This window comes from Mesoplodon bidens, assembly GCF_964165515.1.
Source record: "Mesoplodon bidens genome assembly, chromosome: 17".
Taxonomy (NCBI): Eukaryota; Metazoa; Chordata; class Mammalia; order Artiodactyla; family Ziphiidae; genus Mesoplodon; species Mesoplodon bidens.
Genome location: NC_138174.1, coordinates 22,961,100 through 23,463,051, shown reverse-complemented (window position 1 = coordinate 23,463,051; position 501,952 = coordinate 22,961,100). Strand labels below are relative to the sequence as shown.

Below are 501,952 nucleotides of genomic sequence, written 5' to 3'. Positions count from 1 at the left end.
AAACGTACAGTGTGTTAAATTATTTTCTCAAAACAGTCCCTGGTCATCATCACTTTACTATTCAAAAAGTGAAAAAAGAGACTCAGAGGCAGAATACCAGCATTATTTTCTAGTACTCCTTCATAACCCTGGGTTCATCCCAGATAAGCTGAACTATTGTATTTCATCTATCTTAAAATGCTTTCTTAATATTCTAGACACATTTTTCAATTTGTGACATCCTGTAGTGGGGGAGTTTTCTTTTTCTTTTTTTTTTTTCTTAACATCATTACTGGAGTATAATTGCTTTACAATGGTGCATTAGTTTTTGCTTTATAACAAAGTGAATCAGGTATACATATATCCCCATATCTCCTCCCTCTTGCATCTCCCTCCCTCCCACCCACCCTATCCCTCCCCTTTAGGTGGTCACAAAGCACCTAGCTGATCTCCCTGTGCTATATGGCTGCTTCCCAGTAGCTATCTATTTTACAGTTAATAGTGTATATATGTCCATGCCACTCTCTCACTTCGTCCCAGCTTCCCCTTCCCCTTCCCCATGTCCTCAAGTCCATTCTCTACGTCTGCGTCTTTATTCCTGTCCTACCCCTAGGTTCTTTAGAACCTTTTTTTTTTCTGTTTAGATTCCATATATATGTGTTAGCATATGGTATTTGTTTTTCTCTTTCTGACTTACTTCACTCTATGACAGACTCTAGGTCCATCCACCTCACTACAAATATCTCATTTTCGTTTCCTTTTATACCTGAGCAATATTCCATTGTATATATGTGCCACATCCTCTTTATCCTTTCATCTGTCGATGGACACTAAGGTTGCTTCCATGTCCTGGCTATTGTAAATAGAGCTGCAATGAACATTTTGGTACGTGACTCTTTTTGAACTATGGTTTTCTCATGGTATATGCCCAGTAGTGGGATTGCTGGGTCATATGGTAGTTCTATTTTTAGTTTTTTAAGGAACCTCCATACTCTTCTCCATAGTGGCTGTATCAATTTACATTCCCACCAACAGTGCAAGAGAGTCCTCTTTTCTCCACACCCTCTCCAGCATTTATTGTTTATAGATCTTTTGATGGCCATTCTGACTGGTGTGAGGTGATACTCATTGTAGTTTAGATGTGCATTTCTCTATTAGTGATGTTGAGCATCCTTTCATGTGTTTCTTGGCAATCTGTATATCTTCTTTGGAGAAATGTCTATTTAGGTCTTCTAACCATTTTTGGCTTGGGTTGTTTGGTTTTTTTGATACTGAGCTGCATGACCTGCTTCAATATTTTGGAGATTAATCCTTTGTCAGTTGTTTCATTTGCAAATATTTTCTCCCATTCTGAGGGTTGTCCGTCTTCTTTATGGTTTCCTTTGCTGTGCAAAAGCTTTGAAGTTTCATTAGGTCCGATTTGTTTATTTTTGTTTTTATTTCCATTTCTCTAGGAGGTGGGTCAAAAAGGATCTTGCTGTGATTTATGTCATAGAGTGTTCTGCCTATGTTTTCCTCTAAGAGTTTGCTAGTGTATGGCCTTACATTTAGGTCTTTAATCCATTTTGAGTTTATTTTTGTGTACAGTGTTAGGGAGTGTTCTAATTTCATTCTTCTACATGTAGCTGTCCAGTCTTCCCAGCACCACTTATTGAAGAGGCTGTCTTTTCTCCATTGTATACTCTTGCTACCTTTATCAAAGATAAGGTGACCATATGTGTGTGGGTTTATCTCTGGGCTTTCTATCCTGTTCCATCGATCTATATTTCTGTTTTTGTGGCAGTACTATACTGTCTTGATTACTGTAGCTTTGTAGTATAGTCTGAAGTCTGGGAGCCTGATTCCTCCAGCTTCGTTTTTCTTTCTCAAGATTGCTTTGGCTCTTCGGGGTCTTTTCTGTTTCCATACAAATTGTGCAACTTTTTGTTCTAGTTCTGTGAAAAATGCCAGTGGTAGTTTGATAGGGATTGCGTTGAATCTGTAGATTGCTTTGGGTAGTATACTCATTTTCACAATGTTGATTCTTCCAATACAAGAACATGGTATATGTCTCCATCTGTTTGTATCATCTTTAATTTCTTTCATCAGTGTCTTATAGTTTTCTGCATACAGGTCTTTTGTCTCCTTAGGTAGGTTTATTCCTAGGTATTTTATTCTTTTTGTTGCAATGGTAAATGGGAGTGTTTCCTTAATTTCTCCTTCAGATTTTTCATCATTCGTGTATAGGAATGAAAGAGGCTTCTGTGCATTAATTTTGTATCCTGCTACTTTACCAGATTCATTAATCACCTCTAGTAGTTTTCTGGTAGCATCTTTAGGATTCTCTATGTATAGTATCATGTCATGTGCAAACAGTGACAGCTTTATTTCTTTTCCAATTTGGATTCCTTTTATTTCTTTTTCTTCTCTGATTGCTGTGGCTAAAACTTCCAAAACTATGTTGAATAAGAGTGGTGAGAGTGGGCAACCTTGTCTTGTTCCTGATCTTAGTGGAAATGCTTTCAGTTTTTCACCTTTGAGGACGATGTTGGCTGTGGGTTTGTTATATATGGCCTTTATTATGTTGAGGTAAGTTCCCTCTATGCCTACTTTCTGGAGGGTTTTTATCATAAATGGGTGTTGAATTTTGTCAAAAGCTTTCTCTGCATCTGTTGAGATGATCATATGGTTTTTCTCCTCAGTTTGTTAATATGGTGTGTCACATTGATTGATTTGTATATGTTGAAGAATCCTTGCATTCCTGGGATAAACCCCACTTGCTCATGGTGTATGATCCTTTTAATGTGCTGTTGGATTCTGTTTGCTAGTATTTTGTTGAGGATTTTTGCATCTATGTTCATCAGTGATATTGATCTGTAGTTTTCTTTCCTTGTGACATCTTTGTCTGGCTTTGGTATCAGTTTGATGGTGGCCTCCTAGAATGAGTTTGGGAGTGTTCCTACCTCTGCTATGTTTTGGAAGTTTGAGAAGGATAGGTGTTAGCTCTTCTCTAAACGTTTGAAAGAATTCGCCTGTGAAACCATCTGGTCCTGGACTTTTGTTTGTTGGAAGATTTTTAATCACAGTCTCAATTTCAGTGCTTGTGATTGGTCTGCTTATATTTTCTATTTCTTCTTGGTTCAGTCTCAGAAGGTTGTGCTTTTCTAAGAATTTGTTCATTTCTTCCAGGTTGTCCATTTTACTGGCATATAGTTGCTTGTAGTAATCTCTCATGGTCCTTTGTATTTAAGCAGTGTCATTTGTTACTTCTCCTTTTTCATTTCTAATTCTATTGATTTGAGTCTTCTCCCTTTTTTTCTTGATGAGTGTGGCTAATGGTTTATCAATTTTGTTTATCTTCTCAAAGAACCAGCTTTTAATTTTGTTGATCTTTGGTATCATTTCCTTAATTTCCTTTTCATTTATTTCTGATCTGATCTTTATGATTTTTTTCCTTCTGCTAACTTTGGCGGTTTTTTGTTCTTCTTTCTGTAATTGCTTTAGGTGTAAGGTCAGGTTGTTTATTTGAGATGTTTCTTGTTTCTTGAGGTAGGATTGTATTGCTATAAACTTCCCTCTTAGAACTGCTTTTGCTGCATCCCATAGGTTTTGGGTCATCGTGTTTTCATTCTCATTTGTTTCTAAGTATTTCTTGATTTCCTCTTTGATTTCTTCAGTGATCTCTTGGTTATTTAGTAGTGTATTGTTTAGCCTCTATGTATTTGTATTTTTTACAGTTTTTTCCTGTAATTGATATCTAGTCTCATAGCGTTGTGGTCGGATAAGCTACTTGATAAGATTTCAGTTTTCTTAAATTTACCAAGGCTTGATTTGTGACCCAAGATATGATCTATCCTGAAGAATGTTCCATGAGCACTTGAGAAGAAAGTATACTCTGTTTTTTTTGGATGGAATGTCTTATAAACATCAATTAAATCCATCTTGTTTAATGTATCATTTATAGCTTGTGTTTCTTTATTTATTTTCATTTTGGATGATCTGTCCATTGGTGAAAGTGGGGTGTTAAAGTCCCCTAGTATGATTGTGTGTTACTTTCGATTTCCCCTTCTATGGCTGTTAGCATTTGTCTTATGTATTGAGGTGCTCCTATGTTGGCTGCATAAATGTTTACAATTGTTCTATCTCTTCTTGGATTGATCTCTTGATCATTATGTAGTGTCCTTCTTTGTCTCTTGTAATAGTCTGTATTTTAAAGTCTATTTCATCTGATATGAGAATTGCTACTCCAGCTTTCTTTTGATTTCCATTTGCATGGAACATCTTTTTCCATCCCCTCACTTTCAGTCTGTATGTGTCCCTAGGTCTGAAGTGGGTGTCTTATAGAAGCATATATGTGGGTCTTGTTTTTGCATCCATTCAGCGAGCCTGTGTCTTTTGGTTGGAGCGTTTAATCCATTTAAGGTAGTTATCGATATGTATGTTCCTATTACTATTTTCTTAATTGTTTTGGGTTTGTTATTGTAGGTCTTTTCCTTCCCTTGTGTTTCCTGCCTAGAGAAGTTCCTTTAGCCTTTGTTCTAAACCTGGTTTGGTGGTGCTGAATTCTCTTAGCTTTTGCTTCTCTGTAAAGGTTTTAATTTCTCTGTCAAATCTGAATGAGATTCTTGCTGGGTAGAGTAATCTTGGTTTTTCCCCTTCATCACTTTAAATATGTCCTGCCAGTCCCTTCTGGCTTGCAGAGTTTCTGCTGAAAGATCAGCTGTTAACCTTATGGGGATTCCCTTCTTCCCTTATGGGGATTCCCTTATGGGGGTTCACCAGGGAGGGCTTCCCTGGTGGCCCAGTGGTTGAGAGTCTGCGTGCCGATGCAGGGGACATGGGTTTGTACCCCGGTCCGGGAGGATCCCACATGTCGCGGAGCAGCTGGGCCCGTGAGCCATGGCCGCTGAGCCTGTGTGTCTGGAGCCTGTGCTCCGCGACAGGAGAGGCCACAATAGTGAGAGGCCTGCGTGCCACACACACACACAAAAAAACTGAATGAGATCCTTGCTGTGTAGAGTCATCTTGGTTGTAGGTTTTTCCCTTTTCATCACTTTAAATATGTCCTGCCCGTCCCTTCTGGCTTGCAGAGTTTCTGCTGAAAGATCAGCTGTTAACCTTATTGGGATTCCCTTTTATGTTATTTGTTGTTTTTGCCTTGCTGCTTTTAATATTTTTTCTTTCTATTTAATTTTTGATAGTTTGATTAATATGTGTCTTGGCGTGTTTCTCCTTGTATTTATCCTGTATGGGACTCTCTGTGCTTCCTGGAGTTGATTGACTATTTCCTTTCCCATATTAGGGAAGTTTTCAACTATAATCTCCTCAAATATTTTCTCAGTCCCTTTCTTTTACTCTTATTCTTCTGGGACCCCTTTAATTCGAATGTTGGTGTGTTTAATGTTGTCCCAGAGGTCTCTGAGACTGTCCTCAATTCTTTCCATTCTTTTTTTGTTATTCTGCTCTGCAGTAGTTATTTCCAGTATTTTATCTTCCGGGTCCCTTATGTGTTCTTCTGCCTCAGTTATTCTGCTATTGATTCCTTCTAGAGAATTTTAATTTCATTTATTGTGTTGTTCATCATTGTTTGTTTGCTCTTTAGGTCTTCTAGGTCCTTGTTAAACGTTTCTTGTATTTTCTCCATTGTATTTGGAAGATTTTGGATCATGTTTACTATCATTATTCTGAATTCTTTTTCAGGTAGACTGCCTGTTTCCTCTTCATTTGTTTGTTCTGGTGGGTTTTTACCTTGCTCCTTCATCTGCTGTGTGTTTCTCTGTCTTCTCATTTTGCTTAATTTACTGTGTTTGGGGTCTCCTTTTCGCAGTCTGCAGGTTTGTAGTTCCCGTTGTTTTTGGTGTCTGTCCCCAGTGGCTAAGGTTGTTTCAGTGGGTTGTGTAGGCTTCGTGGTGGAGCGCACTAGTGCCTGTGTTCTGGTGGATGAGTCGATCTTGTTTTTCTGGTGGGCAGGACCGCATCTGGTGGGGTGTTTGGGGGTTTCTGTGACCTTATTATGATTTTAGGCAGCGTCTCTGCTAATGGGTGGGGTTGTGTTCCTGTCTTGCTAGCTGTTTGGCATAGGGTGTCCAGCACTGGTCGTTGAGTGGAGCTGGGTCGTAGAATTGAGATGGAGATCTCTAGGAGAGCTTTCGCTGTTTGATATTTGGAGCCTGGAGGTCTCTGGTGGACCAGTGTCCCTGAACTTGGCTCTCCCACCTCAGAGGCTCAGGCCTGACACCCGGCTGGAGCAGCAAGACACTGTCAGCCACTCGGCTGAGAAGAAAAGGGAGAGAGAAAGAGAGAGAAGAAAGAGAGAGAGAGAGTGAGGGAGAGAAAAAGAAAAAGGAAGGAAGGAGGGAAGGAAGAAGAGAGCAACCAAACCACGAAAAACAAATCCAAAAGGGAAAAAGAAAAAAAAAATATATATATATATATCTATATATTAAAACAAAAAGGAAGAGAGCAACCAAATCAATAAACAAATCTACCAATTGTAATAAACGCTAAATACTGAACTAAGATAAACATAAAAATAGAAACAAATTAGGTGCAGAAAGCAAACCCTAAGCCTGCAGTTGATCCCAAAGTCCACCACCTCAATTTTGGGATGATTCATTGTCTATTCATGTATTCCACAGATGCAGGGTACATCAAGTTGATTGTGGACGTTTAGTCCACTGCTTCTGGGGCTGCTGGGAGAAATTTCCCTTTTTCTTCTGTGTTTGCACCGCTCCTGGGTTTCAGCTTTGGATTGAGCCCCGCCTGTGTATGTAGGTCGCCTGAGGGCATTTGTTCCTGCTCAGGCAGGACGGGGTTAAAGGAGCAGCTGATTCGGGGACTCTGGCTCCCTCAGGCGGCGGGGAAGGGAGGGGTACGGATGCGGGTCAAGCCTGCGGCGGTAGAGGCCGGTGTGACGTTGCACCAGCCTGAGGCACGCCGTGCTTTATCCCGGGGAAGCTGTCCCTGGATCCCGGTACCCTGGCAGTGCCAGGCTGCACAGGCTCCCGGGAGCGGAGGTGTGGACAGTGACCTGTGCTTGCACACAGGCTTCTTGGTGGCTGCAGCAGCAACCTTAGCTTCTCATGCCCGTCTCTGGAGCTCATTTAGGCGGTGCTCCGAATCCCCTCTCCTCGCTCACCCCCAAACAATGGTCTCTTGCCTCTTCAGCAGCTCCAGACTTTTCCTGTACTCCCTCCTGGCTAGCTGTGGCGCACTAGCCCCCTTCAGGCTGTGTTCACTCCGCCAACCCCAGTCCTCTCCCTGCGCTCCAGCCGAAGCCGGAGCCTCAGCTCCCAGCCCCGCCCACCCTGGCGCGTGAGCAGACAAGCCTCTCGGGCTGGTGAGTGCCGCTCGGCACCTATCCTCTGTGCGGGAATCTCTCCGCTCTGCCCTCCACACCCCTGTGGCTGCGCTCTCCTCCGTGGCTCCGAAGCTTCCCGCTTCCGCCATCCCCTGTCTCCGCCTGCGAAGGGGCTTCTAGTGTGCTGAAACCTTTCCTCCTTCACTGCTCCCTCCCACTGGTGCAGGTCCCGTCCCTATTCTTTTGTCTCTGTTTATTCTTTTTTCTTTTGCCCTACCCAGGTACACGGGGAGTTTCTTGCCTTTTGGGAAGTCTGAGGCCTTCCTCCAGCGTTCAGTAGCTGTTCTGTAGGAGTTGTTCCACATGTAGATGTATTTCTGATGTATTTGTTGGGAGGAAGGTGATTTCTACGTCTTAACTCCTCCATCTTGAAGCTCTCTAGTGGGGGAGTTTTCAACATGGGCAATACGGACTTATTGAGCTGAATAATTTCTCTTTATGGGGAGCTCTCCTGCACATGGTAGGATGATTAGCAACAAGGTGCCTGTACCTATGAAAGGCCAGTAGCACCCCCTCAGTTGTGACAATCAAAAATGTTTGTGAATGTTGCCAAATGTTCCTTGGAGGGCAAAATTGCCCTGGGTGGAGAGCTACTGCTGTAAATGTTAACTGCGTCTTCTTTTCTTTTTATAAATTTATTTATTTATTTTTGGCCACATTGGGTCTTCGTTCTTGCACGTGGGCTTTTCTCTAGTTGTGGCAAGCAGAGGCTACTCTTTGTTGCAGTGTGCAGGCTTCTCATTGGGGTGGCTTCTCTTGTTGCAGAGCATGGGCTCTAGATGCACGGGCTCAGTAGTTGTGGCTCAAGGGCTCTAGAGCTCAGGCTCAGTAGTTGTGGCACTCGGGCTTAGTTGCTCCGTGGCATGTGGGATCTTCCCGGACCAGGGATCGAACCCGTGTCCCCTGCACTGGCAGGTGGATTCTTAACCACTGTGCCACCAGGGTAATCCCACTGTGTTTTCTTGTGGTACGTAAAGTTATGGATGGCTGACTTAATTGGTTTATTCTTAGAGTCACTAAAATATGGTTTTTAAAATCCCCCTCTGTGTCCTAATTTTCTTGTGCTTTAGTTTTGTTTTGTTTTGTTTTTTTTCTGCTCACTTTACCCCTGTACCTCAAATACCCTCCTAATTCTCCACATGCCCAAAGCCTCGGTATAGTTTAAGGCCAAGCTAAAATCTCTATCCCTCCTTTTCTGGTGCTTCCAGCAAAAGTAATATCATGAATCATCAGTTCTTTGAGAGCAGGGACCATATCTGTCTTGGTCACTACACTGGCACCCAATAAATATTTCTTTAATGAATGAATAAATTCCCACAGCACTTTATTCCTCACTTATGGTACCTTGTGAAACAACTCTTTGTGTAACATGACTTATTTCTTCTACAAAAGTGCAAGAGCCTTTAGAGCAAGAATCTTGTCGTTCGTCTTTGTAACCTCTTTAGCGTGGAGCACTTGCCACTTAGTAGACATCATAAAGTTGTAAGTACTAAAACAATGTTGTTTTCTGAATACTACGCTTCAAAAAATGTTACCACTGGGCTTCCCTGGTGGCGCAGTGGTTAAGAGTGCGCCTGCCAATGCAGGGGACACGGGTTCGTGCCCCAGTCCGGGAGGCTCCCACATGCCGCAGAGCGGCTGGGCCCGTGAGCCATGGCCGCTGAGCCTGCGTGTCCAGACCCTGTGCTCCACAACGGGAGAGGCCACAACACTGAGAGGCCCGCGTACCGCAAAAAAAAAAGTTACCACTGATTTTGAAAGTTATGCTAAGCAATATTGGGGTACCCTCAGGACATACCTGTTAACTGACATAATTTTCTTCTCCATACTGTATTCATGAAAATTTGAGTCCCCAGCATTAGTTTGGAATTTCCTACATTCTGTTCTCATTTATCTGCTGAGCATGTGCCCAAGAGACAGATGTGATTTTGAATACTATCTTCCTATCACATGATCTTGGGCAATTAATCTGCAAGTCTATAATTGCATCATCTATAAAATAGAGAAAATAAGAATCCTATTTAGGGCTTCCCTGGTGGTGCAGTGGTTGAGAGTCCGCCTGCCGATGCAGGGGACACGGGTTTGTGCCCCGGTCCGGGAAGACCCCGCATGCCGCAGAGCGGCTGGGCCAGTGGGCCATGGCCGCTGAGCCTGCGCTTCCGGAGCCTGTGCTCCACAATGGGAGAGGACACAACAGTGAGAGGCCCGCGTACCGCAAAAAAAAAAAAAAGAATCCTATCTAAAAAGGTTTTTATAGGGAATAAGGTTGTATAAAGCATTTAGTCTTATAGCAAGTGCTCAAAAAATATAATTATTCCCTCTTTCAGTGTCCCATCTGGTAGAATACCTTGAATTAAGGTTTGGTGTGCCAGTAACCATTTATTTTACTCTTGAATCTGCAGTTTGGCTAGTGCATGCTGGAGACAGCTCACCGCCGTTCCATGCAGCATCAGCTGGGGCTGTTGGCTTGGAGGTTAACCAGGTGTGTTGGCCTGGAGCCTCAGTTCCTTTGTACAGAGGTTTCTACTCAGAGCTACTAGGGCATCATCACACCACAGCAGCTGCAGTCTAAGAGACAGGAAGTGGAAGCTGCAAACTCAACCTGGGTCTGAAAACTGGCAGTTTTAATGGAAAACTCTTTCATGGAGCTCCCCTAGGTTCAAAGGGAGAGGATATAGAGGATTGTGAAAGAATTAGGGGCCATCTTTAATATGTAGCAGGGCAGGGTCTGGATTTTTTACCCCCTTAATCGAATCAGTTAAGGCCTTGTCTTTATTTATTTATTTTTAATTTTTGGCCTTGCAGTGTGGCATGTGGGATCTTAGTTCCCTGACCAGGGATCAAACCCACGCTCCTTGCATTGGAAGCACGGAGTCTTAACTACTGGACTGCCACGGAAGTCCCGACATTGCCTTTAAAAAATTCTTCAGGAATGTAGAACTTAAGTTCAACTAGCTGGTGTAGTTTCAGATGATACAACTATTTTTTTAGGTAGATATTAATTCGGTACTCAGTCTCTAAAAAGCGGAATACTTATAAAATTGGATAAACAGCTACCCAGTCAACTCCTTATTATCTATAAAAAGCTTATTTGAATGGTTACCTACTTCAGTAAAGATTGCTTTTATGTATTTGCTCTCATTGTATATTTTTCTTAATTAAGTTCTTTGTTGATGTTGCAGTTTCTGTTTATTCTTACATCTTAGATGCAATCTGAGGGATTAGGAAAGACCTTTTAAAAACAAAGCAGTTACTTCCCAGATTCCAGAGAAAGTGTAAGTCAAGTAGACAGTTAATTAAAGGGGGAGCACAGAATGCCATTTACAGTATAGTTGATGGTGCCAATCTCCAGCATGAAGTCAAAAGTGGAGAGAAGTTGGGCTTCCCTGGTGGTGCAGTGGCTAAGAATCTGCCAGCCAATGCAGGGGACACAGGTTTGATCCCTGGTCCAGGAGGGTCCCACATGCCACAGAGCAACTAAGCCTGAGAGCCACAACTACTGAAGCCTGCGCACCTGCAGCCCATACTCCGCAACAAGAGAAGCCACTGCAATGAGAAGCCCGCACGCCACAATTAGAGAAAGCGCATGCACAGCAACGAAGACCCAACACAGCCAAAAATAAAAATAAATAATGAATGAATTTTTTTAAAAAGTGGAGAGAAGTTTAGTAAGGAAAAAAGTATGTTCACTGAGGGAGACATTGTTTTATTTAATCTTCAAATCATTTCCTTTATTTAGTTTGAAGTGCATTTTGGTTATTCAGCAAATATTGAATACTTACTATATCAGTCAGTAAAGATACAAAATAAGTTCATCCTTAAAATGTGTTGTATGCTCAAACTAAATGGAAGAAAAAAACAGATTCTTAAATATAGAGAACTTTTTTTTCCTGATACTTTTGAATTAAGAAATATTAAGAGTTGTATTGTTGGGTATGCTTGTGATTACCCAGCAGGGTGATAAGAAATAACATACTTATCCAAGTATAGACATCCTCTGCTTGTCATGGGGGACCTTGAAAGAGCTTCTAATGATGAACCTGCAACACATTTGGCAATTAGCTGAAGGTAGTTTAATGACATTTGTGGGGAAAGATGAATTAGCCAGGCCCTTAATGTCAAAACATAGGAAGTTTCTATGACTCAACCCACTTAGGATGAGCTACAGAGGCTGCAGCAAGAAGTGAAGTATCCTAGGAGGCCAGCTCAGTTTGCACAGTGGGAACCACGCCATTCACAGAGACTCTGCACCTTGCCCAGCGCCTCCTGGACAAAGGCCTCTGGCTACAAGGAGGATTTAATGGCAGTGAGTCAATGTGTCAGCACTGAGCCTCCCTCCTAGTGGAAAAAGAGCATATCCTGTTAACACTAGGTCAGTATCATCTACTTGTCAAAAATATGCCATGAATTATGAGCCAAAATTTTATTTATGGTGGAGTTAGACACATTAGGAGATTAGATGATTTATTAGCTGGAAAAGTTGAGAAGGTTCTCTGGACTCGTTTTTTTTGTTTGTTTGTTTTTGTGATACTTGGGCCTCTCATTGTTGTGGCCTCTCCCGTTGCGGAGCACAGGCTCCGGACGCACAGGCTCAGCGGCCATGGCTCACGGGCCCAGCCGCTCTGCAGCATGTGGGATCTTCCCGGACGGGGGCACGAACCCGTGTCCCCTGCATTGGCAGGCGCTCTCTCAACCACTGAGCCACCAGGGAAGCCCAAGGACTCGTTTTTTAGGTGGAATCTAAGTGATCTGGATCACTGCCCACTAGTGAAATTGCTGGGTGTGGTAGACAAAGAAAATGTTCCTTCTCATGACTTTTACGAGCTCTGTAGCTCCTATTCCCAGCCCAGTGCTCTCTTCCCTTTTTTTATTGTTGCTGAGCAAAGAATTTATAAAAAACTTTTTCTTCCTTTTTTTTTTTTTTTTTTTATTAAAAGCCCTGCTCAATTGAAATGGAAGTTCATTAAGTACTGTTCATTTCTCTTCCTGTCGTAATAACCCTGTCCCCCTCTGCTCTATTCAGCAGTGCCTGGAAGCACTGGCCAACATTTTAAGTCTGAACAGACTATTACATAGATATAGATACGCAGTCTCCAACATCAAGAGGGAGTTCAGTGCCACATGGGCAGAATGTGATCACTCAGGCTAGATGTCGACCGTAAATTTCAAATTAGCCCCTCACCTTAGAGGGGCACATGCCCTGGACAATTAAATCACCAGTCGGGAACTGCTGTGCCAAGCTGCCTGTTTGCGTTCTCCCTCTTAATTTTCATGGCACCCCTGAGAGGAAGCTGCTATTGCTGTGCCCATTTTAGAGATGAAGAGACAAAGGCCCAGAGGAGCTTAGGAACTTTGCCAAGAATACACAGCTAGTAAGAGGTGGGACTGGAATCCGAGTCCAGTTTGGCTTGACTCCAAAGCCCATGTGCTTTACCTTTACTGCACTAATTGTAGACAGTGCAGGAATCATGGTAGAATTAAGGGGGCTTGCGTGGCTCTCGGCTCCTTTTTTTTTTTTTTTTGCTGTACACGGGCCTCTCACTGTTGTGGCCTCTCCCGTTGCGGAGCACAGGCTCCGGACGCACAGGCTCAGCAGCCATGGCTCACGGGCCCAGCCGCTCCGCGGCATGTGGGATCTCCCCGGACTGGGGCACGAACCCGTGTCCCCTGCATCGGCAGGCAGACTCTCAACCACTGCGCCACCAGGGAAGCCCTCGGCTCCTTTTTTGACAGCTGTGCCCTTGGGTTATAATTTGGGAACTAGGTTTATGGCAGGATGCAGTGTCACTTGGCATGAGCAAGGAGTCCCTAATGGCCTTCCTTCTGCTCCGGAAGCCTGTGATGTCCATCCGACCGCTCATAGCGAAAGTTCAGTCGTAGAGTTTAGCAGTGTGAGCTTCTCTGACTTAGAGTGTGGCTGGAGGAAACTTTGTTGAGATTTTATTTGAAACACTGCTGGGTAAGAGCTTTCAAGGAGAACATCTAGAGCAAGGTTCAGAAAACAGCTCATGAAAGTGAAGCAGCAGATCTTGGGGAGAGAAATGGAGAAATTACTCGGTATAATACAGATGAGAATAGGAAGCCTGCACTTATTGAAAGAAGTAGAGAGGCAATGAAAAAAATTAAGGTTAAAAAGAGAGAGAACTGAAATAAAAAGAGGTAACTTGCATTTGAAAGGGAATCGAGTGCTCAGAAGAATTTTTGAAAATTGCTTTCCAGTATTCCCAAGTGTGGACTGGGTTATTGGTTCAAGCCACGCTTTTATGCCAGATTCCAAAATTAAATTTTACACAGAGCGTTGTCTAATAGAGCCCATAGAACTGTAGTCACCAACCTAAGACTGGGTCTTTAACGTTGTCACGTAACTCTCTGTTCTTTCACCTGCTCTAATCAAATGGTGAAAAGGTTTAACTCTTGGAGATTTCTACCTCCTCATGACTATAATATTAATAGCAGACTTGTGAGTTCCATGAACATAGATATACCTATATTCAAAACATAAGTGCATTCCAAAGCCAACTCATCCATCTTCCCATTTATCTACTCTTGCTTTTGCTGTTTCCTTCTATGAATGTGGATAACCAAGAGCTGACTTTAGAAACTGTTATATTTTGGCTTCCATGCCTCTGGAGTAGGATGAAAATATCTAATAATATTTTTCCTCTGGTGGTGAGATGTCAGACTATATTTGCACAGTCTGCATCTCCCAGGCTGGCCTGGAATGTTGGATAGCAGTGTTGCAGAAAGAGCAGCGTGTACACACAGAAATGCAGCCTTCCCTAATTGACCCCCCTCGGACCTGATGTATGCTTTGTTCCTCAGCTTCTTGGTACTTAGGTATTCAATTTGCATTCTGTTCCACTGCATTTTATACTCACTTATATACTGTATTTTTGTTGGGCTTTTTTTTCCCCTCATAAACAGATTTTTTTTAAATCCTATCTGTGAAAATAAATAATAATAAATACTGCCATGTTTGTTTTGCTTTAAAATTGTAAAGGATAAACTATAAGATATTTCTATGTATTTAGTTTTCCAAATACAATTAAATTAAAGCTGACTTGCTAAAATTGAATTTACACTAAATTTTTTCCGTTGTGCAACTCTTGCAGAAAAGACACTAACCTTATGTGTTATGTAACTTCATCTGCCCTGTGAGCCCTCGTACAGGCCCTGCTCTAATTTCTTTTTAGACCTCCGGGCTGGAGGAGATGCCCTGCCCCTGTGTCCCTCAGGACACAGTATTGATGGCTTCACTTCTAAACGCACCTATCAGAAACCAAAATCATAGACATGTGGATTTTCTCAGAAGCCTTTAATGAAACTTGGGTTTTCACCTCTCATACCAAAATAAGCAAGGGAAAAAATAGAAATCAGCCCAACAGTACTTTAAAATTGATTTTTGTATTTATCTTCTAATGCAAATGCCAGAGAAAGTGCCTGCTTCCTGGGTTTGTTTAGTTGTTTTTTTGCCTGAGGTACCTTCATGTCAATTTTTGACCCACAGCACTTTCGACTGCATAAAGAACTCTAAACATAAGCATTGGTAATAGAAATGCTGACACAACCCAACTGTCACCCCTGGAATATGTCATTGAAGGTCTGCACACGTGCCAGGATCCCGTACTTGGGGTAAGTGAAGAATGAGGCCACTGTTCAGTTTCCAGCATCTAACGGGGAGAGTATGGAGGGTCGTGCCCTCTGTTTCTCGTCTCCCACCCTTTCATCATCTCCCCCCACGCACCGTGCCCTGGGGAATGGTCACATCTTAATTATCTTTTCCTCCGAGGCCAGTTAGACCTTCAGAGGGCACAGTGTGTGTTACCATCACTCACGCTGTCGTGAGACTCTGTCCTGTGATCAAGTGTTTTCAAGTCGGTAGAGAAAGGAGGACTGACAGTGTTGGGCCAACATAACATGAAGAGTCTGTTTACCATCAGATGCGAGCTTGGATCTTGTTTCATCAGGGGCAGAATATGTTTTTCACAGCAGTCTGGTGAATTAAGAACAATATACAGAATCACGCAGTGAGTCTGTTGTATTTGACTCTGTTAATGGGATTTACGTATGGAACATCAGTTTCCTCTACAGACATAATTGAGTACATAGTTACCGTGATAGGAAAACGGCAAGCATATGTAGGGTGTGTGTGATGTTAAATTTTAAGAAACGTAATGAAGAGGAAAATCAGAGAAAACCTGAAAGTATGCAAATAATGAAATTATTCATTTGAATTTTTTGCTCAAGATATATGTGAAGCAGCTATGCCCTCCATATTACTCTGTGGAAATACAACAACAAATAGATGATTTTAACGTGTTACCATCTTCCTTTTGGATTAATTTTTTAATAGAGCCACAATGCCTGAAGGGCGGTTCCTAGGGTCTGGCGTGTGGTTCAAGAATGCTCTGTCGAATATAGCTTCTTCCCTCAGGGCTCTGAGTGGTGTCTGGTGTCAGTAGGTCGTCAGTAGTTCTGAGGGCCTCTTGTATTTATTAATACCAAGGGAGTAGGGTGTTTTCCCCCAAAGCCTGGCTGACAGTTACTCCTGGGGAAAGAAGAACAGTCGGGCTAAACCGACCAGAAATATCTGGAGGCACGAACACCTCGTTAGTGGAGGTCAGCAGGTCAGGCGGTAACTGCTCAGAGCGTCATTCTTGGGCAGCGGTGGGATTACCATGGTATAAGTTGGCTTCGGGGGTCAAATCGATCAACCAAAAGAGGTTTAACGATTTTTAGTGTTCAGTTACAATAAGGGTTCCGACTTTCTGGATTCAGTGAGGGGATGTGTGGCAGTCGACTCTGCTTAATTCTAGGCTGTGCGTCCCCCATCCAACCCCCAACACCACCATTTTTTGTTCCCAAGGCTGCCTTAGCCTAAAACAGCTTTTGATCTTTGCTGTCTGGGAGTTAGAAATCCACAATGGCAGTGAACGTTTCTCTTTCTCTTAGTGAGCCCGTCGGCTTTGCCCTCTCCTATTCTTGGCCTCTTTTTCACTCTTGCACCAGTGACACCTCGGGACCCTCGCAGCCTCGGGGCGCCTGGGTGAGATTCCTCCCAGACCATCCGTGAGCTGCGGGTCCAAGCCTAGCGCCCCAGCCTGCCTCGCCTTGCTTTCTCCTTCTGGAATACCACCCACCTGCCTGCCCACAGAGGGAGACAATGAGACTAATGAGAAAGGAATGGGAACCAATGGGGAGAAATGCACTGAATGCTCTGGACTCCTTGGAGAGAGGTGTTTGTTCAAGGCATTATTCATATTTTTTGCAAGGAAGAGCAACATTGATTTTTTTTCATCCAAGAGCCATTCTGCCTTTGCACGGAGTCACCGGAGCACTGAACCTTCCCCTTTCATAAATGGGCAAAGTGCCTTACCGTGGCCTAATAGCACGGGCTTTGAAGCTAAATTTTTTATTTCCATCTCCAGGCATGAATTTTTGCTTCATTTTGCAGGAGACTGGGAGATCTTCTATTCACTGGAATCTGTCTTGGGTAATACTGCATTATTTTAAACTTTCTCTCTGGGGCTTGGTGTATGAGTTCGCCAGTGTCAAGCACATACTCCATTACGCATAGAATGCTCTGCACGGACTCCAGGCTGCATACCTACCACGCTGCTGTGTTTAAAATTTTCCTTTGCAGCCCAGCCCAGCCAATCAGGTGTCCAACTAAACCTTGAAGCCAATTAGTGTGTTTCACAGAGCCAGGTGCAGAGCTGCCAGGTAGCACCTGCAAGTGAGTTGCATTGCTCTAATGGGATCTGCACATGTTTGGCTCTATATGAAGATGTTTTCACTTGACATGGAGTCATCTTTGGTCTTGTTCTCCAACCACTCCACTAAGCAGACACACCCACACATGTTACCAATTTGATCCGCTTTCAGAGGAGGATGGTACCTAGTCTTTCTCTTCCTGCTGCTAATATTTATGCTGATGCCCCTTGGGAAACTGTATTCTCCCATCCAAAGTGCTTTCAGAGGGGAGAGGACCACAAATCTTCGTTATTATCTTCGTTATTATCAGGGCATTTTCTGATAACACTGCATGTCTAACTTAAATTAGCCCATAAAGATTTATTTGAGATTTTTGTGCTTTCTTTTTCAAAAATATGTTTGAAGATGGCAATTTTTCTCAAAGAAAGAACACACCTGAGTTCCTGTAATTTGGGGACTGAAGACATGGGCTCTGGTCCTATATCTCTGCAGCTAATGAGCTGTGTGCCTGAGCAAGACACAGCCTTTTCTGAGCCACTTGGATTCACTATTCTCTAAGGAGCATGGAATCTGTAGAAGCAGCACATAGACCTAAGTGTAAATCCCTGATCCACTTTCTATTAGCAGAGTGACCTGGTCAAAGTTTTGTAGCCTCTCTTTTGGTCTCCTGACCCATAAAATGCACATAATAATATGTACCTCAGAGGGTAATTTGGGGAGTTTAATGATTTCATAGTTACAGATATACCAGATTAGTGCCTGTACACGGTAGCTTTTCCAAAAGTGTTCATTTTTACTTGCCTATCTCTTTGGCTTTGCTGGTTTTTTATTTCAAGTACTATACAGATATTACAACAATAAGTGGATTTTTAAAAATAATGAATAGCAATACAGTTGACCACTGAACAACGGGGGTCAGGGGCACCAACCCCCATCCACCACCCCACCCCCCAGTGGAAAATCCTCATATAACTTTATAGTCAGCTTTATACAACTTTATAAAGTTGTATAAAGATTTAAATTCTGGCTCATATACTTACTTGCTGTGTGGCTTTGGACAAGTTATATAGCCTCTATGAGTCCTCAGTTTCCTCATCTGTAAAATAGGGATCGTTTCACTTGCTTCACACAATTGCAGTGAGGATGAAATAAAGCGATGCGTGTAAAACATCAAGCATGGGGCCTGGTGCATAACTCCACAACTGTGCACAAAACTGATTTCTTTTCACTAAGCCAGTGATTCTCCACTTTGGCTGTTTCTTGGAAATCACCTCTGTAGCTTTTACAACTCCTAATGTCCAGGCAGCACCCCAGACCATCAGACTTTCTGGAGTGGGAGGCAAGCAACACTTTTTTAAAGCCCCTCTGATATTTCCATGTCCAGCCAAGGTTGAGCATCCCTGCGCTAGATGCACCCTGTGTGTCTCAGCCTGTCTACACGGGCTCAGCAGGAGCACAGCTCAGGAAGGCGGCAGGACTGAGGTCCAAAGGGTGGTGTGGGAAGGACTCTGGGAGCAGCTGGCAGGGCCGTCCCCATGGCCTGACTGAGGTTAATCACCCTGGGGCCTCTGTTTTTCCCACAGCATTTTCATCTAAGTGAAGCTAGCTTAAAATGGAATTCTGGGGGAGCCTAGAGAGGAATCATGTGCAGAGCAGGCAGCTTAAGGAGAGATGGTTAGCAGAAGGGGGAAGAGAGAGCAAAAGGAGATGGTGAGAGCAAGCTTACACCCGCAGGTCCTGACCGGGAAGGCGCTCTGACCTTCAGGACAAGATAGCCAGAGTTATCTCTTTCTCCTCCAGGAGTCAGATCATCAGTGGGAAGTGCAGTGTGGTCAGTCCCAGAACCAGCAGCAACAGTGTCACTAGAGAGCTAGTTCAGAAGCGCAGACTCTCACACGCCCCCCACAAATCTTCTGAATTAGAATCACTAGGGGTGGGGCATAGGACTATGCATTTTAACAAGGTTCCCAAGTGATTACATGCTCATTAAAGATCGAGAAGCGCTGCTAAGGTGAAAACAGAACAAGCTTTCGAGGCAAACGGTGCTTCTGAGAGAGTTCTATCTAGCTCTTTCACTTACTCTGTGATCTTTGAAAATTTACTTAACTTCTCTGAACTCCTGTTTCCTCATCTGTAAATTGGGAATGAAAGAATTTACCTTAATCATAGACTGCCAAGGGAATTGTGGATGGAATACAGGAGGTCCATGGACTTGGATGGGAAAAAAAAGTCATTTTTATTTTCACTAATCTCTAACTGAAATCTAGCATGCCCTTCAATTATGAACGTAGGCAAGAAATCACAGTAGTGTTAATAGCCCATAACTGTCAGCAGTAGAAATCACAGATATTTTCATATCACATTACAGTTCTCTGCAATTACAGATATTTACAATATATCTACATATCATTTGTGTTCATCTACTTAAAAATTATAGTTTTTTTGGTTGTTGTTTTGTTTTTTTGCGGTACGCGGGCCTCTCACTGTTGTGGCCTCTCCCGTTGCGGAGCACAGGCTGCGGACGCGCAGGCTCAGTGGCCATGGCTCACAGGCCCAGCCTCTCCGCGGCATGTGGGATCCTCCCGGACTGGGGCACAAACCCGTGTCCCCTGCATCGGCAGGCGGACTCTCAACCACTGCGCCACCAAGGAAGCCCCCAAATTATAGTTTTTAGACTTGCCAGATCTCAATACTTAATGTACTAATAATGAGGCACATACATTACTCTATCATAAATGTGTTTTAGTTTTATAAGAACTGTATTTTAAACTAATTGGTTTCCTTTGTAATTTTATTTTTTATTGCCTGCATTTGAAAACTATTCTGAAAAAGGGTCCAGAGGTTCAAGGCACAAAAAAAGGTTTAAGAGAAGCCTCTCTTGCCTTGCAAGTTGTTGTGATGATCAAACAATGGAATCAGATATGTCTAATACTTGGCAGATACACAAATAACAGCACTCTGATTGCCCTCCTCCGCATCATCCATCATCGTGTTTGTCCTCAACCTGGACCAAACCATCCTTCAGCCTTTTCTGGGGGTCCATCAGAATGCACAGTGTCTAGTCAACGTCCCCCACAGGTATTTTTCTAGCTAATTCTGGTTTTATTGAATGAGAGTTAGTGTTTACTGAATGGCTGCTCTGTGACAGAAATGTGAAGTAAGCTGTTTGGAATCACACAGCTGGTAGTGGGAAAGGTGGCATTCAGTCTCCACACTGCCATGCATATGCCTACATCCAGGCGTAGGGGCACAGATGAAGGGCTCCTGCATCCTCCTGGTTCAAGAAGACAACACAGGGTTATCGTCTGGCTCACTAAGCACCTATAATCTCTTAGTTCTTGTACATTCAATAAACATTTATTGAGCACTTACTATGTGCCTGGCTCTGTGCCAGTTGCTAGGATACCCAGCTGAGTAAGTCATGAGCCCTGCCTCTAAGAAGACACTATGTGCTCTGGAAGCACAGAAAGAAAATCCCTAACCCAGCGAGGACAAAATGTAGAAACAGAAATGAGGGGAGTTTCCCCCAGTCACTTGGGGACAGTGTGAAGTTTAAAATGGTTAATTTTTCGTGTCAACTTGGCTGGGCTATTGTGCACAAATATTTGGTGAAAGGTTATTCTGAATGTGTCTGTGAGGGTGTTTTTTTTACCTGAGTCTAGCATTTAAATTGGTAGACTTTGAATAAAGCAGTTTGCCCTCCATAATGTGGGTGAGCCTCATCTAATCAGTTAAAGAAATTAGTATAAAGACTGACCTCTCCTAAGCAAGAAGGAATTCTTCCAGCAGATGACCTTCACATTTGACCTGCAACATTGGTTCTTCCCTGGGTCTCCAGCTTCCTGGCCCACCCATCAGATTTTGGACTTCCCAGCCTCCATAATCACATGAGCCAATTACTTAAAATAAATCTCTCCATATATACATACATATCCTATTGGTTCTTTTTCTCTGGAGAACCCTGACTAATACAAAATCCAACTGGAGCAGGATGGAGGCATAAGACATCTCTCAATTATATCTCCCCTTCAACAACAATTTAGCATCCATCTACAGACAAAAGTGCTTTATGGGAGTGGTGGGATTCAGCATCACACAGCAAGGGACCCAGGAAGAGTCTAGCCCACCCATGCATCAGGGTCCTTTGTCCTGCCTTGTGAACCCTGAAGTGGTTCATGAACTGGCTAGAGCTCTTCTTGGCCACAGTACAGGAGCCCCTGATTTAGACAATCACCCATGGGCAAGACAGCCTTAGTGGAAGTCCAGTGGAGAAGGTCCAGGACATCATTGGAGCAAAGAAATCAGATTGGATGCATTAGAAGGGGTAAGAGGACCAAGTTGACTTTATCCCCATCCACCGCCACCCCTGCCCTGGGTGGGCACAGCTTGAGGCCAAGAGAGCCCTTCTTGGCCTGTGATTTCCCCCCACAGGGGAAAGTGAGAGCATGTGAATGAGCGTCTGTCTTCTCCAGCTCTGCAGGATGCTGCCACAGAGGCCCAGTTCTCTCTCACTCCATCCAGAGTGCTGAGTTGTGAGCTGCACACTAGGGTGCTGTGAGCAGCTGGGGGAACAACATGAAGCTCATAGGTCTCCAAACAAATTCAACTAAAAAAATCTCTTCTTGAAAACATATTATAATGAAACTATCAAAAATCAAAGACAGAAACTTAAAAGCAGCGAGAGAAAAGAAGCTCATTGCTTTCAAGGGAACCCCCAAAAAGCATCAGTGAATTTCATAGCAGAAACCTTGCAGTCTAGAAGATAGTAGAATGATATATGTAAAGTGCTGAAAGGGAAAAAAAAAAAAAACCAAAAGAACTTGCCAACCGAGAATACTTTATCTGGTAAACTTGTCCTTCAGAAATGAAAGAGAGAGAAAACATTCCCAGACAAGCAAAGGCTGAGAGGAGTTCATCACCACTAGATCTACCTTACAAGAAATGCTAAAAGGAGTTTTTCAAGCTGAAATGAAAGGATTAGTAACTTGAAAACATGACAAAATACAACACACTGGTAAAAGTAAGTATATAATCAAATTTAGAATATTCTAATACTGTAATATGGTAGTGTGTTAACCACTTAACTCTAGTAAAAAGGTTAAAGAACAAAAGTGTTAAAAAATAACTATAGCTACAATTACTTGCTAATGAATACACAATAAAAAAGAGGTAATTTGTGACATCAAAAACACCAAAGGGGGAATAAAAAGAGTTTTTGTGTGAGATCAAAGTTAAGTTATTAGTGGCTTAAAATAGACTGTTAGGGGCTTCCCTCGTGGTGCAGCAGTTAAGAATCCACCTGCCAATGCAGGGGACACGGGTTTGAAGCCTGGTCCGGGAGGATCCCACATGCTGCGGAGCAACTAAGCTGGTGCTCCACAACTGCTGAGCCTGTGCTCTAGAGCCTGTGAGCCACAACTACTGAGCCCGCACACCACAACTACTGAAGCCCACGTGCCTAGAGCCTGTGCTCCACAACAAGAGAAACCACCACAATGGGAGGCCCGTGCACTGCCGTGAGGAGTGGCCCCCACTCGCCGCAGCTGGAGGGGGCCTGTGAGCAGCAGTGAAGACCCAATGCAGCCAAAAATAAATAAATTAAACAATTTTTTAAAAAGTAGACTTTAACTCAAGAGCTGTAACAAGAGAAAAGGAAGGTCATTACGTAATGATAAAGGTGTCACTTCATCAAGAGAATATAAATAATATATGCAGTCAACATTGGAATTCCTAAATATGTTATTAAGCAAATACTAAAAGGGAATTCCCTGGTGATCTAGTGGTTGAGAATCCGCCTTCCAATGCAGGGGACGCATGCTTGATCCCTGGTTGGGGAACTAAGATCCCACATGCCACAGGGCAACTAAGCCCACACACCGCAACCACTGAGCCTGCATGCCGCAACTACTGAGCCCACGCACCTGAGCCCGTGTACCACAACTACAGAGCCCATGTGCTCTGGAGCCTGCGCACCGCAATGAAAGATCCCACAGGCCACAACTAAGACCTGACGCAGCCAAAAATAAATAAATAAATAAATATTTAAAAAAAAAAAGAGCCACGTGCTTCTATTCAGGTTTCAATTAAGATGCTATGAGATTCAAGTAGGAGATATGAGATAAAAATTGGAGCTAAATGTTATTTATAAAAAAAAGCAAATACAAATCTGAAAGGAGAAATAGACAACAATACAATTATAGTAGGGGATTTCAATACCCCAATATATCAATAAATAGATCATCTAGATAATAACCTTTGCATATATGATCAACTAATATTTAACATGGGAGCCAAGAATGCTTAATGGGGAAAGAATAGTCCCTTCAGTAAATGGTGCTAGGAAAACTGGATAATCATATACAGAAGAATGAAATTGGACTCTTATCTTACACCACTCACAAAAATTAACTTGAAATGGGTTAAAGACTTAAACATAAGACCTAAAAAAACATAAAACTCCTAGATGAAAACAGAGAGAGAAAACTTTTTGGCGTTGGTCTTGGCAATGATTTTTTAGATTTGACACTAAAAACAAAAGCAGAAATAAACAAGTAGGATTACATAAAACTAAAAAGCCTCTGCACAGCAAAGGAAACCATCAACATAATGAAAAGTCAACCTACCAACAGGGAGAAAATATTTGCAAACCATATATCTGATGAGGGGTTAATGTCCAAAATATATAAAGAACTCAAACAATAATAGCAATAGCAATTGATAGCAATAAATAAATAAATAAATAAATAAATGTTTAAAATAATTTAAAATAAATAAAATTTAATTTAAAAATAAATTTAAAAAATTTTTTTTGAAGTTTGTAAACATTAAAAACAGTTCAGAGTGAAAACCTGACACGTGAAAACAATTTTTCCATAAAAGATACAATTAGTCTCCAACAGAAAAAAAATTAAAAACTACAGCATCGTAGGGGCTCATTTAACTCAGTCACCACAATAATCGTCACTTTATCGAGAATCAGTTCAAAGCCTTACATAACTGGAACTTTCCCCTACAGATTCCAAGATCGACATTCATGGTTACGACCCTGAGGCACAGGGACGACTGAGCCTCTGAAACATCAGTGAAAGGGTGTGTCATGGTGTAGATTCAAGTATTTTCAAATCCTAGACAGATCTACTCAGAATCACTCTAGAACTCTTCTCAGGCATTTGAAAATCAGTGCACACCCCTAAAACAGAGGTGTGTCCCCACCTGTGGTCCATGATGCCAGCAAATGGGCAAGGGTTTGGGCTGGGGGAACGGACTGTATTTCTTTCGTGGCTTTTACCTGGGAAGGTAAAATGACAGAAAATCTGCAGTCCAGCCTCAAAGTATCCAGGAAAGGGAGGAAACTGGAAAAAAGATGGTCCCCACATTCCTGGAGGAGAATCTGAGATTCAGGGAGGTGATTCATTTGAGGAAGCATCAAGGGATTTCTCAGCAGGGTAGGAAACAAATGGTGACCCTGCCACAGGTCAGCAGTACCACGGCGCTGTGCCAAGAGGATGCCAGCTTTTCCCACCCCCCCCAAACCCCAGACCCAGCGAAAAGCTCCGCCAGCACACCCACCACCAAGACCCTCGGTGTCTCACGTGGCTTTCCAGGCTTGTGCTGGTGTCTCGATGCCCCGGGCATGGAAAACAATGGGGAGAGGGGGATCCTGGCAGCGAGACTAAAGCTGACCTGGGGCAGCTATGGGAGCTGCCCAGGAATCACTGCTCACCGACTGTTCCAACCATGTACCTTCATTCCTTGATTTTTCCCCCCACTCCTAGCAGCCCCCATTTAATCCAAAGTCCTGACTTGTCACAAATACATATGACAGGTGGCTCAGAGTCAGACGTGAAGCCTGTGCTCAGGGACAGTGAAGTGGACACGGCAGCCTGTGAGGCCAGCGGCTCCCAGGGCCACCAAAGCAGAGGATCTGGGGACCTGTCCCGCCCACCTGTTTCTGAACAGCTGGGCACGGGACTCCCTGCCTCAGGCACCCGCCACCAGGGCCACTGTGAAAACCCTTTCCCAAAATGAACTTTTACCGAGGAGGACAAAATTCAACTTAGTCACATGAAAATCTGACGTGATGAGGGACAGAAAAACTTGATTGAAAGGACGGGCACGAGGAGCAGAGGGAAGAGGACTCTGGCGCGTCCTCACGTGTCCAGGCGCTGGATCTCGGGCCGGCTGTCCACGTCTCTGGACTCCGTGCGGGTGCGGATGTAGTCACTGGCGCTCTGCTGGCGGAGGCTGACTCTCCACTTCTGCGCGGCCAGGAATGCGCTCACCGCGTGCGCTGCGGTTGCCAAGAAGCCGAATATCAAGGCAGCAATTTCTGCTCCGGTTTTGTGGTTTAAAGCAGCCAGTACAATGGAAGCAATAAAGAAAAAGAAAGTGCTGAGTCCAGTGTTGACCAAATCCTGGGTAGGGCAAAGTGGAGAGATTCCCGCACAGAGGATCGGTGCCGAGCGGCACTCACCAGCCTGAGAGACTTGTCTGCTCGCCCGCCGGGGCGGGCGGCGCTCTAAATAAAATTTTTTTTAAATTTTTTTTAGAAAAAGGGACTTCACTGGCAGTCCAGTGGTTAGGACTCCACGTTTCCACTGCAGGGGGTGCGGGTTCGATCCCCGGTTGGGGAATTAAGATCCCGCATGCCGTGGAGCGTGGCCAAAAATTTTTAAAAAAACAAATCTCATTAAAAAGTGGGCAGAGAGGGCTTCCCTGGTGGCGCAGTGGTTGGGAGTCCGCCTGCCGATGCAGGGGGCACGAACGGTCCGGGAGGATCCCACATGCCGCGGAGCGGCTGGGCCCGTGAGCCATGGCCTCTGGGCCTGCACGTCCGGAGCCTGTGCTCTGCTATGGGAGAGGCCACAGCATGGGGAGGCCCGCGTACTGCAAAAAAAAAAAAAAAAAGTGGGCAGAGGTAGACATTTTCCAAAGACGGCATACAGCTGGCCAACAGTTTCATCAGGGAAATGCAAATCAAAACAACAATGAGGTATCACCTCACATCTCTTAGATATCTTCAAAAAGATAAGTGTTGCCAAGGATGTGGAGAAAAGGAAGTCATTGTGCACTATTGGTAGAAATATAAATTAATGCAACAAATAAGGAAAACAACATGGAGGTTCCTCAAAAAATTAAACATAGGACTACCATATGATCCAGCAATCCCATTTCTGGGTACATATCCAAAGGAAATGAAATCAGGACATCAAAGAGATATCTGCACTCCTATGTTCAGTGCAGGATTATTCACAATAGCCAAGATACAGAAACAGCCTAAGAGGCCATCAATGGGTGAATGGATAAAGAAGATGTGTTGTGTATGTGTGTGTGTATATTTATAAACACATATAAATGTACATATTTATATATATACAAAATGGAATATTTTTCAGCCATGAGAAGGAAGAAAATCCTGCTGTTTGCAACAACATGGATGGACCTTGAGGGCATTATGCTGCATGAAATAAGCTAGACAGAGAAAGACAAATACTATATGATCTTACTTATATGTGCAATCTAAGAAAAGCCAAACTCATAGAAACAGAGAGTGGAATGGTGGTTGCCAGGGTCTGGGGCATGGAAGAAATGGGGAGATGTTGATTAAAGGGTACAGACTTTCAGTTATAAAATGAACAAGTTCTGGGGATATAATATATAGCATGGTGACCATAGTTAACAAAACTGTATTATATATTTGAACGTTGATAAGAGAGCAAATCTTAAATGTTCTCACCACAAAAATTAAAAATGCTAATTATATGAGGTGATGTAAATGTTAACTAACCTTATTGTGGAAATTAGTTTGCAACGTAAGTGTATATATATATTATATATAAGTATCAAATTATCACATTGTACACCTTAAACTTATACAAAGTTATCTGACAATTATATGTCAATAAAGGTGGAAAAAAATAAAATTAAAAATTAAACAAACAAAAACCCAAAGTCCAACTGGCTCTATCCACTTGTGATTATGCTTTGGTGTGCTTTACTTTTTGTCTGAATACGTCTTATATTACAAGGCTCCTGGTCTGGGATTCTGAGTCCCCAAGAGATTTTTGTTTCATTACACACCCTTTGTGGCAGTGTTGTATCTAAGCTAATATAAGCAGTGCTGGGAAGCCTGGGGTTAGGAAGGAAAGGAAATAACATTTATTGAGTGCCTACTGAGTGCTGGGCACTGTGCATTTTATATTCATTCTACCTCTAATTATTAGTATACAAAAAAGTAAATGGAATTGTGCCCATTTTACAGACAAGGAAACTGAAGCCTGGAGAGAGTAAGTGACTCTTCTGTGATCACCCAGCTAGCAAGGAGAATCAGAGCTGGCATCCAAACCTGAGTCTCTGCCTGGCACCCAAGACAACCAAGGCCAGGCTCTTTAAGACACAGGGTGTCACCTCCCACAGAAAGTGCTAGGCCCAGGGAATAAGACCTCCAGCTCCTCAGAGACCTCACTCCCTCACTGGCAGAGCTTCCTACCCCCAAGGGGCCCCTGCAACCACACTAGCCCCTCCCGTGAGAGATTACTCTATGCCCTGCTTGAAGCCCATGCAGAAGATCACCAAATCACCAAATAAAGGAGCCCTTTGATTTCAGTAGAGTCTTTGAAACATCCCACTTTGACGTTGGCCCCAGAGCTTGGGTTTCAGCCAGACTCTCCGGGTCTCAGTCATGTTGATCATCAAGGGCCTCTTGACTTACTTCCATATGTCACTCCACCAGGACCCTGCCATTTTGCTCTACTGATGAGAACATCACGTGGGCAGAGTCAAAATCTCTCCTGCAGCCGCAGAAGATGGCATCTATTGCTGGTTTCCTTATCTGTGTTCCCTTTCATCCATCAGACAAGGAAATTAAATTGGTCTGGCACCATTAGCTCTCCAGAAAGCTCCTTTGGCTGCTCAATCTACCAAAGAGGGTGGATTTTATTTTTTTAACATCTTTATTGGAGTATAATTGCTTTACAATGGTGTGTTAGTTTCCATTTCCTTCCATTCCCCCATTCCATCCAAGCCACTGTCCTTGCTGCAGGACACTGAACCTGGTTCTTCTGCCTTCTCAGTGATTCTGTGCACCTGTCAATATCCCTGTAATGAGGTCATTTCCTGCTTAAATCAGCCTGAGTTGGTTCCAGTTGTCGCCAGGAAGAAACTGTCTGGTGTACAGAGCTCGTCTACTCTGCCTCTCGCCACCGACACCCAGAGGGAAGGAAAGCCAAACCGCCGTGAAGATCGGGGGCGCATAAGGACATAAGGACACAATCTAGGTCGTCCCACAGACAGTCACTAAGAGGCATAGATAGGGAAATTGAACCAAGGGAGACTGTTCCAGTGCTGGCCCCCTGGAATCTCAAAGCCTGGAATTACATTGTCCGATATGGTAGCCAGCAGCTACATGTGGCTGTTTAAGTAGAAACTTAAATTATCTACAATTAAAATGAAATACAATTAAAATCTTATTTTCTCAAGTGCGCTAGCCACATATCAAGTGTTCAATAGCCACAGTCCCCTAGTGGCTACCATTTTGTACAGCAAAGATATAGAACATTTCCATCGTTGGAGAAAGTTCCATTGGGATACACTGCCCTGGAACCTTGAAATTCCAGACTGAGTGGCAGGATTACTGCCTTATTTGGTCACATCTGTCCTTTCTGGTGTTTGATGAGGCTCCGAGTACAAAGGCAGTGGGCAGCGGTTCTGTGCTGCTCTATCCTGGTGGACATTAAGTCCACACCAGCTGGCAGGACCAGGAAACCCTGGGTGTGCCCTGTGAGAAACAGTGGGGTCATGGGGAGCCCCCTTTACCCTCCTGTATGTTCGTCTTACGTTCCCTTTATACTGCTTGTTGTTGGCTGCACCGGAGGAAACAAAAGTAAAGGCAACTTTGAACCTAGTCCGCGACGTCATTCTCACCTTTCCAGGACCTGGACCGGGCTCTGCAGCCTAGGCCAGTGTAGAGGCTGCCTGAGGGACGCAGGATGTGTGTTAGCGACGGGGGCTACATGCTCACCCAGGACCTAGCATGGTGCTCGGCATATTGGAAGTACCCAGCAAACATTCACTGGATTGACATGGATCTAATGCAGACTCTAAGGGACCTGACTTAGGACAGTCAGATAATTTTCATGCCAGATACCTTTCATCCAACGGTTGAAGGAGACACTAATAATGATGATATGATGGTGAAGGTACGAAAAAAAAATGGGACTTAAGAGTATAAACTCATTATAATTGGAATTAGGCAAAAGTAGGGTACACATATGAAGATGTTTGGAGCTATGGGAATGTTTCTCTTTTAAAATTCCTTAAACATTGTAGATATCAGAGTGATTAAGAATGTTCAGACAGGTGTGATCCCTCTGGTGAAACGGCAGTAATAGTACCTACTCATGGGAACTGGGGCTCAGAGAGATGTCACGATTTGCACACTCTCGCAGACTTAGTTTCACTGCCCCAGGACCCAGAATACTCATCTGCTAGGGACCTTCAGCCCTGTCGTTCCCCTCCACACCCCTGTCAGCTCTAGGGCTCTATGATTCCCAGCAGAAATTGCAAACCACTCAGATCAAACTTGCCCAAGAGAATATGTGTGGCTTTGATGCACACGGTGTCCTCTGTAAATCACAGTCACAGCCACAGATGCTCCTGGGGACTCCAGGCTGAATGGCCACTCAGAGCTCTAATCACATTCTGGGTCTTAGTCCACTGTGTTGAATCTTACAGCAGAGCAGCGAGTGCTAAAGCAGAAACCCCGGTGACAGAAGGAGCTCTCTGAGGGTTTGGTGGAATAAATTACTCAAACAGTTGGATTTGCCTAAAAGCAGTGAAACTGAATTCCTGCTATGATACTGGGATAAACAAAATGTAATCTACAGCATTGTCCTAGCTCATCCAAATCGTGTCTTCCTTTTTCATGTAAGTAATTGAAAAAAAAAACTGCGGAGACCTTTAGGAGCGTTATCTTATTTGGATCCGATTTTTTTTTAACATCTTTATTGGAGTATAATTGCTTTACAATGGTGTGTTAGTTTCTGCTTTATAACAAAGTGAATCAGTTATACATATACATACGTTCCCATATCTCTTCCCTCTTGCATCTCCCTCCCTCCCACCCTCCCTATCCCACCCCTCTAGGTGGTCACAAAGCACCAAGCTGATCTCCCTGTGCTATGCGGCTGCTTCCCACTAGCTATCTATTTTTACGTTTGGTAGTGTATATATGTCCATGCCACTCTCGCCGGAGATTTCATACTGAAGGCGAGTGCAGCATTGCTGTAAACGCAGGTGAACTTCGGGGGGAAGGAGCGCCCCTGTACAATCACAAATGCAAATGTTTAAAGCGACTCAAAATTTTCCGCTTGCAGCTGCCCGTTTCATCTCTCGCAAAACTAGTAATGATACAAGCAGTTGATTATGGTTTACAACAGCAATAAACCTCTCACAATTGGTTGTTTCCAAAATAAATAGCCATTCTGTTAAATGTTAAATAACAAGTCATAAACGGCGGAGAACAACCAATTTCTTGTGGATTATTGCCTGAATAAATTTCAACAGGAATGGCAGATCATTAAGCTATAAACGCCACAGATCAAAGCCATTGAAATTTTTTTTTAAAAATCAATCAAGGAATTCATCAAGGACTCCCATTTTACAAACCAAATCACACCACACATTGTAACGTATTCTTTGGAACTTTTCCTTTGCTGGTCATGGTTAGCTCTATTCTTGCCCAAATCCTTCCAAACTTTTTCAGAATACCTTTTTTTTTTTTTTTTTGGCCGTGCTGCACGGCTTGCAGGATCTCAGTACCCCAAGCAGGGGTCGAACCCATCCCTCACCCCACAAAAAAGAGAATACCTAGCCTGGTAGTTAAATTGGCCCATTCTGAGAGCATGCAGTTTCACTCAGCTGCATTCTATAAGCCCTACATTTAACATCGACAATATTCCAATTGATAAAACACAGACCTGTCCACTAAGTTAAACATCTGAGTCAAAGCTCAGTGGCAAATATATTCAAACTGCAGCTCTAATAGAGGCTGTTCTTGCAAGAGGAGCCAACTTCATCCGGGTGATTGATAGAAGATTCCTCGCCATAGCAACCGGGGTTATCTCTCTGGAATAACAACACTAACCTCTTTCATAACCAGCTTTTCATCCTTAAGTTTCAAAGGCAGTTGCATGCATATTGTGTGATCCTTTATTTTTCTTTTTGAGTGAATAGTTAGCACTTAGATAAAAATAGAACAAGATGCAGGGAAACCAAATTAATTTCGCATTCTTCCTGAAAAAATGCATTACAATGGGTCTTGTAGGCAGAACAGTTCAAGGGCAGAAGTGTCCCTGTGTCTTCTGAGCACAGAGGGATGGCAGAGAGATTTCGATTCATCTGCCGCCTCTGCAATAGCCCTACTGCACTGATTTGCTTTGTGCTGTCATGGGATCAGGGAAAAGAATTTTTTTCAGATTTTATTCCTGCCTCATTATTTGACCTCATAATCCCTAATACACACACACACACACACACACACACACACACACACACCCCTTAGGTATGATCCAGTGCAAAGCAATAAATGGTCTGTAGAAAGTGGTAGAAAAATGTATATTCTCTCTGGAAAAACATGCATATTCCATCACCTTTTTGAAAGAAATTGCTAAATGAATCTCAAACCACCTCCCCTGCCTCATATCTAATGTTCTAGGGAAGCCATAGACATCAGTGTCTTTCAGTGTCACTGAAGTATCTCACCAGCCCCTCACAGGGATGCTGTGATAATGTTCTGGACCAGACTTCTAGTCAGAGACTTCAGTCTCTGCAAGTGAAAAGCATGGCCCTCAAGCCTCGAGGAACACAGAGGCCGTGACGAGGAGAGACAGACCATAACCCTAGATGGACCACTGCCACATTCTCCCCCTCTCTTGTCCCAGCTCGGATCCATTTCCCATTGGAGCCAACTTGATTGCAGTTGCTCCCTTGAAAGTTTGAGTGATCCTTCTCCAGTCTTGTATATCATTCAGAGCCACAGTCTTGAAACCTAGGGCCTCACTGTAACCCTGGAGACTCAGTCCTCTGCTGAGGAGAGAGTAGGCAGGAAGTAAAAAAGGTGCCACTAGGGCCAAAGCAAGAGGAATCTGGGGATATGGTTTCTAAAAAGAGCCAAATAATGTGGGCCCGAAGAGGGGGAGGGTAGCCATCCAACAGAACCGCTCCAGGTGAATCTCTGACCTGATTTGGATTTAAGCAAAGAAACTAGCCAGAAGGCATCACAAATGGATTCCAAAAGATGTTCTGTATAGCAGTTTTATCCTAAGTTTGGAAGTAGGAAGAACTCTTTGAGACCTCCATTGTGTTGGACACAAACACTGCAGGCCTCCTAAGAAACCCTTCGTGGCCACCTGGTTTCCAAAGATGAAGCCCAAGTTGTTGGCTGCTCACTGAGAAATGGTGTCCAGGGCAGCACCACTGTATCACGTTGCTTCTTGTCTTCCCTCCTTGTTTTCCCCCTTTTTTCCTCTTACTCTCACCTCTCCAGGGTTTCACTTCCCAAATAAATTAGCTGCACTACAATCCTTGCCTCAAACTCTGGATGGAGGGTGGGTGTGGAGGAAACCACCCGGATGAATCAGACTCAGGGCTGGGGCAAGGTTCTCCAGACACTTACATGCAAAGGAGTGGGTGATGAAAAGCATGGCCCTTCTCTTTGAGGGAATACAAAGATTCCTTCATTTGCTAAATGATCCATGACTTTACAGCCACCTTGCGAAGCTGCTTCCCAGAGGCTGAGGTTTGAGGAAAGGTGGCTTAATTGCTTTTCAGAAATAGGGTAATGGGCCTTTTTTTACTCATCAGCAAAGGGTCGAACTGGGAGCAAATTAAGCCTCCTGGCACCCAAGGTGTTTGCAATTAGTTTCTCCTAAAACAGAAGAGAACTTTCTTTTAATAGTCAAAAGAACAATAGCAACAGCAGCAAACCCCCACAAACTGCCGGTCATCAGACGGAGGAGACCTCATGCCCACCTTGAACCCACATGGAGGTGGCGGTGCCCTCCCGGCCCAGAGGGAGGAAAGCCGGTGTCCTACTCTGCGCTCAAGGCCTCCTCACGAAGTCTTGCTAAACCCTGCGGCACCTGTAAATATTTCATTATTTACAGGTGTGCTGGTTTATTCATGCGCTGGCCCAGCATCCCGTGATCTCTCTCTGCGTTGCGGAGTCTGTGTGGGGCTGGTTGGTTGCAGCTGGCGCTAACGAGGCCAACGTGTGATTCAGTCCCCACGGGGCCCAGTTAACTTCAGTCCGCTCCATGGCCGGAGGCAGCACCCAACCACGGAGCTTGCGTGCACTTCCGGCCAAGGGCATCCAGGGAAGGGGGGCGTGGCTTAACACTCCGTCCCCACCTCTGCTGGAGAAAGTTACTGCCCATGGTGCCTTCAGCCCTGCAGAGGTCAGCATGGTTTTCTCCAAGATTACTTCTTTGATCCTCTCTCAAGAGGTATGTGTTTTTTAGAATCTTCCTTTTCATTTCAATGAGTGGGTACTTACCAAGCACCTGTTATGCGTTAAGAGCACACTCCTTTGAGTCCCTTGCTCATTTATTCTTCATCCACTAGAATGCAGTCTCCTAGGGAGAGAGGCGCTCTGTGGACCTCAGGAAGTAAACTAGGTGGCGTTACAGATTTTTGTATGTTTCTATATAATGTTAATATACTAGAAAATATTTATTCACTCAATAAATAGTTATTGACTATTATGTCTTTCTTGGACACCTAGGGATACAACAGTGAAACAAAACAGCTTAAACAATTCCTATTCTCATGGAGTTTATGTTTCAGTGTGGCGAGTGATAGAGAGTAAATAAGAAAAGCTAGTTAAAAAATATGTATGTTCCCTGATGGTAAGGGCCAAGGAGGAAAATAAAGCAGGAGCAGGGATGGAGGCTGCTGGGAAGGCTACTGCGATTATAAATGCTGCGGTCGGGGTAGACCTCGCTGAAGCGACATTACGCGAGGACCCTTTGCCACATGCCCTTGGCCAGAAGTGCACACAAGCTCCGGGTGTCGGGTGTCGGGTGCAGCCTCTGGCTGTGGAGCACATGGAAGTTAACTGGCTCCCGTGGGGACTGAACCCAGACGTTGGCCTCATTAGCACCCGCTGCAATCTAGGGAGAGAGAGTGAGCTGTGTGGGTAACAGAGGGGAGAACGGTCCAGGCAGAGGGAACAGGAAAAGGTGGAGACCACGAGGAGGGGGCATGCGTGACCAGTTGGAGGAACAGCAAGGAGGCCCTAGTGGCTGGGACAGAGTGGGTGAAGGTGGCAGTGGAAGATGCACCGAGGAAGAGGAGAGGGAGGGGGGCCAGGGAGGGTCCACGGGCGCTCGGAAGGGCTTTGGCTGCTTTTGGAAGAAATCAGAAAAGGCTCGTCAGAGGCGTTACTTTGGACCTGGGTGGTACAGGCTGAGCCGTGTTAATGTGTGCGTCTGCACTCCCCTGGAGGGGGCGCTGCGGGACCTCGCGTGCGATTCGGGAGATGACCGTGCAGGTGCCGGGGTTGCCTTTTCAGACTTGAGGGCTGAGCGGAGTTAGCGCTGGCTCCCTGCCCCACCCTCGCCCCGCCCTGTCCCCCACGTGCTACAAGCCTGGGAGTCACGTGTGGTCGCATGTTGGGAGCCCACACAGAGCCTGGGATTACTTTACCCACCAGCCAGGCAGGTGGGAGCTCAGAACAGACGCGGGAGATCAAAGGGTTGAGTCATTTTTACCTTGTAGATTACAGTGATCTTTCCCACCTGCCAAGACACAGGACAATTGCCTAGCACGTGACCCAAGGAGAAAGCAGAGGCGTCCCAAGTTCCAGGAAGGAAGGTGTTGCCTTGGGGTTATCCAGGGTTGGGGGGAAGGGGTAACTGTAGAACGCTTAGAGGAGGGGTGAGATTTAAGCGGGTCGTGAAGCATGGGAGCCATGTGGGTCTGTGGACAGGAGGAGGGAGGGATTTCAAGTCTTTGTCCCTGAGCGAGGAACGATAGGACGTTTTGGACACGTTCAGGGGTCAGGAATAGGGTGATGTAGGCTAGAACGGAGAGGCCGTGCTGGGAAAGAGCGAGAAAAGGCTGGCAAAGAGTGGGCCACACTGTGGAACTCATGGCATGCCAGCGGGAGAAGTTTGGACTTTTCCTGGGGGCCATTTGCTGCATTAGATGGCAGGGTTGTAGCAGACAGAGCCGTGTCTGTCTCCTTTACGCCTATATATGTGTACGTGGTAGTCTTGCCAGATATAAAATATGGGAGACCCAGTTAAATTTGGATTTCAGATAAACAATGAATAATTCTCAGTATAAGTATGTCCCATGAAATATTTGGGACATAAATACAGGACACCCAGGTAAATTTAAATTTCAGATGAACAACGGACAATTATTTTTAGTGTAATACAATATATGTCCCATGCAGTACTGGGGAGGTACTTATACTTTAAAAAATTCATTGTTTATAAGAAGTCCAAATTTATTTTTTTTTTGCGGTACGCGGGCCTCTTACTGTTGTGGCCTCTCCCGTTGCGGAGCACAGGCTCCGGACGCGCAGGCTCAGCGGCCATGGCTCAGGGGCCCAGCCGCTCCACGGCATGTGGGATCTTCCCGGACTGGGGCACGAACCCGTGTCCCCTGCATCGGCAGGCGAACTCTCAACCTCTGCGCCACCAGGGAAGCCCCGAAGTTCAAATTTAACTGGACATTGGGTATTTTTATTTGCTAAGTCTGTCAACCCTAGTATGTGGAGCTGAATCAATGCTGCTTTACGATGCTGTGGACCCCAGGCCAGAACCCCCCTCCTGCTACACTAACTGGCCTGGACAGCTCTGCCACCAGGGAGCTGATTTCTTGGCCACCCTTGGTGCTGGCTCGGCTCTCTGATGTCTCCAGCCTATGAGTTACCCCTGAGAACTGTGGGGCTCCCAGCTGCCTCCCCAGGGACCAGCTGCAGCTCTCCACACCTGCCTCTCTAGACATGGAACCCTGACTTTGCCAGCAGAGCAGTGGCAGCGCTGAGAATCAATATCAGTCCCGTTGTGTAGGGTGAGGGGACACAGCCTGCTACCCTAAGTCAGTATTGATTATGCAAGCGGGCTGCCGTCAACCAAGCAGGCGTGCTGAGACAGGATGCTGGTGGCAGCCTGCCCTTTCATGGGGAACTCTCCAGATATCCCTCAAAGTCTAACAGGCTCAAAAGGGAGGAGCAGCAGAGTTCTTTCCTTTCACTAATGCAGTGCCTTAGGGAGCTACATTGTATTCTTTGTTTTTTCTTTTTTTCAAAGGCAAACTTGAGAAGGGGGAGGAAAAACCCCATAGCGGTCTTCTCTCCTTTGGGACTCTCTCTTCTTAAATGTGGTCCATCATTCAGTTCAAGAAACAGAGCACAAAATATAAAAACTTGGACTTCCCTGGCGGTCCAGTGGTTAAGTCTCTGTGCTTCCAATGCAGGGGGCACGGGTTCCATCCCTGGTTGGGGAACTAGGATTCCACATACCATGTTGTGTGGCCAAAAAAAAAAAAAAAAAAAAAACCTAATAGAAGTTGCATTGAAAGCCTAGAATGTGTTGGGCTCTGTAGTGAGCATTTTGTATGTGTTGTGGGGTTTTCTCCTTATGAGAATTCTATGAGAAGGCTATTACTCTCCCATTTCACAGATTCAGAACTAGAGACTCGCCAAGGCTCAGTGATTTGATCAGGGCCACACAGCCTGCCAGTGGGTCAGAACCTCGGTTCAAACCCAGGTCAGTTTGACTTGTAACACAACTGCTGGCCCAAGGAGCCAGACAAGCCACATACACCGCTGGTTTGTCATGAAAATGACAGCTTGTCCTTGAAGATTCCTAAATGGGCATTCCCTGGTGGTCCAGTGGTTAGGACTTGGCACTCACCCATGAGCCCAGGTTAGATACCTGGTCGGGGAACTAAGATCCCCTCTCTGTGTGGCCAAAAATAAAATAAAATAAAAAATTCCTAAGTGATCAACATCCTCTGAGAAACTGTCCCTGGCTGCTCTGAAAACCTCAGCTACTTCTCTCTGCTCTTAGATGATTTCCGTTCCACCTGTGCTGCAGAACCTCTGTCGTTGTGCTGTAAAAACACTCACCTTGGTACATCCCCACTTATCCCCGAGGTCCTTAAGGTCAAAGTCTTTTTTCTATCCAGTGTGTCCCTCTCTGTCTTCAGGGGCCAGAATATTGTTTGGCACACAGTAGACTCTCAATATATATCTGCTCTACTATTATTTCTGATTCTCTTTTCCCAGTTGTTTAGGGAGCCCAAGGATGCTGTCGTGTTGTGTGTAGCATTGTGACTGCAGGTCTTCTGCATGCCTATCTATTTTCTTACACTGAGTTTTCTATTCTCCTGTCTTCATTGGGGACTCAGCTAACTGGTTAACACCAATTCTGATAGAAGGTTCTTCTGCGGTCCAAAGTTTGGACCAGCGTGGATGACAAGACGGTAGATTTGCAAAAGTCCAAGCTGGTCTCTTCAGTTGTTCTTCCCTGTGATTTGGTGGAAGGGTCGAGGGCAAAGTGAGCCCAGTGGAAGGCCTAACTTCCCAGACTCAGGGTCTTAAGGCTGATAAGTCACAGCGATACAGGGATGGAGTATCAAGAGAAGGATAAAAAATATGCTATTGAATGAGGATGACAGATTGGCTCTGATCCTACCTTCTCACAAAAGCTTCTTAGAAAAATCACCCTGTCTTTGAAAAGCGTACATGTTCCCACAAAACCTCTTTCAGGAAGTAGATAGGTACATTTTCCCATGATTCTGCTTCCAGAAGGAAATGTGGGTATAAAGGGAAATGTGGGACCCCACATGTAGTCTGGCCCTTCAGGGATGAATGGGCCGTGGAGCGGGTAGTTGGTGCTCCTGGACAGGCATTGGCTGAGAGGGCTGGATGAACACCCAGCCTAGCCACCGGGAGCTCAAGCACGAAGGAAGTCTGTAAATGGAGATTGCAGCACTTAAACACTCCTGATCTTTGTGTTCTTCTGCACGTCCTTCAAGGGGTCTTATGACTAACAGTGATGGTCCTGTCACATTAATTCATCTCCCATAGGCTATTCTTCTTTCAGATCCTATCTGGGGCAAAGATGACTGCGTTAAAAATCTGGGCTTGTTCTTGCTGACAGGGTTAAATTTGGTCTGTGTTTCTTCTGCACAAGAAGAAAAGTCTGCACTGCACAGAACAACTGTCTTGAGGGCACATCCAGAGCTGAGTTTGTCTCTCTCATCTTCATCTTTTTATTGTTTTTGTTATGGTACATATGGTACAAATATGGTACATATTTCAGTGGTGTCAGGATTTTTTAAGGCTCTACCTTGGGAGAAGTTCAAGAAATGGTCTGTGTTAGCATTGGTGAGGCTATTTATTGATCCCATGGAATGAGTAACCACTTGGAATATCCTGGCTGTGAGAAATCTAACCCTTGACCAGCCAAAGCCATTTGTCTGCCTCCCCTGTTGAGAGAAGCACATTTAAAATTCCTCACCTGGGAGGAACTTCTTGGAAAGAATATCTCATGCAAACGAATACACTCCTTGGACTTACATTGCAGTTTGGATTAGAAAATATGAGCTCGTTATGCCTGGGCATACATTTTGTTAGAGGCCATCTTGAGAATGAGAGCGTGGATCATTCCGGGAGTCTTGTGTAGGATCTATCGTGGAGTAGATTGGGGATGTATTGGGCTCCACGTCTTGCGTGAGGGGTTTGAATCTTGGACTGCTGCTGCTTTGGGTTTAATGCTATATGTTGCTAGGGAGGAGGCCCAACAAAGTTCAGAATTTTAAAACAAAGCGTTGCCATCTGCTGGGAGGAAATGGAGAACAGTTCTCAATTCCCATCTTGAGAGCTTTATGGATAGTTACCGGGGGAAAGAGAACCTCCAAAAATTGAAGTCAGAGATTTATATTTTGTACACATTTTGCATTTGGGAGAATGTTAGGTTTTCCTCCAGAGGTTTGGTTTTTGTTTTTTAAACTAGCCAGAGTTCTGTGAAATATGTTCTCTAAAGAATATTGAAGAAACTTCCAATCAAGAATTTTACTTTCTACTGCTTTGGGGGCACTAATCGTGCCCCAAACGTTCTGCCTCACAAGCTGCCATCTTTGAAGGCCTGAGCTTGGAAGGCAGCCGACTGAGTGGCATTTGAGTACCTTATTAGAAAAAGGATTTGGACAGCCCTGCCTGCTGTGAGGTAATGTGGGCTGTGAGCCCTGATTGGGACTTGGTTACGCATCTGTTGCAGCCGTGTGCTTGGCCAAAGATGGATTAGGTACACAACTACAGAAACTTTAGAAATTGAATATATATATACGTATAAAAATTATAAATGTGTATATTATTTATAAATTTATAAATATACTATCGATATATAATATTAAATAGACAGTTTATATCATAATAAATTATATTATATTAAATATATAAATATAGTATATTTACTATAAATTTATAAATACATATATTATCTATGGATATTTATACATATACTCATCACATGGATTTTGAGAAGCTGCTGTACAGAGAATGACTGAGAGGGGTAAGACTATCTTGAACGCATGGGCTCACACTCAGCGTAAGGGATGTAGGAAGTGCTGTCTGCCCTGGTGCTCACCTCCGAAAGTCACGGACATCATCATCCAGGGCATGTGCTAAAACCAGATTTCAGCCCCTTTCTGGTTTTTGCCTCTCAGTTGCTGTGTGTTCATGGATCTCCACAATATCTAGGACAGAGTGCATAACTCTTCTGGTTACTTCCAGGTAATAATGTACATTCTTTTTTTTTTTTTTTTTTTTTTTGCGGTACGCGGGCCTCTCACTGCTGTGGCCTCTCCCGTTGCGGAGCACAGGCTCCGGACGCGCAGGCTCAGCGGCCATGGCTCACGGGCCCAGCTGCTCCACAGCATGTGGGATCCTCCCGGACCGGGGCACGAACCCGTGTCCCCTGCATCGGCAGGTGGACTCTCAACCACTGCGCCACCAGGGAAGCCCAACGTACATTCTTATTAACAGATATTAAAACCCCCCAAATAATCTGATATTAAAACTGTAATCATTCATCCTGTTTAAAGCTCCCCTACCCACCCACTGCCATTTAGCTCAGGCCAGACTCAGGCTCAGAAACCTGAAGGAAAGGAAGATGGAAACAGTTCCTTCCTCTCTGGGTTAGGCTGGGCTGAGAGTGGGAACAGGAGCAGAGAAGGGGGCTAGAGATCTTTTCCACCAGGGCTGTTGCTCTCTGCCGTTAGGGGCCTCCCCGTGGCCTGAGTCCTAAGCTCGCTGTCTGCTGGTTCCTTGTGGGGAATTTCAACAGGAGCATTAGGCAGTAATGACAACACTGTTCTAAGTGCTACAGAAAATGAAAGTCATCAAAATAACCCACTGATACTTATCAGAGTTTGCAAAGTGCTCTTCTCTTTCTTGATCTCATAAACTCTTTTCCCTCAAGGAAAGCTCTTGTTCTGAGCCTAAAAGAGTGCCTCCCCTGGAAGACTAGTATGCAGGCCTGAGGTGACCATGGGCAACCAGGTCCAGATAGCCCTCTTTGCTAAAAACTTCCTGTAACTTCTCACTCTGTGCATCCATCCTTTTCCTGAGTTCTTGGATCATCTTTACGATCATTACTCTGAACTCTTTCTCAGGTAGATTGCCTATCTCCATTTCACTTAGTTGTTCTGGGATTTTATCTTGTTCCTTAGTCTGGAACATATTCCTGTGTTTAAATTTCTATTTGTATTTTTATGTATGCAGTAGGTTAGTTACATTTCTTGACCTTGGAAAGGTGGCCCTCTGTGGGGGATGTCCTGTGTGTCCCAGCAGTACACTCCCCTCTCGTCACCCAAGGGCCAGGGACCAGCTGGTCCCAGGGTAGGCTCTGATCTGCTTTTTTTTTTTTTTTAACATCTTTATTGGAGTATAACTGCTTTACAGTGGTGTGTTAGTTTCTGGTTTATAACAAAGTGAATCAGTTATACATATACATATGTTCCCATATCTCTTCCCTCTTGCATCTCCCTCCCTCCCACCCTCCCTATCCCACCCCTCTAGGTGGTCACAGAGGACCGAGCTGATCTCCCTGTGTTATGTGGCTGCTTCCCACTAGCTATCTATTTTACGTTTGGTAGTGTATATATGTCCATGCCTCTCTCTCACTTTGTCCCAGCTTACCCTTCCCCCTCCCCATATCCTCAAGTCCATTCTTTAGTAGGTCTGTGTCTTTATTCCTGTCCTGCCCCTAGGTTCTTCGTGACCCTTTTTTTTTCTTTATTTCTTAGATTCCATATATATGTGTTAGCATATGGTATTTGTTTTTCTCTTTCTGATTTACTTCACTCTGTATGACAGACTCTAGGTCCATCCACCTCACTACAAATAACTCAATTTTTTTCTTTTTATGGCTAGTAATATTCCATTGTATATATGTGCCACATCTTCTTTATCCATTCATCTGTCAATGGACACTTAGGTTGCTTCCATATCCTGGCTATTGTAAATAGAGCTGCAATGAACATTTTGGTACATGACTCTTTTTCAGTTATGGTTTTCTCAGGGTATATCCCCAGTAGTGGGATTGCTGGGTCATATGGTAGTTTTATTTTTAGATTTTTAAGGAACCTCCATACTGTTCTCCATAGTGGCTGTATAAATTTACATTCCCACCAACAGTGCAAGAGGGTTCCCTTTTCGTACTGCACGCTGCTGGATCGTAGTTCTCTTGCTTCTCTGTCTACCCCCTGGTGGGTGAGGCTGGTCTAGAGGCTTGTGCCGGCTGCCTGGTGGGAGGGGCTGGTGCCTGCCCACTGGTGGGTGGGGCTGGGTCTTGGCCCTCTGGGGGGCAGGGCCGTGTCTAGGGGTGTGTCTAGAGGTGGCTGTGGGCTCAGGAAGTCTTTAGGCAGCCTGTCTGCTGATGGCTGAGCTGTGTTCCCATCGTGTTGGTCACTTGGACTGAGGCATCCCAGCACTGGGGCCTACAGGCTGTTGAGTGGGCCAGGTCTCCATGTCAAGGACCCAAGCAAGACGTCTGCCTCTGGCCAGAGTTCACATAGATGAACACTCCCCGATATTGCCACCCTCTGTGTCTATGTCCCCAGAGAGAGGCACAGCTGCCCCTCCCCCATCTCCAAGAGACCTTCCAAGGCCAGCAGGTAGGTCTGGCCCAGACTCCTATGAAGTCACTACTTTTGCCCTGGGTCCCAGTGCATGTGAGACCCTGTGTGCACCCTCCAAGAGTGGAGTCTCCGTTTCCCCCAGTCCTGTGGAGTTCCTGCACTCAAGCCCCACTGAAGTTCAAAGCTGAATGCTCTGGGCAGTCCTCCTCCCAATGCCAGACCCCCAGGCTGGAGAGCCTGGCTAGGGGCTCAGAGGTCTCACTCCTGTGGGAGAACTTCTGTGATACAATTGTTCTCCAGTTTGTGGGTTGCCCACCCAGGGGGTATGGGATTTGATTATGTCTTGCACGCACCCCTCCTACCATCTTGGCGTGGTTTCTTCTTTATGTCTTTGGATGTAGAATATCTTTTTTTGGTAGGCTCCAATCTTTTGTATCGATGGTTGTTCGGTAAGTAGTTGTGATTTTGGTGTGCTCGTGAGAGGAGGTGAGCTTAAGGCCCTTCCAGATAGCCCTTTAGTTCCCATAGGAAGTCTCTTTGTCCTGCAGTCACCTGCCCAAGAAGTCTGCTCACAACAGGCTTCCCCACACACTTTTGCTCAAATCGGCAGTCTACTGGAACTGAAAAATTTCAAGGCTCCCTGGTAAGAATTGCTTGGTTAATGTTGAAAAAGTACATTCTAGGGTTCAGAATAAGACGCCACTGGGGAAAGAAAGAAGGAAGAGAGAAACCAGAGGTCCATGGGCCGCAGCGGTTAGAACTCAGTGGTTTATGGCAGGGCTGCCCTGACACTCAGAGGACAAAAGCCTGACCAGAGCCAGTGTGAAATGCTGACCCATTGTCAAGAAGAGTCAGGTTGCATTCATGCCTTAAGTCCTGCACACAGAGTAAGGTTAAGCCTTAACGCCTTTCTCTCATTCACAAGAGCGCATCAAGTTTTAAAGATTCATCTGTTATGCATTGAATTGTGTCCCTCACAGAAGGGATGTTGAAGTCCTAACCTCCATACCTTGGATATGACCTTATTTGGAAATAGCATCACTGCAGATGAATTTGGTTAAGATGAAGTCATATTGGAGTAGGGTGGGCTCCTAATCTAATATGACTGGTGTTCTTTTTTTTTCTTAATTTAATTTTAATTTTTGGCTGCGTTGGGTCTTTGTTGCTATGCGTGGGCTTTCTCTAGTTGTGGTAGTGGGGACTACTCTTCGTTGTGGTGCACAGGCTTCTCACTGCGGTGGCTTCTCTTGTTGCGGAGCACGGGCTCTAGGCACGCAGGCTTCGGTAGTTGTGGCACACAGGCTCAGTAGTTGTGGCTTGCGGGCTCTAGAGCTCAGGCTCAGTAGTTGTGGCGCACGGGCTTAGTTGCTCTGCGGCATGTGGGATCTTCCTGGACCAGGGCTTGAACCTGTGTCCCCTGCATTGGAGGCAGATTCTTAACCACTGCACCACGGGGAAAGTCCTGACTGGTGTTCTTATAAGAAGGCCATGAGTAGACAGAAACACACAGGGGGAACACCATGTGATGACCAAGGCAGAGACTGGAGTGATGCACCTACAAGCTAAGGAGCGCTGAGGATTGCCTACAACAAATAGAAATTAGGAAGAGAAAGAAATGGACCCTCCCCTTGGGTCTTCAGAGAGAGCATGCCCTGCTGGTACCTTGATTTTAGACTTCCAGCCTCCAGAATTCTAAGAGAATAAATCTCTGTTGTTTTAAGCCTCCCAGTTTATGGTACTTATTACAGCAGCCCTAGCAAACTAACGCACCATTTTATGATGCTTACAGCAGAATCGTAACAGCATTTACTTGTGAGCTCAGGAGTCTGGGAGCTCCTAAGCATCCCTAGAGCCTACTGCCTAACACAGACCACAGTGCATGCTAGTAGATATGGGTGGAATGAACACATTTTAGGAGTTTAGATCTCAATGGCATATTAAATACAAACAAAATATAAGAATTAACAAGGGAGAAATGACTGCCTAGATTGATGTGTGTATCTTATTTATAACATTATATAATTTCATTTACTATTTGCATAAATGAACTATTATGCCATAATCTGAAAACCCCAAACAGTGGCTTTCCTCTGCAACATGAATGAAACAAAAGTCTACGTCTTGTCTCTGTAGGTTAGAATTGATTGTTGTGTTAGTCAAACAATAGACCCTGGTCTTTACCACCTCTTAACTCCTTAGCATCTTTTCTGGTTTCTCACTGGGGCTGGAATGGCTGCTGAGGGACCCTTCCTGCCTGTGAGATTTACATTATTGGAGATTTAAAGCAAACACTATTTCAAAACTAGCAGTAGCTTCAATAACTGACTGAAGTTGATGCCTTGAGGCAGAATCTCAGATCATCAATTTAACTTACCTGGTTCCTAATGGCTGGGAAATAGCTGGCATCTGGATAACTTCTGTGTACCTGAGAGGCCACAATAGAAGGGACCCAGTGCCTTGGAAGAGATTTGTGGTATTAATCTCATTGGGTCTTTATTTCTGAATAGCAATTTAGCAGATACACAATTGAGAGGGACAGTTGCACATATGTGTTTGCATGTGTATCCCTGCATGAACAAGAACCAGCAGAGGTAAATGATTAATAAGGATCCAGATTGCAATCACTTATGGAGGATGTACAAGAAAATATATGGGGCATAAGAGAAAGAAAAAACAAACTAATTAGAGAGGGTCCCAATTCCTTTATTGTCTCTCTTTTCACAGTTTATCTATTCTTTGTACTTAAAGATTCTGGTTCCACTGGGTAGTGTCATTTACTTCTTATTCAAAGGAGATCAGCAGTGACATTTTGGGGAATTTCTTTTTTAGACCCTGACAGAGCCCATGCCATCAACCTCATTCTTAAATTCATCATCCGCAGGCACATCTTATTCAATCCAGGCTTTAATTCAGTGCAGTAAATATAGTGATTTCCTACCTTATGCCAGGCTCAATGTTTGACAGTTAAATACAAAGATAAGTAAAGCATAGCTCCAGATTATGAGGAATTTATAATCTAGAGAAGGGACTAGATACATTATGTAGATATGGAAGGGTCCCTTCATTTTCTATTCTTAAGGGTGACCTTGGCCAACACTTGGAGGGCAATCAAGAAGTTAAGTTACATTGTCTCCCAAACCTGGAGTCTGCCCTAGCATCTTCTGGTCATGAGTCTCTTCTCTGCAGCTGAATCAACAGGTAATCTCAGAAGTAGCCCACTCAGAGGGCTGGACCAGGTCCACCTCTCCCTAGACCACCCTATGCTTCAGCCCCCACGAAGTCCAATAACTCAGAGGACAATGTAGATGCATGGAGTTCTTTACTGAATGGTTAGAGGTTTGGAGGTCTCATTTGGGTTCTGATCAACCCAGAGATGGTATAGGTTGCCACCCTGGGGAAATGAAAGGTGGGATCTACTTGACTGTGGGCCCAGAGAAGGCTCAATGACAAGTACAGGGCTTCTGGGCCACTCAGGACTGCAGCACTGTGGGCACCCAGGGCCAAAATATGCCCTCTTGCCCCCTCCCTCAGAACTGAAGTTATGAGGCTCCCATTGAGGGCCAGCCCCGCCTCCCCAGTGAGCCACAGATGGAGGAGAAGGAACTAAGAGGGCAGATACCTACCTGGCTGGACCTCCCAAAGCAGATCTGTCTGGTCTGTGACCCCCATCTCTACCCCCAGGGAGCTCCTTTGGTCTGAGAGCAAGGGACTGAGCTTGTTCTCCACTTTTAAGGCCAAGCACCCCAACCCACTGGCATGGGGGTTATGGTCCCAGGATTTTCTTCCTCTCACCATTCCTCCAACAGGCCAATTCCTCCTCCTTTGGCCAGAGGGCAGGGAGGGTGAGAAAGGGAACCAAAATATGCGTTCCGATACTTCCTTCTGATCTTGGAGTGGAAATTTCCTTTCCTCCAAGAAAATGTGCATGTGCTTTGGGTGCAGAAGGCAGCTAAGAATGTTCCTGGCAATGGGGCAAGAGAAACAACTGCCAGACAAACTCTCCAGAGTATTCTAAGTACGTAGAGAAGATTAGAGTTGAAATTCCAGGTAGACATTTCTTTCTCCCACACCTTCCAGACTTGGGCCTGTGCAAGGGAATTGTCCCTTCACACCTCCTCCCCTTCTATGACGAAAGCTCAACTTCTCTGTCCACCAGCGTCAAGTCGAGTCTCGGAGACAGAGTTTTGGGTGAAGCAGACAAGGATAGCTTTATTACTTTGCCAGGCAAAGGGGGACAGAGTGCACTCCTGCCTTGAAAAACTACGTGTCCCAACTTGGAGAGGGTAGGGAGACGTTTTACAGTAATGGTTCAAAGAGGGCGTGATCAGCTTGTGGACATTCTTCTGATGGGTTGGTGGTGAGCTAAGTGAGAGTCAGCATCACCAACCTTCCGGTTCCAACTGGTCTGGGGTCTACATGCTTGTGGGCAGCACACCATGTTACTCGTTAACTTCTCCCACCTGGAGTGCGTTTCAGTATCTGCAGAACAGCTCAAGGATATTGTGTGTGTCTGTTGATGGGGAACCAGGACCTTGCCCCAAGGCTGCACTGTTGTTTCTCCTGACTTTGTTTCTCCCTTGTCTCGCATCCCCTCCCTTCCCTAATGAACAACTGCTTGAATCTGCCCCGTTGGAACTCAGGGAAGGTCATGGAGGTGGAATGAAGGCTGTTTCCTGTAATCAAAGCAATGGGGGGACACAGAAAGGCTTTGTGCCCAACAGCCCCACAGGGCCCTGCTTGGTGTCATCCTCCCCCCATCAGCTCTGGTCTTGAATTTCCTCCCCCTGGTCATCCCTGCAGTGACCTCCCCAGGTCTCTCAATACAGGGACCCCATACTGGCGTTAGGAAAATGCTATGCCTTTCTTTCTTTTTTTTTTCTTTTAAATATATTTATTTATTTTATTTTTGGCTGCATTGGGTCTTTGTTGCTGTGCACGGGCTTTCTCTAGTTGCGGCGAGCGGGGGCTACTCTTCGTTGTGGTGCGTGGCCTTCTCATTGTGGTGGCTTCTCTTGTTGCGGAGCACGGGCTCTAGGCACGCGGGCTTCAGTAGTTGTGGCATGTAGGCTCAGTAGTTGTGGCTCGTGGGCTCCAGAGCGCAGGGTCGGTAGTTATGGCGCACGGGCTTAGCTGCTCTGTGGCATGTGGGATCTTCCTGGACCAGAGCTCGAACCCGTGTCCCCTGAATTGGCAGGTGGACTCTTAACCACTGCGCCACCAGGGAAGCCCCTGCCATGCCTTTCTGAAGGTCTCTTTGGGAATCTTTTAACCTACATCTTAGCCTAGGTGTGCCATGATGTTTCCTTCTCCACCATCACGACTGCTGGTCGGGGTGGGCTGAGGACTCCTGGCTGTGGACCCGGGGGAGATGTGGGTGGGCTAACCACCTTACTAGTTCATTCATGAAGTTTACCAAGCGAGACAAGCACAGATTTTCCTCAGAAAGCACACAGCCTCACCTTAGAATCCTGCATGGAGAGAGGGGTGTGTTTCCCATTTGTCTGCTTTGGGCCTTGACTCTTAGGAAGAGTGGATGCTCGCTGCCCCATCCCTCCCAGGCCTTGTGGCCTTCAGGAGGCCATCAGTGTTACCGAGTCCAAGCTCGCTCTGCTCGCTGCAGGACAGGCCAATGAATCGGAGACAGGTGTTCAGGCAAGGAAGACGACTTTATTTGGAAAGCTGGCAGACGGAGAAGATGGCAGACTCGTGTCTCTGAACAGCCATCTTATCAGGGTTTGGATGCCAGTTTCTTTTATAGAATAGAGATAGGGAGGAGATAAGGAAGTAAAGTAAAAAGGCCATAAGATTTTCAGATGTCCCCTGGAATGGCCAGCCTTGGGGAGGGGATGTGTTCATTTCTTCTTCTTCTTTTGTTTTTTCCCCCACTTTTATTTATTCGTTTATTTATTTATTTGGTGTTTAAATAATGAATGATTACCAACAGCGTGTTGATTACAAATAAGAGAGAGGTGCTAGAGGTGATGAATTTTCCAAATAGGGCACCAGGATCCACAGCCGCAGGGCCCAGCCAGCCACTGGGGCAGGCAGTTCTATAATAAATAATGGAGTGGGGGCAAAGGGGCGGGGCTGTTCCTACTTCTTCTTAACAGAAATCCACTTCTTCCTTGCCGCCAGCAACTCTAGAAGGGGCCCGTGCTCACAGCTGCCTGGATGGACTTGATCCACTGGTCCTCCTCCTCCTGCACGGGGGCCGAGATCCGGTACACCACATGGTTTCCCTCACCCATCCAACCATCTGCCTCCATTTTGCAGGCTTTGATGAGCTGCTCCTTGTTTTTAGGGATATAAAGCTCAAAGCAGTTAGGTTTCTGGGTGTCACCCACCTCTCTGATGCTCAGATGCTTCATTTCTTCTTTCTTGCAGCCACGCGCAGGTGGACAGGGTCAGGATGTACAAAGGCACTTGGGTTTAACAGTCCGGCAGAGGGGCAGGGTTCCCTGAGGCAAGCCCTTCTGTATGGTTATAATAACAAAAGCAACGAAAAGCAAAGGTTAAAGTCAAAGAAACAGATCGATTGTGGAATCCGATTAGCTCTTCCCTGTAAACATCAGGAGATGCTCGCTGTCACAGAGGGAGACGTGGCACCAGGCCTGTTGCCCTGGCTCACACTAAATTGTTTTGATCCAGGTTTATCCAGAGGAGAGCCAGCAGGAACGAGGGTCTCCAGGTTCACTCTGGAGGCTTTGTGCCCAACAATGTAAATAAATGAGTGTATTCGGGGGAGAGAAGGGTAGGGACTGCATGGGGAGTATTGAGAGTTTTCAAGGTTTCCGAGAGACTGAAAAGCTTAAATGTAGGCAAGGACCAGAGGATACGGCCGGGAGGCAGCCCTGGGAAGGGAAACACAGGGGGGAAAGGAAGTCACAGGATCAGACGCCTGGGTAAAAAAGCAAATCTAGCCCATGTTTGGGGAAAATGAGGTTCACCCTTTGGCTGTGGTGTAGGGGGTAAGGAGGGAGCTGGGAAGACTGGTGAAGTATTGATACCAGGGCTGAAGGCCAGGCTGTGGAGCTCCTACCTCACCTGGAAGGCATCCTGCCGTGATGGAAGGTAATGGAAGAGAGTGCGCTGATCAAAGCAGAACTTGAGAAGATTGATCCCACAGTGGCATGGAGGAGGGACTGGAGGACAGGTTAGGATGCTGATGGTGGTGATGAAGAAGATAATGTTGGTAAGATTCATCAAGACAGTCACGGTTTTAAGCGCCTCACATCCGTTATCTCCTCTAAGCCCCAGACACTCTTATGAAAGGAGATGGCCATTTTCATCATTTTACTTGTAATGAAGAAAGTAAGGAACAGAGAAGTTTAGTAACTTATCCAGGGTCACCCAGCTAAGAAGGAAGGGACCGGGGTACAGCCAGGGGCTCTCATCTGTTCATCCAGGCAAACCACAAGGAGGGCCTGAGCAAAAGGGGGGTGGTGGCACCAGAAAGGCAGAGACGGTTGCGCTGTCACGGAATTGGAGGCCACCTGATCGTAGTGACAGCAGGAGACTGGCAGAAGGAAAAGTGGAAAAGATCCCCCAACTTATTGCCATGGGTTTCCGGAAACAGTGGTAATATCACAAATAGGGGCGCCCAGAGGAGGAGCTGGTTTCCAGAACCAGATGGGGCCCTGATGTAGCCACCAGCAGCTCTGCTTCCAGCCCTGTCAGCCCTGCAATCGCCTTCCCACCGCTTCCCCTCCTTTCTCCTTGTCCCTCACCATCCATTCTTTACAGGGGGATCTCTCCCTGATGGAAAGCAGATCACGTTTCTCTGCTGAAATCCTCCAGTCTTCACAGTTCACCAATCTAAACCCCAAGTTCCTTACTCTGTACGACAAACCCTACCCGAAGTGGCTGCAGCCAGTCTCTCTGACAGCATCTCACAGCCCTCTGCCCTGGGCCGCCTTGCGTCTATCTCCCTGGCTTCCATTTGCTCCCCACGCCCCCCGGAGCCCCGCCCACCTGTGAGCCACCACGTGGCTGCCGTCCTGTCTCTGCATTGCTCCGGGCTCACAGGCTTTTGCTGAAATGCTCGCTGCAGAGCGGCCTGCCTGCACTGTGTCCTCTGAAGTGATTTCTCCGGTCACCGTTGATCACATCTCCTGGTCGCATTGATCGCCACTGATGTAATCATGCTTATGTGCGCGTGCCTGTGTTACTTTCCTAGTGCAGCTGAAACAAATTACCGCACTCTTGGTGACACAGAAATGTATTGTTTCACAGTTATGCAGATCAGAAGTCCAGAATCAGCACCACTCAGCCAAAATCAAGGTGTCGGTCGGCAGGGCCACACTCCCTCTGGAGGCTCTAGAGGAGAATCTGTTCATTTTTTTTTTTTTTTTTTTTAATGAGCGAATTGTTTTTGTTATTTGGAAAACTTTTTTAAAGAAAGGTTTATTTATTATATATTTATGTAATTTATTTTTGGCTGCGTCGGGTCTTAGTTGCAGCATGCAGGATCTTTCATTGCGGCACGCGGGTTTCTTTCTAGTTGTGACGCGTGGGCTCCAGGGCTCATGCGCTCTCTAGTTGTGGCACACGCGTTCCAGAACTCATGGGCTCTGTAGTTTGCGGCATGCAGACTCTCTAGTTGAGTCACGTGAGCTCAGTAGTTGTGGCGTGGGGACCTAGTTGCCCCGTGGCATGTGGGATCCCACTTCCCTGACCAGGGATTGATCGAACCCCTGTCCCCTGCACTGTAAAGCAGATTCTTTTTTTTTTTTTTACATCTTTATTGGAGTATATTTGCTTTACAATGTTGTGTTAGTTCCTGCTGTATAACAAAGTGAATCAGCTATACGTATACATATATCCCCAGGATTCAGTTTTGTTTTTTTTCCCATTAACTTTGTTCTTTTTGTTGTTGTTGTTGTTTTTAACATCTTTATTGGAGTATAATTGCTTTACAATGGTGTGTTAGTTTCTGCTTTATAACAAAGTGAATCAGTTATACATATACATATGTCCCCATATCTCTTTCCTCTTGCGTCTCCCTCCCTCCCACCCTCCCTATCCCACCCCTCTAGGTGGTAACAAAGCACTAAGCTGACCTCCCTGTGCTATGCGACTGCTTCCCACTAGCCATCTATTTTACGTTTGGTAGTGTATATATGTCCATGCCACTCTCTCACTTTGTCCCAGCTTACCCTTGCTCCTCCCCATATCCTCAAGTCCATTCTCTATGTAAAGCAGGTTCTTTACCACTGGACCACCAGGGAAGACCCTGGAAAACTTTTTAAGGAGGTATTATTTTATCACTTTTACATTTGTGTTTTTTTGCTTTATTTATAATTATTATTTTTTTAATTTATTTTATTGAAGTATAGTTGATTTACAATGTATTAATTTCTGCTGTACAACAAAGTGATTCAGTTATATATATATACATATATATGTATACATTCTTTTTCCATTAGGTTTATCACAGGATATTGACTATAGTTCTGTGTGCTATACAATAGGACCTTGTTGTTTATCTGTTCTGTATATAATGGTTTGCATCCGCTAATCCCAAACTCCCGGTCCATCCCTACCCTTCCCCCACCTTTCCCCTTGGCAACCACAAGTCTGTTCTCTATGTCTGTGAGTCTGTTTCTCTTTCATAGATAAATTCATTTGTGCCATATTTTAGATTCTACATATAAATGATATCATATGATACTTGTCTTTCTCTGTCTGACTTACTTCACTTAGTATGATAATCTCTAAGTCCATCCATGTTGCTGAAAATGGCATTATTTTATTCAAAGAGAATCTGTTCTTCCCTCTTCCATGTTTTGGTGGCCTCTGGTATTCCTTGGCTTGTGGCTGCATCACTCCAGTCTTCAAGGCCAATGTCTTCTCTCTGTGCCATCCTCACATCACCTCCTCCTTTGTGTGACACTGTCAAAATCTCCCTCTGTTTCCCTCTTAGAAGAATACATGTGATTGCATTTGGGATCCACTCTGATAATCCAAGATAATCTCCCCATGTCAACACCCTTAATTTAATCACATCTACAACGACCCTCTTTCCATGTAAGGTGACATTTGCAATGAGATTTCTGCATGGGGAAGGAGGTTGAGGCAAATTATCTCCAAGTACTCCTCCGAAACTCAAGTTCTATGAAATAGTGAGTCCATGAAAAAGGAAGTACAGGGCAAAAAATGAGGCAAAACACGCCACTCTGCTTTGACATGTATTCTGGTCCAGGGATTAGGAACTGATATCTTTTGGGGGCCATTATCCAGCCTCCTATAATTTCTGTTTCCCTCCACTTGCTCAGTGGAAGAAATCTGCTATATCTCAGGCACCTAAAACTGTGCCTAGAACATAGCAAGTGCTCAGCTGTTATGTATTAAATGATTAAATCAATTAATATAGCCCAGTGTATTTTATTCTAAAAAGTATTTTTCATTATATGTTCATCATTTAATAATAATCCACCATACTATTCTAACGTCTATAACAATAAAATTGCTTTGATATAACAGTCATCTTACATAAATGAAAACATGGTTTAATGAAATGGCACTTTATGAGCTTTAGGCAAGCAAACATTTGCATTATCTTGTTTAAATTAAATGGCTCTTTTGTGTTCAGTAGTAAGCATCACTAAGTGTGTCTATCTTGCTAATACAGTGGCATCATTATATTCTGAATTATACAATTTAATTACATGTAACTTGAAATTTAAACTGAAACATTGTTGAGGTACAAGCCTGACCTGCACATCCACTCATTACCGTTTTTTTCAAATGATGTGACACTCAGAAACATTTAACAAAATCGGAGCTTTTCAGTTGCTTAAATAAACCTTAAGAAAGGGACAACCCCAGTTCTAACGCTTGCTTTGCCACTTATAGGCTGCATAACCCTGGGCAAGATATTTGAGCAGCTAAGATGCTCAGGTCCCACTCTATAAAATGCAGTTCTTGAGAAGCGTGAGATGAGTTAAGATAACCACCTCCAATGTTCCTCTTGGCTGTCAGCCAGTACTAGCTCCCCCTTCCTCCTTCCTTTCCCACAAACATGCCAGGAAAAAAAAATCTATTTTAGATCTGGTAACTCCTCCAACCCACACTACTATATGTAAACACATTGGCTTAAAATATATAGGCGCATAGCATGAAGCGCTGACTCTCCCAGCATGAGCTGTGCTGCTTTGCTTTCCCATTGCATTGTGAATTGAGACACAGCCGCCAGCTGCTCTGTGGGATGTGATGCCTCCCCCAGAGAGATCAGGGTCCAGGAATGAGAAGGAGTGAAGTTGAGCCCTTTTCAAAGAGGACACTCTCCTTTGAGCATCTGGTGGTTAACAAAAACTTCATACCACAAATCAGGCTGAGTGGGCTGGCAGAGGGAAGGGGGGATTTGCCATCAGAATTGTCCAAGGGACAGAGAGAGAGAGAGAAGGAGACTGAAGCATGGCGACGGCCAGGTTTTCTTCAAGGAGAAACAGACTATATAACTGGGTATGTTTTTTGGAACTTTAAAAAAAAAAGGGCCCGTTTACCCACCTGAGGCTGAGCAAGCAGTGGTATCAGAAGTCACAGAATATATGTCAAAGCAGAGTGGCGTGTTTTGCCTCATTTTGTCCCCTGTACTTCCTTTTATAGGGACTCACTATTTCATAGAACTTGAGTTTCAGAGGAGTCCTTGGAGATAATTTGCCTCAACCAAGTTCCACATGCAGAAATCTCCTTTATGACACTCACAACAGATGGCCAGCCTTTGCCTTGTGGCTTTTGTTATCATTTATTTTCTTCAGTAATTGGTTTTTATAGAACACCGTTAAGTTAAGGAGTTTATTTTTCAAGTCCCCATTGAAATTCCTCTCTCTTGTGTGTGTGTGTGTGTGTGTGTGTGTGTGTGTGTGTGTGTGTCTGTCCCATATTAGAGTCCGCCCTGGGACTTTCTGCCCTCTGGTGGCCCCAACTATTAAGGGAAAAGGACTTGACTTTTCAGGTAAGACTCCTGGGCAGGATTCAGTGCCAGGGAATGGGGAGGCAAGGGCAGGAATAGTTAAAAAGAAATCTCCTATCTTGAGAAAGATCTTTCTGACATTTAGTGATGGTGGTGTTTTTTCAAATAGTGCCAATCAAGATTTCCTCCTTTTACAAGTAACCCAGGTTCAAAGAAAAAATTTAGAAATACAAAAAAGGCACACAAAAGATAATAAACATTTGAGAATCCCAAGATTATGCTTTTTTTTTCCATTTTCATATTCTGTTCTTTTCATGGTATATTGTGGACATTTTTCATGTCATTATTTGTTCTTCTGCAGTGTAACTCCGAATTATGCATCGTGTTCTATTGTATGGCTGTGGAATTATTTACTTGACCAGCCCCTTCTAGTTCCCCTCGCATCCTGCCTCCTCATGCCTCTCAGGGAAGCTGCCTCTGGCATAAGCCCTTCTTAATCTTCCTTGACTTTCATCCAGACACATAAATGCTCATCCCAGTGCATTTGGATGGGATGATACAATTCCAGTGTGTTTCCTGGGAGTCATCGTGGCGTGCTGTGGACTCCATCTTTGGACTTTGTGTGGATGATATGTTAATTACACTCTGTCAAGCCACAAACTTCTATTCCCCAAGCCTCTCTCGGTGAGCACAATCGCTTGTGTTTCATGCCGCAAGTGAGAATAATTCTAATTGGTCTTTTTAAATCAGCCGTGGCTGCAAAATTTGGCTCCACTGACTTGCTACAGTCAAGGCTCAGGCAATGGGAGGGTCATTGGACCAGGCCTGTATTAGACCAGGATGGGCTACGGTAGAGCCACTAGCCTCGTATTCTATGACAATCGACCCAGGCCAAGGGGCGGTACCAGGGCTCCCACTCCAGGACCGGGCAGTACTTGCATGCTCTAGTCCCACCCCACCTGGCTCCCCACTGTCCCTCATCCAAATGAGGCAGCGTGCTGCACTGTGGCTGCTGACGAGAAGTGACACAGGCCTGATGACCTGATGCCTTGAGAAGGACATCCAGAGTCAGAGATTCTAAAGTTACAGAATCTTGAATCCATCTAGAGCTGACTGGCTTATTCACTTGGATTATTCAGTCCCGTAAGGACACACACACACACACACACACACACACACACACACACACACCAGCCCTTTAAAAGAAATCCTGAGCCAATAAGACTCCACCTGCTGGTTTGACCTTGACTTTCCAACTCTCTGTCTCATTTGGTGCTGCCTGAACAGCTGTCCTTAAGGGTAGCTTTGGTACGTGGTCCTTGACCTTGTTCTAATAACTTTCACCTCCTCCTCACACAGATCCATACCCTAGACATTGGCACCAACTTACTGCAGCCTCCTCCCTCCCTCATCCTGTGCTACACATAACTGCTGACTTCACTGGGGTCCTTGGGTATCAGACTATGAGTTTTCGCATGAAAGAACGCCCTCCTCTCCTGGGTGATGTGGTTTGTCACCTGGGCCTTCAGCTCGTGCTGTGGGTCTTATGGTGGCACTGGCACTGACGAGGCTTTACCGTGCGGCTTTGGAGGCAGTGGACACAGACACACAGAGAGGATGACAGAGGAAGACACACGTGTAGTGGCCTGTGGTGGCTACTGATCTGGGCTGTCACTCCCTTTCTCCCGGTACCGACTTTGCCTCCTAGCTGCAGAAATGGCCATGTGCTCCCTTTCCCTGGACACAATGATCAGCCCAGGCTTGGGCGTGAGACACACACAGAGTTCATCAGAGTCTGTCCCTGGGGTTGATTCATGTAGCCATGTTCTGTGCCATGTGGACGAGGAGAGAAACGGAAGCCAGTACATAAAGGAGAGCCAAGACAGCAGAAATGAGAGACAGGAGCAAAGGGAAGTGTCGTGGGGGCACTGAACACTGCTTCTGGTCCTTGAGGTCCTGGACCCTCCACTGCTACTTCAGTTACGTGAAAACCCTCAGTGTCCTTCTTAATAACGGGAGCCACTTATTCTCTTGTCTTCCATAAGCTAGTTTGTGATGGTCTCTGACACATATGGCCAAAATGGCCCGGACTAATACTTTGTGATGCCAGCAGGTGCCAGTTTGATTTGTGAATTTAGATGAGACATCCCTCTAGGGACTTCTGGAAATAGCAGGAGGGCACTTTGAGAAAGAACTGTTTCCTACAGACAAGCAGGATGAGGTCTCCTGCCATAATAATTTGGATTATAAAAGGCAAGTGTGACCTTGTTTTATAATCACAGGCTAATGAAGCCAGGAATATGTAGGTTATACCCTCACAAAGTCACACAAACCTTTTAGCCAGACTGGCTCTGGCTGGATCTCCCCCACTTGCCTGGTGCCCCAGTGTCCCGGACAAGATCAGACACATGTCTGAAATGTAGCTGTGAAGATCGCTTGATGATAATTTCACCCAACACTCTACAGAGAGAAGCTTCTAAGGGAGAGCACGAGGAATAATCAAGGGTAACATCAAGGTTTAAGGCTGGGGAGGCAGATGTTTGGTGATGCCACTGACCTAGATTAAAAAATTTTTGAGGGGAGACTAGGTATGTGGCAGAGATCAGTTCAGTGCTGGACACATTACCCAGACAGTGCATGCAGGGCACTGAGATCCATTGGGTCTGCTGGAACTTGGAACCAGTGCTTGGAAACCAGATCTAGAACTCAGGAGAGAGCTCCCAGCCAGCACTTAAGAACTAGATGTCACAGGCATGTAGATGGACTTGCAACCTTGAAGATTAAATTAAATTATTTAAGAAGGTGGTTGTGTTCGTTTCCTAGGTTTACTGTAGCAAATTATCACAAACTGGGTGGCATAAAACAGTAGAAGTTTAGTCTGTCACAGTTCAGGAGGCTAGAAGTCTGAGATCAAGTTGTCACGAGGGCCATGCGCCCTCTGAAGGCTCCTGAGAATTCTTCCTTGCCTCTTCCTGCCTTCTGATAGCTGCTGGTGTTGAAAAACAAAATTCAACTGACTAAATTTTCAAGACCTTTATTGGCTTTATTCAGTGATTCATGAATGGAGCAGCATCCCATGCAGCAGACAGAAAGGAGCTTTGAGGAGATGTACAAAATGAAAGACTTTTATAGGCAGAAGGGAGCGGGAACAAGGAAGTTATACCAGACAAAAAAGCGATTGGTTATTGCAAGGTTACTTTCTTTTAGGGGAAGGCAGGGGTCCGCGTAGCAGATGACCTCACTAGAGCTGAACAGGTGATCCCTGATTGGCTGGTTTAAGATTCCATTTCTGGAAGAGGCTGAAACTGCAATTAAGTATTTTTTTTCTTTTTTTTTTTTAATAGTTTCTGCTTTATAACAAAGTGAATCAGTCATACATATACATCTGTTCCCACATTGCAATTAAGTATTAAATCTCTTTTAAGTGACATAGGGTTTAGCATAAGTGACTCCATTTGGGGCCTGTTGTCTTGTTTTTAACACTGGCAATTGTTGGTGCTCCTTGGCTTGCAGTGGCTGCACTCCAGTCTCTGCCTCTGTTGTCATGTGGCCTTCTTCCCTCTGTGTCTGTCTATCTGTGTGTGTCCTCTCCTTTCCTTATAAGGACATTGGAGGGAATTCCCTGGCGGTCCAGTGGTTAGGACTCAGTGCTTTCACTGAGTGCCCGGGTTCAATCCCTGGTTTGGGAACTAAGATCCTGCAAGTTGCATGGCATGGCAAAAAAAAAAAAAAAAAAAAAAAAAAATTAGTCATCCTGAATTTAAGACCCTTCCTAATCCAGTATGACCTTGACAACTGAAAAATAAATAAATAAAGAAGCACAACCTAAAAGTTGTGAGTTATATTCTACTCGGGGACCTTACTGAGGACTTCAGCCTGGGAGACAGCCTCTCAGACAGCTCTGAGGAATTGCCCCCAAGAGGAGCAGGGGAAGCAGCCAGGATATAGAGGAGTGGTTGCCGGAATGAAAAATATAGTCTGACATTAAAAGATGACTGCTAATGACAAAAACCAGATATCTCAACTGAATGATTTTAGTGCTTTTCTGTGTGTGAGAAGATGCAAGAATCTGGGCTCATTGAAATTATTCCTTTGATCTGCACCTTAACTATCTAGGACCAGTGTCCTGTTTTACTCTATCCTGAGTTCCCCTCAGGGTGCAGCACCCGGGGTGGCACCATTCTTTGTCCACAACCTCATCTTAACTAATTACATCTGCCAAGACTCTAGTTCCAAACAAGGTCACATTCTGAGGTTCTAAGTGGACAGAAATTTGAGAGGACACCATTCAACCCAACATGAAGTGAAGAGAGAAAGAAAGCAAGCTAAGGACAGAATCATGAGAAGCACTGGCATTGTAGAGGTTGGAAGGGAAGTGTCAGCAGAGACAGGAGGTAAAGGAAGGAGAGATGAGAGAGGGAGGGGGCAAGGAAGCCCAGGGGCAGAGAGGCTTCTCGAAGCACAGGGGCTAACACACATCCAGAGCTGCTGAGAGGGCACGTGTCCATCAGAGAGTACTGGGAACCTCAGTGGGGTGACCGACCATCCCAGTTTGCCCATGACTGGTGGGGTGCCTTGGATGCAGGACCTTCAGTGCTAAAGCCAGGACGGTACCAGGCCCACCCGGACAGTGGGTCTCCCTCCTTCAACATCCACTGTTATTTAGAGCTGAGGGTGGAAAGAAGACAGGGGTGCAGAGTAAAGGCTGGGGAATGAGTGGGACTTCACACATGTGCTTCCCTGAGGCATGGTTGTGGCTCTGATGGTGCCTGGGTTGTGTTTTTCTGAAAATTTCACCACGCTGGGAGTTTTCTCGCTTAAGATGTGGACTGGAGTTTTTAGTCCAAAGTAAAGGTCTTCAGGTAAGGTCAGCTCAGTCTCTAACCGCCTGACATCATGGAACAACCAGATTATTGGAGATCAAAGTGTCCGTCAGATGCACTGAAAGCCACTCTCACCCTCCTTGGCTGGCGAGACATTCTAGGGCACGCTATTTAAATGAACCCACTGGATGTGATAGGTACCTTGCTCTGCCTTCAGAGCACTTATTTTCAAAGCATTCGGCACCAGGCAAAAGCCTTAAGTTTTCCTTAAAAGGAGCTCATCAGGATGTCTGATTCCATCCAGACCTTTGGATGTGTGATTTCATTATTCATGGTTGACACCCCTCTTCTGGCTTTTGATCTGTAGTTTACAGAATATGTGTATAAGGAGGCTCTCTTTTCCATAAACTGATCTCTTTACCCTCTCAGCCCAGAATACCTTCCCATGTATTCCTCTGATAAAGTGTTGATGCCGTGAGCCAGCATATATTAAAACTATTCTTATACAAACACAGCACTAGACGTATATCCAGCCCAGACCGGCATCCAGTTCACTGTCAGGGCTCCTCAAGTGTTTGCTGGTGATGAACAGCAGAGGGACCTGGGGGATTTTCCACAACCATCAGATCTGGAGAAGGAATCTCTTCTGAGAACAGTTCTCACAGTCTATCACCCATCTCCCAATTCTGTTGCTAGCTTGCCAAGGTAGCTAAATAATCTCAACCTTAACTCAATAACAAGCATTTTTTAAAATATATTTATTGGGCTTCCCTGGTGGCGCAGTGGTTGAGAGTCCGCCTGCTGATGCAGGGAACACGGGTTCGTGCCCCGGTCTGGGAGGATCCCACGTGCCGCGGAGCGGCTGGGCCCGTGAGCCATGGCCGCTGGGCCTGCGCGTCCGGAGCCTGTGCTCCGCAACGGGAGAGGCCACAGCAGTGAGAGGCCCGCGTACCGCAAAAATAAATAAATAAATAAATAAAAATAATAAAATAAAATATATTTATTTATTTATTTTGGCCACACCCCACAGCAGGTGGGATCTTAATTCCCCCACCAGGGATCGAACCTGGGCATTGGAAGCGTGGAGTCTTAGCCACTGGACCACCAGGGAAATCCCAATAATGAGTATTTTAAAATACACATTAAAGCACCAATTAATTTAAATTCTTCAGTGGCTTTCTTCTGATGAAGACTGATATTGTTAACGAGGCTTCCAAGGACCCTGCCTGCCTCACCAGCTTCACCTGCTCCAGACTATTCCTCCCTTCAGCGCTCGGCCCTGCTGCCTGTCTTTCAATTCTTCAGAGGTGATGCTGACCCCTCTTCTGCCTCCTCTGAGTTTACTGTTCTTCATTCTCCCTTCACCTGGACCTCGCCTACTCATCCTTCTCCTGTCACCTCAATTATCACTATCTCAGGGAAGCACTTCCTGACCCACCCCATGTCCCACCCACCTCCTCACCTCCATCCCTAGGCTCAATCAGAGTCCTTTATTTGCTTTCACAGAATCTCTACCAAGTCAAGATAGGCTGGATATGTGAGCATAGCAAGCACCACTGAAATCTCAGGGGTAGATAAATGAGGATCCACTGAACTTGACACACATCCACACATGAACTTGACACTCACCCTCCAAAGCTTGATGCCAGATCCGCTCTTGGGAGCTCACCTCTCTCTCTTGGGAATTCATCTCTATCTATCTGTCTATCTATCATATCTCTATATAGTTTTTGTAACACAATTATTTGTTAAGTATAGACATCCATCTTTCTAATACTTTATATTATTTGCGCTGCTCTATTGACTGCGACTAAAGTTACAAAGAATTTGTTTTGCTACAAGTAGCAGAAAACCTAAATAGCAGGGGCTTAAGCAATAAATATGTTTTTATTTACTTACCAAGAAATCTGGAGGTAGGTAGGTGGGTCCTGGGTAAGCATTTAGCATTTCTATGACATCAAGACACTAGATTGTCATCTCAACTGTTTTTGGCTTTCTCCTCATGGTCACAAGATAGCTGCCACAGCTCCAGGCACTATATCCTCCCCTGACCATGTTCAAAAAGCAGCAAGGAGGGTCACATAAGAGTGTTCTCCTTGTGTGCCTCCCTGCTTTGATGAGGGAGGGAAAATACTTCCCGGAGACCTCCCAGCGTAGTTCTGTTAGCACCACCTTTAGTTGGAAAGGGGGCTTGGAACATGAGTCTCTAGCCTTTTCACTCTTTATAGTGGGAGGCGGGTAAAGGGAAGAGGGATTTGGAGTGTAGCCAGATAGCAGTGTTTGCCATGGGATCATGTTTGTTGATCTTAGTCCTTCAACCTCCGACTTGGAAACAGATAAACCATCTGTTTTCCCTTCCTGGGGAGTAGCAAGTTATTAATAAATTATGCTGCCAGAGCACAGAGAGTCCTTAAGACAAAGCACTGTCAATCCAGGGCCCCCGTTTCATTAAACCCATATTAGTTTCTATTGCTCATTTGATGGCCTCTGATCGTTCCCTAGGATGGGAAGTATTAGCAGTAGAGGAGAAGGGGAGAACGGTCCCTCACATCTACTCTCCCACCCCCTTTCCCCAGTTGCCGAATATTCATAAGACCTCAGGCATTCCAGCCATTGTTGGGTAACCAGGGAACTAAGGCTACAGGTTCAGGGCAGGGGGATTGATATGTTCCAGAAACCTCTGTGCTAGAGCCCTGAAGAAGGCCACTGGAAAGAGGATACATTTCTGATAGAACAACAGTAGCCATCGGTGAGGAAGCTGGCAGTGCCGGGCAGCACTGGGCTTTCACAAGCCCCTGAGATGACTCCTGTGTCCAGCCCACTGATCTACCTCCCCGCCTCCAACGCTATTCTCATCTCACTATAATTTCATCTTCCCAATTCTCTTAATCTCACGATTCTCAAGAGGGTTTTAAGAAACGCTCCTTTCATTTCCAGAGAACACTTCCTTTGGAAGCAGGGTTGGCTGATGGCCGATTGTGGACCCACAGGTCTAAACCGGAAAGCTTGAACATGCAAGAGGCCAAGCAAGGCAGGGTTCCTGAAGAATCAAGTGCAGCCACGTAATCACCGTTGTCACTCCTGACCTGAGCCTTCCCACGCCAAAGGGCCAGAAACACAAACACCTTGACCTAGGCATGCACCGTACGTCTGTCTCCCATATCTCACCCACACTCTTGTCTTCCTCTTCTCTCCTCAGATCCTCACTGCTTTGCTGGCCTGACTCCGCTATATCTCTCTGATACAATGTGTCTCCTGTTCCCTGGTGTTTGGGGGCACATGCTGTGCCCCCCACCGACCACTCCAGGCTCCTAGGGACCCATCCTGCTTTGGTTGGCCTACTCAGGTTTCCCAGGTCCATCATTCCAAGCCAGGAAAAAAGGTCCTAGCTGTGAACACTGCCTGGATCTTGGAGGTTAATCCAAACTTGAACAGGCTTCTTTGGGAGTTTTCTGGATCTGGTCTGCACCTGTCGTAGACCACGATCAGTTCCTCTCTTTCCCCTCATACTCTGGCCAGTGCTGGTCTGGCCCCCAGAAATGGGAATGATGCATGACCTTCATGGAAAAGCCATCCCAATGGGCTCTCACCTCCATGGGCTGCTGGGGCTTGTTTGTGAGACCTGACTTGACATCTGGTTTCCAAGAGTACCAACAGACTCACAACAAAATCAAAATGTGGCCTGGCCCCTGACTCCATTCGTGTGAAAACTGTTAGTCACAAGAAATTTGCAGCCCACATGTCAGCTGGGATCTTTGTGACTTTTGAGATTCGAATGGCATTGGCTTCAGAGCACTGTGAACAAAAACATGGGCCCAAGAGTCCATCTGCCCAGATCCCACATCCGGGTACTCTGACTCACTGTGTGATCTTGCGCAGGTGACTTAACCTCTCTGTTTCTTTGTCTGTAAAATAGGCCTAATAATACTTTTATAAATTGGGGGTGATGATTCAATGAACCATTGCACATGAAGCACTAAGAACGGGGCCAGACATACAGTGTTACCATTAGCTCTGCCCCAGTTCTTCCAGCAACCGTGGCTCTGAATTCCTGCCATAGATAAGGGGCCAGTTCCGGGGACTGTCTTGCCATCTCGTGCTCTCTGGTTGTTCTCTACACTGCCACCATGCTCAGTGCCACCCCGTGCTCCGTACCACCCTACTTTCTTTACTTCCCCAAATACCTCTGATCTCTAAGGTTGGGTATGCAGATGGCTTTCTGTTGTAGGGCAAGGAGGGGGATTTATAGTACAGGGCTACACAACTGAGATTGAAAGATGACACCCAGTTCCTAAAAGTTCTTTGAACTCCACAGTCCCTAGCCTCACCACCTCTCTTTTCTGATTGCCTCTCTCCTTACCTTTATTCCTCTGTCTGCTTATGACAAAGTCCTTGAGGCTTTACCTCTGCACCGAATATTCCCAGTAAGGTATTTTCTTGAACACAGACAGCTTTTTTGTTCTCAGAGGAACTCAAGGTGCAGCTTTTTAAATAAAAAAAATTCTCCTCTTTATATGTTTTTCATGATAACTAATTGTGACAAGCAGAGATTTTAAATGGGCACTGGTAATAAAATGGTAATGAACACCTATCATTAGCTTGTGTGTTACAGTTTACAGAGTATGTTCAAATTCCTTATTGTCTCATTTGGATGAATTTCCTTTTCTATGCCTGAAGGGTTTACAAATAAGGGCTTCATAGCGGAGGAGGGACACACACAAGTACCCATGAATACACACATGCACACATGTGCCTAGCTCCCCGTTTTGTGTTCGCTCAGTGATGCTCACATAAAGCTCCGTGAGGAACAAGGCCCCAGACCAATCTGTAGACAAAGTCATTGATGCAGTGTCTATTGATCCCAAGTCCTGGGCTGGAAACTTCTGACACCATGGGCCACCGTGAGGAGCTATTACAACCTTGTTCTCCTAACGGATACACGTATTGAGTTTCTGAAAATTCAGAGAACAGTTGGGCTTATCTTCCTCTGGGATTATTGGGTCATTTCTCAGCATGCCTGAAGTCGGAACAGGAGTGAGGCCCTGATGAATCACACTCAGCGTCTACAGTTCAAGCAGGAGAAATCTGAAATTTGAACAAAGATTTAAGTACTTCCGAGCACACAGCCTTTCATCTTCAAGGACTAATTCACAGTGCCCATTTTATACATCTTTATATGGTCATGTTACCATTTCTGGACCCTTATTTCTTAACAGTTGGTGGGTGGAGTGACACTTATAAGTGAATTCATTCAGTGGAAGAGCTTGCTTTGACACGTATTTCATTGGCAGAGGCCATACTTTCAGCACATATGTCTGTATATCCGTGTGATGCTTCATTTTGGAAAGCAACAATAACAACTACGTCATTAAGTGACAGAGAGGCTAATGTTTCAGCTGGCCTCATAGAGAAGACAAACAAGAATTATCTTGTCAGGTCATAAAATGGATTGTGCTTTGCCATAAGGTGCCTGCTTATTGCTGGGTTCTACAATTCCAGGACTTGAATTTAACCTGTGGTTTTAACTTAAGCTATCACCATGACCCCAGGCAACTTACCAGTTTCTCTCTGGCCTCTGGGGTCCTTGCCATGACTGGGATGGGAAGTTGCTGGAAGTCTACAACTTGGATCAGTCATTGCCCAGGCCTTTTCAAAGTGTCCGTGAATAGTTGCAGAAATGGAGCACAGTGACTTGTCAGGAGTGTCCTTAAGGCTCTTTGCCACCATCATAGCTTTGAACACACATTTAATGTTGTAATTGGCTGATCACTTTTCACTCTCCATCGTTGAATCAAAAACTCCAGGCAGGGACTCTATCCTATTTATCTCCATATATCTAGCATCTAACATAATGTCTGGAATATAGTAATGAATTAACAGCTTTGTTGATTGAATAAATGAATGGCCCCGTCCCAAGGGGGTAAAGGAATTAGTTTTCTCTGAACTGAATGATTCCCCTATGACAATGCTCAGCTCTCCTACTACTCCTAATTTCCTTTGGATCTCTTTATGTCTCTTGTGTGGTGCCAACTAAAAATTGTCACCTGCCCTCTGGTTCTACAAGGATTAAGTCACTAGCCACTGCAGTCGCTGACCCTGAAAGGAGTTCGGGGGGAAGATCAGGAAGGAGGCGCTCTGTGCTCTGGGAAAAACAGGCAGAACAGACCTTCAGATAGATATTTTTAAGAAAAGATTTTATAAGCTCAATTTCTGGCATGTTCTCACATCTAGAAAAACACTAAGGGACTTTCCTGGTGGTCCAGTAGTTAAGACTCCACGCTTCCAATTCAGGGGGCAAAGGTTCAATCCCTGGTCAGGGAACTAAGATCCCACATGCCACACAGCGCGTCCAAAAAAAAAAAAAAAATTAGAAAAGCACTAAAATCATTAAGGAGACATCTGCTCCTCGTGACTAGCAGCAAGCTTCTGCCAAAACGTGTGCTTGATTGCATGGATCCCCTCTTCACTAAAATCATACGTATATACTAACCTCCCCCCATGTCTTCAAAGCAGTTCCTCAGAGCTCTCTGAGAGGCTGACTCCTGGGCTACAGTCCTCATTAGGCCCCAAATAAAACTTCACTCACAACTCTCACGTTGTACTTTTTTTGTTTTTTTTCAGTCGACAGTTGCATGCAGGTAATGAACACTGATTGAGAACATTTACACTTTACTTATTCACTGTCTCCCTCAACAGACGTGACAGTGAATAATTTTATCATAAAATCAAATATAAGGTCAAAGGGAGGACTTCCCTGGTGGTGCAGTGGTTAAGAATCCACCTGTCAATGCAGGGGACACGGGTTCGAGCCCTGGTCCGGGAAGATCCCACATGCCGCAGAGCAACTAAGCCCGTGTGCCACAACTACTGAGCCTGCGCTCTAGAGCCTGCGAGCCACAACTGCTGAGCCCGTGTGCTGCAACTACTGAAGCCCGCATGCCTAGAGCCCGTGCTCCACCACAACAGAAGCCACCGCAGTGAGAAGCCCGAGCACTGCAGCAAAGAGTAGCCCCCGCTCGCCGCAACTAGAGAAAGCCCACGCACAGCAATGAAGACCCAATGCAGCCAAAAATAAATAAGTAAATAATTTTTTTACAAAAAGGTCAAAGAGAGGCATGATGGGTTGGTACCATGGGAGAAGAGATGCCTAAGCTCGTCCCAAGGCCAGGGGATGTATGAGCGCCTTCAGCTGAGAGTGGGGCTCAGCCACGTCCTGGGGCAGTTTGAAATGTGTTTGTCATGATGAGAGAACAAGCAGCCCTTAATGCGTGAGGCTCAAGGATGCTAAACATCCTATAACATTTGGGTTGGTCCCTATAATGAATAATTTTCTGCCCTAATGCCATTAGTGACTCCCATAATGGTGAGTCATCTTTTCTATTGTAAGTTCGTTTCATTTCAGGATATGATGTTTCTTTCCTTCCTCCACCCTTTCCTTCCTTCTTTTTCTTCCTTCCTGCCTCCCTTCTTCCAATACTTACTAAACATCTACAGGAAATGAATGGTGAGGGTTATGAAGATGAATCAGGCATGGACTGGATCTCAGGGAGCACAGCCATGCAAGGAAAGATATGACATGTGCTTAAAAAGCAAGAGAACTGGGACAGGAAGTCCAGTGGTTAACACTCTGCACTTCCAACGCAGGGGGTGCGGGTTTGATCCCTGGTCAGGGACCTAAGATCCCACATTCCACACAGCGTGGAAAAACAAAAACAAAACAAAACAAAAATACCAACCAATCAAACAAACAAACAAATAAAAAAACGAGAACTGGGCAGAAAATAATAAGTGGAGGGCAAGTAAAGGTAAAATGTTAGAGGAGATCAGAGGGAGAGATGTGCTTGGTGTTTTCAATGAAATGCATCTTATAAATCAATACCCAGTCATGTTCATAGAACTTTACAGTTTACATAGGCCTCTCCTATAGAATTTCTCGTCCATATTCATCCTCACAATAACCCTATAAAGGTACTTTGTTTGTCCTTAGATTTATCCCTCACCAGTTCTCTACTCTGTGTCTCCAGGGCCCTGACCATGCAGGCCATGCCCCTCTCCCTTAAGAGCCCGTTTCCAACAGGGTTTGATTAATGGGAAGCACGGGTGGGAGCTGGGAGCTTCTCCATTAAGCAGTGAGTGGCTCTTTCTTTTCTGCGACCCCACCTCCCACCAGACAGGCCTTGGTGCCTGGACTCCAGAGTTCTGCCTCCTTCCCCTTTCCTCCTCCTGCTGTTGCAGGTCTCTGGTTTCCCTTGCCCTCCCTTCCTGGATCTCAGAGCCTCCATCACCTGACTAAGCAACTCCTTGCATGAAATTCCCTTGGCTGTAAATATTTGAAGGGGATTATGTTTTCCTAATTAGATCCGAATTAGAAGGAAATCATTTTTCTTTTTCTTTTCTTTTTCTTTTTTTTTTTTTTTTTTGCGGTACGTGGGCCTCTCACTGTTGCGACCTCTCCCGTTGCGGAGCACAGGCTCCGGACGCGCAGGCTCAGCAGTCATGGCTCACGGGCCCAGCTGCTCCGTGGCATGTGGGATCCTCCCGGACTGGGGCACGAACCCGTGTCCCCTGCATCGGCAGGCAGACTCTCAACCACTGCGCCACCAGGGAAGCTCAGGAAATCATTTTTCTTAACATTTAGAGACAGGGAGAGGAAAGAATGAAAGGACTTTCCCAAGGTCAACCAGGTACACGAGGCAGAGCCCAGGTCTGTCTCCTGACTCCAAATACAGGCCTTTACCCACTGCGTCATGCTCCTTCCCATAGAGAAAATAACAATGAAAAAGTCATACAAAGATTTTTCCAAGGTCACATGAAAGACATATCAGGGTTTTCTTTCTTCCTCTTTTAAGCTTTTGTGATATGGCTTTTGTTTTGGTTTGTTCTTGGAAAAAGTTAATATAATAGCTAGTTTAGGGGAATGCCACACAAGTGCTTATGGATATTAGCCTGACATTTGGCAAAGTCGCTTATGATAGCCTCATGGAATAATGCATGTTGGTACAGTCACATGGATTAGCAAATGACTGGTGCAAGATAAAGTCCTCATAGTACTTTATGCCCTAATATCTCAGCATATTGCTATGATTTTCATGGTTAGCTCACCTTGGAAGAAGAAGAAAAGTAAAAATATTGAAAAGGGGGCTTCCCTGGTCGCGCAGTGGTTGACAGTCCGCCTGCCGATGCCGGGGGACACGGGTTCGTGCCCCGGTCCGGGAAGATCCCACATGCTGCGGAACGGCTGGGCCCGTGAGCCATGGCCGCTGAGCCTGCGCGTCCGGAGCCTGTGCTCCGCAACGGGAGGGGCCACAGCAGTGAGAGGCCTGCGTACCGGAAAAAAAAAAAAAAAAAAAAAAAAAAAAAAAATATATATATATATATATTGAAAGGCTTTGGGTTTAGAAACATTTTGATAAATATATGAATGAGAGATACATTTGTACAGATTACCATACCCTGACAAGAATATTTTCATTCCTCAATATTACTAAATTAATTACTAAATGTTACTAATCAATTGATTCAATAATAACAAATCCCTGTTCTCTGAAAAGGCCTCATGAGGAAGCGTCTGTGTCTGAAGTAAGGGTCTTGGGGGATATGGGCCAGTGGGGTGCTGACCTGGGAGGGATGGACAGGAAGTGGGGCTCTACAAGAAGGCTCAGTTTGTGGAGGCTGCTTAGCCAGAAGACTCATTCGGGGTGGGGTCTCCTTGTTCAGATAATGCCATGACTTGAATCCTACTATTTCTCTGATAGAACCAGCAACTGAAAATAAGAGTCTAGAAGCGTCAATCATGGTTTATCATGGACCATGGGCCATATCCATCTCCAGGCAAATCTACCCTGCCTTGAATGCAGAGAAGGAGTAATAGGAGCAAAAGCATTTGGTGGTGCTATTTCCTTCTTTGCACATGAGACCCCCAAAATAGCCTCTCTCTCTCTCTCTCTTGCTTGTTTTAAGTGCAAGGCATTGAACGCTAAATTATCAACATCTTTGAAGGATTGGGTTTGGATGAGTTTACATATAAATCCTAGTGATTCTCGATTGTGGGTTCCAGTGGACAATTGGAAAATTGTGGGTCATTTTTGTTAGACACATTTGCTAGGGGTCATTTGGTGCATGTTGGGATAGTAAGGACATTTCCACACAACAAAGAACTACACTAAAGTTATCGCATCTGGGGAGACCTTCAAGATGGTGGAGGAGTAAGACATGGAGATTGCCTTCCTCCCCACAAACATGTCAGAAATTCATCTACACGTGGAACAACTCCTACAGAACACCTACTGAACGCTGGCAGAAGACTTCAGACTTCCCAAAAGGCAAGAAACTCCCCATGTACCTGGGTAGGGCAAAAGAAAAAAGAAAAAACAGACAAAAGAATAGGGACAGGACGTGCACACCTGGGAGGGAGCTGTGAAGGAGGAAAGGTTTCCACACACTAGGAAGCCCCTTCACTGGCGGAGCTGGGGGGTGGCGGGGGTGGGGGGAAGCTTCAGAGCCACAGAGGACAGTGCAGCAACAGCGGTGCTGGGGGCAAAGTGGAGAGACTCCCGCACAGAGGATCAGTGCCAACTAATACTCACTGGCCCGAGAGGCTTGTCTGCTCACCCACCGGGGCAGGCGGGGGCTGGGAGCTGGGGCTAGGGCTTTGGTCTGATCTCAGGGAGAGGACTGGGGTTGGCTGCGTGAACACAGCCTGAAGGGGGCTAGTGCGCCACGGCTAGCCGGGAGGGAGTCCGAGAAAAAGTCTGGAGCTGCCTAAGAGGCAAGAGACCATTGTTTGGGGGTGAGCGAGGAGAGGGGATTCAGAGCACTGCCTAAACGAGTTCCAGAGGCGGGCATGAGAAGCTAAGGTTGCTGCTGCCGCCACCAAGAAGCCTGTGTGTAAGCACAGGTCACTGTCCACACCTCCCCTCCCGGGAGCCTGTGCAGCCCGCCACAGCCAGGGTCCCAGGATCCAGGGACAACTTCCACAGGAGAATGCACGGTGCGCCTCAGGCTGGTGCAACGTCACTCTGGCCTCTGCCGCCGCAGGCTCGCCCAGCATCTGTACCCCTTCCTCCCCCCGGCCTGAGTGAGCCGGAGCCCCCGAATCAGCGGCTCCTTTAACCCCATACTGTCTGGGCAGGAACAGATGCCCCCAGGCGACCTACACGCAGAGGTGAGGCCAAATCCAAAGCTGAAACCTGGGAGCTGTGCAAACAAAGAAGAAAAAGGGAGATTTCTCCCAGCAGCCTGAGGAGCAGCGGATTAAATCTCCACAATCCACTTGATGTACCTGCATCTGTGGAATACCTGAATACACAACGAATCATCCCAAAATTGAGACAGTGGACTCTGGGAGCAACTGTAGACTTGGGGTTTGCAGTATGTGACTGACTGGTTTATGGTTTTATGTTTACCTTACTTTAGTATTTAGAGTTTATTATCATTGGTAGATTTGTTTATTGATTTGGTTGCTCTCTTCCTTTTTAAAAAATGTATAGTTATATATATTTTTTTCCTTTTTCTCTTTTTGTGAGCGTGTATGTATATGCTTCTTTGTGTGATTTTGTCTGTAGAGCTTTACTTTTACCATTTCTCCTAGGGTTCTGTCTGTCTTTTTTTTTTTAATATAGTTTTTAGCGCTTGTTATCATTGGTGGATTTGTTTTATTGGTTTGGTTGTGCTCTTCTTTCTTCTTTTTTATTACTTTTTAATTTTTTTAACTTATTTTTAAAAATATCTTTTATTTAAAAAAATTTTTTATTTTTAATAATATTTAAAAAATTTAAATTTAATAACTTTATTTCTTTTTAATTATGTTTTTCTTTCTATCTATCTTTCTTTTTTCCTCCCTTTTCTTCTGAGTCATGTGGCTGACACGGTCTTCATACTCTGGCCAGGTGTCAGGCCTGTGCCTCTGAGGTGGGAGAGCCAAGTTCAGAACACTGGTCCAACAAAGACCTCCCAGCTCCATGTAATGTCAAACAGGGAAAGCTCTCCCAGAGATCTCCATCTCAACACTAGGACCAGCTCCACTCAAAAAGCAGCAAGCTCCAGTGCTGGACACCCTATGCCAAACAACTAGCAAGACAGGAACACAGCCCCACCCATTAGCAGAGAGGCTGCCTAAAATCATAATAGGGTCACAGACACCCCAAAACACACCACCAGACGCAGTCCTGCCCACCAGAAAGACAAGATCCAGCCTCATTCACCAGAAGACAGGCATCACTCCCCTCCACCAGGAAGCCTACACAACCCACTGAACCAACCTTAGCCACTGGGAGCAGACACCAAAAACAACAGGAACTACGAACCTGCAGCCTGCAAAAGGAAGACCCCAAACACAGTAAGCTAAGCAAAATGAGAAGACAGAGAAACACACAGCAGATGAAGGAGCAAGGTAAAAACCCACCAGACCAAACAAATGAAGAGGAAACAGGCAGTCTACCTGAAAAATAATTCAAAGTAATGATAGTAAAGATATCCAAAATCTTGGAAATAGAATGGAGAAAATACAAGAAATGTTTAACAAGGACCTAGAAGAACTAAAGAACAAACAAACAATGATGAACAACACAGTAAATGAAATTAAAAATTCTCTAGAAGGAATCAATAGCAGAATAACTGAGGCAGAAGAACAGATAAGAGACTGGGAAGATAAAATACTGGAAATAACTACTGCAGACCAGAATAAAGAAAAAAGAATGAAAAGAATTTAGGGCAGTCATCTTCAATTTAAGAAAATTGAAATCATATCAAGAATCTTTTCCGACCACAAAGCTATGAGATTAGAAATTAATTACAGGGGAAAAAATGTAAAATACACAAACACAAGGAGGCTAAACAATATGTTACTAAATAACCAAGAGATCACTGAAGAAATCAAAGAGGAAATCAACAAATACCTAGAGACAAATGACAATGAAAACACGACGATCTACTACGTATGGGATGCAGCAAAAGCAGTTCTAAGAGTGAAGTTTGTAGTAATACAATCCTACTTCAAGAATCAAGAAACATCTCAAATAAACAATCTGACCTTACACCGAAAGCAATTACAGAAAGAACAAAAACCCCCCAAAGTTAGCAGAAGGAAAAACATCATAAAGATCAGATCAGAAATAAATGAAAAGGAAATTAAGGAAGCGATAGCAAAGATCAATAAAACTAAAAGCTGGTTCTTTGAGAAGATAAACAAAATTGATAAATCATTGGCCACACTCATCAAGAAAAAAAGGGAGAAGACTCAAATCAATAGATTTAGAAATGAAAAAGTAGAAGTAACCACTGACACTGCAGAAATACAAAGGATCATGAGAGGTTACTACAAGCAACTCTATGCCAATAAAATGGATAACCTGGAAGAAGTGGACAAATTCTTAGAAAAGCACAACCTTCTGAGACTGGACCAGGAAGAAATAGAAAATATAAGCAGACCAATCACAAGCACTGAAATTGAGACTGTGATTAAAAATCTTCCAACAAACAAAAGCCCAGGGCCAGATGGTTTCACAGGCGAATTCTATCAAACACTTAGAGAAGAGCTAACCCCTATCCTTCTCAAACTTCCAAAATATAGCAGAGGTAGGAACACTCCCAAACTCATTCTACGAGGTCACCATCACCTGGCTACCAAAATCAGACAAAGATGTCACAAGGAAGTAAAACTACAGGCCAATATCACTGATGAACATAGATGCAAAAGTCCTCAACAAAATACTAGCAAACAGCACATTAAAAGGATCATACACCATGATCAAGTGGGGTTTATCCCAGGAATGCATGGATTCTTCAATATATGCAAGTCAATCAATGTGATACACCATATTAACAAAATGAAGGAGAAAAACCATATGATCATCTCAATAGATGCAGAGAAAGCTTTCGAAAATATTCAACACCCATTTATGATAAAAACCCTCCAGAAAGTAGGCACAGAGGGAACTTACCTCAACATAATAAAGGCCATATATGACAAACCCACAGCCAACATCGTTCTCAGTGGTGAGAAACTGAAACCGTTTCCTCTAAGATCAGGAACAAGACAAGGTTTCCCACTCTCACAACTATTATTCAACATAGTTTTGGAAGTTTTAGCCACAGCTATGAGAGAAGAAAAAGAAATAAAAGGAATCCAAGTTGGAAAAGAAGAAGTAAAGCTATCACTGCTGGCAGATTACATGAGACTACACATAGAGAGTCCTAAAAATGCTATCAGAAAACTACTAGAGCTAATCAATGACTTTGGTAAAGTAGCAGGATACAAAATTAATGCACAGAAATCTCTTGTATTGCTATACATTAATGATGAAAAATCTGAAAGAGACATTAAGGAAACACTCCCATTTACCACTGCAACCAAAAGAATAAAATACCTAGGAATAAACCTACCTAAGGAGACAAAGACCTGTATGCAGAAAACTAAAAGACACTGATAAAAGAAATTAAAGATGATACAAACAGATGGAGAGATATACCATGTTCTTGGAATGGAAGAATCAACATTGTGAAAATGACTATACTACCCAAAGCAATCTACAGATTCAGTGCAATCCCTATCAAACTACCAATGGCATTCTTCACAGAACTAGAACAAAAAATTTCACAATTTGTATGGAAACAGAAAAGATCCTGAATAGCCAAATCAATCTTGAGAATGAAACACGGACTGGAGGAATCAGGCTCCCTGACTTCAGACTATACTACAAAGCCACAGTAATCAAGACAGTATGGTACTGGCACAAAAACAGAAATATAGATCAGTGGATCAGGATAGAAAGCCCAGAGATAAACCCACACACATATCGTCACCTTATCTTTGATAAAGGAGTCAAGAATATACAATGGAGAAAAGACAGCCTCTTCAGTAAGTGGTGCTAGGAAAACTGCACAGCTACATGTAAAAGAAGGAAATTAGAACACTCCTTAACACCATACACCAAAATAAACTCAAAATGGATTAAAGACCTAAGTGTAAGGCCAAACACTATCAAACTCTTAGAGGAAAACATAGGCAGAACACTCTATGACCTAAATCGCAGCAATATCCTTTTTGACCCACCTCCTAGAGAAATGGAAATAAAAACAAAAATAAACAAATGGGACCTAATGAAACTTAAAAGCTTTTGTGCAGCAAATGAAACCATAAACAAGATGAAAAGACAGCCCTCAGAATGGGAGAAAATATTTGCAAATGAAGCAACTAACAAAGGATCAATTTCCAAAATTTACAAGCAACTCATGCAGCTCAATATTAAAAAAACAAACAACAATCCCAATCCAAAAATGGGCAGAAGACCTAAATAGACATTTCTCCAAAGAAGATATACAGACTGCCAACAAACACATGAAAGGATGCTCAATATCACTAATCATTAGAGAAATGCAAATCTGAACTACATGAGTTATCACCTCACAGCAGTCAGAATGGCCATCATCAAAAATCTACAAACAATAAATGCTGGAGAGGGTGTGGAGAAAAGGGAACCCTCTTGCACTGTTGGTGGGAATGTAAATTCATACAGCCACTATGGAGAAAAGTATGGAGGTTCCTTATAAAACTAAAAATAGAACTACCATACAACCCAGCAATCCCACTACTAGGCATATACCCTTCGAAAACCATAATTCCAAAAAGAGTCAAGTACCACAATGTTCATTGCATCTCTATTTACAGTAGCCAGGACATGGAAGCAACCTAAGTGTCCATCGACAGATGAATGGATAAAGAAGATGTGGCATATATATACAATGGAATATTGCTCAGCCATAAAAAGAAACGAAATTGAGTTATTTGTAGTGAGGTAGAGTCTGTCATACAGAGTGTAGTAAGTCAGAAAGAGAAAAACAAATACCATATGCTAACACATATATATGGAATCTAAAAAAAAAAAGTTCTGAAGAACGTAGGGACAGGACAGGAATAAAGACGCAGACGTAGAGAATGGACTTGAGGACATGGGGAGGGGGAAGGGTAAGCTGGGACGAAGTGAGAGAGTGGCATGGACACATATACACTACCAAATGTAAAATAGATAGCTAGTGGGAAGCAGCTGCGTAGCACAGGGAGATCATCTTAGTGCTTTGTGACCACCTAGAGGGGTGGGATAGGGAGTGTGTGACAGATACCCAAGGGAGAGGGGATATGGGGATATATGTATACTTATAGCTGATTCACTTTGTTATAAAGCACAAAGTAAGATACCATTTTAAAGCAATTATACTCCAATAAAGATGTTAAAAACATAAAAAAGAGCACAGGAGCCTATTATGGAGTAATGCATTAAAGCAAAGGCACGATTTTTGAAAGTCTGAGACACTTTCATAGCAAGACAATGGTGAGGAGAGAATGTACGTTTTCAGAGTCAGTTCCTTGTTTCAAAAGATGTTAAATAAATAAATAAGATTTTAAAAAAATTATATAATCTATCCCTAGGTGTAATACGTGGTAGGTACTCTGTTGTGTTTGTCGTGCTTAAACTATGGAGTTGAGACCACATTGCTTCTGGGGTTGGGACTGGGGTCTCCCCTGAAAACAAAGGGCTTACCAGTATCAGTTTTTTTGTAAAGGAGGTGATTTATCAGGAAAAATTCTCACAGTTCTTTGGGGTAAGACATCTAAGAGTGTTTCTGCTTGGAACAGATGTGGGACCACCTGCAAGAGAGAGTTAACATAGGAGCATATCAGGTTTTGTTGCTTAGAGGGGGCAACAATTCTCAGCAGAGAGAACTTGTGAATTGGTGGAGTTATCGCCAAGTTTCTTTGGGCTCTTCAAGGAACAAGCTGGCCTGTTTCATCTAGCTCCACTGGTGAATAGCATCTTTTCCACATTGTTAGGTTGGTGGAAACTGTGAGTCCCCCTTTGGTGAGTGCATTTAAATGGCTGCAGCAGCCCCTGATGTCTGCATGGTGATGGTAGTGATGTAAATGGAAGAGCTCCAAAGGAATGCAAATCCTGAGGGGAAAAAGAATAAGGCTGCAAGGTCCTCTCATCCCTTCCCACTTGGAAAGTCTCCTGCCAGTGCTAGCTTTGGAAGATTGAGGTTTTATTAAATTGAGGAAGTTGTGGGTAGATGCTCATCAATACCACTTCTTCTCCTTGGGCACTTCGGAAGATTACATTTCCCAGCAGTTAGTTTGAGGCTGGTGTGACCCATGAGATGTGGGCAGAAGTGATACATGCCACTGTTAGACCTGGATCCTGAAATCTCCTGTGAGGTTCTTAGCTTACACTCTCTGTTCCTTATCCAAGTGCATGTTAGAGCCATTCTATGGAGGCAGCCCAGTTCCCTGAGTATTGCATAGTGGCAAAGTGCCCAGGAAAGTCATTTACCCTATGCTGGACTGAGACATGAATAAGAATTAAATTTCTGCTGTATTGAGTCCCTGAGATTTGAAGGTTAATTTGCTACAACATCATTGCCCAGTTTTTGTACAAAAAGGTTGAAAGAGCACTAATCAGTGAACTGTTGCTGATTATCTGCAGAAAGGGGTACAGTGGTATATGACACGGCTCTGCTTTCTGCCTGTTAATGATCTAGATGAGGACACTGGTAGTTTGCTGATCAAATTGGAAACTGATGGGAGACTGGAAGGGATAACTGTGTACCTGATGGTATCATAGAAATTTAAAAATAAGGTAAAAAAATTAGAATAATGGGCCAAAATAAACTTCTGTAGGGCTAAATGGAAACACCTAGACATTTGCTCATGGCCATTTATATATCTTCTTTGGAGAAATGTCTATTCAGATCCTTTCTCATTTTTAAATTGGGTTGTTTGTCTTTTTATTGTTCACCAGTATTGGTTCTTTGTAGAGTCTGGATACTAGACTCTGAACAGACACATGATTTGCAAATATTCTATCCCATTTTTTGATTTCTCTTTGTAATTTGGTTTTTTTTAGATTATTAGAAACAAATTACAAGCATATTCCTTTTCCCATATTAAAAAGAAAGTATATGACTGGAAATATTCAGAGATGAAAACTGGGTTAAACCAATTCCCAAGTCCTTATCAAATAAGATATCAATAAAGGAAAAGATATTTTGGAACTTAAAATTAGGGAAACCTATACACAATTTAGAAGGGGGGAAAGAGAAAAAAAACTAACCACAATAAAGTCAGAGTGTTTACATTTTACAGTCTTTAATTAAGCACAAAAACTGTACTATTTAATATATTTCTCCATGAACTTTTTGTGAAATTCAGATTGCAGCATATCATTCACAAATCTTTTTCTTCTTCTGATCATCCACACCTTTTGCACAGTCTTTGAAAACAAAGTCATCATCCCACCTTCTTTTAACTTTGAAGTTGGCCTGAGGCTGGGATGGACCTCCTTAATCTCAGTGAGATTAAGGAGAGGATTCCCATTCAGAATGTTTTTCGTAGGAATCCTTTTTTCTTCACCTTTTTGTTCTTGTTCTTTCCTGGCCTGCTCTTCAGCTCTTTCTTTGTTAATCTTTTCCAGTTCTGCAAGAGCTACAGTATCATCATCATCACTCTCTTTATCAAAGTCTTCATCTTCATCTTATCCATTAGAGGATCAGCTGCATCAAGGTTGGCAGTGGGAATCTGGTCTAATCAAGGCTTCTTTGACACTGAAGAGGAGGTTGGAGGTTCTCGGTTGGAATATCTCTTATTTTTTTCTCTCTCTTCCAACTCTCTCCTGAAATCATGGTTCCTAACCTCTTCAGGGACATCCTGAGTGGTTTGTCTATATTTTATCTGTATGAGAGGGTAGGTCTCTACTTGAATATTGCTTTGAGAGTTGGCTCAAATCACCTTCTCCTTTTCCTCTCCTACCTATTGCAGGTTCAAAAGTTGGCCTAGCTACTGCTTTCATCTTTTATGGGTGGCTGAGGTCCAATGCACCAGTCTCTGGAGGTTATACAGACACCATTATGACTCTGTAATTTCTTGATAGTATCTTTTGATGCACAAAATTTTTAATTTTGATAAAATCCAATGTATTTTCTTGTTGGTTGCTTGGGCTATAGGTGTCATATCTAGGAGGTTATTGCCTAGTCCAAGACCATGAAGATTTAACCTAAGTTTATTTCTTACATTTAGGTCTTTGATCTATTGGGGGTAAATTTATTTTGAGCAAAAATATGGTGCAAGGTAGAGGTCCAACTCCATTCTTTGCATGTGTATATTCAGTTGTCCCAGCACCATTTCTTGAAGACTGTTTTTCTCCTCCCTTGAATGGTCATGGCACCCTTGTCAAAAATCAATTGAACATAAATGTGTGGATATATTTCTAGACTTTCAATTCTATTCCATTGATTTATACATCTATCTTTATACCACTACTATACTGTTTTGACTTTGTAGTAAGTGTTGAAATTTGGAAGTGTGAGTCCTCCAACTTTTTCAAGATTTTGGCTATTCTGATTTCCTTGAATTTCTATATGAAAGTTAGGATCAGCTTGTCAATTTCTGCAAAAAAAGAAAGCCATCTGGATTTGTGATAAGGATGGCATGAATCTGTACATCACTTTGGGGAGTATTGCCACCAGAACAATATTAAATCTTCCAATCTGTTCACACGGGGTGTCTTTCTGTTTAATTAGGTCTCCTTTAGTTTCTTTCAGTGATGTTTTATAGTTTTCAGTGTATAAGCCTTGTACTTGTTTTGCTAAATTTAAACCTTAGTATTTCATTCTTTTTGATACTATTGTAAGTGGAATTATTTTCTCAATTTCGTTTTTAGATTGTTCATTGCTAGTGTATAGAAATACAACTAACTTTTGTTTATTTTTTATCCTACTACTGTGCTGAAATGGTTTATTAGCTCTAAAATATTTTTTGTGTGTTTGTGTGAATTCTTTAGAATTTTCTATATACAAGATTATGAGTTTGGAAGTGTTCTCTCTTCTTCAAGTTTTTGGAAGAGTTTGAGAAGGTTTGGTGTTAATTCTTCTTTAAATCTTTGGTGGAATTCATCAGTCAAGCCATCTGGTTGTAGGCTCTTCTTTGTTGGGAGGTTTCTTATCCCTTGAGCCACTCTATGTCTTTAGGTTGGTGATTTAATATATTACATTTAAAGTAATTATTGATAGGTAAGGATTTATGATCACCATTTTTGCTAATTGTTTTCAGTATGTGTTCACACACACAAAATATATAGATATTTTGTAGTGGTGTGAATTGATTCCTTTCTCTTCATCTTTGGGTGTCTATTAAAGGTTTTTTCTATGTCATAACAAGGAAGTTTATATAAAATAGCTTGTATTTAAGATGTTATAAGAGCCTATTTAAAGCTTATAACTTCAGTTACATACAAAAAACATAATTTTATGCCCCATATTTTGCATTGTTAATTTACATATTTTAAAATTGTGTATCTATTATTCTAGTTATAGTTATTTTAAATAGTTTCACCTTTTAACTTTTATAGTAGGGTAAACAGTGACTTACAAGGCATATCATTTTCAAATTATAGAAAATCAGAGATAAAGAAAAAATCATGAAGGAAACCAGAGGGAAAAAATATCTTACCTATAAAGGAACTAAGATAAGAATTACATCTGACTTCTCAGAAACCATGTGAGCAAGAAGTGAGTGGAGTAAAATAAAGTATTGAGAGAAAAAACCCTACAACCTAGTATTTTGTACACTGGAAATTATTCTTCAAAAGTGAAGAAGCAATAAAGGACTTTCATAGGCTATTAAAAACTGAGAGAATTTATTGCCAGTACACTAGTTTAGTCTGTTCTTGTTGCTATTTGTTATTGTTTGTGCATTTGTTTCATGACTTGTCTGAACTAATGTTGTGAAGTCTATATTTTTTGCTATGTGTGGCCACTTAAGTCTCTGCTCAGTTAGCTAAATGGTGCTGGGGAAGTAGGCTATACATGTAGAATACAGAACTTGACTTCTAGTCACCCCCCATACAAAAAATAATTCCCTATGGATTATAAATCTATATCTTAAAGATGACATGATAAAGTTACATTTGGATGAGTTCTACATGATTTCAGAGTATAAAAACATTCTTAGCACAGTAAAGAAAGGTACTAACCTACAAAACTTGATGTTGAAAAAAAATTGATGTTGATTTATTTTCCCACATTCAAGAGTAAAAGAAAATATGATTATCTCAACAGATGCAGAAATTCAACATCCTCTCATGAAAAAAGCAAAGCAACAAAACAAAACAAAACCCCAGAAAATAAGAAATCCTTTGCTAACTAACAATAGAAATGAGTAGTTATCATAGATGAGTATCTTTCTATGTGTAGGCCTCTTTTTTTTTTCTGCAGCTACTGATATGATCATACAATTTTGCTTTTTATTCTGATTCAGAACATTTTAAATTTATTTTTTATACAGCAGGTTCTTATAAGTTATCTATGTTATACATATTAGTGCATATATGTCAATCCCAATCTCCCAATTCATTCCACACACCACCACCCTCCCCTTCCCCCCTTGGTGTCCATATGTTTGTTCTCTACATCTGTGTCTCTGTTTCTGCCTTGCAAACTGGTTCAGCTGTACCATTTTTCTAGATTCCACATATATGCATTAATATATTTGTTTTTCTCTTTCTGACTGATTTCGCTCTGTGTAGCAGTCTCTATGTCCATCCACATCTCTACAAATGACCCAATTCCATTCCTTTTTATGACTGAGTAATATTTCATTATATATATGGAATATTACTGTTGATGGGCATTTAGGTTGCTTCCATGACCTGGCTATTGTAAATAGTGCTGCAGTGAACATTGGGGTGTATGTGTTTTTTGAATTATGGTTTTCTCAGGGTATATGCCCAGTAGTGGGATTGCTGGGTCATATGGTAATTCTATTTTTAGTTTTTCAAGGAACCTCCATACTGTTCTCCATAGTTGCTATATCAATTTACATTCCCACCAACAGTGCAAGAGTGTTCCCTTTTCTCCACATCCTCTACAGCATTTGTTGTTCGTAGATTTTCTGATGATTCCCATTCTAACCAGTGTGAGGTGATAACCTCATTGTAGTTTTGATTTGCATTTCTCTAATAATCAGTGATGTTGAGCATCTTTTCATGGCCATCTGCATGTCTTCTTTGGAGAAATGTCTATTTAGGTCTTCTGCCCATTTTTTGATTGGGTTCTTTGTTTTTTTAATATTGAGCTGCATGAGCTGTTTATATATTTTGGAGATTAATCCTTTGTCCATTCATTAATTTGCAAATATTTTCTCCCATTCTGAGGGTTGTCTTTTTTTTTAATTTTTATATTTTATTTATTTATATTTTTGGCTGCATTGGGTCATCATTGCTGTATGTGGGCTTTCTCTGTTTGTCACAGGTGGGGGCTACTCTTCGTTGTGGTGTGTGGGCTTCTCATTGCGGTGGCTTCTCTTGTTGTGGAGCATGAGCTCTAGGCATGTGGGCTCAGTAGTTGCAGTGCACAGGCTTAGTTGCTCCATGGCATGTGGGATCTTCCTAGACCAGGGCTTGAACCCGTGTCCCCTGCATTGGCAGGTGGATTCTTAACCATTGTGCCACGAGGGAAGTCCTGAGGGTTGTCTTTTCATCTTGTTTATAGTTTCCTTTGCGGTGCAAAAGGTTTAAGTTTCATTAGGTCCCATTTGTTTATTTTTGTTTTTATTTCCGTTACTCTAGGAGGTGGGTCAAAGAAGATCTTGCTGTGATTTATGTCAAAGAGTGTTCTTCCTATGTTTTCCTCTAAGAGTTTTATAGTGTCCAGTCTTACATTTAGGTCTTTAATACATTCTGAGTTTATTTTTGTATATGGTGTTAGGGAATGTTCTAATTTCATTCTTTTACATGTAGCTGTCCAGTTTTCCCAGCATCACTTATTGTAGAGACTGTCTTTTCTCCATTGTATATCCTTGCCTCCTTTGTCATAGATTAGTTGACCATAGGTGTGTGGGTTAATCTCTGGGTTTTCTATCCTGTTCCATTGATCTATATTTCTGTTTTTGTGCCAGTACCATATTGTCTTGACTACTGTAGCTTTGTAGTATAGTCTGAAGTCAGAGAGTCTGATTCCTCCAGCTCTGTTCTTTTCCCTCAAGATTGCTTTGGCTATTCGGGATCTTTTGTGTCTCCATGCAAATTTTCAGATTTTTTGTTCTAGTTCTGTAAAAAAATGCCATTGGTAATTTGATAGGGATTGTGTTGAATCTTTAGATTGCTTTGGGTAGTATAGTCATTTTCACAATATTGATTCTTCAAATCCAAGAACATGGTATATCTCTCCACCTGTTTGTGTTATCTTTTATTTCTTTCATCAGTGTCTTATAGTTTTCTGAGTACAGGTCTTTTACCTCCTTAGGTAGGTTTATTCCAAGGTATCTTATTCTTTTTGTTGCAGTGGTGAATGGGATTGTTCCCTTAATTTCTCTTTCTGATCTTTCATTGGTAGTGTATAGGAATGCACAAGATTTCTGTGCATTAATTTTGTATCCTGCAACTTTACCAAATTCATTGATTAGCTCTAGTAGTTTTCTGGTGGCATCTTTAGGATTCTCTATGTAGAGTATGTCATCTGCAAACAGTGAGAGTTTTACTTCTTCTTTCCAATTTGTATTCCTTTTATTTCTTTTTCTTCTCTGATTGCTGTGGCTAGGACTTCCAAAACTATGTTGAATAATTGTGATGAGAGTGGACGTCCTTGTCTTGCTCTTCTGAGAATTTGTCCATTTCTTCCAGGATGTCCATTTTATTGGCATAGAGTTGCTTATAGTAGTCTCTTAAAATGCTTTGTATTTTTCCAGTGTCTGTTGTAACTTCTCCTTTTTCATTTCTAATTTTATTAATTTGAGTCCTCTCCCTCTTTTTCTTGATGAGTCTGGTTAACAGTTTATCCATTTTGTTTATCTTCTCAAAGAACCAGCTTTTAGTTTTATTGATCTTTCCTATTGTTTTCTTTGTTTCTATTTCATTTATTTCTGCTCTGATCTTTATGATTTCTTTCCTTCTGCTAACTTTGCGTTTTGTTTGTCCTTCTTTCTCTCGTATCTTTAGGTGGAAGGTTAGATTGTTTATTTGAGATTTTTCTTGTTTCTTGATGTAGGATTGTATTGCTATAAACTTCCCTCTTAGAACTGCTTTTGCTGCTTACCATAGGTTTTGGATCATCATGTTTTCATTGTCATTTGTCTCTAGGTATTTGTTGATTTTCTCTTTGATTTCTTCAGAAATCTCTTGGTTATTTAGTAATGTATTGTTTAGCCTCCATGTGTTTGTGTATTTTACGTTTTTTTCCCTGTACTTAATTTCTAATCTCATAGCTTTGTGGTCGGAAAAGATTTTTGATATGATTTCAATTTTCTTAAATTTACTGAGACTTGATTTGTGACCCAAGATGTGATCTATCCTGGAGAATGTTCTGTGTGCACTTGAGAAGTAAGTGTAATCTGCTGTTTTTGGATAGAATGTCCTATAAATATCAATTAAATCTATCTGGTCTATTGTGTCATTTAAAGCTTGTGTTTCCTTATTAATTTTCTTTCTTTTTTTTGGATGATCTGCCCATTGGTGTAAGTGAGGTGTTAAAATCCCCTACTATTATTTTGTACGTGTCGATTTCCTCTTTTATAGCTGTTAGCATTTGTCTTACATATTAAGGTCCTCCTATGCTGGGTGCATATATATTTATAATTGCTATATCTTCTTCTTGGATCGATCCTTTGATCATTATGTAGTGTCCTTCCTTGTTCTTGTAACATTCTTTATTTTAAGTCTATTTTTTCTGATGTGAGTATTACTACTCCAGCTTTCTTCTGATTTCCATTTGCATGGAATATCTTTTTCCACCCCCTCACTTTCAGTCTGTATGTGTCCCTAGGTCTGAAGGGGGCCTCTTGTAGACAGCATATATGTGGGTGTTGCTTTTGTATCCATTCAGCGAGCCTGTGTCTTTTGGTTGGAGCATTTAATCCATTCTCACTTAAGGTAATTATTGATATGTATGTACCTGTTACCATTTTCTTAATTGTTTTGGGTTTGTTTTTGTAGGTCCTTTTGTTTTCTTGTGTTTCCCACTTAGAGAAGTTCCTTCAGTGTTTGTTGTAGACATGGTTTGGTGGTGCTGCATTCTCTTAGCTTTTGCTTGTCTGTAAAGCTTTTGATTTCTCTGTCGAATGTGAATGACATCCTTGCCAGGTAGAGTAATCTTGGTTGTAGTTTCTTCCCTTTCATCACTTTAGATATAATGTGCCTCTCCTTTCTGGCTTGTAGAGTTTCTGCTGAGAAATCAGCTGTTAACCTTATGGGAGTTCCCGTGTATGTTATTTGTTGTTTTCCCTTGTTGCTTTTAACAATTTTTCTTTGTCTTTAATTGTTGTCAATTTGATTACCATGTGTCTTGGCACGTTTCTCCTTGGGTTTATCCTACCTGGGACTCTCTGCACTTTCTGGACTTCGGTGGCTATTTCCTTTCCCATGTTAGGGAAGTTTTCAACTATAATGTCTTCAAATATATTCTTGGGTCCTTTCTCTTTCTCTTCTCCTTCTGGGACCCCTATAATGTGAATGTTGGTGTGTTTAATGTTGTCCCAGAGGTCATTTATGTTATCTTCATTTCTTTTCATTCTTTTTTCTTTATTCTGTTCTGCAGCAGTGAATTCCATTTTTCTGTTTTCCAGGTCATTTATATCTTCTTCTCCCTCAGTTATTCTGCCATTGATTCATTCTAGTGTATTTTTCATTTCAGTTATTGTATTGTTCATCTCTGTTTGTTTGTTCTTTAATTCTTCTAGGTCTTTGTTAAACATTTCTTGCATCTTCTCGATCTTTGCCTCCATTCTTTTTTTGAGGACCTGGATCATCTTCACTATCATTATTATTAATTCTTTTCTGGAAGGTTGCCTATCTCCACTTCATTTAGTTGTTTTTCTGGGGTTTTATCTTTTTCATTCATCTGGTACATAGTCCTCTGCCTTTTCATTTTGTCTGTCTTTCTGTGAAAGTGGTTTTCGTTCCACAAGCTGCAGGATTGTAGTTCTTCTTGCTTCTTCTGTCTGCCCTCTGGTGTGTTGTGTAGGTGTATCTTTAGACTCTCCATTCTACTCCACTGTTGCATTTGTCTGTCGTAGCTCCAATATCATACTCTCTTAATTTTCAAAATGTGATGTCCAGTAGAGTTGGCACTCGAATATTTTTGTGCTTCAAAATTATACTGATTTTTGGGCTTCACTGGTGGTGCAGTGGTTAAGAATCCACCTGCCAGTGCAGGGGACACAGGTTCAATCCCTGGTCCAGGAAGATCCTACATTCCACGGAGCAGCTAAGCCCATGTGCCACAACTAATGAAGGTCACGTGCTTAGAGCCAATGCTCTGCAGGAAGAGAAGCCACCACAGTGAGAAGCCTGTGCACTGCAACAAAGAGTAGCCTCCACTAGCCGCATCCAGAGAAAAGCCCAAGTGCAGCAATGAAGACCCAACACAGCCATAAATAAATAAATTAAATTAAGTTATTTAAAAAATTATACTGATTTTTATCTTTTGTATTTCCATATGACATTTAGAATCACCTTGTCAATTTCCAGAATGAAAACACTAAAACATGTTGGTATTTTCTTTTGGAGTGCATTGAATTAATAAATCAGTTTAGGGAAATTGATATCGTGACAATGTTGAGTTTCTCAATGTATGTACATATACCTACTTAGATATTTTTTAATTTCCTCAGTAATATTTTATAGCTTTCTATGTAGAAGTCTTGCATATGATTTTCTGTTTGATTTTTTTCACAGATATTTTATGCATTTGGATGTTATTGCAAATGAAATCTCTTAAAACTTTATTTTCATTTTTTTCTGGTATAAAGAAGTATGATTAATTGGCATAATAGGGTTGTTCAGATAAACAGAACCAACAGGATATATATAAGTATGTATGAGGAGATATATTTTAGGAATTTGCTCATGCTGTATGGAGGCCAAGAAGTCCTTTGACTTGCTGTTTCCAAGCTGGAGAACCAGGAATGCTAGTGGCATAATTCACTCTGAGTCTGAAGGCCTGAGAATTGGGCTCTGATGGCATAACTTCCAGTGTGAGTCTGAAAGCCTGAAAGCCAGGAGCACTGCAGGGCAGAAGATGGAAGTCTCAGCTCAAACAGAGCAAATTTGCTCCTTTTCTGCCTTTTTGTTCTTTTCAGTCTCTCAAAGGAATGGATGATGGTCACCCATGTGAGTAATGGAGATCTTTAAGCAGTCTACTGATTCAAATGCTAATCTCTTTCAGAAATACCTTCACAGACATACCCTGAAATAACGCTTTACCAGCTATCTTGGCATCCCTTAGCCCAGTCAAGTTGGCACAGAATATTAACCATCACAATTGGTATATTTACCCCATGAAAGCTGTAACCTTATAAATATGATTTTAAATTTTAATAGCTTGTAATTGTACTTTGAACTTTCTACATATACAATCTTGCTTTCTGCAAAAAAGAAAAAAGAAAAAAAGAGGAAAGTGTTGTTTTATTACTTCTTCCTCTCCAACACATATATACTTATTTCTTTTTCTGCCTTCATTGTGCTGACTAGAACTTTTATTAAAATGTGAATATAGTGGGTTGTGTAAGCTTCCTGGTGGAGGGAACTAGTGCCTGTGTTCTGGTGGATGAGGCTGGATCATGTCTTTCTGGTGGGCAGGTCCACGTCTGGTGGTGTGTTTTGGGGTGTCTGTGGACTTGTTATGATTTTAGGCAGTCTCTCTGCTAATGGATGGGGTTGTGTTCCTGTCTTGCTAGTTGTTTGGCATAGGGTGTCCAGCACTATAGCTTGCTGGTCGTTGAGTGAAGCTGGGTGCTAGTGTTGAGATGGAGATCTCTGGGAGATTTTCCCCATTTGATATTACGTGGAGCTGGGAGGTCTCTTGTGGACCAGTGTCCTGAACTTGGCTCTCCCACCTCAGAGGCACAGCCCTGACACCTGGTTTGAGCACCAGAAGCCTGTCATCCACACAGCTCAGAATAAAAGGAAGGAAGGAAGGAAGGAAGGAAGGAAGAAAAAGATAAAATAAAATTAAAAAGTTATTAAAATAAAAAACAAAAAAAATTATTTAAAAAGTTTTTTTAAGTAATTAAAAAAAGAAAGAAAGAAGAGAACCAAACCAAGAAACAAATCCACCTATGATAACAAGAGCTGAAACCTATACTAAAAAAACCAAAAGCAAACAAAGAAAAAAAACTGGACAGACAGAACCCTAGGACAAATGGTAAAAGCAAAGCTATACAGACAAAATCACACACAGAAGCATACGCATACACACTCACAAAAAGAGAAAAAGGGGAAAAAAAGTATATAAAATATGTAATATATAAATATATAAAATATAAATATATGTAAATATAAATATATATATATCATTGCTCCCAAAGTCCACCTCCTCAGTTTGGGATGATTCGTTGTCTATTCAGGTATTCCACAGATGCAGGGTACATCAAGTTGATTCTGGAGATTTAATCTGCTGCTCCTGAGGCTTCTGGGAGAGGTTTCCCTTTCTCTTCTTTGTTCTCACAGCTCCCGGGGCTCAGCTTTGGATTTGATCCCGCCTCTGCGTGTAGGTCACCTGAGGGCGTCTGTTCTTCGCTCAGACAGGACGGGGTAAAAGGAGCAGCCGCTTCGGGGACTCTGGCTCACTCAGGCCGGGGGGAGGGAGGGGTACGGGTGCGGGGCGAGCCTGCGGCGGCAGAGGCCGGTGTGACGTTGCACCAGCCTGAGGCGCGCCGTGTGTTCTCCCAGGGAAGTTGTCCCTGGATCCCAGGACCCTGGCAGTGGCGGGCTGCACAGGCTCCCGGGAGGGGAGGTGTGGACAGTGACCTGTGCTTGCACACAGGCTTCTTGGTGGCGGCAGCAGCAGCCTTAGTGTCTCATGCCCGTCTCTGGGGTCTGCGCTGATAGCCGCAGCTCACGCCCGTCTCTGGAGCTCCTTTAAGCGGCGCTCTTAATCCCGTCTCCTCACGCAACAGGAAACAAAGAGGCAAGAAAAAGTCTCTTGCCTCTTCGGCAGCTCCAGAGCTTTTCCCGGACTCCCTCCCGGCTAGCTGTGGTGCACTAGCCACCAGTTCTCTCCCTGCGATCCGACCAAAGCCCGAGCCTCAGCTCCCAGCCCCCGCCCACCTGGCGGGTGAGCAGACAAGCCTCTCGGGCTGGTGAGTGCCGGTCGGCACCGATCCTCTGTGCGGGAATCTCTCCGCTTTGCCCTCCGCACCCCTGTTGCTGCACTCTCCTCCGTGGCTCTGAAGCTTCCCCCTCTGCCACCCACAGTCTCCGCCCGCGAAAGGGCTTCCTAGTGTGTGGAAACCTTTCCTCCTTCACAGCTCCCTCCCACTGGTGCAGGTCCCGTCCCTATCCTTTTGTCTCTGTTTTTTCTTTTTTCTTTTGCCCTATCCAGGTATGTGGGGAGTTTCTTGCCTTTTGGGAGGTCTGAGGTCTTCTGCCAGCGTTCAGTAGGTGTTCTGTAGGGGTTGTTCCACATGTAGATGTATTTCTGATGTAATTGTGGAGAGGAAGGTGATCTCCACGTCTTACTCTTCTGCCATCTTGAAGCTCCTCCTCCTGGATAGATAGTCTTTAATACATAAAAAAAATTCCCTTCTATTCTTTGTTAACAGATTTATTTTTTATGAAAGGATGTTACATTTCTGCATCTGTTTAGATGATCATATTTTGTCTTTTATTATGTTAATGTGGTAAAATACATTTTTAAAAATTCTCCCCTCCAGCTCTGTCACGTATTCAGGTAACTTTCTGGGAGAAGTAGTAGTAAGAGTTCTGTTATATCTTCAAAACAGGAAGGGAATGAAACCAAATCTGGCCTCTGTACCCTGACACTGAATGAATTCTCAGAGTTTTGGGTGAAGTAGAAAAGAATAGCTTTATTCTTTGCCAAGCAAGGTGGGCCACAGCAGGCTTTTGCCTTCAAAACTGTGTCTCAGCCTGGAGGGGGTAGTGAGAAGTTTTATAGTAATGTTCAAAGACGGCGTGATTAGCTTGTGGACATTCTTCTGACAGATTGGTAGTCAGGTAATTGGGAGTCAGCATCATCAACCTTCTGCAAGATATTTCATGGATTACTGCGAGTCATTGCCCAGTTTTCAAGTCACATAAATGGAGAGAGAGGGGCCATTCCCATGCGAATCCCTTCCTGGATTACTTCTAGGATTTTCCAGCTCTTCTGCATCCCTCGATGACAAACGTTTCAAAGGGATGTGTAGAGCAAGAGGCAAACAACACATACTTCGAAGTTCAGCAACAGGTGGGGGGCCCCAGAATCCAGAAGTCATTTAGAGTCAGTGACAGAAGCCTGCTCCTCTGGGCTCAGCACCTGCAGCAAGCAGTACTTTCTGGTGGTTCTGTAGCCACAGAAGGCTTGATTCATAGTTCTGCAGATTAGCCACAGTGGGTTGCTACTCGCCAGCTGCACAGTTGGCCCTGCTGCTCAGCTGCTGAATTCTGTGGAAATGCTTCTGAAGGCATCCCAGAGCAGCAGGCTGCCACTATGAGAGGGTCCAGACAGCAGTGATCCTCAGCACCTGTAGCATCTGCAGGCAGCCCAGCGTCCGGATTATGGTTACAACACCAGACACGGAGCATCCCGCCATCCACACATTTGGTTACTGTTTCTGTCAGAGGCAGTTGAGGGAAGATGCAGGGATAGCAAGGCCTGCTGTCGTCGTAGTAGAAGGCTGGGATTTGGGCCTGTAAGCAAAGGCACTGGCCAACACAAGAGGCCGGCTGGCCAGCATGATGTGTCATTAACCAGGTGGCGAGTGAGCACGTTATCCGAGCAGGGGGGCATAAGGGCCTGGAGTAGGGCACGCACTTGAGGCCGAGGAGAGGTGGCTGAAGAAGAGGCCTCGTGGTGCAGCCCTCAGCGGGCCAAGTTGCTCATCTCCAAACAAGAGGCAGTCGCTTAAGCCGACGAACGCCACGCCATTAGTTGCCAGGTGCTATGGGTAGCTCAGCGCATCATTGCTCACGACGCTCGTTGCACTCCCAAACCCAGCCGTCCGCGCATGCTCAGCACAGGCAGCACTAGCTGCTGGCCGAGTGCAGAGTCTCAATTCAGAGATGTTCCGGGGCAGCCGCGACGCCAGAAGCAGAAATTCTCGCTCTGGCTCCAGGCTCCAGCGCAGGGTCTGGCGCAGGCTCCGGCTGCCGCTCCTGCTGCAGCTCCAGCTCCAGCTTCTGCTCAGCCCAAAGAGCCTCCACCAGCCTGTGCTTTAGGAAATTCAGCCCCTCTTTATGCTTCAGCCTGCAACGTGAGTACTTCCTCCCTGGCAGCCATGACTGCCTGTTTTGGAAATGGTCAGTACGTTGATTTTTGAATGTTTAATCAAACGTGTTTTTTTTTCTTTCTTAAACCCAAATCGGTCATGATGTGTTATCCTTTCTGTATGTTATTAGATTTGGTTTGCTAAAATTTTGCGTAAAACGTTTCAATATATGTAAATGTGAGAGACGGACCTCTAATTTTCCTTTATTTAATATCCTTGGCAAGTTTTGTGCTTTCCTCATTGAGTGAGCTGGGAAATAGTCCCTCTTTTAATACTCTACAGAATTTGTCAGTCTGATGTAATTTATTCCTTAAATATGTTCACTAAAAAAAAGTGCACAATGTGAGAATTGTGAGTTAAGTTTTATTTGGGGCAAAATGAGTATTGTAGCTTGGGAGACAGCCTATCAGATAGTTCTGAGGACCTGCTCCAAAGAGGTAAGGGGAGAAGTCAGTATATATGTGATTTTAGTGGATACAGTGCAATCAAGCACACGTTTTGGCAGAAGGCTGCTGCTAGTGGCGAGATGCAGATGTCTGCATATGTCCGTAATGATTTTAGTGCTTTTCTAGGTATGAGAAGATGCAAGAAATTGGGCTCATAGAATAAGTTCACCGTAAAAACAACTTTTCCATAAGGGAAAAATTTCTTCAAGTTTACAATCTTCTTATCACAAACTTACACAAGGTATTCCTCTCAGAAGTCCCATTCAGTAGACTTCTTATATCTCAAGGGCCAGAACTACGTTGACTCTTAGATACAAGAGTGTTCAGGGAATTGATCATTTTCACCTGGGCCCACTGCTGCCACAAGCAAGACTGGGGTTCTGTTAGATCACAGCAAAAAGCAATTAAGAGGATCTTAGTTCTTTAGCTTTTGTATTTTTTAAGATTCCTCATAAAAGCAATATCATATGATATTTGTCTTTTCTTGTCTGACTTACTTCACTCAGTATGATAATCTCCAGGTCCATCCATTGTTGCTGCAAATGGCATTATTTCATTCTTTTTAATGTTTGAATAATATTCCATTGTATATATGTACCACATCTTCTTTACCCATTCATCTGCTGATGGATATTTACATTGCTTCCATTTCTTGGCTGTCGTAAACAGTGCTGCAATGAGTATTGGGGTGCATGTATCCTTTTGAACCATGGTTTTCTCCGGGTATATGCCCAGTAGTGGGATTGCTGGGTCGTATGGTAATTCTATTTTTAGTTTTTTAAGGAACCTCCATACTGTTCTCCATAGTGGCTGTATCAATTTACATTCCCACCAACAGTGTAGGAGGGTTCCCTTTTCTCCACACCCTCTCCAGCATTTATTGTTTGTAGATTTTTTTTTTTTTTTTTTGCGGTACGCAGGCGTCTCACTGTTGTGGCCTCTCCCGTTGCGGAGCACAGGCTCCGGACGCACAGGCTTAGCGGCCATGGCTCACGGGCCCAGCCGCTCCGTGGCATGTGGGATCTTTCCGGACCGGGGCACGAATCCATGTCCCCTGCATCGGCAGGCGGACTCTCAACCACTGCGCCACCAGGGAAGCCCCTGTTTGTAGATTTTTTGATGATGGACACTGTAACTGGTGTGAGGTGATATCTCATTGAATGTTTTTTTCAACTTTTTATTTTATATTGGAGTATAGGTGATTAACAATGTTGTGTTAGTTTCAGATGTACAGCAAAGTGATTCAGTTATACATATACATGTATCTATTGTTTTTCAAATTCTTTTCCCATTCAGGTTGTTACATAATATTGAGCAGAGTTCCCTATGCTATACAGTAGGTCCTTGTTGGTTATCCATTTTAAATATAGCAGTGTGTACATGTCAATCCCAAACTCCTTAACTATTCCTCCCCCGCACCCTTCCCCCTGGTAACCTAAGTTCATTCTCTAAATCTGTGAGTCTGTTTCTGTCTTGTAAATAAGTTCATTTATATCATTTTTTAGATTCTGCATATAGGCAATAGCATATGATACTTGTCTTTGTCTGACTTACTTCACTCAGTATGACAATCTCTAGGTCCATCCATGTTGCTGCAAGTGGCATTATTTCATTCTTTTTAATGGCTGAGTAATATTCCATTGCATATATGTACTATATCTTCTTTATTCATTCCTCTGTCGACAGACATTTAGGTTGCTTCCATGTCTTGGCTATTGTAAACAGTGCTGTAGTGAACACTGGGGTGCATGCATCCTCTTGGACCATGTTTTTCTCCGGATATATGCCCAGTAGTGGGATTGCAGGATAATATGGTAGCTTTATTTTTAGTTTTTTAAGGAACCTCCATACTGTTCTCCATAGTGGCTGTATCAATTTACATTCCCACCAGCAGTGCAAGAGGGTTCCTTTTATCTCACACCCTCTCTGGCATTTATTGTTTGTGGATTTTTTGATGATAGCCATTCTGGCTGGTGTGAAGTGGTATCTCATTGTAGTTTTGATTTGCATTTCTCTAATAATTAGCAATGTTGAGCATCTTTTCATGTGCTGCTTGACCATCTGTATGCCTTCTTTGGAGAAATGTCTATTTAAGTCTTCTGCCCATTTTTTTTTTATAGTGTTTACTTTTACTTGTTGACAGTTTGCTTTATTTATTTTTGGCTGTGTTGGGTCTTTGTTTCTGTGCGAGGGCTTTCTCTAGTTGTGGCAAGCGGGGGCCACTCTTCATTGCGGTGCGCAGGCCTCTCACTATTGCGGCCTCTCTTGTTGTGGAGCACAGGCTCCAGACGCGCAGGCTCAGTAATTGTGGCTCACGAGCCCAGTTGCTCCGCGGCATGTGGGATCTTCCCAGACCAGGGCTCGAACCTGTGTCCCCTGCATTGGCAGGCAGATTCTCAACCACTGTGCCACCAGGGAAGCCCCATTTTTTTTATTGAGTTTTTTTTTTTTTTTTTTTTGATATTGGCCTGCATGAGCTGTTTGTAGATTTTGGAGATTAATCCCTTGTCGGTCCCATTGTTTGCAAATATTTTCGCCCATTCTGTGAGTTGTTTTTTTGTTTTGTATATGGTTTCCTTTGCTGTACAAAAGCTTTTGAGTTTAATTAGGTCCCACTTGTTTATTTTTGTTTTTATTTCCATTACTCTAGGAGATGGATCCAAAAAGATCTTGCTGCAATTTATGTCAAAGAGTGTTCTACCTATGGTTTCCTCTAAGAGTTTGATATTATCAGATCTTACATTTAGGTCTTTAATCCATTTTGAGTTTATTTTTGTGTATGGTGTTAAAGAATGTTCTAATTTCATTCTTTTACATGTAGCTGTCCAGTTTTCCCATCTCCATTTATTGAAGAGAGTGTCTTTTCTTCATTGTGTAGTCTTGCTTCCTTTGTTGTAGATTAATTGAGCATTGGTGCATGGGTTTATTTCTGGGCTTTCTATCCTGTTCCATTGATCTATATTTCTGTTTTTGTGCCAGTGTGGTTACTGTCTTGATGACTGTAGTTTTGTAGTATAGTCAGAAATCAGGGAGCCTGATTCCTCCAGCTCCGTTTTTCTTTCTCAAGATTGTTTTGGCTATTTGGGGTCTTTTGTATCTCCATATAAATTTTAAGACTTTTTGTTCTAGTTCTGTGAAAAATGCCATTGGTAATTTGATAGGGATTACACTGAATCTGTAGATTGCCTTGGGTAGTATAGTCATTTTGACTGTACTGATTCTTCCAATCCAAGAACACAGTATATTGTTCCATCTGTTTGTGTCATCTTTGATTTCTTTCATTAGTGTCTTATAGTTTTCAGAGTACAGGTCTTTTGCCTCCTTAGGTAGGTTTATTCCAAGGTATTTTATTCTTTTTGATGTGATGGTAAGTGGGATTGTTTCTTTAATTTCTCTTTCTTATCTTTCATTGTTAGTGTATAGATATGCAACAGATTTCTGTGTATTAATTTTGTATTCTGAAACTTTACTGAATTCATTGATGAGCTGTAGTAGTTTTCTGGTAGCATCTTTAGGATTTTTTATGTATAGTATGATGTCATCTGCAAGCAGTGACAATTTTACTACTTCTTTTCCAATTTGGATTACTTTTATTTCTTTTTCTTCTCTGATTGCTGTGGCTAGGACTTCCAAAACTATTTTGAATAGAAGTGGTGAAAGTGGACATCCTTGTCTTGTTCCTGATCTTAGAGGAAATGCTTTCAGCTTTTCACCATTGAGTATGATGTTAGCTGTGGGTTTGTCATATATGACCATTATTATGTGGAGGTATGTTCCCCCTGTGCCCACTTTCTGGAGACTTTTTGTCATAAAACAGTGTTGAATTTTGTCAAAAGCTTTTTCTGCATGTATTGAGATGATCATATGGTTTTTATTCTTCACTTGTTGATGTGTGTATCACACTAATTGATTTGTGGAGATTGAAGAATCTCCACCCTTCAATACCAGCAGGTAGGTCTGGCCTAGGTTTTAACGAGGTCACTTCTTTTTTTCCTGGGTCCTGGTGCACACGAGACCTTCTGTGCGCCCTCTAAGAGTGGAGTTTTGTTTCCCCCAGTCCTGTGGAATTCCTGCGATCAAACCCCACTGGCCTCAAAGCCAGATTCTTTGGGGGCTCCTCCTCCTGTTGTCAGACCCCCAGGCTAGGGAGCCTGACATGGGACTCAGAACTTGAACTTCTGTGATATAGTTATTTTCCAGTTTGTGGGTCACCCACCCAGTGGGTATGGGGTTTGATTTTATCACAGTCACGCTCCTCCTACTGTCGTTGTGGCGGCTTCTTTGACTTTGGGTGTAGGATATCTTTTTTGGTAGGTTCCAGCGTTTTTTGGTTGATGATTGTTCAGTAGTTAGTTGTGATTTTGGTGTTTTCGTAAGAAGAGGTGAGCTCATGTCTTTCTACACTGCTGTCTTGTCCCCTCCTCTCCTGTATGGGATGTTTTATTTTGCATTCTTGGATTAATCTTTAACTGACTTCTTATATCTGATGTCTTATTCCATTTAGGCTGCTATAACAAAAATACCATAGACTAGGTATTTTATTTTATTTTATTTTTTTAAGTGTAAATTCCTGCAGAGTTTTTTTTTTTTAATGAGTTTCTGGTGACTTTTTTTTTTTAACTTTTATTTATTTATTTTTAGCTGCGTTGGGTCTTCATTGCTGTGTGCAGGCCCTCTTAGTTTCGGTGAGTGGGGGCTACTCTTTGTTGTGATGTGCGGGCCTCTCATTGTGGAGGCTTCTCATTGCGGTGGCTGCTCTTGTTTCCAAGCACGGGCTCTAGGCGTGAGGGCTTCAGTAGTTGTGGTGCACAGGCTTAGTTGCTCTGCAGCATGTGAGATCTTCCCAGACCAGAGCTCGAACCTGTGTCCCCTGCATTGGCAGGCGGATTCTTAACCACTGCCCACCAGGGAAGTGGTGCACAGAAGGTCTCATGTGCACCAGCCTTCCATGTGATTCTAATAGAGTATGCAGGAAGCTTTTTCCCTTTTAAGACCACCTTTAATCCAACAAACTTCTCAGTAGCCCAGCTTTCTTATCAGCTTATTTCAATTTTACAGCCATAGAAGGCTTAAGGGGGTTCCACTACACGTTCATCACCAATTGAGGACTAAGGTCCAGAACACTCTAAACCAGTATCTTTTAACAAAATGAGCACTTAAGGAAAGTATTGATCAGATTAGGAGTAAGTTAATCCAATAGTTTCTCTGCCATGCATTTCTCGACATGCACTTCTAAGTAGTATTCTTACATGCACAACAGTAGCAGGATGGGCAAGAATGAAACTCAAGAGTATTGAATAGGCTGGTCTGTTATATCCCACAGAAACTTCAAGGAATCACCCCCACCAACCTACCCAAGATCAAATAATAGGCCATCTTCAACCCTAGATTATTATTATTATAGATTATTTGGACAAATCATAATGCACACTTCTCCAACAGATTTATTTATTTAAAGGAATGGATTTTGAAGAGAAAAAACATGGGGCAGAGAGGTATGGAATAGAAAATAAATACCAATGTAAGCTGTTTTGCTAATTGCTTTATAACCACAACAAACTAGTACAGAGAATGCCCTGTACAAAACAACACTATAAAGATCGAGGTGTTCCCTTAGGCAAGGCTGAAGATTTCAGTCTCTGGTATTTGGAATTTAGGTGGCAGTTCTTGTGATGGATCACAGGGTATGTGGCACAGTCCATGCTTTTAACCAGATTTGAACAGGAGAATGGCCCTTTTCCCAGGTAGAAGTAGATGAAGTCTTTGGTTTCATGTGTCACATAACTACGACGTTCCTCCCCATGATGCAGTGCCAGGTGGGGTTGTACTTTTTGTCAAACTCCTTCTTGATATGGGCCGCAATGTCCTTCTCTATATTATATTTCTCCAGTGCCTGAGTAGCACACTCCACCAAGTCCTGTTGCATCTCCTCTGATGTATTGGCATTTTTGATCATGGCCTTTTGGTCACACATGGTTACCAATAAGCAGGGGCTGGCCGACTGCAGTGGCCTCCTGGGAGAGGGGCTGGTGAGGCTCAGACACGTTGGGAGTAGCCAGATGGGTCATTTTAAACAACAAATATTTATTTCTCACCGTTCTGGAGGCTGGAAAGTCCAAGATCAAGATGCCAGCAGGCGTGATGTCTGGTGAGAACTCACTTCTGGTTCATAAAGTCTTCTTCTGAAAAATATTCATCTGAAGACCTGTTCTGCCAGTTTTTCTCAGAGCACAGAGTGCCTCATTCCTGATCTCTACCCTAAACTCCTTCCAGAGTATGTTGAAGGTCAGTGGCCAGAGACTTCATCCTTGTAGAGGCAGATGGCAAGTGACAATTTTTAATTGGCAAATATTTGATGGAAGGGACTGGTGAATTCTTCTGGATTTAAGATTCTCATTGAGGGAAGGCTTTAGATTATGGGCTTATTCCTGTAATAGAAATAGAACTATTTGGAGTTTATTTTTGGATTTGGTAAGTTGAGCTTTCCTTAGGGTACATTTCATCTAAATTTTTAAATTAATTGGCTTAAAGTTGTTCATAATAAGCTCTTATGATTTTTCCAATATAGGACCTGTAATGATGTCACCTTTTCCTTTTTTTTTACATTTTTTAAACTTTATTTTGTTTATTTTTTATACAGCAGGTTCTTATTAGTTACCTATTTTGTACATATTAGTGTATATATGTCAATCCCAATCTCCCAATTCATCCCACCACCAACTCCCCCACCCCCCAACCCTGCTTTCCCCCCTTGGTGTCCATATGTTTGTTCTCTACATCTGTGTCTCTATTTCTACCTTGCAGTCCAGTTCATCTGTTCCATTTTTCAAGATTCCACATATATGTGTTAATACACAATATTTATTTTTCTCTTTCTGACTTACTTTACTCTGTATGACAGTCTCTAAGTCCATCCACATCTCTACAAATGACCCAGTTTCGTTCCTTTTTATGGCTGAGTAATATTCCATTGTATATATGTACCACATCTTCTTTATCCATTTGTCTGTCGATGGGCATTTAGGTTGCTTCCATGACCTGGCTGTTGTAAATAGTGCTGCAATGAACATTGGGGTGCATGTATGTTTTTGAATTATGGTTTTCTCTGGGTATATGCCCAGTAGTGGGATTGCTGGGTCATATGGTAATTCTATTTTTAGTTTTTTAAGGAACCTCCATACTGTTCTCAATAGTGGCTGTATCAATTTACATTGAGAAAAGTGTTCCCTTTTCTCCACATCCTTTCCAGCACTTTTGTTTGTAGATTTTCTGCTGATGCCCATTCTAACCAGTGTGAGCTGATAACCTCATTGTAGTTTTGATTTGCATTTCTCTAATAATCAGTGATGTCATGGTGTCAGTCTGGCTGAGCTCTTCCTTGGAGACTCTGGGAAAGAATCTGCTTCCAGGGACATTCATGATGTTGACAGGATTCCGTTCCTTGTGGCCAAAGGGCTGAGGTCCTTGTTTTCTTTCAGGGGCCAATTTCAGCTTCGGAGGGCACCTGCATTTCTTTCTACTTTTCCCCTCCATCTTCAAGGCAGCAACGGTACATCAAATCCTTGTGCTTTGTATCTCTGACTTCTCTCTCTTCCATGAGCTGGAGAAAGCGCTGCGTTTAAAGGGCTTATTCAGTTTAAGTTAGGCCCAGCTGGATAATCTTTCCTTTGCCATATAAAGTAACATAATCACAGGAGTGACATCTCATTGTGTTCACGGATTCCACCCACACTCAAAAGGGAAGGGGTACAAAGTGAAGGTCACGGTGAGTCATTCTTAGAATTCCATCTAACACACTCATTTTACTGCACATCACAGCAAAGTTTGGTCCTGAAAGTTTGGTTTCGGGCATCAGAAATAATACTGATAGAGAGGCGGTGGAACCCACTGTACTTGTGAGACAAACAGTGGACTCCTGAGGACTGTTCAGCCCTGGGGAATTCTAGAGGGATATGGGATACTTATGGGACTGGGAGTGGCAGTACACTTTCAGCTTGGTAGACCAGTGGCACTGGCAGGAATAGACTTGATTATGGACCCATGAGAGCTACCTTGTAGAGAACTATAGAAAGACTGAAGGAAAAGAATTTCCAAAGGGTAGGTGAGCCTGTAGCAGCAGATGGGGGCCACACATGAATCAAATATGAGTAATTACTACTGTTCAGGTGACATGTTTGTGTATATAAGGTAGTGAGGACTGGGGAAATTTCCCCCTGTTGGAGCAGATGTTAGTAACTTAATCTGATGAGGTCTTGAAGATCTGATGCATGGCCTTCTATGGTCTTTCAATTTCCCATGGATGGGAAACAAGTGGCACACTTGCTGTGATTCATCACTCCCATGCCCCAGCATTGGCTGACCGCATAGACCTACCTGCCGGGCCTCAGAATCATCAAGACTCTGCTTGTGACCACCACTGCCAGTGAAAGAGAGTTGAAATCCAGGGTAGAACTCATCTCCCATCTCTGGACTACATTATACCTCAAATTCCAGCCATCCCAGAAACAGAAAATTTCTACGTATTTCTTATTCTAGCTGCAAAATTGCATACTGTAAATGTTAGAGGAATACCTTGACTCCCTCTATTATGTACCATTAGTTGAATCTGACTAGAGAAAGGGAAGTAAGGAGAATTGAAATCTTTTATACATTTTTTTAGGGCTGTTACTCAAACTTATATGAATTCTGGGATTCTCTTCTCCTAGCAGTCCCCTTTTCTAATGAATGGAAAAGGAATTAAAATGATTAGATGGCAGGAATACTGACCCATAGAGGATGTAGTAAAGTCATTTGTGCTATTTAACCTTCTTAGAGAGAACTCAGTATGTTACCGTTAAGAGGTTGTGCCCTGTTGCCATGGAGAAGCAGAACCGGCTTGGGAGAGTTGTCAGGAAGCTCACGCGAAGGCAAGTTACTGAAAGCTATGTGATCTGTTGCCCGGAGAGGCAGAGGGGTCTCTTGGGTGGTGCGGGAGGTACGAAGATAGGGAAGGGGCTACTGGAGCCTTGTGTGGTACTGAGGTTTGAACCTTGAAGGTTAACTTTTTTTTAAATTTATTTTTTATTGAAGTATAGTTGATTTACAGTGTTGTGTTCGTTTCTGGTATACAGTGAAGTGATTCAGTTATACATACATATGTGTGTGTGTGTATATGTATATAATATATACTTTTTCATATTCATTTCCATTATGCTCTATTAGAGGATACTGAATATAATTCCCTGTGCTATACATAGGACCTTGTTGTTTATCCATTCTGTATATATTTAATAGTTTGCATCGGCTAATCCCAAGCTCCCAATCCATCCCTCTCCCACCCTCACCCCTCTCTTGGCAACCACAAGTCTGTTCTCTATATCTGTGAGTCTGTTTCTTTAACTTCTTTATACTGATGTCTCACGGATGGAACTATGCATCGCAGCCAGCTCACACACGAGAGATCAGGTATTTCTAGATTAGACAGTTGAGTCAAAGAGAAAAACCATGACTCAGTCTAAAAGACAATAAACAGAGGTTACCCATAACTTGGCCTTCCAGAGCCCAATGATATAACTCTGACCTATTCCCCATCACTTTTCATGATCTAGGTGGGAGCCACCCCGGTCTCAAGGCTTTCTGGATGGCTGTTCTTTCTTCCTGGTCTGCTCTTTTCTCCCTCTTGTCTGGTTAGCTATGGTTCAGTCCTCAGATCTCAGTTTAAGTGTCATGCCCTGCAGACCTGATCAGATGCCCCAGTTACATACCTGTCTAGAGCCCTGTACTTGGTCTCAGTTACACTTGTAGTTACTTTTTAGTAATTCTTACTAAATAATTAATTACTTGTGGAGTTCTTTGTTTAATAAGGGTGTAGGTTCCTTGAGGGCAGGGTTTAGCTCTTTCTTCTTCACTTCTGTATCTGCACAGCTTACCTCCATATTTAACACTCAGGCAGGGGGCCAGTAAACATGTACTGAATGAATGAAAGAACCAGAACACTAGGACATGGCCTTTGGAGCACTGGCTATGATGAAAGCATGCTGCAGGTGGGTTTTTTTTTTTTAAACATCTTTATTGGGGTATAATTGCTTTACAATGATGTGTTAGTTTCTGCTGTATAACAAAGTGAATCAGCTATAAGTATACATATATCCCCATATCTCCTTCCTCTTGCCTCTCCCTTCCACCCTCCCTATCCCACCCCGGGTCTGGTTTTTGGTATGCCTTCCCCCTCCTGTAGTATCTGTCTTCCTGCAAACATCCACCAGTTCTGAGTTCATGTGCATAGGGCTTACTAGGCTCTCAGTTGGCTGTCTGGTATTTCCCCAGTTAAGGAGCTGAGCTGACATGACCAGGCCTATTTTATTGTTGGAGAATCTTAACAATGTATTTCTAGGTTCCAGGTGCTGGGAAGATTCTAAATTGGTAACCAAGGTACTGATCTAGGAAATGTCATGTGCTTTAGAGGTTCTCCTCAGACTGCTAAAGGAATGTCTAAAATCAGGCCACATGGCAGATGCTGATAGGTGGGAGGGAATTGTTTTGTGGTGGTGATGTGGAGGGAGGTGGACCAAACAACTGTTTCTGTTTTTTTATTTTTATTTTATTTATTTATTTATTTTGTGGTACGTGGGCCTCTCGCTGCTGTGGCCTCTCCCGTTGCGGAGCACAGGCTCCGGACGCGCAGGCTCAGCGGCCATGGCTCACGGGCCCAGCCACTCCGCGGCATGTGGGATCTTCCTGGACCGGGGCACGAACCCGTGTCCCCTGCATCGGCAGGCGGACTCTCAACCACTGCGCCACCAGGGAAGCCCCTGTTTCTGTTTTTTAACAGCAGCTGTGATAGTCAAAAATGTCTGCAAGACATCTGGCATTTTTATTACACCTCTAGAAACTGTACACCTCAATAATATGTGCCTTACAGGCAAAGGCTCTGCTTGTTGGTTGATTGTGGGTGGGTTGTTGGTTGGTTGGCTGGTTGGTTAATTGTTTGTTTTCTTCTGGTCAAGTCTCGACTTTCTAATTGACTAACGAAGTCATGAGACTCCATTACCTTGCCTGAAATGGGACTTTCTTGTCAGAATTAATCACGTGTGCCTTGGTGCTCTCAGAGAGGTTGGTAGACCTTTCATTTCAATCTCAGTGCCCCCCAGCAGGCAGCAGGCCATTTAGGGTAGGAAGCGCATCGCTCAGATCTGTGTCCAGAGCCTCAACCACAGAGCATCACAAGTTTGTCCTCCAGACAGGTGTGTTGGTCTAAAGTGAACTGAATGTGTTAGAGCATTCGCCTGGCCTCTCCGTCACCACCAAGCATGGACTGGCTGTGGAGAAACAGATCTAAAGCATCTGGCCCCCTTCCTTTTTCTTTGTTTCGTGAGTCTTCCTTCTGTCTTCTCCCCTTTCCCTCCCTTCTGTCTTTCCTTCTCTTCCCTTCTCTCTTCGACCTTCCCTCTCAGTTTCATTCTCTGCCTCTCCATTTGTCTCTTTCTGCATGATTCTTTTTATTCTTCTTTCTTTGTCTAATTCTCTCTTCTCTTCCCCCTTCCCTGTGCCACGTAATGGTTTGTAGGTAGTTAACTGCACAAGGATACCTTGCCAAGAAGAGACATGAGGGTGGAAATCCAGCCTACACTGTTGGCTGAGGCCTAAGCACTGGCATGGGGTTTTGTCTGCCCAGAGGAAGCATCTTTTTCTAATTTACAAAACATTTTGGGGGCTAACAGCAGCTCTTTCTTTCCTTAGAATACTCTGAGGGGAAGCCGTCATTCTGTATTTTTCTCTTGACCCAGGCTTCTTCTGAATCTCAACAGGAACCTCCTTTTTCCTTCTTCTCTCACCTGCTGACCAAACCTGAGCAGGTTAGAATTGCATTTGTATCGGAAACATACCATTTAAAAAGTCTTTCTGCAATAGTCTAGTGGTTTCATCTTTTTTCTGCTTATCCTTTATTTTTTATTTATTTATTTATTTTTTTACAACTTTTTTGGAGTATAATTGCTTCACAATGGTGTATTAGTTTCTGCTTTATAACAAAGTGAATCAGTTATACATATACATCTGTTCCCGTATCTCTTCCCTCTTGTGTCTCCCTCCCTCCCACCCTCCCTATCCCAACCCTCCAGGCGGTCACAAAGCACCGAGCTGATCTCCCTGTGCTATGTGGCTGCTTCCCACTATCTATATGTTTGGTAGTGTATATATGTCCATGCCTCTCTCTCGTTTTGTCACAGCTTACCCTTCCCCCTCCCCGTGTCCTCAAGTCCATTCTCTAGTAGGTCTGTGTCTTTATTCCTGTTTTACCCCTAGGTTCTTCATGACATTTTTTTTCTTAAATTCCATATACATGTGTTAGCATGTGGTATTAGTCTTTCTCTTTCTGACTTACTTCACTCTGTATGACAGACTCTAGGTCCATCCACCTCACTACAAATAACTCAATTTCATTTCATTTTATGGCTGAGTAATATTCTATTGTATATAAGTAATATTCTATTGTATATATATGCCACATCTTCTTTATCCATGTATATTGAATTTTATCGGATGCTTTTTCTGCATCTTTTGAGATGATCTTGTGGATTCTGTCTTTTCTTTTGTTGATGTGGTGTATCACATTGTTTGATTTGTGTATGTTGAACCATTCTTGTGACCCTGTGATGAATTCAGCTTGATCATGGGGTATGATCTTTTCTATGCATTCCTGGATTTCGTTTGATAACTTTTTTGTTATTTTTTTTATTGCAGTATAGTTGATTTACAGTGTTGTGTTAGTTTCAGGTATACAGGAAAGTGATTCAGTTACACATAGATATATATCTATTCTTTTTCAGATTCTTTTTCCTTATAGGTTGTTACAAAACATTGAGTATACTTCCCTGTGCTTTACAGTAGGTCTTTGTTGGTTATTTATTTATATATAGTAGTGTGTATTTGTTAATCCCAAACTCCTAATTAATCCTTTCCTCTCCACTTCCCCTTTGGTAGCCATAAGTTTGTTTTCTATGTCTGTGAGTCTATTTCTGTTGTTTATATAAGTTCATTTGTATCATTTTTTTAGATTCCTCATATAAGCAATATGATATGATATTTGTCTTTGTCTGGCTTACTTCACGTAGTCTGATAATCTCTAAGTCCATCCACTCTGATAATCTCTAAGTCCATCCACGTTGCTGCAAATGGCATTATTTCATTCTTTTTTATGGCTGAGTAATATTCTATTGTATAAAATACCACATCTTCTTTATCCATCATCTGTCAATGGACATTTAGGTTGCTTCCATGTTTTAGCTCTTGTAAATAGTCCCGCTATGAAAAATGCAGTGCATGTATCTTTTCAAATTATAGTTTCCTTCGGATATATGCCCAGGAGTGAGATTGCAGGATCATGTGGTAGCTCTATTTTTAGTTTTTTAAGGAACCTCCATACTGTTTTCCATAGTGGCTGTATCAACTTACATTCCCACCAACAATGTAGGAGGGTTCCTTTTTCTCCACATCCTCTCCACCATTTGTTATTTGTAGAGTTTGTTTTTAATTTATTTATTTATTTTATTTTTGGCTGTGTTGGGTCTTCGTTGCTGTGCGTGGGCTTTCTCTAGTTGAGGCAAGTAGAGGCTACTCTTCGTTGAGGTGCACGGTCTTCTCATTGCGGTGGCTTCTCTTGTTGCAGAGCATGGGCTCTAGGCATGTGGTCTTCAGTGGTTGTGGCACGTGGGTTCAGTAGTTGTGGCGCGTGGGCTCTAGAGCACAGTCTCAGTAGTTGTGGTGCATGGGCTTAGTTGCTCCACGGCACATGGGATCCTCCCAGACCACGGCTTGAACCTGTGTCCCCTGCATTGAAAGGTGGACTCTCAACCACTGCACCACCAGGGAAGCCCGTTTGTAGAGTTTTTAATGATGGCCATTCTGACTGGTGTGAAGTGGTACCTCATTGTAGCTTTGTTGCATTTGTCTAATAATTAGCAGTGTTGAGTATGGTTCCATATGTCTTTTGGCCACCTGTATATCTTCTTTGGAAAAATGTCTATTTAGATTTTTTACACATTTCTTGATTGGGTTGATTTTTTGTTGTTGAGTTGTATGAGCTGTTTGTGTATTTTGGAGATTAATCCCTTGTCAGTTGCATTGTTTGTAAATATTTTCTCCCATTCTGTAGGTTGTCTTTTCATTCTGTATATGGCTTCCTGTGCTATGCAAAAGCTTTTAAGTTTGATGAGGTCCTATTTATTTTTGTTTTTATTTCCATTACTCTAGGAGAGAGAGAAAAAAAAATTGCTGCAATTTATGTCAGAGAGTATTCTGCCTATGTTTTCCTCTAGGAGTTTTATAGTATCCAGTTGAACATTCAGGTCTTTAATCCATTTGAGCTTATTTTTGTGTATGGTGTTAGAGAATGTTCTAATTTCATTTTTTTACATGTAGCTGTCCAGTTTTCCCAGCACCACTTATTAAAAAGACTCTTTTCTTCAATGTATATTCTTGCTTCCTTTGTTGTAGATTAATTGACCATAGGTGTGTGGGCTTATTTCCAGGCGTTCTATCCTGTTCCATTGATCTATATTTCTGTTTTTGTGCCAGTACCATACTGTTTTGATGACTGTAGCTTTGTAGTATAGTCTGAAGTCAGGGAGCCTGATTCCTCCAACTCCATTTTTCTTTCTCAAGATTGTTTTGGCTATTTGGGGTCTTTTGTGTTTCCATAAAATTTTTAAATATTTGTTCTAATTCTGTGAATAATGCCATTAGTATTTTGATAGGGATTGCATAGAATCTATAGATTGCCTTACATGGTATAGTCATTTTGAGAATATTGATCCTTCCAATCCAAGAACACAGTACATCTTTCAGTCTTTTTGTGTCATCTTCAATTTCTTTCATCAGCATCTTAACAGTTTTCAGTGTACAGGTCTTTTGGCTCCTTAGGTAGGTTTATTCCAGGGTATTTTATTCTTTTTGGTGTGATGGTAAATGGGATTATTTCTTTAATTTCTCTTTCTGATATTTTGTTGTTACTGTATAGAAATGCAACAGATTTCTGTGTATTAATTTCGTATCCTGAGACTTTACCAAATTCATTGATGAGGTTTAGTAAATACTTTTCTGGTAGCGTCTGAAAGATTTTCTATGTACAGTGTCATGCCATCTGCAAATATAACAGTTTTACTTCTTTTCCAATTTGGAAAAGAAGTCTTTTATTTCTTTTTCTTCTCTGATTGCTGTGGCTAGGACTTCCAAAACTCTGTTGAATAAAAATGGCGAGAGTGGACATCCTTGTCTTGTTCCTGATCTTACAGGAAATGCTTTCAGCTTTTCACTAGTGAGTATGATGTTAGCTGTGAGTTTATCATATATGACCTTTATTATTTTGAGATATGTTTCCTCTGTGCCCACGTTCTGGAGAGTTTTTATCATAAATGGGTGTTGAATTTTTATCAAAAGCTTTTTCTGCATCTATTGAGATGATCATATGGTTTGTATTCAATAATACGGTGTATCACACTTATTGATTTGTGGATATTGAAAAGCCCCTTGCATCCCTGGGATAAATCCCACTTGATTATGGTGTATGATCCTTTTAATGTATTGTTGGAGTCACTTTGCTAGTATTTTTTTTTTTACATCTTTCTTGGGGTATAATTGCTTTACAATGGTGTGTTAGTTTCTGCTTTATAACAAAGTGAATGTTATACATATACATATGTTCCCATATCTCCTCCCTCTTGCATCTCCCTCCCTCCCAGCCTCCCTATCCCACCCCTCTAGGTGGTCACAAAGCACCGAGCTGATCTCCCTGTGCTATGCAGCTGCTTCCCACTAGCTATCTATTTTACGTTTGGTAGTGTATATATGTCCATGCCACTCTCTCACTTTGTCACAGCTTACCCTTCCCCCTCCCCATATCCTCAAGTCCATTCTCTAGTAGGTCTGTGTCTATATTCCTGTCTTACTCCTACATTCTTCATGACATTTTTTTTCCTTCTTAAATTCCATATATATGTGTTAGCATACGGTATTTGTCTTTCTCTTTCTGACTTACTTCACTCTGTATGACAGACTCTAGGTCTATCCACCTCATTACAAATAGCTCAATTTCGTTTCTTTTTATGGCTGAGTAATATTCCATCCTTTATTTTTGTTGGGACTCTTTTGAGTAGAAGAGCTAACCTTTCCATCATGTGCCTTAGATGTTTAACTCTAATCTTCTCTTTTCAGTTGTCTACATAACTAAACCCTCCTAAGCTCTTGTTGATCCATTGGCATGGTAGTGTTTATTTAACAGTGGTGTTGGTTCCATAATCCCTGACAGGAAATCTTAGGATGGGATATCGTTGCAAGCTGCTGGACAGTCAGAGGACTGTAGACTTGGAAGTTCAAGTTCTTGGAATGCTCTTGAGATTAAGGTCATTTCTCATTCTCATTTGTATCTGTAGTGCCTGGCATGTTGCTTGGCTGGCGCGAGATAGGCATTCATCAAGGCTGCTGAATGCCCCCAGAGAAGGGCATACATAAAGCCTCCTTGCACTGAAGGCTGCCTAAGAGACCCATCCTGGTAGCCATTATAAATCCACGTCAAGGCGGTGCACTGATGCTCACATTCAGCTGGCCCGGGGTAGAGTGAGGTGATACCAGTGTTAGGCTCTTGAGAAATGCAAGAAACAGGAGCATGTTAGGTTAAGCCAGTTAAAAAACATAAAGTACATGGGGAAAGCCAGTTTCCATAGAGCAAGGCCTCATGCCAGGTCTGTCAGGTGAGGAGAGCAGGAGAGATTGTGCCTTCATCTCCTGTTCCGCCATTGTGGTGACAGCGGTTTTGGTCTGCCTGTTTGGTTCCTACTGACCGACTTCCTGCTGTCCTCCAGCCTCCCGGCTCCTGCTCGGTGGTTGGTGTTAGAGTGTCTCTCAGCTTCTGGAGTCCCTCCTTTCTGGTGGCCTCTCTCTGTAGGTTCCATCCTCCAGCTTTTCAGGAGGGCCCTAGTGGGGTGCTGGGCCATGTCCAGCAGAGGACCCAGTGCACTGGGCAGAGCCCTGTACCAGGCTGCGGCAGGGACAGTGCCTTGTATATGGTGAGCCCCTCCGACAGGGACTGTGGGGGGCAGGTATTCAAGGCTTCCTAGAAGTGGTCAGAGTGCATGGCCTTCATACCTTGTGAGGATTGCTGCTGTCCCTTGAGTGTCAAACCAGGATGTTTTTAAGTGTACAGTCATATCCCATTCAGCACTGACCCATTTAGTGCAGATTGTCCCAGGAATACTTTTTTTTTTTTTTTTTTTTTTTTGCGGTATGCGGGCCTCTCACTGTAGTGGGCCTCTCCCGTTGCAGAGTACAGGCTCCGGACGCGCAGGCTCAGCAGCCATGGCTCACGAGCCCAGCCGCTCCGCGGCATGTGGGATCCTCCCGGACCAGGGCACGAACCCATGTCCCCTGCATCGGCAGGCAGACTCTCAACCACTGCGCCACCAGGGAAGCCCCCCAGGAATACTTTCAGGGTACATAAACAAATCCAGTATGGTACTGAAACAGTCAGTAAAAGGACAGTGGAGCAAGTCAATCAGTAGAGGGAGCATCATCGAAGCTCTTGGCCACTGGGTACTTGCAAGTCATAGAGACCTAGCTTTGCTTGATTCACAGTCATTTTTACTTGGCTGTGATTTCCTTTTATGTCATTGACTCAAATGACTGACAAAAGGTGTTAGAGGTGCCTCAAAAGTGCCAAGGGAGAGTACCCCACTGGAGTGTTTTACCGAAGTTTGGGTCTCCTTCAAGAAAATGGTTCAGAAAACAGAATTAGGCCATTAGGGACTGGCAGAAATCCTTTGACATTATGAAAGAAGGACATCATACAACTCCCTGCAGCCTGGGAGGACTGACTAAAGATTATATGGAATTGGAAAAAATGATGGTTGGAGCTTGCCAGACTAAAGGGGATTTGATGGGGACAGTCACCGCCTCTTTATGGATTACGCTATCATGATTCAGTTGGTGCTTTCATTTTGGGGAATGTGTTACCTTCAACCTCCCACCACCATGCTGTTTCCCAAGAAATGAACTCAAGACAGTAACCAGGAGAGCCCCAATCTTTCCCTCATCCTCACACAAGTGGCACTCACTGGGATTTTCTCTGCCAGTGTGAGGAATAAAGGGGGCTGAATCTGTCCTCTTGTCCCACAGTGAGTGTCGCCATAAGCCCAGAATACAGTTTTCCTTTTGGAGACTTGGCAGCTAGCCCAAGCCTCCTGCCTGGGATTGGGGTTGGGGGGAACTGAGGAGACGCCGCCCAGGTCATTGTCCTTGTCCCCCTTGATCTCTCCCTTTAAGCGGCAGACTCAGTCACTGACGCCATCCATCCAGCACATTTCATAAACAGTAAATTCATTTAAAAAACCTGCCACTGAGCAGCCATCTGTCAGTCTCCATTTTGGTCAGTCTGCTATTATAACAATGCTACTGTACTGTGAGGCTATCTTTCCCGGAAGATTCCTTGATCTGAAGGAGAACATGTTAAACATGGAGACAAAAGCGATGGGCCGGCTGACAGCATTTCCACCCAGTAGCCTTTCATCACTGGAGCTTGGAATTTAAATCTTGTTTTGGACCTAAGGTGATGATATTGATGGTTTCTACATTTCGCTGTGCTTGATTTATAGACTTTAAGATTACAGAGCGTTCCAACATCCTGATTTATAACATATTAGGAAGAAGGCAGACAGATGCTGTTACCACTTGAGCATTGCTGGTGGATAAACTGAGGCATAGAGTAGTTAAGTTTCCAAGGTCAGATAGAAAAGGAGGAAAAATTGGAATGTATCTTGGAGTTATGATCTCACTCTTGAACAACCAGGTCATCTCCCTTTATCTGTGTGTGTGTGTGTGTGTGTGTGTGTGTACTATTTAAGCATTTCACAAAACTGCTACACATGGACATTTTTCTCTTCAGAGACCAGTCCGAATATAGCAAAGAGAACTGGAACCAGCCCTGGGCTGAGTTGTAAGAAGCTGACCGCTGGATCCCAAGCCAGTTTTTAATACATAACATCCTACAATGTTTCTTCCTGCGGCACTCAAGACCTCTCTTCACTTTTATTAGGGGGGAAAACATTAAACAAAACCCCAAAACCTCAACAACATAAAAATCTCTGAAACCAAGCCAAGGATGCAGACGGCACCAGAAGGGGTTGTAGGCAGTGGGAACTCCTCTTACAAAGGAAGCTTGTTAATTTATGCTGTGTCCCCATGTGCTTGTCTGAAGTGTGGTCTGAAGTGTTCTTCACCAGACTCTTCACCAGAACATGGAAATACGGTTGACCAAAAAGTGACTTAAGAGAGTATTTGCTGTGGATTATTATGAGGATTCAGTGAGGGTGGACCTGCCACACAGTGAATGCTGTGTGTTTATTGAATTAATCTAGTATCGCAGTCTGTTGATGTGATGTTGTAGGCATAAAAAGATGTCCGTGTATGTACTATTGCATGAGCAGGGGTGGACTAAACTGTGGAATGCCCTTCATAGTGTTCCCAAATTGTTGTTTCTAGTTGTTCTGAAGGCGTGTGGTTGGCGTGGTGGTGGAGGAAAGAGTGTGAATGTTTGGAGGTAAATAAAGCCACCTTCAAATCCTTGTCCTCCCACCTGTGAGCTTTATGGTTTACAGCAAATGATATTATCTTCTGGAGACTCCAGACTTTTTATTTTTTTTTTAGTTGAAGTATAGTTAATCTACAATGTTGTGTTAATTTTTGCTGTACAGCAAAGTGATTCAGTTATACATATATGTATACATTCTTTTTTAATATTCTTTTCCATTTATCATAGGATACTGAATACAGTTCCCTGTGCTCTACAGTAGGACCTTGTTGTTTATCCATTCCATATATAACAGCTTCCATCTGCTGACCCCCAGCCTCCCACTCCATCTCTTCCCCAACCCCCTCCCCCTTGGCAACCACAAGTCCGTGGGTCTGTTTCTGTTCCATAGATAGGTTCATTTGTGTCATATTTTAGATTTCACATATAAGTGATACCATATTGTATTTGTCTTTCTCTTTCTGACTTCACTCAGTATGACAATCTCTAGGCCCATCCATGTTGCTGCAAATGGCATTATTTCATTCTTTTTTATGGCTGAGTAGTATTCCATTGTGTATATGTACCACATCTTCTTTATCCATTCATCTGTTGATGGACATTTAGGTTGTTTCCCTGTCTTGGCTATTGTGAATAGTGCTGCTGTGAATATAGGGGTGCATGTATCTTTTTGAATTATAGTTTTCTCTGGGTATATGCCCAGGAGTGGGATTCCTAGATCATATAGTGATTCTATTTTTAGTTTTCTGAGGAACCTCCATACTGATTTCCATAGTGGCTTCACCAACTTACATTCCCACCAAAAGCAGGAGGGTTCCCTTTTCTCCACATCCTTTCCAGCATTTGTTATTTGTAGACTTTTTAATGGTGACCATTCTGACCAGTGTGAGGTGATACCTCATTGTAGTTTTGATTTGCATTTCTCTAATAATTAGCGATGTTGAGCATCTTTTCATGTGCCTATTGGCCATTTGTATTTCTTCTTTGGAGAAATGTCTATTTAGGTCTTCTGCCCATGTTTCAATTGGGTTGTTTGTTTTGTTATTGAGTTATATGAGCTGTTTGTATATTTTGGAAATTAAGCCCTTGTCGGTCACAACATTTGCAAATATTTTCTTCCATTCTGTAGGTTGTCTTTTCACCAGTTTTTATGGTTTCCTTTGCTGTGTAAAAGCTTGTAAGTTTGATTAGGTCCCATTTGTTGATTTTTGTTTTTATTTCTATTGCCTTGGGAGACTGACTTAAGACAACATTGGTATGATTTATGTCAGAGAATGTTTTGCCTATGGTCTCTTCTAGGAGTTTTATGGTGTCATGTCTTATGTTTAAGTCTTGAAAGCCATTTTGACTTTATTTTTGTGTATGGTGAGAGGGTATGTTCTAACTTCATCGATTTCCATGCGGTGGTCCAACTTTCCCAACATCACTTGCTGAAGAGACTGGACTCCAGACTTTTTAAGACTCTCAATTTGACCCTGGCTTGATAGGGGTGGAGGTCTTGGGAAATATGCTTAGGTGGGTCCACAGAGAAAGCACCTTGAGAGGATGCATGCTTTGGTGAATCACCCTAGCTGACAGTCGCTGAGAAGCAAGCCTTCTGAATGTGACACCATGTCATGCCACTGGAATCTTCCCCAATTTTGCCACAAAATTTGTCCCAAGCTGCTCAAGAATGACGGTTATAGACATACTGGAAGCCTTATAAAGAGCTCTAAATCCTCGTGAGTAGAGCAGCAAAAGTAATTGCGGGTAGAGGACAAGCAGAAAACAGAACAGCTGCCTTTGGAAGGTGAAGAAAGGTCTTTCCTGTGAACAGCTGTGAGAAGTCCCAGCTACGCACAAGGCTGGGGGATGGAAGGAAGCTCGACACCCCAGGGACATTGCTTGGTGACGGTGGAGGTGGTATCCATTTTTAACAGCAACAGTAAAATTGGGATTTTTTTTTTCTCATTCTCTTGAGCAGTGGTTCTTAGCCAGTAGAGAGGTTACTGCCCCGCAGGGGACATTTGACAATGTCTGGAGTCATATTTGATTGTCACGCCTGGGGTAAGGGGTGCTGTTGTCATCCAGTGGCATGTAGAGCTGCTAAGCAGCCCGCAGTGTACAGGACAGCCTCACAGCAAAGTAGCTGACTCCAGTTGTGACTAGTGCGGAGATGGAGAAACCCTGCTGTAGAGGCCCTCCCTGCCCTACGCGAAGGGGAGGCTCTCCGAGCGCGTGCTGCCAGGCTGCTGGCAGTGAAAGCACAGGAGGCACATTGCAGCCTGTCGGAGAACAGGAGACCCAAATGCATTTTGGATGTTTCCTCCAAGACAAAGGATTCCATTCAAGGCCGAGTTTGGTGCTACGGGAGCTGCCACATCAAAACCAGATACCCGATCGAAGGATTTGAAACCAGTTCACCTCATTGCCTCAGCGTGATGGTGAGGTGAAGCCAAGATGGATTTCATGACAGTGTAAGAGCTTCCCTGACAAAGTGATCTTGTCTCTGCCATTCATTTGGTGCTTCCTGTGTGGCCTCCTATAGCTCCAGGTTTCATCTCCCCAGTTAGAGGGCAAACTCAGAGCAGCCAAGGGCTACGGATTCTCCCCGTTTCTGGGCCTCCTGCCATTCCTAACAAAGGGCAAGCCCTCAGGAAAGAAATGTGTAATAAAGGCAAGTCGCCATCTAGCTCAATGTAGTCCAAAGGGCTGACAACCTGAAAAAAAAAAAATTAGGACAGGAAGAGGAAAACCATCCTCAGTGATGAATGTTCTAAAATTAGAGTCTGCAGTACAGGTGTTGTATTTCCTCAGAATATTAATGTGCCCTCCCTGTAGTACATCATCGAGATTTCACTGGAAAATTAGGAAGGGCAAGGGAAGAGTTTCAGGCTGGAAGGATTTTTTGAATATCTTAAGTGATTGAAATAAGCACATTTAAAAATGAACTTGTTTTATTCAGGACCAGATTAATGACAAGGCAGTAAGTTTTAGGTCATTTTTGTGGTGGCAGATTGGAAGCATCAGAGGATTCTTGTGTCCTAAAGAGCCGTTCATCAAAATATTTTCCAGATTCTTCAATTTGCAAGGGAACATAAAGAATGGTGTTTCCGGGCTTCCCTGGTGGCGCAGTGGTTGAGAGTTCGCCTGCCTATGCAGGCGACATGGGTTCATGCCCTGGTCCGGGAAGATGCCACATGCCGCGGAGCGGCTGGGCCCGTGAGCCATGGCCGCTGAGCCTGTGCGTCCGGAGCCTGTGCTCCGCAACGGGAGAGGCCACAGCAGTGAGAGGCCTGCGTACCGCAAAAAAAAAAAAAAAAAAGAAAAAGAAAAAAGAATGGTGTTTCCAATCTACCCTGCTTAAGAGGTTGTGACCTGTTCAAGAAAACTTAGTGGCAAAGTCAGGACTAAAACCAATTTCTCAACTGCTAGACTATCATCCTGTGCTGCTTCACTGGCCATTTGTCACGGTGCCTGACACCACTGACGGGCAGGGAGATGAAAAGATGGTAGGTGTTTGGTCAGGCAGATGTAGGCATGCATCCCAGCTTTGCTGCTCCCTTTCTGTGGGGCTTGGTTAGCTTTCCTGACTCTTGGTTTCTCATCTGGGAGTAGAGAAAGTGAAACCCACGAGCAGTTTATTAATCTGTGCCACAAAAGTTCCTATGTCTTCAGAAGTTTTCTCTGATTAACGTGTCTCATGGCTAAATAAGTGTCTGAGACACTAGTTAAACCAAGGTAAACAGACATGGGAATTCTCAGAGCCTTTAATAGGTTAATGGGTACTGTGATTCACCAAAAGGATATAATAAACAGCACTTCACACATTTGTGTGACTGTAGCACTCTTTTTTTTAGTGGAATATCTCATAACATCTTCTGGAACATTCGTTTCTGTGGAAGACGGTTTTGGAATTATGGTAGGTTGATTGCACTGAAGGCCCCACCCCTTGTCTGGGCTCAGCCATGTGACTTATTTTGGCCAATTGGTGGTCAGCAAGTGTGATGAAAACAGAGACTTGGAAAGTCGTTGTGCATTGAGGCTTGCTCCCTTGCTGCTCTTCATAATCATAACCTTAATCATACTCTTCTCTTGCTCCTTCATCATTATCATGAGTATATGCTAGGGCTGGGCTGCTGGAAGGATGCAAGACACTTAACGGAGGAGAGTGGATTTGTCACAGCTGAGGTCATTGAGACATGCCTGCTTCAAGCCAACCACCAGCCAACTACCACCAGAAACATGATCCCCGTCAGCAGCTAGTTGACTTAAAGTTCATGCAAGTGAACCTAAGATCAGGAGAAATTCCCAACTTAAGTCACAAGCCTGTAGACCTTGTGAGCTAAATACATGATTGTTTTAAGCCATTCATTGTGGGGTGGTCTGTTACGCACCATTATGTGTGGCGGTAGAAAACTGGAATGGAACCTGGTACAGAAGTGACGCATGTCTACACGCTGATCCCAGCTATTCATTTTATTCACATGTGCAGAATACGCTTACCCCCTCTCTCCAAGATCCCTGATGATCTCATTTAATCATAGCCTCAGGCTCAAGGTCCAGGGTCTCAAGACACGTAACATGTTCGAATGTGGCTCCTGGATGTAAATTCTTTTTGACGAAGGCCTATGAATGAAGAAGATGAGCTCTTTTACCCCCAAACCTAATACACTAGGGTAAGAAAGGACAGGATAATCCTAGCAGACAATCCCATTCAGAAGGATGAAGGATGGAAGTTACATGCGGTAGTAGTTCACAGCAGTTCTGAAGTCTCTAGTCCTGTGAGTGCTGCCAGGACCTCCTGTTCCAGAGGAGGGGACTGTTCCTTGATTGGGCCTCAGTTCTGCTCCCTGAGAGCGATTCTGCAGTCCACTGTCTTCTATGGCTCTCTGCTCTACCATCCAGGATGGCTTTAGTTATCCACTCTCTGTGTGCTTTGAGCAATCTTCTCACCCTCCTTTTTGTTTGTGGAAATGAGGGACCCAGAGGTTTTCCTACTTCTTCAACAGTCTCAGTTTCTTTTAGTATAAATTGGTAGAACTCTTGCCAATGCAGTACCCGCAAAGTTTTTTTCTTACAAATCTGATGAGCCAAAAGCAAAACCTACACTTCTTTTAGAGCTAGATCTCTCTCTAGACTTAATTACTGTTATTTGGGCAAGTCGGGTTGCTATGGGGCAAGGCTCTTAAGATTCCTAGCAGCCCTTTTGTCTAGCTTAGAGGTTCTGCTACGTTCTGCTTGCTTGCTTTCAGAAGTCATAATAAAAGGTCTTAAATGTTTGTTTGGATCCTTGCTCCAGGCATTATTTTACTTCGAGAATCTTTTGCTGACTGAAGAGACTAGAAGTAAGAAACAATTTTGTTTTCCAACCAAGAAGTTATGGTCCTTCTATAGTCCCTCTAAACTTGCTTACACACTGGTTGGTTATTTCTTGAACCCTTCTCTTTTCTTACAGGAACCTTATCAATATGTACGTAGTGAGAGCCACTGACACTTTCAACATTCTGCCTGGAAATGTTATTACTTAAATCCCAAAGTTCAATAGGTACATTTCCTGTCTTTTGAATTACGAAATGAGTTTTACCAGTTTTTTTTTTTTTTTTTTTTGCTGCTACATAATAAATGTTGCTATTTTCCCATCCTTCTATAGCAGTTTTCTCATTACTTTCCCATACTCTGCCCACTTCTTGGTCTCAAAGCCAATGCCACATGTTTTACTTTTTTGTTATAACAGCACCCTAATTCTAAATCACAATTTCTGTGTTAGTTATCTATTGCCACAAATAATGCTGCATAACAAGTCACCCCAAAATTCAGTGGCTTAAAACAACCATTTATTTAAGCTCACAAGTCTGCCAGCCAACAATTAAGGCTGGGGACTTCCCTGGTAGTGCAGTGGTTAAGAATCCACCTGCCAATGCAGAGGACACGGCTTCGATCCCTGGTCCAGGAAGATCCCACATGCCACGGAGCAACTAGGCTCGTGCACCACAACTACTGAACCTGTGAGCCACAACTGCTGAGCCCACACGCCTAGAGCCCGTGCTCTGCAACAAGAGAAGCCACCGCAATGGGAAGCCCACACACTGCAACAAGGAGTAGTCCCCGCTCACTGCAACTAGAGAAAGCCCACGCACAGCAACAAAGACCCAATGCAGCCAAAAAAATAAAATAAAATAAAAACCCAATTAAGGCTGAATTATACTTATTGTCTTTGACATGAGATCAGCTGGCTATAAGCTGATCTAGGGTGGCCTTGACTCAGGCCACTTGCCTCAATTACTTATATTATTCATCCTCCCATAGGCTAGCCTGATATGTTCTTATAGCCATGTCAGAGTGCAAGAGTGCACAAACCCAGTCATGCAAGAGGGCAAGCAGAAATTGGCAGGTGCTTGTCAAGCTTCTGCTAACATCTCTTTGGCCAAAAGCAGGTCAAAATGACCAAGTCCAGAGTTGGAGTGGGAGGAGGTTACAGAATTACAGGGAAAGAGGAGTAGATACAGATTAGCCATTAAATAGGGCTGTTAATAATCTCCACCTGCTATAGGAATTGTTGCTGTAAATATAAGATTTCCTGGGTTAGAACCTTGCTCCAGGGCCTCCCTGGAACAGGGCTCATTGATGTCCTCATGGGTTAGCTAGCTCAGTTTCCTTCCCTTTTCTGACTCTTCCGTGAATTTTTTTGAAAGTTTTCAAACCCACCTACATTTTTTGCCAGTGTCATGTTTTCAGAATATGTTTCATATATTTATTCTCTACGTGGTTAGTGGCACCTTCTCTTATTTGTCCTAAGTTAATCATCTTCCTGGGAAGAGTGAATACCTGATAGAAATAGAAGGAGAAGAGGGAAGAACCTGAGGGGCAAAAATGATTACTGAAAGCAGAGATGTTTGAGTGTCAGTATAGTTGTTTCTGTGTAATTGTGGCTACATCTGTGTACATTTGCATTGTGTGTGATATACACACGTGTGTACATGAAGTTTTATTAGCGTGTGAACATATACATGTTTGTGCACATGTGCATTCATGCCTGTATATATGCATAGTGGTGGGTGTTTCTTCCCAGTTTATTAAAATATTCCACTATACTTGACCTGATAAATCATGAGACAGTGAGATGAACACTTACAGGGCAAAGCCTTATGGGAAAAGAAGGAAATAGGAGTCCAAAGCAGGGTTATAAGAACAAAGCAGGAGTTGGGTGCTTCGAGGGTTGAGAAATTTCCAGCAGCAGTAATGAGGATTTCCTCACCCCTTCTCCTCCCATGTTTTTCCTTAAACCTGGATGCTGGAGAAACATGAGGTAAAACATCCATGTTGCCTTTCCATAAAGTAATATGAAGCAGAGAAGCACAAGATAGATTTATCCCTTCTATTCTCCCACCAAAATGTCCCCTCCTTACTGGAGATCGAGGACCAGGGATAACCTACCTATTTCTTTCTCAGTCCCAAGATTGGGATGTTGTTCTGTTTCCTTTGAAATATTTTATATTTGAAAAAACACACCAGGTTTGTCTTTGCCAAGACTGTCTTCCAGGAGGTCTGGTGTGAGTTCGGAGCTTTACTGGTTCTTCATTGATTTCATGAGTCCCTAAAACCTCCCAGTGAGGCCACAGGAATCTGGAGTTCTTCGGAGGCCTCGTTCTAGATCCACACAGTCCACCAGGCTCTTGGGACTGTGGGAGATTTCCGGTTACGTTGTGTTAAAGCATTTGTTATTCCAGGGAGGAATCAGGAAGCTGAATCCACTTGATATGTTAGTGGTGACCTCTGAGGGGATATACTTTCCAACTGGCAGTGGACTGTGAGGCCGTGAGATTGAAAACGTTTGATAGAAAACGTTTGCTAAGGTCTATGAACTTAGATGACCTAGTAAGACCCAGATAATGGATAAAATTACAGAAAGACCCTATGAGACAGGTTGTTACTGTTATCCCCATTTCAGAGATTTAGTCACGTTCCTATGATCACTCACTTGGAATGATTCCAGAAAAATGCTCTTGAATGCCTCACTATACTGCCTCTACGACCAGGCAATCTCCTTCCATGGCCAAAAGGCTGGAAGCTTCATTTCTCAGCCTGTAGAACCAAGCAGCGATATATAAAATACTTGACTATTTGTGTGGGTGATGCTTATACTTGTCTTATTTTATTCGTATGTTTAGAAACGTATTGACTGTTAATCCCTAAAGACAGGAATTGGCTAAGAGCAGGGAAAGGACTTGCCTGCTTTGCTTGGGATGATATATCTCAAGTACTGTTTCTGAAGAAACCAATGCCTTCAGTCTCCCTGGCTCTGATTTGTGTGCTTTATGCACTCTCTCTTATTTAATCATCACAGCGATCCTCCGACATAGGTGCTAACAGTACCGTATCATGAATCTGAGATTAGCACCTCACTGGGTTTAAGTAACGAGCTTTAGTCACAAGGCCAGTGAAGGTTAGGGCTGGGACTCAACTCTGACACAGACTGCACGCTCTCCTACATAGTATGAGAAATTGCTAAATGTTTGAAGCCCAAAAATTGAAAAAAAAAATCCACTAGAAAGCAGAAGAGGGAAATTAGAGTTGGTGTAGCTAGAAACACAGTATTTTTAATGATCTAATATATAAACACATTCATTATAAATTAACTCTGAAATGTTCATGTTTGGTGTGCTACACATAAAAGTATAGTTTATTCAGATACTAATGACAGACTGAATATACATGTGAACCTTTTACCATTTTGATATAAAGTGAGCCAGGCTGTAAGATTTTAGGAGTCTAACATCTCTTTATTTTCTCAGTTTATGAGGAGAAACTATGAGCATTATGGTAAAGTAGTTCTTACGTTTTCAGGATAAAACATCTTTTATTGAGTGTAACAAATATACACAGCACCCATTTTTAGAAAAGGAATTAAAAAAAAAAACCGTCAAAGTAAAACATCCCCAACCCTTACCAAGAAAAAACAACGTGTCACATACCATATTTGTTGCATGGATGTTTGTTTAAACAGTCTCGTTTTCTACACAGTTACCGCCAACATTTTCTACTTTTGTCGTTTCTTTTTTATTACCCTCATTGAAAATGAGAGGTTTATCAAGATGGAAACAAACTTCTCTACACTTTCAAATGTTGTTTTTGTTGTGGTATTTACTAAAAGTATTTGAGTACTTTCAAGCATAGACAACTGACTTTTCCTTGCTCCAACAGAAAAAGGATACTTAAGCCAGCCGGAGGAGTTCTCATACAATGGAATATTATTCAGCCTCCAAACGGAATGGAATTCTGACACATGCTGCCACATGGATGAACCTTGACGACACTTAGCTAAGTGAAGTAAGTGAGACAGAAGGACAAATACTGTATGGTTCCACACGTATGAGAGACCTAGAATAGGCAAATTCAAAGAGACGGAAAGCAGAAGAGAGGTTGCCAGGGGTTGAAGGAGGGGGCATAGGGAGGTATTGTTTAATGGGTACCATAACATTCGTTGGGGATGATGATGAAAAAGTTATAAATATGGTGGTGACTGGTTATGTACTATTGTGAATGTACTTCATGCCCCTGAATTATACAATTACGAATGGTTAAAAGATAAATATTATGTTATACATATTTTTCCACACAAAAATTTTTTTTCAAAAAGGCAAGAACGCTGCCGAGGTCTTACAACTGAGGGAAAGAAAGTTCTGGCCTCTGTTACTGGACCTAATATCTCAATATGTTCTGATTCAACAAATTCAGAAAATTCCTGTGTGGGCTTTTCTTTCATGCATTGGGTTCATTCAGTCCATAAGTACTTAAAAGTCATGGTATGTCGTGTCAGTCTGAGGGACTAGAGGGATGAGTAAGGGAGGTCTCCAGCCTGCAGGACGTGGGAGAGACAGCTGCATTCATCAATGGTTAACATACAGCATTAGGGCTGCAGTAGAAATATACTGAAGTAGTAGTGGGAACACAGGAGAGGAGATTCCTGAGGGGATCAGGGCTTCATAGAAGAGTTAATAATTGACCTGGGTTTGAACTTTAAGAAGGAATTGGGTTGCTTTTTGTATTTCAGTAGCATGTAGTACATTATCACTCACATTGTGTGTCTTGGAATCTTGGATCTAAAATATTTGCAGCGTTTTCAAATACTTTGTAATTTTTCCTTTTGTGTCTAAGCAAACTGGTGGTCTCTGGAGGCAGGAAAACATCTTGGTTCCTTCTCTGTCCTGCTTTCTAAATATTTATAAGTAAAACCACTCTGAGAAATAATTCAAAGTAAACGAGACATGCTTGGATCCCTCAAAGAACTTGTGGTCTAACGGGGAGATGAAGCAAAGACAGCTGGGCAGTAAATGCCTTAAGAAATAGTCAATGTGGGATGGCCGTGCAGAGGCTGGAGAAATAACTTCTGGGGAATGGAGAAAAGCTTCACGGCTGAGGAGGGTCTTTGTGTTTTCCTCTTAAGGCTGTGTCAAATTTTGACAACTAGATGTGCATAAGGTCTTTTCCTTCACATAGAAAGATATGAGCAAAAGCAGAGAGGCAAAAAATGTTAGCCCTACTCAGGGGAGCAGTGAAAAAGCAAGCCAGAGAGCCCTGTTGGGGCCAGGTTACAAGGATTTCCAAACTTTCAATGCTCTGCTGCTTCTTAGAATCCAAGAACACTGAATTGTTATTGGGTAGATTTAGGAGAGAAAGGCCGGAGTTTCCCCACTTGTATGCACGTGCAGGGGATGGTGGAGAATAAAGGAGAGTAAAATCGGTGATCCAAAGGTACTGCATGGGCATCGGGCTCACAGGAGGAGTGGGGTAGACTGAACTAGAAGCATGATGTAGTGAAGAGAAGAACATGTGTTGGAGTCATTGGGTCCTGGTTTCAAATCCCATATTCAGAATTTTCTAACTGTGCAAATTGGGCTGAATTGTTAGAACTCCTGAGCCTCATTCTCCTTGTGTGACCAATGAGGACAATAATACTATCCTTGTATAGGGTTATCCCGATGATTAGGGAGGATGGGGTGACAGACATATGTAGACAGCCCTCAAAGGTACCACTGTTAGTTCCTTCCCCAGGTGATCTCTAAAGTCCCATCTGAAACCAGAATGTGGGTGAAATAATTTAGAAGGTTTTTTTTCCTGCAAAAATAAGTTATTTGCACAATTGAAGAAGTTAGAAAGTGGTGTCTTTTTGTCAGATCTAAAATAAGGTTGCACCAACTCTTCCTAATCAGAGCTCTAAGCTAGGTTTACCCTGTGCGGTGTATCCTTCGGCTAAAGTGACTACAGGCAATACTTGGAAGTATGAATGCACATTTGAAAACATCTACCAGACTTTCAATTTGCAGATAGTCTAGATTGTGGTACCTTCCCTTGTGTCCCTACTTTATAACTGCCACTTCACAGGATTCGTTTTTTCTAATTATTTTTCAGGTGAACCTCTTAGGTCTTCTATTTTACAGTAACGTTATCTGTAAATGAGGTCGTCTCCTTTCCGACTGTTGTATCCTTATTTGTGTCTGCTGACTTTTTTTGAAGTCTTAAAATGTTCTCATGTTTTATTTGATATTTTTTTTCTGGTTTTTTTTTTTAAACAAATCGGCACTGTGTACAAAGAGTTCAAGTGGCCAGTAAAACTATTGCTTTAAAATTGCTGGCTTTACGTAACAGAGGTACAGTTTGAATTCACATCAGAGCTTTCCAAAATGGCAATGGTACAAGCATCTGACTTTCTCTAGTATCCAAAACCTGTTCTGGCTTTCCTTTGGCTAAGGAATAGAAAACTAGACAGCCTTCTAAAGCTGCCACAATTTCCTAAAATGCTTTGATAAAAGTTGGCATGCTTCACTTCTCTTGCTTACCCTGATAACGCTGGACTGAACAGAAAATGAAGAAACTTCAGTCAGTAGTAACGTAAGCAGTAGCTAGCTCGCTCTGGATAAATGTGTCGGGATGAGGGTGGTAGTGGGCATTAACAGGTGGTAACGGGAAGGCCTCAAGTATTTCAACATTTACTATGACATTGATATTTAGTTTGAATCCCCTAGCTCTGTTGTCACATCTTACCTGTTACGTGGCTCACATCACATAGACACTTCCGGGAAAATGTCTTTTCCCCATTGAACTGTGAGCTCACTGCGGGTGGGAGGGGGTGGGTCCTTTCTTACTCAGCTCCGTATTCATGGGTTTAGCACTGAGCCTGAACATAACATATGTGTAGATATTTAAGGGAGGCATGAATAAGAACCTCAATTTATCAGGGCTCAATAAAAAGAGCCTGAGGACAATAATGTCCAATAGGGAATTATGAATCTCTTTTCAGAATTTCAAAGAACATTCACTGTTCAGCTGTTTTTCTAAAAAAAAATGTGTCATTTAAAATTAATATCTTGAACACTTGTCTTTTTAAAATAATTTTTACGTAAGGAAGCAGGAAGGAGATACAATTTAAAGCCCTAGTCTACTTGTAATTAAAGAAGGGAAGCCCAAATTCTCTCTAAACTGTTGGTCCAAGTGTGAATTCTTTAATTCCTTTTCTAGCTTGTGTGTATTCCAGAAAACATACAAATAAGTAAATCCAGGAATTAATAATATTAATTGGCTACTTTGTTCCTCTGCATGAGGACACAAAACAATGGTAAAATTTATGTTGGATGTCATATCATCTTGGTATTTTCAAATACTATCTATCCTAATGCTGTATAATCTCCTTTTCTTAGTACTTTCCAGTTTATGATTTTTATATATTCCTGTTTGAAATAACGTTTTGTCTCAATGTCACTCATGCATTTATTTAATCATTTAAAAGTGATGGTCTGTGAGATGGGACTGAATAATGTGAAACATATTTCTTAAGGAAGAATGAAAATATTTCAAAGAACAATTTGCAAAACCAATATGGTAGAAGTCATATTTATTGAAAAAAATTAATATCTTTGCTATAAAATTTGTAACAGGAATATGTACTGAATGTTTATTTTGATGCAGAAACCTGAATTTTATACCAAGTACAAGACAGTAGCACTAGTTTTTCTTTTATTTACATTTTATGAAAAGTGTTATGCAGTCCATGTTAAAAGAACTTATGATGGAGAATTGTTACATTAGAAAAATAATATTCTTGGTAAAGCATTCTCAAGGAGTCCAATCACATCTTCTGCCTCTTCAATAAGGCAGAAGTCCCTAGAACAGCATATAACTTAATTTACAAAATACAGTAACTGTTCAGACACATATTCAAGTTTTCTTTTGGTATGATATTTTTTCCTCACTGTAAAATTACTTTTTTTCTCTCTCTCTCGCTCTCTCTTTTTTTTTTTTTTTACTAAAACAGAAAGACTTTCAGGAAAATGTCATTGAATGATTTCAGCTATAGATTACATATACAACAACTCTGTAGCCTAGCAAGAACCATTGCCACACCATCATTAACTTTAAATATTTTACTTGGTGAGCTATTCTCAAATGTAGCATATTTTAAGGTTTTGCCATCATGACTGTGCAATCGTTGGTTTTCATAGCAAACAGATCTGTCACAGTATGAATCTTTGTTTGTTTTAGGGAACTGGTACACAATTATATTTCCACTCACAAGAGAACGCCACAGATGTAACTAAAGTCAGGCTCTGATGGCTCCATAAAGGTCCTGCGCTGGACCAGCCCCAAACCTCCTGGGCTCACACTGTACAGCCCTGGCTGGGTTCAGGCAGTTTCATATCCAGAGACTTTGCTGCTCTTCACAGTTAGGTAGTTTTAATTCCTTCAAAGGCACACAACTTCCACCTTTTTTCCAGCGTTGCTCCCACGCCTGTGAATTCCTGTTTAAACATGCGTGGCAACCTCATCAAAAGCATTTCGATTTCGTTTGCAGATATCTGTTTGTTAGAAAGGAAGAAAAATCACTTTTGGGGAACAAGGAGGCAGGGGGTTGAGTGAGGACATGCTTTCCCAATGAGACAAACAAGTAGTTTCCTACTAGGCTGTAAAGTAACGTTCTTATAAAAGGAGCACAAGTTAAAGGGCTGAATGTGATTAGCTTCATCATCTCCTGGGCAGCTGGTGGGAGGGGGGCATGAGACAAGTGGGTGCAAAGTTTCAGGTTCACCCTTCGTATGGATGGCTACCTTACTGACAGCACTGTGCCTGAACAGCCCTCCCTAGATAAAAAAAGAGATGGGGTGGGATTTAAGATGGCTCAGAGCAAACTGATCACCACTTGGGGAAAGCTACCACTCCCCTGATACAAAGGGCAGCACTTTTATCTAACTTGGTGAGGGCCAGAGGGCATGTCGGTGGATTTCTTGCCACCCTAACTTTCTCTTAACTTTCACAGGGACCAGAAGACCATAAAGGTTTAGGAATAAAAATGAACCACAGCACCCACAGCAATAAAAGTCTCAAGGTCCATCCAGTCATAAAACCCAGGTAGGTTTTTAAAATGCAGTTTTTTTTTTCTTCTCCCAACTTTTATTACATATATTTTTATATCAGTAATTCATCTTTTCTTAAATAAAGAACAAAACAACCACAACCCTTTTACTCTAATGCATCCATTGCTCTTTTTTTTTTCTTCTGTGTTTGAATCCTAATCCATGCATATATATATAGGGATCTCAAATAGCAAGTTGACTGAGATCCTGGAAATGGAGGTCTGAGATTTCTGTTTAAATTCCATATCATACTATTGTTATGATCCAAATGACCCTACCAAGATAGTTTTTCTAAGTAAGTCTCAACAAGTGGGGATGACAACATTTAGTAAGGATGTGTGAAGACTACTGGCTTAGCACAGATTTGGGCACAGAGAAATGTTCAGTGAATAAGACCTCATTATTTTTCTTGGTACAATCACTGTATGGATATCATTTTACAGTCTATACTTTACTTTCCATTTAACAATTAAGAGAGACCAGGGACTTCCCTGGTGGTCCAGTGGTTAAGACTCTGCACTTCCGATGCAGGGGGTGTGGGTTCGACCCCTGGTCAGGGAACAAGGATCCCACACACACGCCATGTGGCAAAAAAACCCAAAACAACCAATTAAGAGAGACCAAACAAACAACTGATACCACAGAAATACAAAAAACTGTAATAAAAGAATACTATGAACAATTATATACCAACAAATTGGATAACCTAGAAGAAATGGACAAGTTTCTAGAAACATACAACCCACCAAAACTGAATCAAGAAGAAATAGATATTTCGAACAGACTGATCACTAGAAATGAAATAGAGTCCGTAATTAAAAAAGAAAAAAAAAAGCCTCCCTGCAAACAAAAGTCCAGGACCAGATGGCTTCACTGGGCAATTCTACCAAACATACAAAGAAGAACTTATACTCATCTTTCTCAAACTCTTCCATAAGATTGAAGAAGGAATACTCCTGAAGTCATTCTATGAAGCCACCATCACCCTGATACCAAAACCAGACAAAGACAATATAAAAAAAGAAAATTACAGGCCAATATCTTTGATGAATATAGATGCAAAAAGTCTCAACAAAATACCAGCAAACTGGGTCAGAAGACCAGATGGATGGCAAGGTGAGAAGGACTTATCTTGCCATGGCTGGCTTTGAAGACAGAGGTAGGCAGCCATGATTCAAGGACACATACAGCTTCTAGGAGCTGGACAAGGACTCCTGCCAGTGTTGCTGAGGCATCCTGCATCGCTCAGAATCCCAGTGGTTACCCAGTTGGTGCTGAAGGAAGTTCTGTTATGGATGCACAATTAGACTTCCTTATTACTACTGTGAAGGGGTGCTGTTGAGCCTGTTGATATGGCACTGGTTTGTAAAAAAAAAATCTATCAATCAGTAATTAAGAATATGTACATCATGAAGATGGCAGAATAGAAGGACCTTGAGCTCACCTCCTAACATGAGCACACCAAAATCACAACTAACTGCTGAACAACCATTGATAAAAAAGACTGGAACCTACCAAAAAAGATATTCTAATCCAAAGACATAAAGAAGAAACTCAGCGAGATGGTAGAAGGGGCACACTTGCGAAATAATCAAATCCCATATCCCCTGGGTGGGCGACCCACAAACCGGAGAACAATTATATTGCAGAAGTTCTCCCACAGGAGTGAGAGTTCTGAGCTCCATGTCAGACTCCCCAGCCTGGGGGTCTGGCATTGGGAGGAGGACTGCCCAGAGCATTTGGCTTTGAAGGCCAGTGGGGCTTGAGTGCAGGAGCTCCACAGGACCAGAGGAAACAGAGACTCCATTCTTGGAGGGCCCGCACGATTTCTTGTGTGCACCAAGACCCAGGGCAAAAGCCGTGACTCCATAGGAGCCTGGGTCAGACCTACCTGCTGGTCTTGGAGGGTCTCCTGGGGAGGCAGGGGGCAGCTGTGGCTCACTGTGGGGACAAGGACACTGGTGGAAGAGGTACTGGGGAATATTCATTGGCGTGAGCTCTCCTGGAGGCTGCCATTTTGGCACTAAGACCTGGCCCCAAGCGCCTGTAGGCTTCAGTGCTGGGACGCCTCAGGTGAAATGACCAACATGGCGGGAACAGAGCCCCACCTGTCAGTGGACAGGCTGCCTAAAGGCTTCCTGATCCCACAGCCACCTCTAGACATGCCCCTTGACATGGCCCTGCCCAGCAGAGGGCCAAGACCCAGTCCCACCCACCACCAGTGGGCAAGCATCAGCCCTTCCCACCAGGAAGGCTGCACAAGCCTCTAGGCCAGCCCCACCCACCAGGGGGCAGACATTAGAAGCAAGAGAACTAGGATCCAGCAGCATGCGGAACCAAGACAGCAAACGCAGATCAGAACCTACCCTGGGACCAGCTGGTCCCCTGGCCCTTCGGTGACAAGAAGGGAGTGTATTGCTGGGACACATAGGACATCCCCTACAGAGGGCCACTTCTCCAAGGTTAAGAAACATAACTAACCTTCCACATACATAAACATACAAATAGAAATTTAGACAAAATGAGATGGCAGAGGGATATGTTTCAGATGAAGGAACAACATAAAACCCCAGAAGAACAACTAAGTGACATGGAGATAGGCAATCTACCCGAGAAAGAATTCAGAGTAATGATTGCAAGGATGAGCCAAGAACTCAGGAAAAGCATGGATGCACAGAGCGAGAAGTTACGAGTTTTTAATAAAGAGTTAGAAAATGTAAAGAGCAACCAAACAGAGTTGAAGAATACAATAACTGAAATGAAAAACACTAGAAGGAATCAATAGCAGAATAAATGAAACAGAAGAATGGATAAGTGAGCTGGAAGACACAGTGGTGGAAATAACTGCCACAGAGAAGAATAAAGAAAAAATAATGAAAAGAAGTGAGGACAGTTTAAGAGACCTCTGGGACAACATTCGCATTATAGGGGTCCCAGAAGGAGAAGAGAGAGAGAAGGGGCCTGAGAAGATATTTGAAGCGATAAAAGCTGAAAACTTCCCTAACATGGGGAAGGAAACAGTCACCTAAGTCCAGGAAGAGAGTCTCAGGCATGCCAAGAAACAGTAATCAAATTGACAAAAATTAAAGACAAAGAAAAAATATTAAATTGACAAGAGAAAAGCAACAAATAACATACAAAGGAATCCCCATAAGGTTATCAGCTGATTTTTCAGCAGAAATGTTACAGGCCAGAAGGGAGTGGCACAATAGAATTAATGTGATGAAAGGGAAAAACCTACAACCAAGAATACTCTACCCAGCAAGGCTCTCATTCAGATTTGACAAAGGAATCCAAAGCTTTACAGTCAAGCAAACTCTAGAAGAACTTAGCACCACCAAAGCAGCTTTACAAGAAATGCTAAAGGAACTTCTCCAGGTGGAAAGAAAAATGCCACAACTAGAAACAAGAAAATTCAAAATGGGAAAGCTCACTGGTAATGGCAAACATACAGTAAAGGTAGGAAATCATCTACACACAAATATATCTAAGCCAGTAATCATGAGGAGAGTACAAATGCAGGATATCTGAAACACATTTGGAATTAAGAGATCAGTGACTTAGAACAATTATGTACATATATATAGACTACTATATCAAAACCTCATGGTAACTGCAAACAAAAAAAAATCTATAGTAGATACACACACACAAAAGAAAAAGGAGTCCAAACACAACACTAAAGACAGTCATCAAATCACAAGAGAACAAAAGAAGAAAGGAAGAAAAAAGACCTACAAAACCAAATCCAAAACAATTAACAAAATGGCAATAAGAACATACATGTTGATAACTACCGTATGTAAATGAATTAAATGTCCCAACCAAAAGACACAGACTGGCTGAATGAATACAAAAACAAGATCTGTTTATGAGCTGTCTACAAGAGATCCACTTCTCAGACCTAGAGACACATGCAGACTGAAAGTGAGGGGAGGGAAAAAAGGTATTCCCAAATGGAAATCAAAAGAAAGCTGGAGCAGCAATACTCACAGAAGACAAAATAGAGTTTAAAATAAATACTGTTACAAGAAACAAAGAAGGACACTACACAGGGATCAAGGGATCAATCCAAGAAGAAGATATAACAATTGTAAATATATATGCACCCAACATAGGAGCACCTCAATATATAAGGCAAATACTAACAGCCATAAAAGGAGAAATCAACAGTAACAGTGAGGGACTTTTCATCAATCGACAGATCATCCAGACAGAAAGTCAATAAGGAAATACAGGCCTTAAATGACACATTAGACCTGATGGACTTAATTGATATTTATAGAGGATTCCATCCAAAAGCATCAGAATACACTTTCTTTTCAAGTGCACATGGAACATTCTCCAGGATTGATTACATGTTGGGCCACAAAGCAAGCCTCAGTAAATTTAAGAAAAACTGAAATCATATCAAGCATCTTTTCCAAGCACAGCACTATGAGATTAGAAATCAACTACATGAAAAAAACATAAACACGTGGAGGCTAAACAAGATACTACTAAATAACTAATGGATCACTGAAGAAATCAAAGAGGAAATTAAAAAAATACATAGAGATAAGTGAAAGCAAAAACATTACATTCTAAACCCTATGGGACACAGGAAAAAGAATTTTAAGAGGGAAGTTTATAGTGATACAAGCTTATCTCAGGGAACAACAACAAAAAAATCTCAAATAAACAACCTAACCTTACACCTAAAGCAACTAGAGAAGGAGGAACAAACAAAACCCAAAGTTAGTAGAAGGAAAGAAATCATAAAGAACAGAGCAGAAATAGAGACTACGAAAACAGTAGAAAAGATCAATGAAACTAAAAGCTGGTTCTTTGAAAAGATAAACAAAATTGATAAACTTTTAGCCAGACTCACCAAGAAAAAAAGAAGGCCCAAATCAATAAAATTAAAAATGAAAAAGGAGAAGTTACAACCAACACCACAGAGATACAGAGGATGAGACTAGTACGAGCAACTATACACCAATAAAATGGACAACCTAGAAGAAATAAACAAATTCTGAGGAAGGTACAATCTCCCAAGACTGAACCAGGAAGAAATGGAAAATTTGAACAGACCAATTACCAGTACTGAAATTGAATCAGTGATTAAAAGACTCCCAACAAACAGAAGTCCAGTGCCAGATGGCTTTGCAGGCAAATTCTACCAAACGTTTAGAGAAGACTTAACACCTATCCTTCTGAAACTATTCCAAAGAATTGTAGAGGAAGGAACACTCCCAAACTCCATCTATGAGGCCACCATCACCGTGATACCAAAATCAGACAAAAATACCACAAAAAAAGGAAACTACAGGCTAGTATCACTGATGAACATAGACGCAAAAATCCTCAACAAAATACTAGGAAACTAGGGGCAACTTAACCGGGAGAACGCACGGCGTGCCTAGGCTGGTGCAACGTCCTGCCGGACTCTGCCGCCGCAGGCTCACCCCGCATCCTCACCCATCCGTCCCCCCAGCCTGAGTGAGCCAGAGCCCCCGAAGCAGCTGCTCCTTTAACCCCATCCTGTCTGAGTGAAGAACAGATGCCCTCAGGCGACCTACGTGCAGAGGCGGGGCTAAATCCAAAGCTGAGCAGCGGGAGCTGTGCGAACAAAGAAGAGAAAGGGAAATCTCTCCTAGCAGCCTCAGGAGCAGCGGATTAAGTCTCCACAATCAACTTGATGTACCCTGCATCTGTGGAATACCTGAATAGACAACAAATCATCCCAAATTGAGGAGGTGGACTTTGAGAGCAAGATTTATTATTTTTTCCTCTTTTTGTGAGTGTGTATGTGTATGCTTCTGTGTGAGCTTTTGTCTGTGTAGCTTGGCTTTCACCATTTGTCCTAGGGTTCTATCCATCCATTTTTTTGTTTTTTTTTCTTAAAAAATTTTTTTTCTTAATTATTTTTCATTTTAATAACTTTATTTTATCTTACTTTATTTTATTTTATCCCCTTCCTTCCTCCCTTCCTCCCTCCCTCCCTCTCTCTCTTTCTCTCTTTCACTCTTTCTCTCTTTCTCTCTTTCTTTCTTCCTTTCTTTCCACATTTTCTCCCTTTTATTCTGAGCTGCGTGGATGAAAGGCACTTGGTGGTGCAGCCAGGAGTCAGTGCTGTGTGCCTCTGATGTGGGAGAGCCAACTTCAGGACACTGGTCCACAAGACACCTCCCAGCTCCACATAATGTCAAATGGCGAAAATCTCCCAGAGATCTCCATCTCAACACCAGCACCCAGCTTCACTCAACGACCAACAAGCTACAGTGCTGGACACCCTATGCCAAACAACTAGCAAGACAGGAACATAACCCCACCCATTAGCAGAGACGCTGCCTAAAATCATAATAAGGCCACAGACACCCCAAAACACACCACCAGACATGGACCTGCCCACCAGAAAGACAAGATCCAGCATCATCCACCAGAACACAGGCACTAGTCCCCTCCACCAGTAAGCCTACACAACCCACTGAACCAACTTTAGCCACTGGAGACAGACACCAAAAACAACGGGAACTACGAACCTGCAGCCTGCAAAAAGGAGACCCCAAACACAGTAAGATAAGCAAAATGAGAAGACAGAAAAACACACAGCAGATGAAGGAGCAAGATAAAAGCCCACCAGACCTAACAAATGAAGAGGAAATAGGTAGTCTACCTGAAAAAGAATTCAGAATAATGATAGTAAAGATGATCCAAAATCATAGAAATAAAATAGAGAAAATGCAAGAAACAGTTAACAAGGACCTAGAAGAACTAAAGATGAAACAAGCAATGATGAACAACACAGTAAGTGAAATTAAAAATACTCTAGATGGGATCAATAGCAGAATAACTGAGGCAGAACAGATAAGTGACCTGGAAGATAAAATAGTGGAAATAACTACTGCAGAGCAGAATAAAGATAAAAGAATGAAGAGAACTGAGGACAGTCTCAGAGACCTCTGGGACAACATTTAAACGCACCAACATTCGAATTACAGGGGTTCCAGAAGAAGAAGAGAAAAAGAAAGGGACTGAGAAAATATTTGAAGGGATTATAGTTGAAAACTTCCCTAATGTGGGAAAGGAAATAGTTAATCAAATCTAGGAAACACAGACAGTCCCATACAGGATAAATACAAGGAGAAACACGCCAAGACACATATTAATCAAACTGTCAAAAATTAAATACAAAGAAAACATATTAAAAGCAGCAAATGAAAAACAACAAATAACACACAAGTGAATCCCCATAAGGTTAACAGGTGATCTTTCAGCAGAAACTCTGCAAGCCAGAAGGGACTGGCAGGACATATTTAAAGTGATGAAGGAGAAAAACCTACAACCAAGATTACTCTCCCAGCAAGGATCTCATTCAGATTTGATGGAGAAATTAAAACGTTTACAGACAAGTAAAAGCTGAGAGAGTTCAGCACCACCAAACCAGCTTTACAGCAAATGCTAAAGGAACTTCTCTAGGCAAGAAACACAAGAGAAGGAAAAGACCTACAATAACAAACCCAAAACAATTAAGAAAATGGGAATATGAACATACATATCGATAATTAATTACCTTAAATGTAAATGGACTAAATGCTCCCACCAAAAGACACAGACTGGCTGAATAGATACAAAAACAAGACCCATATATAGGCTGTCTACAAGAGACCCACTTCAGACCTAGAGACACATACAGACTGAAAGTAAGGGGATGGAAAAAGATACCCCATGCAAATGGAAACCAAAAGAAAGCTGGAGTAGCAATTCTCATATCAGACAAAATAGACTATAAAATAAAAACTATTAGAAGAGACAAAGAAGGACACCACATGATGATCAAGGGATCGATCCAAGAAGAAAATATAACAATTGTAAATATTTATGCACCCAACATAGGAGCACCTCAATACATAAGGCAAATACCAACAGCCATAAAAGGGAAAATTGACAGTAACACATTCATAGTAGGGGACTTTAACACCCAACTTTCACCAATGCACAGATCATCCAAAATGAAAATAAATAAGGAAACACAAGCTTTAAATGATACATTAAACAAGATGGACTTAATTGATGTTTATAGGACATTCCATCCAAAAACAACAGAATACACATTTTTCTCAAGTGCTCATGGAACATTCTCCAGGATTGATCATATCTTGGGTCACAAATCAAGCCTTGGTAAATTTAAGAAAACTGAAATTGTATCAAGTATCTTTTCCGACCACAATGTTATGAGACTAGATATCAATTACAGGAAAAGATCTGTAAAAAATACAAACATATGGAAGCTAAACAATACACTACTTAATAACAAACTGATCACTGAAGAAATCAAAGAGGAAATCAAAAAATACCTAGAAACAAATGACAATGGAGACACGACAACCCAAAACCTATGGGAGGCAGCAAAAGCAGTTCTAAGAGGGAAGTTTATAGCAATAGAATCCTACCTTAAGAAACAGGAAACATCTCGAATAAACAACCTAACCTTGCACCTAAAGCAATTAGAGAAAGAAGAACAAAAAAACCCCAAAGTTAGCAGAAGGAAAGAAATCATAAAGATCAGATCAGAAATAAATGAAAAAGAAATGAAGGAAACAATAGCAAAGATCAATAAAACTAAAAACTGGTTCCTTGAGAAGATAAACAAAATTGATAAACCATTGGCCAGACTCTTCAAGAAAAAAAGGGAGAAGACTCAAATCAATAGAATTAGAAATGAAAAAGGAGAAGAACTGACACTGCAGAAATACAAAAGATCATGAGAGATTACTACAAGCAACTCTATGCCAATAAAATGGACAACCTGGAAGAAATGGACAAACTCTTAGAAATGCACAACCTGCCAAGACTGAATCAGGAAGAAATAGAAAATATGAATAGACCAATCACAAGCACTGAAATTGAAACTGTGATTAAAAATCTTCCAACAAACAAAAGCCCAGGACCAGATGGCTTCACAGGAGATTTCTATCAAACATTTAGAGAAGAGCTAATACCTTTCCTTCTCAAACTCTTCCAAAATATAGCAGAGCAAGGAACACTCCCAAACTCATTATCTGAGGCCACCATCACCCTGATACCAAAACCAGACAAGGATGTCACAAAGAAAGAAAACTACAGGCCAATATCACTGATGAACATAGATGCAAAAATCCTTAACAAAATACTAGCAAACAGAATCCAACAGCACATTAAAAGGATCATACACGATGATCAAGTGGGGTTTATTCCAGGAATGCAAGGATTCTTCAATATATGCAAATCAATCAATGTGATACACCATATTAACAAATTGAAGGAGAAAAACCATATGATCATCTCAATAGATGCAGAGAAAGCTTTCGACAAAATTCAACATCCATTTATGATAAAAACCCTGCAGAAAGGAGGCATAGAGGGAACTTTCCTCAACATAATAAAGGCCATATGTGACAAACCCACAGCCAACATCATCCTCAATGGTGAAAAACTGAAACCATTTCCACTAAGATGAACAAGACAAGGTTGCCCACTCTCACCACTCTTATTCAACATACTTCTGGAAGTTTTAGCCACAGCAATCAGAGAAGAAAAAGAAATAAAAGGAATCCAAATTGGAAAAGAAGGAGTAAAGGTGTCACTGTTTGCAGATGACATGATACTATACATAGAGAATCCTAAAGATGCTACCAGAAAACTACTAGAGGTAATCAATGAATTTGGTAAAGTAGCAGGATACAAAATTAATGCACAGAAATCTCTGGCATTCCTGTACACTAATGATGAAAAATCTGAAAATGAAATCAAAAAAACACTCCCATTTACCACTGCAACAAAAAGAATAAAATATCTAGGAATAAACCTACCTAAGGAGACAAAAGACCTGTATGCAGAAAATTATAAGACACTGATGAAAGAAATTAAAGATGATACAAAAGATGGAGAGATATACCATGTTCTTGGATTGGAAGAATCAACATTCTGAAAATGCCTCTACTACCCAAAGCAATCTGCAGATTGAATTCAATCCGTATCAAACTACCAGTAGCATTTTTCACAGAACTAGAACAAAAAATTGCACAAGTTGTATGGAAACACCAAAGACCCCGAATAGCCAAAGCAATCTTGAGAAAGAAAAACGGAGCTGGAGGAATCAGGCTCTCTGACTTCAGACTGTACCACAAAGCCACAGTAATCAAGACAGTATGGTACTGGCACAAAAAGAGAAATATAGATCAATGGAACAGGATAGAAAGCCCAGAGATAAACCCACGCACATATGGTCACCTTATCTTTGATAAAGGAGGCAGGAATGTACAGTGGAGAAAGGACAGCCTCTTCAATAAGTGGTGCTGGAAAGACTGGACAGGTACCTGTAAAAGTATGAGATTAGATCACTCCCTAACACCATACACAAAAATAAGCTCAAAATGGATTAAAGACCTAAACGTAAGGCCAGAAACTATCAAACTCTTAGAGGAAAACACAGGCAGAACACTCTATGACATAAATCACAGCAAGTTCCTTTTTGACCCACCTCCTAGAGAAATGGAAATAAAAACAAAAATAAACAAATGGGACCTAATGAAATTTCAAAGCTTTTGCACAGCAAAGAAAACCATAAACAAGACCAAAAGACAACCCTCAGAATGGGAGAAAATATTTGCAACTGACAAAGGATTAATCTCCAAAATTTACAAGCAGCTCATGCAGCTCAATGACAATAAACCAAACAACCCAATCCAAAAATGGGCAGAAGACCTAAACAGACATTTCTCCAAAGAAGATATACAGACTGCCAACAAACACATGAAAGAATGCTCAACATCATTAATCATTAGAGAAATGCAAATCAAAACTACAATGAGATATCATCTCACACCAGTCAGAATAGCCATCATCAAAAAAATCTACAAACAATAAATGCTGGAGAGGGTGTGGAGAAAAGGGAACACTCTTGCACTGCTGATGGCAATGTGAATTGGTACAGCCACTATGGAGAACAGTATGGAGGTTCCTTAAAAAACTACAAATAGAACTACCATATGACCCAGCAATCCTACTACTGGGCATATACCCTGAGAAAACCATACAAAAAGAGTTATGTACAAAATATTCATTGCAGCTCTATTTACAATAGCCAGGGAGCTGGAAACAACCTAAGTGTCCATCATCGGATGAATGGATAAAGAAGATGTGTCACATATATACAATGGAATATTACTCAGCCATAAAAAGAAATGAAATTGAGCTATTTGTAATGAGGTGGATGGACCTAGACTCTGTCATACAGAGTGAAGGAAGTCAGAAAGAGAAAGACAAATACCGTATGCTAACACATATATATGGAATTTAAGAAGGATAAAAAAATGTCATGAAGAACCTAGGGGTAAGACGGGAATAAAGACACAGACCTAGTAGAGAATGAACTTGAGGATGTGGTGGGGGAAGGGGAAGCTGTGACAAAGTGAGAGAGTGGCATGGACATATATACACTACCAAACGTAAAATAGATAGCTAGTGGGAAGCAGCTGCATAGCACAGGGAGATCAGCTCGGTGCTTTGTGACCACCTAGAGGGGTGGGATAGGGAGGCTGGGAGGGAGGGAGACGCAAGAGGGAAGAGATCTGGGAACATATGTATATGTATAACTGATTCACTTTGTTATAGAGCAGAAACTAACACACAATTGTAAAGCAATTATACTCCAATAAATATGTTAAAAAATACTAGAAAACTGACTCCAACAATACATTAAAAGGATCATACACCATAATCAAGTGGGATTTATCCCAGGGATCAAGGGGCTTTTCAATATCCACAAATCAATAAGTGTGATACACCATATTAAAAAATTGAACAGAAACCATATGATCATCTCAATAGATGCAGAAAAAGCTTTTGATAAAAGTTCAACACCCATTTATGATAAAAACTCTCCAGAAAGTGGGCACAGAGGAAACATATCTCAAAACAATAAAGGCCATATATGACAAACTCACAGCTAACATCATAATCACTGGTGAAAAGCTGAAAGCATTTCCTGTAAGATCAGGAACAAGACAAGGATGTCCACTCTCGCCATTTTTATTCAAAGTTTTGGAAGTCCTAGCCATAGCAATCAGAGAAGAAAAAGAAATAAAAGACTTCTTTTCCAAATTGGAAAAGAAGTAAAACTGTTATATTTGCAGATGGCATGATACTGTACATAGGAAATCTTACAGACGCTACCAGGAAGGTATTTACTAAACCTCATCAATGAATTTGGTAAAGTCTCAGGATATGAAATTAATACACAGAAATCTGTTGCATTTCTATACAGTAACAACAAAATACCAGAAAGAGAAATTAAAGAAATAATCCCATTTACCATCACACCAAAAAGAATAAAATACCCTGGAATAAACCTACCTAAGGAGCCAAAAGACCTGTACACCGAAAACTGTTAAGATGCTGATGAAAGAAATTGAAGATGACACAGATTGAAAGATATACTGTGTTCTTGGATTGGAAGGATCAATATTGTCAAAATGACTATACCATGTAAGACAATCTATAGATTCTATGCAATCCCTATCAAATTACTAATGGCATTTTTCACAGAACTAGAACAAATATTTTAAAATTTTATGGAAACACAAAAGACCCCGAATAGCCAAAACAATCTTGAGAAAGAAAAATGGAGTTGGAGGAATCAGGCTCCCTGACTTCAGACTATACTACAAAGCTACAGTCATCAAAACAGTATGGTACTGGCACAAAAAGAGAAATATAGATCAATGGAACAGGATAGAACGCCTGGAAATAAGCCCACACACCTATGGTCAATTAATCTACAACAAAGGAGGCAAGAATATACAATGAAGAAAAGAGTCTTTTTAATAAGTAGTGCTGGGAAAACTGGGCAGCTACATGTAAAAAAATGAAATTAGAACATTCTCTAACACCATACACAAAAATAAACTCAAATGGATTAAAGACCTGAATGTACAACTGGATACTATAAAACTCCTAGAGGAAAACATAGGCAGAACACTCTCTGACATAAATTGCAGCAATGTTTTTTTTTTCTCTCTCTCCTAGAGTAATGGAAATAAAAACAAAAATAAATAGGACCTCATCAAACTTAAAAGCTTTTGCATAGCACAGGAAGCCATATACAAAATGAAAAGACAACCTACAGAATGGGAGAAAATATTTACAAACAATGCAACTGACAAGGGATTAATCTCCAAAATACACAAACAGCTCATACAACTCAACAACAAAAAATCAACCCAATCAAGAAATGGGTAAAAGATCTATATGGACATTTTTCCAAAGAAGATATACAGGTGGCCAAAAGACTCATGGAACCATACTCAACACTGCTAATTATTAGACAAATGCAACAAAGCTACAATGAGGTACCACTTCACACCAGTCAGAATGGCCATCATTAAAAACTCTACAAACGGGCTTCCCTGGTGGTGCAGTGGTTGAGAGTCCACCTGTCAATGCAGGGGACACAGGTTCAAGCTGTGGTCTGGGAGGATCCCATGTGCCGTGGAGCAACTAAGCCCATGCACCACAACTACTGAGCCTGTGCTCTAGAGCCCACGCGCCACAACTACTGAACCCACGTGCCACAACCACTGAAACCCACACGTCTAGAGCCATGCTTTGCAACAAGAGAAGCCATCGCAATGAGAAGCCTGCGCACCTCAATGAAGACTAGCCTCTGCTCGCCTCAACTAGAGAAAGCCCACGCACAGCAACGAAGACCCAACACAGCCAAAAATAAAATAAATAAATTAAAAACAAACTCTATAAATAACAAATGGTGGAGAGGATGTGGAGAAAAGGGAACCCTCCTACATTGTTGGTGGGAATGTAAGTTGGTACAGCCACTATGGAAAACAGTATGGAGGTTCCTTTAAAAACTAAAAATAGAGCTACCACATGATCCTGCAATCTCACTCCTGGGCATATATCTGAAGAAAACTATAATTTGAAAAGATACATGCACTGCATTTTTCATAGCGGGACTATTTACAAGAGCTAAAACATGGAAGCAACCTAAATGTCCATTGAAGATGTCCATTGTCCATTACGAAGATGTGGTATATTTATACAATGGAATATTACTCAGCCATAAAAAAGAATGAAATAATGCCATTTGCAGCAACATGGATGGACTTAGAGTTTATCAGACTATGTGAAGTAAGCCAGACAAAGACAAATATCATAAGATATTGCTTATATGAGGAATCTAAAAAAAATGATACAAATGAACTTATATAAACAACAGAAATAGACTCACAGACATAGAAAAACTTATGGTTACCAAAGGGGAAGTGAGGGGAAAGGATAAATTAGGAGTTTGGGATTAACATATACACACTACTATATATAAATAAATAACCAACAAAGACGTACTGTAAAGCTAGGGAACTATACTCAATGTTTTGTAATAACCTATAAGGAAAAAGAATCTGAAAAAGAATAGATATATATCTATGTGTAACTGAATCACGTTCCTGTACACCTGAAACTAATACAACACTGTAAATCAACTATACTGCAATAAAAAAATAACAAAAAGTTATCAAATGAAATCCAGGAATGCATAGAAAAGATCATACCCCATGATCAAGCTGAATTCATCACAGGGTCACAAGAATGGTTCAATATACACAAATCAAACAATGTGATACACCACATCAACAAAAGAAAAGACAGAAACCACATGATCATCTCAAAAGATGCAGAAAAAGCACTTGATAAAATTCAATATACGTGGATAAAGAAGATGTGGCACATATATACAATAGAATATTACTCGGCCATAAAAAGAAATGAAATTGAGTTATTTGTAGTGAGGTGGATGGACGTAGAGTATGTCATAAGAGTGAAGTAGGTCAGAATGAGAGAAACAAATACCGTATGCTAACACATATATATGGAATCTGAAAAAAAAAAAAGGTTCTGAAGAACCTAGGGGCAGGACAGGAATAAAGATGCAGATGTAGAGAATGGACTTGAGGACATAGGGATGGGGAAGGGTAAGCTGGGACAAAGTGAGAGAGTGGCATGGACATATATACACTACCAAATGTAAAATAGATACCTAGTGGTAAGCAGCCACATAGCACAGGGAGATCAGCACGGTGCTTTGTGACCACCTTGAGGGGTGAGATAGCGAGGGTGGGAGGGAGATGCAAGAGAGAGGAGATATGGGGATATATGTATATGTATAGCTGATTCACTTTGTTATAAAGCAGAAACTAACACACTATTGTAAAGCAATTATACTCCAATAAAGATGTTAAAAATATATATATATGAAGAAAAAAACCCAAATACCTAAAAACTTAATGGCACAAAAAAATTTCAATATCCATTTATGATAAAAACTGTTACCAAAGTGGGTATAGAAGGAACATATCTTAACATAATAAAAGTTATTCATGACAAACCCACAGCCAACATAATTCTCAATGGTGAAATGGTGAAAGCCTTCCTGCTCAAATCTGGAACAGGGCAAAGATGCCCACTCTCACCACTTCTATTCAACATAGTATTGCAAGTCCTATCCACAGCAGTCAGACAAGTAAAAGAAATAAAACGTATCCAAATTGGAAGAGAAGAAGTAAAATTGTCATTGTATGCAGATGACATGATACTGTATATAGAAAACCCTAAAATATCCACACAAAACTATCAGAACTGATAAAATAATTCAGTAAAGTAGCAGAATACAAGATTAACATACAGAAATATGTTGCATTTCTTTACTTTACACTAACAATGAAATATCAGAAAGGGAGGGTAAAAAAAATCCCTTTAAAAATCACATCAAAAAAACCCCCAAAAAACTTAGGAATAAACCTGACTAAGGAGGTGAAAGACTTATGTGCTGAGAATTATAAGACACTGACAAAGGAAGTTGAAGAGGATTCAAAGAAACAGAAAGATATCCCATGCTCTTGGATTGGAAGAATTAGTACTGTTAAAATGGCCACGGTGGGGCTTCCTTGATGGCGCAGTGTTTGAGAGTCCGCCTGCCGATGCAGGGGACACGGGTTCGTGCCCTGGTCTGGGAAGATCCCACTTGCCGCGGAGTGGCTAGGCCCGTGAGCCATAGCCGCTGAGCCTGTGCATCCGGAGCCTGTGCTCCATAACGGGAGAGGCCACAACAGTGAGAGCCCGCATACAGCAAAAAAATTAAAAAAATGGCCATGGTAACCAAAGCCATCTACAGATTTAATGTGAACACTATCAAGTTACTCATGACATTTTTCACAGAACTAGAACAAAGAATCCTAAAGTTTATATTGGAACCATAAAAGACTCAGAATTGCCAAAGCAATCCTGAGGGAAAAAGAACAAAGCAGGAGGCATAACCCTCCCAGACTTCAGACAATACTACAAAGCTACAGTAATCAAAATGCATGGTATCGACACAAAAATAGACATATGGATCAATGGAACAGAATAGAGAGCCCAGAAATAAACCCACACACCTATGGTCAATTAATCTTTGACAAAGGAGGCAAGAATATACAATGGAGGAAAGACAGTCTCTTCAGCAAGTGGTGTTGGGAAAGCTGGACAGCCTCATGGAAGTCAACGAAGTTAGAATACTCCCTCACACCATACACAAAAATAAACTGAAAATGGCTTAAAGACTTAAATATTAGACATGACACCATCAAACTCCTAGGAGAGAACATAGGCAAAACATTCTCTGACATAAATTGTACCAATGTTTTCTTAGGTCAGTCTCCCAAGGCAACAGAAATAAAAAGCAAAAATAAACAAATGGGACCTAATTAAACTCAAAAGCTTTTGCACAGTAAAGGAAATGATGAACAAAATGAAAAGACAACCTACAGAATGGGAGAAAATATTTGCCAATGATGTGACCAACAAGGGCTTAATTTCCAAAACATACAAACAGCTCATCCAACTCAATAACAAAAAAACCAAACAACCCAATCAAAAAATGGGCAGAAGACCTAAATAGACATTTCTCCAAAGAAGGCATACAGATGGCCAATAGGCACATGGAATGATGTTCAACATGGCTAATTATTAGAGAAAATGGAAATCAAAGCTACAATGAGGTACCACCTCACACCAGTCAGAATGGCCATCATTAAAAGCTCTACAAATAACAAATGCTGGAGACGGTTTGGAGAAAAGGGAACCCTCCTACACTGCTGGTGGGAATGTAAATTGGTATAGCCACTATGGAAAACACTATGGAGTTTCATTAAAAAACTAAAAATAGAGCTACCACATGATCCTGCATTCCCATTTCTGGGCATATATCTGGAGGAAACCATAATTCGAAAAGATACATGCACCTTAATGTTCATAGCATCACTGTTTACAATAGCCAAGACATGGAAGCAACCTAAGTGTCCATTGACAGATGAATGGATGAAGAAGGTGTGGTACATATATACCATGAAATACTACTCAGCCATAAAAAAGAATGAAATAATGCCATTTGCAGCAGCATAGATGGACCTAGAGATCATCACACTCAGAAAGAGATAGACAAAAGCCATCTATCATTTATATGTGGAATATAAAATGTGACACAGATGAACTTATTTACAAAACAGAAACAGACAGACATAGAAAAGAAACTTATGGTTACCAAAGGGAAAGGGGGTGGGGGAGGGATAAATGAGGAGTTTGGGATTAGCAGATACAAACTACTATATATAAAATAGATAAACAAGGTCCTACTGTATTGCACAAGGAACTGTATTCAGTATCCTATAATAAACCAAAATGGAAAAGAATATGAAAAAGAATATGTATAGATGTGTATAACTGAATCACTTTGCTGTACACCAGAAACTAACACAACATTGTAAATCAACTATACCTCAGTTAAAAAAACAAACAAACAAGGGAGACTAAATAGACCAGGAAGTCAAATTAACTGTTCATATAATATGCACATCAAAAAGATTTTACATGATACAGTCAATTTTCCTAGGCCTATGAAACAAAACTTTAGTTAAATAGAGGCAGTCCTGAAAGTTGAAATCAATTGTATTCTAAAATTTTTATATGAATTGTTTTGAAATCTGAATGTATTTTTCCATAAAGCCATGTTAACAGGGTTATTAGATTCCCATGTCAACTCACAAAAGATTCATAATGAATTTGAAAAAGTAAGTTTTCTTTCAGTGAGCAATGCCCAAAGCATCTTCACCAGTATCCTGAGTTCCTTCTCACAACAATCCTGGAATATATATGGGACAGACATTATCATCTGTCTTCGTGTTGTAGCCGAGAAAACTGAGTGAGCTACAGAGGGTCGAGTGTTATATCAGAGAAAGAACTGGAGAAGAGTTCACCACATGTGGACTGGCCCCTGGCATTGTTTTGCTCTAAATGCTCCCCATGATTGTCAGAAGCTGTGAGTGAAGAACCAGGGGTATAGTGCATTCTTCCTAAGTATCAGTCACCTGGGGCACCTCACTCTGTATGACAGACTCTAGGTCCATCCACCTTACTACAAATAACTCAATTTCGTTTCCTTTTATGGCTGAGTAATATTCCATTGTATATATGTGCCACATCTTCTTTATCCATTCATCTGTTGATGGACACTTAGGCTGCTTCCGTGTCCTGGCTATTGTAAATAGAGCTGCAATGAACATTTTGGTACATGACTCTTTTTGAATTATGGTTTTCTCAATGTGTATGCTCAGTAGTGGGACTGCTGGGTTGTATGGTAGTTCTATTTGTAGTTTTTTAAGGAACCTCCATACTGTTCTCCATAGTGGCTGTGTCAATTTACAAATACCGTATGTTAACACATATATATGGAATCTAAGGGAAAAAAAAAAAGGTCGTGAAGAACCTAGGGGTAAGACGGGAATAAAGACACAGACCTACTAGAGCATGGACTTGAGGATATGGGGAGGGGGAAGGGTAAGCTGGGGCAAAGTGAGAGAGTGGCATGGACATATATACCCTACCAAATGTAAAATAGATAGCTAGTAGGAAGTAGCCGCATAGCACAGGGAGATCAGCTCAGTGCTTTGTGACCACCTAGAGGGGTGGGATAGGGAGGGTGGGAGGGAGGGAGACGCAAGAGGGAAGAGATATGGGAACATATGTACATGTATAACTGATTCACTTTGTTATAAAGCAGAAACTAACACACCATTGTAAAGCAATTATACTCCAATAAAGATGTTAAAAAAAAAAGAAAGAAGGAAAAAATGGAGAAAAGGAGGGAGGTGGGGAGGGAGGAAGAAACCTTTTAAATTCCCCAGCCCAGCAATAACACCGGCAGGTTCAACTCTAAGCTTTTTCTAAATGTACCTGCATATTGACCACTGGGTAGCCTGCTGTTTTCCTCAACAATTGTCCTCTGTAAGGCTCTCTGCGTAAACCAATATGTATGTAAATATCGTGTGTGTTGGCAGTACAGTGTTCTATGTTAAGAATACACCACAATTTGTATTTAACTGATTTAAAAAAAAAAAAAAAAGCACATTCCCTAGCCTCTTATCTGGAGTCTCTAATTCCGCCCAGTGTGGGGGTGTACCCAGATTATTGTTAATAATTGCCCTGGGTCAGGCATATTTGGGTTTACATTGAGGATTTAAATCAGATACGCTTGAATTTGCACCTGGGCTAGGCCTCGAGCAAGCTGTCTGACCTTGGGCAAGTCATTTAATAGCTGTAACTCTCAGTTTCTTCATGTGTATAATAGAAATAAAAACATCTCTTTCAGTGTAATTGTGAGGATTGTTTGTAAAATGTAACACAGGGCCTGGCACAAATACAATTTCTCTATATATCTGCCTTAGGCGATGCTGATCAAATACACATTAACAATCAAACCTTTTGTGGTAGATGGGTCAAGCCCTGTGTTCATAAGCCAAAGAAATACTACACATTAACAATCAAACCTTTTGTGGTAGATGGGTCAAGCCCTGTGTTCATAAGCCAAAGAAAACAAGTACAGAGAAGTGTGTGGTCAAACCCAGTTTTTAGTTGGTCCAGAAGGCAGTTTTCCTTAAGCTTTGTGAAGTCAAGGTATTCTCTTAACAAGCTCCCTTTTTTCTTTTGGAGGACAGTACAGGTCATCTACAGTAGGTTCCAGTCCCCAAATTCAAGTGATACCCCTGGGATAAGCAGTCTTTTTCCAGATCAAGCAGAGGCCATAGAGAAACTGACAGATGGAAGGAACAGCCATCCCACCACACACTTGTTTCCAGTATAGCTATCACCTTTTTTTGGAAAAGTGGGGAAGAAGCCTCATACTGTTCATTAGGAAGGGGAGAAAAAGCTGAATTCTCGAGGGGAAAATAAAGATCTGATTTAAAGCTAATGGCTTTGTAGGAGGCCAGCTGGGGTTAGGTCAGGCCATCCCACCTAGCAGCCCTGCAGCTGATTGTAAAAAGTGTAACATCTAGGGCTTCCCTGGTGGCGCAGTGGTTGAGAGTCCGCCTGCCGATGCAGGCGACACAGGTTCGTGCCCTGGTCCAGGAAGATCCCACATGCCGCGGAGCGGCTGGGCCCATGAGCCGTGGCCACTGAGCCTGCGTGTCCGGAGCCTGTGCTCCACAACGGGAGAGGCCACAACAGTGAGAGGCCCGCGTACCGCCAAAAAAAAAGTGTAACATCTCACAACCACTGCGAGACTTTTCCTTGCCAAACTCTTCTGAACACACTTTCTTTAATTCTCACCATGCTCTTATAAGAGAGGGAATAATTTACAAATGAGGAAACTGAGGTCCAGAGTGATTAGATAACCCAGGCAGTAAGTGTGGAGCTGAGGTACAGATCCAGGCTCCCTGGCCATGTTCTTTGACACTGATGCCAGTCCCCAAATGGGTTGGGGACTGTGGAGTGCGAATTAGAAATAATCCATTTGGTCATTGCCTCTGTGCTCATGGGTGGGGACCATGGAGGAGGTGTCCCTGTACAGGAGGGCAGAGCTCCTCTGTGATGAATACTGTTTTAGAGTGATATCAACATCAACAGCAAAAAAAAATCCTGAAAGTTCCCAACTCAACCACCATTAGTCATATGCTAATGCTTGGGCATCTCCTCCTGAACCATTCACCAAAAATTTGCAAGCAAATCGTGCGGAATCTTGGCTCGCCTGTACTGAAAAGTAGCAACATCTTGTTTTCCATGGTGGCTTTTGACCTGAGCCTAGACTTCAACCACAAATGAAGCCGAAGAAGGCATGCAGCAGGAAATAGGTAGCCACCACTTCCTGAGTCCTCGCTGTGGGCCAGGCACAGCGTACATGCTTTAAGTGTATTATCTCATCAAAAAGTTCATTAAACAAGCAATTAAACCTTTCACTTGCTGGAAGAAAGAAATGTAGAGGCAAAAGATCAGATTCCAGTCATGGAATGACCATTAACCAGCTTCACCATCTTGCCTAAGCCACTTAATCTCTGTGGGTATTTTCTCATTTGCAAGACAAGGGAATTGGAAAGAAGCTCATCAGATGCTCTCAGGACTTGGATTTGAGTGCTGGCCCTACCATATATTAGCACCGGTCTTTGGGCGAGCCATTTAAAATTCACCTGTCCACTAGGTTGTGGCAAAGATCTCAAACTAAGAATGTAATAGGTCTTTTGTGCACTTTTAAGTACAAAACAATCGGCAACCAACACTTAGTAGCACTTACTGGGTGCCAGATACTGCTGTCAATGCTCTTCATATATTAAGTCATTTAACACACATTATAGCCCATAAAAAAATCCATTTTATAGACAGTGAAACTAAGGTTACAGAGACGTTAAATAAGCTGTCCAAGGCCACACAGCTAAGAAGTAGTGAAACTAGGATTTGAAATTCTCATAATTACTTAGTTTGAATAACCAGTTAGCCAGAAATGAGCATCATGAAAATTGGTGTCCTCCGAAGTAGTGAACTCCCAGTTGCTGTTGGTAGTACAAGGTAACAGCCTGATTCTGCCATGAAGATGTAAATAATGTGGACAGGGATGTGTCACAATTACGGAGCAGTCACCCTCAAATGAAATCCCATCTAAAATATCCATTTTAAAAACAATAAAAAGCTTCTGTACAGCAAAGGAAACCATCCACAAAATGAAAAGACAACCTACCGAATGAGAAAATATTTGCAAAGCATATGTCTGATAAAGGGTAAATATTCAAATTATATAAAGAACTCATAAGCTCAATAGCAAAAAATACAAATAATCCAATCAAAAAATGGGCAGAGGATCTGAATAGACATTTTCCAAAGAAGACATACTGATGGCCAATAGGTACATGAAAAGGTGCTCAACATCGCTAGTCATCAGGGAAATGCCAACAAAACCACGATGAGATATTGTTGTAAATAATCTGGAGATGATTTAAAGCATAGGGAGGATGTATAGGTTATATGCAAATTCCAAGTCATTTTATATAAAGGACTTGAGCATCTCTGGATTTTGGTAGTCACAGGGGTTCCTGGAACCAATCCCCTGCAGAAACCAAGGGACAACTCTACTCGGGGACCAATAAAAGGAGCCTGATGAAAAAAAAAAAATCCACTTAATAAGGCGCTCAGCTAAATTCTAGAGCATTTTCCTGAAGATGTTTATATCTCATGTGAGAAGAAAAATGAAGGAGAAACTGCTTTCATGTTAGTTTGATGGTTTCTAAACCTCTTCCCTACCCTGACAAAATAACCTATACGACATGTGACATTTGGGGATCTCCAAGACAAAGTCGAGAGAAAATTCAATGTGTCCTTCTGTTTTACCCTATGGCCAAAGAAGTTTTACTTTACCAATATCTTCATTTCCTTTACTTCTGTTTTCTTCTCCTTCCTTATAAAAATGTGTCAGCTCTTGTGATACTGCCGTCACAATATCCTTTCTCTTCCCACCAATCATTTCAAGACCATTGGTCTTGAAACCTGAAAGCATCATGGAGTCATCACATACACAAAGCATCCAGCACTCACTGGCTGAGCTCAGAGCGAGAGGTATCCGTTTCCCCACCAGGTGTGCAGGATTCCCTTCCCCATATCCCTTCTGAGGTCAGGGATCCTCTCTAAGCTCCTGTGTGTCATAGATGCAACACCGCGGTCCAGGGAAGGGCTGCTGCCGGCCCAGCTGGTGAGCGGAGGGGCTAGAACTCAGTGCAGGGTTTCTGATGCTGAATCCAGCCCTGCTTTCACAGCACCGGACTCGCTCTCTCACAAGGATACCATTAGGCGAATCAGATACACGTGGCTGAGAGAGTCCCGTGTGGCATTACGATATAGATCAGAAATGTGCCGTGACTATGAAATCTCATTTTCCCATGTACCATGTATTGGTGCTGTAGAAACTGGGGAGGACTCTCATGAACATGATGCTTTTATTACCCTCTTACCCAGCTGGCTTTTATTCTAAGAAACTGGTGGTCTGTGTCTTTTTAGTCTTTGATGTTGTCAGTGGATTCCCTCCACTCCTATTTTGTTTAAAATTTTCTAACATTTATTCTTTTAGAAAGGATTGATTTGCTCTAATTAAAAAGAAAAGGAAAGATGAGAAGGAATAAAGGCTCCGTGGAACCAAGGGGCTTGTGTGGTGGCAATACCACTGAGGTAATTTGTGATTTGACTTACTTTCTGATTTGCTGACTCTAGCTCAAGCCCATTGCCTCCTTGCCAGGCCACTAAGCACGTGTATAAATTGACACGGGCCGGCATAAATCAATTCTTATGCGGGTGGTCGGCTCCATGCCCCATATCAGTCAGGCAAGGGAGGCAAGTGGAGAGCGGTTCCTGCTTGGGGGACTGTAAAGACACCGACGTAGGCTTTGTCAAGGCTGGAGAGGCAGAGAAGCCAACTGCAAAACCAGATTTCCTTCCATAGGATAAACTGACGGTTAGCCTTTAGCGCACATTTAAATCTCGTTCATCCTCATATCCCTGGGCAGAGCACACAGACACCTTGCAATAAACATCTGCAGAGAGAGATACAGAATGTAGGTGGGGAGGGAGGAAGGACACAGAGGAAGAGGTATGAGAGGAAAAAGGAAAGAAGATAAACAGGAGTGAGGACTTAGGAAAAGAGAAGGAAAGGACCGGAACAAAGAGGAACAGGGAGGAAGGCAAGGAGGTACGAGGCAAAGAACAGGAAAGAAGGAAGAAGATAAATAGAAGGAATTAGAAGGAGGAAAGGAAGGATCTGGATGGAAGATGAGAGAAGGAAGGAAGGAGAGAAAGAGGAGAAAGGGGAGACATGCAGCAAGGACAGCGAAAGTGCCCCAGAGCAAACCAGGAGAATGAACGCGGACTTAAGGGCACCGCCTGGTGGTCGTGGCCCTCACATACTTCACCTTCTCCAATTCCTATTTCACTCAGTATCTATCTGCCTGCCAAGTTTAGCACTTCATTAATTCACATCTGATTCTCAAGTTAGTTCATAAATATACCATTTCCTCATTTTGACTACAAGCTTTTTTTTTTTTTTTAATTTTTTTTGCGGTACGCGGGCCTCTCACTGTTGTGGCCTCTCCCGTTGCGGAGCACAGGCTCCGGACGCGCAGGCCCAGCTGCCATGGCTCCCGGGCCCAGCTGCTCCGCGGCATGTGGGATCTTCCCGGACCGGGGCACGAACCCATGTCCCCTGCATCGGCAGGCGGACTCTCAACCACTGCGCCACCAGGGAAGCCCCTAGACTACAAGCTTCTTGAGAGCAGGGTCTTTTCTTAGATTTCTTTTGTGCCCTGGCCACTCCCCGTCCTGTTCTGCCTAGTCCCTAGACAGTGCTGGGTTTGTGAAAAGCAGTGATGTAGCCAACCAGTCACTGGGTCCCTGGTGACCGTGTCAATTTCTCTTGCTGTGAAAGAGCAGCTTCCTTTCTACTCTTCACGCAGCCAGATGGAAGTCTCGTCACCTCCCAAGTTTCATATGCTTTATGCTTTCCAGAGGTACTGTGATGTCTAGAAGACACATTCACGGTAGCCTGTCTAAGCAACTGAAAACTCATTCACTCATTAACATACTGTGACAGGTGGCTATTTAGGAGAACACCAGAATATACATACTATTAAAGATTATTCAGGTGGGCAATCTTACAAACACTACTTGGAACATTTTCTCCAGCCTTACTGCCTAGCTAGCTGTCATCTGGGAAAGAATGCTCTTCAATTAAGGCTGATTTAAACCTCCTTGGAACTGACAAGATAAGCCTGTGTTTCAGAGGTATGCTTCTAGTATACAAATGCCAATGGTTTGCCCCTTTGGTGGGAAATGAACACTACACAAGCACCCAAGCCTGTTACCAGACACGGTGTCATGCCAAAAATGGCAGCTCTTTCTAAAAAACTCCAGTCTCTGTGGCCACATTACATTGAGTCTGGTTTCAGAATCAAATCTTCCACTTTGTGGGTTTTGGGAAGAGGCTGCCGGTATGTAGAGGCGGGAGCCAGACACACTTGGAGAACTGGGTCTTAATCTCTTAGACAATATATAAATTGGGGGGAGAGCAGAGGTCTCCCTCCTCTTGACTGTAAGACTGAAAATATTCATCTGCCGCTGTTCAAATGTGACTTCCTTGCTGCTTAGGATCAGCGAGTGACCTTGAACGGCTCTGGGCTGATGTGAGAGGTTCTAGATACTGATCAGAAACCATTTTCAAGATAGTGTTGCCTGTGTGAAAGAGGCAGGAAGAGCTTACCTGCCCGTGCCCAAGGCATGAGTTTTGACTCAGCAAAGCTTCAAGAAGCCGCCATCTCTGACCACCCCGGCCCTTACCTCCCTCTGAATGCATCTTTCTGACTTGGTCGTGTGTTTCTGATACAAGAAAGCTGAGCGAATGAGAGTGAGTGGTTTAGAAGAGGCAGAGAAGAAAAAGAAATATGCGGGCCTCCCTGGTGGCGCAGTGGTTGAGAGTCCGCCTGCCGATGCAGGGGATACGGGTTCGTGCCCCGGTCTGGGAGGATCCCATATGCCGCGGAGCGGCTGGGCCCGTGAGCCATGGCCGCTGGGCCTGCGCATCCGGAGCCTGTGCTCCGCAACGGGAGAGGCCACAACAGTGAGAGGCCCGCGTACCACAAAAAAAAAAAAAAAAAAAAAAAAAAAAGAAATATGCAAGTATCGTCCTCAAGAGCGGACATAGTATGTAACTGGAAAATGGCCTGTTTGGGGACACACAGTTTTAGGGACCCATGTGCAATTCACATGCCCAGCCTAATTATATCAGTTCCTGTCTCCCCTTCCATTTCTGACCATTCATATACCCAGCTGTGGCCTTTGGGGAAATCCTAAGAAAAGCAGCTCTGTTACGGGCTGGACCGAGCCTGCTTTCCTTCTTCCCGTCAGCACGGGAGGCAGAACCTAAATGTTAATAACAGTCGTGGTAACAGTGATGCTGTCTGATCTCAAGGAAACTGTTGTGCTAAGTGGAAGTTTTACAAAGCTGTTTCGGGGCTTCCCTGGTGGCGCAGTGGTTGAGAGTCCGCCTGCTCATGCAGGGGACGCGGGTTCGTGCCCCGGTCCGGGAAGATCCCACATGCCGCGGAGCGGCTGGGCCCGTGAGCCATGGCCGCTGGGCCTGCGCGTCCGGAGCCTGTGCTCTGCAACGGGAGAGGCCACAACAGTGAGAGGCCTGCGTGCTGCAAAAAAAAAAAAAAAAAAAAAAAAAGCTGTTTCACCAGAGTCAGCAACCCTCCTCTGTTGCGAAGGCCAGGCCGAGTCCCCTGCTTTAATGCAGCGTCCCCCTGACACTCGGTTCGTTTCTGATTAACCAGAGCAGGTGCCCCAGGCCGCTGTGCAGGAGAACCTCAGCATCGGAGTCTGGCGACAGCTCCAGGATTATGAGCCTTCTGGCAGTCAGTGCAGGTACAAGGCCCTGGTGGATACTTAGGGGGCAAACCTCTCATTATTTTGTTTTCTGCTTAAAGCCCCAAGGATATGGAATTCCAGTATATAGCAGTAATTTGCTCTCTGGATTAAAAAGTCTTAAGTATCCTCTCAGCCTCACTGGGATAGAAAGAATATTCGGTCCAATCCCTGGCACCCAGGAGATTTAGTCAGAACACTTTTTGATATATTTTCGGCGTGAGGAAAGAATTTGACAGCTCCACTGAGCATTCTGTCCAGGAGGTGAAGGGCTGTCTGGGAGAGACCGAGACCCTGTATATTTCCTCTGTGAGGGAAATACCTTCCTTATTATCTTCTAAAATAAAGGTATCAGGGATTCCCTGGTGGCGCAGTGGTTGAGAGTCCGCCTGCCGATGCAGGGGACACGGGTTCATGCCCCAGTCCGGGAAGATTCTACATGCTGTGGAGAGGCTGGGCCCGTGAGCCATGGCCGCTGAGCCTGCACGTCCGGAGACTGTGTTCCATAACGGGAGAGGCCGCAGCAGTGAGAGGCCCTCGTACCGCAAAAAATAATAATAATAATAAAAAAATAAATAAAATAAAGGTATCAGTCTGAGATGACATGGAATTCCCCTTGACCGAATCCCTTCAGGAAGGGCCCATCATCTAAGGACCAGAGACCAGGCGTGTGAATTCTCTCCTTACTGAGGGAGACCACACAGATCTCACCTGAGCAAGTGAATGATGGACACCGTCCTGAGAGTAAGAATAGAACAAGAGCTCCTACCCATCAAATAATCAATTATACCTGGATGTGCACACACACACACACACGTATGCAACTCACACGTGCACGCACATTTCACAGACATACAGATCATCAGCCTGCACTGATGGGCCAGAGGGGACAGGAGCCCTACAATTCTTAGATGAATGAGGAGTGGATTCCTTGACCACTTCAGCTCATACTGAAACAACCACTACTTCTTCACAAAGGCTTCCCACTTGGGATTTCCAGAAAGGGAAGGAAAGAAATGTCAACAATACAAGGGAAGGATAATAGCAACAATAGGAATCATTTCCTGAGGGCTTATTCTATGCCAGGTACAGTGGTGCAAGTGGCATTTCATTTAATCCTCTAGGCAAAGGTAGTGGTGATATTATGAAGAAGCATATTGGAGAAGGAAAAACAAACAAAGTAGGTCTTCAAAGCTTTCTTTCAACAAAGTAACATCGTATCATTCCTCCTCACTTCATCTGAGTTCACAGGAGCGTTTTCTGTCACCCTCCCCTCCCCAATGGAAGTGAGGGGAGGCCACAGGGAAGGCAATGACATGATTCTGAACGTCAAGACTCTTCCAGGGCTTCCCTGGTGGCGCAGTGGTTGAGAGTCCGCCTGCTGATGCAGGGGACACGGGTTCGTGCCCTGGTCCGGGAAGATCCCACATGCCGCGGAGCGGCTGGGCCCATGAGCCATGGCCGCTGAGCCTGTGCGTCCGGAGCCTGTGCTCCGCAATGGGAGAGGCCACAACAGTGAGAGGCCCCAGTACCGCAGGAAAAAAAAAAAAAAAAAGACTCTTCCAGTCTCCTCCTTCCATCTCACTCTGTATGGTCTACCCTGTCACCAGCTGCGGGAGAATAAGAGGGCATGGATCTCTATGACTGAAAAACACTTTTTGTTCCAGAGGACGTCTCTCAAAGGTGAAGTATAAGACCCATTAGAAAGGTCAAGCGGTTGTGGGATTGTGAATTGGTAAGATCATCTGAATCAAAATTAGATGACAGTGTAGCAGTGTAATCGATACTGGCCACTGAAGATTCAGAATGACTGTATGTGTGTGTATTCAGGTCAGCGAGCTGTGGGCCTGGTCCTGCACATCCCAGGCGCTTTGCTGTGCTCTATGGAAGAGCTTCTTGCTTCCATTTTCCTTCTCAGCAGGACACTTAGCAAACTGCCCAGTGACAGGCCTAGCATCTCTGTCCCCTTCCAGGGCTCCCCAAGGCAGTACTGGTTAATGCCATCACTTGATTTTCACAGAAGCCCCTCTCACTCTTCACTGGAATTTGATACATAAATTGAGCTCTTTTTGCCTCTTCTCTTTTGGCGCACAGACACTCCAGTGGGCTAGGAGGGTAGCTGGTCTGCAGAGGAGAAAAACTAGCCTCACAGAAATGAGGAGTGATGTCCTGACCCTGTGTGACCCTCGAGGAGCACAGCTGAGAGGAACTTTTGTAGTCTTTTTTTTTTTTTTCCATTTGGAGAATGATGCTAAAAAACCACCATTAATACAGTTCTCTTGAGAGTCATATCAGATTTTTATGTTATTTGAGGTGATTTTTCCTCTACTGTGTGGAGCCCTTAACATAGAATCCTGTGAGAATATGGTCTAAGGATAATGCCCCATCAGTCACCCTGACATGAGTTCTCCCTTGTTGTGGGAACTTTCAGGCCAACCTGCGCTTTTAAATCCCTCATATGCTTTTTTTTTTTTTTTTGCGGTACGCGGGCCTCTCACTGTTGTGGCCTCTCCCGTTGTGGAGCACAGGCTCCGGACGCGCAGGTTCAGCGGCCATGGCTCACGGGACCAGCTGCCCTGCAGCATGTGGGATCTTCCCAGACCGGGGCATGAACCCGCGTCCCCTGCATCGGCAGGCGGACTGTCAACCAGTGCGCCACCAGGAAAGCCCCCCTCATATGCTTTTCAAAGTAATTTGGCATGTGCTGAAAGTAATTGTTATTTTCGATGACTGCTTTTCTTTCTACAAAGACAAAAGCAAGTGAAAAGAAGACAACTCTCTGCCAGAAACTGAGTTCTTGTGAAGAAGTACAGATAAACCTCCATACACCATTATATCCCTAACGCAGCTCACGCAGCTTCGACCTGCAGCCAGCAATCAACATGCTACATTTTAGCAATGCAAGTTGAGAAAAAGGACTTACCTTGGAGTCCAGCTGCTGCATGTATGACCAGAGATATTCTATATTGGCTCCAAAAGGGTGGACGTGAAGAAACGTTGATATGATGCCTGAATTAAAAATACAAAACACTGGACATTATTGAGAGGCAAATAAAAGTCTCAGGCGAATAATGTCATCTGACCCCAGTGACAGTTTTGTCAGGCTGAGTCGTGGTCTTGCCATTACTAAAAGCTCTCGGCAAGTATTCAATAACTGCACATTTTGAAGACGGTAATGGTAACGTGGCCAACAGAACACTGTCTCCTGGAACGACAGTAGCTGGAAAAGCGAGACTCTGAGAAAACACAGAGATGAATGAAGGTATTTCTAAACAAAGACTCCTGGAAGCATTTCAACTACCAATTCTACGCTTGATTCGCCAATAAAAAATTGTAGTTATTGGAAGGATAAAATGATCCCTTTTCTTTCCCTCACTAGACTCTGCAGTATGAAAACGGCTCCTACAGCTGTGTCAAATTCCCCTGGTAATTACAGCTGCTAGTTACAAAGAGTATTTAATCCATATTTCCCCTCACTGCCACTGAAGCACAAATCCTTTGCCGTTTCCCCCTGGATCTTGCTGCTGTGGTTTTTTTTTTTTTTTTTTTTTTGGCTGTACGCGGGCCTCTCACTGTTGTGGCCTCTCCCGTTGCAGAGCACAGGCTCTGGATGCGCAGAAGCTCAGCGGCCATGGCTCACGGGCCCAGCCGCTCCGTGGCATGTGGGATCTTCCCAGACCGGGGCACGAACCCGTGTCCCCTGCATCGGCAGGCGGACTCCCAACCACTGCGCCACCAGGGAAGCCCCTTGCTGTTGTTTTAAGGGAGCTAGCCTGCTCTCTCCTTCTCGCTGCTATAATTTACAAGATCATTTTAAAAGGCCCAGGAATGGACGGTTTGGCTGGAGTCTGATTATAAATCAGAGGGCTTTTCCATCGTGAAATTCAGCTGTCAACACTGTACTGACAAATGAAAAGCTGAACAGTAGTGTCAGGGCTGACGAAAAAGCATTACCCTCCTACCCTCCCTGCTCTTGTAACCAAAATCAAAATGGTGAAAATGAGGACATCAACTCCATAGGCTGTATGCTCCTATTTGTTAAGAAACTGTGTTCAGACTCACATTTTTGCCTTCTCTTTGAAACAGGCTTTGAGATGAATCAAAGTTGAGGATAAGGCCTCAACGTTCTGTTTATTGTGATGCTTTGGTGCTCGAAAGCCAAAGGTCAGAGGGAAGACCCACACTTGTATGAAACGCAGTCAGGGCAAGCATAGGCCGAGCACATCGTTCTGCATTAAGTCATGCTATGAATTGCAGGGTGGCCTTGGATCGACCTGGGATAGGGTCCCGTGGCCCCATGATCTCCTGTGTGATGCTTGGGATGCTCTGGATGAGTGTCAGTTTTTAAAGAAAAGTTCTCAGTTTATCCTTAGGCTGAGAACAGAGAACCAAAGAGTCTACACAAGTACTTTCAAGACCTATCCTCAGAACACTGCTTTTATGTGGGTTTTCTTGGTGGACAGTGAAATGAGGAACATAGAGACGATTAGATACGTTTCTCCATAAAGCCAGAACCTCACTCAGTCTTCAGAGATTGACCTTTTCCCTGAAATATAAAGAACTACTGTTTTATTCTGAGATTATGTTCTTCGTTTTTTGTTAAAATGTCCTTCTCTTATGAAGTAATGGTGATGATAGAAGGTAACAATGGTAGTTTTAATCTCCTTAAGTGGCAAACAGCCATTTTTAATATACGTAAGTGGGATTGTTTTGTCCCCCTCCTACCACTTTGTTAATTTATGTTTTAACTGTATAGACCTGGCAACTACTTCCCTGTGTCTGAAATTCTCAAATCTCGCGAGGTGGCACTATAAGTAACTGATTACCAAGAGTTAAAGTATAGAATCTCATGAATGATTTACTTAGAAAATAAATTAGAACAGAAGTATTAAAAAAAAATAACATTTCCATTTGCATTCCTTAAGTGGGAGAGAGGGGGCAGAATTCTTATAGGGAATTGATTTTTTGGGGGGTTTTTTTGGCCTCACCATGCTGTGTGGCTTGTGGGATCCCAGTTCCCCGACCAGGGATTGTACCTGGGCCCTCAGGAGTGAAAGCACCGAGCCCTAACCGCTGGACCACCAGGGAAGTCCCAAGGGGAACTGCTTCTATTTCAGGATGGTGAGTGGGGCTTTCCCTGCTGTCCCAGGCTGAGGACAAGTGGTACTGTGTCTACTGCTTTCCACAGAGAGCCTCCAACAAGTGGTAGGCAGACCCCTGCCCCCTACAAGGAGGAAAGGAGGAGGACGGGGAAGGGAGAAGGAGTGGTCAGTGCTGGCTGGCTTTGTGAGAAGGCGAGGGTGTTCCTAGTGAGAAGCTTTTCTCTTCTCTTAAATGCGATGCTCCCAGGGAGGGGAGGAGGCGCCTCAAGAGAGTGGCTTGTAGAGACTGGAGGGGCCCTACAAGTCGGCGAAGCACAGTCCTTTCCTTGGCTGGACTTCCGCTTAGGCAGCAGACTGACTAATCTGGCTTTGTGCCCAGCCGAGCACAGGGGAGGCGGTGGGATGCTGTAGCCTTTGGGTGACAAGAATGTGTGAGCTTCCCATGGGACAAGGGGGTATCTCAGAAGGTAGATGGGCTACAGCAGCCTTACAAGTATCCCAAGGGCCCCAGCAAATACAGAAAAACATTTTTTATGTTAATATCCCTACAGGACAAAGAATCCTCAACATCTCCTGGATAACCTGCAGCCTCTCCTATAAATGCCCTTGGGAGTGTGACATGAAGTTAGTTAAATGCCTCCAATAGAATGAATAGGATGGTTCAGAAGAGGATGGGGGTGGGGGCTATGGGGGAGTGGCTGACAACTCTTCTTTTTTTTTTTGTGGTACGCGGGCCTTTCACTGCTGTGGCCTCTCCTGTTGCGGGGCACAGGCTCCGGATGCGCAGGCTCAGTGGCCACGGGCCCAGCTGCTCCGCGGCATGTGGGATCTTCCCGGACCGGGGCACGAACCCGTGTTCCCTGCATCGGCAGGCGGCAGGCGGACTCTCAACCGCTGCGCCACCAGGGAAGCCCAGACGACCTAAGAAGATGAAGGAGGAAATTCAGGGATACCAGAAGTGGGAGGACCTGGAGTGGCCGCTTTTCTTGCCTCTGTGATGATGGCCTCCCTCACCGTTCACTGTCCCACAGCCCTAATCTTGGGTCTGTAACCCCAAGGAACTCTGCCCTTAGACAGTATTTGTGTGTTCTGGTTCAATAGCAGGAATATAGTATACAGTTACAACAAATGTATGTTGAATGAATTTATCCTCTAGAACTGAGAATGGCCAGTGTACTTCTTTAAAATTTCTACTGTTCTATTATTGACAAATCAGGAGAAATAAGAACCTTAAAAATTGCTACCAGTACTAACCAAGGATGTAGTACTATTTCAAATACCAGGTAACTTCGAGGAATTACTCATCAGTGATTCCTGCCCTTAACTCATCCTGTTCATCCTGTTACGAATTCAGGACAGAGTAACTTGGATATTTTGGGCATGGAAACTTTTTATTGAAACTGTTTTGCTCATAAAGCTAAGGGGAAAATGCACATGTGATTTCTATATATCTTTCTAAAATTAGATTAGAAATCCTAATCCGGACATGAGTATTTTTCCCTAGGAGAGTATTTAGAACCATCTTAGTGGTAGCTGATATTAACAAGCCATTAGCTTTTCTTTATAAAAGTTTAGCAATTGCCACTAAAGACATGTGGGGTCAAAGCAGGTAGTTAAATAAAGGTTTTCCAAGCTTTTCCTCTGGATGGCAACCAAGTTCTTCAGTATCGCTAGAGATGCAGTGGAAATGGGAACCTTTAGTCATTATCCCCCAAGTACTGCACCCCTCCTCCCCCCCTTGATCCTGCCCATGCCAGTGGCATCACAGAAGAATCAGTCATGGCGTCTGAGAAAATGTAGTTTCTAGACCCTCGCTCTGGATCAGATTCACTTTGGGGAAGCTTCCTAAACAAACTAAAGCCTCTTAAAGCTCCTTTAAAGGAACTGGGATATTTCCTGAGAATGGGGAAGAAAAAAAAAAAAAGGATAGTTGTAACTCAAAATCCAATGAAAAATGCTATAAACCCAGAATTGGAAACTATTTATGGTTCTCTGGAAGACCATAAACACTGTAAAGGCTGGGTGAAAGAAACACTAGGAACTGAGGGTGGAGAACTCAGCCATTACTGAACTGGTGGATCTCCAAAGGGATGACTCAAGAATTGGTCTTGGCTGGTTCCATGGAGAAGCGAGGTCTCCACATTGAAGAATGCGTTTCCCAACAGTGGAAAATACAACTGTAAGTAGCTAATTTAAGAAAATAAAGAAGGAATAGAGGAGGCTGTCAGTACTCTTGAGTTTCCTGCACAGTTCAGGGCCTGAAACACTACTTTAGAAAGACACACAGACCAGCTCCAGACAGCATGTGGCAAATCCCTCATTAGGAAGGCCCATTTAAACAAGCACATAAAGGCATTTTGAGCTTTTCCCATCAACATCATCTAGTTTTTTCTCATTTTTAGATGTCACCAAGACCAAGGGAGTGACATTTAAATTAACCAAGTAGTGCTAGATTTTTACTGATGCATTTCCTTAGCAGCAATTAGATGCCAAGGTCCTAGGGACACGGCATTGCCCAGACAGACAAGGCGCCTGCTCTTGGAGAACTTATATTCTAGGCAAGCAACACAGACGATAAATGCAAAGATTAAAAAGGGATATTTTCAGGGCTTCCCTGGTGGTGCAGTGGTTGAGAGTCTGCCTGCCGATGCAGGGGACATGGGTTCGTGTCCTGGTCCGGGAGGATCCCACATGCCGTGGAGGGGCTGGGCCCGTGAGCCATGGCCACTGAGCCTGTGCGTCCAGAGCCTGTGCTCCGCAACGGGAGAGGCCGTAACAGTGAGAGGCCCGTGTACCACAAAAAAAAAAAAAAAAAAAAAAATTTCAGAGAGTGGTGGGCATATTGCAGAAAACAAAACAGGTAATAGGACAGGAGTGGGGAGTATCCTCAAGCTTGGTGGAGGGCTGCTTTATAGGAGGTCAAGGAAGGTGAATTTGTCCGTGTGTCAGATGAAGAGGAGTCAGCCACAGAGAGCCTGGGGGAAGGTGACTCAGGTACAGGCACCAGCAAGTGCAAAGGACCTGAGGTGGAAATGGGGTGGCAGGAACAAACTTGGCTTCAGAGTGGTGCAGCATGTGTTTAGAGGTAGGTGGGGAGCCAGATCACATAGGGTCCCAGTTTAAGGGGGTTGGATTAAGCTCTAAACATAGCAGGAAACCAATGGAAGGGTTCTAAGCAGGGGCATGATATGAGCTGAATTATGTTTTCAAATTTTCATTCAAGCTGCTGTATGGTGAACAGACAAAAGGGAAACTGGGAAACCAATTAGAAGTGTTTGCAACAACCAATGGATCACTGAAGAAATCAAAGAGGAAATAGAAATATACCTAGAGACAAATGACAACAAAAACACCACGGTCCAAAACCTATGGGACACAGCAAAAGCAGTTCTAAGAGGGAAGTTTATAGTGAGATAAGCTTACATCAGGAAACAAGAAAAATCTCAAATAAACAACCTAACCTTACACCTAAAGCAATTAGAGCAAGAAGAACAAACAAAACCCAGCATTAGTAGAAGGAAAGATATCATAAAGATCAGAGTAGAAATAAATGAAATAGAGACTTAGAAAAAAATAGAAAAGATCAATGAAACAAAAAGCTGGTTCTTTGTAAAGATAAACAAAATTGATAAACCTTTAGCCAGACTCACCAAGAAAAAAAGAGAGAGGGCGCAAGTCAATAAAATCAGAAATGAAAAAGGAGAAGTGACAACTGACACCACAGAGATACAGAGAATCATAAGAGACTGGTATGAGCAACTATACACCAATAAAATGGACAACCTAGAAGAAATGGACAAGTTCTTAGAAAGGTACAACTTCCCAAGACTGAACCAGGAAGAAACAGAAAATATGAACAGACCAATTACCAGTACTGAAATTGAATCAATAATTTAAAAACTTCCAACAAACAAAAGTCCAGGACCAGATGGCTTCACAGGTGAATTCTACCAAACATTTAGAGAAGAGTTAACAGCTGTCCTTCTGAAACTATTACAAAAATTTGCAGAGGAAGGAACACTTCTGTACTCATTCTGTGAAGTCACTATCACTATCACCCTGATACCAAAACCAGACAAAGATATTTTACAAAAAAAAGAAAACTGCAGGCCAGTATCACTGATGAACATAGATATAGAAGTCCTCAACAAAATACTACTAAATCAACTCTAACAGCACATTAAAAGGATCATACACCAGGATCAAGTGGGATTTATCCCAGGGACGCAAGGATTCTCCAGTATCCGCAAATCAATCAATGTGATGCACCACATTAACAAACTGAAAACTACAAACCATATGGTCATCTCAATAGATGCAGAAAAAGCTTTTGATAAAATTCAACATCCATTTAGGATAAAAACTCTCCTGAAAGTGGGCACAGAGGGAACATATCTCAACATAATATACAGATTTCTTTTTCTCTTATGGACTCTTATTCTTAAAATTGTATTGATACTGGCACAAAAACAGATACATAGATCAATGGAACAGGATAGAAAGCTCAAAAGTAAATTACTCCACACACTTATGGCCAATTAATCTATGACAAAGGAGGCAAGAATATACAATGGAGAAAAGACAGTCTCTTTAACAAGTGGTGCTGGGAAAGCTGGACATCGACATGTTAAAGAATGAAATTAGAACATTCTCCAACACCATACACAAAAATAAACTTAAAATGGGTTAAAGACTAACTGTAAGACTGGATACTATAAAACTCCTAGAGGAAAACACAGGCAGAACACTCTGACATAAATCGCAGCAAGATTCTTTTGGATCTGTTTCCAGGAATCTCAGCTCTGCAGAGGAAGAGATGTCTCTAGACACAGTCATATTTGCTGGAAACCTACAGAGGACTGACCAGAAGTCTGGAGAGCCATCAGGGAGGGGTTATGTGAAATCTGGGTCTCCCACTAAGCCACTAGGGGACAGTTGTCTGTGGGTGGTTGCAGAGTGACAAAGCATTTATGAGAAGTGGAGAGAGACAAGACTGGGAGTGGGTAGCAGAAGACTGATCAAACACTTGTGGTTTGGTCTGATGTTTCTAAGTGCCTTGGGATTCTAAAAACCTTTAATTTTCCAAAAAGCAGTTTTTTCTACTTATTTGGTGATTATAATACCTGATCTTGTACAGTTATTTTAGTTTTTTAAAAAAATATCTATCTTTCTGTCTTATTTTAACTAAACTCCTGAGACTGTATTTGGGCCTTTCAGTAAATTGTTCCTTGTATCTGAAATGGCCTTGACAACTCCCCATCTAACCAGAGGAAACTCTATTCATCCTTTAGGGCTCCCTCAACTGTCCTTTCTTCCCACAAGGCATCTGCAGCAGAAATAGCTCCTTCTCTGTATTTCTGATTTTAGTTTCATGGTCATTAACTACTTTCTTTCTCACTAGTCCATAAAATTCTTGAGGGAAGAGATCACCTTATCACCATCCGCTAAGATACGTCTTGGTACATGGCAGGCCACTAGCTCCCAAAACACAGTCCCAGAGCTGACTGCTTCAGTATCACCTTGGATGTTAGTTTTACAATAAACAGAATCTCTGTGTGTGAGGACAAAGCTTCTGTCTTTTAAACAGGCTGCCTACATGATTCTTTTCCACAATGAAGGCTGGTAATTTTTAGAGTAGGCTCTTGACAAATGTTTGTTGATTTACTGATATGGACATTTGTGTCTTGGAAACAAGATTTAGGTCAATGACTCATTCTTTATGGTCAGTAGCTTTCAGACAAGAACACACTCCCCAGATTACTTTTCTCAGGTGCAGCCTAAATACAGCCTCAACTCTATTCACTGAAAACACCAAAAAGTCGCCACTCAACCTTCTTTAAGTGTTTTTCTCTACATTTCCTTCATCTGCTTCCTAATACCCATGTATAAGGGGGGACATTCCAATTCAGATATAGGCTGGCTGTGAGGAGATGGGTTAAATGGTGAGAGTGATGGAAATGGTGGTGGTGGTAGGAGGGGAGGGGCTTGATGTGAACCGTCACCTTGGTTACCCATAATATGTATGTCCTGATCCGCAGAGGAGTCACGATGGTATGTGAAGAAGCTTGCCTGATCATTAAGAATGTGAGGATGGTTCTCAGGGGTCTGGGGGCGTTTGGAACAGCAACTTTATAAACAGAGTTGTTGAGAAGGTTTTGACTATATCTGGATGGGATTTACAATGATGACCAGCATTGACAGGGTGCCAGTCAGGGCTGCTGGGACTGGAAATGTGTTGTGTTGGAATTAATTAAAAAGCAAGAGAAGATGGAGTGATACAGACGCAGGGTTAGACTGTCAACACCTCCTCAGAGCTGTCTGCCTGTCAATAAAAAATTTTGATCCATTCTCCTTCCTAACAATAGCCAGGGGTTTCCAACCAAACACAGCTCCAAAGCTTTGGTCCTAAACCAGAAGTATCGACTCATCCTCTCCCACACAAGTTCAACGCATGCCAAATCCAGCATGTAGGGCACATGTGAAAGGAACCAGGAGTTCTGGCATAGACACTAGGCAATGTCAAGCTGACCTCATGTGTGGTTACCATACAGTTTTGAGATATAAAATGCTACCCTCCAAAACTCCCATAAAAATGTAATTCTTTTAGGTTCAATTATATGCCAACCTGTCTTCACAAGGATTGATTGCATAATAAATAATCTAGCAATCAATAATGAAGTGCTTCCTAAGGGCCTAGCTACTTTAGTTGAGTTGGAACATAGCACTCGATGCCCGTTCATTGTCAAGCAGAAAGTTTGATAGAATGGTGGATCTCCCAAGGGACTCAGGATCGAAATCTGCAAAGCTCCAAGTAGTGTTACTGATGAAATTCCATTGATCTTCTGTAATGTATATATAATTTATATGTCTTAAAGACACCAATTTTGGGGCTTCCCAGGTGGCGCAGTGGTTGAGAGTCCGCCTGCTGATGCAGGGGACACGGGTTCATGCCCCAGTCCGGGAAAATCCCACATGCTGCAGAGCAGCTGGGCCCGTGAGCCATGGCCGCTGAGCCTGCGCGTCCGGAGCCTGTGCTCCGCAATGGGAGAGGCCACAACAGTGAGAGGCCCGCGTACCACAAAAAAAAAAAAAAAAAAAAAAAAAGCCACCAATTTTATAAAATGGTAGTGAGAATCTCTGGAAAGAATATACTCTTTTGCCCAGATAAATTAATGTCACAAATAACTAGGATTGCTCATTATTTAGGAAGCTCTAGCCTCAGTTTTATGTTTTCTGTAGATGAAATCCATTTGAATAGCTTATCTTTCACTCCCCTTTTCTCTTCCAGGCAATCAAGATTTGTGCCACTGTGCATTTTTTATATACCATCTGTGTGTCCCAAGAGGGTGTTACCTGAATATATTCGCGTATAGCACATATATAGGCATCTACACGTGCTGAAGATTTTGCCAATAAGCATTTCCAATACAAGGGAGATTTTCTGCTGTGCCCCTAGCCTTTTAGAGTGACTTAGAGCAGGCCTACTATATCCTATATATGGGTTTAATTATTCCAAGGGGAGATTCCAGGGAAATTGCAGAGTATTCCTGACCCCTCCAGATGTATCAGAAGTCCAGGGGGCTCCCAGAATCATTCTCCCCACAAGTATGCTTCAGAAAAGAGTAGCCCCGGCACCAGAAACTCCTTTCTCTCTCTAGCCTGGTCCAGAGCAGTTTTGGACCCATATTCTGTCATTCCATCTCTATCACAGTCCTTATCTGGATTCCAGAAGCTGCAGGAGAGGTCTTTATGGTCCCAACATTTAGATTTCTACAAAACATGAACAGCCAAACTCAGTTAGCAGACAGGCACATTTAATGCCGGGGACAACTGCACCCTTTGACAAGATCCATTTAGCCAGTCTTGGAAACTCTTCTCTACCCTGGCATTCTTTTGGATGATTACTCTCTCTTTGACTACAAAACAGTGTAAGTACCTAGGAATGTGGGGGTAGGGTTTGGGCAGGAAGTCACATCTGTAATAAAACTTCCATTAAACAGAGTAAAATAAAATATTGTGGTGGAGAGGTAATGGAGAAATGGAGGGAAAATTAAACTCCTAAATTTAACCAAACCTTAGACTTAAACAGTCTCATATATTCATTCAAATTGAGTGTCACATGCTGTTTTTGTTTTGTTCAATGCTGAACTTCAAATGCTAATATGAGGGACCAGTTTAAGAGACCAAAAGTGAGAGAAAAGGCCTGGAAAATTTGGAGTTGGTTGTACCTAATTTTTATTGAAGATCCCGACTTACTAAATTTTTAATTTCAAACACAGTTGAATTTACCAATTTTTAAGTTTTTTCTAATATTAGAGACCTCAGCAGAGTTGACATGTTATAAACGTAACCCTCGTATTTACTCCCATTAACCTACAGTCTGTAAAGCATATTGTTTTTAAACTTTTGAGGTGGCTGATTGAAAAAAAATGTTTGTGTTATGTGTGTGTGTATACTCATGGTCCCCAACTTACAATGGTTCAACTTAACGATTTTTTTGACTTTATGGTGGTGCGAGAGCAGTACACATTTAGTAGAAACCACAGTTCAAATTTTGAATTTTGATCTTTTCCCCACCTAGTGACATGCACTATCATATTCTGATGCTGGACAGCGGTATTGAGACGAAGCTCCCAGTTATAGCAACACGATCATGAGGGTGAACAACTGACACACCATTCTGGACCCACACAACCAATTCTGTTTTTAACTTTCAGCAGGGTAGTTAATAAATTACATGAGATATTCAGCACTTTATTATAAAACAGGCTTTGTGTTAGATGTTGCCCATCTGTTAGCTAGTAAGTATTCTGAGCATGTTTAAGGTAGGCTGGGCTAAGCTATGAAGTTTGGTAGGTTAGGTGTATTAAATGCATTTTTTGTTTGTTTTTTTTTTTTGCGGTATGCAGGCCTCTCACTGCTGTGGCCTCTCCCGTTGCGAAGCACAGGCTCCGGACGCGCAGGCTCAGCGGCCATGGCTCACGGGCCCAGCCGCTCCGCGGCATGTGGGATCTTCCCGGACCGGGGCACGAACCCGCGTCCCCTGCATCGGCAGGCGGACTCTCAACCACTGCGCCACGAGGGAAGCCCTAAATGCATTTTTGACTTACATATTTTAAACTTAAGATGAGTTTATCGGCATGTAACCCCATCATAAATTGAGGAAGACCTGTGTGTATGTGTGTGTGTGTGTATGTGTATGTGTGTGCGTGTCTACACCTATAGTAATTTATATATAATATAAATACTGTAAAATACATTTATATATGTAAAATAACATAAATACTGTGTGTGTGTATATATATAATCTATCCATCTATCTATATATACAGTAACTACTCAGCAGATATTGTAAATGAACTATGTTCTCCAAGTAGAACATAAAAGGAGAAGCAGTCTATTGTGAGAGGACGGAAATAAAGAAAATGGATACCCATTTCCATTTTTTTACCATCAAGTGGTCTATATTATTCAGACTTAAAGAGGGAGAGTTTACTGCTGATCATTAATTATGTGCTCTGTTCATACCCTGAAAGTATCATGGGGGAAATCACAACTTTGTCGCACTGAGCGAAAGAGAAACAGTTGTCAGAGTTTGACACATTTTCCAATAGAAGAAAACTCCAGTTGCTAACTACATACAGGTTCATTTTGGGTTCCTGGGACTGAAAGCACATCAGCACGTCTTATGAACTTTGTGCACGGCACGTTATCACAGCTGTATATCATCCCAGAGGAAAAAAATTATTGGTTTTCCTTGGAGTGGCTCTAAGTTGATGTCATATTCAATAACCTTGTAGTTGAAAAATCTATAGATGATGGATGAAGTTGGGACTATCTTTTGAATTGAATTCCTCCTGGGCCAGCTTCTACAGGACCTGATGTACCTGTCATTCTGAGGTGAGTGCCTGCAGTATTTAGAAAGTGCAACCAGGCGGTACTTCTGCCAGATAACGAACTACAGGAGAACAGTTTGTCTCATGTGTACAACAGCCTCGTTCCTCACTCTTAATCAGGCCATAGAGGAGCCAGGCTAAACTTGGAAGCTCACACTGGGGTCAGTGCCAAGGTGCAGCCTGAATCAATGCTGTGCATCAGGGAGTGAAGCTGGTGGCTTCTCCTTCTCTGGATTTGAAAACTCTGGAGACAGCTTTAAATATACAGGCTTCGAAGGTGGGGTCCCAGGCACGGTACCACCACAGCCCCATTGAGAAGACTTCCTTATGAGACTAAAGTACTGCTTTTGTATACGCTGATCACTATCAAGTGGGGACAGGGTTGGATTGGGAGTTTGGGGTTAGCAGATGCAAAGTGGTATACACAGGATGGATAAACGACAAGGTTCTACTGTATAGCACAGGGGACTATATTCAATATCCCATGATAAACCATAATGGAAAAGAATATGGAAAAGAATGTATACATATATGTATAACTGAGTCACTTTTCTGTACAGCAGTAATTAACACAACATTGTAATTCAACTATACTTCAATAACAAATAAATAAATAAGAAAAGAGAGAATATTTAGAGCTGTCTCAGGTCCTGACAAAGAAAAAGCCAACTTAGATATATTTTGTGGGGCAACTGAATATGTTTAGGTGAACAGCAACTTCCTTGCTTCTTCTTTCCCCTTCCTTAGTGGCCAGCTCGTCTTATTTACCTTGGATAAATGAGTCCAGACTTGGGCAGGGAAGCCTGGTTAGACTGTTCTAGATTGGCCTAGCACTGTAGTCTAGATGTCCCTGTATCATCAGCATTTCAGGTTTGGCCTTGGGACTGACCTCAGGACGTGGCCGCTCCTGAGCCTGGGGATCTGGCTTGGTGTGGGACTTTTGCACTGAACCCAACCTGGCATCCAGCTGTGTCCACATTTTGAAATTCAGATTTATAACATGTGAAATGCAAGTTAATCTGTTTTCTTTGTACTCAGTTTTATGTTGGATAACCAACTAATATACATAGTTACAGAAGAGCAAAGTCCCCACTGGCTTATATGCCCCTAATTTGAAATGTGTGTAATACAATCTCGATGAAGTTAATACTACCTCTGACAAAGCTTTTAAATCATTAACAAGTTGGAGGTGAATTACTTAAATATTGTTTAAGTGAATTATTACCTATGAGAGAACAGATGAGGAAAACAGAATTTCCTTACCGATTAGCAGAGCTTCTTTCTCTGATTTTAAGCCTTGGCTTCTTTTCTCAATATTGTTCTCTCGGTCTTGGTTGACCAATGCGACTGTCAACACATTAATTTCCTATAAAGTTAAAAAACAAAAACATATAGGTGTTTATGTAGATTCTGTGCATTCCAACAAAAGCCACCAGGTCTTTTAAACTCTATAAAAGAGGTCATCGCTTCCATTTATAACTGAAGATCAACTTTTATAAGTGATTGATCTATTTGCCCAAGAGTAGAAAAGTAATTCTAAAACTTAGCCTCCTAGCTACTGCTCCCAGCAAACTAAGTAACTCTTTGCAAAAGTGGCACATTTTGTGCAATTATCTTACGTTTTTAATCCATGTTTTGGTAAAACTCTGTTAGCAAAAACTATTTGACTTTAGCTACTTTAACAAAGTTGTTACTTCAAATATGAAAAAATTTCCTGAAAAGCATATACAGACTCATTTATAATACTGTGCAAGTAATCTATGTGAGTGTGTGGGGCAACAGGGCCTATTGGGAAGGTGAGATAGAACTGTTGTTAGGAGTGTTTAAGGTGAGTAAGTCTACATGTCCTTATACATAACTGCAAAAGGTAGATAAAGCAAAGGTTGGGAAATTGTTTTCTCTGGAAACTAGAAATGAAGAATTGTACAGCAAGCCAGTATGTGAAACATTGAGGCTCAACTATTTTTACTTCTTTTAGTATTTATTTATTATTTTTTTTGCGGTACGTGGGCCTCTCACTGTTGTGGCTCTCCCGTTGCGCGCAGGCTGAGCGGCCATGGCTCACGGGCCCAGCCGCTCCGCGGCATGTGGGATCTTCCCGGACCGGGGCACGAACCCGTGTCCCCTGCATCGGCAGGCAGACTCTCAACCACTGTGCCACCAGGGAAGTCCTCTTTTAGTATTTTTAATTTAAAAACAGAGAAAAAGATTTAACTCATATTCTCCCAGACTTGATATTAGGACTCAAAATGGAGAGTGATTTAATAGGAGATCAAATTTAATGATCAGAGACCTGCAATATATGGGATGGTAGAATCATTAGGGTAGTGGAGTCTCATTGGAGGGAAATTTCTCACTTAAGATAGGTCTTAAAGAAGGACTAGCACATTGGACAAAGAGTTAAGGATACTGTTTCCATTAGATGATAAGGACTCTGTCAGAAGGACAAAGGGTAGGTAGGGAGGGACAAAGGGCAACTTAGATGGTTGGGCAGCTGTTCCCAGGACTGGAACTGGTTACAGGATAGATATTTAGCTAGTTTATATAAATTAACAAAGTTGGCCAGGTAAAAGAATATAGGAAATTATTAGGAGCATTTTGAGCATGTAAAGATTTTACCTGAAGGCATTCAAATTCAGACTGGTCCATGGCAAGTCGAGCCAGTTAGACTTAAAAGGTCATTAGAAAGATGCTCTTATACTTCTAAAAAGGGATCTTGGGAAGCAGTCCCAGTAGAAACACACTCCAGAACTTGAAAACAACAAACCCAAAAGTGTGTGTAGATGGGATCAGAATATTTTATACAGAGAAGTCACAGAGAATTCCTTCTGTGATGAAATAACATATGGATGTGTTTTAAGGGCTTGAAGAGGTATAGGAGGAAATAGAACAGAAGGGGAACTCTCAGTTCCACTATAGTCAAAGGTGTGTCCAAAAAAATAGTAACTAGGATGATGATTGTATTATTTAAGAAAAATATAAATAATGAAGCTCATGGCTGAGTGGAAACAGTCTCTCCAGGAAGGGGTGATCTGTTAACAGCCTGGATGATAACTGGGGCCAAATGAAATTACTGAGGAGAGTTTAGCAGACAACAGGCCCACATTAATTGCCAACACTGAGTGGTGTCCTGAGGCCATCACACAGTTAAGGATCCAGGTTTATTAAGGAAAATGAACCACAGAGGGCAGGCAGCACATCAGGAGCCATCAAGAAATGGCAAGGGCAGGCCAGACTAAGCCTAGTCAAGGTGCTGTACGGCACCTGTCCCCATGTCCAAAGCTGGAGTCATAAAGAAAGGGCACTTTGAGCAGCTCCAACAGAAGCTACTGGATCAACAAGTCTACAAGGAGCCAGATAGGCCTTACCAGTGACTGTTACTTTGATGATGTTTTAGGGCTGGCTACATGAGGATGGAAAACTAAGAGTCTGTGGAAATATTTCTTGAGACTGAATATTGCAGCCTATGCTCTGCCGACCACAAATGGTGCGTTCCTGCATGGTCATTGTCTGTGACCATGGAGTAGACACACCTCTCTGCCAGGCTCCAACAGCAAGCAGTCCAGCAGGCCTGGCCCAACAGAGACCCAAGGCTTGGCAGATGGCTCAGCCTTTGGGTACCATTGTGAGTTCTGTCCAGGGTGGAGATGTTGCTGCTTTTCTGACTCCCCCGGAGGGAGAAGAAGAACTCTGCCAGGAAGCGGTACAAGACTTAAGCTCATCAGGCAGGTTCCAGTTACAATTGCATATTGTAATAAGGTGGCCTCAAGAGCCTACAGAAGGGGAAGTCTCATTTCCATTATAGTCAAAGGTGTGTCCAAGCATGTAAACAGGAGACTTGGGTCTTTAACATCATTTAGTGAAGTGGACCAACTTGTGACCATTCAGAAGTGTTACTACTGACTCAGCGTCCTAGAGCCTAAGCCTGCCTCAGGCATGATATAAAAGCTCAGGCCCTTCAGAAAGAGACAGACAAATACCATATGATATCACTTATCCGTGGAATCTAAAATATGACACAAATGAACTTCTCTACGAAACAGACTCACAGACATAGAGATCAGACTTGTAGTTGCCAAGGGGAAGGGAGGAGTTGGGGGAGGGATGGACTGGGAGTGTGGGATTAGCAGATGCAAACTGTTATTTATAGGATGGATAAACAACGAGGTCCTACTACATAGCACAGGGAACTATATTCAAGATCCTGTGATAAACCATAATGGAAAAGAATATGAAAAAGAATGTGTGCGTGTGTGTGTGTGTATGTGTGTGTGTGTGTATATATATATATACACACACACACATATACATATATATATATACATATATATGTATAACAGAAGCACTTTGCTGTACAGCAAAAATTAACATTGTAAATCAACTATAATAAAAAAAATTTTTTTTTAAAGTTCAGACTATTGCTGACAGAGTCACAGAAGTAATGAGATGGGTGAATGGTTTTGTTACACATTTTGGCAGAGACATAATTTAAAGTTAAAGTGGGTGTGTTTTAAGGGTTAGAAGACAGGACAGTAGTTTTAGACAGCCACTTGATGTGCTGTGCTTTTATCTTTTTCCACTATAACAAAAAAGGCGAGGAGTATTGTAATGACTCATGACTCACTGGTTCCTTAGAAAAGTAAAGTTAATTTGATTTGTCTGTATTTGTAGTACAGTTGTTTAATTTAACAAGAGAATTACAGTTGTTAGTAGGTGGCGAGTTTGGGGTTGTCTTCAAAGTACAAAGTAGATAGAAGCAATATCCATACCCTCTTTTTGTGTTTTCATTTAGCTAAATTATCATCCAATGTCTGTCAAAAGAGCTCCATCATTAAAACTGGTTAAAGGGAGTACACAGAGAGAAGGTGGAACTAAATAATTCCCCAAGTCAAACCCTTCTTGCATTTAAGCTAAGCCTATTTTTACTTTCAGCCACTCAATAAATATTTATGCTGCATACACATATTACGTGCCTACCGCATGCCAAGGAATGCTAAGTTTTAAATGATACTGAGTCTAAAAGTGGCAAGAGGTGCATGCTTACCAGCAAGCAATTCTTATAAAAGGTCTGTAAGAAAGCTTACAGGAAAATGTCAGTAGATGAAGCTGGAGAAGTAGGTGGATCGGGATAAGGAGCTTGGATTTTACCTGGAAGGCTTAATGAATGAAGAGTGTTCAACATAGGAGTTACATGAACAATTCTGCCTTTTAGGATATTGGTTTGCAGGAAGTGGAGGCAGCGATGCCATGTTAGAGCCTATTGCAATTGTCTATTTAATTCTGACCTTTTTATAACAAGGGTAGAACCCAAGTCAGTGATGTGCAGAGGGCAAAACATAAGAGATATTTAAGAGGTAGAACTAAAAAAAATCCAATGACCTTGTGGATGAGGAAAACGTTGAGAATGACTAAGTGCCTCAGTGAAAAGGAAAACAGAGAAAGAAACAAGTATGGGTGAAGATAATTTGTCCAAATTTGAACTTAAGGTTTCTATGATACCTGAGAGAAAGTAGGATCCACAGGTTTTTGAACTTAGAAGCAAGGCCCTGACAGCTCTTTTATGGCCCATTTCTCAAGTTAGTGTTTGTAGCACACAACCCTGATGTCTCCTCTGGGACAAAGAAAAGGCTTGCTTATTGCTTGATATAAAACAGATGGCTCCCCCAAGCTCACTGCCACTGTTCCTCTCCTGTAACATAATCCACTGTATGTTCAGGCTTCCATCTGGGCCCCTCTTTGGGGGCATGATCAGCCTGTAAGATCCATGAGGATAAAGCTGGTGAAGCCAGGACCACTGTCTTGGGAGCACAGGATAGAACCTCAAATGGACATCTGCCAAAACCTTCTCTGAGAACAACCCATCACAAAAGGGACACATTGACCATACGGGAGCACATTTTCAAGGATATCAGAGGATATCTAGTTTGTGCTTCATCTCTAACTCTATAAATCCATGCTTCAAGTCTAAGTCCTGGTCCTACCTTAAGAGTTTCACATTCTCTACCCAGAATGTTCCAACCTATCTCTTCAGTAATTGCGGAATACCTTTTACTGGGATGTTGGATCGTAAGTTAGAAAGACTTAGCCCCTTTCTTAAAAACTTCACTGTTCTTTGGACTCATTCCTACCCCAAATCTCTGGAATATAGAAGGAAACTTTCATCATTAGAAACATAAAATTAGTAGACTCTTTATCTTTTATCACATACGCATCCTTTACCCTGATAGTTGTAATGTGCCCTGAAGAATTACGTGTCTACTGGTGAAGGTGTTCCAGATGCTTAGAGATTGCAAAACTGGACGTGGATCAGTGCAGATGGAGGTTATTAAGGACAAATTGTTAATGGTGTACAAAGTATACAGTAGGGAGGAGACATTAGGATGGGGATCAAGAGTTCCCGCACAGTGAGATCAATAGGATTATGAAATAGTATTCCAAAGGAAGTGGTAAGAACACCATTCACTTGACACAGTAAAAAGCACTCCAGACTAGAAAATGCATAATAAGTAACAATTCTGCACTTGGCAGGAGAATGAACAAGATTATCTAATAAATCTTTTCTCAGTCTACCTTTTAACTCTAATTTCTGTGATACTTAGAAGGAATCATTAAAGGGCTGGAAGAAGAGGTTTTTCAATAACTGAAACTAGATATCATGCAGGTTTTCTTTAGACTTCTTAAAGGTTAAGCTACTCAAAGGCAGAAATTTCCCCTCTAAGAGTCCTTGTCAATTACTTTAAGAAATGGTCAAAGTAATTTATCCATTTAGAAAAGCTCTTTTTTAATAATTTACTGAGCTAGAATTGTGCTTTGCTGTTGTTTTGTTTTTGTTCCCCTACACCTACCCAAGCCCCTAAGAACCAAGAATACAGTTTCTTCAGCCTGATAAAATCCTTTCGTTACTCCTTTCACTTCATTATTCCTGTGACCTGCTTTAGTGCTATTTGCTTTCTGCTGCAAAGCTTCTCGAACACATGGTGCATACCCACTGTATATACTGTCTCACCACCTGAAACCTCAGCTTTCTCATTAATCACCCGATGAAACTATCCTTTGAAAGGTTTTCAGTGACTATTTTCTCAGTCTTCGTACCATGTGATACTTGACATCACTGACCCTGCCCCCTTAAACCATCTGCCCCATTTGCTTCTGTTACACAAGAAGTCCTGGTCTTTTTCCTCCTAATTTTTTGTTGTTGTTGTTGTTTTTTCGGTACGCGGGCCTCTCACTGTTGTGGCCTCTCCCGTTGTGGAGCACAGGCTCCGGATGTGCAGGCTCAGCAGCCATGGCTCATGGGCCCAGCCGCTCTGCGGCATGTGAGATCCTCCCGGACCGGGGCACGAACCCGCGTCCCCTGCATTGGCAGGCGGACTCTCAACCACTGCGCCACCAGGGAAGCCCCCTCCTAATTTTTTATTTCATCTTCATTGGTTTTCTTCTTCTCTCTGCTGGCCCAGTACACATGGATAAGAAGGTTACTTTCTCCTTTTATACTCTAACTTTGGTACTTTTGCCAAAGCTCAGTCACCACTTTTTCTTCTCTGTTTCCTATGATCAGAGTTCTTTCATTCTCACGGGTTCAACTATCGTCACACTTAACTCTTTAACTTCTGTTCCTTATCACCAAGTGACCACTGGGTTTGTTTGCTTGAAATGATCACTTCCCATTTCAAATTCAGAATGAGAGGTGGTCATGAGGTGGTAGGGGACATACTACATGCTTCAGTTTTAGCCTTGGCTCTTCCACTAACAGCTGACCTGGGGCAACTACATGCTTCAGTTTTAGCCTTGGCTCTTCCACTAGCAGTTAGCTGACCTGGGGCAACTACATGCTTCAGTTTTAGCCTTCGCTCTTCCACTAACAGTTAGTTGACCTGGGGCAAGTTATGCAACATCTTTAAGACTCAGATCAGTTGTCTAAAAGTGAGGGTGCTGGGTAGGGTCCATCATCTCTGAATAATGCTTTATGGAACCCCATCAGCTCTACAGACGTGACATGGAAGGTCCAAGGAGCGGATCGCTAGAATTCCCACTCCATTACTACTTGCTTCTGTTTTATAATCCAGGACTTCTATTTAAGGCTTCATTGAAAGGAATGTCCTTATTTTGAAAAATGTGTGAATCCAAGTCCTTCCTGATGTGGTGGTTCTTGGAAAATTCTATAATTTTATGGCTAAAGTCCCATTCACCTCCCACGTCAGACTGCAGTTCCTTCTCACTTTTCGGTTTCTATTAGTAGCACCGTCATTCTTCCACTTGCAGGCCTTTGATTCATTCTCTTCTGTCCCCTAAGGCCTCTCTAGATCTGCATCCTATCAAGTACCTGTGAAACGTCTCCCACTCCCCTTCCCCAGTTCCCCTACCAGTGCCCTACTATCACAGTTCCGGGCCACCGCAAGAACCTCCTACCTCGTCTATGCCTTTGGTTTCTTCCTCTTCCAGTCCACCTTACATGAAATTGCCAGATCAGTTTTCTAAAATGCCGCTTTCATCTTGTCAATCTCCAATTTAAAACTCCGATGCTTTCTGATAACCCATAGGAAAAACTCCGATGCTTTCCAGTAACCCATGGGAAAATGCCAGATTGAGCCTGGCAGTCAGGTTCAATCCCACTGATACAGCCTGTCTCCTTTAGATGTTCTGTCCAGATACGTTCTTAGAAAGCTCTCTCCTTTCCTTCACCACCTCCTACCTATATGTTTATACACAGCACAAGTCCCATATCTCTTAAGGGCATTTATTCCAGGCTATTTGTACATTGTCCTTCTCTCAGCACATTGCCCCTGTCACTTCTGTGGCAGCTGGCCACTTATACCTTTGGAATAAACGGAGTCACCTGGGTTTGTTTCCTCACCGAAACCGCCAACTCCTTTAGGGCACTCACCATATCCAAGCACGTGAGACAGCATGGCCGAAAGGGATCCGTGTTCTAATTCTGTCCCCATTCTTTATGTGCTAGGTAACTTTAGGCAGGGTATCTCTGAACTTTCTTTTACATAAATCGTGGATAACAACCTATACCTGTCCCCCGGCGGGGGGGGGGGGGCGGGCTGTGAAGACCAAATGTCCTATGTGACATGGTGCTTTTGAAAACTCTAACCTTCCAGGAATATTGTGGCATCACTATTATTATGATTGTTAGTCACTTTTATTATCCTCAGGACTGAGTGGATACAGCACAGGTACATAATAAATACTTGGGGTACTAAATCTAGGTGAGAATTCTGTATAAGACCTCGACTACAATTATATAAAAACATGTATGCAGGGCTTCCCTGGTGGCGCAGTGGTTGAGAGTCCGCCTGCCGGTGCGGGGGACACGGGTTCGTGCCCCGGTCCGGGAAGATCCCACATGCCGTGGAGCGGCTGGGCCCGTGAGCCATGGCCGCTGAGCCTGTGCATCCGGAGCCTGTGCTCCGCAACGGGAGAGGCCACAACAGTGAGAGGCCCGCGTACCGCAAAAAAAACAACAACAAAAATATGTATGCGAAAGTGATAAACTGTCATGGGATTCAAATTGTACATATTTTCTGTTTTCTAAATGTTCTGTGGCACTGTTCTTCTACTGCTATCCTTATACTTTAAAAAGAAATAACAAGAAGCCTATGACAGGCAGATGCCATTTTGAAGAGCTATATGTAAGCACAGCCACTAGCTGACTACCTCACTGAGTAACATACCAAACGACACCCTCCCCATACCACACACATATGAAATCTACCCTGTGGCCTTCCAAGGGCTGGCGGGCCCTATAGCTCCTAGTGCAAGGTGAGGGGGGCAGTTGTCAAGATCCGCATGGTAAAGATTCCTCATGTCACTTCCCACACCGTCCCCGCCACACCATAAGGCCTTACTCTTAGACATCACACTCCATGGAATCAAGGGCCCCGTACACTATGGTCAAGACGCCAGTTAGCTACTTCAGTATCCTTTACTCAGAATTTTTTCAGAGTACCCAAAGCAATCCATCAAGGGATAGGCCAGTCTCCACTGACCTTCAGGGGTTCCTCGTAAGATCAGAACCATGGTCAGAGGAGGAAGGGGAATGGGGATACATCTCACACTTTCCTTTATGAGCCAGTGACTGTCACGTTGCAGGTGCCCAGTGGCTGATAAATGAAGGAATGGCCCACAGACAACGGCCTGGAATAGTGAAAAAAAAATGATGGATTTGGACACAGAAGACTGGTTCTAATTGCCACTCGCTGTGCACCCTTGTTTCATGATTCCTGTTGGTAAAGAGAGGGATGTGAGGCAGATGAGCTCTACAGTGTCTTCTTGCTCCAATATTTCATCTCTGCTGTGTGCCCTTTCCCCTGACTTGGAGCTTCCCTTCAGAGTAAGGCAGCCAACTTGGTACTGACAAGATTCACTTATCCTGGATTTCAGTGCCACTAAAATTAGAAGGAAGAGAAGAAGAGGGAGGAAAAAAACATTTAAAAAGCACATGGATGAGAAAAGGATTGATGAGAATGAGTAACTGAGTAAAAGCTTCAAAATTTCTTACAGTTCAGGGGAATGCAGGAATGCATCAATCCCCAAGAATGAGCAGGATCTCAGGAATTGTCTGTGGCTTAGAAGTCCCAAGGCCTCACGAATCTTACCAGTTGCTGAAGCTTGGTACTGCCAGTCCTGAGGGTCATGGGTCCCCACCCACCTGTCCCTTTCCTCAGAAGCCTTTGATGTCCAGGGTCTGCAGAGGGGAGCCTCAGAGGCCCAACAGGCTTCAGCCTCAGAGAGACCATCTGAGAGCAGATGTGCGGAGCGCCCGCCCTCAGCCAAGAGTTAGTGATTCATCGCAACGCTAGCACATTTTACACACTGGGATATGAGCCACCGCATTGGGCTTCAGTTGCTGGACTCAGACCCAGAGTGCATGCATTATGTTCTAAGACAACTCCAAGATTTTCTAAGATTTCCACTTGTAAAGATTAAAATCAGTGAGAACTGGTTATGCATTATAAAAAGGACCCTTTAAGGGCTTCCCTGGTGGCGCAGTGGTTAAGAATCCGCCTGCCAATGCAGGGGACACAGGTTCGAGCCCTGGTCCAGGAAGATCCCACATGCCGCGGAGCAACTAAGCCCATGCGCCACAGCTACTGAGCCTGTGCTCTAGAGCCCGGGAGGCACAAGTACTGAGCCTGTGTGCCACAACTACTGAAGCCCGCGTGCCTAGAGCCCGTGCTCCACAGCAAGAGAAGCCACCACGATGAGAAGCCCGCACAGCTCAGCAAAGAGTAGCCCCTGCTCTCCACAACTAGAGAAGGCCCGTTCACAGCAACAAAGACCCAATGCAGCCAAAAATAAATGAAGAAATAAATTTAATTTTAAAAATCCTTTAAAAAAAAAAAAAGGACCCTTTAAGAAAGAGAAAACTCACCGTGGTTTAGTTACTAGAGATATCCACGTAAAGCATTTCTCCTGGTGGCTTTCTTTTTAGATCACTCTTAGTTATATTTATTTAATAAACACAGAGTGCTTAATTTGTGCAGGTAGTATTATAAGAACTTTACAAATACGAGCTCACCCAATCCTCCTAACAGCTCTAGGAGGTCAGTACATTTTACAGATGAGGAAAATGAGGAATGGAGAGGCCAAGGACTTGTCTAAGGTCACACAACTAGTAAGAAGCAGACTGGGGATGTGAACCGATGCTCACTCCAGACTCTTAACCACCATGTGGGGCTGCCTCTCTTGAATGGACTGTAATGTCAGCCTGTTACAGTCCTTGTCAACTGAAAAATGCCTGTTGAGCACTGGGACGCCATCCCCTTCTGAGGGCTGCCGGCAGTCCGGGACTCTTGGGGGGCCAGCAGGGGCTCCATGCTGGCTGATGAGCGGTGGCTCGGGTGCAGTCGTGAACGCAAAGGGGAGGAGAGCAGAAAGGCAGCAGGGGCCGGGCCCAGGAGCAGTGGTAGCTGGGATGGGCCTGGCTCTCTGCTGCTGTTAGGTGGTGACACCTTGTCCTTTGGACAAGTGTGACTTGTAACCATGGTGCATGCAACAGGCATGCAGTTTGGAAGATGTGTGCAGGGGAAAGCCGGGGTCGAGGCAGCACTCCAAAGACCAAGTGAGGGCCACGGGCAGGACCGGCCAAGCAGGTGAAGAGACTCGGGCGGGGGACTGGGGGAGCCCCAGCCACACCCCAAGTATATGATAATAAAGCAGAACCACTGAGGTGATGGGATAAAAGAGAAAAGCGGGGGATACAGAAGCCATTCTAAAGGAAGAATGGACAGATTCTGTGTGTGAAGCAGAGGATAGAAAAGAATTAAAAACTTTTCAGCAAAGTCTGGACCACTAGCAGAATAATGATGCTAGAATCAGAGGTCACAAAGAATGAGAAGTACTGGCTCCAGTATTTCAGAAATACTGGATGTGAGGTCTTGGAAAGGTAGCTGGAAATATGGGTCATAGGCTCAGGATAGCATCTGGGCTGGCAGGGGCTCTCCAGCCCACCTGCCGTCTCTCCCCCCTCCCGCAGGTAACAGGAGGCGTTGTCCTTGCCACCCTCAGAGTGTCTCTGCCTGGACTTCATGTGCCTGCTCTACCGGCAGTCATTTCTCTACAAAGCGACAGCGTCCTTAGTCGCTAGCACAGTCCCCTGCATGTGGTAAATCTTCAACCAATATTTTTTGAAAGAATAAATGGTAGACTCTCGGTAATATCTGTTGAATGAATCTGTCATTACCCAGAGAGGATAAGCTTCACAGGTGAGACCGACCGGCCGTCACAGGATCTGGTCAGTACCCTTGGCCGGGAGTGATTTCCCAGAAGTCTAGGAGGACTACGTATAATGGAGAGGGAAAGAAACAATGCAGTCGCTTTGGGTATTTTACATTCTTCTGGTGCCTAAATGTATTTGATGTAACATCATTTTCAAGTAAAATAATTTCTTTACTACTTTAGATTTAGACAGTAAAAAGTTAACTTTGAGTTTGTATCTATTATTAGTGCTTTCAATATGTTTTTAAATTAAATATTAACTTTTTTTTGGAGACCATAATATAAGCTTATAAACTTTTCCCTTTCTTTTCCTTTTTAAAATTTAAGATAATTCTCTAGTTCACGTTAATTCTTTTTTTTTAACATCTTTATTGGAGTATAATTGCTTTACAATGTTGTGTTAGTTTCTGCTGTATAACAAAGTGAATCAGCTATACATATACATATATCCCCATATCTCCTCCCTCTTGCGTCTCCCTCCCACCCTCCCTATCCCACTCCTCTAGGTGGTCACAAAGCACCGAGCTGATCTCCCTGTGCTATGCGGCTGCTTCCCACTAGCTAGCTATTTTACATTTGGTAGTGTATGTATGTCCATGTCACGTTAATTCTTTTCTTTTTTTTTTTTTGCGGTACACAGGCCTCTCACTGTTGTGGCCTCTCCCGTTGCGGAGCACAGGCTCCGGACGCGCAGGCTCAGCGGCCATGGCTCACGGGCCCAGCCGCTCCGCGGACCAGGGCACGAACCCACATCCCCTGCATCGGCAGCATCGGCAGGCGGACTCTCAACCACTGCGCCACCAGGGAAGCCCCATGCCACGTTAATTATTAATAATAACATTTCTTGGTTTTCTCTTTACAAATATATATACTGGCAGAAAATTTACAGAATATAGATTTTTAAAATTAACTGGAATTCTACTGCTCAGATATAAGCACTATTAACATTCAGATATTTACCCTTCATATTTTATATATAACCCTCCTCCCACATACTCATATATATAGTATTATGTAATATATATACACACACATGAATGTATATATATATAGTTGTGTGTGTGTGTGTATATATATATATATATATGTATATATATATATATATATATATACACATATATATATATATAGTTGTTTAATTCTTATTTGAAAAAACAGGATTATCCCACATATACTTTTAACAAGAGAACCCTGATAGGAAAGAGTAATTTCAATTTTGTAATGTTTTCCATTAAAAACTAAGAGCATACTGCTGCCTGGATCATAACTTAATTATGGCTATCACAGTTCACACCAAGCTTAAACTATGGTTTCAAGCTGGTGATTAGATGCCTTTCTTTTGGCATAGTTTTGTGACAATCATATTAAATAAAACCTATGTAAAAATGAGAAAAAAATCTTTTGTTTTCCTTTAGCTCCATTCATTATTTAAAGTGTAGGTTGTAGTGTTTTATTTTAGTTTTATTATATGCTGCCATAAATGTTGCCAAGTGAAAAAAAATACACTTGATCTCAAAAACAGTTGTGTGTTTCTCTTCAATACGTAAAAAATGGAACCCATACTACTATATCCACACAAGTTAGGCTACCCTTCATAGCCTGAAAAAGTACTGACAGGAAAAATCTCCTTAACCAATAAAAATGGAGCAGCAAACAGAAGAAACTAACGTGAAATACTTTTAAATGTATGTATGTGCATCCAGAATTAGTCAGTTTGATTCATCTTGTACGATACTGACTCTGTTGTTGGTAAAGATTAATTGTATTATGGTGCTCTTGGCAAGTTATTTTCCCAGTCCATTTCTGAGTATGACATTTCGTATTTTTCTCTGCTACAAAGTACTCACTATCATAATTTTCACCTGCTGAGTTTACGTTACTAATGATAATATTAAAATTCAGAGTCTTTTTGACCTGTATAGAGGTAAATTAGGTCATGAGAATAGATGGGATGCAATCTGATAAATGGGAAAGAGAGACATTTAATTATTATTACAGTAAAATCAAATTTTACAAGGTTTGCCAGCCATACTGTGAAATTTTAGTAAACATTAGATAGTCTCCCTTCCCTAACACACCAAAATCCAATTCTCTCTTCTCACTGCATTCTTGCATATGCCACCTATGAGAAATACTCCAAGAACAAAGTGGTCTGGATTGCTGATGCATGGTTCATGATGGATGTAGAATTTGGGGTCCTCTGAATTAAAAAATAGTATGAATAAGGGCAATGATTATAATACTAATAGTTAGCTCTTGCTGAGTGCCTGGTAGATGCCAGGTGTTGGTCCAGCTATTATCCCCATTTTACAGATGATAAAGTCGAGGCACAAATAAGCTAAGTACTTTCCTCAGCTCACATACCTAGAGAGTAGTGGCTGTAAGACCGGGCCCCAGGTAGCCAGACTTTGGAGCTATTAGTCTATACTGCCTTCTGTCCAAGTTACTTCTCAGGGAATCACAACTTCTGGACTTCATTCAAGCCCCTAATCCCAGCCCAAGTCCTTTCCTTGCTGAGAACACTGAAGCCAGTGTTTGGTGATTCCCCTTTTCAGCACCTGCTCTCTCCACAATGGGCCATGTGTTCCTTGAGGACGGTGACCAGGCTGTGATCATATGTGTTCCCAATACACAGCACTCTGTCTACAACACTGCACTGCCCATCGTGTGGACTTGGGTGGACGCAGGAGCAGCTAGTTGTGAGTCCACCTATCTTTTGTGTATTCTCCAAATGGCTGTGATTTCTTACAAACCAGAGTCTGGCAATTAGTAACTGTATATTTTCCTTTGGGGATTGAATCACAGCAAAGTTCAACATTTAGACTAAAGTCTCTGGACACCTCTGTTCAGTATAATTCGATTCGAATTTATCGAACCTCCACCACTCTCTCACCCATCAAATATGTATTAAGCACCTACTATATGGTTGGTTTTGTGCTAGATAAGATTCAAAGATGAATAATAGTGGTTCCTGCTCACAGAGAACCTAAGAGTCTAGAGTATGGACAGGCACGTAAAATATATTGAAAGACAGTGTGATGTAACTATGACAAGGGTTGGCCTTGGGGGCTGTGGAAGCACCTAGCAGCACCTAATCTGAACTGGAGTGGACAGCAGGCAGTAGTTACCCAAAGTGTGGTCTGCAGACTGATGGCCCTGGGAGCTTATTAGCAAATTCTCAGGCCTCAGCCCAAACCTTCCCAATCTCAAACTCTAAGCGGGGAGCCCAGCAATCTGTGCTTTAAGAAGCTCTCCTTTTGATTCTGTTGCTTACTAAAGTTTGGGAAGTATTGCCTTAGAGAATGTAAGACTCACAGACGCATAGCCATAGGCAAGAAAACTTACACCAAATTAAAGCTGTAAAATAAGAAAGTTGGATGAGTGATCCCTCCTACATCAATTCTAATTTACACAGTCAGCAAGACTTCTGTACACATCTTAAACTGAACTGCAGCGAGATGTGCTTAGTCCTCAAGATCACCTGCAGGTAATATAGATAAGGAAGTGTTGGCATTTCTCACCTAATCAGGCCAAACAGATTCACAGAGCTGTCTGAGGTGGCTGGAATTTCTACCTCCACTCAATCATCAGTCAACAAGTGTTATAAATGTATTACAAATGTGCCCACCTACATAGGCTCATTACTCTGTTAGGTTCTGTAACACATACCTACACATTACCTGCCCTTAAGGCACTTACACCTGAGTTGAGAAGCTAGACGTATCATAACTGGGTTGTTCAGAATGTCTGGGATAATGATAAATACTGTGGGAATATTTAGAAGATGGTAATTGATTTGGGCTGATCTTAGGATAAGACCCCCAAGAAGTAGGAAGTGAGCTGGGCTTCAACACAGCAGAATTTGCATTGCCAGTAAAAAGCATGACATGATAGATGGAGGAAAGCTGAATTACCAATAAAAAAATCTAATTATTTATAGAGTTTTTCATGTATGGTGCACCTAGCCGAATTCTACCTGTTGATTAAAGTCGTTTATTCAGGATCCCAGGTGAACAGTTATTCCCAATAGCAGGCCAACAGTTGTTCTGTTCTTACCAAGGGGACCAATTTGAGTACTGCTGTGTAAAATGTCCAGGAACAGGCTTCCCTGGTGGAGCAGTGGTTAAGAATCTGCCTGCCAATGCAAGGGACACGTGTTTGAGCCCTGGTCTGGGAAGATCCCACATGACGCGGAGCAACTAAGCCCGTGTGCCACAACTACTGAGCCTGTGCTCTAGAGCCTATGTGTCACAACTACTGAGCCTGCAAGCTATAACTACTGAAGCTTGTGCACCTAGACCTGTGCTCCACAACAAGAGAAGCCACTGCAATGAGAAATCTGCGTACCATAACAAAGAGTAGCCTCTGCTCTCCGCAACTAGAGAAAGCCTGTGCGCAGCAACGAAGATCCAACGGAGCCAAAAATAAATAAATAAATAAATAAATAAATAAATAAATAAATTTATTTATTTATTTAAAAAAAAATGTCCTGGAACGATACCTAAGCTTACAGCGGTAAGACATGTTACACCCGTGTGCATGTGTGTCAGTGTGTGTGTACGTGTGGTGAGGGGAGTGAGGGACTACACCCACATAGGTTTGGGGGCTTTACATAGGTGGCACTTGCAGACCTTTCTCCTAGTTTCAAGTCATCTTTCTCAAAGCTGGCAAATGGCAAGAAACTGCAAATTAGATTCTGAAAGTCTCATAAACATAAGTAGCTCATCAGCATACACCGAACAGTCTGGAATCTGTCCAGACAAAGAAAGGCACTCTGAAATCTCACAAGGAAGCTGACATAACAATAAAAATGATGGTGATGCAGCATCGTGGCCACAAATCTCTCCTACAAGGGCAATTTCAGGGCTGGCAAGGCTGAGGCTTAGAGGATTTTCTTGGGGGAAGGAAAAAAAAAAAAGAGAGAAATCTTAAAACAGCAACAACAACAAAACCTATTAAGTGTTCCAAGGCTGATGAGTCTTTCTAGAAAGAACGTAAAATGTGAAGGCCTCTTCCACTGGGCAGGGGCAGTAGCTTTCCTCCCCAGCCCAACGTCTGCTCTGCCTGAATTAGGAAGAAAGACGTGGAGGGAGTTCAGGCTGAGGTGTGGCCTGAGGAAGTTCCAGGTGGCTACAAACAGGGTGCCTGGTGCCTGGGAGAGCAGTGTGGCCGGGTGCTCCTCTGGGTGGGGTGGGCAGGCCGGGAGGGAGGGAGGGGAGGCTGCATTTGGCACGAACTCACAGCTGGGGCCCCTTCCCACCTCTCAGGTCCTAGACAGGGTGGGGGGAACGGAGAGGGGCACCTCCGTCAGAGCAAGGCTGAACGAGTAGAACTCACTTCACTTGCTCACGGGTCGTCTGAAAGGTCCACGTAGTATTTCCAAGTCTGACCTTTGTAGTTACCCCCAGGAAGCCCATCAATATTGCATCTGCAGATGAATATCTGAGTTGTTTGCTTCGAATTCCAGGATAAACTTCTTTTGGGGTAGTTTTCATTATGTGGGCATAGTCGTGCAACTACAAACACACCTCTGGTGAAGGCCGTTTCGCTCCTCCAGTTGGCAGGGACGGGTGGGATGGTGACGGCAGAAAGTGATGAAACTTAGGAAGACTCTTCCCGGCACAGTCTTCTCCGCCCCCCTCCCCCTTTTTCCTTCTTCCCACCTACTTTCCTTCTTTGTCCTCTTCCTACACATTTTCTCAAAGCAATACCACAGTCTAGTGAGCTCTGTGGCACTGTGATGGATGAGGTCTGGAGACGAGCAGTGTGTGTGGTGAGGGAATGACTGCCCTGCGCAGCGTTACACAACCCTCCTGAGACCCAGGGAGTGCTGAGCAGAGAATCCTCGAGCAAGACCAGCATCAAGACGGTGAGCCGAGCAATGCTCGCCCCAGCCCTGGCCGGCACATTTCACACCTCTTCCTTTCCTGGTCTCTGTGGTTAGCAGAAACTAGGAGTGTAGAAAGCACTGTAGAACATTTAATATTCTAAAAACAACAAGAGTCCCAAGATGGCGGCCACCATGAAGAAGGCGGCTGCAGAAGATGTCAACGTTACTTTTGAAGATCAACAAAAGATAAACAAATTTGCACGGAATACGAGTAGAATCACAGAGCTGAAGGAAGAAACAGAAGTAAAAAAGAAACAACTCCAGAATTTAGAAGATGCTTGTGAGGATATCATGCTTGCAGACGATGACTGCTTAATGATAGCTTATCAGATTGGTGATGTTTTCATTAGCCATTCTCAAGAAGAAACAGAAGAAATGTTAGAAGAAGCAAAGAAAAATTTGCAAGAAGAAACTGATGCCTTAGAATCCAGAGTGGACTCAATTCAGTGGGTGTTAGCAGATTTGAAAGTTCAGTTATATGCAAAATTTGGGAGTAACATAAACCTTGAAGCTGATGAAAGTTACACATTTTATAATACTTTTTAAAATTTGTTTAATAAACTTGAATATTGTTTAAAATAAATAAATAAAATATAAACAACAACAAGTGTCTAGGAAGCCCTATAGCTCCTGAGAAACATAGAGAACTAACAAGAGGGGACACTCATCTCCTGGTGAATTCCTGTTCCCTGCTGTTTTCAGGTCACTAATCCTGGTGATATGTCAGCAGGAACCGGAGCTGTGTGAGAGAAGGAGGCGCCCCACTTTCCCCTACCATCTCCCAGAGGCACTAGAATGAAGTACTTCTGTCCACCTTTTGGGCTCCTGGCTTTTTTCACAAATGCTCCTCAACTTTCTTCCTGTTCCGTTTTGAGCAGCACATCAGGCAGTGCTAAGCTGTATCTCCTGGGAGGCCCAGTTCCTGTGACTGAGCTCTCTAGGTTTATTACACTTTAAAATGATATTGCCTGCACTCAAGTCATGTCTGTATATTCCTGTGTGCATCTCTTGTTGATGGTTTTGAGTTTCCATGTATCTTCTTGGCCATATTAGACATAAAATGTTAAGGTTCTGTTGGGGCTTAGAACTCATGTTGTCCTTTTACTTGGACATTCTTCTCAATCTCATGTGTTCTCTGGAGAGGGTGGACAAGCCTCATTTGGGTAGGGGTGGCCTGGGTTTGGGATCCACGCAGAGAACAGGTTCTGCCATCCCTGGACCACCAGGAAGACGCTCTAGTTCACAGCACAAAACCCCCAATAACATGTCTCAGTATCATTCTTCTAAATCATTCACGAAGGCTATACCATTTGCCTTTCTCTTCAGAATGCAGACATTCTTGGGAGCTATTTTCATCTCCTGTTGAAGAACTCAGTATCCTCTCTATGTCATTACATCCAGACAATATTACTGGTTGTTTATCTCATCACTTACCATGTAGGGGCTGAGCTTTAATCTTTTTAAAGAGTTAGTGGATCTCCCTCTATCCCTAAGTCCCATTCAAATGGAAAAGCATCCCCATTTCAAAAGTGCTTAAATGGTGGATGGATTAACTAATACATTGTTAAAGAATACTCATTGTACACTATGCATGACAGCAAAAACAAATAATATTTTAAAGTCCTACAGCAGGGACTGGTGAAATACACTACAGCACACCTGTGGCATGAAGTATTAGGCAGTCATTAAAAGTTGTATTAAGAAAACATTTAATAACATGGGGAAATGCTCATGATTTACAATTTAAAAAATGTATGGCTATAAAACTGCCCATATAATATGCTCTTAATTTGGTAAAAATGTATATATGTGCACATAGGCGAGGCTGAAGGAAACACAAGGAAGTGTAGACACTAATTTCTGAGTGGTAAGATTGCAGATGATTGTTTTCTTTATATTTTCCACAAAAAGAAAATGGCTCTTTTAAGATAAGAGCATTTGTGTGTGTGGAGGTATTGGATTTATAAAAGTTACCCTCTTCCATTCTAAACAATTGCTTTTGCTTCTGCATCACGTAGGATTATCATTAACCTTTTGGGGGAAGTATATGTGTCTCGAGTGGAAAATTTTGGTTTCAGATCTTGATTTTAGCTATATAGGTATTCATGTCTGTGTCAGACCATTTCAGTCAGCACTGAAATTTATGTCTACTTTGGCTGTTTTCATGTCTCCAAACCGAACCTGTCAGCTTTATTAAACATGCGCTAATCCTATTACATGCTCCAAATCCTCTAATGGTCAAGCAGGTCCTACCAGCTCCCGTCCTGACAAAAAGGACTAACTGTAGGCCCTGCTCCAGCTGTGGAAACACATGGCGGGTTGGCAGTGAGGCTCCTGGTAAGGAAACTTCTCGAGTGTTTACTGGAACCAAAAACACTAACCCTGAAGCCAGCTTTGTCCAACTTTGACAGCAGTTCCCTCTCTAATCCTTCCTTGGGGCACATGCTGAGAAGAGAGTTTATGAACAGGGTCTCCTCTGACCATCAGTCCTTTCCGAGGGGGCTGGGTTGGGATGCGCGTGGTTTTTTTCACATGCAATTCTGGATTTCACAGCAAATGGCGGGGATACGGCTAATTCACAGCAGTAATCGTGGTAAACTAGCTGGAAGAAGGCAGCTGGGTGGGCGCAGGAGGGTGGAGTCGGGGTAGAGGTGGGAATGGAAGCACCAGCAGGAGAAAAGCAACGTTACACAGGCTGTAACTGGAACAAAAGGCCAGAGTCCGGGTGTGAGCATTTAATATGTGAATGGGGCCATATATTACAGGCTAAAGGAAATATCAGTCCATGAAAAGTCCCCCTTCTTGATTTTAGACATCTACAGAGCAAGGGTGACCTCAGGCAGCTACAGACATGGGTCCATCTCTCCCTGAAGGAAGACCAAGTGGCTACTGATTTTCCAGTTGAGATTTTCAGGGGTCTCAAAGCTCCCTACATACCCACACGTATATACCACTCCCTTCAGGCTCCCCTCCCCATGGACCCAATCCTTCCAATAAAGGTCTCGTCTCCAGAGAGTTTAGGGAAACGTGCAAACCAGCTACCTCAAGCCCATTCATTATTCGCACTGTGATGTTGACCCAAAGGTGGAGAATGAGTCCTGATGGAATGAGACAGAGGACAAGCAAGTTTTGCTGAGATCGGGGCACGATGACAGAGTCAGCTCCATGTGGGGCAGGAACCACGTCTATATGAGTCACCGATGGATCTGCAGAACCCAGAACAGCACCTGGCACGTGGAAGGATGGAGCAATAATAATACCCAACGCTTCCCGGCCACGTCAACACTGCTTGGCAATGCTCACAATAACCCTGTGAGGTAGCTGGAGTCACTACCTTTGTTTTAGAAGTGGACAGGATGGCGGTGCAGGGTGCAACGAATGGCCCAGGGTCCCCCAGACGGTAAATGGCGGAAGCAGGACTGAAGCCAGGCTGCTTGGTGCCCAGATCTGTTCTTAATCTCTACTCTCTGCTGCCTCCTTCAATGAAGACTTGTTGACTTACTGAGTCAAAAGGGGATGGAAGGTGAAGTAAGTCAGACAGAGAAAGACAAATATAGTATGATATCACTGATATGTGGAATCTAATTTTTAAAAAATGATACAAATGAACTTAGTTACAAAACAGAAACAGACTTACAGATAGCGAAAACAAACTTACAGATACCAAAGGGGAAACGTGGCGGGGAAGGATAAATCAGGAGCTTGGGATGAACATACACACTATCTATGGATAAGGTAGATAACCAACAAGGATCTACTGTATAGTACAGGGAACTCTACTCAATATTTTCTAATAACCTATATGCGAAAAGAATCTAAACAAGAATGAATATACGTATATGTATAACGGAATCACTTTGCTGTACACCTGAAACTAACACAACCATGTCAATCAACCATACTCCAATAAAATTTTTAAAAAAAGGGGGGGATGGAAGACTGTGTTGGAACACAGACTGGGGGCCTTCGTACAGCCTCAGGCAGTGAGATGGTGAGAAGAAAGACCCCCAGGGGCCGGAAGGACTGTGGCGTCTGCAGTCTCACCCCTGGTATCTGCAGGCGCACGCTCCCTGGGCCGGTGCTCCAGTTCCCTGCCATGGAGCCTGTGGAGTGGGGCGAGGGAGGGACAGACCTGTGTGCTGAGGTGTTCCTTACTGTCTCGTCAACTCCTCCTCCAGTTCAAGATTGGGGCCTCCAAGAACAGGCCAGAAGTTACAGGAGGGAAGGATAGAGCCTGAGTCGTCTTTGTCCTGTGAGACTATGGTCCCAATTTCCTGTGGGGTTTTTCTTTTTCTTTAGCCTTGTTTGATACATCAGTACGTATATACTCTCCTGTGCTTATGTACCCGAAGGATGGTAAGCATGTTCTGCAACTGGGCCAAGGGCTCGACGCTAGCAGAGGTTCTGCCATAGGCATCATTAGAATACACGGTTAATGGTAGCTTTCTGCCGCAGCGTGTACTAAACTTGAAGACTGTTCTGCACACAGTATCTCTTCCATATGCTCTTAACATCTTGACTCTGACAAATTTAGAGACAACTTGAGGATTTACTTACTTACAGAGGCAACGTGAAAAACGGAAAAATCGTTTCTCTTTTGTGTTTTTGTTTTATTGTTGGGTGGGAAAGGTGTTCCACTCAACAGTGGTAACCTTCAGTGCCACAGATTCAACCTCTTTCCAGGCTGCAAATGATTTTTGTAACTCCAGTGTGTGAGCCTGAATTATGCAAGTAGAGGAGGGGGAGGTAAAAGCTTTCCTGTAGCAGAAACAAAGGGGGGGAGAAAAAATTCATGGAAAGCTTCTAGACCAAATTGTTCTATGCTGCCGGCTTAAGTAGCCACTTTATTTGATTCCTCCTGGTTGTTCCTGCATTTCTTGTATCCTCTCCTTTCCCTTCCACTTCCTCGCCAAGCATATGCAGGTTAAGGATCACGGGTGGTGATACCTCTGGGAGGTACCTGGGAGGAAGGTCGTCAAAAGAGATGCAAGGTGAGGACAGATATCAAATTAATTACATTCAATAAAGTAATGAATTAATAGTAAACTTAAGTTTAAATTAAATTTTCAAAGTTTTTAATTTAAGATTTTGATATCTGTTATACATAATGACCAGGGACCAGGTTAGTTATTCAGCAATCCTAGGGGTGAAGAGAGAGCTCGGAGACGGAGACCAAAAGAAAAATCATAGCTTTGCTTTTGAGGAAAGAAAATTGGTTTTGGAATAACTGAAATCTCTGAAGGATCTGTACTAAAGGCTAGTTTTAAACTTGGGTATACTAAAATATATCCAGTTCCAAATACAAGAAAAAACCTGCTTCAAATCTTCAGTGCTGTCCTCTTGGAGAGAAGGCCTTTGCAATTGATCTCAGCTTCTGGCTCTAATGCTTTTAGATTAGCCTTTCAGAAACTTCTTCTCATGGGCGTGAGCTCACAGAAGGTCTTGCGCATGGGGACAAGGGTGGGCTTTGTAAGGGTGCCTCTGTTTGGGGACCTCAAGAATATTGAACAAGGTGTTGATCAGATACTGTCCTTGCCCAATAAAATATAAAAACAATAGAAAATAATTAGTAACTGACTGACTCTAGGTGTGGCTACGTCTCATAAGCTTGGCTCCTGAGACTAAAGAGGCAAAAGAGTTACTAAGTTGCAAGACCGGACACATCTTTTTTTTTTTTTTTTTTCCTGACACATCTTTGAGCGGCAGGTGTGCATCTGTCACACCAACATTCTGAATGCCCTACAATTCTGTTAAGTCTGAATCTCCCTGCCAGACTTCATGACACAGCTATTAATATACAGAATCAACCAGAAACAAATATGAGCAATGCAGACCAAGATCTATGGACGTGTTAATTACGGCATTATTTATAAAATTAAAAAAAACAGGAAGTTAAATGCCTAACACATAGGCACGTGGTTCAGTTAGTTCACATCTACATTACACAGCCATTAAGAACCATGTCTCTGAGGAACATTTACTGACAAGAAGAATACTCATGGTATAATGAGAAATCAATAAGGTACAAAATGGAAGACACTGTGATCATATTTATTGGTTCATTTATTTATGGTTTTTTCCCCTCTGGTCATATACATGCACGTGACTGGGAAGAACTAAAATAAAATACTGATGGTGACTTATCTCTGAGTAATGAGATATTAACTTATTTTTCTCTACCTTTGTATACTTTTCTGTAATTTTCCAGTTTCATACAAACCTTTTCCTTTTCCAATAAAATATATTGCTTTAAGAAAGCAATTGTTAATTCTCACAAGAATACCCAGCTAAGCCAGCACCAGTCCACTATATAATTATTATTAATAAATGATAATGTACTCAGTTCCTATCCCTGCATGTGAATAATCATGGTGAAAAAAATCTGTATGTCTCAGTCTGTAACCTCTGAGCCAGAAGCTTTAAAGCTCATGATCTGCATTAAAATTCATCCTGTCAAAGCACTACCTACTGTATTGAATATTCCTGATATTGATGCATGAAGAGGGAATTGATACTTGTCAAGGATGTACTCTGGGCCAGGTGTTTATACATGGGGTTTCGCTTAGTACGCTTCTGGATGAGGAAACTGAAGTTCAAAAAGGTCAAATCACTGGCTCTGGTCACATGGCTACTCAGTGATCAAAATGGATTCAAACCCTCTCAGTCTGGCTTGAAAGCCCCCTCTCCTTTCACCACCACAGGGCTGGAGAAAACTTCAGATGACACGTAGCCTTCATTTCAGACATTTAAAAATATCTTAAAATATTTTGCTAGCACTCCGACTGTGGGGCCAAAGTAACTGATCTTTGTTTCTTTTTCTTCACACAACCTAGTGGAGGTACTGGGGAAACTGCCCAAAGGAGACAACATGACAGACAGAAAAGAGAACAGGTGAATAATCCACCTACTGGGAAACCCTTGAAAGAACAGGCAATTTTTAGAGTTGCACAAACTAGCCTAGCCCTCTGCTCAGTGAGAGAGGAGGCGGCCAGTTGAGATGTCGGGCAAGTGCTACCAGACTCCATCAGTCCACAAATCTCTCCCAGAACCTGCCCCAGTGGGCAAGGTACTGCTCCCTTCTCCTGCTTGGCCTGACTGAACCCCATTTCTCAACAGTCATTTTTTTTGGGTTGATTACAAAGCACACGTCATGGATTCTAGAGAGGTTTTTGTTTTGTTTTGTTTTGTTTTTTGCGGTACGCGGGCCTCTCACTGTTGTGGCGTCTCCTGCTGCGGAGCACAGGCTCCGGATGCGCAGGCTCAGCGGCCATGGCTCACGGGCCCAGCTGCTCCGTGGCATGTGGTATCTTTCCGGACCGGGGCACGAACCCGTGTCCCCTGCATCGGCAGGCGGACTCTCAACCACTGTGCCACCAGGGAAGCCCTAGAGAGGTATTTTTAAACGTTAAAAACTTTCCTCTAAGAGAGGACAACAGACCTTAAAGATGATCTCTTTTCCCTCTTTCCACTTAACAGTATATACCTTTTGACATTTCTCAAGAGCCTACAGACTAGATATTGTGTCAGGCCTATCTTTCCACGTAGCATCTAATTGAATTCAATCAGCAGATGAGTCTGTCATCCTAACAACATCCCATGTAGTTAGAAGCTCACAATTACAAACTGCTTCCACGTCAGTGATGTCAGTTGCTTCTCACAGTAAACCTGAAGGAAGGAAAGGGAGGTAATGTCACCCCCATTTTACAGATCAGGAAATTGAGACATACTGCCACTTTGTCTGGCTTATTGGATTAGACAGCAGCTTCCTGGGGAGGCACAGAGGGACTGGCTCTGAGGGGGGGGTGCGTATGAAAGTTTCAAAACGTGGCAGTAACGTGACTCTGGAAAACAGAATCCTGAAAAGGGGTTTTCGGGTAAGGATGGGCTAATGAAATACTGGAGCGGGAAGACAAACACTACTTAGGTCACACTGCTGCCTGTGGAGAGCTCTGCGTGAGTGGCTTCCTTCCCTAACTTGCTGCTTTCTCAGTCCTATCTATTCTTCAAAGCCAAACCCAAATCCCACAGATCCAGGAGCCGTTCTTGAGTATCCAGCACAAAGAAACCATAATAACAACACCTTAAGACTTCCATGTGACTTAGCTCATTACATCATGATAAGCTTTTGAGGTAGGCTGCATAGTCAGTTTTACAAATGAAGAAAATGAAGCTCAGAGGGGTTCAGTAACTTGTCAAGCTGACACGGCTAGTAAGCAGCAAAGTCTGGATTTCAAACTACATCACATCGCAGCGGCCTCACCTTCCCGTACATGTATCACATCTTGTATATTGCCTGCCCACGTGTCCCTTAGTTCATCAGCCTTTTGTTGTAAGTTCTTTGAGGGCAGACACCAAGCCTTGTATTTCTTTCTAACCACCCCCTCCCACAATGAGCAGAGCCCCATGTACACAGTAGGTTCTCAATAAGCATCATATGTTAAATATCTGTTTGATAGGAACAGTAGTTATTAAGGAGGGTTTTTTGGTACTCTGAATGTCAGGGTCTCTGCTGTATATAATTAAAACAAGAGTGAACACGGAATGTATAATTTCTCCTCGCTCTAGCTTAATCAGGCATTCATTACCATGTCTGTCTGATTCTGTGTTATGTGAACAGAACTGTTCAGTAAGCATTTTTTATGAAGAGGATAGTCAAATACATACAGATATCAAAGAGATTTTTAAAAAAGGCGAAAACAAAACCATCCAACACATGGAGAGACAACGATCTACATGGCGTACTGTTTCGCCTGAGACTAAAGAATGTCCAAGGCAAAGAGAGTACTTGACTAATACTGGGAAATTCAAGGTGCACCAAGGAGGAAGCGGAGTGCCAAGTGGGATCCTGTACCATTAGACCCTGTCTCAAGAGGATGGATGCTCTATGCAACTGATCGGGGTCAGAAACAGAGAAAGGTAGGCTTTCAAGGGCTTTTCTGGGAGAAGGGGTTTGCTTTGAAACCTCTTCAGCATAGCAGCCATTTCACTACCCTCTTCGTTGCCAGGCAAACTTAATAAAAACACATGCAATATACAATTTATTACCCTGTTGGGTCTCATTCCATTTGCCCTGCCAACACCTCATTGGTCTATAGCTTTGAAAATATAAAGGGCTCGAATAAATTCACTGAGATGAGAATTTTTATGATAGAGCTTAGCTCAAGTACTCCTATGTCGACATCTGGTAACCTAAGCTAACAGTACCTACCATATTTTATTGCCAAACCACACATTAGTCATCTTAATAAGCCGCTGAGACGCAGGGCTTCTGACTTCCTTTGTGTTAAAAAGTGCCACATTCTCGTGGGCATTCAACCAACACCAAGCAAGAAGAGCAAACACCAGGTTTGTGGTACCTACATTTGTGTCCTCATGGCTGTGGCCATTGGTCTCGACCAACTCCTTGGTACCCTTCAACTGCAGATTTTAAGAAAAAACAAAACACAAGAACCCAAATGAATAAGTAAGCATTATCTACTAAGTGTATATCATCCTGTTGACCCTGATTTATCTGAGGCTGCACTTTATGAAACTTCCAACAAGAAAAAACAGATGGAGCACATAATTCTAACGAGTCTTCCTGAAACCAGTTTGAGACCAATATTTTATGAAACCTGATGGCTGGTAAGAAATAAATGGGCCTTGGTCATTATTTTTAAATAATAAAATTAGAAAGCAGTTCCATAGGCATAAAATTGATTCTTGAGAATAATAAATGATTTCATTTCCTTGTATTGCTATTCATTTAAACCCAGCAGTGTTTGCAAGTTGCCACCAGCTAAATGATGTCATACTAACAATTATTCGAGAATTATGTATTTCCCCTTGTTTTAACATGCCGCAGTGTTACTGTACGTGTCCTCCTTGAGACCCTATTTGAATGACTGACATGGTTTCTGGAGGTCTAAAACAAGATGATTTGCTTCTTTTTGGAACGGAAGAATTGGGAACACATCTCCTTGGTCACCGAGGCATTAGAAGAAAAGCTATTTCTCAAATGAGATTTTTAACAGTGAACATCTGAAAATGCCTCTCCCTCAGAAGGCTTAGGAGTAATCAGTTATTGGGAGATTTCTGGAAACCTTTAATTGGCATTGTATCCTAGCCTGACTTGAAGCAGACACATGAAGACAGAGAATAAGGGCAAAGGGGAGCAGGCGTTGCAGCTGTTGGCCGGTATTTCTTCCTGGCTTATTATGATGCTTAGGAAGCAGCATCTTCTGCATCCTCATTTTTATGCCTAAAATATTCATGGTGGGATATAAATGCTTAAAGTTTGAAAGAAAATAAATGCACCACCAGTGTGTTTGATTCAAATGTTGGTTCCTTCGGGCTCTTGGTACATGTTAAAATGAAAGCTTCTTTGATTTTTGTCAGGCGATCTCAGACTGCCAGCAAGAAAACCACATGCTCTGCACGCCAAGAGAGAGGCTCTGCCAAAGCCACGGCACCACGGAAGAGCTGAGTATGGGGCAGCTGTCTGTGGGCCAGTGGGGCAGACTGAGACTCACCTCCACAGCATGCTCCTGCTTGAGAAAGAGGCATGCTGCCCTGTGTTCTCTGGGGCTACAGCACTGATGCTTCTATACGTAACAAAGACAAGGGAGCACAGGCCACGTGTGATACACACGAGAAGAAAAAGTGCACCTCAGTGACAGCAGTGCCATCTGTTATCAGAGGGCACAAAGGGACTTAAAAACCCCTCTCTGTTGTCCTGCCTTAAGGTTTTCTTTCCATAGGTGTTCCTTATCTTCTCCTTTTCATCAACCCTCTCTGCTTGTCCCACCTTGTAACTCGTGCTTCTGGGAGCAAAGAGCGGGGTCGGCTCAGAGGAAGGTTTTGTTACTTCTGCCCTCAGTGGCCTGCCTCCCTGTTCTCTCCGGAGCTGCTGGTCTCCTCCAGACGGAGGGGCTAACATCTTGTCTGAGGATTCCTGGGCTTGGGAACAGGCTGCAGGTGTTGGAAGCTACCACCTCTGTGAAGCAAATGAAAGGCAGGAGCCAGTGGGGTCTGGTGGGACCTGGGGAAGCTGCATCTTAGCAAACAGAGAGCTTAGGGAATGAGCCTGCCTTCCCTGGGCTGAGGGTTACGGACGGTAAGGGTCTGCCCTCACGACCTGTTCCTTCTTTTCAGGATTTCCATCAAGTGGCAGTCACCTTAAAGAGCAAAATTCCAAGTCTTCAGAGCAGGATATATCTTTTCCTGTGTGTGTGTGTGCGTGTCTATATAATACAGTAAGTCCCCTACATACGAACGAGTTCCATTCCGAGAGCGCGTCTGTAAGTCCAATTTGCTTGTAAGTCCAACAAAGTGAGCCTAGGTACCCAACTAACACAATTGGCTATATAGTACTGTACTGTACTGTAATGGGTTTATAATACTTTTCACACAAATAATACATAAAAAACAAACAAACAAAAAACAAAGAAAACTTTTTTTTTTTTTTGCGTTACATGGGCCTCTCACTGTTGTGGCCTCTCCCGTTGCGGAGCACAGGCTCCGGACCCGCAGGCTCAGCAGCCATGGCTCACGGGCCTAGCCGCTCCGTAGCATGTGGGATCCTCCCGGAACGGGGCAAAAACCCGTGTCCCCTGCATCGGCAGGCGGACTCTCAACCACTGCGCCACCAGGGAAGCCCAGGAAAACATTTTTAATCTTACAGGACAGTACCTTGAAAAGTACAGTAGTACCGGCTACATCACGGCTGCTTTTATGCTTGCTTTCGGACATCCTGGGCTTGAAATAAAGATACTGCACTACTGTACTCTATACAGTACTGTAAAGTATGCAAAAGCACGACCACTTGTAGAGGATGCACGCACGTGACAATGTACGCCAGACACGTGAACTAATTTATGTGATTCGACAGGCGAACGCACATTTACATCTTCGCAAGTTCTCAACTTGAAGGTTCGTATGTAGGGAACTTACTGTAGTAAGAGTCTAGGCCCAATCAAATCTCTGGGGGTGAGGCCATCTATTTAGGCCCTATCTATGCAGGCACTGAAAAGGTAAGTTTGCACGTATAGCTACTCTACACAAGTCCAAAGAAAGCTTTCTAAGGCATTGTTCAGAGAGGCAGAGGTGTGGTTTTTTTTTGTTTTTGTTTTTTTTTTGTGGTACATGGGCCTCTCACTGTTGTGGCCTCTCCCGTTGCGGAGCACAGGCTCCGGATGCGCAGACTCAGCGGCCATGGCTCACGGGCCCAGCCGCTCTGCGGCATGTGGGATTTTCCCGGACCGGGGCACGAACTTGTGTCCCCTGCATCGGCAGGCGGACTCTCAACCACTGCGCCACCAGGGAAGCCCCCAGAGGTGTGTTTTTAAATGTATGTCTGTGTGTGGCGGGAGGCTACAGGGAGACGGAGGGAACGTGTCCATTGCCTGCTGTCATCTACAAGGATGACAGGGGCACCAGGCAAGGGGCTCTTGGGCAAACAGTCTGGTGGCGACAACAGCACCCAAATACATTTGGCTGCTGTGGGCTCTCTTAAGCTTATGTATTCTCGGTGCCTTTGCTTGAAAAAGAGCCATCCCATTACTACAGCAGATTTAAAAATGCTTCCTTTCCAGTCATATTTCCTAGGTGTTTAATGATTTTAGTTGTTCTGAATCTTGTTCACGTTCCCCATTTATCTTGTTTTTTTTTTGGAGAGTGAAGTGTGATGCTTTACCAAAGCCTGCGTGTGCACATTGCTCTTTAAAAACGCATGCCATGACGACAAGGATACAGCAATGAATTCTGCAAAACTTAGCATCTATTTTTATGACTGGAGTTTGGACTTCGAATCAAAATAAAGGATTTGAGTCATTTAGAGAAAGGAATTCACCCCTCCTCATCCCAGGAACTCAAGGAGGCAGAGAGAGAAAATGTAAAACAACAAAGCTCAGAGCTATGTCTGTTTGATCAGGAGCAAATCTGGACCAAATCAGCTCTACTTTGTTGAAAGCCTTTTAATAATGTAAAAGAAGAAAGAACAGTGACTGCAGGTCTCTTAGACAGTAAGTCATTGTGAATTTAGTAATATTTTTCCAGTTCAATCTAACTTATCCAAAATCATATAATGTAAGCCTCAGTCTAAGTTAACTGAATCTATCTTAATCATATAAAGGTAACGATTAGCTTTAGAAGGCATTTTCCTCCAAAGCTATAAAAGCTTATAAACTATCTAACATCTTCACTTTTCCCTCACAATTCACTTATACTTTTAGGGGAAAGTGACTGAAAATATATTTTCTTGAGTCCAAACCATTAAAAAGTTAAAAATCACTTGTAAAGTGACTGAGTCACAGCTGACTAAGCTCATACTCTCCCAACTTCATAGTTTTTTTAAAAAAAAAATATCACTTTTGAAGTTATATATGTTGTACAAAGGACCACCTCATATACCACTGTGAGTGAAAATTTTAAAGCAACCTAAATTTGACTACCCCCAAAGGGCTACGGTTACTGTATGTGATTTTTTTTCCCCTTCCATTTACCATTCATTACATCATGGGCAGCATGTGAAGGCCAGAAATAGGAAAGCATTTCAAGAGCTTTCTCAGCTTCTCGCATGTAGATAGTGGGCTTAGATTTCACTCAGCTGCTGAGCGATCCATCTTACCCTGCTGTAAGACAATAGTTTCAAATCTACTTATCAATGTCAGGCCACACTTTAGTATCAAAGAAAGCCAGGATGAAACGTTCAGATTTACAAACTTCATATGAAAGGTTTGTTGCTCACCCTGGTTAGATAAGTGCCCTGATGCACAGGGGAGAGATTTTTTTTAATGTCGCTATGAATCAGTCCTTCTGATTCAGATGTCTGCAGGAGGACTGTGGGCTATGCTAAACTCATTTTCCTTGCGACTAGACTTAAGAGGAAACTAGCTGCTTGCTGTGAAATGTATCTGCATTGCCAATGTTTTAAAACTTTATCAAAATTCATTTGTCTTCTGGAAGAAACTTTCACACATCGCTGGGGGGCTTGGGTGGTCTAAAGAGGTACCAGAGTGAAAACAGAGATGCTGGAGATGAGATTATAAATTCTACCCAGCGAAGCTGCTAAGAGGTGGGGAGGGTCCAGGCTGGTCGTTTCGAAGATTAACTGCAGCAGTGTTTGCATGTGTGTTGAAGACGGGGGAGGCGTGTGTCCGTGTTTGAACTAATTCACCAGGCAGAGCTGTTGCATTCACTTACTTGTTCCTGGAGGACTTTGAGTAATGCTTGTGTGTGTGACTGCTCTTCCTTTGCTTGTTCCAATTCTGACTTTTTGTTGTTTAACTCCTCCTGGATGGTCAGCAATTGCTGTGAAAAGGATATTTAGGATAAGTAGGATTGAAGGCCAATGGAATACTGTACGATATTGAAAACATCCATTCCAAAACACGAGGGAAAGGTTTGTACGTGTCTTAAGGCTTAATCCAGACTTCAGTTGACTTTTTTAAAATGTCTATTTCACACCCCCCCGCCACGTACTGTAACGAGTGTGCAGTTAATGCCGCAGTATCAGGCTGTTTGTGATACTGATGCACGACGCTTGTTTCAGTGTTTGTGAAGGCACCTTTATATTCCTTTAAACAGATGAGTATTTGTAAAAATATGTAGAATAGTGGTAAGAAACTAAGGCATTGACAGCTTAAGAAATTAAATCATAAAAACACTTAAAGTAATGAGTCAACTTGTCCAAGGTTACATCATTTTACGTATGACCCTAAAGCTAGCTTTACAGTAAAGCTGCTTCACCAGGTGGCTGGGAGCACAAAAGAGCCTTTTACCTTCTCTGTTATGATGGTGATGTTTTATTAGATCAGCAGGACTGAAGTCCAAGCTGCAATCAATATATCAGTCGAGAAATCTGCTGATACAAGCCGTCAAAACACTCAGCTATGGCCTGCACTGTTGTTTTGAAGCAGGGCCACTGAACGGATTGCTGTTAAGCCTTGAGCGTTCCTTGCCCTGTCAGCTGTAATGCATGGGGAGGCTTACCTGGCCTGCCAGGAGGACGGGGCTGCCCAGAACTAACTCTTTGGAACATGGTTATATGTTAATATATACACAGGCTGGAGAGCACATTCAAGAGCTTCAAAACAGGCCCTGGAAGCAGCTATGTCTATTCAGAGCTTCTAGACAACAAACGGCTAGTTTGCAAAGACGGAAGTCTATTTCTTCTGCTCCTGCATGTGACAAGTGCTGCACTAATGATATGAGAATGTCATTGCATTCCTGCCACGAGGGTAGCTGTCTCCACACCAAGGCTGCGACTTCTGGGGCTTGACAAGCTGGCTGCAGAGCTGCCTGGCCAGTTCTGAACTATCAAGGCTGGAATAAACACTGGCACTGGATTCCTGATGCTTAAAGTTGCCAAGTGAAAGGATTAAATTAAATCTTCAAACCTGCTAGTTTCGCGGTACGTTGTCGGGGAGGAAGTACTCAGAAAAACACACTGTGCCTTAACCCCTGGGCTTACTTGTCCTGTTCCCTCGTCTGGTGCTGGCTGTAGATTTAAGAACCTGCTTTGGTGCCCCAGCATAAACAGTGATTTCCTTGCAGTTTTCAAAACACTCAGCACCCCTTATTTTACCACCTGCCCGTATCATACTCACATATGATGCAATACACACATCCCACACGGGCTCCCTTCACACGTTATGTGATTCAATTGTGCACCAATTAATTAAAGTGCAGAAACCAGGGAGCCATATCGTACTCTGGCACCAGGATAAGTAATGAAAATGACCATTTCCAAACAGTGGGGAATGACCCTGTTTCTTTATTCTCATTCACGACCAGCCCCAGAACAGTTCAGAGAGGATCTGGTGCTCTGACTTCCACGATGCCGAGTGGATTTTTATGTCATTAGACAATTTCGAATCCACTCCTTAAACCTCCTTTAAAAATGAGCCAAATGAAGGACAGGAAATTGTCTTCAAACCTGGGTAGCTTATGTTCACTCAACTGCAGCACTCGAAGCAGCAAAATTTAGAAATGACTGATGTCCGGCAGAGGGGGACTGGCTACAGTAACGACGGTGCATCTGTACAATGGAACACCATGCAGCCATTAAAAATGAAGTTGCACAAGTGTCTCTGGACATGGAATTAACTCATAATATACTGTTCTCCACATGAAAAGTTCAGGCTATGAAAGGGTTTCACTGAATTTTGCAAACTATTCATAGAAATGAATCTGGATACTGTCTCTGGGTGAGTGGGCTTATGGATCTTTCTGTTAGTTTTGCTTGTAATTTTCTGGTATGTCTGTAAAGGAGCAGACACTGCTTTAGTAAGAACAGCAACAAGAGCAAACAAATGAACTTAATTAAGGTTGGGGAAAGGACAAAGAAAGGAAAACCACTTGGACACAGCTCTCAGCTGTTATTACCAATACTGTTAATAGATCAGAGGGGAAGTGAGAACTCCACTGAGCCTGCCATTTCATCTACACATTTACAGCACTGCTTCATGCTATTAAAACGTGCGTGCACTCGTGTACACACACACACACACACACCCTTCCCCTGACCTCACTTCCCATGTAAGCTTCCATCCGTTCTCAGTGTTCCTTGGAATCACACTTTTTTTTTTTTTTTTTTTTTTTTTGCTGTACACGGGCCTCTCACTGTTGTGGCCTCTCCCATTGCGGAGCACAGGCTCCAGATGTGCAGGCTCAGCGGCAATGGCTCACGGGCCCAGCTGCTCCGCGGCATGTGGGATCCTCCCGGACCGGGGCACGAACCCGTGTCCCCTGCATCGGCAGGCGGACTCTCAACCACTGCGCCACCAGCGAAGCCCTGGAATCACACTTTTAAATTTAGAAAAAGTGTGATTCCAAGGAATCATCCCCAGTTCCTTTTCTTCTCATATGTAGGCAACCGCTTTCAACGGTTTCTATCTTTTTTATTTGAATGCGTTTTTCCAAAATATATACTGTTGTTTTGAGAGTATGCATTTGTATGTTAAGTGATAGCTTTCATATTTCTTGTTTACTATGTTTTTAAGATCCATGTTGATATGTATATATATCTAACCATTGCTTCTGGTGGCTGCATACTATTTTACGGGGTACATCCACCCAGTTATACCTATTCCACTCTCCCAGTGAAGGCCACTCAGATTATCTCTAAGTCTCCTCCCCCTGTATAAGGTTGTAGTGGGAGACGCTAGTGCTTGTCCCTATGGACCTGTGGGAGACTTGCCCTGGTGCATATCCAGCAGTGGAGCTGCCGGTCATGGGGCATGCCTGAGGGGTTCACTGCCAAAGCTGCGTCACAGAATGGCTGTACCAGCCTACCTGCCCACCAGTGCTATATGAGTTACTGTACCCCACACCCACACTAACATTTTGCATTATCCAACTTTCTAACCTCTGTCAGTCTAATAATATCAAGATTCTTCACCTTGGGATTTCCCTGGTGGTCCAGTGGTAGAGAATCCGCCTTCCAATGCAGGGGACGCGGGTTCAATCCCTGGGTGGGGAACTAAGATCCCACATGCCACGGGGCAACTAAGCCCACGTGCCACGGCTACTGAGCTCATGCGCCTCAATGAGACAGCCCCGCGTGCCACAAACTACAGAGCCCATGCGCCACAACTAGAGAGAGAAAACCCGCATGCCACAACTAGAGAGAAGCCCGTGAGCCGCAACGAAAGATCCAGCGTGCCTCAACGAAGACCCTGCGTGCTGCAACTAAGACCTGATGCAGCCAAATAAATAAGTTAATTTATATATTTTTTAAAAAAAGATTCTTCATCTTTGAAAAATCTCGTACTTCTCTGATCCCCTGGGGTTTTATGCAACTCACATGTCTGCCAGCTTTTGAGGTTTATTGACACTTCTTAAAGGGAGAGTCAAGGGTAGTGGTTCTTAAATCTGGAGAACTTTTCAAACACACTTATTCCTGGGTCCCACAGAAGACCAATTAACTCAGAATATCTAGGGGACGGACCCAGGCAATAATATATTTTTAAAAAACCTCCACAGATAATTTTAATATGCAGCTGGGAAGGAAAACCACTGTCTCTTTAAATGCTTATTTAATCCTGCTACAACGTTGCTTCTGTCCAGAGTACCCTACTCAGACTCTGCTCTTACTAAAGTCACTAACGCTTTTCTTTTTTTTTTTTGCGGTTCGCAGGCCTCTCACTGCTGTGGCCTCTCCCGTTGCGGAGCACAGGCTCCGGACGCACAGGCTCAGCAGCCATGGCTCACGGGCCCAGCCGCTCTGCGGCACGTGGGATCCTCCCGGACCGGGGCACAAACCCGTGTCCCCTGCATCGGCAGGTGGACTCTCAACCACTGTGCCACCAGGGAAGCCCACTAATGCTTTTCTAACTGCCAACTAGGATGCCAGGTTCTATTTGCCTTGGCATATGTCCTCTCTCTCCAGGCGATCCTGTTCACACCCATGGCTTCAACTGCACGGGCTCGGCTCCTGCACTCCTGCTTTTCAAAGCTGACCTCACAGCCTCCGCCCCTCCTACTGCCCTCCAGACCCTTTCCCTACAGTGTTCCAAACCGTGCTTACTATGACCCCTCCCCCACAAGGCTAATTCTATTCCCCTGGTAACCAGAGTTAAAACCTTGAGGTCCATGCCCGCCCTTTCATCACCCTCACAACCTCTCTGCCCGTTCCTCTGCCTTCTCTCCAACCATCTTCACTGTCATGGTTAGGATGAGCATCTCTCTTCTGGATCTGCTTTTTCCTCCTGTCATTCACCCTACACTCCTGAGAAAATTGGCCACCTAAGAATCAAAGTGCTCCTGTGCTTAAAAAATACCATTGATCCCCCAATCTCTACTGATAAAATCCAAACCACTGGCTGTGTCATCCTTCCCCAGACATGCTAGGTCCTTTCATGACTCTATGAAAAGCTCACTACCCAGAATTCTGCCTGGCAGACTCCTATTCATTTTTTAAGCCAACTTAAAGAATGGTTTCAGGCTGACGTCAACCCATATGATGACTTTATATGATAGAAAAGAGCCCCATCCTCTAGGCAGACAGGACCCTTCACTAAGGCACATGGTTGGGCAGTAGAGTAGGGGCCTGATTTCATTCCCTTTCACCCATTTGGCCTGGTGCCCTTGTCCAGGGCAAAACCTGCACAACTGTAAGCAGTGGTCTTGGTTTCTTCCTCAATAAAGACCCCCTCTGATCACCCAAGCAAAGTTAGCTGTTCTAACTTCCATGCTCCAAAAGCACTTTTATATGATATATTACATTTCATATGTATCTCCCTAACTAGCCTACATCCGCCAATGATAGGGTCAGTAACTGGGTTACCTCTAACACACAGCAGGTGCTGAATGAATGAATGAGTAAAGAGGTGAATGAATGCTTGCTCTGGTTTCCCCAACTCTATGAGATTAAGCCATGATCTAGCAAAAAACAAAACAAAAGAAAGACAAAAAAACCACACATACACACACAAAAGCCAAAACGAGAACAATAACAACTACCTGAGGATCTATCACTGGGTCATTTATTGTTCTAGACATATGGGTATATGAAATCTTCAGAGGAAAATAGCACTTAAGACATTCTGATTCTTTACTCTGGAAGTTCTAGATACCATCCTTAATCTATAGGGGAATATTTCTTAAAAGTCTAAGAAAATCCAATCAGTGAATTTATAATTATGTAATTTCTTCCCCATGTTCCACCAAAAAGCAAACAAATAAACCAAAACCACTACTAGAGGAAAAACAAAATAGACATCCCTAGACTATTTTCTGCATTCTTTCAAATGAATTGTTTATTTTGTTTACAAAGGGTAAACTCACGAATCTAATATTTATGTATTCAAAACAGTGATGATTCAAAACTGTGATTGTTCATATGAGTAGATGTCTTTTAAAAACAAGGAGATAGTCTGCAACTAGATAATTTAAGTCAGCCTTTCTGGTCCTTTTTCACTTGAAATCTGTGAGACTGTATAATACTCCTTTCCAGTTTCAATTTTTAAGTTCCAGAGTGCCTCAATTACAGAAATTCACAGGCAGCTAGAACTTATCAGAAGAGCCTCTCGGTTGGACTGGCTGACTGCAGCATAATTTTAATTTAACACTGGGAAGTGTGGCATTAAACAGATGCATTATTACATTTTTGGTGGTTACAACTGAGTGTGTTCCAATTAGGCAATTATTCATATACCAATCAAGTGCAAACACTCTGGCGGACAATAACAGGTAAATAAACGCCGTACCTGACACATCTTCATATTTCCGGGCCACTGATTTAATAGGATCATTCGTAATGCTCTTTGGGGATGTAGACTTCCGTGTGTAATGGGTCTTTCTCTCTGACAAATCCAAAGAGCATTACCAGTGTTATCTGGAGCCCCAGAATAAGTGAGGTCATGTTTCCATTTTTACAGATGGGCGACTCATAGGCACCCAGAAGTTAAGTCATGTATCCGAGGCCACAGTATTGGGGAAAGACCTACCACTTGCACAACTCGATTTTCCTACTTCACACTGTGGTTTCTACCCTGACGACCACACTGATCCGTCAATCTGAAATGGAAATCAGGACATGCCAGACTTAAAACCCTCCTAGCAACGACTTCTACCTAGGCCTTCACCATTTCCACTTAAGACCGAGGCTGCTGGAGATGTGCCTTTGTTATCCTTCTGTGAGCGCTGTGGTGGATTTAACTTTCCTTTAAAAACTGTAACCCTTTCCTTGTCTTTTTCCCTTAAATTTTATAATTCTGTTACTAAGGTCAAGTCTTTATATAGCTAACGTATCAGATAAGGTTAGATTCCATGAAAGCCGCAGACTACGGTGCAGATTCTCTGTATGAACGAACACCAGCAACGTCTCATGACAAGCTGACACTCACTGCATGGTGCCGCCTCAGGAATCTCTTGCAGGACTGGTGAGCTGCTTGGGGATGGAGCTGCTGGGTGGCATGAAACTGAGAGCATCTGACTTTGTGTCTTCCATGGTGGTGGAGGAGTACTCGTTCTAAATTCACGGTGGTGGCAGGTCACGTGAACTCGTGCCACTAGGTAGATATAATGTATACTGATAGTGACTGACACCTACACACACACACACACACACACACATTTTCTCTCTTTCCCTCTTCCCCTCATTTCAAGATTTCCCCAGTGACTGGCTCTATGTTCAGTTCTTTTAAAACAATCCAGTAGGGCTTCCCTGGTGGCGCAAGTGGTTGAGAGTCCGCCTGCCGATGCAGGGGACACGGGTTCGTGCCCCGGTCCGGGAAGATTCCACATGCCGCGGAGCAGCTGGGCCCGTGAGCCATAGCCGCTGAACCTGCGCATCCGGAGCCTATGCTCTGCAGCGGGAGAGGCCACAATAGTGAGAGGCCCGCGTACAGCAAAAAAAAAAAAAAAAATCCAGTAATATTCAAGTATCAGTCAATCAAGCAATCGTTCATTTATCCATTCTTTCAATCATCACTTATCTCCTAAGTACACAGTGCTGGGCTAGACAGTATGGAGGGCACGGAGGAAACAAAGTAGCCTGTCCTCAAGATGCTAGGTCACGAGGATGCTAGTCTATCCACTAAAATGAATTTAGGGTGGCACAAAACCACAACCAATGTGGTTTCCCTAGGAGATTCTTGGGGCTCAGTTCAGGTGTTAGGAGAACATGAGCTCAGGGGATCCATTTTGAATCAGAACTTGTTCTCTACTCATTAGAAATGAGCCACCAAATACTAATGCTTGAAGTCTGGAAATATTTGAGCCCATACAGTGTCATCAATTTTTAATGTGTTTTTGCTCTTTTGATTCAGGTTTAATAAATGTTATTCCATCTCCATAACTTTGCTATAAATTCGATGCCCTACTTAGTGGGATAAGCCTTTAAAGGCCAGTAGGATACCGCCTAAGGAAACGAGGTCCGCTGGCTTCCAAAGAGAGTTTTCCACCAGAGGCCAGGGTGGGTGTGACTATGTCTGGACAGACCAATCAGCAGTTGTTTTAATGTCTAGCCCGTGGGTTAACGCCTGCGGGCATCCAGCATCACCACTGTCTGCACACCTTGTCTCCAACCCGATTACTCCGTGTATTTCAGCCGGCTATCTGAAACCCCCCCTGTGGCCAGTTCTGCCAGATGCTTGTCATCTTGTCCTGCTACAAGGTGAGGGGATCCGCTCATTCGTCCCTTCCTCCTTGGTGAGATCCTGCTACCCAAACACAGCTCCCGGCTTCTGCTGCTTTTCTCCCCAGGCTCTCCAGACCTTCCACCCCTCAGCCCGGCTTTGCTTCTCACAGACTTAGAACCACTTAGGAAGGGTAGTCCTAGGTCCCACTGCTGAAGTCTGCCTGTTCCCACCTCACATCTAACACTGAATCCTGAGCCAATCCCTGATTGTTGGGAAAAGCCTGAGATGTAAAAAATCAAGTGCATATTACCACAACCTAAGAGCGAGGCTGTACCTAAAGACAAACACATCTAACAGTATTCCTGAGAAAGGGGAGAAACCTGGCTCAGGGGAAGGACAGTCATTTACTACCTGGTACTCACAACGTTCACTTTTCTCCTTGGGGAAAAAAAAAAAAAAAGATGGAATTGAACTAGTTTGAATTTTTTTGTCGCACGAGGTGGTAAGACTACTCCAAATTTATTCTTGTTTAAAATGTCATCTGCTTCTACCTGCAGATGAAACTGCACTTCAGTTTATATCAAGGTCCAAGGGTGACCAAGCCTGTGGCCTGGTTTATCCATCCCAGTGCCTCCCTCTCTGCAGGCAGCTCAGTGACCCCGGGGGGAGGGGAGAAACATCTTTTGGAGAGAACCCCATCATTTAGATGACTGAGAGCAGGAACACCAGATCATAGGAATGAAACTGTGCTCAGAGCCTAATATCCTATTACACCAGGCTATACATATTTAATTCCTTGGGTCTTTCCGCATAAATCAGTTCCTTCAGGCCCTTAATCTCGTCAATATCTTTTCTGATATTGAATTTTAAATGCCATTCTCATTGCTAGGCAGAAAGGCAATCTCTTATTCGTGATGGGATCAGGTTTCATTTACAAGTGAGAGATGCTTGGAGGAGCCTGGCCCCGTTCCCTGACCCTGCTGTTAAGATCCTCATGCCGGTCAGAGCCAAACAGCCCAGGTGCAGGTCTGACAGGGCTGGCCCTCCAAGAGGTCAAGACAAGGAACCCTGGGGTCATGCCTATTGGTACCCTGGGAGCCTGGGACAGCTCTGGGAGACTGGGGAGAAGGTGGAAGTAAGTGTTTTCAAGGGTGTGGATCCTCAAGGGGGTCCCTGAGACATGAGGCACCCTGCCACCCACCCAGGGTGGTGTGCTCTGACAGGGGTTTCCCTCCTCTGAACAGACGAGCAAGGGCCTGACCGAGGACACACACAGTGTGCATACACTGGAGCAAGATCTCGCGGGACGTGGGCGAAGGGAGGCCATGGGCCATGGGTTCTCTGGAGGGGAAGCGTACAACTCAGAGGGCAAGGGTTTGGAGCTGGACCGTTTCCAGGTTTCCTGAGGCTGGCCCCTAACACTGGTGTTTCCCAAGCTGCGGGGAAAGGGAAGAATTCCTGAATTCTGTGAGCTGTGCAAAATTTCCGAATGGAAGCAGAAGCGATAAATGTAAGACTTCAAGAGTGATCGAGAATTGGGAAACGCAGGTAACCACTGAGATGCAGATTTGGGGGCCTAAGTCTGCAGGCAGTGGAAGGACTCCAAGGGCGGGGCTCTGGGAGCTGTCGACCTCGGTGCAGGAAATAAGCAGGTGCAACCGCACAAAACTTAGTGGTAATCAAACTAACCGAAGGTCCATCCACTGATTATCAGCGTGCACCAGCAATTCTAACATAATCAGTGATAAAATCCTTTGTTGATCTAAAGCCTAACCAATTGCTGCCGTTACTGATAAGAGTCAATATACATGTGCAAGCTTCAAATGAGCAGCTTCACTTCTTACCCTTTAATAAACATACTCGATGTAGAAACGAATTTGGAAAATGTCAGTATCATAGTCTGCTCCCACCCTCCCCCTCCCCCGCCCCCATATGCTCACACGGGACTCAGCTACACCCAGTTTTTGGATTTTGAGCTTGTCTCAGACAGTGTCTCCAATCCCTGTAGCACTACATGTATTCTTACCTTTCTACAGTAGATTCGAAATAAACAATGGTAGCACAGTTATTGCAAAGACTGAGAGCTAGAACTGAGCTACTTTATTCCACAGGACCTCTTAAAGAATTTTTAGGTCTAAAATTGGAAACAGTGAAACATGGTGAGAACCATGAGTTGTATTACTTTTGTTGAGCGCAAATTTTAGTTCTTATGTTACATATTTTTACTGAATTTTAATATTTTACAAGTTGAAATGAGTTCTTTCAAAACTGTTGACTCTTTGCCTTAAAACTAAACGGCGGATCAAGAAAATGTTACCAAATCAGTGGTACTATTAGTAGTTGCCTAAATTGTATCTTTTGCATTTGGATTTGTTAAGATTCACATATTTACTGCACAATTTTTTTCTGCTTTATAACAAATTTAATCAGTTATACATATACATATGTTCCCATATCCCCTCCCTTTTGCATCTCCCTCCCACCCTCCCTATCCCACCCCTCCAGGCGGTCACAAAGCACCGAGCTGATCTCCCTGTGCTATGCGGCTGCTTCCCACTAGCTATCTACCTTACGTTTGGTACTGTATATATGTCCATGTCTCTCTTTCGTTTTGTCACAGCTTACCCTTCTCCCTCCCCATATCCTCAAGTCCATTCTCTAGTAGGTCTGTGTCTTTATTCCTGTCTTACCCCTATGTTCTTCATGACATTTTTTTCCCTTAAATTCCATATATATGTGTCAGCATACAGTATTTGTCTTTCTCTTTCTGACTTACTTCACTCTGTATGACAGACTCTAGGTCCATCCACCTCATTACAAATAGCTCAATTTCGTTTCTTTTTATGGCTGAGTAATATTCCATTGTATATATGTGCCACATCTTCTTTATCCATTCATCCAATGATGGACACTTAGGTTGTTTCCATCTCTGGGCTATTGTAAATAGGGCTGCTATGAACTTTACTGGACAATTATTTACAGACTGTAATATATTAACTATAATCAACAGATCAAAGTTCAAACTGTTAGGTGGGTTAAAAAAATTATTTAACAGAGAGTTGTGATTTTTCCCTTACATTGTACTATTTTATTTAAAAATTTTTTACAGGCATAATTATATGTGAAATTCAATATAAGAAAAATTTCACTGTATTTCTTTCTTGGCAATTATTATTACTTGTTTCATTTCATGATTATTACTGAAAATAATTTTGTCGTGTAGCAGAGGAGGATGTTTAAAAAAGGACCCCCTCGGAGTGTCAAGTTACACTAGGGACACCTCTGGCACGCAGCCCAGTGTCTGGGCAGGAGAGGAGATCATGACCTTGGGAGGGGAGAAATGTGTCATCAGACATGGTTTTAGAGACCATTTCCTTTACTTGGATATCCTCCTGGGAGGGCCTTGTGTAAAAGACAAGATACCCTTTGGCATTTGTATAATCCAATGGAGTTACTTATCACGATACACTATACCCCAATAAGGCAACATTATTATGAAAAGAAACACAGCCAAGGATTGGAGAAAAGGCAAAAAAATAAGCCCCAGGTCATTGTTTCAAGGTTCACGTGGTTAGCTCTATCGCTGACTTGCTGTGTGACCTCGAAGAAGCCACTTTACTACTCTGGTCTCCTCTTTCCCTCACAACTTTCTCATGAGGAATGATTTATCATTTGCAAAGCAACACATCAATTAATGTCTTGCTTACTGAACGCAGGAAAAGAAGATGCAAAAGTGGCTTAGAAGACTCAAAAACCTATTTTCTCTTCTTCAGATGATTTTCTTTTTAATAGTGTACTTTGCAGTGTCGTTTTAGCTTCCTGTTTTTCACTTTCCTCACATGTTAAATAAAGATGACAATACTCATGAGTGGGATATTATGAGACTAAAGAGCATCCATTAATATGTGAGGCTCCTTAATGGAATAGGGTACTAAGTTAAATGAAAGGGCTGTTACTATCCTCTTTGCAAAAATGCACAGACTAAGGTCAAGTGAGCGGGCCTTACATGAGTGGGCACTCCTGGGGATTAATATTCATAGCAGAAGGTCTATTGTTCAGTCCCATCCTGGCCATGCTGGTTGTCCTCCTTCAGCCAATTTTCAAAACACAGGGCCAGCCAACTTGAATTAACACCATTCATGCAATTCCCAGGAGAAGGTGTCAAATGCGTTGCTGAAGCAGGAATATAAATCAGTGATATTCCCTCTGTTGTCTCTGCTGGCAATTCCACTGCAAACGATCATCCAATTTGCTGGGATTTATTTATTCTTGTCACTTTTTTTTTGGCAATTATATAAGGTGGTCATCACCCCAGCCTCTGGGCACATGTACAGCTGTTAATGTAGAAATTTAAAATATTAACATGCTTTCCAGCCAGGTTGGCCCATTTGCTTCAAACAAGAACCTAATTGCACAGCTGGGTCTTGCATTGTGCCCCAAAGGCCAAAAGAGATTTGTTCTTTTTCTGCAGGGTTTACAACCCAGTCACGATCAGAGCTTATAGCTAGAAAACCCTTGATGGGTGACTTGTGACCAAAATCCTGTGGCCACCTTTGGAGTTGGCTTATGCAAAGTGATCTGGGGCTAATTCAGGTCAGCCCGTGGAGAGCCAAACCATGCTCTTTCTGGCATCAATAACAGATACTACCACTATCAGTGACCACCTTGACTGCAGTTTTAGGAAAGCAGCTTTTGACTTAATGGTTACAGAGTAAGAACGTTGAGTTGTGGTTTTGAGAGCTTTTAGTTGAATCCTAATTGGTGAGAAAGTTGTAATGATCTAACACGTAAATGAAGAGAGAAAATACAGCTGAAAGTTCTATCTCTACATCAGCCACAGATGTCTGACTAAGGATGGACATGGGTCATCACCTATGTTGCTTAACTCTTGATTAATGGTAGAACTTGAGTGAAGCTAATTCAATGATAACAATATTCCCAATTTTCCTTTGTTAGTGCAAGTTGACGTTTTTATGGCTGGGAGGCTCAGACATCTAGGGGCAAGGTGAGGAGAGGAGAACTGTCCCTGAACTGAGTGCTTTGAATCTTCAGTGGCTCTGCAACAAGGTTTGCAATTAATGGGCACATTCTTCTGTCACAGAGGAGGTGTGAGGCAGAGGATGTCTGCTCGTTCCCCAAAGTCTCCACGTTATTTTAATACACTGGGGCTGGTCTGGGACCCCTCATTAGGAGTCTCAGAGTAACCAGAACCTCGTGGAGGTTTCCAAGTTTCACCTATTCCCTGTTCCAGAGCCAAGCCCTGGGGAGACGGGTGAAGGCCTCACCAGATAAGGACAGTCTCCCTGAGAGGCTTTAACCACCTGCAGGTGGTCTCTGTGGCAGTTACTTAGCCTCTGGACTATCTCAGGTTTGCCCAGTCCCTGAACTGCAGACTGTCTTTAAGGAAAAAAACAAACAAAACCGCAGCAACAGTAGCAGCAGCTGCAAGAGAAAAGCTCAACAGAGACTGCCAGTGTGCAATGTGCCACATATTCTTTTTTTTTTTTTTCTTTTTGCAGTACGCGGGCCTCTCACTTTGTGGCCTCTCCCGTTGTGGAGCACAGGCTCCGGACGCGCAGGCCCAGCGGCCACAGCTCACGGGCCCAGCCGCTCCGCGGCACGAACCTGTGTCCCCTGCATCGGCAGGCGGACTCTCAACCACTGTGCCACCAGGGAAGCCCGCCACATATTCTTAATATCTGGGGCTGAGATCCATTGGGTAAAATAAAATATAGCACCACCCATTTTGCATAGATCTCAAGGATGCAGACAGAAAATTACCATTTTAAACCAATCTTCTCTGCTTCTGGAACATTAAACGTAGGAAGCACTAAAGAAGTGAGCTGAATCGCTCAGACCCTTTACAATAAATTGTGTCAGCATGGCCATGAATGATAACAGCAGAAAAGGGTCCCAAGGTATAAAAATTAAGAGAAATTAAAGCTGTAGCTCTACACTTAATATCAATCTACCCTGTGATGATGTGTTCCTCCAGCCTTAGCAATCCCTCAACTTGAGATCAGCGATTGCATGCAATTTAACATTACATGTGGGAAGTGTACCCATGTCCTTTTAATGAAAATTTCAGTCACAGGTTTTGCTGAAGTCAGCTGAAAGGCCAGCTTCTAACAATGATGGCACAGAAAAGATCATCTTGTGTGATACACAGCTAGTTACGTGTGCATTCTAGAAACAGGGAAATCAACACCAAGATTAGTGTTGATGACTTTAATTTTTTTCCAAAAGAAAGAATAGGGAGACCACGTTTTTAGGGACTGCCAATAGACTCTATATAGCAGTGATTTTTACTTCCTGATGACAATTTGAAAAGGTAAATCATGATACAAGTAAGTGACATAAAGCAGTTATATTCTAGTCCAAGTGATTATATCAGGATTAAGAAGGATTATGTGAGAATTACTTTGGGAAGTTTAAAGAAAACCGCCTGTTTTGCCACTGAGTTCACTGTGGATAATCTTTAACAACATATGGATAATCTTTAACAAGATATTCATAAAGATATGAATCTTTAACAAGATATTCTGTAGTTTCATATTATGAATGGATATTCAGTGGCTATTAAAAAGACTGTATTATTCGGGTTTAACCTGTTAATGGGATTGTATCATATTAATAGACTTCTGCAACGTTGAACCAAACTTGCATTCCTGGAATAAATCCAGTTTGGTGGTTTATAAAATACCAGATTAAATTAGCTTTTAAAAAGGAATTTTAAATCTATGTTCATAAGTGAGACTGACATGTAATTTCCACCCCTCTTTTTTACTGCCTTTGTCCTGTTTTGATATCAGGTGTACTAGGTACGCTAGCCTTATGCGTTAGTTGGGAGGCGTTTCCTCCTTTTCTATTCTCTGAACAATTTTGCAAAAGATTGGCACAAATTTCCTTGAATGTTTGGTAGAAACTTCCAGTAAATCCATTTTGGATCTGTGGCTTTGATGTAAGATTTTAAGTTTCTAACTCCAATTTTTTTATGAGATCATCCAGGCTTTCAATTTTTTCCTGATTTAATTTTGAGACGGTTTTTTTTTTTTTTAGGAATTTGTTTATATCACCTGAGTTTAAAAATTTGTAGTAAAACTATTCCTGATTTTTTCATAGTTCTTCAATCTCTGTCACATCTATAGTTGTAACTCATTTTCTTTTAAAATATTGTTTATTAAGTTATTCTCTTTATGGTCAGTGTTGCCAAATTTTTCCATTCTATTAGTCTTTTCAAATAGCAACATTTGGCTTTGTTGATCTTCTCTAATATATGACTCTTTGTTATTTTAGTAATGTCTATCCTTATCTTTATTTATCTTTCCTTCTTTGTGTTTATTTATTTTTTTTGTAATAAGAGTTGGATGCTCATTCCTGTTTCCAGTTTTCTTTTTTCCTTAAACAGACATTTAAAAGTTTAAATTTTTTCCTCTAGGTTCTGTTTTAGCTGCATCCCACAAGTTTTAATATGCTGTATTTTAATTATCAACTACTTCCAACTATTTTAAAATTACAACTCTGATTTCTTTTTAGACCTGTGGATTTAGATGTGTGTTTTTAAAATTTCTAAGTATACAGAATTTATTTTAGTTATTTTTTGTGACATTGATTTCTAACAATTTTATTGTGATCAGAAAATATTATCACCCCTTTGAAATTTGTTGAGACTTGCCTTAAGGTCTAGTATGGGATTAATTTTTGTAAATGTCTCACATATATTTGGAAAGAACAGTTTTCTGTACAGGTCCTGCCAATCAAGAGTGAGCTGAGTGCTATGTAAATGCTTCATCAACTGCAAACATGCAAACTGCAAACTGCAGGAACAGCAAGAAGAAGGGAACGGCAGAGCTGCTTAGAAAAATGTCCTCACTCCCTGACATCTTCTAGGGTCTTGCATTCAAAGTAGGCTTGGCATGTTGCCACTGTCCTTAAAGTATCAACGTGTGATGTAATCTCACTTTCAAAAGATTAGGAAAAACAATGAGGAATAAATTTTAAGCACTCTATTGCCTGGTTTGGAGTCTTCTTACTACTCTTTCTAAGCCTTGGTTCCTTGATAAGCATGATAAAAATGTCAACTCCCAGGATGCAAGGCTCTTAAAGCATTTGGATAGTAGAAAACATTGTCTGAACAGAAACATTTGTGACTGCACATACACACACTCAGTGTAAGTAAAGACACAACAGCTTATTTCCCAAGGTTGTAGTCATTCTTTCATAGCCCTGGGGCCACACCAGATGACGTCAGTGACTAATAAGCTCCTTAGCATCTAATACCAGCAGAGAGCATTCATGACCCCTGAAGACAGAAGGGCTCCATCAATCCTTACACTTCAACAAAGATTTGTCAGAAATCTGGTTCTATTCAATCAATGAGATGAGATTATTATGTATTCAGGCATGAGTAGGAAGAGCAGCAGAGATTATGAATGAGGGAAGTTGGGGCTTCCCTGGTGGTGCAGTGGTTAAGAATCTGCCTGCCAATGCAGGGGACACGGGTTCGAGCCCTGGTCCGGGAAGATCCCACATGCCGCGGAGCAACTAAGCCTGTGAGTCACAACTACTGAGCCTGTGCTCTAGAGCCTGTGCTCCACAACAAGAGAAGCCACGGCAATGAGAAGCCCGCACGCCTCAACAAAGAGTGGCCCCCGTTCGCCGCAACTGGAAAAGGCCCGAGCGCAGCAACGAAGACCCAGTGCAGCCAATCAATCAATCAATCAATGAATTCTTAAAAAAAAAAAAAAGAACGAGGGAAGATGGTTTACAGTTTTCAATAGCTGAGAATAAAATGTGTGGCGACTCAACAATTTGTTCTTTTCTTCATCTGTTTATTCAGAGAGCTGTTGGCTATAAATGACTAAATTAGCCATGCAAGACTGGCCTTAGGTGCCAGAATTAGTCTCTACTCTAATATCAGAAGGAAAAAGAAACTAACAGTTATTTAACATGCTGGGGGGAAATCATAACCCCTGTGTCTAACCTCCTTTTTCAGGGGGCTAGGAGATTGATATAAATGGATGTAAAAGGAAAAGAGTCTCAGAATGCAAGCATGTGGAGGCCCAGTAAGGAGCCAAGAACCAGGAATGAGGAGCCAGGAGCAGCAGAGGTGAGAAGGGGGGTTGGGGGAAGGGAATGCGGCTAAGCTCAGTGACTTAAACTCTATTTGATTAAAATCAGGAAATAAGTGGGCTGGTCTAGGGGCTCACCAATGCTCCTCCTAGCTTCAGCAGTCTGTATTCTGCAGTTCTCTTGAGGTAAAAATAGTAGTGAGGGCTTCCCTGGTGGCGCAGTGGTTGAGAGTCTTCCTGCCGATGCAGGGGACACGGGTTCGTGCCCCGGTCTGGGAAGATCCCACATGCCACGGAGCAGCTGGGCCCGTGAGCCATGGTCGCTGAGCCTGCGCGTCCAGAGCCTGTGCTCTGCAACAGGAGAGGCCACAACAGTGAGAGGCCCGCGTACCGCAGAAAATAAAATAAAATAAAATAAAATAAAATAAAATAGTGGTGAAATTGAGCCCATCTCCAGTCCAAATTTTATATGTAAAGCAGAATTCCCATTATCATCACATTCTACCTTGCTTTTTATACTGTGGGTGGACCATGAGAAATGGCCAGCAAATCATGGACTTAAAATCAAGCACATCAATCACCAGCTGGGCAGAAAAGCCGACTGAAAAGACCAGACCCATCAACTAAGACCCAAGGACCCATGAGGGAAAGGTCGGACCTCGGAGTGCTCCTTAAGTGACCTGGCAACTCTCAGAAATCTATGTGAGCTCATGTTATCCGACGTAGAGCGGTGAAACTACATCACAAACACCTCTTTTCTCCTTCTCCCTAAATGATAAATAGGAGGATTACCTGGGGAAAATTATACTGTAAAAAGAAACTCAGCCCAACAGCTTTTTTATGGACTTTACAGTTAGGTCATTACCAAGATCTTCCTGAAATAAATTGTGAGTAGCACAGAAGAAATACAAACCACCAGGGAAGAAATATAAACCCAGGAGAGAAGAAAACAAGATGCACAGAGAATTAGTGAAGGACAAATTTGCAGAGTCCCACTCTGCATTTAAATGACTGAAAAATGTGCAATGCACTGGTTCAGGAAATGACTTAGGATAAAATGTAAATCATGGGTGAAAACATACATCTCTAATACCGTGAATGACAGTGCCGGTGCTTGCCAATGAAAGCCTTCTGACCGGAATACCTGAGTGATACCTGGCTTAAAATAAATTAAAGCGGTGGTGTGGTGGACATAAAAAATGGAATGTGTATGCATGGGGGACAGCAGAATACATTACAAAGGTAATTACAGTAAACTACAAAACAAACGAAAGAAGAAAAAGGTGATAATAAAGGTGTGGAGTGTCCTTTTGCTCATCTTTCATTTATAAGCACCATTTGTAATGCCCCTTCCTTGGAAACCTATAAACAGGGTTCAAATATACTTTCTCCTTTTTTATCTTCCGCAATACTTCCAGAAAATAAAGCTGTTGTGGCCATTTACTTTGTGTGTGTGTGTGTGTGTGTGTGTGAGAGAGAGAGAGAGAGACAGAGAGAGAGAGACAGAGAGGGAGAGGCACTCAGAGACATACAGCGATGAAACAGAAAGCACCAAAGCTGGAGAGGTAATTACCAAACTGAGGAAGTCGCATCAAGTTAAGAAATTCAAGAGGCAGGTCTTTTCAGTGATCAACTGAGTGAAGTGGGTGGTCTATAAAGTGAGCACCAGATTGGGCAATAAATTGGTTTAAGTTTCCCTTGATGACTATTCAGGGTGCTTTGTTAAACAGAGGAGAAAACTTAGTCTTTAACTAACCATCTCACATCCTGGTACTGAATTCCCAATTCCACTCTTTGGTTACAAGTCCAGAAACGTTAACTGACTATGTCTGGCTAGCCCACTGGTTGATCTTTAAAATGGGTAACACTACATGTTTATGTGCAAAGAGAGAAGGAGACTGAAAGAATATATGTAAATGTTAACCACAGTTATATCTGGGTAGTGACACTCTGAATGATGTGTTTCCTTTTATATGCTTCTTTTAGGTTTCCAAGTTTTTTTGCATTGAGCATATACTCTTTTGTATGAAGAAAAATAAAACAAAAATCAAAACGACAAACCTGGACCCAGAAAAACTGCAGCTCCCACCTACGCTTCTCGGCCTCTCTGTTTATTCTCTTGCTCAGATAAAGAGGATTCTTCTCCCTCTGAGTCATTCTTCTCCTTCCTCTTTGTTTCCATGTTGTATTCTTTCACCCCCCCTACACTTCTCCCTGTTTTCTCTTCACAGCCTTCATTTCTGATGAGAAGGAAATGGGCTGCTTTTCCTAATCCTCATGTTTCCTCTCCTAACCAGCTGCACGGAGAAAGCCCAGGAGCACGACTCCCTCGCAACCGCAGCCCAACTGGAGATGATGGATAATTACATCAGTCTGGCTGGGAGCGTGACACCTGCTATACACAGGCGGCCATGTGTGCGTCTGGGTTCAGGGTTTCAGCGTGGATGAGGCTGCTTCTTTGCATGGTTAGACTATAAAGAAATGGAGTCAAGGCCAGAACACAAGGATTCATTTTAGTGTCTGTGGTTGGAGGGAGATAACGACAATGGCCGAACAGTACGTGTCTGCGGCCAAAGCCCATTTTGATTTGCTGCATTCAAGAAAAGATCCATTTTACTATAAAGCTGGTACTCTTGGCCTGGAGGCAATTTCTAAAAGAGGTGGTGGAGGGGAGGGTCATTCAAAGGTCATCCACCAACTAGGGCTGACAGTGTGCAGGAAAAGCCAAGTTCCTTTATCCTGGGAATGGCTGCAAATCTCCCAAGGGTCCATATTTCCTACTGCAGACACCGGGGAAAGCAGCAAAAGGTAGAAGCCAAGCGATTTTAATGGTCTGCAGGGCAATGCCATTATTTCTACCCCTGGCTCCCACATGCGTTCATCTGCTAGCCTCGCTGCTTTCAGAAGAGACGATTACTAATGAGGGTGCATTTGATAATCAAGTTAATTACGGGCTGAACAGGAGCTCTAATGGTGAGCTGAAGCCTCCCAGAATTAAACTTTATTGGGCTTCTCTTTCTCGTCCCAGAAGTGAAGAGATTTCTTTTCACGGTTCAAATTTAATAAATAAAAGCCACGTGTGTGTTACTTTCTTCTTGCTAGCTCTTCCTCTGCTAAGGTAAAAACCACATTAAGGGCCTTGAGAGAGTCAGAAAAGAGGCAATGGGTTTTTGCCAAAAATATTTCTCACAAGCAAGGAGCGCTGGAAGGGTAGAGCTTCCCCATGTCCTGCTCCCCTGGTCACTGTGGCCCTGAAGCCTGGTCTTCTGGTCACTTCTCCACCTGGTCCGCTGTGGGGAGTTACGGGGTGACAGAGAGAATGCAGGGGCCGCGGTCAGGCAGGCCTGGGCTGGAAATCTGACTCTACCGCGTCCGTGCTGGACCCTGGGCAAGTCACTCGTCACCTCCGGGTCTCGAGTTCTACCTGAGAAGCCGGGATAAGCTCATACTGCTGAGATGTGAGCGCGGAGTGGAGTAACGAAGAAGTTTTTGAGAGTAAACTGGGGCGAGCAGGTCCTCCGGCTGTAAGGGGCGGAGGGGCAACAGCACTGGCCACCCCAGGGTCAGGAACCTCAGCTCTGGATTTGTCCAGACTTACTCTGCAAGTCCTGAGTCTTCTCTGAAAACCTCTACATGTCTTCACGTTGGCCCCAGGAATGTGGCGATTGCAGTTTGCATTTGCAGAACAGCTTTTCCAAATGCGTTCACATACGTGACCTCATTTTACGGCCACAAACGCTGACCGAGGCTGGCAGGGTCCATTCTCCAGATGCAGAACCTGAGTGAGGCTCAGATAGGCTGATTTGTACACAGTTGTGCAGAAAACGGCCAAGCCGGAAACCCTCTCCCTCCTACTGCTTTGGTGTTTCCATTTTCTTGGGCAGAAGCTCGGTGCCACTCACATCCATGAAGGCAGAGTATCTCCTTCGTTATCTGAAGGTCTCTGTCCAGTGAAAACGGCAAGATGCCCATGGTCCTCCCTTGTTTGAAACTGCTAAAACCTCAGGGCCGTTTCCTCTCCATGAGCTTCACTTTTAGTCCTTTGTATCTTGCCTGGAGTCAAATGGGAATGTGCCTTAGTAACTCCTAAGCCCCTGAGCAGATGTCAGGTGCGATCATTTCAAACGGGTTGGGCTTTGCAATGTGAAGCCCTGAGCCAAGAACCGGAACACTGGTTACTATTTCTCGTTCCAAATGTCCCCAGCCATCCCTTCAAGAGTCTCACACTGCAGTGGGTACAGACATTCTGAGAAGTGCCAGGGAGTGTGATCTGCAAATGTTACAAAATGCACATGCTGCCACCAAGACAGCTGACGTCTAGCAGCCACAGGGAAGGGGCACTGAATTATAAATGAGGATTATCATCACCATCACGCAGGCTGCTATTACAATGCATCATCCCAAGGTACTGGTTGAAGAACAGGTAGAAGATGAAATGACAAACTGGGGTAGTTAAGGAAGGACAACCACTGTAGACCCCAAATTAAGCCGCGTTGTGAACCTTGATATCCTGCCCTGGAACCTAGGTAAAGCCACATCTGAGAGACGTACACGTTTTTTTGATTGTTCTGATTCTAGCAAAATATCAAAGACTTTTAACATGAATGTGGGAAATGCCTTGTAAGTTGTTTTCTATTCAGAAAGAAAGAAACTTCATCTGGGTAAGTTGAAATAAAATAAAATAAACATGGATTATGTCTCTGCAGCCACAGCTCGTAAAAATTCCAGATATGTGTGTGAATATATCTTTATGCATACATATACTTTTTGAACTTTTTTATAAATAAATTTATTTATTTTTGGCTGAGTTGGGTCTTCGTTGCTGCGTGCAGCCTTTCTCTAGTTGTGGAGAGCGGGGGCTACTCTTCGTTGCGGTGTGTGGGCTTGTCATTGCTGTGGCTTCTCTTGTTGCAGAGCATGGGCTCTAGGCACGTGGGCTTCAGTAGTTGTGGCATGCGGGCTCAGTAGCTGTGGCTTGCGGGCTCTAGAGTGCAGGCTCACTAGTTGTGGTGCACGGGCTTAGTTGCTCCGCGGCATGTGGGATCTTCCCGGACCGGGGCTCAAACCCGTGTCCCCTGCATCGGCAGGCGGATTCTTAACCACTGCGCCACCAGGGAAGCCTCCCTGTGTCAAATTTTTAAAGAACCCACTTAGGGCTACCCTGGTGGCGCAGTGGTTGAGAGTCCGCCCGCCGATGCAAGGGACACGGGTTCGTGCCCCGGTCCGGGAAGATCCCACATGCCGCGGAGCGGCTGGGCCCGTGAGCCATGGCTGCTGAGCCTGCAGCGTCCGGAGCCTGTGCTCCGCAACGGGAGAGGCCACAACAGTGAGAGGCCCGCGCACCGCGAAAAAAAAAAGAACGCACTTGAAAACCCAACTTCTCTCTTGTTATTACATACTGCAGCCTCTTCCTGTCACCTTTTTCAGACTACTTATCTTCCTTTCCTCCTCCCTTAAACCCCGCTAATTTGTGGATCTGCTTCTTCGGTCTGAAGCGTCTATCTTCCAAAATATGCTGCCTTAGGTTCCTGTGTTCTTGTCTCTTAGACATTCAGAAAAGGTGCTCACCAGTCTTCCTTTCCCTTGTTTCTGGAAAGCCAGAATAACATGTAATATTCTTCCCCCACCCCCTCCCCGGGCACCATGCTAACCAAGGATTTCTTCAACAACTGGATTAAGCTAAAAGCCCCTGAAACAGGTTCTTGTTCAAAATGTCAGACCTGGCCCACGTGTGTTTGCTTTTGCTCTTTCCTTCCTCCACAGGCAATTAAAATGTCTGTCAGTGACTAAACGTAACAGAGCAGAGCGAATGGGAAGGGAATTCGTGGAGTTCTTAGTGTAGGACAGAGTCTGGCCTTTGTGGAGTTCCCAAATGTCCTCAAAATGAAGCTCGCCAGTCAGTGAGCCACCGGGCAGGAGAAAGACTCAGCTGTGGAGGTGACCTGGACTCAGCCATCGGTAAGCCACACGGAGTCCTAGAAAAGCGACCCCAGCCCTTCATCCCCGACACAAACAGGCTACCACGCATTACCTCACGTGAGAAGGAACCTGGAGCATGAAAGAGACGGACGGAGACACAGAAACCAAACAACCAGTCCTGGAATAAATAGAAATGATTCAGGAACAATAAGAATTAAAAAAGACTAATTAGTATTCTCAAAAAGATTTGAGAAGATACTGCAACCAAAAAATAGGGCTGTGTGAAAAGATAGTAAACAAAGAACAGAAATAACATTTGCAAATAAAATAACATGATTATCAAATAGAAACTTCAGTGGAAAGGATAAAAGATAAAGTTTAAACAGATAATATGAGACAAAGGACAATGGGCACAGAGCATCAGCCTCGTAGGTCCCTTATATGACTGCTGGGCATTTCAGAAAGAAAATGAAAACAGAAATGACAAGTGAACAGTTATCAAGAGAACGGAGACCCCTGTTGCATTTATCCGTGTTATCTGTCTGCAACACCTCACCCAAGTTCTTTTTTGTTTTTGTTTTTTTTGTTTGCGGTACACGGGCCTCTCACTGTGTTGTGGCCTCTCCTGTTGCGGAGCACAGGCTCCGGACGCACAGGCCCAGAGGTCATGGCTCACAGGCCCAGCCGCTCCGCGGCATGTGGGATCTTCCCGGACCAGGGCACGAACCGGTGTCCCCTGCATCGGCAGGTGGACTCTCAACCACTGCGCCACCAGGGAAGCCCACGCCCAAGTTCTTTGTAGCACCACCTGTGAAGGCCACTGGGAGCAGTGGGCTGCTGGCCTTTCTAGGATTTTCAAATTTTTTAAGGGACATGCTTTTTTTTCAGAAATTAAAAAGAAATTATCTAAAGTTGTCTTGGGTAAGTTCATTTCACCTGTCTTCCCCTAAAGTTTTCTGATGATCAACCCCCCCCAACCAGAGCCAGCGCCCCCCACCACAGTCACCATCCCCACCACAGTCACCATCCCCAGCACAGCCATCATCATCGCGATCCTTGATATGACTCCTGCTGCCATAATAATGATCCTGACTTTGACACGTACACGTGAGACTTCATTACATATGAAATCAGGAGGGGAATCGAACACAAACTTTCCACTATCTCTAAAAATGTACTTACTAAGCAACTGAATCGTTTAAAGAAGATTTCACAAGAGATGCTTAACTTCCCTTAAGTGGTCAGATGCGCTCACTGATGTTCTCATTTCAACATACTTTCATTTATTTCTTAATATATAACCCAAAGACCAATCCTTGACCAACTTTTGGCAAAACTAGCTGGGGTTACTTTGTGTTTTAAGAAAGTAACATTATTGTATTTCTCTGCCCTCTTCTACAAAATTAGTCTAGCTTAGCTTTTGTAATACATATACAGAGAAGCCCACATCTACCCTCTCTGAGCATAAGGGAAAAAAACCAATTACTTAATTTCTAAAATGGTGTTGATTGTAATAGTCCTCTTTCCCCCAATTTTTTTTCCTGGTCTCCCTTGCTGAAAATTGTCAAGACAGCTGACTACCCCTGGTCTTTAATAATGGCAAGCCAAGAGTGTTAGAGAGTTCTACGTGGGCTGATGGTTTACTGGCCTAAGACAGCTGGTCTTCAGATGACATTTGCTAACAGCATGAAAGACCATAGGCTGGAAGTATGTATGAGGGACCCTTCTGACATAATCACCATGAGTCACTCACAGTTTTATGACCAGCAGCTTATAATGGTATCCTCTTATCATCTAAATATTTACCAGTCTTATCAACATGATTTACACATGGCTTCAAAAAGAATTCTGATTTTGAAGTTGGTTATTTAGAAATATGACACACTGACTTATCCTTGTGAATAAAAATACAGATCCTGTTTAAACTCAGGTGTGGTTAAAACCATAACGAGATACTAATATACACGTATTATAGTGGCTAAAAAAGACAGAGTAAAACAGAACCAACTGGCCATTCCAAGTGCTGGCTGATAAGGACACAGAACAATTGTAATTCTCATGTAAACCCTCGGGAAAGCACAATGGGACAGACGCTTCGGAAAACAGTTTAGCAGTTTCTTAAAATGTCAAACACACTTACCATATGACCCAGCAATCCTACTCCTAGGTATTTACCCAAGTGAGATGAAAAATTATATCCAAACAAAGAGCCTGTAAGTGAATGTTTATAGCAGATTTATTCATATTGGCCTCAAACAGGAAACCACCCAAATGTCCATTAACTGGTGACTAGATAAACAAAGCACGGCCCTTCCTTACCATGGAATGCCATTCAGCATAAAAAGAACGAACAACAGACGCACACAGCAGCACAGATGAATCCCAGATTCGTTACGCTGAGGGACAGAAGCCAGACTCAAGAGGCTGTACACGGTACGATTCCACTTATATGACTTTCCTGAAAAGGCAGGACCATGAGGGTAGAAAACAAATCGGTGGCTGCTGGGAGCGGGGTGGACTAAAAGGGGGCATAAGGGAATTTTGGGGGGCGGTGATGGAATTATTATTATTATTATTATTTTTTTTTTTTTGCGGTACGCGGGCCTCTCACTGTTGTGGCCTCTCCCGTTGCGGAGCACAGGCTCCGGACCGCAGGCTCATCAGCCATGGCTCACGGGCCCAGCCGCTCCGCAGCACGTGGGATCTTCCCGGACCGGGGCACGAACCCGTGTCCCCGGCATCGGCAGGCGGACTCTCAACCACTGCGCCACCAGGGAAGCCCTGGAATTATTTTATATATTGATTGTGGTAGCGATGGTTACATGACTGTATGAATTCGTCAAAACTCAGAGAACCCTCAAAAGAGTATTTTTATTGTGTGTAAATTTTACCGCGATCGACCTAAGAAAATAATTCAGTGTGGTAACCTGAAGGTAAATAAGAATTTCAAATATGGGTACGCTTTTCTTGGATACCTAAAGATATAAACGAAAGCCTGCAACCTTACTCTCCCTGCGGCAGAGACAGGTTAACTTTGTTGCCAGCTTCAGATCAGGTTAAGGCTACCATGTTACCATGGATACAAGCTATTATTTCCTTTTGTGTGAAACCTCTAATATTAAATTGTGACTCACATGCAACGCAAGGGGAGACTAAGAAACAACCAGACGGAGTCACCGAGGCTTTTTCATTTTTCAGAACCCTGCCCTAATGTTTCCTCCATGAACTCATGAGAAACCACGTGAAGTCAGTGAACATATCCTTCAGGGATGAAAAGAAGAAAAGGGTAGAAACTTTTTGGCTAAACTTGAAGGCAATTCTAAAAATTGTATGCTGGTCTTAAGGCTGTTAAGACTGTTTATATTCTTCTGTTTGCTGCAGAAATAATTTCCCCCATATGGACTGCTAAAACAATGACATATGAGAGACCAGCCCTCTCCTCTATCTGTTGACTGGCCTGGGAGACGATGCTTTTCTGATTTATAAAGTGGACAGAGGGCAGATGGAGGGTGGGTTTTCAAGTCAGGAGAATTCTGTGCAGTGGGGCTCAAACTGGCAAGTTGCGGGGATTCACTCAAAGCGGGTAAGGTAGAAAGATGGCTCTTAAATAAGCACATATATTTAAAAACTATATGAAAGATGTGTTGCCACAGTGATCGCCATGCATCCCCCTAACGACCAGTGAAAATGAAAATCATAACTGCTGCCTCTGAGCTAGTGCTTTCCGCACGCTAAGGAGGTGCTACGGGGACCCCTAGGGCATCACCTCTCCCCACACCCCACCCTGTCCTTTATGATCCAAGAATCCCAAACAGCCCAGAGCTCCCCAGAGGCACCAGGCGAGCTCTTGCCTCTGTGCCTTTGTCCATTTGTTCCTCCATCCAACAAATATAGTTTGACTATCTACTCGTGTCTGTTGCTGATTGAATTGTGTCCTCCCACATTTATATGGTGATGTTCTAAGGCCTGTACTTCAGAATGCAAGCTTATTTGGAACCAGGGTCACGGCAGATGTCATTAGTTAAGATGAGGTCACACTGGCATAGTGTGGGCCCCTTAATCCTATACAAATTGTGACCTTATAAAAAGGGGAAATTGGGACCCAGGCACACACGCAGGGAGAAGGCCATCCGAAAACGAAGGCAGAAAGCAGGGTGATGCAGCTACAAGCCAAGGAAGGACAAAGCCTGCCAGCAAACCTGAGGAAGAAAGGGGAGAGTCCGGAGCAGACTCTCCCTCGCCGCCCACAGAGGAACCAACCCTACCAGCTCCCTGATCTTGCACTTCTGGGTCCAGAACTGTGAGCCAATAACTTTCTGTGGTTTAAACCAAACCAGAACAAACCAAAACAAACCCCCAAACAAAATTCCCCCCAAAACAAAACAAACACAGTAAAGTACATTTTCCTATGGACAAGGAGATTCTGCAAATGTATGAGAAGCCGCAAGAACAGAACTGCTCCTTTAAGGGGCTGGAGCTCAGTGGGGATGCACAGCGGGGCTCCAGTGTGGGCCAGGGCGGGGCGCTGACACCCCTGCATGCTTCTTCCTGATTGGCTAAACTCACCCTCGCCTCCTGACTTCTTTCAGATTTGAATCTTCAACCAGCTTAAAGGTTTTATTTTTTTTTAACATCTTTATTGGAGTATAATTGCTTTAAAATGGTGTATTAGTTTCCACTTTATAACAAAGTGAATCAGCTATACATATACATATATCCCCATATCCCCTCCCTCTTGCGTCTCCCTCCCACCCTCCCTATCCCACCCCTCTAGGCGGTCACAAAGCACCGAGATGATCTCCCTGTGCTATGCGGCTGCTTCCCACGAGCTATCTATTTTACATTTGGTAGTGTAAGGACACAGACGTTGAGAATGGACTTGAGGACACGGGGATGGGGAGGGTCAGCTGGGACAAAGTGAGAGAGTGGCATGGACTTATATATACAGCTTAAAGGTTTATATCAACTTTTCATGCGACCAGAGTCATCTTTCCTGGAGGAAAAGAGGGCCCGGCGCATGAGGTATGAGAGACGGCGGACGCTCCTCCTCCTGGCAAGGGCGCCACTCACCCCCAACGTGTGGACAGATGGACAAGCCCCGGGAGCTCCGCGCGGCAGCTGTTAACACCGATTTTCAAGTGCAGGGGCCTGAGCCCCACCTGTAATGACATTTTCCTGGCTGGTTCTGACCTCTGAGTCTCGCTGATTTGTCTGACACACACTGTGAACATCAGGGAGTTAGGACTCAAAGCCCAGACGCCAAAATTGCTTTTAAATGGCAGAAGATGTTTAAGATAGAATTTCTGTGACTTGGTCATTAACTTGCTTGTATCCCGATCCACGCTTTTTTTACATCCCTTCCTCTCAATTATTTTTTCCCTGCTTGGCGGAGGTTTTAGCAGCAGTCACCTCTAATCATCAAGACACTTTTGTAGGCAATTCAGGCTCCTGCTCATAGACAGCAGTCAATATTGGTGGGGGAAGCTGAAAAAAATATCCTACTCACTATATAATTGCCCACTGTCTTGCTTATATTTTCCTTCTTTATAGAAAACAATCTTTTTTTCCAGAAAAGAGTGGTTAGATTTATATATTCAGAGGAATAATACAAATAACCATGTGTGATGATAATTTAGGCTATATTATTCTAAGATAACTCACACACCTTAAGGGTATCACGTATCAATCAATGTTTTCAGATATAAACCCAGCTATGACTCTTTGATTCTACCCTCTGCTGGCAGTGCCCAGTTTTTTCCCACCCCCTCAGGCCCTCATTTCCCACAGTCCACGTTCCTTCTGCTTCCTCCAAAGCCCACAGCTTCTATCTCTTTCTTACATGAGCTGGAAAGACCCAGCTTTAACTTGAGTGTGCCAGGATGAAGCCTGTCGATCTTTAACAAAAGCAGAGATGCTGGCCTGTTTCTGAAGTGACCTATCGCCCCAAAGTTTAGTGCTTCATCCATCCCATCTACAAACATTTCTGAAATACACAGTGTGTTCAGAGAACCGGTCTACATCCTAAGTATCACCCAAGAGAAATGGAAATAATACAGTTTACGTATTCAGCGATCTCAAAAACAAACTCGCCATGCTTCTGTAGAAATCAGTCTGCCTGCTGTTAAGTTGAGAAGTTCTAAGATTACAGAACACTGGTGTCACAACTGGCAAGGATTTTCTGACCTTTTGCCATGAGGCTAAATTTTATGTACGGAGCTTTCAAACTCCTAGATTCTCTTCCTTTGCTTCCCACTTCGAGGGTGTAGTGCTTCAACCTATTTCTTTAGCGTGGCTTCTCCCCCGACCCTCCCCTTGCACGGTCATCAGCACTTTCCTGACCTAGCCACTCAGCTTTTCTGCTGTTCTTTTTTTCTCCTCCACCTTTCCCAGCAAACAGCCGCCACTGCATACGCACGTCCCTTTCTCTCGAGAACAGAGACACCAATGCGGGCGCAGGTACCTGTTGCATGCCTTGCATGGTCTGCTGCAGGAACTGCACCTGCTGGTCCTTGGTCAGGTTTTCTTCCGTTCGAAACAGCTGCTCTTTCTCCTGCTTCAGCAGCTCCACTTCGTTCCTGTAGGCGTCCAGCTGCCACCGGAGGCTGTCGTTCTCTTCTTTAAGTGCGTAGGCCTGGGCGGCCAGGGCTGAGGGGCAAAACAGAATGAGTTCAAGTGAGTGACCTTCTCGCTTAGATGGACAGCCTTCAGTGCGACAGGGATTCTAAACCGGATTCTGAACGTTTGTACCAAACCCAAATGAGCTACCCTGGGGTGCTTTATTTTGCAGCTGGCGAGCATTGCTTCTTTGGGAATTTTTCGCTATTCTATTTGTCCTGTCTTATGTATGACTGTGGGCACAGGATTGACTCCTTCCAAATCCTTGTCTCTTGACCTCTTCCCCGATCCTAGGCTCCCTCTCAGAAACTAATCCGTGTTGCTAGGTGATGAGAGTGCTCAGAATTGCAGGCAATCGTCGTATCTACCTCGTGGCTGCCCTTTCCCTTTCGGCAGGACGGCAGGACGGCTTAGCTCCTTGGAGGGCCACTTTCTTTCAAATTATCAGCGGCCCCCCAATGGAGGCACGCAGCCGCAGCCGCCCAGGGGAGCTGGGGATTGATCCACACACACACTGTTCCTTCCTGATCTACTGCCGGGTCAGATTGACTGCATGAGTCAGCTAGTTAGTTAGTTTCCTCTGACTCCTATCAGAATGCTGACCTGGCTCCATCTGTTTCACCAACTGATTCCTACCCTAATACTCTTTCCTGAAACCTGAAATTCTCTATGTGCAGATTCAGAGCTCACTCACACCTCCACCTGACTGAGAAACCGAGACACTTAATTCAGGGTCTTATGCATCTCAAGGCTCCACAAACAACTGAAATGGAATAAAACAGAGTGAATGGTTCAAAACAAAATTGAGGAGGGCGACTCCCTTCCCTAGTTTCCAGCTTACTGCTTGGTGGTCTCTGCAATAATCACAATAGCTTTCTAAGCACTCTCTGTAGAATAGACGCTGGACCAGGAACTAACTCACTTCATCCCCCCATCAAGCCTCTGATGTGGGTGCTGCTCTTAACCACCCCCTCTTTAGAGGTGAGAAAAATGAGGCTCAGGGAAGTTAGAGAACTTGTCTGATCCCACAAAGAGAGTAGCATCAACAGCCTTCAAACCCAGATTGGGTTCCAGAGTCTCTGCTCCCTGTCACTGGGCTATTCTGCCAGCCAGATGAGTTTAGTTCTTACCAGACTGTTTGAAAAGAACTCCAAATGCTCCCCCTCTACTTTCTCACCAGTTTCCCATGCTTTCTTCCCGCCTCCTTCAGAAAATCCATTCTCTACTTTTGTAAGCAAGAGAAAAGTGAAGATATTTTAAAAGCTTGTTATCAGAAGCTTCTTTAAAGAAGTAACTTCCGGTTGGTAAGGGCATGGCACGGAGTCCCTGTCCAGCAGGTTCTCGGTCCAGGATCATTTCCGCACCCCACACCATGTCCAATCCCAATCCCAGAGCCAAATCGAGGTCAGCCTCTCAGATGTTCCAGCCACACATTGCCGTGCAATGGTGACAGATCTGTACGGAGGTGCTCTGAAACCCCAGTGAGTTCTCTCCTTAAATATCAACCATCAAGGGCTTCCCTGGTGGCGCAGTGGTTGAGAGTCCGCCTGCTGATGCAGGGGACACAGGTTCGTGCCCCGGTCCGGGAGGATCCCACGTGCCGCAGAGCGGCTGGGCCCGTGAGCCGTGGCCGCTGAGCCTGCGCGTCCGGAGCCTGTGCTCCACAATGGGAGAGGCCACAACAGTGAGAGGCCCGCATACCGAAAAAAAAAAAAATCAACCATCAAATTACGTTAATAGTAGTTTTATAGTTGAGTGTTTTATGGTACTCTACTTCGCAAAATGATTATGTATAGTACACACTGAAATACTAATCAAATAGAACATGCAATTAACCAGAAAATTCCCTACCTCAAACCATCAGGGATCAATTAGTCGACAAGCAGTTACTGCAAATGTACTCCATGCCGGAGCCTGTCTGGGCATCTTGGATCACATGACAAGGAGACAGAGTATGTCTCTTCTCTCAAGGAGCTTGAAATATAATAGAAACCAACACGTTTGAAAGGAACACACTCAAAGCAAGAGAGAAGAGCCTGATGCCTGGCATATAGTAGGCACTCAATAAATGTTGGTTGGATAAATAAACAAGTGACTAATTTAGTGTCAAGGTTTATTGCAAGAGAATCCATCCTACAGGAATTCAGAGAAGAGAAAGGAAAAGGCAGACTGGATTAATAAAAGAGGGCTTTGGGGCTTCCCTGGTGGAGAGGTGGTTGAGAATCCGCCTGCCAATGCAGGGGACACGGGTTCGAGCCCTGGTCTGGGAGGATCCCACACACCGCGGAGCATCTAGGCCCGTGAGCCACAACTACTGAGCCTGCGCGTCTGGAGCCTGTGCTCCGCAACAAGAGAGGCCGCGATAGTGAGAGGCCCGCGCACTGCGATGAAGAGTGGCCCCCGCTCGCCGCAACTAGAGAAAGCCCTCGCACAGAAACGAAGACCCAACACGGCCATAAATAAATAAATAAATAAATAAATAAATTTAAAAAAAAAAAGAGGGCTTTGAAGGGTGAAAGCCCAAGAACTGGGGAAGGGCACCTCACTCAGGGGCAAGAGCAGAAGCAAAGGCCAGAGATGAGAACTGAAGATAGAATATTTGGGGCAGGAAGCAGAGAAGCTTGACCAAAAGGCAAGAGTCTGTCTGGAAGCAGTGAGAGAAAGCTGAGCCATGACGGGTGATGAGAGAGGATGGAGGTTCAGAAGTCAGGCTGGAGAGGTAGGGTCAAATGGGGAGGCCAACTGAGAACCACTGAAGGTGCCCAGGCGGCAGAGGGACGTGATGAAATCGGTGATTTAGGAACATTGGCTTGGCAATGGTGCATGGAACGAACTGGAGGCTGAAGAGGATGGATAAAGGAGATTTTATTTGGTGTATATGTGTGTGCAAAACAGAGGAACTGCCAATTTTACAGTTTTCAGGGACTGACATAAAATCGGAAACAGGGCTTCCCTGGTGGCGCAGTGGTTGAGAGTCCGCCTGCCGATGCAGGGGATGTGGGTTCGTGCCCCGGTCCGGGAAGATCCCGCATGCCGCGGAGCGGCTGGGCCCGTGAGCCATGGCCGCTGAGCCTGCGCGTCCGGAGCCTGTGCTCCGCAGCGGGAGAGGCCACAACAGTGAGAGGCCTGCGTACCGCAAAAAAAAAAAAAAAAAAAAATCGGAAACGACCCAGGGTATACCCAGGAGTATGAGCTAGTGCTTTTTCAACACTGCACAGCCCAACTTCAGATCTTGTCCACACCCTGAGGTACCAACTCCTGACAATTCAGTTTACCAACCCCTAAGGAAATGGTTATGAGACATCATTTAAGAGAGGGATGTTGTAATAGGGCAAAATTACAGAAAATGCAAATGATGGAAAAAGTGTTGGCGCTACAGAAGCACATTACTACATTTAGTAGCATTCAAAGACACTTAAGTCATTTCCTTAGGAAGCTCTATCTGGCCCTTTCTCAATTCAGAGTGGCATTTTTATTATCATAACTGATAGCAGGTGTTTGTGAAGAAATCGATTAGTATGCAGGGATGGAAATCACATTTTCCAAATGAATTGCATAGTCTGCAAGATATGCTGAAATCTGTGTAGCAAAATGCAAGCAGCTATAAAGCATGTGCCAGCAACATTATTTCAATAAATTGTCTGAACATAAATACATATAGGGAAGTGCACCATCCATTATTTTAGGGCTTCTCTTATAAGCCTGGGGAATGGCACCGCTGACATTTCTTATTCTTGGCTTAAGCCAACTGACCACTGTTCCTACCAAGTAGGATGCAGTGTCATTAGCATTTCTGGAATACGAATGTGATATCATCATATAAAAAAAGATGAAAAAAACCCAGCAGCTGTAACTCCATCCCCCGCCCCCAAATCAATACCATAGCCAATCCCATCAACGTTTTTATAATTGGGGCATATAACTGATTTACATTCCTTATTAAATAATTTCAAGCTTGATATTTGCAAAGAAAATGTTGGTTACTCATGTGGCGGCAAAGTGGTTTTCTTCTAAAGGGTGAGAAATTATATATTGACTCCACTTAACTTGTGGTCACCTGTTTGTAAACATTATTCAGCATCACGCTGCATGGATCCACCCCTCAGATGAAGCTTCCTGGAAGAAGCTAGATTATGTTTCTTGGACCAGAGCGCTAAAGGAAACAAAATCCTAATACTTTCTAACTTAACATCATTTCTCAGTGTATTCAAAATTCAGAAACTTGAAAGGACCACCCTTTCATTTCTCTCTTTCTCTCTTTTTCTCTTTCATTCTTTCTAGGACACTGTATTAAAGTAAACAGTTTTGAACAATGTATAATCAAGCTTCTGTGATAAAACTGACCCCTGAGAGACAGCACAACCAATCCACTATTCAAATAAGAAGGATTAAAAATAAACAACATATGCATCTTTTTGTAGGGATCCCTGTGGACTGCACTGTGTTCCAATAAATAGAATATTTAGCTAACATGTGGATTACCAATTTTCAATAAAATTAAAAAAAAAGATTACAGTGAGACACTTTAAATGTAAACTATTCTGAACACAATTGAATTTTCCTTTGGTGATTTTAAAGGCACTGCTGAATCCAGGGATGCCTCTGGATTATCATTCATTCATTCACCAATCAGCTATTTATAGTGAAGCCATGTGAGGAGAGCTGTGGCCTCCACGAGGGGAAGGCCAGTGTAGGCATCAGTTTATAGTTGCTCAGGACCTTAGGAAAATTCTGTTACAGGGATTTTCTGATTGGATCAAAACCTAAACGACGACGTTGGAAAAACTCTGCTAAACAAGATTAAATTCCATTTCAAAACTTAGCACTAGACTACTAAAATTACCAAATTGTATATAAGCTGATCCAAAGATTAAATTGCACTGCTGAAGAAGAGGCTTAAAGGCATACAGCACCTTGCTGCACCCTTGACTAGACCCTATATAAACCATTAGTCTTTGTATGAATTATGGTCAGAGTGACCTGCTCCTCGGTCTCCTCCATTACTTACTGTGTTTCCCTGGGAACAGATAATGGCATGCTTAGCTTCTTTAAGTAAATACTCTGCTGAAAGCCTTGAAATCTCTCTCTTAGCAGCCTGAGCCAGCCTCAGAAAAAAAAATTAGCCCTATATGGAAATATGTAAGTTATTTTGGGTTATGTCCCTGTAAGCTGACAGTATGTTAATATCTCTTTCATGCTCAGGCAAGATGCAACTAAATAATCAAACACTTTAACATATTGCTTCTAACAATATCTGGATTTCTCGAAAACTGTTTGTCTTGGTGTCGTTGTGGGGGTCCCCCCCCCACTTTGCCAGATGTCCTCCTGAAATGCTGGGAGGACGCTGCCCAGCTGTGCATTTCCTCCCCACGCACAAAGAATGTCTTTTTCAAGGTTTCCTTCGGCTGCTGCCCCGAAAGGCACTTGTGCTGAAAGGTCCAGAACCCAGGACGACTGGATGGGTCTGAGACCTGGAAGATACGGCCACCATATCAGCTCGCCTTCCAGCCCCCATGGCCTGGGCACCTAGGGACTGTCCCCAGGCTCCGTCTGCCTTCCTGCATTCTGCTCCTCTTCCGGCAGGGTGCCTGGGGTGGGGGGCCCAGTGGCGCTGCTGCGGCACGGACAGCACACTGTGTCGTGCTTTTCTCTGCTTAGTGAAGCTTGTTCCTGAGAGGTGACTGGCCCAGGGGCTGCCATCTGACTGGTTCTCACCGATGCCGCGGGAGGTGGGTGTGAGGTGTGCCTTCTGCTCAATCCCTCGTTATCTTCCTGCTGCCGGAATGGGCCTGGGTCTCTGAGTCATCATGTGGAGGAAAGGTGCCCACAGACCAAGAATATCTGCTTTGGACTCTACTGTGCCCAAGAAATGAACTTTTTTTCTTTGGTAAAGACACTCGGAGATTTGGAACTTATTTGTAAAACAGCTGGCATTACTGTAACCCAGAGTTTCCCAAATATTGGCTTGAATCTGAAATTCCTGGTGGGTGTGCTAAACACGTATTTCTGGGCCCCTTCCCCAGAGTTTCCAATGGGGTATGTCCAGGACGCAGCCTAAGAATCTGCATTCCTCCAAGCTCCGAGTGGTGCTGATGCTGCCAGGGCCGAGACCACACTTGGAGAGCGGCAGCTCAGGCCACGGCCGCTTCTATCCCCCGGCTTCTGAACTGGAGCTACAATTGGATTGTTTGGACAAATACGTCTGATGGCACCACAGGCTCAGCTTGGCATTCTGGTTCCGTTCCTCGACCTTCTGAATGAGCCTCAGCCCCATGCGCTGCACCTGTGAAGGCAGTCCTGTCCCAGGCCTGTCTCCATGACCCAGCCACCTCCTTATGGAGGGAGGGGGAAATCTGGGCAAAAGGCACAGTCACTACTGTCTTCCTTCCCCCGTTTTCCCCCAATAACAGTCGCAGGAGCAGCAGGAGTAACTGTAGTCATAGGAATAGTAACAGTGGTAGTAACAGCTAACGATTTTATGTGCCGGGCAACGTTTGCACAATCTCCTTTCGCCGTCACAGAAACGTGACACAGTAAATACAACTGTTATTTTTATTTTCCAAGTGATGGGACTGAGTTTGAGAGATGTGGAGGCTTGCACAGCTGGCTGGAGGTGCAGCAGGGTTTATCCTCCGCAAGGGGGACTCCAGAACCTACACTCCCTGATGTGATGGCACTGGGGTGGCCCCTCGCAGGTAAGTGCTGCAGCTCGAGCACGAAGGAAACCAGGGGCCCTGCTGTGGGGCCTGATCAGCTCCTAACAGAGGCAAATATTCCCTTGCTGGGTCTTTTTGGGGACTGTTCTGCAGGAGAGGGGCTCCACTACGGAGGCAGAGAGGATAAGCCTATTTTAAAACGAACACACACAGATCTTCTGCAGGAGGAGTCTGGGAATGAGCCATACAGAAGTTAACCTCAGGCTTCTGGAGCCTCGAGGCCTGACTTGATCTGCTCAGGGATCCCGCCTTCTATGCTGTGTCCCCCTCCTCTGAAATGGCTGCACTGAGACCAGCTCCTGGGCCTCGGCTGGTTATTAAGGCTCCATGAATTGACCATAAGTGCGTGGGTTTATTTCTGGGCTTTCTATCCTGTTTAAATAAATCCTATTCCATTGATCTAGATGTCTGTTGCTGTGCCAGTCCATACTGTTTTGATGACTGCAGCTTTGTAGTCTAGTCTGAAGTGAGGGAGCCTGATTCCTTCGGCTCTGTTCTTTTGGAGAAAACTCTAATTTGAAAAGATACATATACCCAACGTTTACAGCAGCACTATTCACAACAGCCAAGACATGGAAGCAACTTAAGTGTCCATCAGCAGATGAATGGATAAAGAAGATGTGTCACATATATACAATGGAATATTACCCAGCCATAAACAAGAATGAAATATTGCCATTTGCGGCGACACGGGTGGACCTAGAGATTCTCATACTATGTGAAGTAAGTCAGACAGAGAAAGACAAATATCATATATCACTTATATGTGGAATCTAAAAAAATGATACAAACGAACTTACTGACAAAACAGAAATAGACTCACAGACATAGAAAACTTATGGTTACCAAAGGGTAAAGGGAGAGGAATAAATTAGGAGTTTAGGATTAAAATATACACACTACTATATATAAAATAGATAACCAACAAGGACCTACTGTATAGCACAGAGAACTATATTCAACATCTTATAATAAACTATAGAGGAAAAGAGTCAATAAAAAAGAATGGATATATATATATTATAACTGATTCACTTTGCTGTACAACTGAAACTAACACAACCTTGTAAATCAATTATATTTCAATAAAAATTTTTTTAAAAAGGCTCTATGTAGGAAGAGAGCCGTGTCCAAGGACTCTGCCTGGTCTCAGGAGTCCCAAAGGACCAGTGTTCCAGTGCCTACCCCACCCAACTCCTCTACGTTCTGCTTTTCTAGGTGTCCTGCGCCTTCAGCTGGAGTAAAGGCAGTGAAAACCCTTCTTCCCACAGATTCCCCAGGGTCTGAATAGGCTCAGGAAGGCCCAGGACAAGCATCAGATGACCCTCAAGTGACCAGACAAAGCACGGGGTCCTTGGAATGCTGTCATGTTGGTGCCCCCCAGCGTCCAGGCACAGAGCTGGAGAGCGTCAGAGACGCCTGCTGCACAGTCTCTTGCCAGACAGCCTATCGTGGTCCGGACGAACTATAATCAATCTGTTTTCCAGTAACACCTGTATCGCCACTGAAGCAGCAATCTTCCTCCCACTGCTGGCGGAAATTCCTTCAGCTACAGTTTTGCAGGATTATTATTATTACAACTTAGCAATGACATAACATTTTCTGTCTGTAGTGTGTATTATAGTCTGCGCATTAGCTATGATTAGGGAGAGCTCACCAGAAGCATAATGCAGGGTCTATTTCCATCTTTGTGTGAGGCCAGTGGAATAAGGGTAATTTGGAGAGTGCAGGTAAGCTGGATCTTGTTATTATAATGGCTTAAATGCGAGTCTGCGGGCACAACCGGCAGCAGGTGACTCAGGAAAAGAAAATCCTCTGTCGCCCTGTCCACAGAACTCCTCTTAAGGAAGTGGTCTGCACCGGTGGCCATCACCGTGCGGTGCCTCTGGGCCACTGACGCTGCTGAGAATTCACCTCATTCACGCCTTACGGCTTTTCCACTGATGTTATTATATCTAATACCTCCCCCAACTCTCCCATTGTCCTTGGAGGAAAGTAAGTGAAGGAAAGAGGCATGCTGGCTTCTTCCAACAGCAGGGTGTCTGCCATTTAAAAGGCTGAAGGATGCTCTGCTGGGTGAGGGATGCCCTGAGAGTCCTCAGGGAAGCACAGCTGCAGTGAGCCCCGCAAACCTCGGCTTAGAGCCTGCTCTAGGCGAGCACACCCGCCTGACCGCGGGGGCTCCACGCCCAGCGATGGGGAAAACGATACAGGTATGGACGTGGGGAGGCCGCTTCCCTGCTCTCCCCACCACGAGCCGTGGTGGTCAGACCGAGGAAGAGGCTGGGAAAGGAAAGCTGGGGGTGGGTGAGGCTCCTTTCTGAAGAAGGCGGGGCGGGGCTGGGCCTTGAAGTCAGGCTCACACTGTGAAAAGCTGCAAGGGGTGGCATGGGGCCGTCCTACCGTGAGGACCGCTTTCCCAAAGGACCCTGCCAACTCCAGAAGGAGCCAGTGCCCAGGAGACAGGGCAAGATGGGTGCAGGGAGGAGGGGAGGCTGGGTTGCTAAGGGCCCGACGTCTCGGGTCCCGGCAGCAGACACATGGAGAAGGGCACTTCCCCCCAACTCTCTCTCTTTTTTTTTTTTTTTTTTTTGCTTAGCCTTCAGTTTTCTTTTTCACTTGCAATCGCTATTTCGATTTCCAAAATGCAGGTACAGTTTTTTCTAACTCTCTGAAAGCTGTAGAGAGTCTTTTTTAGGGCCATCAGACTTAGACCAGGATACATCACAGAATGACATGGGTCTTCAGATACAGTGCCCCCTCCCTGGCCATGTTCCCCCCTCACAGACAGCACACCTCCCTGGGGGCCCGTGCCTGTGCTCCACCCTCACTAGTGGTTGGGCTCATCCAAAGAGAGTAGCTTTAAACAGCAACCCTTCCCCCGAAGGCATTACTCTTCTCATTTCTCCTCTGGCTGCAATGCCAGGGCCCGGCCGACACCTTTCTCTCCTCCCAACTGGCAGATTTCCTTCCCTTTTAACAAATGGTCCAGTTTTCTTCAAGGAAACTTCCCCTCAAGGAGTGATGTTTTTCTACTCCTTCTAAACCCCTACACACACACACACACACACACACACACACACACACTTTCTCTCTCTCCCTCTTTCTCTAACAGCTGGTTTCTACTACATAAAACATATCCCTCTGAAATGTGCAGTGGAGGTCAGCCCACACCTGAAGTGTGTTCTCAGTCCCTAGGCACTGCCCTTTGCAAGGAAGAGTGACATTTCCCACAAAGCTTTTCTTTTAAGACACCAAATACTTGGGATAACAAAGATGAGTTGAATAGAAAGGCTTTCTCTTCCCTTGGGTTTTGTGCTGCACACAAACTCTATCCAGTCCTCGGAGTGGGAACCAAGGCTGGTGGGAAGTGGTGGGCAGTGAATTCCCCTCCTTACCAGCCTCCTCACCAACGCTGAGACTGGTTTATTTAAGCCCGCATGTTTGTGCCTGGCATCAGGGAAAAAGATTCCCATCCTCTCTAGATACATAACCATGGGAGAATGACACTGGTATGAAAAAGTAACTGGTGTCTCCAGGCCAGCAGTCCTCGAAGTGTGTTCCACACACGGCCTCCATCTGTCTCACCATGGTATCTCATATGTGAGAATTCCTAGACCCATCCCAGACCCTCTGAATCTGAGTTTCTGAAATGGGGGCCCGAGGTGGTACATTCCAGCAAGTTTCTGGAGTAACGCTAATGCACACCGAAGTTTTGGAACCTCTTCACTAGCCTTTAGAGACCAGATTCCCACTTCTTCATAACTTTTTTCCAGGCTTGTGTTTCTTTCATTATTTTTTGACACCTGCTTTCTCTCAGCCTTTTCTAACGGCTTCTCTGTTATTGAAAGCACCTACTCTTCTCCAGCTTTTACCATCCAACACAGCCTTCCAGGGTTCCCTGCCATCTGCCTTGCCTTCTCACATTTCATTCATCTACCTCCCTGCTCCTCTCTGAATGCTGGTTACTGCCTTTCCCGTGATGATACTGTGACTGAATGCCTTCATAAATCCTCCAGGCAGTGTCTCCAAGACACATTTTTCTGACCTACTAAGTTGTGTATTACTTTTCTTTGCAGCCATATTTCTGGAGAAAGCGCGGCTGCAGCAGGTTTGTGGCCTGCACCCAGGACAGGCTGAGCTATACCTCCGTGCTCTGTGGGAACTAATCACTCTTGACCAAGGGCCCTTGGATCAGCCTCTCAGTGGAGGAGAGGAAGCCCTTCCTGCGCACACACTCTCCCCAGACCAGTCGCTAGGTCCTCTGAGGCTTTTCTCTTTGGCAAATGCCCAGGCATCCCTGCTTCTCTCTCTCACCACTGATGGATGAGAAAACAGTCCTTGGCTATTCTCCAGCATCAGAGAAAAGCAGGGACTCTGTCTTTCTGCATCCAGGCTACTTTAATTTTTCCTTTCCTCCCAGCTAGTCTTTTTTCCAATTAACCAAAGGATACTTGGATGCATCTCACACAGATATGATGAGGGGGGTTCTCCACCCGTGTCACGCACGCCATATTTAAATGAATAAACTACCTCCCTTTCATTTCTTCTTTCTTTGGTCCTTTAACATTGCCCATGTCACTCACGTCCTCTCCACTCATCATTTTTATCTTCTACTTCATTTTAATTTTCTTCTTGTTCTCATATTTTGTTACCTTACCTCTACTTTTTTTTTTCTTCTTTCCCACCTATAATTGACAGCCATCAATCTTCATGTCGCACGCCAGGGGTTTCCAATCTTCTGTGCATCAGACTCGTCTGAGGAGCATTTTAGTAACACAGATGCCTGGGCATTAACCCGCAGGCATTGGTGTTTGTTGTATAAAGCTTCCCAGGTCTTTCCTGTGTACAGCCAGGGCTGGGAACTGCTCATTTTACCTTTGTTACTGCTTAGCAGTTTCCATTCCCCACATTGTCACAGTACCATTTGCAAAATGCCATGGAAACCCTTAACCGGTTATTTCTTACAACCTCAAGGAAATCCTCTTAGGATGAGCCTTACGTTACTGCTAAGAAAGCTGAGGCTTAGGGAAGGGACATCATTTGCCAAGCCACGCTGGAAACAAAATGAAGATCCCTCAAGGCGCCTCTGACCTCATCTGCTTCAAAGTTATTTCTGTACTCTGTTTGGTGACTCTAAAATCTCTCTTCCAGGGACACCGATTCTCACTCACGTAGGCCACTTTCTCAGAGCTTTTCTAGTGGTTTGACCACCTCTCTTCAAAAGAGCGTCAAGGTGAGCTCGGCATTTCTCAGTCAGGCCCAGAAAATGGGAAGGCAACTTGGAAGAAGTCTCTCAAAAACTTATTTTCAGAACCCTTGATTTCTTCTCCACTTGGATGGCTCCAGCTCACATTTGTCAACTGGACACCTCTTCTCATTACTTCTTCCTATCCCCAGAGCCTGAGTGCGACAAAATCCTGCTTCGACAAACTCAGAGTCCTTGGGCAGGGAAAAGTGCATGCATTTTATAAACTGTCTGGATGGCTAAATTATAGCAATTTTTCTCTGGGTGAGAGTTGTTCGGGTATCAAAACCCGCTATATATTGACTACGATCATCTTTCTCACATCCCCATAAAAAAAGCAGTTTTTGCCTCGTTCATTAAAATGATTTGCTTTTGGTTTCTGAAGAGTACGCTTTTCCAGGTAGCAATGTCTTATTGTTGCGACTCCTTAGAATCCCTCTGCAAGTGCTGAAGCCCCAGTTCAGCGCTATTAATCAGATGCTAAATGCTTTAAAACAGCTCTACCCCCTTTTTCTAATTGAGGAATAGTGCTGTCTGGGCAAGTGTAGGAGGTGACCTTGATTGAATTAAAGAGGTCGGGGATGGAACAGACTTCAAATTCATATTCAGTGATTTTAAAGAAATGACTTCCCTCCAATTAAGCAGGAATTCGCATGAAATATTTTGTTTTTGAAAGGTGAAAAGAATTCCTCTGAGAAAGCAGCTCTCTCGTTACTAGCTTTTTCTTGAACGTGGAGGAGAAGGCACCATGGATGGTTTTATATCAAGTGCTTTGTTAACATGGTGCTGATGACCCGGCATCGATTACAATATTCCTTAGGAGCCTAAATGTTATCTAGCTAGGGCAAAAGGTCCAATTTAAGTTTTGATTTCTATTTCAAAAGCCCAAGGACTTAACAACTTTCGATTACTAAAAAAAAAAAAAAGCTATACTTTCCATCTGCAATCATTTCAATGTAGTTCCAGGAAAAAAGGTTTCAAATGTTAACCTCACTTATTTCTTTGTTGTTTCCCCCTTTAGCTCCATCCTTCACCTTGCCAAGTCCCCCACCTTTTAATGACCTGAAAGAACGTGCCCTTCTTCCTGCTCTAAAGAGTAACATGGAGAGTCTCTCTATATAATTATGGAAGCAGGATTCCACAGAGGAGTGAGGAGGGACAAGACACACGTGGTAGTGCAGGGACTCTCGGGGGTATGTAAGGAGCAGCGGTCCTGGGAGGATGCCGGCCGGGCCGTTCTGTATCCCACGGGTCTACTCTTGTCAACCTCAGAGAGTTGTGCAGACACAGATTATACATAGGAGGGAGGTGGGGGGGTTGCAGACAGAGAAGGGGCTTTAAAGCCATACACCAGGTATGAGACTTGGGGCAATTTAGTTAACTTCCATTAGACCTCAGGGTCCTCATCTGAAAAACGTGGTCAGTGCTGTGAAGATCAAATAGGTAATTTTTTTTGGTCTAAGCTGAAAAAAATATCCTTCAACAGATTAAAGAAAAAAAAGTTCTTCCTGGTTTTCATTTCTTATCCATTCATTTAATGAATTCTTGTCTACCTACTGTGTACAATGCAACACGCTGGCCGTTCAGGGAGGAAAAGATCCCGAGCTAGTCTTGAAGGAGCATATTGGGTAGAAGGTCCTCCATCTCAGCATGTGTTCATCTTTATTTGCTTAAAACAAACAAAACCTTCTACAGGGTTGGTAAGAGTTCAGATGAACAGATGTACACAACTTCTTCTCAGATACTCTCAGCTCTCACAGCTCTGCATGTTAGAGTTTGTCTGCTAGTTTTGGCTCTGACTTCTGAGGGCAAGAGCTTTATGGACCCATGATCCAGTGCCATTCCAGGAAAAGGAGAACTCTGGTGAGCTACTAGGATTTTTCAGAGCAGATAAACAACACTCTCAGATCAAAGACTAAGTCTCAAGTAGTCTTACAAGACTTTGCTATTTTTCCCTCCTTAATATGGCACTGCAAGACAAATGATATCACGGTCCCATACAGGTCATAAGTAATTCACTAAATATTTGTTTTCATTTTATCATTGCTTTGTATTATGGCGTTGCTTAAGACAACTTCACGGAAGCAAAGAGCTAAGGATAGAGAAATGGATGGCTTTACGACGTTCGGATTATATAAGCTATATGAGAGAAGTCTAGTATGGCAGGTGGAGACATTCTTAATCAACCGACTAGTAAATCACTAAAAGAAGAATTAAATCTCTTATCCTACTTCCAAGAGATTTGCCAAATATGTGTTATCACTTAAGTTTTACCTGAAAACTTGTAATTACAAAAAAAATATATCCCCAATACAAACTTGCAGACATTATTCAGCATTCCAGATGATTATTGTTTGGGGGTAAAAACACCATTTTTCTCATTAATTTTGAACATGGGGTAAGGAGGGAGAGGACACATTACTTCTAAGATCTCTTCCCGATCAAAACTTCCCTGAGTCTGCGCATCTCAATAACATTGATATTATTGTAGGTGCTCTCCCTCAAACTTTTATTTTCAAGATTGACTGAGGGGTAGATCTCCTAAAGAAAAGCCTCAGGAACAAGGAAGGACAGAGAGCGCTTCAGTAAGTCTTGAAATTAGATGGAGAGTCAATGAATGATTTTCAGGTAGGCTCTCCCAGGCCCTGGGGATGCAGGGGGAACATGGAATGAGATGGGAAATCAAAGAACTAATATTGTAGCTCAGATCATTGCAGGTCCATCATCACATCTGTGCTCGTGTTTAGAGAAGTAGTTTTATTTTTCTCTTTACCTTTTTGGAGAGTCAGGGAATGGAAGACTTGGGCTGTGACAGTGTGGCCAGTTTACCAAAGGGATACATGACACGGCATGATTCCTTCCCGATGTCCTTTGCCTCTTCAAAGCAGTTCTTCTTCTTGCCCAAAGCCATAGAGCTGGTTGTTTTTTTTTTTTTTTTTTTTTTTTTTTTTTTTTTTTTTTTGCGGTACGCGGGCCTCTCACTGTTGTGGCCTCTCCCGTTGCGGGGCACAGGCTCCGGACGCGCAGGCTCAGCGGCCATGGCTCACGGGCCCAGCCGCTCCGCGGCATATGGGATCCTCCCAGACCGGGGCACGAACCCGTATCCCCTGCATCGGCAGGCGGACTCTCAACCACTTCGCCACCAGGGAGGCCCGAGCTGGTTGTTTTTGAGGAAATAAATATCATTCAGCTAGAAAAGGGACTGTGCCAATTTCCTGAATATTTTTAAAAGCTGGCATTTCTGTTGGAATGAGCTAGAAAACAGTTTGCTGGATGCACTGCCTATGTTGAAGCCAATCTCTTTCTAGTCAGTAGAAAAATCCAGAAAGTAATGGGAAGACTAAGCAAAAGCCCCAGTCAGCCTGATCTGGATGAACATTTTAAGGTAATAAACATCTCCAGCCTACCTTTGTTTCCAAATGGCGTCATGGTGCCATGCACATAGCAGGCATTCAAAATCCTTGGTTGATTTTACTGACTCTTACGATGCCACTTACGGCATTTGAGGGATATTTTATTCTGGAGCTTTTTTTCCCCACATTTAGTGGTGCCATAGAAAGGTCATTAACGTGGAAAGAAGGAAATTAGTACTGAGTTCTAGTACTAATACCTAGTATTAGTACTAGCTCTAGTTCTAGTACCTTCCACTTACTATCTTGGGCAAATAACATTACGTGCTCAACATGGGACTGCACATTCCTGTTTGTGAAGAAAGGAGATGGTTATGCAAGGTGCTTTCTAAGGGTCTCTTCATATCTGAAGAGACTCATGGTTGCCAGTCTCCTTGTGGGTAAGAATTCAACATGTCTGCCTGGATCAGAACTTGAATTATTTCTTGGATCCTTAATTAAATAGTTATGCAAATATGATCATATTTGGAATAGGAAACTGCAAGACGATGTGGTCTAGGAAGGTAAAATATTATGGAAAATTAAAGGTGATTATTCCCCAATTTGAAGCCAAAGAGGGCAATTCGATAAACTTCTATCATCTGATACCAGTTACTATTCATGACTACTTTCTACTTTCCCGTGATTAAAAATGGCCCGGTAGTATTCCTCAATCAATACAAATTTCACCACAGATTCTCCTGGGTAATTTTTATATTAATATTTACTGTAGTCCAATTATTTAAATAATACATGTATGTGCTGTAGAAATTTTTGAGATGCAAAAGTAAGAAATAAGATCACTGGTAATCACACCATCTAGAAACAGTCACTCTGAATATTTTGACCTATCTCCTTACAGATTTCCCCCTAACATATAAATTGTGAATACAACACATACACAAACACACAATTGGAATGATCTGTACATTAATTTGTAACTGCTTTTTTTTTAATCACTTCGCAATATACAGAGAACCTTCTCTCATGCCATTATATAGTTTTCTAAAACATGGTTGTTTTCAAGGCTGCTTATGGATATATGATTAATTAACCAATACCCTAGTGTTAGATATTTACATATTCCTAAGGTAATTCTGATCACTGGGAATCTGGGTAACTGCGTCAAGCGGCAATGACCCACGCAGGAAGTGGAATGCAGAGGTCTCTGGGACATAGCAGCTCTAGAAGTTATCAGTACAATAGGCTCATTAAAGAACCTGCAACACCCGTCCTGAAGCACTACGATGAATGGACTCTGTTTTGCAACTTTTGCTCCAGAAATTTGTCTCCCTACTTCTCTGCTGGTAATGGGGAGTCTCAAATAAAATGTCCCTTCTCTAGCCCCTTCCCAGAAAGCTTCCCACACTGTGTCCTGGAGCTGGGGAGAAAGTCTGCTGAGCACTCTTTGGGATCAAGGACATGCATGCCAGTAAAAGAGAGGAGTCTCTAAGCCATTTAGACATGGGAGCGCTCACTATAATAATAATTTTTTTTTTTTTTTTTTGCGGTACGCGGGCCTCTCACTGTTGTGGCCTCTCCCGTTGTGGAGCACAGGTTCCGGACGCACAGGCTCAGCGGCCATGGCTCACGGGCCCAGCTGCTCCACGGCACGTGGGATCTTCCCAGACCAGGGCACGAACCCGTGTCCCCTGCATCGGCAGGCGGACTCTCAACCACTGCGCCACCAGGGAAGCCCTATAATAATAATTTTTAAAATTGCTATAAACTTCCACGACCAGCACTTCTAAGTATCATAAATGGAAGGTGGAATTTCTAAGAAAGGGGGGAAATAACTACTGCTACTTCTGTCAATTACTTTTTCCATTAGTTATGGGGCATTTAACTGAGTGTGGCTCACTGGAATTCAATTGGACATCTGCCCTCACTTTCTGTATTCCTTCAGTAGATCTTCAGGCCTTGGATTAATGAAGCTTATGGGCAACAGTGTTAGGAGTCAAGGTACAATAACTTTATGTCGCCAATTGTGTCTTGATGAACGATGCAGTATAAAAGCACAGGAGAATTAGGACAATGGTGTTCATAAACAGTACATCAGGGCCAAGAAGCTGGTAGCAGCATAGGTTTAATATAGTCTGGTATCGATTCTTTTGGCCAATGTCCCACTTTAACAGTGTTAAAGTCACACTTTAAGATTTCAGATGGAGAGGTAGAGAAGAAAATCAATACATACTATCTTTCCACTACTAACCAGCTACGTATCTATAGTTCTCTGCCACACTCACATTTAAGGGACCTAAAAGATGCTTTGGGGAGGGCTGGCCCAATTTTCAGGCTTTAATGACCTCAGGTATCTACTCTGACCACCTCAAAGATTACAGCTTGAAGTCCTAAAGGTTCACGGGAAGGAGCCCATGATCCAGAAAGGATACACATGCATTTGCTCTATATTTTCTATTTCATTAATATATAAAAAAGCTTTAAAAAACCCCACTTGTTATACAAAAAGGTCTGACTAAAAACATAATCATGTATATGTTAAAAAATACATACAAAAATGCTTATATAGTTAGGCTGTGAAGAAGAAAACGAATCAGAAACTAAAGAGTCTTTTGTAGTGTTATAACTAACAGTTTTATCTTTTATTATCCTTAATCATTAGACTTTCCAAAATGAATGGGTATTTTTTATATAAAAATAGATTTCATTATCAAAAAGTCACATGGTGCTGGAGGGCAATGAGCCGATCTACTAAAAGTGTTTTCTATAAGCGCCAGCTAGAATCATAGGTGAGCACTTAAAAAATTACGTCAGTGTTGAAAAGGATAATCCTCATTTGGTAATCAGAAATTCCGACTCATTAGTTACCAACTAAGAGGAAAAACTAGGAATAAATGCCACAAAGGAATTCTTTCGTACATTTAGGAAAGAGAAAGAAGGGAGTTACAAACTTACCCAGATTCTGTCATCTAAACTCCCTCGAAAATATTCTGCCTTTTTCCAGAAGGTGTGCAAACCCCACTTAAATTCCAACAACAGTGTGTTAATTTTGCTCAGATGCAAGCTGAAAACATATTTTAACATCCTGTCAGAATGAGATACTAAGAGTGTTGATGAAATGACACTAAAATAAATGTAAATTTAGATTGCTGTTATAAGTGGCTGCCTGGCTCTGCGAAGATGTTAGGTTGCTATAGTATTTTCCATAGCAACTTTGCACCTTATTACATAAATATTCCCTCAGTGTCCTCAGAGCCTGCTAAGAAAACAGGATTAAATCTACTCCCCTACGGAATGATCCTGCATCAAAACTTATCAGAATGAAATGCCCCGAAAACATAATAAACTGCAACCTAGATCATGGTGCTCCTGGCAGTGGAAAGGCATCACAGCGCCGCAGGCTGGGCACGGGCGGCTGTGCCGTGACCTTGTGCTGCCCACTGGCCATTTGTCTCCATTCCTCCTGGGTCAAGGTCTCCGCACTTCTCCCTTTCTGAACATTGGTAAGTTCCTCACTTTTCTCCTCTGCCTGCTAACTACCCATCAGCCCAGGAGCCCTTCGCCACACTCCAGGGGCTCCGGTCACCAGGCCAGAAGCCAGGGCTTGACAGAGCCGGAGTCCTCTCTGCAAGGTGGTTGAGCTGGGAGCATGTGCTGGGCTGTCACACAGAAAACTACTCAGAGAACCCAGCCGGCTCCAAGCTAGTACTGACCAGGCGTGAACTGATGGAGACCCTCAACGAGGGCTCGCCTGGGTTTTCTGGAGGCGCCGCTCGGCTGAGTGGCTGGAGCATTAGGGAAAAATCTGTGGTCTCCGAGACACAACACAATTTCAGCAACCCAAATCGATTGGACACGAAACACACGATTATGGAAAATTTGTGCATATATGAGAGCGATACTGGGAATACGGCACTGTGGCGGGCTACAGAAAAACAAGATTATAAGGGGGCTCCGCTTAAAGACAGTTTAGCCTCCAAATGTGAATTTACAGAACAGATCAGCACAGTCTGGTTGAACAGGAGTGCTGCCGGGACAAAGGAATCCTGCTGCACGGGGTCAGTGTAACAGCATCTGCCTCTTACATTTAAAAGGTAAAGAAGTGATTTCTACACTGTTCAGAAACATATCCATTACGAAATGGGAACTGTAACTGCACATGAAATCAAGGAACTGAAAATCTACCCCAAATAAACAATGATTTGATTTCCTTCGGCAAGATTAGCAAGATTTTAAAAAAATAAATAAATAAAGGGAAGGGCAGAAACAGAGGAAAAAAGCCTTGTCTCCTTGCAAATGAAGCTCTATTTCAAGAGATTAGGAATGAAGCAGGCTGCCCAGCCCACCTCAGAAGACTGATTTCATCATCTTTAAGCCATATAAGTTTTAATTCATCACACCTCCTTGTATGGCCCTTGGGTTCCCAGAAGACATTCTGTCATGGTTGGAAATAAAATGCTCGTCTTTACCTTGGCGGTGACTGACGGACACACGTCACTGTTCTACTTCTCCTTCCGATGCTCGTCACGTGTGAAAACAGAAGGTCTACAAACAGCCTATCCTTCTCACCACTGGTGCTCCTGCCTTTGGGGGTCCGCTGGGCAGGGAGCACAGTCCCAGGCATGGGAGACTGAGCCATCTCACTTTGCATGTCCGAAGGCCCTTGTCCCTCTGCCCGGTTCTGAGCGACCCCAGAGTAAGCCTGCTAGGATCACACTCAATGTTTCCTAAAAGGAAGCTCCTACCAGCTGCGAGATAGTGACATGGCTCCCATCAGGCCCCCATCAGTCGGCTGCAGGACACTGAACTGGAATCCAGTAGCCCTTCCCTTCTGTGCCCAGGCTGGTGCTGGGGGCTGCAGCGAACCTCTTCTTGGACTCATGCCTAATGGTAACCTGTCTGTTGGGCATTCTTATGCCTTTCAAAAGCACTTCCATATAGGAGATAAACTGAATCAGAAAAATGAAGGCAGTCCTGGTGTTCAAAGAGATCAGGGGATAGCCCGAGACAGCCTTATTATTAATTTTTTTAACCTAAGACTTCCAGCCATCTATGAAACTGTTTAGACAGACTGAATACTGCTGATTCCAAGTGAACTTAATTATGAGTCCCTAATTTGACTCAGTTGGCTGAAAGAGCTGGAAAATCTTTGACTTCTTACTGGAGTTAAAAAAAAAAAAGTCCGTACCTATTTTGTGGTGAGTTTCCATGGGAACTTGACAACCCAGGAACCATTCTCCATAATTAAAAGAGTATTTGCTCCTATAAGGAGCTCAGAGTTTAAATAAGGTATAATTAAAACCCAAGAGCATTTGTGCATATGGAATGGTTTAAGGGTCGTCTATTAAGCAAGGGCTGTTTTAGATTTACTCTCTTCTAAAATCTGTGTTCAATGTACAATGTATACTCACCAAATATTGGGTTAGGGACATACACTGGAGAGTGATGTTCATTCTGCTTTATCCTGAATTTAAATTAACAGCTTAAAATATATTTGGCATCAGGCACTGTATTTCTATTAACTTGAAATGTTTATTTATCTCTTTAAAAGTATCTCACACCTCAGAGCGCAGGGTAGGCTGTGTCTAGCTCTCTCCATACCCCCTGGGTCCACAGTGTCTTGAACACAAGAAGATGCTTGACAAGTGTTTGTCAATCATTAGAATGATGCTGAGTTTCAATTCTCTGGTCCATAGTCTCTTCAGCATGTGGCACTGAATTCTGGGTGTGCAAAAGTTCTGAACGTTGTGGAGAAAGGAACCATTCTTGTCTGAACACGCTTCTTAATGCCTGCCATTTCAGTTTAGCCAGAGCAAGTGTTCTCAGGGCTACCATCTTCTGATCAACTTATGCGACGGAACCATCAAAAACAGGGACCAGAGGAAGGGGATTATGTAACTGAAGTCAACCAACTTTTACTGAGCACTTACTTGGTGAAGGGCCCAGGACTAGGTGTTGGGGGATGACTAAGATGAGAAGCACAGTTACAGTCACTGAGTTACTTGTTACGTGCTCCACACTAAGTACTGTTGGAAGGGCTTCATAGGCACTGACTCACTGAACTCACAATACTGACACTAATCAGGTTCTGCCAGGGAAGCCTTACCATCTAGGACAGACTTCTCTTCTCCCTTCCTTCCTGTGCAACTCCTGGCCCTCCCCCACTGCCAACCTGGAGGGAGGGAGAAAGGAGAAAGGGTGAGGGGAAGGAGAGAGGGAGAATAGAGGTGAGGGGAGAGAGAGAAGGAGAAGGAGGAATTGATCTGGCTTTTAAAGTTTGGCTTGATTGCAGCAGGAGACAGACTATATGCAACAATACATTTGAATTTTTATCAAAAATTATCTTCGCAGACTTTGGAGCAGGATGCCGATTTTCTTGAATGAATGCTTCGATAGATCTGTCTTGATTTTCAAATGTATTAGCAAAACTCATTTTCATTTTTCTCAGCATCTTAGTTTGGCTCCAGCAAACTCCTTTTTCCCCTTTAAGAGTCACCGGCTGAGCAGCAGTGACTGGCCCGCCGCCCAGAGGGATGTGGAAGTGACAGCCGGTCTGGCGGAACTCTGGCCAAAGACACACTGTAAATTACTATACGTGGTAAACAGCAAAAGTACAAGGAAGTGGTCTTCATAATCAGAAAGGCAGAGATGCCCTGAAAAACTTTTTTTTTTTTTTTTTTTTTTTTTTTTTTGCGGTACGCGGGCCTCTCACTGTTGTGGCTTCTCTCGTTGCGGAGCACAGGCTCCGGACGTGCAGGCTCAGCGGCCATGGCTCACGGGCCCAGCCGCTCCGCGGCATGTGGGATCTTCCCGGACCGGGGCACGAACCCGCATCCCCTGCATCGGCAGGCGGACTCTCAACCACTGCGCCACCAGGGAAGCCCTGAAAAACTTTGATTAAAAAAAAAAATTGAACCCAAGGTATCATACAAGTCCTCACATAATAAACCTTGCTTTTTCTGAAAACCAAAGTCAATTCTCTCCACCTCCCCCTCAGAAATGCAATAAAACCTGCGCAGGTTTTTGTTCTAGGAGGAAGATGGAGGGCAGGGCAGGCCGGAGGCTCCTGGGAGGGAGGGTATTATCCCCTGGGATTTCCAAGAATTCCTGGGTCGGCTGCTGCCCCGTGAGGCAAGGTCTCACTGTTTTGGCAGAAAAGGAGGGGGCAGGGATTCCTTAAAGGATGGAGAAGTTTACTTCTATTTCAGGTCTGGCAATTCCCCTGTCCGTTCAGTAGAGTGCTCTGTTTTCAGAGGACTGCTTGGAGGTGACTAGACTAACACATGCAAATTTGTACCTAAAAAAACCGAGTGGCCTGTCACCTAAGGAGATGCCGCTGGAAGGCCTGTTTCCCTCAGGCTGCAGGGCCTCAGTCCCCCCTTTCAGCAGTTCACATGATCTTGTCTGAAGCTTGGTCAAAAGACAAGATGGGATTCTTGCTGTTAGGCTGCGCCCCCCGAACATGCACGGCTGAAAGAACCACCACCACCTACCTGCCTTTTGGCAGGATCTTGAGGGCCCAGCGGAATAAGGAAGGTCAGTTGCTTTCCCTTCCCTCCAATCAGTCTTGCGCTTTCCTCATAAACCACACACCGCATTCTCCGGGTCCGTCTCATTTCCAAAAGCACAAAAAAGACTTTGAACTCCTCAGGGCCTGGCATTTGAACCCCGGTTCTTTCATCTCTGCCCTTGGCCTGGTGTGGAACATGCACTGTATTGTGTTCATTAATTCTGCCGACCAAGGAACGAGCCTGGAGAAAGTTGTGCAAGTTCAAGTCCTACTTCAGGCTCTTATCAGATGCCTGGGAGGAAAACCACAGAGGTCTGGGAAGAAGGCTCTTCAGTCGAACTTCCAGGGAGGACCCCTGTGGTCCCCACTGAGAGGAGAGGTCCTTGGTATCCCTGCAGATTCTTCCGGAGCACAGATCAGGGGCCAATCCTGCAGGTATATGCTTGCTGCCATGGTCTGTAAGATCTCCTCTGTGGCTTATTACTATTCTTGAGTCATTATTATTCTTGTCTCATCCCAAGCAGGCTATGAAATTATACATAATTCTTACTTGAGAAATTGACAGGCTGTTTAAAAAGAAATGCCACTCCTCCCAAAGTAAGGGAAAAAAAGCCACAGGTTCAAATCAGAATTCCTGACTGATTCCATTCTTTTTTTCTACACCTACCTTATAAAGATGTTAAGGATCCGGGTTTTGTGTAGACTTGCCCCTCATCTAGCCAAAGACACACTATAAATTACTATACGTGGTAAACAGCAAAAGTACAAGGAAGTATTCTTCATAATCAGAAAAGCAGAGATGTCCTGAAAAACTCTGATTAAAAAAATGATGGAAGCTTTTTTTGAGGAAAAAAGTTATTTATTTACTTATTGGAAGAGCTCATTGAATTTAAGAAAAATCACACCCAAAACTCACTTTCTTCTTCTGATATATGAAGGTCTGCAGAATAGAAACGCTGCGTGGAAGGTGGTTTCCTCAAATAAACAAATCCAAACCCAATAAATGAGCAGTCCTGAGAAATCTGATATCAGTTTAATAAGAGACATACATTGACACATAAACGCTTGGTTCATTTTTCAGACAAAGGATATATGGCTTCAAAAAATAGTGGTGGTGCCTGCTTTCATGCTGAGCTTCTAAAAGATTCAAATGAACGGAATTTGAGGATGAAAGGGAAATTTTCTAAGGCAGTGGTTCTCAAACTTTAGCCTGCATCAGGATTCCGCCGAAGGCTTTAAATCACAGATTCTGAAACTCACATCTCCCCTCCCCCATCCTCTCGAGTCTGATTTAGTAGGTCTCGCTCGAGTAGCACCCGAGAATTTACATTATGAATAAGTTCCTAGGTGATGCTAACATTGCTGGACTGGGGACCATGCTTTTAAGAACCACTGTTCTAGGGAAATGAAACTCCCCTCTGTATACGTCTGGATGCAGGAGCTTTTTCTTGTGATCATCTTATGCTTCTGGCATTCTCTTCTAAAGCCCTGCAAAAACAGAGCATTCTGACCGCTATTTATTTATTTATTGAAGTAGAGTTGATTTACAGTGCTGTGCCAATCTCTGCTGTACAGCAAAGTGACTCAGTTATACACATACAGACATTCTTTTTTATATATATCCTTTTCCATTATGGTTTATCCCAAGAGACCGGACATAGTTCCCTGTGTTATACACTAGGACCTTGTTGTTTATCCATTCTAAATGCAATAGTTTACATCTATAAACCCCAAACGCCTAGTCCATCTCTCCCCCTCCTCTCTTCCCCCTTGGCAACCACAGGTCTGATCTCTACATCTGGGAGTCTGTTTCTGTTTTGTAGATAGGTTCAATTGTGCCATATTTTAGATTCCACATATAAGTGATATCATATGGTATTTGTCTTTCTCTTTGTCACTTACTTCACTTAGTATGATAATCTCTAGTTGCATCCATATTGCTGCAAATGGTATTATTTTGTTCTTTTTTATGGCTGAGTAGTATTCCATTGTATACATGTACCACATCTTCTTTATCCATTCATCTGTCAATGGACATTTAGGTTGTTTCCAGGAGGCATAACTCTCCCAGACTTCAGACAATACTACAAAGCTACAGTAATCAAAACAGTGTGGTATTGGTACAAAAACAAACGTACAGATCAGTGGGACAGTATAGAGAGCCCAGAAACAAACCCACACACCTACAGTCAATTAATCTTTGACAAAGGACGTAAGAATATAAAATGGGAAAAGACAGTCTCTTCAGCAAGTGGTGCTGGGAAGGTTGGACAGCTGCATGTAAATCAATGAAGTTAGAACACACCCTCACACCATACACAAAAATAAAACTCAAAATGGCTTAAAGACTTAAATATAAGACATGACACTATAAAACTCCTAGGAGAGAACACAGGCAAAACATTTTCTGACATAAATCATACCAATGTTTTCTTAGCTCAGTCTCCCAAAGCAATAGAAATAAAAATGAAGATAAACAAGTGGGACCTAATCAAACTTACAAGCTTTTGCACAGCAAAGGAAACCATAAAAAAAAAAATGAAAAGACAACCTATGGAATGGGAGAAAATATTTGCAAATGATGCGACTGACAAGGGCTTAATCTCCAAAATATACAAATAGCTCATACAACTCAACAACAATAAAAAACAAACAACCCAATTGAAAAATGAGCAGAAGACCTTAATAGACATTTCTCCAAAGAAGAAATACAGACGGCCAGCAGGCACATGAAAAGATGCTCAACATCACTAATTATTAGAGAGATGCACATCAAAACTATAATAAGGTACCACCTCACAAGGGTCAGAACGGCCATCATCAATAAATCTACAAATAACAAATGCTAGAGAGGATGTGGAGAAAAGGGAACCCTCCTACACTGTTGGTGGGAATGTAAGTCGGTGCAGCCACTATGGAAAACAGTACGGAGGTTCCTCAGAAAACTAAAAATGGAATTACCATATGATCCTGCAATCCCACTCTTGGGCATATATCCAGACAAAACTATAATTCAAAGAGAAACATGCATCCCTATGTTCATAGCAGCACTATTCATAACAACCAAGATGTGGAACCGACCGGTCAACCTAACTGACTGCTTTGTAATCTTGATGACTTGACCATTTTGGAATCTTGATTTTGGCTTCTACTAACCAAACTAGCAAAGATCCTCTGTTCCTGGTCACCCAAAAAGGCCTGGGAGAGGTGAGTGTTTTATTCCCTTTTTGGCAAAGGTGGCGACTGTGGTTGTTCCCAGGCCCTTTAGGAAACACTCCTCCCCTCAGACAAGCAGTCTCCCTTGGTGCCTCCTACGTTTGAGTGAGCACCTCTCCTGCTTGCTTTTACCACATCAAGGGAATTACATACAATTTGAGAAGAGTTTTAAATCAGCATCTCAGATGAGGCAGAGAATATCAATCAAGGTTCTCTTTAAGCTTCTCTCCTTTTTATAACTCAAGGATTGATGCCCCTTTCTTGGTACCAAATGGGACCATCCCTTTGATTACAGGTTAGGAACTAAAATTTATTGGAAAGCAGTCTAATTCTCCAGCACATTGCTTCAGAGGCTAGAAAGCTTCTTTAGGGATTCAACATTTCCCATGTAAGAAGTACACTGATTGAAACCAAATTTTATCTGTATTTCAGCATCAGAGGTGGCTGCCACATTCTGGAAAAGGATTTTTAGGGGAACAGGCAAATATCCCCGAAAATAAGTGTGGCTCCAGACCCACATACAGAGAAACAACTGGAACAATTTAAATCATTACGTTCCCAAGAAGGAATTTCAAGTTCTATTAATACAAGGCAGAGTCAGTCAAAGATGAAAGTTTAGTTTAACTCAAATAAAAGTGAGCTATGTGGCCATTTCTCAATCTTTATGCCCCATCTAAGATTAGGAAGATCACTAAGGTATCTCGCAGGGATGTGGCAGTTATCCACGTTACCTGATTCATCAACTCTCATTTTTTTAGTAGGGCTGTCACAGTTCTCATCATCCGACATTTCCATCTCTTCTTCTCGGCGGATGCCCATAAGCTGCTCACTCTGAGCGTTCCGGAGCTCCTGGAAGCAGAGGACCCATGGGCGTCAGAGTCAGCTACACATGACACACCTTTCCCAATGGTCTCTCCATGTGTTATGACTGACATAGGAATGTCTTCACCTCCCAAACACTGCCCCGCCTAATCTAGAGTGAAGTTCTGAGGGGTCTGGGGTGTGGACCAATCGAGGGATTCGGTATCAGACTTGGGAGAAATTCCTGATCACCAATGGTGAGTCAAGGGCTCTTCAGCAAGTTACTTAATCTCTGAATTTCCTCATTTGTAAAATGGGGGACAATAACGTCCAACTGGTAGGGCTGTCGTGAGGCTCCCATAGAAATGCCTGTTACCAGAACTGGAACGTAGGGGTGGATAGGAATGTGAGCAAGAGAGTTTTTTAAAAGGCCGGTCTACCACTGACCCACTGTGTCGCTTTAGGGATGCTTCTTCATCTTTCTTAGTGTCAATTCACTCACTGAGATAGTGTGACAAGGAGAGTTTTGAGGATAAAAAAGTTAATGCATGTGAGACACTTAGCATCATGTGAGAGACTTGGTTCATTAAGTTGAAAATGTTGACCACTATTATTATTCATGCAAAATAGTGTCCCTGCATGTATGTGCCCATGTGTGATCACATACAACACACACATACATACACACACACACACATTCACATATCCAAATGGTGAAATTCAAATGATGTCGGAAGACAAAATGAAAACAGATGCCTTCTTTGTTGGTGTTTTACATTATCATGTGGGGTTTATTGTTTATGTTGTAATGGTTGTTTTGGCATCCCTTTAAGATCTAAGGATCATTTCTTTCTCCACTTCCTAGAAAAGTGACTGCAATCAAGGCATTTAATTTCCTGAGCCTTTGTCTATTCACACAAAAATGGGGCAGTGGTAATACAAGGCTGTTTGACTGCAAGAGTGTATGTGAAAACTCACTGTAAAAAGTAAAGAATTACACAATAAATTGTTTACTACTGTGCTTAAACATCAGGACACTAATTGCTTACATTAAATAATTATATTATTATTTTGGATCAAGCTGTAAATTATATATTTGCAAATCCTTATCCATTGTGTTCTTTTATATGTTCTGTCCTCAAAAAAACACACAAAAAAAGTGGGGTGGGGTGGAAAGAGCTGCATTGTTGTTTTTCTCCCCATTTATATTGGAGTCTCTAAAAAAATGTCAAACAGTTAAAATAATTTCACTTTATAATAAATCTATGAATAAGAATAAAACTAAATTACAACACCTAATGTATTAATGGCATGACTTTAAACACAGTTTAAAGCGCTCATTCGATGGATGGATGTGTCTATATCATTCTGTTATACGTGCTCTCAACTCTCTTCTCTCCTTAGCACACAGATTTTTAACTGTAGCACGATGGGAAGGGAATTCTGTATTGCTAACCACATTGGCATGGTCAGCTCTGAACCCTGGGAACCACAAGTGCACAGACAAAGACAGGGAAGTCACCAAAGACAGGGAAAGGGGGAGGGCAGAAGGCAAGGTCCCTGGGACAGGGCCACCCATCACAGGGCAGTCCTGAGAGGCACCAGGATGACAGGCAGTGTCCCCTCACTTGACCATGCCACCCTGTAGAAAGAGGTGCCAATTCCGCCTTAAGTAACACCATCGGGTCTTGGAGGCGGATGTCACATGTGATTAGTGGGGAAGTTTTTAGGTTGTGGACAACTAATCTTTCTACTGACAAAGAGCCCAGTTCCCGAGGAGGTGGCCTGAAAATACTTGGAGCAAAGAAACTTCAGGTGGAAAGAAAACACAAGGCTAAAAGGGCCTGTTGTTTAGTTCCTACAGTTAATGACGAACTGTCATACATTAGCTGTTCTCGTGGGGAAGGGTGGCAGAAAGGAAAAGATGGGAGAAAAAAAAAAAAGCTGAGGCTGTTTCCACAGGGTGCCTCTGGTTCAGCAGTAAATCACTTGTACACTCTAATAAATCTGTAAAGGTGTTGCAGATAATTAACAGATGCTGTTCACAGGAACGTGGAAAAATCAAGCCAATTATCAAGCTCATATGCAGCTGAGAAATCATCCACAATGTTAAATTGCCAACTGGTATTTAATCAATCAGGCAACATGTAGGGGAGAAAATCAAAGGTAATTTAGAATTCTATTTCCTACTATATCAGAAGAGGTGGTGGTGGGAGTGGCAGGGAGACACAAAGATCCTTTACAGAAGCATCTTTCTGGGCTGTGTCCCTTTCTACCTCCCAGTAGGGAGCAAAGCAAGCAGGCTTCCTTGGAACAAGGCTGGAAGCCTTCGAGTGTCCTGCTCAGCAAGGGAGGGGATGGCCCTGCACGGGGGAGGCGGGGCTGGGGAAACAGGATCCGACGTGGCAGGAAGCGTGATTTAGATCAGTAACAGATAGTTGCCACCACTCCCAGATTAACGAGTCTTTTTTACGCCGGGGTTTATTCAGCATCATGCCACCTGCCCTTCTCTTAACATTTCTTTTAATCATGTCTGGTTTTATGTGAAGCCAAAAAAAAAAAAAAAAAAACAATTCATAGGCAGATCATTCCCAAATCTGAATCATAGTTTATGGATTCCAATTAGTGTTTCAGAACCCTCGATTCACGTATTTCATCATTGATTTTCGGGACTCTTTCCTCATGAAAATCAACCTTGACATGGGGCTCAAGTCAGTGTCTGGGAGAGCACTGGGTAAGCATCCTTTGGTTTTCTGGCCCCCGAAGAATAAAAGAGAAATCCCACCTCCTGCATCAGTCACCAACCACCTTCTCGGTATTTGTGAACAAAATAAAAAATGTCCTTCTAAATAATAAACTGCACTAGCCTTTTAAGTGTCCCATTATTGTGCAGTCATTCAGTACTCATCATAGTAACAGTGATAATAAAGAATTTACTTGGTATGCATATGGATGCTACATCAAGTGCCATTGGTATTCAACTGTAATTTAGCATTAGTTAATGGGCACTTAAAATGCTACCCAAATGATTGATACTGCAGTACTCTGTGGTTCCTCAAACTCTACATAAAACACTTATTTTACAAGTGTGAGCCAAAATCATTAAATTAATAAACCTTACCTTCTATAAGTTTGGGATTTGGACAGAGGGGATTATCATTTAGAGAACTTTAATATTAACATGCTAGAGACGGAGAGGCATCCAAATGAAAACCATTCTCTCGTTAAAAAAAAAAAAAAGAAAGAAGCAAACAAAGACAGTATACTTACTTTTAACTTACAGGTTCAAAGCGTACACTACACTGAGGAGTTAAAAATAACAGCTGGACCACCAATGACTAATGACACAATCTGGTCCTTCTAGGTGGCAGTGAAGGTTAAGTTCTGAACTCTTGCCTTGGGGTAGATACTCACACTTCACACATGCATTGATGCAGAAGGGTGGACAGGGCTAGCCTGGACATTCACTTCCCTGAGGAAATGTGCTCTGGGGAGAGGTCTGATAGGACCTGCTGGCTAGCACAGGGGACGGAGACATTGCTTAGGATGAGAAGATGTGGATGAAAGGCATACTTGCCATCTCTAGCCAAAGAGCAAACCGTCACCATCATGCTGTAGAACACTGAAAAGAAACTCGGTAATTTAAAAACTAGTTTTCTATTTTACGTTACACTTTTTTTTTTTCTTGTTTTGCACAGTGATTAGGCAAAGTGTCTTAGCTTATTTCTGAGCTCTTTACTATGAATGGGAGAGATGCTTTTCTCCCTTTGCAGGGGAGAAAAGCACTCTGTCCTCTAAGCATTAAGTCAGCTGCTTTTCTGGATAAGGAACAAATCTGAGCTGGATTTGGAGTGGACAGTGAGGGCAGGATGACTGCCCACTGTAACAAAAACCATCATGGCTGCAGCCACACTATTCCCTGCCAATCCAGCTGTGTGATGGTGGTTAAAAGAGTAATAATAAAATCACCAACCTCAGAATGCTTTCGCCAAATGTCTATGTTCTTGCGCTGAGCTTTCGAGAAATGGTCCCAAGCTTTTTGTCTGGTAGAAGCGTTGAAAACGGCCACAATCTGCTCAACTTTGGTGAACAAGGAAGTCAAACAAGACAAGTAATTTATGTTGTGATCACTATAGGGAAGCAAAGCAAAGACACTAGGAGTCTATGGATGATGTCGCAGCAGAAATAACATCATCAATATCCATCCAATTTGTGCCTTTTTGTACTTACATGTTAGCAAGGTTGGGGAGGTCTCCCTTCATGTCTGTCTCCATAACTTTAGGTTAAAACAAATTCTAAATACGACTGGGAAAGGTTCATGGACATCTGCTTCCAAGCATTTGTTACCTCTTGTCTAAAAATATGACTTGGTGCATCTATACACCTAGATCTATAGATATACAGGTACTGGTGTTGACACACAAATATAGATATACAGATCAAAAAATGCCTGGATTGGGGCCTTAGAAGTGAAGCCCGGGGGGAGTGGCTGAATGAGGAAGAGCCAAACATCCCTTTTTAGCTTTTGGTCTCCATCTCAAGGACCCCAGTGCAGCCCGCTGAAGACATTACCGTGTCCAAGTTCCAAGTTGGGGCAATAAGTAGTTGTGTCATATCTCCCTTCAGTCTCAAGGCCATTTTTACTCCTTGGTCCCCTTTTCTCCCCGTTGCGCCCATTATAGCCAGCCCTCCAGCCCTCCGGCAGAAAATGGGAGCCACTGCCTTCACTTCAAGACAGACCAAGGCTCACCCAACCAGCAGCACCACATGCAGATCTTATTTCAACACCATATGGTGTCCTTCGTAGTTCATCACGGCCACATACCATTCTCTCTTACTCCATTTTAACTTCCATAAGGCTCTCATCCCTCTGGCTCCCGACACCTTGGAAGTTCTAACTCTAACAATTTGACTTAATTTTGCACTTCTGTGGCTTCCAGGGGAGGCGCTACATCCACGATCAATGTTGAAGGGTGGTGAACAAACGTAGATAGGGAAAGGGACGGGCTCTTGGTAGTGGATGTGAGAGGCGGGGGTCAACCAACTGCAGATTCAATCTTGCTTAAGCAGTTATTGATCTAGTAAGCAGGGATTAAGGAAATTACAGCACTGAATGAGCCGTATGATTAAACCTGAACTCCTAAATATTTAGTTAGGAAGGCACAGTCAAAATGAGCTTCTTAGGGATGCTAATGCTCTACTTAACATAAATCTTTCTAAAGTGATTCCCAAGGCTCTATTCTAAAAAAGGACATCAAAGCTCTTCCAAATCTTCCAGGTGCCCAAGGAATGTCAAAGAGTAATAGAAGAATCCCCACAGAAGAGCAACACCTGGTGCCCCAATTTCAAACATTAGAAATAAACAAATGTGTGGTGGAGGAAAGGAAGAAAGCAGATTCCCTTCACTTACTACATGGTAAATATCTTCTAACGCTAATAAGCAACTACTTCTCAGTCTATGGGTGATTTTCGCAGGGGCTTTTACATGGACCGTTTTCTAACTCAAGAAGATCGCAACTCCAAATCTCCTTATTTATCAAACTTGATCATCATGTCTCCTGATGAATTTGCTGCACTTGCCTGTAACAGGAGGATTTAAGCTAAGCTCGCACTGCCCTTGAGTGCATGCAGTTCCCCTCTCCTGCCTCACCAGGAGGAAGTAACGCTGCCAGGTTAGTCACAATGAGCTGCTCCCAGGGCTGACTTTCCCCTGACCACCGACCCCCAGGGCTCTGCTCGGATGCACTGCCCGTGGCTGGCCGAGGAGAACTGGTTCAGCCCCACTGCCTGGGCTTCCTATGGCTTTGCCTGCAGGGAGGCTGGGATCATCTGGGGCCTCCAGATGCCTGCTGCATGGGCAGCACAGAGCACCCGGCCCAAAATGCCCATGGTGGAATCCACTGCCTGATGAGACTATCTGGCGGGGGTGGTGATCACGGGATTGTTAAAGAGTAATGGGTCTCATGGCTTTTAATAGTAGACCTCTTTGATCAGCATCATTTAGAAGAGTAAGAACTGTGGTGTCCTGACACCAGGCCTGAGGAGAGAGGACAGGAAGGGTCGAGGCTGAGTTATCTGGGTGACAGAAGTCAAAATTCTGCCATCAATCAGAGAAGGCTGTTAATAAAGGGGATACACGAAAGAGAAAGTTACGTGGTCATACATGCGTGTGTGGAGTGGGAGGAAGGTAAGAGAGACCAGTAATGCACTTGGAGGAGTACAGAAGGGAAGGTACTTAGAAGAAAGACTCTGCACAGGTTCAAGGGTAAAAATGGATCCCCTAATATCTACTCAAGGCATGTACTCTTGCAGATATTCCCTGTTTGAGGATAAATGCCTCAGTTATTTTTATTTATTTATTTTTTTTGTGGTACACAGGCCTCTCACTGCTGTGGCCTCTCCCGTTGCGGAGCACAGGTTCTGGACGCGCAGGCTCAGCGGCCATGGCTCACGGGCCCAGCCGCTCCGCGGCATGTGGGATCTTCCCAGACCGGGGCACGAACCCGTGTCCCCTGCATCGGCAGGCGGACTCTCAACCACTGCTCCACCAGGGAAGCCCCAATGCCTCAGTTATTTAGAACATGTTATTACCATATTCCAGGGTTTAAATTCCATTCATTCATTCATCCATCCATCGAGAAAACATCTGAGACCCTCCTAGTCACCAGGCATTTGACTGATTGCTAGAAACATATGATTAAGACAAAGGCCATGCCCTTGATGAGACCATGGTCTCTAGGGAGCAAGAAAGACAAGCAGATAATTATCCTATGCAAGAGAGGTATGGATGACAGCTATGGGGACACGATAGCTAACTCAGTAGATGGAGTCAGGGAACACCCCCAAAGAAAACAACATTTGCTAAGTCTTAAATGATGAATCAAGGCTTGCCCAGTAGAGAAGGCAGGAACGTCCGGTTCAGAGGTCGCCATGGAATTGTGAAAGGACTTTGTGTGAAAGGAGCTGGCGGGGAGAGGGCTAAAGCTGGGTGGGAATAAGTCAGGAAGGACCGTGTATGCCAAGCCAGACTGTGACTTTATACTGTAGGCTAGAGGAAGCCTATCCGAGTAGGATTTGTTTGGGAGAGATGATGAAGGCTTGAATTAAGACAGCGCACTGGAATGGAGGGAGGGGCAAGGAGTCGACAGGACACGGTGGCTGGCGTGCTGTGAGGCTGGAGAGAAGAGAGACCAGGATGACTCCAACTGGAGAAGCACATCAGAGACCAAGAGCACGGGTGGAGGTCTGAGAAAGAAGATAAGGAGTTTACTTCTGGACAGGCTGAACTTGAGATGCCTGAAGGTCATCCAGAGGGAGCCAGAATACACACTGGAGGTTCAGAAAGCAGTCAGAATTCAGAGATTTATCTTGACTTTTCTGGGCCATTCTCAATTCCATGTAATTGTATTCTTTCCAATAGCATAATTAATTCAAAGCAAAACTAAATATGATTACTTTTATACTTCTTTTCTTATTGAGTTTTATACTTTCCCCCCACATATTAACAAGTTAAAAAAAAACCTCAACCCCAAAAAACAAAAACCGTGTAACTCAGCTTAGGTTTAAAAAATACTCGCACAGTACTTCTATGGTCCAGTTGACGTCTCTCACTTCTGTGCAGACTGTCCCTGAATCAGCCATTCGTCTTGCAAGTGAAAGATCTTGGGCACACAAAAGGACACAGAAGAGTGCCAGGTCAGCAGGAATTCATCATCATTAGTGAAAAACTACCTCAAAGAGTATGCCGTAATGAATGTGATTCAAAGACGGCATACTTTTAAAACCATACATCAGGATGACCGCTACGATTGGTGTCCCAGGGAAAGACCATACTCTCTTCACCGTCTGCAGCAGGAAACACCAAAGAGCAAGTCCCTGAATCCGACTACCACTCACTGCTTCTCCAGTATAATTCATACTGCTTATTCTATACACAGTGAAGCTACAGGTAGTTACTAAGCGGAATCTTTACCACTCTACTTCACCGCTCAGAGAAGACAGAAATAGTAAACAAGATGGCATTGGCCTTTGTTCAAAAAGGTAGTATGCAGACGCCAAGCTGATAGCAGAGCAGATTCACGTCAACCGCCACCGGGGCCGTCACCACCCAGGGGTCTACAGAGTGGCGGCTTGCAGGGCCCCTGAAGAGCCCATAGCAATTAGAATGCTTCAGCAGTTTGGAAGTATTAACAACAGCAAGAGCGCTCCGTAAGAGAATGAATATTTACCCTTCACACCTTGCCAACCGCCCTCCCACAATTCTATGTATGAACTTTGCCTAAATTAGGTTGAGAGAAATGAAAAAATTAAAAGGGACTGATTTTTCTAAAGGATGCTTGAATGTCCGTCTTAGGTGTCATAGTAGAGTCCCTAGTACATTTCCAGCAGGTATAAGTGAACATTAGCGGAGGATAAATAGAGCTTTGAGGAAATTGCTGATCACTCTTGGCAGAGACAAACCTCTTGTTAAAAGATAAACTGAGGTATATTAAAATTTTTGAAGTTTATTTCAACAAAAATGGATTCCAGTCGAGCGGCACCAAACCGGAAGGGTTTAGGAGTGCACCATTGACAGGAGGTGGGGAGAGACTTACAGGGAAAAGGCAGACACAAAGCAAGGAGATTACTGTTTGGTTGTCTCTCAAAGCCTAGTTGGTTATTTGTGATTGGTTGTCCTTAGGTTTCCATTGCTTAACCTTGAGGCATTTACAGGCTTAGGTTTCGGTTTGCATACTTAAGCCACCACCACATTAGAGCCTCCTCTAATGGCCTCTGTGTTTAATTAATTGAACACTACTAATGATTATTCATTCTCTTATACACATAACGTGGACACATGTGTGTATAAATTCTTCAGCATTTCAACAAAAAGTCCGAAGACGAGGTAATTTAACAACCTTTTTTTTTTTTTTTTTTTGTACTTTCCCACCACCTCACAATGTCTGGACATCGGCTGACTTCAGAACAGACTTCTTACATGAGAGAGAACTTTATCAATTATCTTGAGAAGCACTTGTCTTCAGTCTTCTCAGAAAAGACAGGCTCAGAACAGGACATTCTGGGTAAACACCCAGAGATAGAACACACTCAAAACAAGCTCCCTGGGAAGGGGCCGGGCACCCAGCACAAAACCTCAGACTTCTTGGGGGTATGAGGCTCCTGATTCTTGAGCTCTGGGCAGAAAAGCCTTGGAAGCAAATGAAAGAGAAAGGGTAGGTTCCTCCAAAGAACCAACCCAGACCTTTTCCTCCACGTGCTCCTGAGTGTGTGTCTTGAGTCCCCACACCTCCTGCATCTTTTGTTCCAGCTAAGCAGCTGTGAAAGACTTTTCAATCCATTTAGTCTCCCAAATATCAGGAGAAACCGATTAAGTCCTTATAGGCAGTAGGCCTGCCTAAATAGAGCACCTGAAACGAATCTTCCAAGCTGAATTTTTGTTTTTAATGTTATCTAGGCTCCTGATAGAGCCTTAACTCTGTGGCGTTCAGAGGAAATTTTATTTTCCTTTAAGGGATAACATTTTCCCAAATCCTCTGTGAAGAGCTCCTAAGAGATTTTCAAAGGCGTGTAACAAATGAAAGAGCTGAGTTCCCCCACTAGCGTTTTAGTGTTGTTTTTAAATACCAAAAGCTAGGGTGGGATTGATGAGCCTTGGCCCTGGATTGCAGAATTATAACAGAGAATGGAGTAAGTGATCTGGGCCCTGTGGATGCCCAGAGGAGTGAGACAAAGCCAGAGGGAGGGGCCGTTAGTGTTGAACAGGACAGGGAAAGCTGCTAGAGTGATTCCCAGAGAGATTCCTGTGCCCTCACTTGTGTTCTGGGTCCTCACTCAGGAGCCAGTGAGTCTGGCGGGAAGCCCAGGAAACAGAATTAACTCCATCAAACCCACACATTAAGGAGGCATGGACCGGAATTTCAAGTCAAGGAGGAAAAAGGGCATTCTGGGGTTTTTGTCTTGAGATGAGTAAAAAGAGCCATGCTGTGTAACCCTGTGGATCCATTACAGCCCTGTTAAACCTGAGGCCAGAACGCCACCAGCAGGTACCACGGTTCTGAACTTCCCGACTAGACGAGGCCAGAAATCTGGTTCTTTTGGGGGGTGGGGTGCGGATAGGAAGAAAAACATGCTGATCAAATTATACAAAAAGAAACAGGGTGCTTTTGGCAAATTTTGAGCAAGCAGGAAATGGTGACATTGTTCCAATAAATGGTAAGATATTAGGCAGACAGTGACTTTTGAAGCTCTGTATAGTATAAATCCCAACACACTTCAGGGAACTGTAGATACCCTTATTAATGCATCTGTTCAAATATTCTGTAAAGTAATGGAACAAAAATCCATGAAGCTATTATAATTTTAATGGTTCCTTACAATATATAGCATCTATTAGGCTTTTGAAAATCCAATCAATCGCCCTGCCTGGATTATCCCTATTGACTAAATGAAAGTAATATACGTATATAAGAAAAAAATGAACAAAAAGAAAAGTCTATCTTCCCATCCTGACTACCGCCCATCCAGTGTCTCTCTTTAAAGGTAACCACTGTTAACAGAGTATCCATCCAAAGAAAAAGTTATACATACAGTACACTATGTGTAACTTTGTTTTACTTACATAAAGTGCTAATATTATTGATATATACACTGTGCTGTATCTTGCTCTTTTTTACTTAACGTATCTTGGAAATCTAGTTCTACGTGTATTATCAATAAGGCTGCAGTGAACATCCTCAGACATATTTTCTGACACATTCTTACCTAAATATCTTTATAAGAAATTCTCAGCAGTGGAAAAAATATATAAAAGAGTGTATGAATTTTTAATTTTTGAGAGCTATCGCCAAGTTGCACTCACATTTTATGCCCGCAAGTGCCTTTCAGATTGTTTTCCTATCCCTTGTCAACAGTTGGTTATCAAATGTTAAATTTTGCTATTGCTGATCAATGAGAAAAGGCCTGAATTACATGATGACCCCAATTCTCTGAACCCAAGCTATCCACATTTGCAGTTTCCATTGTGAATCACGGGAAGAAGTCCACAGACTCATCAGAACTGCCCTTTTTATCAGTAACTGGCTTGTTGTGAAGACTGATCGTCCAGCAGGAAGGGAAGAGACCTGGTTTCTGGGTATCCCTTCTCCTTTGTGACCCTCAAAATGGTGACCCTGCTTTCCTCTGGGTCACCATCAACTCCATGAGTGGTGCTAGGAAAATCAGGTAACAGTAGCTGGCTATTTCTGATTACTTAGGCTTATTGGGCCAGGCACTATGCTTGATGAGTTAAAACAGTGGTTTTCAAAGTGTGGATCCTGGACCAGCATCGTGGGCATCACGTGGGAATTTATTAAAATGCAAGTAGCCCCTAGACCTACTGCACAGAAACTCTGGGGGGTGGGGTCCAGCAGATTCTTTTTCTAAAAACATTTTTCCCAGTTTTATTGAGATAGATATAACTGACATACAACACTGTGTAAGATGAAGGTGTGCAGCATAATGATTTGCAGTACGTACGTACCATGAAATGATTACCACAAGGTTAGTTAACATCCGTCATCTAACAGGGTTAGAAGTTTTTTTTCTCGAGATGAAAATTTTTAAGGTTTACTGTCTTAATAACTTTCAAATACACAATACAGTACTGTTAACTATTGCTGTCGGGCCGTGCATTTCATCTCCGGGAATTACTTATTTTATAACTAGAAGTTTGTGTCTCTTGCCCTCCTTCACCCCTTCCCTGCAGCCCCCAACCTCTGCCTCTGGCAACCACCGATCCAGCAGAGTCTGTTTTTCCAAGGTCCCCGGGCCATTCCAATGCATAATGAAGTTTGAGAACCTCTGATTTAAAACATTACCTCATTTAAATTCCCCAACAACGATCTGAGGCAGGTGCTATTATTATGCCCATTTCACTGAGAAAGAAACTGAGATTCACAGAGAAGGTATCACTACCAGTCATATACTTAGCAAGTGGTGAAGTTGGGAATGGAAAATAGCATCTGTGCAACTTCAAATCGTGCATTTTTACCCATTTGTATATGCATTTGTACTATGGGCCAAAGTCTTACGAACACTGTGGAGCCTACTGTGCCAGACCCTGCACTGGGCACTGGGGACAAAAAGATCCAGAGATGCTGCTGGTCCTCGCAGCCCAGGCGAATCCCAGCATGAGAACTGCCGAGAGGGAGGCTGCAGAGAGCGCCAAGGCAGGCAGGAAAGGCTTTAACAATGGCTGGTCCAAAATGTTAAGGTGACCAGAATTTTCTACTGCAAAGAAGACAAAGATTTGCGGCTGTGATGGGGCAGGAAGCTGCACCGAGCCCTCTCCCAAAGTGTACTGAGGAATGTGAAAGACAGCAAGGAAGAATCCCAGGGTCTGGAAAGAGGGCCCCTGCTCACCTGCCTACCAGACTGCAACTGACTCCTTTCGGGGTGCGCGCTCAGCACACGCTTTCATCTAAAATCCGAGCTGTCCTACTTTTGCTTATCACTGTTGTTGAATAAAAGCCTCAGCAGGCGAAGCCTGAGGTGGGGCTGAGGGAGAGCTTTTAGGGGCCGAGGAGTCGCACAGGGTTTCTGGGGGCACGTGGGCGGGCAGGGAGGGTCATGCAGCCTGCATTTCTGAGGCCGTAGCTCCACCTCTAAGCAGCTGTGTGGCCTGCGAAACCTCCACCTGTTTGAATCCCAAGGTCAAGGGGGGTCAGTCCTGAATATCCTTCCTACTTCTGCCATCCCATGGCACAGGGGTCTGCGAACTTTCTGTGAAGGAAGAGACAGGATATATTTTTGGCTTTGCGGATCACAGGGCTACCTGCTAGAGCAGGGGTCTGCACACCTAAGCAGTTTGTCTCCTTAAGTAGATGTTCTCTCACGTTGTCTGTGGCTACTCTGTCACGAGTCTCCCTGGACAGTGTTCTTTTGTTTGAGCACAAAGACTAATCGCTACTTCTTTTTCAGTTGCACAGAGAGTCAAGAACACATCATATCTGCCTTCAAGAAACTTTCCTAACGCCTCACTTTTCCTCGGATCTAGCTTGAAAGTGTCCTGGCTTTAAAAGGTTTTCGTGAAAGATTTTTTTTTTTTTCACGTGTGATTCCTTCCAAAGTAGCTCAGAGACTCTTTCCTCACATGAGTCCCCTCCCCCTCCCCCTGATACTGGGCAGTGGCTTTTTTCCCAAGTCCCTACAACTGGGCTGGGATCAAGGTAGCAAGGTTTTCATCCTTAGCTCCCAGGAGTTATGTATTTCCTGAACTTCTGTGTTTCACTCAACATTTATATGTTAATTCTTGAAACCTAGTCTTCTACAATGCTTTATTGTTCCACAGTATAAGACTTAATTTCTCTCTCATATTTTGCTATCATTAAATTTTAAAAGAAATGCAAATATCAATAGTGTATTACTTGGCTCAGTCACATATATATATATATATATGTATATATGTATATATATATAGAGAGAGAGAGAGAAAGAGAGCACCTATATATATATACATATATATACATATATGTATGTATGTGTGTGTGTATATATATATATACATATATATATATACATATATATATATACATATATATATATATATATATATGTATATATATATATATATGCAGGCTGAAAGCTGATACCAAAAAAGGCTCAACTCGGTTCTGGCAGGCTTCCAGAATCTTCTGCTATCAGCTTTGCTGTCCTGTGAAATAGAAAATTCTGTGCTCATCCTTGATTTGGAAGTTTTTACAGAAGGTATTTTCTCTGGACATTTTGTCCCTGAGAACAAAAAGGTATATTTTTTTTAATGAAAATTATGTTTGCAGCACTTAAAACACTGGTGAACACAGCCATCTGTATAATTTTGAGGAGAAATAGAAGACCTGCCGAGTCGCTAAGGCAGTCATGGGGAATTTTTTTCCCATGGATACACGATAGCGATAACGACCACAGACATCGGAAAACATTTTAACACGTCATAAAATTCTTTTTCGACAGCAGGGACATGGGAGCCAAATTTCCCCTAGCGGAAATTAAAAAACAAAGAGTTTAGCTGAGATGTTCCTAAGAAGGAAGTGATTTCAGAAAGAGCTTTTCAGGCAGGAGAAATGTGGACGACGATGCCAATCTGCCTGAAACGGGGGTCGAAGTTTACAGGGAGGTCAGACGCCCCTCACACTTCACTCCAGCACTCAGTGCTCTCCGTGGCACTTAATGGGGACCCAATAAATATTGTGGATGAGTTTCATCATTCATTCAAACGCCTGAGGCTTTTACGATTTTAGTCAAGAAAACAGATGAGGACGTGGCACAGGAGATGCAAGATGCAGCCTCTCTGACACGAGTTTTGGCGCATCTGCCGCACCAGCAGGAGGTCACACACACTCTCAGGGGGCAAAAGCGGCTTAAAACTTACAGTACTGCCCGGAGATGTAACCTCCGCAACCAGGCAGAGTCCGGACAGGCACGGAGAGTGTCATCTGATCCTCTGTTCTATGATCAGCTCCGGAGTTACTGACATCCTGGCAGGTACTTGTTGTGTGTAGACATTCAGAGATGTTCAAGGGTCGAAGTTGTTGATACGATAAGGATAGCCGAATTTTCAGAGTGGGAAGAGAGCCTAGGGGACTGCCTGGTCAAACCCTTTCACCGCAGAGATGAGAAAACGAAGACTTAAGGAGCTTCAAGGCCTTTCCTAAAGTCACCTGGCTAATTCATGGTCAAGCTGGGATCACAACCAGGATCTCTTGGCGCCTGGTCTCAAGTCTCTCCACTGTCGGCTTTTTTCGAGATCTAAGATGAGGTTGATGCCATTTCCTATCATAAATGCACAAAACAAATCTGCACGATAGTTCTAACCTTCCCAATCTCCAGGTTAAAATAACATCAATGACAGTGCTCTAATACTACTTCTGCAAAATTCTCAACTAAAGTATATTCTATGTATTTCACTTTTAAGGAGAATGGTATATTAGATCAAAGCCAGTTAAGATCACCGTTTACCCCCAAAACCAACATTTAGAACGTGTTTCGCAGTTATTAGGTTCCAGCCCAATTGCCAATACTACTTTCATTTCCACCTGTGACATATGATCAACAACCAGTATTTGTATACTGAGGTGCTTACAAGAATGTTGCCTGAAAGTGGGGCAGTGAGGCGGGAAAAGAGAACAGCAAACGGTCTCTGTCTCTGCTTAGCCTAAAATCTTGCTGGAGGAAAAAACCAAAACCCCAAACCTGATGCTTAAAAGAATAATTAAATGCCCAAGTAGACAGTACCGACAAGCGCTACAGAAGGGAGGAGAAAGGGAGGTGGTTATGCGTAGAACAGACAGAAAAGATTCATGGAGGAGGTGTGATAGGAGCTTCGGTTCTGGCCTGGGGAGGAGGGGAAACGCTTCAGACAAGGGATGGGGAGGAAGTGCGAGTGCGGAGGGGGGAAAGAGGGTCGTGCTAGAGGCTAAGACTTTGTTTTCTGACCAGGTAGCAGCTCTTACATTCAGTGTGATGCCAGCACACTTCTTCACACCCACCTGTAAACTATAAACTTATACTTATCCTCCTCTGATCATTTTCATTTTTCATAAACACACACGCACACAGAGAAAGCGAACTGTCCCAGGAGCCAAGAATCCTGGGTTCTAATCCGCCCATAAATTGCTAAATGACAGGGACCTATCAGGGCTGCTCTTGGAACCTCAGTTTCCTCCTCTATAAAATGAGGGGGCTTAGGCCAACAAGGGTCTGAGGTCCCCTCCACCTCTGACACTCAACAATTTCTAGTTTTCCATCCTGCTAATACTTACGGCACATAATCTTTTTTTTTTTTTTTTTTTTTTTGTGGTACATGGGCCTCTCACTGTTGTGGCCTCTCCCGTTGCGGAGCACAGGCTCCGGACGCGCAGGCCCAGCGGCCATGGCTCACGGGCCCAGCCGCTCTGTGGCATGTGGGATCCTCCCGGACCGGGGCACAAACCCGTGTCCCCTGCATCGGCAGGCAGACTCTCAACCACTGCGCCACCAGGGAAGCCCCACATAATCTTAAATTAATATTACTAAGTCCTTCTCCATCACCTTCTGCTTCCCGTTTGCCTTTTCCCCACTTTACTCCCTTCCCTCTCTCCTCTCTTACCAGGAAGTATGCTGGGAAATTACCAGAGTGGGATGATCATGGAGTGTTTAAATTTTCATCAGATGTGTGTGTGTGTTGTAACAAGGCATGGACCATTGATCAACCTGGCATGCACATTAATAATTGAGTGTTGTGGAACATGCTTCCTCAACTTTATAAACAGCTCTTCTCTGAGCTTTGAAATGACAAGCTTTGCTCATAACTGAAAACCTGAATGTGGGCAGGCCTATGGGGAGTTCCTCTGATGTATAAATGTTTAAAAAGCAAGGAAGATCAAAACCTGAAAGTCTCTCAGTTGGGAAAGTTGGGGGAGTTTCTGCCCAATGGATAAGTTGAGAGGTAACATAAAGATGAGATAAGGATGATATGAGAATAAAATGACTCACCTGTACTGAACTTTTTTTCCCTTTCTTTATATATAGTGAATGAGATCTATCCAGCTGGCCCAGAAAGGAAGGGAAAGCCCTAGGTGCCCCACCAGTTTAAAGGATGCTCTCATCTAACATCTTTGAAAACTGCACATCCGTTGTCACAGGTGAAAAACGATCCAAAGTAGAAGTGAATGGATGCCATACTCCTCAAACTCTTGGTTGGGTTTAGTTGCTGCCCTTTGACACTTTATGCCAAGGCTCAGATGGAAACAATGCCTATTTGATTATATTTACACAGCCCATCCTGGGGTGAAGGCCAGAGATAGGAAGAAGGTTAGAACTTAAACAAATGTTGGCAGAACTGAACACCAACAAAGCTAGAAGGTAACTGCTGGCCTTTGATGTAGACCTTGAAATAAATCTCAACCTTTGAATTATTCATGGCTCCTGGGTTTTTTGTCCCTTTGAACAAATGCTATTTGTTCAAATATGAAAGCAAGGATAAGCAAGGCAAGGAGATATGTGCATTTAATCCATTTTAATGGACTAACATGCACTGGAATTTCCCTTCTCCTGGTCAACCAGTTGGCTATTTCCAACGAAATCTATATAGGGACCCACACTTTTACTGTGCTTGGAGCTTTGTAATGTACCGGAATTTTCCTGGAAGTTGTTCAGTGGGCCCTCTCTTCAGGACACCAGGCCAGCCCCACTTGCTGTAATAAACTAGTTCAACAATAGACCTGCTTCCAAACTGCCTATGAACGACTCCCCGAAACTTGACTTTCTAATGGAGAGGCTGCCGTGGAATGCTAGAAGCATAACATTGACATTGTGGGGATCTTTTACATGGGAGGGAGCAACCGTCAAATAACCGGGAGATTTCCAGCCACTTTGGAGAAAGCAAGCTGAGATGTCATTGCCGAATCCCAGTGCTTTACAATCCTAATCTAATTCTAAAAGAGAAAGCCAATGTGATTCCTGTGGTGTTGCCAGCAAAAATAAAGCCGATAAATGGGGGTATGACTGGTTCTACTTTTGGAAAGTATGGCAAGCATGTCGATTGCTGTGGACTTCTGCAGCTATTATTTTAGAGGCAGCTCTGTGTATGGACACCAAACTCACCCTGAAGCCATCTGGGGAAGCAGAAAATGCGGTGGAGACAAACAAACATAACTCCACCAGACATGAAATGAGATATATTTCAAAATTCAAAGGATGAGGAAATGTACACACACCTGCCAGGCTAGTCAGGTTACTGCTAATATTTTTATGGTGAATTTCACGGTAGAATTTGGTTCCCCTTTGCATCCGGGGAATTGTCGTCTTTGTAAAAGCACATAAAAACGAATGGAAAATTCTGAGATTGCTCAGTGAGCTACGTCATGTTCCCGTTCTACCTCACAGGCTTAACTCCAGCTGAGGCTCACACTGAAAGTATCTGCCATCTTCAAGTCATCCTGAAGGGTCCTAGCTACTGAGGATTCGCACGAAGCCCCCTCAGGCCCTCTGTGGCTGGGGCGTGTACCCCTTGGACAGCTCTGGGGGCTGTCAAGTTCAGCTGGGGTTTTCACAATCCCTGTTGATATCTGCTGGCTGCTGAAATACTTCCCAGAACCAAATTATAGGGTTAAGGGGGGAATCTCTTAAACAGTAATAGGGAGATGGGGAAGGTACAGGTTGTCAGACAGTGACAACTGGGGAGATGTCAACATGAACTTTTGTGTTTATTCTACCCCAACTCTCCTAACATCCTCTAGCCTGTTACCAAGTGTCTGGTAAAATATAGCAGTTTCCAACAAGAGCGTAGCTGGTGAGCTCTTTCTTCGACTTGTTTGATTACACATGCAACTTGAAACTCTGTTATCCACAGACAGTGCTAACACTGATGCCAAACTGTTCTACAAGGTTTCTGGAAACTTCTGAGCTTACTGTTTCAGGCTTACTTCCTGCCTTCCTTCCAACGTACTCATTCATTCACTCACTCATCCACCAAATATTTGTTGCATATTTCCATGTTCCAGGCACTTGATATATAGCGATGACTAGGAGAGACGTGTCCTTTCCTTTGTGACGTTTATCATCATAAACCAAAACCGGAGAATTCATTAAGTCATACCCATTTGGATAAGTGCCCTGAGGAAGCTGATGAGATGCAGGAATGGTGAGCCTGCTAGGAGAGGATGGATCAGGATGGCCTCTCTGAAAGGGTGGCCTTACAGCCAAGACCTAAAGGATGAGAGGGATGGAAGCATGCAGAGTACAGGGAAGAGCACAGCAGACAGGGGGAACAGATGTGCAAAGGCTCGGAGGTGGGAGGTGGCTTTGACGAGCTCGGCAGGAAAAAGGCCAGTGGAGATGATGCCTCATGAGGTGAGGGAGAGCTGACGTTGAAGAGGCAAGCACGGAGAGCTTGAGGCTCGGGAGGATGAATGTCATTGTAAGTGCAATGGGAATCTACTCAAGGGATTTAAGTGGGGAAGATGTGCTCTGAATTATGACAGACAATGTATGAAAAATAGATTGAGCTGGAGGAAAGGTGGAAAGGGAGGAATTACACACAGCAGAAACTGCAAAATGTCTCTCTCTCTGTAGCCATTCTCCCCTCCTTCCTAACTCGGAGAACTCCAGTTTTATTCTGGAGAGCAATGGACCCAGTCAAAAAAGTATATTTCCCATTTTCCTTGTAGCTTGGCATGGCCACATGTAATAATTCAGCACAACAAGACATAAATTGAAGCCTATTGGGGATCTTTGGGCAAATTTGCTTTCCTGCTCTAAAGGTGCAACCCCTTCCTCTTCCTTTCTTCCTCTCCTTTTTCTTATATGATTCCAGCTTGTAAAAACAAGATGTGATGGCAGGAGCAACAGCAGCCCTCTTAGACAACTATCTAAGAAGGTTAATATTGATAGTATCACAGAAACCTCAGGCCTGACAGCCTTAAACCACTGAATCAGTGCCAACAAATCTGGGTTTCACTGTGTATAAAAAGAAAATGCTCCATTTGTTAAGATGAAGTTTGCTTGGGTTTTCTATTACTTACAAGTGGACACCATATTTAACTGACATACCAGGCTCTTATCATCGTTCAGGCAGCCTGCACTTGAATGGTGGCAGTGAAAATAAATAAAAGTGGGTCAATTTTGAATGTTGAAACAATGGGATTTCCTGCTGTCCTGTATGTGGGCTTTGGTGGTGGGGGATGGTGGGTGTGAATATTACTTACAGGACTTTGGTCTGCGAATGTATTAAAATGGGAAGGAAGAAACCAAAGAAGGACAGGTTTGAAGGTTAAAAGCAAGAATTTAGTTTTTGGTATTTTACAGGTGGGGTACCTAAGTGTTATCTATGACAGTAATCTCCATTCTTGCGGTCTCCATGAGGTGGGATCTTCCCCCAAAGTTCCTGGCCCGGCTCTAGCCCTGCATTCTCTTCTCTTTCAGGGAGCAAGTGAACCAGCCTGTCTGTACAGGGTACAGTGGGCCCTTGAACAACGCAGGTTTGAACTGTGCAGGTCCACTTATATATACTACAATACTGCATCATCCATGCTTGGTTGAATCTGCGGATATGGAACTGAGCACAGGGAGGGCCGACTGTAAAGTTCTACTCGGATTTTTCATCTGCAGAGGGTCCAAGCCCCTAACCGCTGTGCGTTGTTCGAGGGTCACCTGTACTCATTCCCGTCTGCTTCTCCACATGTGATGTGGTACATAGGGATACAGGCTCCACAGGGAGAAGCCTGTGGTCCTCGGAGCTGCCTGTGGCTGGATGCTCAACCCTCAGGTCCAGCATCAGGAAGCCCATCATGCCTGCAGATCTCAACCCCATTATCCAATTAGCTTTTATCAGGAGTAAAACACTGATGTTTGTATCCCCACGTGCTGGACTTCTTTGTCTATCTCTCAGTGGTTTTACACTTAGGTTGGCTTCTACCTGTATAATATTAGACACATCCCATTCTTTCAGCCACATGATGGGGGGCTTGTTTTTAACGAGTGTTTCTTTCAACAGGTATCGCAAGAAAAAAACATAATCCCTCTCCTATTCTCATGTGTGGCTGCCTTCCTATCTTCCTTGTGAGAGTCAAGGATTGAGTCTTCCCTGCCCAGTGGGAGTGTAAACCGCAGAGGAATAAGGATTTATTTAAAACTGATGCTATTGAGCAAAAGGTAATCAGTGATCATTCTGCTGTTCAGGCAGTTGGCTTCTTGCCATAACTTTGCAGGAATTGTATTATTAAAATGGTGTGGCCTTTCCCTCTCTCCCTTTTCTCTGCTACCAATCCACCCTACCCCACCTACTAATCAATTCTCTGCTTCCCTCCTTTAAAAGGTGGTCTGGGTGTTAGTGGACTTTAGCCTAGCTCTAGTAACCCCAACTTCAGAACTGCTGGGCATACACAGTCGGGTAAAAGGTCATGGCTCGCCACCAGGGAATCTGGGTAAGGTGGTCTGACAATGGTCTCTATGAGATACAGCAGTTCCGTTTTTCCTTTTTTTTTTTTTTTTTTTTTTTCTACAAAGACAGGGTGTCCCAGGTTGGTCTCATACTGGATATTTGGTCACTTATCAGAGTTTATGTTTGGGAGTTTCCTTATGTGACATTTTACGCTGTGGCAAAAATGGTCTTTTGACAACAAAGTTATATAAAACACATTTACAGTTAAGATTCTGGTTTTTCATCCCCTCCTCTCTTTCCATCCTAACGGATACATTATGGCTGGGGTTTACACTGATGAAAGAGGTGATGGGCGTTTTGGCACATTATGTCATTGAAAATAATACTTATTCTCAGAATGAATATGTAAATTGCATATGTTGCCATCCCGTGCGGGGTCCTGCACCTGGTGTGGAATGGAGCGCGGCACCATTACAAGTGTCATTTAATAGGTTTTACCAAGCAAGGGCACATCAGCAGCTGTGAGGCATGATGCCACTGTGACATTAACTACAGACACAGAGTGCCCATAAAAAAATATATGTCCTTTGTTTTGAATAGAGCCCTGGGTAATTTCCCTAACTATTGTTCTATGAGAAAGCCCCGTTTACTCCCTTTCATCAATTTAGGATCTGGACGTGAAAAATCACTGGCATCCAGTGGTTCAGGCAATTTGCTTTCCAAATGAAAAAAGGACAAAAAATAATACTGCAGAAAAATCTCTACTCCTGAGTTGCCTGTGTTGACAGCCAAGGCTCACCTCAAATAAAGGATCCTGAGGAGGAGTCCTTCTGACCTTCTTTCTAAACAGAGCCCAAGGACAATGCGTGACAGTGTATTCAGGGGCTGCTTCTACTCCCGGCTCGGGGCCCGCAGGTGAGGGTGGCCACCCTGCAGGGGCGGTGTGAACTGCAGTGGGTCCAGCAGGCACCGAAGCGTCTGTCTGCCCCGCCCTGGGGCCCAGGCCGGGTGTTCTGCGGAAAAGCTACAGAAATGCTGCTCACCTTGAGAAGTAAGCTCTCAGGGCGGGGTCCGTGCTCCTCCAAGTTGCCACAGGACATGAAATCGGTTATGAGGTTTTGCCATTCGATATGGAGTAAGATGGGAAATTATGGGACTACTTACCCCCAAATGAAAAAAAAAAATGAGTACATAAGAAAAGGCAACATCATGACAAAAGAGATGGCCCCCCCAAATCTTACTTACATTGAGTGAGGATCCCGGTTAAGGCATTTTTGAAATTCTCCTTGGCCTCCTCCATCTCCTGCTCATGGGTGGCTTTCTCGTTCATCAGCCGACGGACATGGCTGTTGGCCGACTGCACCATGGAATAGAACTGGTTTGCAGACCGCCGGTTTACTTCCCCTCGCTCAATCCAGGACAGCAGCACTGTGATGGCCTCTGAAAACTTGCTATCGTCTGGAAATGCAAAACCACCAAGTCCAAATCACGCCCAGGAAAGATTTTGGTTTTCACTTTGGTTCCTCTCTAAAGGCAAAGCCCGGTCCATCCTAATGGATATGTTTTCAGAACTTGGCCTTGTGAGCTTTCCTGCGACTAATGGCTCCATCATCACTTAGCTTGTCTTCCCACAACTAACTCCACGGCACTGCACAACCACCCGAGAAACAAAGGGTGGCTCACCCTCTCAACGAGCTCGGTTTTAGAAGATCTGCTCTGGGCATCCTTTGAAATATGGTACAACCGCACTCTTCCACCAAACCCAGATTTCTCTTTCTTAAGACTGGCTCGAAAAACTCTTATTCACCTATTTGGCCTCCAGTTGATTTCTTTATTCTTTCACCAGAAATAGCATACAGTGATACTAGTTTTCTGACTTAGAATCTGCTGAATTATTGTCAAGATGTGGATGACATTAAATTACTTTTAAAAGTGGTTGTGATGTGAGATATTGTTCCTACAGTGGTAGTAGGAATAGGTCAATTCTTATTCTACTGAAGTTCAAAGCTAATTTCACTTTAGGTTTAATAGAACATATTTGATTAGGCTGAAAACTAGAATATTTCCTTGTTTTCAACAAAAGAGGACCTGTTCCGGGATGGTCAGTGTTTGCCTCGGAAGGCTACTGGAAACCCATTTGAACTTGGTTTGAGGGGTGTGTTCATGGGGGGAGGTTCTACCTGTAAATAAGTGATAAAGTTTATTTCAAAGAAATCAATATACTTGCCCATTCGCAAATAGTTACTGGAACAGATCTGTCTTTTACGACTGACTTGGAGGTGGAGAAGAAGCAAGTTTGAAGGAGATTAAGTTAACTGGAAGTGGAAGCTGTATGTCAGTTATTACAACATTAATTGATCCTATTGCTGAAGGCTCACTGCGTATTTTCCAGACAAACTTGAAGAGACGAGCCTTTCATCCGTATTTTTTTACCCCCGAAAAAATGTGATTTAAGAGAAATATCCTAGAAACTAACACAACATTGTAAATTAAGTATACTTCAATAAAAAATTTTTTAAAAATCCTACATCTTCCAAGTAAACTGAGTAGAATCTGAGTTCTAAAAATAAGAAGCAAAATTAGACTAAAAGATTCAGATGCTTCTCACGTATTTGACAAATACTAAGTGACTACCATGTTCCCTCTACTAGAGGAACACCAGAGACATCCTTATACACTGTATGTGTATATTCCATTGTTTATATATTATTATATATTGTGTGCATACATATACACACACACATACATACACACTCTAGATGAACAGATAGAGGGTGATTCATATTTAGTAAAGGAATTTTATTTTATTTTACTCACCAGAGGTTTTACAATCAACCATCGCTGTTAGTATTTTACACACCATACAAAGTCTGCATTTGCGGGGTGCTTTGTGAATTTTGCAGAGCGCTGCGGAAATACCATGAGTACCTTTTATCCCAGAGGCCCCCTTTCAGACCAGGGCACTTCACTGCTGTGGCTGCTTCTTGCCCAGGAGGTACTTGCACTGAGTGAAGGCAGGATTGCTTGACCCAGTGCCCGTGGATTCTCCAGGATGGAAATCCTGCTGTTGATGGGCCACCATCCCGGGCCCTCTCCCGCCTGGGTGGTGACAGCCTGGGCTTGGGGATCAAAGCTTTACTCCTGGGCAAACCTGCCCCTTCTGCCCTCACGCTTTGATCCGAGGAGATAAGTGGCCTGGAGAAGGCCCACAGGGCAGCCTGCACGTGAAAGACTCAAGTTTCCTTGCCAATTTCAACCAACCCGCAATTGAGCGTGCACTTGTTCAGCGTCACAGCTGGTTTGCACAGTTTTGTTAACTCTGGAATTTCAGTCTGAGTTCAACCCTCAGTGAACTCCAGCTGCACGGGGTTCTTATTTCATAGACCAGAGCAGCTTGTATAAGATAGAATCCATCACACAACTTAACACTGCGTTCAACCCGTGGAGAGGCCCATAATTCAGCATTATGCTTGTGGGAGCCCCAATGCGACCCTTACAGTCAGAATAAATTCTGCCTCTCTCCCTCTCTCTGCCTCTCTGCAGATATGTGTTAGGAGAATGGGCCTCCGAAAAGACAGCAGAAATCAACCTAATGCTTATAAGAAATCTTTTTTTTTCCTCCCTCTTAAAAAATAACAACAACAGAAAAGAGAACTCTGACTTCATGGACCATTTTTCCCCTTTGCTGTGACTTGCATCTCTACGTAACACAAAGAAAAATCCTAGATGTTTTCGTTATGGGGCTTCCAAGGAGAGAGAGAGAGAGAGAGAGAGCAACGGGGTCCCATCTTTCTTTCACCCTCGCATGGGTGCAGTTTTTTCTTCTCTTGCTTGTGGTTACGCAGTTCATAAATACCCTAATTTACTGTCAGGAAGAACACACTTAAATTTTAAAAATGCATGTTTCCTTGAATGACCTAAGAGCCAAATATTATTGTTCTTCACTCCTAGACCTAAAGCATAAGTTCACCAGATTAGAGTTAATTGGTAGTTTTCAGAAAGAGAGACAGCAATTTTAGGATTAAGCAACTGAAAATACACAGCTGAAAAAGTAAGTAGGCAAGAGACTTTCTAACACTGTAACAAGTAATAGTAGGCCGAATTCCATTTTCTCAGTATATATGAATAAAATAAAATATACATTATATACTGTATATATCTTATATACACATATATATATATGGCTTAGTACATAGTTTTGAAAACTCCCAATTTTATCCTTGTTTCTGAACCTTCTGAGGCGGGCTGGTAGATGACTGATGTACCGACGTTCAAATTAACTGTGAAAACATTAGCTAACGTACAACTGGTTAAGTCTAGTCGATGTCTGTTGCCATGTAAGATGTGACTTTATACTAAATGAAGATTAAGTCAGCAGCTCCCCCTGAATGGCTACAGGAGGGTGTTGGGAGTGGTCATTTTCAATACCCAAATGAAAATTCAATTCTGGATTCAGGGGAAAGATCACAGAGAAAACAGAAAACAATATTAACTAATTTAAACAGGATTTAGATTGCAGCATTCTTAAAGCTATTCATGCGGAAAGAAATTAACACGGCTCATAAAAATCACATCAAAGATGCACTTATAAAAATTCCAGCCGATGCAGGGGACGTGGGTTCGTGCCCTGGTCCGGGAGGATCCCACGTGCCGCGGAGCGGCTGGGCCCGTGAGCCGTGGCCGCTGAGCCTGCGCGTCCGGAGCCTGTGCTCCGCAACGGGAGAGGCCACAACAGTGAGAGGCCCACGTACAGCCAACAAAAAAAAAAAAAAAAAAAAAAAAAAAAAATTCCAGGGCTTCCCTGGTGGCGCAGTGGTTGAGAGTCCGCCTGCCGATGCAGGGGACACGGGTTCGTGCCCCGGTCTGGGAAGATCCCACATGCCGCGGAGCGGCTGGGCCCGTGAGCCATGGCCGCTGAGCCTGCGCGTCCGGAGCCTGTGCTCCGCAACGGGAGAGGCCACAACAGTGAGAGGCCCGCATACCTCAAAAAAAAAAAAAAAAAAAAATCCAAGTACTTTCTGTGAACATGCGTGGGTTCAACTCTGAACGTGGGTGCCCTTCAGACACTAGAATGTGCAGACATCCCTTCTCCACACAAAGAACTGGGAAAATTGGCATATTATGGAGTGACTATGGACCATTTGCGCATTAAAAATTGCCCAATGTTTTCTAATCAGCGTCTTGACAATGTCACACCTGGGCTACTGCAACTGTTTGCTCCATGGCCTCCCTTGATCTGCAGTTTCCCCTTCAATCCATTCGCCATTCCTTTGTCACACTCCTCTTTGTTAAGGACCATGGCCTTGTCTCCCTACTTCTGCATGTACTGTGCACTCATCCTAGGGGCCCCGGAACTCCTGGTCCACCCGGCTAACTGTTATGCTTCCCTCAAGAGTCAGCCTAAATGCCTTTCATAAAGGAAGCTTTTCTGCAACCCTATCATGAATTCGGTGTCCCTTTGCTACGTTGCCACAATTCCCTATATATCCTGCTATGAAAACATTAGTCACTCTATACAGTAATCATTGGTTCATGTATCCACTGGCCCTCCAGTTCTGAGGGGTCAATGTGAGAAGAAAACTTCCAAAACATGTTTCAGTCTTCTGCTCACTCTGAGTTTTTCCCTTCGTAGTCTCTTTCATTAGACTCTATTTCTAACAGATTTGCAGTGCATTCGTGCTGGAAAGTTACAGCAAATCCAGTGGTCAAAAGTTGGGAAATACCGTTGATAATAAACATTTTAATTTCAGGTTGAAGAGTATTTTCACATTGTCTACCAGAGATAAATGTTTTCATGGCACTTAAGCTGGCTGGTCCTTTTATCCTTCAGGCCTCCAAGGTTATTACCATAAGCAATGAAAGTTAAGAGAGATGTCAGATAATTACACAGAGGCAGCTTATCCAATGACTTAAAAAACTTTTTGAAAGTTTTTTTTTTTTTCTGGAAGGTAATAACCATTGCATTTAGCTTTTTAATTTTGGGAAGGTAATAACCTTTGTATTCAGCTTCGTGAGGACTAAATAATATTATAATGATTATCACACTTCAGTATCTGAATCCATACCCATCTTATTTCATTTCTTGTCACATCAGAATTTGTCAACCTCCCTCCCTATCCCTCTTTTCCATGTTTACTGAGCACGGGGCACGTAGTAGGCATTCTAAAAATTGCATATGGGACACATCTTTGCTAGTAGTCAAAGACCACAAGCATGAGCCTCATTTGGGGGCTTATCAAAAACGTAGCCTCGGGGCTTCCCTGGTGGCGCAGTGGTTGAGAGTCCGCCTGCCTATGCAGGGGACGCGGGTTCGTGCCCCGGTCCGGGAGGATCCCACGTGCTGCAGAGCAGCTGGGCCCGTGAGCCGTGGCCGCTGGGCCTGCATGTCCGGAGCCTGTGCTCTGCGACGGGCGAGGCCACAACAGTGAGAGGCCCTCGTACCGCAAAAAAACAAACAAATGAACAAAAAACGTAGCCTCACCCTACTCAGGCCTCCTGACTCAGAATCTGCATCCTAGTCCAAGCGTTTCATATGCACATTGAAACTGGAGAAGCACTAGAAGAAATCACTCAATAAACGCCAGGGAAACTGGTGAGGAGCTCACCTAAGTTAAAAGATAATGAAAACCTGAAATGGAAAGTAGCATCTGAGAGAGTGGCGAATACTGAAAGGCTCTGATGTGGTTCTCATGAGCTTTGTGAATCCCTGTCCCCAAACCCTCCACCCCCATTTAAAGAAGAGCTGCTTAAACGTCAGTCATCTTCATCCCAGAAAAAAATGTGAAAAAAAAAGTCAAAGTCTTGGAAGTGGGCATAGGGACTGCAGATCCTTTCGATGGAATGCTGGGCCAGAGGATCCTCTCCACCCCCCTCTGGGATTATCTGATTTTACAGGGATGTGAATCTCTAATTGTTAAAGATTAGGCTATTTTACAACTCTTTAGGGACAGAATACAAATTGTGAAAACGCATAACAATGCAAATAATTCTTCTCTGTAACAATGTAAATGAATTTTTGTCCACAAGAAAATATAAGTCTTTACAAAGCAAACTCTCTTCTGAGCCAGTTTTAACATCTTACTCATTCTCTCATTAATTAGTGAGTTAAGTAAAATCACTGATACAGGCTCATTTTGTATTTCTTCTCCCTCTTTGGGTGCACAGGGAGATCTGGCCCTGAATTTCAGAACAATAAGTGTGACAAGAGCCAGGCCATGAGCCCTGAATATGAAAACTGAAGTGGGTTGGAGTAGCCTGATTTCTGGTGGGTCTAGAAAGGAGTGACAGGAAGGTAGATTCCATGTTTGAACAAAATGTCTCGAGAATGAGGGAAAAAAGGAAGACATCCTACAACACTTTTTCTTTCCACAGAAATGGGGATAGACACACACACACACACACACACATACATACACACACACACACAGAATGAATGGTATGTCTATATAGCTGTCCCTGATTTCTAGATTCTATGATAGGTAGAAATAACTTATAGTGTACAGTCACATACTGATTCAGGCAGAATGGACATTCCAGGATGGCACTGCTACTACAACATTCCCAAAATCTCACTATGTGTACCTAAAAATTAGACATCCCTAAACAAATCTTCATTCTCTGGCTGCTCAATTAACCATCAAGAGGGGTGGTACCTTACCTATCCTTCAAATCACAGATAGTGTGAAAGGCTACACAAATGTTAATACTTCCTCCTCTACCCTCGACATACCTACAAGGTCACTTACACACACACAGACACACACAGACACACACAAACACAATCTCTCCAACAATTTAGTACCTGTGAAAATGAGAAAATTCAGCGGGGACAACATAAACATGCACTGATTATTCCTGCTTTTGGATCAGGTAAAATGTTTCTAGATGAAGTGGTCTATCTCGCCTTGTGAAGGTCAGTAACGCCCAAGGACGTGATTCTCAAACAGGTTCCCGTGCTTCATATTTCCTTTGCCCTGAGAAGGAAGCTTGGCTTCTAGCTAATGGAACTTCGACTTGGCTCAGAGCATTACTGATTTTTTTTAGTTTCTCAGAACCATAAATATTGACAACCATCTCAGCAAGATGCTGGCAACCACTTGCGCGGTTTCTCCCTCTGGCAGGCTGATCGGGGGCCATTCTGTATGCACATCAGAGACTAGTCCTCAGAAATTACAAATGCTGATCGCAGAAAGACTGTATCCTGGATGACATATCAGGGAATCCCAAGGACAATGCTTGCAAAGCTTTGTCAAAACTTCACCTGATTCAGAGAGAAACTCTTCATTCATCACATAATGAAAGATTATGTGAAGCTTTCCAAAGGGGGAAAAAGTACACAAGAACTTTTAAATGCTCTTGCCAGGAGAAATCCCCAGTGAATCAGGAGATCATCTTTCCTCACTGTCTAATCAATCTCTCCCTTCCACAGTCCAAACATGGGGCTCCCCCAGGGGTGGATGGTCTGTATTAGACCAAGAGAAATTCATTATCTCATCTGCCTGGTGCTACTGTTTCCAATAAAGTGTAATTATGGTGGTACTGAGCTTCTTCTCACTTTCTCAAAGCCGTGCCATAAACTTTGGATCTGTGAGCAGTTACTTCCCAGTCAGTCTTCACTAAGTTGAACTGTCTCAGAACAATGTCTATTTAATCAGCAGGGTGCCCGCTAATTTTCTTTTCTAGAATTTGTATTAACCATAACAGACACTGGGTGCTGCAGTGCCTCAGACGCTACACCATTACAACTCAGTGTCTCCTCTGACTTCAGAAGACCCAGGGACCACTGGATCGGGGCTACTGGGTCCCAGAAGGTCACCCCTCTCTCACCCCACCTCTGCCAGGCTGGGTTGCCTACCACTCCCGGGCTAGCGCGCTGCACTTCCCATGCATAATAGTGGGAAGAGCTTTGTAATTGCCTCTGTCACTCAAGAAACCTAAACTACACCTAAACTCTGTGAGGCAGGGGCTTTGTGTGCTGCTTCCCTGGCATCACAGTGTCAGGGATATGGCAAAGAGCTCAGCGAATACTTGTGGAGTGAGTGGAATGGTGGCCGAGGGCACATCACACTTCCCTACACTTCCCATCATGCCTGGTAGCACTGCTGGCCAGAAACGCAACACGCTCATAGCTCCAAACAGCTAAGAAAGAGAGACAGGAATTAATTTACTGAGCATCTACTGCATGCATAGTTTTACCACCGGGCAGGATATGGAGGGCCTTGTCGGTTAGAGTAAAGACTTGGCCAGTACAGATTTTGCTGGATAAAGCTGATTTTCCACAAGAAAATTCTAAGGATAAACGAGTATGGTGTAAAATGGGGGAAAAATGCTTGTAATACACCTGAGATAGCAAGATTTCTCAGGGGAGGAAAAAAAATCAAATCCAATTAGGTATTTTCAGATTGTATTTCCATTTCCTTTCTGATCCAGGTTTTTTTTTACCTGAGGTCTTGATGGTGTTTTACATCCCCACATCAAGGAAATCATCTTCAGGGAAACAGTTTCCTTGGCTCCTCTGCCTGGCTTTTCAGCGTTATCAGGAGCGTGGAGTGGATTTCCTCTCAGAGGCGGCCAATTTCCTAAGCAATTAAATGCTGTTTATATTCCAAACTCTGTGCTTAGGTTGAAATTGTCAAGCTTGATATTACCTGACTGTTGCCTAAGATGTAGCCCCAGCTAGCTCATTTTACTGTAACTGCCATCTATTAAAATTTCCAATCTGTTCTCTCCTCAAGGGATCACACAGTACTTGGCAAAGGTATGGCTTCTAAATTCTTCAAATTACACTCATCTACATAAATATACAGGTTTGAAATGGCAAGGTTTGCAAATGACTTTACCAAACTGACTTCCCAATCTGCTATCCTTTAACAGGAAAGGCAATGCTGTGGAACTCTTACACGCGAAGACACTTCTGTGCTGGTTTCTTAAAAAGAACCTAACGTAGATGCCAAACTTTCCTGAAACTCCTCCATGGGGTCACGGCGCCAAGGTGCTAGTTTTTGTCACTTCGAGGTGTGGACACGATCGAATACAGTTGAGCTGATGCAGCTCATTAAGTGAGGTGATACTACACAATGTACTGGATATTAAAGAAAAAATTATTTGCTCCAAAATCAACATTCCTGCTCGAGAATGTTGCTCTTCCTCATTCTGCTCGCTCCTTATGGATTCCAGTCTGAATGGAAAAGTGAGAGGACGTCTGAATATGCGTTTTACATGCTTTTTATTAAAGGGACAGCCACAGCCTATGATGGTAAGACACACCTTCTCGGAGCAGCAGAGCATGTGCCAAGGGCATCAGTAAGAGGTGCTCCATGGTTACGTCAACTAAGGAAGGTTCTACGAGGATCAGGTCATTAGCCACTGCAGTCGCTGACCTTCAACACACCCTGAAAGGAATTCTGGGCAGAGAAAAGGCATGCAGCACTCTGTGCTCTGGGGAAACTGGCAGAACAGGCTTCCACATGGGTAGATATTTTCAGGAGAAACTTTTATGAACCCAAATTCTTGCATCTTCCCATACTTAGAAAAGTACTAAAGCCATTAACTAAGATATCTGTTCCTTGTGACTAGCAGCAGCCTTCTCCTAAGATGTGTGCTTGGGTGCAGGCACCCCCTTCACCAAAATCACATATATATTGACTTCCTCCGTTACCTCTTTGGAAAACTTCCTCAGAGCTCTCTGAGAGGCTGTCCCCTGAGCTAGAGTCCTCAGTAAGACACTGAATAAACTCAACTCACAGCTCTTACAATGTGAGGTGTTTTTTTTTTTTTTCCCCCGAGTCAACAGTTTCAGTGGCAACTGCATCTGATTAGGGGTTCCCAAGGCTGGAGCAGGGGATGAGGGCTAGAAGCAGAAGTCTTTTTTTTTTTTTTTTTTTGCGGTACGCGGGCCTCTCCCTGTTGTGGCCTCTCCCGTTGCGGAGCACAGGCTCCGGACGCGCAGGCTCAGCGGCCGTGGCTCACGGGCCCAGCCGCTCCGTGGCATGTGGGATCTTCCCGGACCGGGGCACGAACCCGTGTACCCTGAATCGGCAGGCGGACTCTCAACCACTGCGCCACCAGGGAAGCCCTTAAATGCTTTTTTAAAAAAACAGAATGTCAACTTCCTATCTTCCTAAAATAGGTTTCAGGCAGCTTTTCATGTTTCCTTTAGTGAAAACATCCAATCCACTTTAAACACTGCCAGCTATGCTCTAAAACACTCCAAGGATCAATCGCATCTCTCCTCTCCTAATGACTTCTCTGTTGTTTATGGAATAAAACCCAAATCCGGTGGCAGCCCTCGGGCCTTCACCATCTGGCCCCAGGCTGCTTTCCCAGCGTCACCTTCACTCTGTTCCCCCAGGAGGCGACTTGCCTTTCTCTGCCTGTGCCCAAATCCCCTCTGCCTCCTGTCTTTACTCCTTGAGCTCCAGCCTCTGACAAGAATGTCTTTAGGCCCTTTCTTCTCCTGGGGAAACAAATCTTGTGTATCCTGCAAGGTTCAAGTTCTGCCTCCTCTGCGAAGACTTTCTTGACACTGACATCAACACCACTCACACCTGTCCGTGAGTTCCCAAAGCATGTTGCTCATATGCTGGTTGACAATCATGTCACTGGCTTTGCATTACAGTTCATCGTGGCCAGCCACCATGACCTGTTTTTTCATTGAAACCTGACACGCCCAACAGACTGGGGAGGGTGTGACCATCACTTGCCTGTGAAGTGCACCCTTGTTGCTGGAGTCAAACAACTCTGCTCAATAATGGAACAGAACTGACACACATGTCATCCTAACTTCCACATCTGGCTTCTCCCCAGTCATCTGTAGTTCACTGTGGCAAGTACTAAAGCCTCCGTCTCTCTGTCTTTATCCCCCAGGGCCTCAAACCCGGGAGAAGAGCACAGAAAACAGTTAAAGAAATGACACATGCTCACTTCTAGTTCTAACTCTTCCATAGACGTTAGGAGGGTCCCTTCCCCTCCATCTCTAAAGACAGGGACCCTATTCTACATTTCTCTTCTGTCCTGCACGGGCCCCAGCACGGTTGCAGATGAGCCTTGTGTGGGGGGTGGCTTTGTTAAGAGGCCAGCAGAGTGCAAACTACAGACCTGGAGGAGCCCCGGAACCTGCCTGCCTGCAGGAGGAGGCACTGGTTCATTCAACAGGGGTAGGAAGTCAGACGGTGGCCTGCTACGGGGCTAGTGCGGAGGGCTCTTCTGACCCGCTCTGCTTGAGTTTGGTTGATACACACACACATTCAGGGAGAAGGCAGGGGAGAGGGCTGGGCAGGGGCACGGCTCTGTCCAGGCAGCAGGAGGAAGCCCGGGGGACCCCGGTCCCATGAGCTCAGCACGCCAAGGGACAGGAGAAACACCTGGGCCCGGCGCCTGGGGATCACGCTGTTTCCCTGGCGGCGGGCGATGGCCGGCGGGGCGGCGGCGGAGGAAGCAAACGCGCGCAGCTCCTACCTTTCAGCTTCTCGGCCAAGAGCGCGGCCTCGTGCTCCGAGTAGTGCATGATGGGCGGCGGCGAGGGCGGCCGCAGCCGGTCCTCCTCCAGCTTCCGCCGGTGCCGCTCCTCGCGGGCGCGCATCCTCTGCTTGCACTCCCACTCGTAGAAGTCGTCCCGGGCCTGGGCGAAGTCCACGTGCAGCCGGCCCGAGTCCTTTTTGTCCGTGCTAGACCCTAAGCGCATCCGGTAACCTGAAACCAGTGGGAAGGCGGGTCACATCACACTGTCACAACATTGTCACACACGACTGTCACAGTCTCGGGGCCAGGCCCTCAGGACGCGCCAGGGGAGCTCTCACTGATTTCTTTTTCCCTCACAAAGGACATCCTTCCCATAGGAGGTGGGAAGCTGTTATCCTCCGAGGCCATCTGGAAGCACGGCCCGAGGTACGCCTATTACAGATTTGGGGATAAACGCTCCACTGGGAGAGGTCTTCAAGCCAATGTTGCCAAGAGGATGATCTCAAGAACCAGGGCACTTATCCTATTATCCTAACTCCTTCTTCCTTCTGACTTCCAGGAAGATCAGAAAACTATGGGGCATGTAGCTTTCTTCCCCCTCCACTTTTTATGGCCTCAATTTTATATTTTCAATTTACTGTAACTCTGTTGCATAAGCCCTCTTACTTTTATTTTTAGAAAGAGGTGGAGTGCGAGTTAATAAATATTATCTATGATATTTAAAAAGATCTACAAAGTAAATTCCACGACATCTCACTCACAGGCTATTGCTTCATTCTCCTAGAAAACGCCACTTGCTCCATTCTGTCTCAGTGGCTGCAAAAGCCACAATTACTAAGGCAATTTTGCAATACTGTTTTATTTCCACTTATCCTCTGGGGCACACAGGAGAATATTTTACCTTCAATCAAGAGGCCTTGCCGCGGCCTTCCTTACAGCCCTCCAGCACCTCATCTGGCACGCAGCACTGCACAAATTGTCCATGCAATCTTTGAAGGCCACAGGAGCCCGTGTGAGAGCCCAGAGCTAGACCAAAAAAATGGGCCTGGAAGTCTTTGGGGGATTTACTGTGAGCTACACAACTTATAAAGATTATAAGCAGAAACTTGATCTGAGAAATCAACACAAACAGAACTGAAACCAGGCTGCCAGCCTAACTTCAAGGGAAGGAGGTTTGGCTTTGAGGTTGCTCTTCAGTTTGGGGTACTCAGATTTTTAAAAACATAAATTCAGGTCCCAGCAGGATCCCTGCTGTCAGGGGCTGCCAGACGCGAGAGCAAAATAAGCACTTTTGCTGTGCAGGGACTTTGCAAATGAGACACCACTGTGAAATGCTAGGCTGCACTGTACTGATGCTCAGGACCTTGTGGCAGATTTCTATGGATTATTTTAGCATTTGGGGTTGAAACTCAGCTGAAAAATCCCAGGAGAGGCTGGCTTCTCCCCAGTAGGGTACTTCACACCTTTGAAAAGTTACAAATGTGAAACAGATCTCAAGTCTGATTCCTGTTATGACCCTCTCACTCCCAGGTTTAAAAGGTATTATCTCTCTAAAACTGGGAAGACATAACAATACCTATCAAAAACGCAAACATCTCAAGAGGGAGGGGATTTGGGGATGTATGTACACATACAGCTGATTCACTTTGTGATACAGCAGAAACTAGCACACCATTGTAAAGCAATTATACCCCAATAAAGATGTTAGAAAATAAATAAATTTTTTTAAAAAGTGTTCACAGGGGCTTCCCTGGTGGCGCAGCGGTTGGGAGTCCGCCTGCCGGTGCAGGGGACATGGGTTCGTGCCCCGGTCCGGGAAGATCCCACATGCCGCAGAGCGGCTGGGCCTGTGAGCCATGGCCGCTGAGCCTCTATGTCCAGAGCCTGTGCTCCGCAACGGGAGAGGCCACAACAGTGAGAGGCCCGTGTACTGCAAAAAAAAAAAAAAAAAGTGTTCACAAGCAAAAAGAAAAAAAAAAAGCAAACATCTGATCACAGAGGGGCAGAATTAATGCTAAAGCAGAGTATATTTTGGTTGTGGGCTGTGGAAACTTAACAAATCAGCAGGCCATGGTGATATATACGTAACAGCTGAGCAGGCAGAATGGCCTAAGACTGGCCAGCTGTCCCAACTGGCCAAGCAACTTTCCCCTGGTCATGTCCAGAGCATCACTTTTCAGACACAGACATTTCTGGTTCCCAAAATTACCCTCTCTTTCATCAAAACACCATCATTAAGGCCTTAAAAGAGCCCTGTGATGAGGCTGAGTCTAAAATTAGCTTGGCCCTCAAATGTGATTTTGGTCCTAAAATTAGACAGGCCATCCAGCTGGGCTAGGGCTTGCGGGAGCTCTTACGTAAGAGCGGCAGCCTGCCTGCCTTCCTTCCTGCCCCTCCCAGTCAGCCTTTCAGATCTTCCCAGGACGATGCTGCAACCTTGCCAGGGCAGCCCAGGCAGAGCTGGGAGACTCCTGTGTACTCAGGCACGTAGGCTGGAGGTGAGGCCTTTGCTGTGGGATGCCAAGGGGTAGTCAGGCAGGGGGCCGGGTCAGAGCTTGAAAAAAATACAGCATCAAGGCATAAATTTGAAACTTACATGTGCCTACATTTGGAAATGTTCATCTTTTGGCAATGTACTATGAGTTTTCTGATTGGGTCTAAACATTATGTCAGTGTTGAAAAACACCTTTGATTTACTGTAGCCCTTTCATTTAATCAGGTGGGGGTAAAGTCATAGTTGTATTGGTGGAGCTGTGATTAGAACCCCAATTCCCAGGGCAGGATTCCTTCTCTATCATCATCAGGATATTTGTGTTAAAAACAACCACTTACTGAATGGTTCCCATGTTGCACGTGCCCTGCTAGGCACTTAATATCCCTTATTTTGATTCATTCCTCATAACAATCCAATGAGGTAGCACTATTACTATCTCGATTTTGCAGAAGAGAAAAGAGAGGCTCAGAGAGAGGTTATCTTGCCCGAGACCTGTGAAATCCAGTGCCATACACTCAACAGAATCCCCAGTTGTCTACTAGATTACTCTGATGCTGTAGCTCAAGACTTTGTGAGAGATATGAGTGTTGTATTTTTATTCGATGTTTTATCGTCCACCTCCATTCTGGAATACTTTCAGGTTTCCTTTTCCACTGTCAGGTTTTATTGGAATAAGGGTTTTAAAGTTCTCCAGGTCACTATCTAGCTCAGGAAAGTCTCTTCAGTGTTGGAATAACCTCAAGGCTTCTGGGGTTTGCAAGACAATTTTATGGTAATAGGGGCTGACTGCAGAGTTAAGTAAATCTGGTAGTAATGTTCAGATTTTTTTTCCCCTCTTCTTTTCGCACTTTTCCCCACTAGCTTTGCCTCTGGAAGAGGGAAGTGATGTGCAGAGTGACAGACTGAAATATGCAGATGGAGGCACAGAGGGCATGGCAGTGAGTTAAATCTAAAAAGACATCCTTCCAAAGCTACATTTCAATACCAGCTCTGTGATGCTTAGATTTGGCAAAGGCCTTGCTGACAGGCTCCATACATTTGCTCTAACACCCAGAGGGTAGAAGGCAGCAGGAGGCTTAATTTCAACCTCTGTAAAAATTTCCCTTATAAATGGCACCAGAGAAGCAGGGATGGTGGGGCGGGCTTGGCCAGGCTAAATGCACTAGCAACTGGGAGGTGATGCTGGGCCTCCTCCTCAGGCCCGAGGACCACTTTCTGCACGGCACTCATCTTGATCTGGTGCCCTGGTGTCTAGAAAGTGAACCACTTCTGAAAAACTGAAATTATGCTGAGAGAGGACTTTATTCCCCCAGAGAATTACATCCAATAATAATAATGGTCCTCAGTATTCATAATATTGCTTCTCATCTAAGAAGCACTTGAGAACATTAATTAGAAACTCGATGGAATTCCTAAAGCCTGGATGGTGGGACACCGTGTCTGCAGCAGGGAGGTGCGTTCACAGACTTAACAGGGAGCTTCTGGCAGCCTAAGGGCAGAATTCCTCCTTCTCTAGCCCCAAACTGTGGGGACTTTTATTGTGCATTAAGGCAAAAGGGAATACGCTCATATTAACATAACAAGACATCACAAAGCACCGAGAAAACCCCCTTATGTGATGCAAAGTACCAGAAAGGTAAATGGCTTTATCAACCATGAACTCCTCGGCAAAGCGAATGTGACAAAAATTCTTCTTGCTTTTCCGAATCGCTGTGATGTCACCGCACTGCTCGAAGACTTCTTGAATGATTTCCTCAGTGGCGTTTTCTGGTAATCCCCCGACAAACACGGTCTTACACCCGGGAGGTCGTTCTCTTGTGGAGGGAGGTGGAAGATCTGAGAACCGCAACAAAACAGAAGGTTTTGCCTTTTAGTTATAGTTGCTGTGTTTTTTTTTTTTTTTTTTTTTTTTTGCGGTACGCGGGCCTCTCACTGTTGTGGCCTCTCCCGTTGCGGAGCACAGGCTCCGGACGCGCAGGCTCAGCGGCCATGGCTCACGGGCCCAGCCGCTCCGCGGCATATGGGATCCTCCCAGACCGGGGCACGAACCCGTATCCCCTGCATCGGCAGGCGGACTCTCAACCACTGCGCCACCAGGGAGGCCCGCTGTGTTTTTTTTGTTTGTTTGTTTTTCTGGTTCACCTGGTGAAAGTCAAACTTGCAGACTAACCTTCTCCATTCTGAGTAATGATGGATTTCTAGAGCGATCTACACAGATGGCAGGCTGTCCTGGTTTTCAGTGCCTCTCCCCTCCTCCTCCCCACCTTGCTCTACTTTCTGTGTTCAGTTCTACACAGAGTGGCTATGCTCGTCCGCGAACAGAGATACAGCAAATGTTACCATGATTTCATTTCTCCTTCATAATACAGAGGCCCAGAAAATCGGAAAAAAAAAAAAAAAAACTTCATGAAGTACAGAGCATGATGAAATAAAAACATGATGAAAAACCGAGGGTTGGGCTTCCCTGGTGGTGCAGTGGTTGAGAGTCCGCCTGCCGATGCAGGGGACACGGGTTCGTGCCCCGGTCCGGGAAGATCCCACATGCCGCGGAGCGGCTGGGCCCGTGAGCCATGGCTGCTGAGCCTGCGCGGCCGGAGCCTGTGCTCCACAACGGGAGAGGCCACAACAGTGAGAGGCCCGCGTACCGCCAAAAAAACAAAAACAAAAACAAAAAAAACCGAGGGTTGTTGTCTGCTTTGTCTGGTTGCGGGATAATGGAGCAGTAAGGCAGAACAGAGAGCAGAGCCTGAAAGCAGGCGCAGTACTTACTTGGCTGCGAAACACAAGGCCTGAAACCACCCCCTCCTTTTTTTTTTTTTTATCATTCACATTTAAATGAGCAAACTACTAAATCTGAGGGAGCCTGCATAAAAAGATAAAAAGCAATCTTCTGAAAAGTCCACTTTAAAAAGGCAACACTGATTCATATGAATAAAAAAAAATCCCAGCTATTTAAGCCCATAAATTTAGTATCAGAGGCTAAGTTAAAAAAAAAAAAAAACTGGCCTATTTATTTCATCAGATATATGTTTCCTTCAAGCGAATGCAATCTGGTCCAGGAACTCTGAGAGGCAGGCTCCCCGCTCCCCTCCACCACCAAATTGCTAACTGCCAAATTAATTCCGTTTTCCATCTAGCAAAATGCATTTCAGAGTTTCTCTCCCACATTTTTGAAGATGGATGGAAGTGTTCACATATTTCACACTCCGATCTGCAGCAAATGCTAGACTTCGTTGCGCGCAAAAAGGTTCTCAATGCTTGCTATACACCCCAATCACCCATGCTCCCTTCGTGGTGTCAATTCAGCTCCTGGAGAGACACAGGGACCCACATATTTGTTTTAATCTAGAGACAAAGGACTTCTGTAGAATGATCCCCACTCTGTGTACCTAGGTGGGAGAACTTTGAGTCACATCTGAAAATGAATGCAATACTATATTAAAAAAGAAAGAGGGCTTCCCTGGTGGCGCAGTGGTTGAGAGTCCGCCTGCCGATGCAGGGGACACGGGTTCGTGCTCCGGTCCGGGAAGATCCCACATGCCGCGGAGCAGCTAGGCCCATGAGCCGTGGCCGCTGAGCCTGCGCGTCTGGAGCCTCTGCGCCGCAGCAGGAGAGGCCACAACGGTGAGAGGCCCGCATACCGAAAAAAAAAAAAAAAAAAAAAAAAAAAAGAAAGAAACTTAAATCGATGATCAAATACTTCTCACAGACGTCACTTACTTGGGTTTTGGGGGAAAAGAGTACAGCTTTTGCAGTGGATTATTTCTTTGACGACAGCCACTTCTGTTGGCGGAGGGGGTACCAGCCCCAGGCCTGGTATCATTGGGTTAATAGGGGTGATCCCAGTCATCATGTTGAGGCCTGGATCAAAGCCTGGTACACAGATTGAGTCTGTAAAGTACACAAGATATCATTTTGGTTGGAGGATCTTAAACTGGTTTTTGTTGTTACTTTTGCCATTTTCCTGCAAAGATGATTTGACTTTATGCTTCCTATGTTTTAGGAATTTCTCCTGGCATAAATATAGCAATATAGAGAGCTATTTCAGAAAGGTAAAGAGAAAATAAAAGATGAACTTAATGCTACATGGAAAGGAAGTTATATTGTTTAAAATATTAACATGGCAGAACAGAACACAGCGTATTCAAGTGTAAAACCACGCACCATGAAGTTTTGCTGTTACTGTGAACGTGATTTTCTGTTTCTTAACTTCGATGTAGATGTGACTGCCTTATGACCCAGGATGTGGGAAGAATATAATTTAACACTGAAGTGCCCAGTGAATACAACTGTCAACCCGGTTTTATCAAAAGAGCCTTCTTACCCAAGTGACCTCGATTTAAGAAAGTTCAGTTTATATGTGCATACTTTATAATGATGCATTCAGGTCCAACCTAACCTATTCCCCCCAGGAAATAAAAAACAAAGAGTGATTATAATTACTAAGGCTGGGTTAGATACATGCGGGCATAATATTAGCTATATACATTTCTGAGTTCTATTGGATAATCACACGTTCTTCCTATAATTCAATCAGCAAATAATTGACCACCCTTCTGAAATCTTTATTTGTTGTATAAAAAATACAAATTTACGCCCTGCATAAAAAATGGAAGGGCACAAAAAGGGTGGGTTTTCCAATGTAAACACTGAATTTTTTTTTAATGGGATAATAAAGCAAGTCATTTTAAAAGTGATATACAGGGATTTTTATTTTTTTATTTTTAATTAGTAACACCTTTCTAAGAGTAGGGACTGTTAAGATGTACTGAGTTTCTAGAGTAGCTGCAAGGGGATCCCGCTCCTGAGAATTTTTCTGTTTTCAGATAACATACTCTCATTGGTGGTGTGATACTGTTTGGAGGCAGACAAACAGAAGCACAGATGCCCCCAGCAGTAGCCGTGGTGACCCTCCACTACAGTTCTCAGGGACGAAATTTCTTTCCCTTGTTCTCCTTTTCTCCCCATTATTCTAGATCATTCCCATTCTTCCCTCCCACCCCCTCTCCTTTGTGGTTCTCACGTCCAGCCAGCCCATGCCTTAGGCCCCTGCATGGCCTCACCCTTTGCTTACCTGTGCTGAAAGGTCAGATAAGCCCAGAGGCAGGTGAAGTGACAACTAAAGGCTTTGTTTACCAAGACTCTCCAGGGGATACAGAAGGACCAGCATGGACTTTTCCTTGCTAGGAAGAAGTTTATTAGAGCTTTCCTCCAGCTGCTTTGGGTATTTCCATTCCTCTTCTGGACTGAACAGAATAAGCAGGGTGATCCCGATTTATAAGCTCAAGAGGACTGCTGTCCCATTTATGAGGAAATCCATTTAATGTGACTGCATACCAGCCTTACTTCAGTAAAATGAGGTGGGGTTTTGGGTTCGTTTCTTGGTTTTGGCCTTTTTTAAGAAACCCTCAGTGTAACTGTCAAATAAGCATTCTCTTTCAAAGCAGTCACCCTGACATTCGAGGTACTTCTATAATTATGGTTCTCAGGTTCTTCGTCTCTCACGCGGGGCTTTTGAGTGGATAATCTCTTGGAGTACTAGCCTCCTAGGACTCCAGGATTCTTCACTGATAATTGTTCAAAACAAAGTGAAGTACAAATGACATAAAAGTTTGGAAGTTGGGCTTCCCTGGTGGCGCAGTGGTTGAGAGTCCGCCTGCCGATGCAGGGGACACGGGTTCGTGCCCCGGTCTGGGAAGATCCCACATGCCGCAGAGCGGCTAGGCCCGTGAGCCATGGCTGCTGAGCCTGCGCATCCGGAGCCTGTGCTCCGCAACGGGAGAGGCCACAACAGTGAGAGGCCCGCCTACCGCACAAAAAAAAAAAAAAAAAAAAAAAAAAAAAAAAAAGTTTGGAAGTGACAGAGGCAGGACTCACACTTTGGTTATTCGTTTGAAATCTTCATCAAGTTTCACAGGTGTTATTCCCATTTCACAGCTAAAGTAATCGAGGCTTAAAGCAGTAAAGTAAAATTTCCAACATCACAAAGCAAACAAATGGCAAAGTCAGAAGTAGGGTCCAGGTCTCTGGCTCCGTATATAAAAAACATCTCTTTTAACCACTTCGAAGTTTCCACCTAGAATGACCCAACTAGATCATGTACCTAATACATGCCACTACCACAAATGTACTCTACTCTGTAAAACAAACCAAGATGTAGCCTTCTGATCCACATGCCAATTCTAAAGGAGAGCTCCAGAACAGAATGGCTTGCAATGTCATCATCACTGAAATAACACATTGGCTTCTCAGGACGATATATTAGAAATAGAAATATTGGTAATGGGAATACTGGCATGCTGATGCCTTTATTTAATCTTGTTCCGTACATGAGATCGGTCTGTTCCTTTCCTGGCCTGGCCCTTACTACTGTTTGCCAACACAAGGTGATTTAAGGCTGAAACCACTCAGGACCGCGTGAGAGCTCTGTGAATTACAATAACCAGATGTTTCCCAAAACGAGATGAGAAGCCCAGTTCTTGCGTTCTCTTTTAGTTGTGGCAGACTTGTGTTTTCTTTTTGAAGGCCAAATAAATAAATACATCTTCAGGAATGAGGACAAAAGATACTACTCTTGAGCAAAATATTTGAATACAGAGCAAGAGTTACATTGCTTTTTCTGAGACATTAATAAAAAGAGACTATGGGGTTGAATGAAATCTGCATGGTGAGTGTAGTAGCTTGAAAAGAGCTTAGCAAGGAATTAACACTTAAATTATGCTGAACATCAAAGGATCTGAGATTCAGTATTTGAGAGGAAGAAGTGGGAAGGATTAGACTTTAAAAAAAGGTATGAAACCATTACTTTTTAACAATATATGAACAGATGAAAATTGTTTTCTCCAAGAGCACAGGAGGATCTCACCAGGTGCCTGCCAGCAGCGTCTTCCAGCTTCCACAGGGTAAGAGTTTTTGAGTGTGGCTGCCGCTAGCTAGTGTCTGTGTCCCCAGCAGGAGACACAGCCACCCCCAGCCTCTCCAGGAGACTCTCCAAGATCAGCAGAATGCACCCTTTGAAGACCTTCAAGATGGCGGAGGAGTAAGACGTGGAGATCACCGTCCTCCCCACAGATACATCAGAAATACATCTACATGTGGAACAACTCCTACAGAACACCTACTGAACGCTGGCAGAAGACCTCAGACCTCCCAAAAGTCAAGAAACTCCCCATGTACCTGGGTAGGGCAAAAGAAAAAAGAATAAACAGAGACAAAAGGATAGGGACGGGATCTGCACCAGTGGGAGGGAGCCATGAAGGAGGAAAGGTTTCCACACACTAGAAGCCCCTTCACAGGCGGAGACTGCGGGTGGCGGAGGGGGGAAGCTTTGGCACTGCGGAGGAGAGCACAGCAACAGGGGTGCGGAGGGCAAAGCGGAGAGATTCTGGCACAGAGGATGGGTGCCCTCAGGCACACACCAGCCCGCGAGGCTTGTCTGCTCCCCTGCCGGGGCGGGCGGGGGCTGGGAGCTGAGGCTCGGGCTTCGGAGGTCGGATCCCAGGGAGAGGACTGGGGTTGGCGGCGTGAACACAGCCTGAAGGGGTTAGTGTGCCACAGCTAGCCGGGAGGAGTCCGGGGAAAGGTCTGGAGCTGCTGAAGAGGCAAGAGACCATTGTTTCAGGGTGTGCAAGGAGAAGGGATCCAGAGCACTGCCTAAACGAGCTCCAGAGACGGGCGCGAGCCGCGGCTATTAGCGCGGACACCAGAGACGGGCATGAAACACTAAGGCTGCTGCTGCCGCCACCAAGGAGCCTGTGTGCGAGCACAGGTCACCGTCCACACCTCCCCTCCCGGGAGCCTGTGCACCCTCCACTGCCAGGGTCCCGGGATCCAGGGACAACTTCCCCAGAAGAACACACGGTGCCTCAGGCTGTTGCAACGTCATGCAGGCCTCTGCCGCCGCAGGCTCACCCCGCCTCCGTACCCCTCCCTCCCCACGGCCTGAGTGAGCCAGAGACCCCGAATCAGCTACTCCTTTAACCCCGTCTTGTCTGAGCGAAGAACAGACGCCCTCAGGTGACCTACACACAGAAGCGGGTCCAAATCCAAAGCTGAACCCCGGGAGCTGTGTGAACACAGAAGAGAAAGGGAAATCTCTCCCAGCAGCCTCAAGAGCAGCGGATTAAATCTCCACAATCAACTGGATGTACCCTGCATCTGTGGAATACCTGAATAGACAACCAATCATCCCAAAATTGAGGCAGTGAACTTTGTGTGGTTTTGTCTGTATAGCTTTGCTTTTACCATTTGTCCTAGGGTTCTGTCTGTTTTGTTTTTTTTTTCAGTATAGTTTTTTAGCGCTTGTTATCATTGGTGGATTTGTTTTTTGGTTTGGTTGTGCTCTTCTTTCTTTCATCTTCTTATTACTTTTTACTTTTATTTTTAATAATTGTTTTTAAAATTTTTATTTTAATAACTTTTATTTTTTTCCTTCTTTCTTTCTCCCTTTTCTTCTGAGCCATGTGGCTGACAGGATCTTGGTGCTCTGGCTGGGTGTCAGGCCTGTGTCTCTGAGGTGGGAGAGCCGAGTTCAGGACACTGGTCCACTAGAGACCTCCTGGCTCCATGTAATATCAAATGGTGAAAGCTCTCCCAGAGATCTCCAATTCAATGCTAAGACCCAACTCCACTGAATAACCAGCAAACTCCAGTGCTGGACACCATATGCCAAACAACTAGCAAGAAAGGAACACAACCACACCCATTAGCAAAGAAGCTGCCTAAAATCATAATTAGGTCACAGACACCCCAAAACACACCAGCAGACATGGTCCTGCCCACCAGAAAGACAAGATTCAACCTCATCCACCAGAACACAGGCACCAGTCAGCTACACCAGGAAGCCCACACAATGCACTGAACCAACCTACTCACTGGGGGCAACAAAAAAAACAACGGAACTATGAACCTGCAGCCTGCGAAAAGGAGACCCCAAACACAGTAAGAGAAGCAAAATGAGAAGACAGAGAAACACACAGCAGATGAAGGAGCAAAGTAAAAACCCACCAAACCAAACAAATGAAGAGGAAATAGGCAGTCTACCTGAAAAAGAATTCAAAGTCATGAGAGTAAAGATGATCCAAAATCTTGGAAATAGAATGGAGAAAATACAAGGAACGTTTAACGAGGACCTAGAAGAACTAAAGAGCAAACAAACAATGATGAACAACACAATGAATGAAATTAAAAATTCTCTAGAAGGAATCAGCAGTAGAATAACTGAGGCAGAAAAATGGATAAGTGACCTGGAAGATAAAATAGTGGAAGTAACTACTGCAGAACAGAATAAAGAAAAAAAGAATGAAGAGAACTGAGGACAGTTTCAGAGACCTATGGGACAACATTAAATGCACCAACATTTGAATTACAGGGGTCCCAGAAGAAGAAGAGAAAAAGAAAGGGACTGAGAAAATATTTGAAGAGAGTATAGTTGAAAATTTCCCTAATAGGGGAAAGGAAATAGTCAGTCAACTCCAGGAAGCACAGACAGTCCCAAACAGGATAAATCCAAGGAGAAACACATCAGGACAAATAGTAATCAAACTATCAAAAATTAAATACAAAGAAAAAATATTAAAAGCAGCAAGGGAAAAACAACAAGTAACATACAAGGGAATCCCCACAAGGTTAACAGCTGATCTTTCAGCAGAAATTCTGCAAGCAAGAAGGGACTGGCAGAACATATTTAAAGTAATGAAAGGGAAAAACCTACAACCAAGATTACTCTACCCAGCAAGGATCTCATTTAGATTCGACGGAGAAATTAAAACCTTTACAGACGAGCAAAAGCTAAGAGAATTCAGCACCACCAAACCAGCTTTACAACAAATGCTAAAGAAACTTCTCCAGGCAGGAAACACAAGAGAAGGAAAAGACTTAAAATAACAAACCCAAAAAATTAAGAAAATGGTAATAGAACATACATATCATAACTACCTTAAAGGTAAATGGATTAAATGCTCAGTCAAAAGACATAAACTGGCTGAATGGATACAAAAACAAGACCCATATATATGTTGTCTAGAAGAGACCCACTTCAGACCCAGGGACACATACAGACTGAAAGTGAAGGGATGGAAAAAGGCATTCCATGCAAATGGAAATCAAAAAAAAGCTGGAGTAGCAATTCTCATATCAGACAAAATAGACTTTAAAATAAAGACTATTACAAGAGACAAAGAAGGACACTACATAATGATCAAGGGATCAATCCAAGAAGAAGATATAACAATTGTAAATATGCACCCAACATAGGAGCACCTCAATACATAAGGCAAATACTAACAGCCATAAAAGGGGAAATCATCAGTAACACAATCATAGTAGGGGACTTTAACACCCCACTTCACCAATGGACAGATCATCCAAAATGAAAATAAATATGGAAACACAAGCTTTAAATGATAAACAAGATGGACTTAATTGATATTTATAGGACATCCCATCCAAAAACAGGAGAATACTCTTTCTTCTCAAGTGCTCATGGAACATTCTCCAGGATAGATCATATCTTGGGTCACAAATCAAGCCTTGGCAAATTTAAAAATTTAAGAAAATTGAAATCATATCAAGTATCTTTTCTGACCCCAACGCTATGAGACTAGACATCAATTACAGGAAAAAATCTGTAAAAACTACAAACACATGGAAGCTAAACAATACACTACCAAATAACCAAGAGATCACTGAAGAAATCAAAGAGGAAATCAAAAAATACCTAGACACAAATGACAATGAAAATACGATGACCCAAAACCTACGGGATGCAGCAAAAGCAGTTCTAAGAGGGAAGTTTATAGCAATACAATCCTACCTCAAGAAAGAAGAAACATCTCAAATAAACAACTTAACCTTAAACCTAAAGGAATTAGATAGAGGAATAAAAAAACCCCAAAATTCGCAGAAGGAGAGAACATAAAGATCAGATGAGAAATAAATGAAAAAGAAATGAAGGAAACAATGGCAAAGATCAATAAAACTAAAACCTGGTTCTTCGAGAAGATAAACAAAATTGATAAACCATTAGCCAGACTCATCAAGAAAACAAGGGAGAAGACTCAAATCAATAGAATTAGAAATGAAAAAGGAGAAGTAACAAGTGACACTGCAGAAATACAAAGGATCGTGAGAGATTACTACAAGCAACTCTATGCCAAAAAATGGACAACCTGGAAGAAATGAACAAATTCTTAGAAAAACACAACCTTCCGACACTGAACCAGGAAGAAATAGAAAATATAAACAGACCAACCACAAGCACTGAAATTGAGACTCTGCTTAAAAATCTTCCAACAAACAAAAGCACAGAACCAGATGGCTTCACAGGTGAATTCTATCAATCATTCAGAGAAGAGCTAACACGTATCCTTCTCAAACTCTTCCAAAATATAGCAGAGGGAGGAACACTCCCAACCTCTTTCTACGAGGCCACCATCACCTGATACCAAAACCAAAGATGTCACAAAGAAAGAAAACTACAGGCCAATATCACTGATGAATATAGATGCAAAAATTCTCCACAAAATACTAGCAAACAGAATCCAACGGCACATTTAAAGGATCATACACCATGATCAAGTGGGGTTTATCCCAGGAATGCAAGGATTCTTCAATGTAAGCAAATCAATCAATGTGATACACCATATTAACAAATTGAAGGAAAAAAACCGTATGATCATCACAATAGATGCAGAAAAAGCTTTCGAGAAAATTCAGCACCGATTTATGATAAAAACCCTTCAGAAAGTAGGAATAGAGGGAACTAACCTCAACATAATAAAGGCCTTATATGACAAACCCACAGCCAACATCGTTCTCAGTGGTGAAAACCTGAAATCATTTCCTCTAAGATCAGAAACAAGACAAGGTTGCCCACTCTTCCCACTTTTATTCAACAGAGTTTTGGCAGTTTTAGCTACAGCAATCAGAGAAGAAAAAGAAATGAAAGGAATCCAAGTTGGAAAAGAAGAAGTAAAGCTGTCACTGTTTGCAGATTACATGATACTATACGTAGGGAATCCTGAAGAAGCTACCAAAAAACTACTAGAGCTAATCAATGTATTTGGTAAAGTAGCAGAATACAAAATTAATGCACAGAAATCTCTTGCATTCCTATACATTAATGATGAAAAATCTGAAAGAGAAATTAAGGAAACGCTCCCATTTACCATTGCAACAAAACAAATTAAATACCTAGGATTAAACCTACCTAAGGAGACAGAAGACCTCTATGCAGAAAACTATAAGACACTGATGAAAGAAATTAAAGATGATACAAACAGATGGAGAGATATAACAGGTTCTTGGATTGGAAGAATCAACATTATGAAAATGACTATACAACCCAAAGCTATCTACAGATTCAATGCAATCCCTATCAAACTACCAATGGCATTTTTCACAGAACTGGAACAAAACATTTCACAATTTTTATGGAAACATAAAAGACCCCGAACAGCCAAAGCAGTCTTTAGAAAGAGAAATGGAGCTGGAGGAGTCAGGCTCCCGGATTTCAGACTATACTACAGAGCTGCAGTAATCAAGACAGTATGGTACTGGCACAAAAAGAGAAATATAGATCAATGGAACAGGATAGAAAGCCCAGAGATAAACCCATGCACATATCGTCACCTTATTTTTGATAAAGGAGGCAAGAATATACAATGGAGAAAAGACAGCCTCTCCAATAAGTGGTGCTGGGAAAACTGGCCAGCTACATGTAAAAGAATGAAATTAGAACACTCCCTAACCGCATACAGCAAAATAAACTCAGAATGGATTAGAGACCTAAATGTAAGTCTGGACACTAAAAACTCTTAGAGGAAAACACAGGCAGAACATTCTTTGATGTAAATCACAGCGAGATCTGTTTTGATCTACCTCCTAGAGAAATGGAAATAAAAACAACAATAAACAAATGGCAGCTAATGAAACTTAAAAACGTTTTGCACAGCAAAGGAAACTACAAACAAGATGAAAAGACAACCCTCAGAATGGGAGAAAATATTTGCAAATGAATCAATAGACAAAGGATTAATCCACAAAATATATAAACAGCTCAATATTAAAAAAACACACAGTCCACTCCAAAAATGGGCAAAAGACCTAAATAGACATTTCTCCAAAGCAGATATACAGATGGCCAAGAAGCACATGAAAAGCTGCTCAGCATCACTAATTATTAGAGAAATGCAAATCAAAACTACAATGAGGTATCACCTCACACCAGTTAGAATGGGCATCATCAGAAAATCTACAAACAAAAGATGCTGGAGAGGGTGTGCAGAAAAGGGAACCCTCTTGCACTGTTGGTGGGAATGTAAACTGATACAGCCACTATGGAGAACAGTATGGAGGTTCCTTAGAAAACTAAAAATAAAACTACCATATGACCCAGCAATCTCACTACTGGGCACATACACTGAGAAAACCATAATTCAAAAAGAGTCAAGTACCACAGTGTTCATCGCAGCTCTATTTACAATAGCCAGGACATGGAAGCAACCTAAGTGTCCCTCGACAGATGAATGGAAAAAGAAGATATGGCACATATATACAATGGAATATTACTCAGCCATAAAAAGAAACGAAATTGAGTTATTTGTAGTGAGGTGGATGGGCCTAGCATCTGTCATACAGAGTGAAGTAAGTCAGAAAGAGAAAAATAAATACCGTATGCTAACACATATGTATGGAATCTAAAAAAAAAAATGGTTCTGAAGAACCTAGGGGCAGGACAGGAATGAAGACGCAGACATAGAGACTGGACTTGAGGACATGGGGAGGGGAAAGAGTAAGCTGGAACGAAGTGAGAGAGTGGCATTGACATATATACACTACCAGATGTAAAATAGATAGCTAGTGGGAAGCAGCCGCATAGCACAGGGAGATCAGCTTGGTGCTTTGTGACCACCTAGAGTGGTGGCATAGGGAGGGTGGGAGGGAGACACAAGAGGGAGGGGATATGGGAATATATGTATACGTATAGCTGATTCACTCTGTATAAAGCAGAAACTAACACACCATTGTAAAGCAATTATACTCCAATAAAGATGTTTAAAAAAAAAAAGGAGCACAGGAGCCTATTATGGACTAACGCATTAAAGCAAAGGCACAATTTTTGAAAGTCTGAGACGTGCACAACAAGACAAAGGTGAGGAGAGAATGTACATTCTCAGAGTCAGTTCCTTGTCTTGCTTAGAAAAGGTGCCCCCGTGAACTTGAGAGATGGTGAGCTCCAATTCCACTCAGGGAAAAGAGAGAGGAGGTGGAAATTGCAGGAAGAAAGAATCCAATTAAGCATATAGTAGAACTTTCTTCTCGAAACTGCACTTAAACAAGAAGTGTTACTTATTGCCAAGACTGCGGCCCTGTCCAGATCCTCTTTGTATGGCTGGCTGCAAGCACAGAAGCAGTGAGGCTGAAGCTCAGCAAATGTTTTAGCTGTCTTTTCCCAACTGGACAAGACAAAAACAAACAAAAATCCTGTTGACTGATTCTCAGTCCAATGTTTTATCAATTAGATGAGCATTTTTCAGAGGGCAGCCTAGGGTTTTGTGTTCAAGACTTTAGAGGTATGGCAGTTGAATTCATTCATTCATTCATTCACTCATTCATTCGACATTTGCTGGGCACATACTATTACCAGGATCTGGAGTTACAGAGGTAACAGCTACATGTTCCCCACTTGGGAAAATCACAGGGTTTGAAGACAGCGTAAAGGATGAGGACCAAACTCAGCAGAAGAGCTGAGAAATGCGAACAGAGGCTCAAACGACTAAGAGGCATCTAGGAAGGGATCAGTCAGGGGGAGCCTGATAAGACAGGAGGATTCCAAACAATCATCCAAGGCTACAGCACGGTGAGCACGTGTCAGTGTGGCCACAACGTCCTGAGGGGTCCTAGGAGGCAGATCAGAAGGGATTTTGCTGTTCAAGCGAGTGTGCCACCACTGGAGGGCAGCCACTGAAGGTCAGGTGTCCCCTGTGCCAGGCCACAGGCCCCGTGCTGTGCTACCCTCCATCCTTCCTGCCCTCTTGTGTGCTGCCCCTAGCGGTGGCTTGCCCCTTTTCCGCCCTTCCCAGGCAATGCCTTGGTAAAGAGTCTCATATTTAAGGTGAGAACTAGATTCCATTTGAAAGAAAGGTAATAGAGGCCTGTCTCTGGTCAAGGCTGTACAGAACTAGGTGAGGTGCGGGCTGGGCTGAGGCTGAGGGGACAAAGGTAACCTGTCAGTGCCAAGAACAAATGCGGCCCAGAAGGCAGGACACAGTGTTGCCAGAGAATAATAAGAGAAAAGAGGGGGGAGTCAGGCCAACTGGTAGCATTCTAGGTCTGGTGATGCGTAGAGATCGTTAGCAGCAGATAAAATGCAAGGCCAGGCCGGCCAGCTTTGCCAGGAGACTCCATTCTCAGGACACAGGGCCTGAGCCACCCTGGTCCATGGATCTGACTCAGTCCAAGGGGAACTGGCACTTAGCAACCACACTGTGGGGTCACAGGTCAAGAAAAACTAGGCAATCTAGCAGGTTACCTAATCTGGAACTCAGGCTGGAGAAGTAAGACAGGCTCCAGACACCAGAAGCGAGGGCTGGGGTTTGTAGAAGGAGCAAGACACCCTGGTAATCAGTCCTGGAGCAGCGGGCAGAGCATGACCAGGTCAACCCAGCTGGATGCTGAGTCCCAGAAGCAGGGCTCTGGGATCCCCTTCCTCCTACCTGAGGGCCAGGTGGGACCTCAAGCCCAGGGAGATGCCATGCACGGGGGGGTCCCGGACCCAGGACTTGCACAGGCAGAGGCAGGCTGGAGGGGCTCTGATGAACATGCAGTAGCTCCTCTCCTTTCTTCAGAATTATTGATTCAAAATATGATCTGTCGGGGGCTTCCCTGGTGGCGCAGTGGTTGAGAATCTGCCTGCCAATGCAGGGGACACGGGTTCAAGCCCTGGTCTGGGAAGATCCCACAGGCCACGGAGCAACTAGGCCCGTGAGCCACAACTGCTGAGCCTGCGCGTCTGGAGCCTGTGCTCCGCAACGAGAGGCCGCGATAGTGAGAGGCCCGTGCACCACAATGAAGAGTGGCCCCCACTTGCCACAGCTAGAGAAAGTCCTCGCACAGAAATGAAGACCCAACACAACCAAAAAATATATATATATATATATATATATATATATATATATATATATATATATATGATTTGTCATCCCTTGACAGAGAAACCACGTGATACCTGAGTACATTCTGTCTCCTGGGAGTTTAGGAGGGGGAGACTGTTTTTCACAATGGTTTCCCATTGCAATTGACAAGTCCTGCCTTTCTATAAGATCGGTTAAGTTCATGGACTATGAAGGTAACTCTTTTTCCATTCCGTGTCCTCCTTTTCTTTAATATTCTTAAAAAATCATTTCATGATCAACAAAGGAAAGTAGTTTTTAAAAGGTGATCTTGAAGTAAAAGGATGTGGGCTGGCTGGTTCCTTAACCTCTCTGGGCTTCAGTGTCCTCATCAGGTAAAGGTGAACATGAATACCAGACATGCTACATCCACAAAACGGGAGCATCAGAGAGGACAATCTGCAGGACAGCCATCTATCGTGCCCAAGTCCGCAACCTGTGGTCAGGACCCTGGGCCTCCCACACACTGGCTGTGTGACCTCAGGAGAAATTTAACTAACCTTGCTAAGTCTCGTTTATAATATCTGTAAAATGGGGATAATCATATTTAAATCTTAATGTTCTTGGGTGGATTAAATAAAAACCCGAAGTGTTTAACAGAATGTCCAACACATGGTTAAGTATGCAACTAATGGTAACAATTACATACAACATTAATATGTATTTTTACATCTATTTAATGTAACCTTATATAAGTATGTTATCAACATTGTATATATATCAGAGATCATCATGGTGATGTATTTCATTTGACAAACAGTTGAGTGCCTTCTAGGTACTGGATGTTTTACTAGGTACTTGGCCTGCAAAGACAAAGGTATGAGTCCTCTCTTTGTGGAAGCAGCAGTCTAGTGGCAGAAACAACTAAACAGAAAATGATAATCACTACAGTGTGATGACAGTTGTGGAACATTTAAATAAGATGTGCTATGGAAACACAGAGAAGGGGGGCATCAGAACCAGTCTGGGATAGGGGGTGTCCTGGGTTAAATTGTGTCCCCTGAATGGGTATGTTGAAGTCCTAACTCCCCTGGTACCTGGGAATGTGACTTTATTTAGAAACGGGGTCTTTGAGGATGTAATCAAGTTGAGGTCATACTTGGTTGGGGGGGGCCCATCTAATAGGACTGGTGTCGTTATAAGAAGAAGAGAAGAGACACAGACAGACACACAGAGAGGACGCAGGTAGTGAGTGGCGTGATGCGGCTGCAAGCCAAGGAACGCCGAGGACTGCTGACAGAAACCAGCAGCTAGGAGAAAGGCATGGGGCAGATTCTTCCTTAGATCCTTCAGGCAGATGACAGCCCTGCCAACACTGTGATCCTGACTTCTCGCCTCCACAGCTGTGAGAGGAGACATTTCTGCTTTAAGCCCTCCCAGCTTTTGGTACTTTGTTTTGACAGCCCCAGGAAACTAATATGGCAGGGCGGGGGTAATTGTCCCAGAAGGAACCCGGGAGGGCATGACAGCTGACCCGAGTCTTAAAAAAGGATGGCTTCTATATATGCAAGGGGCATATAAACAAGGTATTTCCACAATATCCTTATTGGGATCATAAACACAAAGATATTTCTAAATATTCTCTTACAAGAAATGTCCCAAATCGGTCCTCTGGAGGCAGAATTGCTCTTAGGTTCTCCCTCTGCGAAGAAGCAAACCTTGAAGACTGCCATATATTTGTCGAGAACAAAGCAACCACACAGATTATCAGTTAACATAATAGTGTCCTTCCCACGATAAGTGAATAACTACAAGCAGAATCTCTACGAAAGCAAAATTGAAAATGCTGTTGTGATCTTTCCAAAGAGACCCAAAGGTGGAGAGGTATGTTTTCCATTTAAACCCAGGATGTATATCCGAGGTGAGCTGGAGCCCTGCTGTGCGCACGTTATAAACAAAGACCTCATTCCGTCCATAAAGCCCTGTGTCCCCTTCCACGGGGGGTGCGATGCTGGCAGTTGGAGGAATGTAGCCGTCAACAGCTATTTCAGGCACTGTTGACTTGAGGAAATCTGTGCCCATGTCTGAAAATATGACATGACACCCAGTGAAGAGGATTTTCACACCTTCTGACCAAAACCGGTGCAGAGAACGGACAGCTAGAAGGGGGTCTGTCAAATCTTTCTAGCAACCTGTGCACAGGAACCAGATACATCTGCAGGGAGCGGGAGGTAAAAGCCCATCAAAGGTTCTGGGAAATTCATGCACGCTGGGGGCCGGGTGATTTGAATTCAGTGCCGGAGCAGTTTTTTTTTTTTTTTTTTTTTACAGAGGCCTGAGCTGTCACACTCAAAGGAAGCGGCTTTGTGTCCCCTGGGCCTGCTGAAACACACCCTTCAGACACAATGGGCCTCACAGCTGAGGCATAAAAACCACGCTGGCAGTGCCAGCCAGGTGGGGAGTGGTTCACTTAGACGAGGAAGCAAAAGACACTGGCTGTTACTTCCAAGGCTGAAGGCGACTTGGGCATTTCCTAGTCCTACCCTCTTGATTTGGAGAGGAGAAAACTGAGGCCCAGAGAGGTTAAGTGACTTGCCCAAAGTGACACAGCTGGTTAGGAGTAAAGCTGGAATTGGAATCAAAAGTCCTGCGCTTCTTCACTGTGCACTTGCCGTCTCCAACGCCTCTCCATCTGCCTTCCTTGGGAGGTGTCTAGAGACAGCACATTCGCTAACTCCCAGGGTGGCCCATTCCATTTTCTAATGGCTTTCACAATGAGACAGTGACCCTTCCTGTGCTGACTCAGGACCTAACATCCTGTGGTTAAATCTGTTGTCCTTGGTCAGCACTCCTGAGATGCTGCCCCAGGCCTAATTCTCTCTCCCACCTTTACTGGTCAAATCCATGACGGAAGCTCACGGGAATACCCGCGTCTTCTCTCGGCCACGCTCGGCACCCTGCTTCTTGCAGTCCTTCCACATGGGCTGTCCTCGAAGACCACCTTCTCTGAGATCTGGGGTTGTCCCCAGAAACAGGCCACGCAGACGTCGATGCTCTGATCAGCAGTGCTCGCTCCTGGTCTGAATTCTGAACTCTGTGTTTTTTGCTGACTTGGTACATCGTGACTGAAAGACAGCGGTCACGTTCGAACACTTGCTCGGTGCCAGGCCTGTGCCGACAGCTTCACATCCTCTAGTGATGCGGGCCTTTCCGGCAGTCCCATCACGGAGTTGACATCACTGAACGACCTCATTCAACTAGAACACACGTGTCTTGTCTCTGCAGGATGCCATCGTGCGGCTCTGCAGTTGGCATTGTGAAATGAAATAGAAGATTTTGCGTCCTGCACTGAATTTTCCCCGATCTGTCTTCTTAGGTTCTCCTCCTGTCTTGAATGTTCCCTCCCGGGCCTTCAATATCCTGTACAACAGCGGGACAAGCCTCTCTGTAAGTTCCTGCCCTTTCCAATCCCCCAGCAAATTTCTCCTTGCAGGTCACAGCCACAGAAGGAGAGGAGATCCCCTTAGACAAATCCATTTAGACACCTTCCCCCTAACGCTTATTTCTTCTGAACGCTTTGCTGTTGATTTCCAATTTGGAGGGCCATTGCCAAGTCCGCTGGCAAGCGGGATTACCCCTACTTCCTGGTGTTGGAAGCTCGTGCTGAGTTCTTTTCCCTGCCCTGTGGTCTCCTGCACCCTCTCACTTGTTTCTGTGTTTTGTCTGAATGTTCTCCATGGCAAACTGTTTACAGTGTGCAGGGCATCCGTCCTGTTCCAGTGCTATTAGACACTCTTGAGCAGATCAAGTAACTTCAGGGTTTCCCCATTTCTTTTAATGGCACTTACCCTTCCTCTCAAGTTCCCAGTTTGAAACCTCTGTAGGAAAACACATCCAGGGTAGGCCTTTCAGACAGACCTACCCTTGAAAGGTTTTCTACGGCATCTTCTTTTTCCACCCCACTGCTATTTAGATTCTCATTAGTTCTCATCCAGAGTACTGCAAAAGCCTCTTTGTGTGCCCAGAAGTTTCTATATCTTCTTCCCTCTTCTCCCACCCTTCCTTCCCCACAACCCCACTCTCTCCCTGCAACCCCTTCTCACACCCCTGGACCTGGGATCAGCCAGCGATGCTCATGGGAGACCCATGAGAATAGGCCCTAACTGGGGTCTCTAAGTGACTTCTTTCAAACTTCTTTTTACATCCCTATCTCATTAGCTGATGATTAGTTTCCTCTCTGTACGACGTTATGTGACTTCGTACAGCAGGGCTGTTACATAACGATAGGGAAAAAAGGACTGGATAGGCTTTTGGTGTTCTCTGCTTTGTCCTCACTGACAGGCTCGTGGCACACGAGCAGAAAGTACAGGCCCAACACTGTTGAATCTTGAGAAATATTTTGAATATTCAGTCAAGCACATAAGAAGCACTCTTTAATTTTTACCCATCTATTAATCCATTTATCTGCCTATCTGCCCAAGGAGTGGGGACACTCCAAGTGTATGTCGAAAGACTAGAGAATTTATGTCAACACATTTCTTTCTGGCATTCAGTGCCTCTTCGCTCTGTAGAGTTGTTCCTCTTCTTTGAAGTCAGGGTAATAGCCTGGCATCGTACTGATATAAAGCCCGCTGTAGTCAGTGGTCATGACAGCAGAGGTGGTATTTCAAAGCCTGTGAACGTCTTTATAGGGATCTTTCCTTTGAAATCTGCATCTTTCCAAGGCAAAATACAGGGCCTAACCTTTTGATTTTATTTATCAACCCTGGTTTCAGTTTACAAAGGCATCTGGGAGACAGGTAACATCTCATAAATTTGAACAGGAACAAAGGAAAATGTATTCAACGGTTAGCTTCAAAGAAAACATTCACATCATATTATTTTCAACAATTTATGTAGGTTTCAGTTTAAACTTACTGTTTGAACGGGCTGAAGGAACACAGAGTTGGTCTCTTTAAATAAGATCAGTACAGAGCTGTGGACTTGGAGAGAAAACTGAGCCTATTTTAAAAGTAAACACTTCACGCTCCTAAGGGAAACTGTGAATCGTGTGTTGTATTTAAATCATAGACTAATCTAATATTAATTTAATTTTTCTACTGTGTGAGCATCACCTTAACTCCTGGATCCAACACAGTCTCTGGCACCGGGTGTCACCCTCAAGAAATATTTGTTAAATGAATGAAAGAAATAGCAAAATTCACAGAATTGACAAGAGTTCATACTAAAGGGACAAGACAATGTAATGCTTGGTTGGTTCAATCATTGTGTCACTCCATAAATTCATGTAAGATTCTAGGGCAAAGGATATCTAGTGTTCTTTCTGTTTAGCTTATTAACTGAACAATGAGAGCCATGAGGGTTTCTGCTCTTGGAATGATATTAAGTCATTCCTCTTAATATCATTGGAAAATGACATGATTGTTACTCACATGTGACTGATACTGAGTCTGAGAGGCAGAGGAGTGACGGGGTGCTCGAGACCACAGAAAACACTGACAGGGCAGGTCTCAGTGCTGGTCACTGGAGCATCATACTCACCCTCCCACCAGCGCCTGTCTGCAAAACACAGGCCTGATCCTAGAGGAATGGGATGGAGAGGCAGGAGGGTGATACGGTATCACTGAAATCCATACAAAGTCAATCGGCTTGGGACCACTTGGAAAATTCAGGCCAGGAATGGACACTTTCTAAAAATTATTTATTATGGGTACAACTGACTTTCATGCCACAGGGGAATGCTATAATCTAACGGTGGCATAAGTAAAGAGCTACTTGATCAAAGCAAGCTGACAAAAGAGGTAAAATAAAAATTTTAACTCATCCACTGTTAAAATTTTACATAGGAAGCATAAACCATATTCAATAGACACTATCTTTGATTTTATACTATGGTCAATTGAGGGAAAAATAAAGATGGAGAAAGTAAAGGAAACGTAGATTCTGGGTAGGAATGAGGAAATAAGGGGGCAAAGAGAGTTGAAGATGGAAAGAAAAGAGAAATCGGAGGGAAAGGCAGCAACAGACAGATGGAGGGATGGTCTGAGTCCTAAATTCCAGGGCAGGCTCACCCTTCTGCCCAGCTGACTGGCCTCTCTACTTCTCCATTCTTAATCTTCAAAAAGAGGAATAAAAATAATACTTACCTTGATAGGGTGGTTGTGAGGCTTAAATACATTAAAACACATAAAGGGCTTAAAAGAGTGCCAGGTACATAGGAAGTGCTCGATACATATTAGCTAATTACTTTAATGACGAGTATTATGTATATTTGTGTGTGTCGAACATGCCTGTGTGTGCTACACTGTATACATGATACAATATTGCCTGAGCATCCTCTTTTTAAAAAAAGGCATATCTCAGTCCTCCGTTGCTTTCTAAGTTAAAGATTTATTATCTATCATAATTTCAAGAAGTAATTCTTTAGGTGGAAATCAGGAGGGTCTTCTAGGTAAACAACTGAGAGAGGCAGTGCTGTACAGTTTCCCCACAGGAGAAATTTCTCCGGGAGTTCAGTATCAGGAAAATATTCCTCCCTATCCCCCAAGGACCCAAGATGTTTTTCTGCGCCTGGAAATGATAATTACAGAATTCCGTGCTATTTCCGCTCTGCTTTTTCTGCCAGGAATGTTAGGTGTTATACCCAAACACACCATTGTGCTCTTCATATATCTGGCATATCTGTTTTCCCCTTAAACTTAGTTTTTCCCTTTGCAATCCTATTTTATTAACTTAAATGAACATATCTATGTTATTAAGCTTCTTTACACATACACATGCACACACACGCATCTCTTTTAAATAAATTAAAACTGAGCAGCACAAGACTTTAAAAATACTTTGTTACATCTGATGCTCTGGCCAGGTTTAATTATTTACACATTGGTGTGCATTTTAATTTAGAAAACACCAATGCCAAACCATACTCCCTGATAGCCTGCCATTTCTAGCGATATCCTGAGTAACCCCAGTGGCAGATTTTTTCGGAGAAGTAAACTAAGGTGGAATAATTTCACTAAGAAATTGCCATTGAACACTAATTCAGCTCTTGGGTGGAGCATGGTATCCCTGAGGAACATTCTTAACTGCTTGTTTTGGTCGAGTCTTCCTCCACACTGTCAAATCCTCAGTATGAAAAACTCAGAGAACTAATTTCCCGCATGAAATGTATACCCCAATTTTTTTTTTTTTTATTTTAAATTTTATTTATTTTTGGCTGTGTTGGGTCTTCGTTTCTGTGCGAGGGCTTTCTCTAGTTGCGGCAAGCGGGGGCCACTCTTCATCGCGGTGCGCGGGCCTCTCACGCTCGCGGCCTCTCGTTGCGGAGCACAGGCTCCAGACGCGCAGGCTCAGTCGTTGTGGCTCACGGGCTTACTTGCTCCGCGGCATGTGGGATCTTCCCAGACCAGGGCTCGAACCTGTGTCCCCTGCATTGGCAGGCAGATTCTTAACCACTGCGCCACCAGGGAAGCCCCCAATTTTTTTTTTTTCCTGGAGAGTTCAATGTTAAAAGCAGAGACTAGTTGCCAGATTTTCACTTGAAATTATTTTCTGCCCAGTTGTAAATCCAAAGAATGTTTTTGTTCTTCATTTGGGGGTCCACCTCTCATGCTCATTCCCAGAGACATCTTGTTTTGAACTGTCACTAAGCCTTTAGGCAACACTATATTTTCAAAGTCCTTTTCCTATCGTTTAATAAGCCAGTCCTCATTACATCTCTCCAAGATCGTTCCCCCTTTAAACATGAATGAGGAGGTTGAGGTTTGGGAGACTAAAGACATTTGCCCACAGCATCACTGGACTTGGAGGAGAGGTAGATTGTGGTCCATCCTCTCCTGGCTGCAGTGAGGGTCTACTTGCCTGTGGTCTCCCGGGAGGCCCAGGGCCCAGGGAAAAAGCTGGGATGCCCAACATTTAGGGGTCAGCCCCACATCCACCTAAGGTTCCTCCTCGCAGATGTGAGCCTACAACCTGCCCTGCCTACTCCCCACAGTTATTGTGGATGCCAGATGTTACGACAGGTATTTATGTGCCAGCAATTTACAAAACAGAAATCAATATACAAATGTAAACTATAGTTAGGGTTTTCCACTTCAAAGGCCTCTGGGGCTCCACAATGGCGCTAAGTGTTTATCTTGTGCAGAAAGAGAATTTAATACATTATTCCATATATTATTGTGCTTTAAAGAGTACACAGGAGTGTGACAGGAGGGAGGAGGTGAAACGGAGGGAGCATGGATGTGTGTGTGTGTGTGTGTGTGTGTGGCGTACCCTCTTTCTTCTCACCATAACCCATGGTCCCAACACAACCATGCCATTCTCCACGTTAGGGTCATCCATTAAGTGCTTTTTTTTTCTTTCTTTCTTTAAAGATTTTTTGATGTGGACCATTTTTAAAGTCTTTACTGAGTTTGTTACAACACTGCTTCTGTTTTATGTTTTCTTGGTTTTCTGGCCCCAAGGCATGTGGGATCTTAGCTCCCCGACCAGGGATCGAACCCGCACCCCCTGCATTGGAAGGCGAAGTCTTAACCACTGGACTGCCAGGGAAGTCCCTGCACTAAGCTTTATAGCTGGAAACACTGGAGCGGAGCGGCCTACTGCCCTAGATCCCTCTGAAATATTTGCTCATTCAGTATCTACCGGGTTGCTAAGCAATGTGCCAGTCGCTGGGGACACAAAGGTAAGCCAGGACCTCCGGCCCTGAGGTGCTCAGTACACTGTGATGCAGACACATGGGCACATAACTGCATTAGAAGGTAGCAGCAAAATTCGGGAGGGCTACACAGCACCTGTGCCATCCTCCTGAAAAGAGACTGTCCACACTCTGAATGACAAGTAGCCTTCCTCACTGAAAGTGTCTGTCTAGCTGAGCCACTGTGCCCCAAGCCCGAGCACAGAACACTTGGTAAATACATTCCCAAGTCAGACAGTGGCTTCCCCTTAGGGCTGGAGCCAAGTGTTCAATAGTGGTCATTTTTACTGCATTTATCAAATGACTTTTTTGAGGGCAGAGGATTGTTGGGTGTTTTATCTTTCTTTACCTATATTATTACATATCTTTCTCCTCTATCTTAGTACGGGGGGCATTCTGGATCAGCAGGCCTCCTTCAGGCTGAGTTTACATCACAAGCGTCCACGGTGTGGAGGACTGCAGTTACAAAGTACAGATCTGTCAGGGACCGAGTCCAGGGCCCAGCTCATCGACATCTGCTGGTTGAAACTGGACAGGGAGTTTCCATTCGCCAGAAAAGCCAGAGTAGAAAGGCTAGCTTGGGCCTTCATACCCTTATTCAGTTATGTATTTTTTTTCCTTTTGACTGTAACAAAGACAGATCATCACATTTTTTTTTCAAATACATTTGGTAAGTCAGTCAAAAGGATTTGAAACCTTTATCAAAGGTATTTGTCTTCTTTCCCTCCCAGAGTGATGGGACAGAGGCGTGAGCGAAATGAACAACTTCAGCGTAAAGTGTTTGCTGCACAAACAGAGCTGAGTTAAGCTCAAATCAGAGAGGAAACTGGGAGGCTGTATCACGTGTGTATTATGAGGGTTGATCCTGGGGCCTCTTCTGCCCAGTAGCCTTACTTGATGTCTGGAACAGAGAACTCTGTGACACACTTTTTTTTTTTTTTTTTTTTTTTGCGGTACGCGGGCCTCTCACTGTTGTGGCCTCTCCCGTTGCGGAGCACAGGCTCTGGACGCGCAGGCTCAGCGGCCATGGCTCACGGGCCCAGCCGCTCCGCAGCATGTGGGATCTTCCCAGACCGGGGCACGAACCCGTGTCCCCTGCATCGGCAGGCGGACTCTCAACCACTGCAACACCAGGGAAGCCCGTGACACACTTATTAAACACCATCCTCACCAAGCACTTGTGCTCAAACCTTGTGTTGGGTGCTGGGGACACAAAAATGTTGCAGACTGGGTTTGGGCTTCACGGTTCTAGTGGGACAGAAACTTTCACGGAAAATAAAAGCGACAAATACAAAGTGCCTTAATTTGTTGAAAAGCATCTCAAAATGAAACGAAAGGGATGATGGTAGTTGCGGCATTACACGACTGACACATTCACAGTGGATGAGGAAAAGAAAGCCATATGTGTGAGAGGGAAACCCATGATGTCAGAGAAACCTAGCCCCACAAGGTGTCCCACACGCTGTCCCCCTTTGCCACCATTTGTCAAGGGACTGTGCCAGGATGGCTCTGAACTATTATCACCTCAAGAAGCAGAGAGGGATGTATCGGGAGGATGCTGGTTAGACTCCCACCAAGTTCTTCTAACTGAATTCGGGCACCTCTCCCCTTGTGTTACCCCTCCGCACCTGGCTGTGGCTGGTCCCCCTGGCACTGACCTCTCTTGTGGCCGTGGACACCAACTTCCCCTTGCACTGACTTTACATTAGCCTGACTGGGAAGTTTGCCGAGCTATGGTGATCACTATCCAGTTTTCCCCTCCCTCGCGCCCTCTCACAGTTCTGATTCTTTCGGATCCTTTTCCCCACAAACCGCTCCGGGGTAGAGTCCCTTCTTCCTCTTGGGTGAATTGCCCTCTTAGTTGTGGGTGGCCTTGAAGAATCCATGTGGACCATGGAGGAAGGTTTGGATGGGGTCTGAAAGAGTACTCATTTTTTACTGAGTGTTCTAGGGGTCAGGCAAGATGCTAGGCACCTTCACAAACTTTATTCCACTTAATCTTCACTACAGCAGTCAGGGGAAATTAAGGATGGGAAGAAATTTAAGTCAAATCGTCACTTAGCAATGGCAGAGTTGGAACGCAAACCCAGGTCAGTCTTACCGCAAAGCTCCTTTTATCTTACCAAGACTGTCAATGACACACCCCTGAACTGGATGGATTATGGGGTTTTATCACTACACAGGACTGACTTTTAGCTGGTAAACACCAGGATGGCCATATCACCGTTTCAGGCCTGCATCTGTTCTGTTTGGTCAGTGCCCAAAATCTATCAGTTGTTAAATATTTGGGTATCACTGTTGCCCTTATCAAAATGAGATATGTGGCAAATGTTTAACTTCTACTTCTGGCAAGGTGAGAGTCACAGAGACTGGAAATGCTCTCCCACCTGAAACAACTAAAAAGCCAGGTAAAATGTGTGTAAGATGGTTTCAGATAATGGACATCAGGCAGTGCAAGACAATGATCCCTGAGAGAAGGGAAACAAACAAGGTGAGCCGTGTGACTCCCCAGTGCACTTCCAAGAGAGGGCTTCCAGGACACAGCACAGGGACAAGGAGCCCAGGAGGAGTGCAGCAGTTTCCCCGGGTTAAGATATAGTTGGTAGTTGGGGGAGGCCAAGCCCATCAGAGCTTGCAGGGCAGAGTACTGGAGAGAAGAGAACTGCACACATCTGTGCATGTACACACACGTACACACTTACATACATACACTTACATACAGAGCCCAGAGATTAAAAGAGGACCCCCACACACCTGTACACACACACACACACACACACACACACACACACATCCATAGCTTGGAGACTTAAAGAGGACCCACACTGAGCCTTCAGCTGAGAACTGATGATGAATGCATGTGAGGAAACTACTTAAGGCTGAGAAAAGAACCACTGAAAAGGATTAGAAGAAACAATCCATAGAGATCACAAAGGCTGGGGAGAGTTTGTGCCCTCATCAGCTAGAGTAGAAAAGCCTCACCATTCATGGGGTACTGGGTAGAATACTCTGAATGGTATTGCCTCAGTGGTAGGGCAAAATGAGCCCTGGATTAACAGAGCTTCAAAGCAAGACTTGAAAGGTTCGAACTATTGCCAATTAACTTAAATGTCTCCTAGTATAAACCTCAAGGATATCTAGAGGAATACAAAAATATCGAGCACCTAACAAGGTGAAATTCACAATGTTTAGCAACCAGTGAAAAATTACCACATGTGATAGGCTAACCCAAACCTATGAATATGTTATTTTACATGGCAAAGGAAGATTAAGTCTGCAGATGGCATTAAGGCTGCAAATCAGCTGACCTTAAGATAGAGAGATTACCCTGGATTACTCCAGGGGACCCAACATAATCATAAGGGTCCTTCAAAGGGGAAGAGGGGAGACAGAAGAGAAAGTTAGAATGATTTGATGTGAGAAGGATTCAACCTACCATTGCAGGCTTTGAAGATGGAAGGGGGCCATAAGCCAAGGAATGCAGGCAACACTGAGAAATTGGAAAGGCAAGGAAACAGATTCTCTCCTGGAGCCTCCAGAGAGGAATGCAGACTTGATGGCATCTTGATTTTAGCTTAATGAGACCTTCTAACCTAATTTATTATAAGATAATAAATTGTGTTGTTTTCAGCCACTAGGTTTGTGGTAACTAGTTACAGCAACAGAAAACATACACTAGGCATACAAAGAAGCAAGAAAATGTGACCTATAATTAAGAGAAAAATAAATCAATAGAAACAATAACATAAATGACAGATGACAGAATTAGTAGACGAGGATATTAAAGTAGTTATAACTGTGCTCCATATGTTCAAAAAGGTGGAATAAAGATTGAACATGTTAAATAGACATGGAAGATTAAAAAATTATAAGTCAAACTTAATTAAAAACAAATCCAATTGAACTTCCAGAGATGAGAACTACAATGTATGAGATGAAAACACAATGAATAAAATGAACAGCAGATTAAACATTAGATTAAAAAATAGTGAATTTGTAGACAATATAAACAGCAATAGGAACTGTCTAGAAACACGGGGGAAAAAATAAGAAAAAATAAACAGTATATAAAAAAAGCTGTGGGACAACTACGAGTAGCCTAATATACTTGTAATTACATTCTCTGAAGGAAAGAGGTGGAGCCAGAAAAATATTTGAAGAAATAATGGCTGAAGATTATCCAAATTTGACAAAAACTATAAACTCACAGATCCAAGAAGCTCAAGAATATATGGCACAAAAAACATGAAGAAAAGTCTACCAAGACACATCATAATCAAGTTATTTAAAATGAGTGGTAAAGACAAGTTATTAAAAGCATCCAGAGAAAAGTAGTTATATTATGTACAGAGGAACAAGATAACAATGACAGCAGATTTCTTGCTGAAAACAGTGCAAGCCGAAAGACTGGAGTGACACCTTTAAAGAACTGGGAAAAAAATTTTGTCAATCTAGAATTCTGTACCTAATAAAAATATCTTTCAAAAATGAAAGCAACATATTGACATTTTTGGACATAATAAACTGAAGAATCCAACACAGCAGGTCTACACTATGATAATATTAAATAAAGTTGTTTAGGCAGCAAAAAATGATATAAAATGTAAATCTTAGTCTTATTCTACACAAAGGAATGAAGAACATGGGAAATGGTAAATATGTAGTTCAGTGTAAAAGAGATTTTTGTATTTCTTTAAAAGATAATTGAATGAAAAAGCAAAAATACTAGGAATGTATTTGGGTTCATAATAAATGTAGAAGTAAAATGTATAACAGCAAATAGCACATAAGACAAGAGGGGGATATAAAATTATACTGTTTATGGTTCTTATACTATACATGAAGTGGTAAGCCAACAAGAGAGAAAACTGGAATCATGAAAGATACTCAATTGAAAAGAAGACAGAAAATAGAAAGGATGGCATAAAGAACAGAATAGACAAATAAAACCAATTAGTACGATTTATTTTAACCCAATTGTACCAATAATCATACTAAAGGTAAGCAGTCTAAGTATCCTAATTAAAAGGCAGAGATTGTTAGACTGGATTACAAAAGCAAGACCCAACTATATGCTGCCTATAAGAAACCCATGTTAAATCTGAAGTCATAAATAGGTTAAAAGTATTTAAATTATATACCATGCTAATACTAGTTAAAAGAAAGCTGGAGGGGGGGCTATATTAATGTCAGACAAAGTAGATGTTGGAACAACAACAACAAAATGCTACCAGAGATAAAAGGGTCATTTCATAATAATAAAGGAGTCAAATAATCAAAAGAACATAACAAACCCCAAACATTTTTGCACTGAATAAGAGGACTAAAAATACATGAAGTAAAAATTGATAGAATGGAAAGATGAGGCAGGAAAATCCGTAATATCAGTCAGAGATTTCAATACTTCTCTCTTAATAATTGCTAGAACAAATAGGTAGCAAATCAGTAAGAATATAGAAAGCTAAAATAACACCATGGATCAATTGGACCTGAGTAACGTTTATAGAACACTTCTCTTAACAATAGCAGAAAACACATTCTTTTCAAGTGTACATGGTGCATTTACCAAAGATAGACCATATTTGGGGCATAAAGCAAATTTCAATAAAATTACAAAGATACAAATCTCACAAAGTGTATTCTCAGACCATAATGGAATTAAATTAGAAATTAATGACAGAAAGACACCTGGCCAATCATCAAATATTTGGAAACTAAATAACGTATTTCTGAATAACCTGTAGGGTCAAAGAAGAAACCAAAAGAGAAATTAAAAAGTATTTTAAATTAAACGAAAATAAATACAACAAACCAAAATTCATGGGATGCAGCTAAAGTAGACTTAGAGGGAAATTTATAGCACTAAAATGCCTAATTAGAGAAGAGTCTCAAATCAATGCACCTGGCTTCCACTTTAAAAATCTAGAGAAAAAGATGAGAAAATTAAGTCCAATATAAACAGTAAAAGGAAATAATAAAGAAAAAACAGGAATCAAATATAAAACCTTAAAACTATAGAGAAAATCAATGAAACCAAATGCTAATTCCTTGTGAAGATCAATTAAATTGATAAACTTCCAGCTAGGATTACGAAGGAATAGATAGAAGATACAAACTATTAATATTAGACATGAGAAAGGTAACATAATTACAGATCCTAATCAGTATAAATTAATACTGCAAACAAATTTATGCAAATAAAAGTGACAGCTTGGATGGAACAGGTTCCTTGCAAGACACACATTACTGAAGCTCACTAAAGTCAAAATAAATATATTGCCCTATATCTATTAAAGGAATTGAATTCATAGTTAGTCATTCTTATAAGGAAACTGTAATTCCAGATGACTTCAGTAGAGAATTCTACCCTAGTATAAATTAAATATTAAAGAAAACATAACAGTAATTCTTCCAGAAAATTGAAGAGGAGGCAATATTTCCCAATTCATTTTATGATGCCAACATTACACTGATACCAAAACCAGAAAAAAAGCATTAGAAGAAAAGAAAATTATTAGTATCTGTCATGAACTTTGATAAAAAAATTTAGCAAATTGAATCTAATGATCCATATAAAGGATAATACATCATGACCAAGTAGGATTTATTCCAGGAATGCAAGATTGGTTTAACATTAAAAAATCAATTTAATTTACCAAAGTTGCAAACTAAAACTAAAAAATAAAACAACAAAACCCCCAAACCACAATCATCTCCATAGATGCAGAAAAAGCATTTGAAAAAAATCCAACATCCACTCTCCTAGCTAACTAAAACTTGAAAATTTCCTCAACCAAATAAAGGTGATGATAAAACCTAGAGGCATCCTCATGCTTAACTGTATTTTCTTTGTAAGATCAGAAACAAGGCAAGGATATCCACTTTTACTACTTCTATTCATCCATCAATATATATGACAACACAGATGATTTTCAGGATGATTATACTGAGTGAAAGAAGCCAGAAATGGAGTACATTCTGTATGATATCATTTATATAAAATTCTGGAAAATGCAAAATAACGTATAGAGATGAATAGAAGATTCATGGTTGCCTGGGTATTGGGGTGTTGGGGAGTGTGGGTTTGAACAGGCAGGAGGAAGCATTTACAAAAGGAACAAGGACGCTTCTTGGTGTGACAAATATGTTCATTATTTTGATTGTGATGATAATTTCACAAGTGTATTCACATGCCAAAGCTTATTGAGTTATGAAATTTAAATATGTAGAGTTTATTGTGTGTTGATTATATCAATACTTCATAGATATATGAAGTCAAATTTAAACAAACAGCCCACTATTATGCCAATTCTAAAATCTCAGAAGTCAACAGGAAACATATTGGGGATTATTGATGAACTCCGCAAAATTTGGCATGAAACATGGTTCCAGTTTTGGAAATTATAGATGATTTGGTAGGGTGAGATTAATTCTCACTCTCAACTCAATCCAAGAGTGAAAAAGTCTCCCAAGTAACATACCAACTTGCAGGGTTTTAGATGTCACTGTATATCTGAATTTCCTCCACAGAAATTCTTCTCCCAACTTGTTAAATTTTAAGACTTCTCCTTGGAACCATGAGCAGAATGAGAAAAACACAGATGCCTCAACCTCACTGTAATAATGATTCAAGGCAAGCAAAGCTTAAGCTGTTTGTATTTCAGATTTTAAAATAGAATTGAGGAGAGCAACGTCCTTATCCTGGGTGCTAAAATGAATATTAAGGCAAAGCTAGTTTAGATCTTGTTAATACTACAATATGATTCTTTTCAGTTTGTAATCCAATGGGAAATCCACACATCCTTCCACTGCTTCCCTCACAATTAGTATTTTAAATAAATTCTACTTGCTTATTAATAAATAAGGTCTATTTACTTACTCAAAGGCAACAGACCCTACAGTACTATCAACAAAGGCTTCCCTTGTGGTCTCCTGCTGCTGCTGTTTATAGGGCTGCAATTACAGAAAAGGGTTCTCAGGAAAAGAAGAAATGACACCATTACCAACGACAGGAATTCTCCCGGCACTGTGGAGACTCTTTATTGAAAGAAATACAAAGCCAGTTTGTTGTTAGCAGAATGCATGGAGTTTGTTTGGCAGTGGCTTTGCTCCTTCTGGTCACCACCCTGCTGGTTAATGACGCTCAACTCTGAGCACCCTCCTTCTCTTCTTTCAGCACCTTTCTGAGTTAAATGTCTCAAAACAGGAAGGCTGCCACTCCAGGGAGGAAGCACAACAAAATTCAGGAGACTGATGGGCAGGGGAGCTAGATTGCTCATGTGTATTGTCTGGCTGTGCATTGTGGCTCAGAACAGATTCCTTAGCCCCTCTGTGCCTTGGGGGTACTCGTTTGTAAAAATGAGGTACTGTTAGCACCTATTTCATTAGATGAGGATTAGATGAGATGATAATTCTAAGATGCTTGGCAAAATACCTGGCACATACACAATGAATGTAAGCAATTATTACTATTAACACAGCTTTGCTGACACAACCGCAGTTGTGGAGAATGGATGACAGAAACATCTCTAAGCTGCCTCCTCCTGACAAGCACAGTAGGAATAAGACATAGAAGTACTTCTTCTAATGATGCAGCAAAATCTTCTTGGAAAGCGAACTATACAGAACCAGTTTACCAAATAATAATTATACTAATACCGCCAATTACTGAGTACCTTTGCATACACTGCAAAGGCATCACATACACTATATTATTAATTCCCATCGCAACCCCAAGAAGCAGATGAGAGAACTCCCATTTTCGAGACAAGGAAACTCAGGTCTAGAGAAGTTAAATACTTTGCCTCAGCTCACATGGATGGTAAGAGCATTTCTGCACAGAGCCTGGCAGAGTCTGACTCTTAGCCCATGGTTTTGCCACTATGCCAGGCGGTTTTTCAACCCACAAAGTGGTGCTGTGTTCTGAGCAAAGCTGTTCAGGAGGAAAACAAATCTTTCAGAAGGCAGAGTTTCCAACAATGCACAGTCTTTCGAAATTATTAAAACAAGGACAGTCTCAAGTACTGCTGGGTGAAACATACTTCCCTTGTCATACCTGAACACGGATATAGCATCAGTATTGCCGAGCCATCTCTGTCTGTCAGGAGAATATACTTGAAATGATAACGATTTTTTTTTTTCTGCTTTTTCCTTGGTTCCTACCTGGTACCATAATTCACATCAGGCTGTTTAGTGTTTACTTCCTCAGGTAAGGATATTATGTAGAAAGCACAGAGCAAAGAAATATGTGGCATGGTGGCATCAAGGTCTCACGGGGTTGGAAGGACCTGTAGCATCAAGATATAGAGTAAGGCTTCCTGTTTCCCAGTGGGAGGGAAGGATCCTCTGACTGATGCATAAATGAGTGCATGTTAATGTATATTTGGAGTATTTCATGAATAAAAATTAAGAAGTAGTTATAAGCAGGAGAAAATTTGATCTTATACTATCAACAAGCTCATAGCTATCAGAATACTCTCAAGATTCTCAAGAAAACTTACCATGATTAACTTTTATATAAAGTAACAATTCTATTAAAACATAGTAGCCTACATTAAATTCAAATTGTAACTATTAAAAATATATGCAACATATATATATATATATATATATATATATATATATATATATATATATATATATGACATATAAAAGGGCAAAGCCCCTAATATGGAAAGACCACTAATAAGTCAAAAAGAAACAAAGGAAAATGTTTCAGTAGAGAACAAACAGGTAATTCACCAGAGGAGAAATAGATGCATATAATCAATTAAGATTTTGAAAAGGTCCAAACTCATAAAAAAGAGATTAGATTTGTGGTTGCCAAAGGTGGGGAGAGGCGGAATTGGATGAAGGTGGTTCAAAGGTACAAATTTTCAGTTAGAAGATGAATAAGTAATGAACAACATGGTGACTAGAGTTAACACTGCTGTGTGTTATATAGGAAAGCTGTTAGGAGTTCTCAAGACAGGAACAAACTATTTATTTATTTATTTATTTTTCTCACCTATATGAGATGATGAATATTAACTATACCTATCGTGGCAATCATTTCATGGTATATATAAATTAAATCTCTGTGCTGTGTACCTTAAACTTATATAATGCTGAATGTCAATTACATCTCAATAAAACTGGAAAAAAAAGATTTGAAAAGGTTCCAATAAAAGCAAGATTCTTTTCACTCATTAGCAAAGGTTTAAATTACAATAATAGCAGTTTTAGCAAGGATTTAAGGAATGGGCCAACATTACATGTGGCTAAGTCTACTATTATGCATCCAAAGAATATTTATTGACATGAGAAAATTATGTCTTTTTCCTCCCTGGTAAGAAAAAGTGATAAACAATTATATATTTGAAACGACGCCATATTTTTAGTATCAAATACATTTGTTTATACTTTTGTAAAAAAAGTGACCGGAAGTAAATACATTGATATGAGTGGTTATTCTGAGCCCTTAGATTACAATATTTTTCTTCTAAAGATAACTGTTATGTACTCAAAATTTTTATAATAAAACTATGCTATAAAATTTTTCTCTGTATGTTCCAAGTTCCTTTAAAAAAAATCCCTATCTTAGTTGGGAAACTGATGAGACAGGATTCATGTTACACACCCCTCCATGTCATTGAGCATGTCATTACTGAGACATGCTGATAATGTATATAATTTCTTTGTAACAGTGTTGATGTTGTTTTCCCAAGAGGATTATTTAGGATTGGATGAGTAGGCCTATTAAAAATTTAACTTTACATAAAATAATTTTTAGAACTAGGAGTCCAGTTCAGCATGGACAGACTCTTTCCTCTATGATAAAGGAATGAAGAGAATACAAATTACAATACTCTATTAAAATATTGTTTTTTTCCAAACAAATGATGTGCTTAATAGCTGCTTCCCATTCAGTAAATCTACAACTGGGAGAAAAGTGATAAAAACCAATGTTCACCAAATAGTAATATTAACAAACCACTGTTTACCAGCCATTGTTTACTTGGATATAAAATTTTTAGCTTTTTGTTTAATTTCTAGTTAAAAAATCAGAAATAAAATTACTTTTTGGGCATTGTAATTTAAGTGGTATAAGAACATGATGGCTCCTTTGGGGAAATGAACTTTAAAATTCTACTTAATACTTTAGTAAGTAAAACTTCTCTTCAGGTGCTATTTTAAAATGTTTAGAACTGATTTTAACACATCTTATTCTTTGTAGTACCCTTTGACCATGGGCTTTCAAATTCCTACCAGCAATCAGACTTCAAATATCAAAACTTGACCTGATAACATTAACTACAGAAAAAGCTTGTGAAACACATTTTTAAAAATTGGGAGGTTAAAAAATAAACCCTAATGGATTTAGAAATGAGAGAAGGAAATTGTATGAAAGTTTTCAAGTCCTCTAGAGCTAATGTCTCATCAATATATTTTTACCCCAGCAAATATTAATAAGTGCCTTCTAAGGACAGAGCGGCCTCTCCTCTGCCGAGCCTCACCTCCTGGTGGGGAATTGGTGGAACATAAACCATAAGGAAAGAAGCTACTTTCAGGTAGTGGTAAGTGCCGGGTGTAGGGATGTAACAGAGTTACCTGGAGGTGGAAAGGAGGGAGGAAGCCATCTGACTGGTGAAGGAAGGTCTCCCTGGAAACGTGACTTTTGATTTGAGCTCCTAATAACAAGGGGTCAGGCTGTGGGAAGTGGGAAGCTCTAGGTGAGGAGATTAAGGCCCGAGGGCAGGAACAAGCTTAGCATGTTCCAGAAGTACAAGGAGGCCAGTGTGGCTGGAACCTGGTGGGCAAAGGGTACAGTGAAGAGATGTGAAATCAACAGCAGGGGGACAGATCATGGTTTTTGAAACGTGCTCCCAAGAACCCCCTCATCCCTACTATTCAACTGGATAATCACTATCTTTTATGACTTTCTGCTTCCGTGATCATTCAAGAGTGTTTTAACGTTAAACAGATTTGAAAACTTCTGTAGTTTTAATTTTATTCTAATCGCTAGAGGATATATAGACACACACACATATATATGTATATATACATGAATGTATATGTGACTATATAAACACACATACATTTATAAACATGTATACATATGCACAAACATGTATACACACAGACACAGACACACACACACACACACCCCTACATACCGGTGTTTTTGGGCATTTGCTAAGGATTCACTCTAGAGAATCAGTGGCTTAGAAATCATGGCAGAGGAGGTAAAATTGAACCATCACGACTTAGAAGTGCTTGAAGCTGGGGAAGCAGAGTTAGCCACAAGCGGGTGGCAGCTTTTCCCCAGCCGGAGAAGCTCAGTATGTCAGTGAAACCTGAGATGACTAATAAAAGACACATGAATGACACGAACAGGTATATTCTGAAAACAGCAGAGCTGGAAAACACTAACATTAGAGACGGAGTCAATAACAACAATGAAGGCTGCCAGGATTAAGTGGATCCGTGTCACTTAAGAGACATGATCTAGGTAGAGAAGAAACTCAACCCGTGTGTGAGAATGTTTCAACTATTTTGTTTGAGGAGAAACTAGTCTTGCTCACTGGAAAAAGCCAGAAGACTAAGCAAGAAAAGAGCACGAGGGGACGGTACCTACAGAACAAATCAGAATGATCTGAAAGGAACAATGTTGGAAGATGAAGTCTAACCATAATCTGCTGTGCGTGTCCTGAGTTCCGGAAATGACTTGAGGGGGAGAGGATGGCTTTTCTCGCACTCCATCACCCTTTGCAGTACAATCTGTCTGACGTTGGAGTCCTTCCAAATACCACAATCCACGTAAATAATGCATCCCTGTGTGTCTAGCACTGTGCTAGGCAGAGTCTCTGCTCACAGAGAGGAAAACCTACTAAAGAGAAAAGGCCTGGTGTGAGCATCCTCGGGCAGGTGGAGTGTATCCATTTTACAAACTCCTATCAGCAGAACAAATAATGGGAACAAACGGACCATAGCCCAGGGTCAAACCACATGGTAAGAGCAACCGTTGCCTTGGTGTGGAAGGGGAAGGGCAACACCACAGGTGGCCCAAGCTACCAGGGGAGGCTATTTGAATGGACTGGGGCTGGAGGTGCCCTCGGAGGACCCGGTAGAATTTAGGTGGGTGGAGAGGTAGGGGGAGGTGTTTCTGAATCATTAACAGCTCAGCAAGAGCAGTTCAATCTGATCCAACTGTGAGCCTAGAAATATTGCCTAATTATTAACTAGCAGGTGAAAGAACAGAAAAAACACCTCTGGTGTCACTGCAGGCTTCCACCTGGCTGTGGGACCATTAGGAGGCCCTTTAAATTATGCCTCCTGGGCAATACAAAGAAGGCAGAACTCTTGTGTGCTAAATTAGCAGACATAATTTCAACAACACCCAGAGTGAGTAAGGATGCTAAAAAGAAAACATTCAGCCATCTCTGATGAGGGTAGAAATTGTAAAGCCCTTTCAAAAATAATTTGTGATGCCTCCAGAGTAACTGAAATGACCATATCAGCTGCTGACCTGGAAACTGACCTTAAAGAAATATTCCAAATGGAAAATAAAAAGTCCAAGATATTAACTGCAGAGTTACTTATGCTATTTGAAACTTGGGAACAGCTCAAAGATTACCAACAGAGCAGTCAAAGTCATGCAAATCGATGTGTGAGATCTTTTTCACACAGGGAGAGTAAAGGTTAAAGTGCTTTTAAATATGCACTATTGGTGAAAGTGTAAAATGGGTGAAACTTTTGTCGAGGACAATTTGGCAACATCAAAATTTAAAACATTAATTCCTCTGAGTCAGTTCTAGAAACTTAGTATTTCAACTTTCCGAGTTCTAGAAACTTGGATAGTTAAAATACTTAAAGCGGGTAAAGGGCTTTACTGATTCCAAGGCATCTCCTAATTTCCTTTTCAAAATTATATAATACACACTACATCTGATCCCTGAAACAAAGGACATCATGATAGATATTATTGATAGGCCCACTTTCTAATAAGGGACATGAAGGTCACAGAGATTAAGAGATTTACCCTTACTACCCCTAAATTCATATGCCCAGCAAGTAAAAGTCAAATCCTTTACTAGTGTTTACTAGAATTCCATAAGGCTAAATACAGTCATCTTGTTTATGTAAAATATCTCTTTGTTTAGGCATAGAGCTCCATCTCACGGAGGCAAACCACTAGGGTCTGGGGAGTAATTCCATATTTTCTGTGGAATAATGGATAATACTGCTCCCACTATATTTGGGGGGTGGTGTTTTTGGGGGGAGGGGAGAGAGAGGGAGGGGGAGGGGGAAGAGGTAGAGACAGTGGGGTGGGGAGAGAAAGAGAAATGATTTGTTGGTCCTCTGACCTAGCATGTGTGAAAGAACAGACAAAAATAACTTATATGCAGATATAAGATGCAATGTGAATGCTTAAATGGAGGTGAGGATTGTGAGAGATCTATTATACACCAGTGTTGTGTATCCTTGGAGAGCAGGTTCCAACATGGAGGTGAGGCCTTATTATTTCACAGCAAGAGAAGTAATAATTCTCATCGTTCCTAAAAGCCGTGTGTACTACAATGGGTTTCACAATAATCAATTAATTAACCAAAGTAAATATTTAGAATGAGCTCCAGCACAAAGATATGAAATCAAGGCATATAAACGAACTTTAGACATGTAAAATCACTCTTCAGAAGGAGAGATTACACGAAAGAGAGCAATGGTGTCGCACTAGACGGCGGTGCCCAGTAATAACTTCAGCGAACACCTGTCGTCATTGCTTTGTTATTTATCAAGGAAATGTCTGCAAAAATTCAGTGAGTACAGGCAGAAAAACAGAAATATAGATCAATGGAACAGGATAAAAAGCCCAGAGATAAACCCACGCACCTATGGTCACCTAATCTATAACAAAGGAGGCAAGGATATACAGTGGAGAAAAGACAGCCTCTTCAATAAGTGGTGCTGGGAAAAATGGACAGCTCCATGTAAAAGAATGAAATCAGAATACTCCCTAACACCAAAATAAATTCAAAATGGATTAAAGACCTAAATGTAAGACCAGACACTATAAAACTCTAAGAGGAAAACACAGGCAGAACATTCTTTGATGTAAATCACAGCAAGATCTTTTTTGACCCACCTCCTAGAGTAATGAAAATAAAAACAAAAATAAACAAATGGGACCTAATTAAACTTAAAAGCTTTTGCACATAAACAAGGCGAAAAGACAACACTCAGAATGGGAGAGAATATTTACAAACGAAGCAACTGCTAAAGGATTAATCTCCAAAATATACAAACAGCTCATACATCTCAATATCAAAAAAGAAAACCACCCAATCAAAAAAAGGGTGGAAGACCTAAATAGACATTTCTCCAAAGAAGACATACAGATGCACAACAAACACATGAAAAGATGCTCAATATCACTAATTATTAGAGAAATGCAAATCAAAACTACAATGAAGTATCACCTCACACTGGTCAGAATGGTCATCAACAAAGAACTTACAAATAATAAATGTTGGAGAGGGTGTGGAGAAAAGGGAACCCTCTTGCACTGTTGGTGGGAATGTAAATTGATACAGCCACTACGGAGAACAGTACGGAGGTTCCTTAAAAAACTAAAAATAGAACTACCATATGACCCAGCAATCCCACTACTGGGCATATACGCTGAGAAAACCATAATTCAAAAAGATACATGCACCCCAATGTTCATTGTAGCACTACTTACAATAGCCAAGACATGGAAGCAACCTAAATGTCCAACAACAGAGGAATGGATAAAGAAGATGTGGTATATATACAATGGAATATTACTCAGCCATAAAAAGGACTGAAATTGTGTCATTTACAGAGACATGGATGAACCCTGAGACAGTCATACAGAGTGAAGTAAGTCAGAAAGAGAAAAATAAATATTGAATATTAATGCATATATGTGGAAGTTACAAAGATGGTATAGATGCACTTATTTGCAAAGCAGAAATAGAGACATAGACATAGAGGATAAATTTATGGATACCAAGGGGGAAGGGAGGGGTGGGATGAATTAGGAGATTGGGATTGACATATATACACTACTATGGATAAAATAGATAACTAATGAGAACCTACTGTAGAGCACAGGGCACTCTACTCAGTGCTCTGTGGTGATTAAATGGGAAGGAAATCCAAAAAAGAGGGGATATATGTATATGTATGGCTGATTCACTTTGCTGTACAGCAGAAACTGACACAGCAGTGTAAAGCAGCTATACTCCAATAAAAAGAAAAGAAAAAAATTCAGTCAGTATATACAAATTTTGGCAATTACAAGACTGTGTCAGTCAAGAATGTGTTTCATTTCGAGTTTTAAAATCCTCCCTCTCAGTGGCTCACTGTTTGATCCTAAACCAAGGATTAACTATTTTTCTATGCCTCAGTTTTACTATCTGTAATGTGGACTGAAGAGCTTGGCTCACATCAAGGGTTTTGGGGCTCTTTTTTCTCAAGGACTCTACTTTTTACACTAGTTCCTCTGTCCTGAATCAAATACTTTTTCCTATCTAAGGGACCATTTCCAAAAGCGTACTGTTACATCTGAGCTCATCTTCATTTTCTCTTGATCCCATATCTCCCTCAAGTTACCTTTAAATTTTTTCTTTTTTTTTTTTTTTTTTTTGCGGTGCGCGGGTCTCTCACTGTTGTGGCCTCTCCCGTTGCGGAGCACAGGCTCCGGACGCGCAGGCTCAGCGGCCATGGCTCACGGGCCCAGCCGCTCCACGGCATGTGGGATCTTCCCGGACCGGGGCACGAACCCGCGTCCCCTGCATCGGCAGCATCGGCAGGCGGACTCTCAACCACTGCGCCACCAGGGAAGCCCTGCCTTTAAATTTATCTGCTCTCTTTCTAGACAAACATCTTCAAAGAGCTGACTATACACAACGTTTCTGCTTTAAGTTTGTCATTATTCTCCCTCTTCTTTCCTCCCTCCCTCTTTTTTTTGCTCTTTTTGGAAGGGGGTTTAAGAGTTGGTCCAAATTTAAATACGAAGCAAAAATGAAAAGTAGTGAATCCATCAATATCATCAGGGTGTTATTACTATTAAAAATCTCTTTTCTTTGTGTAGCTCATTTTGGCTTTTCACTGGCTCCATCTCACTTGATCCTTCTGTTCAATCTTTAACCCACCAACCTGGCTTCTACCCCTACAAGTAGAATTAGCTCTCGTTAAGGTCACCAGTGAGTGACCTCCCCACTTCAGTCTTTTTACTTGACCTCTTAGAAGAAATCACTCCTGCGGCTGCTCCGTGGCTGAGAAATGTGGCTTGGCCCCCATTAGGTCACACATTTCTGCTTCCTGCTAATTTTCTGGTTGCTCCTTCTCAACCCCCCTGACTGACTTATGCCTTCTTTCTAAATTTTCAATGCTGGAGATTTTCCAAGCTCGCTCCGCCCCTCTCCCCTGCCTCTATTCTCTTCATGCTGTTTCCCATACATCTATGGCGCCGGCTATGTTCCACGTGCTGGTGAACACAGGCATCCTTGTATGTGTATGTGTCTGCCCCACGTCTCCCACCCCAGACCCGTATCTCCCTCTGCTTACGTCGTATCACTTAGACTTCTCACGAGAACTCAGACCTAAGGTGTATAGATCTGATACACGAGTCTCCCCTATATTTGTTCCTCTTGTATTTCTCGTTTCATGAAGCGTCACCACTACTTACCCTGTTTCTTGAGCTAGGAACTTAGGATCCATCTTGATTCCCCTTTCTCCCTCATTCCCCTCTCATCTAATCACACAGTCCTGAGGCCTCTACCTCAAAACTGTATCACGGGTCTGTCCCCATCTCTCCAACTTCACTCCCATCCCCCAGTGGAGGGCACACTCACTCTTCTCCTCTTATTGGGACTCGCAAGGTCTCTTTACTGATTCCCTTGCTTCCATCCCCACTCCAGCACCGAAACGCATCTCCTTTAATTCAGTCATGGAGTCTCCTCTTGGTTGAGTGAGTGAATGAATGAATGTATGAGTAACAAACCTTCAGTTGATCTTAGAATTAAGTCCAGACCCTTTCTCAGGATGCACAGGGCCTCTAACCACCTCTATAAGTCTTCTCATAACAGTTTCCACTGCAACCCATAAACGGGTCTTCCAGTAGTTCTTCAAGCAAGTCAAGCTCCTTCTGCCCTTAGGGTCCCTCAAACTCTCTTCCTTCCACTCTTTCCAGAGCTGACTCCTCCTCATCCTTCAGGATCTCAGGCTAAATTTTTTTTTTTTTTTTTGCAGTATGCGGGCCTCTCACTGTTGTAGCCTCTCCCGTTGCGGAGCACAGGCTCCGGACGCGCAGGCTCAGCAGCCATGGCTCACGGGCCCAGCCGCTCCGCGGCACATGGGATCTTCCCGGACCGGGGCATGAACCCATGTCCCCTGCATGGGCAGGCGGACTCTCAACCACTGCGCCACCAGGGAAGCCCCCTCTCAGGCTAAATTTTGACCTGATTCCATGAAGATCTATGGTAGATTCCCTCCTTTGTGCTCTACTGTTGCAGCATCCTACTATCTCCTTCCTAGTAATTATTATTTGTAATGACGTACTTATTAATTTACCTGCTTACTACCTGTCCCCACCATTGGACAATAGCTCCATGAGGGCAGAAATAACTTTAGTTCTTCACAGTGAAAGGTGGAAAACAAGTAAAGAAGGAAAAGAGGGAGGGAGGCATGGAAGGAAGGAAGGAAGAGAGGGAGGGGCGGACGGATGGACGGAAGGAGGGAAAATAGATGGATACTGTCACTTTATACAATGAGAAATAGTACGGAATCCCTAAAATTGGGAGGGGGCAATATTAATCCAAAAATCCATTTTCTTGAGAATAAAATTTTAGTTTCAATACTTTCTGCATATTTTGGCTTTATTTTTACATACACTTTAAAAATTATAATATGTTTTTCCTTAAAGGCTAGTATTTTCTTTACCGATTTGTTTTTTCAGTCAAAGCACGAAAAGCATGACTCTCCTGAGAAGTCTCTTAAAGAAATCCCTTCTCTGCGTTCTTCTCTCTGTCCTCACACAAAACAAACAAACAAACAGACAAACAAACAAAAGGTGTGAGGGGTGAGGCTGCTACTGGAGTGGGGTGGATCCCCAATCTTGACCACTGTCAGTTGGTACCAAGGAGTTTGAGGCAAAGCCAGGCACAGCTCTGTGGATATTTCTGATATTTATATTAGTTATTATAAATAATTTATATAAAAAAGGTGAACCACAAATAATAAGAGGAAAGAAAATGAAGCATTGTATGCTTCTGAATTGCTGCTGGAAGGAAATTCATTTTCAGCCCAAACACAATAGCGCTTCACCCCTTTGATATGTCATTGGCTGGAAGTACAAGTAAGTAGCAACAAGAAACTTACAGGGTCTTAGAGCTGCCTGCTGTGAGTACTTGGGTCTACGACCTGATAAAAGATAATCATAAGCCTTTAAGGAAGGTACTTTTTAATTTCTTTTTTTCAAATAGGAGAAAAAGGGGGTACAAATGGTTTGTACCATTCTAATAAAAAGAGAGCAGGTAAAGGGGCAAGAAATCAAAGGCAAAAATTTCCTTTTACAAACATTTACTGAACATGCACTGTGCTGGGAGGTGTCGGCACAAAGATGAATAAAACATAGTTCTTTCCCTTAAAAGGCTTAGCATCAAGAAGAAGATACAGATTGGGTGGAAGGAAGAAGGGATGGGTGGACGGATGGACATGGATACACACGCAGATACAGCATGAGGAAAGGATGGATGAGTAAGCATGGTCTCCCAGGGAAAATAAAGTAACCAGAATATAAAATTTAACAAGGAAGAGTTATGGAGACTCTGATTATAAATGTGGAGAAATGAGCATGGTTCATTAATTTTATCCATATCTCAATTGCCTTGGGAAATATCAATAGGCTTTCCCTTTACTTTAATGTACACAAAACTCTTACAGTGAATGAATGAAAAATGTAGTCTCCTATTAAGTCTTGTGCTTAAGCAGCCAAGGTTAGAGTTTAGTTGTTGCTTTATAACCAGTTTCATTCAGTGGAAAATACAATGGCACTCCCAGACCTGGCACGTTCTTCACCAGATGGGGAAGGAAAGAGGTGAGAGTGCCTGGATGGTCCTCTCCACCTATCAAAGATGGAGAAAACAGTCAAGATACATTATTCTGTAGAACTTAACTAGACCCTATCCAGATCTTGTCTCCTCATCCATGAAACGCACGGGCTGGACCAGATTAGGGTCAGCAGAAAGTTTTCTTCACGTTTGTACTGGTGTTGACTGCCTGGAGTGCCATGTTGACATATAAAAACACATACTACTTCAGTAGGAAAGAGGGTCCTGATAGGTTAGTAACGTCTGCATGGGAATAGTATAAGACACATTTGCCACTGTGGAGTGGATCACTAAGGTTTAAATGAAATATGGTATCTGAAATCTCTCTGAAAAATTAAACCCTAAACACCAGTATAAGCTATTACTATCTAAAGTCCTTTCTAATGCCCAAATCTTATTTCTACTGAGTTGGAGCTCTTACCTTCCCATACAATGGATACCATGTTACGATAAATTCTTAATGATCCTTATTAATGGTTCTTAATAATTCTTAATAATGATTATTATTTCAGTTTTTTGCCCCATGTCTTGTTTTCAGGTTCTTATGAACATGACTGGAACAGGCTTGGCCTTATTTCCTTTTCCTTCCTAAGCATGGGCCCCAGCAGGAGGCCGTTGAAAACAGAACACGTGGTTTACTCACTCAAAAAAGGAGCCCGGGGGCTTCCCTGGTGGCGCAGCGGTTAAGAGTCCGCCTGCCAATGCAGGGGACACGGGTTCGTGCCCCGGTTCGGGAAGATCCCACATGCCGCAGAGCGGCTGGGTCCATGAGCCATGGCCGCTGAGCCTGCGCGTCCGGAGGCTGTGCTCCGCAACGGGAGAGGCCACAGCAGTGAGAGGCCCGCATACCGCAAAAAAAAAAAAAAAAAAAAAAAAAAAAAAAAGGAGCCTGTCACACATCGACCGTGCAAAGGGCTGCACGGATGCTGTGTTGGCTCTTTTCCTCAGTTTAAGCCTGGGCTCGGGAACAGCAAGAGCTTTGTGAAGGGAGGTGGGTGGGAAAACGAAAACAGACACTTCTGGTTCCTCCTTACTCATGTGTTTACAAAGTTCCTCATTTTCCTTAAGGAACTGACAATTCATAAATCAGATACAGCCACAACCAAGAGAAACTACAAATACGAACAAACAAGGCCGCTTACTTAGGATTTTAGATAGTCTGTACCCTATTACCCTCTGTTGATAGGAAAAGGTGAGCTACAGAAGGCCCTGTTCACCCTGCTCCCAAGGTTGCTTGAACTGAGACCTGATTTCTAGCATCTACACGACTCTCACCTTCACGCTTGCCCTGGGTTATTGGTTACTGAGTAGATGCCATGGCTCTGCCAAAGGACTTGTCTTCCCTCTGTTGCAAGTTGTTTCTTCAAAGCCTAGAAAGATTAAAGTTCCTTACAATAATTCTCCCACATCACTTTCGTGGCTGGGTGTGCGATTAACTCTGCAGGGGCTCTCTGGGTCCATTAAAGAACAAATATACAAACAAACAAATAAAAACCACCACTGCCGCCAGAAAGATTACCTCAATTATAGAGATACTCTTCCTATAGTTCTTGTTAAAAGTTACCATCCTGCTTTATTTCCTCAAGATAGTACCTGGATGCTAGTCACTGTGCATAGTAAGGGCTTATGTTTCGAATTTTGAGGTTTTCCTAAATCTAGTATTTCAGACCTTTAAGAGAACCTGGACACCCTCCTTTGACAGGTGGGCATAGCAAGGCCCTCGGGACCTGTGCAACTGGCCCATGGTCATTTAGCCCCCACGTGACAGCGCAGAGGGGGATTCACACCCAGCCTCCAGGGCCCTCAGCACTCTGCTTCCCTATATGATGCTGACCGGCTTTTCCGGCACCTTCCTGCCTTCCCAGTCTTCTCTAGTAAGTCAGGGCCTCCTCTGGCCCCTGCAGAGCCTCTGGCCTGTCCCTCTCCCAGCCAAGCCCCAGCGAGGATGACATAGAAATCCAGACACGTATGACATCATCATCTTCCTCTATTATTTCCCTAAATTGCTTTTTTCCTACCCATGACAAGGCAGCATTTTCTCACAGCTGGGGATGAACACATTCAAAAAGACGTCCTCAAATACATGGTTTCCGAGAGAGGCCAGAAAGTTTTGAAAACAGAAAATGAGCATTTTTGAGTGATTGCCCAGTTCATGAAAATGTCTCTGGTTAGAACCTCGTCAGCAGTAATTCACTCTGAGAGAGGGTCCCCTGCGGAGACTTCAGTTGCCTCGCATTAGAGCGTGAGGCCTATTTTTCCTGCTGAGATAGAGTACATGGCTAGGAAGCATTAACTGATGGAGGCCACAAGAGTTCCAGCCAGTGAAGTGAGGAATGTTTCTTTAAAGATACCCTCGTTGTTGCAAAGCCTTAGTGAACTTGAAGACTACAGTATTTCCCCTTGCTCTTAAGGATAAAGTGTCTCTTCGCCTACAGGCATAAACCTGCAGAAGTAAAGTTTCAAGGTCAAAGATGTGCTTTCTATGAGAACAAGTAAATGTCCCTAATGAGGAGGAAAATATAGTTTATTATAGTTCAAGGATGTGTATCTTGATGCCCAAGACCTTTTTCTCCAAGATAAAACCTGGTTAGATAAGATGATACACAGTGCTTGAACACAGTAGATGTTCAAAATATGTTTTTTAGATTTGCATTGGCAGCTCCCTTTTAGGTACTTTATGGCTCGGGTACTTTTACCAAAAAAATCCATTGTAAAATTATGTTACAGTTAAGACCAGGGAAATGTAGCATCAGACAAGTTTCCCTACCCATTCCCAGGCCTAACGGGGTATTTTGTTTTGCTTTGTTTCCCCACCAGCCCAGGCCCTGAAGTACTCCAAGGAGTTATGTTCTCAAGTTTTCAGTTGTCATTTCCAGGCCTTATGTCTCAGAAGGTTTGAAAGAGGCCCTGGAATCTACAGTTGACACAGTGACTTGTGGAAATTACTTTGAGTAATACTGTCACAGAGCTACAATTTATGGGTGTGCTCTGGTACATGGGGATGCCTCCACTTGGCTTGTAGAGGAGAAGGGTTGTCACTGCTCCTAGAACAGGAGAAAAGTCAGAACAAGGGAATCACTGTTCAGAGGGGCCACATCTTCTTCTTTCTTTCCCTTAAAATAGAGAGTCAGCCAAGATCGCTCCCACCCCACTACTCCTCCCTACACTGCCCTCCAATGTGGGTAAAGGAAACTAACACTTTGGATCCCTACACCATGTCTCACACTTTCATTACCCATTGTGGAAACTGCAACAGTTCTCTGATGTTGAGAGTATTATGTCCCCTCTACAGACAGATGAACTCAAAGAAGGGAAATACGTCGCTCAAATTTATACAGCTAATGGAAAGAGCCTGGATTCAAACCCAAGACCTCAGGCTCTAAAGCCACCATCTGCCTCTTGCAGAGAGAGAGTTCATCAATTTCTAATGAAAAGGATTTTTCTTTGCAAAGACCACAGAAAGGGTCCCCATATATTGCTGTTATCAGCTAACTCCCCTTTCTCGCTCACACCTTCCAACCCTTCCCCCCTCCTGCTTGCCCTTACCAGCTTCTCCCATCCAGGGACCCCTCCACGTTCTCCCTGACACCAGTCCTCCCCCTTTTCACTGCTCTGCCCCCAGTCTTGTAGGACTGTGTGGTCTGGCTCCAAAATGACTCTCCTACAATGCTCATCATATCCACTTTGTGCCCTTGTCCTTTTATTTCAGCCACCTGCTGAAACCCAACCTGGATAAAAACCACCCTCCTTCTCTCTGTGCCCCGCCCCCCCCCACTGGGAACATACAACACTGCTGGGGGAAATCATGTCAGGTTCGCAATGCGTGTTCATCAACCTTCCTAAATTTCCAGTCAGCTTCTTCTCACTCCTCCAGCGACTGCCTTCAAGGGCTCTCCCTTCTCAAACTCTTCATTCCTCATCAGCCCACCTAACCTCACCAGATAACTTTGCCTCCCACTCTTTTGGGAAAGCATCAATAGAATCCTTCGGCCAAGAACTCCCTCCACCCGTGTTACCAAATCAACCGGCCCACTTGCTCCGGATTTGGTACCTTCCCAAGAGTGAATACGTTGACTCAAGTCCATCTGATCTGTGTTAATCACTGACAAGTTCAAAGTTTCTTTTTTCCTTTGGGAGAGCTTTCTTTACTTATTTTTAGACTGAAATGTACATATTTGCCCTATATTTATGATCATTTTTGATTACTGACATTAACTGGAGGGCATGACCACCACGGTCTTATTCATAGCAGTCAACTTTGTATTACTAAGTTTTTCCTGGTTAAACTTCAGTACAGATCTTAGATCACTGGACCCCAAGTCCTAAACTTGTAACTTTTAATGGAAATCTCCAGATTTCAAGCACAATAAATGATACGCATAAAATTAAATAATTGAAATCTTTTAAATTTCAATGCAATACAAAAGATCTCTATAATCATCACTCCCTCCTACCCCCCAAGATATATTTCCACCTAAGGTATTTATTTTTAAAAGTAAAAGTGTAAAGATAGGGCTGGCCTGAGGCAAAAATGTAGGAGGTTTTGTTTTAATCACTTCCCCCCAATTCCTGATAGAGTGGAAACAGTTTAGGCAGCCAGACCCCTGGATTTCCATTCCAGCACTGCCTCATTCTACCTGGCTAACCTTAGGTAAGTTAATTAACATCACCCAAGTTCAGTTCCCTTATCTGTAAAATGGGGTTAATAATATTTAGCTAGCAGAGGATTGAATGAAGCAAGGTATTTAGAGTATTTGGTACATACTAGGTGCTCAATAACTGGTGGAGTTATTACTATTATTTTCAGTATTCCTAGTAAAGCCATTCATAGCATAGCCTGAGATTTATACTGATTATGTCCCTAGGGAAACACACACACACACACACACACACACACACACACACACTTTTTCAAAAGACTTTGAAAACTTCTGCTTGCAGCCATGAGGAAGGAACAGGGATAGAATTAAACCTTCTGCTTCAAGCAGCTAAAAAGTAAGACAAAATACATGAAGTGACATGGACAATGGGAAGTACAGGACAGTGAGTACTGAGAGGAGAGAGACAGATGAAGTGAAACCTATGATTGTCCCAGTCTGCTGTCTAGAAAGTTTTGAGGATTTAACTCAGGGAAGAGAAACCCAAACAGAGCCTGAGGTGTACCTGAGTTCAGTGTCTGAGGAGGCCAAACCAGCAGGAAATTATAAGGTCGAGCGCTGGAAAGGAAGGAGCTAATCAGAGAGAGAGCTCTGGAGATCTTCAGATGAGTCCCCTCAAGTCTTTGGCTGAGTATTGATCAGGCATGTGAAGGAAGTACCAAGGCAAAAATCATGGAAAAGGAGCAGGTGGCACCGTTTCTGAAGCTCACAAAGCTCTGGGAGCCGATCAAATTTCCAATAACCAGAGAGGGGAAACCTTGCAATGTACTGGGGTAGAGTTCCAAGTAGGGTCTTGCCTCAGCAGTAGTATAAAATTATCTCCAGGCCAAAGGCTGCTCTAGACCCAATTATCCAAACTTAAAAGCAAGCCTTTGCATGAATTAAACTATTTTTAAGGAATTTAACTGTATCTCAGAACAAATCTCAAAAATATTTAAAGGAATACAAAAAAAATCCAGCACCTAACAATGTAAAATTCACAATGTCTGGCATCCAACAAAGAATTACTAGGCATGCAAAGAAAGAAATAGAAAAATATGACCCATCACAAGGAGAAAAATCCATTGAAAGAACTTAGAAACATCACACATAACAGAATTAGTAGATAAGTACACTAAAACAGCTGTTATAAATATACTTCACATGTATAAGAAGATAAATGAAAGAATAAGCATGATAAGGAGAGATGGGAAGATAAAAAGAAGAAAAAGACATCAAATCTCACAGACATCAAATAAGGAGGCTGATGGTTATGGCCACCCTTCATATCTAACCATGATTAATGACATAAAAGCTATACTTTAGAATTGTCCAAGGACCAGGTATAAAAGTGACTTTTCCAAAATTAATACATTTTAGATAATTAATTATATAAAGAAATCAAATCACACATTCAATCAACTGTATAGTTACTGAGCACCCAGCTCTGTGTTTGAATGATAGAGGAAATACAAAGATGAATTCGATATGGTTCTTGCTTGTATAAGTGTACAGTCCGTCACAGTCTGTGAGATACATGATAGCCTAATTATATAAAGGCATAATGTGATATATCTACAACTCAGAAACACAATATGGAACACAGAAAATGATAAGGCTGCAAAATAAAAGGAAATAAAAAGAAACAAGATACAGAACTCACTATGCAATTATTCTACATTTACAAATAAAAGGCGTTGACATTAATTCAAAACAAAACTCCAATATACAGTAATATGCATGTGTGCACACAGGATAGAAAACACACAAATTGATTTTAATATCGGAATAAAACTGTTTGGTTTTTCTTTCTGTTCCCAGCTGCATTAGAATGTCTACTGTAGGGCCAGGATACAATTTTCCATTATGAAATGCAAATATCTCCCTTCAGCTCATGTTGCTGTCAAAGATATCAAAGCTTCTCTATCTCAGTGGAAGAAAAGGAAACCAAGAAAGCTAGGGAATGCGTATGTTTGCAATGTATATGCATGTGTACATGTTATATATTTCTATGCAATATGTGTATACTTAATATATCTATACATATATAAATACACATGCAATTCTTTGAAGATATTTTCTCTAGTTTTAGGCTAGTGGGTAAGAAAGTGACTTGCACAGTTCAACATGCTAGTTGAATGGTACCTATACCACAGTACAGCAGACCGAATAAAGACTAAGCTCATCAAGAGATGGAAACCAGTTTAAAATTTTCAAAAAAATTGTTATGGCATACACAGGAAGAAAGACATTACACATCGATAATTCAAAAGAAGTCCATCTACAAAGGAGTAAATTTACAAAGCAAGTAGTGTTTATGTGCTTCATTCCACGGAAGAGAAAAAAATGACTATATTTCAAATAACTCTATTATGTTATGCAAGCATGTGGAAAGGACTTTCATTTCATAACAGCTCTAGTCAACAAGGATATGGGCTGTTGTCACTTGGGGAGAGTTACTGGAGGACAAGCCTTGATTTGTCTGAAGTGACATCAAGTACCTTATACAGTACACAGTACAGGCAGAAGCAAATATTACAGTTTTTGGAAACAATTATCTACAAATTCTCTTACCTCTAGCAACACTGTACACACACACATCATAAACAAAGCACTAGAACGAAAGCTCCAGGAGGGCATTTACATCCCCAGCACCTACGGCAATGCCTGACACATAATAGGTACTCCATACTCCGTGCTACCATTAATCTCTTCTGGGATTTCCAGAAGCCTCTAGGTGTGAGGCCAGGTGCCTCTCACCACTCTTCAATCCAGTCCCTGTAAAACAACTTGGCTGACTTTTTTTCTCTTTTAAACGTGAGTCAGAGGTTGCTTCCCTGTTTAAAATCCTTCAATAGCCTGCACTTCAGATAAAATCGGTACTCCTTGCTTTGGCAGGCAGGATCTGGCCCCAGCCAACCTCTCCAGACATATGTTAAGTACCAACCTGCCAACCCGCCCCATGCCAACTGCCACTTCTTGACCATGCATACACCTACTTTCATTTCCTTGAAAGAGCCAAGTTCTTGTCACCTCAGGCCTTTCCACAGGGAATTTTCCGCTTTTAGAATTTTCTCATCTTCCCAAATTCGCCCTTTCTTCTGGTTCTTCCCTCCTGCTACCAGGATAATTTTCATTTATCCTTGGGGTCTTAGGCCGAATGTCACTTCTTCAGGGGAACCTTTTCTGAACACACTCCAATCCCTCTGGGCTAAGTCAAGCTCCCATCCCTCTTTTGTAACAGCCCACAACTGTAATTATATAATCACCTGCACAGCTCTTTGGATAACATCTGCTTCTTTAGAAATGTGTATCTCCACAGGAGCATCACCTGTCTGTCAGGTAAACTGCTGTTTCTCTAGTGTCTTGTAACATACACTGTACATTATGAACTTTCAGTAATACTGTGGTGAATGAATGAATACACCAATGTACTGTCCTGCTGTCCTGGGGAGAAAAGGGTAAATAACCGTGGGAGGTATAACAGAACTGTCAAGGAGACATGAAATCAGGTACATAAATTGTGAAATATGAGTCAAGGGCCTATTTGTTTTCTGACACTTGATAATGAGAAATCTTTCAACAAGATGGAAAATGAAAACAAAAGAGGACCAAGCATCATCTTTTAGAGAGTCCAACTACTAAGCACCAGGCTATCTGTATCCCTTAATCATGCCTGTGACAGAGTGTCACCATCAATATCTGAAGGGACTAAAGAAAGGAAGTTTGCTGGCCTGAGTATAATTTTCATCTTAAAAATGAGTATGGGGGATGGTTTATCATCAGATAGTCTATCTGAGTGTCTCTGTGCGCTGATGAGATGGCTTCAGGTATAGATCCCTAGGTTACATTTTAAAGTCTCTGACTACTTCTCTTATTTCAAACCTCGAAGACCAGCAACAGACAGCAATCTAGTGGGTCAAAAGAGAGGGCACAGATGAATGAGCTATTTGGAGATGCAATTAGAGGTTAGGCTGAGACCTGCATGAGCAGCTGAGGGCCTATTTCTAATTTCACAGCAAAAGTGCAACTAGGAGAGATAGGAGTCAATGGCCATCCATGTGCTGTGACTGCCAAAGCTACATCTCCATACCCGCTTCTTTCATGAGCTCTAGACCCTTACGTGTGACTGATCACCACGTGTTTCCTTCAACAGCTTCTTCATATTCAACACAACCAAAGAGAAACTCGCCATCTTCCGTCACCCTTTTCCCTTCCAGCCTTCCCCATCTCAGTCAACGACTCCACCATTACACAATTTCCAAAGTTAGAAGCCCAGGAGTCACTGTTGATTCTTTACCTGCCTTACATTCCACATGGACTCAGTCATCAATTCCTGTTTTTTTTTCTTTCTATAATTAAATGTCTCATGGGGCCCTTCACTTCTGTCTCTACCACCATGATTATTATTGCCATTATTTTCTCTTACCTGGGAAACTGCTACAGCCTCTCATCTGATCTCTCTGCTGCCAGTCTTCCCTCATTCCCATCAGCTGTCTGTAGGACTTACTAAAAGTGCTCTAGATTCCACACATAAGAGATATCATATGATATTTGTCTTTCTCTGACTTACTTCACTCAGTATGACAATCTCTAGAGGAGGGATAAATTGGGAGATTGGGAATGACGTATACACACTACCATATATGAAACAGACAACTAATAAAGACCTACTGTATAGCACAGGGACCTCTACTCAATGCTCTGTAATAGCCTATATGGAAAAGAATCTAAAAAAGAGTGGGTATATGTATAGGTATAACTGATTCACTTCTGCTGTATACCTGAAACTAACACAACATTGTACATCAACTATACTCCAATAAAAATCATAAAAAAACAAAACAAAAACAAAAACTACAGCTCTAATCATATGACTCTCCTGCTTACCGCTTTTCAGCGACATCCTATAGCACCCTTTATCTGCTAGTGGCAGAACCGCTTATGTTGATTTGTATTTGCTTATTCCCTCTTCTCTATTTCCCCCACTAGGGTCTAATACAGGAGAGTGAGGTCTATGTCTTTTATTCCCAGTATTCAGTACGTCTGGCTCAATAAATCCCAGTTAAAAGAGTGATGCTTCAGGAGATAAAAGGATTTAACAAATGCCTCCTCATATCTGGGCATACTGAAGAGGATAAAGTTGTTCCTGGGAGGATTAAACAACTCAACAAGGAAACTAGAGAAAAAATATTCTGAGGAAGCAGAGTGGAATTAAAATGAGTGGGGGCATCCGTGAGTCGGAGAGAGGAAGAGCACAGAGAGGGGACTGTCCCCATGAGTTGTAAATCTCAGCTCTTCCCAGAGTGGCAGAGAACAGAGGCGCTGAGAGCAAACTCAGAGCTTCAGGAGAAACCGCGAGGTAGGAACCAAGGAACAACTCGGATACCTGTGAGAGGGAAGAGGTCTTGTAAGACCTCTCCAGGTTAAGCCGTGATAAGGCACGTGGCACTTCCACAGCTAACAGGGAGGTGTGATGCCTTTTCCGAACATGTATTTGAAATACAACAAATGGCACACTGAGCAACTTGGGGTGAGAGATACATGTCCACTTAAAGTCAATAACAGCTAAGGAGAGATTGCTGACATTAGGAAAGAAAACTTCAAAAAGTTTAGAGCAAAGCAAGGTATAATCTCACAGTCAGAGAACATCCAGGAAATATTACCCATTCCCAGGCAGGCCTAGGCAAGCAAGTTAACACCTGGGGACTCAGCTGCTGCTTTCCAAGCTTTCCAGTTGATGATGATAACTTTGGAGAAGAAGCCAGGGTAATAGGAAGGGAGCAGCTGGTCACACAGATGGTGTCAAAGCTCGGGATTTGATATTCTTGGTTTCAGCTAATGACACCAGAGGTGGGGATCTGGGGGCTCCTGAAAGGAGACAACGTGTATCGTAGGAAACTGGGAAGAAGCTTTCAGGCAACACCAGACCACATGAGGATTATTTTGAAACTTGAGATTAGGCAGTGACACTGTTCAGTGAAAACACAAACAAACAAAATTGTAAACTAGATCACAAGGAAGATATCATATGTGGCAAAGAAAGAAAGATGGATGGTCCTAGAGAGGGATCTCCACAGTTGATGGGAAAAGCCTGGTTTAGATGGCTATATTCTAGTGTCTCATGAGATGCTAATAGATATTTTTAAAAGGCTAAATTATGTCTAGGGAATCCTACCTAAGAGATACCACTCTTAAACTGGGCATTGCACATTAGCAGAGTAAAGGCTCTGAGGAACCCACAAAGAAAGCAACCTACTTGGGTTAAACCCAGAATTTGCCATGCTTGTTAGGCCACATAAATACTTACATGACATCCACCCTACCTAACAACTGTGGGACACTGATATTCCAACAGGCCAGTTTAGGAAACCTGGATCTATACCAATGCACAAAGAATTGATAATTAGAAAAAAAACAAGAAAAACTTTTAAATTCCACAAATCTAAAAGTATGAGGAATAAAATAAACATACAATACCATAAGGAGGGAACTATTAGCTCACAGACAAAGGAGGACTTTGAGCATGGGATTTAGTATACCAGTGTACCAGAAGAATGGTATATTTTGGATAAAAGAAACAAATTCAATGTAATGATCTCAAGTAGCACTTCATATGAAGAAGGTAAAGGGGGAAGTTCATGAAAGTGGGAATGGGATTGTGGTGGGGAACACGTGGGTGATGATGAAAGGGGAGGAAAATGAAGGAGGTGTAACTGTGGGAGCTCACAATGACCCATCCAAATGGAGTGATATGGCAGCAATAACTGCATCGGATTTCCTGGGAAATCCTTTTGATTAAAATCAGAGGGTATGAAAAATGTGTGCCTTGTTTTGCTGATAATTTTAATCTCTCAATAAATAGGAAAAAAGTAGTAACGAAAGGGATTTAGTGTCAATTTAATTTTAACATGTGAAGAGGAGTTGGTCATTTAGAAATATCAAAACCTTTGGGAGAAAGCCAAGCGCTCATAAAATCCAGCCTCCCCATAATTCTGTCAGAGACATTTTAGAGGAGATTTCTTGGGAAGAAGGATACACTAAATTATCTTTATGTCCCTTCTGAGACATTAAAGGTTGCCTCAAAGAGGCGCCAGCATGAAACTGGGCCAGGAGCAACATTCTGTGGTTCTATGACTATGGGAAAAAGAAACAAATAGCACCACACATTGGGTGCAGTAAAAAGATACTTTATATAAATATCCTATAAAGCTGTAAGAATTGAAACAATGTGGTGCCAGAATAAAAAGAGATCAGTAGTACAGAACAGGTATTTCAGCAACAGATTGAAATATATATAAGAATGGAATTTTTGATAAAAGCAGGAAGTACACTCATGGAGGCATGGCAAATTAGGACTATATATCAACTGTAGAGAGTGGGCAAAACCTTTCTGTATTTAGAAATGGAATAACCACAAAGGACTCATAAAGGAAATGCTAAACTTTATTTTTTTTAAAGGAACAATACTAAAGAGGCAAAAAACAGACTGGATAAATATTTTCAGAAAATATGAACGTCAAGATTAAAATGCTTAGGGCTTCCCTGATGGCACAGTGGTTGAGAATCTGCCTGCTAATGCAGGGGACACGGGTTCGAGCCCTGGTCTGGGAAGATCCCACATGCTGCAGAGCAACTGGGCCCATGAGTCACAACTACTGAGCCTGCGTGTCTGGTGCCTGTGCTCCGCAACAAGAGAGACCGCGATAGTGAGAGGCCCGTGCACCGCGATGAAGAGTGGCCCCCGCTTGCTGCAACTAGAGAAAGTCCTCGCATAGAAACAAAGACCCAACACAGCCCAAAATAAATAAAAATAAAAATAAAAATATTAAAATGCTTAAAAGTAATGACTAAATACAAGCTAATAAAAAAATCACCCAGAATCCTATGTGATAAATGGATATAGTATGAAAGTAATAAATATATTTACAAAAGAGGAAATATGAATAGAAAATAAATGCAGGAAAATGATATAATTTAAGAAGAGTAGTTATAAAATAGTTTAAAGTAAAATAACAGGATGCCATCTTTGCATATCAAGTCAGTAAATATTAAATGTGTTTATATTTTGCAAATTAATCACCCAGTATTGAACAAGAAAGTTTAAAATGTTCATTTGTTTTGACCAACTAATTCTACATGTAGTAGTCCATCCAAGCAAAATAATTCTAATTGCTGCAAAGCTCTACGCATAAAAAAGGTTCACTGCAATATTATTTGTTGAAAAACATCAAAAGGAAGAAAGGAAGGAATAACAATGTTTAATGAATGCTTACTATGTGTAGGTACTATGTAGTTATTGTATGTGAAGTTATATTATAATCTCACAACTGTCCCAGGAAACAGATACAATCATCATTTTACAGAAAAGGTAAAATGTTTTTACATACTTGAAGAGATTATGTTCTCCAAAGACACTTGGTTAGCAAGAGTAAAAAAAATGGAAATAGCTTAAATGTAAATACAGGAAAACTGTGGAAGATTTATTTAATGGATTATTCTAAAATTTTAATATAAAACTATGGAAAGGAAAAATAATTTAGGATAAGGTACTAATAAAAATACACAATAGAAAATTTTATATTTAATAGGATTCAAATATTTGCATAGAAAAAAGACTGGAAGAAAACATATAAACACTAACCAAATAAAACAGGACTTGACCCTGAGAGAGGGTCAATAAAGAGAGTCTGCTGGCAGCCCTGAGAACAAAGCAGAGTGTACTTCAGTTGGTGGGTGAGGGGAATGATGAAGGATGCTCAGGAAGAGCGCAAAAGGCTCAGACACAGTTGAAGCAGTTTGGCTAACACAGGAGATAGAGAATGTAATTCATGGTAGATATGGTAAATCTTGTATAACAAGTAGGGCTGTAATTCTTTTCATGGTAAGTTGCTGGGAAAATCATAAACTGGTCATGGTTAAAACGTCAGAAGACTCAAAATCATAAGAAAAAATCATGAATTATTGAGGTTGTGGCTTACTCTGGAAGTCACACAACATTTTCTGAGAGGAGTGGGAGGTGGAGACAAGAGTAAAGTAATTTCTGCTATAGGAATATTTCAATTAGGCAGTTGAGAAAATTTAGGCAGAAACATACAAATCTCTGCTCTCAACTTATTAGAAGGAAGTATCTGTCTAGATTAGCTTTAGGGAAAAGGAGTCCAGATAAACGCATGTTCAAACCATAGAGAATATCATTTTATGTACATACACACACATCCCATAGCAGACCAATCTTCAACTGTATGAATTTTATAACATTTTGGAGAATTTTATAAGTATTCCAAGTATAATGCTTTTAACTCAATATTTGACTTTCCTTTTTCTGTTTCTTGCTTTCCTGTCTCCTGTCCTCTCTTCTCATGTTCTTTGTTATATTAAATAAGAAACCACATATATACTTACATATGTATGTATGTGTGTGTACATATATGTTTGTATACATGTGCACACATGCACACACATTATATATAATTTACTACACCTAGTTTAGGCTTTTACATGTATGGCCCATATTGACAAAAAGAACAAAAACAAACAACAACAGCCAAAAACCAAATGTTTGGTCAACTCAACTCAAAGTACAAAGGTTCATGGGTGTGAAACTTAGTAACTCTCCAAAGGCAATTGGTTCCTACTTAATGCATACCACCTACCCTCAGCTAACTTGATGCGCAAAAGTGAACTGTCCTTTTGACATATAACAATGACCACACTGTAATAACTGTTGCTTCTCCATTGCAAATTCTGGGAGGGCAGGGACCATGCCTATTTTGTTTACTGCTGGAGCCACTGCACAAGGACAGTGTCTCAAAAAATGTGCTGAGTGTGTGACTCCCTCTTGCAAGAGCACAGGAATCACAACTAAGTGTTGAACAATCATCGCAAGAAAGACACTGGAACTCAGCAAAAAAGATACCCCATATCTAAAGACAAAGGAGAAGCCACAGTGAGATAGAAGGAGGGGTGCAATCACAACAAAATCAAATCCCATAATCACTGGGTGGGCGACTCACAGACTGGAGAACAATTATACCACAGAAGTCCCCCCATTTGAGTGAAGGCTCTAAGCCCCACATCAGGCTTCACAACCTGGGGGTCTGGCAATGGGAAGGGGAATTCCCAGAGAATCAGACTTTGAAGGCTAGTGGGATTCGACTGCAGGACTTCGACTGGACTGGGGGAAATAGAGACTCCACTCTTGGAGGGCACATACAAGGTAGTGTGCGCATCAGGACCCAGGGGGAAGGAGCAGTGACCCCATGGGACATTGAACCAGACTTACCTGCTGGTGTTGGAAGGTCTCCTGCAGACGCAGGGGGTGGCTGTGGCTCACCAGGGGGACAAGGACACTGGCAGCAGAAGTTCTGGGAAGTACTCCTTGGCATGAGCCCTCCCAGAGTCTGGCATTAGCCCCACCAAAGAGCCTGTAGCTTCCAGGGCTGCATTTCCTCAGGCCAAACAACCAACAGGGAGGGAACTCAGCCCCACCCATCAGCAGACAACCAGATTAAACTTTACTGAGCTCTGCCCACCAGAGCAACAGCCAGCTCTACCCACCACCAGTCCCTCCCATCAGCAAACTTGCACAAGCCTCTTAGATAGCCTCATCTACCAAGGGCAGACAGCAGAAGCAAGAGGAACTACAATCCTGCAGCCTGTGGAATGAAAACCACATTCAAAGAAAGACAGACAAAGTGAAAAGGCAGAGGACTATGTACCAGATGAAGGAACAAGATAAAACCCCAGAAAAACAATTAAGTGAAGTGGAGATAGGCAACCTTGCAGAAGAAGAATTCAGAATAATGATAGTGAAGATGATCCAGGACCTCAGAAAAAGAATGGAGGCAAAGATCCAGAAGATGCAAGAAGTGTTTAACAAAGATCTAGAAGAATTAAGGAACAAACAAACAAGAGATGAACAATACAATAACTGATATGAAAAATACACTAGAAGGAATCAATAGCAGAATAACTGAGGCAGAAGAATGGATAAGTGACCTGGAACAAAGAATGGTGGAATTCACTGAACAGAATAAAGAAAAAAGAATGAAAAGAAATGAAGACAGCCTAAGAAACCTCTGGGACAATACTAAACACATCTACACTTGCACTGTAGGGGTCCCAGAAGGAGAAGAGAGAGAGAAAGGACCCGAGAAAATATTTGAAGAGATTATAGTCGAAAACTACCCTAACATGGGAAAGGAAATAGCCATCCAAGTTCAGGAAATGCAGAGAGTCCCAGGCAGGATAAGCCCAAGGATAAACATGCAAGACACATAGTAATCAAATTGACAAAAATTAAAGACAAAGAAAAAGTATTAAAAGCAACAAGGGAAAAACGACAAATAACATACAAGGGAACTCCCATAAGGTTAACAGCTGATTTCTCAGCAGAAACTCTACAAGCCAGAAGGGAGTGGTGTGATATATTTAAAGGGATGAAAGGGAAGAACCTACAACCAAGATTACTCTACCCAGCAAGGATCTCATTCAGATTCGATGGAGAAATCAAAAGCTTTACACACAAGCAAAAGCTAAGAGAATTTAGCACCACCAAACCAGCTCTACAGCAAATGCTAAAGGAACTTCTCTAAGTGGGAAACACAAGAGAAGAAAAGGACCTACAAAAACAAACCCAAAACAATTAAGAAAACAGTAATAGGAACATACGTATCGATAATTACCTTAAATGTGAATGGATTAAATGCTCCAACCAAAAGACATAGACTGGCTGAATGGATACAAAAACAAGACCCATCTATATGCTGTCTACAAGAGACCCACTTCAGACCTAGGGACACATACAGAATGAAAGTGAGGGGATGGAAAAAGATATCCATCCAAATGGAAATCAAAAGAAAGCTGGAGTAGCAATACTCATATCAGATAAAATAGACTTTAACATAAAGAAAGTTACAAGAGACAAGGAAGGACACTACATAATGATCCAGGGATCAATCCAAGAAGAAGATATAACAATTATAAATATATATGCACCCAATATAGGAGCATCTCAATACATAAGGCAAACGCTAACAGCTATAAAAGAGGAAATCAACAGTAACACAATAATAGTGGGGGACTTTAACACCTCACTTACGCCAATGGACAGATCATCCAGACAGAAAATTAATAAGGAAACACAAGTTTTAAGTGACACAACAGACCAGATAGATTTAATTGATATTTATAGGACATTCCAATCCAAAACAGCAGATTACACTTTCTTCTCAAGTGCACATGGAATATTCTCCAGGATAGATCACATCTTGGGTCACAAATCAAGCCTTGGTAAATTTAAGAAAACTGAAATCATATCAAGCATCTTTTCTGACCACAATGCTATGAGATTAGAAATCAATTACAGAGGAAAAAACGTAAAAAACACAAACACATGGAGGCTAAACAATACGTTACTAAGTAACCAAGAGATCACTGAAGAAATAAAAGAGAAATCCAAAAATACCTAGAGACAAAAGACAATGAAAACATGATGATCCAAACCCTATGGGATGTAACAAAAGCAGTTCTAAGAGGGACGTTTATAGCAATACAATCCTACCTCAAGAAATAAGAAAAATCTCAAATAAACCATCCAACCTTACACCTAAAGGAACTAGAGAAAGAAGAACAAACAAAGCCCAAAGTTAGTAAGGTTAACTAACTTTAAGTTAGAAGGAAAGAAATCATTAAAGATCAGAGCAGAAATAAATGAAATAGAAACAAAGAAAACAATAGCAAATAACAATAAAACTAAAAGAAGATTCTTTGAGAAGATAAACAAAATTGATAAACCTTTAGCCAGACTCCTCAGGAAAAAGAGGGAGAGGACTCAAATCAATAAAATTAGAAATGAAAAAGAGGGAGAGGACTCAAATCAATAAAATTAGAAATGAAAAAGGAGAAGTTACAACGGACACCACAGAAATACAAAGCATCATTAGAGGCTACTACAAGCAACTCTATGGTAATAAAATGGACAACATGGAAGAAATGGACAAATTCTTAGAAAGGTATAAATTTCCAAGACTGAACCAGGAAGAAATAGAAAATGTGAGCAGACCAATCACAAGTAATGAAATTTAAACTGTGATTAAAAATCTTTCAACAGACAAAAGTCCAGGACCAGATGGCTTCACAGGTGAATTCTACTGAACATTTAGAGAAGAGCTAACACCCATCCTTCTCAAACTCTTCCAAAAAAATTGCAGAGGAAGGAACACTCCCAAACTCATTCTATGAGGCCACCATCACTCTGATACCAAAACCAGACAAAGATAGAACAAAAAAAGAAAATTACAGGCCAATAACACTGATGAATACAGATGCAAAAATCCTCAACAAAATACTAGCAAACAAAATCCAACAACATATTAAAAGCATCATACACCATGATAAAGTGGGATTTATCACAGGGATGCAAGGATTCTTCAATATATTCAAATTAATCAATGTGATACACCATATTAACAAATTGAAGAATAAAAACCATATGATCATCTCAATAGATGCAGAAAAAGCTTTTGACAAAATTCAACACCCATTTATGATAAAAACTCTCCAGAAAGTAGACATAGAGGGAAACTACCTCCACATAATAAAGGCCATATATGACAAACCCATAGCAAACATCATTTTCAATGGTGAAAAACTGAAAGCATTTCCTTTAAGATCAGGAACAACACAAGGATGTACACTCGTGCCACTATTATTCAACATAGTTTTGGAAGTCCTAGCCATGGCAATCAGAGAAGGAAAAGAAATAAAAGGAATACAAATTGGAAAAGAAGAAGTAAAACTGTCACTGTTTGCAAATGACATCATACTATACATAGAGAATCCTAACGATGCCACCAGAAAACTGCTAGAGCTAATCAATGAATTTGGTAAAGTTGCAGGATACAAAAGTTAATGCACAGAAATCTCTTGCATTCATATACACTAATAACAAAAGATCAGAAAGAGAAATTAAGGAAACAATCCCATTCACCACTGTGACAAAAAAGAATAAAATACCTAGGAATAAACCTACCTAAGGAGGTAAAAGAACTGCTGTACTCAGTAAACTATAAGACACAGATGAAAGAAATCAAAGATGACACCAACAGATGGAGAGATATACCATGTTCTTGGATTGGAAGAATCAATATTGCGAAAATGACCACACTATCCAAAGTAATCTAAAGATTCAATGCAATCCCTATCAAATTACCAATGGCATTTTTTACAGAACCAGAACAAAAAAAATCTTAAAATTTGTATGGAGACACAAAAGGCCCTGAATAACCAAAGCAATCTTGAGGAATCAGACTCCCTGACTTCAGACTATACTACAAAGCTACAGTAAACAAGACACTATGGTACTGGCACAAAAACAGAAATATAGATCAATGGAACAGGATAGAAAGCCCAGAAATAAACCTATGCACCTGTGGTCAACTAATCTAAGACAAATGAGGCAAGGATATACAATGGAGAAAAGACAGCCTCTTCAATAAGTGGTGTGGGGAAAACTGGACTGCTATATGTAAAAGAATGAAATTAGGACACTCCCTAACACCATACACAAAAATAAACTCAAAATGGATTAAAGACCTAAATGTAAGACCTGGCACTATAAAACTCTTAGAGGAAAACATAGGAAGAACACTCTTTGACATAAATCACAGCAAGATCTTTTTTTGACCCACCTTCTAGAGTTATGGAAATAAAAACAAAAATAAACAAATGGGACCTATTGAAACTTAAAAGCTTTTGCACAGCAAAGGAAACTATAAACAAGATGAAAAGACAACCCTTAGAATGGGAGAAAATATTTGCAAATGAATCAGTGGACAAAGGATTAATCTCCAAAATATATAAACTGCTCATGCATCCCAATATTTAAAAAACAATCTAATCCAATAATGGGCAGAAGACCTAAATAGACATTTCTCCACAGAAGACATACAGATGGCCAAGAAGCACATGAAAAACTGCTCAACATTACTAATTATTAGAGAAATGCAAATCAAAACTACAATGAGGTATCACCTCACAATGGTCAGAATGGGCATCATCAGAAAATCTACAAACAACAAATGCTGGAGAGGGTATGGAGAAAAGGGAACCCTCTTACACTGTTGGTGGGAATGTAAATTGATACAGCCACTATGGAGAACAGTATGGAGGTCCCTTAAAAAACTGAAAATAGAATTACCATATGACCCAGCAATCCCACTACTGGGCATATACCCAGAGAAAACCATAATTCAAAAAGTCACATGCACCCCAATGTTCACTGCAGCACTATTTACAATAGCCAGGTCATGGAAGCAACATAAATGCCCATCGACAGACAAATGCATAAAGAAGTTGTGATACATATATACAATGCAATATTACTCAGCCATAAAATGTAACGAAATTGGGTCATTTGTAGAGATATGGATGCACCTAGAGACTGACATACAGAGTAAAGTAAGTCAGAAAGAGAAAAACAAATATTGTATATTAACTCATATATGTGGAACCTAGAAAAATGTTACAGATGAACTGGTTTGCAAGGCAGAAGTAGAGACACAGATGTAGAGAACAAATGTATGGACACCGAGCGGGGAAAGCGGCGGGTGGGGGGTGTGTATGGGATGAATTGGGAGATTGGGATTGACATGTATACACTAATATGTATAAAGTAAATAACTAATAAGAACCTGCTATAAAAAATAAATAAAATAAATAAGTAAGTAAGTAAGTAAGTAAGTAGGGGAAAAAATGTGTGTTGAATGAGTTAAGTGAATACTGAAGCCCTATGTATCTTTCCAGACAGCTCAAGTCCCACCTCCTTGATAACATCTTCCCTCAGAGCCCCAGGCATTGATCCTTCTGGAAATTACTGAACCACTTCTTAGCACCTGATTCTACACATTATTTTTATTGCTGTTTTTTGTCGCTGTGTTTTTCAGTTTGGGGAGATATGCTCCCTCAACCCTCGAGGACACTTATATACATATATATTTTTTTCTATTTCCCAAAGCACTTATTACAGGGCACATGGAAAATCTGCAATAAACATGTGTTGAATTAAATGATCAACTCTTTCAAATGACCTTCTACTTTGTGACACCTCCTAACATTTTCTATAATGAATACACGACTGTTATTACTATTTCTAAGTGTGACGGCAAGAAAACAGGGAATGCAGTGTCCGTTGAGTTGGGTTTCTAAGTTCTGCCACTTCAGTGCTGGACAAGTCACCCAAACTCTGGTCCCCTCTTTCCCTGTTTTTAACATGGGAACATGAACAAGAGCCACGACCACCGTTAAGTGTATACCTGTCTCAGAGAAGACTGTGGAATCAAATGGCGTAACGTCTGTGTAAGAGTTTTGTAAATTGGAAAGCAAATGTTAGCTCTTCTATTTACCCATTTAAAATACAAAATTGATGTTGCAGTGCCACCAGTGAGAGATAACTGCGTGTGGCTTTTTCTGAGAATGGCTGTTAGGCAGAAGAGTGAGGTGATGAGGAGAAGAATCTCAAGCACACAGCCTGCCAAACCATGCCCCAGTCATAGATCCCAGACCGGGCTCAACACCTGCGCGTGCAAAGACTGCCAAGGCACCTGTCACCCACACCCAGTGGTGTGGCTGCAGGCATCTTCCAACCCAGGAGAAAGCTTACCCGACACGAGCTGCTGTCCAGGCAACCCCACGGGAACCATGCCCAAGTTATTCATAGCGGTGGCCCAGGCGGTGGGGTCTGTCACTGACATGTTCAGCTGGGTCGTGTCGATCGCGAGACTCCCCAAACCATCGGCTGCTGTGATGGGGTAGGGGGGAAGAAACGCTGACTTAGAGTCCACAGGCAATGGTGTCTCTTTGAAAACAAATCGCATTTCTAGAGACATGAGGCTTCGTTTAAGCACATTCCCAAACCACAAAAAATAACAGCACTGTAATCTACAGCAATGCTTTCTCCAGATGCAAACATAAAAGAGTTTCCAAATACATTCTGGGAGGAAACTGAATGACATGCAGTTTATATTATACACAGCATGCCATTAAGGAAGTACCCCTGGAAAAAACTGAAGAATCGCTTCCTTCTCCAGGTGAAACCATAGTTAAGTTCCCTGGTGGAGAGGCAAAGCCAGAGGACTCTCTGGGTAAAACAAGTCAATTGGCTTAGAATAAATAAACTCATCTGTTTCCGAGTGTAATTCTGAAGCAGGCACACCCTCTAACCATCTAATAAAATCTCTAAAATTAGCTGTCAGCAGTCAAATTGGTCCTGACTGAATTTATTAAGTGTTACCTTGTAACATATTCCTTCATTACAAACTATTTACATCAGTACATTAAGGAAATGCAGGTATCTTTCTAAAGTGACTCCCAAAATATTTCTTATAAGCACAGACTTTCATCGAAACAAAATAAACAAATAAATAATATTGAAGACAAATAGCACAGAGCTTAAAAAAAAAAAGGTCAGCAAAATAAGTTAAATTTGACTTAATGCTCTTTGAAGTTCACTAGTTCCAGAGCCTTGTTTCTTTGAGGAGCCCAGGCTCCTGGTTCAATACTTATTTTCATGGCTGGGGAGGCTTTCCCCTAAGACGCAAAATGCCTTGTTTGTGTTCCGTGCTGGCCACCAACATTTACCTGCAGCCATCATCTGAGGAAGCTGCTGGGGACACTGTGTGATGCTTTCAACGCTGCCTGCATCTACTACTGAATTACGAGCATCCTGAGGGGTGGGAGTGCTTTGATGGCTGAGTGCAGGGTCCCCACGGAGATCATCAGATTCTGCAAAAGGGGAAAAAGAGCAGTGCGGTGAGAAAGTGTAATCGTTAACTGGGGGACCTCTCATGGGAAAAACTGTTGTCTGTTCAAAACAAACAAACAACAACAACAACCAAACAAATAAACAACAAAGAACAGCTTTCAGTGAGAGGCACAGAGGCGAAGCTGCATCCTTCTCTGGTCTGGTCTTGGAGCCCGGGAGATGTGCGGGTCAACTGTCAAACCACCCGGAGCAGGGCTGGATGAAATAAACAGCCTGTCTGTGGAGTGGCTAGTGCCTGGCCTCCTACTGAAGAGCCTTCACAAACAGGACTAATCAGACCCTCACAGCCTGCTCTGAACATGACACATCAATGGAGAGGGCAGACGCGGGGCTAAATGTGATTTTTTTTTAAGTTAAAAAATTAATTGATGTTATTTTCGAAGACGGTCGTCTGTGAAATGTATTCAAGAGAGGGAGAAAAAGTTGGGAAGAGGGAGAAAAAAAAGCAAGGAGCTACTCCCTGCGAGATTGGTAAAGAGTGTGCTCAAATTACAATCGTCAGGAAAGGCAAAAGGGAAGAATGGTGTGCTGCCCACCCGTCAAAGAACATGCAGAGGGTGCTGGGGCAGCAGAGGAAAAGCATTTGTTTTCTTAGTTCTATGACAAGGTAAATTTAACTGGCCGCAATTTGTTTGGTCTGAATTTTCCCGAGAATTGCACAGCTTATATAGAAATGTATTTTTATAAGACTTTTCAAAGCACCTTTCTGAAAAAGACAAAAACCAAAACATCACTTAAAGTTACAAAGGGTCCCTCTATGTTGTACCATTTATAAAATGCTATGCCTTCTCTCCATCCTTAAAAATGCAAAGACATAGCATTCCTACGTACATATTTTACGAGCACTTTCACCAGTTCAAGACTGGAAGACAAAACATATCACTTGGATGGCTGATCTGAGAAGTTTGAATTTTAAGTGGATTGGTAGAACAACTGAATTCGAAGTACTTATCTTTATTTAGGCACAAATTTGGAAATTTTTTTCAACTGTCTTTCTGCTAATATATATTTTAGAATTAGTGTTATAGTCTGTCAGTGTATCTAGTATGAAGTTTGGACCTTTTATGGTATGCTCTTTTATTTCTTTGATTCTTAGGTGCAAGAATCAGTGATCCTTTTGAACACTGTATTCTCAAAAATCCAAAAAACAAACAAAAAAACCCTTACTGCCAGGTGAGTATAAGTTTAATTCAAATGGAAGCTCAGGTTTCAATATCTCAAGGATAGGTGGATATTGAGCAAATCGTTTCTATGGTCTCCACAAATCCCTAGCCCTCAGACATAGGGGAATGAGAGATGGTGGGGAATTATTTCCAATAGTCTATCAGGAAGATAAACACCTGCATCAAGAAGTAGTGAATGATTTCAACTTTGGGAGCAAACTGTACTCAGGACAAATGTTTCAAACTTCACAATTAGACTCTACCACCCAAATAAACTCAGAACGTGTTTATATATTATATGCATCATTTATCCCAGGCAGTGGATGCCATCAGACAAAGAGATTCTCACCATATAAAATACACCCAATAACATCAATACATAGCTAACCAAAATGCCTTCCCTTTAGCTAGCCATAGACCAGCAACATTTCTGTGGTGAAACCTCAAAGCATTTTCCTCTCTCCACCTCCAGCCATGTCAGAACACCAAAGCAAAGCCAGGCCACAATGTGTTCATTCTTTTGCTCAAATGGCCCAGGAGGAGAGGCGCTTCAGATTACTGCAAAGTCACTATTTGTCTTACTTATCTCCCCAGTGAAGTTTAGTTGGCTGGTTCTTTTTCTAGCTCAAGTTCTCCCAAACGGGCATTAATCACAACTTTTTTTCCTGTCCAGTGAGTCTGCAGTTCTAGAACACTGTATCAGAGAATATCCCTTTACTTTGTAGGCTTTATGACTTGTGCCTGACTGGCCGTGTTTCACTTTGCCTTTTTCGCTACAGTATTTTAGGGGTGGTGGGAGCTCTCCTTGGCTTTATAACTGTTCCAGTGTTAGTTTTCACTTCAGTGACCGTGGTATTACTAAGGGGAATCGAGTGTCCTGGTGGCCCTTAGCTTCTACCTATGCTTTCCACCTCCATTTTAAGACTGATACTGTTTCACCGAGAATAGTAACAAAACCGCTACTGTTTCATCACAAAAAGTACTGCTTCCTTGGCAAGCTGTGGTTTGTAAACCTGAATTTATCCCCTAATGAGATGGTGACATTCTATGTATGACATCTCTTCAATCTCCCTATCCAATGGTTTGAATGACATACAACTTCATGTGGCTGCCATGTACCTAGAATGGTGACTCTAAAGGAAGTTCTGTCATGTCTTAGGCATTTACAATAGACTCAAGGATGCCTCGCAATTCTTTTTTAAATAAATTTATTTATTTATTTATTTTTGGCTGCGTTGGGTCTTCGTTGCTGCGTGTGGGCTTCTCCCTAGCTGTGGCGAGTGGGGGCTACCCTTCATTGTGGTGTGCAGGCTTCGCACTGCAGTGGCTTCTCTTGTTGCGGAGCACGGGCTCTAGGTGCGCAGGCTTCAGTAGCTGTGGCACGCGGGCTCAGTAGTTGTGGCTCGCAGGCTTTAGAGAGCAGGCTCAGTAGTGTGGCGCACGGGCTTAGTTGCTCCGCGGCATGTGGGATCTTCCCGGACAGGGCTCGAACCCGTGTCCCCTGCATTGGCAGGCGGATTCTTAACCACTGTGCCACCGGGGAAGCCCAAGGATGCCTTTCAATTCTTTAAAAATTTTAAAGTGGGGCTTCCCTGGTGGTGCAGTGGTTGGGAGTCCGCCTGCCGATGCAGGGGACACGGGTTCGTGCCCCGGTCCGGGAGGGTCCCGCGTGCTGCGGAGCGGCTGGGCCCGTGAGCCATGGCCGCTGAGCCTGCGCGTCCGGAGCCTGTGCTCCACGGCGGGAGAGGCCACAACAGTGGGAGATCCACGTACCGCAAAAAAAAAAAAAAAAATTTAAAGTGATTTGGTTTGGGAGAAAGGTGATATTTTAAATTAACTATCACCTGGTAATTTATGAATAGTTACAAGAGTGATTTTTATACTCTACTAACATCTATTGTTCCTATTGAGTACCTGCCTCTTTAAATGATTCAAGGCCATGCCTAATTCATCATTCCAATGAATGTCTCTGCCTTACTTTTCTTATTTCTAAACTATAGAAAAGATTAATATTCTTAATGTTTATTTACACACAGAGATGTGGGGAGTTAAAAATTATAGCTAATAAAGCACTTGGAATATAGTAGGTGCTAATTATTATTATTTTATTTGAAAGTGTAGTGTTTCCATTAAGGTACCCTGGGATCTTTGTGTTCTACTGGATAATTATGTAATTAATTTTAAAACAGTGAGTAACACTTGATATTTCTAAAAGTAAGTGTTGCCCTAGTTTTCTGTGTCACATCTAAATTGTACCAGAATATTTCTTCCTTTTCACCGTTCCTTTATAAAATAATATAATGTAATTTAAAAGATGCATAAAATTTTCTCTCTAGGTTTTTCTTTTTCTACCTATGCAACTGCAAAAGATTTCAAGAGATTCATGATGAATTGTGAAATTGGCAGTTTCTATTTACAGCTTTTAGTGAAGTAAGATCATCCCCAAACAATCAGATGTACAAAATGCCAAGGATAACAGTACAGTTTTGTCCAGGTTTCAACTGAAATCTAACCTGTTCTTTGTTAAGGTACATTCAAGTACAAAACCTCAGACCCAATTTCATAACTGTTCAACAAGACATATTTATGCTCAGAATTTCATTGAGCTGTATCAATGGGGCAAATAGTTTTTGAAACTCACCAAGCCTAAGAAAATACTATTTGGCCTAAAAAAATGACACAGGCTTCTCCTGCTCTAAGAAACACAACTCATTCTACCTGTCTAAGGTCCCAAGGAACACAAGGACGGACACACGGACACACACACACGGACACACACACACACACACACACACCGTGAGTAATAAAATCCATCTGTAACTGTCCACAAAACACAGATTCCTATTAAAAGGGGGTGGAGTTGAATTTAGTCTTGAAAATTTTTCTTTTGTTAATTTAAAAGGATGATTTTGTTTGACTTAAGTCCTTAGGTTTATACCTACTTCAATAGAAGAATAATTATAGTGAGAAAATCTGATTTATTAACGTCTTGTTGAGAGTTCATTTGAAAGGAAACTTATTTCATATGACATCTGAAACTTTCTTATTTTATAGGAAGTATTCACTAGCATTATCATGGTTTATATTCTAGCAAATATAAAAATGCATTCCCATCCAAAGTTCTACTTTCTGCTTCTATTACTAAGAAAATATCTCACTTTGATCTCCATGTAATCAGTAGGATGTTCTCTTGAGGTTATGGAAATGCTCATAGTTTAAAACAATATAGAGTATTGTTAGATAGACATTACTTATGTTTTAACCCCATGATTTTTAAGCAACCGTTTAGGAATAAGGGAGACATTTCTGCTTCCTATAATGGTAAGTGAAGTAATTCAGACTAATTCTCCCACTGAGGAACAACCAGAAGAGCCTAATGTCTTTCATCAGTTTTATAAAATTCTCACTATTATCTCTTCAAACACAAAAGGATCACAAAGACATGCTTAAATTATGGTAGAGGATTACTAAGCAGGCTTCTAAGGAGAATGGGTCCTCTTACACTGATCTAGGAGACGGGTGGAATCTGCAAGTTTCGAGGCAGAGCAGAATTGCTCTGCAAAATGTGGTAAAAAAAGGGGCTTCCCTGGTGGCGCAGTGGTTAAGAATCCGCCTGCCAATGCAGGGGACACGGGTTTGAGCCCCGGTCCGGGAAGATCCCACATGCCGCAGAGCAACTAAGCCTGTGCGCCACAGCTACTGAGCCTGCACTCTAGAGCCCGCGTGCCACAACTACTGAGCCCGTGCACCACAACTACTGAAGCCCGCATGCCACAACTACTGAAGCCTGTGCGCCTAGAGCCCGTGCTCCACAACAAGAGAAGCCACCACTGCAGTGAGAAGCCCACACACTGCAACAAAGAGTAGCCCCTGCTTGCCGCAACTAGAGAAAGCCCGCGTGCAGCAATGAAGACCCAATGCAGCCAAAAATAAATAAATAAATAAATAGATTAAAAAAGAAATGTGATAAAAAAAAAAAAGAGAGAGAAAAAAAGGACACCAAGGCTAAGTGCTTTGAGGGGAAAGAAAGAAGGGATCTTTGGTAGCCACTCATGAGAAAAGGGGACTTCAGAGAAGAGAAATGACTACAGCGGACTTTGAGATGCTTCACTGGGAAATATACAGTGTAAACCTTTCCTCTGGGCCCTCTACAGAAATGTCAGCAAAGTCTATGTTGCTGCTGACTTCTTAGATGGGAGTGGTTTTTGGATGGTGGGTACCCTTTAGAGGAGAGAGCTTGAAGAGGGTTATAAGGAGGCAGCTGATAGCAGAGACTACCTAAGGTACTACGTGATAACACATGATGAAGTTTTCACGTCTGCTAAATATATAGGATGTTGGTTATTAATGATTGATGTCTTCTGATTAGTGTGAAATAAAAGGATTAAGGTTTTGAAGAAGAGATTTGAATTATATTAAAGTTTATGAGGAATTAGATTTTGTGGGGGAATTTCTGATGAAGAGAATTGTAAGGTAGGAATATTATATCAAATAAAGCTAGAGGGCTTCCCTGGTGGCGCAGTGGTTGAGAGTCCGCCTGCTGATGCAGGGGACACGGGTTCGTGCCCCGATCCCGGAGGATCCCGCGTGCCGCGGAGCGGCTGGGCCCGCGAGCCATGGCCGCGGAGCCTGTGTGTCCGGAGCCTGTGCTCCGCAACGGGAGAGGCCACAGCAGTGAGAGGCCCGCGTACAGCAAAAAAAAATAAAAAATAAAAATAAATAAATAAATAAATAAATAAAGCTAGAAAGATCCTACTCGGAAATGGACAGAAAAGTCACCTCTTGGAAACAGTATGGGCAGAGGATGGAACTGGGCTAAGATGGATTCAGGCAGTGCTGGACCCTGTAGTCCTTTCTATCAAAGCCATGAAATCAAAAGGTCTTCTTTAATACCTGACCTATGACCTTCTTTAATATCTTACTCACATGTTTATAAAACCACTGAACTCTTTTCAAAGGGGTCATGATGTGACACACCTCACAGCACAGTGCACCTGAGGGGACAAATGCCATTCCTGTTCTAAGTAGTTTTTAGTTTGCCCTTTAAGGCAAGAAGACAAAGGAGGTATGTATTCCCTCCTCTGTGTTCCCACAGTGCTCTGAACCTTTCTCTATACCAGCACTTGTAACTCCATATCCTAATTAGTTGTTTATGTCTATGTCCCTAATAAACAACATGCTTAGAATGATCATGGAAACTGGCCACTTTTGCATCCCTGCAGGGAGCAAGCATAGTACCTAGAATATGCCAGATGCTCAGCATACATATAAAATTATAATGTATTTATAAATTTAAAATGTATTTAAATCATCATATAAATTACGTATATAAAATCTTATATACACACACACGCACTCACACGCACGCACACACATACACACACACACGTATGTTTTTCAAATAAATTCAGGCACAGAAGGAAGGAAAGAAAGTAAAAAGGAAAATAAGAAAGGGAAAGAAGGAAGTAATAACGGAACAAAAAGACAAAATTCAGTTCCAGGGTCCAGTCTCAAAGGTTGGAGGTTTGGAAGCTAAAGAATACAAAAGGGAAAACTGCTGTTGGAAACTAGAACACAGACAAGTATCAAAGACAACTTTTTAAAAATGTTAGAATTTTCCAGATAAGCTCTTGGTGTGCTTCACAAGTCATTCTCCAAGATCTAAGATTCCACACCTCCCTGGTAACCAATGTAGGGTCATAAGCAGGTTACAGCGATGTTCTCCTTTTGTGAGACTTCTTCCCAGCTGCTCTTTGGAGAAGCTGAAATCTATAAATAACGGCATCGCCTGATCCATTAAGTGCTGCATTAGTGTAACAAAGGCATATACCTATAGTGCTAAAGAAGTGAAATCAGGGGAAGAAAGGAACAGTTTCAATTTGGCATGCACCACAGAGGATAAAAAGCAGGTCTGGCCATTTCTCAAACACAAAATGCCATTAAGGGTCTGTGATTACATCCTCCATTTTTCTACTTTGTCTAGTAGCCAATTTTAAACTACAGATCGTCATCCTTCCAGCTTAGGGAGGAAATGGTTACTGAATGGATGATAAAGTTTTACCCATGACATATCTGTCTTCGAAGAACTCAGTGTTGAAAGAGAAAAAGAGAGAATGAATATGAGAGAAACAGAAGGCCTCCCTCTGTAATGATGCAATCAAACAAAATAACCAACTTTGCCAAAGAGATAACTCAACCAGCATGGCAGGATAGCAGATAAAGCCAATTATCTTTTGATATAAAGAAAAATACTATTCGGCATTACATACGTAAGTGTAGAGAAATGACAGAGGTAAAATTATTTTGTTTTCAGGAACTCTTTGCTTTTAAAAAAAATTACATTTTATATTTCCAAATTGAAGAAAATAATAAAAGAGAAAGTTTGAGACCATAGGAGTAAAGTACTTCTCTTTCCATTAAAAACAGAAAAGAAAAGAAAATAGGACTGGAAGCTACTATGATAAAAATATGTAATTTCAAAGTCTTTGTAGAGACACCTTCCATACTTAGTATATTTCAGATTTTCTGAGAAGGGCGATATTATACTTGAAGACTGTTTATGAAACATGACATGGGTCAACTAATTCCCCTCATTAATGGATACCTATCAATCAGGACAAACACACCCAAGCTCATAGAACATCAAGATTCCAACCTGAGAGTTCATCACTTCTAACTTCTCCCAGATACAAAAGTCCCCAAAATGTTTCTGACAGGCAACTGTTTCAAAATAGCCTTAACAGTTCAAAAAGTCTCCCTGCAGCAAAGCCCTTATCCAGAAAACAGATAGCTGAGCTCCGTCTTTCAATCCTAGTTCTACAGTCATGTGTAGGCCTTGGGACTCCTCGAGCCCCTGAATAGGGACACTGAGGCATAACCGCCAAATAAGTAAGTCACAGACAAGTTTATTAAAATAAAAAGGACGTATCAGAGAATTCTTGCTTCCACTCAAACGACGAGTTTTTTCCTGCTGGCACCCTCTCTGTTCTCTTCCCTTCCCATTCAAAAAGTTCTACAGAATAGACAACGTAAACAGAAAGCTGGAACTACAAAAAAGCTACACTTGAAATGGTAAAACTACAGGCTGCCGATAGAGAGCAGCAGAGAGACCAGAGGAGGAGTCCTTTTGAGAAAGGGGGTAACGCCTCCGAAACAGACCTCAGGTGGATTTCTGGCTTCAAAGACACAGCCATCAGGAGAGGTAACCTCTATAAACCATGGATGGCGCCACAAATCAAAGAAGATTTTTCAATTAATGCATAGTGTATTAAGGCATATCATTCACATACTGGTCTTTTCAGCCACACTTATGTATAGAAAGTGATTTCTGTGAACATTATTATCTTCTTATGTAAGGGAAAACAGAGTATATTTAACTCTATAATTTGTGCTGTTTTGCATTCGTTTTTTTTTTTTTCATTACACACTCATTTTACACCTTGACCCAACCACGGAAAACATATTAAGCTACCACGTGGAACATTTTAATTGTAGTGGGTGAAAACCTGACCCTTAAATGGCTGCAAACTCTAGTAACTGAGTTATCTGTTTTCCAAAAAGCCCTGATTAGAGCTCTTTAATCTATGGAAATCTACCTGCAATAAAACCTGGATCAGACCCTGACCGGCCTGAGCTGGTTGCTCATCCTGTTTAATGTTTCTCACCGAGAACATATTAGTTACTCTTTAAACTAATGTGCTCTTAATGATGCCATTGCAACACGATGAATAAAGCATTAGCCCTGCAGCAGTTGATCGCCCCCTGAGCAGGACACCTCACCTCTAGTGTGTTACTGGGGACTGGAGACCTTGTTTTTTCTTCTCGAAATGAGCACGCACAGCCCTTGCCAATGCTCTGTAACCAGTGGGCAGGATAGTGGGGGTCCTGGGTTCCCTGGGATGGTTGGTCCTTTTTCCTCTTCAGGGAGTCAGAGATGGTGACATGGTGTTGGGCTAGTTGGGGGAGGGCTACTAGGGCACGAGTAATGCATATGCAGCGAGATATCCAGTTGGAAAATTCTAGGCTGGCAGGGAGCAGCCTGAGGAAATGGGGCAACTTTAGTTGATATTGGCTGTGTTTGGCAAGAGTCAAAAAGAGGGGGTGGGATAAATGCTGATGGGAAGGTTCCAGCACTGAAGACAAGGTTGAAGGTCACTGTAAAACACTGCTGCTATAACCGTAACTCCTTCCCTTCCTTCCCTCCTCCCCCCCCACCTCTCTCTCTTTCTCTCTCTCTCTCCTCCCACAGAAAGGTGTAAATGTGCTGCTCCACCCCACCTCCTCCCATGAACACTCATACTCCCTGACACTCAGTGCTATCTGCCCCTTAAGCATGTCTTAATAGAAGCCCTTCCTCTGTACAAGGGGATGGCATTTGGAGGACTAAGCTCCTCAAATGGAATCTCTTTCTCTACTCCTATCTTCCACATTAAAAATCCATCCAGCCCTGGGAAAGTCACCTACTTTTCTAACTACGGCTGTGTTACCAACAAGGCACTAAAGGCACCGAGGTCTACGATAATGTTGGAGAACTGAAAATGGTTTGTGTCAACCTGCAGTGAAATGCACATGATCAAAAGCAAATAGTTAATTAATGAAATACCTATGCATTTTGTATTATGACAACTTCTCTAATTAGCAAAGTTAATATCCATATAGACATCGTTTGAGCTAGAAATCATTTGTAAGTGGGGCTGTGTCGCACTGGAAAAAGTCTCTGAGCCCGCACGGTTATGGAGGAGTCAGAGCTGGCTGTAAATGAAATGAGCAACTTGTAGGAAAATAATTTCAAAAGCAGAATTATAAAAACCCTGCCCGGGACTTCCCTGGTGGTCCAGCGGTTAAGAATCCACGCTTCCACTGCAGCGGGTGCAGGTTCGATCCCTGGTCGGGGAAGTAAGATCCCACATGCTGCTCAGCATGGCCAAAAAAAAAAAAAATCCTGTCCAAAAGTCCTATAGACAAAATTATATTGAATGTCACATGTGAGTGCATTTCGTATGTTTGATACGATGTGGGGTGAGGCCTCCAGAAGAAAGTTGCTGGTGCCTGGAGACTGAGAAGTTTTAAGTGGCTGTTTTGAGGTGCCATCTGGCCCCTTCCTGCCTATTGCGTGTGAGACAAACAAAGATCCATCTCCCCTCCAACTCGCCAAACTCAAGTTCAAGATCCAATGCCATCCCCAGTTATTTATTCACAGATTACTTACATATTACCGGTGGTGATGGCGGGGGGCAAGCAAAAACTGACCCTAAAGAAGACAGGTATGAGAGAAAAACATCTGGTGCTGAAAGTAATTTCATGTGAGCTGAGAGTAATCATATTTATTTATGGTTTTATTATGTATAAAAAAAAAGAACTTATGCTGAATGTGCTTTGTGGAAATTACAGTATATTGCTATTGCTACCATGGTTTATTATTTTCACAACTAGATGGCTTAAACCCAACCTAAACAAGTATTTTAAAAGAATTCCCGCTAGCATTATCACGTTTTCCCCTTTCTAGTCTTAATGAAAAAGATCATCTGCTATTCAAGAACTCTGACGTTCTTGTTCTTGTCCATTTCTAAATTTTATGGCTTATTATGAGACAATGTTTACTGTAAAATGATGACTAAGAAAATAAGCAGCAACTAGTGGTGGTTAAGCAGTGCAGGGTATGAGGGGATGGCACTTGAGAACCACGTGGCTCAGGCCCTGGCCCATTAATGCAATCACGATAATGATTTTATTACTTGCACGATGAAGCAGACGTGTGTTCATGAGCTTATCCAGCACGTCAATCTGACACAATCTCTACAACACAAAGAGTTTTATTAATTATTAATAAGCTAAAAATAGGGTAGATAAAACCGTGAGATACATAATCAACATGAAAACTAAGTGTAGCATCATTTCCAGGCTTCCCACAGAAAAATCTCCTAATACTAAACCCTTACTTTAATAGGAGACACCATCTTCATTCAAACACGCTCCCCAAACACTTGCTACCCTTCCTATTTACCAGATAATTCAACTGCCCTTTTTCTGAGTAGTGAGATTTGCATGGAAATGCAGTGACGCAGTTCCTTTCGATCTGAGAATAAACATCCATATACGTCAGGTAGATGGAAACTAATCTTCTTATAAGGACATTTTTATTTTAAAGGCATTTTTTTTACTAATACTAATGCTTGGAATGAGTTTAAAAAAAAAAAAAAAAGCTGAAGTCTATAAAGTGAAAGGAGAGTCATTCCCTCAGCCCTCCCCCAGAGGCACCCAGTGGGAAAACAGCTTACTATATAACAGTCCCACATCTTTGATTTCATGAAAACTCACAACAACCTATGTGACAGATGTTATTAGCACTTTTTTGCAAAAGAAGAAAAGCTAAGTTTCAGAAAATTAACACCGGCCCATTTACCCCAGGTCACAATGCTAAGGACTGGCAGAGCCCAGGGTTTAGTTTGTCTTAGCCTGGACCTCTACTGTTATAGATTTGGGGAACTTTTCTCCAACAAAGAGCCCGACTAGGAGGTCCCTCTTGGTTTGACTGGAGGAGTCTGGGGTAAAGGGTTAGTTCGTCCCCCAGGGATGCATTCACTCAGTAGATCTTTATTACATGCTTACTGTATGTGGGTCACTGTGCTTGAGATTAGGAATATAGTGGTGAGCAAGACACAGACCCCGTCTCCAAAAAGTCTGCAAAGTAAGACATGCTAGTAGATGAACAAATACAACAAAACAGAAACAAAGTCACAGATGTAGAGAACAAATTAGTGGTTAGCAGTGGGGAGAGGGAAGGGGATTAAGAGTACAAACTACTAGGTATAAAATAAATAAGATACAGTACCAGTACAGGGAATAGAGCCAATATTTTATAATTACTTTATATGGAGTATAACATACAAAAATATTGACTATGCTGTACACCTGAAACTACCATAATAAGTCCACTATAGTTCAACTGAAAAAAAAAAATTAGCAAACTTGCTTGCTGCAGTGTGGCAAACTAGATACTCTTCAGAGCCTGCCTATTGTAAGAAAACAACAACAACTGGATTCTGGATATAACTACTTATTAATGGATTGTTAGTCTTGAAGGAAGGAAGGAAAAAATCTCTAAGATTCTTTGCTTCCCCGCCTACCATTCTCCTCCTTCCCCCACTGCCCAAAAAAGAGAAAGACAAGTAGGCTGAAATCAGGAGTTGCTGGAGCAGTAGGCAAACATGAAGCCAGAGATGCTTGGAGGGAAAAATGCCAGCATTGGCACCCTGTCAGGAGACAGCCTGTCGTGGTGAAGTAGAACCAGGGTCTGAGTATCCCTTGGTCATCAGGACCTGGAAGCCTTGTTGTGTCTTTGCACGGCCCTCACCCCACACCCCATTCAGCCATCCTGACCCTTCTACTTCAGTTGTAAAAGTAGACAGGGGAAAGAATCTGAGCCCATCAGCAGAAACGTCTGCTGGAAAACATCTGAAGACCCAGGCTTTATGGAGGAGCACATTTTTCTTAGAATATTCATTGTGCGTCTAGAGAAACAGAGGTGGGGAACATATGCATAAGATGTCTACCTAGGGATGATCGACAGTCTGAGGGTTTTAATGGGTTAGGTTTTATCAGACAACCTCACAGATGCTTTAGCCCCATGTCGGGCTTAATTTTGTCCAAATACATATCATGAGGGTCAATCTGTGGTCTGAGCTGAGAGCTTGGTGTAAGTATCATCGCCATCGAGGCTTGCCTAGAACCACTATCCCTGTGTAGACAACTTCTATTGGAATCTCCAGTTTACCAACACTCCCACCACATTTCTGCCACCTAACGAACTACGATAGTGAGAGATAAAGAGGGCGAGATGGAAAGGCTGGTCAGGGCCATATGAGTGGGACGGCTGGGAGGTAGAGTCAGGTGACTACCCCTCTTTTCCTTTTCCTCACCCGCTTTGTCCTAGCACCCCTTTCCATCCTACCTCTCTTACTTCACAAGCTATCGCATTCCGCTGGCAGCTGGCAGCCAGGCTGGCCCGGAGTTCAAGCCTGCTTTCTGCCTTCCACCATGAAGGAGAGCTACAGGAAGTAGGAAATGGGGGTACCTCAGGGCCGGGTAAAGCTGGGAGCTGAGTGAACCAGAAATCCCAACTTCTAATTCCTCTCCCAGGGGACTGGCTACTGGAGGGGCTGGAAGCACAAGGGTCTGTGTTACTGTGTGATGTACACTTGAGTCCAGCTCCCACTGCGTGCTTATCAGGATCAGCACCATTGTGGCAGTCACTTTTTTGTTCCCAGTGAAGATAGCCTTAAACCCTGAGAGCTGGTCTGGGGACCCCCTTTGTGCCTCTCCTGTAAAAACACGCACAGCAGTTTGCCAGCACAATTTGTACATCACAAGAGAGCTCTCATCACAAGTTCACCCCGGGCCAGTTCCCTGAGCTTCTCCACTGTATGCCTTCACTCCGCATCTCACGAGTTACGTGAGGGGCTAACGCATAATGCCTCTTGGAGGAACTGAAAGAAACGAAGCATTACTGGCAACACGGTGAGACTTTTTGATGGTTAAAATCCAGATCCCTTTAGATAGGTTCCCATAGAGGAATTCTTTGGATTACAAACCAGCAGCAAAACCTCCACCAATGACAATTCTGTGAGCGCATCTTCACACCAACTACCCCGCCCCCCGAAAAGTCCACATTCTGGTCTCCGTGGTTTTTTTCCGTCAGTAGTTTGGCTTGATTCACTGTTGGTTCACATGACACCAGAATAATAAGCTAGGTGGTTGGAGGCTGTGAGTGGCAGGGTTTGGCAGTAGCATCACTGTTTTGGTCTGTAAACTCCTGTGGTCCAGGAGATCAAACGTGGGAGAAGCGTGTAGTATTATCACCTTGATGACTTAATCCATTAAACGAAATTCAGAACAATGGCCAACAGCGGCAGGGATCTTTTGGCTGTGTTATCTGCCGTTGGATCACACACTCGGGAACCAGGGAGATGACTAGGCCATTTGACGCAGGGCAGCAAACTAAAGAGAAGATGTGAGTTAATACTGAAAAGTGATGCAGGATAAAGTACAGGTTATATTCTTCCAGTCAGAGTTGCACTGAGCTCAAATTGTTCCTGAATTTGCAAGCTTCTTGCTGAGTTAAATTACAAAAATAAGTTCATATGAGGAGAAAAGGTGATTTCTGAAATATATTAAGTGTAATACAATGGTTGTGAATTTACATATGAAATCCAGAAAAGTGTTTTTCCTCCATGCCACGTGATCACAGTTTTGTTATGTACAGTTACACAGTCTTATTTTATATTCTCCACTAGTTTCCTTTTTTGCTTTTTTTAAAAAAAATTAATTTACTTTTTTAATAGTTTTTAAATATATTTTCTTATTACTTTTCATTCTTTCTTTTTTCTTTTTGGCCATGCCATGCAGCTTACAGGATCTTACTTCCCCAACCAGGGATTGACCCCAGACCCACTCAGTGAAAGCACCGAGTCCAAACCACTGGACCACTAGGGAATTCCCTGCCATTAGTTTTCTAGTTATGTGCATATTCTTGACCCAAATCAATGAAAGCACATGAAGTATAAGCAATAGGGGCCCCACATGGAGATTAACCAAGACACTGAACTGCAGAGTATTGCTTGTCTTGTCCACTGCAGCAAACAACATGCCCAATATTAAGAAGTGATACATGACTCAGGTCTCGCTAATGAGGGTGGAGGGGCGTTAGAACCAGAACAGAGAAGAAGCTAAGCCAACAGCCTACTCTTCGGTTTCCTCCATTTTCCAAAAAGCAAAACAACCAAACAACCGGCCAGCTATTAGTTAATACCACATTTAAAGATTGCTGAGAGGCAGAACTTTAGAGCAGTAACATGATGCTGAGGTTAACAGAATATGGTCTGCCCTGTCCATTTACCTACATTATACTGAAACTAAATCCGGAAACCGCAGCATATTTGGTCAGAAGGTCTTTCTAGTTATATTCATAATTTCTACCTCCCCCCACCCCCGCTTTTTGTTCTTCAGAGAACACCTTCATAGAGAGGGGTGTTTTAAAATTCTGATCAGAATTGGCAGTGGGAAAAGAGCTGGGGAAATAATGGAGACTCCAGTACTTAATGGACACGTTTATAAACCCTATGAATTTTTAACAAAGGAACAATATCCACAATTAGATGTGAAATGAGCCTTTCTTTCTGGGCGTGCTTATGTTAAGTAGATTGTGAGTGTATTTTACTTTATATTTAGTAAACGATACCAAGTGAAAAAAAAATCACGATTTAACAGAAAATGAAAGCAAATTGTTGATTGTTCCCACATCTTTTTTCTTCTTCTAGATTTTCAGAAGTGTGGTGGTTTTCAAATTGTATTTCATTTTATTTAAATGCCACATATATGCCAAAGAACTCAGCAGTACAGAGAGTCATCTTCCAACACTCCTGATCTAAAGCTGTCTTTTTGCATTATATGGGTAAGTTTTTGTTTGTTTTCAACTATAAAAAAAAAATTTCCAAATGTAAAACTTTGGGGAGAAAGACAGTAAGCTTTCCCATTTGCAAACAAAGCCATCTCAAAAATTGAATAGTGTAGAAGAAAACAGTGAGGAGATGGCTATTTAATTTGCATTTTGAGACCAAAGCTTAACTCTTATCTTCATATGGCTTGAATTTCTAGCATCACAGAAGCATACACAGCTTCCCTTTGCCCTTGGATGGCCTCCAAGGTCCTTCAGGTTCTGCCTTCTGGTCACCTCTGCCGCCTCATTTCCTACAGCCCCCCTTCTCCCGGGGATCCCAGGACACGGGCCTTGTTACTGTTCCCTGAGTCTGCCAAGCAGGATCCTCTCAGTGACTCGGCACCCGTGGTTCCTCCAGATGCCTGGACATCTGCCCTTTTCTAGCCCCTTAGTCTCTTCTCTACTGAAACATCACCCTCTGCAGAGAGGCCGTCCCTGACTTACCCAAAATAGTAACTTCAGTTCCCTTCTGTCCTTCCACCAGCTGTATTTTTCTCCATAGGATTTCTCAGTATATGAGGTTATATTACATAACTATTTCTTTGACAAGCTGGTGTTCCATAAGGGCAAGCTGACTTTTAAAAATTGTTTATGTTTTTCCTGCTAAATCACCATCAACCAAAACAGCGTCTGGTACACAGCAGACATGCGTTCTCCCTTCCCCCCGCACAAATGCACTGAATAAGTAGAATGAGTGCGTATGTCTGTGTACGTGTGTGTGTACATATATATACATATATATACGTACTGCATTAGTTTTTTGGGTTTTTTTTATCGTTTCTATTTCCTGATGCTTTAACCTCTGGGCCCTTCCTGACACTGGAGGGGCTGCCTCTCCCAGGGCTGGTCAATTCCTAAAGACAGCAAACAACTGGAGCATAATCTGCAAATGCGAGCTAGCCAATCCAGAGCTCATACCCTCAACAGACTCCACTATCCCCCTGCCCTAATCACCCCAGGGCTAGGCGCCGGACAACTAAAGACAGCCCCTGTGCCTCAGAACCCGATGAAATGATTCAAACTAGCCAATCCCACACGTGCTCACCCTGCTTCAGCGTTCCTTCTCTCAGAAACTATCATGAAGCCTCTTGCCCACTTTCTTCCCTTGCTCCTTCCGCATCCTGACCGACCCTGGTGGCTCCCCCTGTGCCCACCCACCTCCTGGGGTGGCACGCATACTCTCTCCTCTTAGGAAATGTGAGTGACACACTATCTTTTCAATGGCAGCCTTCTCCTGATCTCTTGGCTTCACCATACCTGAATAATACTAAAATCTACATTTTAAAATGCACACATACAAATTTGTTGAATGACTCATACAAGTGAAGTCTACTGCATCTTCAAGGAACATGATATATAATCATCACCAGGAGTTATGGTGTCCTTGGACTCACGATAAATAAAATAACGGTACCATTTTAAAGATATGTGGGTAATTTGGCCCTCATCTTGGCTCTGAGATTAACTTATGGATTGACTGTTTTTGTGGTTATTATTGCTGGTGTCTATTCGACCTCCAAAGCTCTTTTTTGGACTAGGGACCATCAATGCAAGGGAGCAGCCCTGCCAGGTTCTTTCTGCCACAGACACAAACAGTTAACACTGGATACCAAATGCCAATAAACTGCCAAAACACATACAAACTTATTCTCTTCAAATATAAGGAAATAATTAGTCCTGCCCATACTTTCCTAAATTACACTGAGCTCTAAAAGTAATGAGGACACGTTTCTACAGCTGAAGCACTCTGAGTTTTTCCAACACATGAGCACAAAGTTGTTTTCTTTTCATTCCAAGAAAATATAGTTCATGCTGTTCCAGGGCCCAGTGCTCAGATGTCTCCATGTTCCCTGCTGGAACACACCTCGGGCAGGGCTAAGCCTGGGCCTGCAGGCATGGCAGCCATGGAAACTGATCCTGGGAAACTGACCTTTGATTCACCCTCCCAGTAAGCGCTGGGGAATCTGCCGGGTGTTACCCGCCTTACCCACCTGCTAAGGAGGAGAGCCCAAGGCTGGAGTCTTCAGCACCGTAGGGACGGGCCAGAAAGATAGAAAGACGTCCGCAGGAATGGCCAGGGGAGCTTCTGGAATGAACTGAAGGGAACTTCAACCCCGGCAGTTGCTGCCTTTGGCAGGAGAGCCCTCTCTGGGATTTGACAGCCTGGGAAGCTTGACTCTCTAAGGGGGAGACAGCCATGGAGTCTCACACCCCATGCAGCTGTCTGCGTGCAAATTCACACCTCCTGCACTTGCATTACACAGCTCTTTCCAACTGTGGTCCGCCTGCAGACAACTGCATACTCCCAAACAGAAATGCTACCTGACCTTAATTAAGGTATTAATCATCATAACAGAGTAATCTGCAGAAAACTTCAGAAGGGTCATAAAACCCTGCTCATGTGCTTTGAAAACATGTTTGTCAAATAAACGCGAGGATTAAGAATTTACATCGGAGGAGTCCGGAGCGCCCTCTCTGGTCCACCGGCTTTCCTTTCCCACTGGTGGCGCACTCAGCCCCCTACCCGTCCTCAGGGACGGCTTCTCCCCTGTGATCCCTGCTCTTCCCTCTCTTGTCTGTGCATCCTTCCTTCCAGCTTCACATCCTGGCGCCCCTCCTCTGAGAAACCTTACAAGATCAACTCTTAACAATGGCTTGCTCCCTCCAGCTCCAGAGTTCCTCCAGGGTGATATGTTCCTCCGGTATTATATCCAGAGATTTAATGTGACTCATGAAACCATCATTTTAAATTTTGAATAGTTATGTTTACTTTAAGCTACGAGAAATGGATGTTTTTGTGGATTTAAAAAAGCCAAATATCGGCAGCTTCATATAGTTCAACTTAATGTGTATCAGGAAAAAAAATGTATTAGAAGAAAACCATGTGATTTTGCAGATATTATTACTTAGGAAGAAGCTTAAATAGATACTTTTTGAGTCGTATCTAAACAAAAAATTAAATAAATGCTCTGATGATCCAGACATGGCAAAAATTGTTAAGCTGGTATCCACCATCAAACTGAGGAACAAATGCATTTTGACAACCAGTGTTCCATATGCCCCTCTGGCCATTTAACATGCCCGATTTTTGTGGGTGTATATGGTTATTTTCTTTGTGTGTCTGTGTTTGTGTTTTCTCTCCAACTAGTTTCCCGGGCATGTAAAGGCAGAGAGCAATTTGAATGATCAACCTCTTAGCACAGTACCTTCTACACAGCAGACCGACCTATGAGCAGGATTTTCCTGGTCACTTATGAGGATGCTATCTCACCAGGAAACACCGTTTGTTTTCCCTCCTATTATTCTAAAGCTAGAAACTGATGGGCCATGCTGTTCTGGCCAGGAAGCCTGAGACCTGGAACAATGTACAACTCAGGACTCTTAGTAGCACTGCTTGTTAGAAACTGCCAAGAAGTGTTAAGAGGCAGTGTGGTCTGCTGGACAGAACACAGTTGACCACCTGGACTCTCTGTTTAGCGGCACAATATGCACGGTCCCCTCTGCTTCCCAGTCCCAACAGACAGGACCACAAGCAGCTGGGAGAGGACAGACTACAGGAAGCCACCTCCTCCTGTGACATTCTCCTGGCCCCTGACCTCTCTGCCCAGCTACTGAGCACTGCAACCAGCATCAGTTTCAGTTAAATACCGTCCTTTAAAAAATGAAGCCTGCATTTGCAGCAACATGGATGGACCTAGGGATTGTCATACTGAGTAAGTCAGGCAGAGAAGGACAAATATCATATGATATCGTTTATATGTGGGTACAAATGAACTTATTTACAAAACAGAAATAGAGTCATAGATGTAGAAAACAAACTTATGGTTACCAAGGGGGAAAGTGGGGGAGGGATTGGGAGACTGGGATTGACATATACACACTACTATATATAAAGCAGATAACTAATAAGGACCTACTGTATAGCACAGGGAACTCTACTGAGTACTCTGTCATGGCTTATACGGGAAAAGAATCTTAAAAAGAGTAGATATATGTATATGAATAACTGATTCACTTTGCTGTAGACTTGAAACTAACACAACATTGTAAATCAACTATACTCCAATAAAAATTTTTTAAAAAATGATGCCTGGGTGTTTTGAAATGTGTGGGGAGAATTATGACTCACATACTTTAAAACATGAACTAATGTCACTCGTACATTATTCATTTCATTTCTCTTTTAAACACATATGATTTATATATTTCATTTCTCTTTTAAACACATATAAAATATTATGTGCAGTTGGTATTTTGAAGGCTCTTGTAACTTAGCTTTTATATTAAATCCAGTGTTTAAGAAAAAAAAAATTCTGCCTACTAACCCATCTTTACAACCATGCACAGCACAGAATGATGTGTCTCTATAGTACCTAGGAGGTCAGTCACTAGATGTCACAATCAGTAATATTAAAGAAAAAAAGTTATTGTAGAAATGCGTTGTAAGGAGACAGAAGAGATGTTATTTTCTTCTGGGGTGCCAGGGAAGTACCGCAGACAAGAAAAATATAGGCTGAGTCACGAAGGATAAAAAATACTTCAATAGGGAGAGAGAGAGGGAAAGTAAGCAGGCGGCTCAGGAAGGGAAAGGTAAACGCTGATGTGTGAAATCAGAGTGGGAGAGGCCACTGAAAGGACAAAGCTGCCTCTCTCTTCACTACTGTACACTGAAGTGAAGTCATTCAGATTACATTGGTCTCTGTATCCATATAATGACAGGGGTAGTTTTTATTCTCTAAGATGTTGCTTTGAGGAAAATGTCAAGGGATTTGAATGCATGCTTCCTAAGTAAAACATTTTCCTACATAAAGATGCTAGCTTATCAACTAGAAAACTAAAGTGAGGTGTTTTTTTTTTTTATAAAAGATAGACTGAAAAGATTAGGAAAGTCTTGACAATATAAACATGCATTTACTCCCCAACTCATGAAATACTGAAACTAGGGTTTTACTGCTCAAAAGCGTAAAAGAGATCATTTTAGTAGAAAGAAAATAATGCACTTTTTTTTTTTTTTTTTTTTTTGGCGGTACGCAGGCCTCTCACTGCTGTGGCCTCTCCCGTTGCGGAGCACAGGCTCCGGATGCGCAGGCTCAGCGGCCATGGCTCACGGGCCCAGCCGCTCCACAGCATGTGGGATCTTCCCGGACCGGGGCACGAACCCGTGTCCCCTGCATCGGCAGGTGGACTCTCAACCACTGCGCCACCAGGGAAGCCCAATAATGCACATTTTTTTATAGCATAGAGAGTAATCTCAGAATTCATTAACCAAGGGACCGAAAAAATACACACAATATTATAGATTTTAAGAGAGTTTTAAATAAACTCATGGAGAGCAGATTACCAATGGTTTAATTAAACTAGGTTAAGAGTGGCAGGAGTCTGTTCTTAAACTTTGAGGCCAGGAAAGAACTATATAATAGCCTTAATATTGACTAGCTGCAAAAAAAGTCAATAACAACATGAAGATGACTGGACTCTTAGAAGAAAGTTACTATACCAGCCTGGATTCCATAATAGTGAGGATAGAGAACATTAATTCTAATCAGATCCACACCATTGACTTAGGAGAAACATTTTAAAACACCAGCAAAAAGATAAGTATAATATGAACACAGAGATGTCGGCTCTAATTTAAAAGAGATTCTGAAAAATAAGATTTTGATCACATAACTATATAGTCATAATCCTAGTGAAAGAAAAGGGGATGCCATTATAGAATTCACCATGTCTTTACAAGAACTCTGATGAATTCTGATTCTACAAGGATGAGAAATAAATGGAAGCAATGACACAAAGTAGAGACAATCATAAAAGTGTCAGAAGATTCCTTAGGAGAACACTGGAGAGGCCTAAATCCAGAAGGACTGGGATTGAACATTTTGAAAAACAACCAAAGGTAGTACACAGAATATGTTTCAAAATATCTGAAGAGGAGGAACAAGGAAAAATCGAAATATTTTGGGGGAAGGTCATTAACAATAAACAACAAAGATCACAGAATTGTTCAGTTCCCCTTTTGTGAGTTTCCTTCTGCGAGCAAAATAATCCACACATGCAAGCAAAATAATTCATAAATTGGGAAGTTATAATAAACAATGCAAGCATGGAATGACAGCCTGAGGTGGTGGTGGGAGAGGGGAGAGGAAAGGCATTAGGTGAGCCTCAGATATTCTCAATATAATCCTGCAATCCCACTCCTGGGCTTATACCCAGAGAAAAACATGGCCCAAAACGATGCATGCACCCCAATGTTTATTGCAGCGCTGTTTACAATAGCTAAGACATGGAAGCAACCTAAATGTCCATTGACAGATGAATGCATAAAGAAGATGTGATACACACACACACACACACACACACACACACACACACACACACTGGAATATTACTCAGCCATTAAAAAGAATGAAATAATGCCATTTGCAGCAACATGGATTGACCTAGAGATTGTCATACTGAGTGAAGTACATCAGACAGAGAAAGAGAAATATCGTATGATATCACTTATATAAGGAATCTAAAAAAAAAATATATATATATATATATAATACAAGAGAACTTATTTACAAAGCAGAAATAGACTCATAGACTTAGAGAGTGAACTTATGGTTACCAGGGGGGAAGGGTCAGGGGGAGGGATAGTTAGGGTGTTTGGGATTAACATGTACACACTGCTATATTTAAAATGGATAACAGTCAAGGACCTACTATATAGTACTGGGAAGTCTGCTCAGTATTCTGTAACAACTTAACTGGGAAAAGAATTTGAAAAAGAATAGATACAAGTATATGTATAACTGAATCACTTTGTTGTACACTTGAGACTAACACAACACTGTTAATCAACTATGCTCCAATATAAAATAAAAAGTTAAAAAAAAAAAAAGAAGCAAGAGTGAGACTCAATACTGGGAAGACAGTGGCCAAGATGGCAGAGTAGGAAGACCTGAGCTCACCTCTTCTCACCAGCACACCAAAATTACAACTAGTTACAGAGCAACAATTGATGAGAAAGACCAGAAGAGACCTTCTACAACTGAAGATGTAAGGGAGGAACCACAAGGCAGGTAGGGGGAGCAGAGATGCAGCAAAGGCAAGACCCATATCCCACAAACTGGAGGATAATTACAACTGCAGAGGTTCTCCCCAGCGGGTCCGAGTCCCACATTCTGTTCCCAAGCCCAGGGGGTCTGCACCAGGAGGATAAGCCCCCAGAATGTTTGGCTTTGAAAGGCTAGCAGGGCTTACTTTTGGGAGAGCCAGAGGTCTGTGGGAAATAGACACTCCAGTCAGACCCACCTGTTGATCTTGGAGAGCCTCCCAGAGAGGCAAAAGGCAACTGGAACTCATCCTGTGGATACAGACACTGGTGGCAGCCATTTCTGGGAGTTCGTTCCACCATGAGGACCCTGATGCTGGCAAGTACCATTTTGGAATCCTCCCTCTACCATTTTAGCCTCAGGATCCAGCCCTGCCCCCACCCAATAGCCTGTAGGCACCAATACTAGGATGCCTCAGGCCACGCAGCAGCTGGGAAGGGACACAGCTCCGTCCATCAGCAGACAGGCTGCCTAAAGATCCCCTGAGCCCACAGCTACCCCAAGACCTGGCCTTATCTACCAGAGCGCTCAGGACCTGGTGCTACCTACCCAGGCACTAGCCCCAGGAACACCAGCAACCTGCAGTCAAAGATCCCGAGACCCAGCTCCACTCACCAGTGGGCCAGCAATAGCCCAGGGACCAGCCTCAGTTCCTAGTGGGCAGGCGCCAGCCCCAGGAACCCCTACGCCCCAGCCCCGCCCACCAGCAGGCCGACGTCAGTTCTGAGACACCTTGGACCCCTCATCCAGCCACCCCAAGACCCAACCCCCCTCACTAACAGATCAACACCAACTATGGGACACGCAGACGCTGCAGCCAGCTGTGTCAGAAACTGATCCCACCCACCAGCAGGCTGATACTAGATCTGGGACCCTTGGTCCCAGAACTACCCACCCTAGAACCTAGCTCTGCCTACCAGTGGGCTAGCAGCCTCCACACAAGGCAGGGCCTGGCAACCAACAGGGCTGGGAAGCCAGCCTGCCAGACTGCCCATGGTAGTCAGCCCACCACAAGAGAAGGACCCATGAAGCCCACTTCAGGGGCACCCCTAAAGCCTATAGACAGCTCTGGTGACCAGCAGGAAGTGCACTGCCAGGATGCCTAGGACGTCTCCTACCAAAGGCCACTTCTCCAAGGTTGGGAGATATAACTAACCTTACAAACACACAGAAATAAAACCAGTAAACCAGGTAAAATGAGGTGACAGAGGAATATGTTCCAAACGAGAGAACAAGAGAAAACCCCAGAAGAACTGAGTGGAGATGAGCAATCTACCCAATAAAGAGTTCAAGGTAATGATCGTGAAGATGTTCAAAGAACTCGGGAGAAGGTGGGACGGACAGAGTCAGACGTTAGAAGCTTTCAACAAAGAGTGAAAAAATATAAAGAAGAACCAAACAGAAATGAAGAATATAATAACTGAAATAAAAAGTACACTAGAAGGAATCAACAGGAGATTAGAAGACACAGAGGAATGGATCAGCAAGCCGGAAGACAGAGTAGTGGAGATCACTGACTCTCAACAGAAAAAAGAATAAAAATAAAGCAGGGCAGTTGAAGAGGCCTTTGGGGTAACATCAAGTGTACTAACATTCATATTATAGGGGTCCCAGAAGGAGAAGAGAAAGAAAAAGGGGCAGAGAACATATTTGGAGACATAATATCTGAAAACTTCCCTAACCTAGGAAAGGAAACAGACATCCAGGTCCAGGAAGCACAGAGTCCCAGACACGATCAACCCAAAGAGGACCAGACGAAGACATGTAATTAAAACGGCAAAAGTTAAAGATAAGGAGATAATATTAAAAGCATCAAAAGAAGAGCAACAAGTTACATACAAGGGAACACCCATAAGGCTGTCAGCCGATTCTTCAGCGGAAATTCTGCAGGCCAGAAGGGAGTGGCATCATATATTTAAAGCAATGAAAGGGGAAAACCTACAACCAAACATACTCTACCTGGCAAGGCTTTCATTCAGATGTGATGGAGAGATCAGAAGTTTAACAGATAACAACATCTTGTAATGGCCTATAATGGAGGGGAGTGAAAATGCAGGATGGTTAAAATGCATTTGAATTTATGAAATCAGCAGCTCAATCCTGAAACCAATGTAATATGATACTAGGTTAAACGCTACCCACTTTACTCTCTTGAAAATCTGAGTTTGTAGCAAGTTTATCAGGATGAGGTCATTTGACTTTGAGAACTTAGTGCAACTCTGAAACTACCCATAATGACTACTGGAATCCCAAGGAGTTGGTGTCAGTTTTAAAATGACAACTTACTAGGTGTGTGACTAGGGGAAAAAGACAAAGGGTGAGAGTAATCTTCATATATTAGGAGAAAAGCAGACATATATGATGGACTAGGTTAGTTAAGTAATACACCCCCCCCAAAAAAAAATGGAATTAGGACCAGTGGGAGGGGATACAGCAAACCAGTTTCAGGTTCATTCACTCTTTTTCCTACTCACTCAGTGAATATTTAGTTAACTCCTACTGTCTGTAGCAGCATTTTAAGTTCTAGGCAAACAAAAACTCACTCCAAAGAGGGCTGGCCCAGATAGGTAGGTCAGTATATAGGTATGCACATAGACAAAGGGGTACATTCATTAAAACACAGGTTAATACAAAGAACAGAGAGGAAGACTCAATCAACTCTGCCAGTGGAAGTGATTTTAGATTTTCTTGAAGGACGAATGAAGGTGAAAACTGGAATAAGAAGTGTTTCAGGCATTGACAACATTATGAGCAAAGATGCTTAGCTGAAAAGTGCATGGTGTGGTATAGAAATGAGTGTTTTTAATCGCCTGGAGTTTGTGGGGCAAATGGTGAAATGGTGGGGAATGATGCTGAAAACATAGGCACGGGCCAAGCTAGGGACTTTGATCTCCACAGGCAATGAAGACCAAACAGTGTTTTAAAGTGGGAGCGATAGGATCAAATTTGTAATTTAGAAACCTTCTCAGAGTAAACTGAGGGTCAGCCCACAGGGAGAGAAGCTTGGGGGAGGGGAATTCTAAAGTAATTCCTGGAGCCCAGGCAAAATGGGGCAGTGGCAGTGGAGATGGAGAGAGGGAATAGACTGAGAGAAACTTTTGGAGACAGAGAGATAGGACTGGAGGAGCGGTCAGAAAACACAGATGACGGTACAAGAAGGTTTAGTTCAAAAGGAGGACAATGTGAGTTCTCCACAGAGCAGTCAAATGCTTCCACTGCTGAACTTATATAGTATACAAAGCCATGTTTGTCCCTAGGCAGACACGTGCTTCTCTCAGTAGCCACAGAACTAGCCTCTGTGCCTGGCACACCATGGTTCTCAGCCTTTGACGGACACCAGAGTCACCTGAGGAAGTTTTTACAAATGCCTATGCTGGTTTCCACCCTCAGATTTTTAAACAAACCCTCAGTAGATCTGATGTGAGGTCCAGACATTTTAAAAAACAGCTCCAAAAGAGATTCTGATGTGCACCAAAATTTGGCAGCCACGGGAGCACGGAGTGGATAAATAACAGATTCATTAATTAAAAGAAGAAAGGGAAAGAGAGAAGGCTTCCTTCAGTTTTTGAAAGCAGCAGCTGGTTGACCTTCTATACTCAACAGTATAGTGTCGGCTGGCAAGTCTACAAGATGCCCTTTCAGATCTTCCAATTTCAAGGGTTCATGAACGTGCTGTTACAGAATCCCTGGCTTTGACCCTTGCAGAGAGAGCACCAGCTAAGTGGTTGTTGGCCTGACTTGGAGAATCTTTTCTTATATCTCTTCCATGATTAATGACCATCCTCTCTTATGGCAACCTGTTCTTTAACTTCATAACATTTTGTGTATTTGTTAATACATATTTTTCTCCATTTGTTTCCCTCTCAATGCCTGTCTCTTCTACTAGACTGAAGTTCCATACAGGCAGGCATTCTGTTTCTTTTGCTCACGATTGTGTGTCCAGCACCTACCTAGCAAAACACAGGTGCTCAGTGAATAAATGAGCAATGAGCCAGACTTTTCTCATGAAATATTTAGGCCACACTGCAACACTTTCAATATGCCTACAGATCTGTCAGGAGGGTATTATAGACAGAGGAAACAGTTTCAGAAGTATTAAAATCACAAACAGCTGCAGACAAGATATTTTTAGATTTTCTACCATGAGAAAACACCTTAGTTCCAAAAACTGTGATGTTCTATAGGATACCTCCTTAAACAAAATGAGTCAAATTTTAAAATACGGAATAAATAAAAGGGTGAAATAGGGACAGGTGTTTAACCTAGGAAATATAATTTAAGCCCTTGTCCTGTTCCTTATCTAGATCTAAAAAGTCATACCCTCACAGTCTGATGAATCTGGGCCTTTCATACCATTTATGTGTTAATTACCAGGTCTGACAATTAGGCACAGAACAATGGGGAACATCCTGAAGTTCATACTGGCAGAGCAATTAAAGAAGTAGAAACAGGCTAACTTCAAGAGCCAGAAACGTAAAACATCTCTATACTAATTTTCATCAACGTGCTCCTATATGTTTGAACAGTAGTAACTGCCGACAATAGTTACTAGGATATTTAACGAACTCATGACTTTTTTTTTTTTTTTTTTTTTTTGCGGTACGCGGGCCTCTCACTGTCGTGGCCTCTCCCGCTGTGGAGCACAGGCTCCAGACGTGCAGACTCAGTGGCCATGGCTCACGGGCCCAGCTGCTCCATGGCATGTGGGATCTTCCCGGACTGGGGCACGAACCCGTGTCCCCTGCATCGGCAGGCGGACTCTCAACCACTGCACCACCAGGGAAGCCCCCTCGTGACTTTTTTAAACATTTTACTACCTTGAGAGGTAATGTGATTTTTTTTCTTTTACAAAAAAAAAATTATCAAAACCAGAATTCTACTTTTCCTAAAATTTGCCAGGCACCAACTATATGCTACCACTTTCACGTTTAAATTCTCATCCGATTCTCACAACCACTGTATAGATCAGGAAATAAAAAAATCAGAGTTACCTTAGATGTATGCCTAAAACTGGAATACTGTAAGAAGTGTTAACTACAATTAAAAAATTCATTGAAGAATCATGTTAATCCAGGTGAAAATGTATACTATATTTATAAAAGCATATTTTTATTAAAATGGAAAATTTAAACTTCAATCATTGGAATGATAGAATACTATGTTCTAATTAATGATATAATTTCATTTACTAAGGGGAAAATAATATTGTTTCAACTGATGTTATCAAAAGGACATTAAGACCAGTGATAGGATTATATTGACAGCATGTGGCCTTCGATATGATACACTGAGAAGTGTGTATCGCCTCTGTGGTATCTTTGCCAAAATTGTATAACCTCAATTTAGTTGTAAGAGAACATCAGACAAACCCAAATCAAGACATCTAAGCAGTACTCTTCAAAAATGTCACAACTGACAGAGTAATGGCATGGTTTGGGAGCAGAGATGATGCTTGGGAGGAGAATGACACACCTCATCATGAAACAATGGCTGCAGAACTTCCAGGCCATACAGCCTCATACCAAACCCTCTAGCCAAAGCCATGTGGCTGACAGGGTCTTGGTGCTTCAGATGGGTATCAGGCCTGAGCCTCTGAGGTGGGAGAGCCGAGTTAAGGACACTGGTCTACCAGAGACCTCCCGACCCCACGTAATATCAAATGGCAAAAGCTCTCCCAGAGATCTCCATCTCAATGCTAACACTCAGCTCCACTCAACAACCAGCAAACTACAGTGATGGACACTCTATGCCAAACAACTAGCAAGACAGGAACACAACCCCACCCATTAGAAGACAGACTGCCTAAATTCATAATAAGTTAACAGACACCCCAAAACACACCACCAGACGCAGTCCTGCCCACCAGAAAGACAAGATCCAGCCTCATCCACCAGAACATAGACACCAGTCCCCTCCACCAGGAAGCCTACAAAACCCACTGAACCAACCTTACCCACTGGGGGCAGACACCAAAAACAATGGGAACTACGAACCTGCAGCCTGGAAAAGGAGATCACAAACACAGTAAGTTAAGCAAAATGAGAAGACAGAGAAATACACAGCAGATGAAGGAGCAAGGTAAAAACACACGAGACTAAACAAATCAAGAGGAAATAGGCAGTCTACCTGAAAAAGAATTCAAAGTCATGATAGTAAAGATGATCAAAAATCTTGGAAATAGAATGGACAAAATACAAGAAAAGTTTAACAAGGACCTAGAAGAAGTAAAGAGGAAACAAACAATGATGAACAGCAAAATAAATGAAATGAAAAATTCTCTAGAAGGAATCAATAGCAGAATAGCTGAGGCAGAAAAATGGATACGTGACATGGAAGATAAAATAGTGGAAATAACTACCGCAGGGCAGAATAAAGAAAAAAGAAAGAAAAGAATTGAGGACAGTCTCAGAGACCTCTGGGACAACATTAAACGCACCAACATTCGAACTATAGGGGTCCCAGAAGAAGAAAAGAAGAAGAAAGGGGCTGAGAAAATATTTGAACAGATTATAGTTGAAAACTTCCCTAATATGGGAAAGGAAATAGTCAATCAAGTCCAGAAAGTGCAGAGAGTCCCATACAGGGTAAATCAAAGGAGAAACATGCCAAGACACATATTAATCAAACTATCAAAAATAAAATACAAATAAAAAATATTAAAAGCAGCAAGGGAAAAACAACAAATAACATACAAAGGAAGCCCCACAAGGTTAACAGCTGATCTTTCAGCAGAAACTCTGCAAGCCAGAAGGGACTGGAAGGACATATTTAAAGGGATGAAAGGGAAAAACCTACAACCAAGATTACTCTACCCAGCAACATTCTCATTCAGAATTGATGGCGAAATTAAAACCTTTACAGCCAAGCAAAAGCTAAGAGCATTCAGCACCACCAAACCAGCTTTACAACAAATGCTAAAGGAACTTCTCTACGCAGGAAGCACAAGGGAAGGAAAAGACCCACAAAAACAAACCCAAAACAATTAGGAAGATGGTAATAGGAATATACATATCGATAACTACCTTAAATGTAAATGGATTAAATGCTCCAAGCAAAATACATAGACTGGCTGAATGGATACAAAAACAAGCCCCATATATATGCTTCTATAAGAAACCCACTTCAGAACTAGAGACACATACAGACTGAAAGTGAGGGGATGGAAAAAGATATTCCATGCAAATGAAAATCAAAAGAAAGCTGGAGTAGCAATGCTCATATCAGACAAAATAGACTTTAAAATAAAGCCTATTACAAGAGACAAACAAGGACACTATGTAATGACCAAGGGATCAATCCAAGAGGAAGATATAACAGTTGTAAATATTTAGGCACCCCACATAGGAGCACCTCAATACATAAGGCAAATGCTAACAGCCATAGAAAGGGAAACCAACAGTAACACAGTAATAGTAGGGTACTTAACAACCCCTTTCACCAATGGACAGATCATCCAAAATGAAAATAAATAAGGAAACACAAGCTTTAAATGATACATTAAACAAAATGGACTTAACTGATATTTATAGGACATTCCATCAAAAACAACAGAATACACTTTCTTCTCAACTGCTCATGGAACATTCTCCAGGACAGATCACATCTTGGGTCACAAGTCAAGCCTTGGTAAATTTAAGAAAATTGAAATCGTATCAAGTATCTTTCCAACCACAACACTATGAGACTAGATATCAATTACAGGAAAAAATCTGTAAAAACTACAAACACATGGAAGATAAACAATACACTACTAAACAACCAAGAGATCACTGAAGAAATCAAAGAGGAAATCCAAAAATACCTAGAAACAAATGACAATGAAAACATGAAGACCCAAAATCTATGGGATGCAGCAAAAGCAGTTCTAAGAGGGAAGTTTATAGCAATGCAATCCTACCTCAAGAAACCAGAAAACTCTCAAATAAACAACCTAACATTACACCTAACGCAATTACAGAAAGAAGAACAAAAACCCCCTAAAGTTAGCAGAAAGACAGAAATCATAAAGATCAGATCAGAAATAAATGAAACAGAAATGAAAGAAATGATAGCAGAGATCAATAAAACTAAAACCTGGTTCTTTGAGAAGATAAACAAAATTGAGAAACCATTAGCCAGACTCATCAAGAAAAAAAGGGAGAAGACTCAAATCAATAGAATTAGAAATGAAAAAGGAGAAGTAACAACTGACACTGCAGAAATACAAAGGATCAGGAGAGATTACTACAAGCAACTCTATGCCAATAAAATGGACAACCTGGAAGAAATGGACAAATTCTTAGAAAAGAACAACTTCCCAAGACGAAACCAGGAAGAAATAGAAAATATAAACAGACCAATCACAAGCACTGAAATTGAAACTGTGATTAAAAATCTTTCAACAAACAAAAGCCCAGGACAAGATGGCTTCACAGGTGAATTCCATCAAACATTTAGAGAAAAACTAACACCCATCCTTCTCAAACTCTTCGAAAATATAGCAGAGGAGGAACACTCCTAAACTCATTCTATGAGGCCACCATCATCCTGATACCAAAACCAGACAGATGTCACAAAGAAAGAAAAGTACAGGCCAATAACACTGATGAACATAGATGCAAAAATCCTCAACAAAATACTAGCAAACAGAATCCAACAGCACATTAAAAGGACCATACACCATGATCAAGTGGGGTTTATCCCAGGAATGCAAGGATTACTCAATATATGCAAATCAATCAATATGGTACGATACACTATATTAACAAATTGAAGGAGAAACACCTTATGATCATCTCAATAGAGGCAGAAAAAGCTTTTGACAAAATTCAACACCCATTTATGATAAAAACCCTGCAGAAAGTAGGCATAGAGGGAACTTACTTGAATATAATAAAGGCCATACATGCCAAACCCAAAGCCAACATCGTTCTCAATGGTGAAAAACTGAAACCATTTCCAGTAGGATCAGGAACAAGACAAGAACAAGACAAGACACTCTCACTGTTATTATTCCACATAGTTTTGGAAGTTTTAGCCACAGCAAGCAGAGAAGAAAAAGAAATAAAAGGAATACAAATCGGAAAAGAAGAAGTAAAACTGTTACTATTTGCAGATGACACGATATTATACATAGAGAATCCTACAGATGCTACCAGAAAACTACTAGAGCTAATCAATGAATCTAGTAAAGTAGCAGGATACAAAGCTAATGCACAGAAATCTCTTGCATTTCTATACACTACTGATGAAAAATTTGAAGGAGACATTAAGGAAACACTCCCATTTACCACTGCAACAACCAGAATAAAATACCTGGGAATAAACCTACCTAAGGAGACAAAAGACCTGTATGCAGAAAACTATAAGACACTGATGAAAGAAATTAAAGATGATATAAACAGATGGAGAGATATACCGTGTTCTTGGATTAGACGAATCAACATTGTGAAAATGACAATACTACCCAAAGCAATCTACAGATTCAGGGCAATCCCTATCAAACTAACAATGCCATTATTCACATAACGAGAACAAAAAATTTCACAGTTTGTATGGAACCACAAAAGACCCCAAATAGTCAAAGCCGTCTTGAGAAAGACAAATGGAGCTGGAGGGACTTCCCTGGTGGTGAAGTGGTTGAGAGTCTGCCTGCCGATGCAGGGGACACGGGTTCGTGCCCCGGTCCAGGAAGATCCCACATGCCGTGGAGTGCCTGGGCCCGTGAGCCATGGCTGCTGAGCCTGCGTGTCTGGAGCCTGTGCTCCGCAACGGGAGAGGCCACAACAGTGAGAGGCCTGCATACGGCAAAAAAAAAAAAAAAAAAGAAAAAGAAGAAAAATGGAGCTGGAAGAATCAGGCTCCTTGACTTCAGACTATACTACAAAGCTACAGTAATCAAGACAGTGTAGTACTGGCACAAAAATGGAATATAGAGCAATGGAACAGGATAGAAAGCCCAGGGATAAACCCACGCACATATGGTCACCTTATCTCTGATAAAGGAAGCAAGCATATACAATGGAGAAAAGACAGCCTCTTCGGTAAGTGATGCTGGGAAAACTGGACAGCTACATGTAAAAGAATGAAATTAGAACACTCTCTAACTCCATACACAAAAATAAACTCGAAATGGATTAAAGACCTAAAAGTAAGGCCAGATACTATAAAACTCTTAAGAGGAAAACACAGGCAGAAGACTCTGTAACATAAATCACAGCAAGATCCTTTTTGACCCACCTCCTAGAGAAATGGAAATAAAAACAAAAATAAACAAATGGGACCTAATGAAACTTAAAAGCTTTTGCACAGCAAAGGAAACCATAAACAAGATGAAAAGAGAACCCTCAGAATGGCAGAAAATATTTGCAAACAAAGCAACTGACAAAGGATTAATCTTCAAAATTTACAAGCAGCTCATGCATCTCAATATCAAAAAAATAAACAACCCAATCCAAAGTGGGCAGAAGACCTAAATAGACATTTCTCCAAAGAAGATATACAGATCACCAGCAGACACATGAAAGGATGCTCAACATCATTAATTATTAGAGAAATGCAAATCAAAACTACAATGGGGTATCACCTCACACCAGTCAGAAAGGCCATCATCAAAAAATCTACAAACATTAAATGTTGGAGAGGGTGTGGAGAAAAGGGAACCCTCTTGCACTGTTGGTGGGAACGTAAATTGATACAGCCACTATGGAGAACAGTATGGAGGTTCCTTTGTAAACTAAAAATACGACCCAGCAATCCCACTACTGGGCATATACCCTGAGAAAACCATAATTCAGAAAGAGTCATAATTCACAAAGAACCATAACCACAATGTTCATTGCAGCTCTATTTACAATAGCCAGGACATGGAAGCAACCTAAGTGTCCATCGACAGATGAATGGATAAAGAAGATGTGGCACATATATACAATGGAATATTAGTCAGCTATATAAAGAAACGAAATTGAGTTATTTGTAGTGAGGTGGTGGACCTAGAGTCTGTCATACAGAGTGAAGTAAGTCAGAAAGAGAAAAACAAATACTGTATGCTAACACACATATATATGGAATCTAAAAAAAAGAAAAAATGGTACTGAAGAACCTAGGGGCAAGACAGGAATAAAGATGCAGACCTACTAGAGAATGGACTTGAGGACACGGGGAGGGGGAAGGGTATGCTGGGACGAAGTGAAAGAGTGGCATGGACATATATACACTACCAAACGTAAAACAGATAGCTAGTGGGAAGCAGACACATAGCACAGGGAGATCAGCTCGGTGCTTTGTGTCCACCTAGAGGGGTGGGATAGGGAGGGTGGGAGGCAGACGCAAGAGGGAGATATGAGGATACATGTATATGTATAACTGATTCACTTTGTTATAAAGCGGAAACTAACACACCATTGTAAAGCAATTACACTCCAATAAAGATGTTTAAAAAAGTAAAAATAAAGCTACAATAAAAAAATCACAATTATGAAAAACAAAGAAAGAATACAGAACTGTCCTATTCATATTTTATATCTCTGATTATTCTGATCATCATTCTGAAGATCAGTAGTCAATACATAGTACTGGATGTATAAATGTAGTTTTAAGAAATTGGAATAATTCCTTATTGCATCCTAGGTATTAGCTAAATTCTACGATGTAAGCCTGTTTTTATATTATTTGCAATTTCCCCCGAACAGCTGTAATCAAAAAAAGGATTCTCTATTAACTAGAGACTTCAGTTAACTGATTGAAAATTACTTTATGCTAAGCTAAATCTGTGTCATTTCTTACAAAGGCTGTACGTCTTTCTAAATCAGTATCTCAGCTCAGATTATTAGAATTATGATGGTTGTTGCCACTGTCCAAACAGGAAAGCAGGCAGATGAGAAAAGGAGAACAAAAAGAGAGAGGGGGGAATTGAAGCAAGGAGGAAGGAAATGCTATTCCCTTGAAACACATTCATTAACCTAGGATTACTGCTAGAAGCTCCAGGCTAGAAGTGAGCAGCTTGCTTCTAAACAGATTTTAATTTTTAATCCAGTGGAATAGGTCAGATGCCACTCTGGCACCTGGAGGCCCATCCCAGAACCTACCTGCCCCAAGGCAGTACGGGGCGTCTGCTCGTAATGGTCACTTTTGGGTAAACACAACCTCCAGGCAACCACGTGGCTCTGCGTGTCCTCATCCCAAGGACCAGCAATCAAAGTTGGATGAGCTCTCACAATGAGGTAGGGGGTTTCTCCTTAGATATTTTTTAGGAGTGAGAAAAGACACAGCCAATAAAACCATTTTTTAAAGTGGAGGTTGGAGGGGGGATATCTATGTTTGAAATTCTAATAAATAGAGATCAGCTTTACTACTTAATTAAAATTGGGTGGAGGCATATACGTTGGTCCAAATGTGATGCTCACGAGAGAAATGTCCAGGCACGAGAAAGATCTCCTGGGAAATTGAACGCCTAAATGCAGGGAGAATTGAACGCCTAAATGTAGGGAGAATTGAACAGAGCAGGCCCCGTGCTTCCACAGGTGGCACTAAAGCAAGCAAAGATGAACTGGGTGTGACCGATTCCCAAGCCCTCCACAGACCTAAGATCAGCTGCGTATTAGCATAGGCAGGCCTCAGCTGTCCATGAAAATGAGAGCGCATATTTAAAGTTGCATTTTAATTTAAAAGGTACTCAACATTTCTCATCTTGTTCACTGAAAAAGGCCAACACCCGCGTGCTTTACTGATGCACTGCAGAACCACAGTCTAAAAGAACTAGGTTTGCCACGTGGCATTTGCTGAGGATGTGTTAAATGCATAGTTTCAGAGCCAAGAATATCGTTTTTCAAACTCAGTGAATGCATTAATAAAGGACTTCTGCTGTGCCCACCACCGGGGGGTGGGAGAAGAGATGGCGGTGGCCCTGCACCCTGAATGCAAAGGGACAATGACTAAGTCATTCACTATAAACTCTAACAGCAGTAACCCCAAACTTACACTCCTCCGCCCCTCTCTTCAATTCCCTTTGGCCAATCTAGAAAAAGGGAAAATGGAAACCTTTAAATAAAACTCGTATAAAACTTTAGTTCCCAGCACAACATCTTCGGTTCTTCGGATGGTAAGTATTTCACTGAGATGGGTGCCTGGTCCCCTTTTCCACATTCCGGGACTGCGTAAGCCTTCACATCAGCCCCCAGCTCTACTTGCAGACCAAGAGTATAACATACTGACTCCTTCCAAGAAGATTTGTGTTAAAATCATTAAATGCCCACACAAGTAATTTTTAAATTAACTGAACCAGAAATAATGCATAATACATATCAATTTTATGACAGTGAGAAGTTATTCACTTTTAGTAAGCCAAGAATATCTGTTGTATAAATTAAAACCTTAGCAGTACGTCCAGTGTTTTAAATAGACTATGGAAAAGCATGAAATTTATGCCAGGTGAATTTTGAATATAGGGGAGCTTTTATCATTCTAGGAAAAATACTCCTCTACAACAGGCAAATTCTCTGGTAAGTCCAGAAATGATCCATTTTACTTGGAAAATTATCCTCTTTCACTTGGAAAAATATTGTCTTTAAATTGCTCCCTTAGTGCATTTTTTTTGCGGGGGGCTGGTACGCAGGCCTCTCATTGCTGTGGCCTCTCCCGTTGCGGAGCACAGGCTCCAGACGCGCAGGCTCAGCGGCCATGGCGCACGGGCCCAGCCGCTCCGCGGCATGTGGGATCCTCCCAGACCGGGGCACGAACCCATGTGCCCTGCATTGGCAGGCAGATTCTTAACCACTGCACCACCAGGGAAGCCGTCCCTTAGTGCATTTTAAAACCTAACTTGATTTACAGACATCACTTTTATATACAACTTTTCTAGAACATATCTTTTACACAAGGCAAAGTGAATTGGTGACAAAAATTTCTATCCCGTTAAGATGTGGGGAGCAAACACATGACCAGTATCCCCAGATGCAGGCAATCTATGCTGAGTTTTATGTAACACTTTCCCCTTAAAAATAAGAATGTAAAATTCTTGCCTCAGAACATTTCAGAAGACCATAGTTTTAAAATTATACCTTCACTTGACACACTTTCCAAAAGCTCAGAACCCTGATGTTACAAGAGCTGATGCTGCCATCATTTGAGTCGACCCCATACATACGTACAGAACTCCCAGGGCACCTCACCTGCTGTGCTGAGCAGGTGATGCAAGATGACTACCGTCTGTCCTCCTTCAAGTAGCCTGCGACTGGTCTGGTGGGACAGACACATGTATACCTGGTTGTAATGTGCTGGGATTATATTCTCGTGGTATGAATCAAATGCTCCAGCAGCACAGAGTAAAGAGTGAGGATTCTGGAAGGGAACATGGGAGTAGGGAGGGTAGATGCTCAGCAGAAGAGATGACATTTGAGCTGGGTCTTAAAGGATGAAGAAGATGAGGCCAGGCAGGGGAGAGCATCCCAAGCCAGAGAAAAAAAACAAAAACAAAAAATCAACCCATCCATACCAAGGGTTTAAAATCAGACTTTTAAAGGTGTTTTCCTTCAAAAAGATTCAAGTTTGAGAAGTCTAACATGATGTAAGAATCACAAACTAGATGGTTCCTTTCTCACTGGCCTGCCCTTCTCACAAGCACCCTAGATGGTTAGAAGCACATGTAACAAGAAGGAGAGGACTTAAAGTACCTCGGTAGAAACCGAGAGAGAATGATTCCATAACTGAAGTAATAGTCGGAATTAGCACTGTAGGTTTGTGAGTGAGAAGTGCTACCAATGAAATCAGGAAAAGCATACTGCAATAATCATGCCTTTTCGGTCTGTTTAAAATACAAGTTAAATTGATCTCATTAACAGGGTCTGCTAAGAAAAAGGTCTGCCAAGAGCTAACAGCTACAGGGTGTGTAAGAATTTTGCTCTGCGCTGGGTCCTATTAGTCGGAAGGGAGGAGAGTAAGGGGAAACCCATCATTTTCTCCCAGTCATTTAATCACATTGGTCTCTTGAATAGAGATAAAGGCTGGGCTGCAGACTTCACGTTTTGTACTGTGTCCCTCTTCTGCTACAGAGCGACAAGGAAGGGGGGAAGCAAGGTCTCCTGGGTAGACCCGGACGGAGGAAGCATGAGGCTCTAATGCCCAAGTGAAGATGCTGCTGAAAGGCTGAGACCAAGAAGAGGACGAGACTTTGATGGGTTTTCACAGGGCCTAGAAGCTAACGAAACTGGAGTTAAAAACCTAAAGGAAATTTAAGTCAGCTGGAGACTAAATATAATAGGTTATAGTTTTGCTTATTCATTTTATAAAAGTTAATTCATTCATATTGGTATTTTTTCAAAGAGGTGTGCGTGTACGTGTAAGTGTATGGGTGTGTGCGCCTGTGTGTGAGAGAGAGGTTAAAAAGGTAAACAAACCAAGTGTCTGGATTGTGTTCACTGTTTTCTCTGAGCCATCAACAAGGAGAGCCAAGACGCAGGAAGAGTGTATTTAGGGAGACGTGCCTTGGAGACTTAAACCTCTTATTACTCCCCATGGAAAAGAAGGCAGCTTTGGAGAGCTGAGCGTGTGGCTCCCTAGATCCACGTGTCACCCCCTCCTCCCCGGAGAAGGTGTGCAGACTCTGGGGCTGCCTGGGTCTCGCTAGACTTGGGTTCTGGCTTCTGGCTCAGGGCCTGCTGCTGACTCACTACATGAACTTGGGCTGGTCATGGTTTTCTCAGGTGGAAAGGAAAAGCCAGTGTTTGGATGACACACTTTGCATTGGCTTTCCTCTCCCAATGTTCTCTGATTCGGCAGCACGATGCGATGTTCTAAAGAAATGTTTTCATCCTTCTGGGTTTTACATATTCACATTTGAGAGCCACTGTAATAATAACAATGCCCCATCTAGTGTCAAAACAGGGAATATTGGTTCAGGAGTGCACAGTGAGGAATGGCTCTGTGGTCCTTCATGGCCTCAGGGGTCAGAATGGCAGTGAGCGTAACTGCTGTTCGAGGGGGTCTTTGTCATGTCCCACCCGCCCAACTTGGTGATGCAGGACATTTTGAAAAAGACTGTGTTTTACAGCTTCCATGTTTGACGCACAACACTAGCACGACAGGACTTTTATTAAGGTCACAAGGGATAATCTTTCCTACTCCTTTGACTGGTGGCTATTGCCATCCACATAAAAGAGCCTCTGGGCGATGGAGACGGGCGGGCAGTACCTGCCCGAGGGAAGATCAGAAGGGATCCTGGGCGAGCTGCAAGCAAGTCACCCGATTCTGGCATCTCGCAGACTTAAACCTGGGAGCTCTGCAGGGCTTCAGGCCTCCACCCTCCCCTCTTCGTTTCTTTCTTTCCAAACGCTCCCACAAGGAAAACATCTCCGACCAGCTCACAGCTCACCACACACACTTCCAACTTCCCAGTTCTGTGCAGCTCTGTGCTCTCCTTGCTAAATGCCACCCCACAGGAAAGAAACCGAAGGAGGGAACAACATCGATACAGGGGCAATGCGTGTATCATTTAGACAGACGGTCCTCCTCCTCATGTGTCTGACTCTCCTGTGGCTTTTCTTTGGTCTCCATTAAGTGCCAGGGCAGTTTAATTTAATTTTTATCATATTGCCATGTACAAACCGCTTCATTTTGGAACCTGCCTCCCTCTCAGGACGCAGGTCAGTTTGGCAGAACGGTGTTTATCGCATGCCAGACGCTGTCTTAATGATGTCTGGGCTGAGAGAATGCAATGAGCCCAAACTCAGAAATTCTCTGCCGCGCTGCCCGCTCTGCTCTCAGCCTGTAATCTAGGTGACTAGGAGCACATTTTACTTCCTGTGACCAAGTTCAATGGAAGAGGTTTTCTCCCTGTTTATCATCCTTATGTCTCCTTCTCGTGATGGCTGGACCCATGCCAGCAGCAGGGGCTGAGGTTCTGGAATGCTCACGTGCTGGCTGGGCTGCCGGCTCCAACAACTTACCTTGTCTGATCTGTTCTAACAGGTTGCCTCCACTAGTCTGCCTTGTGTCCTTACCTTCTAGTCAGTCACCTGGAATTCTACCATTTACTGGCCCAGTGTGACTTCTGCTCAGCCCTCTGCCCTGGCTTGTCAGTTTAATGTGCCTCTACATTCCCCAATCAGCTTGATTCTAAGTGGCCCAAATTATCCTGAAGTCCGTTATCACCAGCCCCACATTCCTGCTCCAGGATCTTCACGCCCATCCTGAGGGCGGCACATCCTTTGAGTTCAGAGTGATGGTCTCAGTTCAGTTCCACTGACCAATCCAGGTCTAGCAGCTGTGGTACTCTTGAGTACAACTGTTACCTGGTAACCAGCAACTGGGGTGGTTCCCACAGAAGACTCGCAAATGAGATTTGCCTCAGGGGGCCACCAGAACATAGTGGTGTCTGATGATTACCAGACAAAGAAAACATTTAGAATATTTACTGAAGACCTAGAATGGGGCCTGGCATCCTATGGGGACTCAAAAAAATTTGGCAAACTATGTAAAGACATCTCTCAAATAACAAATTGCAAATGTTGACAGTTACGATTGGATATTGTAAGCTCCCTCAGGATAGAGAATCTGTCTGGGTTTATATCTGCATCCCCAGGGCCCAGCGCAGGGCCTGGCATCTAGCAGAATTGGCAAATATTTGCTGAGTTAGAATGACTTTGTTGAGAAGAGTATGTCAAAGGCACTTTTGGAAGGTATCTAATTTCCCAAGAATTGGGATGAGGCAGGACTTTTGAAGATGCCCCAGACAAAACTATCAGATTGGTTGGAGCCCTGAATCTACATGCTAGGGTGTTCTTGAGGCACCAGAATCTCTGAGTCTATCCAGTGAGTAAGGACCACGACAGGATGGGTGTGGGAACTCTGCAGGACAGTCTATGACCTAACGTATATTTTCTCCTGCTGGTATCCTCGGCACCTTCAGGTTTGACCTGGGATGCAAGAGATTCTACTGGACAGCTACTTATGAGTAAAAAACGGGAATCTGGGTTTGGCCAAGCATCTTCAATGTCTGAAACACATGAGAGTGTGAAACAGCTAAGCTACAGGCCCTCTAATGGAGCCCAGCAGAGCTGCCAAAACAGCTGGGTGGCAATGAGCTAGGAATGCCATGCTTTCAGTGAATGGCATAAGGCTAGTAGTTTAGAGCATTTATTTACTTATTTTTATGGCTTAAGCTCTCTAGGAATGTATGGAACACTATACTTAGGTCAATCAAGGGTACTTGAATTTCAAAATATATTAAAATGTGTTAGTGTTCATTTCACATAAAATATAAAGCATCCATCTTTAAAGTGCTCACAGCAATCAGTGCTTTTAATTGAGCAGAAAAGCATATACAGATATAGAAATGCTTAGTCCTAGCTGGGGTTCCTGATTGTCCTCTTCAGACATACGTTTCCACAACAGATGTTTCAATTACGACAGTAATATTTATTGAAAGGTGAACCATAAATGTATAGGCACTTGAAATATTATTGAACAAAAGTAATTTAAAATGCTGGTGGACTGCATTTTAGCCCTGCTTTGATTTTATCAGCATTTGTCAATTAATCAACGTGAACCTTGTAAAACATGTTCTCTTACTAGTGGAAACAAGCAAGTGCTTGCAGACTTTGAAGGAAAGGTCATTTAATAATTTGCTAATTGTGCAAAGATAGATTTAAAAAAATTTTTTAAAAAGGGAAGCTCTCAATACCACTCTGCATAAACAGAACTTTATTTAAGCTTAAACTTGCTAACTGAAATATGGTCAATGGTTGGGCTGTGTTTTTTTTGTTGTTGTTGTTGTTTTGGTATTAAATAGCAGAGAAACATTAAGATGGAAAGAAATTAATCTAGCTGCACATTTTCAAAATTTATTTTAAGAAGCTTTCTGTTGTCACCTCTGACATTTCAGAGCTGCCAACCCTGAGGCTATGGTTATAATCAAATCAACTATAACTTCTTGGCATACAAGTGAAGAGAAAAAAGATAAAGCAACAGAAATGGGAAATGGAGAAGCACCAAAGAGCCATGCAGGGGCAATGTTCTGTTTTCTTCTCTTTTCTTCTTCTTTCTTTGCTTCAATTCATCCTTCATTCTGCTAGATGGATGTCAGCTCCCTACTCCCTACTTCTGACCGCCTTGGTTCATTTTAAGTGAGAAAGAAGCTGAGTCCAACTCTCCCTTGGGGGAAGCCAGGCCTCAGCACACCCACCACCTCTCCTGGCCATCAAGGAAGTGCCTTAATTTCCGGGCACAGAACTACCACCACCCAGCGCTCTGCAGTCATCTGAAGGGCTTGAGGAAATTTAAAATGGGTAACGTACCTCGGAGAGCAATTTCTACCCTGGGGTCTGCAGGGCTGAACCGAGAAATCCGCACCATCTTAGAAGTATAAGTGGAACTTGAGATAGCGTGCCTCGAGGCGTTTGTAGGAGTCAGAATTTTGCACGGAGTTTACAGAGACAACGTTCCTTGAAGGGAGATGGGTTTTGGCAGGCGGTCTGGGCAAACTGCTTTGCTGCAGGACTCCTTTTATAAGAGTTATGAGGCCTGGGTTGCTCTCTGCCTGCTCAAACTGGCTTACCAATCCATTCCATTCCATTCTGTTACTCGTTCTAAATAAGTCATTATTTCAGGCACATTTCCCTAAGCAGATGCAAACACTCTTTTCCTGTGTGAGACTCCCTTGGGCAAATTAGGTTTCTTGGAAAAGGGTCAAGGAGCAATCAAACAAAACACCTACTGAGAAACAAGCAGGTGGTTTCAGGGGACGCTGTCATTCGTGCAGGCCACACCACAGGTCAAATTTTAGACACTGCTCGGGCAGTAATGTTGAATCTGACAGGGCCAGGTATGGAAAGCAAAATCCTGATATCTGTAGCCAAAGTTTCTTTTTATCATCATGACAAATCAGTTTTTTCCCCTCCCAGCGTTATCAAAGTATAATTGAGAAATAAAATTGTATAACATGCATTTAACATGATGATTTGATATATATATATGATGAAATAAAAATTCATATTTGAAGGCAAAATCAGAAAAATTTAAACAGAAATTTTTTTCTCTGCCCGTTTGGGCATCTTCCCACCCCTCTGGTGTGCACTGTGCACCTGCTTTATGCATTAACCAGACCTCCCCAATGGCAGAAAGGCTGGCTCAACCATAAAAATCAATTTCTCTTCTTCTGGCACCAGCCATGTAACTCCTTGGAAGGTAACATTCCTGTCTCAATCCCGTAAGGGGTCAGGATGATCCGCCACTCGCCTTGTATGTACAGACATCTCTGCTGAACTTTAGGTATTGATACAAAGCCAATATATCATTTCCCTTAAAGACAGCGATTGGTGCAGACCACATTGGTCAAAAGACTGAGGAGATATTGGGTACCCCCCAATGGAAGTCCTTAGCTTAAATACTTATGACCTTATTAATGTTACTAGCTATATTACTTGTATTCTTGTATTACTTGTATTGTGTTACTTGTATTCTGCCTGTTTTCCAAGATTATTGTTTCTTGCATTACCAAATGTGTGACTGAGCCTCTGTTAAGAAATAATGATGACGAGGTGACTTGAAACAACTGACCAAATACAGAGTTCTGTAAGATCCATAAAGATAATAGTGCAACCCTAGATGTGGAAAGAAACAACAAGGGGGAACCATCTCCTGGACGGTACCAGAGTCTCAGTTCCCTTACCTATAAAATTGGGCTTTTGGCTACTGTTAACAGGGCCTAGTCCAGTAATAGCACACTGAGTGGTCCATCAACGAAGTACTTGCCTTACCTGGGAATGAGCATTCCTAGCATAGTGGGACAAATTGGTCATGGTATACCTCCAAAACCTTGGCAGAAATTAAGACTGAAAAGGAGGGGACTGTAAAATAAAGAATGTTGTTCACCATCCAGTTCTACAAGGCTCAAGTCATTAATCACTGCAGTCACTGACCTACAATGCACCCCGAAAGGAACTCAGGGCAAAGATCAGGATGCAGTACTTTGTGCTCTAGGAAAACTGGCAGAACTGACCCTTAGATAGCTGATATTTTCAGGAGAAAATTTTATGAGCTCAGTTTCTTGCATCTTCCCATACTTAGAAAAGCACTAAAACTATTAACTATTGCTGTTCCTTACAAATAGCAGTAACCTTGTACCAAGATGTGTGCTTGATTGCATGTACCCCCTTCTCCAAAATGACTATACACTGACCTTCCCCCTTTACCTCTTCAGAACAGTTCTCAGAGCTCTCTGAGACACTGTCTCTCGGTTTATAATCCTCAGGTTGGTTTGAATAAAATTTACAGTTTTTTCTTAGATTGACTATTGATTAATTTTTCATCAGTGCACAAATATTGTGAAATGATTACCACAATAAAGTTAAATAACATACCCGTCACCTCACATAGTTACCTCTGTGTGTGTGGGTTTATTTTTTTATGGAAGCAAAATGGATAGCCATAAAATAATGGAAAATTTCCTTGTCTAATATTTCTAATTAAAAGTTGCTAATCAAATCCTAATTCCTTAATAAAATTGTAGTACAAATTTTTGTAAGGGAAAAGTTACTATGAAATTATTATCTTCTATTCTTATTATCTTATCTAACACATGTGAAATATTTCTGAAATAAGATATTCCTTATTGCATTTTTTTCTTTGAGTCATAGGGAGAAAAGTCCCTTTATGTTCTTTTAATATTTGCTTTTATTAACTTCAGCTTCAGTTAGCTGACTTCCATATACCAAGATTCTTTTCAAAACAGAAGAGAGAAGAGGTAAAGGCAAATGTGGAAATGGAAGCTGCTTGGTGACAGGACAGCCGCTCCCTGGTAGGAGTTATTTCTACCTAAAACATATGCACCATATTAAGAAGCCACAGGGAAGAAATAAATGGATGTGGATGGCAGGTTTTCATTCATTTCCTTGACATCTCAGAATCCTGTAAAAAAGTTTGTGTGTTTCAATTCAAACAGTTCCACGATCTTGGAGGTCTTAATCATTTGTTTTGGTTTTTTTACTCTTTACTATTTTTTTTGAATTTTATTTCTTTATACAGCAGGTTCTTATTAGTTATCTATTTTATACACATTAATGTATATAGGTCTTAATCATTTGTATTAACAGTTTCTGGAGTGTACAAAGCTCATGCTTAAGGACCATTACTGGCATTCAATGTAGTTAGACTGCATTAAGCAGATGTACAACCTTGTTTATGGCTATCTTTGATCATCTTTATTTAAAAGTAAGTTCAGGCTGATGAAGTGGCTTAGCATCCTCCTGTGTTTCAGCCTGTCAGTCATGCCCCACCAGAACATCTGGCTCTGCTGGGCACCCTCACGCTTCTCCAAATGAAACCAAAGTTGGCAAGGTGAATGGGAAGGACTGGCAAGTGGCATTCAAACCAGGAAAAAAGTTTAAAAGTGGCATAGAACCCGGCAGCCCTGTTTTTAAATGTATCCAGGCTTGTGGTTTTATGCAGGTGTGGTATGGGGAACAGGTTAGGAGATGCTTGCCACAGAAAAGAGAGTTTGTTACATATAGTTTCCAAGAGGAAGAGGCATGAAGTGCCACATCAGGCCATGCAGGGCCACATGGAGAGGTACCAGGGTTGCTCAGGAGGAGAGGAAATAAGGAGAAAACCTGGGCAAAAGCCTTTCCTGTGGTTTCTGCAGGCTAAGAAGGTTTAGGACTGGATAGCTTAAATAATCTCAGTGCGTTCTGGGGCATAGGGATGATTCCTAATTGTCCAGTACCTGGCCCTGGTGTGATTTAGGGCAGGGGGATAGTGTTCTGGACTGCAGGAGCCTGATAAAAAGGGGCAGGTGTGGGCGTGGCCTCAGGATTGGTTCACTTGGCACTCTGAGGTGTGCTCCCAGGCAAGCTGTTTGCTGTCTCTAGGAATTAGCTAACCATGGGAAGGGCAGTGCCTCCTTGGCATCTGCAAGACTCTAAGATGTCAGAATACATCTTATAAAATACAGAAGATAAAAATAAGATTAATACAAGCCTGCCTGAAACACTTGTAAGAAGCATAAAAACAGAGCTTCTCAAACTTTAATGTGCATAGGAATCACCTGGGTATTCTGTTAAACTACAGGTTCTGATTCATTAGGTCAGGTGGGCGTTGAGATTTTGCTTTTTTTTTTTTTGGCCATGCCCCACGGCATGGGTAACTTCCCCCACCAGGGATCAAACCCGCAGCCTCTGCAGTGGAGGCATGGAGTCTTAACCACTGGACCACCACGGAAGTCCTGAGATTTTGCATTTCTAATAAAGTCCTTGGTGATGTTGGGGCCATGCTTTGAATAGCTAGGGATAAGAATACCCCTTGGTTACCTTCTGCAGGGAAGAGGGAAGAACCTGACACTTGCCAAACCCTGCTTTGAACCAGGTACTGCTTGGCCCTGAATACACAGACTTCATCTTGTTTTGCTTGGACAACATCCTTTGCTCTTAGGAAAAATTATCCCAGTGTTACAGGGAAGGGAACTGAGACTCAGGGTAGTTAAGTAACCTGCCCAGGTCACTTAGCTGAAAGTCAGAAAATACAAATGTATCTGGCCCAAAACCCGAATTTTTTCCCACCACGACATACGTACAGATGGTTCCACTCCAGTGGAAAATAAAATGTCTCTGTTGGTAAAGGCTTCGTAAAATATAAAGTGTGGACTTGAATCATGGACCATTTACAACTTGAATTCTGAACAGAAGAGAAATTCTGAATGATGTTCATTATTTTTTTTATTGTTTTTCTCGTCTTATAAGCAATATAATTTTTTTTTGCTTTATAACAAATTTAATCAGTTATACATATACATATGTTCCCATATCCCCTCCCTTTTGCGTCTCCCTCCCACCCTCCCTATCCCACCCCTCCAGGCGGTCACAAAGCACCGAGCTGATCTCCCTGTGCTATGAGGCTGCTTCCCACTAGCTATCTACCTTACGTTTGGTAGTGTATATATGTCCATGCCGCTCTTTCACTTTGTCACAGCTTACCCTTCCCCCTCCCCATATCCTCAAGTCCATTCTCTAATAGGTCTGTGTCTTTATTCCTGTCTTACCCCTATGTTCTTCATGACATTTTTTTTTAATTCCATATATATGTGTCAGCATACAGTATTTGTCTTTCTCTTTCTGACTTACTTCACTCTGTATGACAGACTCTAGGTCCATCCACCTCATTACAAATAGCTCAATTTCGTTTCTTTTTATGGCTGAGTAATATTCCATTGTATATATGTGCCACATCTTCTTTACCCATTCATCTGATGATGGGCACTTAGGTTGTTTCCATCTCCAGGCTATTGTAAATAGGGCTGCTATGAACATTTTGGTACATGTCTCTTTTTGAATTATGGTTTTCTCAGGGTATATGCCCAGTAGTGGGATTGCTGGGTCATATGGTAGCTCTATTTGTAGTTTTTTAGGGAACCTCCATACCGTTCTCCATAGTGGCTGTACCAATTCACATTCCCACCAGCAGTGCAAGAGTGTTCCTTTTTTTCCACACCCTCTCCAGCATTTATTGTTTCTAGATTTTTTGATGATGGCCATTCTGACTGGTGTGAGATGATATCTCATTGTAGTTTTGATTTGCATTTCTCTAATGAGCAAAGATGTTGAGCATCCTTTCATGTGTTTGTTGGCAGTCTGTATATCTTCTGTGGAGAAATGTATATTTAGGTCTTCTGCCCATTTTTGGATTGGGTTGTTTGTTTTTTTGTTATTGAGCTACATGAGCTGCTTATAAATTTTGGAGATTAATCCTTTATCAGTTGCTTCATTTACAAATATTTTCTCCCATTCTGAGGGTTGTCTTTTGGTCTTGTTTATGGTTTCCTTTGCTGTGCAAAAGCTTTGAAGTTTCATTAGGTCCCATGTGTTTATTTTTGTCTTTATTTCCATTTCTCTAGGAGGTGGGTCAAAAAGGATCTTGCTGTGATTTATGTCATAGAGTGTTCTGCCTATGTTTACCTCAAAGAGTTTGATAGTGTCTGGCCTTACATTTAGGTCTTTAATCCATTTTGAGCTTATTTTTGTGTATGGTGTTAGGGAGTGATCTAATCTCATACTTTTACATGTCCCTATCCAGTTTTCCCAGCACCACTTATTGAAGAGACTGTCCTTTCTCCACTGTACATTCCTGCCTCCTTTATCAAAGATAAGGTGACCATATGTGCGTGGGTTTATCTCTGGGCTTTCTATCCTGTTCCATTGATCTATCTTTCTGTTTTTGTGCCAGTACCATACTGTCTTGATTACTGTAGCTTTGTAGTATAGTCTGAAGTCAGGGAGCCTGATTCCTCCAGCTCCATTTTTCGTTCTCAAGATTGCTTTGGCTATTCGGGGTCTTTTGTGTTTCCATACAAATTGTGAAATTTTTTGCTCTAGTTCTGTGAAAAATGCCAGTGGTAGTTTGATAGGGATTGCATTGAATCTGTAGATTGCTTTGGGTAGTAGAGTCATTTTCACAATGTTGATTCTTCCAATCCAAGAACATGGTACATCTCTCCATCTATATGTATCATCTTTAATTTCTTTCATCAGTGTCTTATAATTTTCTGCATACAGGTCTTTTGTCTCCTTAGGTAGGTTTATTCCTAGATATTTTATTCTTTTTGTTGCAATGGTAAATGGGAGTGTTTTCTTGATTTCACTTTCAGATTTTTCATCATTAGTATATAGGAATGCCAGAGATTTCTGTGCATTAATTTTGTATCCTGCAACTTTACCAAATTCATTGATTAGCTCTAGTAGTTTTCTGGTAGCATCTTTAGGATTCTCTATGTATAGTATCATGTCATCTGCAAACAGTGACAGCTTTACTTCTTCTTTTCCAATTTGGATTCCTTTTATTTCCTTTTCTTCTCTGATTGCTGTGGCTAAAACTTCCAAAACTATGTTGAATAAGAGTGGTGAGAGTGGGCAGCCTTGTCTTGTTCCTGATCTTAGTGGAAATGGTTTCAGTTTTTCACCATTGAGGACAATGCTGGCTGTGGGTTTGTCATATATGGCCTTTATTATGTTGAGGAAAGTTCCCTCTATGCCTACTTTCTGCAGGGTTTTTATCATAAATGGGTGTTGAATTTTGTCGAAAGCTTTCTCTGCATCTATTGAGATGATCATATGGTTTTTCTCCTTCAATTTGTTAATATGGTGTATCACGTTGATTGATTTGCGTATATTGAAGAATCCTTGCATTCCTGGAATAAACCCCACTTGATCATGGTGTATGATCCTTTTAATGTGCTGTTGGATTCTGTTTGCTAGTATTTTGTTGAGGATTTTTGCATCTATGTTCATCAGTGATATTGGCCTGTAGTTTTCTTTCTTTGTGACATCCTTGTCTGGTTTTGGTATCAAGGTGATGGTGGCCTCGTAGAATGAGTTTAGGAGTGTTCCTCCCTCTGCTATATTTTGGAAGAGTTTGAGAAGGATAGGTGTTAGCTCTTCTCTAAATGCTTGATAGAATTCACCTGTGAAGCCATCTGGTCCTGGGCTTTTGTTTGTTGGAAGATTTTTTATCACAGTTTCAATTTCAGTGCTTGTGATTGGTCTGTTCATATTTTCTATTTCTTCCTGATTCAGTCTTGGCAGGTTGTGCATTTCTAAGAATTTGTCCATTTCTTCCAGGTTGTCCATTTTATTGGCATAGAGTTGCCTGTAGTAATCTCTCATGATCTTTTGTATTTCTGCAGTGTCAGTTGTTACTTCTCCTTTTTCATTTCTAATTCTATTGATTTGAGTCTTCTCCCTTCTTTTCTTGATGAGTCTGGCTAATGGTTTATCAATTTTGTTTATCTTCTCAAAGAACCAGCTTTTAGTTTTATTGGTCTTTGCTATCGTTTCCTTCATTTCTTTTTCATTTATTTCTGATCTGATTTTTATGATTTCTTTCCTTCTGCTAACTTTGGGATGTTTTTGTTCTTCTTTCTCTAATTGCTTTAGGTGCAAGGTTAGGTTGTTTATTCGAGATGTTTCCTGTTTCTTAAGGTGGGATTGTATTGCTATGAACTTCCCTCTTAGAACTGCTTTTGCTGCATCCCATAGGTTTTGGGTCGTCGTGTCTCCATTGTCATTTGTTTCTAGGTATTTTTTAATTTCCCCTTTGATTTCTTCAGTGATCACTTTGTTATTAAGTAGTGTATTGTTTAGCCTCCATGTGTTTGTATTTTTTACAGCTCTTTTCCTGTAATTGATATCTAGTCTCATAGCATTGTGGTCGGAAAAGATACTTGATACAATTTCAATTTTCTTAAATTTACCAAGGCTTGATTTGTGACCCAAGATATGATCTATCCTGGAGAATGTTCCATGAGCACTTGAGAAAAATGTGTATTCTGTTGTTTTTGGATGGAATGTCCTATAAACATCAATTAAGTCCATCTTGTTTAATGTATCATTTAAAGCTTGTGTTTCCTTATTTATTTTCATTTTGGATGATCTGTCCATTGGTGAAAGTGGGGTGTTAAAGTCCCCTACTATGATTGTGTTACTGTCGATTTCTCCTTTTATGGCTGTTAGTATTTGCCTTATGTATTGAGGTGCTCCTATGTTGGGTGCATAAATATTTACAATTGTTATATCTTCTTCTTGGATCGATCCCGTGATCATTATGTAGTGTCCTTCTTTGTCTCTTCTAGTAGTCTTTATTTTAAAGTCTATTTTGTCTGATATGAGAATTGCTACTCCAGCTTTCTTTTGGTTTCCATTTGGATGGAATATCTTTTTCCATCCCCTTACTTTCAGTCTGTATGTATCTCTAGGTCTGAAGTGGGTCTCTTGTAGACAGCATATATGTGGGTCTTGTTTTTGTATCCATTCAGCCAATCTGTGTCTTTTGGTGGGAGCATTTAGTCCATTTACATTTAAGGTAATTATCGATATGTATGTTCCTATTCCCATTTCCTTAACTGTTTTGAGTTCATTATTGTACGTCTTTTCCTTCATTGTGTTTCTTGCCTAGAGAAGATCCTTTAGCATTTGTTGTAAAGCTGGTTTGGTGGTGCTGAACTCTCTCAGCTTTTGCTTGTCTGTAAACGTTTTAATTTCTCCATCAAATCTGAATGAGATCCTTGCTGGGTAGAGTAATCTTGGTTGCAGGTTTTTCTCTTTCATCACTTTAATTATGTCCTGCCACTCCCTTCTGGCTTGTAGAGTTTCTGCTGAGAGATCAGCTGTTATCCTGATGGGGATTCCCTTGTGTGTTATTTGTTGTTTTTGCCTTGCTGCTTTCAATATGATTTCTTTGTGTTTAATTTTTGACAGTTTGATTAATATGTGTCTTGGCGTATTTCTCCTTGGATTTATTCTGTATGGGACTCTCTGTGCCTCCTGGACTTGATTAACTATTTCCTTTCCCATATTAGGGAAGTTTTCAACTATAATCTCTTTAAATATTTTGTCAGTCCCTTTCTTTTTCTCTTCTTCTTCTGGAACCCCTATAATTCGAATGTTGGTGCGTTTAATGTTGTCCCAGAGGTCTCTGAGACTGTCCTCTGTTCTTTTCATTCTTTTTTCTTTATTTTGCTCTGCAGCAGTTATTTCCACTATTTTATCTTCCACCTCACTTATCCGTTCTTCTGCCTCAGTTATTCTGCTATTGATCCCATCTAGAGTATTTTTTATTTCATGTATTGTGTTTTTAATCGATGCTTGATTCATCTTTAGTTCTTCTAGGTCCTTGTTAACTGTTTCTTGCATTTTGTCTATTCTATTTCCAAGATTTTGGATCTGGGAAATAGAATCTTGGATCATCTTTACCATCATTATTCTGAATTCTTTTTCAGGTAGACTGCCTATTACCTCTTCATTTGTTAGGTCTGGTGGGTTTTTATCTTGCTCCTTCTCCTGCTGTGTGTTTTTCTGTCTTCTCATTTTGCTTATCTTACTGTGTTTGGGGTCTCCTTTTTGCAGGCTGCAGGTTCGTAGTTCCCATTGTTTTTGGTGTCTGTCCCCAGTGGCTAAGGTTGGTTTAGTGGGTTGTGTAGGCTTCCTGGTGGAAGGGACTAGTGCCTGTGTTCTGGTGGGTGAGGCTGGATCTTGTCTTTCTGGTGGGCAGGTCCACGTCTGGTGGTGTGTTTTGGGGTGTCTGCGGACTTTTTATGATTTTAGGCCACCTCTCTGCTAATGGGTGGCGTTGTGTTCCTGTCTTGCTAGTTGTTTGGCATAGGATGTCCAGCACTGTAGCTTGCTGGTCGTTGAGTGAAGCTGGGTGCTGGTGTTGAGATGGAGATCTCTGGAAGATTTTCGCTGTTTGATATTATGTGGAGCTGGGAGGTCTCTTGTGGACCAGTGTCCTGAAGTTGGCTCTCCCACCTCAGAGGCACAGCACTGACTCCTGGCTCCTCAATTTGGGATGATTTGTTGTCCATTCATGTATTCCACAGATGCAGGGTACATCAAGTTGAGTGTGGAGCTTTAATCCGCTGCTTCTGAGGCTCCTGGGAGAGGTTTCCCTTTCTCTTCTTTGTTCTCACAGCTCCTGGGTCTCAGCTTTGGATTTGGCCCCGCCTCTGCGTGTAGGTCGCCGGAGGGCGTCTGTTCTTCGCTCAGACAGGACAGGGTTAAAGGAGCAGCCTCTTCGGGGACTCTGTCTCACTCAGGCCGGGCGGGAGGGAGGGGCACGGAGTGCGGGGCGAGCCTGCAGCGGTAGAGTTCGGCGTGACGTTGCACCAGCCCGAGGCGTGCCGTGCGTTCTCCCAGGGAAGCCGCCCCTGGATCCCGGGACCCCGGCAGTGGCGGGCTGCACAGGCTCCCGGACGGGCGGTGTGGACAGTGACCTGCGCTCGCACACAGGCTTCTTGGCGGCGGCAGCAGCAGCCCCAGCGTCCCACGCCCGTCACTGGGCTTCGCGCTTTCAGTCGTGACTCGCGCCCGTCTGTGGAGCCCCTTTAAGCAGCGCTCTTAATCCCCTCTCCTCGCGCACCAGGAAACCAAGAGGGAAGAAAAAGTCTCTTGCCTCTTCGGCAGCCCCAGAGTTTTCCCGGACTCCCTGCCGGCTAGCTGTGGCCCACTAGCCCCCTTCCAGCTGAGTTCTCGCCGCCAGCCCCAGTCCTCTCCCTGCGCTCTGACCGAGGCCCGAGCCTCAGCTTCCAGCGCCGCCGGGGCGAGCACACAAGCCTCTCGGGCTGGTGAGTGCTGCTCGGCACCGATCCTCTGTGCGGGAATCTCTCCGCTTTGCCCTACCCAGGTATATGGGGAGTTTCTTGCCTTTTGGGAGGTCTGGGGTCTTCTGCCAGCGTTCAGTAGGTGTTCTGTAGGAGTTGTTCCACGTGTAGCTGTATTTCTGGTGTATCTGTGGGGAGGAAGGTGATCTCCGCGTCTTACTCTTCCGCCATCTTACCCGGAAGTCCAATGATGTTCATTATTTCAGGACCAGAAAGAAATGGTGTTGACTAAATAACTTATATTTTATTATAGCTATTCGAGAAACACTTCACATGGGATTCCCTATTACACTAGTGTCTTTATCTTAAAAAGTGACGCATGTCCATGGTAAGATATAAACAACAGAAGTCTGCCTTCCTCCCATGTGCTTCCATTTCTATTGCGCAGAGAGAACTATCGTTAGGTTTGTGTAGCCTTCTAGAAATTCTGGGCAAATAGTAACCTTCTATGCAAATAATAAACTTTTTCATACAAATTCATTCACCCAGCCATTCATTTTTCCAGGGCGAAAAGGAGTAAGCAAAATATGCAACATCCCTCATGCACCTCACATTCCAGTAGGGGAGCTAGAGCATAAACAAAAGAGTGAAATAAACATTATGTCAAGTAAGGATAAATGATAATGAAGAAAAAGCCGGTGGAGTGAGGGGGCGGGGCGGGGAACATTTGCAATGATAAATGCAGTGGTTAAGGAAGGCCTCATGGAAAAGATGGTATTTGAGTAGAGACATGAAGGAGGTCATCCTATTCCACATTTACTTTTTCCTTTAGCAATATATGTTAAAGCCCTTGCCGTATCGCAACTTAAAGATCTACCTCATTCTTATTAATGGCTCCATAGTACTCCACTGTGTGCACATACCATAATACTGATGGGTATTCTGTTACTTAGGCAAAGGGAATGTTTTAGATTAAGCTTGTTATTGAACTTATTAGGTGATCGTTTGAGTGGTCATAAGGAGATCTGGGGAGCACGGTATAAAGCCTGATGAAGTAGAAAGAGCAATTCGACGTGAAGCTGTGGCTGGGAGCCCTCGTGTGCCACCCGACCAGGTGGCCACGTTATAACTGAGTATTCACTGAATGCCTGCTTCGTATTAGTGGTTTTCCTTCTGCCACATCTTAGGCAGGGCTACATCCACCAGGTGCAGGGGGGTGTCTAGGAGCTTCTCTACCCTGAGGGCAAGGAGACAACCTACTTGCAACATTTTCCTCAATGCCAGGCTACCCTGTAACCCCTGCGGAGTCAAAAACAAACCCTCCAGGTGACAAGTTTTCCACATTCCCCACAAAGGAAGCACAAGCACAAATTTTAGGGAGCAGTTAACCATCTGGGCTCTGAGTACAATCTTCCTCTTTTAGGAGAAAGCACGTAAGCTTCCTTAAAACAATAAGGAACAAAAACTCCTTACCTTCTAGTAATATTTATTTACATGGATACAGATGTTTAGCATTGGGCCATAGGACAGAACATATTTCACATTTAATGAAAGATTCATTTATGCATTTAATTATTATCTGAGGCAGTACCTGGATTATGTCAGCACTCTGCCGGGCTCTGTAGGAGGAATAAATATCTGTGCAGTATGGTTCCTGCACTTGTCACCTGCTAGCTCTTAACAAAGACTGGACAAGGGAAAAAATGACCGTGATTGAAAGCAGTGTGTGATCAGTCAGTGGTGCCAAGGACAATGTAACAGGAATTAAAGGAAAGGGGAGGATGCTATGATCCAGAGAGGGATCCTGGCTGAGATATAAACAGGTAGGGATGCAGATGGAACCAGGGGACTTTGGGAAGGGATGTGTGTGTGTGTGCATGCGTGCGTGTATGTGTGTGTGTTTTGGGAACATGTATGAATGGAAGGTGAGTATAACTGCACAGCAAGCAAAGGCCCAGGTGAGGGAAAATACAGGTATTATAAAGGGAACACGAAGCAGCCCACTAAGAGCTTAAACACAGAATATGGAGGGTGGTCGCAGATGACAGGAGATGCTCGTTGGAGTGAGAATGGCAGAGGGTTCTGAGGCTCCCACCTTGAAGTCAGATATGAGATAAGTAAATGAGTCTTGAAAGACGTCAAGAAAAGCACCATCAACCTCTTCCTCTTTTTCTGTTTTTGCTTTTATGGGGCGGAGGGGTACTGCACACTTTGGTTTTATAACCTCTATTTCCAATTCCAGTAATTTAAGAAAACAACTTAATACTTATCAAAGTAATATACGCCTGTAGCTTAAAAAAGCAAGTACTCTGTAAGAGGCCTATAATCAAAACCAGCCATCCCCACCTGTCTCCACCATCCCCTCCGAGCTCCCCAGAAACCTCTTTTTTGTTTGTTGTTTGCTTTTACTGTGAAAGATAATGACTTGCCAGAGCGAGTAGCCTCCTATACGGGTAAGACTTTTGCCCCAAGCAGTTGTTCTCAAGTTTGGTTAATCTATGGGCTGGCCCAGGGCAGGAAGACTAACCAGTAAGTCTAACCCAGCTCTCCCCCCGTCAAGGAGGTTGAATCCTGTCATGGGAAAGAAAGGACACCACTTTTAACTTTCAATTCTGATATTTGATTCCATATATTTAAGTGATATATGTACACTGGTATTTCTTAAATGATCACTTTTAGAGATTATCTAATGTCTTACTACTCTGCAAAATGAGGAAAACTTGACACTGCTACACCATCACCACTTCCCAACAAGCGTTCTTCCCCCATCTTTCCAGTTGATTAAACTGCAGTTTGGGGTTAAATCGATATTCTATGTTTACATCGTTGTGACCACGTAATATTGTTTACTACTGAGCCACGCAGTATAAGAACGCACTTCCTAGCTTGTTCAATATTTTTTTCCTGGTGCTACCTTTTTCTTCCTTCCTTCTTGTGTGTATCTATTACTAATCACTCTTGACCTTTTCAAAGGAACTATAAAAGCCCTACTAAAATCATTTTTGGCGTGAGCAACTCAACCAATGAATCTCTCAGATCTGTTTTTCCCTCCACAAGCCTACCATTGAGTCCGTCCGGTCTAGTGGTTTCCCAGGCCAGCTGCCCACCTGTTGTCCTGGGGCTTCTTTTTAACACCATCTTGCGAAATCCCTGTGCCTCTCGCCTGTGTTGGGTCCCCCGCTTCCTGGATCCCATGGTTTCCTCTTTCTGGTTTACATCCTCATCTTTGTGGAGCTCATTCTCTAGTAGCTTCCTAAGAAAAGGTACATGGGAGGTAAGTTTGTTGAGACCTTCCTTGCGTGTCTGAAAAAGTCTTAATTCTACTCTCACGCGTGCTTGCTAATTAAGCTTGTCATTTAATTCTAAGTAAAAATTCGTTCCCCTCAGAATTTTGCAGGCTGAGCTTCACTGTCTTCTAGCATCTAGTGTTGCAGTTGAGAAGCCTGAGGCCACTGGTTCTCCTGCTCTTTTATCTGTGACCTGTTTTATTTCTCTGGAAGGTTTAGGAATCTTCTTTTTAGTCCCTGGTTTTCTGAAATCTCATAGTAAAAAAACCTTAATGAGGATATTTTCTTATCCATTGTTCTGGGCACTTTCTCTTCCCTTTAAAGTTGGAAATTCCTGTTGTTCTGGTTTGCAATTTTTCTTGAATTATTCTTTGATACTTGTCTCCCCACCATTTAATCTATTTTCTTCTTTTGAAACCTCTGTAGTGAAATGCTGAACCTGTGGACTGATCCAATACCTTTTTTACCTTCTTTTTCCCACCCAACTATCCATCTTTGCCTGTTAATCTGCTTTCTAGAAAGTCTGCTTGACTTTACCTTTTACACCTCTGAATATTTTTTTTAACTCTGAGTTTAATTTCCAAGATCTCTTTCTTATTTTCTGACTGTTTCTTTTTTATAGAATTTACCTTTTATTTCATGGATATAATATTGTCTCCCATCTTTCTGAAGATACTATAGATTTTTAAAAGCTCTTCTTTCGCTTCTTGAATTATCTATATTTTTCCAAGCCCCCCAACCCGTTTCTCTCTCTCTGTTTTGATCTCGATATTTTACTCTATATTTTCTGTTGGGAGCCATACTCAAATATCTGGTGATCCTCTCACTGTTCATTTATATTTAAGACTTTCACATATATATGCAACACTTATATATAAAGAAAATATACAATTTATTTATATTTAGGTACAGTGAGTCCCTACACAACTGATTAGAAACCCTGGCAGGGTGTGTGTATCACCTGGCAGGCATCCCATGAGGTAACTGGGTAGGTATCTACCCATTCCGATAGGGACTCCAAATGCCAGTCAGGTCATTTCTTTGAGTCATTCAGTTTCTCTAGATAAGAATCCTTTAAACTGCTGTCTAAAGAGCCTGTCCCAAAAGAATATGGAAAAGAATAGATACATGTATATGTATAACCAAATCACTCTGCTGTCCTGAAACTAACACAACATTGTTAATCAGCTATGCTCCAATAGAAAATAAAAATCAAATCAAAAAATAAAGAGCCTGTCCCTGGCTACAGGTGCTTTGGGAGATACATTGTAGAACAGTCCAGAAGGGTCTCACCTGTTCACTCTACAGAGTTTCACTTAATTCTCCTGGTTTCACCTCTCTATCCTGGGCCTCGTTTCCCTGAGTCCAGAGCATCTCTGATTCAATTTAGCCCAAGACTGTGCCTCAAGCCTCCAGCAGGGATGGAGATTTGGTAGTGGCAGTGTGAGGGTGGGAGAGGAACAGGGCCGAGCTAGTCCCTGCACTCCATTCCACTAAGTACTACTAACTACTCTGTAACTACTGTGAACTAGTCCCCCCTTTTCCAGGCTCACCCTCACACCCTTCTTAAGTCTCCCCAGGGTCCTGCAGAATCAATCTGCGGGTTTCTCTCAGTACCCCTCAGCCACTCCCCCTCCATCACTGGGCCATCTTCCCAAAGTTTGCTGACACCTCTTGTTTAGTACCACCTCCCCCTCTGTTCTCTCTCACTCTCAATCTGTGTATAGCTTTGTTTAAGTTCTTTGCTGAAATTTTAGGGAGATTTTTGGAATTAGAAGATATAAATGTATGTGTTCAATCTGACGGAACGACAAGTTACCAGTCTTATAAATTTTACTTTGTACTTATGTACTTACTATGTACTTCACTCTAGAAAATTTATCCAGAGAACTTTAGGTGTTGCCCTAAATCAACTACTAACTACATAACAACTGTAATACTTTCAGGTAGGCTATTACTGAAATCATTTTAATTCTCTGAGACTTTCTAGGGAGTACCAGGCAAAGTGAGTTAAACTCCTCCATAAATTTATCTTTATAGAATCTCATTATTATCTTGGCTCTAGAAATTTGGACCAATAGTCAGTTTGAGGCAGATGCCACATCAATTTTTAAATATGAAGGAAGGAAGGGAGGGAGGGAGGGAAGGGAAGGAAGGAGGGAGAGATGGAGGGATGGGGGGAGGAATAAAAGAAAGAAACAGACATCAAGAAAATGATTTAAAAATAGAATCGTGAGAGGATTGGCCTAAATAAATAACTATTTTAAGAAAAGCTATGTACGTTTATTAAATAAGAAAAGAGACTGCAGAAAATCATCTGCCTTTAAGATAACTAAACAATGATCACTCACTTGGAAGGCAGTTGAGTAATTTCTGCCCTGAACATTAGCTGTGAAACTCCAGTCATTCATTCAACAACTTGCACCCAAAATTCATACAAAAAAATCACCATTATCCAGCAAGAAACTATCCACATAAGAAATTCTCACAATTACATACACAGATCACCCTCTAATTATGTACTCACCCTTTTATTGCATATATATATATGTATTCCTCACCTCATCCCCCAAACAAATTTAAGTCAGCTTGCTGGTTCTCCTTTTAATATATTAGTTGAAGATATTTTTATTTTCCTGAGTATATTTCTTACAAATTTGTCTACCTAAAATTATGTAATCCTCTTTATTCTGTGCCACACTCAATTATGAGCCAATAAGCTTTTAAAAAGTTAACCATGTTGTCAACAGGAATGCTTCTAATGTAGGTGTAATCACATCTTTGAGCTTGATAAGATGAAAAACTTTGTAGTCAGATTGACCTTGTTTTGCATCCCAACTCTTCCACTTATTGAATGTATGACCTTCAGGGAGCTGATAACCTCCCCACAAGGAAAATGGACATACTATTATCTATTTTGCAGGTTGTTATGTGGATGAAATTGTAAAATGCATATAAAGAACCTGACATATTGTAGGTGTCCAATAAATAAAAGCTATTAAAATCAGAACATGAGAAGATATTGACACCTTAACTCGAAAAATACACTTTCTAAGTGAAGAGTTTTCACTTCCATTTTTAGGCATCAGATCACTGGTATGCTGGTCAACTAGAAGCAACTTGTCAGCCACTGAAAAGCAACGGGGAAGTTCTTACAGGCAATTAGGGAAAGCAATGTGAAAGTAGGGGTGTGGGGAGGAGGCCTGGAAAAGCAATGTGAAAGTAGGGGTGTGGGGAGGAGGCCTGGAAAAAAAGTTAAACAAAGTATTTGACTTTGGATCAGTTCCTTAACCTTTTTGTAGTTTACTTAACTATAAAATTAGGAGGTTGGCTGACGTCCCTCCAGATGTTCACAATAAAGAGTTCTGTGGCTGGATACTTTTGGAATATGACCCCTTCATCCCATGCTTGCCCCCTCCCCCATTTAAGGCAGCAGTTTGATTTTGTTTTACCTGGCATATTACAAACTTATCCGCCTACAAATCCTCCCCATTTCCCCCCCCCCAAAATATTAGCATATTTTGGAAAAGACGGATGAGCTGATCTGCAGTTTCTCATTCTATAATATGCTGCTCTGAGTTTTACTACTTCACGTAAATGTTTGGTTAAGGAGAAAAGGGTAAATGTGACGTGTGGGAAGTTTCATTTATTGATGCTTTCTCCTATAGCAGCATATAACTTTTAGAGTGGGAGAAAAATCTAACGCCATTCCAGTGAAACCAGATATTTCTAAGTATAGTTTAACATTTCATCTATGTGGTACCGTCAGTGTCTTGAGCAGCTGATCACCAAAGCATCCACTGAACTGCTGCCAATGAAGACAGACATATTACTGGGACACATCTGGCAATTTTGGCAATCAGTGAATGAAATGAATCAACCATGTAGTGATCGGACTGGCTGCTTGGTGATCAACGTGACTGGAATGGAAAATAACTGTGGGATAAATTAATCCTTAGACTGCAGGACTGGACCGTGATACCAGAATAAAACTCAAATGTGTGTTCATGATGAATACATTTTCATGCTACAATTACAAATCCAACAGTTAAATTATTTCTAATAGTAAAATACGTTCACTTTTTCTATCAATCTACCAACATTTACTTTTATCTGAAAGGAAAAGACTGTGCAAAGTGTTTGCTGGGAATGAAAGGATATAGTAGGAAAGAGGCCAAAGAACCTACCAGAAAAAGATCTAGGAGCCAGATGCTCTGTCAGTAACTTTCCATGTAGCCTTCAGTAAGTCTTTGTTTTCTTACTTTTAAAAATAACTAGCCTCAAGTAGCTTATAATTTAGTTGATTATATTTACAAATTTTATTTTTACAAATTTTCGTTTAATGCCTTCTTACATTACAAAATCATTCGTAATTTATCTACATAGTGGAGATAAAAGTGAAAGAATATTTTGATGTTCTTTAATTAACTACATGCAATGAAGCCCCCCTGTTTCACTTTAATTGTAGGAATTCTATTAGAAACTGTTGCAATGTGTTTCCTTTCTCTCTTGATATGTCTCCTGCCCCTCAAGGCTGCTAAGGTTTGAAAGTGTTCTAAATATTTCTATATTTTCATAAAATACTCTATTCCCACCCCCAAAATAATTTTCCTTCTTCTCAAGAGGAAGTTTTTCAGAAAACAATTCTGTAGAATCCGAAGGATGAGTGTGTTAGTAGTAGGGTGACCAACTGAGGGGTTTCCCACTGTGCAGGACTTCCTGTGCTAAAACTAGCACAGTCCCTGACAAATGGAGATTGTGGGTCACCTTGGTTGGTAGCTTGAGAGAAGGACTGGAAGTAGCAATGGATGCCTGCATCAGAAAGTTTCCATTTTAATCCTCCTATTAGAAGCACCCTTCTTTCATCGCTAAACAGCTGTAGAAAGCCATCCAACAGCAGATGGATGAATGCATTTAATGACCTTAACTTAACTTTCTCTTACACCAGTGGTTCTCAATTCTGGCTTCTTACTAAAACCATCTGGTTAGCTTTCTTTTTTTTCTCTTTTTTTTTTTAAATGATACTATTCCCTGATTTAACTGATCTGGAGGTAAGTCCCAGTCATCGGCATATATGTCTAAAATTCCCGTGCTTATTCTACTGTTACTCAGGTCTAAGAAACACTGCTTTGCATCCATTCTGAGATTCAAACTATAGGTCTAGCAAGAGCCATTCAAAGCAAGGAGAAATCTACTTTATTATCTCTGACTTTTAAAATATTGCCTGCAAGTTTCCACTTCATATTTAAAACAAATGAGAACCCACAAACTAACTTTGAATGTATTCACTTAGGGTTCATGGTATGTTTCTCCCTTGTCATGATTATCAATCACCACCATCTACTGACATAATTTTTTTGCACAGGAAACTGTGTTAGGCAGGTACTGTGGGACCACAGAGATTTCAAACTCAGGGTCTCTGCCTTCAGACAGCTCACTGTAAAACACAGGAAGGTGACTAAATGATCAAGCAAAGGACCTCACGAGGAGCTCAAAGAGGAAACGGCTATGGCCTGAGACGGTTGGGAAATCTGCACAGAGCAGGTAGGATTTAAAGAAGGCCTTTGAGGACTAGGTAGGATTCTAATTAGAAGGCCAGAAAGGGCCTTCCAAGCAGAGAGTGGGTAAGAAGCAATCGGACTACCAAATTTAAACACATACACAAATAATAAAGTTCACATTCTGAGCAACACAAACTGTAAGAGGCAAATTGCTGAGCAAGGGGACATAATCAGCCCTATCACTTTTTTTGGTGATAACCACTCCTGACATTGAAAAGAAGAACTAACCTGGCAGATGAAACAGTCGGTTCAGCCGAAGCATAAAGACAAGCTTGGTGTACAACACAGAGAACACGCCACAGAACAGCAGCAATAGTACAAGTCCCTTCCCTCTCATGCTGGGCCCACCAAAGAGACCTAATTACCCAGGCATCAAGGCAAAAGCTGCTTACTTCATTGCCAAACCCTTGAGGTTCCTACTCTATCTGATCGGATGATTATTTAATGTTGAGGGAATACATTTAGGACAAAAATCATGCAAAAGTTATGTGTTGTCTTTTATGTCATGTTATGTGATTATCAGTCATTGATTTTCAATTACTTTTATAATGCGATGGCCTTCTCTCTGGATTTCAGAATTAAAGCAACACTGTGCCATTTGACCTTGACCCCTAAAATAGTTAATTTTCATATTTATTCCAATATCTGGCCTTCATGCAAGATAGGAACTAAATGGGTATGGGTATGAATGATCTGGGTATGCATCAGCTCAGGAAGTCAGTTGGCAAAAAGAATGCTGAGAAGTAGGCACCACTGGTATTTCACACATTATTAACTTATATTACAATTCAAATAAGCTTACAGCTGGCCAAAAAAAAAAATCTCTTCTGTAAAGTGATCTCAAACATAATAGGCTTAATCAGAGATAAATTAAATTAGGCAGCCATGCATACTACAGCATATTAATTCTGAGTAGTTATTAAATACACTTTCTGTTATCAGTGGTGTGAACAACATTATATGCAAACAAATTCTTCAAGAGGATAGGAAATAAAGTTTATGTTTGGGATACTGTGTGCCTGATATTTTCCCATGCCTTCTTATAATGTTAAATAATCTTTTCTAATAATGGTACTGGGTTAAGTCTCCATAAATGAGTCAACTTCACTCCCAGGCAATTAAGCAAAAGAACAGCAGACAAAACTGCCAGTGTGGTTTTAGTTTTTTCCAAAGGGAGCTTTTCTACCTTTCTACTGCAATTTTTAAAAGAAGGCATTAGTGAGTCAAGCTGGAGCAAAGTTGTCCAAAACATAAGGTAGTGAATATTCATTATGTCAATTTTATGATGCATCTCATTCTGTGTTTTGGGTAACCTGTGTTGCCTGAGGATATTCAAAGAAGGAAATTATTAAGGTTGAGTGCTATTTTGTAAATAACATTCTACCATTCTCTCTGTTTCATTAAATGGTAGTAATCTAACCCATCCAAGCTAGCATGCAGATTCCATAAACTAGCAAGTGGTGCTTCTTTGAAAGAAAAGAAAAAGAGACATCTAAGGGATGAAATAAGTTAAGAAAGGTAATGTACACACATACACACGTTACCTTCCTGGATGTACTTTTGCCATATTATCTTGTTCTTTTATTAATCAATCAGGCCCTTCCATTTCTGTATCCAGAAGCAACTCAAGTTACTAGGTATGACCCTCCCACATACCCAACCCCCAAGTCTGAGAAAAACGTTTGACACCCTTTATGCTTTGCACATTTAAAACTCAATGTAAGGTGACAAGAACATTAAGCTGCCCAGTGAGCAAAATGTGAAACTAATCACTATCTGTTCTTAGCCATGGGTATAATAATTGGCAAATTAAAGTGCCTGAGAATAGCTGGGCCACCTGCATCAGAAAGCATCACCCTGGAATGACTAATGAAGACAAATGTATGCGGCCAGCTTTACTGACAACTCCTTCCAACACCCACAGCCTGAAAAGGCACATTACAGTACCTGTTTCATTTACTGTAAAGTAAGCACCATGTCGATTTTTCTGTAATTTAAAGGCATAAAACCTAACAACCCTCAATATTTTGTATATACATACTGATTGAATTGACTGTTATTCACTTTTGAAGTAAGTTAGAAAGAGAAAGACAAATATTGTATACTAATACATATATATGGAATCTGAAAAAATTGGTATAGACAATCTTATTTACAAAGCAGAAATAAAGACATAGACATAGAGAACAAACATATGGATATCAAGGGGGAAAGGGGGGTGGGATGAATTGGGAGATTGGGATTGACATATATACACTATTGATACTCTGTATAAAATAGATGACTAATGAGAACCTACTGTATAGCACAGGGAACTCTACTCAGTGCTCTGTGGTGACCTAAATGGGGAGGAAAACCAAAAAAGAGGGGATATATGTATACGTATAGCTGATTCACTTTGCTGTACGGTAGAAACTAACACATTGTAAAGCAACTATACTCCAATTAAAAATTTAAAAGAAAAGGCTTACTTACTCTTGAAAACCCAATGTTTTTCTTTTTAAGCTGGCAAACTGGGATCAACTTGTTTATTAAAATGTTGAATGTGAAGCTTTGTAACAACTAAATTCAAATAAATACAAATGCTTCAAAAATAATTTTGTTTTAATAAACTTGCTACTATTATTCATCCATCCGCCCATCCATTCGACATTTATTGAATACCTACTATGTGCTAGGCACTTCTTGATATTTGGCAGAGAGAGATGAATAACATATCCTTAAGGAGTTTGTCAACTATTGGAGGAAAGTTGCACGCACACAGCCAATTTCTACATGTTATTGTAGAAATCGTTTCAGAGCACCTCCCTTTCTCTTAGAGACTTCAGAGAGAAGACTCTTGAGCTGCATTCTAGGACCATATAAAGAGGGCACAAAATGAAGAGTTTTTGTGACTGAACAAGCTTAAGAAAAGTCTTCCAAGCTGAGAGAGAAGCATGTACAAAATCAACAAGAAGGTCATGGTCTGAGTGAGGGAAAGAAATCGCCTTCAGAGTAAATGAATGAAAACACAAGAGGCAAGAAAGTCAACATATGATGGTGAACACTAGGCAAGGGTGAGAATGTGCAGGGCCCCAGAAGACATGTCTAGGGCTTGGGATTTCATTCTATTGGCAGTAGTTTGCAATACACATGCCAGGGAACCCTCGGGTCCCGGGAAGGGAGGGAGACAGACTGGGAAGGCGTGAAAAGAGTGAAGGAGAGGCCGGCCAGTCAGGACTCTGGGCCCCGAAACTCTGCTTCAACCACAGTACCTTTGCCAATGTGTGTCTTCTGTTGGACCTTCTAAATTTTTAAAATAACTTTTGAACTTGGAAAAACTTTAGATTTACAGAAGTTGAAAAGATAATACAGAGTTCCCATAAACACCTCACCCAGTTTCCCCTAATATTAATCTCTTTATGTTACCACCACAGCACATTTGTTACAACTGAGAAACCAACATTGGTACCTTGCTATTAACTAAACTCCGGACTACATTCGTATTTCCCCAGTATTTCCACTCGTGTACTTTCTGTTCCAGGATCCAATCCAAGAAACCACACTGCATCGAGACACCATGTCTCTTCCATCTCTTTTGATGTGTGACAGTTTCTCAGTTTTTCCTTGTTACTCATGACCTTGACAGTCTTGGGAAATATTAGCCAGGCATTTCACACTCACTCTGGATTTGTCTGATGTTTTCCTCGTGAGTAGACTAGGGTTATGGGTTTTGGGAGGAACACCACAGAGGTGAGGTACACTTTCCATCACATCACATCAGGGGGCATATATCATCGACAAGACGTGGCACTTGCAATGCTAACCTTGATCGCTCAGTTAAGGTAGTATATACTGAGTTTCTTCACTGTAAAGTTACTATTTTCCCTCTTCACATACTCTCTTACTTGGAAGCTAGTCACTCCAGCCCGCACTGAAGGATGAGGGTAAGCTTTACTTCCTGGAGGGGGCTATATCTACCTACATTATTTGGAATTCTTCTACAAAGAAGATTTGTCCCTTCTACTCCATTATTAATTTGTTTAATCAGTTGTTTATATTATGACAAACTCATGCACATTTATTTTATATTTTAGATTATAGGACAGTAAATACTGTATTATCTATTTTGTTGCTCAAATTGTTCCAGCTTTTGCCACTGGCAACTATTTTAGGCTGGCTCTTCTATTCCTTTGACATGCCCCCCTCCTTTTGTTCTTTGAGCACTTATTGTTTTAGGGCAAACCAGATAATTCAGTCCTATATTGTATTTTTACTGCCCCAGCCCTAGAACCAGCCATTTCTCCAAAGATCCCTAGTTCCTTTTAATGTAGGATGATATTTAGAAACTAGTATCTGGGCATGGGTGTGCTAGGATGCTACTGGGGTATCACTGATCCCAGGCCCTCTCAGCAGAAAGAGTTAGGAATGTATGTATATATTCAAGCTGAGGTATATATACATAGCTATAATTGTTTCTGTATCTGTCCATCTGTATATATATTACACTAAACATGAGTTCATACTAACATGTCCAGCTATAACCCAATACTAAATGGTTCATTCTGGCTTTCCCTCCTTGCTTATCTGCAAAGACCCTGACAAGAGAGAAACTCGGCTCCCACCACCCATTTACTTATTTGTTTGACTCTAGTATTTGAAACTTCTTTCAAAAACAAAATTCTATTACTTTAAAATAATAGAGGGCTTCCCTGGTGGCGCAGTGGTTGAGAGTCCACCTGCCGATGCAGGGGATACAGGTTCGTGCCCCGGTCCGGGAGAATCCCACATGCCGCAGAGCGGCTGGGCCCGTGAGCCATGGCCGCTGAGCCTGCGCGTCCAGAGCCTGTGCTCCGCAGCGGGAGAGGCCACAACAGTGAGAGGCCCGCATACCACAAAATAAATAAATAAATAAATATAAATAATAATAATAATAATAGAAAAAAACTCGAAAACAAACATTGTAAGAGAAGATCTTTAAATTATTTAATGTAGAAAAGTGACTTAATTATATTTTTAGAAATATTATTCTGACTGGGTGAGGAATGGGTTGAAGGGGGCTGAGACTTGCAGTAAGGACAAATGTTAGAAAGGATGCTGTGTACTCCAGAGGATATTAAAGACCTGAGAAGAATTAATTTGAGGGATATTTTAGAAGATTCATAAGTAGAACTCAAGTGATTGGATGTGGAAAGTGAGAGAGAGAAGATGGAGATAAATATGGATTGAGTAATGGGGTAAAGGTGTCTTTTTATCTCAGAAAATACACTGGGAGGAAAGGATTTGGGAAGAAAATAATTGAGTATAAGGCATTTAAAATGGAGTATCCATGTGGACACGCTTCAAAGACCTCCTGAAATGTGGTTCTGGATTTCAAGAGAGTTGTCTAAGCTGTAAAAGTGAATTTCAGGGTCTTAAGCCCAAAAAGGAAGATGCAAAATCTTGGGACCAAATAAAAAGGCCAGGAATATGGGACGAATAAGAAATAGAAGATCAGGGACAACAAACTATACAACAATAATATTGAGAAATAACATGCTGAATACATGAACATGTGGTAACTCTCCATTTATTTAGGTCATAATTTCTTCCAACATGTTTTGTAGTTTTCAGTGTACACGTCTTACACTTCTTTTATTAAATTTTTTCCTAAGTATTTTGTTATTTTTTATGCTATTTTAAATGAAATTGTTTTCTTAATTTCATTTTTAGGTTGCTCATTGCTGGCATATAGAAATATAACTGGTTTTTATGTACTCATCTTCTATCCTGCAAGCTTGCTGAACTCATTTATTAGCTCAACAGTTTTTTTGTGAACTCCTTAGGATTTTCTATATATGAGACTGTGTCATCTGTAAACAGTTTGTTTTATTTGTCCCTTTTCAATCCAGATGCCCTTTATTTATTTTTCTTGCCTAACTGCCTTGCTAGAACCTCCAGTAAATTACTGAATAAAAGTGGCAAGAGTAGACATCCTTGTGTTTTTTGATCTCAGGTGGGAAACTTTCAGTCTTTCACCAATAAGTATGATGTTAGCTGGGGGGTTTTTATAGATAATTCTTTATCAGATTGAGAAGTGTCTTCATATTCCTAGTTCATTGAGTGTTTTTAACAAAAGGTATTTTGTCAAACGCTCTTCCTGCATCTATTGAGATGATCATATGGTTTTTGTCTTTTATTCTATGAATATGGAGTCTTACATTCATTAATTTCTGAATTTTGAACTAACCTTGAACTAACCTGAGATAAATCCCACTTGGTCATGGTGTATAATCCTCTCTCTCTACATGTTGTTGTATTTGATCTGACAGAATTTTGTTGAAGATTTTTGAGTCTACATACGTAACAAATATTGGTCTGTATCTTTGTTTGATTTTGGTATCAGGATAAAAGTACTCTTACAGTTTTACATATTAGCAGGAACGAATTGGAAGATAAAAAATTTAAATTACACCTAAATTATTAAAAATACATAAAATTCTTATTAATAAATGCACCAAGAGGCATGTAGGAATTATACACTAAAAACTATAAAATATTGCTGAGAAATATTAATGAAGAGAATGTACATTTATGGATTGAGAGGCTCAATACTGATGTCAATTCTTTCCAAACTGAGCCTTAGATTTAACATATTCTCAACTGTAATCTGATTATTTTTAAAACTGGTAAGCTAATTCTAAAATCTACATAAATTTTCAGAAGAAATAGAATATCTAAGCCAATTTTATAAAAGAACAAAGATGGAGAACTTACACATCTGACTTGAAGACTTGCTGTAAAGCTACAGTAATCAATACAGTGTGGTACTAGCATAAGGAGCAACAAAATCAATGGAACAGAATAGAGAGCTCAGAAATAGGTGCACACTTATGTGGTCACTTGATTTTTGAGACTAGCACTAAGGCATTCCAATAAGGAAAGGAAAGGGTTTTCAAAAATAGTGTTGGAAGAATTAAACATCCCATATAGAAGATAATAAACAAATAATATACAAAACATAATAAACATAATATACAAAAGTTAATTCAATAAGGATCATAAATCTAAGCATAAAATCTAAAACTATACAACTTTTCAAAGAAACCACAGAATTTTTTTGACTTGAGCATAAAGTTATCTTAGGATACAAAAGCCAGTGTCTATGAAAGAAAAAAAACCCCAATAAATTACACCCCCCAAATTAAAACTTCTGCTCAACAAAAAACATCATTAAGAGAATTAATAGGCAAGCAATACATTGGAATTGGAAGGAAGCAGTTGCAATGTATACATCTAATAAAATCCTGGAGACTAATATATATTTTATACCTCAAAAATAAAAATACATACAAGCAACCCAATATAAAGGTGGGCAAATACTTCAATGGACACTTTACAAAAGAAGATATGGCCAGTAAGCCCATGAAGAAGATGTCAACATATTAGTCATCAAGAAAAATGCATATTAGATCACAATGAAATATCACTGCAAACCCAATTCTAGCTTACCAGAATGGCAAAAATTAGAGACTGACAAGACCAAATGCTGTTGAAGATGTGTAACAACTAAAATTATCACATATGGTTGATGCGAATGTAAAATGGTACAACTACTTTGTACAAAGATATGGTAATTTCTTCTAAAACTCAATATACACCTACCTATGACTAAAATTCCACTCTTATTGACCTAAAAGAAATGAAACCATATCTTCACGAAAGACTTGTTCAAGAATGTTCATGGCAACTTCATCCAAAATAGAGCCTGAAAAGAACACAAGTGTCCATCCATAGAAGAATGGATTAACAAACTGTTGTATATTCATGCAATCAAATATCACTCAGCAAGAGATAGAAATGACTTACTGACAGACTCAAGAACAGATTAATCTCAAAAACATACTATGTAAAAGAAACCTGACATGAAAGAGTATGTAGTATATGAGTCTACTTATACGGAGTTCTAGAACTAGAATTGATTTACTCTAGAGGTGGGGATGGGGATGTGCTGGGAAGGTGTATGAGGGAATTTTCTGGGGTTGATAGACACTTGGGTAGCACAGGTGTATATATCTGTTGAAACTCATAGAAATGTACACTTAAGATCTGTGCATTTTATGTAAATATGTAAATTTTACCTAACAATTTTACTTAAAAAATAAGAATCATACAAAAAAATCATAAACTTTGAATTCTAGTAATGGTACATACACCAAAGCATTTGGGGGAATTGTAGCGATGACTACAATTTACTTAGAAATGTTTCCAAAAATACAGTGGATTCGTGGATGAAAACAGGGATGCATAGAGGTAAGCATATGAGTGTTCACTGCCAATTTCTTTCAACTTTTCTGTGTGGTTAAACATTTCCATAATAAAATCTTGCAGAAGAAAAAAAAAACTTAAAAACCGAGTCTTTCACAATAAATAATAAATTAAAGGAAAAAGTTAAAAGAAAAAAAAAGAAAGCAATCCCAACTCATAAGTTACTAGCCATGTGAACTTGGCAAAGTGTTTAAATAAAGAGCCGATGTCTAAATTTCCTTATTTGTAATACGAAAATGATAAATAATACGTTTTATACAGGATCCTTAAAGGAATATACTTGCTAATATACGTAAAGAACAGTTCCTGATATAAACAAGCACAGAGTAAATGTTTGGCTACTCTTTTTAGTGAGCACAGAGCGCCTGTGGCCATAAACCCAAAAAAATAAAATGTCTCAGAAACAGAAAAGGAGGACACTGTTTGCACACTTTGTTAAGGCAGTTGTGATGTTTATTGCATAGACAAAATCAGATTCACTGTGATTTTTTTTTTCTGTGCGTGAATGTCATTTATCAGGACCCCTAAGCAAATGAGCTAGTAGAAAGGAAATATTATACTTTAAAACACCCATAAAGCATATTTTTAGAAATGGTATTTCCTTGACTTTCATTCCAGGAAAATGCTAGCACATGGCGTGGAGCATGCTGGGCCCAGAAAAGAAAGCCTGCCAGATGCCACAGCAATAAATAGAGTGGGGCTTTGGAGAGGAAAAGTAAAATGAGAACATGTAACGTTATGCCTCCAATACCCTTACCATCTGGTATTTAGCCCACTGAAATTATGGGGTTTTTGGAAATTCACCTTTGTAGGCCACCTTTAATTAATTTTCTTATTTATTTGTTTAGCAAACATTTAAATCACAGCCTGCTCTGGGCAGAGTTCTGCATGCCCTCCAGGACCTCAGCAAAATGAAGGGTGAGGTAATGTTAGAAAGAAAAAGTTCTAAGTGCAGTATGAGAGGTTAGTACTATTTACACCTGCCACCTCCTTCTTTAATATTCATTGTAAAAACACAATTTTAATATTTTCAATCGATAGATTAAGCAGTCACATATTTGCACAAACGACAGGAATTCGCAGACAGGAAAAGAGGTGGCAGAATGTGTTATGTGGGTTGTTTTACTTTGCTGAGAAATGCGTAAGTAGAAATACATTTTTATAAATTACATTTCCTATAGTGCTTGCATTATCATTTTTATCAATATTTTAAATGCAAATGGAATTTCTTAATGTAGTATCTTTTACTTTCAATTTAGCAATGTTTCTGAGAAGAAAACTGAGCTCTAGAATGTTGAAAATTGTCTCATTCTATTACGACTGCTCTCCTTCGGGTTTTCAATACTTGTGATAATCCTAAGAAACTGGGATTGATGGATTTTTACCCAGAATTTTAAAACAACAATAACAAATTCTTTTAAATGAAAGGAAAAGTACATTCTGTTCCCTTAACTTGTCTTTATTTTGGGATTATACGTTCTCTGCTAAAATTTAGGATGGAATTTCTAACAGTGATGGCGTTGTTCAGTAAATAGCAGTCCTTTGTGTGTGTGCAAATTTTCAAATGAATGGAAATGGTCTTAGACATTTTATCTGGAAAACTTTCGCCTATAGTATTTATTCAAATGTCCATATTTTCAGGAAAGAATTGAGAAAAATGTCTTTCTCATAAAAAGATGTCATTCCCTTGTGGCTATTATGAAAGGAACTCCCTCTCCTCCATCCAGTACACAACACACAAACCCTGTGCTATCAATAGAAGCAAAACACAAAATTAAAGAAACACTGACTGCATGCCAAATTCTGGGACAACAGGGAAAAGAAAGCCAGTTGACAATCACCTCTCCTAGCCCTTATCTTCTCCTCCCACTTATCTCTCCCAGGCTGGGGATGTCCGGACTCTATGACCTCTTTCTTCAGTGGAGACACAAGCTGTGAGTCAGGTGCCCTGAACTTTAATGTCTATTCTTCTTCCCCTTTAACCTTACTGTTAAGAGAAAATAAAACGTTTTATGTCAATGAAAATACTCAGTCACTTGGAAATCATCTTTCTGGGTTTCAGCACCAATACACCTGTGATCTTAAAAAATCCTTTCAATTTAAGTAGTAATGAATTTGTCACAGAAGTTTATTAGGAGACCTATATTCAAATAAAGTTGCCCACTGAGTTTAGGTGAAGCCACTGTTTTCTAAATCAATACAAGTTGCTTAGGATGATCAAAGGCCAAACTTTTGTAATCTCTTCCCATGTAGATCATCTTAGAGTAAAATTATTAGGGAGAAATTAGGGATTTGCAAAGCAAGACAGAGAGGGTTTTCGTTGTTGTTGTTGTCATTTTGATTAGCCACAAGCTTATACCACTGTATTTACTGGAGAGTGTACAACTGTCTTGAAATGAAATATCACATAATTCCAACAAGTATGCTCTCTCTAGTTCACCTAAATTAGGGAGGCTTCCCTATATTCATTTTGTCTCTTTCACAAGCATCCTTGAGATTCTTTGTCCTTAATTACTTACATCTATGCTTCAAGTATTAGGAGCACGCTTGAAATTTACAATTTTTCTAAGTTCCTAACACTTATTAGCTTTGTTTTCTGCCTAGACCTGTTAACCTAATTTTGTCTTCAATGCTTTTGGGAATAATGCATTGCTTATCTTTAAATTTTCCATAGCTGTCTCTATATTAAGGAATCCAAATGCAGGTTTCAATTTACTCATTATGAATTTGCTGATCCTCTAATCTGAATTAAAAACCAAATTTTTTTCACTCTTCTCCATTACATTTCAAATTTTAACAGATACTTTCAAACTGTATTCGAAAAACTTATACTCCAACACCATGACCAATCTTCTTTCTGCCAAGCACTGGTGCCTAAATCTTTCTTTCTTTTTATTTTTTTAAGTACTATGAATCTTGATATAAAAGACAAGGGAAAGAAAATGCAGAAGGATGACAGTACGCCCACTACTGGACACATGTCCACTTTCTCCTCTGCAGCTTCATCTTCTTGGATGGTATCAGAACCCAGGGGCTCCACCCCAACTCCTGAGAGAAGGGGCCTGCAGAGGAAAGGAGAGGGAGGAAAGGAAGGCTGCAGATCTGGTGATAATTTGAGCTGAGTCCCGATGCCACATCTTGTAGGCACACAGACTGACAGAGCAGCATTTTGATTTTCCAAAGTGAAATCCACCAGAAATTAAGAGTGGGCAGTTTGTGGGAACTCTAGCACTCTTTTTTAAAAATTAAAATTAATTAATTATTTAAACATCTTTATTGGAGTATAATTGCTTTACAATGGTGTGTTAGTTTCTGCTGCATAACGAAGTGAGTCAGCTATACGTATAATACATATATCCACATATCTCCTCCCTCTTACGTCTCCCTCCCACCCTCCCTATCCCACCCCTCTAGGTGGACACAAAGCACTGAGCTGATCTCCCTGTGCTATATGGCTGCTTCCAACTACCTATCTATCTTACATTTGGTAGTGTATATATGTCCATGTCACTCTCTCACTTCGTCCCAGCTTACCCTTCCCCACTCCCCGTGTCCTCAAGTCCATTCTCTACGTCTGCATCTTTATTACTGTCCTGCCCCTAGGTTCTTCAGAACCATTTTTTTTTCCGATTCCATATATATGTGTTAGCATATGGTATTTGTTTTTCTCTTTCTGACTTACTTCACTCTGTATGACAGACGCTAGGTCCATCCACCTCACTACAAATAACTCAATTTCGTTTCTTTTTATGGCTGAGTAATATTCCACTGTATATACGTGACACATCTTCTTTATCCACTCATCTGTCGATGGACACTTAGGTCACTTCCATGTCCTGGTTATTATAAATAGAGCTGCACTGAACACTGTGGTACATGACTCTTTTTGAATTATGGTTTTCTCAGGGTATATGCCCAGTAGTGGGATTGTTGGGTCCTATGGTAGTTCTAATTTTAGTTTTTACGGAACCACCACACTGTTCTCCATGGTGGCTGGATCAATTTACATTCCCACCAACAGTGCAAGATGGTTCCCTCTTCTCCACACCCTCTCCAGCATTTATCGTTTGTAGATTTTTTGGTGATGGCCATTCTGACTGGTGTGAGGTGATACCTCATTGTAGTTTTGATTTGCATTTCTCTAATGATCAGTGATATTGAGCATCCTTTCATGTGTTTGTTGGCAATCAGCATATCTTCTTTGGAGAAATGTCTATTTAGGTCTTCTGCCCATTTTTGGATTGCGCTGTTTGCTTTTTTGATATCGAGCTGCATGAGCTGCTTGCAAATTTTGGAGATTAATCCTTTGTCAGTTGCTTCATTTGCAAATATTTTCTCCCATTCAGAGGGTTGTCTTTTCATCTGGTTTATGTCTTCCTTTGCTGTGCAAAAGCTTTAAAGTTTCATTAGATCCCATTACTTATTTTTGTTTTTACTGCCATTTCTCTAGAAGGTGGGTCAAAAAGGATCTTGCTGTGATTTATGTCAAAGACTGTTCTGCCTATGTTTTCCATTAAGAGTTTAATAGTGTTTGGCCTTACATTTAGGTCTTTAATCCATTTTGAGTTTATTTTTGTGTATGGTGTTAGGGAGTGTTCTAATTTCATTCTTTTACATGTCCAGTTTTCTCAGCACCACTTATTGAAGAAGCTGTCTTTCTCCATTCTATATTCTTACCTCCTCTATCAAAAATAAGGTGACCATATGTGCATGGGTTTACCTCTGGGCTTTCTATCCTGTTCCATTGACCTATATTTCGGTTTTTGTGCCAGCACCATACTGTATTGATTACTGTAGCTTTGTAGTATAGTCTGAAATCTGGGAGCCTGATTCCTCCAGCCCCACTTTTCTTTCTCAAGATTGCTTTGGCTATTCGGGGTCTTTTGTGTTTCCATACAAATTATGAAATTTTTTGTTCTAGTTCTGTGAAAAATGCCATTGGTAGTTGGATAGGGATTGCACTGAATCTGTAGATTGCTTTGGGTGGTATAGTTATTTTCACAATATTGATTCTTCCAATCCAAGAACATGGTATATCGCTCCAAATGTTTGTATCATCTTTAATTTCTTTCATCAGTGTCTTATAGTTTTCTGCATACAGGTCTTTTGTCTCCTTAGGTAGGTTTATTCCTAGGTATTTTATTCTTTTTGTTGCAGTGGTAAATGGACATGTTTCCTTAATTTCTCTTTCAAATTTTTCATCATTAGTGTATAGGAATGCAAGAGATTTCTGTGCATTAATTTTGTATCCTGATACTTCACCAAATTCATTGATTAGCTCTAGTAGTTTTCTGGTAGCATCTTTAGGATTATCTATGTATAGTATCATGTCATCTGCAAACAGTGACAGCTTTACTTCTTCTTTTCCAATTTGGATTCCTTTCATTTCTTTTTCTTCTCTGATTGATGTGGCTAAGACTGCCAAAACTATATTGAATAATAGTGGTGAGAGAGGGCAACCTTGCCTTGTTCCTGATCTTACAGGAAATGCTTTCAGCTTTTCACCATTGAGAACGATGTTTGTCATATATGGCCTTTATTATGTTAAGTTCCCTCCATGCCTACTTGCTGGAGGGTTTTTAATCATAAATGGGTGTTGAATTTTGTCAAAAGCATTTTCTGCATCTATTGAGATGATCATAAGGTTTTTCACCTTCAGTTTCTTGATACGGCTTATGCCACTGACTGATCTGCGTATATTGAGGAATCCTTGCATTCCTGGGCTAAACCCCTGGTGATCATGGTGTATGATTCTTTTAATGTGTTGTTGGATTCTGTTTGTTAGTATTTTGTAGAGGATTTTTGCATCTATGTTCCTCAGTGATATTGGCCTGTAGTTTTCTTTCTTTGTGACATCTTTGTCTGGTTTTGGTATCGGGGTGATAGTGGCCAGTTAGAATGAGGTTGGGAGTGTTTCTCCCTCTGCTATATTTTGGAAGAGTTTGAGAAGGATAGATGTTAGCTTTTCTCTAAATGTTTGGTAGAATTCGCCTGCGAAGCCATCTGGTCCTGGACTTTTGTTTGTTGGAAGATTTTTAATCACGGTCTCAATTTCAGTCCCTGTGACTGGTCTGTTTATATTTTCTATTTCTTGCTGGTTCACTGTCAGAAGGTTGTGCTTTTCTATGAATTTGTCCATTCCTTCCAGGTTGTCCATTTTATTGGCATATAGTTGCTTGTAGTAATCTCTCATGATCCTTTGTATTTCTGCCATGTCAGTGTTACTTCTCCTTTTTCATTTCTAATTCTATTGATTTGAGTCTTCTCCCTTGTTTTCTTCATGAGTCTGGCTAACGGTTTATCAATTTTGTTTATCTTCTCAAAGAACCAGGTCTTAGTTTTATTGATCTTTGCTATTGTTTCCTTCATTTCTTTTTCATTTATTTCCTATCTGATCTTTATGATTTCTTTCCTTCTGCTAACTTTGGGGGTTTTTTTGTTCTTCTTTTTTTTTAATTGCTTTAGGTGTAAGGTTAGGTCATTTATTTGAGATGTTTCTTGTTTCTTGAGGTAGGATTGTATTGTTATAAACTTACCTCTTAGAACTGCTTTTGCTTCATCCCATAGGTCTTGGGTCGTCATGTTTCTACTGTCATTTATTTCTAGGTATTTTTTGATTTCTTCAGTGACCTCTTGGTTATTTAATAGTGTATTGTTTAGCATCCATGCGTTTGTCTTTTTTAAAGATTTTTTCCTGTAATTGATATCTAGTCTCATAGCGTTGTGGTAGGAAAAGATACTTGATACGATATCAATTTTCTTAAATTTGCCAAGGCTTGATTTGTGACCCAAGATATGATCTATCCTAGAGAATGTTCCTTGAGTACTTGAGAAGAAACTGTAATCTGCTGTTTTTGGATGGAATGTCCTATAAATATCAATTAAGTCCATCTCGTTTAATGTATCATTTAAAGCTTGTGTTTCTTTATTTATTTTCATTTTGGATGATCTGCCCATTGGTGAAAGTGGGGTGTTAAAGTCCCCTACTATGATTGTGTTACTGTCGATTTCCCCTTTTATGGCTGCTAGCATTTGCCTTATGTTTTGAGGTGCTCCTATGTTGGGTGCCTAAATATTTACAACTGTTATATCTTCTTCTTGGATTGATCCCTTGATCATTATGTAGTGGCCTTCCTTGTCTCTTGTAGTAGTCTTTATTTTAAAGTCTATTATGTCTGATATGAGCATTGCTACTCCAGCTTTCTTCTGATATCCATTTGCATGGAATATCTTTTTCCATCTCCTCACTTTCAGTCTGCATGTGTCTCTAGTTCTGAAGTGGGTTTCTTGTAGAAGTAATATACGGGTCTTGTTTTTGTATCCATTCAGCCAGTCTATGTCTTTTGGTTGGAGCATTTATCCATTTACATTTAAGGTAATTATCGATATGTATGTTCCTATTATGATTTTCTTAATTGTTTTGGGTTTGTTATTGTAGGTCTTTTCCTTGTCTTGTGTTTCCGGCCTAGAGAAGCTCCTTTAGCATTTGCTATAAAGCTGGTTGGGTGGTACTGAATTCTCTTAACTTTTGCTTGTCTGTAAAGGTTTTAATTTCTCCATCGAATCTGAATGAGACTGTTGCTGGGTAGAGTAATCTTGGTTGTAGGTTTTTCCCTTTCATCACTTTAAATATGTTCTGCCACTCCCTTCTGGCTTGCAGATTTCCTGCTTGAAGATCAGCTGTTAACCTTATGGGGCTTCCCTTGTATGTTATTTGTTGTTTTTCCCTTGCTCCTTTTAATATTTTTTCTTTGTATTTAATTTTTGATAGTTTGATTAATATGTGTCTTGTCATGTTTCTTCTTTGATTTATGCTGTATGGGACTCTCTGCGCTTCCTGGGCGTGATTGACTATTTCCTTTTCCATATTAGGGAAGTTTTCAACTATAACCTTTTCAAATATTTTCTCAGTCCCCTTCTTCTTCTCTTCTTCTTCTGGGACCCCTATAATTCGAAGGTTGGTGCATTTAATGTTGTCCCCGAGGTCTGTGAGACTGTCCTGAATTCTTTTCATTCTTTTTTCTTCATTCTGCTCTGCAGCAGTTATTTCCACTATGTTATCTGCCAGGTTATTTATCTGTTTTTCTGCCTCAGTTATTCTGCTATTGGTTTCTTGTAGAGAATTTTTAATTTCACTTATTGTGTTGTTAATCATTGTTTGTTTGCTCTTTAGTTCTTCTAGGTCCTTGTTAAGCGTTTCTTGTACTTTCTCCTTTCTATTTCTAGGATTTTGGATCATCTTTACTATCATTATTCTGAATTCTTTTTCAGGTAGACTGCCTATTTCCTCTTCATTTGTTTGGTCTGAGGGGTTTTCACCTCTCTCCTTCATCTGCTGTGTGTTTCTCTGTCTTCTCATTTTGCTTAACTTATTGTGCTTGGGGTCTCCTTTTCACAGGCTGCAGGTTCACAGTTCCCATTGTTTTTGGCGTCTGTCCCCAGTGGCTAAGTTTGGTTCACTGGGTTGTGTAGGCTTCCTGGTGGAGGGGACTGGTGTCTGTGTTCTGGTGGGCAGGACCGCATCTGATGGTGTGTTTTGGGGTGCCTGTAACCTTATTATGGTTTTAGTCAGCCTCTCTGCTAATGGGTGTGGTTGTGTTCCTGTCCTGCTAGTTGTTTGGCATAGGATATTCAGCACTGTAGCTTGAGGTCGTTGAGTGGAGCTGGGTCTTAGCATTTAGATGGAGATATCTGGGAGAGCTTTCGCCGTTTGATATTATGTGGAGCTGCCAGCTCTCTGGTGGACCAGTGTCCTGAACTCGGCTCTCCCACCTCAGAGGCACAGGCCTGACATGTGGCTGGAGCACCCAGACCATGTCAGCCCCATGGCCAGGTATGTGCGGAGTTTCTTGCCTTTTGGGAAGTCTGAGGTCTTCTACCAGCGTTCAGTAGGTGTTCTGTAGGAGTTGTTCCACATGTACATGTATTTTTGATGTATTTGTGGGGAGGAAATTGATCTCCACATCTTACTCCTCTGCCATCTTGAAGGTCTCCCTCCTCTAGCCCTCTTATCAACAAATATGCCAAATGAGAACCCAGAGCCATCCTCAGAGCTATCATTACGATGTATACTGATAAAAATCATACCTTTACCATTAGAAAACAGTACTAATAATCTCATACTGTGGATATCAGTACTACCAGAACAAATTCTACTTAAAAACATATGTGAGCTAAGATTGAAAAGCATTTTACTGCTGATTTCAGACATATGGGAAGGCCTAAATAGTACTGTGACACTTGGCAGAGCAGCTAGAGGTAATGTGTGCAAGAATTTCTGGCAGAAATCCTATTTTCTGATGAGTTATACTCAGTTACAAACTAAACTTGGCACACATCTTAGCTTAGTAGAACTCCATCAAATACAACAAAAATAAAGATTAAGGGTGGGGAAAAACCCTATAAACTTGACTTTCAGAAAAGACCAGAGCATTGTTTGCAAGGGAAACAAAAGGAAATTCTCAACACTTACTAATCTTGTTATACAGAAAATTATATTTGGCAAGTGCTAAGATCAATTACAGTCTAATAATTTCCAGTACCTTGAAAGGAATAAATAATTAAAAGGAGCAAGAATTGAACCCAGGAAAGGCTCTGTCACTTCTAGAAATAATTGCTTTTACTCTTCAATTTTTCAAAGTTTCACTTTTTTAGTGGTGTCAACTGGCTTAGCCCACTGTCATGTACAAAAATATAATGGACTAAAAAAACTTTAATTTGTTAGAATAACAAAACAGAATTTGAGAATAGTCTAAACACTGAGACATACAGCTCTTAAAATTTTAAGGGAGTAGACACTTGTTTTAGAGCCCTAAATAATCTGGTAACCTTAAATAGAGACTTTAATTTTAATAACTTTTGGGAATTGGTGCTCTCAGTTAACTCTGATCTTTCATTTGTTTTTAGACCTTTAGTTTTCAATCAGAGGAGATCAAATTTTGAGGTTAAGTGTTTTAGTAGATGAAAGCTGATTACTAGTAACACTAAAATACCTCTAAGTCAAATGACCATGTAACCTCTACAAATATTTATTACTGTAACTTCTACAAATAATTATTTCTTTGTTTATTTATTCAACCATTCACCAAATATTTATTTAGCACATGCTAGGCAAAATGCAAAACAACGGTAAAATCTACTAAAAAGTACAAATATATATCCGTTTGAGGATTTTTGATAGCTCCCATTTTTTGAGGCACCACAATCTAAAAAAACACTTGAGATAGATCTTGAAATATACCTAAATTAAAAAAATAGTATACATTTTTCTAATGTTATTATGAAAGTAAGACACAAAAGGAAGTATTTGATTGGTTAAATGGAAGAGAAAGGCCTCCAAAACTGGCTGACCTCTGAGGTGATGGAGAATAAGAAACTGTGCAAATGTCCTTTAAAAAGTATCTCTGAGGAATACCAATCGAGTCTCAGAGGCTAAAGATTAGAAGTAATCCCTTCTTCCTTCTTTCATTCTCTCTTGTTTTTCTTTGCTCTATTCCTTTGGTCTTTTCTCATTGCTTACACATAAATATACTTGACTTAGATGGAATTAATAAAGCCACATTAGAAACTGCTCACAGAAAATTCAGTGGAAAAGGGACAGAGGCAGATCTAATGGTAATAACAAAACAAAACAGAAAACTTTTTTGATAAGAAGGAAATAAAAGGTTTTCTAGTAGAGTTAAAGAATAACTGTTTCCCAAGTGCCTATTCAATAGCAGGGAGGGTGCTGCACTACCAAACGTTAAACCCACATCTACATGTCTATGTGTCTACTGTGAATGATGAGATGGGTGTAGGAAGGTGGTTGTCCAGAAAAAAAAAAAAAAAAAGACTGGTGAATGTTTCATTATGAGAAGGTAGATACATAAAACAATTAACTACTAAGAATAAGTCATATGTCCATATGTTAACAGATAATGCTAAAAAAAAAACCCCAAAAAAACTGTTGAGGAAAAACAAATTGAAAGGTATAAATTCAGTATGATCTCATCTATGTAAACTTAAAAATAATATCCCATATATATAGACACAGACATAATTAGATACAGATATGTAATGTAATATAATAGGAATGAAATACAAAATCTTATATAAGTTATAGTATCTATGGCGATGGGTAAAGAGAAAGAATGGTAATTTTTTTTCACTTTAAAAAATAGATATCCAAAGCAACTTTAGAAGTATTAACGTTTTAAAATATGGCAGTAGAGATGGTGGCCAAGGTGGTGAGTAGGGAGACCCTGAGCTCACCTCCTCCCATAGCAAAGGAAAATTACAACTGTTTACAGAGCAACTCTCAATGAGAATGATCTGAGGTCTAGCAGAAAAGATCTTCTACAACTGAAGATAAAGGAGGAGCCACAACAAGATCCGTAGGAGGGGTGGAGATGCCGGAGAGTCAAGACCCACATCTCTAGGTAGGTGGCCCACAAATAGGAGTATAATCACAATTGCATGGATTTCCTCCAAGAAGCAAGGAGTCTGAGTGCCACACTGGGCTCTGAAGCCTGGGGGTCTTGCACCAGGAAGATGAGCCCACAGTATTTCTGGCTTTGAAGGCCAGCAGAGCTTGCATTCAGGAAAGCCGGAAGGCTACAGAAAACAGAGACTCTGCTGTTAAAGGGCACATGCAAAATCGCACATATGCAGAGACCCAACGGAGAAGCAATTATTTGAAAGGAGTCTGAGTCAGACACACGTGCTGATCTTGGAGAGCCTCCCAGAGAGGCAAGAGGCAACTGGGACTTACCCTGGTGACAGATACACTGGTGGCAGCAATTTTTAGGAGCTTATTCTACCATGAGAACACTAGTGCTAGCAGGCACCATTTTGGAGTTCTCCCTCTAGTTTATTAGTGCCTAGACCTGGCCCCACTCGCCAACTTTTCAGCATTAGTCCTGGGATGCCCCAGGCCAAGTAGCCAGCCTTGCAGGGACACAGCCCCACCCACAGTCAGGCTAGCACTGGGTCCAGGACTTACTGGGTCATGCAGGCAGCTAACTGGGACATAGGCCCCCCACCGCCCACCAGTGGCCAGCAGCCTCTGTACTAGGCAGGGCCTGGCAACCAACCAGGCTGGAGACCAGTCACATCAACACACAGTAATAAGCCCCACCACAACAGAAGGGCCCATGCAGCCTACATAGGGGAAGGAATACCTAGATCATATAGCTACGGTGAACAGAAGCGAGTGTGCAGCTCGGACCCATCGATGTCTCCTATGTAAGGCCAAATTCCTAGATTGGGAAATGTATCTGATCTACCTAATATATAGAAATAAAAGCAAATAATCAGGCAAAATAAGACAATGGAGGAATATTTTCAAAATGAAGGAACAAGGTAAAATCTCAGAAGGGCTAAGTGAAGCGGAGATAAGCAATCTACCCAATAAAGAGTTCAAGGTGCTTGAGGAACTTGGGAGAAGAATGGCTGAACACAGTGAAAAGTTTAACAAAGACTTAGAAAATATAAAGAAGAAACAAACAGAGCTGAAGAATACAATGACTGCAATAAAAAAGAATCAACAGTAGATTACATGATACAGAGGAAATGATCAGCAAACTGTAAGACAGAGTAGTGGAGATCACTCAAGTTGAACAGAAAAAGAGAAAAGGATTTTAAAAAATGAGGATATGTTAAGAGACCTCTGGGACAACATCAAATATACTAACATTCTCATTATAGGGGTCCCAAAAAGAGAAGAGAGAAAGAAAGGAATACAGAACTTATTTGGAGACATAATATCTGAAAATTTCCCTAACCTGGGAAAGGAAACAGATATCCAAGTCTAGGAAACTCAGAGAATACCAAACAAGATAAGCCCAAAGAGGTCCACACCAAGATATATTAGAATTAAAATGGCAAAAATTACAGATAAAGAGAGAATATTAAAAGCAACAAGATAAAAGCAACTAGTTACATACAAGGGAACCCACAACGGCTATCAGCTGACATTTCAGCAGAAATTCTTCAGGTCAGAAGAGAGTGGCACAATATTTTGAAAGTGATGAAGGGAAAAACCCACAACTAATAATACTTTACTGAGCAAGGCTATAATTCAGATTTGATGGAGAGATAAAGAATTTTACAGACAAGCAAAAGCTAAAGGAGTCCAGGACAACTAAACCAGCCTTACAAGAGATGTTAAAGGAATTTCTCTAAGCAAAAAAGAAAAGAGTACAACTAGAAATATGAAAACTATAAAAGGAAAAATCTCATTGGTAAAAGCAAACATACAATAAAGCTGGAGGAATCAGGCTCCCTGATTTCAAGCTATACTACAAAGATACAGTCATCAAAACAGTATGGTACTGGCACAAAAACATACACATAGATAAATGGAACAGAATAGAGAGCCCAGGAATGAACATACACTTATATGGGCAATTAGTCAATGACAAAGGGGGCAACAACAATACACAATGGGGATAAGACAGCCTCTTCAATAAATGGTGTTGGGAAAACTGGACGCCTATATGCAAAAGAATCAAACTGGACTAACTTCTCACACCATGTACAAAAATAAACTCAAAATTTATTAAAAACTTAAATGACCTGACACCATAAAACTCCTAGAAGAAAACATACGCAGTATACTCTTGACATTGGCCTTGGTAATAACTTTCTGGAAATGTCTCCTTAGGCAAGGGAAACAAAAGCAGAAGTTTAAAAATAGGACTGCATCAAGCTAAAAAGCTTCTGCACAGTGAAGGAAATTACCAACAACAACAACAAAAAAAACGCTAGCTATTGAATGGGAGAAGATATTTGCAAGTGATATGTCTGGTAAGGGGTTAATATCCCAAATATATAAAACTCATACAACTCAACATCAAAAAATGAAACAACTGATTGAAAAATAGGCAGAGAACGTGAACAGACATGTTGTTCAAAGAAGACATATAGATGGCAATGGACACATGAAAAAATGCTCAACATTACTGTCATCAGGGAAATGCAACTTAAAATCACAATGAGATATCACCTCACACCTGTGAGAATGGTTATTATCAAAAAGACAAAAAATAATAAGTGTTGGTGAGGATGTGGAGAAAAAGGAACCCTAGTCAACTGTTGGTGAGAATGTAAATTGGTACAGCCACTATGGAAAACAGTATGGAGGCTCCTCAAAAAATTAAAAATAGAACTACCATACTATCCAGCAATTCCACCTCTGAGCATTATTCTGACAAAAACAAAAACAGTGATTTGAAAAGATACATGTACCCCTATGTTCAATGCAGCACTACTTACAACGGGCAAGGTACGGAAGCAACCTAAGTGTCCATCAATAGATAAATGGATAAAGGTGGTATACAACTCAGTCATAAAAAAGAATGAAATCTTGCCATTTGTGACAACATGGATGGACCTAGAGGGTATTATGCTAAGTGAAATAAGTCAGACACAGTAAGACAAATGCTGTATGGTTTCACGCATATGTGGAATCTAAAAACCAAAACAAATGAACGAACATAAAAGAACAGACTCATAGATACAGAATGTAACAAAGAGGTGGTTACCAGACAGGAAGGGGATTGGGGGATGAGTGCAATAGTTGAGGGAGATTATTAGGTACAAAATTCCAGTTACAAAAAAAAAATGAGTCACAGGGATGAAATGTAAAGCATGGGGGCTATAGATAGCTATACTGTGATATCTTTGTATGGTGACAGATGATAACCAGACATATCATAGTGATCATTTTGTAATGTACAGAAATATTGAATCACTATGTTGTGTACCTGGAACTAACATAGTGATGTAGGTCAATTATACCTCAATTTTTAAAAATGTGTAAACATTAGGAGGAAATGCATAAAAATGCTAATAATGAAGGTTCTCTCGGGGGGGGGTGTTATGGGTGATTTCTAATTTTTCCTTTATGTTTTTATGTATTTCTATTTGTCTGCAATGAACATGTATGTTTTGCTTCTAAAATTAGAAAGAAAACAATAAATGTCACTAAAAATGAAAATCTTAAAATAAATACGGCAGTAGGTACGTCTATTATTTTCTGTAGGCTTAAACTACTTCATAATAAAATTTAATATATTTTAAAATTTTGTTGTTTAAAAGAAGAATGCTGTAGAAATTTAGGCAATTAGAAGGAGCTAGTCCAGTAAGTCCAATTTTCTTACTTTTGAGCCCAGAATATACAAGGCTGATTATTTTCCATTTTTAGCAAGAGGAACAATGGAGAGTTAACGTAGAAGAAGAAACTGTCCTTGATATGATGAATCATGGGCACTTTTGGCAAATGGATGGTCATTTCTAGAAGGAAGTGAATTATCTGAACATAATTATATTGAATCCTCTAGTTTTAAAAGAGTGTTTCAACTCACACACTATCCACGTAGGTTACTCTTTTTCTTCCTTACGGGGTGTGAATGTGAAGCTTTAGGGGCACAGTCAATGGATGCTACATTTTCATTGCTGCTAAAAATGTGTAATTAGAGTCTGGATTTTGAAATAACAATTTGTACACGTAAAGTACTGACTAGCTGTGCAAGACCACAATTGACTTTTTATTTTTTATTTTTATTATTATTTTTTTTTGCGGTATACGGGCCTCTCACTGCCGCGGCCTCTCCCGTTGCGGAGCGCAGGCTCCAGACGCGCAGGCCCAGCGGCCATGGCCCACGGGCCCAGCTGCTCCGCGGCATGTGGGATCCTCCCAGACTGGGGCACGAACCCGCGTCCCCTGCATCGGCAGGCGGACTCCCAACCACTGCGCCACCAGGGAAGCCCCGACTTTTTATTTTTAAACTCCTCACAAAACTTCCTCTTGATTCAAAATTGCCATCAGACATCTTCTAATGTAATTAGAAAGGAAGCCACAAACATCTTAACTTTGGATCATATGTAATTTTTAGAATTAATAGCAAGATCCAGAGAGTTCTGTTTGTTTGTTTTTAAATCAGAGTGGTAAATAAGTCTGAAACATTTCACTAGTGAGGCAAGACTCACTTGAGATATATTGTTAAACCTGAGGGGTGAAAATACATCACAGACACAAGTGGTATTACACAGCACACATTTTTCTGAAAACGTAGCCTCTGTGCATGAGGATTAGATATATACCCACAATAAGAGAGCATATTGGCCTATAATTTTCAACATACATCCTTGGAATTTGGGCTTCAAGATGGCGGAAGAGTAAGACGCGGAGATCACCTTCCTCCCCACAGATACACCAGAAATACAGCTACACGTGGAACAACTCCTACAGAACACCTACTGAACGCTGGCAGAAGACCCCAGACCTCCCAAAAGGCAAGAAACTCCCCACATACCTGGGTAGGGCAAAGCGGAGAGATTCCCGCACAGAGGATCGGTGCCGAGCGGCACTCACCAGCCCGAGAGGCTTGTCTGCTCGCCCACCAGGGCGGGCGGCGCTGGAAGCTGAGGCTCGGGCTTCTGTCAGAGCGCAGGGAGAGGACTGGGGCTGGCGGCGAGAACTCAGCTGGAAGGGGGCTAATGTGCCACAGCTAGCCGGCAGGGAGTCCAGGAAAACTCTGGAGCTGCCGAAGAGGCAAGAGACTTTTTCTTCCCTCTTGGTTTCCTGGTGCGCGAGGAGAGGGGATTAAGAGCGCTGCTTAAAGGAGTTCCACAGACGGGCGCGAGTCACGACTGAAAGCGCGGAGCCCAGTGACGGGCGTGGGACGCTGGGGCTGCTGCTGCCGCCGCCAAGAAGCCTGTGTGCGAGCGCAGGTCACTGTCCACACCGCCCTTCGGGGAGCCTGTGCAGCCCGCCACTGCCGGGGTCCCGGGATCCAGGGGCGGCTTCCCTGGGAGAACGCACGGCGCGCCTCGGGCTGGTGCAACGTCACGCCGAACTCTACCGCTGCAGGCTCGCCCCGCACTCCGTGCCCCTCCCTCCCGCCCGGCCTGAGTGAGCCAGAGTCCCCGAAGAGGCTGCTCCTTTAACCCTGTCCTGTCTGAGCGAAGAACAGACGCCCTCCGGCGACCTACATGCAGAGGCGGGGCCAAATCCAAAGCTGAGACCCAGGAGCTGTGAGAACAAAGAAGAGAAAGGGAAACCTCTCCCAGCAGCCTCAGAAGCAGCGGATTAAAGCTCCACAATCAACTTGATGTACCCTGCATCTGTGGAATACATGAATAGACAACAAATCATCCCAAATTGAGGAGGCAGGAGTCAGTGCTGTGCCTCTGAGGTGGGAGAGCCAACTTCAGGACACTGGTCCACAAGAGACCTCCCAGCTCCACATAATATCAAACGGCGAAAATCTTCCAGAGATCTCCATCTCAACACCAGCACCCAGCTTCACTCAACGACCAGCAAGCTACAGTGCTGGACACCCTATGCCAAACAACTAGCAAGACAGAAACACAACGCCACCCATTAGCAGAGAGGTGGCCTAAAATCATAAAAAGTCCGCAGACACCCCAAAACACACCACCAGACGTGGACCTGCCCACCAGAAAGACAAGATCCAGCCTCATTCACCAGAACACAGGCACTAGTACCTTCCACCAGGAAGCCTACACAACCCACTAAACCAACCTTAGCCACTGGGGACAGACACCAAAAACAACGGGAACTACAAACCTGCAGCCTGCAAAAAGGAGACCCCAAACACAGTAACATAAGCAAAATGAGAAGACAGAAGAACACACAGCAGGAGAAGGAACAAGATAAAAACCCACCAGACCTAACAAATGAAGAGGTAATAGGCAGTCTACCTGAAAAAGAATTCAGAATAATGATGGTAAAGATGATCCAAGATTCTATTTCCCAGATCCAAAATCTTGGAAATAGAATAGACAAAATGCAAGAAACAGTTAACAAGGACCTAGAAGAACTAAAGATGAATCAAGCATCGATTAAAAACACAATACATGAAAAGAAAAATACTCTAGATGGGATCAATAGCAGAATAACTGAGGCAGAAGAACGGATAAGTGAGGTGGAAGATAAAATAGTGGAAATAACTGCTGCAGAGCAAAATAAAGAAAAAAGAATGAAAAGAACAGAGGACAGTCTCAGAGACCTCTGGGACAACATTAAACGCACCAACATTCGAATTATAGGGGTTCCAGAAGAAGAAGAGAAAAAGAAAGGGACTGAGAAAATATTTGAAGAGATTATAGTTGAAAACTTCCCTAATATGGGAAAGGAAATAGTTAATCAAGTCCAGGAGGCACAGAGAGTCCCATACAGAATAAATCCAAGGAGAAATAGGCCAAGACACATATTAATCAAACTGTCAAAAAGTAAACACAAAGAAATCATATTAAAAGCAGCAAGGCAAAAACAACAAATAACACACAAGGGAATCCCCATCAGGATAACAGCTGATCTCTCAGCAGAAACTCTACAAGCCAGAAGGGAGTGGCAGGACATAATTAAAGTGATGAAAGAGAAAAACCTGCAACCAAGATTACTCTACCCAGCAAGGATCTCATTCAGATTTGATGGAGAAATTAAAACGTTTACAGACAAGCAAAAGCTGAGAGAGTTCAGCACCACCAAACCAGCTTTACAACAAATGCTAAAGGAACTTCTCTAGGCAAGAAACACAACAGAAGTAAAAGACCTACAATAACGAACCCAAAACAATTAAGGAAATGGGAATAGGAACATACATATCGATAATTACCTTAAATGTAAATGGACTAAATGCTCCCACCAAAAGACACAGATTGGCTGAATGGATACAAAAACAAGACCCATATATATGCTGTCTACAAGAGACCCACTTCAGACCTAGAGACACATACAGACTGAAAGTAAGGGGATGGGAAAAGATATTCCATGCAAATGGAAACCAAAAGAAAGCTGGAGTAGCAATTCTCATATCAGACAAAATAGACTTTAAAATAAAGACTACTAGAAGAGACAAAGAAGGACACTACATAATGATCAAGGGATCGATCCAAGAAGAAGATAAAACAATTGTAAATATTTATGCACCCAACACAGGAACACCTCAATACATAAGGCAAATACTAACAGCCATAAAAAGAGAAATCGACAGTAACACAATCATAGTAGGGGACTTTAACACCCCACTTTCACCAATGGACAGATCATCCAAAATGAAAATAAATAAGGAAACACAAGCTTTAAATGATACATTAAACAAGATGGACTTAATTGATGTTTATAGGACATTCCATCCAAAAAAAACAGAATACACATTTTTCTCAAGTGCTCATGGAACATTCTCCAGGATAGATCATATCTTGGGTCACAAATCAAGCCTTGGTAAATTTAAGAAAATTGAAATTGTATCAACTATCTTTTCTGACCACAATGCTATGAGACTAGATATCAATTACAGGAAAAGAGCTGTAAAATATACAAACACATGGAGGCTAAACAATACACTACTTAATAACGAAGTGATCACTGAAGAAATCAAAGAGGAAATTAAAAAATACCTAGAAACAAATGACAATGGAGACACGACGACCCAAAACCTATGGGATGCAGCAAAAGCAGTTCTAAGAGGGAAGTTTATAGCAATACAATCCCACCTTAAGAAACAGGAAACATCTCAAATAAACAACCTAACCTTGCACCTAAAGCAATTAGAGAAAGAAGAACAAAAACATCCCAAAGTTAGCAGAAGGAAAGAAATCATAAAAATCAGATCAGAAATAAATGAAAAAGAAATGAAGGAAAGGATAGCAAAGATCAATAAAACTAAAAGCTGGTTCTTTGAGAAGATAAACAAAATTGATAAACCATTAGCCAGACTCATCAAGAAAAGAAGGGAGAAGACTCAAATCAATAGAATTAGAAACGAAAAAGGAGAAGTAACAACTGACACTGCAGAAATACAAAAGATCATGAGAGATTACTATAAGCAACTCTATGCCCATAAAATGGACAATCTGGAAGAGATGGACAAATTCTTAGAAATGCACAACCTGCCAAGACTGAATCAGGAAGAAATAGAATATATGAATAGACCAATCACAAGCCCTGAAATTGAAACTGTGATTAAAAATCTTCCATCAAACAAAAGCCCAGGACCAGATGGCTTCACAGGCGAATTCTATCAAACATTTAGAGAAGAGCTAACACCCATCCTTCTCAAACTCTTCCAAACAATATGAGAGGAAGGAACACTCCCAAACTCATTCTACGAGGCCACCATCACCTTGATACCAAAACCAGGCAAGGATGTCACAAAGAAAGAAAACTACAGGCCAATATCACTGATGAACATAGATGCAAAAATCCTCAACAAAATACTAGCAAACAGAATCCAACAGCACATTAAAAGGATCATACACCATGATCAAGTGGGGTTTATTCCAGGAATGCAAGGATTCTTCAATATACGTAAATCAATCAATGTGATACACCATATTAACAACTTGAAGGAGAAAAACCATATGATCATCTCAATAGATGCAGAGAAAGCTTTCGACAAAATTCAACACCCATTTATGATAAAAACCCTGCAGAAAGTAGGCATAGAGGGAACTTTCCTCAACATAATAAAGGCCATATATGACAAACCCACAGCCAACATTGTCCTCAATGGTGAAAAACTGAAACCATTTCCACTAAGATCAGGAACAAGACAAGGCTGCCCACTCTCACCACTCTTATTCAACATAGTTTTGGAAGTTTTAGCCACAGCAATCAGAGAAGAAAAGGAAATAAAAGGAATCCAAATTGGAAAAGAAGAAGTAAAGCTGTCACTGTTTGCAGATGACATGATACTATACATAGAGAATCCTAAAGATGCTACCGAAAAACTACTAGAGCTAATCAATGAATTTGGTAAAGTAGCAGGATACAAAATTAATGTACAGAAATCTCTGGCATTCCTGTACACTAATGATGAAAAATCTGAAAATGAAATCAAGAAAACACTCCCATTTACCACTGCAACAAAAAGAATAAAATATATAGGAATAAACCGACCTAAGGAGACAAAAGACCTGTATGCAGAAAACTATAAGACACTGATGAAAGAAATTAAAGATGATACAAATAGATGGAGAGATATACCATGCTCCTGGATTGGAAGAATCAATATTGTGAAAATGACTCTACTACCCAAAGCAATCTACAGATTCAATGCAATCCCTATCAAACTATCACTGGCATTTTTCACAGAAGTAGAACAAAAAATTTCAAAATTTGTTTGGAAAAACAAAAGACCCCGAATAGCCCAAGCAATCTTGAGAACGAAAAACGGAGCTGGAGGAATCAGGCTCCCTGACTTCAGACTATAGTACAAAGCTACAGTCATCAAGACAGTATGGTACTGGCACAAAAACAGAAAGATAGATCAGTGGAACAGGATAGAAAGCCCAGAGATAAACCCACGCACATATGGCCACCTTATCTTTGATAAAGGAGGCAGGAATGTACAGTGGAGAAAGGACAGCCTCTTCAATAAGTGGTGCTGGGAAAACTGGACAGGGACATGTAAAAGTTTGAGATTAGATCATTCCCTAACACCATACACAAAAATAAGCTCAAAATGGATTAAAGACTTAAATGTAAGGCCAGAAACTATCAAACTCTTAGAGGAAAACATAGGTAGAACACTCTATGACATAAATCACAGCAAGATCCTTTTGGACCCACCTCCTAGAGAAATGGAAATAAAAACAAAGATAAACAAATGGGACCTAATGAAACTTCAAAGCTTTTGCACAGCAAAGGAAACCATAAACAAGACCAAAAGACAACCCTCAGAATGGGAGAAAATATTTGCAAATGAAGCAACTGACAAAGGATTAATCTCTAAAATTTATAAACAGCTCATGCACCTCAATAGCAAAAAAACAAACAACCCAATCCAAAAATGGGCAGAAGACTTAAATAGGCATTTCTCCAAAGAAGATATACAGACTGCCAACAAACACATGAAAGAATGCTCAACATCATTAATCATTAGAGAAATGCAAATCAAAACTACAATGAGATATCATCTCACACCAGTCAGAATGGCCATCATCGAGAAATCTAGAAACAATAAATACTGGAGAGGGTGTGGAGAAAAGGGAACACTCTTGCACTGCTGGTGGGAATGTGAATTGGTACAGCCACTATGGAGAACAGTATGGAGGTTCCTTAAAAAACTAAAAATAGAACTACCATATGACCCAGCAATCCCACTACTAGGCATATACCCTGAGAAAACCATAATTCCAAAAGAGACATGTACCAAAATGTTCATTGCAGCTCTATTCACAATAGCCCGAAGCTGGAAACAACCTAAGTGTCCATCATCGGATGAATGGATAAAGAAGATGTGGCACATATATACAATGGAATATTACTCAGCCATAAAAAGAAACAAAATTGAGCTATTTGTAATGAGGTGGATAGACCTAGAGTCTGTCATACAGAGTGAAGTAAGTCAGAAAGAGAAAGACAAATACCGTATGCTAACACATATATACGGAATTTTAAAAAAAAAATGTCATGAAGAACCTAGGGGTAAAACGGGAATAAAGACACAGACCTACTTGAGAATGGACTTGTGGATATGGGGAGGGGGAAGGGTAAGCTGTGACAAAGCGAAAGAGAGGCATGGACATATATACACTACCAAACGTAAGGTAGATAGATAGTGGGAAGCAGCCGCAGAGCACAGGGAGATCAGCTCAGTGCTTTGTGACCGCCTGGAGGGGTGGGATGGGGAGGGTGGGAGGGAGGGAGATGCATGAGGGAAGGGATGTGGGAACAGATGTATATGTATGACTGATTCACTTTGTTATAAAGCAGAAACCAATAAAAAAAATAAAATTAAAAAAAAAAACATACATCCTTGTATTTTTTATTGTATGCTATTTTTCAACTGGTAGAGGAACATGGTCTTATAAAGCTAATATTTATTCTTCCATGTTTATAGAACTAGTAGAGTACTTCAGGAAGTGAGAAACTCTGAGAAGTCACATATAACTTGGTGTCCTGTGCACCAAAGAAGAGAGGACAGACAGGAAAGTCACCATGTTTGAAAAATTGGGCTCAGGAACCCAGTTATAAAGCTTTAAATAATTAAACAACACAAGGTAAGGGAGGCCTTTGATGTTATTTCTATCTCCATAAACGTAGTCTATTTATAGACGATAAATCTTATCATGTAGGATTCTTCATTTTACTAGAGAGCAAAGAAAAAGAGTCCTTTAGTTTAGTTCCCACGTGCAACTCTGTAGTAGCTGTGTGTATTTCGTTCACGCTAAGGAGGAAAGTGTAATCCACTGTAACAACCAAGATACCCCTACTTATAATTGTGTCTTTAAATCATGAATTCTTCTCATTTTCTTATTAAGTAAACTCTGTACTAGGAAATTCAATGATTCCTTATGTTAAGTCCAAAGAAAACAGCAGTGAATGAGAATTTGTTTTTCTATGGAAAGACTGTGCCTGTATTATGGTAAATGTCTCAAGAGATCACACCCCTTAACAAAGCTTTTGTGGGAGAAATTTCCTGAAGCTCACTGTTTCTGTGTCCTTTCCTTTTTTTTTTTTTTTTGCGGTACGCAGGCCTCTCACTGTTGTGGTCTCTCCCATTGCGGAGCACAGGCTCCGGACGCGCAGGCCCAGCGGCCATGGCTCACGGGCCCAGCCGCTCCGCGGCATGTGGGATCTTCCTGGACCGGGGCATGAACCCGTGTTCCCTGCATCAGCAGGCGGATTCTCAACCACTGCGCCACCAGGGAAGCCCTGTCCTTTCCTTTTAATGGATAGCCTTACTTGAGTTATTGGAAGAATCCAGAGAAATAAAAGGCATCAAGTCATTTCCTCATTCTCTGCAGACGTGAAGAATGGAGGGCAGGAATGGGGGCAGCTGCCAAAGGATAAGTGAGGGACAAGGCAGAAATGTGGATGGAGGGTGGGTGAGGGATATTGGGGCTGACGCAAGAGAGAGTTTCAGCTGCAGTGAAGGGCCCTTTGAGCTACCCGCAAAGTGATTCCTGAACTACCGAGGAAGCCTGTGACACGGAGCAGAGAGCTGACACTGGGGTGCATGATACAAAGCAAGTGAAAAACGACTCCTTTGCTACTGACCTGTTCTAGTCTTCCCTTGGATTTCAGATGCCCTACCCCCCTTCCTTTCTCAGTGACTGAGCTGACGATACCTCTGCACCACCAGCCCCACTATTTCCTCTGGGGTCCGAGCCCTGTCTTTTCTGTAAGTCCCCAGAGCTGTCCACTCTCTCCTGTTTCCCTGCACTGAGTTCTGATGTTATCTTCTGAAAGTATTCTGTTCCTTCTCTCCATGTTCCCATATCAAACAACAGTGATCTCCCCTAAACACCAAACCAGAAATTCTGGTTCTCCAAAAGAGTATCCATATACGCACGTTGGTGTGTTTCTAGACAGCTGAAAAGCCAGTGTAGACCCAGAACTGAAGAATGACGGGGGAAGAGAATGGCACCCAGAGTTAAAAACTGGGGTCCAGGCCCGGCCCCTCCATTTGCTCAACTCTGCCCATTTCAACATGCTCAACTCTCACCGGCGACTCTCTGGGCTGGGCAATCCGGGTCCTCCCCTGCAGGGACAGGCAAAGGAGGTTTGAACTTGGTTATCACGTCAACTGGGGACTGGGTGGCGGGGTGCTGCTGGTCTTTAGTTCCTTGAAGGCAGGGCTACTACCCTTTCTATTGATAAAATCCATGGGCTGATCTTGCATCACAAAGAAGTATCCCCCTGAAAATGTCAATAGTGGCCCCGCTGAGAAACAACAATAGATGATTGTTCATGTTCCTGCAACCTGTCTGTATTCTCAAAGTTAACTGGAATGTAGAGAACTTAAAGGACTCAGAACAAAACTGTGGGGATAAATAAATTTGTGGACTGTACAATTTCACAGGAAAATTTCAGAGAAATGGGTTTCTCTCTCCTGAAGAGAAAAAGGATGACTTGAGACTTAAGTCTATGATGATACAGGGGGACTCTGACCAATACATTCTGTCTCCATAACAGAAGAAATAAAGTGCCATGCGAGGAGGTTGGAAAACACTTAGGCTTTCTAGACACTGAGGTTTCTAAGAAAGGAGAATCCATATTAGGATTCAAAAGGAAAGTGGATACCTAGGTATAACGGCCTGAAAACAAATAGTTTCTCATGGGTTTCAGACCGTTCAAGTGGGATCTTATTTGCAGACTAGGGAAGAACATTTAGGTAACTTCTCAAGTCCTTTCTAGCATCTCTTTTTCCGTCAGACACTTGTTACACCTCTGCATATCATAACATCCTACCAAGCTGACAGACTGGAGAGTTAAAGATGGAGACACAACCTCCCATCCGTCCTCTCCCCCAATATGTACCACATGCCTCACCCTTCAAAGTGAATCAATCATGGGGCCCAGCAATGAAGGGTGCAGTGGGAAAACTGGAATCTAGCCCAGCACTGCAGTGAAATCTACTTTGATTTCTCAGTAAGAGAAGTAAGAGAAATTAAAAGAAAAAACCCAGAGTAGAGGGCCATTACAGGAGAAAACATTTGTCACCGTGGACAGAATAAAAGTCCAACCGAAGGAAATAAAAGTCTGTGGGAAAAGACATGTCATTCTAGGGAAAGTACCCTGTTCCTTCTCCCTTGCTCTTCACTTAGTTTTTATCCACTCAGTGAGCCAAGCTTTATCTGCTCTCTTGCTCATTCTTCCATCTATGAAAGATGGGTGGATTAATTTCAGCCTTTAGGTAGGTCTTTGTCAGAAAGTACTTTCAGAATAAAAGTGGTTTACTTGGTACCATCTCAGAAGCAGAACACGCACTTCCAAAATAAAATGCTTGCTTTGCTAGCAAGCTCTGTCTTTAACTGAGCAACAATACCGTTAGTGATTTTTCGAGTTGTTAACGCACACACATTAAACAACCACCACCATCACCCTGTTCTATCCTAATAAATCATAGGGTGAGGACCCCTTGGCAGAGCTAAATGAAAACATGCTGGCTACTGAGATTTTATAATTTGAAAAATGTCATAATGATAACACTGGTTGATATTGACAAATGCAGTTTTGATTTTCAATGTTTCAAAATATAATTTATCAGCGAGGTCTTAGCTACTTGAAAGTACTTAATAAAATCTGATATATGTAGACACTCAATATAAATGTACTGGATCTATTCAGTTAGAATTTATGAACACAGAAATAAAACTTGTTTAATTAAGCCAACGTGGGGGATATTTTATTTCTAATATCCTTGTAACATCCCACAGAGTATCTAATAATAAGTATGAGAAGGATCACATCAAATTTCTTCTCATTTATATCCATCTCCCAATGAAATCAAAGGATTACAATCGGTGCATAACCTACTTCCACAGTTCTTATTGCAATAGGGTATGACTATTACCCATTTAAAAAATATCCCTCAAAATTAATAATAACTTCAGTGAGACAAATGGAAAAATTAACACAAACCTTAAGACCTCCAGCAGATCAGAAGACAAATGTGTTCTCTGGGAACTTGACTGAAACAAGGTATTCACACAACTCTTTTAAATGGAAGCTGTTCACAAAGGAAGTCCCATGGAAGACACGGTAGCTCTGACATGCCAGATGCTTCTGGAAGGAGAAAAAAAGCACACCATTAGGCTGTGTCCAAAGTACCATGACTGCCAGTAGCAGCCACTGTGGTCAGAAAGTGCTGTAGTAGCACCTACCGCTATAATTAAGATAACAGTATTAACTGCTATTACTTTTGTACCCCCAGATCTTCTTACTCATAAATGACAGGGTGGATAACCTTTCAGCATTGTGTTTAGAAACTTCTAAAGGCCAGCAGTATTTTATAACTATGTAAACTCTGCTTTTCCCCCTTATTTAACCAGACAAGCGTTGAAGGATGGTGCTCAGGTATGAGCATGAAGGCGGGAACACTACTTTTCATTGAGAACCCACCAGCTGTGAGGCACTGGGCACAGATTCTTTAATCTGAACAATGGCCCTGCAATTAGAGGGCACTGGCCCCCTTTTCCAGATAAGAAAGCTAAGGCACAGATTCCTGAAGTCAGGTTTACAGCCCAGGCATCAAGGCCTAAAAGGCCTCAGGGCTGACTCTTCCCCTCATTTCACTCTGTGGCCTGTGTGATTTAGAGAAATATTTCACTTGGTGCAGCCACTATGGAGAACAGTAAGAAGCTTCCTTCAAAAACTACAAATAAAGTTACCATATGATGCAGCAATCCCACTCCTGGGCATGTATCCAGAAAATAAGGAAACTCTAATTCAAAAAGATACGTGCACCCCCAATGTTCATAGCAGCACTATTTACAATAGCCAGGATATGGAAGCAACCTAAGTGTCCCTGGACAGATAAATGGATAAAAAGATGTGGCACATATATACTATGGAATATTACTCAGCCATAAAAAAGAATGAAATAAAGCCATTTGCAGCAACATGGATGGACCTAGAAATTATCATCCAAAGTGAAGTCAGTCAGACAGAGAAAGACAAATATCATATGATATCACTTATATGTGGAATCTAAAAAAAATGATACAAAAGAACTCATTTACAAAACAGAAATAGACTCACAGACATAGAAAACAAACCTATGGTTACCAAAGGGGTGGGGGAGGGATAAATTAGGAGTATAGGATCAACAGATACACACTACTATACATAAAATAGATAAACAACAAGGACCTACGCTATCGTACAGGGAACTATATTCAATATCTTGTAATAACCTACAATGGAAAAGAATCTGAAGAAGTATATATACAACTGAATCACTTTGCTCAACACCAGAAACTAACACATCATTGTAAATCAACTACACTTCAATAAAAAAAATATTTCATAAACAGAAATATTATTGACAAGAGAACAGGTAATGCTGCAATATACTAACGTAACTCACATACTACTAAATTGATCAAGAAAATTCCTCTCCTCGTTTGCTTTAGTTTTATATCAGACATTGTCTTATTGAGTCAGGCCCCACAGAAATACAGACAGCCAACTTTAAGCAGTGCACTTCCTCTCCCACCTTCCTCCTTATGCAAAGAGAGCTCTTTGGAAACCCAGTGGTGCCCATGGGTTGCGGGGCAGGTTTGTGTGCTGTGTGACATCAAGGAGATAGCAATGCAAATGGCCCATCTTCCTCTGATGCCTCCACGTGACCCACAGTGCCTCATCGTCCCAGTGAAAGAGAACATCACCTTTCCCTAAGGGGAATTGCATCCCTGATGCAACCAGGAATAGAGCCTGCGTCTTCTGAGGATGTCTCTGAGTGATAGGACTGCATCTCCTCGTAGCTATATCCATCTTAACGGCTAAGGGGTGGCTGACAAGTCTCGGCAGGGCTCCATCTAGATTTCCGTTCTTATTTTTAGTCAAAAATCTACATGTTTTGGGTTGTTCCATTGCCAACAGCTTACTCTCCACCAGCTGTCTCAGCACCCACTCTTACAGTATGTTTCAGGGTCACTGCCCACCAATCAATCACTTCAAAATTCCCCTCAAAGGGCCAGCTTTTAATGCCATAGCCTTCTGTATGAGCCTTGGAACTTCTAGGTCATAACTACACTATACTTGGGAAGCTCCTCGGAAAGGCTAGAGAAGGATAAAGCAGGAAAGTCACATGTAACTTTAAAAAATTTTTATTTTAATTTAGGCAACAAAAGCTTAAGGCATGAAAAAAGAAACAAGGAAGAACAACTGATAGAGTTTTCAGAGCTCTGCAGAACTGGAGCCTAGGATTATTACGTGGGGAGAGAAAAAAAAGAGAACAGAGCCAAACAGAGCCAGTTTATCTTTGCATAAAAGAAGGAAGAAGAGCTTGACAAAGAACAGGGAATGAAAATATCTGGACCATGGACTCTAACCTAAATGATGGGAATACAAAATGAATAGAAACTCTTCTTTTCTTTTTTTTTAAATAAATTTATTTATTTTATTTATTTATTTTTGGCTGTGTTGGGTCTTCGTTATTGGGCGTGGGCTTTCTCCAGTTGCGGCGAACGGGGGCCACTCTCCGCTGTGGTGCACGGGCCCCCCCACTGCGGCGGCCTCTCCCGTTGCGGAGCACGGGCTCCAGGAGCGTGGGCTCCAGAAGTTGTGGCTCGCGGGCTCTAGAGCGCAGGCTCAGCAGTTGTGGCGCACGGGCTTAGTTGCCCCGCAGCATGTGGGATCCTCCCGGACCACGGCTCAAACCCGTGTCCCCCGCATTGGCAGGCAGACTCCCAACCACCGTGCCACCAAGGAAGCCAGAAACTCTTCTTAAAATCTCATATACTAGCTTTCTGATTTCCTCACATCCCTTAAAAACAAAGTTTCAGGTGGTATGCCTAAATGTGTAGACCCTGTTTCCCATAAAACCTCGACGGCAATTTCCAAACATTCACTCAACCGCTATTTACTGCACACTTCTTTTATGCATACTTCTTTTATTTTTTAAATTTTAATTGAAATATAGTTGATTTATAATGTTGTGTTAGTTTCAGATGTATAGCAACATGATTCAATTATACATATATGTATATAAATATATATATTCCTTTTTACATTCTCTTCCATTATAGGTTATTATAAGATATTGAGTATAGTTCCCTGTGCTATACAGTGGGTCCTTGTTAGTTATCTATTTTATATATAGTAGTGTATGTATTTTAATCCTAAACTCCTAATTTATCCCTCTCCCCCTTTCCTCTTTGGTAACCATAAATTTGTTTTCTATGTCTGTGAGTCTATTTCTGTTTTAAAAATAAGTTCATTTGTATCCTTTTTTTAGATTCCACATATAAGTGATATCATATGATATTTGTCTTTCTCTAAGCCAGATGGAGAAAGACAAATATCATAGTGCATACTTCTGAGTCAGTCAGTATGTCAGAAAATTCCAGGAATACTGATAAAAGCAAGATAGCCTTTCCCTCAAGCATGTTACTGCTTTGGAAGTGGATGCAACTTGGACGTCAAAAATTATGAGAAGGTGGTACTAATACGTGTTTGAAGGAATGGGGTCTGGACCAGACTGCCTGGGGTTGTTCTTGCTTCATCACTTAGTAGCTGTATGATCTTGGGCAAGGTATTTAAACTCTTTAACCTTGGCTTCCTCATCTGCAAAATGCAGAAATGATATACTTCCCACGTAGGCTGCTGTGAGCATTAAGTAAGATACCCTGTACAAACTGCCTGGCACAATAAGGGGTGCATGGTAAGAGCTCATCAATTGTTAGGAAGGAGTGGTAGTGCTGTTATATAACAGAGCATGATGATGTCAGTCAGGGAAAACGTGCTCTGAAACTTTGAAAGGGCTGGTGATCCTCTTTCTCAGGGATGAGGGGAATCTAGAAGGCTTCAGTAAGGAAGGTAGCATTCAAGATCAACCATAACTAAACACACCCAAATAATTATGCTTTCACAGAAATCCTCTAATGATAATTGAAAAGCTAGAAAATGAGCTACTTTAGAAAAAAAAATAGGTCCATGAAATTAGACATTATTTTCCAGGATCTGGTGTGAAAGTAGATATCTACCATAACGACATAGCCAGGGAACAATCCAAAGAAGAAAATCTATGTATTGCTACCAAGAAAGATACAATATCCCACTGGGTCCTGTTCTATTCAACTGTAATCCAAAATGACACCAGGGCTTTTTAATGGAATTGGCAAGCTCTGAGCATACCATTTTTAAACTTAGCCTCAAATTTAAGTCACAGGGCTTGGGACTCAAATCTCCAACATGACCTTTACAGGGTATTGTTCAAGGAAACATGCCTGTCACTGCACAGAGAAACTATATGCCCTTTTATCCTAGAAAGTATGATGAAAAGATGCACTATATTGTTATAAGCACAGAGCCACAAAAGGATTCCGGCTTGATTCTCCAGAAGCAATGAAAACAAAGACTCTATCATTCTATCATGTAGAAATGCTGTCTTATTGCATTAATGAGCATTCCTATTTCCCCCATATTCTGGACTTTATTTAATTCAAAAGAAGCTTGGCAGGAATCTCATCATTTATGGATTTAAAATATAATGCCTCTGACTAAATCCCTCTTTCAAGGGCTTACTGAGCCACGCTACTTGTCTTTGTCAGACCTGTAGGATATTGTACTGAACAGTAGAGCTAAAAGCACACAGTGACTTGAATTCTCTCACCCCTTCTCTGCTTCCCAGCCCCGGGAGGTCTGCTTAAAGAGAGGGGCCTTGCAAAAGACGTGGTGTCATCATTCCTTTCTCACCTTTCTTTGTCCCTTCCACTGAATTAGGAAATCCTATCAACTCCTGTTCCCATTCATCCATCTCATGACATCACAGTTCACGTACTACCATATGCTTTTTGCTGGTGTTCCCTCTTGTAGCTCATCCTACAAACAGTCAAAAGATATGGCATCTTCTCTGACTGGTCTATGGTGGTGAGAAATAAATATCAGAATAAAAAAAATGAAAGAATGAATGCATAAATGAAATATTTTTTTAAATGTAACTCTAATTATATTCATCCACTACTCAAGAACTTACCGCGGCTCCCTATTTTCTTAAGGATCAGATCTACATCCTCATTAGGAATACCTGTTCCCACCACCCTCTCTAACCTTAAAACAGACTATTTATGACCCAAACCCTTGGGTCAATTAGAAATAGTTTGCTCATTATACTATAGTGAATCTCAACTAGGGATGCATCGCTAATTACCCAGGTCAACTAAATTGGAATCACCAGTGGAAAATCCTCACTATATGCATTTTTAAAATGCTCCACAGGTGATTCAGATGTACATCACTTGTTAGGAACTGCTGCTGTGTCTCCTCCTCCTCTAGGTGTATGAACCCACCTAGCACAGCACATGGAAGCCTCACCTTTTCTTTTAATAAATTTATTTATTTATTTATTTTTGGCTGCATTGGGTCTTTGTTGCCGTGCACGGGCTTCTCACTGCGGTGGCTTCTCTTGTTGCGGAGCACCGGCTCTAGGCGCACAGGCTTTAGTAGTTGTGGCTCGCGGGCTCTAGAGTGCAGGCTCAGTAGTCGTGGCGTGCGGGCTTAGTTGCTCTGGGGCATGTGGGGGAAGCCTCAACTTTTCAGTGAATCTACCTAGGCCATAACAATATTCCATCCCTTCTCTAGTTTCTCATCATAGAGTTAAAACATTTCAAACTAGAAAGGATCTTCCACTGATTCTCTTGATTGACTCTGTACTAGTATTCACACCCTTGTGTAATCCCCTCTCCTTCCCCACCTTGAGTGTGGGCTAGACCTAGTGTCTTCTGATGAACAGAGTATGGCAGAAGGGATGGGAAGGGACCTCTCTCTTGCCCTGACTCTAATGATGCCAGCTGCCATGTTGTGAAGTGCTCTATGGAGAGGGCCATTTGGCAAGGGACTGAGGCCCTCAGTCCACCCACCTGTCGGGAACTGAACCCTGTCAACAGCCACTGAGGGAACGTGAAAATGGATCCTGCCCCAGTTGAGCGGGGTGAACTGTAGATCCTGCCCCAGTTGTAATAACTGTGAGTCTGGCCAATATCTTGATTGAAGCCTTGTGAGAGACCATGAGCTGGAAGGACCCCTCTAAGCCATGGCCAGATTCCTGACTGTGATGGTTAATATTATGTGTCAATTTGGCTAGGCCACGGTACCCAGATATTTGGTCAGACACCAGTCACATGTTGCTGTGAAAGTATTTTTTAGATGAAATTAAGATTTAAATCAGTAGACACTGAGTAAAGCACATTATCCTGTGTAATATTGGTGGGTCTCATCCAGTCAGATGAGGGCCTTAAAAGAAAACAAGCTGAGATCTCCCAAGAAAGAGGCATTATGCCTGCAGACTGCCTCTGGACTTGAGCTGAAACATAACTCTTTCTTGGATCTCCAGCCTGCCCTGCAGAGTTTGGACTCTCCAGCCTCCATAATCACGTGAGCTAATTATCTGAAATAAAGTTCTCTATAAAATAGATGGGTGAAGATATATACCTGTATATCTCCCTATATTTGTGTATATATATATTTGCGTGTATAGATATATACACTACACTACACACACACACACACACACACACAAACACCCTGTTCTGTTTCTCTGGGGAATCTGCTAAGTTTCAGGGTAATTTGTTAAGCAGCAATACATAACTAATATGAGACTCCTTCCCCTCCACAGCACTATTACTTTTTAAATTCCTCTCTAATTAGGGCCTTCAAGCTCTGTCAAGGCAGGCACCATGTTCACCATGCTTGCAACCAAACCTACAGCTCCCAGTATTGTGCCTGGTATATGGCAGGTGCCCAATACATATTTGTTAAATAAACTAGTCAGTGATAAAGCTTTAGCAGCAGCATCTTCCTGTAACCAAAAAGTAAATAAAAACAAAAAACCAAATACTAAACAAAACAAAAAACAATGGAACAATTCCCCAACTAAGATTCTTACTGTCTACAAGTACAGGTACCTTCACAAGAGGTACAAATCAGTGTGAAATTTTTAAGGTGACACATATATCCCTTTACTAGTGAGCAAAAAAGTAAAGATGAGGAGGACTGAGACACATTTGGAGACTGGAGTGGAGATTTTATGGAGCTGAAGAATAAGACTAGAGTGTGAATTCCAGAATAACACATTTGAAATTTTGTTGACTGGCTTAGAGCTATTGGAAGTGTTTTTGTTTCAGGTGGATTTTGACTAGGAGTGTGTTTTTGAAGATAAATGTGGCATCAGTGTTCAGAATAAGTAAAAAAAAGGAGAGGACTATTGCTAACAGAGTGAATTAGAGAGACAGATGTGAAAATATAAAGGAAGGCCCAGATGGAAGAAAAAGCAGAGAATAAAGGAAATTCCGTGAATTAGATGGAATTCATGATAAAAAAGAAGAAACAGGGCTTCCCTGGTGGCGCAGTGGTTGAGAGTCCGCCTGCCGATGCAGGGGACACGGGTTCGTGCCCCGGTCCTGGAAGATCCCACATGCCGCGGAGCGGCTGGGCCCGTGAGCCATGGCCGCTGAGCCTGCGTGTCCGGAGCCTGAGCTCCGCAACGGGAGAGGCCACAACAGTGAGAGGCCCGTGTACCGCAAAAAAAAAAAAAAAAAAAAAAGAAGAAACAGTCAAAGATTATAAGAATATTTTAAGCCTGGGTTTGGCAAAAATTGTAAGAACACTGACAGAATGTGGAAATTCAAAGGGGGAAACTGCTGTGTGTCTCCATGTCCAGGAGAGTAGAAAGCAATAATCAAAGCTGCTTTAAGATTTAGAAAAGTCACATTCCTTCTATGATTATGAATATTGAAAACTCAAGGTCTGATAAATTCCCAAAGATCAGTATGGAATATCAAAGACTACGTCCTCAATTTTTTCAACTGGGATGTAATTTACATACAGTAAAATACACAGATTTTAAGTGTACATTTCAGTGAGCTCTGTCAAATGTAACCAACACAATAGTTAAGATAAAGAGCATTTTCATCACTCCAGAAAGTTCCTTTCCAGTCAAGCCCTTCCAAAAGGGGAGTTCTGGTTTCTATCACCATTGATATCTTTGCCTATACTTGAACTTCATATATATAGAATCATACATTCTAAGTTATTTTTTGTCTGGCTTCCTTTGCACAACACAGTGATTATGTATTATTAATTTTGTATCCTGCAACTATCTTTCTTTTTATATATCACTGCATTCTATTCCTAATTGTGGGTTAAATATTTTTGTGTCCATGGTCATGACAGATATCAGTGTGTATTTTTTTAATAGTGTCCTTATCAGAACTTGGTATTAAAGTAATACAGATCTCAGAAAATGACTTAGGAAGTGTACTACTCTATTTTCTGTATTTACCTAAGATTAATATTATTTCTTCCTCAAATATTTGAAGGAATTCATTAGTAATACCATCTGGATCTGGAGGGTTTTTTCTTTTTTTTTTTGGTTGTTGCTGTGGGAATGTTCAAGTCAATCAGTTAATTCAACAAATACAGAGCTAGTCTTATTTTCTATTTCTTCTTGTAACAGTTTTAGTTGATCTTTGTCTTACTAAACTAGAAATTTTGTCAACTTCATCTAAGATGATTTTGTCTCTTACTACTTCTCACACCCTAAAATAACAGTTCCTGCACTTATTTTTTTCCTTTCCACTTCACTTGACTAAACTAGATCCACCTCTCTAGGTTTCCTTTCTTGATATATTCAGATTAGTGTTATTTTTTTCCTCTTCTGTGAGCTTCTCCAGTCCTTACTAATTTAATCTTGTACTGCCTTGTATTTTCCATTATCTTTCATTAGTTTATTTTACCTCTGAAAATAGATTATAGAATTCTTGAAGGCAGAAATTATAACTTAAACTTCATTGTTCCCCATAGCAACTAGCATACTCATTTAACATTAAATAAATATTTATGAGATTACTGATTTTTCCACTCTGTGGGTTAGTTTAAGCATCTACTGTGGATGAGTTTAGAGCACCTTATATAGTGCCAGGAAGCATGGAGTGTTAAAAAATAATGATAGTGGGCTTCCCTGGTGGCGCAGTAGTTGAGAGTCCGCCTGCCGATGCAGGGGACACGGGTTTGTGCCCTGGTCCGGGAAGATCCCACATGCCGTGGAGCGGCTGGGCCTGTGAGCCATGGCCGCTGAGCCTGCATGTCTGGAGCCTGTGCTCCACAACAGGAGAGGCCACAGCAGTGAGAGGCCCGCATACCGCAAAAAAAAAAAAAAAAAGATAGTAACAAGAAACTAATATTGGGCATGTCAAAAGGCATAGAAGCCAACCTGAAAGAACTTCCAATGGACAAAACTGGAAAAATTTGAGAAACAAAACAAATAATTATAGTACCAGACCACATAACCCAAAGAAAAAAAATAGTATGAGTTCAGAATCCTATAAATAAATGATGATTGGATAAATAAATAAATAAATGGGAGAGGAGAGACTAGTCTTCCTTACAGACTATGTAGAAAATGTAGAGGGTTTGTACGCTTCAGCAGTTCATGGGATTAAAGTGAGAAAGATGAAGACATGGGTCCCAGGAAGATTAATGCAAGACAAGATGCCAAGATAACAGCTGCTCCAGTTTGGGACAGCAGGAAGTATCTAGGAAAAGGGAATACTGCAAAGAAGCTGAAAGTACTTAAGGATGCCATAAAGACAGATTATGGAAAGAAAAATAAAAACAATTAGAAACTCTAGGAAAAACAAATAGCTACAAAAAATAAGGCAATGTAATCACAGTATACTACTTCAGTCAGCAGTGAATAATAGTGCTTACATACTCATAATACTTTTTTGTTGAGGTTTTTAACCTTTAGAGTCAATCTACTGACAAAACGCTGAAGTCTTAATATGATTAAAAAGAGAATATAAATGATATCAACCTTAGTAGCGTAAAATTAAAAGCACAAGTGAGCAAAACTATAAAATATTAAAGGGAGAAGTTACAGAGGTAATATCTCATCTTATAAGGTAAGAATTCATTAGATACTGCCTGTAGCTAATAAGATAGAAATATAGGAATAAATATATTATTTAAAAATATGTAGGTAACAAAAGAAGAACTAAAAATGGTAGTATAAGGCTTCCCTGGTGGCGCAGTGGTTGGGAGTCCGCCTGCCGATGCAGGGGATGCGGGTTCGTGCCCCGGTCTGGGAGGATCCCACATGCCGCAGAGCGGCTGGGCCCGTGAGCCATGGCTGCTGGGCCTGCGTGTCCGGAGCCTGTGCTCAGCAGCGGGAGGGGCCGCAGCAGTGGGAGGCCCGCTTACCGCAAAAAAAAAAAAAAGGTAGTATATTGAGAGTGGGACAGTAGCAGTACAAATAGTCGAGATCCTTATTTATCATAATAGTAAGTCAATATAGTAATATCTAAATTTGACAAATCAACAAATGGTGATTATACACGTACACAAACACACACACGATACAGCCAATATCACAAATATATGTAGAGCTACAGCAGCAAAAGTATAAACAGAGAAACATACAAAAGAATTATAAGCTTTTCTCTGTGCTGGGGGTGAGGTCCATTTCATTATAGGCCTACTGTATCTTTCAATTTTTGAAAGTATATATATGTATATGTATATATATATGCATTTTATTGATAAAAATAAATATTTTTGTAATATTAAACATTTTGAATGTGAAATATTTATTAACATTTAAAAAAATCTATCTGGAAATCATCCCATTAGGCTATGCTTCATAGTGTAGCCCTTAGCATTTAAATAATGGTATTTTAGAAATTAAAATAGTACATTTTAAAGTCTCAAATAGAAATGTCTTCTACCAATCCTATCTTATGGCAGGCCATATCACAGAAACATTTCAGAATATATGACAAAATAGCCAACTTTAGGGACATTAGGTGTTGATGAAATTTAAAAACTCTGGTTAAAATATTTATGAAAAATATATGAGGTGGGTAAATGCCTGTCCTTCATGACTCTTCATGATGGCATCTGACACATATCAGAGAAAAAGGGGCACCTTGGTTTCCCACTCACTAACACAACAATGAAAAACCCCTTAAACTGGAGCCATCCTGAAATACCCTGAGTCTGTCATTTATTCCCTCTGTGATTGCCAATATATGAAATGACAGTGTCCGTCAGAATCAGGGTTTGTGAACTACATCCCTGACTTTCATTTCAAGGTGACAATACCTCCACTATCAAACATGATAAAGCTCAAAAGACTTTAGGCATAGTAGAACACCACAGAATTTATGTCACTTGAAATTTGGGATGTACCTGATGTGGCATGAATTTGAATTTTCTGGATATAATAAACTACTCTGTGATACAGATTTGGAAAAAGTAAAAATGAAGTGAAAAACTTTAAAAGGAGACAAATGTCAAAATACGAAAGACTGAAGAGTCTGTGGATGGTATTCTCATTCATCTTCAAATTTCCTTTGCTCCAGGTCCAAACATTTCAAATAAAGAATTTTTCCAATGTCATTTGATACAGGCAAACATCTGAAATTCAACAGCAGACTTTAAATACTTCCCATCTTGTAGGAGCTTTAAAAATGAATGCTGGCTTGCTTTTCCTAAAGAAAAAAAATATGCAGGCTTTTTTCCCCCTTCCTGAATGAGAATTTTCCAGCTGCTGCTAAGTTTCCAGACATATGTTCTCGGGGATGGAGAGTCCTACTACATGTATATTCTTTTTTAGCAAAAATTAGGGCTCGGAAAGGTTGACAAGTAGTAATGGACTTCAGATATCCGTTGGAAGTCTTTATGGGAAGAGTTTATCTGTGTGTGTGTGTGTACGTGTGTGTCTGTGTATACATATACATATACATCTAGAAGAGGAAGTCACCAAAATGTTTTTGCAATGGAATAACAACCAAAAAAGTAAATAATATATAAATGTTATAAGATCCCCTTCCTATGAATGAAATCAGAGCTTAAAAAGAGCCTTGAGATCATGGCATGTGAATTTTCACCAGCCTTCTAGAAGCAGGAAAGAACAAGATGTTGCCACCCTGCCTGCCTGCACTGCCTTTCTGAAGCATTCACATGTAGCAATGGTTGTTACTAACATTATAATTACTACAAAGTCCTTTTAAGTAGATAAGTTCCATGAGAGCCAGTTCCATGTCTCATTTACTATAGTATCCCATCTTCTGGAAGAGAATCTGACATATAACAGGTATTTTGTAAATTCTGTGCATTAATAACAACCTTTGAATTTTATTGTATTTACAGAGCAAAGGAGCAAGTCGAAGTGAAAGTGCTTTGCAAATTCTCAAACACTCTAAGATGCCAGTGATGACTGGTGCTATTCTGCATAATCCAATCCCCTGTTGGGGACAGCTCCTAAGGGCTCTGACAAAGCCATTCCCTGCACTTTGAATTCTAATACTGGGCTATAAAAATATATGTACCTACGGAGGTGAGAGACAGAATCATGCAGTTGTTTGGAGTATAAACTCTGGAACCAGGCTGCCTGGGTTCAAATTCCACCTCTGCAACTGACTTACTGGCTGTATGACCTTGAGCGGGTTATTTCACCTCTTTATACTTTGTTGGCTCATCTGTCAGTTGGGAGATAACAGTACCTAACTTACATGGCTGTTGTGAGAATTAAATGGGTTATGTTACATAACTCACTGAAAAAGGGCCTGGCACACAGAAAGCATTAAGTAGTGTTGTTGGTGCTGATGCTACTATTCCTATTATTGGGTTGGCCAAAAAGTTCGTTTGGGTTTTTCCATAACATGAAAAACCCAAACGAACTTTTTGGCCAACTCAATACTACAGGGAAGCAGAAAGAATATGAGGAAATTAGGTCATGTCCATACTGTGATTTTTAAAAATTTTTTTACCAGTGCCATACAAGGATAGAGTTTATATTCCTGAATTCCTCTGAATATTCAACTTGATGCCCTATTCCACATATTTAGCTCCTTAAAGAGCCCAGTGGAACTACAGCTTAGTAAGGTATATGTTTTGGATAAAACATGGATATTAGTTGAGGCATTTAATCATGGAGGCAGCTTCAGGGTCTCTGTTCACCCTGTGCATGTTTTTCAAAGCACATGGCTGAATGTGTTTTCTCTTTCATGAAGGCCTTTTAAAATGATGTGGACAAGACAAGCTTCTTTATACATAAAACTATTTTAATTTTTATTGAGATACGCTTTAGGAATGTTCTTAGTGTTGGTAAGCTGACACATGTTCTGACAGCAATTTCATTCAGAAGAGTTTAGTTTATGATTACTGTACACATGATGGAGTTTGTGCAGTTATATTTGTATTGACTCTTCGCTCCATTAGTACTGAAATCCAGATGTCACTTTACTTCAATGCAAACATATCAGATTGACCTGAATTCTTCCAGAGACTTAAAAGGAAAAATCCCAAACAAAACAACATGCCACTTCTGAACCACACTGTGCTGTGAGCAAGACCTTTCAGTTAGAACTTACTAAAATTAGGTCAAGGGGTTCTCTTGGGGGGGAAAAAAGTAGTTTGTCAAAGAAATTCTAAAATTCCAAAATAAAGCATAAAGCAATATGCCATTTCGCTGATTCTTATTTATGCTTTTATAGTGCTTTGGAAAATGTCAGACCATTGGTCTGCATCATTTCATCTCCTTGTAGGGGAAAAAACTGTCACCAGCAGCTGCTACTTCAAACTATAATAATCTTGCAGGTTTGTTCTAAGAGATCCTCAGAAATTTCCTTCCCATGGGTGACCATGCTAGTACCCTAGTGTAAAGCTTAAAACTGTGTGTGTGTCTGTGTGAGTGTGATTTATCTATTTATTTGTACTTTTATAAGATCAGGGTGAGCTTTTCTATTACTAGGAGGTCCAAAGATTGCTATTCAGATTTAAACCACTGCAAACAGTTACTTCAAAATCTTTCTAGCAACTAACTGCTGAACAATCATCAACAGGAAGACACCGGAACTCAGCAAAAAAGATACCCAACATCCAAAGACAAAGAAGAAGCCACAATGAGACGGCAGAAGGGGCGCAACCACAATAAAATCTAATCCCAAAACTGCTGGGTGTGTGACTCACAAAATGGAGAACAGTTATACCACAGAAGTCCACCCACTGGGGCGAAGGTTCTGAGCCCCATGTCAGGCTTCCCAACCTGGGGGTCCGGCAACGGGAGGAGGAATTCCTAGAGAATTAGACTTTGAAGCCTAGTGGGATTTGATTACAGGACTTTGACAGGACTGGGGGAAACAGAGACTCCACTCTTGGACGGTACACACAAAGGAGTGTATGCATCAGGACCCAGGGGAAGGAGCAGTGACCCCATAGGAGACTGAACCAGACCTACCTGCTAGTGTTGGAGGGTCTCCTGCAGAGGCGGAGGGGTGGCTGTGTCTCACCGTGAGGACAAGGACACTGGCAGCAGAAGTTCTGGGAAGTACTGCTTGGCGTGAGCCCTCCAAGAGTCTGCCATTAGCCACACCAAAGAGCCCGGGTAGGCTCCAGTTTTGGGTCACCTCAGGCTAAACAACCAACAGGGAGGGAACCCAGCTCCACCCATTAGCAGACAAGTGGATTAAAGTTTTACTGAGCTCTGCCCACCAGAGCAAGAGCCAACTCTACCCACCGCCAGTCCCTCCCATCAGGAAACTTGCACAAGCCTCTGAGATAGCCTAATCCACCAGAGGGCAGACAGCAGAAGCAAGGAGAACTATAATCCTGCAGCCTGTGGAACAAAAACCACATTCACAGAAAGATAAACAAGATGAAAAGGCAGAGGCCTACGTACCAGATGAAGGAACAAGATAAAACCCCAGAAAAACAACTAAATGAAAATGGAGATAGGCAACTTTCCAGAAAAAGAATTCAGAATAATGATAGTGAAGATGATCCAGGACCTCGGAACAAAAATGGAGGCAAAGATCGAGAAGATGCAAGAAATGTTTAAGAAAGACCTAGAAGAATTAAAGAACAAAGAGAGATGAACAATACAATAACTGAAATGAAAAATACACTAGAAGTCGTAAATACTGAGGCCCTGAACCAAGATGGTGGAGTAGAAGGATGTGCACTCACTCCGTCTTGTGAGAACACCAGAATCACAACTAACTGCTGGACAATCATCAAGAGGAAGACACTGGAACTCACCATAAAAGATACTCCACATGCAAAGACAAAGGAGAAGCCACAATGAGATGGTAGGAGGGGCTCAATCACAGTAAAATCAAATCCCATAACTGCTGGGTGGGTGACTCACAGACTGGAGAACACTTCTACCACAGAAGTCCACACACTGGAGCGAAGGTTCTGAGCCCCACATCAGGCGTCCCAACCTGGGGGTCCGGCAACAGGAGGAGGAATTCCTAGAGAATCAGACTTTGAAGCCTAGTGGGATTTTATTGCAGGACTTTGACAGGACTGGGGGAAACAGAAACTCCACTCTTGGAGGGCACACACAAAGGAGTGTGCGCATCGGGACCCAGGGGAAGGAGCAGTGACCCCAGCGGAGACTGAACCAGACCTACCTGCTAGTGTTGGAGGGTCTCCTGCAGAGGCAGGGGTGGCTGTGGCTCACCGTGGGGACAAGGACACTGGCAGCAGAAGTTCTGGGAAGTACTCCTTGGCGTGAGCCCACTCAGAGTCCGCCATTAGCCCCATCAAAGAGCCCAGGTAGGCTCCAGTGTTGGGTCGCCTCAGGCTAAACAACCAACAGGGAGAGAACCCAGCCCCACCCATCAGCAGACAAGCAGATTAAAGTTTTACTGAGCTCTGCCCACCAAAGCAACAGCCAGCTCTACCCACCACCAGTCCCTCCCATCAGCAAACTTGCACAAGCCTCTTAGACACCCTCATCTACCAGAGGGCAGACAGCAGAAGCAAGAACTATAATCCTGTAGCCTCTGGAACAAAAACAACATTCACAGAAAGATAGACAAGATGAAAAGGCAGAGGGCTATATACAAGATGAAAGAACAAGATAAAACTACAGAAAAACAAGTAAATGAAGTAGAGATAGGGAACCTTCCAGAAAAAGAATTCAGATGAAAATGATCAGATGGTAGTGAAGATGATCCAGGACCTCAGAACAAGAATGGAGGCAAAGACACAGAAGATGCAGGAAATATTTAACAAAGACTTAGAAGAATTAAAGAACAAACAAACAGAGATGAACAATACAATAACTGAAATGAAAACTACACTAGAAGAAATCAATAGCAGAATAACTGAGGCAGAAGAATGGATAAGTGACCTGGAAGACAGACTGGTGGAATTCACTGCTGTGGAACAGAATAAAGAAAAAAGAATGAAAAGAAATGAAAACAGCCTAAGAGACCTCTGGGACAACATTAAACACAACAACATTCACATCATAGGGGTTCCAGAAAGAGAAGAGAGAGAGAAAGGACCAGAGAAAATATTTGAAGAGGTTATAATCGAAAACTTCTCTAACATGGAAAAGGAAATAGCCACCCAGGTCCAGGAAGCGCAGAGAGTCCCATACAGGATAAACCCAAGGAGAAACAAACTGAGACACATAGTAATCAAACTGGTAAAAATTAAAGACAAAGAAAAATTATTGAAAGCAGCAAGGGAAAAATGACAAATAACATACAAGGGAACTCCCATAAGGTTAACAGCTGATTTCTCAGAAGAAACTCTACAAGCCAGAAGGGAGTGGCATGATATACTTAAAGTGATGAAAGGGAAGAACCTACAACCAAGATTACTCGACCCAGCAAGGATCTCATTCAGATTCGATGGAGAAATCAGAAACTTTACAGACAAGCAAAAGCTAAGAGAATTCAGCACCACCAAACCAGCTCTACAGCAAATGCTAAAGGAACTTCTCTAAGTGGGAAACACAAGAGAAGATAAGGACAAAAACAAACCCAAAACAATTAAGAAAATGGTCATAGGAACATACATATCGATAATTACCTTAAATGTGAATGGATTAAATGCTCCAACCAAAAGACACAGGCTTGCTGAATGGATACAAAAACAAGACCCATATATATGCTGTCTACAACAGACCCATGTCAGACCTAGGGACCCACAGAGACTGAAAGTGAGGGGATGGAAAAAAATATTCCATGCAAGTGGAAATCAAAAGAAAGCTGGAGTAGCAATACTCAGATGAAATAGACTTTAAAATAAAGAATGTTACAAGAGACAAGGAAGGACATTACATAATGATCAAGGGAACAATACAAGAAGAAGATATAACAATTATAAGTATATATGCACCCAACATAGGAGCACCTCAATACATAAGGCAACTGCTAACAGCTACAAAAGAGGAAATCGACTATAACACAAAAATAGTGGGGGACTTTAACACCTCACTTACACCAATGGACAGATCATCCAAAATGAAAATAAATAAGGAAACAGAAGCTTTAAATGACACAACAGACCAGATAGATTTAATTGATATTTATGGGACATTCCATCCCAAAACAGCAGATTACGCTTTCTTCTCAAGTGCGCACGAAACATACTCCACGACAGATTACATCTTGGGTCACAATTCAAGCCTCAGTAAATTTAAGAAAATTGAAATCATATCAAGCATCTTTACTGATCACAACGCTATGAGATTAGACATCAATTACAGAGAAAAAAACATAAAAAACACAAACACATGGAGGCTAAACAATACGTTACTAAATAACCAAGATATCACTGAAGAAATCAAAGAGGAACTCAAAAAATACATAGAGACAAATGAAAATGAAAACACAATGATCCAAAATCTGTGGGATGCATCAAAAGCAGTTCTAAGAGGGAAGTTTATAGCTATACAAGCCTACATCAAGAAACAAGAAAAACCTCAAATAAACAATCTAACCTTACACCTAAAGGAACTAGAGGAAGAAGAACAAACAAAACCCAAAGTTAGCAGAAGGAAAGAAATCATAAAGATCAGAGCAGAAATAAATGAAACAGAAACAAAGAAAACAATAGCAAAGATCAGTAAAACTAAAAGCTGGTTCCTTGAGAAGATAAACAAAATTGATAAACCATTAGCTAAACTCATCAAGAAAAAGAGGGAAAGGACTCAAATCAATAAAATTGGAAATAAAAAAGGAGAAGTTACAACAGACACAGCAGAAATACACAGCATCCTAAGAGACTACTACAAGCAACTCTATGCCAATAAAATGGACAACCTGGAAGAAATGGACAAATTCTTAGAAAGGTATAATCTTCCAAGACTGAACCAGGAAGAAACAGAAAATATGAACAGACCAATCACAAGTAATGAAATTTAAACTGTGATTAAAAATCTTTCAACAGACAAAAGTCCAGGACCAGATGGCTTCACAGGTGAATTCTACTGAACATTTAGAGAAGAGCTAACACCCATCCTTCTCAAACTCTTCCAAAAAATTGCTGAGGAAGGAACACTCCCAAACTCATTCTATGAGGCCACCATCACTCTGATACAAAAACCAGACAAAGATAGTACAAAAAAAGAAAATTACAGACCAATAACACTGATGAATACAGATGCAAAAATCCTCAACAAAATACTAGCAAACAAAATTCAACAACATATTAAAAGCATCAAACACCACGATTTACCCCAGGGATGCAAGGATTCTTCAATATATGCAAATTAATCAATGTGATACACCATATTAACAAATTGAAGAATAAAAACCATATGATCATCTCAATAGATGCAGAAAACGCTTTTGACAAAATTCAACACCTATTTATGATAAAAACTGTCCAGATTGTGGGCATAGAGGGAACCTACCTCAACATAATAAAGGCCATAAATGACAAACCCATGGCAAACATCATTCTCAACGGTGAAAAACTGAAAGCATTTCCTCTAAGATCAGGAACAAGGCAAAGTTGCCCACTCTCACCACTATTATTCAACATAATTTTGAAAGTCCTAGCCACAGCAGTCAGAGAAGAAAAAGAAATAAAAGGAATACAAATTGGAAAAGAAGAAGTAAAACTGTCACTCTTTGCAGATGACATGATACTATACATAGAGAATCCTAAAGATGCCACCAGAAAACTACTAGAGCTAATCAATGAATTTGGTAAAGTTGCAGGATACAAAATTAATGCAGAGAAATCTCCTGTGTTCCTATACACCAATGATGAAAAATCTGAAAGAGAAATTAAAGAAACACTCCCATTTACCACTGCAACAAAAAGAATAAAATGCCGAGGAATAAACCTACCTAGGGAGACAAAAGGCCTGTATGCAGAAAACTATAAGAGACTGATGAAAGAAATTAAAGACGATACAAACAGATGGAGAGATATACCATGTTCTTGGATTGGAAGAATCAATATTGTGAAAATGACTACACTACCCAAAACAATCTACAGATTCAGTGCAATCCCTATCCAATTACCAATGGCATTTTTCACAGAACTAGAAGAAAAATATCTTAAAATTTGTATGGAGACACAAAAGACCCCGAATAGCCAAAGGAGTCTTGAGGGAAAAAAATAGAGCTGGAGGAATCAGGCTCCTGGACTTCAGACTATACTACAAAGGTACAGTAATCAAGGCAATATGGTACTGGCACAAAAACAGAAATATAGATCAATGGAACAGGATAGATAGCCCAGAGATAAACCCATACACCTATGGTCAACTAATCTATGACAAAGGAGGCAAGGATATACAATGGTGAAAAGACAGTCTCTTCAGTAAGTGGTGCTGGGAAAACTGGACAGCTACACGTAAAAGAATGAAATTAAAACACTCCTTAACACCATACACAAAAATAAACTCAAAATGGATTAGAGACCTAAATGTAAGACCAGACACTATAAAACTCTTAGAGGAAAACATAGGAAGAACACTCTTTGACATAAATCACAGCAAGATATTTTTGATCCACTTCCTAGAGTGAGGGAAATAAAAACAAAAATAAACAAATGGAACCTAATGAAACTTTAAAGCTTTTACACAGCAAATGAAACCAGAAACAAGACAAAAAGACAACCCTCAGAATGGGAGAAAATATTTGTAAATGAAGCAAGTGACAAAGGATTAATCTCCAAAATATAGAAGCAGCTCATGCAGCTCAATATCAAAAAAACAAACAACCCAATCAAAAAATGGGCAGAAGACCTAAATAGACATTTCTCCAAAGAAGACATACAGATGGCCCAGAAGCACATGAAAAGCTGCTCAACATCACTAATTATTAGAGAAATGCAAATGAAAACTACAATGAGGTATCACCTCACACTAGTCAGAATGGCCATCATCAAAAAATCTACAAATAATAAATGCTGGAGAGGGTGTGGAGAAAAGGGAACCCTCTTGCACTGTTGTTGGGAATGTAAATTGATACAGCCCTTATGGAGAACAGTATGAAGGTTCCTTAAAAAACTAAAAATAGGACTACCGTACGACCCAGCAATCCCACTACTGAGCATATACCCTGAGAAAACCATAATTCAAAAAGAGTCATGTAGCACAATGTTCACTGCAGCTCTATTTACAATAGCCAGGACATGGAAGCAACCTAAATGTCCATCAACAGATGAATGTATAAAGAAGATGTGGCACATATATACAATGGAATATTACTCAGACATAAAAAGAAATGAAAATGAGTTACTGTAGTGAGGTGGATGGACCTAGAGTCTGTCATACAGAGTAAAGTAAGTCAGAAAGAGAAAAACAAATACCGTATGCTAACACACATATATGGAACTGAAGAAAAAAAAAAAAACAGTGGTTCTGAAGAACCTAGGGGCATGACAGGAATACAGACACAGACATAGAGAATGGACTTGAGGACACGGGGAGGGGGAAGGATAAGCTGGGAAGAAGTGAGAGAGTAGCATTTACATACATGCACTACCAAATGCAAAAGAGATAGCTAGTGGGAAAGTGCCATATAGCCTAGGGAGATCAGCTTGGTGCTTTGTGCCCATCTAGAGGGGTGGGATAGGGAGGGTGGGAGGGAGATTAAAGAGGGAGGGGATATGGGGATATATGTATACATATAGCTGATTCATTTTGTTATACAGCAGATGCTAACACAACATTGTAAAGCAATTATACTCCAATATAGATGTTAAAAAAAAAAGTATTACTATATGACCCAGCAATCCCACTACTGGGCATATAACCAGAGAAAACTGTAATTCAAGAAGACACATGCACCCCAGTGTTCACTGCAGCACTGTTTACAATAGCCAGGTCATGGAAGCAACCTAAATGCCCATCGACAGACAAATGGATAAAGAAGATGTGGTACATATATACAATGGAATATTATTCAGCCATAAAAAGGAACACAATTGGGTCATTTGTAAAGACGTGGATGGACCTAGAGACTGACATACAGAGTGAAGTAAGTCAGAACGAGAAAAGCAAATATTATCGCATATATGTGGAATCCAGAAAAATGGTATAGATGAACTGGTTTGCAAGGCAGACATAGAGATACAGATGTAGAGAACAAACGTATGGACACCAAGGGGCAAAAGCGGGGAGAGGGGGCAGTGGTGGTGGGATGAACTGGGAGATTGGGATTGACATATATACACTAATATGTATAAAATAGATAGTTAGTAAGAAGCTGCTGTCCAAAAGTAAATAAATAAAATAAAATTAATAAAAAAGAATAGCTTGTATGTTATGCATATTTTAGAAGAATAAAAAAGTAACTTTACCGTTAAAGAAAATAATAATCCTTCCAGAATGCAAGAGCCCTGAAAGCTAATTCTAACTTGCTTTCCTTCTGACTGTGCTATACACTTGTAGTTACACATGGTGTTTGAGGCACTTGTAGTTACACATGGTGTTTGAGGCACTTGTACCATTTTGCACAGTTTCATTCCCAGATTCAAACCTATTCCATCCTGAGAACAAAAGCTGGCAAGAGGCACTCAAGTGATGAGTGAACGAAATGCAACAGAAAAGCAACAAACTGACATGGAAATGTCATGTGAGTTGCTGAATGGCACGCAGCTCTAAAGTTTACCAAAATATTTTGAAATACTTTGCCAATGAGCGTATGATTGACTGAAAGACTTGTCAGCAGTGCCCTAGAAATGTCTAACGTACTATATAATAAAGAAAACCATTTACAAAAAATAGTTGCATGTTAAACTTTTAGAGAGCTTTCAAAACCAGTGTGCTTCCCCTCCCATTTTTGGCCAAGGAAATAATTGTGATATTATCAGCTTTCATATTTTGATGTTCATACTTTCCTCACTGCCTAACACTTGCATTTTTGCATGGCAGTCAAATAAATCAGTCAATGAACCTAAGCACCTAAGAAGGACACATTTCCTGGCTCAAACTGCTATTAGTAAGATTCTGACTCATGAGGTCAGAACCTACCCTCTTATGTGAGCATCATATTCTTCCATTCACCCATCTACCCATCCATACATCCATCAAGTCATCTATCTATCCATCTATCCATTTTTCTAACAAATATTAGTCAAGTATCTAAGATGTGTCAAGCAACCATTGTGCTGGTTGCCAGAGATATAACGAAAAAGGACAGAGCCCCTGCCATCATGGAATTTACGGTATAGCTTGGAAGACTCACGGTAAAAGGAATAATAATTATAATTTGTGCTAAGTCCTAGGATAAAGAAAGAATAGCAGGCTAGATAGGAAATAGAGAAAAAGGTCATAAAGGATTCCTAAAGAAATAGCATTTATCCTGAGGCCTTAAGAATAAGTAGTACTAGGTCTGAAAAAAATGAAGGGACTTAGGGGCCAGCCAGAACAGCACAATGGAGGGTGTGAAGCATTAAAAAAAACAAAACAGGGCTTCCCTGGTGGCGCAGTGGTTGAGAGTCCGCCTGCCGATGCAGGGGACACGGGTTCGTGCCCCGGTCGGGGAAGATCCCACATGCTGCGGAGTGGCTGGGCCTGTGAGTCATGGCCGCTGAGCCTGTGCGTCCGGAGCCTGTGCTCCGCAACGGGAGAGGCCACAACAGTGAGAGGCCCGCATACCGCAAAAACAAAAACAAAAACAAAAAAAAAACCCAAAACCCTCAAAGAATGAAGGGCTGGTGTGTAGAGAGCAAGCAGAGAAGTGGCAAGAAATAAGACTAGAGAGATGGGCACAATTTGGGACTATTCCTGTTTTTGCCCTTCTCCGATTATTTATTGTTTTAATCAACACTGGACAGGGTAACTCTAAAGACACTTCAGGGTAACCCTGAAGTAATAATAAACACGAAAAGTATTATTCCATTATTCATAACACAAACCTCACCTTGCAACCCAGTGAACTGTCTATAACTAAACATGAGCAACTATCCACCTACTCACTCAGGCAATTTGGGGGAGCTTTTAAATGACAGGTCGAGGGCTTCCCTGGTGGCGCAGTGGTTGAGAGTCCGCCTGCCGATGCAGGGGACGCGGGTTCGTGCCCCGGTCCGGGAAGATCCCACATGCCGCGGAGCGGCTGGGCCCGTGAGCCATGGCCGCTGAGCCTGCGCGTCCGGAGCCTGTGCTCCGCAACGGGAGAGGCCACAACGGTGAGAGGTCCGCGTACCGCAAAAAAAATAAAAATAAAATAAATGACAGGTCGAGTATCATGACCACATCTCCAAGTGTGGTTTATGTTTCCTTTGTGAGACTTATTATAATGAGAAAAAAGTAACACAAAAGTAATGAATACATTTAAAATCAATATATAAAAAAGGAGAAAAATCACAAGTACTCCTTCAAGTAAACTTCAACAAGTAAAAGTTCAACTTCAAGTAAATGTTCTCCCTTAGCTGTTGATCACATAGTTTGCAAAACAATAGTTTTCAAGGAAAAATAAGGATCTCAACACTACCATTTCGCATTAATGTATTATATAAACAATTGTTTTCCTAGAATACATCAAAATCTTTAACCATAAAATGCATATATTAATGCAATGCCTGTTTACATACAGACACATTTATGTACACATTTGTACGTGCATATATTTCTCTCTTCGCAGGCAGGGAGAGGAGCAGTAATGATTAGCTTTTATTCTTATGTGTTAAATAGAGCAAAAATACCTATTTCATATTCACCTCTAAAGACAAAGAGGTAACTGTGGATTTCAGTTCTTTTTCTTGTTGGATTCTATTAAAATTAAAGTGGAATAAAATAAAATTCAGACCAGTTATATACATCCTAAATTTCCAATTGAGTTGTTTTGTTTGTTTTTTTTTTTAGCCCTAATTAGTTAGTTGCATCACAGTAAGTCCCTATGGGTAGCTGCTAAATTCCTAAACCAGAAGCAACTATATTTCAGGAACACGTTTATATCTAATACCAAATATGTTTTTATCTTATTAAAAAATATCTCTCCTATCCTTTCGGTTTTTTCCTAAATTCTCTCTTCTCTCTTCACTTTGGCATGTGGACTTGTGGCTGCAGCCAAACGCGTTGGTTGAGGGGGAGTATTAACTTCAATAGCTGGGAGGGAACAGTGAACGGTATCTGCCAGACAACCCTCCTCTGTGTTCTCCCCACCCAAGTTCTGGGTTCTGGCCCCATGCAATTCAAACAGCCTGCTCTAATTAACCCTTCCACATTCAGTTGTCTAAAATGATAGGCTGAAATCTAGCATATCAAATGGTAGGCCTACTTTGGCTTAATCTGTAGAACTTTCTTATAACCAGAGTAGTCTAAAAATGGGACTGTTTACCTTATAAAGTAGTAACTCCCTTTATCTATGTCTGCTGAGCGCTGGAATATTAGCTGGATAATCATACAACAGAAAATATAGGTGGATTCCACAGAAAAACACGCCCAGAGGTCCAGCATCCATTACCCTCACCCTCTCCAATCCTAAAATAACCTTGTCATCAGGGCTGAGGCTTCCTGTCTGCCCAGCTGTGGGCTGAGGCCCCCTCCCTTTCAGTAACGAGACCACTCCACAATGGTCATCGGTTCACTGGTGCCTTTCAGATACACGTCTTGTTTCATTTTCATAGCAGAGCCATGCCAGTATTCACAGACAAATTCACGGATGTTCACAGCTTTAATCCACATGTCCAAGGTCACACAACCAGGAATTGGCAGAGCTGGGACCAGAACACAGGTCTTCTGAGTCCCTACAGGTCACTTGCTCTAAAAGGGAAAAGGCTTAGGCAAGGTCTCAAAAAGATTCTGGGACTGTGTGCATGAAAATCACTGATCACTGCAGGTGATTTTTTTAAATGCATGCTTCTGGATCCCAGCCAAGAGCTAGGAATTAAGATTCTCTGGAGGGTGGGGCCAAGCGTCTGCACTTTAACAAGCTCCCTGGGTAACTCTTACTTGCAGTAGAGTTGGTGGACTGCTGCTTTTCTTCCATGTCTAAACTTTCTGCAGGGTTTGTCAGCTTGTCATTAGGAACACTTCTGGGAATTTTTTATTCATCATTTGAGCGTCTTATATGAACAAGTCACTGCCCTGACCCTCCCAGTCTCACATATTTTACTTTACAAATACTTATATAGTATTGATATTTACTACATGCTAGGCCCTGTTACTTGATTAAATTCTCACCACAACCTCACGTAGGAGATGATATTATCATAATACTCATGTTATAGATGAGGAAACACATGCACAGAGAGGCTAAAGGGACTGGCCTCAAATCACACTCAAGACGTGAGTCCAGGCTGTCTGGCTTCAGTCCGTGTGTCAACCGTTGCACTAGGCTAGACCTGCAGCTTCAAAACCAAGATTTGCTATCGCCCTGACAGTGCTGGGGGAGCACTGCTCACAACACCTTCGATTTGAGCTTAATGGATTAATCAGCTTAGGGTTGCTCCAGGACGTCCCCCTACTCCATGCCCCATGCCTCCACGTGTTCGGTTCCCGCCGCCAGCATGCCCGGTACACCCCCAGCCCCCTCTTCAAACAGCTAATGCCTTCTCATCCGACAGAACCTGGACACCATGCCTGGACGTCCAAGATGAGTGAGAGTCCCCTCTGCTTCCCTTCCAGGGCCCAGAGCACACTGACCTCAAGGCACTGACTGCACTGAGCGACACCCACAGGTCTACTCCCATCTTCCACCGGAGACTCTAAAGCCCCTCGGGGCGGACATTAAGCCTTATTTATTTTCTGCCTCAGGTGTCTGGTGGTGAGTAGGAGCTCCCGAGATGCTTGTGGCATAGAAGAGTGGTTGTATGCAAAGTAAGGAATGGTTATTTGCTTTATGATAGAATTTACCAAAGGTTTCTAAACCCCTGTGCTCATTTACATACCATTAATTTCTGGACAGCAAGCCTGGAGAACAGAAAGTTAAAGCCACTGCCAACTGGAGATCAATCCAAATTTCCGATAAAATAATCTCTGAAATTATCATTTAAGTCAGTGGCAAATCTTCTATGGACCTATGAAAATGCGAATTAAACAGTGGTTTTCAGGGACACGCCTGTACACGTTAGCGCACTTTGGCTTCGGTGCTGTAAATGTGTAAGCAGATGGGGGAAGTGAAGCTTGGCTTGTGAATTTGGTCCTTTCCTCTCCAGCTGGAAGAAGCAAGAAACTTTGAGAGCTCTCTGCTTTCCTGACTACTGAAGGATCAAGTTTCCCAGCTCGGCAATGACCACTGAAGCCATCTGGGGAAAACAAAATTCTTTTGCACAAGAAGAACGTAGAGAACAATGGGAGGGATTGGTTCCTTGGCTCCTGCTTCTAGAAAAGTCTAGTTGGTGTTCTGTCTAACTTGTCTCTCAGTGGCCTAGTACATCAAACAGGATTGTTGCAAAACGTTCTACAGTCTTGGGGTCAGAATAGCCTACATGCCTAGAAAGCTACCCAAGTTGTAATTAAATTCCTCAAGCAAGCAAAGCGGCCCCAAACACAGAATATTAACTTCCCCATCTTACACGGTTTACTAAATTCTTTAGATTGCATACATGCTAAACAGACTCACTGACATTTTTCTTCCTTTAAAAGAGATTTAGTCTTTTCCCTCACATCAAAGAAACTATATCAAAGAAACACAAAATGGAATTTGTGATTAGTAGAAACAGACCGTATTAATTTTTCCTTCTAAACAATACCCTAAGACGAAAACAGGCTAAAGCCATTATGCTAATTCAGTGATGGAGAGCTCAGATTACCACATGAATAAACAATGTGTTTCAGATAAAACAGACTATACACTGTACCTCACAATTATATTTTATGGCAGAAAACATAGTTATGAAGCTTTTAGCCCGGTAATTTAAGGGAAATGCCCTCAAGTCTTCAAGTCCCTACAAGTTTCATGTGAAACATACAATTCTATGCATCCTACTACTTTAGGAACTAAAGTCCAGTCAACGTCTTTGAACAAAGAGTTCAGGAGGTAGTGCACTCTGCCTTGGTTGTAGGCCTGATAGGCCCTAGTGTGGGCCAGTTATCTCTGCTCCGCCCCATGGTCAAAGAATGCACTATTATTTTTCTTCGAAATGGAGCCTATGAGACAAGTCAGGGAGCCCTGATGGCGGATCAAAGACAGCAGCCCCCACACAAAACCAATCTAACGAATGCATTCCTCACTAGGAAGAACTCATCAACCATGTCAATAAAGTTTCCTCTCCTTTAAATACCCTGCCTCCTTCTCTCAGTTCATTCTCAGGAGGTGAGTTGTGAGAACTGATCCAAGCCAGTTTGATCATTCATGGATATTAGATTTCCTTTGATAGGTGAGACTGTCTCCTGTCCCACAGCCTGACTACACAACTCGGCCACATATGCAAACATCTATTAGCAAGCAGGCACAACAACAGGTATGTAGTCAGTTCCATGAGAAATCCCTCTTTCTGTTCTTTTTGGTGTTCCAACATCACTTTGGATCAAACGTTCAGTGCAGGCAGATATCATGATATTCTAATACAACATTCAGCTAACTCTCTTAGTTAGTTAAGGACAGTTTTTCATACAAGAGGGTGCTGAACTATAAACCGATGGTCATGTTCAACAGGTGACTGGCTTTCCCATATTTGGTTCACTAGATTCTAACATCTTGTTCATCCACAAATCTTGAACCCCTTCATTCCACCACTGGGGGAGAAATTCTAAATCCTCCTTGTTGATCAGATACAAAGATCACTGAAACATTTATCGTAACCATCTCATGAATCTTTCAAATACTAGCAAAAGGCCCTGAGCTGAATATTCTCAATTAGGAACTTCGTATTAGTTTTCCATCATTGTGATGTAAATTAATTCACATACAACACACACGCACACACACACCATTGCACCTACACTGAAGAATTTAAAAGTAAATTATAGAAAACATGACCAAGTAGAATATCCATTCATTTTAACATTCTTTCATTAAATTTAAGATTGAAATTAGTAATTCTAGGCAATACATGACAAAACTCTCTCTCCTACCCAAGTCGGAAATTCTTGCCAAATCTTACTTCCTTCTCATAGTATATGAAAGGCTTGGGGGCCTAAAGAGAGCATGGGTGGAGACTATGAAAAGCCTGGGTGCTAGTTCCAAGTATGCAAATAACCATGTAGTGCCTTTTGGTTAGGAATCTTTGTGCAAAAGTTTCCTCAAGAGGTATTGTCAGAGCAACTGAGATGTATATTAATTCATGTCAAACTGCAACAGATTCAACTCAATTCAATTACATGACTGAACATGTGTGTGTTCCCCCCAATCTTACCATCCACCATATATACCAACTCTGACCCCACAGCCTGCAGCACTGCACTAATCACATGCTGGTTTGGGAAACAAAACAAAAACAAAAAGACAACAACAAAAAAAACTTATCTGCCTACTAATAAGGAATATATTCTCTGGCCTAAGAACAAAACTTCAACCTACCTCTCAGCCTACTTGGCCACCACTTTGACCATTTCTTCCCATTTCCTGTCTCTGTGCTTCAGCTCAAACTGTTCCCAGCACCTGAAATGCCTTTCCCCACACCCTCCAGGATCTCCCTTTAACTAGTTCTGAGACTGTGATGAGTTCATCTCAGCTTGCCCAGAGCACCTGGCAGAAAGCCTATACTGAGCACTTGGTTGGCAGCCAGACAAACTGGGCCTGGGAGAGTGAAGACCAGGACACCCCAGACCACAAAGCAGATCCCAGGAGCAGGCCATGGGGGGAGAAGGGAGTCGGTTAGCGAGAGGAGACAGAACCAAACACAGAACGTGCTCAGAACTCTTCATCCCAGGTGATCTTCTCTGACCTGTGCCATAACCAACCCTCTCGACCGTCCCAAACTCATACTCAATGCCCCTGTCTCTGCTCCCTTGTCCTTGACTTAGACTAAGGAAATGGATCCAGACTTCCAGTGGGTTCAGTGTCCCTGCTAGACCCCCTCTGTTACATATAACATCTCCATCCCTGAACATTTACACCACTTTTGAAGTGTCCACATATGTGTCTGCTTCCCCACTGGGCTATGAGCTTCCTGAATGAGCCTTGGCCTCATTCATCTTAGTGTTCCCAGAGCCCAGCAGAGCACTTGGCCCATAGTAAATGCTTTTAAAAATGTTCATCAAGTAATTGAATAAATAAACGAACTCTAGTTTAGAAATGTGACAGTGCCTACTGATGAACTGCTCTGCTGGCTTGGTGGCCAGGTTTCATCACAATGACCCTGGGCCACGCCCATCCTTTTGCTAACTCTCTGTAGGAGGTGAGAAGCAAGTCCTGGAGTGTCTTCCCCAGCAACCCTTGTTGGGATGTACTTCCACTGCTATTGCCCCTGGTTGTTCCTTATATTCCCTTAAGGATAATAGTCACCCTGTATACATAACTACCTTGATGTTCTCTTTATCTTACTAATAAGTCCTCCTAAGTACACAGCAAGTTTTTTGCTGTTTTTTTTTTTTTTTAATTTCGGAACTATATTTTATTTAAATTCTTAAAAACTCTCTAAAATCACTGCTATGGTGTGTGTTCCTTCAAATTCATATGTTGAAGCCGAATGTCCAATGCAATGGTATTAAAGGGAGGGGGCCTTTGGGGAGTGATTAGGTCATGAAAGTAAAGCCCTCATGGGTAGGATTAGTGTCCTCATAAAAGAGGCTTGAGAAAGATCCATTGCCTCTTCTGCCCTGTGAGGTTACGGTGAAAAGACACCAGGAAATGGGCCCTCACTGGAAACGGAATCTGCTGGCACCTTGATCTTGACCTTTGCAGCCTCCAGAACCTCAAGAAATAAATTTCTGTTGTTTATAAGCCACCAACCTATGGTATTTTTGTTACAGCAGCCTGATTAGACTAAGATAATTACTAATAAATACTGACTTATCTCCTGCTACATGCAAGAAAGTAGGCTAGCTGGGTGGGGTCCAGAAAATGATAAGACGTCTTTTTTCTCACAAGGGTTTTTGTCTAGATGGGGAGACACGGTATGTACCCACGAAGAAAACCACCAGCAAATGAGCTACCCAGATGTGGGACTAGAGGGCTTTGCTGCAGTGGCCGTCAGCCAGATGGAGTAGAGAGCGTTTGAAGAGAAGGTGGCACTGTGATGGAAGCATACTGTAAGCACTTAAGGGTCAAGGAAGTAATGACAAGCAGGTCCAGGTCCCAGGATGCTTTGCAACAACCCTGGCAGTGGGCAGGAAGAGACTTCAATGGAAAACCAGGAAGGAGGCAGGCTCTGGGTGAGGAACCACAGCATCACGGCAGCAGGCTCATCCCGGGCCCCAACCATCACCTGCAGTGACATCACTCTTTAAAAGCAATCCTTTCATGAACTCTCTCTTCCTCGTTAGACATCAGGATTAAAAAAAATTAAATTTACTAAACTAAGACAGCTAATAAATAATTGAAGCTGCTGAAAACTTTTCAGTGTGGCATATTTGTACTGGATGAAAAAAAAAAGAAAAAAAGTGACCTGGCAAAAGCAGGGTTGCTAAAATCACCACAGATGAACGCCAAATGGCCAATGGCTTTAGCAAACACCTCAGGAGATGTGCAATGAAAATGGGCCACATTAAGAGGTGAAGGACACAACTCTACAACATGGCAGAGCTTCACGTGTCTGCAAAGTTAATCTCTAACTGCATTTAACTCCATAAACCCAAGAGCCCCATTCTTTAGAAGTTTAGTTTTAAAGATCTAGCATAATAATTCTAGACTACTATATCCCGTTTCATAGGCACATCGTGAGACATTAGCAAAGTGCCATAAACTTTAATCAAAGTGAGGCTAAAGTGAGTTTCTCCAATGTAGAAAATGACACTTTTTCTTTTCTTCATTATCTGCAGAGTGTTTAGCATCAACTCTAAAAGTTAAACAGGAAATGATCCATACTTTCCAAAAAATATATTACTTCAGAGAGTTGAAACATAAAGCCTGTGCCTACGAACTACACTATAGAAAAGTGCACAGTCATTCTCTTTCTTTCACATAGAATCAAACCAGCTGAGAGAAAGGGAGGGAAACCAACACTTACTGGTTACCTTATTTAACTTCTGCAACCCTGTGCGATAGGTTTAATTATCTTCATTTTAATAGATGATGGAAGTGAGATTAGAAGAGTAATTTGTCCAAGGTCATGAAGCTAATAAGGGGTAGAGCTGGGACTCAAACCCTGACTTGAGTCCAAAAACTCTTGTGTCCTCATGCACAAGAGAACACGCTACGTTTAGTGAATGACGTAGAAGAACAGGCAAGAAAGGAGTGTGGTGTGTACAAAGGCTGCTTCATCCTTTGGCCCCACCACTGGCCAGGGTGAACTGTGATGCAAACACTTGTGACAACTGGGTAGGGCCAGGAAAGGCCAAATGGGGCTCAACTGAATGGTGTGGAGGGGAAGGGATGTTTGCAAAGACACGTGGAGTCCAGTGAATCAGAAAGCAGTAATTAGCCATAGGCTATCTTATGCCTATCAGAGGTTATGTTTTTAAAAAAAGAATGTGATGTCCAATAGCTCATGTAAAGAAACATAGCTGTGTAGATGCTTTGGCTACACCTGAAATCACCCTGGCCTGGCAACTGAGGAGAAAAGGTGGGTCTCCATCAGATGACCCCACTCATTCACTCTGTCACATGAGTCACTGATGCACAACTGCACGAACAATAGTTCACTGGTCAGTGTGGCAGACGTAGTTACATATGATTCCTGTCCTTAAGGAGCCACAGTACTGCAGGTGAAGACTGACAAACAACAAACATTCCAACGTGCCCTCAAATGCAGAACGTACACAATCTATAATACTTACCCTAAGAGTCCAGAGAAGGGAAGAACGTTGCTTCCCAGGACCCCAAGGTCCCTCCCAGCCCTTCACTCGTATCACCCCCCAGGCCAGGGAAAAGCAGAAAGGAATGAACTAGTAGGGCCATGTTTTCATCTACATGCAAACAACATGATTCCCTCTAGCTTAGCTAAAGGGAAGGAGGGAGGGAGGGAGGGAGGGAGTGGAGAAGAACGAACTGAGGGAAAGACAGGAGGAGGAACATTCTTATGCACTAACCTCTAGGAATTTGCCAGAACTCTGTATGATACAAACTTGGTGCGTATACTTTACCAGAAACGGTTTTCCCTAACATGGGGATACCTGAGAACATATCACTATTTTCTAAACAAAAGAAGAGTGTGCTCTGGCCCACACTCTCATTTGGAGCTCTGTGAAAAAGTCAACAGAATTTGACTTGTGTCCAGACCCTTTGCATGAGGTACACTGACCTCTTGTGTCTAGAAATAGGTTTTGTTTCTATAAGAGAACAATCAAATTCTATATTTTATAGGTACATGATGAAAGGCACAAATCGATAAACTCCAATGTTTTACTGACATGACCAATTGAATAATAAAACCCTTAGCAACAGTTTTAGAACAATGAGATATTCACTCTCAGAAGACATGCTTGGATATAACCTGATGTGATGACGCATGTTGTGCAGGATACTATAGACCCAGTAGACAGAAGCAGGCAGGATCGCCCAAAGACTAATGCCAGAGGCTCAGCCTAGTTTGCTTAACAACCGATCCTGGTCCGGTACTCTGGCTCCCACAGGAGGGACTATGCCCGAGTCCTCTTTCCCATGAGACCAGTGACTACCCTCACCTCCATGCGGAAGGCTGCCAAGTCCTCCCTATACCCTCTATACCTTGCATACAAGTCAAGTCCTTTGGTACCCAAGTAGTTCTTTGTCCCTGAGCCCTACAAGGCCACTCTCGTGTCCTTCCTCCTAAAAAGGAAGGACAGCAGAGGAGGGAAGCCCTCAACAGCCTCTGAACTTTATCAAGGGGGTTCAGTGAACCTAGGACCTCTCTGACCTAAAGTCCCAGCCTACACCCAAAGATACTTGGCCCTAAAAGGCCATTGCTTTGGACAAACATGAATAGAAGTTTAAGCTTAAAGACTGAAAATATAAATTGTCCGATACCGTATTTCTGCTGTATTTTAATCATTTATTTGTAAGACTAGCTCCTCTGCTGGACTAGGAGCTCCCTAAGGTCTGGGACTATGTCCTCAAGGCCTAGCTCAGTTCGGCAGATAGAGCAAGCTCATTACATGCTTGTCAAATACACGGAAAAATTAGTGCTACGAGGCAAGAGAGTTGCCCCCAAATGAAGTATGAATTTTTAAGCTGATGTGGCATTTAAGTATTTATAAGACACCACGGAGACTGATTAGTACAGCATCACGAACAGAATCAAATCCTAAGTATCTGACAATTTATTTGTGGACCAGAACATTTGTGAGGGCTTGTGGTTATCAAGGTGAGGCCACCTTCTGAGGAGTCAGAGGCTGATGCTCATTGGCATATACATCCAAGTTCTTGAATTAGGAGGAGAAACTCTATTTAAAAATAGGGAAATTGAAAAACATGAGTCTTGTATTAACGAGATTCAGATAATTCAATATTTTACTACTAAACCACAGAGATCTAGATTACTAGGGAATAGCAATTGCTTTGAGTTAACCACCAGTCTGGATAAGCCAGTGTTAGCTTAATGAGCTTTCCGTGTACTAGGCTTAATAAAAAATTGTATTAGCGTTTCATACAAATGCAGTAGAGTTGATGAATTACTCATAATGAAGGAAAGTAACTCCTAATCCATTTTAATAATTGCCTTATTTCAAAACATAGAAATTTATCCCTAGGCACACAGAATCCTAGAAGATGATACAAGCCTAGAGAAATGAATTGATTTGCTGAAGTCACATAGCTAATTAATGATCGAGATAAGATTAGAATCAAGGTCTGCCAATTCCTTGTCTGGTGTACTTCCCACCACCTCAGTGGTTCTCAAATGGTGCTCTGTGGAACTCCCCGGGCACCCAGAAGTGGGACACAGGGAGGCCTGGAGAGCCGAGTTCCACTGTTTGCCTCATGCTTTCTTTTCAGGTAGAGCCACTGGGCTTTTAGTGCTTTAGTATACAGATTTGTGGATTTCATGTCATTAAAAAAACTACTATATACAATTACCATCATGCCATAAAAGAAGAAGGGATATTTTGTTACTAAAAACATTTAGTATTAAAGAATCTCAGCATAAATGGAGATTCTTGATAAAACACAATACTGACTTACATTTTTCTCATTTCGCTATGGATCACAGAAAAAAAGCCAAACATGGAAAGGCACTGTTCTGTAGACCTGCATTTGGGAAGCAACAGTTTTGTGGGAAAAACATAGAATGTTGGGTCTCAACCACATCACAGTAGCAGGGCATCCTTGAGTGAGTTGTTTTGTTCTCTGCATTTTATCCATAAAGTTCAATAATAATTCCTGATCCACAAACTGCAGGGGTTCTTCCTTCACAAAAAATCGAGTCTGGTTATTCTCAAAATGTGGCCTCAAGACTACCTACAAAAGCAACGTCTGAGGTGCATATTAAAAACCCACGTTCCTTGGCCCTACCCTGGATGAGGCTCTCAGAAAACGAGGTCTAGTTCTAAGAGATGTGGGTTAGAAGGCGGGAAAACCTAGGTTCTTATTTTGTCAATGGTGGTGTACCGTATCTCCTCAATCCCTGCAGAGGCTGGTGGTAAGATTAAAAGGATGGAATTCCTTTGAATATCTGCACTAACTAGGAGATAACTAAAATGGGGAACATGAAAAGGAGGACAAGAGCAAGAAGGACCAGAATAAAGAGGACATCACTTATTCTCACAGTTGCTATTTTCCCACCTGACAAAGATTGTGAACGGGATCAGTGACTTTTTAACCCCGCTCTTTGCAGTTAAGCTATTTTCAAGCAGAATCTTTCGAGGAAAAAAAAAATCTTCCAACAGATGCAAAGCTGCTCGGGTAGAAGTGACCAGGGACCCTGTCCCTTGAGCCCCCTCTCTCAGACACCCTCCCCGCCCTCCAGGTAGTCTCTGAGGTCCCCTACACTGGACGATAACAGAAATACCCGCTCTCTGAGGTGTCTTTCTGGCTCTAGAGAAGGTAAATCTAAGCATTAAGCATCAGTCATCAACCAGTGCCCCTGGCTCGACTATAATTAGCACAGAAAATGTAGCCACTCAATCATCGGATTCTCCTTCTTAATGAGGGATTCATGTGCAGGTGAAGTGGCTGGCATGGCACACCACAAACACAACCAATGAGAAGACCCTACCCTTAACGTATTTTTTTTTTAATCCATTACTCTTCTTCCCACCAGCAGCGCACAAGTGTTCCATTTCTCCACATCCTTATCCACACTTGGTATTTAGTTTTGTTTTACTTTTTTGATAGCAGCCATTCTAAAGGGTGTGAGGAGATACCTCATTGTGGTTTTGATGTGCATTTCTCTAATGATAAGTAATGGTGAGCAACTTTTAAACTTGTTGGCCATGTGTATGTCTTCTTTGGAGGAAAGTCTATTCAAGTCCTTTGCCCATTTTTAAAATAAGTTTGTTTTTTTCTCTTGTTATTTGTGAGTTGTAGGAGTTCTTTATATATTCTGGATATTAATCCCTTAACAGATATATGATTTGCAAATATTTTCTCTCATTCAGTGGGTTGCTGAATAATATATATTTTTAATTCCTTGGATTGACTGATGTCCTCTTAACCTGCCCGTAATTTATTTTGGATGGTGTAATGCTAGAGAAGAGAGACGGGTCTGTTAGTCTTATTCGTGCAATTCTTAGCAAACAATACTCTATGCAGGCTTGATGCCTAAAGTTTTTTGAGGATTACTATGAAACAACGTAGGATACTATTTGGTATCGCTCTTCGTTCAATAATGGCCGACAAGTGGAAGTACAACTATTAATTAAAAGCACATAATGTTGCCTGATTATGAATAAAATGTCCCAGCTCACTAGAGCGTAATTTCTACAGCGTTAGTGGAGAATTAACTAACTTTATTAAAGATTTGGAGGACTAGTCACTTTTTCATCACCCTTTAATTAAAACCTCTACATCTTGCACTTAAAAGCCTTTGTTTCTTACCCATTATTTTCATCCTTTATTCTGGCCTTGAAAAATCAGGATGAAAAAAATTTTTTTAATTAATTAATTTTATTTATTTATTTTTGGCTGTTCGTTGCTGCGCGCAGGCTTTCTCTAGTTGCAGCGAGTGGGGGCTACTTTTCGTTGCAGCACGCGGGCTTCTCATTGCGGTGGCTTCTCTTGCTGCAGAGCACAGGCTCTAGGCGCACGGGCTTCAGCAGTTGCAGCTAACAGGCTCTAAAGCACAGGATCAGTAGTTGTGGCGCACGGGCTTAGTTGCTCCGCGGCATGTGGGATCTTCCCAGACCAGGGCTCGAACCCATGTCCCCTGCATTGGCAGGTGGATTCTTAACCACTGCGCCACCAGGGAAGCCCCTACATTCTTCTTAACTTGGAATTTGCTTTGAAGTAAATGGGAGGGCAAGACATAACCTCCCTCAACCTTGGGTCTCTTCCCCTCTCAAAGACCTACCCTTGAGTGCCTGGCACAGTACCTGATGCAGAGCAGACACTCAATAAGAGGAGTGTGTTAAGTAAACTAATAATTTAAATATATCAGCGAGGAGTTGTGGGGTATTATGTGCCAGGCTTTGTGCTGTGTGCTCCACAGCCATGATGTCACAACCCCAGGGACAGTTGTTGTCACTTCACAACCACTACACTCTACTATACTCAATTCTATACTTCTCCCCATAAACCCCAGTTACGGACTTTCTCTCCACTAAAAATTCTACTGTATGCTTCTTAAGGAAAGGAGAACTGACTTGGTATTTTTTCATATTGATTTCAGGACCCTCATTTCTCAATCCTTTTATATAAGTAGAGTTTATTAAGCTTGTTTCAGCCCAGCTGGGAAGAAATCTAGAAACAATGTATTTTTTGGTTTCATCCTTTGTCACTGAATTTGGCCTGATGCATCTTGCAAGAAATAAAAATGGATATGATGTATGTGATAAAGAATCTGAGTGATGGAGAGCAGTAAGCAAGGCAGCTATCTTTCTACCCAGTTATCCATATGATTAAAATATAAAGACACCTGAATTTATCTTTTCTGTTTATGCTGTTTGAGTCCCATTAAGTCCATGTTTCTGCTTTCTTCTAAATATTGTTTTCCATATTTCAAATGTCTAATTAAGTAAACACAATGTCAAGTGAGATGATATACTGTTTGGAAAACCATAAAATTATAGAGTAGATAGGTTTCCATTATAATCCAATTTTCACTCTGTCATAATTTTCCCAAAGGGTTTCCTTTGGGGTAGAAGCTTTCTAAGCTTGGTTTCGGCTCAAAACTGAATGTTTTGACTCACGTGAATTTGGAGAAGACTCAACTCCACCTTTTCTCTGCTGATCATATGTGTTTGTTTCCTGTAAAAGTAGATCAGGTTTCATCTCCTTTTTGCTGACGTAGCCTCTGCAAGACCCCCTCTCCTTCTGAGTTCTTGAGCACTTAATTACTTAAGTCACATAAATGGCACAGAAGACTAGTGAGATGACGTTCTTGGCTCAACACCAGCCCCCCAATTCTACCCCTTGCACATTGTACCCCCTAGTATATACTCTCTCTCTATACATAGGACTATTGTCTTACTACAGACACCTAGAACTGTTGGATCAAATGGAATGCAGATTTTAAATAGTAATATATGCTGCCACACTATCTTCCAAAATGACTGCACTAAATTATTATAATTTCACCCAAAGTACACATATGAGAGTACCTATTCCCTATACTCACCAACATTGAATTTTATCAATCTATTGGATAAAAATTTCTTCACTGTTACATAATATAACATTCCATCCTTGTTATGAGTTTGGATATTTTATTGTTCATTTTTTAATTGTCACTCATTTGCTTTTCATTTTGTTGTGTTAGATCTAGAAGTTATTTTTTGTAGAAGGTTGGGCACCTCTAAAAATATCTTTATGGTACCTTTATGTTTGAGATTTCTGGGTTCAAAATAATCTTCCATGACAATTTAATGTTTTAAACTTCACTATATTGCAGAATCCAGGGTGGCCAAAAAAAGTCTGCTAACATAATGTTTTCTTTCTTTTTTAGGTAGCTTTCTTTTTCATCCTTGGGAACAGAATTCTTTCTTTACCCTATCCTAGGAGTTCTAAAATTTCATCAAGATGCACCTAGGTATACAGGTTGTTTTCCTTTCATTTTGCTGGAAATTGGCCAAACCATTTAATCTCAAGACACAAGTCTATCTCCAACTTAGAGAAATTATCTTCTGCTATTTCTCTGATAATTTCTTTGATTATTTTCTTTTCTATTTTCTCTGCTCCCTTCTAGAACTCCTAGTCAATAAATGTTTGACCTCCTGGATTGATTTTCCATGCCCCTACATTTCTCTCATGCCTTCATTTTCTGTCTCATTTCTTTGGATTTGGGGAGGAGTGCCTTAACTTCCCAAATCACCATTCGGCATTCAGCATTTTCATTCTGTTATCCAGCTACTTCATTGATTTTTTTTTTTTTTAATTTGGGAACTTACATGTTTGCCAGTATCTCTTTCTGGTTCTCTCACTCTACTATTTCTTTTTTCTTATTTTTAAGTTTAAGCAATATCATGTTCTCCTACACTTGAAATTGTCTTTAATGAGGTTAGAGTATGCAAAACTTGATTCCCAAACTACATGTACTCTAATAAGGCACTTGAGTTTAGGTTGCTTAATGCAGAAATTGGGGAGAATTCTGTAACACTATTGTGTGCTTACCTAAATAGTGAATTATGGTGCTACTAACAATAACAGTAGTTAATACATGTTGAAATTTTTCTGCTTTTTAAAGTATTTTACATGTATTAGCTCATTTAACCCTCATAGAAACCCTGTTACTCCCATTTTACAGAAAAAGACATTGATAGAGACTAATTACTACTGGTAATTATTATTAATAGTGATCACTAGTAATACCAAATACTACTACTAGTATTATTGTTATTATTACTATAATACCAAATACTACTACTAGAGGTAGAGGAGCCAGGTTTGATCCCCAGCAGAGTATCTGCAGCACCCACTCAATTAAAAAAATCAATAGTCTAACAGTTGTTTGCACAACTATTAAAACAACAAACAAATAATTAATGCAGCTGTCACACTAAGCTGTCCAACCTGGACTAGTCTGAATTTAGATGCCAAGAATGCCTCTGACTCAGTAGCCCTCTGAATCAACCACTGAAGCTAGGACAACCCTCCTGGATATATGTTACATTTTAATATCCATCTAATATTTCATGTGGCGTGTGAGCGAAGGCTATCTTGGAGTAGACAGGAAATAACTAAAAGCATCCTATGTTCATAGTATTTCAAACAATACCTATCAGCTTTCATAGATCATCTGCTTCAATGGAAGTAACAAGCTGACACAGATATTGTTAAGAACTGAAGTATATAATCAGAGTAGACAAGATGTTTGGGGGATTTACTCTGTGATAGAAAGAGTACAATTTCTCCAAAAGAATCAAAGCTGCACAAAGGAAAGGTGCTGCCATTCAATTATTTCTCACTTATCACTTCTGATAGGAAGCCACGTGGGAGTGACCCTGCAGAGCCTACCTGTGTTAAAATGCCCTCAGCTAGAGCTCATCATACAAGTGATGCTAAGCAATTAAAATTACATGGCTTGGAAAATGGCTGTAGTTGAGTGCCAACCAGCAGAAATCTCTCCTATGCAGACATCACGCATCATCAGAATTTGAAAATTGTTATCTTTCCACATTAGCCCTAAGTGGTGTGTAGAATAAACCAGGTTGAGAATGATTAAAGTTAAAAGAGTGTAGTTATAGCGAAAATAACAATAAATGAAACTACCTAAAGTACCACTGGCTATTTTTTTTTTTTTTTTTTTTTTTGCGGTACGCGGGCCTCTCCCGTTGCGGAGCACAGGCTCCAGACGCGCAGGCGCAGTGGCCATGGCTCACGGGCCCAGCTGCTCCGTGGCATGTGGGATCTTCCCGGACCGGGGCACGAACCCGTGTCCTCTGCATCGGCAAGCGGACTCTCAACCACTGCGCCACCAGGGAAGCCCACCACTGGCTATTTTTTAAATCTTTAAGAACAAACAGGAATTTGCTAAATCATTAAAATCAAATTAGCATAATTTAGGATCTAAAATTATTAGAGTGTTAATGCAGTGATTACATTTCTTTAGAGTCGGTTAATGAAAAATCACTGTTACTTCCTGTTTGGAAGAAACTGCATTAACTAATATCATTGGGTACCATTTAGATTAGCCAGTTCATTTCCATAGGAGCCAAAATTTGTATCAGTAATAAGAATGCTAATATTTTATATATAATTAGGATGAAAGCTCTTGGCCATATACAATAATAAGTAGAAAAATGAATTTTCTACTACGCTATTCAAAATATATATACAAATTAATTAAAAACTAAAATGAACAAGAAGTAAAAACAAGTAAGTTCTGGCGATCTGTTGTACACACTGCCTATAGTTTACAACTCTGTATTGTACACTTAAAAAGATGAAGGTAGATCTCATGTTACGTGTTCTCACACCACAATAAAAGTTTTTTAAAAGGAGTTAAAACAATCTTCTTAGGGTAATGGGACTACAAGAGGTTTTGCATTTTGCTTAAAATTTCAAAATATTTAATTTCTATCATATTAAAGACTGAATCAATACCTGTTCTGTTATATTTTCTGTAAGAAATTCTATAAAATAAACAAAAAAGAAGAAAATAAAATGACCCCTAATTTTTCAATCCTGAGATATTACCATTGTTCAACAGTTTGATATGCACTTTCCAGTTTTTCTCTTTACTAGAAATATTTTTATTTAAGAAATGGGACAATTTTCTGTGTCCCTTTATCACTAATAGCCATGGACTTTTTCCCATGTTTTAAAATGTTTTCCATGACAGCAGTTCTCAAAGTATGGACTGCAGACTCGTAAGTGCCCCCTGACATTCTTTCTTTGGATCTGGGAAGTCAAATCTATTTTCATAATAATACTAAAATGTTATTTGCCTTTTTCACCATGTTGACCTTTGCACTGATGGGGCAAAGGCCATCGTGGGTAAAACTGCTATAGCCTTAAAAAAAAATCAAAGCAGTTTTTGAGTGTGGTACAGTATCAGAGAACAATGTCCACAATTATTTGAGAAGGCTATTGAAATACTCCTCCCATATATGTGTGGGGCGGGATTTTCTTTATATTCTTCAACTGAAACATATCATCAAACAGATTGAATAGTGAAGTACGTACGAGAATCCAGATGTCTCCTACTGAACCAGTCAAGTAAGATATTAAAGAGATTCGCGAAAATCAAAAAGAACACTTACTGTCCTCACTAATAATTTTGGTTTTGAAAAATATATTTTCCCAAAAGTGTGTGATTTAACAGGTAATATGCTTAATGTTGCTTATATATTATTTTTTCTATTTAATTTCTAATACAGTAAACATTGATAGATATAAATCACATGAACAAAAGTTCTTTGGCATCCTCAGTCATTCTGAAGGGTGTAAAGAAGCCCTGAGACCAAAATGTTTGGGAAAGGACTTTTATCAAAAGCACAGTGGTCTTTTTAATGGGCATGCCTTAAAGTATTTAACACCAGAACATACAGTTCTTGAAAGCAGGGACTACTAGGTAAATCCTAAAGGGCCTGGAGAGGGAGCTACAGCTCGTGGCAATCCTGTCCTTCCCCCAGGGATGGGCAGATTGAAGACAAAAACCAAAGGCTAAACTTCCCTCCGCTGTTTAGACACAACCACATTACTCTCCTGCTTAGCTTTTCTCTCTTCTCAATATTTTGTCTAATTTTTCTAGGATTTCCACAGAAATAATGTTCAAAGAAGGTGAAATACAAATTTATTTCAGAAAGCCAAATGATGTTTTCCTTGAACTCACCTTACACTTCTGATATCTTAACATTTCTGATAGCTTTTTAAAAAATTTCTGATCGATACTCAATCAGGTTGAGTCCTGAGCACCTTAACTTGGTCACTTACTCCCCTCCTATGTTCACGGCCTCTCAGTCAAACACTGGAGATCTGAATGGCCCTTAATAAATTAGAAGGATTACTTAAATCAGTCTTGTTTTTTTTAACAAGGTTAAGAATATATTTATAGTACTAAGAACTCATGGCCCAGTTTATCTATTTTGCAAATCCAGATTTTCTTAAATCAGGATTATCCACGTTGAATAATTGATTTTTTTTTTATTAATCTAGAATTTTAAAAATGTCTGATCAGAGTCCTAAAGCATAAAAATTCCATAAGGGCTTCCCTGGTGGCAGAGTGGTTAAGAATCTGCCTGCTAACGCAAGGGACACGGGTTCGAGCCCTGGTCCAGGAAGATCCCACATTCCACGGAGCAACTAAGCCTGTGCACCACAACTACTGAGCCTGCACTCTAGAGCCCACGAGCCACAACTACTGAGCCTGCACGCCTAGAGCCTGTGCTCTGCAACAAAAGAAGCCACCGCAATGTGAAGCCCACGCACCACAACGAAGACCCAACGCAGCCAAAAAATAAATAAATTAAATTAAATTTTAAAAAATTCCATAAAATGCCATTCTCTCATGCATTAATATTGCTTTCAATGAATTAAATATATACAGAGTTAGCCGAATTAATCTCAAATGGTCTCTCGGGGGCTTACCTAAGTAACTTTAAACACGACTATACTCCCTAAAATGTGTTCAGCAGTACTTAGAAATTTTCATTGTTATAGAGGTGCTTGAGTACCTATTTAAAGTAGTCTTGGTATCCATGCCAGAAGGCTAAAGAGAGTAGAACTAAAGGACAGTACAGCCACGTGAGGTTCTCAAACTGTGAACCCTGGAGCTACAGATCCTTACTGTAGTGCCCAATGAGTAAGGGACTCCTTATCAATGATTTTCAAATGTGAAAGTTGAATTCTCTCTCCAAAAATGTATACTGGATCTTCCTATTTTAAATCACACCACACCCTTCTGTCCAACTCACCCTTTCCATTTTACAAGTCAACAACAAACAGACGTAGAGTCCTCAATAAACAGAGATTCTCAAGAAACCTAAGAGTGGGGTATGAAACAATCCACTTGGGTCCTCTTCCCAACTTCCTTTGGGTCTGGGATACTTGCATTTGGCCAGGTCTTGTGTTCTCAAGACTAGGCACACTGTTGCTGCAACCAGTAAATTAAATTCCTCCTACCTCTACAGTACCCTTCACCCATGGCCCTGCTCCTAAATGTCTACCCTTTTCCTCTCCTAGGATAAGAAAGTGATTATTTGGACAGGTTCTTGTCATTTTTGAGGGATAATGTTTTTGCTCTCTTTCTCTCCTATAACAGAAGGAGAAAACATGGAAAAACCCAAAAAACTAAATACTGTTCCCTACCTCATCCCCTAACTCCTGGAGAGTGAAGACAGTAATGCCATCACAGAGGAAGGGAAATGCACCTAAGCTCGCTCTTCTAAGGGCTGTGGAAAGTGATGCTGTTGGTTTCTGGAAGGTATAGTAATTCCCAGGTGACCACAGTAGGAATCTGTGCTTCTGAAGTAGAGGCCTCACGTGGCCCTTCTCACTCTGGGACTTCTCAACCGGCAACGATTTTGCCCTCCAGAGACACTTTTGGTTGTCACAACTGGGAGAGCAGGAGTGGGGGAACACATTCCCCTGGCATCTAGTGGGTGGAAGGTAGGAATGCTGCTAAATACCCTACAAGGCACAGGTCAGCCCGCAAGGCAAAGTATTACCTGACACGAAATGCAACAGGTTAAGAAACCTTGCCCCAGTCTAATACAGCCTCTAGGTCCATGGATATAAATGGAAACACTGCTTGCATTACTCACTAGTTCGTTCAACTACTTGCATTTTTGTACTGTTTTCTTATCAGAGAGATCTGATCCCCAGCTCTTACACTTACTAGCTGTGGGACCTTGGGCAATGGGCTGAAACTCTGTGCATCATCAATGAATGAAAAAAATAAAAACCAACCAATAACATCTTCAAGACAACTGCCATGAAGATCACATTAGATAATACATATAAAATGCTCAGTGAGTAAATGTTTGCAGCTGCGGCTAGCACCATCATCATCACCAGCATTATTATCACTGCCAAATACTTAATAACTACCAAGTGCCTGACCCTGTGTTTGGACCTGAAAGTACACTAATGAAGAAAGACTTGGAACTTATCAGTAAAAAGCTCACAGACATACCCAGTAAGCAAACAAGCAATCAGGAGACATATCCTAAGGTTCTGAAATCCTAGAGAATTGTCCCAAAGCAAGACGTACGCTCGTGCGCCCCTTGACCACTGGGTGAGACCCACCTCCTCCTTCTCCTCCAGCATCACAGGGTGCTATGCTTGTCCTAACTGGGTCTTCTCATGCTGTGCTTCCCTGATACCTCTCCCTGCCACCACAACCCCAGGTCCTTTGGTTTGGGACCTCAGGCACTTTGTGGTGAAGAGTTACTCTCACACCAAGAGAAAAGAGCATTCAAGTGAAGTGGCATGACTTCCCGTGGGTCTCAGAAAGAAGGAGGGCTGACCATGTCACCATGCTCAAGATTCAGGGGTCAGAGGTCCAGCCCAGGGGGAGCATGTGGTCAGCATGTACCATCAGTATACCCATGCCCTGTGGCGTTTTTGGCGTGTGTCAGCTAGGAACTCTTAATTTAGCAGAAATAAGCATTTTTTCCAGGAAAATATTCCCCCAGTTAAAAGATTCTCCAGAATTTATCTTCTTTATTGTATCACATGACTTTTACTTATCCCTCTTATACCACCTGATACAGCTCTGCTTCTTGCTCTGTGCAAGAAAGTTATAATTGGCACATGCACACTATAACCTGTAACTGTACGAATGACTGCAGTGTCACATTCGCTATAACAATGACCTAGAGCATAAATAAATGGGGCTTGGAAGGAAGGCATAGTCCTTATGAGAATATCCTTTAAGCCCTACAGTTCAGAAATGAAGTTCTGTCTTGCATCATTCTACACATTCAACAGTAGGAAAAATTACTTGAAAGGTAAAAGCCCCATTTAGATGGTGCATATTTTTTGTGGATTTGGATTAAGCCCAAATGATTATTCTTCCATTAATGTAGAAACACTGTGGAAAAATGAATCATGTTTTAATTGCCATAATGATGTATCATTTATTTACACTAGAAATGACTGGTGAATCTGGTTTGGTGCTAAGTCCTAAACAAGCCAATTAGTACTCAGATTAACCTCTGTAATCACTCTCTAGCCAACTGCTTTCCATAGTTTTTTCATAAAATTTGTTTGCACTCATGTTTCTTAATGAGGCAGGTAACTAGCCTTGCATTTCAGGAATTTGGTACTCCAGCATAGGAGAGTTTACAGTATTTGCTTTGGAGAAATTTACTTGCATGTAATACAAAAATCCCCTATTTTGCTGAAAGGCTTCAAACCGTAAGAGGATACAAGATAATTAGTTTTGGGACTATTAAAAAACAGAGAGTTTCACTTTAAAAAAACTAGAGACTCCCCAGCTGCCTGGGAGGAATCTGAGGGAGCTAGCTGGAGCCCAAGAAACGCTGTTTTGTAACTGTTATGGTGACGTGTTTCTATTCCCAGGATGAAGGGGTTTGGGAAATACAGAAAATGTGCAGAAGTAATAATGATGACTGTGATAAGAGCTACTTTATTTTCTGTGTGGTTCTCGGCATTGTTTCTGTGAATTAGGACAACTGTATCAAAAGATTTCACTGGAAATTAATAAGCTCTCAAGTTAAATTATAAAAGACCCCGTGACGTGAGATACAATATCCAAAAGTATTGAACCAGGGGAAGGAAACTGCTGAAAATCAATGTTTCTTCTATCTTCTCATGATGATGAACCACAGACCTAAGAATTTTCTTGGCTTATTACTGATTGAAACCAAGAAGTAGAAGAACTACTGTTTCACTCACCTGGAGTCTAAGGATTACTTGGGGGCACCCCAGGCACCTGCCAAGCCTCTTACCCCAGGGCAAGGTCCTTCTGGCCACAGTTAACATCCACCAGGCAGAGTTCTCAGATACCTGGAAGCAGAAGTCACTCTACAGTGTAGAACTTACTTAGCCTCTGTCCTCCAAGCAGATGAAAGCGCTGCTTCTCAGTCAACTTGCATTTCCTGGTCTCTGGACACAGCCTCCCTGGACACAGGACAGCTGCCCATCTTCTCAGCACTAGCTGTTTTCTCTTGGCTTATCCTAGCTCTTGCCCTTGACCTGTGTTCTGGCCCTGGCCCTGACTTCCAATTCTGCGTTCCTCTCAATACGGGTATTCTCTCAGGCAATGTCTAACTTAAATTCATGATATTTAATCTATTCTTAACAACTTTATAGGCATTCTATGTGCTATCAACTATTAAAAGTATTCCCTTCATTTTTCTTTTATTTCGTCAATTTTTGATGATATCATAGAGAAAATGAGCAATTAAATATCAAATGGCACAGCACAGGTCTGAATGAGGTCAGAATGACCTCTGACAGGACACAGGCTTTAATTACAGATTTGGGGGGCACATATGCAAACTGTACTGTAGATTTGGGGGTGGATACCCTTTTCGGATTAAGAAAAGTTCCTTTTCTTCCTGGTATACTAAGAGTTACTATCATGAACTAATGGTGAAACTCA

At 42.2% G+C, this 501,952-nt stretch overlaps 2 protein-coding genes and 2 pseudogenes across 10 annotated transcripts; 1 reads left to right on the top strand and 3 right to left on the bottom strand.

The window, feature by feature from the left end:
• Positions 1–77,088: 77,088 nt before the first annotated feature.
• LOC308604966 (spliceosome-associated protein CWC15 homolog) lies at positions 77,089–77,766 on the bottom strand (annotated as a pseudogene). Its single transcript has one exon. The product of its transcript is annotated as a spliceosome-associated protein CWC15 homolog (transcript).
• Positions 77,767–96,325: 18,559 nt separating this feature from the next.
• Positions 96,326–96,604, bottom strand: LOC308604965 (dynein light chain 1, cytoplasmic-like; annotated as a pseudogene). The gene has a single exon. The product of its transcript is annotated as a dynein light chain 1, cytoplasmic-like (transcript).
• A 26,440-nt stretch (positions 96,605–123,044) lies between these two features.
• ENOX1 (ecto-NOX disulfide-thiol exchanger 1) lies at positions 123,045–455,179 on the bottom strand. Of its 7 annotated transcripts, none has more exons than XM_081214789.1 (16): positions 455,039–455,179; positions 414,587–414,777; positions 358,532–358,675; positions 357,555–357,692; positions 295,051–295,221; positions 292,960–293,166; positions 288,834–289,067; positions 277,623–277,835; positions 259,458–259,564; positions 255,415–255,532; positions 228,489–228,673; positions 199,156–199,263; positions 194,335–194,391; positions 167,622–167,724; positions 154,284–154,369; positions 123,046–124,006 (listed from the first exon to the last, which is right to left on the bottom strand). In XM_081214789.1, exons 2-16 carry the CDS (start codon positions 414,717–414,719, stop codon positions 123,875–123,877), a joined length of 2,136 nt encoding a protein of 711 aa, XP_081070915.1. In that variant the 5' UTR covers positions 414,720–414,777; positions 455,039–455,179; the 3' UTR covers positions 123,046–123,874. The 7 variants fall into 7 exon arrangements, with proteins under 7 accessions (XP_081070919.1, XP_081070915.1, XP_081070916.1 ...); XM_081214790.1 differs by having other exon boundaries at positions 414,632–414,777; XM_081214791.1 differs by lacking the exon at positions 194,335–194,391.
• Positions 185,092–185,520, top strand: LOC308604872 (prefoldin subunit 4-like; the record flags this gene model as incomplete). Its single annotated transcript, XM_081214439.1, has 1 exon — positions 185,092–185,520. Exon 1 carries the CDS (start codon positions 185,095–185,097, stop codon positions 185,518–185,520), a length of 426 nt encoding a protein of 141 aa, XP_081070565.1. The 5' UTR covers positions 185,092–185,094.
• Positions 455,180–501,952: the final 46,773 nt, after the last annotated feature.

What these genes read in the sequence shown, in the direction of transcription:
- ENOX1 (XM_081214789.1), bottom strand. Translation starts at nt 414,719, where the DNA reads ATGGGATCCAGGAAGCGGGGGACCCAACACAGGCGAGAGGCACAGGGA. An exon ending in TCTTTTCCCCCAAAACCCAA is followed by an intron (nt 293,167 to 295,050) that starts GTAAGTGACGTC and finishes TGCGGTTCTCAG; the next exon opens with ATCTTCCACCTCCCTCCACA. An exon ending in TCAAAGTCCTCCAGGAACAA is followed by an intron (nt 194,392 to 199,155) that starts GTAAGTGAATGC and finishes TAAAATCTGCAG; the next exon opens with TTGAAGGGTACCAAGGAGTT.